The sequence below is a fragment of the Thalassophryne amazonica genome, chromosome 4, assembly GCF_902500255.1.
Source record: "Thalassophryne amazonica chromosome 4, fThaAma1.1, whole genome shotgun sequence".
NCBI classification, from domain to species: domain Eukaryota; kingdom Metazoa; phylum Chordata; class Actinopteri; order Batrachoidiformes; family Batrachoididae; genus Thalassophryne; species Thalassophryne amazonica.
In genome coordinates this window covers 84,314,127-84,794,037 of record NC_047106.1, presented here as the reverse complement: position 1 = coordinate 84,794,037, position 479,911 = coordinate 84,314,127, and the positions used below count along the sequence as shown (strand labels likewise).

Genomic DNA, 479,911 nt, shown 5'->3' with positions numbered 1-479,911 from the left:
ATTGTTTACTTCTTTGTCTACAAAACCTAGACACAAAAATCTCACAAAGTTCATTCTTCATCACCAGTAGTCGACATGATTAAACTTTGTCACAAAGTTGATTATTTTCCATCACCAGTAGCCGGCATTATTGAACTTCATTCATTAATGCTCTTTATTATTCATTTAGAAAAAGTCCCAAATTCCATATTTTCTGATATGTAGCTTGAACTAGTATAAATTACAGATAATCTAATGTGTGGGTGATTCTTAGACTACGGGCACTTATGTCCTTTGATCATATTGTATGAAAAACAGAAAAGGGGAAATTTAACACTTTTATAATTATCTTTACAATGAAAGTGTGTTAACAAATTTGTTCTAGTAGTCTATGATGACTTTTTCACCTTTTTTCAGCATCATTATATGCAAATATTGCCGTTTTGTGCTTGTCCCACACCCATACTTTTTGTCTTCAATGATAAAAATGAATGGTAAAGAAATGTTTTTTCTAATGTTTTAAAATATCTCTGAATAAAATATCAGTAAAATAATCAAAACATAATTGGGGTATTCAATGTCATACAACTGTTGTGATTTTTTTAAACAAAATGTACTTGTCCCACACTGTTGCCGTAATTTCCACCACAACACTAATGTCCCTGGAAATTACATTTACAAGGCCAATAGTGCCCGTAGTTAAAGAATCACCCGTGTATTCTGTACAGTAGTGACTTAAATATTACCACTGGTTTAGCGATTTACTTTTATAAGTCTCTATTTATCCCCTTTTAATTAGCCTCGGGCTTTATCTTTACATCGGGTATTCCATTATGAGATTTTCTGTAAGAGCAAATTCATAGAATGGAAATGTTTGTTTCTCTCTCAATTCTCTCCTCCTGTATTTGTTTTGACAAATATTGGCTGTACAAATGTGGGACTGAGTTTGAATAAATGTAACAGCCAGGGGCGGCTGGTGAAAAACAGTCTTGGTGGGGCTGCTGTGCCAATAGATTCCCTTGCCTTGTCCAGTACAGGCATTCAAGAGAACAGTCAGAAAATTACTACAATTCCACAATAATCATTTCATGTCCTTCTCAAAATCAGCAGTTTTACAGATAGTTAACCATTTACAGCTATATTAGGCCCCATTTCTACTTTGGAAAGGAACAGTATCAAATACAACACTCAAGTTCTTGAGCAAAGAACATTTCACCATTTGACACCAAACACACATAGTACACCAAACTGTACTGCACTGCCTTTATCTTCAGACAAACAGATCCTGGGGTTCGCAATGACACCGACCTTAACAAAATAGAAAATATCACCAAATTTACACTCTTTCAAAATATGGAAAAATTCTTAAATTGACAAAAGAACATTATGTACATACTACAATGTTCACACCACCTTCCGAGAGAGAGTGTGTGTGTGTGAGAGAGAGAAAGTGGGAGTGTGAGAGAGAGAGAAAATTAAGGTAATATTTTGCATGAACGTTACTGAGTGGAATGGAGGAAAACTAAAGAAGCTTGAAAAACTTAAATAACTTGACTAACTATAATAACACCAAAACCTTTAAATTAAATTGGTTAAAATTAACGGTGTAGAGGACAAAGCAAATTAAGTATACAAAACCACTTAATTAAATGCGTTGCTAAACTTTGGTTTGTCTGACTGTGTCTTGTGTGAACTCAGTGGCTGAGTTAGAATTTCTTTAAAAAACATGCAAATTGCTATTTTAGGGTTTTGTTTTTAAACTGAGCAAATAATTTGTTTTAGACTGTGGAAAATTCCAAAGAATATTTCACTTCTGTGAACTGATCCTCATAACTTGTAAAGTGAAATCAAAATACCAGCATGGCTGCAGCTTTGAACACTGTTACAAACAGCCCCTGCCTCCCCTATTACCATTATAACTGGTCTGCTGTCCCAATAAAGATCACAGCTTTGACCCCCTAAAACAAACAAAAACATCACTCATTCGTTTTATGTTAAATTATCATCCTCGTTTCCACACCAGGAGCAACATTCGGGAATAAATCCGAGCAGCTCGTCAGCTCACTTGAGCTGAAGAGGTGGATGCGCGATATCTTTCCACCCCGCAGTAAAGAGCGCAGATCAGCAGCCTCCGTGACGTGTGCGCGCTGACAGTGTGAATGAAGCCTGACACGGTTTATAATGAATCAAACAAACGTCTCTCCTCCAACCGGAATGTGCAATTGTCATTAAACCACGAGAAAGATCTGATGTGCGCACCTCCATGCGCCTCCAAAAGGATCCCCGCCAAACTTTGGTGGCATTGATGTAATTAGTTTTGTCCCGTTTTAAACCTCGGAAGACATAACGAGCAGGAGTCCCAGAGTTCTTCAACTTACTCCAGCAAAACACACAGAGACAAAATAAAAATAAATATAACCCAAACGTCGTCATCACCATCATCTCTTCCTGCCTGACTGACTGACAGCAACAGCTGCAGCGTCACGTATATCACTGACTGTAATCTAACGTTCCCGCATTTTTGTAGCAAGGGCTAAAATTCCGGCGCCCCAAAGCCATTAATTTTGGCAATGTTGATTTGCCAAATATTTATTAATTTTCCCTAGCAACTACATACAATCGGTTATTTCGCTGCACTTCAAGGGCGCTTGAATGAGCGCCCAAGACGAGGAATGATACGTTCTCTGCTTCTGTCGGTGGAAATGCACTGTTGAATGAGAGTCAGTTGGAGGAAGTGTTGTTTTAATCATTACATGTTACTATTAAGCAAAACTGACACTGATAATACTTAAAAAAAAAAAAAAAAAAATATATATATATATATATATATATATATATAATGACTTTTCCCCTCCACATCGAGGAGGGCAGCGCCCGAGCGCCCCCAGCACAGTAATAGTATGGAAAATGCAGATTTATTGTGAAACTCTCTTAAAAGCAGTAATCATGCCTGGTTGTTAACCGCTAACCAAGATGTGATGTTGTGGCAACAGCGAGCCAATGAGCGGATCGCACCGATCCTCCGTCTAGTGCTTAATTGAAATAGATGGGTGTGCCACACAGAATGCAGATTCTGATCAGTGGTTATGTCTCACAGAGCAAACAAGTGCACAGAAAAGGACTTCCATGACATAAGTCATAGAAGTAAACCAAAGTGTTTCAAGCATTTATTATTTTTATTTTATTATGTATTTATTTTATTTTATTTTAACTCAGCCACATGAGGTGTGCAGCCAGTACATTCTGAGCGCCGGTCCCAAGCCCGGATAAATGAGGAGGGTTGCGTCAGGAAGGGCATCCGGCGTAAAACAAGCCAACCCAACTATGCAGACTAAGAATCAAATTTCCATACCGGATCGGTCGAGGCCCGGGTTAACAACATCCGCCACTGGTGCTGTTGCCCAACAGGGTGCCGGTGGAAATTGGGCTACTGCTGGGTGAAGACGACGAAGAAGAGGAGGAGAGCGTTTCCACAAACAGCGGGAGAAGAAGAAAACTAAAAGGGTGGAAATAAGAGTGGGGACTTTAAATGTTGGTAGTATGACTGGTAAAGGGAGAGAGCTGGCTGATATGATGGACAGGAGAAAGGCAGACATATTGTGTGTGCAAGAGACCAAGTGGAAGGGAAGTAAGAGCAGGAGCATCGGCGGTGGGTACAAGTTGTTGCACCATGGTGAGGACAGGAAGAGAAATGGTGTTGGGGTCATTTTAAAGGTTACTGGAGGTTAAGTGAGTGTCTGACAGGGTGATGTGTGAAGTTGGGAATTGAAGGGGTGATGATGAATATCATCAATGCATATGCCCCATAGGTAGGTTGTGAGATGAAGGAGAAAGAAGATTTCTGGAGTGTGTTAGATGAGGTGGTGGAGAGTGTGCCCAAGCATGAAAGAGTGGTGATAGGAGCAGACTTCAATGGGCATGTTGGTGAAGGGAACAGAGGAGATGAGGAAGTAATGGGTAGATATGCTATCAAGAATAGGAATGGGGAAGGACAGATGGTAGTTGATTTTGCAAAAAGGATGGAAATGACTGTGGTGAATACCTGCTTTAAGAAAAGGGAGGAGCACAGGGTAACATATAAGAGTGGAGGAAGGTGCACACAGGTGGACTACATTCTTTATAGGAGATGCAAGCTAAAAGAAATCAGGCTGTAAGGAGGTGGCAGGAGAGAATGTCATTAGCATAGGATGGTTGTTTGTAGGATGACTTTAGAGGTAAAGAAGAAGAAGAGAGTGAGAGCTCAACAAAGGATCAGATGGTGGAAGCTGAAGGAGGAAGACTGTTGAGCAGGTGAGAAAAGCACTGGTTGGAGGGGAAGCAATTTTGGACAACTGGAAAAGTACTGCAGATGTGGTGAGGGAGACAGCTAGGACAATACTGGGTATGACATCTGGACAGTGGAAGGAAGACAAGGAGACTTGGTGGTGGAATGAAGAGGTCCAGGAAAGCACAAGGAAAAAGAGGTTGGCAAAAAAGTTTTGGAATAGTTGGAGAGATGAAGAAAGTAGACAGGAGTACAAGGAGATTCGACGTAAGGCGAAAAGAGAAGTGCCAAAAGTGAAGGAAAAGGCATATTGCGAATTGAATAGTAAGGAAGGAGAAAAGGACTTGTACCAATTGGCTAGATAAAGGGACAGAGCTGGAAAGGATGTGCAGCAGGTTAGGGTGGTAAAAGATGCACATGGTAATGTGCTGACAAGTGAGGAGTGTGTGCTGAGAAGGTGGAGGGAATATTTTGAAGAGCTGATGAATGAAGAAAATGAGTGAGAGAAAGGGCTGGATGATGTAGTGAGAGTAAATCAGGAAGTACAAGAGATTAGTAAGGAAGAAGTGAGGGCTGCTATGAAGTGTGGAAAGGCAGTTGGTCCAGATGACATTCCAGTGGAGGCATGGAAATGTCTAGGAGAGATGGTAGAGTTTCTAACCAGATTGGTTAATAAAATCTTGGAAAGTGAGAGGATGCCTGAGGAGTGGAGATGAAGTGTGCTGGTTCCTATTTTCAAGAACAAGAGTGATGCGCAGAGCTGCAGTAATTACAGAGGCATAACGTTGATCAGCCACAGCATGAAGGTATGGGAAAGAGTAGTAGAAGCTAGGCTTAGAAAACAGGTGAAGATCTGTGAGCAGCAATATGGTTTCATGCCGAGAAAGAGCACTACAGATGCAATGTTTGCTCTGAGAATACTGTTGGAGAAGTACAGAGAAGGCCAGAAAGAGTTACACTGTTTGTGGACTTAGAAAAAGCTTATGATAGGGTGCCAAGAGAAGCGCTGTGGTATTGTGTGAGGAAGTCTGGAGTGGCAGAGAAGTATGTTAGGGTAGTGCAGGACATGTATAAGAATAGTGTGACAGCGGTGAGATGCGCAGTCGGAATGTCACACTCATTCAAAGTAGAGGTGGAATTACACCAAGGATCAGCTCTGAGTCCTTTCTTGTTTGCAGTGGTGATGGACAGGTTGACGGATGAGATCAGACAGGAGTCCCCATGGACTATGATGTTTGCAGATGACATTGTGATCTATAGTGAAAGTAGAGAGCAAGTTGAGTCTAGTCTGGAGAGGTGGAGATGTGCTCTGGAGAGAAGGGGAATGAAAGTCAGTAGAAGCAAGACTGAGTACATGTGTGTGAATGGGAGGGAGCCCAGTGGAATAGTGCAGTTACAAGGAGTAGAAGTGGTGAAAGTAGATGAGTTTAATGTGACCGCAGGACCTTTGTGGCTGGGACAGCAGTGGGATTGAACCCGGACGGCTCGCACTAAAGACCATTCCTCTACCAGGTCAGCCAAAAGGGAATTCCCCGTTAGCCAAGCTAGCAGGAACATCTTTTCAATCAGGACTCGGGACCTTCATCCCGCTACATATCTCCCCACCATTCGTCCCGGAGTCACAGGTGCATTTAAGCATGTTCTGTGACTACCCACATCCTGTTCGTGACGCCAGATTGTGACCGCAGGACCTCTGTGGCTGGGACGGCAGCGGGATCAAACCCAGATGGCTCGCACTAAAGACCATTCCTCTACCAGGTCAGCCAAAGGGGAATTCCCTGTTAGCCAAGCTAGCGGGAACGTCTTTTCAATCAGGACTCGGGACCTTCATCCCGCCCCTTACCAAAAAATAGTACTGATAAGTATATAAAAAGTAAACTGGAAGTATACTTGAAACATACTTGCATGTACTACTTTTTGGTAAGGGCCACATTAAATATTTGGGGTCAACTGTTCAAAGTAATGGAGAGTGTGGTAGAGAGGTGAAGAAGAGAGTGCAGGCAGGGTGGAGTGGATGGAGAAAGGTGGCAGGAGTGATTTGTGACCGAAGAATATCAGCAAGAGTGAAGAGGAAAGTTTACAAGACAGTAGTGAGACCAGCTATGTTGTAAGGTTTAGAAACGGTGGCACTAACAAAAAGACAGGAGGCAGAGCTGGAGGTGGCAGAGCTGAAGATGTTGAGATTCTCATTGGGAGTGACGAGAATGGACATAATTAGGAATGAACATATCAGAGGGACAGCTCAGGTGGGACGGTTTGGAGACAGTCAGAGAGGTGAGATTGAGATGGTTTGGGCATGTGCAGAGGAGGGACCCAGGGTATATAGGGAGAAGGATGCTGAGGATGGAGCCACCAGGCAGGAGGAGAAGAGGGAGGCCAAAGAGGAGGTTTATAGATGTGCTGAGGGAGGACATGCAGGTGGTTGGTGTGACAGAGGAAGATACAGAGGACAGGGTGAGATGGAAACAATTGATCTGCTGTGGCGACCCCTAACAGGAACAGCCGAAAGACGAAGAAAATTTATTTTATTTTATTCATTATGGCCTGCATCTAAAAAAGAAAAAAGAAAAATGTATTTCAAAATATTGGAAATTTCATCTCAAAAAAGTAACTTGCTATTTATGCAGGATAAATACCATCTCAATGTGGTACAAAGACTGTTGACTTAACAGTTGTCCAGAAGACACTAATTGACACCATCCACAAGGAGGGAAAGCCACAGAATGTTATTGCTGAAGGGCTGACTGTTTTCAGAGTGCTGCTGCGAAGCTTATTCATGGAAAGTTGAGTCTAAGAGAAAAATGTGGTAGGTAAAGATGCACAAACAACAGGGATGAGTGCAACTTTGACAAGATTATCAAGCAGTTGATTCATGAACTTGGGCAAGCTACAACCCCTGGCAATAATTATGGAATCACCGGCCTCTGAGGATGTTCATTCAGTTGTTTAATTTTGTAGAAAAAAAGCAGATCACAGACATGACACAAAACTAAAGTCATTTCAAATGGCAACTTTCTGGCTTTAAGAAACACTATAAGAAATCAAGAAAAAAAGATTGTGGCAGTCAGTAACGGTTATTTTTTTAGACCAAGCAGAGGGAAAAAAATATGGAATCATGAAAAACAAAAGAACGCTCCAACACATCACTAGTATTTTGTTGCACCACCTCTGGCTTTTATAACAGCTTGCAGTCTCTGAGGCATGGACTTAATGAGTGACAAACAGTACTCTTCATCAATCTGGCTCCAACTTTCTCTGATTGCTGTTGCCAGATCAGCTTTGCAGGTTGGAGCCTTGTCATGGACCATTTTCTTCAACTTCCACCAAAGATTTTCAATTGGATTAAGATCCGGACTATTTGCAGGCCATGACATTGACCCTATGTGTCTTTTTGCAAGGAATGTTTTCACAGTTTTTGCTCTATGGCAAGATGCATTATCATCTTGAAAAATGATTTCATCATCCCCAAACATCCTTTCAATTGATGGGATAAGAAAAGTGTCCAAAATATCAACGTAAACTTGTGCATTTATTGATGATGTAATGACAGCCATCTCCCCAGTGCCTTTACCTGACATGCAGCCCCATATCATCAATGACTGTGGAAATTTACATGTTCTCTTCAGGCAGTCATCTTTATAAATCTCATTGGAACGGCACCAAACAAAAGTTCCAGCATCATCACCTTGCTCAATGCAGATTCGAGATTCATCACTGAATATGACTTTCATCCAGTCATCCACAGTCCACGATGGCTTTTCCTTAGCCCATTGTAACCTTGTTTTTTTCTGTTTAGGTGTTAATGATGGCTTTCGTTTAGCATTTCTGTATGTAAATCCCATTTTCTTTAGGTGGTTTCTTACAGTTCGGTCACAGACATTGACTCCAGTTTCCTCCCATTCGTTCCTCATTTGTTTTGTTGTGCATTTTCGATTTTTGAGACATATTGCTTTAAGTTTTCTGTCTTGACGCTTTGATGTCTTCCTTGGTCTACCAGTATGTTTGCCTTTAACAACCTTCCCATGTTGTTTGTATTTGGTCCAGAGTTTAGACACAGCTGACTGTGAACAACCAACATCTTTTTCAACATTGCATGATGATTTACCCTCTTTTAAGAGTTTGATAATCCTCTCCTTTGTTTCAATTGACACCTCTCGTGTTGGAGCCATGATTCATGTCAGTCCACTTGGTGCAACAGCTCTCCAAGGTGTGATCACTGCTTTTTAGATGCAGACTTACGAGCAGATCTGATTTGATGCAGGTGTTAGTTTTTGGGATGAAAATTTACAGGGTGATTCCATAATTTATTCCTCAGAATTGAGTGAGTCCATATTTTTTTCCCTCTGCTTGGTCTAAAAAAGTAACTGACAGCCACAATTTTTTTTCTTGATTTCTTATAGTGTTTCTTAAAGCCAGAAAGTTGCCATTTGAAATGACTTTGTGTCATGTCTGTGATCTGCTTTTTTTTTTATACAAAATTAAACAACTGAATGAACATCCTACGAGGCCAGTGATTCCATAATTTTTGCCAGGGGTTGTACACAAGGAGTGGAGTGGGGCTGGAGTCAGTCCATTGAGTGCAATGGGTTGGACTAAGGACCCCAATGCAGAGAATCATAATGAATGAGAATAAAAATGGTTTCACTGTCCCAGGGGTGGGAAAAACCAGCAGTTTGCAACAGCAGACAAAGGCAAAGTGATATTACAGGCAGAAGTCAGGCACATGGGCGATCAGTTCAATAAGACAACAGTCTATCACAGGAGGAGGCAAAGGGATTATCCCAAAAGCAGCAAAGAACATATCATGCAAACAAATTCATTAAGCAGCAGGCAAAACTGCGGGAGGTAAAAATGGCAACAGCGTCTGAAAACAAATACTCAAAAACACAGAGAATAACTGTGAGAAAGCCAGACAAAACCTAGACAATCTGGTGATTAATGGACACTGTAAAAGTGCTTAAAAAAAGCAACAGTGATTACATCTGGAACTGCAAATTCATGCAAACACGGAAAAACAAACTTACATGAACAAACATCAAAGTAAAAGCATCAGGACCAAACACCACAGCAGAGAAAAATACCAAATTATGCATGGACAAAACAATCAGAGATCAATCAGAAAAAAACCCAGACCAGAACCACCTAAGATGTGAATCATTACATTAAGATCCACCACACACAGATGTGTCCAGAAATGGGCTACAAATGTCATATTCCCAGTATCAAGCCACTCCTGTACCAGAGACAATGCCAGAAGCATCTTACCTGGGCTAAATGGAAAAGGAACTCCTCTTTTCAGATCTTCTTCTTTCTTCTTGTTCGACTCCTCCTGTTAGGGGTCACCACAGCAGATCAATTGTTTCCATCTCACCCTGTCCTCTGTATCTTCCTCTGTCACATCAACCACCTGCATGTTCTCCCTCAACACTTCCATGAATTTCCTTTTTGGCCTCCAGTTTCTTCTCCTGGTGGCTCCATCCTCAGCATTTTTCTCCCTATATACCCTGGGTCCTTCCCCTGTACATGCCCAAACCATCTTAATCTCACCTCTCTGACTTTGTCTCCAAACCGTCCCACCTGAGCTGTCCCTCTGATATGTTCATTCCTAATCCTGTCCATTCTTGTCACTCCTAAAGAGAGTTGCAACATCTACAGCTCTGTCTCCTCTCCTCCAGTTCTCCAAAACTGCGTCCCCTCCATTCAGTGCCTCTCTCACCTGCACACTGAATTTTACACAACATTCTTCCTACTTCAGCTTCCGTCATCTGATCCTTTGTTGAGCTCTCACTCTCCTTCACTTCTAAAGTCATCCTACAAACCACCATCCTATGGTGTCTAGCTACACTCTCTCCTGCCACCACCTTACAGTCTCCAATTTTTTTTTAGCTTGTATCTCCTACACAGAATGTATTCCACCTGTGAGCACCTTCCTGTGCTCCTCCCTTTTTCGAAAATAGGTATCAGCCAGCTCTGTCCCTTGACCAGTCATACTTCCAACATATAATCAAGTCCTGACTCTCGATTCCACCGTTCAAGTTTTCCTCTTCTTCCGCTGTCTGCGGACATGTTCTCTTTTCCTTCTTGTACTCTGCATCTTTAATTATGGCTTGTTTTAGACCGGATGCCCAACCCTCCTCATTTATCCAGGCTTGGGACCGGCACTCAGAATGTATTGACTGCACACCCCATGCGGAGTCCTGTTTTCAAATGCAAGTCAATTTTGGGGTGCCATGTCATCTGCTGGTTTTGGTCCTGCACAGTTGGTCCACTGTGTTATATTATGTCCAAAAAGTGAGGCTTATATTATGTCCAAAAAGTGAGGCTTTTCAGTACTTTAGCTTGTAGGAGGATAGCTTGTACGTACACGGATGTGGAACTGTGGGACTCTGAGGAGGTTTATAATGATATGAACACACCTGTCCTTACTAAAAACACAGACATTGTACAATATGAGCCCTTTCAAATAATCCTTTTGCTCCTAAAATCCTGGACCCTGCTCATACAGCACTGGCTCTCCCGGTTTCTCCTTTGCTCCAGCTGTATCTGCTTCTCCATGTAACCACCCATACATCTTCAGAGTCTTAATGAGGCATCTTCTTCACTCACTCATCATCACGTGTGTGCGTGCACATAAGCATGCAAGTTGTGATCTTTGGGTCTCAGCGGCATTCCTTATTGTCTTCCACCCGCCTCCACAGCAGGAGGAGACATAAGCAGTGTGACAGCCAGCATCCCTGCATATGTGTCACACTGCCACCCCCACAGCAACCAGGCCCACCAGGGATGATAGTCTGGTGATGAGTCATCACCACCCCACCTCCGCCTCTCCCTTCATCGCTCTGTTTCTGTCCCTTTATCATCAGCCCCACATGCTTTTCAGTTTTTCTCTTTCCCCCTTTTCTTCTTCTCTCCTTTCATCTTCTTCCTTGTTTTAGGTAAGTTGTCTGTTCTCTTTCTTTTCCTCTCTCTGCCTTTTTCTGCTTCCCAAATGTCAAACATTAGTTCTCCTCCATTTATCCTCCCTTATCCTATTTTCTCTCATTCTGCCTTTAGCAGATTCATTTCTTTTCTTTGCTTCTTTTGCCCCCATTCATCTCCTGGTACACTTCACCTTTCACCAAATTTCTTCCTGCATTATTTTCATTTTTAGTTTTCTCTCCTTCCACCTTCCTTTCCTCCAGCTAATCGGCTTGCCTCATCACCCATTTCCTGGCCCCAGGTCAGTGTCATAATGAGAAACACTGCTAAATTACCAGCCCAGTCATTGTTCAGTCTGTGTGTCTGACCGCTGAAATAATCCTCATGAACTCGTGGTCAGAGTGACAGGGCCTTGGCCTGCAGACGGTGGGATGAGGATGCAACCCTCAACCACACACTCCACAGTCTTGCAGTGATGTTCTGCAGACTCTTTGCAGGAATTTGACCAGATTTTGATTATGCAGTTATTTGGTCCAGCTTGGTCTCATATACTTTATTGCATAATCTTTAGCTGTAGCTGAAATACAGACTTTGAGTTCATAATGTAATGGTTTTTTATATGCACAGAGCCATTTCCTTCATTTTGTGCTTTTATTAACATCTGCTCCCCTTTCTAAAGGTCAATCATCTAAACAGTCACTTATTGCCCTCTTTTGGCCAATATGAGAAATTACATCTATCAAACAAGTTTCATATGAAGCAGCACATCCATAACTAGAACGGCACTCAGAGAACACATTCCTCTGCCAACAATTGCAGTGCCCTAAAGAGTATCCATTAATGCACATTTAAAAAAAATAATTATTAAGTTTAACGTTGGGACTTTTGGCATTTTTCAAGCCCTGAGGGAATTTCCCAAGAAGAAATGCAGAGATTGCTTTTATTTGTTTTTAAATTATGCATATATAGAGTGCTAACAAATAGAAGGTGAGATTTGGTGTGGATCTGGATAACAATCCAGATTTTGTGAACCAAAAGTACAGATATTGTTAATCTGCTGATCAAGATCCACAAAATCTGCTATAGCTATCTCACAAAGTTAAAGGTATACAGCCTTTCAAATTGCGCTAAAGTGACAAAATTTAGTTTCTACGGAAATCCAAGAATTGCAGTGTTGGTTTAATTTTGAAGCGTGTTGGAAAATTGTAGCTCATTTTAATGAAGGGAGCATATTTCCATGAGGGGAATTCTATCATAAATATTTCATATTCATTTTAACGCCATCTGCAGGAGGAAGTGTGTGTGAGTATGCGTGATGTTTTGAAAAGATCATGTTACCTTTGACCTTGGGTGATGCATGCTCACATAGCATACAAATTGATGTCTGATGCTGATGCTCTTATTTAAAGGCTAACAAATAAAATTATAGTGGTGCCAAAGAAATTACATTTTTCTGCCTTAAATCTTAAAAAGCTTAGTAACTGCATACTTTTAAAAAGCTGAGTGGCCCTAAACCTTTAAAGAAAGTGAAAAAAAAAACCCTTCCTGGTTCTGCTTGCTTAATTGGATCTTGTCAATCATGGGCCGAGGTGGGACACAAACAGGGTTGGACACAAATGCAAGACTCATACTGCAGGCTTAGGAGTAAAAAGGCTTTATCTGAGAAAATGAGCGAAGGTTCGGTACACTGGTGATCAATCAGCCAAGCAAACAAAACTGGAAGGAGTAGGCAGGGTCGTCATCCAAAAACAAGCAGGTTTCTCTAACATGGCAAGGCAGGATACAGAGGCTGAGACTAGTGTGAGGTCAAAGAAAAGGCAAGGTCGATACATGGGCAGACAAAAGAAACAAGACTCGAGGAAGACTGGTAAGTGACTGTGGAAATTCAACAAACTGGCAATGAGGTGATAAATACAAAGGACATAAATAGAACAAGTGGTAATTAGGGAACAAGACCAGTAAGATATTTTTTTACAAAATTACAAAGAAAGTTGCGTGTGCATCATTAAAGATCAATAGAAAAGAGCATTCAGGTGTGGGACATCGGAGTGGTAATATGGCAGCCGGTTTGCTTCAAAAAGATTGGCCAATAAGCTATCCAGTAATACAAAGAGATCAGTGGAACAAGACACAGGTGCTGGAGAACAATCTAGAAGGGGGTGTGGCAAACAGAAGGGACAGGACACACCCACACAAATCCTGAACACCAGACAAAAGAGTGCAGTAAGACAAAAGCAAAGTGAATTGGACCCAACTCAAAGATGAACTTAAAACCACTGGGATCTAAACCAAATGTCAAAACCACCAATGAACAAAACCCAAGTTCAAATATAATAAAGACCTAACATGAAACAACAAAGAAGTAAGCAGAAAACAAATGTAAGTACTGAAAATAAATCAACTACAGAAATAAAGGCTAAGATAACCTAGACTGGAATTCACACATGGCCTAAGTAAGATAAATAGATAATTCAACATATGATAAAATCAAAACAGGTGATTCAACTAATAATTACACAAAGGGAAAACACAAAGGCTGGACACAAACTAGAACAGAACTTGACTCATGACTAAACCATGATGAACAGAAAATACATGATAAACAGAAAACAAAACCACTGACCTCAATATATCAAACAGAAAATTAAAGACAGAGGATCAAAGACCGATACGCACATGAGTCCAGATCATAACAAGAGCCCAGAACGTTATGAATCATGACAGATCTGCTCCAAAGGTTAATGATTTTCTCGTTTAATCTTTTCACTAAGTTTCAACAAAATTGGTTCAGTAGTTGTGTGTGTGTGTGTGTGTGTGTGTGTGTATATATATATATATATATATATATATATATATATATATATATATATATATATACACACACACATATATATATATATATATGTGTGTGTGTGTGTGTGTGTGTGTCTGTGTGTGTGTGAGATTCTGTTTCCAGACAGACAAACAGCACTAAAATCATAACTCCTTGGCCGGGATAACTGTGAAGGCACATAACTGAGTGAATGCTGCTGCCAAAGTGTAACTTCATTTAGCAATGCAAAAACTGGAACCTTCTCAAATATTTCAATTTCTACCTCAACCCTTTTCATGTATGGTTGCAGTCATACGTTTGCATACATGGCAATACTGGGCTTTATCTGAAATTAGTAGAATTTGAATTTCTCTGAAAAAACAGACTTAAAATGAATAAATTCTTCAGGCGGTGTTTCAAGGAATCTTCTGTAGGATATCCCAGACCCAGTATGCAGTATTCTGATAATGTTTACAGTGGTATGCAAGAGTTTGTGTATCCCTGGGTAAAAACCCAAATAAGTTAGTTATGTCAGACAAATCTCCCTTCTTCAAATTCAAACAAAAAACACATAGTTGAACATCACACAAATAAATCAGGGCTTTTACCGCCAGTTAAACTGAGGTAAGATATGAGAAGGAATCAAAAAGAGGTTCAGAGCATCCAGTCTAAAACTTCTACACTATTTCCATGAGCATCCATGCCATAACTGCTTTGGTAAAAATCAGAGAAGCCAAAACAAATTAATAGTTGTTAAGTGAAAAATGTATGGCAGGGTTCTCCCCAGGGCACAGTGTAAACACACCTTGTGAAGTATAGACAACAAGACATCAGGGCACAGCAGAAGTTCATCACAGGTGCTACACCTCCTCTAGATAACCCTCTCAACTTGAGAGAACATGTCATCATCATTACTACTCATGAACTCACTGAATCGGCACCATCCTCTTCCTCGCTAGCCATTGTTTACATGCACTGTGAGACGCTGAAATTCTGCTGGCGCCTCGTTGCATTCTGGGAAGCGCAGGGGGATTATGGGAAAGTACCGAAAGCTCTCTTCACTCCCTGCTTATTGGCCTTTTACAACACTATTTGTGTGGTTTATTCCAGAGTAATACATATAAGATGTTTGAAATTCAGTTTGGGTTTATGAAGTTCCACGCAGGTTGAAGGTAACACACACAGAATATTTGTTTTAGTGAGCGTTCAGGGGGCTCATGCATGCAGTAACTTATAAATGTTATGAAAGGCATAAAAATTTACATTTTGGTAGTATTAATGTTCATTTGCAATTGTCATCATGTGTTTTCTACATGTTGTTTTGATAGTAGCGCGTCTATGGTAGCGCCTCTATGGTAGCACCTGTATGGCACACAAGGGATTATAGTAAGGCAAATGGCTTGATGGGGAACAGTGGTATTGTTGACATGTTTAAAGTGTGACTGCCCTCTGTAGGTTGGCGGACATATGTGCTCTCTGAGTTAGAGGTGGGTGGATCGATCCTAATATCGATACCAATGCTGGTATTGATATTGAACGATCCTCGTGTAAAAAGATCGATACTCAAGCTTTTTTCTCTCCAGTACGCACTGACTGCTGCGCACGCAGATTCATCAAAGTCTACTCTCTGTCTGTGAGAGCAGCACTGCACTGTGTCACACAACATGCAGGAGCGCACCCTCCCCCCTCTGGTCTTTTGTTGTTGCACTGTCACGTGGCTCAGCGGCGCCAGCCAGCAGCCATGCAGGTAGGCTCAGCCTGGCCGCCCACTCAGCGTTCTCCTCGAGTCAGCCTTCTACGTCAGGAGATTTTGTTTTAAGTTGTATTGAGTGATATTTTTTTAAACAAATGTTGATTGTAATAATAAAGTATTTTGTTGTCACGTACAATGTTTGGCGAAATTCTATCCTGGGTCTTTTGGATCCTTTGGATCTATGAAGCTTAAATATGAAAAAGTATCGGTATCTGTAACAATATCGGTGATACTGGGCCTGTATTTACTTGGTATCGGATCAATACCAAAATTCCCTTTATCGCCCACCTCTACTCTGAGTGCCCCTTCAGTATAGCCATTTTTTGTTGTTGTTTTTTGTTGTTGTTTTTTTTTTAAATACAGAATTCATATATTGCCAAAATGGATAACTATTTGTCTCTGTTTGTAATTTACTCTGCTGTAACAGATGGTTATTCTTCAATGAAATTTTCAATAAATTGTAATTGTATTTTTTAAGAAGTAAAAGTTTTGAAAACAAGCTGGACGCCCCCAGCCTTTTGATTTTCATGAGTGGTCACATGACGGCTTGACGGAAGTTTTTGTATTTAGTTGCGTCAAAGTAACAAAGTTGTCCAGAGAAACCCCGGTTAAACTCTGCTGCCCGCTTTCAAAATAAGATGCATACGAGCGGAACGTAATTAATTTTAGTCGAAAGTAATTTTTTAATGAGTTTATTTCGAAAGGCATAGCTGGACATAGATGACACTGGTTGTCGCTGAATCTCGAGATTAGTTTTCAAGCGTGAGAAAAATGTTATCCGCTACTTGGCTTCGCAGTTGCAGGCAGTAATTTTACTTCGCAAGCTCAGCGTCAACTTATTTGATCGAGTTAGACACGTCAGGAGCGCCGAAAAGGTAAGAAAGTGGAGACTATGTTGAAGTAGTTCTTTTTTTTTTCCCCCACGGGAAACTTGGTGCTTGGTAAAACTGGATGCAAAAGCTACACTTGGGAAATTTAAGGGAAAATACGTCGCCTAAATTTAAATTTCAGTGATATAGGAGGTCGATCTATTAGTATTAAAATCTCTAAATGAACTGTCTTAAATTTTCTTAGAAAACTACTACAAACCGCACAAGGCAGTTGGATTGCAGTTCTCACGTAAACTAATAAACCATATATTATCAGTTTATCATATATTTATCAGGCATATTTATCAGTTAAACTGGTCCATATGAATGTGATACAAAGTGTATTTATTCTTATAAATATTTTATATAATTATGTAAAACACACTGAGTGTATTAGCAGCATACACTTACCCTACCTAAATCTCATTTTGCCTGTTTCTAAATTTTACATGACGTTTATTAATTTTTATGTTAAAACATCATTCAGATGGATGGAAGTCTTATATGCAGATGCACAACTCTTAGTCATTGGCCTAAATTGTTTTCTTTCTTTCTTTAATTTTACTTTTTGAATGTAGTTTTTATAACTTTTACTTTGGGTTTTGTTGTTGTTGTTCTTTGTTGGGTGGTCCCTCTGTTTAAGAAGGGGGACCGGAGGGTGTGTTCCAACTATAGGGGGATCACACTCCTCAGCCTCCCCTGTAAGGTCTTTTCCAGAGTACTGGAGAGGAGAATTCGACCGATGGTCAAACCTCGGATTCAGGAGGAGCAGTGTGGTTTTCGTCCTGGTCGCGGCACACTGGACCAGCTCTACGCGCTCCATCGGGTGCTCGAGGGTTCATGGGAGTTCGCCCAACCAGTCCACATGTGTTTTGTGGATCTGGAAAAGGCGTTCGACCGTGTCCCTCGGGGCACCCTGTGGGGAGTGCTCCGGGAGTACGGGGTCCGGGACCGGGCGATCGACACCAAAAGCTAGAGTCCGCATGGGGCTCGCCTACCCGCCTGACCCGGGGTATTGATACTCCCCAAGTAAATTAAATAAATTAAATATCTTTGCGGAGATCAGGTTTGTGATTGAGATTTTCTGAAGTAACTGATCTGTAAACTACTTAAGCTGGAAGATATAACATGTGATATTCATATTTTGCGACTTACATTTTGCAACACTTGCGTCCACATTTGTGGGTTTTAGTCACGGTTTGCAGCAAAAACATTAATGGTTTGTGGATTTTCATGGTTTGCAGCAGATTCATGTTTTGGGGGTGAACAAGCTCCTCTCTCCAGAGGCAACAGTGACTGGTAGAGTTAGAAGCAGACAAATCAAATTTGAATTTATTTGAAGAGCAGTGGTGAGGTTTCCATAGAGATCCAGAAGCTCCTCCTTGTAAATCTAATCAAGCGTCATTCTTGCACAGAAAACCACAGCATCAGGAAAGGTATGGATTGCACCTCTTATCTCTAGAACCAAGTCCTCACAATCTACATTGTGTAGTGTTTTCTCCAGGTTCTTGCAGTTGTCTGTGAGTTTGCCACTCTGATCACTCTCTCTCGTGTTTTCTTTTGAGAAGAAAAAGCCAAAAAGGCCATAAACATGTTCCATTTTTGAAAATCTGTCGTTCAAGCTGTTGAGGTCTGTGTCTAGTAGGGGCAGAAAAACTCTCTCTTAAACTGCTCATCTGGAGTAGATTGGGTTTCTTCACTGCCCTCATACAGGAAGCGATGGGTTATTTTTCGCTGTCTTTCTTTCAGTAAATGTCCTGTAGATCTCGAGGCTTTCTGCTATCTCTCTGGCATCAGTTTGAGCAGCAGCAAATCCACTTTCTCATAAGTTCTCCAAATAGACTCATTGCGCTTGTTTCTATTTTAAGTGTTTCAAGAGAAACACTGCTCTGCAGAACCTTGCTGACCTGGTTGATCTGATTCAAAATATTATATTAGATTACAGTGCACAGTACAAATCTCCATGTCATGAGTTCAGCCTTTATGCTGGCTGCTGTGGACATTGTCTAAGAGTCCTTCTTCTGCACTGAGAGGGTTTGGAGGCCAGACAGTGCTTGAATGAGCTCTGGGAGGTGGTAACGGACACCTTTCAAACGGTCAATCCTGGCTTCTCATCTGGCCACTGACAGCGATTTTACTGTTACGTGCTTAAACATGTTCCTGTAAGACTGCCCAGCACAGAGGAGCTAAAAAGATTGTACAATCTCTGAAGAACACCAAAGAAGGAGATGGACACTACTGAAAATTTGTCAGTATCTGCTACAACCAGGTTAAGAGTGTGATTGCTGCATGGGACACACAATGCTTTCTCATTCCGTTGCATTAATTTTGGTGGAACCCCTTGTTTATGTCCCACCATGTTGCTGCCATTATCATAAGATTATCCACAGCAGTCTCAGACGTTCAAGTTGAGCTTGTCCATCTTCTCCAAAACTTCTCCAATTTTAATGGCAGAATAAATAAACAAACCAAGAATCAAGATTTTTTTGTAGTTCCAAATATTATTAAGGTGTTTTTACTCACTTTTTTGTCTTTCCCACAACATTTATTTTCCAACACATACATTAACAACAAACAAACAAAGGACAAGGCCATAATAACATTCACAGTATCAGCTATCAATGTTTGTGTATACAACCCCAATTTCAAGGAAGTTGGGACGTTGTGTAAAATGTAAATAAAAACAGAATACAATGATTTGCAAATCCTCTTCAGCCTATATTCAATTGAATACACCACAAAGACAAGATATGTAATGTTCAAACTGATAAACTCTATTTTTGTGCAAATATTTGCTTATTTTGAAATGGATGCCTGCAACACGTTTCAAAAAAGTTGGGACAGTGGTATGTTTACCAAGTATGTTACATCACCTTTCCTTCTAACAACACTCAGTAAGTGTTTGGGAACTGAGGACACTAATTGTTGAACCTTTGTAGGTGGAATTCTTTCTAGTGGAGCGGTTAAGGCAGAAATCATTCAGTTTTTGAAGAAAGCATGAAACCTGGCACAGTGATACTATAGGACCTAGGGATCATGAAAAAAAAATAGACCCCAAAAATAACACCCCCTGGTGGCTGCAATATTGGATTAAAAAATGGCCATTATTTTCAACATATTTTTGCCATTTACTTTCAAATTAAGGCAGATAAAAGCACAATTCCAAAATATTTACCCATGTTTTTGGGGTCAGGGAATCCAATGTACTCATTTTAAACTTTGTGAGATGGAGGCCATATTGGATTTGAAGATGGCCACCATTAAAATGAAGATTATGAAAAATATCAGTCCTCTGTAAAGATGGAAGCGTAATTGTAACGATTTTTCCCTATTTGACTGGGATTTAATACTTGGACCATCGAGAATCATGTTAACAAGAGCCAACAAGGTTTTTGGGACATTAGTTATGTTATCTTCCTCACAGAGTGAGCCATTAAAAGCATGGCCACATTCAAAAAGTTGCTTGCGAACAATGGTGGCTGCTTTAGCTAGTAGTATTGCCTCTAAATCATTATTAGAACAAGCTTCTAGTATTGCATTGCCAATCACAGCATCATATGTAATCAGTACATCCCTGCCTTGCTTTGCAGCCTTTAGATATGGACAGTGCATGAGGAGACGTTCCTTCAGTCTGGTAGAGTTAACATTAACATTTTCTTGGCCGAGTTCTGTAAGACGCTTACTATAAATGGAGGCCAGGTCAGCAAGACGAAAAATGGGCACAGCTGCAGCAGTTGCAGGTAGCCTTTGTTCCTCTATGTAAGCAATCAGCTCTGCTAGTGCGATACTGTCATTTGATGAAAGGGGATCAACATGATCTTGGGTATTTTCTGAATGTTCCTCATGGTTCACCTGTTTCCTGTACCTGTTGTACAGTGTGCTCTAACAATCTTTGTGATATCTGGCTCTTGATGCAACTATATCCCGTGTTGCTAATTTTGTTAAGAGCTTTGTGTCCCGTAGCTTAGCATACATTCGAACTGTTTCATCCAGACCACATGTACTAGCATTATGTAGTCCTTGGGGACCCGCTTTCTGGTCACAGAAGAAGCAGATGGGTTCCTCCTCCTCAGAGGTGCTGCAGTGGGGGCCATGCATGAACGACCTTCTTTTAACTGGACTAAAATAACATGAATCATCACTTTTATCACACAGTTCTAAAGCACGTTTTCCTAAAAGTTCAAGCTTTAAATCGCTAAACAAGTTCCTGCAATTCTTGTGCCATTGTCCTTTGTGTTTTAGCAAAGATTCAGCTATGCCTGAGCCATCATTCAGTTAGTGTGGACATACATTTAAAGGAATTTTTCCAAGTTCATGGAATTTAAGCAAATTTTTTTCAAATGACTTGTAACTTTCTCCTGTATCTTTTGAAGCCCCTCGTCCCCGACCACGCCAAGGTTGTTCCAGAGCTTGTGATGATTTCTCCTGTTGGCAAAGTACACATAAACTCCAGTCAATGGCAGGTCTTTCTCTGTCCGCTTCACCTGGCTTAATAAGCTGAAACTGTGTTGACATCTTGATTCAAAACCTGAAAACATGAATACCCAGAAAATTATACTAATTCTTTCAAGAAGCCACAAAAACATTCAAAATTATAACATCACATATGATAGATGACAAACACCATACTGGCTCAATTTGGCTGATATGGCACCCCATATACCATGGAGCAGCTTGCCAAACATCGTGAAATGCATTAAAGATAAGCATTATTAAGCAAACAAGAGATAAAGAATTTAAATAGGATTTTAAGTTGCACTTTTGCTTTGGAAATTTAGCACTGTCTTAACTGTAATCTCTGATGTATTGGGCAGCTTGGCAGCATAAAATAGTGCCATAGCATCCATATAGGTGTTTTTATTATTACATAACACTGGTATAAGAACCTCAAGACCCTTTGAGGTTGACTTTCATTGATATTTACTGATTTTAGAACCAAAAATACTAAACTTTGATCAACTTCTTTCCCTGCATTACTTTAATTTTTAAGAAAAGCAAAGAAAAGTAAAAAACAAGGCAGCCATCTTGAAATCCAATATGGCTGCTATATGACTAGATTTAGAACTTCATTGAAATATACCCTGATATTGAAAACGGTGATAGATGCTGTAATTACTGTCCTTTGCATATCATAAATTGAAATAATATTAAAAATTGGTCAATTTCAGTGGCCATTTTAAAATTCAATATGGCAGCCACCAGGGGGTGCAATTTTTTGGGGTCTATTTTTTTTTCGTGGTCCTTAGGTCCCATAGTATCCCTGTGCAAAGTTTCATGCTTTCTTCAAAAACTGAACAATTCTTGTGAAAAGTTGGCCTTAACCGCTCTACTATTCCCATTCTTGCTTGATATATGACTTCAGTTGTTCAACAGTCCGGGGTCTCCATTGTTGTATTTTGCGCTTCACAATGCGCCACACATTTTCAATGGGCGGCAGGTCTGGAATGCAGGCAGTCCAGTTTAGTACCCGCACTCTTTTACTATGAAGCCACGCTGTTGTAACACGTGCAGAATGTGGCTTGGCATTGTCTTGCTGAAATAAGCAGGGATGTCCCTGAAAATGACGTTGCTTGGATGGCAGCATGTGTTGCTCCAAAACCTGGATGTACTTTGAACTTTGCGCTGGTAACAATCTGGATGGTTTTTTTCCTCTTTTGTCCGGAGGACACGACATCCATGATTTCCAAAAACAATTTGAAATGTGGACTGATCAGACCACAGCACACTTTTCCACTTTACACCTGCCCATTTCAAATGAGCTCAGGCCCAGAGAAGGCAGCAGTGTTTCTGGATGTTGTTGATGTATGGCTTTCACTTTACATGGTAGAGTTTTAACTCTCTGGGGTCGACGCCGTCGTATACGACTGCTAAGACCAAGCTTTACTAAATTATAAATAACTTTTTAATCATATGAAATAGAAACGTACTTTTTTGCTGAAAAGTTAACTCCGCGGACTTTCGAGCCAGCCATCGGCCATCTTTGTACTCCTCATAGAAGATGTGTGATGACGTGCACAATGTGAGTGTCCAATCTGAATTGGTTCACCGTTACATGGTTTTCCAAAATCCAATCGTAGGGCAAATTTACCTCACGTGAAAAGCCAAAGATCGTTTTCAGGAGTGATATGTTACTAGTTGGCCCATTTAAATAGCCCCCTGGTTGCTCCAATGAGTACATACTATTAGTACATACTCAGTGTGCCCTGCGCCATTACACACAGCGATCAGTGAAAGCAGGAGCAGACGGAGAGCCTCTGACAATCTCACATGCTCAAACAAAGAGCGTGTAACTATCAGGATTGCTCCACTAGTTTGCATGTGAATGTTACTGGATAACTCTGTTGCTTTCTAGGCGTAAAGCACTGTTTACCATATCAATGGACAACAAAACACATAGACCATTTTGTATATATTGTTCAAAATGTGCATTTGTGTTTATTGTTTGAACCTTTTGTTGTACAGTCTTTCACACAAGACCTCCAATTACCTTCATAAAGTGTCAAAACAGTTGTTTATTATAGTTTGCTGTGTGTTTTGAATAAATGTGTGTGGAAAATTATCTTTTGCTTTATTTTTTTCCTTGCCTGTTTTTGATTGTAAACCTTTATTACACTTATAAAACACAACAAAAACATATATATTCTGAAAACACAGGTTGTCCTGAAAAAAGAGACTTGTGGGATTGTGGGATGCAGGGAGAGCCGTTAACAGCAATAATAAATCATTTATGCCAGGCGAGTGAACTGTCCAAAAAATGCCCTCGGACTCCAGAGGGTTAACTTGCACTTATAGATGTCGCGATGAACTGTGTTAACTGACAATGGATTTCTGAAGTGTTCCTGAGCCCACACGGTAAGATCCTTTACACAGTGATGTCACTTTTTCATCTCATTATCTGATTATATTATGGACTGTAGATGATGGAATCCCTAAATTCCTTGCAATTGAACATTGAGAAACATTTTTCTTAAACTGTTTTACTATTTTTTTTACGCAGTTGTTCACATAGTGGTGATCCCATCTTTGCTTGTGAACAGCTGAGCCTTTTGGGGATGCTCCTTTTGAGCAGTGGGAAGAAGTCGCACAACTCCGGACACATCACACTTAAATTTCACTTTTCGTACAGTACAGTGTAAGGTGCAGGCTGAAGGCAGATGGGGCGGAGCCCCACAAGGTACGGTGCCTTAATTGAGAGAGTGGCGACATGACGAGTCAAAAAAAAAGTCACGTGTCTCATGGTGCCATCCAAAATAGTGTTTTGGAAAATAAAGTCAGCCGTGTGGGATGGAAGCTGACATCATCGTCAAAGTTTTGAGAGGTAAATTTATTGTTCAGTCCCATGTACAGTTAAACTCACCTAAACCGTCATTGTATAAACCAGATATTTTTGTCACCGGACAAAAAAGTCCCAGTGTTTTTGTATTGTTTTCCATGTAATAAACACTGTATATAACGGATTTTTCGGTCACATCGGACAAAATGTCCCGTCCGTTCGCAATGTATTAAAGTAGACCTGCATTGAAATAAATGCAGTCAGATCTTTGGACCAAAAAATGACATATTTACGCATAAGATCCTTCTGAATGTAGTAAAGTAAATCTGCAAGCCCAGATCTGTCATTCAACGGAGGAATCTTCGTTTAAAATGACAAATTTACAGCTAAAATTTAGCCCTCCGCAAAACTGTCATCACATCCAGGACGCTACCGAGACGTCAGGGAGAAGACCCTATCCCAGCATGCATTGCGCGCGCAAACTGTAATTTGTGGATTTACGTCAGTTTGCATCTGCACCTTTTTCTTGTCTTATATGGAAAGATCTACTTTTTTAAAACTTCATATTGTCTTGCGCCACGTTTGGTGAGTACACATTTCTTTTATTTGTGCTTGAAAATTATTTTGGGGACTTCTTCATACGTCCATTTGATTGAGTGGTGTCGCATTGCAAATCTACTGTCTTTCGCCTCCGGTGTTACCGTCGCGGGGTACGGAGGTGGGACCCGCAAAGAATTAAAGTCATTAAAAAGATATAAACCTCTCTCAGCGGCCATGGAGCTCTGCGGCTCTGATTACCGAGACGTGTGGCGCTGCGGATTTTGCTGCAAGAAGACTGTCCTTGCGAGTAACAGGTGTCACGGGCCGCTTCGCATTAAAACAGCGAGCGTAGTCTCTGGACTTGTGCCAATTTGGCTGCACCTCCATTCAGTAGACAGAGAGGTGGTGCCGGCTGCACAGCAGACACGAGGGCAGTGTGAGTGGCCTGCTTCGGCGTTTACCGAGCACGCAGACTCAGTAAGCGCATCGGAGGCAGAGAGCGAGGCGTTGGGGAAGAACGTCGCCCGCTGTCGATGTCGCCGCTGATCTGAGCATGCAGAGCTGTATCTCACATTCATTGCTGCTTACTTTTGGATGTTGAAACCAGGATGTGTATAACAGTAATATTACTAACAAATAAAATCAATTTCAATGCGGGATCGGACTGAAGGCGCGAGCGCTCCGTCTTCTGCCAGACGTCACTGCAATGTCCCGGATGTACAAACAGTTTTCGCTGAGGCCCAAATTTTAGCTGCAAATTTGTCATTTTTAAACAAAGATTTCTCCGCTGAATTACAAATTTGGGCTTGCAAATTTACTTTACTGCATTCATAAGGGTCTTATAAATACATATCAGCTATTCTTTCTGAGATCTGACCACATTTATTTCAGTGCGGGTCTACTTTAAGATTAAAAACCCAGAGCAGTCTCGACATGCACAGTAACAGAGGTACAAATTAAAGTTCAGCTCTGAGACTCACCGATTTGCGTAAAGTGGGACCGGAGTATATCCCTGATTAAAAGTCCGACCGTTTATTATTTATTTATTTTTTTACACCATGCTCGGACTCGGACCTGCAGCCTGGATGTGCACCTGTTAAATCAGACACAAAAGGCTGTGATTTGACATGTTTCTGCTTTCACTGCTTCGTCTACCATTATATTATAATAGTTTTTGCAGTGCGCATGCTGATTACAAATGGATCAGAAAAGTCTGCACATTTACAGCACGAAGTCTTAAAAAGAGGAAATTGTTCAGCTTACCTTTTGATTTGGAGGTGATGATTATAGAAAGAAAAGCTTGTTGAGGATCAATTTAGTCCATAATAAAGCATAATCCAGAGACGGAGAACTTTAAAACTGTCACGCACGTCATTGCATGACACGGAATTACAGCTAAATCTGGCTTTAAATTAATTAAGTCATCATAAATTGTAAATTTGATTGCTTAACTATTTTTATATTTATTTTGATAGCACTTGTACCTGGATGTGTTGCTGTATGTGGTTAAATGATTTAAAAAATGATGAAAACATAAGAGGTTCATTCAGTAGTTCAGCACAGTTGGAACTAAAATGGCACCGTGTTCGGAGTTGATGCCACTCTCTCAGTTAAGGCACACAACCACAAGGGGGTTTGCTATTGTGGTGTCATGTTATTGCAAATTGCCCATTGTTGTCGTTGCTGTGGAGTACATTTTGGCAGTCCCCCCCCCCCCCCCCCCCCCCTCCCAGTGCTTGGCTCCCAAGCAACTGCCTGGCTTGCCTGTCCGCAAGCCCCACCCCGCTTACAGAGTGGAGGAGAGCTAATTATACAATAATTATTTTTTTCAATTCAATTTCAATTTATCTTCATTTGTATAGTGCCAAATTGCAACAAATTTTCCTGAAGGCGCTTCACACAAATACGGTCTAACTAGGGATGGGTGTCAATAAGATTTTATCGATACCATTATCAATTCCGCTTATCAATCCGATTCCTTATCGATACCTCTTGTGAATTTTCTGTGTACTGAAAGTAGGCTTTACAGGCTTTCTATGTCAACAACATTTTGAGTCTTAAATAAATGTGAACTTGGTCACTGGATCCTTAAACTCTGGACATAAACTCTACATGGTGGATCCTTGATCTCTGGATAAACAAAATCTGTAGTTTTTGTCAAAAGCATTTCCTTTCAGACATTATTGGCATTAATGGCTTTCCATACATCTGAGCTGAGCTCTTTCAGCTGGCTGCGCTGCATGTCAGGATGTAATTCATAAAGATTGCAGGACGTTTCATTTTGGGAGGAAAAAACATTTTAGTCTATTGTAGTTTATTGTCTATATTACAGCATTTGGAAAGAGGTGTCATTTTATTTAAAGCGGCAATTCTTTTTGAAGTTATTAATTCCGACTGGATTTTGTCTTGGCAGAGAGCCGCGCAGCGTTTGGAGTTGTGCCAACGGCACGGAGGACGATTCTCGTTTCTTGACTGTAACAAGACAGGAGTCCCAGTTTTAATCCACACAAAAGTGACTCAAGATTAACATATTTAAATGGCTTTGAGGGGGGTTAAGAAGCGGACTTTCCGCTTCTGAAGAGCAGCGAATCAAAGAACCAACGAGCTAGCAGATCAAAGCATTGCTTGTTGGTTCACGCTTCAAAGTGGAGTCGAGCTGCAGAAATGGTTGACTACAGACCCGCAGTAGGGTCTGTAATCAACGTAGAGGAATGATCATTTTTACTGACACACACCCTCAAAAACAACAGCTGCTCTGAAGGACAGATAAGGGAATCGTTAAGCAAAAAGACTATTGATATCGGTGGATCGAATAATTTCCTAACGATACCCAAAAGAACCGGTTCTCGATACCCAACCCTAGGTCAAACCTTATCAACCCCCAGAGCAAGTACAGAGGCGACAGTGGTAAGGAAGAACTCCCTCTGATGATTTCAGGAAGAAACCTCAAGCAGATCAGACTCAAAGGGGTGACCTTCTGCTTGGGCCATGCTACTGACACAATTTACAAAACAAATATACAGGAAACCTTGCCAGTGCATGGGATGGGAGGGTTGCAGAAGTAGTCACCACTCCCATCTCTGGGTGGAGACTCACCTCAAAAAAAAAAAAAAAAATCAGCCATCGGAAAGACAACAAATACTGTATAATTTGTCAGCATTAAGCAACAAGAAAAGCAGAACAAATACTAAGGTGATCGCCGGCCACTAGCCCTAAGCTTCACGAAAGACCCAGAATTTAGATCAAGTTGAGGCTGCGGCATACTCTGTTTCCTAATAAAATGAATTTAAAAGGGTAAAAACCATAGTAATATACTATGTCAGTATGATAGCCATACGCAAGGGAAAATTAGTGCGTCTTAAGTCTGGACTTGAAAGTTTCTACAGAATCTGACTGTTTGATTGATGAAGGGAGATCATTCCACAGAGCAGGGGCACGATAAGAGAAAGCTCTGTGACCCGCAGACTTTTTATTCACCCTAGGAACACAAAGTAGTCTTGCACTCTAAGAATGCAGAGCCCAGGTTGGTACTTAGGGTTTAATTAGGTCAGCTAAGTAGGCAGGTTCCACTCCGTGAACAATTTTATAGGTTGGTAGCAGAACCTTAAAATCTGATCTCATAGGGACAGGAAGCCAGTGAAGGAATGCCAAAATGGGTGTAATGTAGTCAAACTTTCTGCTTCCTGTTAAAAGTCTGGCAGCAGCATTTTGAACTAATTGGAGACCCCTAATGCTGGACTGCAGTAAACCAGAAAATAGAACGTTGCAGTAGTCCAATCTAGAAGAACAAATGCATGAAACAGGGTCTTAGCATCAGCCATAGACAGGATCGGACGAATCTTCACTATATTTTGCAGGTGGAAGAAAGCAGTCCTTGTAATATCTTTAATGTGGAGGTCAATGGACAATCTAGGATAAAAAATTACCCCAAAGTTCCTCACATTGTCAGTGTGATGTATGACACACGAGCCTAGGCTATGCATTAGCTGGTCAAATTGATGCCGATGTCTCACTGGACCAAGTACCACCATTTTAGTCTTATCAGTTTAAAAGTAGGAAATTGCGAGACATCCAGCTTCTCACTGATGTAAGACAATCTTTTAGGATTTTATGTGGATGAGATTACCAGTTAAAGGTGTCTATAACTATCATCTCCATAGCAATGAAAGGGAGAAAAGCAGGGGACCTAAGATGGACCCCATTGGAACCACAAATTTCATGTAGCTAAGGTTAGAGGTAGCGTTATTGTACAAAACACAGTGAGAACGACTGGTTTGGTATGATGTCAACCATGCAAGGGCATTCCCAGTAATCCCAAAATGATTCTCCAGCCTATCGAGTAGAATATGATGATCCATGGTATCAAACGCAGCACTAAGATCTAACAGCACTAGAACCGTAGTGGTGTCAGAATCCATTGATCTGTGGAGTGACATTTTCTAAAAGCGGACTGCAGTGGCTCAAAAAGATTATTCTCAGTAAAATAGTCCACGAGCTGCCGTGAAACAACCTTGTCCAGAATTTTAGAGTAAAATGATAGATTTGATATCGGCTTATAGTTTTTCAATACACTAGGGTCAAGATTAGATTTCAAGTAATGGTTTAATCACTGCAGATTGAAACATGAACAGATCCAGAGGTAAATGAGAGATTAATCATTTCCAACACAGTTGGCTCAAGGGTGGGCCACAGGTCCTTAAACAGTTTTGTTGCTATGGGGTTAAATGAGCAGGTTGTGCTTTTTGTCGATGTTCTGAGTTTTGTCAGCACGCCGAGAGAGATACTATCAAATTCTGTAAATCTAGGTAATACCTCAGCAATGGCGCCCACCTCAATAGCAGGGTGTAGTGGCTGGGTTAAGGCGTGCTGGGATATGTTTAACCTAATGTTGTTGTTGTTGTTTATTTTCTTCTCAAAGTAATCCAAGAAATCTTGTGCTGTAAAAGGAGAGCGACTTACAGGTGGTTGTCCATGAATAGGTTTTGCCACTGTGTCGAACCAGAACTTTGAGTTATGCTTGTTTTTGTTTATCAAATCAGAGTAATAGGTCCACTTTGTAGCCAGTAATGTGTGCTTATAGTCTAAGATAGCATCACGCCACGCGAGATGGAATGCTTTTAATTTTGAACTGCGCCATTTCCGTTCTAGACCTCTATCAATCAATCAATCAGTTTTATTTATATAGCGCCAAATCACAACAAACAGTTGCCCCAAGGCGCTTATATTGTAAGGCAAGGCCATACAATAATTACGTAAAAACCCCAACGGTCAAAACGACCCCTGTGAGCAAGCACTTGGCGACAGTGGGAAGGAAAAACTCCCTTTTAACAGGAAGAAACCTCCAGCAGAACCAGGCTCAGGGAGCCTCAAGCATAAGGCTCTAGCCTTATGCTTGAGGTCATGCAAGTAATCATTGAACCAAGGTGACTGCGTTTGGGGGGAGGGATCATGGTTTTAATATAGGTGGCCAATCATGTCGAGTGTAGTTTTGAGCACTGTGAAAAACTACAGGAAATGTTTGACCTCTGTAATTGCAAACAAAGGCTACTGTACCAAATATTAACATTGATTTTCACAGGCATAGAAATACTTATTTGCGGCAGTAACATACAAATAAATTATTAAAAAATCATACATTGTGATTTCCGGATTTGTTTTTTTTTTTTTGTTTTTTTGTTTTTTTTTAAGATTATGTCTCTCACAGTGGACATGCACCTAAGATGAAAATTTCAGACCCCTCCATGATTTCTAAGTGGGAGAACTTGCAAAATCGCAGGTTGTTCAAATATTTATTTTCCTCGCTGTAGATGCCTGAGTGTTCAGGGCACCAGTGGCTGGAGAAGGTCAAGGGGAAGCCCAGGATTCACCTGGCTGCAGAAGAGAGCTGGCTATTTTAGAGATGTGGGAATAGACCAGATGTCTGCCCTGGGTGTTGCCATCTAGGATCCCCAGTGGTTCTGTGTCGTTGTGGAGTGGACGTGGTGAAGCGTGGTACTGGTGCATGCTTCCATAATTTCTGTTTTTGTTAATTTAGGCACAACTGCGCACCAAATTTGCCAAGAATTTTTTTTTTGAGGGGACATGTTGTGAAGTGGTTCTGTTTTTGCAGCTATCCATTGTTTCTTAACTTCCTGGGTTTGCCTGATAACTATATGTTTGATGTCACAGCATTATGAACTGTGGGTACATCCCTCAGCCAAAGTGTACAGATATGCCCATGAGGGAGGGTCAACAAAATGGGCTCTAAATGCCTGCCTGACAGCCCTTGTGCACTTGATGATTTGACAGTGGGACAGCCCTAAACCTTCATGCACTTCGCGTGAACATGCCTTAAATTCTGTGAGTCTGTTTTTCAATGCTGGAAGATGACCACCTGTAAGTTGTGATCATTTGACTTCAGTTTGACCTCTGCAGGCAATAGATCTCTCAGTAACCACTGTTGGAAAGATGACCACCTGTAAGTTGTAATCGGCACCTCAATAAATTTTTCTGCACCTACTTCTGTGTTGCACCAGCTGTTTTCCTTTTCTACAAGTCAGTCCATACCTGGTTGCACCAGATTTGTGTGCTTTACAGAAGTGCGGAGAATTCCCCCCTTTTTGCTTCGACTCAGTTTTTCCAGTTTGCCGTCAGATGTTTTGCTCTTGTGATTATGAAAATGTGCAGAATGGATCTGGCTGCACAAATCTGGTACTAACAAGTCATTACAGAAGCATTGGCTTCCGGACACGGAAAGGATTGTAGATTGATAGCTCTTTTCTACTAACTTAGAGTACACTAACCGTATTCAAGAAGGAACGAGATTTATTTAAAAGTAGTTGATATTGTCAGTCCCTCATGTCATTTTTCAGATTTGAAATGTATGTACCTGTTTCTAAGAAAACAACAAAAAACATAAATAAAAATCACCACTTCCTTCTCAGTTTTTTCTGATGTCACAGATAGTAAAACTATTTTTAATCAGTTGATTAAGACCAAAGAGCTGGCAAAACAACAACAAAAAACAGTTTATCATCTCCATTCGCATGCTGAAATTGCCTGCAGTATTTATTTATTTATTTTTTATAATCACCATTCTGTGTTCTGAACTCTGCCAGTATCGTCACTGCTGTCAGACTGAAGGTTTTCCTCCAAGGTCTCCCTCGTTGTCATCTAAATAAGGTTCAAAACCATACGGCTGTGTCCCCACAGTTTCTTCAGAAACACCTTCAGACTGGATTTAAAAAAAAAATTGTCCGAAAACAGTTCGACCTCCGCCGTGTTTACAATTGATTTGGGCTTTAATCAGCAGGTACTGTTCTGGTGATGCGTAGCAACAATACGGCCGCAGCTGAGGGCTAAAATAACGTGCAGGCTTCAGACAGCTGTAGTTTATATCCTTCACCCGCTCACTTATCAACTTTTATTGTTCAGGATTTTTTTAAATATCAACATTTCATCATTTTTAGTGATTATTTGTGCATTTTTTTTGGTGTCACCTACACTTTAAGATTTTTTTTTCTCCTGTTACTTCACAATTTATTTTATAAATTGATTTGAGTGAGAAATTCAATGCAAAACTATTCTGGTTAAACTTTAGTAAAAGGGAAACTGTCAACACTTCCTGTTTGGACACAAGTTCCATCACAATGCATTGCGCAGCGTCGGTTGGCTGCCGTTACTGAAATTGTCTATGGTGTCACACTGTGTTTTTGTTGGTTCATTTTCTCAGTCTTTTAGGTTCTGGGCAGGGTTGGTTTATATTATACAAGTTGTACTTGTATTATACTGTGTTGTACTTGTACTTGTAAAAGTAATTTATCACATGACCTAAATGTGGTCACATGGCAGCATATGCAAAAATAGGCTGCCATTATTGTTTTAAAAGTTTATGTACAGTGCGTCTGTAAAGTATTCACAGTGCTTCGCTTTTCCACATTGTATGTTATAGTTTTATTCCAAAATACAGTAAATTCATTTTTTTCCCTCAAAATTCTGCTCACAACACCCTATAATGACAACGTGGAAAGTTATTTATTTATTTTTTTTACAAAAAATATATATATACACGAGGTCTATTAGATAATAAACCGACCCTTTGTTTTTTTAACTATATGGATTTGAATGACGTGCGATTACACCAATCATGCTTGAACCCTCGTGCGCATGGCGTGAGGTTTTTCATGCGTCGGTGACGTCATTTCCCTGTGGCAGGCCTTGATGAGAGTGGGGTCCCGCCCTCCTCGGCTGAATTCCTTGTTTCACATGCCTGCTCGAGACGGCGCGCATTGCTTTATCAAAATTTTTTCTGGACCTGTGAGGAATATCCGAGTGGACACTATTCGAGAAATTAAGCTGGTTTTCGGTGAAAAGTTTAACGGCTGATGAGAGATTATGGGGTGTTTCTGTCGGTGTAAGGACTTCCCACGCAGCGGGACGTCGTGCAGCGCTTCCAGGCGCCGTCGTCGGCCTGTTTCGACCTGAAAACATCCTAATTTAAGGCTTAATTAACACCCAGGACGTCGTGAGAGAACAGAGAAGATTCAGAAGAGGCCGGCATGAGGACTTTATTCGGACATTTCATTGTTAATGGACATTTTGTAATGAAAGACGTGCGCGCAAATTCGCGGAGTCGTTTCCGTGACAATTCGGCAAATCTGTGTGCGCCGCGACAGAAAAAACACCTCCATGTTGAAAACCATTTGTAAAATTCAGGCAGCTTTTGATGGCTTTCAACAAGTAACTGAGAAATTGTTTAACAGCTTGGGCATGTTCCAACTTGCCCGTTAAGGTTTCCAACAGAGGTGTTTTTCCTGTTGCGACCCCCCGCGGTCGGGTCCGGTCCGACATGCGACTCTGCCCGCACGTTCTTTCATTACAAAATGTCCATTAACAATGGAATGTCCGAATAAACTCCTCATGCCGACTTCTTCTGAAAGTTGTCTGTTCTCTGACGGCTTCCTGGGTCAACAGAGCCTGAAATGTGGAAGTTTTCAACTTGAAAAGGCGAGACGCTGCCGCCTCGAAGCGCAGATCGCCGTCAAGCGCCGTGGGCCGACACTACCAGACCAAAATCTCTCATCAGCCGTTAAAATTTTTACCGAAAACCAGCTGAATTTATCGAATGGTGTCCACTCAGTTGTGCCTTACAGTTTTGAAAAAAATTTGATCAAACAAAGCAGCAGTCTGAGCCATTCCTAAACAATGAAAAAATCAACGAGAAGGTGGGCCACTCCTCACTCAAAGACTGCCCACAGGCGAATGACGTAACTGACAGGCATGAAAAAAGGGTCGCAGCCGACGCGGTGCGGCGGCACAGGAAAAACACCTCCGTGTTGATAACCATTTGTAAAATCCAGGCGGCTTTTGATGGCTTTCAGTGGAGTGAGTATATGAGAAATTGTTTAACAGGCAGGACATGTTCCAACTTGTCCTTAAGGCTTTCAACAGAGGTGTTTTTCCTGTGGTGGAGCGTCGCGGCGGCTGCGTCCCGACGCACGGACCTGTCCGCACGTCTTTCATTAAAAAAATCTCCTTTAACAGTGGAATATCCGGATAAAATGCTGAAACCGACTTCTTCTGAAACTTCTCTGTTCTCTCACGACGTCCTGGATCAATAGAACCTGAAATGTGGAGGTTCTCAGCTTGAACAGGCTGACGACGGCGGCTGAGAGCGCTGAGCGACGTCTCGCACCGTGGGAAGTCCTTAAGCGACAGAATCACCTCAAAATCTCTCATCAGCTGTTAAAATTTTCACTGAAAACCAGCTTGATTTTTCGAACCGTGTCCACTTCGATGTGTCTCACAGGTTTAGAAAAAATTTTGATCAAACAAAGCGCCAGTCTCTCAGCAACTTCTCAGACAAAGGAATTCCGACGAGGGGCTGGACGACTCCTCCCACAAGGAGTGCTCACAGGCGAATGACGTCACCGACAGGCGTGAAAAAACTCACGCATGCGCACGAGGGTTCAAGCATGTTTGACGTAAAAACATATGAATGAAATCCATATAGTTTTTGAAAAAAATAAAAAGGACCGTTACTTTATTGACAGCCCTCGTATACAAGGTCTATTAGAAAAGTATCCGACCTTATTATTTTTTTCAAAAACCATATGGTGCCGCATGGCGCAAAGCAACGCCGTGATGAAGCCTCACAGGACATGTTCTGGCATGTCCAGGCACATCCACAATTTCTCGGATAATCACTCGATGGAAAAACCACCAACAGCTGTCTGAACGCCATCTCATAGCCGTCCTGTGAGACCAAAACAGAGGTGGCTTTGTCTCGTTCCAGTAGCGAATCCATCGTGACGTGCGAAGCCTCCGCTCGGCTTTCCATGACAAAATCTCTTGTTAAAAGTGAAATCTGCCGGAAAATGGTTGATGTCCAGCTTTTGTGATAACCAGAGAAATTGCACACGATGGTCACGGATCCATACAGCCATCCGTTTAGAAATGAAATGGTCACTCAGCCTGTCGATGGCGGTCTTCGGAGCGCGGCGCACCACCAGTCGCTCTGGGCCATCCTTAAAGTGACAGTAACACCCGTAATCTCTTTGAAGCCATAAAATTTTCAGCAAAAACCATCTGAATTTCTCGAATGGTGTCCACTTTGATGTCCTCAGTTTCTGAAAAAATTTTGATCAAGCAAAGCGGCAGTCTCTGAGCCATGTCCTAAACAATGAAAAAAACCGACGAGAGGGGGGACAACTCCTCACACAAAGCCTGCTCACAGGCGAATGACGCAACCGACCAGGCATGAAAAAACTCCACGCATGCACACGAGGTTCAAGCTTGGCTGACGCAATCACACGTGATTCAAATCCATATGGTTTTTGAAAAAAAAAAAAAAGGTTGGATACTTTTTCTAATCGACCTCATATGTGTGTGTGTATGTATATGTGTGTGTGTATGTATATGTGTGTGTGTATATATGTATATGTGTGTGTGTAATATATATGGTAAATATGTGTGTGTATATATAGTGTGTGTGTATATATATGGGTTGTGTGTATATATATGTATATGTGTGTGTATATATATATGTATATGTATATATGTATATATCTATATGTATATGTGTGTGTGGGTATATATGTATATGTGTGTGTGTATATATATGTATATGTATATATGTGTGTGTGTGTGTGTGTATATATGTATATGTGTGTGTGTATATATATGTATATGTATATATGTGTGTGTGTGTGGTATATATATGTGTGTGTGTGTATATGTGTATATGTATAAAGGATTAAACAATGAGAAGCTGTACATTATACGGTTTGAATGCACGACGCGGAGTCTAAAAACACCACAACGCGAAGCGAGAGTGGCATTACTCCGTGAAGTGCATTCATTGGGACCTTCAAAGCAGCAGAAATTCTGTACCCTTCCCCAGATTTGTACCTCGAGACAATCCTGTCTCAGAGGTCTACAGACAAGTCCTTTTGACTTCATGCTTGGTTTGTGCTCTGATATGCATGGTCAACTGTGGGACCTTATATGTAGACAGGTGTATCAACTGAATGTACCCCAGGTGGACTCCAATTAAGCTGTAGAAACATCTCAAGGATTATCAGTAGAAACAGGATGCACTTGAGCTCAGTTTGAGCTTCATGGCAAAGGCTGTGAATACTTATGTACGTGTAATTTCTTAGAGGAAAAAACCCTTTCTTCACATTGTCATTATGAGTTATTGTGTGTAGAATTGTGAGGGGAAAAAATTACTTTCTTCTATTTTGGGATAACACTAACAAAAAAATGTAGAAAAAGTGCAGTGCTGTAAGTAGTTCCTGCAGATACTCTATTGTTCTGTGCTTCCATGACATACTGGTTTAATTTCTTAAATAAAAGTTCGGTGTATATATGTACTGCTGACGATGTCTGTTTCCAGAGGAATTTCTAAGCAGATTTGACTTAAAATCATTACTTTCAATGGAGCTGGTCAAATTATAAAATAAGATATTTTCGCTTCTCCCTTATCCCACTCGGAGTTGCCGCAGCATATCCAAGGTGGATCTGCATGTTGATTTGGCATAAGCTTTATACCACATGGCCTTTCTAACACAAATCCACATTACATGAAGAATAGACAGAGGTGGCCTTTAACTGGGAACCTTCTGCTCTTTAAACAAGCACACTAACTGCTTGGCCACCATTCTGCCTTAAAATGGTCAAATTCCTGCCTAAACATTTGGTCACGCCATTTACCAATCTAATTCTTTCTGAAATCTATTTGTATTTTTGACATGCACAGGTCTAGTCAGGGCTTGAAATAGTACGTGCATGTGCTAGTTTGTGCACGTATTATTCGAGGGGTGCACATAATTTTATACTCCAATAGCACCAGTGCAAGTAACTTTATCCAAGTTTTATCAACTATAAGCACCAGTAAAATGAACCAATAAAGGAATAAATAAGGAAAAACAATTTCCAGTGTGTTGTCTTCATCTTCCCTGCATTTTATGACTCTCACACACGGAGCGAGTTGCTGTGCTCTATTTCTTTTGTTTACGCGCGCACATGTAAACAAAGAAAAGAAAAAACTGGCTGCAGTTCCTCTCTCTCTGCCCTCAAACTCTGTCATCATTGTGTTATAAACTAGTCACCATTTGTTTTATTATACATCTATGTAGTTAATAAAATAATCTTCACGGACAATTAGTTCGCGCGCGCACGTGGAGAAAAAAAAAAAACTGGTTGTCGCTGCGGTTCCTTTATGGAACCCGGGCGAGGTCACTTAAAAGTGATATTTTTTTCTGGCCATGATCATTTGTGCACACGTTTTCCTTTAACTGAGCCCACGAATTAATAAAATGTGTTCTCAAATTAATAAAACGTGCGCACGTTTTCCTGGTCATGATAATTTGTGCGCACGTTTTCCTTTAATTGAGCCCTCAAATTAATAAAACGTGCGCATGTTTTCCTTTCGTTCAAAATGAACTCCATAATATGAGCTAAATTGTCATCCTCACGACGGGGAGGCGCTTTGCCCTCAGCATCCTTTTAAATGTGCTTAAACTCCAGATGATGCATGCTGGGCAGCTGGAGTTCTCTGTATGTCCTTGTGCACCCAAACCATGATAATACACCCTGACCAGATCCATTTCTAATGGGGAAATGTATTACACTGTCTGCTGGTTTGTTGGCTAATAGCCAACATTTATGTGTCAAGACAATATTGAGTGCACGTTTTACAAATTGTGGCCACGTTTAAGTAGATCGTGTCCTTGTTTCACTCAAACGATGCTTAAAACGTGCGCACATTCTCTCCACATGCAAAACACTTTGCGATGACACTTCCAGGGCTCCGTAGTTCCTCACTCTCTCTCCCCCTCAAACTCTGTCATAATTGTTATAAACCAGTCACCGTTTGTTTTATTATACGTACATCTGTGTAGTTAATAAATAAAATAATCTTCACGGATGATTTGTTCGAGCGTGCATGTGGAAAAAAAAAACTGTCTGTTGCTATTGCCGCTGCTGCCGCTCTCCCCTCAAATTCTCCCCGGAGAGGAAGAGTCTGACACATCAGAGGAGAAGTTTCAAGGTTGATATAAGACTGACTTTGGTTGTGCAAGTAACTTTTTTTTTTGGTGCAAGTAATTTTTTTTGTTACTAGCACCAGTGCAAGTAGGTTAAAAAAAATGTATTTCGACCCCTGTCTAGTCTAGTGCTATTTTTGCCCACAGTAAAGGGATTTTTGCTCTGTTTAGATTAACAAATAGTTGTTTCATCTTAAAACTGCAGCAGATTATTCAAACCTTCTGTTAGCTCACTTGAATGCTTCAGTGACTGTGTTTGCATTTTAACATTCACCACCTTTCATTTTTTGATGTATATATGTGTTGGTAAACCATAATAGGTGATAAATTGTGAAACTGAAAACTTAGTCAATCAGGGAAACTGTAATAGTCTGTTAGCCCATTTCTTTTCTTTGCATTCATTTCCGTTTTAGCACTAATGTACATGTGGACTTGAGATGTACAGAAAGGGTGTTGAGTATGAGTTAAAAACCTAAATGTAAAGTGCATTTTGCCTCAAGATTGAATTCACCAATTTTACACTGCCTATGAAGTAGTCATTCCTTCATCCAGTTTCTGCAGTTGCTTATTCCAGTTCGGGGTTGGGTTAGCGGGGGGAGGGGGGTACTGAGGTCTGTCCCATTAGCCATTGGCAAGAGGTGTGGTACACTCTGGACTGGCTGCCAGTTTGTCATGGCTGCCATTTTCACTAAAATGGAATGGAACACTTTTTCTTCAGTTACAGGTCACATGGCATACAGAAGAGTCACATGACATTCTAAATAGTGGTGGGCACACTTCCGTTAACCATGAATTAGCGAGCGTAACGTTTTAGTTAACAGATTAGCTTTTCAGCTAACTTTGAAAACCATCAGTGGGGCCACAGTCCGCTCTGTTTTTTTTTTTTTTGTAAAAACAATAGACTGCACCACTGTTTCAACTTTATCTAAAGTCTGGGTCTTTTAGTGAAGCTAAGGGTTCGTAGCCGGCGATCACCTTATATTAATATTTCTTCTGCTTTTCTTGTTGCTTAATGCTGACAAATTGTACCTTATTTATAGTCTTTCTGCTGCCTGATTCTGTTTTTTTCTCTCTGTCCGAGGTGCACCCCCCAACCCCCAGCCAGCCTCCAATCCTGGACACCAGCATTGACTCCCAAAATCTCCTGTATATTTGTATTGTCAAGTGTGTTGGTAGAATGGCCCAAGCAGAGGGTTACCCCTTTGATTATTATTCCTTTTTAAAACCCTATCAACTAGGAGGGTTGTCACCAAGAGGAAGGCCCACCCAGGATTGTAAGAGTGGCCTCACACCCCACCCCACCCCACAAAAAAAAAAAAAAAAAACAACCAACCACCCAGCGTGCAATCAGAATCAATTTTATTGCCAAGTAAGTTTTCACATACAAGGTCTGGTGTTGGTGCATCAACAACAAGAAAAAGGAAAAGGAAAAAAAAAACTTACAGTAGTGTTCAGAATAATAGTAGTGCTATGTGACTAAAAAGATTAATCCAGGTTTTGAGTATATTTCTTATTGTTACATGGGAAACAAGGTACCAGTAGATTCAGTAGATTCTCAATTCCAAAAGACCAAGCATTCATGATATGCACACTCTTAAGGCTATGAAATTGGGCTATTAGTAAAAAAAAAAAAAAAAAAAAAAAAAAGTAGAAAAGGGGGTGTTCACAATAATAGTAGTGTGGCATTCAGTCAGTGAGTTGGTCACTTTTGTGGAACAAACAGGTGTGAATCAGGTGTCCCCTATTTAAGGATGAAGCCAGCACCTGTCGAACATGCTTTTCTCTTTGAAAGCCTGAGGAAAATGAGATGTTCAAGACATTGTTCAGAAGAACAGCGTAGTTTGATTAAAAAGTTGATTGGAGAGGGGAAAACTTATATGCAGGTCCAAAACATTATAGGCTGTTCATCTACAATGATCTCCAATGCTTTAAAATGGACAAAAAAAAAAAAAAAAAAAAACAGACGCGTGGAAGAAAACGGAAAACAACCATCAAAATGCGGATAGAAGAATAACCAGAATGGCAAAGGCTCACCCATTGATCAGCTCCAGGATGCTCAAAGACAGTCTGGAGTTACCTGTAAGTGCTGTGACAGTTAGAAGATGCCTGTGTGAAGCTAATTTATGTGCAAGAATCCCCCGCAAAGTCCCTCTGTTAAATAAAAGACATGTGCAGAAGAGGTTACAATTTGCCAAAGAACACATCAACTGGCCTAAAGAGAAATGGAGGATATTTCATAGACTGATGAGAGTAAAATTGTTCTTTTTGGTCCAAGGGCCGCAGACAGTTTGTGAGACGACCCCCCAAACTCTGAATTCAAGCCACAGTTCACAGTGAAACATGGTGGTGCAAGCATCATGATATGGGCATGTTTCTCCTACTATGGTGTTGGGCCTATATATCGCATACCATGTATCATGGATCAGTTTGGATATGTCAAAATACTTGAAGAGGTCATGTTGCCTTATGCTGAAGAGGACATGCCCTTGAAATGGGTGTTACAACAAGACAATGACCCCAAGCACACTAGTAAACCAGCAAAATCTGGTTCCAAACCAACAAAATTAATGCCTTGCAGATGTGAAGAAATCATGAAAAACTGTGGTTATACAACTAAATACTGGTTTAGTGATTCACAGGATTGCTAAAAAAGCAGTTTGAACATAATAGTTTTTGAGTTTGTAGCGTCAACAGCAGATGCTACTATTATTGTGACACCCCCTTTCTACTTTTTTTTTTTTTACTAATAGCCCAATTTCATAGCCTTAAGAGTGTGCATATGATGCTTGGTCTTGTTGGATTTGTGAGAATCTACTGAATCTACTGGTACCTTGTTTCCCATGTAACAATAAGAAATATACTCAAAACCTGGATTAACCTTTTTAGTCACATAGCACTACTATTATTCTGAACACTACTGTATAAAGAAGTAAACTAGTCAAATAGGTAAAACTATATCACTGTGAAATAAATATAACGTAACCGTTATACAGTTGAACTGTTAAACAGGTGTACAGTACCTTTCAGTGCAGGGATGGCCACCTTGTACTTTGTGGAAATGGGTGTGGGGGAGGCAGAGTAAAATGGGGTTCTTTGGCATTATTTATTAGTCTAGCTGTGGATGGAAAGAAGCTGACTTATTTTTTTGTTGTTTGTTTTTTGTCTTGAGGTCCTGTTCTTAGCAGTGGCAGCAGCGTACCAGACGGTGATGGAAGAGGAGATGATGAACTCAGTGATGGCAGTGTAGAAGTTCACCATCATTGTTTTTGGCAGGTTGAATGTCCTCAGCTGCCACAGAAAGTACACAGTCCAGGTGTGCTTGGGGGACAGAAAGCTGTGAGGCTGTATTCCTGTATGAGAGAAATGGAGATGAGAAGAGTTTCTACATTTCATGATGACACAAATTTATAAATGTTTCACAGTGAAGGAGAAAATCCTTTTTCTGCAATGTAGTTCTGCTGAGGTCACAACAGGGTTTTATTTCTGCTCCACATTCCTGATTCATTAGCATCTGCTTGACATCATGTTGAGTCAGTGAGTCAGAAGCATTTCCTCTCACTTTAGCCAACGTTAAATGGGTAATTGTTACTTGTGAATTTTGTATCCACCCCACTGTGGGGAAAGGAGGGGGAGGGAGATCCAGCATGCAAGCACGTAGAACTCTCAGTAAGATCTACCCAACAATGCACTCCTGAGGATGTAGGAATGAGCCTTTACATAGGTTGGAACACAGATGTGACGTACTTGCCGGAACTGTGGAGAGACAGGATTATGGTGAAATTACATTTTTCCATTGAATACTTGAGCCTCTGAGACATTAAGGTTCATGAATGTGTGTGTGTGTATTATGCAGAAATAGAAAAGCAAGGAACCTATTTTTTTCTAGGTCAGCATGTAGGCAGTGGTGGGCACAGTTCCGATAATCCGATAATAGAAAATTATCGAAGATAATGTTTTCATTATCGGATTATCTTTTTAGATAACTTTAAAAACCATTATCGGACTAATTATCTTCCGATAAATTTTTGTCCGATAACTTTTAGACCGATAACGTAGTAAACAAAACTGAACAGCGGCAAACATTTTTAAAATTTAAAATCAGTTGAGCACCTACCTGTTAAATGTTTCCTGACAGATGTATAGTTCTACCCTCCACAAACAGAAGAGAGCTGCTTCCAGGAGAAACTGCTCTGTCCTCTGCAGGCAAAGGAGAACTGGTCACAAAAAAAAAAAAAAAACTTTCCTTTAACACCATATTGATATGCTGGCAATATCACCCAAGTCATCCAGAGGCATACATTTTTAACTTATGGTTCCAATTTTAACCAAACTAATTTTGGACAAGTTATTTACTCTGGATGGCATTACCCTGACCTCTAGTAATACTGTGAGAAATCTTGGAGTCATTTTTGATCAGGATATGTCATTCAAAGCGCATATTAAACAAATATGTAGGACTGCTTTTTTGCATTTACGCAATATCTCTAAAATCAGAAAGGTCTTGTCTCAGAGTGATGCTGAAAAACTAATTCATGCATTTATTTCCTCTAGGCTGGACTATTGTAATTCATTATTATCAGGTTGTCCTAAAAGTTCCCTAAAAAGCCTTCAGTTAATTCAAAATGCTGCAGCTAGAGTGCTGACGGGGACTAGAAGGAGAGAGCATATCTCACCCATATTGGCCTCTCTTCATTGGCTTCCTGTTAATTCTAGAATAGAATTTAAGATTCTTCTTCTTACTTATAAGGTTTTGAATAATCAGGTCCCTTCTTATCTTAGGGACCTCGTAGTACCATATCACCCCAATAGAGCGCTTCGCTCTCAGACTGCAGGCTTACTTGTAGTTCCTAGGGTTTGTAAGAGTAGAATGGGAGGCAGAGCCTTCAGCTTTCAGGCTCCTCTCCTGTGGAACCAGCTCCCAATTCAGATCAGGGAGACAGACACCCTCTCTACTTTTAAGATTAGGCTTAAAACTTTCCTTTTTGCTAAAGCTTATAGTTAGGGCTGGATCAGGTGACCCTGAACCATCCTTAGTTATGCTGCTATAGACGTAGACTGCTGGGGGGTTCCCATGATGCACTGTTTCTTTCTCTTTTTGCTCTGTATGCACCACTCTGCATTTAATCATTAGTGATCGATCTCTGCTCCCCTCCACAGCATGTCTTTTTCCTGGTTCTCTCCCTCAGCCCCAACCAGTCCCAGCAGAAGACTGCCCCTCCCTGAGCCTGGTTCTGCTGGAGGTTTCTTCCTGTTAAAAGGGAGTTTTTCCTTCCCACTGTAGCCAAGTGCTTGCTCACAGGGGGTCGTTTTGACCGTTGGGGTTTTACATCATTATTGTATGGCCTTGCCTTACAATATAAAGCGCCTTGGGGCAACTGTTTGTTGTGATTTGGCGCTATATAAAAAAAAAATTGAATTGATTGATTGATTGATTTAAAATTACTGTCATGTCTGAAGTTTTATAAAGTGAAAATATAAGATATATGTTTTAGTTTTAAAGTAATGTGCTAATTTTTAAAGTTTTAGTGAGCACATGCTGTGCCCAGCAGTGCATTATGGGTAGGATAGGGTAAACGCAGTACGTTCACGACATGAGAAATGCATTTCAGACACTCTGTTCAGGCTCCACGGACAACAGCATTAAACTCTAGTGCCTAAAACCCTCGTGAATATATTCTCTGGGTTTATAGACATTGTTATTGTATTTGCGTTTGTTAAATTCCACGCATCTTAAATGTAGCAGACACGGATTATCTGGAATTTTGTTTTGGCAAGTTTTCAATGCCTCTACTGTCATCTACTGGCCAGTAGTGTTCATGGCAGTTTGTGGCAGTATTCGTCCTGAAGCTGAGCAGACACTGTATGATTTTTTTTTTTTTTTTTTTTTAATCACTGTACTCGGTTTCAGTTCAAACTGTACAACAGAACTGCACGGTGTAAAATTGCAGAGCACCCGATTTATGTTCACACACATTGTACGTTCAAAAACCACAGGTCGAACTCATGCTTCCAGAAGCAAAACGTAAGCTTTTTTTTTTCCAAACTTAATTTACAAAAATTCTCGATGGGAAACATCAAAGTTTAAAAACAAAACAACAACAACAACAAAAAACATTACAAGACAGCGCTGCAGTGTTTGCATATGTTCAGTGCAAGCGGTTGGATGCTTGTAGCTCTTCAGCAGCAGGATACCCTCACGACGGCTGACCAGAGTAATATCAAACAGGTTTGATTTTCATCTGACCATACGATCGTGATCAGGAGGTGGTCGTGAGATGTTAAACGCAGCTTGTTACTCCATGTACAATACACGATGCAGGACGCGCGATTAACCTGAAATTCGGTCCAAAAAAATTCTCGCACGCATGAAAAATCATCTGAAAAAGGGCCAAAACTCGCACAGTGTAAAGCCAACATTTATGTGTCAAGACAATATTGAGTGCACGTTTTACAACATCATCGTGACGTCCGCACATTTCTCTCCACATGCAAAAAATTTTGCGATGACACTTCCAGGGCCCCGTAAAAATGCCTGTTTTTACAAATAAAAAATGGAATATTTTACAAAAGCACATTTATCTGTAAACACCAACACACGACACATCACATTAACGTGTTGGTTTACATAATGAATGACTGAACCAATCAGTGTTTAGCAGAGGCATTTTTACCCAGAATCCTTTGCGATCTGTCTGTTACAAAACCTCAGAATTAGTGCATTATTCAACATTAAAAGATGTATGTTATATTTAACTTTGTACAAATGACAGAAGTGACATTAATGGAGTTATTCTATTAGTATTCACACCAAACCATAAGTCAGCATGACTTTATTTTCCAAGACCTCCGCCTGACCGGAGCGTTGGGATTGGTAGCAAGCTGGTTTTATGGCTGCTCTCAGCTTGCTTCTGTGCTGTAAGCTGTGTAGTAAACAAGAGCTTCCAGCAGGGGGCAGGATGTTCAAACATAGAAGTGCGGGCTCATTGTTTGGGTCTTTTGTCGCTTTTGATGCTTCCAAAAGCAGTCGTGGTATTAAAACTCAAATTCAGCTTGGTAGTAGTTGCAAATGTACCAGAGACAATACTGGAATTTATCGGTTATCAGTTATCTGTAACTTCTGATACATTTTTGGATGGTTTATCAGTTTATCAAAGATAACTTTTCAGTTATCTGATTAGCTGTTATTGAAGTTAATTTTTTGGTTATCTGTGCCCACCACTGCATGTCGGTAATATTCATAGTGATTGTGTCTGTTCTGTAGTTTAAAGTGTTGAAATAGTAAAATCCATGCTGAAGTATGACACAAAATGGATTTGTATATATGTAATTTTTTTAACACGTTCACAACATGTTTAACAATTCTAAAAAGAGCATTCAGAGATTTCTGACGTCCACCATTCCGGATCTGGATCACCTCCATGTCCTAATATGTATTTGGAGTGCAATTTTGGTGCAATCCGTGAAGGGTTTTGACATAACCCTTCAAAGCCTATATAAAGTGAATCTTGATCCAGAATTTGGATCCAGATCACCTCTAAAATTTACTGGAGTCTTGCATGGCCTGATATCTGTCTGTGGTGAAAATTTGGTGAGAATCTGTGAAGTTGTTTCTAGATAATCCTTCAAAGCCTGTATAAAGTGAATCTTGATCCAGAATCTGGATTTGGCTCGATCACCTCCAAACTTCAGTGAAGTCTTCCGTGCCCTAATTATATCTGTTGTGCAAATTTGGTGAGAATCCATGAAGTAGTTTTGACGTAATCCTTCAAAGCTATATAAAGTTAAACTTTGTTCCAGAATCCGGATACGGATCCAGATTTCCTCCAAAATTTAATGGATTCTTCCATGGCCTAATACAGGGCTGGAGCTATCGATTATTTTAGTAATCGAGTATTCTATTGATTATTCTGGGGATTAATCACGTAATCTGATCAATAGTCCAGGGCTCTCCCTAAGCAATGGCACAATGTGGCTGCACCACCACGCAGATTGTCAAATTTATAGTTTATCCCTTTCTGTTTTCTTGAGTAATTATTTATTTTTTCACGTTTTTACAAGTTTTGGATCTTTCCCAGTGTCAAGAGGTCAGCCCTCCCCTGACACCGGACCGTAAGTGCAGGTGGTCAGCGTAATCCTCAGTCAGTCAGGCTGCACCTGAACGTGAGCACAGCCTGTGGAAAAACTGGGCTCTGGGAGGGGTGTGATGATTTACCCAAACTGACTCCAAATGACTAAATGAAGTACTTATTTATTTTCGGAAATGCGCTCCGTTCTAAAAACAGTACATGAAGCACTCTCTCTCCTTCCTCCCTCTGTCTCTTTAGAATGCTGAAACAATAAATAATGGATGTTTAAGTACGTTTGAGAGTACTGCGATTTTTTTTGGGGGGGGGGGGGGGCACAGACAATGGACTCTGAACTTTAAGATCTGATGTTACGAGCCCTGATGAGGCAGCAGTGTGTCCTGCTGTACGTCTGCAAAGGCGAACGCCGTTTGCTTTTAATGTACCATTTTGAGAACGGAGCACATTTCCGAAAATAATTAAAAGTACTTCATTTAGTCATATTTGGAGTCAGTTTCACTTTAAATGTGCAGTAAGTCTATTTCAGATGATAAACGTGGATCCTCTTTCTCTTAAAAGGCTTTATTTTACTTGTTTGTGTCATGTTGGAAAGTGGTAGCTTTTGGTGCTACAGATTAGCTCTTACATGGCTTGTGCGCATGCTCTGGTCTTCTGTTTTTTTTCTGGGGACTTTGCAGCACCCACACAGGCCTGGCATATGTACTACAACGTTAAACGGAGCTTTGAGGCATAAAATTTGCCTTGAATACTTTTTGTAATCGAATTGTTCGAGTTACTCGACTAATCATATCAGCCCTAGCCTAATATGTATCTGTGTTGAAAATTTTGTCAAAATCTGTGCAGTAGTTTTGAAGTAATCCTGCTAACAGACAGACAGACAAATAAATAAATGCTGATGATTTTATTACATCCTTGGCAGATATAATAGGGAAGTACTTGATCTGTAGTGGTTCTCCTTTGAAGGAAACTATTGAACAGAGCTAGAAAATTTAAGTTGTCACACCTCCCTCCATCTTAAAAAAAAAAAATAAGCAAAACAACAACCCCCCACAGTTTCTCACCTGTAGCCATATCTTGCTTTGCAGATAATTTTGGTTTCTTTCCTGAGGTTTGAAATGCTCCACTGGGAAAGTTCCTAGGTCCCACCACCCACACGGTGTTCTAATAATGAATTTCTTTCCACTACTCAGAACATTGGCAAAGCACATTCGGAAAATTCATCATTCACACCAAAGTAGTTCTTATGTAGTATTGTAGAAAATGAATGCTAGAGTGCCCTGTGGTCTCTGGTGTGAGGTTCACAATACATTTTTGTAAACATACATTTTTGGCACTATACTGATGTTTGGCAGAATGTCGGACATGTCAGCATGATGATGGCTGATTCCATCAACAATCCAATTGCTAAACTCTGTGGCTGGAGGAAGTGGATGAAATTAAACATTCTTGATAATACATCTTTAATGTGCACGAAAACCTGTGTTTTGATACAAAAACAAATTCTAAACATAAATCATAATGTTGTGTGTGGGCTGCCAGAAGAGGAGGTACTGCTGGCCCACCACCAGTGGGCGCTCTGCCTGAAGTGCGGGCTTCAGGCACGAGAGGGCGCTGCCGCCATGGACACAGCCGGGGGTGACAGCTGTCGCTCATTACCTCTTGACAGCTGTCACCCATCTACTCAACATCATCTCACTCCATAAAGACCAGACGTCATCTCCACCTCGTTGCCGAGATATCATACTTCATTGGAGGTAATATCCTCAGCCTTTTGTAAATCTGTTTATTGTGAGTGTTTGCAGGAGAACCGGTCGTTTTTGAGGAGGCTGTGCAAGACGGCACTCCTTTTCAGCTGAGACCGCTGCAACGCGCTGAGTGTGAGGTGGAAGTGGCATTCCCACCGTTATTGTTACTGGGTGTACACACACCCACACTTGACTGTCTTTGTTCTTCGCCAGCAGTACCAGATCCGACAGTCGGGGACGGTGATCACCTGGGAATTCGGGACTTGGCGGCTCCAGTATTCACCAGGTTCTGGGGTGGCGGAAATCGTGTGGTTCCGGCTCTCCTCAGGACAGACGTCTTCTATCCTCGAGCCTGCCCACACGTCACCTTTGTGTATTGACTGTTGTATTCTGAGATTGTGTATGTTCGTTGTGCACATTCACAACATTAAATTGTTTATTTTGGCTCATCTATTGACCGTTCATTTGCGCCCCCTGTTGTGGGTCCGTGTCACTACACTTTCCCAACATCATAACATAAATTTGGATGCTCCAATCTTAACAGAAAAAGGAAGCTCACTCCATGTTACAATGCACAGACAGTGCACCACAGCAAACATCCACTTAAAGACAAACCTGACAGTTTATAACATACTTTGAAAAGTACTGCAAGTGATGGGGTCTTGATGGTTGCATTCATTCAGGAGTCTGTGTGTGGGGCCTCTCTCAAAGGCTGGAAAATATGCTTTGGGTAGTGTACAGTCTTTACATATCGAAGAGACTGCAAACATTAATCCAGTTGTCATAGCAGTCAGTACACTTCCACTGTTTGTGGTACCTTTGCCTGTTGTGCATGTGTGCTATGCATGCAGTCATTCTCTCAGAATCTGTCTTTATAATAACAGTTAACAGGAACTTGGCAAACTCTGACTTAAAGCTGATAACAGGTGCCATTATGATTGGTTAAATACACACAGCATGCGCATGAATAATGAGGATGTATACGAGGGCTGTCAATAAAGTATAGGTCCTTTTTATTTTTTCAAAAACTATATGGATTTCATTCATATGTTTTTATGTCAGACATGCTTGAACCCTCGTGCGCATGCGTGAGTTTTTCCACGCCTGTCGGTGACGTCATTCGCCTGTGAGCACTCCTTGTGGTTGGAGTCACAGCCCCTCGTCGGAATTCCTTTGTCTGAGAAGTTGCTGAGAGACTGGCGCTTTGTTTGATCAAAGTTTTTTCTAAACCTGTGAGACACATCGAAGTGGACACGGTTCGAAAAATTAAGCTGGTTTTCGGTGAAAATTTTAACGGCTGATGAGAGATTTTGAGGTGATACTGTCGCTTTAAGGACTTCCCACGGTGCGAGACGTCGCGAAGCGGTCCCAGGCGCCATCGTCAGCCTGTTTCAAGCTGAAAACCTCCACATTTCAGGCTCTATTGATCCAGGACGTCGTGAGAGAACAGAAGTTTCAGAAGAAGCCCGTTTCAGCATTTTATCCGGATATTCCACTGTTAAAGGAGATTTTTTTAATGAAAGGGACGCAGCCGGCGCGGTGCGGCGGCACAGGAAAAACACCTCCGTGTTGATAACCATTTGTAAAATCCAGGCGGCTTTTGATGGCTTTCAGTGGAGTGAGTATATGAGAAATTGTTTAACAGCTGGACATGTTCCAACTTGTCCTTAAGGCTTCCAACAGAGGTGTTCTTCCTGTGGTGGAGCGTCACGGCTGCAATTCGTCCGCACGTCTTTCATTAAAAAAATCTCCTTTAACAGTGGAATATCCGGATAAAATGCTGAAACCGACTTCGTCTGAAACTTCTCTGTTCTCTCACGACGTCCTGGATCAATAGAGCCTGAAATGTGGAGGTTTTCAGCTTGAAACAGGCTGACGATGGCGCCTGAGAGCGCTGCACGACGTCTCGCACCGTGGGAAGTCCTTAAAGCGACAGTATCACCTCAAAATCTCTCATCTGCCGTTAAAATTTTCACCGAAAACCAGCTTAATTTTTTGAACCGTGTCCACTTCGATGTGTCTCACAGGTTTAGAAAAGATTTTGATAAACAAAGCGCCAGTCTCTCAGCAACTTCTCAGACAAAGGAATTCCGACGAGGGGCTGGACAACTCCAACCACAAGGAGTGCTCACAGGCGAATGACGTCACCGACAGGCGTGGAAAAACTCACGCATGCGCACGAGGGTTCAAGCATGTCTGACGTAAAAACATATGAATGAAATCCATATAGTTTTTGAAAAAATAAAAAGGACCTATACTTTATTGACAGCCCTCGTAATCCAGCCCTTCTGCACACAATGCCCTAGTGTGCACTAAGAAAAGCATTTGTGCTACGTATTACACGCCTTATGTCACAATAGGGTTCTTGATGTCTACTCTTGCTCATAATTCAGTCATGCAGATAAAATACAGATGTAGTTGTAGACAGTAAATAGAGGCTGTTGAAAAGAAGGCAGAAGACTGGGTCAAGAACAAAAGTGTTTGGTTCTACAGTAAGATCACTCTGACAGTATAGGTTTCAATACCATAGACACTAATCACTGGACACAGAAAACATGCCCTAACTACCTGAGTGTGTATGTTTGGTAAAAACAGGATAAAATGAGGCTTAAAATATGTGCAGTTTTGAGGTTCCCCTGTAACTATTCACAATAAAGAGTGAGTATTTGTTTGAGTGTGTGAGAAGACTGAAATAGTGTCCCCCCACCATGTGTTTACTTCCTTCTTCCCTGTGTGAGTACTTGTCTAGGCAGCAAGAATGCTCCATTGTGAAGGCTGCACAGAGACCCTCTTATTGGCAGCTTGAGTGGGAGAGAGAGAGACAGACAGAGAGAAAATATGAAGACAGAGGAACAGATATGACACAGAATAGAATAGTAGCTACTAAAAAATAAAATGAATGTTTATGTCATAGAAAAATGGAAAAAAGCAAAACTGAAAGTTTGGTTTCTCAAAGTGGATGTATTATTTACTTTGGCATTCCACAGTATTTTGCATGTCATGGAGGGGGCAATTTGGAAAAAAATGTAATTGCAGTATTGGTGTTTTAGCAAAGATTCAGCTATGCCTGAGCCTCATTCAGTAGTGGGACATACATTTAAAGGAATTTTTCCAAGTTCATGGAATTTAAGCACATTTTTTTCAAATGACTTGTAACTTTCTCCGTATCTTTTTGAAGCCCCTCGTCCCCGACCACGCCAAGGTTGTTCCAGAGCTTGTGATGATTTCTCCTGTTGGCAAAGTACACATAAACTCCAGTCAATGGCAGGTCTTTCTCTGTCCGCTTCACCTGGCTTAATAAGCTGAAACTGTGTTGACATCTTGATTCAAAACCTGAAAACATGAATACCCAGAAAATTATACTAATTCTTTCAAGAAGCCACAAAAACATTCAAAATTATAACATCACATATGATAGATGACAAACACCATACTGGCTCAATTTGGCTGATATGGCACCCCATATACCATGGAGCAGCTTGCCAAACATCGTGAAATGCATTAAAGATAAGCATTATTAAGCAAACAAGAGATAAAGAATTTAAATAGGATTTTAAGTTGCACTTTTGCTTTGGAAATTTAGCACTGTCTTAACTGTAATCTCTGATGTATTGGGCAGCTTGGCAGCATAAAAAGTGCCATAGCATCCATATAGGTGTTTTTATTATTACATAACACTGGTATAAGAACCTCAAGACCCTTTGAGGTTGACTTTCATTGATATTTACTGATTTTAGAACCAAAAAACTAAACTTTGATCAACTTTTTCCGCATTACTTTAATTTTTAAGAAAAGCAAAGAAAAGTAAAAACAAGGCAGCCATCTTGAAATCCAATATGGCTGCTATATGACTAGATTTAGAACTTCATTGAAATATACCCTGATATTGAAAACGGTGATAGATGCTGTAATTACTGTCCTTTGCATATCATAAATTGAATAATATTAAAAATTGGTTTCAGTGGCCATTTTAAAATTCAATATGGCAGCCACCAGGGGGTGCAATTTTTTGGGGTCTATTTTTTTTTCGTGGTCCTTAGGTCCCATAGTATCCCTGTGCAAAGTTTCATGCTTTCTTCAAAAACTGAACAATTCTTGTGAAAAGTTGGCCTTAACCGCTCTACTATTCCCATTCTTGCTTGATATATGACTTCAGTTGTTCAACAGTCCGGGGTCTCCATTGTTGTATTTTGCGCTTCACAATGCGCCACACATTTTCAATGGGCGGCAGGTCTGGAATGCAGGCAGTCCAGTTTAGTACCCGCACTCTTTTACTATGAAGCCACGCTGTTGTAACACGTGCAGAATGTGGCTTGGCATTGTCTTGCTGAAATAAGCAGGGATGTCCCTGAAAATGACGTTGCTTGGATGGCAGCATGTGTTGCTCCAAAACCTGGATGTACTTTGAACTTTGCGCTGGTAACAATCTGGATGGTTTTTTTCCTCTTTTGTCCGGAGGACACGACATCCATGATTTCCAAAAACAATTTGAAATGTGGACTGATCAGACCACAGCACACTTTTCCACTTTACACCTGCCCATTTCAAATGAGCTCAGGCCCAGAGAAGGCAGCAGTGTTTCTGGATGTTGTTGATGTATGGCTTTCACTTTACATGGTAGAGTTTTAACTCTCTGGGGTCGACGCCGTCGTATACGACTGCTAAGACCAAGCTTTACTAAATTATAAATAACTTTTTAATCATATGAATAGTAAACGTACTTTTTTGCTGAAAAGTTAACCTCCGAGGACTTTCGAGCCAGCATCGGCCATCTTTGGTACTCCTCATAAGAGATGTGTGATGACGTGCACAATGTGAGTGTCCAATCTGATTGGTTCACCGTTACATGGTTTTTCCAAAATATCCAATCGGGAGGCAAATTTACCATCACGTGAAAAAGCCAAGATCGTTTTCAGGGGATTATGTTACTAGGTTGCCCATTTAAATAGCCCCCCTGGTTTGCTCCACTGAGTACATACTATTAGTACAACTCAGTGTGCCCTGCGTCATTACACACAGCGATCAGTGAAAGCAGGAGCAGACGGAGAGCCTCTGACAATCTCACATTCTCAAACAAAGAGCGTGTAACTATCAGGGATTGCTCCACTATTTGCATGTGAATGTGACTGGATAACTCTGTTGCTTTCTAGGCGTAAAGCACTGTTTACCATATCAATGGACAACAAAACACATAGACCATTTTGTATATATTGTTCAAAATGTGCATTTGTGTTTATTGTTTGAACCTTTTGTTGTACAGTCTTTCACACAAGACCTCCAATTACCTTCATAAAGTGTCAAAACAGTTGTTTATTATAGTTTGCTGTGTGTTTTGAATAAATGTGTGTGGAAAATTATCTTTTGCTTTATTTTTTTCCTTGCCTGTTTTTGATTGTAAACCTTTATTACACTTATAAAACACAACAAAAACATATATATTCTGAAAACACAGGTTGTCCTGAAAAAAGAGACTTGTGGGATTGTGGGATGCAGGGAGAGCCGTTAACAGCAATAATAAATCATTTATGCCAGGCGAGTGAACTGTCCAAAAAATGCCCTCGGACTCCAGAGGGTTAACTTGCACTTATAGATGTCGCGATGAACTGTGTTAACTGACAATGGATTTCTGAAGTGTTCCTGAGCCCACACGGTAAGATCCTTTACACAATGATGTCACTTTTTCATCTCATTATCTGATTATATTATGGACTGTAGATGATGGAATCCCTAAATTCCTTGCAATTGAACATTGAGAAACATTTTCTTAAAACTGTTTTACTATTTTTTTACTGCAGTTGTTCACATAGTGGGTGATCCCATCTTTGCGTGTGAACAGCTGAGCCTTTGGGGATGCTCCTTTTGAGCAGTGGGAAGAGTCGCACAACTCCGGACACATCACACTTAATTTCACTTTTCGTACAGTACAGTTGTAAGGTGCGGCTGAAGGCAGATGGGGCGTAGCCCCACAAGGTACGGTGCCTTAATTGAGATAGTGGCGCCATGACGAGTCAAAAAAAAGTCACGTGTCTCATGTGCCATCCAAAATAGTGGTTTTGGAAAATAAGTCAGCCGTGTGGGATGAAGCTGACATCATCGTCAAAGTTTTGAGAGGTAAAATTTATTGTTCAAATGTCCCATGTACAGTTAAACTCACCTAAACCGTCATTGTATAAACCAGATATTTTTGTCACCGGACAAAAAAGTCCCAGTGTTTTTGTATTGTTTTCCATGTAATAAACACTGTATATAACGGATTTTTCGGTCACATCGGACAAAATGTCCCGTCCGTTCGCAATGTATTAAAGTAGACCTGCATTGAAATAAATGCAGTCAGATCTTTGGACCAAAAAATGACATATTTACGCATAAGATCCTTCTGAATGTAGTAAAGTAAATCTGCAAGCCCAGATCTGTCATTCAACGGAGGAATCTTCGTTTAAAAATGACAAATTTACAGCTAAAATTTAGCCCTCCGCAAAACTGTCATCACATCCAGGACGCTACCGAGACGTCAGGGAGAAGACCCTATCCCAGCATGCATTGCGCGCGCAAACTGTAATTTGTGGATTTACGTCAGTTTGCATCTGCACCTTTTTCTTGTCTTATATGGAAAGATCTACTTTTTTAAAACTTCATATTGTCTTGCGCCACGTTTGGTGAGTACACATTTCTTTTATTTGTGCTTGAAAATTATTTTGGGGGACTTCTTCATACGTCCATTTGATTGAGTGGTGTCGCATTGCAAATCTACTGTCTTTCGCCTCCGGTGTTACCGTCGCGGGGTACGGAGGTGGGACCCGCAAAGAATTAAAGTCATTAAAAAGATATAAACCTCTCTCAGCGGCCATGGAGCTCTGCGGCTCTGATTACCGAGACGTGTGGCGCTGCGGATTTTGCTGCAAGAAGACTGTCCTTGCGAGTAACAGGTGTCACGGGCCGCTTCGCATTAAAACAGCGAGCGTAGTCTCTGGACTTGTGCCAATTTGGCTGCACCTCCATTCAGTAGACAGAGAGGTGGTGCCGGCTGCACAGCAGACACGAGGGCAGTGTGAGTGGCCTGCTTCGGCGTTTACCGAGCACGCAGACTCAGTAAGCGCATCGGAGGCAGAGAGCGAGGCGTTGGGGAAGAACGTCGCCCGCTGTCGATGTCGCCGCTGATCTGAGCATGCAGCTGTATCTCACATTCATTGCTGCTTACTTTTGGATGTTGAAACCAGGATGTGTATAACAGTAATATTACTAACAAATAAAATCAATTTCAATGCGGGATCGGACTGAAGGCGCGAGCGCTCCGTCTTCTGCCAGACGTCACTGCAATGTCCCGGATGTACAAACAGTTTTCGCTGAGGCCCAAATTTTAGCTGCAAATTTGTCATTTTTAAACAAAGATTTCTCCGCTGAATTACAAATTTGGGCTTGCAAATTTACTTTACTGCATTCATAAGGGTCTTATAAATACATATCAGCTATTTCTTTCTGAGATCTGACCACATTTATTTCAGTGCGGGTCTACTTTAAGATTAAAAACCCAGAGCAGTCTCGACATGCACAGTAACAGAGGTACAAATTAAAGTTCAGCTCTGAGACTCACCGATTTGCGTAAAGTGGGACCGGAGTATATCCCTGATTAAAAGTCCGACCGTTTATTATTTATTTATTTTTTTACACCATGCTCGGACTCGGACCTGCAGCCTGGATGTGCACCTGTTAAATCAGACACAAAAGGCTGTGATTTGACATGTTTCTGCTTTCACTGCTTCGTCTACCATTATTATAATAGTTTTTGCAGTGCGCATGCTGATTACAAATGGATCAGAAAAGTCTGCACATTTACAGCACGAAGTCTTAAAAAGAGGAAATTGTTCAGCTTACCTTTTGATTTGGAGGTGATGATTATAGAAAGAAAAGCTTGTTGAGGATCAATTTAGTCCATAATAAAGCATAATCCAGAGACGGAGAACTTTAAAACTGTCACGCACGTCATTGCATGACACGGAATTACAGCTAAATCTGGCTTTAAATTAATTAAGTCATCATAAATTGTAAATTTGATTGCTTAACTATTTTTATATTTATTTTGATAGCACTTGTACCTGGATGTGTTGCTGTATGTGGTTAAATGATTTTAAAAAATGATGAAAACATAAGAGGTTCATTCAGTAGTTCAGCACAGTTGGAACTAAAATGGCACCGTGTTCGGAGTTGATGCCACTCTCTCAGTTAAGGCACACAACCACAAGGGGGTTTTGCTATTGTGGTGTCATGTTATTGCAAATTGCCCATTGTTGTCGTTGCTGTGGAGTACATTTTGGCAGTCCCCCCCCCCCCCCCCCCCCCCTCCCAGTGCTTGGCTCCCCAAGCAACTGCCTGGCTTGCCTGTCCGCAAGCCCCACCCCGCTTACAGAGTGGAGGAGAGCTAATTATACAATAATTATTTTTTTCAATTCAATTTCAATTTATCTTCATTTGTATAGTGCCAAATTGCAACAAATTTTCCTGAAGGCGCTTCACACAAATACGGTCTAACTAGGGATGGGTGTCAATAAGATTTTATCGATACCATTATCAATTCCGCTTATCAATCCGATTCCTTATCGATACCTCTTGTGAATTTTCTGTGTACTGAAAGTAGGCTTTACAGGCTTTCTATGTCAACAAACATTTTGAGTCTTAAATAAAATGTGAACTTGGTCACTGGATCCTTAAACTCTGGACATAAACTCTACATGGTGGATCCTTGATCTCTGGATAAACAAAATCTGTAGTTTTTGTCAAAAGCATTTCCTTTCAGACATTATTGGCATTAATGGCTTTCCATACATCTGAGCTGAGCTCTTTCAGCTGGCTGCGCTGCATGTCAGGATGTAATTCATAAAGATTGCAGGACGTTTCATTTTGGGAGGAAAAAACATTTTAGTCTATTGTAGTTTATTGTCTATATTACAGCATTTGGAAAGAGGTGTCATTTTATTTAAAGCGGCAATTCTTTTTGAAGTTATAATTCCGACTGGATTTTGTCTTGGCAGAGAGCCGCGCAGCGTTTGGAGTTGTGCCAACGGCACGGAGGACGATTCTCGTTTCTTGACTGTAACAAGACAGGAGTCCCAGTTTTTAATCCACACAAAAGTGACTCAAGATTAACATATTTAAATGGCTTTGAGGGGGGTTAAGAAGCGGACTTTCCGCTTCTGAAGAGCAGCGAATCAAAGAACCAACGAGCTAGCAGATCAAAGCATTGCTTTGTTGGTTCACGCTTCAAAGTGGAGTCGAGCTGCAGAAATGGTTGACTACAGACCCGCAGTAGGGTCTGTAATCAACGTAGAGGAATGATCATTTTTACTGACACACACCCTCAAAAACAACAGCTGCTCTGAAGGACAGATAAGGGAATCGTTAAGCAAAAAGACTATTGATATCGGTGGATCGAATAATTTCCTAACGATACCCAAAAGAACCGGTTCTCGATACCCAACCCTAGGTCAAACCTTATCAACCCCCAGAGCAAGTACAGAGGCGACAGTGGTAAGGAAGAACTCCCTGATGATTTCAGGAAGAAACCTCAAGCAGATCAGACTCAAAGGGGTGACCTTCTCCTTGGGCCATGCTACTGACACAATTTACAAAACAAATATACAGGAAACCTTGCCAGTGCATGGGATGGGAGGGTTGCAGAAGTAGTCACCACTCCCATCTCTGGGTGGAGACTCACCTCAAAAAAAAAAAAAAATCAGCCATCGGAAAGACAACAAATACTGTATAATTTGTCAGCATTAAGCAACAAGAACAGCAGAACAAATACTAAGGTGATCGCCGGCCACTAGCCCTAAGCTTCACGAAAGACCCAGAATTTAGATCAAGTTGAGGCTGCGGCATACTCTGTTTCCTAATAAAATGAATTTAAAAGGGTAAAAACCATAGTAATATACTATGTCAGTATGATAGCCATACGCAAGGGAAAATTAGTGCGTCTTAAGTCTGGACTTGAAAGTCTCTACAGAATCTGACTGTTTGATTGATGAAGGGAGATCATTCCACAGAGCAGGGGCACGATAAGAGAAAGCTCTGTGACCCGCAGACTTTTTATTCACCCTAGGAACACAAAGTAGTCTTGCACTCTAAGAATGCAGAGCCCAGGTTGGTACTTAGGGTTTAATTAGGTCAGCTAAGTAGGCAGGTTCCACTCCGTGAACAATTTTATAGGTTGGTACAGAACCTTAAAATCTGATCTCATAGGGACAGGAAGCCAGTGAAGGAATGCCAAAATGGGTGTAATGTAGTCAAACTTTCTGCTTCCTGTTAAAGTCTGGCAGCAGGCATTTTGAACTAATTGGAGACCCCTAATGCTGGACTGCAGTAAACCAGAAAATAGAACGTTGCAGTAGTCCAATCTAGAAGAACAAATGCATGAAACAGGGTCTTAGCATCAGCCATAGACAGGATCGGACGAATCTTCACTATATTTTGCAGGTGGAGAAAGCAGTCCTTGTAATATCTTTAATGTGGAGGTCAATGGACAATCTAGGATAAAAAATTACCCCAAGTTCCTCACATTGTCAGTGTGATGTTGACACACGAGCCTAGGCTATGCATAGCTGGTCAAATTGATGCCGATGTCTCACTGGACCAAGTACCACCATTTTAGTCTTATCAGTTTAAAAGTAGGAAATTGCGAGACATCCAGCTTCTCACTGATGTAAGACAATCTTTTAGGATTTTATGTGGATGAGATTACCAGTTAAAGGTGTCTATAACTATCATCTCCATAGCAATGAAAGGGAGAAAAGCAGGGGACCTAAGATGGACCCCATTGGAACCACAAATTTCATGTAGCTAAGGTTAGAGGTAGCGTTATTGTACAAAACACAGTGAGAACGACTGGTTTGGTATGATGTCAACCATGCAAGGGCATTCCCAGTAATCCCAAAATGATTCTCCAGCCTATCGAGTAGAATATGATCCATGGTATCAAACGCAGCACTAAGATCTAACAGCACTAGAACCGTAGTGGTGTCAGAATCCATTGATCTGTGGAGTGACATTTTCTAAAAGCGGACTGCAGTGGCTCAAAAAGATTATTCTCAGTAAAATAGTCCACGAGCTGCCGTGAAACAACCTTGTCCAGAATTTTAGAGTAAAATGATAGATTTGATATCGGCTTATAGTTTTTCAATACACTAGGGTCAAGATTAGATTTCAAGTAATGGTTTAATCACTGCAGATTTGAAACATGAACAGATCCAGAGGTAAATGAGAGATTAATCATTTCCAACACAGTTGGCTCAAGGGTGGGCCACAGGTCCTTAAACAGTTTTGTTGCTATGGGGTTAAATGAGCAGGTTGTGCTTTTTGTCGATGTTCTGAGTTTTGTCAGCACGCCGAGAGAGATACTATCAAATTCTGTAAATCTAGGTAATACCTCAGCAATGGCGCCCACCTCAATAGCAGGGTGTAGTGGCTGGGTTAAGGCGTGCTGGGATATGTTTAACCTAATGTTGTTGTTGTTGTTTATTTTCTTCTCAAAGTAATCCAAGAAATCTTGTGCTGTAAAAGGAGAGCGACTTACAGGTGGTTGTCCATGAATAGGTTTTGCCACTGTGTCGAACCAGAACTTTGAGTTATGCTTGTTTTGTTTATCAAATCAGAGTAATAGGTCCACTTTGTAGCCAGTAATGTGTGCTTATAGTCTAAGATAGCATCACGCCACGCGAGATGGAATGCTTTTAATTTTGAACTGCGCCATTTCCGTTCTAGACCTCTATCAATCAATCAATCAGTTTTTTATATAGCGCCAAATCACAACAAACAGTTGCCCCAAGGCGCTTTATATTGTAAGGCAAGGCCATACAATAATTACGTAAAAACCCTAACGGTCAAAACGACCCCCTGTGAGCAAGCACTTGGCGACAGTGGGAAGGAAAAACTCCCTTTTAACAGGAAGAAACCTCCAGCAGAACCAGGCTCAGGGAGCCTCAAGCATAAGGCTCTAGCCTTATGCTTGAGGTCATGCAAGTAATCATTGAACCAAGGTGACTGCGTTTGGGGGGAGGGATCATGGTTTTAATATAGGTGGCCAATCATGTCGAGTGTAGTTTTGAGCACTGTGAAAAACTACAGGAAATGTTTGACCTCTGTAATTGCAAACAAAGGCTACTGTACCAAATATTAACATTGATTTTCACAGGCATAGAAATACTTATTTGCGGCAGTAACATACAAATAAATTATTAAAAATCATACATTGTGATTTCCGGATTTTTTTTTGTTTTTTTGTTTTTTGTTTTTTTTTAAGATTATGTCTCTCACAGTGGACATGCACCTAAGATGAAAATTTCAGACCCCTCCATGATTTCTAAGTGGGAGAACTTGCAAAATCGCAGGTTGTTCAAATATTTATTTTCCTCGCTGTAGATGCCTGAGTGTTCAGGGCACCAGTGGCTGGAGAAGGTCAAGGGGAAGCCCAGGATTCACCTGGCTGCAGAAGAGAGCTGGCTATTTTAGAGATGTGGGAATAGACCAGATGTCTGCCTGGGTGGTTGCCATCTAGGATCCCCAGTGGTTCTGTGTCGTTGTGGAGTGGACGTGGTGAAGCGTGGTACTGGTGCATGCTTCCATAATTTTCTGTTTTTGTTAATTTAGGCACAACTGCGCACCAAATTTGCCAAGAATTTTTTTTTTTGAGGGGACATGTTGTGAAGTGGGTCTGTTTTTGCAGCTATCCATTGTTTCTTAACTTCCTGGGTTTGCCTGATAACTATATGTTTGATGTCACAGCATTATGAACTGTGGGTACATCCCTCAGCCAAAGTGTACAGATATGCCCATGAGGGAGGTCAACAAAATGGGCTCTAAATGCCTGCCGACAGCCCTTGTGCACTTGATTGATTGACAGTGGGACAGCCCTAAACCTTCATGCACTCGTGTGAACATGCCTTAAATTCTGTGAGTCTGTTTTTCAATGCTGGAAGATGACACCTGTAAGTTGTATCATTTGACTTCAGTTGACCTCTGCAGGCAATAGATCTCTCAGTAACACTGTTGAAAGATGACCACCTGTAAGTTGTAATCGGCACCTCAATAATTTTTCTGCACCTACTTCTGTGTTGCACAGCTGTTTTCCTTTTCTACAAGTCAGTCCAACCTGGTGCACCAGATTTGTGTGCTTTACAGAAGTGCGGAGAATTCCCCCCTTTTTTGCTTCGACTCAGTTTTTCCAGTTTGCCGTCAGATGTTTTGCTCTTGTGATTATGAAAATGTGCAGAATGGATCTGGCTGCACAAATCTGGTACTAACAAGTCATTACAGAAGCATTGGCTTCCGGACACGGAAAGGATTGTAGATTGATAGCTCTTTTCTACTAACTTAGAGTACACTAACCGTATTCAAGAAGGAAACGAGATTTATTTTAAAAGTAGTTGATATTGTCAGTCCCTCATGTCATTTTTCAGATTTGAAATGTATGTACCTGTTTCTAAGAAAACAACAAAAAACATAATAAAATCACCACTTCCTTCTCAGTTTTTTTCTGATGTCACAGATAGTAAAACTATTTTTAATCAGTGATTAAGACCAAAGAGCTGGCAAAACAACAACAAAAAACAGTTTATCATCTCCATTCGCATGCTGAAATTGCCTGCAGTATTTATTATTTATTTTTATAATCACCATTCTGTGTTCTGAACTCTGCCAGTATCGTCACTGCTGTCAGACTGAAGGTTTTCCTCCAAGGTCTCCCTCGTTGTCATCTAAATAAGGTTCAAAACCATACGCTGTGCTCCCACAGTTTCTTCAGAACACACCTTCAGACTGGATTTAAAAAAAAAATTGTCCGAAAACAGTTCGACCTCCGCCGTGTTTACAATTGATTTGGGCTTTAATCAGCAGGTACTGTTCTGGTGATGACGTAGCAACAATACGGCCGCAGCTGAGGGCTAAAATAACGTGCAGCTTCAGACAGCTGTAGTTTATCCTTCACCCGCTCACTTATCAACTTTTATTGTTCAGGAATTTTTTTAAATATCAACATTTCATCATTTTAGTGATTATTGTGCATTTTTTTTGGTGTCACCTACACTTTAAGATTTTTTTTTCTCCTGTTACTTCACAATTATTTTATAAATTGATTGAGTGAGAAATTCAATGCAAAACTATTCTGGTTAAACTTTAGTAAAAGGGAAACTGTCAACACTCCTGTTTGGACACAAGTTCCATCACAATGCATTGCGCAGCGTCGGTTGGCCTGCCGTTACTGAAATTGTCTATGGTGTTCACACTGTGTTTTTGTTGGTTCATTTTCCTCAGTCTTTTTAGGTTCTGGGCAGGGTTTGGTTTATATTCTACAAGTTGTACTTGTATTATACTGGTGTTGTACTTGTACTTGTAAAAGTAATTTAGCACATGACCTAAATGTCGGTCACATTGGCAGCATATGGCAAAAATAGGCTGCCATTATTGTTTTAAAAGGTTATGTACAGTGCGTCTGTAAAGTATTCACAGTGCTTCGCTTTTCCACATTGTATGTATAGTTTTATATTCCAAAATACAGTAAATTCATTTTTTTCCCTCAAAATTCTGCTCACAACACCCTATAATGACAACGTGGAAAGTTTATTATTTATTTATTTTTTTTACAACAAAAGATATATATTACACGAGGTCTATTAGATAATAAACCGACCCTTTGTTTTTTTAACTATATGGATTTGAATGACGTGCGATTACACCAATCATGCTTGAACCCTCGTGCGCATGCGTGAGGTTTTTCATGCGTCGGTGACGTCATTTCCCTGTGGGCAGGCCTTGAGTGAGATGTGGTCCCCGCCCCTTCGGCTGAATTCCTTTGTTTCACATGCTGCTCGAGACGGCGCGCATTGCTTTATCAAAATTTTTTCTGGACCGGTGAGGAATATCCGATGGGACACTATTCGAGAAATTAAGCTGGTTTTCGGTGAAAAGTTTACGGCTGATGAGAGATTATGGGGTGTTTCTGTCGGTGTAAGGGACTTCCCACGCAGCGGGACGTCGTGCCAGCGCTTCCAGGCGCCCGTCGTCGGCCTGTTTCGACCTGAAAACATCCTAATTTAAGGCTTAATTAACACCCAGGACGTCGTGAGAGAACAGAGAAGATTCAGAAGAGGCCGGCATGAGGACTTTATTCGGACATTTCATTGTTAATGGACATTTTGTAATGAAAGACGTGCGCGCAAATTCGCGGAGTCGTTTCCGTGACAATTCGGCAAATCTGTGTGCGCCGCGACAGAAAAAACACCTCCATGTTGAAAACCATTTGTAAAATTCAGGCAGCTTTTGATGGCTTTCAACAAGTAACTGAGAAATTGTTTAACAGCTTGGGCATGTTCCAACTTGCCCGTAAGGTTTCCAACAGAGGTGTTTTTCCTGTTGCGACCCCCCGCGGGTCGGGTCCGGTCCGACATGCGACTCTGCCCGCACGTTCTTTCATTACAAAATGTCCATTAACAATGGAATGTCCGAATAAACTCCTCATGCCGACTTCTTCTGAAAGTTGTCTGTTCTCTGACGGCTTCCTGGGTCAACAGAGCCTGAAATGTGGAAGTTTTCAACTTGAAAAGGCGAGACGCTGCCGCCTCGAAGCGCAGATCGCCGTCAAGCGCCGTGGGCCGACACTACCAGACCAAAATCTCTCATCAGCCGTTAAAATTTTTACCGAAAACCAGCTGAATTTATCGAATGGTTGTCCACTCAGTTGTGCCTTACAGTTTTGAAAAAAATTTGATCAAACAAAGGCAGCAGTCTGAGCCATTCCTAAACAATGAAAAAATCAACGAGAAGGGTGGGCCACTCCTCACATCAAAGACTGCCCACAGGCGAATGACGTAACTGACAGGCATGAAAAAAAGGGTCGCAGCCGACGCGGTGCGGCGCACAGGAAAAACACCTCCGTGTTGATAACCATTTGTAAAATCCAGGCGGCTTTTGATGGCTTTCAGTGGAGTGAGTATATGAGAAATTGTTTAACAGGCAGGACATGTTCCAACTTGTCCTTAAGGCTTTCAACAGAGGTGTTTTTCCTGTGGTGGAGCGTCGCGGCGGCTGCGTCCCGACGCACGGACCTGTCCGCACGTCTTTCATTAAAAAAATCTCCTTTAACAGTGGAATATCCGGATAAAATGCTGAAACCGACTTCTTCTGAAACTTCTCTGTTCTCTCACGACGTCCTGGATCAATAGAACCTGAAATGTGGAGGTTCTCAGCTTGAACAGGCTGACGACGGCGGCTGAGAGCGCTGAGCGACGTCTCGCACCGTGGGAAGTCCTTAAAGCGACAGAATCACCTCAAAATCTCTCATCAGCTGTTAAAATTTTCACTGAAAACCAGCTTGATTTTTCGAACCGTGTCCACTTCGATGTGTCTCACAGGTTTAGAAAAAATTTTGATCAAACAAAGCGCCAGTCTCTCAGCAACTTCTCAGACAAAGGAATTCGACGAGGGGCTGGACGACTCCTCCCACAAGGAGTGCTCACAGGCGAATGACGTCACCGACAGGCGTGAAAAAACTCACGCATGCGCACGAGGGTTCAAGCATGTTTGACGTAAAAACATATGAATGAAATCCATATAGTTTTTGAAAAAAATAAAAAGGACCGGTTACTTTATTGACAGCCCTCGTATACAAGGTCTATTAGAAAAGTATCCGACCTTATTATTTTTTTTCAAAAACCATATGGTGCCGCATGGCGCAAAGCAACGCCGTGATGAAGCCTCACAGGACATGTTCTGGCATGTCCAGGCACATCCACAATTTCTCGGATAATCACTCGATGGAAAAACCACCAACAGCTGTCTGAACGCCATCTCATAGCCGTCCTGTGAGACCAAAACAGAGGTGGCTTTGTCTCGTTCCAGTAGCGAATCCATCGTGACGTGCGAAGCCTCCGCTCGGCTTTCCATGACAAAATCTCTTGTTAAAAGTGAAATCTGCCGGAAAATGGTTGATGTCCAGCTTTTGTGATAACCAGAGAAATTGCACACGATGGTCACGGATCCATACAGCCATCCGTTTAGAAATGAAATGGTCACTCAGCCTGTCGATGGCGGCTTCGGAGCGCGGCGCACCACCAGTCGCTCTGGGCCATCCTTAAAGTGACAGTAACACTCCGTAATCTCTTTGAAGCCCATAAAATTTTCAGCAAAACCATCTGAATTTCTCGAATGGTGTCCACTTTGATGTCCCTCAGTTTCTGAAAAAATTTTGATCAAGCAAAGCGGCAGTCTCTGAGCCATTCCTAAACAATGAAAAAAACGACGAGAGGGGTGGACAACTCCTCACACAAAGCCTGCTCACAGGCGAATGACGCAACCGACAGGCATGAAAAAACTCACGCATGCACACGAAGGTTCAAGCTTGGCTGACGCAATCACACGTGATTCAAATCCATATGGTTTTTGAAAAAAAAAAAAAAGGTTGGATACTTTTCTAATAGACCTCATATGTGTGTGTGTGTATGTATATGTGTGTGTGTATGTATATGTGTGTGTGTATATATATGTATATGTGTGTGTGTATATATATGTATATATGTGTGTGTGTATATATATGTGTGTGTGTATATATATGTATATGTGTGTGTGTATATATATGTATATGTGTGTGTGTATATATATATGTATATATGTATATGTGTGTGTGTGTATATATGTATATGTGTGTGTGTATATATATGTATATGTGTGTGTGTGTGGTTTATATTATGTATATGTGTGTGTGTATATATATGTATATGTATATATGTGTGTGTGTGTGGGTGTGTATATATATGTGTGTGTGTGTATATGTGTATATGTATAAAGGATTAAACAATGAGAAGCTGTACATTATACGGTTTGAATGCACGACGCGGAGTCTAAAACACCACAACGCGAAGCGGAGTGGCATTACTCCGTGAAGTGCATTCATTGGGACCTTCAAAGCAGCAGAAATTCTGTACCCTTCCCCAGATTTGTACCTCGAGACAATCCTGTCTCAGAGGTCTACAGACAAGTCCTTTTGACTTCATGCTTGGTTTGTGCTCTGATATGCATGGTCAACTGTGGGACCTTATATGTAGACAGGTGTATCAACTGAATGTACCCAGGTGGACTCCAATTAAGCTGTAGAAACATCTCAAGGATTATCAGTAGAAACAGGATGCACTTGAGCTCAGTTTGAGCTTCATGGCAAAGGCTGTGAATACTTATGTACGTGTAATTTCTTAGAGGAAAAACCCTTTCTTCACATTGTCATTATGAGTTATTGTGTGTAGAATTGTGAGGGGAAAAAAATTACTTTCTTCTATTTTGGGATAACACTAACAAAAAAATGTAGAAAAAGTGCAGTGCTGTAAGTAGTTCCTGCAGATACTCTATTGTTCTGTGCTTCCATGACATACTGGGTTTAATTTCTTAAATAAAAGTTCGGTGTATATATGTACTGCTGACGATGTCTGTTTCCAGAGGAATTTCTAAGCAGATTTGACTTAAAATCATTACTTTCAATGGAGCTGGTCAAATTATAAAATAAGATATTTTCGCTTCTCCCTTATCCCACTCGGAGTTGCCGCAGCATATCCAAGGTGGATCTGCATGTTGATTTGGCATAAGCTTTATACCACATGGCCTTTCTAACACAAATCCACATTACATGAAGAATAGACAGAGGTGGCCTTTAACTGGGAACCTTCTGCTCTTTAAACAAGCACACTAACTGCTTGGCCACCATTCTGCCTTAAAATGGTCAAATTCCTGCCTAAACATTTGGTCACGCCATTTACCAATCTAATTCTTTCTGAAATCTATTTGTATTTTTGACATGCACAGGTCTAGTCAGGGCTTGAAATAGTACGTGCATGTGCTAGTTTGTGCACGTATTATTCGAGGGGTGCACATAATTTTATACTCCAATAGCACCAGTGCAAGTAACTTTATCCAAGTTTTATCAACTATAAGCACCAGTAAAATGAACCAATAAAGGAATAAATAAGGAAAAAACAATTTCCAGTGTGTTGTCTTCATCTTCCCTGCATTTTATGACTCTCACACACGGAGCGAGTTGCTGTGCTCTATTTCTTTTGTTTACGCGCGCACATGTAAACAAAGAAAAGAAAAAACTGGCTGCAGTTCCTCTCTCTCTGCCCTCAAACTCTGTCATCATGTGTTATAAACTAGTCACCATTTGTTTTATTATACATCTATGTAGTTAATAAAATAATCTTCACGGACAATTAGTTCGCGCGCGCACGTGGAGAAAAAAAAAAAACTGGTTGTCGCTGCGGTTCCTTTATGGAACCCGGGCGAGGTCACTTAAAAGTGATATTTTTTCTGGCCATGATCATTTGTGCACACGTTTTCCTTTAACTGAGGCCCACGAATTAATAAAATGGTTCTCAAATTAATAAAACGTGCGCACGTTTTCCTGGTCATGATAATTTGTGCGCACGTTTTCCTTTAATTGAGCCCTCAAATTAATAAAACGTGCGCATGTTTCCTTTCGTTCAAAATGAACTCCATAATATGAGCTAAATTGTCATCCTCACGACGGGGAGGCGCTTTGCCCTCAGCATCCTTTTAAATGTGCTTAAACTCCAGATGATGCATGCTGGGCAGCTGGAGTTCTCTGTATGTCCTTGTGCACCCAAACCATGATAATACACCCTGACCAGATCCATTTCTAATGGGGAAATGTATTACACTGTCTGCTGGTTGTTGGCTAATAGCCAACATTTATGTGTCAAGACAATATTGAGTGCACGTTTTACAAATTGTGGCCACGTTTAAGTAGATCGTGTCCTTGTTTCACTCAAACGATGCTTAAAACGTGCGCACATTCTCTCCACATGCAAAACACTTTGCGATGACACTTCCAGGGCTCCGTAGTTCCTCACTCTCTCTCCCCCTCAAACTCTGTCATAATTGTTATAAACCAGTCACCGTTTGTTTTATTATACGTACATCTGTGTAGTTAATAAATAAATAATCTTCACGGATGATTTGTTCGAGCGTGCATGTGGAAAAAAAAAAACTGTCTGTTGCTATTGCCGCTGCTGCCGCTCTCCCCTCAAATTCTCCCCGGAGAGGAAGAGTCTGACACATCAGAGGAGAAGTTTCAAGGTTGATATAAGACTGACTTTTGGTTGTGCAAGTAACTTTTTTTTTGGTGCAAGTAATTTTTTTGTTACTAGCACCAGTGCAAGTAGGTTAAAAAAAATGTATTTCGACCCCTGTCTAGTCTAGTGCTATTTTTGCCCACAGTAAAGGGATTTTTGCTCTGTTTAGATTAACAAATAGTTGTTTCATCTTAAAACTGCAGCAGATTATTCAAACCTTCTGTTAGCTCACTTGAATGCTTCAGTGACTGTGTTTGCATTTTAACATTCACCACCTTTCATTTTTTGATGTATATATGTGTTGGTAAACCATAATAGGTGATAAATTGTGAAACTGAAAACTTAGTCAATCAGGGAAACTGTAATAGTCTGTTAGCCCATTTCTTTTTCTTTGCATTCATTTCCGTTTTAGCACTAATGTACATGTGGACTTGAGATGTACAGAAAGGGTGTTTGAGTATGAGTTAAAAACCTAAATGTAAAGTGCATTTTGCCTCAAGATTGAATTCACCAATTTTACACTGCCTATGAAGTAGTCATTCCTTCATCCAGTTTCTGCAGTTGCTTATTCCAGTTCGGGGTTGGGTTAGCGGGGGGAGGGGGTACTGAGGTCTGTCCCATTAGCCATTGGGCAAGAGGTGTGGTACACTCTGGACTGGCTGCCAGTTTGTCATGGCTGCCATTTTCACTAAAATGGAATGGAAACACTTTTTCTTCAGTTACAGGTCACATGGCATACAGAAAGAGTCACATGACATTCTAAATAGTGGTGGGCACACTTCCGTTAACCATGAATTAGCGAGCGTAACGTTTTAGTTAACAGATTAGCTTTTCAGCTAACTTTGAAAACCATCAGTGGGGCCACAGTCCGCTCTGTTTTTTTTTTTTTGTAAAAACAATAGACTGCACCACTGTTTCAACTTTATCTAAAGTCTGGGTCTTTTAGTGAAGCTAAGGGTTCGTAGCCGGCGATCACCTTATATTAATATTTCTTCTGCTTTTCTTGTTGCTTAATGCTGACAAATTGTACCTTATTTATAGTCTTTCTGCTGCCTGATTCTGTTTTTTTCTCTCTGTCCGAGGTGCACCCCCCAACCCCCAGCCAGCCTCCAATCCTGGACACCAGCATTGACTCCCAAAATCTCCTGTATATTTGTATTGTCAAGTGTGTTGGTAGAATGGCCAAGCAGAGGGTTACCCCTTGATTATTATTCCTTTTTAAAACCCTATCAACTAGGAGGGTTGTCACCAAGAGGAAGGCCCACCCAGGATTGTAAGAGTGGCCTCACACCCCACCCCACCCCACAAAAAAAAAAAAAAAACAACAACCACCCAGCGTGCAATCAGAATCAATTTTATTGCCAAGTAAGTTTTCACATACAAGGTCTGGTGTTGGTGCATCAACAACAAGAAAAAGGAAAAGGAAAAAAAAACTTACAGTAGTGTTCAGAATAATAGTAGTGCTATGTGACTAAAAAGATTAATCCAGGTTTTGAGTATATTTCTTATTGTTACATGGGAAACAAGGTACCAGTAGATTCAGTAGATTCTCAATTCCAAAAAGACCAAGCATTCATGATATGCACACTCTTAAGGCTATGAAATTGGGCTATTAGTAAAAAAAAAAAAAAAAAAAAAAAAAGTAGAAAAGGGGGTGTTCACAATAATAGTAGTGTGGCATTCAGTCAGTGAGTTGGTCACTTTTGTGGAACAAACAGGTGTGAATCAGGTGTCCCCTATTTAAGGATGAAGCCAGCACCTGTCGAACATGCTTTCTCTTTGAAAGCCTGAGAAAATGAGATGTTCAAGACATTGTTCAGAAGAACAGCGTAGTTTGATTAAAAAGTTGATTGGAGAGGGGAAAACTTATATGCAGGTCCAAAACATTATAGGCTGTTCATCTACAATGATCTCCAATGCTTTAAAATGGACAAAAAAAAAAAAAAAACAGACGCGTGGAAGAAAACGGAAACAACCATCAAAATGCGGATAGAAGAATAACCAGAATGGCAAAGGCTCACCCATTGATCAGCTCCAGGATGCTCAAAGACAGTCTGGAGTTACCTGTAAGTGCTGTGACAGTTAGAAGATGCCTGTGTGAAGCTAATTTATGTGCAAGAATCCCCCGCAAAGTCCCTCTGTTAAATAAAAGACATGTGCAGAAGAGGTTACAATTTGCCAAAGAACACATCAACTGGCCTAAAGAGAAATGGAGGAATATTTCATAGACTGATGAGAGTAAAATTGTTCTTTTTTGGTCCAAGGGCCGCAGACAGTTTGTGAGACGACCCCCAAACTCTGAATTCAAGCCACAGTTCACAGTGAAACATGGTGGTGCAAGCATCATGATATGGGCATGTTTCTCCTACTATGGTGTTGGGCCTATATATCGCATACCAGGTATCATGGATCAGTTTGGATATGTCAAAATACTTGAAGAGGTCATGTTGCCTTATGCTGAAGAGGACATGCCCTTGAAATGGGTGTTACAACAAGACAATGACCCCAAGCACACTAGTAAACCAGCAAAATCTTGGTTCCAAACCAACAAAATTAATGCCTTGCAGATGTGAAGAAATCATGAAAAACTGTGGTTATACAACTAAATACTGGTTTAGTGATTCACAGGATTGCTAAAAAAGCAGTTTGAACATAATAGTTTTTGAGTTTGTAGCGTCAACAGCAGATGCTACTATTATTGTGAACACCCCCTTTTCTACTTTTTTTTTTTTTACTAATAGCCCAATTTCATAGCCTTAAGAGTGTGCATATGAATGCTTGGTCTTGTTGGATTTGTGAGAATCTACTGAATCTACTGGTACCTTGTTTCCCATGTAACAATAAGAAATATACTCAAAACCTGGATTAACCTTTTTAGTCACATAGCACTACTATTATTCTGAACACTACTGTATATAAGAAGTAAACTAGTCAAATAGGTAAAACTATATTCACTGTGAAATAAATATAACGTAACCGTTATACAGTTGAACTGTTAAACAGGTGTACAGTACCTTTCAGTGCAGGGATGGCCACCTTGTACTTTGTGGAAATGGGTGTGGGGGGAGGCAGAGTAAAATGGGGTTCTTTGGCATTATTTATTAGTCTAGCTGTGGATGGAAAGAAGCTGACTTATTTTTTTTGTTGTTTGTTTTTTGTCTTGAGGTCCTGTTCTTAGCAGTGGCAGCAGCGTACCAGACGGTGATGGAAGAGGAGATGATGAACTCAGTGATGGCAGTGTAGAAGTTCACCATCATTGTTTTTGGCAGGTTGAATGTCCTCAGCTGCCACAGAAAGTACACAGTCCAGGTGTGCTTGGGGGACAGAAAGCTGTGAGGCTGTATTCCTGTATGAGAGAAATGGAGATGAGAAGAGTTTCTACATTTCATGATGACACAAATTTATAAATGTTTCACAGTGAAGGAGAAAATCCTTTTTCTGCAATGTAGTTCTGCTGAGGTCACAACAGGGTTTTATTTCTGCTCCACATTCCTGATTCATTAGCATCTGCTTGACATCATGTTGAGTCAGTGAGTCAGAAGCATTTCCTCTCACTTTAGCCAACGTTAAATGGGTAATTGTTACTTGTGAATTTTGTATCCACCCCACTGTGGGGAAAGGAGGGGAGGGAGATCCAGCATGCAAGCACGTAGAACTCTCAGTAAGATCTACCCAACAATGCACTCCTGAGGATGTAGGAATGAGCCTTTACATAGGTTGGAACACAGATGTGACGTACTTGCCGGAACTGTGGAGAGACAGGATTATGGTGAAATTACATTTTCCATTGAATACTTGAGCCTCTGAGACATTAAGGTTCATGAATGTGTGTGTGTGTATTATGCAGAAATAGAAAAGCAAGGAACCTATTTTTTTCTAGGTCAGCATGTAGGCAGTGGTGGGCACAGTTCCGATAATCCGATAATAGAAAATTATCGAAGATAATGTTTTCATTATCGGATTATCTTTTTAGATAACTTTAAAAACCATTATCGGACTAATTATCTTCCGATAAATTTTTGTCCGATAACTTTTAGACCGATAACGTAGTAAACAAAACTGAACAGCGGCAAACATTTTTAAAATTTAAAATCAGTTGAGCACCTACCTGTTAAATGTTTCCTGACAGATGTATAGTTCTACCCTCCACAAACAGAAGAGAGCTGCTTCCAGGAGAAACTGCTCTGTCCTCTGCAGGCAAAGGAGAACTGGTCACAAAAAAAAAAAAAAACTTTCCTTTAACACCATATTGATATGCTGGCAATATCACCCAAGTCATCCAGAGGCATACATTTTTAACTTATGGTTCCAATTTTAACCAAACTAATTTTGGACAAGTTATTTACTCTGGATGGCATTACCCTGACCTCTAGTAATACTGTGAGAAATCTTGGAGTCATTTTGATCAGGATATGTCATTCAAAGCGCATATTAAACAAATATGTAGGACTGCTTTTTTGCATTTACGCAATATCTCTAAAATCAGAAAGGTCTTGTCTCAGAGTGATGCTGAAAAACTAATTCATGCATTTATTTCCTCTAGGCTGGACTATTGTAATTCATTATTATCAGGTTGTCCTAAAAGTTCCCTAAAAAGCCTTCAGTTAATTCAAAATGCTGCAGCTAGAGTGCTGACGGGGACTAGAAGGAGAGAGCATATCTCACCCATATTGGCCTCTCTTCATTGGCTTCCTGTTAATTCTAGAATAGAATTTAAAATTCTTCTTCTTACTTATAAGGTTTTGAATAATCAGGTCCCTTCTTATCTTAGGGACCTCGTAGTACCATATCACCCCAATAGAGCGCTTCGCTCTCAGACTGCAGGCTTACTTGTAGTTCCTAGGGTTTGTAAGAGTAGAATGGGAGGCAGAGCCTTCAGCTTTCAGGCTCCTCTCCTGTGGAACCAGCTCCCAATTCAGATCAGGGAGACAGACACCCTCTCTACTTTTAAGATTAGGCTTAAAACTTTCCTTTTTGCTAAAGCTTATAGTTAGGGCTGGATCAGGTGACCCTGAACCATCCCTTAGTTATGCTGCTATAGACGTAGACTGCTGGGGGGTTCCCATGATGCACTGTTTCTTTCTCTTTTTGCTCTGTATGCACCACTCTGCATTTAATCATTAGTGATCGATCTCTGCTCCCCTCCACAGCATGTCTTTTCCTGGTTCTCTCCCTCAGCCCCAACCAGTCCCAGCAGAAGACTGCCCCTCCCTGAGCCTGGTTCTGCTGGAGGTTTCTTCCTGTTAAAAGGGAGTTTTTCCTTCCCACTGTAGCCAAGTGCTTGCTCACAGGGGGTCGTTTTGACCGTTGGGGTTTTACATCATTATTGTATGGCCTTGCCTTACAATATAAAGCGCCTTGGGGCAACTGTTTGTTGTGATTTGGCGCTATATAAAAAAAAAATTGATTGAATTGATTGATTGATTGATTTAAAATTACTGTCATGTCTGAAGTTTTATAAAGTGAAAATATAAGATATATGTTTTAGTTTTTAAAGTAATGTGCTAATTTTAAAGTTTTAGTGAGCACATGCTGTGCCCAGCAGTGCATTATGGGTAGGATAGGGTAAACGCAGTACGTTCACGACATGAGAAATGCATTTCAGACACTCTGTTCAGGCTCCACGGACAACAGCATTAAACTCTAGTGCCTAAAACCCTCGTGAATATATTCTCTGGGTTTATAGACATTGTTATTGTATTTGCGTTTGTTAAATTCCACGCATCTTAAATGTAGCAGACACGGATTATCTGGAATTTTGTTTTGGCAAGTTTTCAATGCCTCTACTGTCATCTACTGGCCAGTAGTGTTCATGGCAGTTTGTGGCAGTATTCGTCCTGAAGCTGAGCAGACACTGTATGATTTTTTTTTTTTTTTTTTTTAATCACTGTACTCGGTTTCAGTTCAAACTGTACAACAGAACTGCACGGTGTAAAATTGCAGAGCACCCGATTTATGTTCACACACATTGTACGTTCAAAAACCACAGGTCGAACTCATGCTTCCAGAAGCAAAACGTAAGCTTTTTTTTTTCCAAACTTAATTTACAAAAATTCTCGATGGGAAACATCAAAGTTTAAAAACAAAACAACAACAACAACAAAAAACATTACAAGACAGCGCTGCAGTGTTTGCATATGTTCAGTGCAAGCGGTTGGATGCTTGTAGCTCTTCAGCAGCAGGATACCCTCACGACGGCTGACCAGAGTAATATCAAACAGGTTTGATTTTCATCTGACCATACGATCGGTGATCAGGAGGTGGTCGTGAGATGTTAAACGCAGCTTGTTACTCCATGTACAATACACGATGCAGGACGCGCGATTAACCTGAAATTCGGTCCAAAAAAATTCTCGCACGCATGAAAAATCATCTGAAAAAGGGCCAAAACTCGCACAGTGTAAAGCCAACATTTATGTGTCAAGACAATATTGAGTGCACGTTTTACAACATCATCGTGACGTGCGCACATTTCTCTCCACATGCAAAAAATTTTGCGATGACACTTCCAGGGCCCCGTAAAAATGCCTGTTTTTACAAATAAAAAATGGAATATTTTACAAAAGCACATTTATCTGTAAACACCAACACACGACACACATCACATTAACGTGTTGGTTTACATAATGAATGACTGAACCAATCAGTGTTTAGCAGAGGCATTTTTACCCAGAATCCTTTGCGATCTGTCTGTTACAAAACCTCAGAATTAGTGCATTATTCAACATTAAAAGATGTATGTTATATTTTAACTTTGTACAAATGACAGAAGTGACATTAATGGAGTTATTCTATTAGTATTCACACCAAACCATAAGTCAGCATGACTTTATTTTCCAAGACCTCCGCCTGACCGGAGCGTTGGGATTGGTAGCAAGCTGGTTTTATGGCTGCTCTCAGCTTGCTTCTGTGCTGTAAGCTGTGTAGTAAACAAGAGCTTCCAGCAGGGGGCAGGATGTTCAAACATAGAAGTGCGGGCTCATTGTTTGGGTCTTTTGTCGCTTTTGATGCTTCCAAAAGCAGTCGTGGTATTAAAACTCAAATTCAGCTTGGTAGTAGTTGCAAATGTACCAGAGACAATACTGGAATTTATCGGTTATCAGTTATCTGTAACTTCTGATACATTTTTGGATGGTTTATCAGTTTATCAAAGATAACTTTTCAGTTATCTGATTAGCTGTTATTGAAGTTAATTTTTTGGTTATCTGTGCCCACCACTGCATGTCGGTAATATTCATAGTGATTGTGTCTGTTCTGTAGTTTAAAGTGTTGAAATAGTAAAATCCATGCTGAAGTATGACACAAAATGGATTTGTATATATGTAATTTTTTTAACACGTTCACAACATGTTTAACAATTCTAAACAAGAGCATTCAGAGATTTCTGACGTCCACCATTCCGGATCTGGATCACCTCCATGTCCTAATATGTATTTGGAGTGCAATTTTGGTGCGAATCCGTGAAGGGTTTTGACATAACCCTTCAAAGCCTATATAAAGTGAATCTTGATCCAGAATTTGGATCCAGATCACCTCTAAAATTTACTGGAGTCTTGCATGGCCTGATATCTGTCTGTGGTGAAAATTTGGTGAGAATCTGTGAAGTTGTTTCTAGATAATCCTTCAAAGCCTGTATAAAGTGAATCTTGATCCAGAATCTGGATTTGGCTCGATCACCTCCAAACTTCAGTGAAGTCTTCCGTGCCCTAATATATATCTGTTGTGCAAATTTGGTGAGAATCCATGAAGTAGTTTTGACGTAATCCTTCAAAGCCTATATAAAGTTAAACTTTGTTCCAGAATCCGGATACGGATCCAGATTTCCTCCAAAATTTAATGGATTCTTCCATGGCCTAATACAGGGCTGGAGCTATCGATTATTTTAGTAATCGAGTATTCTATTGATTATTCTGGGGATTAATCACGTAATCTGATCAATAGTCCAGGGCTCTCCCTAAGCAATGGCACAATGTGGCTGCACCACCACGCAGATTGTCAAATTTATAGTTTATCCCTTTCTGTTTTCTTGAGTAATTATTTATTTTTTCACGTTTTTACAAGTTTTGGATCTTTCCCAGTGTCAAGAGGTCAGCCCTCCCCTGACACCGGACCGTAAGTGCAGGTGGTCAGCGTAATCCTCAGTCAGTCAGGCTGCACCTGAACGTGAGCACAGCCTGTGGAAAAACTGGGCTCTGGGAGGGGTGTGATGATTTACCCAAACTGACTCCAAATGACTAAATGAAGTACTTATATTTATTTTCGGAAATGCGCTCCGTTCTAAAAACAGTACATGAAGCACTCTCTCTCCTTCCTCCCTCTGTCTCTTTAGAATGCTGAAACAATAAATAATGGATGTTTAAGTACGTTTGAGAGTACTGGCGATTTTTTTTGGGGGGGGGGGGGGGGGCACAGACAATGGACTCTGAACTTTAAGATCTGATGTTACGAGCCCTGATGAGGCAGCAGTGTGTCCTGCTGTACGTCTGCAAAGGCGAACGCCGTTTGCTTTTAATGTACCATTTTGAGAACGGAGCACATTTCCGAAAATAATTAAAAGTACTTCATTTAGTCATATTTGGAGTCAGTTTCACTTTAAATGTGCAGTAAGTCTATTTCAGATGATAAACGTGGATCCTCTTTCTCTTAAAAGGCTTTATTTTACTTGTTTGTGTCATGTTGGAAAGTGGTAGCTTTTGGTGCTACAGATTAGCTCTTACATGGCTTGTGCGCATGCTCTGGTCTTCTGTTTTTTTTCTGGGGACTTTGCAGCACCACACACAGGCCTGGCATATGTACTACAACGTTAAACGGAGCTTTGAGGCATAAAATTTGCCTTGAATACTTTTTGTAATCGAATTGTTCGAGTTACTCGACTAATCATATCAGCCCTAGCCTAATATGTATCTGTGTTGAAAATTTTGTCAAAATCTGTGCAGTAGTTTTGAAGTAATCCTGCTAACAGACAGACAGACAAATAAATAAATGCTGATGATTTTATTACATCCTTGGCAGATATAATAGGGAAGTACTTGATCTGTAGTGGTTCTCCTTTGAAGGAAACTATTGAACAGAGCTAGAAAATTTAAGTTGTCACACCTCCCTCCATCTTAAAAAAAAAAAAATAAGCAAAACAACAACCCCCCACAGTTTCTCACCTGTAGCCATATCTTGCTTTGCAGATAATTTTGGTTTCTTTCCTGAGGTTTGAAATGCTCCACTGGGAAAGTTCCTAGGTCCCACCACCCACACGGTGTTCTAATAATGAATTTTCTTTCCACTACTCAGAACATTGGCAAAGCACATTCGGAAAATTCATCATTCACACCAAAGTAGTTCTTATGTAGTATTGTAGAAAATGAATGCTAGAGTGCCCTGTGGTCTCTGGTGTGAGGTTCACAATACATTTTTGTAAACATACATTTTTGGCACTATACTGATGTTTGGCAGAATGTCGGACATGTCAGCATGATGATGGCTGATTCCATCAACAATCCAATTGCTAAACTCTGTGGCTGGAGGAAGTGGATGAAATTAAACATTCTTGATAATACATCTTTAATGTGCACGAAAACCTGTGTTTTGATACAAAAACAAATTCTAAACATAAATCATAATGTTGTGTGTGGGCTGCCAGAAGAGGAGGTACTGCTGGCCCACCACCAGTGGGCGCTCTGCCTGAAGTGCGGGCTTCAGGCACGAGAGGGCGCTGCCGCCATGGACACAGCCGGGGGTGACAGCTGTCGCTCATTACCTCTTGACAGCTGTCACCCATCTACTCAACATCATCTCACTCCATAAAGACCAGACGTCATCTCCACCTCGTTGCCGAGATATCATACTTCATTGGAGGTAATATCCTCAGCCTTTTGTAAATCTGTTTATTGTGAGTGTTTGCAGGAGAACCGGTCGTTTTTGAGGAGGCTGTGCAAGACGGCACTCCTTTTCAGCTGAGACCGCTGCAACGCGCTGAGTGTGAGGTGGAAGTGGCATTCCCACCGTTATTGTTACTGGGTGTACACACACCCACACTTGACTGTCTTTGTTCTTCGCCAGCAGTACCAGATCCGACAGTCGGGGACGGTGATCACCTGGGAATTCGGGACTTGGCGGCTCCAGTATTCACCAGGTTCTGGGGTGGCGGAAATCGTGTGGTTCCGGCTCTCCTCAGGACAGACGTCTTCTATCCTCGAGCCTGCCCACACGTCACCTTTGTGTATTGACTGTTGTGATATTCTGAGATTGTCTGTATGTTCGTTGTGCACATTCACAACATTAAATTGTTATATTTTGGCTCATCTATTGACCGTTCATTTGCGCCCCCTGTTGTGGGTCCGTGTCACTACACTTTCCCAACATCATAACATAAATTTGGATGCTCCAATCTTAACAGAAAAAGGAAGCTCACTCCATGTTACAATGCACAGACAGTGCACCACAGCAAACATCCACTTAAAGACAAACCTGACAGTTTATAACATACTTTGAAAAGTACTGCAAGTGATGGGGTCTTGATGGTTGCATTCATTCAGGAGTCTGTGTGTGGGGCCTCTCTCAAAGGCTGGAAAATATGCACTTTGGGTAGTGTACAGTCTTTACATATCGAAGAGACTGCAAACATTAATCCAGTTGTCATAGCAGTCAGTACACTTCCACTGTTTGTGGTACCTTTGCCTGTTGTGCATGTGTGCTATGCATGCAGTCATTCTCTCAGAAATCTGTCTTTATAATAACAGTTAACAGGAACTTGGCAAACTCTGACTTAAAGCTGATAACAGGTGCCATTATGATTGGTTAAATACACACAGCATGCGCATGAATAATGAGGATGTATACGAGGGCTGTCAATAAAGTATAGGTCCTTTTTATTTTTTCAAAAACTATATGGATTTCATTCATATGTTTTTATGTCAGACATGCTTGAACCCTCGTGCGCATGCGTGAGTTTTTCCACGCCTGTCGGTGACGTCATTCGCCTGTGAGCACTCCTTGTGGTTGGAGTCATCCAGCCCCTCGTCGGAATTCCTTTGTCTGAGAAGTTGCTGAGAGACTGGCGCTTTGTTTGATCAAAGTTTTTTCTAAACCTGTGAGACACATCGAAGTGGACACGGTTCGAAAAATTAAGCTGGTTTTCGGTGAAAATTTTAACGGCTGATGAGAGATTTTGAGGTGATACTGTCGCTTTAAGGACTTCCCACGGTGCGAGACGTCGCGAAGCGGTCCCAGGCGCCATCGTCAGCCTGTTTCAAGCTGAAAACCTCCACATTTCAGGCTCTATTGATCCAGGACGTCGTGAGAGAACAGAAGTTTCAGAAGAAGCCCGTTTCAGCATTTTATCCGGATATTCCACTGTTAAAGGAGATTTTTTTAATGAAAGGGACGCAGCCGGCGCGGTGCGGCGGCACAGGAAAAACACCTCCGTGTTGATAACCATTTGTAAAATCCAGGCGGCTTTTGATGGCTTTCAGTGGAGTGAGTATATGAGAAATTGTTTAACAGCTGGACATGTTCCAACTTGTCCTTAAGGCTTCCAACAGAGGTGTTCTTCCTGTGGTGGAGCGTCACGGCTGCAATTCGTCCGCACGTCTTTCATTAAAAAAATCTCCTTTAACAGTGGAATATCCGGATAAAATGCTGAAACCGACTTCGTCTGAAACTTCTCTGTTCTCTCACGACGTCCTGGATCAATAGAGCCTGAAATGTGGAGGTTTTCAGCTTGAAACAGGCTGACGATGGCGCCTGAGAGCGCTGCACGACGTCTCGCACCGTGGGAAGTCCTTAAAGCGACAGTATCACCTCAAAATCTCTCATCTGCCGTTAAAATTTTCACCGAAAACCAGCTTAATTTTTTGAACCGTGTCCACTTCGATGTGTCTCACAGGTTTAGAAAAGATTTTGATAAAACAAAGCGCCAGTCTCTCAGCAACTTCTCAGACAAAGGAATTCCGACGAGGGGCTGGACAACTCCAACCACAAGGAGTGCTCACAGGCGAATGACGTCACCGACAGGCGTGGAAAAACTCACGCATGCGCACGAGGGTTCAAGCATGTCTGACGTAAAAACATATGAATGAAATCCATATAGTTTTTGAAAAAATAAAAAGGACCTATACTTTATTGACAGCCCTCGTAATCCAGCCCTTCTGCACACAATGCCCTAGTGTGCACTAAGAAAAGCATTTGTGCTACGTATTACACGCCTTATGTCACAATAGGGTTCTTGATGTCTACTCTTGCTCATAATTCAGTCATGCAGATAAAATACAGATGTAGTTGTAGACAGTAAATAGAGGCTGTTGAAAAGAAGGCAGAAGACTGGGTCAAGAACAAAAGTGTTTGGTTCTACAGTAAGATCACTCTGACAGTATAGGTTTCAATACCATAGACACTAATCACTGGACACAGAAAACATGCCCTAACTACCTGAGTGTGTATGTTTGGTAAAAACAGGATAAAATGAGGCTTAAAATATGTGCAGTTTTGAGGTTCCCCTGTAACTATTCACAATAAAGAGTGAGTATTTGTTTGAGTGTGTGAGAAGACTGAAATAGTGTCCCCCCACCATGTGTTTACTTCCTTCTTCCCTGTGTGAGTACTTGTCTAGGCAGCAAGAATGCTCCATTGTGAAGGCTGCACAGAGACCCTCTTATTGGCAGCTTGAGTGGGAGAGAGAGAGACAGACAGAGAGAAAATATGAAGACAGAGGAACAGATATGACACAGAATAGAATAGTAGCTACTAAAAAATAAAATGAATGTTTATGTCATAGAAAAATGGAAAAAAGCAAAACTGAAAGTTTGGTTTCTCAAAGTGGATGTATTATTTACTTTGGCATTCCACAGTATTTTGCATGTCATGGAGGGGGCAATTTGGAAAAAAATGTAATTGCAGTATTGTTTGCAGTAATAATGGCTATCCTCTGACTAGCGATAACGGCCCCTTCACACACAGTGCGAATTTGGTTGATTTGCGCATAAAGTGTCCATGAAGCAGGAATTGTTTGGAAAAACGTGTAGAATCATTGCTGCTTCTAACTCCTCATACACCTGTTGCTACAACTATTTGCACACAGCAGCAGCTGAAAGACAGCGTGCGCTGTGCGAACCCATCGATCCCTCTTGCGGCAGGTGTCAGCCAAATTCCAGGTGACAGGCACGAACATCTAACACCGCTCGCATGGCACTTTGAAAATGTGTGGCCATTAGCAGTATTAACACGACAACAGTCAGCAGACAATTACTGTCGTGCTGGCAGTGAGATTTGTCTAAGTGCGCCACGAGTGTGGCTTTGGTGTGTGCGCTGAACTGACAGTGGGTGTGGCCGCTGACAGAAGCAGCTGTGGATATCTGTCATTCTGGACATCCCAGATGGTTAACACGTAGTGTGTTTGGACAGACATGGACTAACAACTGTCCACTGTGACGCGCGTGTATCTGCTTGCTGTCATCATGCGGACATAAATAAAAACATATATCGCTGTGGCGACTGGTTGCAGCGAGCGCGCCCACGCTGTCAAGCATTTTCCTGCACCTTTCACAGGCCAGTGGTGGTAGCTCAGTGGTAAAGTTTCTGACTGGCAATCAGAGCTTTTGGAAAGAGCGGGTTCGAATCTTGTGGGTGACATGTATTTTTTATTTTTTTAGTTTTCACATCAGCTGCGCGATGTGGTTACACGTCGCAGTGCTGCTGGCGCTGTGTTCCCGCATGCACGAACCTTTGCACCGGCATCGTGCACGCCTGCCCATCAGCGCAGTGTTTCGTAGTGCACTCATACGAGGTGTTCTGCCGGGAGTTGCCCTGAGTTGTACATATTCACACTATGTGTGAAGGGGCCCGAAAGAACAACAGCCCTACTAACTGACATCGGGATGAATGTGAGGCATAATTGTAAAGCGCTTTGAGCGTCTGATGCAGATGGAAAAGCGCTATATAAATGCAGTCCCTTTACCATTTAACTATGTACAAGGACTTGCAGGACAGAGTCTCAAAAATATGGGAATACGAGGGCTGTCAATAAAGTATAGGTCCTTTTTATTTTTTTCAAAAACTATATGGATTTCATTCATATGTTTTTACGTCAGACATGCTTGAACCCTCGTGCGCATGCGTGAGTTTTTCCACGCCTGTCGGTGACGTCATTCGCCTGTGAGCACTCCTGAGAGCGCTGCGTGACGTCTCGCACCGTGGGAAGTCCTTAAAGCGACAGTATCACCTCAAAATCTCTCATCTGCCGTTAAAATTTTCACCGAAAACCAGCTTAATTTTTCGAACCGTGTCCACTTCGATGTGCCTCACAGGTTTAGAAAAAATTTTGATCAAACAAAGCGCCAGTCTCTCAGCAACTTCTCAGACAAAGGAATTCCGACGAGGGGCTGGACGACTCCTCCCACAAGGAGTGCTCACAGGCGAATGACGTCACCGACAGGTGTGGAAAAACTCACGCATGCGCACGAGGGTTCAAGCATGTCTGACGTAAAAACATATGAATGAAATCCATATAGTTTTTGAAAAAAAATAAAAAGGACCTATTGTTGGGTATTTTCTCCTCCAAACATTTTTAAACCTTTAACAAGACAAACAGAGTCAAGAAACACCAGTGAGACAGAAAGTCAAATATTACGCGCGGAGTGCGGCCAGGCTGTACACCAAGGCTACACTAAAGTCTGGCCTGCTTTTCCGCTCTTTTTATTAAGAGACGCCCTCATCACATAAACAAGAAACTTGTCCTAAGGGTGGGGGTAATGACGCAAGACAAGTTTCTTCCCATAACATAAACGCATACGTCAAGTGCAGCTGTAAGGAAGAACACTTCAGGTCAGCACATCTCGTTCGTCTGTTGCAGTTATCAGCTGTTTTGCATCTGCCTGGAACACTAAGCATCACAATCAGTCAAAATTCAACCTTCAGTTCTTTTACTCCCAGTCGTTAGCGGCTACGAAAACAAAGTTATGTTATAACAATAAGTACATCCAGTCCTTCATTCCCAGTTCAGATTGACCCCAGAGTGCTAAAACAAAATTGAATTCTCAGGATTGCATTAAGACAGGTGCAAAACAGCACATCTCCGTTCTCATGAGAAAGAAGACAAAGCTAAAACAAGGTTGAATAACACGTACGTTCTCAGGGTGAAGTGCAAAACAGCACAACACCGTTCTCATGAGAAAGAAGACAAAGCTACAAATGTTTAACAGTGATAACATATATATATATATATATATATATATAAAATCCTTAACATTTCCCACCTGTTTATCACCTGTTAAACGTATAGCAGGCATCACCCAGCTTAGTTAGTTAGTTTATTAACTTAGTTTATTCTGTCCACGTTTTTATTAATTGAACACCACCAACAGATGGAAGATTTGAATCTAGCTGCTATTTGATCAACCAGTTTATACTCGTCAGGCACTCCTCTGGGGACTCCTATTGCGTCAATATATGTTGGATTTCCTACTCCTTTCCAATCTCTTTTTACTCTATGTCTGGCTATGCCTTTCTGCCAATCCTCAGGAATAAGAGGCTGCATATGTCGTAACGTCTTCAGGGGTCATGGGTAACAATAATGATATTAATGCACAATAACCTGACACATTTCGTGGCAGTCTATCAAAGATTCTGTTATCACCACACCACCACCATACATCACTCCTACCGACTGGTATAAATGAACCGTTTTTCTGTATTATTCGACTACACCACTTGTCTTATTACTTTTTCAGCTAAAGCTTCATAGGCTAAGAGTGTGTTAACTCATCACGTCAACAGTTCAAGCTTGAACTGGAGTTGTGAGCTTTTCAATATCATCATAATTCTCAGTACAGTCATTACAGTTTTCTCCACTAAGGTCTGACTGTTTCAATGCTTGATATTTTGGCATAGTTTGTTGGAAGGCCAGATTACGCTGTACAAATGTATTTGACACCATTTTCAATAGTAACTGCCAACATGGTCCTGAAGTCAACCAGGACCAGGGATTCCACCGGTTCACGGCTAGGGTGTCTTTATGCATTGCATCACGAAGTTCATTCAGCTCCTCCAATGCGTCCTGCATATCCACTGAATGAATGGAGTCTGGGATGAAAGTACAGCATGTTGTGTTCAGCAGAACACAAACTCCTCCCTGTGAACCAGTAAGCAAGTCTAAAACCATGCGATTTTGCATCACCATGGTACGTAAAGCATCTATTTCAGTGTTTTGAGCTGCTACTATTTTTTTTGTTACATTCATGAACAGACCCAATCAATAATTCAGAGTTTCAATCATTAATGAATTTTTTCCCACTCCTATCCAGGGGAACAATGAATGTGCTATTTTATCTCCTACAGACCACAATTTTTTGGTCCTTTAGTACATCCGAGCCCCACATGTGATTATGTGGTAACACATCTGGGTATATCAATCTCCTCCGTCTGGTGCTGCCATTCTTCTCTGTGGAGGTCTTACCACATATGTATGGTCAGTCACCTGGGTAGGTGCACACACACCACCCCAATTTGGTGGGAGACTCATGTACAGTCTGGAACCATAAAGCCAATAGATGTCATCATACACCGGAGTACCATTTACAGGTGGTAGCAAAACTTACTAACATAAGCACATGATTCATCCGTTCCCCATGGACAGGAGCCTGTATAATTACATCCCCGTCCAATGTGATGAAGATAAGTACCATCCACATATTATGTTTTGGTTAGGCTTAAATTATTTGATAAAACATACGTTTGGGTACACAGACGTTTCTTAATTTTACCTACATTTTTATTCCCTGTCCCGTAAAAGCAAATTGGGAATGGCCGTTGTGATGACAATTTAACGTGATGATATTTTTGCGTTTCCCTTCAGTCTAGTCAATGGAGCAGCACTTGGGCACGCTTGTACGTCCTCTGTTGAAATCCCTATCATATAAGTGGTTGCACTGAGGCAAGTGGTGTTACATCTTATCAGATTTGCTGAGAACTGCTGCCCCCGAAATACAGTTTGATTATGCATCCGTATGATAAGACATTCTGTCACCCTAGCAGGGTACGGTTTAGCCGTCAGAGCTGGGTGTGTTGAGGATATAGGTATTTGCGAACAAACATAATAATTAGTAACGTAATTCCATAGCCAATAAATGAACATATCTGTACCACATATTAGTATGGTATATATGAGGGTGTCCATCTGTCTCGTTCACATTATGAATAAACCTCTTCTGATGTTGCTTGCGTTGTTCTCTGGCTCGGTCCACAGTGAGCTGAGCTGCAATTCTTGGGTCAACCACCAGGCCAGGAATCCGAGGAGCACGAAACACACTAAGATCACAACACAACCGGCTGCCCTACCAACAGTCCGGCAGCGGCGGCGCTGAGCACGCCGCTCCGGGGTCTGCTGTAGTTCAGTCATGATTGCTAGGATACAGTGTTGTTAACCACCTCACCTAATAGTGCAAGGATCTCCCTGCTTCACTGGCATTGAGACAATCTATTGCTAATTAAATAGACTCCCTTTGTAGCCAGACTTCCCCTTACACTGTGGAGGCCGCCAACACACGCTGTATCTTACAGTGATGTATCCACGTTGATCTCTCCGCTATCTTTACTGCAGTTGGTGTTGTTAACAGCACTCGGTATAGACCTTCCCAACGAGGACTGGACCAGTTCTTCCTCTTAATCACTCTGATGAACACCCAGTCTCCTGGCTAGACTACTGGAAGGCCGTCCTGTGGAAGATCAAAATTATTCGGCAGTAAATGTGTTTAAGTTATCTCTTTCTGTGTTAATGTCTTTTTCATAAAATTTGCTAATGTTTGTTCCTCATCTGCTGTTTTAGTATCCATGTCAAAATTGGTAGACGATATGGTCGTCCATAAAGTATCTCAAATGGTGTTAACCCTGATGGTGTTGGTGTTATTCTCATATACAATTTTACTAGGTCCAACATTCAATCCAGGTTCGTTTTGTCTCTTCTATACATTTCCTTAATCTTATTTTTATTGTGCCCTTTGTCCTTTCCACTAATCCGGCACTGTGTGGATGATAAGCGCAATGAGTTTTGAGATTGACCTGTAGCGCTTCTCCTACGTATTGCACTATTGTATTAACAAAATGCGCTCCATTATCTGAATAGACTGTTTCTGGTATTCCAAATCATGGAATGATGTCTTTGCACAATGCCTTAGCCACTGTAAGTGCATCTGCATGTTTTGTAGGGAACAATTCTACCCATTTTGAGAAGGCATCAATTATGACTAAACAAAATTCCTTCCCTTCATGTTTACTCAGCTGTATATAATCCATATGAATCACTTGAAAGGGATATTGTGGTGTTGGAAATTTACCTCTTTGGGGTCTCAAATTGCCTTGTGAGTTGTGTTTTGCACATGTCATGCATGCTCTACAATGCTGTTTTGCATATGCATCGAACCCATAAAGACAAAAAATAGATTGCAACAACAACCCAACATTGACTGCGAGAGGTCCCGGGTTCAAATCCCGGACGAGCCCCCAGTCAATGTTGGGTATTTTCTCCTCCAAACATTTTTAAACCTTTAACAAGACAAACAGAGTCAAGAAACACCAGTGAGACAGAAAGTCAAATATTACGCGCGGAGTGCGGCCAGGCTGTACACCAAGGCTACACTAAAGTCTGGCCTGCTTTTCCGCTCTTTTTATTAAGAGACGCCCTCATCACATAAACAAGAAACTTGTCCTAAGGGTGGGGGTAATGACGCAAGACAAGTTTCTTCCCATAACATAAACGCATACGTCAAGTGCAGCTGTAAGGAAGAACACTTCAGGTCAGCACATCTCGTTCGTCTGTTGCAGTTATCAGCTGTTTTGCATCTGCCTGGAACACTAAGCATCACAATCAGTCAAAATTCAACCTTCAGTTCTTTTACTCCCAGTCGTTAGCGGCTACGAAAACAAAGTTATGTTATAACAATAAGTACATCCAGTCCTTCATTCCCAGTTCAGATTGACCCCAGAGTGCTAAAACAAAATTGAATTCTCAGGATTGCATTAAGACAGGTGCAAAACAGCACATCTCCGTTCTCATGAGAAAGAAGACAAAGCTAAAACAAGGTTGAATAACACGTACGTTCTCAGGGTGAAGTGCAAAACAGCACAACACCGTTCTCATGAGAAAGAAGACAAAGCTACAAATGTTTAACAGTGATAACATATATATATATATATATATATATATATATATAAAATCCTTAACACCTATACTTTGACAGACCTCGTATGTTCAGGTTTTAGGAATGTGTCACGGAGGGGACCAGGAAAATTGCAAATGCATAAATTAATTTCATATTCCCATGAGATGAGTTTGAAATTTTAAATTGCAGTTGCATTATACTACTTGTGTGTACATATGCTAGTAAGTTCCTTTGGGGTCTCCTTTGTTTCACTCTGGGTCACCACAGCAAATCTGAGGTGATCTGTTTCTTGATTTGGCTCTTGTTTTACACCGGATGCCCTTCCTGACAACTTCACATTACATGGAGAATGGGCAGGGGTGGCTTTGAACCAGGAACCTTCCGCACTGGAAACAAATATACTTAACCACTTGACCCCCACCTCCACCCATGTACTAATAGTTGGAAAAGAACGTATTCTTTGCCTTTTGCTTTTTCTGTTTTGGGTGACCTTGTCCCCTCCTTCATATTATATAATAGAGCAGTTCTTTCAACTCTTGAATACAAAGTTTTAATTCCTAGCTATGTCCTCATGACAATACAGAACTCAATGTTCAATAAAAGTTACACATTAGAAGGCTGTATTGGGATAGGGTCCCGCCGGGTCCTGCAGGATCTAACATAAATGTCGTGGGAGTGGGTGGTTAGAATTTGCTGCTCGCAGGCGGCTAAAAAACCCCTTTGCGGGCTCAGAAGCAACAAGATGAATCAGTCAACAAAGGAGAATAATGTAAAAGTATGCGGTGTCCACACGCTACACTCACTCATCTTCAACTGCTTAGTCCAATTTAGGGTCGTGGGGGGCAGGAGCCTATCCCAGCAGTCATAGAGCACAAGGTGGGGTACACCCAGGACAGGACGCCAGTCTGTCACATCCAGCTTAAATAGGACGTCTTTAATTTAACAGCAGCACCAGACTACAGGAGCAGCAGAGACACACAACAATTTTGCAGACATAACACAAAGTTAAAAGTTGGATCACCGTGACTGTAAGCCGCAGAAGAAATAAAGAAATCTTTTTTTTTTTTTTTTTTGGAAGTGATCCACAGTTGCAGCAGCTGGTGTATCTAATTAAAGCAGCCACCTCATTCTGGTGTCGTTTTTTTGTGGTCACAGACTGCTGGGTGAACGCACAGAACTGCTGCATTTGACTCTGGAACACAGGTGAACAGCAGCCTGGTGCACACCGGCCAGTGTCGTGCCAAAGTAGTTATCCCTGTCGGAATTTGTATCCGGGACCATGCAATCACTCAGTGCAGTGTCTTTTTTGGACTGCATTTTAAAAACTGTGACATCTTGAATGGATGCTGTGAATTGAAAACCCACACTTTAAAGGGACCAAGTGTGGGAGGGCTGGAGGTTTGGACCAAACCCATGCCTAAACGTGCCCGCACGTCATCTTATGGCACTACATGGATCATATGTGGCTTGATGTGGATCATATGTGGCGACACGAGCCATTTGAGGCTGGACGGGGCTCAAATGACAGGTCGGTGGTGGTAGAAGCTGATACCTGGCACATGCGAGGTACAGAGAGGCACATAGCAGCGGAAACGTGACGGCTTAAAACGTGGACCATTTTTTCAAATAATCTCTGACACACCTATGCGTGGCTCATTATTCATGGATTATTATTCGGTGGGAGCGAGGCTGAACACAGTAACTTATCCCTGCACATCACAGTACTGTTAAACTTGTGTACAAGAGGTTTCTTGATCTTATTTTGCAAGTACAGTTTCCTGGTGCCTGCCCACCTAGAAGGATTTACAGCCTTTCAACTCCACTGGACCATAAGAACACACAACTGGTGTGTTTTGCCTCAGTATCATCATGCTCTGGCCAGTTGAGAGAAGGAACTTGAAGGAGATATTTTCACTGTCAGCAGATTATGCTCTTCCAATGTAAAACTTCTTCAGATAGTCAACAACATAGTATTTTTCAACTTGAATAACAATAACTGGATGTGGGCTGAGTTTCCTTGTTCTTAGTTCTGCAGCCGTGGATCAGCGGTAAAGGGGAACATCTCTTGGCTCTACAAAGTGCTCTGATAGTGCAACACTACAGGCATAAAGGCATATATAAAACCCACAGCCATAGGTGTTGTTCTGTTGGGGAATTTCAGACTTTGTATTGGTGCAGCATGTCCATTCATGAAGATTGTATCATCAGCTCTACGTTCCAGTACATCAAACATCTTAGCAACTGCTCTCTCAGATGTTGGCTTACCAAATTACATTTGATGAACATCCTCAGAACTTACAAGTTCATATATAGGCTTGCACTCAGTTTAAACAAAACCACATTTAAACTGAATACACACTAAAATAAATAACAATTTGGAATCATTATTTCAAATAATTTAAAAAATATATCAGCATATCCTCACAATTAGTGAAGTCTTCGCAACTGTCCCCTTCATGACAGTTTGTCCTGTCCTCGACATTTACTTCTGTTTATGCTAGAGTCAGATAATTTCAGTATCAGATTTACTTTTAATGTCTAATTGAAGCATGACCCTGAAGTCAAAAGTACGCAAGAGGATATACATTTTACTTGAGTCACTGATGGAACGTAAAAACCTCTTTTACCTTATTTTGTCACGGAGGGGAAATTTTATACTGCGATATGCTATTATTTTCTTACATTAAACAATAAATGAAAAGTAATATGCTATGTTGTTAGTACATGCAAAGTAGAAAAATACCTACTACTAATGGGAAGAGTTCAAGAAAAAACAATTTTCCAGCAATTTAATTTTCCAGCAATTTGTGACACTGGATTTTGCTTTTTGGTGAATTTGTGATAATTTATTACTTAAAAAATGCTAATAGCAATATTTAATTACCAGTTCATGAAAATTTGGCTTCCATGCAATTAGAAAAAGTATTGTTCTTGGCTGAATTTGTCAGCCAAGAATGTCTTGCCTGAACAATCTTGCTTCCATCTGTCTTTCCCACTCTTCTGTGAAATTTGTAGATCTTATTAGTGTTGTCCATAAGGTTAGGCCCTGCACTTCCACTCTTCTTATCCCCGTTTGCTTTGGTTTTCCTTTACTCTGTGTATGTGTATTCACAATATTTGTATCATTTGTTCATACATTTGTAATGTGAAATTTATAAATGTAAATATTAAATATAAATGAAAATATAAATGAAAAACCACTTGTTTTTTTGTTTCAATATTAATTTCCAAAACAAAAAAGGATAACAACCTTTTCTCAGACTTGAAAATGGGAAAAAAAAAATGAATAGCAAACTCTCATTTTTTCCTTTTGTAGGTTTTTTTTTTTTTTTGTTTTTTCTCACGCTAGTGGCCTGAACCGGAAGTGATGACCGATGGAAGATTACAGAGAAAAAAAACAAAACAAAAAAACCCTCAAACGTACTTAAATTGGAAAGTTCGGTGTTGTTCCTGGGCAGTAAACAAGTTACTCTGAAACAAGAGGACATGACCACAGAGAAGATCTGTTATACGAGGTCTGTCCAAAAAGTAACGGACCTTTTTATTTTTTTTCCAAAACTATATGGATTTGAATAACGTGTGATTGCATCAGCCAAGCTTAAACCTTCGTGCGCATGCGTGAGTTTTTTCACGCCTGTCGGTTGCGTCATTTGCCTGTGAGCAGGCTTTGTGTGAGCAGTGGTCCACCCCTCTCGTCGGATTTTTATTGCGAATAAAATGTCTGAACGATTTGGACCTTTGCTGCATCAAATTTTTCCAGAAACTGTGAGAGACCTCCAGGTGGACACCATTCGGAAAATTCAGATGGCTTTCTGGGACAATTTTATGGGGATTACACAGATTAAGGAGTGCTCCAGCCGGTTTAAGGACCGCCCACAGTGTCTGAGAGCGCGGCGCACTCAGACCGCCGATCGACAGGCTGAAACCCCGCTGAAACAACCAGATCATTTCCAAAGTGAAGGCTTTGTTGATCCGGGACATCGTCTGACTACCACAGAACTAGGAAGGAAGACGTGAACATCAGCACTCTTTCGGTACATTCCACTGTTACAGGAGTTTTTGTTATGAAAAGAGAAGCGGAGGGATGCGCCACCTCCGTGTTGGTCTCACAGGACAGCTTTCAGATGGCTTTCAGACGGCTTTCGGTGGCTTTTCAGTCGTGTGACTATCCGAGAAATTGTGGATGAGCTGGATATGCCAGAACATGTCCTGTGAGGCTTCATCACGGCGTTGCTTTGCGCCATTCGGCTCCGTGCCGACGTGCGAATCCCTCCGCTCCTCTTTCCATGACAAAAGCTCCTGTAACTGTGGAATGTGCCGAAAAAGTGCTGATGTCCACATCTTCTTCCTAGTTCTGTGGTAGTCAGACGAAAACCCGGATCAACAAAGCCTTCACTTTTGAAATGATCTGGTTGTTTCAGCGGGGTTTCAGCCTGTCGATCGGCGCTCGGAGTGCACCGCGCTCTCAGCCGCTGTGGGCGGTCTTTAAACCGGCTGAAGCACTCCTTAATCTGTGTAATCCCCATAAAATCGTCCTTGAAAGCCATCTGAATTTTCCGAATGGTGTCCACCTGGAGGTCTCTCACAGTTTCTGGAAAAATTTGATGCAGCAAAGCTCCAAATCGTTCAGACATTTTATTCGCAATAAAAATCCGACGAGAGGGGTGGACCACTGCTCACACAAAGCCTGCTCACAGGCGAATGACGCAACCGACAGGCGTGAAAAAACTCACGCATGCGCACAAAGTTTCAAGCTTGGCTGATGCAATCACACATGATTCAAATCCATATGGTTTTTGAAAAAAATTAAAAGGTCCGTTACTTTTTGGACAGACCTCGTATTCCAGGTATGTATGTTTTTTGTTCAGGCCAAGTAAAAAAAAAAAAAAAAAAAAAATCTTTCTCCCCTACCTGTGCCCAAAAATCATGCCGTACTTGTTAGGGAGAAAAGAGTTGGACTTTGCTCGTGATCCTTAATTGGAGTCAGCAGTTGACGATGAGCAAGTGAGTGAGTTGGAGTTTGGCTTCAATGCAGATGATGAACCAGTGCTTCACTAGTGAGCAACATGGAAAAAGTGACCACTGATGTTATCAATGATTGCAAAAACTATAATGCTGCAACTGCTATAATATATAAAGAATGAAAATATATCACAGAAAAAAGTAAATCATTTGTTCTAATTAATTAATTGGCTGATGCCCTCATATTGAAAGACTTGCACAAGTTGCTGCACCATTTGCAGTGATTTCAGCCCGCCCCTCAGGCCAATTTTCCAGTCAGCCCTGGAAGAGAAATATGTGTATATGTATTTTTAACTTGGCCTGAACTATGGTAATAATTCAGTGGTAAATATACATGATGACATTTACAACCCCAATTCCAATAAAGTTGTGATGTTGTGTAAAATGTAAATAAAAACAGAAAACAATGATTTGCAAATCCTCTCCAACCTATATTCAACTGAATACACCACAAAGACAAGATATTTAATGTTCAAACTGATAGACGTTTTTGTTTTTGTGCAAATATTTGCTCATTTTGAAATGGATGCCTGCAACACATTTCAAAAAAGCTGCGACGGGGGAACAAAAGACTGGGAAAGTTGATGAATGCTCAGAGAACACCTGGAGGCCCACCCAGGAATGCAACAGTGAGCCCTGCCCCTCCCACCACTGAAAAAAAAAAGCAAAACAAATGCTGATAACTGTTATGAATGCATGGAGTGTATATTTGTAAAAGAATTTATAAATGAAGTGTTGAATGAAGCATGGAGGAATTGGCAAAATATGAATAAAACATGGTGAACGCAGCCAACTTTCATAATGACTGACAAACATTGGTGCTTCTAAACAGTAATAGTATAACTGAGATGATACATGATTATGAGAATCTGGAATTGCAACCTTTTAAGTATACTGAGCATCATATACAGGATCCAGAATATAAGATAGATCCGGACAATCATTTCTATTTCTTCATAGATAGTAACTGTCACAATTACACAGAGGAACAGTACAATAACTGCATTTCAAGTGATGGGAAATTGTCAATAATCTACTTTAATAGCAGGAGTTTGTACAAAAATTTTGGGAGTATCAAAGACTATTTAAAACAATCTTGTCAACCATTCAGTATAATTGTCATAACGGAAACATGGCTTACAGAGGGTGATGACACAAACTATCAGCTGGAGGGTTATGAATGTAATCATCTGAATAGACGAAATAGAGGAGGAGGAGTGGCTTTGTATGTTGACAAAAGGATTAACTACAAAATTAAAATCAAATGACTGTGGCTGTGGAAAATCTTTTGGAATCCATCACAATTGAAATAGGTATGGAAAAAGGCAAAAATACAATTATTAGCTGCATATATAGAGCTCCTGGCTCTAAAATTGAAGGATTCCAAAATTGGACAGAGAAATTGTTTTCACAGATGGGTAATAAGCGAGTATTTGTTTGTGGAGATATAAACATTGATCTCTTAAACCCGCATCAGCATATAGTAACTGAGGATTTCATTAACACTATGTACAGTCTAAATCTATATCCAAAAATTACTAGGCCTTCAAGAATCCCTTCACATTCAGCTACTCTCATTGATAATATATTTACAAATGATATTGATACCAAAACACTAAGTGGCTTAATGATATTAGTGACCATTTACCAATTTTTATAGTAACTGATTTGAAGTTTAATAAAAAATGTACTGAGGAAAAACAATATTGCAAGCACCTGCAATCTGAAGAAGCTATCACTGCCTTAAAAAGTGATTTACTTTTACAGGATTGGAATCCCATTTACAATAAGCAAAATGCGAATTTAGTATATTCCGAATTTGAAAACATACTTCTCAATATATATAACAAAAACTGTCCAATTGTACAGTATAATAAAAATAATAACTATAAAGCTAACCCATGGATAACAAAAGGTCTTCAAAAGGCTTGTAAAAAGAAAAATAGGCTATACACAGAATTCATTAAAAGTAAATCAAGAGAGGCAGAGGTTAAATATAGGACTATAAAAATAAACTAACAACTATTATGCGGAACTGTAAAAAATCATACTTTGGAAAAATACTAAACAATAATAAAAACAATATAAAGGAAACATGGAAAATATTGAATAGTACTATAGCAATTAAACCCAAATCAAATAACTATCCAACATACTTTACTTATGACAGCAAAGATGAATATAACATGAGCCAAGTAGTGAATAGTTTCAATAAATTTTTTGCTAATGTTGGGCCAGAGATGGTCTAGTGGTTAATGTGTTGGGCTTGAGTCCGGAAGATCATGGGTTCAAATCCCCGCCTGACTAGAAAATCACTAAGGGTCCTTGGGCAACGCCTTTAATCCCCTATTGCTCCCGGTGTGTAGTGAGCGCCTTGTATGGCAGCACCCTGACATCGGGGTGAATGTGAGGCATAATTGTAAAGCGCTTTGAGCATCTGATGCAGATGGAAAAGCGCTATATAAATGCAGTCCATTTACCATTTATCTGGCAGCTGAAATACCACACAGTACATGGGAAAATCAGCAATCAATCACCAGAAATCCACTCACAATGTTTCTCAGCCCAGTAGATGAAAGGGAAATTAACATAGTTAGTATGTAAAAGTAAAAAGTCAACGGATCATAATGAGGTACATTTGTCCTTAGTAAAGCGAATAATTACTGAAATCTCAAAATCATCATCATATACTTTTAACAAATCATTTCAAACTGGGATTGTTCTTAACAGTATGAAAGTGGCAAAAGTGATAGCTTAATTCAGATCTGGTAGCAAGCATCTTTTTACTAACTACAGGCCTGTGTCTCTATTGTCACAATTTTCAAAGATACTGGAAAAACTTTACAACAGCAGACTGGATAAATTTATAGATCGACACAACTTGCTTGATGAAAGTCAATATGGTTTTAGAGCAAAAAGGTCCACGACACTGGCATTGCTCGATTCCATAGAAGAGATCAATAAATGTGGACCAAAGGGTAATAGTTGCAGGTTTATTTATTGACTTAAGAAAGGCTTTTGACACTATTGATCACAATATATTATTTCAAAAGTTGGAATGGGATCAGAGGGGTTGCTCTGAGTTGGATTAAAAGCTACTTACATAACCGAAAGCAGTTTGTTAAACTCTGGGAATACTGTTCTTCATATCTGGACATCATTTGTGGGCTACCACAGGGTTCTGTGTTAGACCCAAAATTATTTATTTTATACATTAATGATTTATGTAAAGTCTCTGATCTGGTTAAAACTGTGCTCTTTGCAGATGACACAAACCTGTTTTGCTCAGGGGAAAATCTGCAACAATTATTATCTGATTTAGGAACAGAAATTCTAAAGCTAAAGAGATGGTTTGATATTAACAAATTATCATTAAATTTGTCTAAAACTAAATTGATGTTATTTGGAAATTACAAAAAAAGACATACAAATTCAGTTAAATATACATGTGGTAAACATAGAGCGTGTCAAAGAAAATAAGTTTTTAGGTGTCATTATTGATGAAAAAAGTAATTGGAAAGCTCACATTCAGCATATTCAAATGAAGGTATCAAAGAGTATTGCAGTATTAAATAAAGTAAAGCATGTTCTTGATTGCAGAGCACTACATACTCTCTATTGTTCATTGGTTACACCCTACTTGACTTATTACGCTGAAGTTTGTGGCAACAATTACAAAACTACATTGCAACCATTATTCATTCTTCAAAAAAGAGCATTAAGGACAATTCATAATGCAGGTTATCGAGACCGCACCAACCCACTGTTCATTAAATCTCAAATATTAAAACTTATTGATATGATTTTGTTCAAGACTGTTCAATTAATGTACAAAATGAAAATAAACAAGTGCCATTTAGAATTCAAGAATATTTTACTGAGAGAGAGGGAAAATATAATTTACGGGGCTTGTATCATTTTAAAATTGCTGGTGCTCGGACGACCAGGAAAGGTTTCTTTGTCTCCATGTGTGGCCCTAGATTATGGAATAACCTGACGGATGAATTCAACCGATGTCCAAATATCAATCAGTTTAAAAATCAATATAAAAAATGTTTTCAAGATATGTATCTAATGAAGTACAATGAGTTTTGTGTTGTCAATTGTAATTGTGAACTTGTACAGTAACATTCATTTGTGTGTGTGTATATATATATATATATATAGTATGTAGTATGTATGTAAATATGTATGTAGATGAAGACACGGTGTTCACTTGATATGTTTATGATAATGGGATTTGAGTTTGTGTTGTTAAATGTTTATAGCATGGCCCAAGCAGAGGGTCACCCCTTAGTCTGGTCTGCTTGAGGTTTCTTCCTCAATACATCAGAGGGAGTTTTTCCTTACCACTGTCGCCTGTGTGCTTGCTCTGGGGGTTGGTAATGTGTATATATGTACAGTGAGGAAAATAAGTATTTGAACACCCTGTGATTTTGCAAGTTCTCCCACTTAGAAATCATGGAGGGGTCTGAAATTTTCATCTTTGGTGCATGTCCACTGTGAGAGACATAATCTAAAAAAAAAAAATCCAGAAATCACAATGTATGATTTTTTTTAATAATTTATTTATATGTTACTGCTGCAAATAAGTATTTGAACACCTGTGAAAATCAATGTTAATATTTGGTACAGCAGCCTTTGTTTGCAATTACAGAGGTCAAACGTTTCCTGTAGTTTTTCACCAGGTTTGCAATCTCGCAATACATGACCCCATCCATCCTCCCTTCAATACGGTGCAGTCGTCCTGTCCCCTTTGCAGAAGAGCACCCCCAGAGTATGATGTTTCCACCCCCATGCTTCATGGTTGGGATGGTTTTCTTGGGGTTGTTCTCATCCTTTAAACATGGTAAGTGGAGTTGATTCTAAAAAGCTCTATTTTGGTCTCATCTGACCACATGACCTTCTCCCATGCCTCCTCTGGATCATCCAGATGGTCACTGGTGAACTTCAAACGGGCTTGGGCATGTGCTGGCTTGAGCAGGGGGACCTTGCTGCCCTGCAGGATTTTAAACCATGACAGCATCATGTGTTACTAATGTAATATTTGTGACTGTGGTCCCAGCTCTCTTCAGGTCATTGACCAGGTCCTCCTGTGTAGTTCTGAGCTTTCTCAGAATCATCCTTACCCCACAAAGTGAGCTCTTGCATGGAATCCCAGACTGAAGGAGATTGACAGTCATCTTGTGTCCCTTCTAATAAATAATCATAGCAGTTCTTGTCTTCTACCAAGCTGCTTGCCTGTTGTCCTGTCGTCCATCCCAGCCTTATGCAGGTCTACAGTTTTGTCCCTGGTTTCCTTAGACAGCTCTTTGGTTTTGGCTATGGTGGACAGTGTTGCCACAGTTACTTTGAAAAAGTAATCCAATTACTGATTACTGATTACTCCTTGAAAAAGTAACTTAGTTACTTTACTGATTACTCAATTGTAAAAGTAACTAAGTTAGATTACTAGTTACTTTTTTAGTTATTTTTCCCAGCTGCCGACAACAACCCTCTGCCACCTCAACATGACAATGATACCTGTTTTGCCAAAACTTACTTTATAGTCACCCTTTCTTGACTTCAATGAAAATAAATACTTGTTTTATAAAAAGTAAAATAAAGACCTCTATCTTGACCTCATATTTAACTGTTGACAGCACTGTAACAGTAAAACTTGCAATTTTGAACCTAAATTGTTTATAAATGTAACTATTAAATTAATTCTAGCATTTTTCTAACATTTAAATTCTCTCTAAATATTTTACTTGTCGAAATTAATATTATTTTAAGTAGTATTAGTAGTTGTAGTAAAAAAAGGCTTCAAAACTGGACCTTTAATCTAGGGGTGTTGTGAGGGGGGCACATCCCTCCCCCACGCCCCCATTCCATCTGGATTCGCTCCTACTTTGGCGTTTGAGCACAAAGAATGGATAACATTTATTTATGCAGAAAACGTGACCAGATTTACAGGTAAGAAAGTTTTATTGCGTTTTCACATCATGTGGTCCTCAGAAAGAGAGTTTAGGTGCATTTGAGTGGAAAATAGTGTTAGTTGTTGACGAGTCGCGGAGGATCAGCTGTTTTAACGTGCAGATACGGAGCAGCTCAGCTCAGAATTCTAAATAAAGGAGGAAAAAAAGTATAAAAATGTCTTTGTAAAGCTCAGTGCAGGTGTGCTGATCACCGTGCTTTAAGAGGAGACGACGAGTCGAGCAGCTGCAAAAAACCGCGGATGAAAAGCTCACAGCTCGCTTAAAGTGGGCAGTTCAGTCGAACCCCGACCTCCTGCCCACAGACCAAGTTTAATGCTGCTGTCAACCCACAATGAAAAATAATAGTAACGCACAGTGACATGGAGAAGTAACTTTAATCTGATTACTGATTTGGAAAGATTAACGCGTTAGATTACTCGTTACAAAAAAAAGTGATCAGATTAGAGTAACGCGTTACTAAGTAACGCGTTACCGGCATCACTTGGACAGGTTGAAGTGTGATTGATTGAGTGTGTGAACAGGTGTCTTTTATACAGGTAACAAGTTCAAACAGGTGCAGTTAATACAGGTAAAGAGTGGAATAAGATAGAATAAGAGGGCTTCTTAAAGAAAAATTAACAGGTCTGTGTGAGCCAGAATTCTTGCTGGTTGGGAGGGGTTCAAATACTTATTTGCAGCAGTAACATACAAATAAATTATTAAAAAATCATACATTGTGATTTCCGGATTTTTTTTTTTTTTAAGATTGTCTCTCACAGTGGACATGCACCTAAGATAAAAATTTTGGACCCCTCCATGATTTCTAAGTGGGTGAACTTGCAAAATCGCAGGGTGTTCAAATACTTATTTTCCTCACTGTATTTATGTATGTATACGAGGGCTGTCCGTAAAGTATAGGTCCTTTTTATTTTTTTCAAAAACTATATGGATTTCATTCATATGTTTTTACGTCAGACATGCTTGAACCCTCGTGCGCATGCATGAGTCATTCGCCTGTGAGCACTCCTTGTGGGAGGAGTCGTCCAGCCCCTCGTCGGAATTCCTTTGTCTGAGAAGTTGCTGAGAGACTGGTGCTTTGTTTGATCAAAATTTTTTCTAAACCTGTGAGACACATCGAAGTGGACATAGTTCGAAAAATTAAGCTGGTTTTCAGTGAAAATTTTAACAGCTGATGAGAGATTTTGAGGTGATTCTGTCGCTTTAAGGACTTTTCACGGTGCGAGACGTCGTGCAGCGCTCTCAGGCAGCGTCATCAGCCTGTTTCAAGCTTAAAACCTCCACATTTCAGGCTCTATTGATCCAGGACGTCGTGAGAGAACAGAGACGTTTCAGAAGAAGTCGGTTTCAGCATTTTATCCGGATATTCCACTGTTAAAGGAGATTTTTTTAATGAAAGACGTGCGGACGGGTCCGCGCGTCGGGACGCAGCCGACGCGGCGCGGCGGCACAGGAAAAACACCTCCGTGTTGATAACCATTTGTTAAAATCCAGTTGGCTTTTGATGGCTTTCAGTGGAGTGAGTATATGAGAAATTGTTTATCAGCTGGAGATGTTCCAACTTGTCCTTAAGGCTTCCAGCAGAGGTGTTTTTCCTGTGACGGAGCATCGCGGCGGCTGCGAGCCGACGCTGCAATCCGCCCGCACGTCTTTCATTAAAAAAATCTCCTTTAACAGTGGAATATCCGGATAAAATGCTGAAACCGACTTCTTCTGAAACTTCTCTGTTCTCTCACGACGTCCTGGATCAACAGAGCCTGAAATGTGGAGGTTTTCAGCTTGAACAGGCTGACGACGGCGGCTGAGAGCGCTGCACGACGTCTCGCACCGTGAAAAGTCCTTAAAGCGACAGAATCACCTCAAAATCTCTCATCAGCTGTTAAAATTTTCACTGAAAACCAGCTTAATTTTTCGAACCATGTCCACTTCGATGTGTCTCACAGGTTTAGAAAAAATTTTGATCAAACAAAGCGCCAGTCTCTCAGCAACTTCTCAGACAAAGGAATTCCGACGAGGGGCTGGACAACTCCTCCCACAAGGAGTGCTCACAGGCGAATGACGTCACCGACAGGCGTGGAAAAACTCACGCATGCGCACGAGGGTTCAAGCATGTCTGACGTAAAAACATATGAATGAAATCCATATAGTTTTTGAAAAAAATAAAAAGGACCTATACTTTACGGACAGCCCTCGTATATGGGGTGGTTGTTTATAAGCTTTGCTTCTGCTCACCCCCTTTTTGGTTACACATGTCACTGTGGAATTGTCTTGTGTATCAGTTTTTGTTACTGATGAGTTGTGTGCCACATAAATAAGTTCAAATAAATAAGTTCAAGTTCAAAAAAAAAAAGTGTTAAATGCATAACATACTATATGAACAAGACATTGGTCCTGAAGGACCAGTAGGTATTTCAGCACTCGCTGAAGAGGTTTGCAAGATGAACCTAGATTTGGTGTAGAATAATCACACGGCAAAGGCCACTGACATAAGAATGTGTTGCCTTGCTGTTGCTGTTGTTCAGCTCAAGGTCTAAGTGTGTACGGGTGTGTGTGCATGTCTTAACTACTGCGTTAGTCAAGTGCCTCTGACTGTTTGAGGTAAGCTTGGTTAAAACTTTTCCTATCTCTGTACTGGAGGTAAAAACTGATTCTGAGAGTGATCTACATGTATAGGAACATGTATAGGAACATACATCTTAATGTATAGGATCATTATTGAGAAATAATAAGAGTAACTATTGTGTATTTTTCTTCCTTTTGTTCATCAGCTTATTTGTTTTCCATTAACATCTAGGACACATTTTCCAAGATACTCTTTCATTTTACAGCATAAATGCATTGCTTAAGAAAAAAGCAAAAAAAAAAAAAAAAAATAGGCACATCTACATTGACCACACACAGCTGATGAAGAGCTGTTTTTGTGCCAAAGTGCTGATGTGATAACTTGTGACTGGTCAAAGGTGCTGAGTCCTGCAACAAAAATCTGTATGTGTGCCTATTTTTTGCTTCAAAAACCCCACTGTGTGGGAAGGAGGTGTATATTTACCAGTCCAAAGACATCTGAGTGTTCATCAGACTGTAATTCATTGTATGACATGTCTGAGTTCCTCAAATGAAAAATAGGAACTGCATTTGATCACAGAGAATGGACAAAGATTCACACTTCTGTACACTGTGGTCTCTGTCTTGTTAGAGGAACATTTGACGGGAAATAAATCACACTTATTGCAACACATTTTCAACATATAGTATTTCTCTAGAATGTGGCTTACTATGTGCTTTCCATCAACGGCCTTCACTTCTAGCCACCGAATAAAGTCAGGCTGATATTTTCACATATAGTCTATTTATGAAAGTATCTTGAGACAGTTGACATGTTGATGTACTTCATAATTTGCTTGCACAGTATGTAATGGAGGATATGTGATAAAATCTTGATAACTGTTGCAACACTTGGTTTGCACAACTAAGAATACAACACAAGAATTTCTGCACAGACTGTCAGACACTGACGGTTTGGAGACAGTCAGAGAGGTGAGATTGAGATGGTTTGGACATGTGCAGAGGAGGGACCCAGGGTATATCAGGAGAAGGATGGTGAGGATGGAGCCATCAGGCAGGAGGAGAATAGGCAGGCCAAAGAGGAGGTTTATGAATGTGCTGAGGGAGGGTATGGAGGTGGTTGGTGTGATAGAGGACGATACAAAGGACAGGGTGAGATGGAAATGATTGATCTGCTGTGGTGACCCCTAATAGGAACAGCTGAAAGAAGATAGATAGATAGATAGATAGATAGATAGATAGATAGATAGATAGATACTTTATCAATCCCAAGGGAAATTGTGTGGCGTCCGTCGCTCTCAATCATACATATAAAAGTTACACAACAAGAAAAAAAAATAAGTTAATGAATAACAACAGCACAGAGACAAGTTAATAAATAAGTAGTACAAAAACAGTATACAAAGTGCAACAAGTTACAGGAGTTAAGGCATCTGAGACTGTGTTTAGGCATGTATAACCCCTCGTCTGCTGCCCCTGGCTGATGTGGCTGCATTATACACCCTGATGGCCAGAGGGACAAAAGAGTTCTTCATTCTGTCAGTGGAGCATTTGAGGGAGAGGAGTCTGGAACTGAACGCGCTCCCCTGCTTGGATATCACAGAGTTCAGGGGGTGACTCTGACTGGACAGGATTGCCCTGATCTTGGAGAGTGTTCTCTGCTCCAGCACCTTCTCCACAGGGTCCAGACACAGTCCCACCACTGAGCCTGCTTTTTTTAATGAGCCGGTTCAGCCTCAGAATTTCCTTCATTCACCCCCCCAAACACACAACGGCGTAGAAAAGAACACTGGACACGATGGACTGATAGAACATGTACAGTAACTTGGAGCAGACCCTGAAAGAAGCCAGCCTCCTAAGAAAGTACATTCTACTCTGTCCCTTCTTGTAGACAGCATCCTTATTAGCTGCCCAGCTCAGCCTGTTGTCCAGCTGCAGCCCAAGGTACTTATAGGTGGAAACCACCTCCACCTTGGATCCGTCTATTACGATGGGCTGCAGAGAGGCTGGCGCCCGCCTGAAGTCAAACACCACTTCCTTGAATGAATTCTTCCTCCTGCAAGAAGGAGAAGAATTCACTGTCTCCTAACATCTGCTGATGAATGCTTATTTCATGCTCTGTGTGTGTTCAAACTGTGACTCAAAAAGGAGCATAACAACTTTTAATAACTGTGATGCTCAATGAAGTGATTACATAGCGGAATTATCAGAATACTAAGGCAAAAAAAGAACTTCCTCTTTCAGTGAAGTGCATCATCCATCCTGACAACACAATTAATCACACTTAATTTTATCACAGTGACACTGTAGTTCACTCTCTAGAAATGGCTGTTTCTTGATTGTTCACACTTCAGTGTTTGTTTGCATTTAACTGTAAAAAAATATATTGGTTTGCATATTATTTCCGAGTATAGTATTTCTCCAATCTATATCATAATAGCCAAGTGGCCTCTGTGTGCGTGTGTGCGTGCGATTGTTGTCCGATACGTCCGATCATTAACAAAACAAATGGGACTGCTAAGACATCGGTTCTCCCACTGATGTCACTTCTTCCTCCTTATGCAGTTTCGTGACTCACCAGGTAGTCCTGATTTTTAGTGGCGCGCAGTTCAAAATCCAAATATTTATCTCTTCAGTAACCACACACCAGAAAAGCATTAATGTCAAACTATTGTTTCATTTTAGTCTTAAATACTCCAAAAATAAAGCATGCTCACTCTGATTGGCTGATTTCCAGTCTGATATTTTCCCATATTACCATTACCATGACAATCAGTCCAGATTGCTTATCAGATTTGTGACTTTGTTTGCAATTTTTATGGTGCAAAATTAAACAAACAAAACAAAAAGTGAACAAAAAAATTATGAGCGATGAAGGCGGCCATTCTCCAAGTGAATTTTATTATCAATGAGTTTGAATTGGAGGAATTAACAGCAAACAAGCTTGAAGTGCACATGCAAAATGAAGACCATTGGTGGGCACAGTGAAGCAAAAAGTTAGCTTTGATAACCATTAGTCCGTTAACTGAAAAGTTATCTTTTATGATGCTAAACTGATAAACTGCTTAAAAAATGTATCTTTACTACAGATAACCAATATTGATTCAGATGCGGCCACATCAGATTATACTGTCAGCTTCTGATAAACCAGTTTTGCTTTCTTTTTGCTGCTGGGTAAATTCAAAGATCACAAACACATAAGAACACACGAAAAATTAATGAATAAAAAAAATAAAATCCCAAACACTGTCATCATCTTTCAAAAGCAGTAAAACACAGTATTAGAAGTTACAGTTTATCTCGGAATTATATACACAAACTAAAAAGCTGCTGCTTTTTTCACACGTTTTGAACCCTGTGGCTTAAACAACCGAAATACGTCCATTAATGCATTGATTGGCAGAGTAAAAGACACATTAGTAAATATAAATTCTTACCTGTTAGTTTCAGTGGGATTCATCTGAAGAAATAAAGCATCCTTTTTAAAAAAAATCCAAAACAGTGTCTAAACGATGAAGAAATGTCCCTCTATACACACAGCTGCGCTGGCGATTAAAGCCACAAAGAAATAAAATGTTAAAATTAGTCCTTTTTTGTGTCAAGCGACAGGCACCCAGTCTGCCACAAATACACAACAGACAGACTAAAATGTTTGATTTTAGGGTTTACAAACATTTTTGACTGTTAAACTTTGCTTACTTTACCAGCAAAAAAAAAAAGGTTATCGGAACTGAATTTATCGGAAGATAATTGATGGTTTATTCAGCACGCACAAACAAAATCTCTCATTTACAAAACAAGTCAAGAGAAAACAAAAATTAAAACATATAGAACAAAACTCAAGCAATATACCAATTTAGTGCGGCTGAAAGGATGTAGGCAGAAGTTTCTGTGTACAAACAAAAAATAAACACGAAAAACAAAGACCAGTCAGTAATGTAACGCAGTGAAACAAAGAAAGTAATACAACAGACAAACAAAAAATAGCCACACAGGCAATTTACTTAATTACTCAAACTATAACAAGTTAATACATTATTTTTATACAGTCTTTTAAAACAAGCTAATGTACTAGATACCTTAATACAATCTAAACAATCATTCCACACTAACACCCTTTACCGAAACGCAATGACCTTTAGCAGTAGTTAGAATCTTTCTTCTATCAAATACCAAAGTTCCACGCAAATTATAACTGGACTCTCTCATTTTTAACGACTCCTGGACATGTTGAGGCAAGAGTCCATTTTTAACTTTATACATTATCTGTATTGTAAAATAATCAACCAAGTCATAAAATTTCAAAAACTAAAGATGAACAAACGATGAATTTGTTGGTTCACGATATGGTTTTTTACTTATCACTCTTATAGCTTTTTTTTTGTAACAGAAATATTGGATTAGTATTTGTTACCTCCGCCAAGGAGGTTATGTTTTCGGTCACGTTTGTTTGTTTGTCTGTCTGTTTGTCAGCAGGATAACTCAAAAAGTTTTGAACGGATTTTGATGAAATTTTGTGGAGTGGTTGGAAATGACAAGAGGAACAAGTGAACGCACCGGGATCCGGATGACGCATGTCTATGGCATTTTCAATGTTAAAAGTTAGCATTAAGCAGTTGCAGCTGTCATCACGTTCGGGTGCATTTGTTTTCAAATTGTAATATTTCTTACATTTATTTTTGTTTATATATTAATAATCTAATGATTATTATACGAGGTCTATTAGAAAAGTATCCGACCTTATTATTTTTTTCAAAAACCATATGGATTTGAATCACGTGTGATTGCGTCAGACAAGCTTGAACCCTCGTGCGCATGCGTGAGTTTTTCCACGCCTGTCGGTTGCGTCATTCATCTGTGAGCAGGCTTTGAGTAAGGAGTGGTCCACCCCTCTCGTCGTTGTTTCATTGCCAGGAAATGGCGGAATGATTTGGGCTTTTTTTCCATCAGAATTTTTTCAGAAACTGTTAGAGACAGGCAGCTGGAAACCCTTAGAAAAATTTATCTGGCTTTCAGTGAAAATGTTACGGGCTTGGTAGAGAATAAGGAGTGTTACTGTCGCTTTAAGGATGGCCCCCAGAGCCTGTGGGGCGCAACACGCTCCGAAGCCGCCATCGACAGGCTGAATGACCATTTCATTTCTAAACAGATGGCTGTCTGGATCCGTGACCATCGTGTGCCATTTCTCTGGTTATCACAAGAGCTGGACATCAACCATTTTCCGGCAGATTTCACTTTTAACAAGAGATTTTGTCATGGAAAGCCGAGCGGAGGCTTCGCGCGTCACGATGGATTCGCTACTGGAGCGAGACAAAACCACCTCCGTTTTGGTCTCACAGGACGGCTTTGAGATGGCGTTCAGACAGCTGTCAGTGGTTTTTTCCATCGAGTGATTATCCGAGAAATTGTGGATGTGCCTGGACATGCCAGAACATGTCCTGTGAGGCTTCATCACGGCGTTGCTTTGCGCCATGCTGCACCAAATCCATATTGTTTTTGAAAAAAATAATAAGGTCGGATACTTTTCTAATAGACCTCATATACAATTTTAGAGAAAGAGACAAAAAGAAATAGATCACTGTGCCAAGGAGGGAGTCTCTTTAGGGTCAGTGACCCTATGGCCTTGTTTAGAGAAGTGTTTCATAAGTGTTAAAAAATTCATATATTTGCAGTTTAGATGAATAATAAATTGAATTTTGTCTCTTATTTGTTTTTGTCTGTAAGCACATGCAGTATCAGTATCAGTGCTCAGATGACAGTAGCTTCTGGGAAAGGTGCAAGTTGCAGTAAACTGTGATGCCAAGCGCTAAGGATGCATGCTATCTAGTCACAGCAGATGAAACTTTTTTTACTACTGAGCATACATCATTGTTAGACTTTTTTAGGTTCAGTGATTCCACGGCGTGTAGATGTTATGGCGTCAGTGACCCCATGGCCTTGGCGGAGGTTTGCACTCTCTGAGTGCTTCTAGTTTTATATGTATTTCCCCAAACTTCAATGCAATAAGTCATATAAGGGACAAGTAATACAATGAAACCAACAGATGCTGGGGGAGAAAGTATTGTACTTTGTACAAGATAGCAATAACTTTAGATATTTTGGACTCTATGTTTTATATGAGTTTTCCAACAGAGCCTATCATCAACAAAAACTCCAAGAAATTTAGTTTGAGATACAATTTCAATTTCAACGCCATTCAACAATAATTTACTGCTTAAATTTCTAGGCTTATTTCCAAATATAATGCACTTAGTTTTACTGAAATGAAGTGATAATTTATTAGAGTCGAACCAATATTTAAATTTTTGCAATTCCCTCTCCACCAAGTCCAAGAGCTATCTCAAATTATCCCCATTACCAATCACAGTTGTATCATCAGCAAACAAAATACAACTCAAAGACTTAGAAACCAAACCTATATCATTAATATACAACAAAAACAATAATGGCCCAAGGACTAACCCTTGGGGCACCCCACACGTAATCCTCAAAAATTCAGATTTCATCCCACCAAGATGAACATACTGATATCCATTACGTACATAGCTAGCTATCCAGTTAATTGGTCCGATGATGGTTTTAAAACTCCTCTTAAAAGCTAATCCACTATCAGATTATCTGTTATCGGATTATCTGAACTGTGCCCACCACTGATGAAGACCAACAAGATGAAAACACAGCTCTGACCAACAAGATGAAAACACAGCTCTGAACAGCCATGGAATCCTAAATTTGACCTGTTGTATGAAAATCCTTCTCTGCTCCACTTCACTATGAGGCTGTGAGTGGTGGTGCGACAGACAAAAGTTGAACTCTGCACAGTTTCTCCAGTCACAGCACCAGGAACCTGTCATTTTTTTGGGAAATGGACTGCATTTATATTGCACTTTCCCATCTCAAAGCTCAAAGGGCTTTACAATTATGCCTCACATTCACCCATTCACACAAACACACTCACACACCAATGTCAGGGTGCTGCCATGCTTACAACATTGCCCAAGGACCCTTAGTGCTTTTCCGTCTGTCTGGGTTTCCTTTTTAACTGAGGATCCTCTGATCTGAAACCCAATGCTAAACCACTAGATGACCACCTCCCACTTCTTCACAGTTGTCTTGGTGGCTTCCCTCACTAGTCTCCTTGCACTGTCACTCAGTTTTTCAGAACTGACACCTCCAATAAACCTTTGTTTTATCACTGTTTGTTAAATGTCAAATACAAAAAAACAAAACAAAACACAAAACAAAAACAAAGAAAACCCACAAAACAATGGAAAACCCAAGAAAAAAATTTAAGACTTGCCTTAAATGATTCAACTGAAGTAGACTTTTTAATATCAACATGCAAACTTTTTCATAATGTAGGAGTCTGGTATGCAAAGTCTCTAAAACCGGTTGAGTTCTCAACCCTCGGAACACAGAGCAAGCTTCCATCCTGTGATTGCAAGACACGAGAAGGTACATAAGGTTTAAGAAGTTAAAAAGACCTCTTGTATCTGAATCTGTATTGGAATTGAATCAGAACTGAGAAAATGTGGATGGGCTCCTGTCTTTTTATGCACTGTAACTTTTTAGATACATTGAAATTATGTTTCTTTGTTTTCATCTAATTCATGAATTTGTTGTTGTTCATAGTAAAAAGTACTACACCAGTCTTTTTAGGAAATAGAAAACCACCAAATGTTAATTGTGATACCACCACACTGCAGTACACATTCAGGTGGGTCCTACTTACTAAATAATACAAGTACACTCACTGATTTATTTATTTTTTTCTCCCCTACACAGGCTGTGTAAATGATAATCTGAAGTGTGAATTCGACTGTGGAGGTGGACTCTCACGCACTGATCATGTCACAGTCTGATTCCTGTGTATCTGTGTGGAACTGGTTGCGTGTACTTCATCTTGATCAGTACTCTGATGCATTCTGGGATGCTGGTCTGACAACATTACAACAGTGTCGAAACCTCACACCTGATCAGCTGGAGAGGATGGGCATCACATTGCCGGGCCACCAGAAACGCATCCTGTCCAGTCTGCATAAAACCGCCTTTGTTCATCCTGGTTCATGCAATGTGAGGCAGTCTGACACAGACTGTGACTCTGAGGAAGCAGATGGGGGTCAGAGATCTGTGTATTCTCGAGCTCCTCTTAGAGAAAAGCCTTTGCCAAACCCAGCAGAGGAAAACCCCGGCCTTAAGGAAAGGGGCAAACAAAATGAGGAGGCAGTGAGACCCATCCCCTGTGAAAGACAAAAACCAGTCCCTAAGGAGAGACGGACGACCAGGATTAGTGAAGAAAGCAGCAAAGGACAAGACAAACCAGTTCCTGCAGAAAGAGTAGTGGCATTGAGACAAGGATATGATCAAGAGAGGGATGTGGGAGAGATGAAGAGGCCTGTACCTAAAGAGAGGACTCAGTTTCATTCTGTACCTCCAGTGGGTTCTCACACCAGACCCATCATCTCTTCACTGTCAGACTCCACTTTACCCCCGATCCCCCCACGCAGCACCCCAAACTGCCCTCCGCAGCGTTTCACCTCCACTCTGACCCCTTCAGCCCGCACTCTAACCCCGACTTCACCTAAAACAGACAGCCACATGGTGGATACTGGATTCATCTTTGAGAGTTCCGCCCCCATACAGACTCATCTGCAGACCTCGCTTCAGTCTTGCACAGCTGGTCAACATTTAAGCAAAGATGGAGGAAGAAAAAATTCACCTGTCTCTCCCAGTGTCTCCCTGTCCTCCATTTCCTCAGTCTCTTCACCTGCTTCATCAGCAGAAACCAACCAAAATGAAGGTGCACCACCTCTCCCTCCAAAAATAGGTGCTGTAGCTAAAGGCCCTCCACCACTCCCTCGAAGGCTTCCTACACAGTCTCCCAAAACTCGAAGGTAATTAAAAAATAAATATAATTTTTTAAAAATATCCATGCAGAAAATGCATCTCTAATTTCCGTGCAACCATCAGTACTCTATGCTCTCTACAACTGCTGGTCCTCTGTGCTCCAAGCTGGCTACATTTAGTAATTTCTCTTTTTAAAATAACTATCCCCTCTTAAGTTTCTGTGCTTCCCACGGTGTGAGCATGGTCAAGGTTATGGTTTTAGTCATTTTTACAGTAGAATGAGTTTGTTATTTATGTGATTACTATTATTGTTTTTATGTATTTATTTAATGGTTGCATCTACCTGCACTGTGTGGCTGAATACACCTAACTGCTAACCAGGTGTGTGTAGAACACACTGAGCTCTTTATAAATTCTCTCAATCAGGCATTGGCTCAGCAAAGTGAAGCCACATCCATTGTGTTACTTCTCCCTCTGCACCACCAGTAATATCTGCACTTGTACCACGTGCATATGTTCTATAATAACATTGTAACAAAGAGTTAAAACTTCTATGACAAAGCTGTCCTAACATGCTGTTTAGTAACTGACACGTGAGTTGTGTTGTTATTAGCCCTCATGTCATCATAGACATTTTGGCTAGAAATTATTTAGTTATGTGAAAAGGTCATGTCCTGTGTCATTCAGGTTTATTTAATGTGGCTGGCGTATATTTAAGCATCTTTGTGTTCATCCAGTTTGGTCCATATATACAAAATTGCACATGTATAAGAGAATTATAGATGATACATGTACGCATATAGTGGGAGTACTACATTGTGAATGTATTACTTGAATGTATTTCATGCAAATCTAAAATTTGATGTATGAAAGACTTTTGGAAACAGTTTCAGCTGCAGTGGAATAACAGGACATCCCGAGGCCTGAAACAGCTTGTCAGTCAAATGTACAACTGCAGTATTTTAACTTTTGTCAACAGTTTAATATTGGATTGGCACAGAGATAGATTTTCTTGAAAATACAGTGCATCCAGAAAGTATTACCAGCCCCTTCATAACAGTTTGTTACAGCCTTATTTCAAAATGAAGTAAATAATTTTTTTCCCTCAAAATTCGATTCACAACACCTCATAATGACAACATGAAATTTTTTTGAAATTTTTGCAAATTTATTTAAAATACAAAACTAAGAAATCACATGTACATGAGTATTCACACCGTTTGTTCAGTACTTTGTTGATGCATCTTTGGCCGCAACTGCAAATTCAAGTCTTTATGAATATGATGCCACAAGCTTGGTGCATCTATTTTTGGGCACTTTTGCCCATTCCTTTTTGCTGCACCTCTCAAGCTCAATCAGGTTGGATGGAGACTGTTGGTGCACAGCCATTTTTAGATCTCTCCTGACATATTCAATCGGATTCAGGTCTGGGCTCTGGCTGGGCCACTCAAGGACTTTCACAGAGTTGTCCTGAAGCCACTCATTTGATATCTTGACTGTGTGCTTAGGGTCATTGTCCTGCTGAAAATGAACCGTTACCCCAGTCTGAGGTCAAGAGCGCTCTGGAGCAGGTTTTCATCCAGGGTGTCTCTGTACATTGCTGCATTCAACTTTCCCTCAATATACTGACTAGTCTCCCAGTTCCTGCCACTGAAAAACATCCCCACAGCATGATGCTGCCACCACCATGCTTCACTGTCAGGATGGTGACTGGTTTCCTCCAGATATGACGCCTGGCATTCACGCCAAAGAGCTCAATCTTTGTCTCATTTGTTTCTCATAGTCTGAGAGTCCTTCAGGTGCCTTTTGGCAAACTCCAGGCTGGCTGCCGTATGGCTTTTAATAAGGAGTGGCTTCCGTCTGGCTACTCTACCATACAGGCCTGATTGGTGGATTGCTACAGAGATGGTTGGCTTTCTGGAAGGTTCTCCTCTCTCCATAGAAGAATGCTAGACCTCTGATAGAGTGACCATCAGGTTCTTTGTCACCTCCCTGACTAAAGCCTTTTTCCCTCGATCGCGAGCGACAAGTGAACAACTCTAGGAAGAGTCCTGGTGGATCTGAATTTCTTCCATTTTTGATGATGGTGACAACCGTGCTCATTGTGACCTTCAAAGCAGCAGAAATGTTTCTGTACCCTTCCCTAGATTTGTGCTTTGTGGCAATCTTGTCTGAGGTCTACAGACAATTCCTTTGACTTCATGCTTAGTCTGACATGCACTGTCAACTGTGGGACCTTATATGTTGACAGGTATGTGTCTTTCCAAATCATGTCCAATCAACAGAATTTACCTCAGGTGGTCTCCAATTAAGAAACATCTCAAGGATGATCAGTGGAAACAGGATGCACCTGAGCTCAATGTTGAGCTTCATTGCAAAGACTGTGAATACTTATGTACATGTGATTTCTCAGTTTTTTTTATTTTTAATACATTTGCAAAAATCTCAAACGGTTTGTTGTTATGGGGTATTGTGTGTAGAAGTTTGATGGAAAAAAATGAATTTAAGCCATTCTGGAATAAAGATGTAACATAACAAAATGTGGAAATGTGAAGTGCCATGAATACTTTCCGGATGCACTGTATGTGTAACTTCTACTGTAGTTTGCCAGAAGGCACATGGGAGACTCAGAATCCCCAAACCAGAAAAAGTTGGGACAGTATGGAAAATGCAAATAAAATGCAGTAGTCCTTAGATTTACTTTGACTTCTGTTTCATTGCAGATTGCAAAGATATGTTATGCTTTGTGTGGACAATTTTCATTTGTTAATATACACATTCCTGCGTTTAATGCCTGCAGTACAGGAAAAAAAGAAAAAAGTGGGAAAGGTTCAATTTATTCCAAATACAAGAATTAAATCACTTTTACAGTTAATTTTCTTGAGACAAATCAGATACATGAACATTTCCAAGTCATTGACAATGTCTTGGACTTCATTTACATCAATCATTAAGAAATTCAAACAGTATGATGCTGTAAGGTAAATCTGTTTCAAGTAGACTAGTGGTTCTCAAACCCAGTCCTCAAGAACCACCTAACCTACAAATTTTCCATCACTCCCTGTTCTTCCACAAGGTGATTAACCCATTCAGTTGTGCTCAATCAAGTACTACGTAGGCAGTTCTCATAAATTGAGTGAGCATAATGTTGGACAATATGAACCTTAAAGAAACCTCGCCATCAGTGTTACTTTTGCTGATATGAAAACTTTTATTTTATTAAATAAACAATGCAGAAAACACTTTGGGTTTTGGAAATGGTGTCATTATGTAGTTTGTCCATTAGTGGCTGACATTATTTACAGTACTGTCAAGCATGGTTGGGACCCATGTCACCTCTTGGTTGCATTAACGATAAGAGACAGGTAAAGCGGTCAGCTGCCATTAATTTTCAGTCAGAGTGGGCATTTTACAGTGGCGAGAGATATCCAACATGGCGACTGCCAATCTGAGCGTGACATACATTGGATGGTTGATTATATTTATTGTTACTTGTAATATGTTAAACTCTTAAAACAGCAACCCCCAGTTACATTTGTTTTTCATGTTTGATAACATATATATCAATAGTGTATATATATTGTACTTTTTTCCCCTCAACTCCGTAATATCTGTATTGTATCGGCCCCTGATTCCCAGTTTTTCCACTCAAATCCACAAACGCCTATTCTTCTTTCAGAACTGCCATGGATGTCATGGCGGCTTCCCTCAGTTGTCTCCTTCCAACATAGTCCTTCAGTTTTTGAGAACTGCCTACTTGACACAAGTTTGTATTAATGATCGATGTAAATGAAGTCCAAGATATATTCAGTGACTTGGAAATGTTCATGTGTCCATCCCTTCACTTGTATCAATGAAACTGGCAGTAAAAGTGATTATTTAATCCTTATGTTCAGAATAAATTGCCTCCATCTGAACTTTTTTGGAATGTGTTAACAAGCCTTCAGTGTTATGAATTGAAGTTGACCACACAAAACAAGAAACATATTTCCTTCATACCATCTGCAATGAAATTTAAGTCAAAGTAAACATTTTTTTTTTTCAAGAAGGTGACACAAGAGTCTGGGAAACCTTGCATGTCCTGACTGGGGTATGATCTCTTGTTCCAAAGACTGTAACGAAGGAACAACTGGAGCAGATGTTGAGGTAAAGTTGAGAGTGATCCTAGGAGGTGTACCCCCAAACTGGAAGAGTGGTTCCAGCAGATTCCTGGTCTCTGTCCAGAATAGGGCAGTGCTAGGAGCAGCTAAGTTGCTGTGCAGAACCCTCAGACTTCTGGTATAGGATCCAAGGTTGAGGAATATACGCCCCTTTCCCCCAGGAGGGATGAGAGGAAGATTTTTCTCACCCACACACATAAACAGGAGGATTATTTTATTATTATTTTGAGGATTATTTTAAAATGTAAAATAACATGCACAAAACTGTTCATAACTTGTGTAGAAATACTTTTCTCTGTAGTACAATTTGCAAGTTGGATTTAATTAAATTCATTGACTTTGTTGACATCCAAAATCTGTTTTTTTTTTTTGTTTGTTTGTTTTTTTGTTATTTCAGTTACTGGTCTTTCAGAACTTACATTTTATGTTGTTGTTATCACAGGCACCACCGAGACCAGAACTATGCCAAATTCGTGTTGCATGTTGAGACCTTGAAAGAATGAATGGAGGAAACAGAAAACACGTAGTGCTCCTTTAAGAATGTTTGCATCTCCTCATATTGAGGATAATGCTGCCATCTAATGGACATAATGGTAAAACACACCTCTTATTGACTGGAGTCGGGTTCTATTTAAATGTACCTGAAATGAAACACTTCCTGTAAACGGTTAGGGGTTGTTGGGGGCTTTTGGGGACATTGAGTTTAGTTTTGCACATGTGCAAAATGAAGGCAATGGTTGAAGTGGTTGAGATTAGACCTTATTGTTTACTAATACTGCTGATGTGTTACTAAACTGGCTGGTTTCTGTGTGTTTTATTGGGGTGCAAAGTAAACTTTAGTCCTACCTCTGGTGTTAGATAAGCACTGTTGTGTTAAAAAATGCCTAAAGGGGAAAGAAACTGCAGACAGAGAGGAAGTCGCAATGGAGAACAACAGTGAGTTAGTAAAAACGATCTGTCTTTTCTTCTGTGAGAGAAACACAGGGAAACAGTATATTGTGCTGTTACCGTCAACTTCCTCCAAATGTTGTCAGCAAACATTCACCCACTCAGTTTCCTTCCCTGCATGCGCTCTTGCCTCCTCCCACCTTGACTTGACTGGTCACTTCCTCCTCCTCCTCCATTTTCCAAAGTGTTTTTATTTGATGGTTGGATCACCTTTCAGATGGAGTATTTTTGAACATGCTGCAACAGGTAACATGTCTAAATTGTATCTTTCCTCATTCCCTACTTTTATTTTACATGTGTTGTCTGCTGTACCTTTCTTCAGTTTGTTCTCTGTTTCAAACAAGGAAGCTTTTCTTGTCACCTTGGTGTAGCTGTATGACACCAAATTTAAATGAGGGTAAACACAGAGGATATTTGAGTGACTTGCAAGTCCCATTTGCCTTGACTTCATGAGCCCTCTTCTAAGAGGGAGAGACGTTGATCTGTGCTATCCTGGGGCTTTGAAACATTTTTCCTCAAACATTTTAGCCTTCCTGGAACAAGCAGGTGATGTGAAATTCAGGTCATAGAAAATAGAAACTTTATTTTAATTCAACTACAAACATTCCAGTTCTTTTTACATTGTGTCCAAGCAGGGATCTTCCATTGTCCTTCTTCCTTTAAAAAAGCTTTCTTGTATTACATACCAAAAAAAAAAATAATTCATGCAATATGTAAATGTTTTGGGATAATTGACAGTGAACCTTCAATTAAAATCTCATTCTCCACAGAAGTATGTGTTTTTTTCTTTTTGTTTTTTTTTTTTCTTCTTTATTAGAAGACAAAGACAACATGACAACATAAAACAAAACAGGCATTAACGAGCACTGGCAACAACGGTAATATAAAGAAATAAAAGCATGAGGATAATAACCATATAACATAAAACAATACAGACATGATACACAAGGAGGTATATATACATATGCATACATACATACCCACACACACACACATATATATATACACACACATGTACATGTATACATATACACATACATACATACATACATACCCACATGCACACATGTCTACAAAACACATATCTATATATATATATATCTATGTATATTAATAGCAATAATCATAACAACATCAATCCATACCACAGCAACAACAACAATGATTACACAACCTTTCAAAATAGTGTGACATTGATTATTGCGTTGTATCTGACCCATTCTTTTTTTTTTTCTTTTTTTTTTGTCTGTGTGTGGGTCTCATCTTGTATGGTGCATTAAAAACATTGTGGAATGTAGTGCATTAAAAACACAGACATAAATGTAGGGTTAGAATGGACAGGATCCTTGAATGTGCAGTGTTTTATTTTTAATTATCTTTAATGTATATATATTAAATATATATATTAATTCAACCTGTCCTTGTGTTGTTGTCACTATTAGCATTTCATGCAGCCGTTAATCATATAAGAAATCATAAAATCTCATACATACATATACACATACACACACATATCATGTCATATATCATATGAAAACAATTATTATAATATGAATAATGATTATATTACCATCAATAATGAATACATAAATAGCCTAAATTTTTTTAAATTATATATATATATATATATATATATATATATATATATATATATATATATATATATATATATATATATACACATACACCCAAACATATATACATATACACATATACGAAGTACGTGTTTACAATCTCACAAAGTGGAAAGGCCATGGTTTCTTAGAAGTGCATGAGACAGTGGTTTAAATATAGTGTCTTGCTATCGCCCCCCCACCCCCACCCCAGCACTCTTCCTTTGAGAAAAAGCAAGAACTGTGTCAACATTTGACTTTCCCATCATTGTGAGCTTGTGTATTTGTTTACTTTTGCTCAGAAAAACCCAAAAGATTAGTTGTTTTGACCATTATTTATAGTGTGTATTTCACAGAGTTTGGTTCATGCCGTGGATCAATGATAGTAATGTAACAAAGTATTGAATACAGTGAAACTGCATAGAATTCATATAGATTTTTATCCAGTTCACGTGTATTGCATATGTTAGTAAAAGTACCACAAAAACTAACAGCAATCCAATTCTGTCCTTAGCACATGGGGTTTGAGTTTGTTCGAGCTTTTCTTGCACATCACAGTGACCTGTTTGGCAAATACCTTCTATTTGAATTTCGTACAGTCATACCAAGTATTTTCCATTTAAGCTCAGGCCTAGGACTAGACAGACAATTATATAAAAACAAAAATGAGTGTATGTTTCTGTAGCCTGTGAGTAATATTTTTATGTCATTTGCGATGCTAATTTTTGTGACTGCACAGAGAAAGCAACTGACAGAAGTAGAGAAATAAAAAGGAACTTTCACAATGTAGACAAAAGGCAGACTGATGTGCACACTCTAGACTTTCCCTTCCGTTTGGATTTAGTCTTTAGCCAAATTTAAATGTTGTACATATTAGAACAGTTGTTGTGTAGTTGTTTATGAAATACCCAAAGCCAAGTAAAAAGAATTATGGAATTGTAAAGTAACAATTAAAATAATGTAATCCACAGAATAATAAAATGTCAGCAACAAATGGACTGCATTTATGTAGCACTTTTCCATCTGCATCAGATGCTCAAAGTGCTTTACACACTAATGCCTCACATTCACCCCGATGTGAGGGTGCTACCATACAAGGTACTACACACCGGGAGCAACTAGGGGATTAAGGACCTTGCCCAAGGGCCCTCAGTGATTTTCCAGTCAGGCTAGGATTTAAGCCGAGGGTCCTCTGGTCTCAAGCCCAGTGCTTAACCACGAGACAATCTCCTCCCCCAACAGTAGCCCATAAATCCTTTAGAGATGTTATGGGTGTTTTGGTGGGTTCCAATTACATTTATTTATTTATTCATACAGTGCCAAATCATAACTTATGTACCTCAACGCATGATACCCAAGTAAGGTCTAGAGAGTTTGACCACTCCAGGAGCAAGCACATTAATGACAGTAGTATGGGAAAAACTCAGCATTTTGTGATTTTTTTTTTTTTTTTTTTTTTTTTTTTTTTGAAGAAACCTCAAGCAGACTCTGTGGGATGGCCATCTGTTATGTTAGAACTAAAAAGACAGAAGTAATGAACAAGATTCACAGAACATGCCAGGTTAAATAACCAGATAACATTCGGTGTTCACTATGATGGGATAGTTGTTTAGACCACAACAGAGGTCTATCAGTAATAAATACAGACATTATGGTAGTGTATGGTAATTTTGTTAAGAGGAAAATCATGTCAATAACAGTCTGACTTCGCAGACTACTGAGTGAAGCTTTCAAAACCTTTACCTCACTAGTCTCTTACTGAGGTTACTAATCTGTAGCAGTTCCTGATTTACTCTCCCCATATCATCAGGCCTTTTCTCTCTATCTCATTTTCTTCATTCATCAGCTTCTCAGAATACTCCCCCCACCTTCCCAACACACTCTCCTTGCTTGTCAGCACATTTCCGTAAGCTACCATCCACATTAACGCTTGTCCGATTGTCCAGGACAAGTGAAAAATGCGATCGGACAAGCAATAGCTCTAAATCGTTGTCCGACCGGACAAGTGGCATTTTTTTTTAAACATTCAAATTCTTCTCGCACCTCGCGAGAAACCGTCTTCGGTTTTTCCTGCCACTCTTCACGCAGCGGACAATCGGAAAACATGATAACACAGAGTTCTCCCCAGACAATGGAACAACGGGGCTGCGCCACAGTGTTCTGACAGCGCCATCACACTCTGCTCTGTTATCAGGTAGTTTTTCTAAAATCTAGCCAGGCTGTTTGTGCTGCACTGGCCTCTCCCCCCTCCCCCGCAGACAGAGAGCCGAGCAGCGCTGGAACGGAAAAAAACTCCATCAAAGTCTTCACATAAAACGAGCTCCTTCTGCTTGTATAGCTCCAGAAATTAATTTATAGGTTTTATTTTACAGTTGAAAGCCTTCATGTTTCAAAAGTTTGCTCAAATACGGTGTAAGAGTGAAGAGTCTCTCGTTCCCTCAGAGAGAGAGAGAGAGAGGGAGAGAGGGAGAGGAGAGAGAGAAAGAGGTCCTTTATTTCACAATTATGACAGAGTTTTTGGAGCGAGCAGCAGCCCCACAGCAGCGGGAGCAGAGGTTTTTTTTTTGTTTTTTTTTCTTTACGTGCGCGCGAGCGAACCGTCCATGGAGATTATTTTACTTATTAACTACACAGATGCATAATAAAACAAATGGTGACTGGTTTCTAAACACAATTCTGACAGAGTTTTTTGGGGAAGAGCGAGGAGCAGCCCCGCAGCAGGGGGAGCGGAGTTTTTATTTTGTTTTTATTGTTTACATGTGCGCACGTGAACGGGACGGGATGTCCTCAAACTGGATCCTGCAGAGGCAGAAGGACCACTGAAAGTGGCTGTCATCCAGACGCAGGGAGATGATACTCCCCGAATTCGGAGCTTTCCACAACAACTCGCTCCATGTGCTCAAGGTCCGTCATGTTAACTTGACTGACAACCGGAGCCGGAGAGCGGAATGGAAGCTCCTCCTATTTGATGACGCACTGGGGTGAATTTTTGCAGCGAAAGCAGAGCGACACACCGGCCGATGGTGGTGCGTCCGTCGCCACGCGACCAAAGCGAATTTGTGGCATCTGGTCGCGCCCGGTGTGAACGTGGCAGACGTAAAAAAGCAACGAAACAATTTTAATAAACGATCATCATCACCACACAGCCTCAGTGAAACAGTAAAGTGTGAAAAACTGGTTCAGAAAGTTTTCATCCAGGATTCATCTTTAAAAGAGCAGATTTACTCCTTTACTTCTTCCAGAATTATTTTTTTCATTCATTTTCTTTTTATTATTGTTTTTTATGGACCATTGACACCAGATCAAATTACTTGTATGTGAGAACTTACTTGGTAATAAATTTGATTCTGATTTGACAATCAAATCCAGATTTAGCTCTTGTTCAAACAAAACAATTAAGGGTTTTATATAATATATAATATACACTCAACAAAAATATAAATGCAACACTTTTGGTTTTGCTCCCATTTTGTATGAGATGAACTCAAAGATCTAAAACTTTTTCCACATACACAATATCACCATTTCCCTCAAATATTTTTCACAAACCAGTCTAAATCTGTGATAGTGAGCACTTCTCCTTTGCTGAGATAATCCATCCCACCTTACAGGTGTGCCATATCAAGATGCTGATTAGACACCATGATTAGTGCACAGGTGTGCCTTAGACTGCCCACAATAAAAGGCCACTCTGAAAGGTTCAGTTTTGTTTTATTGGGGGGGATACCAGTCAGTATCTGGTGTGACCACCATTTGCCTCATGCAGTGCAACACATCTCCTTCGCATAGAGTTGATCAGGTTGTCAATTGTGGCCTGTGGAATGTTGGTCCACTCCTCTTCAATGGCTGTGCGAAGTTGCTGGATATTGGCAGGAACTGGTACATGCTGTCGTATACGCCGCTCCAGAGCATCCCAAACATGCTCAATGGGTGACATGTCCAGTGAGTATGCCGGCCATGCAAGAACTGGGACATTTTCAGCTTCCAAGAATTGTGTACAGATCCTTGCAACATGAGGCCGTGCATTATCCTGCTGCAACATGAGGTGATGTTCTTGGATGTATGGCACAACAATGGGCCTCAGGATCTCGTCACGGTATCTCTGTGCATTCAAAATGCCATCAATAAAATGCACCTGTGTTCTTCGTCCATAACAGACGCCTGCCCATACCATAACCCCACCGCCACCATGGGCCACTCCATCCACAACATTGACATCAGAAAACCGCTTACCCACACAACGTCACACACGCTGTCTGCCATCTGCCCTGGACAGTGTGAACCGGGATTCATCTGTGATGAGAACACCTCTCCAATGTGCCAAACGCCAGCGAATGTGAGCATTTGCCCACTCAAGTCGGTTACGACGACGAACTGGAGTCAGGTCGAGACCCCGATGAGGACGACGAGCATGCAGATGAGCTTCCCTGAGACGGTTTCTGACAGTTTGTGCAGAAATTCTTTGGTTATGCAAACCAATTGTTTCAGCAGCTGTCCGAGTGGCTGGTCTCAGACGATCTTGGAGGTGAACATGCTGGATGTGGAGGTCCTGGGCTGGTGTGGTTACACGTGGTCTGCGGTTGTGAGGCTGGTTGGATGTACTGCCAAATTCTCTGAAACGCCTTTGGAGACGGCTTATGGTAGAGAAATGAACATTCAGTACACGAGCAACAGCTCTGGTTGACATTCCTGCTGTCAGCATGCCAATTGCACGCTCCCTCAAATCTTGCGACATCTGTGGCATTGTGCTGTGATAAAACTGCACCTTTCAGAGTGGCCTTTTATTGTGGGCAGTCTAAGGCACACCTGTGCAGTAATCATGGTGTCTAATCAGCATCTTGATATGGCACACCTGTGAGGTGGGATGGATTATCTCAGCAAAGGAGAAGTGCTCACTATCACAGATTTAGACTGGTTTGTGAACAATATTTGAGGGAAATGGTGATATTGTGTATGTGGAAAAAGTTTTAGATCTTTGTGTTTATCTCATACAAAATGGGAGCAAAACCAAAAGTGTTGCCTTTATATTTTTGTTGTGTGTGTGTGTGTATATATATATATATATATATATATATATATATATATATATATATATATATATATATATATATATATATATATATATGTATGCAGTTCCATGGAAATATAGACTGGAATGGACGTGTGCGCCTCAATCTATTAGTGTCGCTCAGGACAGGAAGGCGCCATTGCTAAGGGTGGAGATGTGCCGATCATCAGTAATAAACCGAGCGCTTTTTTTGCACTAGCATCGCTATTTCTTAACGGATTTTAATAAATGTAGGCTTGTTTTAAAGCCATTTGAAAGCTCTTTCCAATGAACCTATGCATGTGTGGGTGGAAAAAAAAAACTTTTATGTAAAATGCAGAAATTTGGGGAAATTATGACAAACTGTGCTGCTTTCTCTCTCTATTGTCGCTATTTGTTAACAGAGTTTAATAAAAGAGGCTTGTTTTAAAGTCCTTTAATTGCTCTTTCTAATGAACCCATACATGCCTGGGTAGAAAAAAATGTTTTATGTAAAGTGTGGAAAATATCCCATTCTGTTCTTTTACTGTGATGTTTTTTTTTCCTGTCATCATAATTCTCGATGGATTTTTATAAATGAAGCCTTGTAAGTTGTATTCATGCTGATTAAAAGCTCTAACGAACCCATACATGCCTGGATTAAAAATCCTTATGTATTAAGATATAAATCTGAAGTATGTCTTGCCATGGTGCTCATTTACCTTGCTGCTTTTTCCACTGTAATATTATTACTAGTCTTTTAATAACAACATATATATGATTTTTACTAACATTTTATTACAAGTAGATATAAAGCCATTCAGAATTTATGACTTTTGACCCTCAGTCAGGGTAAAAAGTACCTCCTCCATCCTCTCCAACCACACTGTTAAAATTTAAATGCCGCCTGTGACCACCATGTACATATCATATTAAACAACTGCAAGTATATATATACTCAACAAAAATATAAACGCAACACTTTTGGTTTTGCTCCCATTTTGTATGAGATGAACTCAAAGATCTAAAACTTTTTCCACATACACAATATCACCATTTCTCTCAAATATTGTTCACAAACCAGTCTAAATCTGTGATAGTGAGCACTTCTCCTTTGCTGAGATAATCAATCCCACCTCACAGGTGTGCCATACCAAGATGCTGATTAGACACCATGATTAGTGCACAGGTGTGCCTTAGACTGCCCACAATAAAAGGCCACTCTGAAAGGTGCAGTTTTATCACACAGCACAATGCCACAGATGTCGCAAGATTTGAGGGAGCGTGCAATTGGCATGCTGACAGCAGGAATGTCAACCAGAGCTGTTGCTCGTGTATTGAATGTTCATTTCTCTACCATAAGCCGTCTCCAAAGGCGTTTCAGAGAATTTGGCAGTACATCCAACCAGCCTCATAACCGCAGACCACGTGTAACCACACCAGCCCAGGACCTCCACATCCAGCATGTTCACCTCCAAGATCGTCTGAGACCAGCCACTCGGACAGCTGCTGAAACAATCGGTTTGCATAACCAAAGAATTTCTGCACAAACTGTCAGAAACCATCTCAGGGAAGCTCATCTGCATGCTCGTCGTCCTCATCGGGGTCTCGACCTGACTCCAGTTCGTCGTCGTAACCGATTTGAGTGGGCAAATGCTCACATTCACTGGCGTTTGGCATGTTGGAGAGGTGTTCTCTTCACGGATGATGCGAAGGAGATGTGTTGCACTGCATGAGGCAAATGGTGGTCACACCAGATACTGACTGCTATCCCCCCCCTCAATAAAACAAAACTGCACCTTTCAGAGTGGCCTTTTATTGTGGACAGTCTAAGGCACACCTGTGCACTAATCATGGTGTCTAATCAGCATCTTGATATGGCACACCTGTGAGGTGGGATGGATTATTTCAGCAAAGGAGAAGTGCTCACTATCACAGATTTACACTGGTTTGTGAACAGTATTTGAGGGAAATGGTGATATTGTGTATGTGGAAAAAGTTTTAGATCTTTGAGTTCATCTCATACAAAATGGGAGCAAAACCAAAAGTGTTGCGTTTATATTTTTGTTGAGTATATATAGACATAAATATATTTAAACATGTTTGTTTCCATATTTGTATGCATATGAACGCAGCTTAATGAAAAGAACTTATGGCGTTGAGTTATAGTCTCAATATATTGATATTAAATTGTGACATAACGACTTTAAAGTAGACATTTGTTTTACATAATTACATTAATGCTATTGTACAGTTCATTTTAGTATTCGAGAATTTGTTTTTGTAGTTGGTGCAGTTGACGGTGAAGCACTGGCTGCCTTTTTTCCCCTCATTTTGCTTCTGTTTAACTGGCTCAAGGCGTTCTCTCCACCCTTAGTAATGGCCACCGTGCGGCATGCCGCTAGTCACATGACGTCCATTCCAGTCTCTATTTCCATGTGCAATTCCATTCAGAAATGTTGGGGGAAAAAAAGCTAAACTGTCAACATGACAGAAAAACTCTGCCTGGACTCTTACTGGATTAAAGGTACAATGTGTCATTTTTAAAGAAGAGAGCAAATGTTATGTCCATCAAATATTAATGTTTTTAAACTTTTCAATGTCATTTATTTTCTTAACATAGACAGAAAAATACAAAAGAGAACTTTGATACAGTATTACAACATAAGTGTAAATTTTTTGTCTATTATTCTTGCTTTCAATGCATCTAAAACCAGTCAAAATGACTCGCAACGCGCACCGCCTCGGGCGATAATTGCCAACAGCACCGCTATACTAAAAATTACTGGGGAGAACCCTGTATCATGTGTGCACGAGACCACTGTATGGAGTGTGCATTCGTAGCATCTTCTTGCAAGATGCTGTGGCGGGAAACATTAGATAACGAACATCACATTGATCAACACGCCTTTTGAAGAATATATTGGACAGAATGTTTTTTCTAAAACCTCAGAAACTGGGGCAGATACCAGGGAAAACACCAGTCAAACGCAAAGCATCAACCCCTGCAAGTGTAGAACCTTCAAAGAAGAGGTATGAAGAGAAAGGAAGAGAGAGGAAGTTTGTGAGTAGCTGGACACAGGATTATCCGTGCCTGGGGCACAAGGAAGAGGACAACACAATATACTGCCATGTCTGTCGGATTTTTCTTCAATTGCGGACCAGTAAGGTATTTTTAAATGTTGAAATAAAAGAATTTGATTTGCTTTATCAAAAAACATACTGGCAAATGATCAGTGATGAATTTAGAAAACACACAGGAGAGAAGCAGATGCATATTGGTATTTACCAATTATTTTAATTTTTCCCCCAATTATGAACAATCGCAGGAGAGAAACATTATGAGCTATTGTCTTGGTTAACAGATTAAAAGGCTAGAGGCTATGCATGTAATATGCAATAAAATTAATTTTTTGGAAATTCAGTTTTACCACCCACACAGGAGAGAAGCAATTTATGAAAAAGTGTAATTTCAGTACTTCCACTATAGCATGCCCCCAGACACCCCTAGGTGACACGCGCCATTGGCGTATGTATGGCGTACCTTTCGCTTGTCCGGACAAACAGCTTTTCCTATAGGACAAGTAAACTGCAGGGTTACTTGTCCTATGGACAAGTACACTAAAAAGCTTAATGTCAATGCCTGATGAGCATTCTTTATTACCCTAAGCTGCTGCATATCCTTTCCAACTTGGTGCTTCTCTTTGGCCGAAGTCCTTTTGTTCAACTTTATATACAGCTTGCTGTATACGCTTTTGTTCTCTGTTGCCAGATCTCTTTTCACCTCATTCAGCATCTCCTTTGACTCCTGTCTACTTTGATAATCTCTCTGACAATTCCAATTCTTTTTTGTAAACCTCATTCTCCTTATATTTTCCTGAACATCTTCATTCCACCACCAAATCTAATTTCCTTTTCTCTGTCCATATGTTACACCCAGTACCTTCCTCACTGCCTCGCTCACTGAATCACTTCATCCATCCAGTCTCACTTCCTTACTGAAATTGACATGACAGTCTTCCTTCTTAAAATTTGCACCATTTGATATTGGTTCAGCTCTTACTCTTTCTCTTCCTCACCTTCGAAGCCATCCAACCACTGACCATCCCATGCTGTCCAGCTGCACTCTCCTCTGCCACTTTACAGTCTACAGGTTTTTTAGGTTGCATCTCTTACATAGAATGTAGTCCTCCTGTGTGCACCTTACTCCACTGTTATCCACCCTATGCACCTCCTTCTTACAATAGGTATTCACAACACCCATTTCCATCCTTTTTGCAAAACCTGACACCATCCACCCTTCCACATTCCTGTCCTTTATACCCTTACTTCCTCATCACTTCTGTCCCTTTCACCAACATGCCCTTTGACGATTCACCACTCTTTCATCTTTGGGTGCACTCTCTACCACTTCATCTAACTCATTCCAGTCATCTATTTTTGCTATCATCTCACAACCTACCTGTGGGGCATATGCACTGATGTCATTCATTATCACCCCTTCAATTTCCAAAATTCATCCACTAGTCAGACACTCTTAACCTCCAACACACTCTTAAGTATGGTGTTAGGGTCATCATAAAGGAGGAGTTTCCTGTTCCTTGTCCCTTGTGCACACGGTATGTGCACCTTTCTCTTCTCTCTTATATCAGTCAACTCTCTTCCTTTACCAGTCATACTGCCAGCATTGAAAGACTCTTACTTATTTAGTTTTCCACCTCTTACGCCGCGTTCATACCGGGCGCGACCAGACGCCACAAATTCGCGTCGGTCGCGTGTTGAAGGACGTGCCACCATCGCCCAGTGTGTCGCTCTGCTTTGAAAATTCGCCCCAGTGCGTCATCAAATAGGAGGAGCTTCCATTCCGCTCGCCGGCTCCGGTTGTCCGTCAAGTTAACATGACGGACCTTGATCACACGGAGCGAGTTGTTGTGGAAAGCTGACAAACGTCATGAGATGTTCCCAATTTGGGGAGTTTCATTATTTGCTGCAGGAGCTGCGTCTGGATGACGGCCGCTTTCAACGGTCCTTCCGCCTCTGCAGGACCCAGTTTGAGGACCTCCTGTCCCGTTCACGCGCGCACATGTAAATAATTAAAAAAAAAAAAATCCGCTGCTTGCTGTGGGGCTGCTGCTCGCCATAATTGTGTTTAGAAACCAGTCACCATTTGCTTTATTGTACATCTGTGTAGTTAATAAATAAAATAGTCTTCAGGGACGATCCGCTCGCACGTGCACGTTAAAAAACAAAACAAAAAATAATAATAACCTCCGCTCCCCCTGCTGCGGGGCTGCTGCTCGCTCCAAAAACTCACTCATTTAGCCTGGTTTGGGACATGCACTCCAAATGTACTGAGTTGTGGACATCCTTCTTTCTTCTTTCCTCCTCAATGACCGGGGCTTGGGAGCAGCAGTCAGAATGCACTGGTTATACTCCCCATGTGGCTGAGTTGGTTTTTACAAGACAATCATATTGAGTAATTCATTATTCATTGATTATTATCCCCATTTTTTGTTGTCTTTGTGGAATCAATCATTGCTCTGTAAACCTGCAAGGTAAATCAGGTGATCATTCTTCTGAAAAAGACCACTAACAACGTCCATGGCTACAGGCTACCTGTTTGTGTCCTTAGACAAGATACTTCATCCAGTCAGCTGTAAATGTGTACTGTACCAGCATAGCTATGATGTGTGATCTACTGGTGTCCCATTCAGGACGAGTCTTAGACTCTCATCTGCTTGACAGTACAGAAATCAGAGTTCAGTACTAGCCTGATGAGCCTCAAAAGGATTTACATTATTTACTCTTTGCTTGTATAGCGTGCAACAAGAATGTGTCCACTATAATCAGTGGTTCTTTTATTTTTTTAAATGTAGTGGTTTGTGTTTTTGCTGTAATATTGAGAGAGACAAAGACGGAGGGCAGGGTTGGTGGTCAAGCATTTGTTTCCAGTGCAGAAGGTTCCTGGTTCAAGGCCACCCCTGCTCATAATCTATGCAATTTAGAGTTACATCAGGAAGGGTATCCGGTGTAAGACCTGTGCCAAATCAACATGCAGATCCACCTCAGATCTGCTGTGGCGACCCTGAGTAAAAAAATGAGAGAGAAGCTGAAGGGACGTACTATTGAGACAAGAGAAAAAAAAAAAAAGACAGGCAGGACATGTTGACAGAGAAATGACTCTTCACAACTGAGGATGTGCAGAACAGGTGGGCTGAAATTTTCAGCCCACCTTGTATGTGTCTGGTGACAGACAACTCCTGTCCTGCTCTTCATTGTAACTCTGCTAACCTATCTTGTATCTCTTCATCCTTCAGCAGTGTTGCCGTTGATGAAATGCAGATGGACCAAATTCCACAGGTTCCACCTCGCATCAGGATGTCCCAAAATCAAAACAATGTGCAAGCATCAGCTCATTCTGGCAGTCAACCACCTGTGCCTGCTGCGAGGGTCTCCCAACAAACTCATGAGTCCAGTAAGTGATATATACATTAAAATGTGCAAATTACAATACTAATTTGTGAGCCGGCTTCCAAAATTTTATTTTATGTTTTTAAGAAGTGCTGTATATTTGCCTTTCTTGTATTTGTTCTATTTGATAGTGTTTTGGACTTTTTTATAGGTTTTAAGCAAACACATTAAAATAAAACACTTTAGATCCTCTGAAACTAAAGGAACTTTGACTTTTTTCTACCCCAGTGTGCACACAACATCACTGCAGTACATTTCCGTTTACTCTTCATACATACATACATACATAATGCATTTAGCTGACAAAACTGCCTTCTGATCCTGCAATTTGAAATGCAGCTAAAAACAGACTGAACATTGACTTTGGCCATTGTTGATGTTGATACAAAACTCTTCTCCTCTTTGCTTATCTACACATTTTCGGCTGGTGTTCTTTTTATTTTATTCATTGATTCTTATCACTTTGCCTTTCTTATTGGAATTCCAGTTGTAAGTCCAACATAATTAGACTTTTGGACATGAATTTAAAAGTTGTTTCCACCTTGTTGCATATGTACACAGTAAAATCACCAGTGTTAAAGTAACACTGCGAGTGTACACATGGTCCTACTCTGACCCGAGTGTTCACTGTCAGTGTTAATTTAACACTGTCAGTGTTAGTTTTACATGTGAATTTACTGTGTATGATTGATACACGATGACCAATCAGGGACTGAATATGTAGTGACGTGGAGATGTCTGGAGTTTGACTGAGGATGTGAACATGTCCTGTCTCTGGTAGCAGCCTGTGAGCAGGACTTATGTCTCTTTTGTCCTTTATTTCACAATTATGACAGTTTTTGGAGCGAGCAGCAGCCCCACAGCAGGGGAAGCGGAGTTTCTTTCTCTTTTTATTTTATGTGCGCGCGCAAGTGAATCGTCCATGGAGATTATTTTACTTATTAACTACACAGATGTATAATAAAGCAAATGGTGACTGGTTTCTAAACACAATTATGACAGAATTTTTTGGGGAAGAGCGAGCAGCAGCCCCACAGCAAGCAGCGGAGTTTCTTTTTTTTTTTTTTTTTTTTATTGTTTACATGTGCGCACGTGAATGGGACAGGAGGTCCTCAAACTGGGTCCCGCAGAGGTGGAAGGACCACTGAAAGCGGCCGTCATCCAGACGCAGCTCCTGCAGCAAATAATGATACTCCCCGGATTGGGAACGTCTCATGACGTTTGTCAACTTTCCACAACAACTCGCTCCGTGTGATCAAGGTCCGTCATTTTAACTTCACTGACAGCCGGAGCCGGTGAGCGGAATGGAAGTTCCTCCTATTTGATGACGCACTGGTGTGAATTTTCGCAGCAAAAGCAGAGCGACACACCGGGCGATGGTGGCGCGTCCGTCGCCACGCGACCCCCACGAATTTGTGGCGTCTGATCATGCCCAGTGTGAACGCGGCATAACAGGAAAATGGTGTACTGTTTTGTTTTCGGGTGCCATCACTGAAGCAGTCACAAAGGGCCTCATGTATCAACGTTGCGCGCTTGTGGCGTAAATTTCCGGTGTAAATTTGAAGTACACCAAAGTTGCCGTGACATGTATCAAGCAGTGCGCACCTGTCCATTTCTGGGATATGCCCGACGTGACCTTGATAAATGCGGCGGGTGAAAACAATCGTAATTATAATGAACACGCCCATAAATATTCAGACTCTGCTTCAGACACACCCTCATTTCACGACATGGAAGCCAGGAAGACGGCAAAGAAAACGAACTTCACCAATCACGACGCATGCCAATAGAGCGTCAACGGCGGCTGTCGTATTAATTGTTTTGTAGTATAATCAAAAAAGTGTTATTCTCTTTTCACATATCAATAATTCTTGACGTGGATATTTGCTAGCTCAATTAATAAGACACACCTTATTTTTCAGATTTCTTTATTTTTTAAATTTATTTCTTTATTTATTTTATGTTAAACGAATGGAGAAAACAAAACCTGATTGCAGCACGGGCGAAGGGAATGACAACACTACAGTTGTAATTATCAATTTCATTGTCTAAACGATCACACCACATAAAGTTAAGCTCAGCGCTGTTCTGGCTCCAGGCTCGAAGTCTGGAGAAAAAGGCGAGCAGCGCTTTCTTTACGGTCAGCGCTGTGGCCACGGATTGTGCTCCATAGACCAACAAACCCGTAAAAGCGGGATTTGTATTAATTATCATGTAGTATAATCAAGAAAGTGTTATTTATGTAACATATGCACTGATTTATATAATGGCACTGTTTATCATGTTGATCATTTTCATTTTTATGTGGATTCCAGTGGTGGTTCATTTTGGTGTATAATTTACACCACCTCTCGACCTGGTGTATATTTTCAGCGCACCGTACACCAATGACCACATTGATAAATGCCAATTAGCGCAGCCATTTTGGCGTACACCACATATACGCTCAAATATCGCCGTACGCAACGTTGATACATGAGGCCCAAAGAGTGCAGTTTTTTCGGTTCCCAGTGGAGAAGGGAAGATGAGGCAAATGGGAGAGGTTGTGTCTGTAAGTGTTAGCCTACACAGCTAACCAGAGTAGCTCCATTCCATTGCCTGCAAAACTGCCTTGACACATTTGAGCTCCGGGTCATAAACAAATCCCAACACATATCCACATTCCCATGGCATTGTCACTTTTTCTTTGCATTTTCACTTTGTATGTAATTTGCCCAAAAATTGAGAGAAAGTGCCGTGTTTTTTACCCAGAAGTAGAAAAATTGTGTCATATGCATCATATTTTACCCCTTTAGCGCCCGCCCTCAAACGAGACTGCACTGCCCAATTCCAACAAAAATCCAACGTGATGATTAAAGAAACTATTCAGCTAAAACAATCATTTAATTATTTGCATTTTTATTGTTTAGTCATTTCTGTGTGGTTATACAGCATAGGAGAGAAGCCTATAAAGGCAGATGAAGTCAAAATGATTATTCAAAATCTGATTAAATGCATTCCATTTCTTTTACTGTAAATTGTAGAAGTGCACCAATACAAAATTGTTTAGTTTTTGCATCAAAACAAAATTTTGCTTTTTGAAAAGACAGTTTTATCTTTTTCAAAGGTTATGGGGACAGTACATAAGTAGAGTTTATCATTATTTTTGTTACAGTCTCCTGAATGGGGCAGGATCTTTGCACCTGTCTGAATTCTGAGGCTGCATGCTTCTCAGGGCTGTGTCTCATGAAACTCTTCAAGCTGTCTGAGGCGGCAGAGGCTGAAACCAACCATTCTGAAACAAGACAGTATAGCCCATAGAGCATTTCTTTATTGTGTCATTAACTTTTCCTGCCCTTTCTCCCTGTCACCTGGCAAGCTTGACATCTGCATGTGACAAGCTTGTATCATGGGCATAACAACGCAGTTTAGTAATCACTAGCAAAGTACCCGTCCGTTGGACAGTGAAGAAAGAGTGTACTAATTGTGAGTCACTGACCCGGGAACGTGTGCAGCAGTATACTAAGACAGCGTATTAGCTTACAAAAGAAAGCTTTCAAAGCATTTTGAAGTAGCAGCTATAACAGACACACTGAGTCCTTATTTAAGAAGGTTAAACTTCATCTTTTTTAAAAGTCCTAATAATTATGAAATGGCTGACTCTGTAGTGTAATGAAAATGGAGGTAACTTTGAATTTTTTCTAATAATTAAGTTGTCAATAAAATTTATCTATCACAACACCAGGTGGCAGTAAAAGACATTTGCAACAGTAACAGCGCCACCTAGTGTATACTGAAGTATGATGGGAATGACAGTTTCTAATAAACTGAGAATGCACGAAATTCAAGGAACGTATAAAATAACTTCTCAAGGCCAGGGCTTCTCAAAGTCTGGAGGCTATTTAGCCGCAGTACAGCAAATGAGGTAAGTAGGCTGACTGAGTCCGAGTCAGGTTTGCCATTCAATGTGGGAACAGCAGTGGAGGCATTGCGCGTGCGTGTTTGAACGCGGAGGATTTCAGATGTCCCTCCACTCAGTGCTTTGGGCTCTGTGGCTTTGCAGCAGCAGGCTGCAGCGGAGGCAGGGAGACCCACTGCCGCTCAAGTGCCCGTCACAGCCCACCGTGCGTTTTTTTGCCGTACGTTTTCTGCAGATGCCACGGCCACTACGTTTTTGTGAAAATGTACGGAGACAGTAGCAAGGGGAGGGAGGGAGTACATTCAACGCACGTCTCTTGGAGTGTAACGATAAAGAGAGTTGACAATAAAGCAGTGTGTGTGTGTGTGTGTGTGTGTGTGTGTGTGTGTGGGGTTGGCTTTTCTTTTGATGTGTGTGTTATGATCGGGACCGGAGCAGCAGGTGTTTTTCGGCATCGGCGATGCATGAGCATGTCCAGCCTGTTAGTGAAAAGTCACACAAGGTGTGAAACACTGATAGAGGAATATATTCACTACACACTTAATTACCAGCTTTTTAAATTTCAACTTAATTCTAATTTATATATGTGTATCACAATCTTCAAGATCTGATACCTACAATTTAATTCCATAGTATATGGTGAGTAGCCTACTGCCTCCGTACGGATTTGGTTAATTCAGTAGTAATTGAATGAAAATGTGCTGCTTTGAATCCGTACTGAGGCAGTACTCACAACGTGCGTCATCTGTACTGCTGGTGAATCCGCAGCCTGACCGCAGCGAATGTTCTTCTGCATGCACTAAAACCTCTACGGCGTGTCTGCGTGCTCCTAAATTCGTACTGAGGCAGTACTTAAGACGTACGGATCTCCAAATTTAGCCCACGTTTTTGCAAGTAGACTGCACGCACGTGCAAGTACACGGCAGGTTGTGACCACAGCTTCAGTGAGAACAGAGACTTGAGTCGCCAAACATCAGAAAGTCTCTAGTGACGCCAGTAAAAGTAGCTAGATTTGTGACTAGTCGCTTTTGAGAAAATAAATTGTCAAGAGGGTTTTGAAAGTCACCAGATTTAGCGAGAAAGTCGCCAAGTTGGCAAAACTGAATTCATACTCGCGAGGCAAAACTGCCATCTGGTGGAAATTGGTGGTACATCACAGATCGGTGGTTCTAATTAACCACAAAATGTGGTCAAATAAGGGGATTTTTGAAAGGGACATGATGTGCGTCTGCAATTACAGAGGATATGGGAAGATCGAGAGCGTAGAGGCGATGTGTGAGGTGCGCAGATCCACACAGTAAAATCGCCAGTGTTAAATTAACACTGCCACTGTACATGTGGTCCTACTCTGGTCAGAGTGGGGCCATATGTACACTGTCAGTGTTAATTTAACACTATTAGTGTTAGTTTTAGACTGGTGATTTTACTGTGCAGAGAACATTGAGGACAAAAAACTGGACCTCTACACTTAATATATAGATTTTTCAGTACTTATTTATACTAACAGTGGTATGTAAAAGTTTGGGCACCCCTGATGATTTTCATGTTTTCCTTTATAAATCATTGGTTATTTGGATCAGCAGTTTAGTTAAATATATCATATAGCAGACAAACAGTGATATTTAAGAAGTGAAATGAAGTTTCTAGTATTTACAGAAAGTGTGCAATAATTCTTTAAACAAAACTAGGCAGGTGCATAAATTTGGGCACCCCAACAGAAAAAATACATCAATGTTCCCTATATCCTCCTTGTGCTGAAATAACAGCCTCTAAACGCTTCCTATATAGTGTGGATTCTGGTTGAAGGTATTTTGAACCAATCTTCTTTACAAAACATCTCCAGTTCAGTCGGGTTTGTTGTTTTCTGAGCATGGACAGCCCACTTAAAATCACACCATAGATTTTCAATAATATTCAGGTCTGGGGACTGAGATGGCCATTCCAGAACGTTGTACTTGTTCCTCTGCATGAATGCCTTAGTAGATTTTAAGCAGTGTTTAGGGTCGTTGTCTTGTTGAAAGATCCAGCCCCAGCACAACTTCAACTTTGTCATTGATTCTTAAACATTGTTCTCAAGAATCTGCTGATATTGACTGGAATCCATGTGATGCTCAACTTTAACAAGATTCCCAGCACCTGCCCTGGCCACACAGCCCCACAGCATGATGGAACCACCTTTAAATTTTACTGTGGGTAGCAAGTGTTTTTCTTGGAATGATGTGTTCTTTTTCTACCCCTTGTTCTGTCCAAATAACTCAATTTTAGTTTCATCAGTCCACAGCACCTTATTCCAAATTGAAGCTGGCTTGCCCAAATTTGCTTTAGCACACCTCAAACGACCCTGTTTGTGGCGTGTATGCAGAAAAGGCTTCCTCTGCATTACTCTCCTATACAGCATTTCTTTGTGCAAAGTGTGCTGTATAGTTGACTGATACACAGAGACACTATCTGCAGCAAGATCATGTTGTAGGTCTTTGGAGCAGGTCTGTGGATTGACTATGACTGTTCTCACCATCCTTCGCTTCAGCTTATCTGATATTTTCTTGGCCTGCCACGTCAGGCCTTAACTAGTACTGTGCCTGTGGTCTTCCATTTCCTCACTATGTTCCTCACAGTGGAACCTGACAGCTGAAATCTCTGAGATAGCTTTTTGTGTCCTTCCCCTAAACCATGATGTTGAACAAGCTTTGTTTTCAGGTCATTTGAGAGTTGTTTAGAGGCTTCCATGTTGCCACTCATTAGAAGAGATGCAAAGAGAACCATTTGCAAATGGCCACCTTAAATACCCTTTCTCATGATTGGATTCACCTGTGTAAGGAGGTCAGGGATCAATGAGCCTACCAAACCAATTTTGTGTTCTAATAATTGGTGCTAAATGTATTCAGATCAATAAAATGAAAAGAGTGCCCAAATTTATGCACCCGCCTAATTTTATTTAAATAATTATTGCACACGTTTTGTAAATACTAGAAACGTAATTTCACTTCTCAAATATCAGTGTGTTCATCTGCTATATGATATATTTAACTGAAATTTCTGATCCAGACAACCAATGATTTATAAAGGAAAATCATGAAAATCATCAGGGGTGCCCAAACTTACACACTACTGTATGAACATGACTTACATTACTGACATCGCTATTTACAATTACATATACGCATACATTCATGCAGTATTTTCCGGAGTATAAGTTGCTAGGTTTTTTACTAGTTTGAGAGGCCCTGAGAAAACAAATAACTGGAAATTCCGTAACCAATTTTGTGAAAGACAGATAGACAAAACATAATGCTATTTACAGAAGATTACTAATGTGTCTTAAAAGTACTCTGAGTATCCTAAAATATCTAATTATGCTGTCATCACACTTTTCTTTTTCATATGTTTGTTCAGTTGTATAATTTTATCTGTAAGCATACAGCTGATTGCAGATCAAACCCCACCCCTGCCACATTTTTCCATGTAGAGCTGAACAACTAATCGAGTTAATCGATTAAATCGATTATTAAAATAGTTGTCAACTAATTAGTCATCGATTAGTTGCTAAATAACTTTGTTTTACCGCAAATGTTTTGTTTCTTCCATATAATCAATGAGCTTTGCTTTGAATCTTGAACCAACGAGTGCTTCGAGCTGCTGCTTTGTTGGTTTCATTTGTTTTATTTCGCTTTATCTTAATTTTTCTCCACTAAAACCCTAAAGAACATGTGTCTGTGAGGAATATTTACCTTTTTTACATTAAACTGACCTGTTATGGTCTTCAGAAACAGTTGATAGATGTATTTTATGTTAACGCCGATGCTAATGCATTAGCATGTCTATGGCGTTTTCAGTGTTAAAGTTAGCATTAAGCTGCTGGCATTTCAGCATGTTTGTGCATCTGTTTTCTGTATAATAATTAATGGCTCAGTGTTTTGTTGTCGTAAAAGAGTCAAATGTATTACAAATTATATTTTTTAATTTATTTTTATTTATAATATTAATAATAATAGCAACAATAATAATAGTAATAATTAATAATGTTACAATACAATTTTAGAGAAAGAGACATGACTCACCTGTGTCATTGTGAAATGACAACATAGTTTACAAGTTATACAGAGAATGTTACACGTGTCAGGCTACAGTTTTTGATTTAGGTTTTATGGTTAACTGGTTATGCTAATTTCTCTTTTGCAGCAACAAAATACCTCTTTTTTTCACCGTATATTTATAACATTTATATGTTTCAATGTTGTTTATGGCAGTTCAGCACTTTGATAAAGCAATGCCATTATAAACTTTTATTCTTTATTATTTTATATTTCAACAGCCAAGGGACATTTGATGATTTGTTGATTTTCAAGTATTTTAAGTTTTCAAATAATGTTCTGTTGTTAATAAAGTGATGGAAGGAGAGGAAAAATTGTTTCCCTGGCACATTTTTAAAAATTCCCTGCTAATCTGATTAATCGATTAATCGTGTCGAAACCCCATCAGATTCATCGATGATCCAAATAATCATTTGTTGCAGCCCCATTTCCATGTAATGTGAAGTTGTGTCAAGGAGGGTAAAACTTGTGCCAAATCAACATGCAGATCCACCTTGTTTCTGCTGTGGTGACTCCGACTGAAAACAAGGGAGCAGCCGAAGGGACTTACTTTCCTGTCTGAAGCTGATTATAGCCAATCAAGGTTTAGGTTTCCCCATTAGCACAAACTAATGGGTGCTAAGGATGAGGGAGGCCTATAACAGCCCATGACTGTGAGTTTCCATTGTTTGCACCCAGATTTTTACTAAACTAATTTTAGGGAGCAGGTGCCGGACAACCTGATCTGGCTCCGAAATTATCAGGGTTACCAATATTCTTCAAAGAGGGACCTGGGTTAGGCCTGAACAGTGCCAGATAAATAAAAGAAGGAGGATAAAACGTTTTAGTTTTACATTAAAAATTGACTCCTTGCCATCAATATTAGAAATATCCAGGTCAATGAGTGAATTTCTGCCTTGCAAGACAGACCTACACATCAAAGGAAGAAGCGTTACACACATTAATCCTGGCAAACAGCAGGACAACAGTGGATGAAGGCCCAGTCTGTCCCACATACTTCCCTCTACATGTAGGCTAACATCTTGTATCCCAGAAGATAGACGCATGCGAAAACTCAATTTCCCACTCGTTTCATTGTCAGCCATGTACAGTTATGAGTCAACCAACAGGACATAGGCATTTATAAATTTTACCATTGGATTCCTCAACATCAAAAAAATGCACACCTAAATCGTGTCTCTATCTTAGAAGCTGTCATATGGCCGAAGATGAGGTTTCACTCATTTTGTGGGCAGCCATTTTGAAATGACATCACATGGGTAGTCCACCCTATTTAGTGATGGTGGCATCCACTTTTCATGTCAAGGGAGGTCCAAAGAACAAAATGAAACATGTCTCATACTGTCTGGGGGGCACGGACTACTACTTTGAATTTGCAGTCACTGAAGAGAGTGACTGATGTTTGTTCATTCATTCATTTTCAATACCTGCTTAGTCCAATTAAGTGTCATGTGGAAGCTGGAACTTTTCTGAGCAGGCATTGGGAGAGAGGTGGGTTACACTTGGGACAGTCTGTCTGATGTCACTGGTTGAAATTTAATCTAGCTGACTGCTGGTGCCTTTTTTGATCTAGTTTGAGGTCATGTATTTGTTTTTCTAATTCTATATCACATATTTTAGACTGTGGAGTGTTTGTTCTCATATTAACCATTCCGGTATTTTACAGTGGAGGTTTACTACAAACCTGATTCTTCAGGAAAGAAAACTGAATAACCACAATTTTTTTTTCTCGTCTCTTAGCATCTCCATCAGAAGTGGGTTCACTTGAGGGTAATTCTGATGACTATGAGGATCCAGACCTGTTTTGCCCTAGCACTGAGGTGCAACAAAACAACAGGCTATACTTGTTTCCTTGCTTTATATTACAGCTTCCACTTCTTCCTGCTTGCCTGTGACTGACAGCGTGTCATCCAATAGGAAATGCCCCCTGGAACTGAACGGGCAGAAGAAAGGAGCAGTATGGCTCTTTGTGTAGTGATGATGAGCTGTTGGATGAGGAAGAGTGAGTCATACACAAACACGCAAGCTCAGAACCACACAATACATTTAGAAGAACAGTACACACCAATTTCTGACCTTGATTATCAGCAGAATTTTAAGGTGAGGTTGAGTAGCCTTAGCCTTTTTTTTTTAACTTACCAGTACTGCTTTCATCCTGCTTTCTTTCACACCTACAGTATTTTTTAAGCCTGTTTGGTCCGCACATGAGGAACTGGCCTACTGTGCATTATCATCTCGCAAACATCCTTAACCTGTCTTTGAGGAGTTGTTATAGTTTAGTGTACAAGAACTCTCAAAAGGTTGTAGATGACTTCACTACAGTTTTATGGAAAGATGGTCTTCAAGGCAAGACAGAACTGATTAAAATGTATTGATGAAGTTCTGGGTTAAATGGAATGAATTAATTTATTTTGAACAAAGAAAACACAAAAATGACAATACATCAACAAGAAAAATATGTCAACCAAGAAAGAATGATCAGAAAGTAGGAAGAAATGGATCCTGTTGTCTCTTTCTTTAACATTCTTTGAAATAAGAGACAAAAAGAAAACCCAACATTTATTCTTTCTCCCTTCTTGGTTGGAAAACAGTGGACTGTATCATGAGGTTTTTACAATTGCATTACTGCCACGTATGGAGCCAAAGCTGCTATTTTCTGCCTCTGTGGAAGTGCGCTCTGTTCTCTCCTGCACGGTGTGGTGCAGCTCAGAAACAGTCATTTAATATTATTATTATTATTTATTTATTTATTTGTTTGTTTGTTTGTTTTTGTCTTGGTGGATCATTTTCATTGTGTACAGATGCTACTGAGTCTGGCTGTGGTAAAGGCTGCCGTGAATGAAGCGCTGTGACTCTTTAAACTTTTAAAGCTCCAGTTGCTCTGATCAGGTCCGCTGATCTGGTCAGACCTGATTGATCAGGACGTCTGATGATTGCAGCGACGGCGCTTTTATTTTAAAGAGTCACAGCGCTTATTCAGGTTTGATATGAGAGAGAGAGAGAGAGAGAGATGCTGTTTCTGTTGTACTTCTGGATTTCTGAGTTGAGGTTCGATTCCCTGTTCTGAGCGCGCACACACGTCCATCAGTTACATCAGCTGTGAGCACACACAGGCGTTGTGGGCTGTGTGATCATGATCTCCAGCAGATTCCTCTGGAGTTTGACATGCTCGTGTCAGGGCACCTTAACTCTTGGCCTGTCTATAAATGGTAAGGAGGTGGAGGATGAGCAAGGCCGGTGTGACGAATGATGTACAAACTTGCCCCCTATACCTTGGGGTGGCTGAAGCCAGCAGGTAACTATGGTTCAGATTTTTTAATGCACATTTTTTGCAGACTAGGGGTGGTTTTCATAATTGTAGCACTGGAGCAGGTATTAAAAATTATCACTGGCATATTGGCTCACTACATTAAAATCACTACATTTGCCATACATGTTAATTCACAGTAATACCACTATTATATATATATACAACCCCTGGCAAAAATTATGGAATCACCGGCCTTGGAGGATGTTCATTCGGTTGTTTAATTTTGTAGAAAAAAAGCAGATCACAGACATGACACAAAACTAAAGTCATTTCAAATGGCAACTTTCTGGCTTTAAGAAACACTATAAGAAATCAGGAAAAAAATTGTGGCAGTCAGTAACGGTTACTTTTTAGACCAAGCAGAGGGAAAAAATATGGACTCACTCAATTCTGAGGAAAAATTATGGAATCATGAAAAACAAAAAAAACGCTCCAACACATCACTAGTATTTGTTGCACCACCTCTGGCTTTTATAACAGCTTGCAGTCTCTGAGGCATGGACTTAATGAGTGACAAACAGTACTCTTCATCAATCTGGCTCCAACGTTCTCTGATTGCTGTTGCCAGATCAGCTTTGCAGGTTGGAGCCTTGTCATGGACCATTTTCTTCAACTTCCACCAAGATTTTCAATTGGATTAAGATCCGGACTATTGCAGGCCATGATATTGACCCTATGTGTCTTTTGCAAGGAATGTTTTCACAGTTTTTGCTCTATCGCAAGATGCATTATCATCTTGAAAAATGATTTCATCATCCCCAAACATCCTTTCAATTGATAGGATAAGAAAAGTGTCCAAAATATCAACGTAAACTTGTGCATTTATTGATGATGTAATGACAGCCATCTCCCCAGTGCCTTTACCTGACATGCATCCCCATATCATCAATGACTGGAAATTTACATGTTCTCTTTAGGCGGTCATCTTTATAAATCTCATTGGAACGGCACCAAACAAAAGTTCCAGCATCATCACCTTGCCCAATGCAGATTCGAGATTCATCACTGAATATGACTCATCCAGTCATCCACAGTCCGCGATTGCTTTTCCTTAGCCCATTGTAACCTTGTTTTTTTCTGTTTAGGTGTTAATGATGGCTTTTGTTTAGCTTTTCTGTATGTAAATCCCATTTCCTTTAGGCGGTTTCTTACAGTTCGGTCACAGACGTTGACTCCAGTTTCCTCCCATTCGTTCCTCATTTGTTTTGTTGTGCATTTTCGATGTTTCTGACATATTGCTTTAAGTTTTCTGTCTTGACGCTTTGATGTCTTCCTTAGTCTACCGGTATGTTTGCCTTTAACAACCTTCCCATGTTGTTTGTATTTGGTCCAGAGTTTAGACACAGCTGACTGTGAACAACCAACATCTTTTGCAACATTGCGTGATGATTTACCCTCTTTTAAGAGTTTGATAATCCTCTCCTTTGTTTCAATTGACATCTCTCGTGTTGGAGCCATGATTCATGTCAGTCCACTTGGTGCAACAGCTCTCCAAGGTGTGATCACTCCTTTTTAGATGCAGACTAACGAGCAGATCTGATTTGATGCAGGTGTTAGTTTGGGGATGAAATTTACAGGGTGATTCTATAATTTTTTCCTCAGAATTGAGTGAGTCTATATTTTTTCCCCTCTGCTTGGTCTAAAAAAGTAACCGTTACTGACTGCCACAATTATTTTTCCTGATTTCTTATGGTGTTTCTTAAAGCCAGAAAGTTGCCAATTGAAATGACTTTAGTTTTGTGTCATGTCTGTGATCTGCTTTTTTTCTACAATATTAAATAACTGAATGAACATCCTCCGAGGCCGGCGATTCCATAATTATTGCCAGGGGTTGTATATTAATACTAAAAATTTCACTTAGTGGAAATGCTGGAGTTCAGACTTTATTTTTTTTTAGTCTGGTGGTAGAATTAAGTCCACAGCAAGCTATATTTTTCAGATATTTCTAATGAAATGCTCAGAAATTCTGCTAGCAAGTAGCCTCTGCTAGCAAGTAGCCACTGCTAGCAGAAGCAGCCTTTGCTGTTAGAGCCCTGGACTCAGCTTGCTGGCGCACAAATTCATAACGCCCCTAATTATACATATCTTTTCTCGCTGTTTTCTGTCTCTCTCTCTGAGAGAGAGAGAGAGAGAGAGAGAGAGAGAGAGAGAGAGAGAGAGAGAGAGAGACCGCTATCAGACTCCTCATCCAGTAGGATTCATAGTAGGATATGCACTTATGTGCTTTGTGACTCCACAACATCCCAAGATTTGTGTTATGTTGTGATTAGTTGTTAGCATTTACCTTAAATCTACCATATAAGTGTATGCATGCTACAGTTTGGGAGAAGTTGGGAAAATAGAGGCCTGTAAATCCTCTCAGTTCATGGAGATAAAAATGGCATTGGCAATTATGTGATCAGAGAAATATGCTGTCTGGATTAGTTTTGGCCACAAACTTCAGCACAGTCTTCTTTTTTTCCACTTGGCTCAATATCATGTAGATATTTTTACAGACCATTGTTAGATAGTCATCAGCTGGTCATATGACTGCCTGCATGGTCATGAGTTTGTGTGATAACTTTTGGTGTTGTGTTATAGTTTTGCCAGTAAGGTAGCTTTGGCTAAGGTAGCACAGAATTCACATTCTGGTTGAACGAGTTTTTGTGTTCATGCTGATTACTGTTGGGCACTTATCCATATTTGCAGGGTGGTGAGTGACGGCTTCAGCAAGCCTTCATCGCTGCAAGCCAGTGTCGATCCACCAGACTCTGGCAGACTGGCTTCAGGTGTTATGGAAAATGACTCCCAGCATTGTGCTGTCATCAAGATGGGCTGGCTGGACAAGAATCCACCCCAAGGGTATGAAAGGAAACCTACACAAAACAAAGTCAGGGTGTAACAAAAAAGAGACATTATTTGATGTACTGATTTCTGTTCTGTGTATAATGAGATGTAATAGCAGTTTTTAATCTATAGCAAAACTAATTCATGACTTTCATGATATTATTAAATTAGCCACTAATGCTGTCATATGTGTTGCTGGGTTTGGCATCATAATCCTATAACAAATTATTACAAAAATAAATACTGTAATTTCCAGACTATCAGCCATTACTTTTTTCACATGCTTTGAACACTGCAGCTAAAACAATGATGCAGCTAATTTATTGATTTTTACAGGCTTTCTCCTAAGATGAAATATGTCAGTTGATGCTGTCAATTCTTATCATGCCCCTGTTCTGTGGAATGATCTCCCTGCATCAATAAAACAGTCAGATTCTGTGGAGATTTTCAAGTCCAGACTTAAGATGCACTTATTTTCCCTTTCATATGGCTAGCATACTGGTACAGTTTTGTTTTACGCTTTTTACTCTTTTAATTAATTTATTAGTAATTGGAGCAGGCTGCGGCCTCAACTTTACCTAAATTCTGGGTCTTTTAGTGAAGTTTAGGGCTAGTGGCCTGCGATCACCTTCGTATTTCTTTTGTTTTTCTTGTTGTTTAATGCTGGCAAATTATACAGTATTTTTTGTCTTTCTGATGCCTGATTCTGTTTTTTCTCTCTGTTTAAGGTGCAGCTCCATCCAGAGATGGGAGTTGTATTTGTGTTGGCGACCCTCCTGTCCTCTGCACCAATAGCATTTCTTGTATACGAGATCTGTTAGAAAAGTATCCGACCTTTTTATTTTTTTCAAAAACCTGATGGATTTGAATCACGTGTGCTTGCATGAGCCAACCTTGAACCTTCGTGCGCATGCGTGATTTTTTTTTTTCACGCCTGTCGGTTGCGTCATTTGCTTGTATGCAGCCTTTGTGTGAGGATGGGTGTCGTCTCTCGTCGTTTTTTCTTTGCAAGGAAATGGCGGAACGACTGGAGCGGCGCGACTGCATCAAATTTTGCCACAAATTGGGCAATAGCCAGGTGGAAACCATTCGGATTATTCAGACGGCTTTCTGTGACAATCCTCTGGGCATCACACAGAATAAGGAGCGGTACATCTGGTTTAAAGACGTCCGCACAATGGTGGAGAGCGCACCGCGCTTTGATCATCATCGGCATCAACACACTGAAACGACTGGATCATTTCCAAAGTGAACGCCGTGGTGATGTGGGACCGTCTTGTGATTATCCGAGAAATTGCAGAAGAGGTGGACATCAGCACTTTTTCGGCACATTCCACTGTGAAAGAAGATTTTGCCATGAAAAGAGTGGCGGCGAAATTCATTGGCACGAAGCTGATGGTGCAGCAACAGCGCCTCCGGTGTTGAAGCCTCACAGGACATGCCCTGACAAGCCTGACAGCTTGTCCACAATTTCTCGGATAGTCACACGACTGAGAAGCCACCGCAAGCCGTCCTGAATCTTCCGAATGGTTGACGAGCTGGGCATGTTACAACATGTCCTGTGAGACTTCAACACATGGCGCTGTTGCTGCGCCATCAGCTTCGTGCCGGATAACTTATTTTCCTCACTGTATCTCATGTTACAACGTGGAGACCCACGGCTTATAGACAAGTGCAGCTTATTTATGTGCAATTTCTTTTTTCTTTTTAAATTTGGTGGGTGGGGCTAATGTTCAGGTGTGCTCATAGTCCGGAAATTACGGTAAATCAGTAAAAAATGTTGTAGTGACCCCTTTGCATTCTAACCAGTCACTGATGCTCTGTACTATAAGATTGGCTTTATGCTTTGTGTGATTGTATGCATAATCTGCAGGGTCCCTTATTACCAGAGACGATGGGTAAAGCTAGACGTTGACTACCTGAGATACTTTAACAATGAGAAGGTAAAGACCTTTTACTCCTATATGCAGTGATGTATGCAAACCTACTCTCATACAAAAGCACCAAATGTACATACAGTGCGTTCAGAAAGTATTCACAGCTCTTCACGTTTTTATTATTTTATTAAGTTAGAGACTTATTCCAAAATAGATTAAATTGATTTTTTCCTCAAAATTCTATACTCTACACCCCATAATGACAACATAGTGTTTTTTTTTTCATTTTTGCAAATTTATTTAAAAACAAAAAAAAACTAAGAAATCATTATTTGTAAAGCGCTTTGAGCGTCTGATGCAGATGGAAAAGCGCTATATAAATGCAGTCCATTTAAGTCACATGTACATAAGCATTCACAGCCTTTGCCATGAAGCTCAAAATTGAGATCAGGTGCATCCTGTTTCCACTGATCATCCTTGAGATGTTTCTACAGCTTAATTGGAGTCCACCTAACGTAAATTCAGTTGATTGGACATAATTTGGAAAGGCACACACCTGTCTACATATAAGGTCCCACAGTTGACAGTGCATGTTAGAGCACAAATCAAGCATGAAATCAAAGGAATCGTCTGTAGACCTCCGAGACAGGATTGTCTCGAGGCACAAATCTGGGGAACTATGAGAAGCAAAATTCTCTGATGAGACAAAGATTGAACTCATGTTTGGAGGGAACCAGGCACAGCTCATCACCTAGCCAATACCATCCCTACAGTGAAGCATGGTGGTGGCAGCATCATGCTGTGGGGATGTTTTTCAGTGGCAGGAATTGGGAGACTAGTCAGGATTGAGGGAAAGATGAATACAGCAATGTACAGAGACATCCTGGATAAAAACACGCTCCAGAGTGCTCTTGACCTCAGACTGGAGTGGTTCAATTTTAAGCAGGACAATGACCCTAAGCACAGAGCCAAGATATTAAAGTAGTGGCTAGAGGACAACTCTGTGAATGTCCTTGAGTGGCCCAGCCGGAGTCCAGACCTGAATCTGATTGAACATCTCTGGAAAGATCTGAAAATAGCTGTGCACCGACGCTCCCCATCCAACTGATGGAGCTTGAGAGGTGCTGCAAAGGGGAATAGATGCACCAAGCTTGTGGCATGATATTCAAGAAGAGTTGAGGCTATAAGGTGCATCAACAAAGTATTGAACAAAGGGTATGAATACTTATGTGTTTTTTTTAATAAATTTGCAAAAATAAAAATAAACTTTAGTCATATTGCCATTATGGGGTGTTGTGAGTCGACTTTTGAAGGGAAAAAATTATTTTCTCCATTTTGGAAGAAGGCTGTAACATAAAATGTGGAAAAATTGAAGTGCTGTAAATACTTTATGGATGCACTCTGCACTCATGATTGGTCTGTTTAACAAAACAGTTGATTGCTGTGGGCTTTTTTTTTTATAGGAGGTTTATTCTAAAGGGATCATCTCAACATCTTTCATCACTAATGTGGCCTGTGTAGGAGACCTGAAGTTTGAAGTCGTCACAAACAACCGCACATTTATATTCAGGGCGGAAACTGAAGGTTTGTCTGTTTTTGTGTCTGTATGATGGTAATTTCTTCCGTGTTTATACACAAATAAAAATCTACTATTGCATTGCCTGTAGGGATCCACAGGCTCTAAACTGGGTAGGGTTTATAAAATAGGTAGCTGACATTTTTCAAGGGTGGTAATAAATTCCAAAAAGTTTATATAATGAGTTGGAATGGTGTGAGTCCAGAATGTTTTTAGAACCTTAGACTTCAATAGTTTTTAGAAGAAGAGCTCAACCCTTTTCTGTTGCATAGTTTTATATGTTAATTTACTGTCTTTTTTGTTGTAGTTGTTAAATTGTTTTTATGCAGTTATTTAGTTTGAACAAAAGAAAGAAGGGGAAAAAAGAAGAAAAACACACAGAACCCCCGGCCCAGACAGAGGAAAAAAAGGAAAAAGAAAAAAAAGGTGCACATATCAATGCCCAAAAAAACAGAAAAAGGAAGACAGGATGCATCATCAGAATCGCCGCATATAACATAAGGTGCCATTTACACGGTGTCCCACACGAAAGTCATTTGGTGATCACGTCGATCTTAGGTGGAAGAGGAAAGTATCCCAAATGGCAGCAAACCGCGTAGAAGAATCCATTGTGGAAAGTCTCAGGTTCTCCATCTGTATAACAGATATTATGTCCGCAATCCACCTTTTAAAAGATGGAGTTGGTGATTTCCACTCGTAGAGGATGAGCCGTTTAGCGACTATCATGCCTAGCCTGAGAGACAACTGTGTAGTTTTAGGAAGACTCATAAAGGCCTTGGAGCAGCCAAGAATAGCCAATTCAGCATCAGGGGAAATAGAACACATATACGCCTTTTCATACCAATCAAATATCTTGGACCAGAATTCTACCAAAAGAGGACAAGACCAAAATGCATGAGACAGTGTGCTCTGAGACTTTGCACCTGTCACACAGTGGGGAAACAGCAGGATAGATTTTATGCAGCTTGACCTTTGAGTAACAAAGACGATGGACTGGTTTAAACTGAATTAAGTGGTGCCTGTTGTTAATAGAGCAAGACTTTATTGTGTATTGGCTGTTCCCCCATACCTTGTCAGAGATGTTGACAAGTTCTATTGACCAGGTGTCTTTATTTTTACTACTGGATACTATTTCACACTCTCAAAAAATGTTCACAAACTTGAACACTAAATACCTAGAATCTGGGGAATTTTGCAGAATATCAAAAAAGGTGTGCTCCCTTTTGAGATCCTCAAAGTTGGGTATTTTAGATTGTATGTAAAAAAAAAAAAAAAAAAAATGGGAATGTGGCAGATGAAACTTCTCCCTCAGTGATTCAAAAGATGCAAACTGTCTGTCTATGTACAGGTGTTTAACAGAAATCAGTCCTCTCTCTCTCCAGGAAATGAAAACCTTCTCAGACCGTGGAGGTAGAAATGAATGATTGTAACAGATTGGTGTTAGGACAGAGGTCTCGGGTAAACACAGGGCCTTCCTGAGCTGATTGAGAATCCTGACAGAATCTTTCGTTAATTTACTGTTTTAATGTATTTATGAAATGTTTAGGTTCTTGTCATATACACACTATTATTATTATTTTATTTTATTATTGCTTCTTTTTGTCATTTGATTTTTAAATGGACCACAATGGAAATAAGTGTTTTCACTTTTTTGTGCCATCCATGTATTTTTAACGTATTTACAATTATATTATGTATTTACATTGAACTTACTAAATAAAAGCATGCCCACACATGCACATACACATTTAGAATATAGATGATTTACCACCCCCTACTGGAATGGTGTGAGTCCAGAATATAATAATCATCATCTGTTGTTCAGTGTTGTTAGCTAATATCGTAGTTTCTCCAAAAATATTTATCCTATCAATGTTCTGTTTGGCGGTCTTTATCCTTGATCCATAATACATAAGCATACCAAGCAGCAAATGTCAGCTCTTCCCAGTTTTTCCGTGATCGAAGCTGTATGCATGCACGCACACACAGCTTTTTGTCTTTTCTGCATTCTGCCACAAGTAGGTACTTTATTGTTATACACAAACAGAGACTGTGGCAGAAGACATCAAATGCACTACACTTCTCACTCATGGTAAAGGTAACATGACACTTAACTAAACTGACTAAATTAATTGAACTACAAAACACAATAAATCAATAACACTAACAGCATGTTTAAACTAACATGAAACACAATAACATTTAAAACCCCAAGACACAGAACTCTCATGGTGCATTGCAGCACAACATCTGTTGTTCACTGTTATTTGCTAATATCTCTAATTTCTCCAAAAATATTAGTTCTATCAATGTTCTGTTTTCGCAGTATTCATCCTTGACCCAAAATAAATAAGCATACCAAACGACAAATGTCAGCTCTCTCCAGTTTCTCTGTGATCAAATTCATACACACAAATGCATTCATACAGGCACACAGAGGCCACTTGGCTATTATAATATAGATTTACTTCAAATATACAGTGACTCGGAATAGATTAGATAGAACTTTATTAATCCCTTGTATAGACTCCATAAGGGAAATTGAGGTTCCAGCAGCATTCTATCGCAGCACACAGGGTAAGAAGTACACAGAGTATCAAAAGTGAAAGTAAAAGACTATTAGCACATGTAAATATAAATGCAGAAATATAAATACCAGAAATACTGTTTGCTACTGGTTTACTAATTACTACTGTTCCTCTCCTTCCTGTCCTCTGTCTTCTTGTTCCTGGTCCTCCTCTTGAGTGAGGAGTTGTACAGTCTGATGGCCTGAGAGACAAAGGCGTTTTTCAGTCTGTTGGTCCTGCACTTGGGAAAGAGCAATCGGTGGCTGAAGAGGCTGCTCTGGTTGCTGATGACTGTGTGCAGAGGGTGACTGGCATTGTCCATAATGTCCATCAGTTAGTCCAGTGTTCTCTTCTTTGCCACCATCACCAGAGAGTCCAGCTTCATGCCAACCACAGAGCCAGCCTGCCTGATTAGTTTGGCCAGCCTTGATGTGTCCTCCTTGGATGTGCTACACCCCTCCCAGCACACCAAAATGAAGGTGTCAAAGAAGGACGCTGGTTACCACGGACTGGTAGAACATCCGGAGGAGTTTCCTGCAGTTGTTAAGCAACCGCAGACTCCTCAGAAAGTACAAGCTGCTCTGTCCCTTCCTGTATAGGTGGTTTGTGTGAGTTGTCCAGTCCAGTTTGCTGTCCAGCCACAGTCCGAGGTACTTGTAGGAATCCACAACCTCCAACTGAACCCCCTTGATCAGAACTGGTTGCGGTCTTGGTCTGGATTTCCCAAAGTCAATGACCAGCTCCTTTGTCTTTTAGGTTGTTGAGCTGCAGATGGTTTGTGTGGCAACATACAGCAAAGTCCCTCATTAGGCTCCTGTACTCCTCTTCTCTGTCATCTCTGATGCATCCAGCAATGGCTGTGTCATCTGCAAACATCTGGATCTGACACAGCTCAGAGTTGTAGCAGAAGTCTGAGGTGTACAGGGTGAAGAGAAGAGGGGCCAGCACCTTGCCCTGGGGTGCTCCAGTGCTACCGATCACAGTGTCAATAGTGGTATCCCTCAGCCTGACATACTGTGGCCTGTCAGTGAGGTAGCTGGAGAAGTGACCAGGCAAGGGTCTACTTGCATCCTGTTCAGTTTGTCCTTCAAACCCAAAGCAAACTTCAAAGCAAAAGGGGCTGGATGGTGTTGAAGGTACTCGATAAGTCCAGGAAGAGATTCCTCACTGTGCTGCTTCCCTTTTCCAGGTGTGAGTGGACTCTGTGTAGCAGGTAGAGGATGGCATCCTCCACACAAACATCTGCCCGATATGCAAACTGCAGACAGTCCTGGGCGTGTTGCTCCTGGGGTTTGAGGAAGGTGAGGAAGAGCCACTCCAAAGTCTTCATCAGGTGTGAAGTGAGTGCCACTGGTCGGAAGTCATTCAGCTCTCTGGGCCGGTTCTTCTTAGGAACTGGAACGATGCATGGTGTCTTCCAGAGAGTGGGCACTCTCCATATCTGCAGGCTAAGGTTCAAGATACATTGTAGCAGTTCTGCCAGTTAGTTGTGCAGGTCTTCAGTAGTTGGGGACACACATTGTCCGTGCCTGCAGCTTTCCTGGAATGAAGCTTCCCCAGCTGTCCCCTGACCTGGCCTTTAATGATATGTGGAAGAGGTGTGCTGAGGGAAGGAGAGATGGCTGCAGTGAGGGAGAGGGTGGTCTGTGATGGTTTTCACACCTTTCCGGACTTTCTTCATGTTTTCTTTCAGCTTCTGCTCCACCTTTTTCCTGTAAAGCCCCTTTCACACCGGGGCTGCTCCCAGTTGCTTCCTGTGGTGTCATGATGACTGCGTCAGGTGCGCGCAGCAGGGGGCAGAGAGGAGGTGAGAACGCAGCCTGCAGGTTCGCTGCACAGAGAAGTCAGAGTGCACAGTTTGGCTGCAGACAGACTGTGCACTTTGACTTCTCTTCTACTTGTTGTTGTCCTGAGCTGCAGGGCTGCGCTCTGAGTTCTGTTATAGTTTATCTTTCCTCCTTTGACCGTGAGATGCGTGCGCGCGAACGAACCGTCCTTGAGCAAACGTGATGTCTGGAGTTCTACTTGATGTTGACATGTCCTGGACTTGTGTCCTTTTTTAACTATGATGAGAGAGTTTGAGGAGAGAAAGGAACTAACTTCCTGCAGATAAATTTTTTTCTTTTAATTGTTCACATGTGCACGCATGAGAGAAGAAGCTGCTTCACAGTGCCTCTCTTCACCAGACAGCTCCACACAGAGAGGAGCAGCAGCTGCAATCACCATTTTTTTTACTGTGGTCTTTTTTTTTTTTTTTTTTTAGTTTTTACTGCATTGAGTACACGGTATAAAAACAATCCTGTGTGATTTGTACTTCGGGAACAAAGGAACACAGCAGAAATCATAAATTGGCGTCGGGTAGCATGGTGTTTTGAGGGTGTGGCTTCTGAGTCACGCCGAGTAACACCTCTTTGCCCCAAGTTACGTCTCTTTGCCCCGACTTGCGCTAGAACCACTTCCTTTCTGCGTCGAGCACAGGACGCCAAAAAAATTAAACAGGTTTAATTTTTCGACGCCTGACTTGCTTCCTCCTTTGCACCCCTCGCGCTGTTGTGGTGCCGAGCTGCTTCCACGCGGCGGCGTCGTAATGACGCACGGCACAACTGGGAGCAACCGGGAGCACCTCCGGTGTGAAAGGGGCTTAACTGTCCTTTGCTTCTCTCATGCACTGTTTCACCTCCCGTTGTGCTGCCTTCATTGCCTCCATGTTTGTGTTTCTGAAGGTAGGCTTCTTCCTGTTGAGGAAGCTTTCACTTCCCGTGTTACCCATGGTTTGTTATAAGTGAAGTGTGCAACGCATCTGCGCATGCGTGGGTCAAACGGGGGCAAAAATTCTAGCTCCCAAACTCACACCGCTCCCACTGAATTTCGTATACAGTAGCATTAGCGGACTGTAAAAGTTAAGGCTTTTACAGGGATTGTTTCAAAGGCTTTAAGCCTTAAGCGACACATACAATAATGACAGGGGCGCATTGTGCTGTTTTCAAATGCTCGAATGGAATTTATAGGCTTGAAAGTTGGCTGAAAACACACGATTGCAAAGCTCCGCAGAGTCCACACAAAGACGGAAAGAAGAAGAAATGTGATCATAAACCTCCATTCATTCTACACAATTTTGCTACAGAAAAGAAAGATTCAGATGGACGTAAAAGACGGACTTAAATAAATAAATAAATAAATAAATAAATAAAGGTTTCTTGCACACATTTATTTTGTCAATATCCTGAAACCGTGCCGCGGTTTTCATGCATCGGCTTATGACTGTAATGTCGCGCCATGAATGATGTGGCGCGTAATATTGTAAAATTGACATGTTCTATAAACAAACTGCATGCATGCACATATGACTGTCAACTTATCAAAACAAAGTGACACCAAAGAGGTTATATGTGAGACACCGTCATTGTCGTCATTATGAAGCCGGCGGAGTAGCGATTTCTCATCCCTGCTTAGCAAATATTCTGCAGTATCCACAGTTTCAGACTCTGGACTTCATCTAACCATCCATCAGTTGCCTTCAAGGGGTCAGAAATTTGTTTGTCTCCAACTATCAACAAGGACCGGTCATTTTCAACAGCAGCGCGCTCTTCCTCCTTTGTCGGCACTAACGGTACTTTCTGTACAGATGCAGCACACACAAGCACAACCAGCTCTTATTTCCATTTCTGTCCACTGCCGTACGTAGTCCTGGTTGTAACAGGCAATCCATAGAGTTTACAAAAAAGCTTTAAGTCGTCAACTTTCCAGCGGTTGAAATGATCCAAATCACAGCACTCCTCACTGCTTTCTGCCGCCATAGCTTGTAGGTTGGTAGTCAAAAAAATTTAGCCTACCCATAATGCACCGCGCGGCCTGAGATGCGCAGTTCGCTTATTGGGGTAACGGCGGACAGTCTTAGTTGGGCAGACCATGTCTGCACAAAAGTTAAGATGATCCGTCGGACAGTGTGTCAGCCCCTCTATGTGCTGACTGTGAGGGTTGATCAGCTCATCCCAGACAGTGGTGTTGTAGCAGTCTCTCAGGGCCTTTACAATTTCAGGGGACCACCTCCTGACAGAGCGAGTGGCTACCAACTGCCTTTGGACCAGGGGGTGTACTGTGGCTGTAGGTGGACCAGGTTGTGGTCAGCCTTTCCTAGATGGGGAGGGGTGTGACACTATATGTTTCCCTCACATTAACATACTATAAGTCAATTGTCCTGTTGTTTCTTGTTGGACAGTCCACAGCCTGTTGAAAAGCAGCCAAAGTAGAGTCCAAAGTTGCATGGTTAAAATCCCCAGAAATGATGATCAGTGCCTCAGGGTGCTTTGTCTGCAGCCTTGCTGTGACAGTGTGAATTTTCTGACATGCAGTGGCTGCATCCGCTCTCGGTGAGGTGGGGTTGGGTGTAAACACAGATGGTGATCACATGACTAAGCTCACTCTGTAGATAGTATGGCTGCAGGCTAACAGCTAGCCGCTCCTGGCAGCACAAGACTGCTGCTCTCACTGTAAATCAACTGGTTTTTCAGTGGGGACAGCTTGTCGATCTTGTTCAGCAGTGAATTAACATTTTCCACGATCAAGGAGGGAATCGATGGCTTGTAGCACCTCCGATTGTCTGCTAGCCTAGGCTTTAGCTGAACCCCGGCCTTGCAGCCTCCGGGTTTCCTCCTCAACTCTGCCAGGATAGGGTGTCGTATCCTTGCTCTTCCCTTTGTTCTCGGAGCCAGCAGTTTCTCTCTTGAGTAAGTGAAAAAGCTTGCTCCTGGTACTGCTGCAAAGTTAAAAATATGCATGGGATATGTGTAAAGCACACAATGTCTTTGTGAGAGGCACAGAAGGTTAGAAAGAACAGGAATAAGAGTTAAAAAAAAAATAGAGGTAAGACTGGAGAGACAGCCATCTCCCACAGCTCCTGAGCAAAAAAAAGAAGTCCAAAAATAAATTAAATTTATCAGAGGGGGAAGGCTTACCCTGTGCATGGTTTCCAGGTTTCCTGCACTATACATGACTTCATATTTTGACTGTGATTTCATCATGAAGTGAGTTATACTAATCCATCACAAATATTTTACATATCAGTATGAGCTTTTATCGAATCCCTAGCCACATTGGTAGTACAGATATTATGGTAAACATGTTTGTGCGCTGTTTTGCTTGACCTTGGTCTTAATCACCTCTTAAAAAAATAACCAAGTAATATTTGCAAGACTTATCCAGCTTTTTTGTTCACACAGAGACACACATACAGGCGTAATAACAGTATCTTGGTCATTGCACATGCAGGGTGAAAAAAAACACATCTTTCAAAGTTGATGAAACTGGAAATAAAAATATTGTGTGCTTGACTCACTCAAAATTTAACAAGTGGTTCATTGGACCATACTTCACTGGACCTTACTTAATCTGTGTAATCTGATGCAACTCCACAGTACATGGAGAATGGGCACTGGAGGCCTTGAACTGGAAATCTTCTGTTTTTGAAGTAAATGCCCTATATTTAACAAATTAACACTTTATACTAAGATTTTATTTTCTTCACATTACTTCCCATTTTCTCTAATCATCTCAGTGCCTTCAGTATTTAATAACTGCAGCAGTGAATTTTGTGGATTGATAATGTCAACTAAATGTTGGCAGGCCTAGAAGCTTCATGTTCCAATTACTCTGATGCAAATGTAGAGATAACAATACACAAATATGTAACGATGTAACTGCCAGGTTAAGGTACCTTGACACTAGGGGTGCAACGGTTCAGTTAGCCCAGGGTTTGGTTCATACCTCGGTTTTTGGCGCATGGTTTCGGTTCGGTTTTGGTATGCATTTCCTAAAAAAATTTAATAAATATATATATATATATATATATATATATATATATATATATATATATATATATATATAACTCCCTTTATTTTGCTCATAAGCAAAAATAAATACAACTTTTTGTATCACACAAATTCCAGTAGGCTATGACTGTGGTAAAACATGTACTGTATAAACTGTAAGTTAAACATAAAATTTCAAGTGTGAAATTTCCTCTCAGCCTTGACTACGTACTCTTACACTAGTATAACATTCAAGTAGGCTATGACTGTTGTACATGACAAAATTATGTACTGTATAATGGAAACATCTATATAAAAAACGCCCGAAAAAAGTTATTTAAAGTTGAGCTCCGAAAAAAGCTGTAGCTTTATTTGGTAAAAATAAAAAAGACTGAACCATTTACAAATTAAAATGTTCACTCAGATCAACTGTGCTAAAAGGCTAAGCTAACATTAGCCTATCATTAAACCTTCACAGCAGTGCAGTTAACATCACATTTTATTTTTATATTATTCTCACCTTGATAAAGCTGCAGAACTAAACTCTGTTGGTCAAACTGGGACTTCGCATATATCCAAAAGTGGGAGATTTCGGACTGAGTGGGTCTGCCCCATCCCCCCGGCTGCCTGCCTTGCTCTGCCCAGGGATGATGCCCGAACTCCGGCTTCTCCGTTCGGGTCGGCCCGCTGTCGTGGTTCGGTCAATATCCCACCAACTCGTCAGTCCTCCCTCGGTCGGCATCACTCCGAAATGTAGCTGAAAAAGTTTCTCCCAGCAAGGTGATGGGAGAATCGTTCTACTGCTGTTTTTTAAAGCTTTTTTGTGGTTCAGGCGATGCAAATTCAAGATTGTGATCGCTCAACTTTTTTCGGGTTGTGGAAATAGCCAGAATGTGACGTAGCAATCTCTGCCCCCCCTTGACGCTTCCGAAGCGAAGCGCCTGACATCACGACGCATTGGGAAGCATTGCCGACGCATAGAAAGTGTGCGGTGTGAAAGGCCCTTAAATTCGTGTCAATGGCAAGACCAAACAATTGTGGTTCATAATGGCGTATTGAACCGTGCATAGCGAAGCGTACGGTTCGGTTTTAAACCGAGAACCGTTGCACCCCTACTTGACACTTGCATGCATTTTGGCCCTGCAAATCTAAAAGGTAATTATTTGTAATGTTTATATTGTAATAGCTTGGTAAAACAGTTGCATGTTCATTCCTTCTCATGAGTAGCTGTAAAAGTATGTTTATGAAAAGATTTAACATCTTGTTATAATCGTTCAGATGAGCTGCGCTGTGATACGGTGCACTGACACAATCACTCTGACTCACACGCAGTGTTTTTTAACTGTTTGTGCAGTGTTCACGTGAATTTCACATAATTAATACATGACAGATATTTTGAACATTTAAAAATTTTCTTTGCTCACTTGCACGAAACCGGGCACAGTTTATAATGGTTCACAGCGGTTTGCAAATCAAAGTCGTGCAAGTGTCAAGGCGCCTTTAAACTGTTTTATAAAATCACAAATTAGGTTTATCCTAATGTTACTGTCTGAACAGTGTTAACCAAACTTTTTGAAGCTCTTCACATCAGACCAAAGATAACAAGATGGAGTTTGTATGTTTCTTCAACATGTAATCCTGTGTTCTGAGCTGGTTCAAAACAATGTGGCCACAAAAGCAGAACTTCTTAGGTTATCTGCCCCAAAATGTTTTCCACACTGACCTTCGGTCTTGCGCACAAATTTGCGGTCAAAGCTGTTTCATAACTAATTTTCCTTTTTTTTTTCTTTGTTAACGAATAGCAATGGATTGCACAATTTAAAGCTATAGGGCCTTTGAAATTTCACAAAACTGAGAAAATTTAGTTTCTACTGAAATCCAAGCATTATAAGGTAGGTTTATTTTTGTAACCACTTCTTTTGGCTATAGATCAGTCGTTTCCATCTCACCCTGTCCTCTGTATCTTCTGCTGTCACAGCAACCACCTGCATGTCCTCCCCCAGAAAATCCATAAATCTCCTCTTTGGGCTCCCTCTTCTCCTCCTGCCTGGTTGCTCTATCCTTAGCATCTCAGGGTTCTCCCCAGAAATTTTTAGTATAGCGGCGCTGTTGGCAATTATTACCTGAGGCAGCATGCGTTGCAAGTCATTTTTAGATGCATTGAAAGCAAGAATAACAGACAAAAAAATGACACTTACATTGTAATGTCAAAGTTCTTTTTTCCATTTTTCTAAGTTAAGAAAATAAATAATGTTGAAAAGTTTAAAAACATTAATATTTGATGGACATAGCATTTGCTCTCTTATTCAGAAATTACACACTGTACCTTTAATCCAGTAAAACAGGCAGTGTTTTTCTGTCATGTTGACAGTTTAGGGTTTATTTTCAACATTTTTGAGTGGGCTTGCATAGTTTTTAAAAACAATATAACCCCCAATTGTCTTGTTTGAACAAGAGCTAAACCTGGACTGAGTTGATTGTCAAATCAGAATCAAATTTATTGCCAGGTAAGTTCTCACATACAAGTAATTTGATCTGGTGTCATTGGTGCATAAACAACAATAATAAAAAGAAAACGAAAAAAAATAATTCTGTAAGAAGTAAATGGAAGAAGTAAAGGAGTAAATCTGTTCTTTTAAAGATTAAACCCTGGATGAAAAACTTTCTGAATCAGTTTTTCACACTTTATTGTTTCACTGATGCTGTGTGGTGAAGATGGTCATTGATTAAAATTGCTTCGCTGATTATTATTTTTTTTACAGCATGTAGCATCCGCTGTTAACACATTTCTCTCTCTCTCTCTCTCTCTCTCTCGCTCTCTCTGTGTGTGAGGGAACAAGAGACTTGTCACTTTCACACCGTATTTGAGCAAACTTTGGAAACATGAAGGCTTTCAAATGTAAAATAAAGCCTATAAATACATTTCTGAATTTCTGGAGCTACACAGGCAGAAGGAGCTCTTTTAATTGGAAGACTTTGACAGTTTTTTTTTCTCTCTCTTTCTCTCTCTCTGCAGCGCTGTTCTGCTCATCTCTCTGCGGGCATGCAGTGGACGCAGCCACTGCATGTCAAAAACTACCTGAGAGCAGGGCACAGTATAACGGCGCTGTCATAATGCTATAATGGCATAATGCTGTTGTTCCATGTCTGGGGAGAACCCTGATCCTTCTCCCTATATACCCTGGGTTTCTCCTGTACACATGTGCAAATCATCTTAATTTTGCCTCTCTGACTTTGTTTCCAAACCGTCCCACCTGAGCTATCCCACTATGTTCATTACTTATGCACTCTTGCAGATATTCTTCAGTCACAAATCACTCCTGCCGCCTTTCTCCACCCACTTCACCCTGCCTGGACTCTCTTCTTCACCTCTCTATCACACTTTCCATTACTTTGGACAGTTGACCCCAAGTATTTAAATTCATCTACTTTCATCACTTCTACTCCTTGTAATTGCATTATTCTGCTGGGCATTCACACACATGTACTCAGCCTTTCTTTCATTCCGCTGCTCTCCAGAGCATATCTCCACATTTCCAGGCTAGATTCAACCTGCTCTCTACTCTCACTACAGTGCACAGTCATCTGCAAACATCATAGTCCATGGAAACTCCTGTCTGATCTCGTCCATCACCATTATGAACAAAAAAGGACTCAGAGCTGATCCTTGGTGTAATCCCACTGCCACCTTGAGTGAATCTGTGATTCCTACTGCGCATCTCATTGCTGTCACACCATCCTTGTACATGTCCTGCACTACCCTCACATACTTCTTTGCCATTCCAGACTTTCTCATACAATACCACAAGTATTCTCTTGGCACCCTGTTATAAGCTTTCTCTGAATCCACAAACACACAGTGGAACTCCTTCTGGCCTTCTATATACATCTCCATCAGTACTCTGACCAGACATTGCATCCGTAGTGCTCTTTGTCAGCATGAAACCATATTGCTGCTTACAGATCTTCACCTGTTTTCTAAGCCTAGCTTCTACTACTCTTTCCCATAACTTCATGCTGTGGGTGATCAGCTTAATGCCTCTGTAGTTACTGCAGCTCTGCACATCACCCTTGTTTCTTAAAAATAGGAACCAGCACACTTCCTCTCCACTCCTCAGATGTCCTCTCACTTTCCAAGATTTTATTAAACAATCTGGTTAGAAACTGCACTGCCATCTCTCTTAAACAATTGTTTCCCTCCACTGGAATGCCATCTGGACCATCTACTGTTCCATTCCTCATCCTTTTCATAGCTGCACTCACTTTATCCTTATTAATCTCTTGCACTTCCTGATTTACTCTCTCCACATCACCAAGCTTTTTCTCTCTCTCATTTTCTTCATTCATCAGCTCCGCAAAATATTCCCTCCACCTTCTCAACACACTTTCCTCACTTGTGAACACATTAACCTCTGCATTCTTTGTCACCCTAACCTGCTGCAGATGCTTTGTAGCTCTGTTGCTTTCTCTGCTCAGTCAGTGAAAGTTGTTTTCTCTTTCCGTACTGTTCAACTTCTTGTACAGCTCACTAAATGCTTTTTCCTTAGCTTTTGCCACTTCTCTGTTTGCCTTACACCGCATCTCCTTGTACTCATGTATACTTTCTTCATCTCTCTGGCTATCCCAATTCTTTTTTGCCAACCTCTTTCTCTTTGCTTTTCTGAGCATTTTCATTCCACCAAGTCTCCTTGTCATCCTTCCACTGTCCAGGTGTCACACCCAGTACATTTCTAGCTGTCTTCCTCACCAAATCTGCAGTACTTTTCCAGTTGTCCAAAAATGAGTCCCCTCCATCCAGTGCTGTCTCACCTTTTCACTGAATTTCACACAACAGTCTTCCTCCTTCAGCTTCCACCATCTGATCCTTTGCTGAGCTCTGACTCTCATCCTCTTCTTCATCTCTAAAGTCAGCCTACAAACCACCATTCTATGATGTCTACCTACACTTTTCCCTGCCACCGCCTTACATCACCTACAAAGAATGCAGTCCACCTGTGTGAACCTTCCTTTAGTCTGTCATCCTTTGCGCTTCCCTTTTCCTAAAATAGATATTCACCACAGCCATTTCCATCCTTTTTACAAAATCAACTACCATCTGCCCTTCTGCATTCCTGTCCTTAATACCATATCTACCCATTACTTCCTCGTCACCTTTGTTCCCTTCACTGACATGTCCATTAAAGTCCGCTCCTATCAACACTCTTTCGTACTTGGGCACACTCTCCACCATGTCATCTAAGTCACTCCGGAAATCTTCTTTCTCCTTTGTCTCACAACCTACCTGTGAGGCATATGCACTAATGATATTCATCATCACCTCTTCAATTTCCAACTTCACACTCATTACCCTGTCAAACACTCGCTTAACCCCAACACACTCTTACCATGCTCTTCCTTTATAATGGTATAACCTGGATAATGGTGGTTTGAATCATATTTATCTAATATATTACAATTTGTTCATGTAAATGGGGAATCTTCTTCACAGACTAAGGTTAATTATGAAGTTCCACAAGGTTCTGTGCTAGGACCAATTTTATTCACTTTATACATGCTTCCCTTAGGCAGTATTATTAGACGGCATTGCTTAAATTTTCATTGTTACGCAGATGATACCCAGCTTTATCTATCCATGAAGCCAGAGGACACACACCAATTAGCTAAACTGCAGGATTGTCTTACAGACATAAAGACATGGATGACCTTTAATTTCCTGCTTTTAAACTCAGATAAAACTGAAGTTATTGTACTTGGCCCCATAAATCTTAGAAACATGGTGTCTAACCAGATCCTTACTCTGGATGGCATTACCCTGACCTCTAGTAATACTGTGAGAAATCTTGGAGTCATTTTTGATCAGGATATGTCATTCAAAGCGCATATTAAACAAATATGTAGGACTGCTTTTTTGCATTTACGCAATATCTCTAAAATTAGAAAGGTCTTGTCTCAGAGTGATGCTGAAAAACTAATTCATGCATTTATTTCCTCTAGGCTGGACTATTGTAATTCATTATTATCAGGTTGTCCTAAAAGTTCCCTGAAAAGCCTTCAGTTAATTCAAAATGCTGCAGCTAGAGTACTAACGGGGACTAGAAGGAGAGAGCATATCTCACCCATATTGGCCTCTCTTCGTTGGCTTCCTGTTAATTCTAGAATAGAATTTAAAATTCTTCTTCTTACTTATAAGGTTTTGAATAATCAGGTCCCATCTTATCTTAGGGACCTCATAGTACCATATCACCCCAATAGAGCGCTTCGCTCTCAGACTGCAGGCTTACTCCCATGATGCACTGAGTGTTTCTTTCTCTTTTTGCTCTGTATGCACCACTCTGCATTTAATCATTAATGATTGATCTCTGCTCCCCTCCACAGCATGTCTTTTTCTTTTTTTGATTGAAATTGATTGATAATGACACCAACACCATTTGTCTTCCTATCTACACCATGATACAACAGTTAGAACTGTTGTCTATGCTCCTGGCATTACTTCCCTTCCACTTGGTCTCTTGCGCACACAATATGTATACCTTTCTCCTCTCCATCATATCAGCCAACTCTCTCCCTTTAGCAGTCATACTGCCAACATTCAAAGTCCCGGCCTTCACTTCCATCCTTGTAGTTTTCCTTTTTTTCTCTCGCTGTCTCTGGACACATTCTCCTCTTCTTTTATAGCCCAATTTCCACTGGAACCCTGTTGGGCAACGGCACTGGGAGGGGATGTTGTTAACCGATCTGGTATGGAAATTTGATTTTTACTCTGCATCTTTGTTTTTGGCTTGTTTTACGTCGGATGCCCTTCCTGACACAACCCTACTATTTATCCGCACTTGGGGCCGGCACTCCTGAGTGTACTGACTGCGCATCCCATGTGGCTGAGTTAGGTTTATTTTTACGATCCGATCCAATGTGATATGACAAAATATGATACACTTTATTGTCCCCAAAATGAAATTTGTCTTGGACTTCATGTGCTCTGCAAACCTTTCTGTCTCAAAAATCAGTAAATACAACAACAGACAATAAAATACTTACGGCTATGGAAAATTCAGCAACATATTGCACGCTACCCATCATGTAATATGCAATTAAGACAACATACGGAAAAAGGATAATAAAATTACACACCTTACTAATGGCCCAGTCACACGGCACACAACGATTCCTGAACGAAGGGAAAAAGTAAAAAATGTCACAATTCGTTGAGAAAAGGTGGACGAAAGAGCTTTTATCACAGAACAGTCTGCGAAGCAAGAGCGCAAAAGGGACGAAAGAGGAACTTAACAAAACCAAAGCTCACAATCTCGACGCTTTAACGAAACGCACCTGAGCCACAGCTGGAGCAGTGTGTGTCTGCATCTCTGCATTCCAGGATTCTGCACTGGGTCCTGGAGAAACTGCAGACAGAATCTGTGGAGATCTGTACGCACGTTGGTGGACCACCTGCTCCTCATCCAGAACAAAAGAGGGATCATCTCCATCATTATCAGAACCCTCACTGTCTGTCGACACACTGCGTGCTCCGTCTTCCTCCAATTTAAAAACAAAAAAAGAAAAGAAAAAAGTGTGCCGTGGTCACTGTCGTATCACAGTATTATGTTCTAAGCCATATATATTAATTTATAACAGAAAACTGTCAAAAGGGAGAATAAATAGAAATATAAGTGTAAAGATGATTAAATATATCAGAGCTGTAAATTAATCAGTGCGTGTAAGCGCGCGCATTGACTCGTGCGGTTATTCCACCAGCTGATCACTGATCCACAATGTGAATTCTTCCTTCCAGAACAGCTCTTTATATCATCATTTTGATTCAACTACCGGTTGCCACATGTACAGAAGGACTGGATTGTCATTTCTACACTCATATTGTTATATTTAATACAAAATAATAAGCGCACGCAAGAGCTCCTGCTGCCGCTGATGCTGCATTCAAGTACCATTGGAATTACACAACTTTTTTGTTGTTTCAAATTCAACAGTTGCTTGTCGCAAAATAATTAATTATATCCACACAAAATATTAATTCTGGCCTATGTAAGGTGCCTGAGCCCATTGAAGCTGCCCCCCACACAGATAAAAAAAAATCCAAGCAAGCAGGCTGAGTTTGTCGTGTATTTTCCAACGGTACATGAAGCAGCAGCAGCGCCGCGCTCACAAACCGGCTTCTGCGCTGTGTGAAAACATTCAGCTGCTCCAACGAAGCCAAATTAAACAATAACGTTACAAAAACTACACAAATGCTTAAAAAACATCAAGAACGACAGCAAAACGAGACACAGACGAATTGAGGTTTTCGTTGCCCTTCGTTAAAATTTTTCAACAGTTTAAAAATCCCGACGTAGCGCCAGCTGCAGGAACGAGGCTGCGCGAAGGTTAAACGATGCCAACGACAGTCAACGAAAGTCCAGATTTCTTGTTTCGTCAGGGCTTCGTCACCCTTCGTTAAGTGCCGTGTGACTGGGCCTTTACATATATACACACACACACACACGCATGTGTATATACACCTATCCGTGCAAATCCATACATACATACATGCAACCATCCACATGTACCTGAACATACACCCAAATATATTTAGCCATTACACACATACATACCCATTCAGTCACCTATCTATACATCATACACGTAATAAATGTACATACATGCACCAATACATGCATAAACCCTCTGACACTGCTCTTAAACAACTTATACACCTTACGGAGCATTTAGGAGTCTAAATGAGGTCAGAACAAAAGAGTTCTTGTATCTGTTCCGTTTACACTTGGGAACTCTGTATTGTCTACCGGATGGTAAAAGCTCATACTACTAATGGAGGATGTGGGACGGATCACATAGTATTTTGCGTGCTTGCCTGTAAACAGACTGCTCATAGATGGACCAAAGGGCAAGGGTTCCTGTCCTCCCTATGAACTTCATGGCAGTCTGCACTAGACGAGAAAGCTTTGATTTTAGCTGAACCAAAAAGTTCCCATATCAAGCTGCCAACCCGTACCTAATGATGCTCTCTAACACTGCCCAATAAAATAAAAACATGATTTTTGTAATCTGTGGCAAAATTACAGCTTATTTTAATGAAGAGGACATATTTTTCTGGGGGGAAATTCCAGAGTGAATATTGTGTTTTCTTTCGTCGCTGTCATGCAGACTAACTACAGGTGTGAGCATGAGTGAGGTTTTGAGATTACTTGTGACCCATCTTGCGTTAACATCCATAAAGGCCCCTTCACACATAACACAGTTGAGGCAGAACGGCGCACGAAGGCGGAGTCAAATGGCACTAATGGAAAATTAGTCCCACATGGCTGACTTTATTTTTCCAAATTTTTCTTCTGTTAGGATCTGAAGAGAATCTGTTCATCTTGAACCTTGTTGTGTCTGTTTTTTCATCCAAATGCGCAACAATCCGACATTTTCTGCAAATAAATAAGATGGATTTACATACAGATAGCTTAACAGCAAACGCTATTTTGGCCCCAAGGTGGCACCACGAGTCACGTGACCTTTATTTATTTATTTTTTTTCCAGCTCATCATGTTGCTACTCTCTGTATAAAGGGACTCTAGTAGTTACTAGACATTAACACTGTAAATTTGCAGTCATGTGAAGGGACTTTGTCCATTGATTATCGTCTTTCAGTTTATTGAATACTACATGAATATCTTATGTATATATAATGTCTCATTCACATATGCATCCAGCTGACAGAAATGACTGGGTGGCAGTGCTACAGGACTGCACTAGAGGGCGCCATCGGAGCAGCACATTGAATCCTGTTTCACCGTTGACTCCTGGCTATCAGGGCTATCTGGAACTCAGAGGTTTACGCTCCAAACTCTACACTGTTGTTGCCTCAGATAAGGTGTTCCTCTACAAAAACATAGAGGTGAGATGAACTGTGTGTGTGTGTGTGTGTGTGTGTGTGTGTGTGTGTGTGTGTGTGTGTGTGTGTGTGTGTGTGTGTGTGTGTGTGTGTGTGTGTGTGTGTGTGTGTGTATAAAAGAAGAAGGGCCTTTATTGTCTTTGTACATACATTTAACAAAATTTGTTCTCTGCCTTTAACCCATTGTAATTACAGTTAGACACAATCCACCTCCAAGGAGCACTGGGCACTGAGTGCCCCAGAACCAACTCTAGATGGAGAGACGCTACCTTGGTCAGGGGCAGAGAAAGGAGCAGACCCTAAATAAGCATGCTTTTTGTTGGGGGGGGGGGTTATACTATATATATGTATATAGGAGGTGTCACACTACATGTATTTGTATTGAACCGTATGATACGCACACCACGCAGAAAACATGACATTTGACATTTCATCTGATTTCCACAGACTGTCTCACTCGAGTTTCATGTTTTTTTTTAAACTCAATCTTTATTTTTCTTTATTTTTATATAAACACATACACACAAAAGAAGAACAAACAGCAGCATGAGAAACAGCAATCAAAGAAAAATATGTTTGATACATCACAGTATTCATGTCAATGACAGCAGAAAACAACAAACAAATACAGGTCATTGTATTAATAATGGAAGAACTGGTTTCCATCTCTCATCAAAAATTGGTTTCTGCAGTCTCAGTAAATATGTAATTTCTTCCATTTGGTACACGGTCCATACCTTCTGGATCCATATATTAGAAGATGGAGGCTCTGGCTTCAACCATTTAATGGTTATGCATTTTAGTGCTACAGTAAGCAATAAATTTAAAAGATACCTTTCATTTCTCCTGTCCATATCTTCAGGAACTGCACCCAATAATGCTATTAAAGGGATCTGTGGTATATCTCTCCTGAAGATCACTTTAAAGGCATCAAATATCTCTTTCCAAAAAAGGCTTAATTTAGGACATGACCAAAATATATGTGTGTAATTAGCAGTATTTGCCCCGCAGTTCCTCCAGCACGAACTGTGGTTTGTTGTTCGCATTTTAGCTATTATCTCTGGTGTCCTGAAAAATCTTAGTATGACTTTCCATTTAAATTCTCTCCAATTGTTTGAGCTTGTGACCAAGTGTGCACTAGTGCATATCTTATTCCAAGTGTCTGTTGATAGGTCGATGTTCATCTCCGCCTCCCACCTCCAACGTACATGCTCAGAGTTTTGAGTGGCTATTGATATAAATAAATGATATAATTTACCAATCACTTTCCCGTCTCCTTCACCAATTTGTTTCACTAGAAAAGTCTCTATGGGGTTGGGTGTCAAAAGCTGCTCCCAGTCTTTGTGCATGGTCAAAAATGACCTAAGCTGCAGGTATCTAAAAAAATCTGTCTTGGGAAGGCTAAATTCCTTTTGCAGCTTTTCAAATGATTTGATATTATTATTTTTTATCAACTGGTGTAGATAAGATAAATTACAGTCTGACCATTTTCTAAAACCAATATCTAAATTATTAGGGATGAAAGTTATCATAGAGCCAATATTTGTTAGGATTGAGAGCAGCCTTGGCAACCCAAATGTCAAACGGATTTTGTTCCAGTTTTTTAAAGTATGTTCTGTCCATATTGTCATGTCTCTTACAGGGTTATCTAAAAAGGGCAAATTCTTTAGGGGTACTGAGCACATACTTTTTTCTGTATTTAGCCATCGGGTGGACATGTCGTCTTGTATCCAGACTATCATTGGTTTCATTTGTGCCGCCCAGAAATAATATCTGAAATTTGGGAGATTAATACCACCATCGGATTTAACAGATTGCAGTATTTTAAGTCTAACCCTAGGGCGTTTTTTCTGCCATATAAATTTAGATATTAGTTTGTCAACGTGGTCAAATGTCGTTTTTGGAATTTCAATCGGTAACATTTGAAATAAGTATAGTAGTCTCGGCAAAACATTCATGCGGACACTCTCCACTCGCCCTAGAAGAGAGAGAGGGAGTAAGGACCATCGCTCTAAGTCATCACTAATATGTTTTATAATTTTTTTTCTAATTTGCATCGAATAAGTTGGTAAGAGACTGAGGTATGTTGATGCCTAAGTATTTTATGCCCTCTTTGGGCCATCTAAACCCACTTTGTTGCTTTATATTTTCTGAGACCTGATTATTTATATCCATGGCTTCTGTTTTATCTACATTTATTTTGTACCCAGAGTAATATCCGTAATTAGAAATAAGTTCTTTCAAGTAAGGTATTATCGTTGCAGGTGTGGTTAGATACAATAAAACATTGTCTGCATAGAGTGATATTTTGTGTTCCTCTCCTCCAATCATAATTCCCTGTATATTCTTATTATCTCTAATAAGTTGTGCTAGTGGCTCAATGCTTATAGCGAATAATAACGGGGATGGGGGCAGCCTTGTCTACATCCACGCTCCAACATAAATCTCTTTGATCTGTATCCATTAATCCTCACCTCTGCTTGGGGATGTGAATAAAGAGTTTGAATCCAGCTTAGAAAGTTAGGGCCAAAATTAAACCGCTTTAATGTTTGGAACAGATATCGCCACGATACTCAGTCGAACGCTTTTTGTGCATCCAGAGATATAACTACTGATTCCGCTAGTTTATTCTTTTGATGGGCCATTATGTTTAATAGTCGACGTACGTTATCTCCATAATATCTACCAGAAATAAATCCTGTTTGGTCTGGGTGTATAAGCTGAGTGATTATCTTGTTGACCCGTTGAGCTAAAATCACAGTTAATATAAGTACATCTCCGTTCAATAGCGATATTGGTCTATAAGACTGACATTCAGTGGGATTTTTACCATCTTTGTGTATAGCAATTATAGATGCTTCCTTCCAAGATGGTGCCATCGTCTTAAATTCTAGAGCATATTTATAGGCTTTTAGCAGAAGGGAGGTTAAAAGATCCTTAAAGGTCTTATAGAATTCGTTCACATATCCATCTGGGCCTGGGCTTTTCCCATTTTTAAGTGAGGAGATGACTTGTTTAATTTCAACTTCTTTTATGGGTTCATCCAATTCCTTAGCTGAGGAGGCTGGCAATTCTGTAAGTTCTATGTGCTCTAAATAGTTAGCCAATTCCACATCATCAGAACAGGTGTCTGTATTTTTATATAATGATTTATAATATTCAGCAAAAGATTCAGCTATGTCTTCAGGTTTAGTGACAAAATCTGTCTATAATCTTATTTTGTGGACTGCATTGGAGGATTAAAGCGCCTTGGGGCAACTGTTTGTTGTGATTTGGTGCTATATAAATAAAATTGATTGATTGATTGATTGATTGTTGTTTTCTAAGTCTGAATGCAAGTAATTTACTTGCCCTATTCCCATCTTCATAGTGTCGTTGATTTGTGAATCTTAAATTGCCTTCAATTTTATTGGATAATAAACTATTAAGTTCTCTGCAAGTGGCATTTAACTCTTTTGTAATATTAATTATGACGGATTGTTTATGTTTCTGTTCTAATTTTTTTAGTTTATCCTCAAGTTCACGCTGTTTGGCCTCTTTCCTTTTCTTTGCAGTTGCGTATGAAATAATTCGTCCGCAGATATAAGCCTTAGCACAGTCCCATAAAATTAATGGATTTGTTTCTGGGGTGACATTAGTTTGTAGATACATTTTGAATTCTTCTATAATAAAAGGAAGAAAATCTTTATCATTAAGTAGAGATGTATTGAGTCTCCATTGTTTAGTTGTATTTTTATGGCCAATATCCCATAGTAGTGTGATGGGTGCATGTTCCGAAAGGGTGATAGGTAAGATTTGAATTTTTTTTATCCTATGTAATTCTGACTTTGGGGTGAAAAAATAATCTATCCTGGAATAGGTCGCATGTCTGTTAGAATAAAAGGAGAAGTCGCGGTCTCTCGGAAACTTGCTTCTCCATATATCCACCAAGCCTGTTTCTAGAACGTGGTTTTAGAGGGCTTTACTCATTCTAGATAAAGTGGTCTTGGAGGGATGTTGACGGTCCAGTAGCTGTGACATGACACAATTAAAATCACCTCCCATTAACAATATACCTGTACTAAACTGTAATATTATATTAAACAATGTATTGATAAATGCAGGCTCGTCCTCATATACATTCACTAGTGTAACTTCTACACCGTCAATTATTCCATTCACCAGAACATACCTCCCCTCTGTATCCTTATGTATAGAAGTGATCATGAAATTAATATGTTTATGTATAACTATAGCAACTCCCTTCTTTCTGCCTGAGCGGTGTGAAGAGTAGTATATTTTATCCGCCCAAGATTTTAATTTTTCATGTTCAACATCAGACATGTGAGTCTCTTGTAGGAGAGCTATATTGCAGTTAAGTTGTTTTAGTTGACGTAAAATTTTCTTTTTCTTGATTGGGCTGTTCAGGCCCTTTACATTATAGCTTATAACTATTAATCCATCCATTCCCATCTATCTAGGTTGAAATTATATTATATGTAGACAAATTTAGTAAGGATATGGGCGCAGGGTGGGAGGCGGAGATGAACACGCACCAGTTATTATTTGTGGGTCTTGAGCTGCAGGGCCAAACCAAACAGTCCATCCATATATGGTGAGCTGCATCTATAGTTGAAACATTTTTCATTCTATTTATGGTAAAAAAGAAGATGTAAGACAATGTTGTTCTCATGCTTAACACAAGTTCCCTAAAGAACAAAGGAAATAAAGTAACAAAACACATAGTAAAAAACACACACACAAAAAATACAATTTTGGGGGGGAACAAACATTTAACGTGTGGGAAACTCGTCCCTAAGCTACTAAATAGCAGCAAAAGTGCGCAGCACAGATTAGAATTAACTGCGCTCTAAGTGCGCAAACAGGGAGGGAGAGAGAAAAAAGAAAACTAAAAGAGAGTGACTGGTGCTCCCGCGGAGTCAGCACTTGTATTAATCAAACAGCTGTTGTATATCGGTATAATTTTATTATTTAAATCAACAAACACTCTATATATAATCAGTCTTTAGTTATCACCAACATTCACTTTGTCCTGGTATTTTTGGCCAGTGTATGTTACACGTCTCTTACCCCGTTCCCGGTCCTTCTGGCTCCGCGCTCTTCATTTGAAGAATACGCTTGGCATAGTCCATGGCTATCCGTGCGTCCACAAATTCCTTGCTCTGGTCTCCGTATGTAACCCTGAGTCTGGCCGGGTATAGTAGTCCGTAGCGGATCTCCTTTCGGCCTCGCAGCATTTTTCGGACTTCAGTAAACGCTGCTCTGGCTTTGTCCACAGTAGCGATGTAATCGGGAAAAATGGCAACACGTTGTTGATTGTATATCAATGGCGCGCAGTCTCTGGCTTTCCGCAGAATCATAGCAGCATCCTCATCGTAGTGTAGTTTGGCAATTATCACCCAAGGTTTCTCCCGGTCCTTTGCATTGCCCGGAGTAAGTGCTCTGTGAGAGCGGTCCACTTTCACATCTCGGTCTAATTGTAAGATTTCCCTGATGACTTTAGCGACTGCTGTGGGGGAGCTGGAGTCAGGCCCCTCTGCTATGCCCGCTATCCTGATGTTACATCGGTGCATTTGGACCTCCATGTCCTCACATTTGTCTTTCAGAGTGGTTACCTGGGTCTTAAGGTGATCCACAGTGGCATGTAGTGCGGTGGTTTCATCTGACCACGTAGATAGTCCACTCTGCAGATCTTTCACATCCGTCTTTATTGTCCCAATTTCCTCATGCATTGTTTTAGTGCTATTAGCGATTTCAGCTCTGAGGCCTTGTAGTTCAGACTTAAGCGCCTCGAAGTCACTTGTTAGCGTGGCCTTAAGTTCGTCCCTCAGTATTTTGGAAATGTCCCCTCTCAGGGAGGATAATACCTCTTCCTTAAAGTCTTCGGTGGTCGTCATGTCGCTATCCACGCTCTCAGCCGGGCTGTGTGGGATTTGATCTTGGTCCGTGCCGGCTAGCCTCGTGTTTCTTTTAGCTCGCGAGCTATTAGTCTTGCCGGTATAGCTAATTTTTGGAGTTTCTGAGCCATTCAGACCGGTCGTATGGGCGTAGTTTCTTCTGTAGCGAAATTACGCTGTGTTACGGCAGTATTGCGGGGTTGGTCTCAATGAAATTAGCTGTATTATGGCATAAAATTGGTTGGCTCAGCGGGAGCTCCAGAAATCGCGTCCTACTCCATGCTTGCTCACTAGCGCCCCCCGAGTTTCATGTTTTGTGTAAAAAGAGGCATGATCTTGTGCCTGAGAAAAGGAGATGTGGCCATACCCCTCTGCCTGCTGTGTGTGACTGTGGTGCGAGTTGAATGAAGCCAGTCAGTTGAAGCGAGCGACTGGATTATTCCAATCAGAAACTATGGAATTTGAATATAAAAATATGAATGGAATTGGTTAATTTATCTTTTTCTTCCGAAATATGAACCTAAAAGTAAAAGTGTACTGATGCAACATTTGTTGTTGAATCACTGTCCCTGTATGTAATCAGACCACATTCGAGTTCAGACACCACCAACTTATGACAAAAGTTGTTTTGTTATGAATTAAAGTAAAATTTCACAGATGAGATGTCCGTCAAATTGCGACACTGTGTTCAATGATTTTTGTGAGATGCCGTTATTTGCACAAAACACAAACAAAAGTAAAATTGGCAAAATATTGAAGGGAGTCTGGCTTTACACATCGCAAAAGAACAAAGCACTTAACATGCTGCACAGTAAAATCATCCCAATATGAATGATGAGATGTAATCAAGTCATAAACGTTTCATGAAAAAAATTAGTTTACATTTGCACTTTTTCTCACAGTGCTAACAGCAGCTCCGCTGATCACAGATTAAAGCTACTATGCCAAAGTTGTACTGAACAGCTAAACACAGATTTGTACTGAACTGTGACTTTTGTGTACTGTGACACCCCTAATACACACACACACATATGTGTATATATATTATACTAGCTCTTTGCCTATGGGGATCCACGGGTGCTAGATTGGGTCGTGTTTCTAAAATAGGTAGCTGACATTTTTCAAGGGTGGTAATAAATTATGCGTAATTTCTATAATAAGTTGGAATGGAGTGTGTGTCCAGAATGTTTTTAAAACCTTAGTCCTCAACAGTTTTTAGAAGACCTTCACCCTTTTATTTTCTGTTACTTACGTAATTTTTTAATGATCATTTATTCTCTTAATGTATTTATAGATTGTTTAGGGCCTCTTCACACATAGTGCAAATACGTAGAGGTCGCATGAGCGCACCACGAAACATCACGCCAACGGGCAGGCGTGCACAATGCGGGTGCGATGGTTTGTGCACATGACGGTGTCTTTCGAGCAGGAACACAGTGCGAGGTGTTGCAGCTACTCGCACTGTGTTCCATGGGACGAGGTGCACCACATCGCGCCGCTGATGTGGAGGAAAATAAAATAAAAAACAGCTATATAATTAGTGAATATCACTGGGCTGACATAAATAATACATAAACGTGAAACACATGCACACGTGTTGTGGCATGGGCAACACTCTGGCACGTCACGTGCGCTCGGCAACTTCACAGTCGTGGGGCACTTCGACACATTTCATTTCACATCCACCTCGACAGTGATTATCTGCAGACTGTTTTCATGATGATAGTGAGAATGGCCACACATTTTCTAAGTGCCATGCGAGCGGTGTTAGATGTTTGTGTGGGTTAGCTGGAATTTGGCCAACACCTGCCACGAGAGGGTTGATGAGCTCGCACAGCGCACACTCTTTCTTTCAGCTGCTGGTGTGCACAGATAGTTGTAGCAACAGGTGTATAAGGTGTTGGAAGCAGCTACGATTTTACATGTTTTGCATACGATTCCTGCTTCATGCACACTTTATGTGCAAACCATCAAATTCGCACTATGTGTGAAGGGGCCCTTAGGTTCTTGTTATCATATACACACTAATTATTATTATTAGTTATTCTTATCATTATTATTATTATTTTATTTTATTATGACTTCTATTTTGTCATTAGATTTTTAAATGGACCACAATGGAAATAAGTGTTTTCACTTTCTTGTGTCATCTGTGCATTTTTAAGGTATTTATAGTTATATTATGTACTTACATTGGGCCTCTTGTATCAACGTTGCGTACGGCGATATTTGAGCGTATATGGGGTGTACGCCAAAACGGCTGCGCTACTTGGCATTTATCAATGTGGTCGTTGGCGTACGCTGCGCTGAAAATATACACCAGGTCGAGAGGTGGCGTAAATTATACACCAAAATGAACCAGCGCTGGAATCCACATAAAAATGAAGATGATCAACATGATAAACAGTGCCATTATACAAATCAATGCATATGTTACATAAATAACACTTTCCTGATTATACTACATAATAATCAATACAAATCCCGCCTTTGCGGGATTGTTATGGAGCACGATCCGTGATCACAGCGCTGACAGGAAGGAAAGCGCTGCTCGCCTTTTTCTCCAGACGTTGAGCCTGGAGCCAGAGCAGCGCTGAGCTTAACTTCATGTGGTGTGATCGTTTTAGACAATGAAATTGATAATAACAACTATAGTTCCTTCATTCCCTTAATTACCCGTGCTGCAGCCAGGTTTTGTCATCTCCATTCGGTTGTCACAATAAAATAAATACAGAAATACATTTAAAAAATAAGGAAATCTGACAGATTAGGCATGTCTTATTAATTGAGCGAGCAAATATCCACGTCAAGAATTATTGACATGTGTAAAGAGAATACAGTGGTCCCTCGCTATAACGCCGTTCACCTGTCGTGGCCTCGGAGTCTCGCGGAGTATTTAGTCCAATTTTGCATGCCTTTTTTTTTTTTTACAGTGTTCTGTGTTCTGCGTATCAGTTTATAAGAATCTTGTTGCCCAGAAGAGAAAAGAGCACCAACAATTACTCATAACTGTGTTTGTCACACGGAAACACACACCTGCTGCAGCGAGATGTGAGTGGGAAAAGGCGCAGCGCCAGGACGCAGAGGAGCGATCTGTGACATACTGGTCAGTCATTATTAATAATTTCTTATGTGTCCGACCTCGTTCGTTGATCGTTAAAATTAATTTGTTAGTTCTAAATGCCATCATAATTATTTATAGGAAAACTTTCTATTTTTATTTCTCAAACAAATGTTTGGGCCTGAAAACAGTTTGGTATTATTTTCCTACTAAGGTTTGAACTTTGAGAGTGTTTACACACGAGAGAAAAGTGAGAAAATGTTCATGCCTGATTGGGAAAGTGTATAAACTGTGTAGTGAGGGGTTTTACAGCCTTAAAACATCTATAATAATTGTAAAAAATAACGCTGACTACGTCGCGGTTTCGCGTATTTCGGGCTATTTTTTAGAACGTAATCCCAGCGATTAATGAGGGACCACTGTAACACTTTATTGATTATATACTACAAAACAATTGATACAACGGCCGCTTTTGACGCTCTATTGGCACGCGTCGTGATTGGTGGAGTTCTTTTTCATTGCCGTCTTCCCGACTTCCATGTCGTAAAATGATGGTGTGTCTGAAGCGGAGTCTGAATATTTATGGGCGTGTTTATTATAATTACGATCGTTTCCACCCGCCGCATTTATCAAGATCACGTCAGGCGTACGCCGGAAATGGGCAGGTGCGCACTGCTTGATACATGTCACGGTGACTTTGGTGTATTTCAAGTTTACACCGTAAATTTACGCCACAAGTGCGCAACATTGATACATGAGGCCCGTTGAACTTACTAAATAAATCACGCACACATGTAATATACTTCCCCTGCTGGAATGGCATGTGAGTCCAGAATGTAATTATTGTCAATTGTTCAGTGTTATTAGCTAATATCTGTAGTTTCTCCAAAAATATTAGTCCTATTAACTTTGTTTTGGCGACGTTCATCCTTGACCCAAAATACATAAGCGTACCAAACAGCAAATGCCAGTTCTTCCTAGTTTGTCCGTTATTGAAGTTTTACCCATGCATGCACAGCTTTTTGTCTTTTCTGCATTCTGCCCCAAGCGATTTCTTCCTTTTTTTTTTTTTTTTAAACACTCCCACAAACAGAGACGGTGGTGGAAGACATCAAACACACTACACTTCTCAATCATGGTAACGCCAATGTGACACTTAATTAAACTGACTAAACCAGTTGAACTACAAAAACACAGTAACTCAATAACACCAACAACACTGTTACATGCTATGCTATCATCTTTTATTGTCATTCACTTGAGTCTCACAAATGTCATAAATTGCTCTATGAAAATTTATGATGAAGATATACATACGATGCAATACATCTTACTGCATCTTAACTAAAGTGACATGAAATATACGACATGGCTAAAATTAATCTCTGTTACCCGTGCGTATAACGGGTAACTCAGCTAGTATCTATAAAAGGCAGTCTGTGCATGTGGCACAGTTTGTGTTCGGGCTGAACTTCCACAGTGATTAAGCGATCAACATCAAATTTGGTATGGTGACTGGGGGCACCAAGGGGAATGTCTTTGGGGCCTTTGTGTTGAAGGCGCATGTGCACGAACACACATACACACGCACACGGTCAGCCTTATATAGGCTTTGAGGATTACATCAAAACTACTTCATGGATTCTCACCAAATTTTCACCACAGATACATATTAGGCCATGGAAGATTCCATTAAAATTTGGAGGTCATCCAGATCCGAATCCGGATTCTGGATCAAGATTCACTTTATATAGGCTTTGAAGGATTACAAATCTACTTCACGGATTGTCACCAAATTTTCAACAAAGATGCATATTACGCCTGGGAAGACTCCAGTAACTTTTGGAGGTGATCCGAATCCAGATTCTGGATCAAGATTTCACTTTGTTATAGGCTTTGAATGATTACTTCAAAACTACTTCTCGGATTCTCACCAGAATCTGGATCTTATTTTACTTTATATACGCTTTTGAAGGATTACGTCAACTACTTCACAGATTCTCACCAAATTTGCACAACAGATATCAGGGCATGGAAGACTCCAATAACTTTTGGAGGTGATCTGGATCCAAATCCAGATTCTGGATCAAGATTTCACTTTGTATAGGCTTTGAATGACTACTTCAAACCTACTTCACAGATTCTCACCAGATTTGCACAACAGATAGATATTACGGCATGGAAGATTCCATTGAAACTTTGGAGGTGATCCAGATACGAATCCAGATTCTGGATCAAGATTTCAGTTTGTATAGGATTTGAACAGTTACTTCAGAACTACTTCACAGATTCTCACCAAATTTGCACCACAGATAGAATGAATGAATGAATTTATTTGGCGCACAGATTCAACAAGACAATAAATAATAAATAATACAATAAATAAGACAATTCATCAGATAGATATTTGGGCATGGAAGACTCCACTGAATTTTGGAGGTGTTCCAGATCCAGATTGGTGGACTCGGGTAATTCAGCTAGTCTAAGATGACCATGTGCTTGTGTTCGCTATGCACAGCCACAGTAATTAAGCAGTCTACGCCAAAGTTGCTATGGTGACTGGTGGCACCAAGGAGCCTTTAGGTTAAATGCATACGTGCCAAAACACACACACACACACGGTAATCACTTTGACATCACTTTGAGCAGATGGGATGAATTCATCAGTTAAATCACCCGCTGGAATCAGTGGCTGCAAAGAAAACTTGCACCCTCTTGGCCCTTTCTGGAATACTTTGGACACCACTGGTTTATAGCCTTTTATTCAAGCAATCAAGGGTAAACTGAATAAATGTGTTTCTTCAAATTTAAGATCAAACATCTTCCTTCACATTTAAAATCAAATTCACTCTCATGTCTAATATGTTGTATTTAGAATATTTTAGATTTAGAGGACCATTTTTGGAATTGTTGATGACAAACTAGGCAACTAAGCATCTTGTTCTGTTTTTTTCTCCAGGATTATCATATTGGAGTGGGTATCACATCCATTCAGATGAATGTAGGAAATATAAAAGTCACAGATCGTGGTTTTGATCTGACCACACCATACCGTGTATTCAGGTATGTACACACAGTTATACACCCTGCAAATTATATTTACTACACTTAAAGTTGTACTGACCATTACTTCATGTTAGCCCGATAAAAAGTGATTTCTATACAGATTAATGTATTCTGTCAAATTACAGTTACCTCAGTTATCTAATGAATGAGTTGAAAGCAAAGATACTACAGCTATGAAAGATCTGCTTTTTCACTGAAAATACATTGAGTAAGGTGAGCTACGCAGTGAAGCAGAGTAATGGAACTCTGTTTCTCATAGGGCAGTCTGTTTTTGTGCCAAAACAGTCATTATATAAAACGCTTAATTATGTTATATAATATGCCCATATATAATGTAAAATTCAGTTATGTGTATGAATATAATTTAATAGAAAGGTGAAGTCCAAGAATTGTTGAGTAAGTATTGAAAACCTTAAAGTGTTTCTTTGTATAACTAACTCATGTGAACACCTCAAATACATGCACCATTATTATAAATTTAATTCAGGCAGGACACTGCTGAGCTGATTATTTGAAACATGACTAATTGGTAAAATATAAACTACCTGTTGTGAAATACTGCAAATATTAATTTGAACTAAATCCCATGTGGAATTATTTTCTTTTTTGATAACACGGTTATTATTGTGAAACTGATTGTACATGAGAGTGAAGCACATTGTAAGCAATCACTTTGGCAAATTAAATCTTTCACAATAAACTATAATAAAACAAAAACTCACTGTTAACCTTAATGGAAAAACAAAAACTCACCACTGTTTGTGATTATGTATGAATATCTATATGCACTGTCAATGAAACAAGACATTTTTAATTCTACGATACATTTTTCAGTTTATTCTTTAAACAGTCATGGAGTCAAGCTGTCTGCTTCCTCGTTACAAAATCTGCATGTTTTACACCTATTTTTGAGACCTGTTAGTGTGAAGAGAAAAAATGTTTTTCTATTCCAGAATTTTCAAAGGCGTAAATTTGTGCGTTATGGTAGTTAGTCTCAAAAACCACCATTTCTTTAAAAATATCTCACTATATTGTGTTTCCTTCAGTGTGTTGCCCATTTTAATTAGCAATTCAGCAAAAATGTGTTCTAATGCAAACTCCCCCACCCCCCACACACCTACTTTTTGTTCAGTTGGTGTGCCCATAACAGTGCATCCAGGATGTACTGACAGCGGCTCACTTATTCCACATTTTATTATGTTACAGCTTTATTCCAAAATGGATAAAATTCATTTTTGTGAAAAATGTGAAAAAGGTTTTTTGAGATTTTTGCAAATTAAAAAAAAACAAAAAAAACTTACATGTTCCTAAGTATTCACAGCCTTTGACATGAAGCTCAAACTTGAGCTTAGGTGCATCTTGTTTCCACCGACCATCCTTGAGATATTTCTACAGCTTAATTGGAGTCCACCTGGGGTAAATTCAGTTGACTGGACATGATTTGGAAAGACACACACCTGTCTAAATATAAGGCCCCACAGTTGACAGTGTATGTCAGAGCACAAACCAAGCATGAAGTCAGAGGAATTGGCTATAGACCTCTGAGACTGGTTTTTCTCGATGAACAAATCTGGGGAAGGGTACAGAAACATTTCTGTTGCTTTGAAGGTCCCAATGAGCACAGTGGCCTCCATCATCTGTAAATGGAAAAAATATGGATCCACCAGGACTTTTCCTCGAGCTGGCCGCCCATCTAAACTGAGCGATTGGGGGAGAAGGGCCTTAGTCAGGGAGGTGACCAAGAACTCGCTGGTCACTCTGTCAGTGCTCCAGCATGCCATTGTGGAGAGAGGAGAACCTTCCAGGAGGACAACAATGTCTGCAGCAATCCACCAATCAGGCCTGTATGGTAGAGTGACCAGACAGAAGCCACTCCTTAGTAAAAGACACATGGCAGTTCACGTGGAGTTTGCCACAAGGCACGTGAAGGACTCTCAGACCATAAGAAACAAAATTCTGACCTGATGAGACAAAGATTGAATTCTTTGGTGTGAATGCCAGACATCATGTTTGGAGGAAACCAGGTACGATTCTTACAGTGAAGCATATTGGTGGCAGCATCATGCTGTGGAGATGTTTTTCAACAGCAGGAACTGGGAGACTAGTCAGGATTGAGGGAAAGATGAATGCATCAATGTACAGAGACATCCTGGATGAAAACCTACTCCAGAGCGCTCCTGACGTCAGACTGGAGCGACAGTTCTTCTTTCAGCAGGAAAATGACCCTAAGCACACAGCCAAGATACCAAAGGAGTGGCTTCAGGACAACACGATGAATGTCCTTGAGTGGCCCAGCCAGAACCCAGACCTGATCTGAACATCTCTGATCTGAAAATGGCTGTGCGCAGACACTCCCCATTCAATCTGATGGAGCTTGAGAGGTGCTGCAAAGAGGAATGGGGCAAAACTGCCCAAGCTTGTGGTATCGTATTCAAAAAGACATGAGGCTGTCAGTTGCTGCCAAAGTGCTTCAACAAAGTATTGAGCAAAGGCTGTGAATACTTATGTTAATTATGTTTTCTTACACAACCTTTACACAAAAGGCTATACCAGCACTGCAGAGAGGGCACCAGTGGACTTCAGTCTGCAGTTCATCTCCACCTTAAAGACACTAACCACACGTTTGAGGACAAGGAAGTTAAAATATTAACCAGAGAGAAGAAATGGTTTGAGAGAGGGGTCAAGGAGGCATTCTTTGTGAAACGTTTGAAACCCAGCCTTAACCGGGGAGGGGGTCTGAGACACGCTTTATCCCCTGTTTACAATGGGGTACTCAGGTCAAAGCAGTTCAGTCTTTTGTTCATGGTAATGAGTCATTCACGTCATCAGCAGAGTCGTCAAGGGAGCCATCAGGAGAGGGTCCCTCCCATCATTAGGAGGGACAGCTGCCCTGTCAGGAGGGTGCTAACTAGAGCACAATAGGTGCTAATTAGAGCTATTGTTTAGTCACTGGCCTATAGCAGTCTGCCTCTCGGTAGGAGGGGTCTGGTTAGGTTTAAAACTCCAGTTTTTGTGACTTCTTGATTATTCTTCTCTACAAGTGTCAAGACAGAAATCAGACCACCAGAGCAAGAATTTTAGCTGAGGAAGCTTCTGCGATTTGAAGCGAAACATCCTCGCGTCAAGTAACCCAATCCAGTCGAAGAATCAAGCCTTTCTACTATGTTATCTTAGTTTTTTTGTTTGTTTTGTTTTTTTTTTTTAATAAATTTGCGAAAATTTTAAAATAACTTTTTCATGTTGTAATTATGGGATGTTGTGAGTAGAAGTTTTAGAGGAAAAAATTAATTTCATCCATTTTGGAATAAGGCTGTAACATAAAATGTGGAAAAACTGAAGCGCTGTGAATGCTCTCTGGATGCACTGTATGTTGTCTCCTCTTACACAGGGCAGAACCTGAGTTTGTGAATGCGTGAGTCAGTGTCTGTGCTCCATTTCTAATCAGACTTAATTATGCTTCATAGTTCATACAGCATTTGTGATTGATCATTTAACACAACAGAATGTATATTGTATAAAATAAAACCATAACAGCACTGTAGCAATTGCATACGGTCCCATTACAAATAATGTTAAATTGACATCATTTGACTATTTGACCCACATTACCTTGGCCTTCACCCAAATGATTGACTTCTGGTTGACACTGCCAGTGCAGTTCTGGATTTCAATTAACTAAGTACCACATTTGGTCCAAATTGAGTTGAAAATCAAATTTCTTGCGCTTCACCTTTGCCAAAATGAATTCTTTAAACATAATTTTGAGGTAAACCTTCATTGACATACCAAGTTTGGCAGACATCAGCAAAATGACCTCGAACGAATATGCCATCAAGCACATGACCTTGGTCCTGATGATTGAGCTTTGACCAGTTTGACCTAGTTTGGCACTTATGGAACCTGCCTCCAAATGTGTGCCAAATTACCGCGAAAGCATGATCACCCCAGCGTTTATATCTTGACCTTGGAACATCTAAGTAAAGCTGGCCAGACGCCCTTAATGTCCTACTGTAAATTTTAAATCAATTTTAAAATGAACTGGAAGCCAGTGGAGTGAGTACAGGACGGGTGTAATATGCTCACGTCTAAAAGTGTTTGTTAAAAGACGAGCAGCAGCATTCTGCACCAACTGGAGACATGCAAGAGACGACTGATTAATGCCCAAATAAAGTGCATTACAGTAATCAAGTCTGGAGCTGATGAAAGCATGAGAAAGTGCTTTATTTTAGCCAAAAGGCGAAGTTGGAAAAAAAATTGCTTTGACTACAGAATTTATCTGTTGATCGAACCTCAAACAGCTATCAAATATCACTCCCAAATTCTTGACAGCTGGTTTTACATAGTTGGCCAAAGCACCAAAATTTGGTGTTACCACATTTGGTATGCCAGTGCGCTCAAACACCATGATCTCAGTTTTACCATCATTCAGGTAAAGGAAGTTTTGGGACAGCCACTGCTTTACATCACAAATACAATTAAATAATGATGACAAAGCATCACTCCCATTAGTCCTCACAGGCAGATAGATTTGCAGATCATCTGCATAACAATGAAAGGACAGGTTGTGCTGGGTTATAACTGACCCCAATGGCAGAATGTACAAAGAAAATAGAATCGGCCCAAGGACAGAACCCTGCGGCACTCCACAAGACAGATGAACAGTTGATGAGGAGAGGTCCCCAGTCATGACAGAAAAGCTCATTTCAGCCAAATATGATCTAAACCACTTAAGTGCAGTACCATGAATGCCAATAAAAAAGTACTGTGTGATCCACAGTATCAAAGGCCGCTGTGAGGTCCAGCAGAACCACTACAGCAGGATTCCCTGCATCCACCAACAAAGTGATGTCATTATGAACTTTTAAAAGTGCTGACTCAGTGCTGTGTCGCGATCTAAACCCAGATTGGAATTTTTCAAGGATGAGATTGTCTTCTAAAAATGATTGTAACTGTAAAAAGACAACCTTTTCTAAAACCTTAGATAGAAATGGCAGATGAGACACAGGTCTAAAATTGGATAAAACTGATGAGTCCAGGTGAGGTTTTTTAAGAAGAGGTCGAACCACAGCATGTTTAAAAGCAGCTGGAACAGACCCTGATCTAAGACAAGCATTGATAAAAGTTAGGAGACCCGCCCCAACAGTATTAAAAACCTCCTTCAGCACCGTAGCTGGAACAACATCTGAAGGACAACTTGTAGGTTTTATGTGTTTTACAACATCAGCGAGAGATGCAAAAGAAACATGCAAAAACACTTTGAAGGTGTAGTGTAACACAGACACATACATACAAAATGTTTCTCAAATTATAGTGTAATTAAAGTCTTTAAATAGTTAATCAACACTAGTCATTTTACACTTAGAGTTGATTTAACAGTCATACAGTTGAAGTTACACTGTTTTGAATGTGATCATATGCACTTGCTTCAGTGCTAATTTAACTGCAAAATTTACTAACTCCTGAGTTAGCATGTAAAGTATTTGATGTTGTTTAGGAATTATTGTAATATGAGTGAAAAGGACAGCTGAAATAATTGATTCAGATTGCGCTAACGTGCTCTTCGACATGCCTTATACTGGGCCTATCTGCAGTTGTGCTTTGTATTGGGCTCAGACACCCAGGATGTTTATGCCGTGATCTGCTTTTCAGCACATGATCTATGTCTGCCACATTGTTAAATTTTAAAATAATACGAGCAAAGTATCGCGCAGCAGCGCAAAGCCCGTTCATGGTACAGGGAGTCCTAAACAGGAAGTGCCAAATTATTAATCCACAGTAAAACTGGAAATGTTCAAATGTCACACACTTCCTGGATTGACAGACGAGATCCCATGGACTCTCACGGGAACTCAGTGGCAAGCTCACTCTCAAACAGGAAGTGTTGAATTCTCAGTCACAGTGAAACAGGAAATGTCAAATGTTGAACACTTCCTGGCATGGGTGGAGCTAGAGCAGAGGCCAGGGTTTCGCTGGACTCTCCTGAAATCTGATTGGACACAGAAGATTGACATCTCATGGCACCACACATCTGGTTGAAAGAGCTGCATTTTGAAATTAGTGAGTCACATTGACTGCTAGGTTCCTCCTGTCCAGTAGTTTGTGCTGTGTACCACAAAAAATTCTAATCCACCTTAGTAGAAGAAGAAAAATGTTTGCTTCGGATTTGAACTGAACACATTGTTTAAACTATGGACTTCTAATCACACCAAACTTATATTGGTGGCTCATTTAAAACCATCGGGTTCCCCTCGTGATGTGGTCCCCCCCACTTTTTAAAAGAACTTTTTCCTACCTTAGGGCAGTCTGTTCTGACCATTATAAACAGCAGCCTATCCTCCGGTGTTGTCCCTGTTAGTTTTAAAACACGCAGTCGTTCAGCCTTTGTTGAAGAAGCCTGGCCTCGACAGCACTGAACTATCAAACTTTAGGCCTATCTTCAAGTTGCCATTTGTCTCCAAGATCCTGGAGAAAATTGTCTATGCACAACTTTTAACTTACCTTGATGAACATAACATTTCAGAGGTTTTTCAATCTGGTTTTAAAATGTTGCATAGCACAGAAACTGCACTTTTAAAGGTTTTTAATGACATTTTAATGGCAAATGATAGTGGTAACCATGTCATTCTTGTCATGTTTGACCTGACTGCTGCTTTTGATACAGTTGACCACAACATACTGATAAATCTTTGCAGCAGCTTGTGGGCATCGGTGGGAGTGCCCTGGACTGGTTCAGGTCCTACTTAACTGGTAGGACTGTGTGCGTTGGCCTCGGGGTTTGTGAGTCCTCCTCTGCTCCACTTTTATATGGGGTCCCACAGGGTTCAATTCTTGGACCCCTACTCTTCTCCCTGTATTTGCTTCCCCTGGGGTCCATTCTCAGAAAGCATGGCATCAGCTTCCACTGCTGTGCTGATGACAGCCAGCTATATGTCCCCCAAAAGAAAAATGATGCCTCTTTTCTTCAGCCCCTTTTGTCCTGTCTTGAGGATGTTAAAGCCTGGATGGCATTGAATTTTCTTAATTTTAATGAAAAGAAAACGAAGGTGATTGTTTTTGGCACGAGCAGCTCCTGTTCTTGCTCACCTGTCAATCTAGGGCCTTTGTCAGCCTTTTCGAAATCTACTGTCACAAACTTGAGTTTTAAGATGGACAACGATTTTAAACTGGACCACCAAATCAGTGCAGTAGTCAGATCAAGTTTCTTTCACTTAAGGCAGCTTGCTAAGGTTAAGCCTTTTCTTGCACATCAGCACTTTGAAACAGCAGTCCATGCTTTTATTACCTCCCGGCTGGATTACTGTAATGCACTTTATTATGGAATTAGCCAGTCCTCCCTTGCACGTCTCCAGCTAGTTCAGAATGCTGCTGCCCGTCTGCTAACTGGTGCACGTAAGAGGGAGCACATTACACCTATCCTGGCCTCCCTCCACTGGCTGCCTGTGCATTTTAGAATTCATTTTAAGATTCTTTTATTTGTTTTTAAATCTTTAAATGGCCTTGCCCCGCCCTACCTCTCTGAGCTGCTTCATTGTTACGCCCCTGCTCGCCACCTCCGGTCAGCTGATCAGCTCCTCCTGGAGGTGCCGAGGTGCAAGCGTATGCTCAGAGGGGACCGAGCTTTTTCTGTTGTGGTTCCAAAGATGTGGAACGAGTTACCGCTCCACATCAGGCAGGCCTCTTCACTTTTTTGTTTTTAAAACTAATCTTAAAACCCACTTTTATGCACTGGCTTTTAACCCGGAATGAGATCTTGATCTGTTTTGGTTGTTTTAACTGATTTGACTTGTTTTAGTTAATTTTTTTAATTGTTTTTTATTTGTACTTTGTGGTTTGTTACCTTTTATATGTCCCCTTGTGTACAGCACTTTGTTTCAGCTGCAGCTGTTTTTTTTAAAGTGCTTTATAAGTAAAGTTGATTTGATTTGATATTGGTGAGTAAATGACCATATTTTATGCCAGAAATGAGGTCCAGGTTGTTAAAAGCAGCATTTCTCCTTTAATTAGGGTTGCCTTATTAAAGGAGAAATGTTGCTGTCTGTTTAAGCTAACAGACAGCAGCTGGTTCATGCTCTGTGTGCTTAATAGTGCAGCAGATAACTGAAACAATCCTTCAAATGGTGATACAAGCATCAAATTCAGCACAAATACAGCTGGGGCAAAATTAATGGAGCAACTTTAACTTTTGACCCTTGTACAAACTGAAACTGTCCTTTGTCACCATTCTTGCTGCTTTTACCTCATAATATGCAGCTACAGATTGTCGCGCATCGGGACGGAGCCGCATGGCGCAAAGCAACGCCGTGAAGAAGCCTCACAGGACATGTTCTGGCATGTCCAGCTCATCCACAATTTCTCGGATAGTCACACGACTGAAAAGCCACCGAAAGCCGTCTGAAAGCCGTCCTGTGAGACCAACACGGAGGTGCTTTTGTCCTGCGCCATTCGCGGCTCTGTGGCGCATTCCTCCGCTCCTCTTTCCATGACAAAAACTCCTGTAACAGTGGAATGTGCCGAAAAAGTGCTGATGTCCAAGTCTTCTGCCATTTCTGTGGTAGTCACACGATGTCCCGGATTAACACAGCCTTCACTTTGGAAATGATCTGGTCGCTTCAGCCTGTCGATCGCTGCTCGGAGTGCGGCGCGCTCTCAGCCGCTGTGGGTGGTCTTTAAAGCGGCTGTAACACTCCTTAATCTGTGTGATCCCCATAAAATCATCCCTGAAAGCCATCTGAATTTTCCGAATGGTGTCCACCTGGCTGTCTCTCACAGTTTCTGGAAAAATTTGATGCAGCAAAGCTCCAAATCGTTCAGACATTTTACTTGCAATAAAAATCCGACGAGGGGGGTGGACCACTGCTCACTCAAAGCCTGCTCACAGGTGAATGATGCAACCGACAGGTGTGAAAAAACTCACGCATACGCACGAAGGTTCAAGCTTGGCTGATGCAATCACACGTGATTCAAATCCATATGGTTTTTGCAAAAAAAATAAAAGGGCCAGATAGTTTTCTAACAGACCTCGTATATCATATTGATATGAAAATTCAGTAAGTTATATCTTCTATTATACATTCCAAATCTAAGGTGGAACTCTACTAGTGTTTACTAAGGTACACTTAAATATCTTTAAAAAAAAAAGTGAGTAGAGCCACTTAGGTGCCTGGTCTTAAGAACCAGGGATGGTAGGTTGAAAAGCTTTTTTATCCCATTGGAACTCTCCCTACCCACCTAAGCAGCTCAAGAATATGGACAGCATGTATATAAGTGACATTTACATGACAATTTATATGACAATATTGAGATAGGATAATTTGGCCATATTGTACAGCTCTACTGTGAACTAGCTGAAAACTTTGAATATTAATTTACATCTACATTAGGGGAGGTGATGGTCTAGTGGTTAAGCTGTTGGGCTTGTGACCAGAGAATCCTTTGTTCAAATCCCAGCCTGATCGGAAAATCACTAAAGACCCTTGGGCAAGGTCTTTAATCCCCGAGTTGCTCCCAGTGTATAGTGAGCGCCTTGTGTGGCAGCACCCTGACATTGGGGTGAATATGAGGCATTATTGTCAAGTACTTTGAGCGTCTCATGCAGATGAAAATGCAGTCCATTTTGCATTTAAAAAAAATGTGGCAGGGGGTTAAGAGGGCTGTAATTGGGGGTGGGGGGGGGGTGTCAGCTGAAAAGCAAAAAATGAAAAATGCTTAAAAAGGTGGGGGGTATGGGGAGCAGAGCCCCTACAGAAGATGAAAGACAAAATAAGGAAATTGCTTAAAAAGGCGGGGGTCGGGGGGGGGGCTGAAGGTTTTTTGCCATGCTAATGCTCCCCTGAAGCATTTACTCTAAAGTCTGAAGGACCTAAATGATATGGTGAGATGCTGAGGAGCTTAGCTCATTCATGTCCGTGACATATGCATATTATAGCAAATGTGTTAGCCTTCTTGTGACCAATTACTCTGTCAATGTCAAGATCTTTCACTGTTAAAATAATCTCTGGTTGTGTGTGGGTGACTACAGTTTCCTTACAGAGTCAGAACAGCTAAAGGATCAGTGGGTGGATGCCATGCAGGAAGCCATTGTTGAGGCCTTGTCTAATCGCGAGGTGGCAGAGAGAGTCTGGGCCAAGTCGAGCAACAGCTTCTGTGCTGACTGTGGAGCTGACACACCTGAATGGGCAGCCATCAACTTGTGTGTGGTGGTCTGCAAACAATGTGCAGGTTTGTGTGTGTGTGTCTGATTTTATGTTGTGTATTTTATTTCAACTGTAATGTATTTTGATGTCAATAAATGTTTTACTGTATTTTTAATATCTGTGATATCGCTTCAACATGTATTGACGGTTTATTTCATCCAGATGTTCTAGATCAATGGTGTCCAAAGACATTCCAGAAAGGGCCAAGAGGGTGAAGGTTCTGTTTGTAGCCACTGACTCCAGCAGGTGATTTCACTGATTAACATCACTTTGAGCAGATGGAATGAGTTCATCAGTGAAATCAGTCAGTCAGTGAGTCAGTGGCTACAAAGACAACCTGCACCCTCTTGGCCCTTTCTGGAATGTCTTTTGACACTACTGTTCTAGATGAATGAAAATAAATTGTAGGCTCATGGGTGCATGAATCTCTCATCAGTGAATGCCCTAACAACATTTTTCTAGATACTGCATGTTCTTTTTTTGACAGAGAACAACCAAATAAAATGGAGGCAACCTTTAAATGTCAGTTTCTTAAAATGCTTCCATCCAGAGATTGAGTTAAACATTCAACCCCTTCCTTCTTCTCCGAGACAGCCTGGTCCTGCTTTAAACCTCAGTAGCTCTGATTCTGGCATTTCCAATTTTGGCCACAGCACACACCAATCACAGCATCCTCACTTCCACCACTTCCAGTTTGACAACTGTTTTTAGATATATACACACACACACACACACACACACACACACACACACACACACACACACACACACACACACACACACACACACACACACACACACACACACACACACACACACACACAGGACTCAACAAAATTGACACCCAAGAAAAAAAGAAGGGTTTGGCTTACTTTTTGTTTTCACTTTTTGTTTGATATTCTCAGCTCTATCCATGGTGTTTTCTTGCTAACCCGAATCTTGACAACGTCACATTCTTGTTTTATGTTTGCTGTTACAGTATGAATTAGAATTTTTCTGTTATTGTTGCTCTTCAATTTTTCCAACAGTTGATTGCGCCCTCCCACCATTACTTTGCACCCTTCAGGAGGAAATTCAGAAATGAGAATTTTTCAATTATTGGTGCATTTCATATTTTCCCACCAGTTGTTTGCACTCTCTCTGCAGGAAATTTGTATCCCTCAAAGGTAGACACATTGTAGAGTATCGCTGAGAGAATCTCAGCTGCACGTATGGCTTATACAGAAAATAAAGTACACTTTTTAAAATATTAGTATCATTAATTTTTGCAAGGATTGTGACTGCTTGATGTATATCTGCATATGTTTCAGGAGAACACAGAGGACTAGGTCCCAGTATCTCGAAGATTCGCAGTCTAAAGTTGGACAGAAAAGTTTGGACAGAGGAGCTAATACAGGTATAAAGACACACATTGTGCACAGTTGTAAAACTGTCACACACCACTGTAACCTGACCTTTGGTTTGGTCTTCCAAGAAAACAAGTGGTTCTGCTCATTATTGCTATAACAACTACTACTACCACTTGGGCGTCACTGTACAGTAGAACTATGTTGTGTAGTGTTGACGTGCTACATGTATCGCCTCCCACGGTGAACCTCATTGTTGCCAGTACGCAAGTGGCTGTGCGTTCCAGTATGTCGTAAACATTGCACATTTGTTTGTAGCCATATTAAGGTCATATTATGTACTGTAGGAGTAAATGTTGGAAATGCCTGGATATTAAAAAATTGGGTAAAAATGGCATGACAAACCATGAAGCTGTGAACCATCAAATCCCTCACCTAGCTTAGGTGAAAACACGCACTGAATGATCTCATAAAGCCCTTGGAGGGTGTCTTGGAGTCAGTGGTAGATTGTGTCAAACTTGTGTGTGCCTACTTCATTTAATAAAGTCTCTGTGCCATCACAGATGTGTAAGTTGCCCGTTCCATGGGCACTAACACACCCCCATACCATCACAGATGCTGGTTTTTGAACTTTGCGCTGGTAACTATCTGGATGGTCTTTTCCCTCTTTTGTCCAAAGGACACAACATCCATGATTTCCAAAAACAATTTGAAATGTGGACTCATCAGACCACAGCACACTTTTCCACTTTGCGCCCGTCCATTTCAAATGAGCTTGGGCCCAGAGAAGGCGGTGGCATTTCTGGATGTTGTTGATGTATGGCTTTTGCTTTGCATGGTAGTTTTAACTTGCACTTGTAGATGTAGCAACAAACTGTGTTAACTGACAATGGTTTTCTGAAGTGTTCCTGAGCCCATGCGGTAAGATCCTTTACACAATGATGCCTGTTTTTAATGCAGTGCCGCCTGAGGAATCAAAGGTCATGGGCATTCAATGTTGGTTTTCGGCCTTGCTGCTTACGTGTAGAAAGTTCTCCAGATTCTCTGAATGTTCTGATTATATTATGGACTGTAGATGATGGAATCCCCAAATTCCTTGCAATTGAATGTTGAGAAACATTATTCTTAAACTGTGGACCTTTTTTTCACGCAGTTGTTCACAAAGTGGTGATCCTCACCCCATCTTTGCTTGTGAACAGCTGAGCCTTTTGGGGATGCTCCTTTTATACCCAATCATGACACTCACCTGTTTCCAGTTAGGTGTTCTTTGAGCATTTATCAACTTTCCCAGTCTTTTGTTGCCCCGTCCCAACTTTTTTGAAATGTGTTGCAGGCATCCATTTCAAAATGAACAAATATTTGCACAAAAACTTTGAACATTAAGTATCTTGTCTTTGTGGTGTATTCAATTGAATATAGGTTGAAGAGGAGTTTACATTTTACGCAACTTCCCAACTTCATTGGAATTGGGGTTGTATATTACCTGCCAATACTGCCGGTCAGATAGCGCATAATAAATTAAAGTAAGGCCTATACAGACACTGGCACCTTGTGGCTGATGTTTATCCACAGATACCATAGCATAAAGCAGATCAGAGACTGACACACTCCCCCTGGATGGGTCCGGCGTCCATCACAGGTTACTTTCTCAGCCATGGGTGATACGCATTTACGGCTGGGTGTATAGAGTCAATGTACATGAAGTGTCTTGCCCAAGGACACAGAGAAGTGGTGTTGGCATGAACCCTGGCCTACATATTGGTTATCTAACCCCTTATCCCACTGGGATACCTGCTTTGTAGGTGATAATAAACAAAAAAAAATTGAACAAAAAGATTTTAAAAACTTGGTAGTCAAGGTTTTCATAAAAACTGAATTAGCCATGCTTAAAGCCAGATGGTGTATATTTTCAATAAACTGCCACAATATTACTGCTGCACAAGTGGATGCAATCTCCAATTGCCTTGGAGCACAACAATGTTTGTGATTTAAGCATATATTGTTTTATAATGCTGTGACTGATTAACTGTACTGAGTTTGGGGTTGTACAGTCCTTAGATTTGGTGGTACGTGAGATTGCATTGATCTGAATAATTTGGCATGTATCCTGTGAAATGCAATGATACAATCTTAAATAGGTTCAACCTGTCCAGTTTAACACAGTAACTCAACACAGTGGTAAATAAACTGCATTCATATAGCCCTTTTCCATCTGCATCAGACTTTCAAAGTGCTTTACAATAATGCCTCACATTCACCTCAATGTCAGGGTGCTGCCATACAAGGAGCTCACTACACACTGGGACCTTACCCAAGGGCCCTTAGTGTTTTTCCAGTCAGGTTGGGATTTGAACCAAAGATCCTGTGGTCTCAACGGACTTTGGTGAACTTTGATACAGCAGCTGAACTCAAAATCAAAGTTTGTTTTGCTCATGGAACATACTATATATCCGTCTACCACCTGCTGGACATGTATGGGATTGTTGCGGGGGGGTGCCCTTATATGTTCCTTCCTGTAATTTGTGTTGCCAATGAATGGATTATTATCATAGTCTTCTGGATCGGGCATTTTGAGTTAAATTTTGTGCCACTGTCATGCGCAAGCAGATTTCTTTCTTTTATGCATCTCCAAGACTTCATCTTTGCCACAATGATTGTTTGGTTTCGTGAACATCTTGCAGACCCCGAGAGTTCAGTATGGTTACCAGCAGCATGTCCACTCCTTCAGCAGAAAGGAGAAACCACTGCCAATCTTTTCCACCTGCCACAATCTGAAAGTAAACAAGTTATCAGTTAATGACAAAAATAAAACGAGAGTTACGAATGTAACTACAGTTCTGTGAATTCCGGATGACCACCAGAGGGCGGTGCTTTAGCACCTGGATAACTACATGTGCGCAGCACAGAGGTCGAGAATATATACCAACAAAGTCACACCATTGAATGTGACCTGGGTGACGTCACTGGTTGTCTTTATATACCAGACGCACCCAGCGCTCGCTTCTTTTCGGAATGAACTCGCAAGACTCTGAGTGACAAGCAACTCTGGCGGTCATCCGGAATTCATAGAACCGTAGTTACATTCGTAACTCTCGTTCTATTTCATTACTCCTGACCGCCAGAGGGCGGTGCTTTAGCACCTGGATGACTTAATACCAACAAGGTCACGAAGAGTCACACTCACCTCGCATCAGCAGTGGGGAGTGGAGGCAGACAACACCGCCGAAGTCACCGCAGGAGGAGCGGCCACATTCAGTCTGTAATAGCGGGCGAAGGTACAGGACGAAGCCCACGTAGCAGCAGCACAAATATCACTCAAAGGGACACCTCTCAGTGCAGCCCAGGAGGTGGACACCCCTCTGGTGGAATGGCACGTAACCTTAGGAGGCTGAAGACCTCTGGACCTGTATACTTGTAAAATGGCATCCACGACCCAATGCGAGAGTCGCTGCTTTGAGACAGCACAGCCTCTTTTGTGATCACCGTAACACACAAACAGGGCATCCGTTTTCCGGATCCCGGCAGTCGCACTAATGTACTGCTTCAACATTCGGACAGGACACAGGGAACCTGAAACAGATAATCCTGGATCAGAATGTGGGACATACACAGCCAAGGAAACTGGCTGGTTAACATGAAAAGTTGAAATTCTCTTGGGTAAAAAGGACGGATTAGGCCACAGCGTAACCCCAGATCCGTCAGAATTCCATCGCAAACAGTCCCCAGCGACTGAGAGGGCATGGAGCTCTCCCACCCGCTTAGCCGAAGACAGTGCAAGTAGAAAGGCATTCTTCACTGACGCCCATTTAAGATCAGCACTTTCAACTGGTTTGAAAGGGGATAAGCTTAAACCTTCCAGGACTAGAGGAAGGTCCCATGAAGGTACGCGTGCAAGCCTTGGAGGCCGCAAACGTAGAGCACCTTTCAAAAAACGACACACTAAGAGGTGTGAACCCACTGACTGGCCATCAACGTAGACATGCCGGGCAGAGACTGCAGCAACATAAACCTTCAAGGTAGCGACAGAAAGTCCTTTCTCCAGCAGTTCTTGTAAATATGTGAGGAGAATAGGCACAGGGCAATGCTCCGGGTCTAACTTTTGTTTCTCACACCACCGCGCAAACAGCTTGCATCTGTTGTCATACAAAGCCCTGGTAGAAGCAGCACGTGAATTAAGGATAGTCTGAACAACAGCCTGGTCACAAGAACTTAACAAGGAGTCTGGCCCCTCAACGGCCACACATACAGTTGAAGGCGTTCTGGGTGAGGGTGCCAAATCCTCCCCTGTAGCTGTGACAACAAATCCTTCCTCTCCAGGAGAGCCCAAGGTTCTCCCTCGAAGAGTTTGTAAATCATGGGAAACCAAATCCTCCCAGGCCAGAATAGAGCAACCAGCAGCACCCTGTGGCTGCCCTGATCAATCCTGTGCAGTGTCAACATCAGCAGTGGGAGAGGAGGGAAGGCATAAAGGAGGCAATCCGGCCACGGGTGAGCCAATGCATCCTGCCCCAGCGGGCTGTCTGGTTCCAAGAGGGAGTACCATCGTGGGCAATGTGTCGAGGTGCTTGAAGCGAAAAGGTCCACTTCCGCTGCACCATATTTCTGCCAGATCATTTGGACCACAATCGGGTTCAGTCTCCACTCTCCCGGTGGTGGTTTCTGTCTGGAGAGTAAATCCGCTGCACTGTTCTGTACACCGGCAGATGAACTGCTCTGACACTCTGAAGGCGAGGCAACGCCCATAAGAGAAGCCGAGTTTCTGCCAATGAGTGATTGGAGCTGGTGCCCCCCTGATGGTTTATGTGATAGACTGTTGACGTGTTGTCCGACCGGACAAGAACATGTCTTCCTCTCAGGGCTGGGAGGAAATGCTTGAGAGCCAGTCGCACAGCGCGAAGCTCCAGCACGTTTATGTGTTGGAGTCTCTCCTGGGGACTCCAGACACCCCTCACCATCCTGTGATTCCACACGACCCCCCAACCTTTGAGTGATGCATCTGTAACAACCACCTCTCAGCGAGAAGGAACAGAGCCTAGAGGGACACCCTTGCAGATGAAGTCCATGTTCCTCCAGGGTTTGAGGTGCAGAAGGCACTGGTTGGAGAGTCGTACAAGCCTGTGCTGATGCAACTTTGAGTTGAGGCGTAGGTTGTTGATCCAAATCTGTAGGGGACGTAAGAACAGAAGTCCCAAAGGTACCACTAGCGTCATTGCAGTCAGTTTGCCCATCAACCAGAGCAGCAAACCAAAAGGCAGCATCACAGCCTGTTGAATGTGTGAGACGAGACGAATTACATCGTCCACTCTCTGCGGGGATGGCGATGCAGTCATAGTCAGGGAGTTGATGGCAATGCCGATGAAGGTCGTTTGTTGACTGGGAACAAGAGAACTCTTTGCAAAGTTCACTGTGAGTCCTAAATGAGAGACATGGTTCAGTAGAAGAGCTGTGTCGTTGTGCGTCTGCTCCTGAGTCGGAGCGCAGACAAGCCAATCGTCTAACTAGGGTAGGATTCTTAATCCAAGAGCTTGCAGTGGGGCTAGTGCTGCAGCCATACATCTGGTAAATGTACGAGGGGCAAGAGAGAGGCCGAAAGGAACCACCCTGAACTGGTATGCCTGACCTTCGAAAGCAAAGCGGAGAAACTGCCTGTGATGAGGTGTCACTGGCACATGGAAATAGGCGTCTAAGTCGACACTTGTGAACCAGTCTCCTGGTGTGATAGTTTGAAGGACGTCTACTGTGCGGAGCATGTGAAACTGCAGCACTTTGATATAACGATTCAGACGTCGGAGATCGAGGATAGGACAAAAGCCGCCATCCTTCTTTGGAACAAGGAAGTAAATTGAGTAGAACCCCCTGAGCTGGTCTGATCTGTGAACTGGCTCTATGGCCCCCTTCTCCAGGAGTTCCAAAATCTCCCGTTGTAGGGCAGCAGACTGCACCGAGTTGGAAACAACAGTCATCCTCACCCCATTGAACTTTGAAGGACGACATCCGAACTGAATTCTGTAACCTTCGAACAAGGTTGAAATGTCCCATGGGTCTTGAACTTGAGCCTCCCAGTGGCTGAGTTGATTTTGTGAAAAACGGCTGGGGGCCAAACATTGGCAATCAGACCCGACCACCTCTGCCTCGCATCCCTGAGGACCTCTGGGTGCGATTACTGGAAGCTCTGCGAAACCGTTCAGTTCTCGGGGGTCTGCCCGTAGGCTCACGAAAGGCAGGCTGCTGGGAGAGCTGGCCCTCAACTGCAAAAGCACGTGCAGCTCTGGGAGTCGGTGGAAGCCTGGATGTAGAGTGAAAAGCTGTAGCACGTCTGACTGGCTGAGGTGTAGGTCAACAAACTGTTGCCGAGATTTACTAGCCTCGACAGCACGCTCTAAAGTTTGTTGGGCCGCAGGTCCAAATACTTGGCCTGGAAGAACCAGCAGCGAACGGAGTGTGCCTCTGCAGGATTCGGAAAGGGGGGACTGCGCAAGCCACACCTGACGTCTAGTGATGGTAAGGGTTGACATCAGTCTGCCAAGCTCTCTGGACATATAAGCAAAGGTTTGGAGTGAGGCATCACTAAGACTTTGCGTAGCATCATCAACCTCTGCCTCCCTCAAAGACTTTGAGAGGGCAAGGGCTAAATGGGACAGTGAGTTGCCTAGGCGACCGATGCGAGCAGCTATGTCATAGCTTTTGGTGAGGAGGTCATCAGTGACCCTACACTGAGGGCGTGGGCAGCGGGCATCCGGCCGTGCAGCATCAGCTGGAGCCACAACCAGGTTCGCAATAATGCTGTCAACGGCAGGCATATGGTTCAGACCATACTGCGCTGAATCACACATAGAGCTAAGGGCTCTGCAGTCCTGTGATAGATGGGTCAATGATTTGGGGTCCGCCCAACATCGGTGGAGCTCCTCGATATATGGTTGTGAAACTGGAACGTTGAACACAGGCTTCTGAGTGACTTTGAAAAAGGCACTTGAAGCGGTGGTTTCCGGGATTGTCGACCCCAAGCCTGGATAAAGCCAACTGAACAGCTTGCTTGACAAAGGATAGTCCAGGTTCGGTTTGCAGCATGGACTCTGCCTCGGAGGTATGAGAGCCCACTAATGAATGGCTTGGAGAAAGACTCCTCTCATCCTCATCCTCCACACAGTTTATATCACTTGTCATGTACAAGGAATCAGTTGCAGCAGTAGACACGACATTGTCCTCCTGCTAAGTAACTACATTCGTCTGATCAGCCTCATTAGGGACAGCAGGAACTGTCACTGCATCCTTAGGCTGTAGATTCAGAAGCAAGGACTTAATCTGAGCAAACTCAGAAGTCAACGTTTCAACCTTTTCAGCCAAAGCATGGTCATGAGTAACCTTCTTAGTAGAAGGGGCTCCTGCATGTGGGCGTTTAAGGCGCTTTGGGTCCTTCCTGGGGCTGGAGGCCAAAGTCGCACTAGATATTCCACTTTCCAATGCCGCAAGTCTAGCAGATCTCTCTGCCAGTGGCATGCTGGCACAATTAAGGCAGGCATCGCCAGTCAGGGCTTCCCTCAGGTGTCCGATCCCAAGACAGGAGGGGCAAAACATATGTCCATCATCTGGGCTCAAGGGAGCCAAACAGGTACTACAGCCATGCAACAAAGGCCCTGTCAACATTGTGGACTGCATGCAGATGGCTAACGCAAGCCCTGATGGTTACAAATGGAAAGACAAAGCGTGAATCACTCACAGTGTAAATAGTAACAAGAGGCACGGAGCGTGAAGCACTCACAGCCGTCGGCTTGACATGAGGCACGGAGCGTGAAGCACTCACAGCCGTCGACTTGACACGAGGCACGGAGCGTGAAGCACTCACAGCCGCAGACTCGACACGAGGCACCGAGCGTGAAGCACTCACAGCCGTCGGCTTGACACGAGGCACGGAGCGTGAAGCACTCACAGCCGTCGGCTTGACACGAGGCATGGAGCGTGAAGCACTCACAGCCGCAGACTCGGCACGAGGCACGGAGCTTGAAACACTCACAGTGTAAAAGCTAATACAAGGCCCGGAGCGTGAAACACTCACAGCCACAGTAATAACACGATGCACACAGCCGAAAAAACTCACAGCCCAAGTGCTAAGTCACTTAGAGCAATGACGACAACACTAGCTGCTAGCGGAGCTGTTAAACTTAGCAAATGGCGGCAGTGCAGACAAAGTACTTCAAGGAGTGGAAAACACTCACGGCAAACCCAACACAGTACACTATACTGGTTCTGATACACACACTACCACGTAGTTAACGGGGTTAGTGACACAACTAAAAAATAGCCAGCTTTCATCGAAACAACACAGCTAATGTGCACAGAGGAAAATATCCAGCAGGGCAGCGGCAAGGCGCGCACCCGGCGTTTAGGAAGGTGTACTCATGACAGGCGTCAAAGAATACAAAAAAACGGTGAAGCCGTGTCTCGCAGCCTCTTGAGGACGTGTGCAGTGCACGTAGCTCCAACCGAAGGTGGGTTGCGAGGCTACAAGCGAGAGTGGCAATCGCAGCTAAATGCGTTCTCAACCTCTAAGAATGCGAGAATGTAGAAAAAAGCGAGCGCTGGGTGCGTCTGGTATATAAAGACAACCAGTGACGTCACCCAGGTCACATTCAATGGTGTGACTTTGTTGGTATATATTCTCGACCTCTGTGTTGCGCACATGTAGTTATCCAGGTGCTAAAGCACCGCCCTCTGGCGGTCAGGAGGAATGAAATAGAACTACTACTTCTTTGTGTTTATTAGTGGATTGCAAACTATAGCTAGTTTGCAATCCACCACCACCACCTCCTATACCACCACCTACTGTGTTCGAGTCTGTGGAATAATGGCAGTTATTCTATCTATTTTCTATACCTGCTTATTCACGGGGGACATGGAGTCTAGTTTCTATATGATTTACTTCAATCAAGCATACAGCATACCACAGCAGTCCCCAGGCACACACTGGACAGGATGTCACTCTGTCGCAGGGGAAACAATAAGTTGAAAAATAAAATAATCAAAAAAAAAAAAAAAAGAGCAGAGCCACTTAGCTGTAGCTTGAAATAAGCTTGTTAGTTTCTGTTATTTCCAAAGCCTACACTGCAAAATCTGTCCCTCTCAAAATAAGCCAAATAATCTGAAAACTACAAAAATTGTTTTGTACTAAGCAAAAATAAATAAATAAATCTGCCATTGTGGTCAGAAAATTTTACTTGGTTAGAATTCTTAAAACTAGCAAAATGTCCTGGCACTGAATAATAAAAATATCCCTTAAAACTAGACAGAATTCTTATTTTATGATTAGCCTCTGTCTTAAAATAAAGAAAACAATCTTACCCCTTTGCTTGGATGATTTGAAATCCATTGCCTTTCCTTCTTACTGGTTAAATACAGTTTGATAATAGCTGGAAAAACTTGCTAAGAAAAAGTGAGATACATTTTCCAAAAATAAGACATTATTTCTTATGTAAAAATAATGCATGAAAATATCATTTTTCTATTTAGACAAAAATTAAGTCAGTTTCTTTAAACAAGTCTTTTTTTTACTTTCTTAAGCCTCGGTCCCACCGAATAATGAAGGCTGAAGAAGGAGCCACGCATGGGTGTGGGTTCATTATTCGAAGAATGACCCACGTTTTCATCTATCACGTATCCACTATGAAGGTGCCACTATGTGCCTCTCTGTACCCCGCATGTGCTGCATAGCAGCCTCTAGTGAGCCACGACCGACCTGTCATTACAGCCTCGAATGGCTCACATCAGCCACACTAAGCCACGTAGTGCCATGATAGCGCCATGATAATGCCATGTTGGCGCACATTTAGGCATGAGTTTGGTCCAAACCTCCAGCCCTCCCAGACCTGGTCCCTTCAAAGTGTGGGTTTTCAATTCACAGATTCACAGCAGCATTTAAAGATGTCCCTTCCTTTTTTTTTTTTTTTTTACCCAGCCCAAAAATAGACACTCCATCACAGTTCTGCAGTTGTGCGCTGTGCGCCAGGCTGCTGTCCACCTGTAATGCACCAGACCAGCTAGACCCGAACCACGGGTTCCTGGAGAGCCACCTCTGTGCTCCTCGCTGGCTCCGCGGCTCTCTGGCTTTTCTTCTGCGGCTTTAAACACACAAAACTTGGTTGTCCGTTTATTTCTGCAAAATCGCTCTTTTACGTGCGCTGCTGTTGTCCTTTCATGGACAGCTGCCTCTGTGCTCTTTCTAAGTGGCTTCCTTTCCATCCGTGGCTTGCTGGCTTTGTTTTTTCCCTGGCTTTAAGCACAATCATTTTTACAACATGAATCCACTTTTAACTTTGTGTTTGTCCATTTATTTCTGCAAAAGCACTCTTTTGCACGCTGTGCCATTCTGCATACAGAATGAGGTGGCCGTTTTATTATATACACCTGTGGATCATTTTATATATATATATATATATATATATATATATATATATATATATATATATATATATATATATTTCTTTATTTCTTCCGCAGCTTACAACTTTTAACTTTCAAATCAAATCAATTTTATTTATATAGCGCCAAATCACAACAAACAGTTGCCCCAAGGCGCTTTATATTGTAAGGCAAAAGCCATACAATAATTACAGAAAAACCCCAACGGTCAAACGACCCCCTATGAGCAAGCACTTGGCGACAGTGGGAAGGAAAAACTCCATTTTAACAGGAAGGAACCTCCAGCAGAGCCAGGCTCAGGGAGGGGCAGTCTTCTGCTGGTACTGGTTGGGGCTGAGGGGAGAGAATCATGAAAAAGTCATGCAGTGGAAGAGAGCAGAGATCAATCACCAATGATTAAAAGCAGAGAGGTGCATACAGAGCAAAAAGAGGTGAGTAAAAAGAAACACTGGGTGCATCATGGGAAACCTCCCAGCAGTCTAAGTCTATAGCAGCATAACTAAGGGATGGTTCAGGGTCACCTGATCCAGCCCTAACTATAAGCTTTTTCAAAAAGGAAAGTTTTAAGCTTAATCTTAAAAGTAGAGCGGGTGTCTGTCTCCCTAATCCGAATTGGGAGCTGGTTCCACAGGAGAGGAGCCTGAAAGCTGAAGGCTCTGCCTCCCATTCTACTCTTACAAACCCTAGGAACTACAAGTAAGCCTGCAGTCTGACAGCGAACCGCTCTGTTGGGGTGATATGGTACTAAGAGGTCCCTAAGATAAGATGGGATCTGATTATTCAAAACCTTATAAGTAAGAAGAAGAATTTTAAATTCTATTCTGGAATTAACAGGGAGCCAATGAAGAGAGGCCAGTATGGGTGAAATATGCTCTCTCCTTCTAGTCCCTGTCAGCACTCTAGCTGCAGCATTTTGAATTAAGTGAAGGCTTTTCAGGGAACTTTTAGGACAACCTGATAATAATGAATTACAGTAGTCCAGCCTAGAAGAAATAAATGCATGAATTAGCTTTTCAGCATCACTCTGAGACAAGACCTTTCTAATTTTAGAGATATTGCGCAAATGCAAAAAAGCAGTCCTACATATTTGCATAATATGCGCATTGAAGGACATATCCTGATCAAAAATGACTCCAAGATTTTTGACTCCAAGAAAAAATGACTCCAACAACTTTGTGTTATGGCTTCAAAATCGATCTTTTGCGCCCTCTCCACCTGTGTTGCCGCACAGCTCCTGCTCTTAGCTGCTCCACTGGAGTTATTATCTTCCATGGCTTTAAACACACATCCACTTTGACGCAATCACCCAAATTTTAACTTTGTGTTCGTCCAATATTGACTGAAATATCACTTTTTTGTGAGCTGGCGTTCTGCCTAAATGCTCGTTTGAAGCGTGATGATGAGTTACTGCCTCAGTGCGCACACACAGCGGAGCTCATGTGATCTATTAATTCCAGAAGTGATTAGAGGTGTTTTCAGCATCCAAGGTTTGACAGAAAATGATTAATCCGCTACAAAATAATTATTTTATATAGAGTCCAGCGCACAGAGCAGGTGGAATTGTGTGCGCAAGAGAAGAGCTGCTCCAAAAATAGCCTCTCAGGTCCTGCCTCAGTGCGCACACACAGCGGAGGTCATGTGATCCATTAACAAGATATTAAATCAACATACTTTTACATACAACAGACATCAATATACAGACATACTTTTACAGCTAGGAACTGTTTTATCAAGCTATAAAAAAACATTAAAAATAATTACCTTAAGCTGTTCAAAATACATTCCACATGGAGCAGGAAAGAGGAAAAAAAAAGTGTCCAGATGAAACAGTCCTCTGTGATGCCAGAAGTGATTAGAGGTGTTTTCAGCATCCAAGGTTTGGCAGAAAATGATTAATCCGCTACAAAATAATTATTTTATATAGAGTCCAGCGCACAGAGCAGGTGGAATTGTGTGCGCAAGAGGAGGGCCGTTCCAAAAATAGCCTCTCAGGTCCTGCGAAGGTGCCAGGCGCACGGATAATGGATTTTTTGCAGACTTGTAAGCACCACGCAAATGCCTCTAAGCCGCCGCAGTAACTCGAACACAAACTGTGCCACGCTGTTGTTGCTAAATTTTGAACATCTTGAAATTAGCGCCACGCTCAGAGAGGAGCCTCGTTAACTGAAGATAATGCCTCTAAGAGCAACTCTGAGCCACTATACTGCCACGATAGCTCACGAAACAAAAAAAAACAGGGTGCGTGGCTCCTTCTTCATCCTTCATTATTCGGTGGGACCACGGCTTTACTTTCTCACTTATTGCAGTGTAGGCCTGGTGGCCACCATGGCCACCTTTTCTTCCAAAATTGCAAAACAGGAAAACAATGTTAAGAAGGAACATTTATATCCAATAATTGTTTTACCACAATGTATATCCATCCATCCATTTTCTTCCGCTTTATCCGGAGTCGGCAGCAGCTCAAGCAAAGCCGCCCAGACCTACCGATCCACACACACCTCCCCCAGCTCCTCCGGTGGAACCCCAAGGCATTCCCAAGCCAGCCGAGAGATGTAGTCCTTCCAGCGTGTCCTGGGTCTTCCTCGGGGCCTCCTCCCAACGGTACGTGCCCAGAACACCTCTCCAACGAGGCGTCCAGGGGGCATCCGGAAAAGATGCCTGAGCCACCTCAACTGACTCCTTTCAACTTGGAGGAGCAACGGCTCGACTCCGAGCTCCTCGCCCTATCTCTAAGGGAGCGCCCAGCCACCCTGCGGAGGAAACTCATCTCAGCCGCTTGTACTCGCGATCTCATTCTTTCGGTCTCTTCACCACGACGGTCCGATACAATGACCGCATCGCTGCAGATGCTGCACCGATCCGTCTATCGATCTCACGCTCCATCCGTCCCTCACTTGTGAACAAGACCCCGAGATACTTAAACTCCTCCACTTGAGGCAAGGACACTCCACCGACCTGAAGAGGGCAAAGCACCTTTTTCCGATCGAGAACCATGGCCTCGGATTTGGAGGTGCTGATTTTCATCCCAGATGCTTCACACTCGGCTGCAAACCACCCCAGTGCACGCTGAAGGTCCTGATTTGATGAAGCCAAGCCAACAGAACCACATCGTCCGCTTAAATTTTATATATATATGTGTGTATATATATATATATATATATATTAAAGTTACTCACGGGATTTGAACCTGCAAGGTTCTAAGTGAAAGACGGGCACTTTACCACTAACACTATGCTCACCTATGCATTATTCCCAGTTTTAATGTTGAATTTGTCCTTAATTCTCCTGTGACAGTTGTTCCTGTTGCTCCGCAATGATCGGTCTAACACGTTCTGGGCAGCGAACGTTCCACCAAGTGAAACTCTCACACCCTCCAGCTGCAGTGAGGATAGAAGGCGGTTCATCACCAATAAATACCACCAGGGCAAATACCGGAAGTACCATCCCCTGTATGGAAACCAGAAGGAGCTTAACAATGTAAGTCAAAATAAGTCTGTCTTCTGTGGTGTGTAGCTGTGTTGGCATCTAGTTCATCCAATGCCACTTGTCACTGGCATTGGATGCACTATCTATTTTGAGTTGCTAATGGGAGAAAATAAATATTAAAACAACATTCTCATCATGAAATATATAATTTTACAACATTTTAACATCAGAATCGAATTTATTGCCAAGTAAGTTTGCACCTACAAGTAATTTTATCTGGTATTATTGGTGCATAGACAATAAGACCCTGTACTTTGTGGTATTGGGGGGGCATGGTAAGTGGGGGTCTCCATGTCCATCATCAGCTTTTATGGAGCTATAAAAACAATTGTAATATTTTCTGTTCTTTTTCTAAAGTCTTGTGACCTGTTGTAAAGCAAACTTGCACTCAAGGAGGGATGGTTAGTCAATATGACTTTAATTAAGCCTAAGTTATTTTTTTCAATTGCGCCCGTTCAGGGTCACCATAGCAGATCATTTATCTCCATCTTATGTTGCCCTATTTTATCTCCCTCCTTCAAACCAACCACCTTTAAATTCCTTCCTCACCACATGCATCAACCTCTTCTTTGGCCTTCTTTTCCCCTTCCTGCCTGTCGTTTCGAGTTTCCATCCTCAGCTTCTTTACCCTGATACTCCCTGCGTTCGTCCTCTGTAAATGCACAAACTGTCACAATCTCTCTTCTCTCACTCTACATGGAAGAAGTTTTTTTTTAAGTTTTTGCAAATTTAGTAAAAATTAAAATCTAATAAATCACATGTACGTATATAAGTATTCATACCCTTTTTTATGCACCTTTGGCAGTAATTATAGCCTCAAGTCTTCTCAGTTTAGACAAGCGGCTAGGTCTAGGAAGAGTCCTAGTCCATCTGAACTTATGGATACACCTAAGATTAATTTTGATCTTCATGGCAAAGGCTGTGAATACTTATGTACATGTGACTTCTTACTTTTTTATTTTTAATAAATTTGCAGAAGTCTAAAAAAAAAAAACTTACATTGTCATTATGTGGTATTATGTCTAGAATTTTGAGGAAAAAAATGAATTTCATCCATTTTGGAATAAGGCTGTAACATAACAAAACGTGGAAAAAGTGGGGTGCTGTGAATACTTTTTGTATGCACTGCAAATGACTGCTGTCACTCTTGTTCACCCTGTCTGCACTCTACTACTCTACACTCTCACACTGTCCTCCTGTGTGTGGTGAATATGGCCACAGACATATCTTTACAGAATCCAAAGTTGCCTGAATTTTTCACTTTTAACAAAGAATTGTTAAACTTAGGGGCAGCACGGTGGCTTAGTGGTTAGCACTGTTGCCTCACAGCAAGAAGGTCATGGGTTCAATTCCTACCTGTGGCCTTTCTGTGTGGAGTTGACATGTTCTCCCTGTGTTTGTGTGGGTTTCTTCCACGTGCTCCGGTTTCCTCCCACATCTAAAGACATACAGGTTAGGTGAATTAATTGTCCAGGTCTCCCTTGTAGAAGAGGTCTCGATCTCAATGGGACTAATCTGGCACCTGGTTAAATTAAAACTGTTTTTGTGATCAACTTTTCATCTTCTTTTTAAAACAGAAATATAATCAACCCAAATGGTAAGCCCAAACGGATAGTGTGGGTGAACTGGGAACGTCTAGAGGAGCCCACTTTCCAGCAGATCTTCAACTCACACTTCCGGTGGCGCTTTTCTAGCATCCCTGTGGGGGTTAGGGACATTGAACCAGAATGGGCAATGATCAAAGCTTCCATTGCTGAAGCTGCAGTGGGGAGCTGTGGCCTGAAGGTCTTAGTTGCCTCAGTGGACAGCAACCCTCAAACACCGTGATGGACACTGGTGGTCATGGAAGCCGTCCGACTGAAGAAGGACTCCTTCCATGAAATGTTATCTCAGAGGACTCCGGAGGAAGTTGCAAGGTACTGACAGGCCCAAAGGGCAGCAGCCTCTGCTGTGGGGGAGGCAAAGCAGTGGCTGTGGGAGGAGTTTCAGAGCAACCATGGAGAAGGACTTTTGGTCAGCACCAATGAGCTTCTGGCAGACCGTGAGGCATCTCAGGAGGGGAAAACAGGGAGCCATCCAACCTGTCTACACTAAGGATGGGACTCTGTTGACCTCAACTGAGGATGTAATCCGGCGCTGGAAGGAGCACTTTGAGGAACTCCTGCATCAGACTGGAGCGCTCTCTATAGTAGGGGCAGAGCTAGAAGCTGATGGATGATTTTCATCAATTTCACTGGTGCAAGTCACTGAGGTAGTCAAACAAGTCTGCAGTGGCAAGGCCCCTGGGGTTGATGAGATCAGTCCAGAAATGCTGAAGACTGGTTGTGGAGGGACTGTCTTGGATGAGATGTCTCTTCAACATTGCGTTGAGGTCTGGGACGGGGTGGTGGTCCCCATATTTAAAAAGGGGACCAGAGAGTGTGTGCCAATTACAGGGGTATCACACTACTCAGCCTCCCTGGTAAAGTCTACTCCTGGGTGCTGGAAAGGAGGGTTCGGCTGATAGTCGAACCTCTGATTGAAGGGGAACAATGCAGGTTCCATCCTGGTCGTGGAACAACCGACCAGCTCTTCACTCTCACAAGGATCCTGGAGGGGGGCTGGAAGTAGTGTACTTGTGTTTTGTGGACTTGGAGAAGGCGTATGATCGGGTACCCTGGGAGATACTGTGAGAGGTGCTGCGGGAGTATGGAGAGAGGTGGTCCCTTCTCAGGGCCATCCAATGCCTGTACTCACAAAGCGAGAGCTGTGCTCGGGTGTTCGGCAGGAAGTCAGACTTGTTTCTGGTGGGGGTTGGCCTCCACCAGGGCTGAGCCTTGTCACCAATCCTGTTTGTGATATTCATGGACAGGATATTGAGGCGTAATTGGGGGGAGGAGGTTTTCCAGTTTGTTGGGCTCAGGGTCTGATCACTGCTTTTTGTAGATAATGTGGTCCTGTTGGCTTCATCGGCCTGTGACCTCCGACACTCACTGGATCGGTTTGCAGCCGAGTGTGAAGCGGCTGGGAAGAGGACTGGCACCTCTAAATCTGAGGCCATGGTTCTCAGCAGGAAACCGATGGATTGTCTACTCTGGGTAGGGAATGCAGTCTTGCCCCAAGTGAAGCAGTTCAAGTACCTCGGGGTCTTGTTCATGAGTGAGGAGACAGTGGAGCGTGAGATTGGCTGGAGAATCAGTGCAGCAGGGACGGTGTTGCATTCACTCTACCGTACTGTTGACCAAAAGAACTAGATCGCGGGTACAAGCGGCCGAAATGGGCTTCCTTAGGAGCGTGGCTGGTGTCTCCCTTAGAGATAGGGTGAGAAGGTCAGTCATCCGTGGGGAACTCGGAGTAGAGCCACTGCTCCTTTGCGTTGAAAGGAGCCAGCTGAGGTGGTTCGAGCATCTGGTAAGGGAGGTGTTCCAGGTATGTCCATCTGGGACGAGACTCCGGGGAAGACCCAGGACTAGGTGGAGAGATTATATCACCACACTGGCCTGGGAAAGCCTCGGGATCCACCAGTCAGAGGTGGTCAGTGTGGCCTGGGAAAGGGAAGTCTGGGGTCTCCTGCTAGAACTGTTCCCCCTGCAACCTGATCCCGGATAAGCGGTTGAAGATGAGTGAGATGAGTGAATATCATCAGTCACAGAATCAGTGCAAGCCTAGCACAGTGCAAACATACAACTGTTAAGAAATTGTAGCACAAAAAAGAGAAAGAAAGAAGGGTAAAACACACACAAAAAAACTACAAAACGCTACACACAACCCTGTGGCAACCCCTCCCACTCCATCCCATACAGTGGGGCAAAAAAGTATTTAGTCAGTCCCTGATTGTGCAAGTTCTCCAACTTAGAAAGATGAGAGAGGTCTGTAATTTTCAATATAGGGACACTTCAACTGTGAGAGACAAAATGAGAAAAAAAAATCCAGGAAATCACATTGTAGCATTTTTAAATAATTTATTTGTAAATTATGATGGAAAATAACTATTTGGTCACCCAAAAACAAGCAAGATTTCTGGCTCTCACAGACCTGTAACTTCTTTAAGAAGCTTTTCTGTCCTCCACCTGTTACCTGTATTAATGGCATCTGTTGGAACTCATCTGTATAAAAGACACCTATCCACAGCCTCAAACAGTCAGACTCCAAACTCAACCATGGCCAAGACCAAAGAGCTGTCGAAGGACAGCAGGAAGAAAATTGTAGATGTGCGCCAGGCTGGGAAGAGTGAATCAACAATAATCAAGCAGGTTGGTGTGAATAAATCAACCGTGGGAGCAATTGTTAAAAAATGGAAGACATACAAAACCACTGATAATCTGCCTCGATCCGGGGCTCTGTGCAAGATGTCATCCTGTGGGGTCAAAATGATCATGAGAACGGTGAACAAAAATCCCACAACTACACGGAGGGACCTGATGAATGACCTGCAGAGAGCTGGGACCAAAGTAACAAAGGCTACACACTACACAGAGAGGGACTCAGATCCTGCAGTGCCAGGCGTGTCCCCCTGCTTAAGCCAGTACATGGCCAGGCCTGTCTGAAGTTTGCCAGAGAGCATATGGATGATCCAGAAAAGGATTGGGAGAATATCATGTGGTCAGATGAAACCAAAATAGAACTTCTTGGTAAAAACTCAACTCGTCGTGTTTGGAGGAAGAAGAATGCTGAGTTGCAACCCAAGATCACCATACCTACTGTGAAGCATAGGGATGAAACATCATGCTTTGGGGCTGTTTTTCTGCAAAGGGGACAGGGCAACTGATCTGTGTTAAGGGAAGAATGAATGTGTCCATGTATCATGAGATTTTAAGCCAAAACCTCCTTCCTTCAGTGAGAGCATTGAAGATGCTACGTGGCTGGGTCTTCCAGCATGACAGTGATCCCAAACACACCGCTCAGGCAATGGAGTGGCTCCGTAAAAAGCATTTCAAGGTCCTGGAGTGGCCAAGCCAGTCTCCAGACCTCAACCCCATAGAAAATTGTTGAGGGAGTTGAAAGTCCATGTTGCCCAGCGACAGCCCCAAAACATCACTGCTTTAGAGGAGATCTGCATGGAGGAGTGGGCCAAAATACCAGCTACAGTGTGTGCAAACCTGGAGAAGACTTACAGGAAACGTTTGACCTCTGTCATTGCCAACGAAGATTATGTTACAAAGTATTGAATTGAACTTTTGTTATTGACCAAATACTTATTTTCTACCATAATTTACAAATAGTCTTTAAAAATCCTACAATGTGATTTCCTAGATTTTTTTCTCATTTTGTCTCTCACAGTTGAAGTGTACCTGTGATGAAAATTATAGACCTCTCTCATCTTCCTAAGTAGAACTTGCACAATCAGGGACTGACTAAATACGTTTTTTTTTGTTTTTTTTTTTGTTTTTTTACCCCACTGTAGGTCTTCAATTACAAGTTTCCTATCAAAGCACATGGACTCAAAAACTTTAATTGAAATGAAAATTATAAGATATTCCTTTATGTTCTCTGTCATTTTCCATGCTGAAATAGTACTAGCTTCAGCATTGTGCATTTTTGTAACTGATAGTTCCATATGAATGATATCAATATATTTGTTGACCTATTAAGTTTTGGTGAGTGTGTGAGGTCGTTTCCAATGGACAGCCAGAATTTTTTGTTGTTGTTTTTTGTTTTTGGGGGGGTGGGGTGGGGGGGCTCCAGTGATACCTGACAGGAGGGTCTGTCTTTTTGGACCTGTTAGTTTCAGTGAAGTGGTCTCACTCAAAAGTAATGGTATGGGGGACCATAGCACAGTTAAGCCCAAGCTGTCAGACAGTGTGGCACATACCATTCCCCCCAAAAATTTTTACTTCCTCTCCAGTCCCAGTACATATGCATAAATGAACCTAACAGGTTATCTCAGTGCAGTGTGCAGTTTGGTAATGTTAAATGTTTCATGAAGTATGCTTTCCTTGGAGTGACAAGTCCTGTAAATATAATTGAAATGTATCTGCTGGTGGTCTGGATTTTTAAAGGCAAGTACAATGGAGGACCACATCCTGTACCAGTCAAGAAGGTTCTCACCAATGCAATGCTCCAGGTCCTTAGTCCAAACTTGTCATGGAGAGGTCTTTATATGAAGTATCCCTGAGGAGTGAATGTAATCGAGAGACCACACGTCCTTTGTTACCACTGTTTCCCACAAGAGTGTAAGACGTGGGTGGTAAGTGGCATATTCCACGGTACTCCATATGCTTTTATGGCAGAGCACAGGATACAGGAAAAAAAGACGACTATTATTGTCGTTGCTATAATATATCAATAAAAATAAATTTTAAAAATTACAATTTCACTCTTTTACGACAACAAATGCGGAGCCATTAATTATACAGAAAACAAATCAACAGAAACATGCTGATGCGAACAGCTTTAACATTGAAAACGCCATAGACATGCTAACGCGTTAGCATCGGTCCCATTTTTAAGTTATAAAATACATCTATCAACTGTTTCAGAAGACAATAACATGTCAGTTTAACATAAAAATATTAAATATTACTCACAGACAAATGCCTTTCAGGGTTTTAGCGGGGAAAAATTAGGACAAAGCGAAATAAAACAATCAATCCACGAATCGTAGATTGAAGCACTGCTTCGACCTGCGAATCACTGCTTCGATTGGTTCAAGGTTCAAAGCAAAGCCACGCTGCAGAAAAGTTGAGTACAGACCCGCTGCAGGTCTGTAATCAATGCAGAGTGCGCAACTGCAAAAAAGCCTACCGGACATGCCTCATGACAAATCGGCCTGACTTCGTTGCAGTCACTAGTAATCAGTGGTGTCTCTGGGTGAAAACACAACTTTTTTCGTGTGTGTGTGTTTTTTTTTTTGTAACGAGTAATGGCATGACGAATAGAAAATGTATCGGTGTAGAAGTATGCAATTAAGGTCGGAAATGTAGTGAAGTAAAAGTGAAAGTAAGCTGAATTAAAAAAAAAAAACTCAAGTAAAGTACAAAGTTTCCCAAAACGTACTTAAGTACAGTAGTGAAGTATTTTTACTTTGTTACTATACAACATTGTAACTAAGGAAGGAAAAACTTCTGCTCCCAAGTACTTAAATTGTTTGACGACAGGGATACATTGAGGTAAAGTACTAGGCACTACTTCTGAATTCAGTGGAAAAAGTGCAGATTTTGTCCAGTTAATTTTAGTCAGACAGGGACCTGAATTTCCTCAAAAATATCCAAAATATATGTTAGTGATGTGGGTACCTTATCAAAGAATAAAAGGATTCTATCAGCATATCTCGATATGTCGTGGGAAGTGCTATTAAAAGTGATTGGAGAGATAGATGGATGTTGTTGGATAGTCTGTACGACGGGCTCCAATAACAGAGCAAATGAAAATGGGCTTAAAGAGTAACCCTCTCTGCGAGATTGGGATAAAGTGATTTCTGATTAAATGATGCCATTCATATCTATCATTACAGTAGGATTATTGTATGATAATTTATGAGTTTAATCAAATTCGGACCCAATTGAAAATGTTGCAAAACGTCCTACAAATAACCCCGCTCAAGCCTATCAAAGGCCTTTTCCAATACTGTACCTGTACTGATACTGTACATGTATAAATAAATTTGTCAATATTATGCCAGCTGTTTGTCATGTCCAGTTGAAGACAGATGTTTAATCATTTGTATCCAGAACCGACTTTCAGATTAAAGACTGATTATATCTATCATAACATGATCAAATTCCAGTGGTATGCAGGTGGTAACCCTTTTGAGGTATTTAATTATTGTTTTAACTTATATCAGCTACGTGTGCATCCTGCACTGCTCTCATGCTTTTCTGTCATTCCCAACTTCCTTGAACAATAGCACAACTCCTTTAAATGCAATTAAGTGTATTTGTAGCACAAAGGCACTATACAGTACAAGGTTTTAATCTTACCTACTGCATAAGCAAGCACATTAGTGGCAGTGGCAAAGAAAAACTCCCTCAGGTGTTTGTTTTTTTTATTATAGGAAAAAACCTCAAGCAGACCAGACTCAGTATGATGATCATTTGCTTTGGTCATACTAAAGAAATAAAACACACAATTGTCAGAACATGCAGTGATATAAATGTAGCAGCAAAGTAACAGTATACACTCTCAATGTTCACAATGGCTGATGAATTGAAAGTACAAACCCAGAGGTGAAGACCAGACTCACAGCCGTGTAGCCAAAATGGCAATTGGACCAATGCCAGATTAGTTCACTCAAAATTGGTGGTTGGCTCTCACTGCGGTATTGTATCACTTCCTGTTCCGGAGAACAGCGGTGTTTTTCTGTATCTCTTAGCTGTTTAATCTGCGCAGTTAGATTGATCTAGTTATCGAGATTACGATTTGTTTCCCAGTGTAATCTTTACGTGCCTTAACTAAAGCACTCATTCTGCTGAATCACCTCTAAATTATTTACACATTATTCACTTTGCGTGTTTTTAGGAATCCGCTAGCTTAGCGTAGCTACTAGCTCTTAGCCGATTTAGCATGGCGGCTTCTCCTGTCTCTCCCGCACTTTTCTGCTCTGGGTGTGAAATGTTTAGTTATTCCTCGGCCTCCTTTAGCAGTAATGGTACTTGTAATAGTGTAGCTTATTCGTAGCTTTGGAGGCCAGGCTGGGCGAATTGGAGACTCGGCTCCGCACCGTGGAAAATTCTACAGCTAGCCAGGCCCCTGTAGTCGGTGCGGACCAAGGTAGCTTAGCCGCCGTTAGTTCCCCCCTGGCAGATCCCGAGCAGCCGGGAAAGCAGGCTGACTGGGTGACTGTGAGGAGGAAGCGTAGCCCTAAACAGAAGCCCCGTGTACACCGCCAACCCGTTCACATTTCTAACCGTTTTTCCCCACTCGACGACACACCCGCCGAGGATCAAACTCTGGTATTGGCGACTCTGTTTTGAGAAATGTGAAGTTAGCGACACCAGCAACCATTGTCAATTGTCTTCCGGGGGCCAGAGCAGGCGACATTGAAGGAAATTTGAAACTGCTGGTTAAGGCTAAGCGTAAATTTGGTAAGATTGTAATTCACGTCGGCAGTAATGACACCCGGTTACGCCAATCGGAGGTCACTAAAATTAAACATTAAATCGGTGTGTAACTTTGCAAAAACAATGTCGGACTCTGTAGTTTTCTCTGGGCCCCTCCCCAATCAGACCGGGAGTGACATGTTTAGCCGCATGTTCTCCTTGAATTGCTGGCTGTCTGAGTGGTGTCCAAAAAATGAGGTGGGCTTCATAGATAATTGGCAAAGCTTCTGGGGAAAACCTGGTCTTGTTAGGAGAGACGGCATCCATCCCACTTGGATGGAGCAGCTCTCATTTCTAGAAATCTGGCTAATTTTCTTAAATCCTCCAAACCGTGACTATCCAGGGTTGGGACCAGGAAGCAGAGTTGTAGTCTTACACACCTCTCTGCAGCTTCTCTCCCCCTGCCATCCCCTCATTACCCCATCCCCGTAGAGACGGTGCCTGCTCCCAGACTACCAATAACCAGCAAAAATCTATTTAAGCATAAAAATTCAAAAAGAAAAAATAATATAGCACCTTCTACTGCACCACAGACTAAAACAGTTAATGTGGTCTATTAACATTAGGTCTCTCTCTTCTAAGTCCCTGTTGGTAAATGATATAATAATTGATCAACATATTGATTTATTCTGCCTAACAGAAACCTGGTTACAGCAGGATGAATATGTTAGTTAAATGAGTCAACACCCCCCGAGTCACACTAACTGTCAGAATGCTCGTAGCACGGGCCGGGGCGGAGGATTAGCAGCAATCTTCCATTCCAGCTTATTAATTAATCAAAAACCCAGACAGAGCTTTAATTCATTTGAAAGCTTGTCTCTTAGTCTTGTCATCCAAATTGGAAGTCCCAAAAACCAGTTTTATTTGTTATTATCTATCGTCCACCTGGTCGTTACTGTGAGTTTCTCTGTGAATTTTCAGACCTTTTGTCTGACTTAGTGCTTAGCTCAGATAAGATAATTATAGTGGGGCGATTTAACATCCACACAGATGCTGAGAATGACAGCCTCAACACTGCATTTAATCTATTATTAGACTCTATTGGCTTTGCTCAAAAAGTAAATGAGTCCACCCACCACTTTAATCATATCTTAGATCTTGTTCTGACTTATGGTATGGAAATAGAAGACTTAACAGTATTCCCTGAAAACTCCCTTCTGTCTGATCATTTTTTAATAACATTTACATTACTCTGATGGACTACCCAGCAGTAGGAATAAGTTTCATTACACTAGAAGTCTTTCAGAAAGCGCTGTAACTAGGTTTAAGGATATGATTCCTTCTTTATGTTCTCTAATGCCATATAACAACACAGTGCAGAGTAGCTACCTAAACTCTGTAAGGGAGATAGAGTATCTCGTCAATAGTTTTACATCCTCATTGAAGACAACTTTGGATGCTGTAGCTCCTCTGAAAAAGAGAGCTTTAAATCAGAAGTGTCTGACTCCATGGTATAACTCTCAAACTCGTAGCTTAAAGCAGATAACCGTAAGTTGGAGAGGAAATGGCGTCTCACTAATTTAGAAGATCTTCACTTAGCCTGGAAAAAGAGTCTGTTGCTCTATAAAAAAGCCCTCAGTAAAGCTAGGACATCTTTCTACTCATCACTAATTGAAGAAAATAAGAACAACCCCAGGTTTCTTTTCAGCACTGTAGCAGGCTGACAAAGAGTCAGAGCTCTATTGAGCTGAGTATTCCATTATCTTTAACTAGTAATGAGTTCATGACTTTCTTTGCTAACAAAATTTTAACTATTAGAGAAAAAAATTACTCCATAACCATCCCAAAGACGTATCGTTATCTTTGGCTGCTTCAGTGATGCCGGTATTTGGTTAGACTCTTTCTCTCCGATTGTTCTGTCTGAGTTATTTTCATTAGTTACTTCATCCAAACCATCAACATGTTTATTAGACCCCCATTCCTACCAGGCTGCTCAAGGAAGCCCTACCATTATTAATGCTTCGATCTTAAATATGATCATCTATCTTTGTTAGTTGGCTATGTACCACAGGCTTTTAAGGTGGCAGTAATTAAACCATTACTTAAAAAGCCACACTTGACCCAGCTATCTAGCTAATTATAGGCCAATCTCCAACCTTCCTTTTCTCTCAAAAATTCTTGAAAGGGTAGTTGTAAAACAGCTAACTGATCATCTGCAGAGGAATGGTCTATTTGAAGAGTTTCAGTCAGGTTTTAGAATTCATCATAGTACAGAAACAGCATTAGTGAAGGTTACAAATGATCTTCTTATGGCCTCGGACAGTGGACTCATCTCTGTGCTTGTTCTGTTAGACCTCAGTGCTGCTTTTGATACTGTTGACCATAAAATTTTATTACAGAGATTAGAGCATGCCATAGGTATTAAAGGCACTGCGCTGCGGTGGGTTTGAATCATATTTGTCTAATAGATTACAATTTGTTCATGTAAATGGGGAATCTTCTTCACAGACTAAAGTTAATTATGGAGTTCCACAAGGTTCTGTGCTAGGACCAATTTTATTCACTTTATATATGCTTCCCTTAGGCAGTATTATTAGACGGTATTGCTTAAATTTCATTGTTACGCAGATGATACCCAGCTTTATCTATCCATGAAGCCAGAGGACACACACCAATTAGCTAAACTGCAGGATTGTCTTACAGACATAAAGACATGGATGACCTCTAATTTCCTGCTTTTAAACTCAGATAAAACTGAAGTTATTGTTCTTGGCCCCACAAATCTTAGAAACATGGTGTCTAACCAGATCCTTACTCTGGATGGCATTACCCTGACCTCTAGTAATACTGTGAGAAATCTTGGAGTCATTTTTGATCAGGATATGTCATTCAAAGCGCATATTAAACAAATATGTAGGACTTGCTTTTTTGCATTTACGCAATATCTCTAAAATCAGAAAGGTCTTGTCTCAGAGTGATGCTGAAAAACTAATTCATGCATTTATTTCCTCTAGGCTGGACTATTGTAATTCATTATTATCAGGTTGTCCTAACAGTTCCCTAAAAAGCCTTCAGTTAATTCAAATGCTGCAGCTAGAGTGCTGACGGGGACTAGAAGGAGAGAGCATATCTCACCCATATTGGCCTCTCTTCATTGGCTTCCTGTTAATTCTAGAATAGAATTTAAAATTCTTCTTCTTACTTATAAGGTTTTGAATAATCAGGTCCCATCTTATCTTAGGGACCTCGTAGTACCATATCACCCCAATAGAGCGCTTCGCTCTCAGACTGCAGGCTGCTTGTAGTTCCTAGGGTTTGTAGGAGTAGAATGGGAGCAGAGCCTTCAGCTTTCAGGCTCCTCTCCTGTGGAAACCAGCTCCCAATTCAGATCAGGGAGACAGACACCCTCTCTACTTTTAAGATTAGGCTTAAAACTTTCCTTTTTGCTAAAGCTTATAGTTAGGGCTGGATCAGGTGACCCTGAACCATCCCTTAGTTATGCTGCTATAGACGTAGACTGCTGGGGGGTTCCCATGATGCACTGTTTCTTTCTCTTTTTGCTCTGTATGCACCACTCTGCATTTAATCATTAGTGATCGATCTCTGCTCCCCTCCACAGCAGTCTTCTGCTGGTTCTCTCCCTCAGCCCAACCAGTCCCAGCAGAAGACTGCCCCTCCCTGAGCCTGGTTCTGCTGGAGGTTTCTTCCTGTTAAAAGGGAGTTTTTCCTTCCCACTGTAGCCAAGTGCTTGCTCACAGGGGGTCGTTTTGACCGTTGGGGTTTTACATCATTATTGTATGGCCTTGCCTTACAATATAAAGCGCCTTGGGGCAACTGTTTGTTGTGATTTGGCGCTATATAAAAAAAAAAAATTGAATTGAATTGAAAATTAGAATAATCCCCCAATTCCAGCCTCAACTGAAAAGTTGTTCCTACTTCCCAGCAAGTGCCCACATCCCTCAGGGGCAAATGCAAACAAGATGTGCAGGTTGCCCGTGCTCAAACTCCTCGCATCGAGCACACCGCACTCCGTTTGGTGCTGTTAAAACTGCCGGTCGGTCACCAACAAAACCTTCCTTCTCAATGACTTTTTTGCCTCTAAAAAACTGGATTTTATGTTCCTGACGGAGACATGGCTTCAAGTGGGTGAGTGCTCAGCCTTTTCTGAACTTCTTCCGCCGAGCTGCACATATTTTAGTGTGCCTCGTAATGCTGGAAAAGGTGGAGGGCTTGCAACAGTTTTTAAATCCAGCCTTCACTGCTGTCGCTCTCCTTCTGAACTTTTCTTGAGTTTTGAAATACAGCTCTTAAAACTTCAGACAAACCCACTTGTCCTTTGTGCGCTCATCTATCGCCCTCCTAAATTCAACAAGCATTTTATACAAGAGTTTTCAGATTTCCTGGCAAGAATTGTAACCACCACTGACTGTTTGTTGATTGTGGGTGATTTTAATATTCATATTTGTATATTTGTTGTGACAATAAGCCTCTGGTCAAGGACTTTTTTAATGTGATTGATTCTTTTAATCTCACGCAGTGGGTTAGTGGTCCCACGCATGAAAAGGGGCATACATTAGATCTTATTCTTTCTTTTGGCCTCAATGTTCAAGTCAAGGAGATATGTGACTGTCAAATCTCGGACCATCTGACGATTTTATTCAGTTTAGCTCTTCCAGGCTCAGTTTAAAAACGGGACCTCTCTGTGCGCACAAAGCGCGTGTTAAACTCACAGTCTGTGGAGCAATTTATGAGCGCGTTTCTGGCCACTGTGCCCTCCTCACTCGGTGACGCGAGTGCTTTGAACTGTGACAAGCTTCTTATTTTATTTAACTCTGTCTGCACAGAAGTGCGAGACTCTGTTGCGCCACTTGTGACCAAGCGCTCCAGGTTTGCGTCGGAGCCTTGGCACAATGAGACCACTCATGCATGCAGACGCGATTGCCTGCGCGCGGAGCGTAAATGGAAGAAGGACCATTTGCATGTTTCTCTGGGAATATTTCGAGACTGTCTTGCGGGTTACCAGGAAGCTGTTAAGTCAGCAAAAGCCCAGTTTGTGTCAAATTTTATTGTAAATAACACTCATAGGCCTCAGGTCCTTTTTAATGTACTGAATCGTCTGATTAACCCAGAATCTAAATCTGGTCTTGTGCTGTCTGACTCACTGTGTGACAGTTTTTTGTCATTTTTTGTTGAGAAAGTGTCACAAATCAGGGCTTCGATTTCAGTGTCTCACTCTAATGATTTTAATTTAAACACTGAGTGCACTTTGGCCTTTGCTGAGTTTCAGCCTCTATCTTTAACTGAATTGCTCAAAGTGGTTCAGCAATTAAGACCTTCCAATTGTCTTTTTGATTCTTTTCTTTAAAAAGTGTTATTTCTGTCCTTGGGCCATACATTTTAAATGTTATGAATGTTTCTCTTTTATCTGGTTGTGTTCCAGGACTTTTAAAACATGCTGTAGTTCAACCTCTCCTCAAAAAGCCCACCTTGGATCCTAATACTCTTGCCAATTATATTATGTTTCAAAGTTGCCATTTTTAGCTAAAATCCTTGAGAAAATTGTCTATGATCAGTTTCAGTCTCATTTGGATACTAATGGCATTTTAAAAAAATTTCAATCTGGCTTCAGATCACTTCGTAGTACTGAAACAGCACTGTTGAACGTTTTTAATGATCTCCTTTAATTGTTGACTCTTGTTGTTCTGGGATTTTAGTTTTGCTTGATTTGACAGCAGCCTTTGACACGGTTGATCACTGTATTTTACTGTCCCGTCTGGTGCATTATGCAGATTTTAAAGGAATAGCACTGGAGTGGTTCAGATCTTATCTTAGAGACCGTAGTTTCTCTGTGCACCTTGGGCCACACCAGTCCAGCTCAGCACCCTTAAATTATGGTGTTCCACAAGGCTCTGTTTTGGGTCCCGCCCTTTTTTCACTGTATATGCTGCCACTTGGCACCGTATTCAGAAAATACAACTTGGCCTTTCATTTTTATGCCGATGACCTGCAAATCTATCTCCCACTTAAGCTCCCATCAAATTCTTTTACTAACTTGGTAAATTGTCTACAGGAAGTGAAAACTTGGTTGGCCCAAAACTTTCTAATTCTCAATGAGAAAAAAAACTGAAATAGTTGGTTTTGGCCCTGCATGGTCATCTGGTTCATATGATGTGCTTGGTCCTTTGTCTTCTTGTGTGCATGATTCTGGCAGGAATCTGGGGGTCATTTTTGACAGCTCCTTCAAAATGGACAAGCAAATTAATTCTTCTGGTAAAGGCCAGTTTTCCATCAACTCAGAATCTTGAGAAAAGTGAAGGCTTACCTCCCAGCATGTGATTTTGAGCGAGTTATTCATTTGTTTATAACATCTCGTCTAGATTATTGTAACTCACTCTACTGTGGACTGGACCAGTCGTCTCTAAAGTGTCTGCAGCAGGTCCAGAACGCTGCTGCACGACTGCTCACAGGGACGAGGAAACGAGAGCATATCACCCCTGTGTTAGCCTCGCTCCATTGGCTCCCAGTCACATTTAGGATTGATTTTAAGATTCTGCTGCTTGTGTTCAAGTGTTTAAATGGTTTGGCTCCCGAATACATCTCTGAGCTTTTGACTCCTTATGTTCCAGTCAGATCAGTGAGGTCAGAAAGCCAGTTTTTATTAAATGTGCCCAGATCTTGATTAAAAACTCGAGGTGATCGGGCTTTTTCAGTGGCTGTGCCTAAACTTTGGAACAGTTTGCCTTTGCACATCAGAGCTGCTTCATCTCTAGAGTCTTTTAAATCTGTTCTTAAGACTCATTTTTATGCTTTGGCTTTTAATACAATTTAAGCTGTGTGTGTCTGGTCTTATGTGTCTTTGTATATTTTGGAATTTTAATGCTTTGTTGTTTTTTTTGTGGTATGGTTTTTGATATTGTTTTTATTGTGAAGCACTTTTGGCAGCTGTTGTTAATAAAATTGACATTGACATTGACATCCACTGTTTTCTTGGCACCTTATCATAAACTTTCTCTAAAAAAAAAAAAAAAATCATAATTCAAGTCCTTCTGGCCTTCTCTATGCTCTGCCATTAATACTCTCACAGCAAACATTGTATCTGTAGTGTTCTTTACTGGTGTTCAAACTGTTGCTGTTCAGTGTTCTTCATTTCTCTTCTCTGCCGAGCTTCCACTTCTCTTTCCCTTAACATCATGACTATTTTATGCCTCTACAGTTGCTCCAGCTCTCTACATCACCTATTTCTTAATATTGTCAGCAGTACACTTCTCCACTCCTCACACAGTCTTGCTTGCCAAGATTTTGTTCAGTAGTCTGGTTAAAAACTTCACTGCCATCTCTCCTGATCATGTCACCAATGGTACAGTGTAAAATCTGGATGACTGTCTTTCTCCTGTTAATTCTCTTCATAAGCTGTCCTCACTTTATTCTTACTTATTACCTGCACTTCACAGTTCACCCTCTACTCATCAGTTTGCCTTCTAGCTCTCATTTTCTTGATTCAGTGGCTGTTGAAAGTACTATTAATATTGCAATAAATTGGCTTACTTTTTTACAACTTTCAAAACAGAAGCTTCCAGTGATTTATGTAAAAAAAAAAAAGAGTGACTGTTATAATTATGTAGTTCCTTTGAACTCTTATGTCTTTGTTTAAATTGTACACCACTTTGTAATAAAATTTGTTATAAATATATGCACTGATGACATTTATTTGCTCTACTTCACTTTGCTGCTTCACCCTCATCTCTCTGTCACATTCTTTACTTCTGAATGCACTTTACCATCAGCATTACCCCACCTCAATTTCTCCTCCCATCTACACCATAATGGCGCATGCTGAAGTACTCGTATATTTATGTTAATTTGCGTACAGTCAGGATAGCCCCTAGGTAAGCACATGAGGTCAATTGTAGGTCATAATTTTCAAAGACTACCACATTGGCTTCCTGTAGCTTGTAAAAAGTGTTGATGAGAATCAGCAGGCCATCTGTACTTTCATGTCAGGGCATCCAGAGGACAGATGTTTGCTTGTAATGAGTCAATAAATGTGAAAATACCCTTGGGAATGTTTTTGTAGGCACTAAGGTGGAGGAATTATGTTGTGTACTTGCTGTGCTTCACTGTGTGATGAAGTCCTTAGTGTTTCAGGGCCGGTTGGGTCGGTCATTAACCGACAATGAAGCCTGCTGACATACGCGCAGTGTGTGTGAGAGTGAGTCACATTTAGCACCTGACTGTGAGTTTTATTTCCCCCATTAGGCTTGTAAGCTGGTGTGTGTGTTTGTGTGTTTGTTTGTGTGTGCCACTGTATTTTGGACTTAAAGGAGTAGTTACGGGAATATTACTGTATTTTTAGTTCCTTGCCGTGATAACAACTTATGAATGTTCTTGATGCTGCTTAATCTTTAATTATGTTCACAATCATTTAAGCTACAAAGGATTTAAATTTTTTTCAAAGCCTGTAAGTTAGTTGATATGCAGTTGACAATGTTTATCTGTTAGAGGAAATTAACAAATTATTTGATGCAGCTCTGTAACCATCACAGTGATTATTTTTCCTTGTAATTAGTAAACCATCATTAAATTGTCCCAGAAAGCTCATGTGGGAAAGAATTAGGTTGTAGTCCCTGGTTTAGTCCTTGTTTATGCATTTGTTGACTTTATTTTTTGGAGAGAACTGTAACTAGGTTGCACAGGTTGTATTTCTCAACAAATAGTGCAGCAGATAACAGAATATTTACAGAGGAATCCTTTAAATAGTGATACAAGCATCAAAGTTGGCACAAATACTCCTTAAATATTACTCTTTTGAAAAAAATGAGTATTCACTTGAATTTTCAATAGACGGGCACGTAGGGGTCAATTTAAGAATTACACAGGGGTCAAAATTTAAAAATGTTCCAGTCACATTGAAAGCTATACCACATTATTTGTCTGGACATAAATATTCCAACAAGGTATAGCTTGGACCATCTGTGACTGAATGTTTTGATGTAAGTTATGGTGTAAAAACAGCAAGAATGGTAACAAAGGTCAGCTTTATTTTGTACACAAGTCAGAAGTTAAAGTTGCTCCAAATATTATAAAAAGTGCAAACAATTATTGGTTGAGTTAATAGAGTTTTAAAAAGGAATAGTTTGCACCATGTGGCATGCTTAGTTATCATGTTACAGGGTAGCATATGCCACATGCCATATAATCTAATGGCAATGTCGACATTGTTTGACCTTTACCTTGCAGACACAGGCATGACATTAGCTTTTTAGTGTACTTGTCCATAGGACAAGTAACCCTGGCAGTTTACTTGTCCTATAGAAAAGCTGGTTGTCCGGACAACCCAGTGAGTGAGATTCAAATTAAATATTATCACATATACTTTGCTCTGACTTGTCACTTAATAAAAACCTGTCATACTTCTTTTGTTTGTAAGTACTTTAACTTTAATATTCCAACATAAGAATTGCAGCTGAAATAGAAAAATCATTACATTTCAACATTTTCTGGGACTGAGATTCAGATTAAATATTATCACATCTACTTTGCTGTGACATATCACTTCATAAAAAGTTAATACTGTCACTCTCCTGTGTGGGTGGTAAAATTTTGCAGTTTTATTTCAGAAGATGTGGCAACAGAAACAGTTCATCTGTGGTAATACAGGGAGGCACTTATTGCCTTAATCCAAATTAAAAATAAAAATAAAAAAAACATCACTAAAAGACACAAAACATAAATAATGCATGGCCTGTGGTCTTATGCCGCATTCACACCGGGTGCGAGCGACAGCAGCGACAAGTTGCCATGTATGCTATGGAAGGACACGTTTTGGCGCCAAGCGGCACAGCGCGACGCGATGGATGCGAATGAAGCGACGCAATAAAGCGATTTGGAGTGATTGGCGCATTCATGGCGCGATATTACATCACGTCGTGTTGCCCTCCTCCCCAAGTTGAAAAATCTGAACTTTTTCGTCTTGTCACGCCACGATGACCAATCAGGGACTGGATATGTAGTGACGTGGAGATGTCTGGAGTTTGACTGAGTTGGATGTGAACATGTCCTGTCTCTGGTAGTCAGCCTATGAGCAGGACTTATGTGGCTTTTGTCCTTTATTTCACAATTATGACAAAGTTTTTGGAGCGAGCCGCAGCCCCGCAGCAGGGCGAGTGGAGGTTTTTTTTTTGTTTGTTGTTTGTTTGTTTTTTCTCTATGTGCTCACGTGCGACTCGTCCCTGAAGATTTTTATAATTAACTACACAGACGTGTAATAAAACAAATGGTGACTGGTTTCTAAAAACATTATGACAGAGTTTTTTGGGGAAGAGCGAGCACCAGCCCACAGCAAGGGCAGTGGAGGTTTTTTTTTTTTTTTTTTTTTTTTTTTACATGCGCGCGAGCAAATCATCCGTGAAGATTATTTTATTTATTAACTACACAGATGTATAATAAAGCAAATAGTGACTGGTTTCTAAACACAATTATGTCAGAGTTTTTGGAGCGAGCAGCAGCCCCGCAGCAGGGGATGCTGAGTTTTTTTTTTTTGTTTGTTTGTTTTTTTAATTGTTTACATGTGCGCGCGGTGACGGGGCAGGAGGTCTGGTTGTGGTGGTGATGGACACGTAATGATCCTGACATTTACTTTGTCTTCTATTTCTGTAACTGCAGACTGTATGAAACCACATATTTCATGTTTTGTGAGATCAGCTTTATTTTATTTATTTTTTGTTAATATATATCCATTCCTAGATTTGAGGCCTGCAGCATTTTCCAAGAAAAAAAGGTTGGGACAGGGCAGTTTATTGTTAATGGAAGAATTAGTTAATAATATTTTACAGCCAGTTTTCTTGGGAAATGTCAGAGGATAATACATGAACATTTCCAGCTCACTGAATATTTCTTAGACTTTATTTACATCAATCATTCAGAAATACAAACAGTGTGGTACTTATGGTAAATCTGTGTCAGGTAGGCAGTTCTCAAAAACTAAATGTCCATGCTGGAAGAAGACAAGTAAGGGAAGCCACCAAGACACAACTTTGGAAGAATGCTTGGCTTCTGTGGGTGTGAGTGGAGAAACTGGGAATATATTTTATCCTTTTTATCCTTTGTCCTTTTATTTTATTTTATCTTCATTTACATACAGTCCCTACTTTTTTTATTTGTGGTTGTTTCTGTTCCATTTCTGAAATTAAAGAACAGCTATAAGAAAAAGTGTGAACATTTATTGTTTTTTTTTTAAACTTAGAACAAACACAAAAACCAAAATCTTATAAAGAAGGAAAAAATACACAAACGTGCAGGAAAAACTGAACAATGCAGACTGATTTGACTCGTGATTTTTTAAAATAAGCGGTAACTTACTTTGAAATAAATGAAACGCAGAGCTGCAGCCTAATAATTTTGAAAAATAAAAATCAGCACTTTGTATTTTTATTCTGACGAGAGTTCATTTCCTCTTTTTTTTCTCCTCCTCAGTCACGTTTTGTGCTTGAACATTAAACACCTACATTAAGCCATCTAAAATAAATATCTGTGGAAAATAACAGCCTGTTAAAGTTCAGAGTTCTCAGCTGCTTTGTGATTTTCTGCTTCTGAACATCACTGCAGAGTTTCTCCACATCAGGTTTTTTTAAACACACGTGTGTTGATTTTTTTTTTTTTGTTTTATTCTGTTTATTCAGATATTCTCATTTAAGGAATTGTGACCAATTTATTTCATCTCATAATTTCAGTAGAACTGTCACCGACACGCGCACACGGTGTGAACAGGACGTACCGCCTCGGACAGTCCAGAGAGAAATAAAGGCAGCGCCACAGTTTAGTTTGTGTTGCATTTCACTCTGCACTCAACGCGCCCCTCCCTCTGCTCCCCCTCCCCTCCTCGCAGCCAGCCAACTCGCGCACGCACACACACACACACACACACCCACACACCACACACACACACACACACACACACACACACACACACACACCACACACACACACACGGCTGCAGTGATCAGACCCAGTCTTAATTTTAGATGGCTATTTTTTCAGGGTCTTTTTTGAAAATTGACCGCTCAAAATGACGGCAGGATGGCTCACTGCCTAAAACCTTGGTTCCCGCTCCTGTCTGCTCCCGTGAATTTTTAATCCTGTACCGTCCCAATCACATGATAAATAGCAAAGTTGACTCCCATCCCATAGGATTCACGAAAAAATGTCAGCCTCTAATACGAATGCACACTCCATACAGTGGTCTCGCGCACACATTGATATCATATTTTCCAATTGTCCGCTGCGTGGAGAGAGTGGTGGGAAAAACCGATGACGCTTTCTCACGAGGTGCAAGACAAGATGTGATGTAAATAAGAAAACAAAAATGTGGCGGTCAGGTATTTTGGTTCTGAGCGATGAAAATAAAGAATTTGAACGTTTTAAACTAAAAAAAAAGCCACTTGTCCAGTCGGACAACGATTAGAGCATATTGCTTGTCCGATCACATTTTACACTTGTCCCGGACAATCGGACAAGCGTTAATGTCAATGCCTGAGACATGTATTGACACGTTTCTTCAACATTATTAACACGTGTCTTCGACATTGCATTGAGGTCTGGGAGAATGCCTAAGGCATGGCAAACTAGGGTGCTGGTCCCCATATTTAAAAAGGGGGACCAGAGAGTATGTGCCAGTTACAGTGGCATCAAACTATTTAGCCTAGCCTCCCTGGTAAAGTCTACCCCCGGCTGCTTGAAAGGAGGGTTCGGACGATAGTTGAACCTCTGATTTGAAAAGGAATAATGTGGGTTCCAACTTGGCTGCGGAACAACCGACCAGCTCTTCACTCTCACAAGGATCCTGGAGGGTGTCTGGGAGTATGCCCATCCAGTCTACATGTGTTTTGTGAACTTGGAGAAGGCGTATGATCGGGTAACTCGGCACCTCTAAATCTGAGGCTGTGGTTTTCAGCAGGAAACCGATGGATTGCCTACTCAGCACAGCATGGGGTGGTATTGCATTCACTTTACCGTACTGTTGTGATGAAAAGGGAGCTGAGCCAAAAGGTGAAGCTCTCGATCTACTGGTCAGTCTTCATTCCTACTCTCACCTGGTCATGAGGGTTGGGTCATGACAGAAAGAACTAGATCGCGGGTACAAGCAGCTGAAATAGGCTTCCGTAGAAGGGTGGCTGGTGTGTCTCCCTTAGAGATAAAGTGAGAAGCTCTGTCATCTGTGGGGAGCCCGGAGTAGAGACGCTGCTCCTTTGCGTTGAAAGGAGCCACCTAAAGTGGTTCGGGCATCTGGTAAGGATGTCCCCTGGGCGCCTCCCTAGGGAGGTGTTCCAGGCACATCCTTCTGGGAGAAAACCCCAAGAAAGATCCAGGACTAGGTGGAGAGATTATATCTCCACACTGGCCTGGGAACGCCTCTGGATCCCCCAGTCAGAGGTGGTCAGTGTGGCCCAGGAAAGGGAAGTCGGGGTCCCCTGCTAGAGCTGTTGCCCCATGACCCAATCCCAGATAAGCGATTGAAGATGAGATGAGATGAAACCAAGCATTTAATACAGTCAAAACTGTTCCATTTATTAATAAAACAATAATAATTTTCCTCACACATTAATTTGCAGACTCTCATTAGGCTGCACAGTTGCAGGTTCCATTTGCATCACATTGGCTTGATTATTCCTGGAAAAAATGGGTGTTGGCGATGTGGCATTGCAGAAATCAGTCATGGAGCATATCCTGGACATATTCAAGATATGCGCTGAAACTCCAGCCACTATATTCACGCTATGCATGAACAGACCGATCCCGCTGCAACGGTTTCGTGCATGCGAATGTTTTGTGCACAAGTGTGCATGAAACCCTCGCAGAGGGAACACAGTGTGAGCAGCTGGAACATGTGTAACCACATCGCGCAGCTGCTGTGGAAAAAAAACAACAAAACAACAACAAAAAAATCCCACCCCGGGATTTGAACCTGCAGTTTACAAATGCTCTTATTGCCAGCCAGAAACTTTACCAGCACCTTGGACCAACTGCAGATGTAGAGATGCTGCTAGGGTCAAGGACAAGAGAAGGAGCAGACCCTAAATAAGCATGTTTTTTGACTGTGGAAGGAAACCAGAGTGCCTGGAGGAAACCCACGCAGACAGTGGGAGAACATGCAAACTCTATTGCAGGATGTGATCCCACTACCTCCTTGCTGTGACGCATCAGTACCGACCACTAAGCCGCTGTGCTGCAACAACTGGTGTGAGGATCAGATTCCAGACAGTATTTGAATGTGACGGCACCCTCTCATGGGTACACAGAATTTTAAAACAATTCTGTAGAGGGGAGGTGATGGTCTAGTGGTTAAGGTGTTGGGTTTGAGTCCAGAAGATCATGGGTTCAAATTCCCACCTGACTGGAAAATAACTAAGGGCCCTTGGGCCCCCTTGGGCAAGGCCTTTAATCCACTATTGCTCCCGGTGTGTAGTGAGCGCCTTGTATGGTAGCACCCTGACATCGGGGTGATGTGAGGCATAATTGTAAAGTGCTTTGAGTGTCTGATGCAGATGGAAAAGCGCTATATAAATGCAGTCCATTTACCATTTAGTCTCTACTTCAAAGTTTGGTTACAACTTTGGACTGATCCAAAATGGTGAGAAGTTGATTAACATTGAATGAACATTAAAATGCTGATTATCTGCACATACTGGGTAATATGGATGCACATTTCTCAGTAAATGATAACCATGACTATTCAGCAAAATGCAATATAAAAAGTACTGTACATTTGAATGTGCAGATGGAAATCTGGGGCAAATAGTTTCAATGGGCCACATGGAGCTGATAAAATTAATGACAGCATAGCTATGGTTTATGGGTGTTATGCTACGTTTCCTAGTAGAGGAGATACTAGACTGTCGATGGCAAATGATTTACATGGCTCGTAGGTTAGGTAGGAGGGCCCCTTAGTCCAATACTGCTTAGGAACCAGAGAGGTCAGGACCAGCTCTGGCTGAACCCCTAAACTTCTCAACCTCAGGGCACATTGCCCTCTTCAACCCCACAAACATAGATAGATAGACAGATAGAGTATTGAATATACAAGTGCAATGAAATTTCTTCACACCCAATCACCTTAGACAAAATACATCATCACATCAGAAGTAAGCAACCCTACATATACATGTATGGTTGCTTTATGGTTGACTTTAAGGCAGTCTGTCATCCAAATTGAGGAAATGTGAGTGTGAGGGGGCCACAGCAATGCAGATGAGATGAGTTCATATCAATCACATGAGTTTGTATCAGTGTCTGTCAGTGTGGCATAATGTTGGAGTTGCCTTGACAACATCAGACTGTAGGGGAGGGCAGAAGATAACGAGGGCCCCAAATGGTTCACTAAGTCGTAGAAATTCCTCTGGAGGAAAACAGCGGGGCATTGACCTTCAGAGGTGATAAGCCTGCCATGTTTAGGGTTGAGCAGAGAAACACATTTGCAGCTCCTCAGACCGACCAAATCCAATTGCTGATTATTCCCTGGTCTCCGACATCTTCCTTTGCAAGGCGTACATTTGCTTCAGGATGTTATCCAACTTACATCTGAGTTCAAGGGTTAACGCAGTCTGAGACTGTATTGTCTTGCCCAACTCATTAATCATGACAGACAGGTGAGGGGTCGTGGTTCTGGTAGCAGCCTTCTTGCCAATTCTCTGGTAGGTCAGGGCAGCACATAAACCAATAAGCCAGCCCTCCCACAATAAAACCCAATATAAATAAGTCTTCAATGTCCTCCGCAGAGAGTGGTACCAAGCATGCAACACGCCACTTCTCCCAGGCATTGAGAACATAGCCCGCAGGGTAGGTTCCATCTGGGCAAGCAGGGTCCCTCAGCCCTGATTTCCTTGTTGAAAAAATGGTGACAATAGCGTCAGAGACCAGCTGATCAATTCCATGGTTAATCCAAATATAGTTTGAGGAATTCACAGTCTGGTGAAGTTGCGACTTTTGAAGGTTGAAGCAGAGATAGAAAAGCACAGAGGGAGAGGATGAGATGCGACCCCCCCCCCCTTGCCAGAGTCCAAGATCGTTATCAAACATGGGGTAAGAATAAGAAACCTGCTGATTGATTAAGGTCTAGTTTTCACATGTTATTCATTACTGCTGTCACTTTTTTATTCAGTCTTCATCTGTATTATATTAGCCAAGTGTGTGTGTGTGTGTGTGTGTGTGTGTGTGTGTGTGTGGTGTGTGTGTGTGTGTGTGTGTGTGGTGTGTGTGTGTGTGTGTGTGTGTGTGTGTGTGTGTGGCTTTGATCACACAAAAACCCAGGGAGAGCTGACATTTGCCACTTGGCATGCTTATGTATTTTGGGGTCAAGGATGATGCTGCGAAAACAGAAAGTTGATAGGGCTAATATTTTTGGAGAAAATTTGCAATTTTACTTAACCAATAAACAGTGGATGTTGTGCTGCAGTGCATCAAGGGAGTTTGGGGATTTGAATGTTATTGTGGTTCTTGTTAGTTTATGAATGTTGTTCATGTTATGATTTATTGTGATTTTGTAGTTCAGTAGTTTTAGTCACTTAGTTATGTTGCCATTACATGAGTGAGTTCAGTCTCTTGTTGCTGACACGATGAGTGAAATGTGTATTGTGTTTGTGTTTGATCTCCACCCCTGTTTAGTGTCTAAAATTGGAAGTACCTACATACGGTAAAATCAAACAGCTGAATGAAATTTACACGCTCACACTTCCAGTAATACTTTCCACAGCTTCTCTCTTTTCAGCCAAAACAATTTCGTTGTTGCTATAACCTGTTCTTCGTTTTCCATTGAATGCTTCCTCAGTTCGCCTTTCCATTTGGGTGTGACTTAATATGCTCTGCAAGCGTTGTGTTTAAATGTGTATTTATGACAAAAAACAAAGTACTGACATTGAGACAGAATGTCTCTGAAATAAACTTTGTGTATGAACGAAAGGACCACCTTAGTCCGGATTAGTTTCTCTCCATTCTGTTTCTTTTTTTCTGAATGTTACTTCACTGCTTTAGCTGGAATGTGCTGTAGCTCCTCCTCTCTTCTCCTCCGCCTCTTCTTCCTCCTCCTCATGCCCTCCTCATGTTTGCCTGGGAATGCTGAAGAAAGCTGATCTCTTCACTCCTGTCCTTTTTTTCCTCTCATTTGTAAGTACCAGGCATTGCCTTTAGTTTCTGTCATCCCAGGACACATCCTGTTTTTTTTCTGGATGTGCAGTATTGTGGGTTTATGCTTATGCGATGACTGACACATTAACAGAGGAGTGATTGAAAAGTCCTGAAAGTTTACAGGTACGTTTGTGCTGGTGAAGTGTAGCATTAGATCTGTGTGTGTGTGTTAGGTGGACTTTGGATCACTGCCACTGTGCATGAGAATTATGCCACATTTGACATGCAGGTGAAGGTGTGCTTTTGCTTATTGGGACTCTCATTATTGTTGTATTATAGTCCCTTCTTGTGTATACATTAGAGGTGTAATGACACACTATCTGTTTGATGCATTTCTTGATAAGTCACTCAAGATTTGATTAATATGACACATCATTACATCATTATTCACACTAACATTGTAGCAACTCAACTAACACTAAAAGGTTAATATTAAATGAACTAATTCAGAACCTTAATTTGTTATCCTGGGCACTATCTGCTTTGTGCATTTGCACATTATTACCAATTATTTGTGATTTACTTGTATAAATGAACAGAGAAATGAAAATTGCATGCACTCATTCACCCATGAGTAAATAAAAAGTTTGAAGTGTTTTTTTTTTTTTTTTTTGTGGAGATAAAGCAAAGTAGTTTATTGTATTTAGTGCATGGGCATATCTCAGTGTTATTCCTGGTCATGCTGCCTGTGCTCTTGGACAAGACACTACATCTGCTTTGTGTCAGTCCACTCAGCTGTAAATAGGTACTGGTCTTGAATAGGGAAGTAACCTGCATCAAATTGGCATCCCGTCAAAAGGAAGTTGTAGACTCTTATCCACTTCATGCTATGCAAACAGGAACATGCACCTGCACCAGTGGGCTTGATGTCCTATGTAATACTGGTATTCTTCTTCAAGAAGTCATTTTTCTTCTATGTAATAGTTGGTTTTATTACCATAAAACCAACAATATCATGGTCCTGCTTTCAAAATATGATACAATTCAGTACAGGCATCACAACGCACAACGTATTTTTACACCCTGAGCATACATGTAGATTTTTATTGTGTGTTATTCTTGGGAGTGGCCCGTCATATTAGTATGACTAAATTGTGTAGGCATGGTTGTGTGCCTTTTTGTGCCTCTGTCTGCTCTGTATGTTCTCTTGATGCTCAGAGTTGATAGAATCACCTCCGTTAATGGACAGTATTGTGTGACTTTCTCTCTGACATTCTCTGCCTTTGTCATTCCCTCTCTCCATTTTTTTCTTCACATTTCTTTTGCCTTTTAACATGCTTTTCACAATAATGAATTTTTTATATATATATATTTCTTTCACTTGATTTATTGCATAAAGTCAGCATTATTTTGAGAACAAAGTGTCATTCGGTTTAAAATCTGTTTATTCATATAGTAAGAAAAAACACGCAAATGTAAGAGGGAAAGTCAGCTAGGTTTCCTTAAATTCCACTCAAACTGTCAAATGCCAGTGAGAAGACAGATTAACTGCTTTCCTGCAGGCAGTCACAAATATTAACACTTTTTTCTATTGCTACCAAAAAAAGACGACAAAAAGGTGTATTTGCAGTTGTCCAGTTTTTGGTTGCAGTATTGGAACAAGTAAATGAGTGCAAATACAATATCCTCATGTAACATATTCAATGCGCTACCAGGTCACACCGTTTATCTCCTTACTAACTCAACAAAATTGATATGTTTGGACAGCTTGGGATGTGTTTATTATGAAGTTCAGTGGTAACAGTGAAACTACTGGGACTCCAGCATTCACTGGAAAAAATAATGGTAATGTAAAAATTTGCATGTCACTTTCCAACTGCTGTTACAAAGGGATGTTAAACAAATATTGGATTTTCCCTGTGCTGGTACCTGCATAGGAGTTGTACTGCAAAAATGGGTTTGTGGAGGAGTGGTCATCCATCCAGCCCAGCTTGTGTAAGTAACTACTCAAACACAATAAATGCTATGAAACTGTAACTCGCCACATTAATAGAGTACCTAATGGGGATGGAGTGACTAAAGAATGGTTAATTTAGATACAAAAGATGAATTGAAAAGTGGTGTTATTTGCTTATTTAATAGCCTATGGCCGTGTCTGCCACCTACTGGATGGTTACTGGATGCTGGACTGTTGAGTTGTTAATGGACGTGTTGTGGTTAGAATGACCCCCACACAGTCCCACTTCCTGCCATGATTCCTTTATGTCCTCCCTGTCCACAATGTCCAAGTACTGAGCAAACTTTAGTTCCTTATGCTAACTAGATAAAATTCAAGTCCACATTAAAGTTCAGTGAGAAAGATTAAAGATGACTCAATTCTATCTTTGAGGCTATTGATAGCTTTATTTAAAGATAATTAGAGAATTGTTTGCCAAGCATACATTCACCTGATAGGCAGAGAGGAATGGGGAAATGTTCAAATACTTGTGACCTGTGTAAATATCAAAGTTGAGTGTTGGGGAAACTAGGCTGGAGCAATGTCAAATACATATGGTCTTGAGTGTATATCAAAGCAGTGTGGGATGGGGGTTGCCTAGCAATCTACTGTCAGTCAAAGCAATCAAAAATGTAAACTAGATCCTGCTAGTGTGAAACATTCCATTGATTGGAAGATGGAGATCAGTGTTGGTACATTTTTTTTTAAGTTTTTTTTTTTTTTACCAAATGCTTCTGTTTGTATCTGTTTGTGGTTAATGTATATTAACTCCTGACTTATATTCAGTGACTTTGGTATTTGTCGACAAAAATTGTTGGTAAAAGTCATTATTTACTTATGCTGTATTAAATGGTACTCTGACAGGAGGGTCTGTCTTTTTGGACCTGTTAGTTTCAGTGAAGTGGTCTCACTCAAAAGTAATGGTATGGGGGACCATAGCACAGTTAAGCCCAAGCTGTCAGACAGTGTGGCACATACCATTCCCCCCAAAATTTTTACTTCTCTCCAGTCCCAGTACATATGCATAAATGAACCTAACAGGTTATCTCAGTGCAGTGTGCAGTTTGGTAATGTTAAATGTTTCATGAAGTATGCTTTCCTTGGAGTGACAAGTCCTGTAAATATAATTGAAATGTATCTGCTGGTGGTCTGGATTTTTAAAGGCAAGTACAATGGAGGACCACATCCTGTACCAGTCAAGAAGGTTCTCACCAATGCAATGCTCCAGGTCCTTAGTCCAAACTTGTCATGGAGAGGTCTTTATATGAAGTATCCCTGAGGAGTGAATGTATAAGAGAGACCACGTCCTTTGTTACCACTGTTTCCCACAAGAGTGTAAGACGTGGGTGGTAAGTGGCATATTCCACGGTACTCCATATGCTTTTATGGCAGAGCACAGGATACAGGAAAAAAAGACGACTATTATTGTCGTTGCTATAATATATCAATAAAAATAAATTTTAAAAATTACAATTTCACTCTTTTACGACAACAAATGCGGAGCCATTAATTATACAGAAAACAAATCAACAGAAACATGCTGATGCGAACAGCTTTAACATTGAAAACGCCATAGACATGCTAACGCGTTAGCATCGGTCCCATTTTTAAGTTATAAAATACATCTATCAACTGTTTCAGAAGACAATAACATGTCAGTTTAACATAAAAATATTAAATATTACTCACAGACAAATGCCTTTCAGGGTTTTAGCGGGGAAAAATTAGGACAAAGCGAAATAAAACAATCAATCCACGAATCGTAGATTGAAGCACTGCTTCGACCTGCGAATCACTGCTTCGATTGGTTCAAGGTTCAAAGCAAAGCCACGCTGCAGAAAAGTTGAGTACAGACCCGCTGCAGGTCTGTAATCAATGCAGAGTGCGCAACTGCAAAAAAGCCTACCGGACATGCCTCATGACAAATCGGCCTGACTTCGTTGCAGTCACTAGTAATCAGTGGTGTCTCTGGGTGAAAACACAACTTTTTTCGTGTGTGTGTGTTTTTTTTTTGTAACGAGTAATGGCATGACGAATAGAAAATGTATCGGTGTAGAAGTATGCAATTAAGGTCGGAAATGTAGTGAAGTAAAAGTGAAAGTAAGCTGAATTAAAAAAAAAAAACTCAAGTAAAGTACAAAGTTTCCCAAAACGTACTTAAGTACAGTAGTGAAGTATTTTTACTTTGTTACTATACAACATTGTAACTAAGGAAGGAAAAACTTCTGCTCCCAAGTACTTAAATTGTTTGACGACAGGGATACATTGAGGTAAAGTACTAGGCACTACTTCTGAATTCAGTGGAAAAAGTGCAGATTTTGTCCAGTTAATTTTAGTCAGACAGGGACCTGAATTTCCTCAAAAATATCCAAAATATATGTTAGTGATGTGGGTACCTTATCAAAGAATAAAAGGATTCTATCAGCATATCTCGATATGTCGTGGGAAGTGCTATTAAAAGTGATTGGAGAGATAGATGGATGTTGTTGGATAGTCTGTACGACGGGCTCCAATAACAGAGCAAATGAAAATGGGCTTAAAGAGTAACCCTCTCTGCGAGATTGGGATAAAGTGATTTCTGATTAAATGATGCCATTCATATCTATCATTACAGTAGGATTATTGTATGATAATTTAATGAGTTTAATCAAATTCGGACCCAATTGAAAATGTTGCAAAACGTCCTACAAATAACCCCGCTCAAGCCTATCAAAGGCCTTTTCCAATACTGTACCTGTACTGATACTGTACATGTATAAATAAATTTGTCAATATTATGCCAGCTGTTTGTCATGTCCAGTTGAAGACAGATGTTTAATCATTTGTATCCAGAACCGACTTTCAGATTAAAGACTGATTAATATCTATCATAACATGATCAAATTCCAGTGGTATGCAGGTGGTAACCCTTTTGAGGTATTTAATTATTGTTTTAACTTATATCAGCTACGTGTGCATCCTGCACTGCTCTCATGCTTTTCTGTCATTCCCAACTTCCTTGAACAATAGCACAACTCCTTTAAATGCAATTAAGTGTATTTGTATAGCACAAAGGCACTATACAGTACAAGGTTTTAATCTTACCTACTGCATAAGCAAGCACATTAGTGGCAGTGGCAAAGAAAAACTCCCTCAGGTGTTTGTTTTTTTTATTATAGGAAAAAACCTCAAGCAGACCAGACTCAGTATGATGATCATTTGCTTTGGTCATACTAAAGAAATAAAACACACAATTGTCAGAACATGCAGTGATATAAATGTAGCAGCAAAGTAACAGTATACACTCTCAATGTTCACAATGGCTGATGAATTGAAAGTACAACCCAGAGGTGAAGACCAGACTCACAGCCGTGTAGCCAAAATGGCAATTGGACCAATGCCAGATTAGTTCACTCAAAATTGGTGGTTGGCTCTCACTGCGGTATTGTATCACTTCCTGTTCCGGAGCACAGCGGTGTTTTTCTGTATCTCTTAGCTGTTTAATCTGCGCAGTTAGATTGATCTAGTTATCTAGATTACGATTTGTTTCCCAGTGTAATCTTTACGTGCCTTAACTAAAGCACTCATTCTGCTGAATCACCTCTAAATTATTTACACATTATTCACTTTGCGTGTTTTTAGGAATCCGCTAGCTTAGCGTAGCTACTAGCTCTTAGCCGATTTAGCATGGCGGCTTCTCCTGTCTCTCCCGCACTTTTCTGCTCTGGGTGTGAAATGTTTAGTTATTCCTCGGCCTCCTTTAGCAGTAATGGTACTTGTAATAAGTGTAGCTTATTCGTAGCTTTGGAGGCCAGGCTGGGCGAATTGGAGACTCGGCTCCGCACCGTGGAAAATTCTACAGCTAGCCAGGCCCTGTAGTCGGTGCGGACCAAGGTAGCTTAGCCGCCGTTAGTTCCCCCTGGCAGATCCCGAGCAGCCGGGAAAGCAGGCTGACTGGGTGACTGTGAGGAGGAAGCGTAGCCCTAAACAGAAGCCCCGTGTACACCGCCAACCGTTCACATTTCTAACCGTTTTTCCCCACTCGACGACACACCCGCCGAGGATCAAACTCTGGTTATTGGCGACTCTGTTTTGAGAAATGTGAAGTTAGCGACACCAGCAACCATTGTCAATTGTCTTCCGGGGGCCAGAGCAGGCGACATTGAAGGAAATTTGAAACTGCTGGTTAAGGCTAAGCGTAAATTTGGTAAGATTGTAATTCACGTCGGCAGTAATGACACCCGGTTACGCCAATCGGAGGTCACTAAAATTAACATTAAATCGGTGTGTAACTTTGCAAAAACAATGTCGGACTCTGTAGTTTCTCTGGGCCCCTCCCCAATCAGACCGGGAGTGACATGTTTAGCCGCATGTTCTCCTTGAATTGCTGGCTGTCTGAGTGGTGTCCAAAAAATGAGGTGGGCTTCATAGATAATTGGCAAAGCTTCTGGGGAAAACCTGGTCTTGTTAGGAGAGACGGCATCCATCCCACTTTGGATGGAGCAGCTCTCATTTCTAGAAATCTGGCTAATTTTCTTAAATCCTCCAAACCGTGACTATCCAGGGTTGGGACCAGGAAGCAGAGTTGTAGTCTTACACACCTCTCTGCAGCTTCTCTCCCCCTGCCATCCCCTCATTACCCCATCCCCGTAGAGACGGTGCCTGCTCCCAGACTACCAATAACCAGCAAAAATCTATTTAAGCATAAAAATTCAAAAAGAAAAATAATATAGCACCTTCTACTGCACCACAGACTAAAACAGTTAAATGTGGTCTATTAAACATTAGGTCTCTCTCTTCTAAGTCCCTGTTGGTAAATGATATAATAATTGATCAACATATTGATTTATTCTGCCTAACAGAAACCTGGTTACAGCAGGATGAATATGTTAGTTTAAATGAGTCAACACCCCCGAGTCACACTAACTGTCAGAATGCTCGTAGCACGGGCCGGGGCGGTGGATTAGCAGCAATCTTCCATTCCAGCTTATTAATTAATCAAAAACCCAGACAGAGCTTTAATTCATTTGAAAGCTTGTCTCTTAGTCTTGTCCATCCAAATTGGAAGTCCCAAAAACCAGTTTTATTTGTTATTATCTATCGTCCACCTGGTCGTTACTGTGAGTTTCTCTGTGAATTTTCAGACCTTTTGTCTGACTTAGTGCTTAGCTCAGATAAGATAATTATAGTGGGCGATTTTAACATCCACACAGATGCTGAGAATGACAGCCTCAACACTGCATTTAATCTATTATTAGACTCTATTGGCTTTGCTCAAAAAGTAAATGAGTCCACCACCACTTTAATCATATCTTAGATCTTGTTCTGACTTATGGTATGGAAATAGAAGACTTAACAGTATTCCCTGAAAACTCCCTTCTGTCTGATCATTTTTTAATAACATTTACATTTACTCTGATGGACTACCCAGCAGTAGGGAATAAGTTTCATTACACTAGAAGTCTTTCAGAAAGCGCTGTAACTAGGTTTAAGGATATGATTCCTTCTTTATGTTCTCTAATGCCATATAACAACACAGTGCAGAGTAGCTACCTAAACTCTGTAAGGGAGATAGAGTATCTCGTCAATAGTTTTACATCCTCATTGAAGACAACTTTGGATGCTGTAGCTCCTCTGAAAAAGAGAGCTTTAAATCAGAAGTGTCTGACTCCATGGTATAACTCTCAAACTCGTAGCTTAAAGCAGATAACCGTAAGTTGGAGAGGAAATGGCGTCTCACTAATTTAGAAGATCTTCACTTAGCCTGGAAAAAGAGTCTGTTGCTCTATAAAAAAGCCCTCCGTAAAGCTAGGACATCTTTCTACTCATCACTAATTGAAGAAAATAAGAACAACCCCAGGTTTCTTTTCAGCACTGTAGCCAGGCTGACAAAGAGTCAGAGCTCTATTGAGCTGAGTATTCCATTATCTTTAACTAGTAATGAGTTCATGACTTTCTTTGCTAACAAAATTTTAACTATTAGAGAAAAAATTACTCATAACCATCCCAAAGACGTATCGTTATCTTTGGCTGCTTTCAGTGATGCCGGTTTGGTTAGACTCTTTCTCTCCGATTGTTCTGTCTGAGTTATTTTCATTAGTTACTTCATCCAAACCATCAACATGTTTATTAGACCCCATTCCTACCAGGCTGCTCAAGGAAGCCCTACCATTATTTAATGCTTCGATCTTAAATATGATCAATCTATCTTTGTTAGTTGGCTATGTACCACAGGCTTTTAAGGTGGCAGTAATTAAACCATTACTTAAAAAGCCATCACTTGACCCAGCTATCTTAGCTAATTATAGGCCAATCTCCAACCTTCCTTTTCTCTCAAAAATTCTTGAAAGGGTAGTTGTAAAACAGCTAACTGATCATCTGCAGAGGAATGGTCTATTTGAAGAGTTTCAGTCAGGTTTTAGAATTCATCATAGTACAGAAACAGCATTAGTGAAGGTTACAAATGATCTTCTTATGGCCTCGGACAGTGGACTCATCTCTGTGCTTGTTCTGTTAGACCTCAGTGCTGCTTTTGATACTGTTGACCATAAAATTTTATTACAGAGATTAGAGCATGCCATAGGTATTAAAGGCACTGCGCTGCGGTGGTTTGAATCATATTTGTCTAATAGATTACAATTTGTTCATGTAAATGGGGAATCTCTTCACAGACTAAAGTTAATTATGGAGTTCCACAAGGTTCTGTGCTAGGACCAATTTTATTCACTTTATATATGCTTCCCTTAGGCAGTATTATTAGACGGTATTGCTTAAATTTTCATTGTTACGCAGATGATACCCAGCTTTATCTATCCATGAAGCCAGAGGACACACACCAATTAGCTAAACTGCAGGATTGTCTTACAGACATAAAGACATGGATGACCTCTAATTTCCTGCTTTTAAACTCAGATAAAACTGAAGTTATTGTTCTTGGCCCCACAAATCTTAGAAACATGGTGTCTAACCAGATCCTTACTCTGGATGGCATTACCCTGACCTCTAGTAATACTGTGAGAAATCTTGGAGTCATTTTTGATCAGGATATGTCATTCAAAGCGCATATTAAACAAATATGTAGGACTGCTTTTTTGCATTTACGCAATATCTCTAAAATCAGAAAGGTCTTGTCTCAGAGTGATGCTGAAAAACTAATTCATGCATTTATTTCCTCTAGGCTGGACTATTGTAATTCATTATTATCAGGTTGTCCTAAAAGTTCCCTAAAAAGCCTTCAGTTAATTCAAAATGCTGCAGCTAGAGTGCTGACGGGGACTAGAAGGAGAGAGCATATCTCACCCATATTGGCCTCTCTTCATTGGCTTCCTGTTAATTCTAGAATAGAATTTAAAATTCTTCTTCTTACTTATAAGGTTTGAATAATCAGGTCCCATCTTATCTTAGGGACTCGTAGTACCATATCACCCCAATAGAGCGCTTCGCTCTCAGACTGCAGGCTTGCTTGTAGTTCCTAGGGTTTGTAGGAGTAGAATGGGAGGCAGAGCCTTCAGCTTTCAGGCTCCTCTCCTGTGGAACCAGCTCCCAATTCAGATCAGGGAGACAGACACCCTCTCTACTTTTAAGATTAGGCTTAAAACTTTCCTTTTTGCTAAAGCTTATAGTTAGGGCTGGATCAGGTGACCCTGAACCATCCCTTAGTTATGCTGCTATAGACGTAGACTGCTGGGGGGGTTCCCATGATGCACTGTTTCTTTCTCTTTTTGCTCTGTATGCACCACTCTGCATTTAATCATTAGTGATCGATCTCTGCTCCCCTCCACAGCATGTCTTTTTCCTGGTTCTCTCCCTCAGCCCCAACCAGTCCCAGCAGAAGACTGCCCCTCCCTGAGCCTGGTTCTGCTGGAGGTTTCTTCCTGTTAAAAGGGAGTTTTTCCTTCCCACTGTAGCCAAGTGCTTGCTCACAGGGGGTCGTTTTGACCGTTGGGGTTTTACATCATTATTGTATGGCCTTGCCTTACAATATAAAGCGCCTTGGGGCAACTGTTTGTTGTGATTTGGCGCTATATAAAAAAAAAAAATTGAATTGAATTGAAAATTAGAATAATCCCCAATTCCAGCCTCAACTGAAAAGTTGTTCCTACTTCCCAGCAAGTGCCCACATCCCTCAGGGGCAAAATGCAAACAAGATGTGCAGGTTGCCCGTGCTCAAACTCCTCGCATCGAGCACACCGCACTCCGTTTGGTGCTGTTAAACTGCCGGTCGGTCACCAACAAAACCTTCCTTCTCAATGACTTTTTTGCCTCTAAAAAACTGGATTTTATGTTCCTGACGGAGACATGGCTTCAAGTGGGTGAGTGCTCAGCCTTTTCTGAACTTCTTCCGCCGAGCTGCACATATTTTAGTGTGCCTCGTAATGCTGGAAAAGGTGGAGGGCTTGCAACAGTTTTTAAATCCAGCCTTCACTGCTGTCGCTCTCCTTCTGAACTTTTCTTGAGTTTTGAAATACAGCTCTTAAAACTTCAGACAAACCCACTTGTCCTTTGTGCGCTCATCTATCGCCCCCTAATTCAACAAGCATTTTATACAAGAGTTTTCAGATTTCCTGGCAGAATTGTAACCACCACTGACTGTTTGTTGATTGTGGGTGATTTTAATATTCATATTTGTATATTTGTTGTGACAATAAGCCTCTGGTCAAGGACTTTTTTAATGTGATTGATTCTTTTAATCTCACGCAGTGGGTTAGTGGTCCCACGCATGAAAAGGGGCATACATTAGATCTTATTCTTTCTTTTGGCCTCAATGTTCAAGTCAAGGAGATATGTGACTGTCAATCTCGGACCATCCGATTTTATTCACTTAGCTCTTCCAGGCTCAGTAAAAACGGGACCTCTCTGTGCGCACAAAGCGCGTGTTAAACTCACAGTCTGTGGAGCAATTTATGAGCGTTTCTGGCCACTGTGCCCTCCTCACTCGGTGACGCGAGTGCTTTGAACTGTGACAAGCTTCTTATTTTATTTAACTCTGTCTGCACAGAAGTGCGAGACTCTGTTGCGCCACTTGTGACCAAGCGCTCCAGGTTTGCGTCGGAGCCTTGGCACAATGAGACCACTCATGCATGCAGACGCGATTGCCTGCACGCGGAGCGTAAATGGAAGAAGGACCATTTGCATGTTTTCTCTGGGAATATTTCGAGACTGTCTTGCGGGTTTACCAGGAAGCTGTTAAGTCAGCAAAAGCCCAGTTTGTGTCAAATTTTATTGTAAATAACACTCATAGGCCTCAGGTCCTTTTTAATGTACTGAATCGTCTGATTAACCCAGAATCTAAATCTGGTCTTGTGCTGTCTGACTCACTGTGTGACAGTTTTTGTCATTTTTTGTTGAGAAAGTGTCACAAATCAGGGCTTCGATTTCAGTGTCTCACTCTAATGATTTTAATTTAAACACTGAGTGCACTTTGGCCTTTGTTGAGTTTCAGCCTCTATCTTTAACTGAATTGCTCAAAGTGGTTCAGCAATTAAGACCTTCCAATTGTCTTTTTGATTCTTTTCTTTAAAAGTGTTATTTCTGGTCCTTGGGCCATACATTTAAATGTTATGAATGTTCTCTTTTATCTGGTTGTGTTCCAGGACTTTTAAAACATGCTGTAGTTCAACCTCTCCTCAAAAAGCCCACCTTGGATCCTAATACTCTTGCCAATTATATTAGTTTCAAAGTTGCCATTTTTAGCTAAAATCCTTGAGAAAATTGTCTATGATCAGTTTCAGTCTCATTTGGATACTAATGGCATTTTTAAAAAAATTTCAATCTGGCTTCAGATCACTTCGTAGTACTGAAAACAGCACTGTTGAACGTTTTTAATGATCTCCTTTTAATTGTGACTCTTGTTGTTCTGGGATTTTAGTTTTGCTTGATTTGACAGCAGCCTTTGACACGGTTGATCACTGTATTTTACTGTCCCGTCTGGTGCATTATGCAGATTTAAAGGAATAGCACTGGAGTGGTTCAGATCTTATCTTAGAGACCGTAGTTTCTCTGTGCACCTTGGGCCACACCAGTCCAGCTCAGCACCCTTAAATTATGGTGTTCCACAAGGCTCTGTTTTGGGTCCCGCCCCTTTTTTCACTGTATATGCTGCCACTTGGCACCGTATTCAGAAAATACAACTTGGCCTTTCATTTTTATGCCGATGACCTGCAAATCTATCTCCCACTTAAGCTCCCATCAAATTCTTTTACTAACTTGGTAAATTGTCTACAGGAAGTGAAAACTTGGTTGGCCCAAAACTTTCTAATTCTCAATGAGAAAAAAACTGAAATAGTTGGTTTTGGCCCTGCATGGTCATCTGGTTCATATGATGTGCTTGGTCCTTTGTCTTCTTGTGTGCATGATTCTGTCAGAAATCTGGGGGTCATTTTTGACAGCTCCTTCAAAATGGACAAGCAAATTAATTCTTCTGGTAAAGGCCAGTTTCCATCAACTCAGAATCTTGAGAAAAGTGAAGGCTTACCTCCCAGCATGTGATTTTGAGCGAGTTATTCATTTGTTTATAACATCTCGTCTAGATTATTGTAACTCACTCTACTGTGGACTGGACCAGTCGTCTCTAAAGTGTCTTGCAGCAGGTCCAGAACGCTGCTGCACGACTGCTCACAGGGGACGAGGAAACGAGAGCATATCACCCCTGTGTTAGCCTCGCTCCATTGGCTCCCAGTCACATTTAGGATTGATTTTAAGATTCTGCTGCTTGTGTTCAAGTGTTTAAATGGTTTGGCTCCCGAATACATCTCTGAGCTTTTGACTCCTTATGTTCCAGTCAGATCAGTGAGGTCAGAAAGCCAGTTTTTATTAAATGTGCCCAGATCTTGATTAAAAACTCAAGGTGATCGGGCTTTTTCAGTGGCTGTGCCTAAACTTTGGAACAGTTTGCCTTTGCACATCAGAGCTGCTTCATCTCTAGAGTCTTTTAAATCTGTTCTTAAGACTCATTTTTATGCTTTGGCTTTTAATACAATTTAAGCTGTGTGTGTCTGGTCTTATGTGTCTTTGTATATTTTGGAATTTTAATGCTTTGTTGTTTTTTTTTGTGGTATGGTTTTTGATATTGTTTTTATTGTGAAGCACTTTTGGCAGCTGTTGTTAATAAAATTGACATTGACATTGACATCCACTGTTTTCTTGGCACCTTATCATAAACTTTCTCTAAAAAAAAAAAAAAATCATAATTCAAGTCCTTCTGGCCTTCTCTATGCTCTGCCATTAATACTCTCACAGCAAACATTGTATCTGTAGTGTTCTTTACTGGTGTTCAAACTGTTGCTGTTCAGTGTTCTTCATTTCTCTTCTCTGCCGAGCTTCCACTTCTCTTTCCCTTAACATCATGACTATTTTATGCCTCTACAGTTGCTCCAGCTCTCTACATCACCCTATTTCTTAAATATTGTCAGCAGTACACTTCTCCACTCCTCACACAGTCTTGCTTGCCAAGATTTTGTTCAGTAGTCTGGTTAAAAACTTCACTGCCATCTCTCCTGATCATGTCACCAATGGTACAGTGTAAAATCTGGATGACTGTCTTTCTCCTGTTAATTCTCTTCATAAGCTGTCCTCACTTTATTCTTACTTATTACCTGCACTTCACAGTTCACCCTCTACTCATCAGTTTTGGCCTTCTAGCTCTCATTTTCTTGATTCAGTGGCTGTTGAAAGTACTATTAATATTGCAATAAATTGGCTTACTTTTTTACAACTTTCAAAACAGAAGCTTCCAGTGATTTATGTAAAAAAAAAAAAAAGAGTGACTGTTATAATTATGTAGTTCCTTTGAACTCTTATGTCTTTGTTTAAATTGTACACCACTTTGTAATAAAATTTGTTATAAATATATGCACTGATGACATTTATTTGCTCTACTTCACTTTGCTGCTTCACCCTCATCTCTCTGTCACATTCTTTACTTCTGAATGCACTTTACCATCAGCATTACCCCACCTCAATTTCTCCTCCCATCTACACCATAATGGCGCATGCTGAAGTACTCGTATATTTATGTTAATTTGCGTACAGTCAGGGATAGCCCCTAGGTAAGCACATGAGGTCAATTGTAGGTCATAATTTTCAAAGACTACCACATTGGCTTCCTGTAGCTTGTAAAAAGTGTTGATGAGAATCAGCAGGCCATCTGTACTTTCATGTCAGGGGCATCCAGAGGACAGATGTTTGCTTGTAATGAGTCAATAAATGTGAAAATACCCTTGGGAATGTTTTTGTAGGCACTAAGGTGGAGGAATTATGTTGTGTACTTGCTGTGCTTCACTGTGTGATGAAGTCCTTAGTGTTTCAGGGCCGGTTGGGTCGGTCATTAACCGACAATGAAGCCTGCTGACATACGCGCAGTGTGTGTGAGAGTGAGTCACATTTAGCACCTGACTGTGAGTTTTATTTCCCCCATTAGGCTTGTAAGCTGGTGTGTGTGTTTGTGTGTTTGTTTGTGTGTGCCACTGTATTTGGACTTAAAGGAGTAGTTACGGAATATTACTGTATTTTTAGTTCCTTGCCGTGATAACAACTTATGAATGTTCTTGATGCTGCTTAATCTTTAATTATGTTCACAATCATTTAAGCTACAAAGGATTTAAATTTTTTCAAAGCCTGTAAGTTAGTTGATATGCAGTTGACAATGTTTATCTGTTAGAGGAAATTAACAAATTATTTGATGCAGCTCTGTAACCATCACAGTGATTATTTTTCCTTGTAATTAGTAAACCATCATTAAATTGTCCCAGAAAGCTCATGTGGGAAAGAATTAGGTTGTAGTCTCTGGTTTAGTCCTTGTTTAGGCATTTGTTGACTTTATTTTTTGGAGAGAACTGTAACTAGGTTGCACAGGTTGTATTTCTCAACAAATAGTGCAGCAGATAACAGAATATTTACAGAGGAATCCTTTAAATAGTGATACAAGCATCAAAGTTGGCACAAATACTCCTTAAATATTACTCTTTTGAAAAAAATGAGTATTCACTTGAATTTTCAATAGACGGGCACGTAGGGGTCAATTTAAGAATTACACAGGGGTCAAAATTTAAAAATGTTCCAGTCACATTGAAAGCTATACCACATTATTTGTCTGGACATAAATATTCCAACAAGGTATAGCTTGGACCATCTGTGACTGAATGTTTTGATGTAAGTTATGGTGTAAAAACAGCAAGAATGGTAACAAAGGTCAGCTTTATTTTGTACACAAGTCAGAAGTTAAAGTTGCTCCAAATATTATAAAAAGTGCAACAAATTATTGGTTGAGTTAATAGAGTTTTAAAAAGGAATAGTTTGCACCATGTGGCATGCTTAGTTATCATGTTACAGGGTAGCATATGCCACATGCCATATAATCTAATGGCAATGTCGACATTGTTTGACCTTTACCTTGCAGACACAGGCATTGACATTAAGCTTTTTAGTGTACTTGTCCATAGGACAAGTAACCCTGGCAGTTTACTTGTCCTATAGAAAAAGCTGGTTGTCCGGACAACCAGTGAGTGAGATTCAAATTAAATATTTATCACATATACTTTGCTCTGACTTGTCACTTAATAAAAACCTGTCATACTTCTTTTGTTTGTAAGTACTTTAACTTTAATATTCCAACATAAGAATTGCAGCTGAAATAGAAAAATCATTACATTTCAACATTTTCTGGGACTGAGATTCAGATTAAATATTTATCACATCTACTTTGCTGTGACATATCACTTCATAAAAAAGTTAATACTGTCACTCTCCTGTGTGGGTGGTAAAATTTTGCAGTTTTATTTCAGAAGATGTGGCAACAGAAACAGTTCATCTGTGGTAATACAGGGAGGCACTTATTGCCTTAATCCAAATTAAAAAATAAAAATAAAAAAAACATCACTAAAAGACACAAAACATAAATAATGCATGGCCTGTGGTCTTATGCCGCATTCACACCGGGTGCGAGCGACAGCAGCGACAAGTTGCCATGTATGCTATGGAAGGACACGTTTTGGCGCCAAGCGGCACAGCGCGACGCGATGGATGCGAATGAAGCGACGCAAATAAAGCGATTTGGAGTGATTGGCGCATTCATGGCGCGATATTACATCACGTCGTGTTGCCCTCCTCCCCAAGTTGAAAAATCTGAACTTTTTCGTCTTGTCACGCCACGATGACCAATCAGGGACTGGATATGTAGTGACGTGGAGATGTCTGGAGTTTGACTGAGTTGGATGTGAACATGTCCTGTCTCTGGTAGTCAGCCTATGAGCAGGACTTATGTGGCTTTTGTCCTTTATTTCACAATTATGACAAAGTTTTTGGAGCGAGCAGCAGCCCCGCAGCAGGGCGAGTGGAGGTTTTTTTTTGTTTGTTTGTTTGTTTGTTTTTTCTCTATGTGCTCACGTGCGACTCGTCCCTGAAGATTTTATTAATTAACTACACAGACGTGTAATAAAACAAATGGTGACTGGTTTCTAAAAACAATTATGACAGAGTTTTTTGGGGAAGAGCGAGCACCAGCCCCACAGCAAGGGCAGTGGAGGTTTTTTTTTTTTTTTTTTTTTTTTTTTACATGCGCGCGAGCAAATCATCCGTGAAGATTATTTTATTTATTAACTACACAGATGTATAATAAAGCAAATAGTGACTGGTTTCTAAACACAATTATGTCAGAGTTTTTGGAGCGAGCAGCAGCCCCGCAGCAGGGGATGCTGAGTTTTTTTTTTTTGTTTGTTTGTTTTTTTAATTGTTTACATGTGCGCGCGTGAACGGGGCAGGAGGTCCTGGTTGTGGTGGTGATGGACACGTAATGATCCTGACATTTACTTTGTCTTCTATTTCTGTAACTGCAGACTGTATGAAACCAACATATTTCATGTTTTGTGAGATCAGCTTTATTTTTATTTATTTTTTGTTAATATATATCCATTCCTAGATTTGAGGCCTGCAGCATTTTCCAAGAAAAAAAGGTTGGGACAGGGCAGTTTATTGTTAATGGAAGAATTAGTTAATAATATTTACAGCCAGTTTTCTTGGGAAATGTCAGAGGATTAATACATGAACATTTCCAGCTCACTGAATATTTCTTAGACTTTATTTACATCAATCATTCAGAAATACAAACAGTGTGGTACTTTATGGTAAATCTGTGTCAGGTAGGCAGTTCTCAAAAACTAAATGTCCATGCTGGAAGAAGACAAGTAAGGGAAGCCACCAAGACACAACTTTGGAAGAATGCTTGGCTTCTGTGGGTGTGAGTGGAGAAACTGGGAATATATTTTATCCTTTTTATCCTTTGTCCTTTTATTTTATTTTTATCTTCATTTTACATACAGTCCCTACTTTTTTTTATTTGTGGTTGTTTCTGTTCCATTTCTGAAATTAAAGAACAGCTATAAGAAAAAGTGTGAACATTTATTGTTTTTTTTTTAAACTTAGAACAAACACAAAAACCAAAATCTTATAAAGAAGGAAAAAATACACAAACGTGCAGGAAAAACTGAACAATGCAGACTGATTTGACTCGTGATTTTTTAAAATAAGCGGTAACTTACTTTGAAATAAATGAAACGCAGAGCTGCAGCCTAATAATTTTGAAAAATAAAAATCAGCACTTTGTATTTTTATTCTGACGAGAGTTCATTTCCTCTTTTTTTTCTCCTCCTCAGTCACGTTTTGTGCTTGAACATTAAACACCTACATTAAGCCATCTAAAATAAATATCTGTGGAAAATAACAGCCTGTTAAAGTTCAGAGTTCTCAGCTGCTTTGTGATTTCTGCTTCTGAACATCACTGCAGAGTTTCTCCACATCAGGTTTTTTTAAACACACGTGTGTGTGATTTTTTTTTTTTTGTTTTATTCTGTTTATTCAGATATTCTCATTTTAAGGAATTTTGACCAATTTATTTCATCTCATAATTTCAGTAGAACTGTCACCGACACGCGCACACGGTGTGAACAGGACGTACCGCCTCGGACAGTCCAGAGAGAAATAAAGGCAGCGCCACAGTTTAGTTTGTGTTGCATTTCACTCTGCACTCAACGCGCCCCTCCCTCTGCTCCCCCTCCCCTCCTCGCAGCCAGCCAACTCGCGCACGCACACACACACACACACACACACACACACACACACACACACACACACACACACACACACACACACACACACACACACACACACACACACGGCTGCAGTGATCAGACCCAGTCTTAATTTTAGATGGCTATTTTTTCAGCGTCTTTTTTGAAAATTGACCGCTCAAATGACGGCAGGATGGCTCACTGCCTAAAACCTTGGTTCCCGCTCCTGTCTGCTCCCGTGAATTTTTAATCCTGTACCGTCCCAATCACATGATAAATAGCAAAGTTGACTCCCATCCCATAGGATTCACGAAAAAATGTCAGCCTCTAATACGAATGCACACTCCATACAGTGGTCTCGCGCACACATTGATATCATATTTTCCAATTGTCCGCTGCGTGGAGAGAGTGGTGGGAAAAACCGATGACGCTTTCTCACGAGGTGCAAGACAAGATGTGATGTAAATAAGAAAACAAAAATGTGGCGGTCAGGTATTTTGGTTCTGAGCGATGAAAATAAAGAATTTGAACGTTTTAAACTAAAAAAAAAGCCACTTGTCCAGTCGGACAACGATTAGAGCATATTGCTTGTCCGATCACATTTTACACTTGTCCCGGACAATCGGACAAGCGTTAATGTCAATGCCTGAGACATGTATTGACACGTTTCTTCAACATTATTAACACATGTCTTCGACATTGCATTGAGGTCTGGGAGAATGGCTAAGGCATGGCAAACTAGGGTGCTGGTCCCCATATTTAAAAAGGGGGACCAGAGAGTATGTGCCAGTTACAGTGGCATCAAACTATTTAGCCTAGCCTCCCTGGTAAAGTCTACCCCCGGCTGCTTGAAAGGAGGGTTCGGACGATAGTTGAACCTCTGATTTGAAAAGGAATAATGTGGGTTCCAACTTGGCTGCGGAACAACCGACCAGCTCTTCACTCTCACAAGGATCCTGGAGGGTGTCTGGGAGTATGCCCATCCAGTCTACATGTGTTTTGTGAACTTGGAGAAGGCGTATGATCGGGTAACTCGGCACCTCTAAATCTGAGGCTGTGGTTTTCAGCAGGAAACCGATGGATTGCCTACTCAGCACAGCATGGGGTGGTATTGCATTCACTTTACCGTACTGTTGTGATGAAAAGGGAGCTGAGCCAAAAGGTGAAGCTCTCGATCTACTGGTCAGTCTTCATTCCTACTCTCACCTGGTCATGAGGGTTGGGTCATGACAGAAAGAACTAGATCGCGGGTACAAGCAGCTGAAATAGGCTTCCGTAGGAGGGTGGCTGGTGTGTCTCCCTTAGAGATAAAGTGAGAAGCTCTGTCATCTGTGGGGAGCCCGGAGTAGAGACGCTGCTCCTTTGCGTTGAAAGGAGCCACCTAAAGTGGTTCGGGCATCTGGTAAGGATGTCCCCTGGGCGCCTCCCTAGGGAGGTGTTCCAGGCACATCCTTCTGGGAGAAAACCCAAGAAAGATCCAGGACTAGGTGGAGAGATTATATCTCCACACTGGCCTGGGAACGCCTCTGGATCCCCCAGTCAGAGGTGGTCAGTGTGGCCCAGGAAAGGGAAGTCGGGGTCCCCTGCTAGAGCTGTTGCCCCATGACCCAATCCCAGATAAGCGATTGAAGATGAGATGAGATGAAACCAAGCATTTAATACAGTCAAAACTGTTCCATTTATTAATAAAACAATAATAATTTTCCTCACACATTAATTTGCAGACTCTCATTAGGCTGCACAGTTGCAGGTTCCATTTGCATCACATTGGCTTGATTATTCCTGGAAAAAATGGGTGTTGGCGATGTGGCATTGCAGAAATCAGTCATGGAGCATATCCTGGACATATTCAAGATATGCGCTGAAACTCCAGCCACTATATTCACGCTATGCATGAACAGACCGATCCCGCTGCAACGGTTTCGTGCATGCGAATGTTTTGTGCACAAGTGTGCATGAAACCCTCGCAGAGGGAACACAGTGTGAGCAGCTGGAACATGTGTAACCACATCGCGCAGCTGCTGTGGAAAAAACCAACAAAACAACAACAAAAAAAATCCCACCCCGGGATTTGAACCTGCAGTTTACAAATGCTCTTATTGCCAGCCAGAAACTTTACCAGCACCTTGGACCAACTGCAGATGTAGAGATGCTGCTAGGGTCAAGGACAAGAGAAGGAGCAGACCCTAAATAAGCATGTTTTTTGACTGTGGAAGGAAACCAGAGTGCCTGGAGGAAACCCACGCAGACAGTGGGAGAACATGCAAACTCTATTGCAGGATGTGATCCCACTACCTCCTTGCTGTGACGCATCAGTACCGACCACTAAGCCGCTGTGCTGCAACAACTGGTGTGAGGATCAGATTCCAGACAGTATTTGAATGTGACGGCACCTCTCATGGGTACACAGAATTTTAAAACAATTCTGTAGAGGGGAGGTGATGGTCTAGTGGTTAAGGTGTTGGGTTTGAGTCCAGAAGATCATGGGTTCAAATTCCCACCTGACTGGAAAATAACTAAGGGCCCTTGGGCCCCCTTGGGCAAGGCCTTTAATCCACTATTGCTCCCGGTGTGTAGTGAGCGCCTTGTATGGTAGCACCCTGACATCGGGGTGAATGTGAGGCATAATTGTAAAGTGCTTTGAGTGTCTGATGCAGATGGAAAAGCGCTATATAAATGCAGTCCATTTACCATTTAGTCTCTACTTCAAAGTTTGGTTACAACTTTGGACTGATCCAAAATGGTGAGAAGTTGATTAACATTGAATGAACATTAAAATGCTGATTATCTGCACATACTGGGTAATATGGATGCACATTTCTCAGTAAATGATAACCATGACTATTCAGCAAAATGCAATATAAAAAGTACTGTACATTTGAATGTGCAGATGGAAATCTGGGGCAAATAGTTTCAATGGGCCACATGGAGCTGATAAAATTAATGACAGCATAGCTATGGTTTATGGGTGTTATGCTTACGTTTCCTAGTAGAGGAGATACTAGACTGTCGATGGCAAATGATTTACATGGCTCGTAGGTTAGGTAGGAGGGCCCCTTAGTCCAATACTGCTTAGGAACCAGAGAGGTCAGGACCAGCTCTGGCTGAACCCCTAAACTTCTCAACCTCAGGGCACATTGCCCTCTTCAACCCCACAAACATAGATAGATAGACAGATAGAGTTATTGAAATTACAAGTGCAATGAAATTTCTTCACACCCAATCACCTTAGACAAAAATACATCATCACATCAGAAGTAAAGCAACCATACATATACATGTATGGTTGCTTTATGGTTGACTTTAAGGCAGTCTGTCATCCAAATTGAGGAAATGTGAGTGTGAGGGGCCACAGCAATGCAGATGAGATGAGTTCATATCACTCACATGAGTTTGTATCAGTGTCTGTCAGTGTGTGCATAATGTTTGGAGTTGCCTTGACAACATCAGACTGTAGGGGAGGGCAGAAGATAAGAGGGCCCCAAATGGTTCACTAAAGTCGTAGAAATTCCTCTGGAGGAAAACAGCGGGGCATTTGACCTTCAGAGGCTGATAAGCCTGCCATGTTTAGGGTTGAGCAGAGAAACACATTTGCAGCTCCTCAGACCGACCAAATCCAATTGCTGATTATTCCCTGGTCTCCGACATCTTCCTTTGCAAGGCGTACATTTGCTTCAGGATGTTATCCAACTTACATCTGAGTTCAAGGGTTAACGCAGTCTGAGACTGTATTGTCTTGCCCAACTCATTAATCATGACAGACAGGTGAGGGGTCGTGGTTCTGGTAGCAGCCTTCTTGCCAATTCTCTGGTAGGTCAGGGCAGCACATAAACCAATAAGCCAGCCCTCCCACAATAAAACCCAATATAAATAAGTCTTCAATGTCCTCCGCAGAGAGTGGTACCAAGCATGCAACACGCCACTTCTCCCAGGCATTGAGAACATAGCCCGCAGGGTAGGTTCCATCTGGGCAAGCAGGGTCCCTCAGCCCTGATTTCCTTGTTGAAAAAATGGTGACAATAGCGTTCAGAGACCAGCTGATCAATTCCATGGTTAATCCAAATATAGTTTGAGGAATTCACAGTCTGGTGAAGTTGCGACTTTTGAAGGTTGAAGCAGAGATAGAAAAGCACAGAGGGAGAGGATGAGATGCGACCCCCCCCCCCCCTTGCCAGAGTCCCAAGATCGTTATCAAACATGGGGTAAAGAATAAGAAACCTGCTGATTGATTAAGGTCTAGTTTTCACATGTTATTCATTTACTGCTGTCACTTTTTTATTCAGTCTTCATCTGTATTATATTAGCCAAGTGTGTGTGTGTGTGTGTGTGTGTGTGTGTGTGTGTGTGTGTGTGTGTGTGTGTGTGTGTGTGTGTGTGTGTGTGTGTGTGTGTGTGTGTGTGTGTGTGTGTGGCTTTGATCACACAAAAACCAGGGAGAGCTGACATTTGCCACTTGGCATGCTTATGTATTTTGGGGTCAAGGATGAATGCTGCGAAAACAGAAAGTTGATAGGGCTAATATTTTTGGAGAAAATTTGCAATTTTACTTAACCAATAAACAGTGGATGTTGTGCTGCAGTGCATCAAGGGAGTTTGGGGATTTGAATGTTATTGTGGTTCTTGTTAGTTTATGAATGTTGTTCATGTTATTGATTTATTGTGATTTTGTAGTTCAGTAGTTTTAGTCACTTTAGTTATGTTGCCATTACCATGAGTGAGTTCAGTCTCTTGTTGCTGACACGATGAGTGAAATGTGTATTGTGTTTGTGTTTGATCTCCACCCTGTTTGTGTCTAAAATTGGAAGTACCTACATACGGTAAAATCAAACAGCTGAATGAAATTTACACGCTCACACTTCCAGTAATTACTTTCCACAGCTTCTCTTCTTTTCAGCCAAAACAATTTCTGTTGCTATACCTGTTCTTCTGTTTTCCATTGAATGCTTTCCTCAGTTCTGCCTTTCCATTTGGGTGTGACTTAATATGCTCTGCACGGTTTGTGTTAAATGTGTATTTATGACAAAAAACAAAGTACTGACATTGAGACAGAAATGTCTCTGAAATAAACATTTGTGTATGAACCGAAAGGACCACCTTTAGTCCGGATTAGTTTCTCTCCATTCTGTTTCTTTTTTTCTGAATGTTACTTCACTGCTTTAGCTGGAATGTGCTGTAGCTCCTCCTCTCCTTCTCCTCCGCCTCCTCTTCTTCCTCCTCCTCATGCCCTCCTCATTGTTTGCCTGGGAATGCTGAAGAAAGCTGATCTCTTCACTCCTGTCCTTTTTTTTCCTCTCATTTGTAAGTACCAGGCATTGCCTTTAGTTTCTGTCATCCCAGGACACATCCTGTTTTTTTTCTGGATGTGCAGTATTGTGGGTTTATGCTTATGCGATGACTGACACATTAACAGAGGAGTGATTGAAAAGTCCTGAAAGTTTACAGGTACGTTTGTGCTGGTGAAGTGTAGCATTAGATCTGTGTGTGTGTGTTAGGTGGACTTTGGATCACTGCCACTGTGCATGAGAATTATGCCACATTTGACATGCAGGTGAAGGTGTGCTTTTGCTTATTGGGACTCTCATTATTGTTGTATTATAGTCCCTTCTTGTGTATACATTAGAGGTGTAATGACACACTATCTGTTTGATGCATTTCTTGATAAGTCACTCAAGATTTGATTAATATGACACATCATTACATCATTATTCACACTAACATTGTAGCAACTCAACTAACACTAAAAGGTTAATATTAAATGAACTAATTCAGAACCTTAATTTGTTATCCTGGGCACTATCTGCTTTGTGCATTTGCACATTATTACCAATTATTTGTGATTTACTTGTATAAATGAACAGAGAAATGAAAATTGCATGCACTCATTCACCCATGAGTAAATAAAAAGTTTGAAGTGTTTTTTTTTTTTTTTTTTGTGGAGATAAAGCAAAGTAGTTTATTGTATTTAGTGCATGGGCATATCTCAGTGTTATTCCTGGTCATGCTGCCTGTGCTCTTGGACAAGACACTACATCTGCTTTGTGTCAGTCCACTCAGCTGTAAATAGGTACTGGTCTTGAATAGGGAAGTAACCTGCATCAAATTGGCATCCCGTCAAAAGGAAGTTGTAGACTCTTATCCACTTCATGCTATGCAAACAGGAACATGCACCTGCACCAGTGGGCTTGATGTCCTATGTAATACTGGTATTCTTCTTCAAGAAGTCATTTTTCTTCTATGTAATAGTTGGTTTTATTACCATAAAACCAACAATATCATGGTCCTGCTTTCAAAATATGATACAATTCAGTACAGGCATCACAACGCACAACGTATTTTTACACCCTGAGCATACATGTAGATTTTTATTGTGTGTTATGTTCTTGGGAGTGGCCCGTCATATATTAGTATGACTATTAAATTGTGTAGGCATGGTTGTGTGCCTTTTTGTGCCTCTGTCTGCTCTGTATGTTCTCTTGATGCTCAGAGTTGATAGAATCACCTCCGTTAATGGACAGTATTGTGTGACTTTCTCTCTGACATTCTCTGCCTTTGTCATTCCCTCTCTCCATTTTTTTCTTCACATTTCTTTTGCCTTCTTTAACATGCTTTTCACAATAATGAATTTTTTTATATATATATATTTCTTTCACTTGATTTATTGCATAAAGTCAGCATTATTTTGAGAACAAAGTGTCATTCGGTTTAAAATCTGTTTATTCATATAGTAAGAAAAAACACGCAAATGTAAGAGGGAAAGTCAGCTAGGTTTCCTTAAATTCCACTCAAACTGTCAAATGCCAGTGAGAAGACAGATTAACTGCTTTCCTGCAGGCAGTCACAAATATTTAACACTTTTTTCTATTGCTACCAACAAAAAGACGACAAAAAGGTGTATTTGCAGTTGTCCAGTTTTTGGTTGCAGTATTGGAACAAGTAAATGAGTGCAAATACAATATCCTCATGTAACATATTCAATGCGCTACCAGGTCACACCGTTTATCTCCTTACTAACTCAACAAAATTGATATGTTTGGACAGCTTGGGATGTGTTTATTATGAAGTTCAGTGGTAACAGTGAAACTACTGGGACTCCAGCATTCACTGGAAAAAATAATGGTAATGTAAAAATTTGCATGTCACTTTCCAACTGCTGTTACAAAGGGATGTTAAACAAATATTGGATTTTCCCTGTGCTGGTACCTGCATAGGAGTTGTACTGCAAAAATGTACATGGGTTTGTGGAGGAGTGGTCATCCATCCAGCCCAGCTTGTGTAAGTAACTACTCAAACACAATAAATGCTATGAAACTGTAACTCGCCACATTAATAGAGTACCTAATGGGGATGGAGTGACTAAAGAATGGTTAATTTAGATACAAAAGATGAATTGAAAAGTGGTGTTATTTTGCTTATTTAATAGCCTATGGCCGTGTCTGCCACCTACTGGATGGTTACTGGATGCTGGACTGTTGAGTTGTTAATGGACGTGTTGTGGTTAGAATGACCCCCACACAGTCCCACTTCCTGCCATGATTCCTTTATGTCCTCCCTGTCCACAATGTCCAAGTACTGAGCAAACTTTAGTTCCTTATGCTAACTAGATAAAATTCAAGTCCACATTAAAGTTCAGTGAGAAAGATTAAAGATGACTCAATTCTATCTTTGAGGCTATTGATAGCTTTATTTAAAGATAATTAGAGAATTGTTTGCCAAGCATACATTCACCTGATAGGCAGAGAGGAATGGGGAAATGTTCAAATACTTGTGACCTGTGTAAATATCAAAGTTGAGTGTTGGGGAAACTAGGCTGGAGCAATGTCAAATACATATGGTCTTGAGTGTATATCAAAGCAGTGTGGGATGGGGGTTGCCTAGCAATCTTACTGTCAGTCAAAGCAATCAAAAATGTAAACTAGATCCTGCTAGTGTGAAACATTCCATTGATTGGAAGATGGAGATCAGTGTTGGTACATTTTTTTTTTAAGTTTTTTTTTTTTTTACCAAATGCTTCTGTTTGTATCTGTTTGTGGTTAATGTATATTAACTCCTGACTTATATTCAGTGACTTTGGTATTTGTCGACAAAAATTGTTGGTAAAAGTCATTATTTACTTATGCTGTATTAAATGGTACTCTTATCTCTTGATATTTGTATTTATTCACAACATGTTACAGAGACTTGTTTTCACTGAGTCTGAAAGGTGTTGTTTTCAAATTTTAATATAGACAAGCGGAATGTTTTTAAATTTCATGTCAAATACAGTCAGTTAATATCTGTAAAAGCCCAAGGGTCCCCAAAATTTTGCATGTCACTGTAACCCTATGAGTAGTCCATGTCTGCTCGAGCCAGTGACTGAATGTGTTACTTTTCTGTTGGTGGTTATTTTAGTGTGACAACATAACTGAGAGGCAGGGAAAAGTCTCTTTATGGGATTGTTTGAGTTTTTATAGTTTTACAAGTAGCTTTTGTAGCAAAACTCCCTGTTTTACATTGTTGTTGTTTTATTCCTCTCCCTTATTCTTGGTCAGTGTCTCCCCACCCTGTCTCTCCGTCATTCTGTTTTTGTCCTGTCTCCAGTGTTACTAATTCTTTTGTCCTTTTTGTCCGTTTTTTCCACCCATCACTTCAAGATACAAGATAATTTATTGATCATATGCAGGTTAACACAGAGTCAACAGTGCAATGAAATGCTTAGGATGAGAAGGACTGTTCAAACTCGCAGGAAGTACTAATAGCATGCAATATAAATACCCGAAAATATAAGCGTATGTTAAAAAAAAAAAAAAGTCAGCAGTAGTCAGGTTGTAGTATTCACAGGTTGTAGTATTGTTCATATTGCACATAGTATTATTGCACATGACATATTGCACAGTTGTGTAGCAAGTTATTGCACAGGTAATAATAAATAGTAAAAGCTGAGATGAGTTATGAAAGGTAAGGTGGTGACATACAAGATACAGTCACATTGATAACAGCAGTAGACATATACTGTTAAAGAAGTGGCTTAGTGCAGTGTTATTATCATAGTTCTGTGTTATTTAGAGTTCAGTAGTCTGACAGCCTGTGGATAGTAACTGTTCCTGAGTCTTTTGGTACGGGCTGGCAGACTCCTATACCTCCTGCCAGAGGGTAACAGTTCGAATAGTCCTTTTGCTGGGTGAGTGTGATCCTTAATGATGCTGCGTGCCTTACGCTGGCACCGACTGTGGTAAATGTCCTGGATGGTGGGAAGACTGCTGCCAGTGAGGTCCTCAGCCGTGCACACCAGCCTCTGCAGTGCTTTCTGACTCTGGCTGGTGCAGCTCCCGTACCACACTGTGAGGCAGCCCGTCAGCACACTCTCGATGATGCACCTGTAGAAGTTCATGAGGATGGTGGTGTTCGTGCCAAACTTCTTCAGCCTTCTCAGGAAGTAGAGTCTCTGCCGGGCTTTCTTAACCACAGTGTCTGCATGTAAGGTCCAGGATAAGTCCTCGGTGATGTGGACGCCGAGGAACTTGAAGCTGCTGACCTGCTCCACCTCGGTGTTGTTGATGTGGATGGGGGAGTGCTGACCTCCGAGCTGTCTCCTGAAGTCCACTATCATCTCCTTAGTTTTGCTGACATTCAGAGAGAGGTTATTCTCCTGGCACCAGCTGGTCAGTGATTTCACCTCATCTCTGTAGGCAGTCTCGTCGTTGTCAGTGATGAGGCCCAAGATGGTGGTGTCGTCAGCAAACTTGAGGATCACGTTAGAGCAGTACTTGGCTGTACAGTCATACATGAAAAAGGGAGTAGAGAAGTGGACTGAGAACACAGCCCTGAGGAGCACCCGTGCTGAGGACAAGTGTGGAGGAGAGGTGTCTGCCGATTCTCACCGCCTGTGGTCTGTTAGTGAGGAAGTCCAAGATCCAGCAGCATATGGACTTCTCCAGGCCTAGGGCAGTGAGCTTGGTGACCAGTTTGGAGGGGATTATGGTGTTGGATTATGATTATTTCACTTCCACGCTGGAAAATTTTCCAACGTGAATCCTGTTGATTTTGTTTTGAAGATGGTGTTATGATTACCTTTTACTGCACCCCTCTTTTTTCAGTTTCTTTTTTCATGTGCATCACATTATATGTTCCTTTCATATTATAAGATTCTTGTGTTTCACCTCCATTGATTTTCACCTTTGCCTCCTTTGGAATACCCTTTGGCCCTGTTAGGTAATGATGGAAAATGTGTGGATAACTGCTGTTTCTCATCAGGATTTAATGTCTGTGTGTCTGAGTGCAGTTATAATGTGGGCGTGGTCCTGGCTGGACTTTTATTAGGATAAAATTAACAAGATGAAGTAAGCTGTGTGCTTTTTGACTCTGTGTGATGAATACAGTCAGGTCTGTGAATATGTGGACATGAATAACATGATTATATTTTAGATCAACAGTAATTCTGAGTTGAATAGAAATAAAAACTGAGTTAAAGTGCAGACTTCCAGCTTTCAATTGAAAATAACACTTATGTGCTCCCACAGCCTTTTAAAGCACACAAAGAGAAGTAAATATGACTTATGTTTATACTTTTAACACCCTGTTGCTATTCCTTTTGAGTCCATAACAACCTGAAATCTAGACTGAAACAGATGGTGGGTTTATTCCTTGATGGTGCTTGGCTGAGTCTGAACACATGATACCCTGCACCCTGAAAGAGTTTAAATATATTGTTGTGCTTTCTTATATCAAGCACATCACCCATAAATACTTTTGAACAGTTCCACTGCACACACATGACATATGCCTTCCATTAGTTGGTGTGTTTCTTGTCTTCACATCATTCTGATACAAACTGATCTTTTTGGCATCTGTCTGTAAAATGTTGTTCTAGAGGTGTGCAGGCTGTTGTAGATATTTTATTTTTTCCAAACTTTAATGCATCCTTCCTACTTTTGAGGTTTATCAATGGTTTACATATTGTGGCAAACCCTCTGTGTTTACTCTCCTGAAGTTTTCTCTTCATCTGGCCAGTGGGTTTCCTTCTCCAGTGTAAGAATTCTTCACATTTGTGCCACATTTGTTGTCTTTAGGCCTTCTTCAGACTGCCAATTAAAATCTGATTCACGTTTGTGCTGGATTTGAATTTGATTCCATGTTGGAAGTCCTAAGCAGTCACAAATTGCATGAAATCCTTTTTCCCCATTTGTTTCAAGTATAATATGTAGGTGGATTGAAATGCAATACAAGTAGAATTTTTGCGAATTCATGTTGATCTAATTGATCTGATGTTGATCTGATTGATTGGAGGCAGGGCTGGTGGCCAAGTGATTAGCACATTTGGTTTCAGTGCAGAAGGTTCCCGGTTCAAACCCCACCCCTGCCACATTTCTCCATGTAATGTAGAGTTGCATCAGGAAGGGCATCTGGTGTAAAACTTGTCCATTCAACATGCAGATCCACCTCGGATTCGCTGTGGCGACCCCGAGTGCAAAACAAGGGAGCAGCCGAAGGGGCTAAATTTGCTCAGATTGGATTCTGGGCAATGTTTGATTTCTTAAATACACTCCACGTCACGTTATATATGCACATTTGTGTATTTACACCCAACAGTGTTTCAGTTGCTTTGCTGCTTAGTCAGTTTTTTTTTTGTTGGTTTTAAATGGCTCATTTTGCTGGTTCAACAGCCACCCTTCAGCACATCTCATCTCAAACATTATATATATATATATATATATATATATATATATATATATATATATATATATATATATATATATATATATATATATATACTCACCATGATCTGATTATTTTATAATCCATATCCTGTAAATCAGAGGTCTGTGTAGGTTGACTTGTTGCATTCAGATGCTAGACAGCAGTCATATGAGTGTTTCCATGTGTATGACTTGTGTTACTACAGCACCTGATGTGAATAAGACAGCAGATGAGGTTTGCCACATGGACACAGATTGGGTCTGGTCACATGATATCTATGTTGTGGACTGTCGATCAGTGACAGCAAAACTGGATCACAAGGGTTTTTCTTTTTGACACTGTACTGTGTCATATGGCCATATCTAATGTGTTTGCTTTGTCTCTCTGGGTGCTTTGTTTTTTGTTTTGTTTTTTGTTTTTTGGTGTGATGGCTTGTTTCACTGGCAGTTCAAGTTCTTTAGATCTCATATTGACAATAAACAGGAACTTTAGATCTGTACATGCTTACTTGTAAATGACACAATAAAAGAGGACAATAACAGAACTGAGTCAGTGGCTTTAGGTTCTTATAAAGAAGGCTAGATTACATGCAGAATGCTGTCACTTTAACATACATGCTCAAATTAAACCTGGAAGTCTGTGCTTCAGTATGCTGTTGTAGACTGCTAAAATACATTGATAGCTTTCTGACTTCCTGAAACAGTCTTAGAGTAATGTGCTAGACTGGAATGCTCTTGTCTCATTTTTTTCTTCCGTTTTTCTTCTTTCTTCATTTGTGTTCGGTACATGTACAGAGGCCAGATGGTTTTTCAGACACACCCAGATGAAGTCTTTCTGCTTGTCTTTGGTTCTCAGTCTGTCCCTCTGTGAGGAAATTGTGTAAGAATCTTGAATTCCCATCCCATCTGTATGTTATTACGGCTCTTATTTCACACACAGCATATGTTGGAATAAGTTTTTGATTCCACTTTGTTATGACTAGTTCAGTTTTTTACATCCACACAGCACTTGTTTAGTAGATAGTGTGATATATACACTGACCAACATATACAACTTTCATGCAGTTCTGACTAGAGGTTTACATACACTTGTCATGATCACACATATGTGATCACATATGACAATATTGAGCTTTCAGTCTTTTCTTTGAACAGTTCTTTTTCTGTGGAAGAATGATTGGACAGCACACATCTTAAATTCAGTTAAGGTTTTCAGAATTGATCTGTCTCTTTCACTGTGTGTGTGTGTGTGTGTGTGTGTGTGTGTGTGTGTGTGTGTGTGTGTGTGTGTGTGTGTGTGTGTGTGTGTGTGTGTGTGTGTGTGTGTGTGTGTGTGTGTGTGTGTGTGTTAGGTTCAGAAATAAATGTAAGTTGTATTGAAAAACAAAAAAAAAATTGCTTTCATGTTGTGAAATAAATAATAGACACAAAATGTACATGTGACAGTTATTGACGCACCCTGAGGAATTGAAAGTAAATCATCACTTTTATAGCCACTTTTGTTTTGACAATTCAGTTCCAATTTACGAGGTCTATTAGAAAAGTATCTGACCTTATTATTTTTTTTCAAAAACCATATGGATTTGAATCACGTGTGATTGCGTCAGACAAGCTTGAACCCTCGTGCGCATGCGTGAGTTTTTGCATACCTGTCGGTTGCGTCATTCGCCTGTGAGCAGGCTTTGAGTGAGGAGTGGTCCACCCCCTCTGCGGATTTTCTTTGTCAGGAAATGGCGGAATGATTTGGGCTTTTTTTCCATCAGAATTTTTTCAGAAACTTAGAGACTGGCAGCTGGAAACCATTCGAAAAATTTATCTGGCTTTCGGTGAAAATTTTACGGGCTTCACAGAGAATAAGGAGTGTTACTACAGCTTTAAGGACGGCTTTAAGGACGCTCGGCGTGCCGAGCTCCATGCCGCCATCGAGAGCCACAAACCACCGGATCATTTCTAAACGGATGGCTCTGTGGAGCCGGGACCCTCATGTGCACTTTCTCTGGATATCACAAGAGCTGGACATCAACCATTTTCTGGCAGATTTCACTTTTAACAAGAGATTTTGTCATGGAAAGCTGAGCGGAGGCTTCGCGCATCACGATGCATTCGCTACTGGAGCGAGACAAAGCCACCTCCGTTTTGGTCTCACAGGATGGCTTTGAGATGGCATTCAGCCAGCTGTCGGTGGTTTTTGCATCGAGTGATTATCCGAGAAATTGTGGATGTGCCTGGACATGCCAGAACATGTCCTGTGAGGCTTCATCACAGTGTTGCTTTGCGCCATGCGGCAGCGCTGCAACGCACGGAATTCCTCCGCACGTCTGTCTCAATCTGCCGAAAAAGTGCTGATGTCCACGTCTTTTCACAATTCCTGTGCTAGTCAGACGACGTCCCGGATAAAACACAGCGTCCAGTTTGGAAATGAACGGCACATTCCATTGTTACTGGAGTTTTTGTCATGGAAAGAGGAGCGGAGGCTTCACGCGTCGCGGCGGTGCCGCATGACGCACAGCAACGCCATGCTGAAGCCTCACGGGACATGTTCTGGCATGTCCAGGCACATCCACAATTTCTCGGATAATCACTCGATGGAAAAACCACCGACAGCTGTCTGAACGCCATCTCAAAGCCATCCTGTGAGACCAAAATGGAGGTGGTTTTGTCTCGCTCCAGTAGCGAATCCATCGTGACGCGCAAAGCCTCAACTCGGCTTTCCATGACAAAATCTCTTGTTAAAAGTGAAATCTGCCAGAAAATGGTTGATGTCCAGCTCTTGTGATAACCAGAGAAAGTGCACATGACGGTCCTGGCTCCACAGAGCCATCCATTTAGAAATGATCCGGTGGTTTGTGGCTCTCGATGGTGGCACGGAGCGCGGCGCACCGAGCGTCCTTAAAGCCATCGTTAAAGCGACAGTAACACTCCTTATTCTCTGTGAAGCCCGTAAAATTTTCACCGAAAGCCAGATAAATTTTTCGAATGGTTTCCAGCTGCCAGTCTCTAACAGTTTCTGAAAAAATTCTGATGGGAAAAAAAGATCAAATCATTCCGCCATTTCCTGACAATGAAAATCCGCCGAGGGGGTGGACCACTCCTCACTCAAAGCCTGCTCACAGGCGAATGACGCAACCGACAGGCGTGGAAAAACTCACGCATGCGCACGAGGGTTCAAGCTTGTCTGACGCAATCACACGTGATTCAAATCCATATGGTTTTTGAAAAAAATAATAAGGTCGGATACTTTTCTAATAGACCTCATAGTTACTTGAAAATATAAATATTTTCAAGTAACTATGGGGCAGGTCTTATTTGTGTGCATTTATGTCAATTTAAGGCCATGTTCAGTCTTACTGACATGGGTTTCTTAGTTGACTTATGAGTACACAGGAGGCAAAAACTGGTTGTCTTTGTACTTTTAACTCTGGAAATGGAAGAAAATTAGAAATCTAAAAAAAAAAAAAAAAATTGTGATTCGGCTTTATTCAGAGTCAAGTTGTGGACCCTGAAAATTTGGACTACTGTGTAAAAGTCCATTTTGATTTGACCATTTTTGGGAGGGATCATCAGTGTGAATGATTCTACATGATGATTTCTTCTTCTTTCTCCGGGTGCTGCAGGTCAGCGATGAGGGCTGACAATTCTGTGTGGACGATTTCTGACAATTCAAAGTTTTTAGATGTGACTCTTTAGACCCTTATTGCCGGTTCAGATTGGGCTAGAATTTATACATGCCAGTGCATGTGTAGCGGGCGTGTGTATAAATCCCAGGCGAAACCCTCAGTGCTGACCTGCAGCAGCTGGAAGAGGAAGAAAAAGATCCCGAACCCACTTCAGATGAAGAAATCATCACCATCCAGGAAGGAATGACGCTTCAAATGGTGGAAACTATTGTATTATGGCAAGGTAAGCTGATTATAAGATATTGAGGACGCCTAGCTAGACGCTACGTGACAGATATAAAGTGGTTGTCTTTGGTTCGCCACACCCAGGGATGTGTGTGAAACTTATACATTACAGAGCAGGCAGCAAGCTGCATTTTGTTTATATGAGCCTTTCTTGAATACGAGCCTCATTTAGGCACCAGGTCTGCACACGGTTTGAAAAAAATAAACACCCAGGCTATTTTCAGTGCTGTATAACCTGTTATAAACTCTGTGAAGAGTTGAAAACATGGGACTGCTGGTCATTGGTGGAGGAATGAAGCCTGAGTGCCCTTGAGTTTGATTTAGTCACATCCAACACCTTTCATAGCACACAATGTAGTCCTTGGTTGCTTTTTCTGTTTTCGTCATTCCCTCTTTCCATTTGGTTTTCAGTGAGAGTTGTTTTAAGATATATAGTATACAATATTCATAAGAATTGTATTTACAACATTTTGTATTCATTTTTGGCCAGTACAGAATAAGTTAAATCACCTCCGTACAGTCAAAACATGGATTTGTTGCTTCAGAGTTGCAAGCTGCTCCATCAAAAACAGGCCAACTGGGACTAGGGATCTTTTTGCTCATAACTTTTTCTTACAGGTCTGGTCTGCTGCTACATTTGGTGTAGTTTGGTGTGTTTTTTTTTTTTTTTTGTGGCGTGACAAGGTGACGACCCTTGAGCTGTCCGTCCTCTCTGTATCTCCTCCACTCTCAGTTGCTGGGGTATTCAGCCTGATGCCCCTGCTGTGGCTACAGTCTCCCTGTGTGGCTGAGGGGACCTGCAGGAGGTGTGGAAACATGTGACACTGATACAGTTCCTCTTTCACTCACATTAGCACATACTATATCTCATTATATTTGTCTCACTCTGTGTAGATTTTTAGATCGCACACCAACACAACTGCACACAACATTTGCTCAGTATACTTTCTAACTTGTGTTAAACCCTGCATATGGTAAGCTCTGTTTGATGTCTTTGTTACTGTTTGTGTTATGCCACTGTTTTTGTGAGTTATTTTCATTATCAGTTTTTCCTTGCTTCCAATTAAAATTGGAGGAAAAGAACATCTGCAGCAGTCTCCTGCAAAATTCCAAATTATATATATTGCTCATGGTATGAGCCAACTGACTCATTTTGCAGTAATATATAAAAAATATATTTAAAATACAGATGGAGGAAATAAAACAGAACAACCATGTAAAATGAGCGTAGTGAGCAAAAGAGACAGACGTGAGTCACTTCATGTGACTCTGAGCTGGTAGATGTTTTGGATAAAATGACCTTTTTACAGCTTCAACAGTCAAGATGGAGCTGCCCTGGGAATCTAAATGTAGCAACTATTACATAGATAACCATGTGGTCCCTATGATGAAATTATTGGAGCATTTTTACGTGTTCTACTCCAGAAAACTGTAGCCGTAAAGAGGTGTGTGTGTAAGTAAGAGGGAAATGCAGTTTGTCAGCTTTGGGTCTGCATTTATTGCCTAATTTTAACCTTTAATACATTTGTCAGTTTGTTTGTGTGTACAGATGCAGCTGTGCTGAAACAGAGGTGTTTTGTCTGTCCGAGGCACAGTGCTGTGGAATTTCTCAATATGATCCAAATGACTAAATTTTTTTGAACTTGTTTGAACAGAGGGTGTGTGTGCAAGTTTTCCTCAGCTGTAAAAACATGGCATCTTCCTCCTGTCTGACTTTCTGAACTCCTTTTCTTTCTTTAATTTAAAATGAGGTTTCACAGTATTCGGCCGTGGGAATGGTTCATATCTGCTGTTCCGTTTTGTTTTTTTGGAAAAGATTTAAACTAGTTGAAGTTATTTCATCTTCTCTTCATAAAATATCAGAGATTTTATAACAAGGCTACCATAAGAGGCACAGACAAATGTGAAATGAAAGATCAATGTTCATTCAGACTTAAAAATACAAAATCCTCTGCAGAGGGCTTCTCTTTTGTGTCCCTGTCTCAGGGGGTATTTTACAGCTTTGTGGCTCTGTCCTTGTCTTGCACTGGTTCTGTATTGTTTTCATTCTGCTCAGTTGTGTAGCATGTCTATCTTTTAGACTGTTCTCTACATATGGATTATTGTGTTAGCAGGATTAAATGGACTAGAAAAGAATAGACTTAGACTAGTGTGATCCTGGATTCCCCAGGAATTGAAAACTGTTGCTGGATTTTTGCCCGTCACAGCAACATATCTGTAAGGGCAAACCTGTGCAAGAGCAGGTTTATTTTTCCCCAAACTGGATTGATCGACTGGTGTAAATTATGTTGTCCCAGTGCCATTCCTGTGGGAGGCAGCAGTTGCGGTGGGTGCAATGAGAAGAAGAGAATTCCAAGGAGAGAGCAGATTTCTAGAATCAGTACTCTGAATGCTACTGCTTCAGTCAGGCGATAATAATTTAAATTTGTAATTTATTACTCCATATAAGAGTCATACTTGCCAAACGTGTGCTCTCACACCCATTCAGTTTGTATTGGTCTGATATCCATGTGTATGTCTGTCTAAATTTTATTTGTGTCATACTTAAATGCTTCCACATCTTGAAATTCTCCTAATCACTCAAAGGCTAATGCAAAGCTTTCAAAGACTGGTCACAGAACATTTAATTTCGTGAGCTAAAAAAATAAAATAAAACAATGTTTGATAGTAATAGGCAGCATAAGGGATAAATATGCTCATTTGAACTTTATGTTAAGTTCACAGTTTTGTGAAAAAAATTATACTACTTCAGAGTCAAGAGTCTATTTTAACAACATTGAGCTCTGCTGCGTTTCTGCTGCTGTCTATGTAGCTGCCCCTAGGGGCGAAAAATGGCTGCAGCACAGTAGTAAAACCCTGAAGAAGGTCTGTCTGTGGGGTTTTTTTTTGTCCTTTTTCAAATGAAAGATGTATTTAAGGGTAAGCAATCCCAGTTTTGGTTTATACTAACTTGTCATGAGAAATTGTCTGCATTAAACAAAGCATTGTATTATATTACCTTGTATCGCACAAAGCATAAAAATAAAAACTATTGTACCAGAATCATATGTACCTGGACATGTATCATATCATTTTATAAGGGACAGATGGACAACCCAAAGCATGCAAACATAAAGAGCAACAAATGTGATAATTAGTTTTTCAAGAGAAGTAGCTTTGTCACTGGTCTTCGTGTTTGGGATACAGCATCAAAAAAGGAACTGCCAGCAGGATTGGAAACTTCCCACCCAGCACAGGTAGCCATGGTAGTTTGCAAATGTTTCTCATTTAAATTTGTTCTGAGCAGTTTTCGGAACTGGCAGTCAGTCATATGACATGAACACTGAATCATCAACGGGACACTGGTATATAAATCAAAAGTTTATTATTAGCAGTAAAATGTGTGTGTGTTTTTTTTGTTTAAGTTTTTTTGGTTAGCTTTTTATTTATTTTCTTCTTTTGCTTTCACAGCTGATACCCATGCCCCTGCAATGCACATCTTCCTTGTTATTTCTGTGATTCTCTGTTTCTACATATCCTCAGTTTTCTTTCCATGTCTGGCTGATACGCCCTCCCCAGTAGTCTTTGTCTTTTATAGACTACTTTTAAAAGTAAAATAGAATAAATGATTTAAAATAACATATTCATTAGTATATTTAGAGTATTTTTTTTACATTTGTGTATGTGATACTTTTGTTTGTTCTTTGGTTTCATGTTCTTCCTCTCCATCTTTTCTCAAGTTCATCTGAGGTTGATGTGCCTCAATGTTGAGAAATGAATTCATTCATTTATTTATTGCGCAAAATGAAATTAGCTCATAGAGAAAGCAGGGAGTAAGATTTTATAATTATTTTATAATAATTGCTGTGTTTTAACAATTGTACATTTATGTCATAATGCTTTAATCATTCAGTTAAAGCAGTGTGGCATTTTTTTATGTGTATGATTTTTCTTTCCGTCTCCAGGCACTGTGTATAAATGTACAGTCCAGTGATGTGCTAGAGACACTGAGCTTGATTTTCTGTGGTGCTGATGTCAATTGTTCAACTGGTATGGCCAAGTGGCCCTCCCCTCTTTCCCTGGCCAATGCACATTCACAACGTCTTCAAGCTGAGTTACTGAGCCACAATCTTAACACAGGTATGAATCGTTGAGCACCATTATTTTTGGATTAAGAGGAGTTAGCAGGAGAAGTTTGAATCACTGTGTGTGTGTGTGTGTGTGTGTGTGTGTGTGTGTGTGTGTGTGTGTGTGTGTGTGTGTGTGTGTGTGTGTGTGTGTGTGTGTGTGTGTGTGTGTGTGTGTGTTTAACTTTAGAGCTACCTCGGTTAGAAGTGGGCAGAGCCATGGAGGCGGTACATTATTCACCACCACATTATGTATCTCATAATGGCTTTCTCTTCAAGACTGGATCTATGGCTCGAGCTGTCACAGAATGCAAGGCTCGAGAGGGTAAGCTGATGACACAGATGGCATAACAGTGTGAATAGTACATTGCATTTGTACAGTGGAATCATTCAGCAAATATAGTAATAAAGTAAAAGCATATCAGTATTTTTAAAAAATCATTTCATGAAATGTATGCCAACTTACAATAAACAATACAACACAAAATAACTGTCTCCACAGTTGTCACACATTTTGTATGTGTTATTTTCCTCAGTCATTCTTACTGTTTTTTTTTTTTTCTTTGTAGAGTTCAGTCGCCGCTGGTGCACACTGAATGATGGTGTTTTCAGTTACTATGAAAGTGACAGGAACTCAAACCCAAATGGAGCACTTAAGGGTTCAGAAATAGTCTGCTTGGCTGTTCATACACCAAAGAAACATGGGTACCAAATCCCTCATTTAGTCACCCTTTATCTTTTATTTTACTAAGTATCTAAGCTTCATTAAATTCCGTACACACACAAATGTTTTATTCATAATAGGCTGACGTTCTCTTTTATTTTTAACCTGTCTTTATAAACCCCAGGTACGAGCATACCTTTGAACTCTACTCTGAGTCAGAGCGTCTCTATCTGTTTGGCACTGATGACCCAGACACCCACAAGGAATGGGTCAAGTCACTTGCCAAGGTAACCTCTAATGCTGTATGTATAATGTGGCTGATGAAGTGGTTCTGTGGTCTGAAAGCACCCACTCAGATTCATTGTGTTTGTACAGCACCAAATCACAACAAGATTATTTTTTGGGTGCTATACAGAGTAGTAGAGAGTAGAGTCTACACCTTACCAACTCCATGAGCAAGCACATTGCCATTTGTGATTAAAATTATAATAGACAAGTGTTAATTTGGGCCTCTTTATTTACCCATTCACTCTTAGCCACAAGAAAGGACTGCTTTTACAGGTAGGTCATTAAATACGGCCTCAGATGCTCCAAATAGCCCCAAATATGTAAATCATTCGGAAACTTTTAAAATTGTGTCGTTGAAGCTTTGCCATTTTAATGTAAACTTAATATCCTTTTGATGTCCTTGTCGGGAGAAGAGTTTGATAGTTGCGTAACAATACCCAAATGTGTTGTTTGTGGATACAGTCCCCACAAATGAGTGAACATATGGAATATTTGATGAGTGGATGTTGTCAGGAGGTGGCCACAATAGTTTGCTATATCTGGATTCTTCTGTCACTCTTTTATTTTAATTCATGTAATCTTATTTGAATTATGTCAGCATTGAAATGTTGTCAAGGTAAGCAAAAGTTAGTTTGGACTCATGCTAGAAAATGTTGAAAATTATTACATAGTTCATTCTGAAGTGGCTGCAGCAGCTTATACATGTGTTGCTGTTGTGTTGCAGTTATAATCAAGGTTATTCCTCACCTGAAAACTAAACAATGTGGGGACTGCCAGCTAGGTTTATCTAAACACACACAAAACACAACAACAACAAAACCTCTTGCAAGTAAATACATGAAATTATAGCAAAATGGTGCAGAACCAGAGAAATCAATAATTCTGTCAGATAGTAGGCATGTACAGTGTCACTTCCGGCTCACCCACCTACGTATTTGATTCCCACCCAATAAGAGGCAAATGCAAAGAAAATTTAGAATGATTGAAAGGTCAAAAGACACAAAAACCCCTTGGTTTCTCAGTCATTGTTGGACCACCCAACTATTTTGCATGATAAGCAAACTTGAATTACTGGCTGAATCGTAGTTTGTGTTCTTATAAATTCGGTGTAATGGCAGCTTAGTTGCTTGCAGGTTGGTGGGGCTGTGGCCATGTACCATCAGTGTCACACTTGTCAGTCCTTGCTTAATATTGACTGCTTCACTTGATCAGGTTTACAGCAATTCACCTCCCATTAAAGTACATGAGTGTTTGTTTCAATGGAGTTTCACTGATGTCTGTCTAACACATTACAAAACACCAATGTATCCTTTTCATTTCTAGACCTTCATCCCAGCCCATGCTGAGCCTCTAGTGAGGTTGAATTTTGAGCGGATTGGGCGACTCAAGTGTAAAGACGGCTTGAATCTACAAACATCTAAGATTGGTTGGTTTGCTCTAGTGGGCTCGTCACTTTTCACCTATCTGGAGGACAGCAAAGGAGAGGAGATTCACCTCCGCAAACTCAATGAACTTTGTGAGATGAATGCATGCATACACACATGAAGACACATAATAGTTTTATACACAGTGACACAGTTTAAAATTTCATTTGTTGAAAACCATGGCTGAATGTGTTTTTATATTTGTGTTGAACAGCAATCCAACAGGAGGTGCTGGTTCTAGTGGAGCGAGGCAGGTGAGATGGCAGAATAATATGAGTGATTGCATGTTACGTTGTTTGGTGCAGGGCAAAAGATGAGTGGCACTTTGACTTTCCAGTTCATTGAAATTCCTTGCATTTGCAAAATAGGACTTGGATAGAAAACATGTAGATGAGTGGGTGAGTGAGTTTGCCCATCCAAGCCATCTTGTGCAGACAATAACTCAAAAATAATAAATGTGATCATCCTGTAACTCAAAATATTAAAAGAACACAATGAGCACCACCCCTGTTTCATCTGTTGAACTTTGATGCACCAGATTGATTGAGAAAAAAAACAAACAAAAAAACAATTCGGCTTTGCCTCTTTGGGTGGGGCAGTTCACCTTTAGGCACACGGAGTATTTCCACCCACTGCACTCAAAAAACATTCAATGTTGCTATATTTTAAGAAGGTTTCCCACAGGCAATGTGTTTATCTCATTAACCCTTTTTTCTTTCTTTTTTCTTTATGCTTTTTTATGTTTTTTTTTTTGTATTGAGATGGATCGTGTTGTGTTGTTAAATACTGAAATTTCAATTCATATATATATATATATATATATATATATATATATATATATATATATATATATATATATATATATATATATATATATATATATATATATATATATAAACTTTGTATGGCTCTGTAATATACCATAGACATGTCTGCCCCCTGCTGGATGGTTTAGTGATTGCTGGAAAAATTATCAAAAATTCTGTACATCTGTGGTTGAGCTTATAGGTATTGTCTTCTTTCAGAATACTGGGTACAAGTACCTGTTCCTTGCTAGATCCAAATAAAAATTTATGCTTGCAACTATGGGGAGAAACATGATGCCCAATACCAAGGCAAATGCAAACAGTACAGGAAAGTAAAACAGAAATCAAAGAATTAATAGAATGTGTGACTGTGGTTGGTGTCAGAACTTTTCCTTTTCCTTTAGGGGAGGTGATGGTCTAGTGGTTAAGCGTTGGGCTTCAGACCAGAGGATCCTCAGTTCAAATCCCAGCCTGACTGGAAAATCACTAAGGGCCCTTGGGCAAGGTCTTTAATCCCCTAGTTGCTCCTGGTTTGTAGTGGGCGCCTTTCATGGCATCAGGGTGAATGTGAAGCATTGATGTGTAAAGCACTTTGAGCATCTGATGCAGATGGAAAAGCGCTGTAGAAATGCAGTCAATTTACCATTCCTCAGTTCTACAAATTAATGATGGGGAAGACAAAGCACTGCACGTTTTGAAATCTTTGCAACACCCATGTTTTGAAAAATTGTTCTGGAGTCTGTATCAAAAGGATGGCATCAGGTCCTGTGCTAAATGAGGCCTCAGTACTTCATCAATTCTTTTGAAATAAACTTTACTTTTGTGTTCTCTGGTGAATGAAATAGGATTGCAGTGTATTTGAATTCCATATATAAAAATTACAGTCAGCAGTCTGTGTGCTATCATATATGTTACTTGTAATTTAGAGCCTCTTTTAAATCATAAAATGTCAAGTGTAAAATTTAAAAAAATCCTCTTTCATTCACTTTTGAAACTGCGGTATTTCCACTGCTTTCTATTGTCTGTCTTGGTTAAAGTATTTTCTCTTCTCTGTTTATTTTTCAGAACTCTCTACATTGAGGGGGAGAGGAAGCTGGATTTTTCTGGTTGGTGTGGAGCCATCAAGACAGCAGCGGGGAGCGGAGGAGACACACTGAGCCAGCAGCAGCTCACAGACACAGACATACCGGTCATAGTGCACAGCTGCATCGGCTACATCACACAGTGTGGTAAGAGACATGAGAAAGGACACAGACATTTTGGTTTTTTACCATCAAGAACTCAATGATTGAGCATCAGTAGATGCAGGTTGGCTCTCACCTTGTGATGGTTATGACTCTACTTTTGACCTGTGTGCTGTATCTTCATTTTATTTACATAGTAAAGCTGAAGCAGTGCTTGTTACAGTTGTTTCCACTCATGCCACTTGTCTGTGTCCTTGGGCAAGACATTTACTCTGCAATGTCTTAGTCCACCCAGCTGTAAATGGGTACCAGGTTTGGTTGGAGAAATAATCCCTGATGGACTGGCATCTTGAGTAGCTTCATGTTATGGACTCCAGAGATAATCACCAGCACCAACAGGCCTGACAGACAGATATGCAGCATGTGAGGTGTCATTTAGTACAGAGGCGTAGTTAACCTTCTTGTGCATTCGTGAATTTTTTCTAGTCCACATTACATGCACTATGCTTGGACCAAGGGAAAGAGTGCAGACATGTACTGCACCTCAGTTGGATTTTATTATGACTTGAGATGGGCAGTTTTAATAGAGGATTTGGGCATGTGGAGAGCTCATTCAGGGTCTTGTGGTCAAACATATCACTCCTGTAATTCCATCAGACTTCGTTCTCTCCCGATGTTTTTGGCCATTTAAAACAACACTAAAAGTGAACAACTTTGAGTCCCGAGAAGACATCATGCAGAACACGACAGACCAGCTGGACACCATTCCAAAAGCAGACTTCCAGAAATGTCTCAGACAATAACAGAACAGAAAGTGTGTGTGGCACGACAGTCATCCATGACCAAAGTTTGTTTTCTGTCAGTCACTTGGTCATTTCAGCTTGTGGATGGCCTTCAGTCTTTCCATCATGAAACATTACATGTACAGTACATGTACATGTTCTGCTATGGATTTGTCAAAAAAGTCAAAGTGTACTTTAATGTCAAAAATCTATGTAACAGGGTTAGCACAGAAGATTGAAATTGCGTTTGACCAGTCTCCAATGTGCAGTTAAACTAAACATATAGATAAGACATTGACAATAAACACACATACACACACACATAGACACACACACACACAATGTGCAGTAAAAACTAACATGCTGATACATGAATTTACATTTCTCTCTCTGACACATTTCACTCACAACCACACACACACACACACACACACACACACACACACACACACACACACACACGTGCAGTAAAAAAGACTAACATACTGATATAGACATGTACAATAAATACACACACAAAATCACACAGCAGCAGAAGTACAATCAGTGAACATACGGTTTATGTGCAATAGTGTAGATGCAGTATGTAAGGTGCGAAGAGTAAAGTGCAAGTGACATGGTGAAATGAAGTGTTCATGGAATGTTCTTCAGTGTCTTTGAAATGTTCATGTAGTTTTCTTCAGTGTGTTGAGTCTGATGGCTTGTGGAAAGAAGCTGTTTCCCAGTCTGCTTGTGCGGCACCGCATGCTGCGGTAGCACTTCCCTGATGGTAGTAGGGAGAACAGTTTGTGTGCTGGGTGATTGGGGTCTTTGATGATGTTCATTGCTCTCTTGGAACAGTGCAAAGTGTACAGGTCCTGAATGGCTGGTAGGGGTGATCTGATGATCTTTTCTGCAGTCCTCATCACCCTCTGTAGTGCCTTCTTGTCTGCAGCTAAACAGCTGCTGTGCCAGACAGAGAGGCTGCTGGTCAGGATGCTTTCAATGGCACCCCTGTAGAAGGTGGTGAGTGCAGATGTGGGGAGGTCAGCTCTTCTCATCCTCTGCAGGAAGTGGAGTCGTGGTGTTTGTGGTCGATGTGAGGTCATCTGTGATGTGCACTCCAAGGAACTTTGTGCTTTTCACAGACTCCACAGCACTGCCATTGATGATGAGTGGGATGTGTTGGTTGTTCTTTCCTGTAGTCCACAGTTATTTATTTTGTTTTGTTGACGTTGAGTAGCAGGTTGTTCCTCTCACACCAGTTGATGAGTTGGTGTACCTCCTCTCTGTATGCTGAGTCGTTGTCGTCTCTGATGAGGCCCACCACTGTTGTGTCATCGGCGAATTTGATGACGTGATTCATTGCAAATCTGGCACAGCAATCATGGGTCATCAGTGTGAACAGCAGAGGAGATAGGACACATCCTTGCGGCACCCCGGTGTTTATGATGGTGGTCGCTGAGGAGTTGTTGCTGACTCTGACTGTCTGCGGTCTGTTTGTGAGGAAGTCCAGCAGCCAGTTGCACAGTGAAGTGTTGATGCCTATTGCACTCAGCTTGTCTACCAGATGTTGGGGGATGACAGTGTTGAACGCGGAACTGAAGTCGATAAACAGCATCCGTGCGTGACTGTTTGTTTTCCAGATGAGCCAGGCAGAGGTGGAGTGCTGTTGCTATGGCGTCATCAGTGGAGCGCTTGGGGCGGTAGGCAATTTGATATGGGTCCATAGTAGTGGGGAGGGTGGATGTTATGTAAGCCTTTACCAGTCTTTCAAAGCACTTCATCATGATGGGAGTGAGTGCTATGGGTCTGTAATCATTTAGTGATGATGCTGGTGACTTCTTTGGTAGTGGTACAAATGTGATAGCTTTGAAGCTTGCTGGTATGGTGACTTGGTTCAGAGAGATGTTATAAATGTCTGTGAGGATGTCGGTGAGTGAGTCTGCACAGTCTCTGAGCACACACCCGGGTATGTTGTCTGGACCTGCAGCTTTTCTGGGGTTCACCTTGAGTAGGGTCATCCTCACGTCTGCTGGGTCCAGTTGAAGTGTTATGTTGTCTGGGCTGACGGGGGCTTTTGTAGGTGGTGTTGTTATTTTCTTCAAACTGGCTGAAGAAGGTGTTAAGTGAGTTGAGGAAGTCTGTGTTGTCCTCACACGGTGTGGGGGCTGGCTTGTAGTCTATGACTGACTGGATGCCTTGCCACAGGCATCTTGGGTCTTTTGTGTCTGTGAAGTGGGAGTTGATTTTCTGTCCATAGGCACGCTTGGCTGCTCTCATGCCCCAGTGCAGGTCGGCCCTGGCTGACTTGAGGGCCTCCTTGTCCCGACTTGAAAGCTGTGTTGCGTGCTCTCAGGAGCTCACGTTCCTCCCTGGTGAACCAGGGTTTTTCGTTTGCTCTTACTGTAATGTCCTTGGTGACGGTTACATCTTCCATGCATTTTGTTATGTATCCAATTTCTGAGTCTGTGTATTCGGTGAGGTTGACGTGCTGGTTGGTGGTGGCCGCCTCCCTGAAAACAGACCAGTCTGTGCTTTCAAAACAGTCCTGTAGAGCTGCTGTTGCTCCCTCTGGCCAGGCCCTGATCTGCTTCACAACTGGTTTGCTCCTCGTCAACAGAGGTCTGTAGGCTGGAATTAGCATAACAGAGAGATGGTCTGATGATCCCAGGTGGGGGTGTGGAACTGCTCTGAAAGCCTGTCTGTTTGTGTAGACCTGGTCGAGTGTGTTCTCCCCCCTTGTTGCAAAGTTCACATGCTTGTGATAGTGTGGCAGTACTGTTTTTAAGTTGCCCTGATTAAAATCGCCAGCGATTATGCAGACCGAGTCCGGGTGTGTGTTTTGTAGTGTACTCACAGACTGGTACAGAATGGAGACTGCTTTCTTTGTGTTTGCGCTGGGTGGAATGTAAACAGCTGTGATGTTGACGGTGTTGAATTCCCTCGGCAGGTAGAATGGGCGGCAGTTGAGGGTTAAAAACTCAATGTTTTCTGAGTAGTGGCTTGTGATAACTGCAGCGTTTGTGCACCAGTTGTTATTGATGTAAATGCACACACCACCTCCCAGAGATTTACCCGTGCTGGCATGGTTTCTGTCCGCTCGGAATGTTGTTAGCTCTTCCAGTTGAATGGCGCTGTCCGGAACGGTGTTGTGAAGCCACGTCTCAGTGAGAATGATCATGTTGCAGTCTCTCACATTTCTTTGTGTTGTTAAATCCAGCTTGAGGTAGTCCATTTTATTTTCCAGTGAGCGAACGTTGGATAAGAGGATAGATGGTAGTGCAGTTCTGTGAGGGTTTCTTTTCAGTCTGTTGGTGATACCAGCTCGACAGCCTTGCTTGCTAGTTCTAGCACACCTCCGCCGGCGCATGCTAAGTCTCCCCTGCCGCTTCAGCTGCTTCCAGTTTCGGCTGGTGTGGGAGGAAGAGAACGCTGTCTTGGAGGCCCCATTGTCTCGCTGGGGTATAAGTCCTAGTCTGAGAACAGTTGCTCGATCCGTGACTATGTTAACTCCTGAAAGATCCTTTGTAGTGTTGTTGTTCCTCAGTCCAAGTAATGTACTCCTGTTGTATGTGATTCTTGCAGGAGACTGCGACGGTACGGACGACATATTTAACATAAAATGCACATCGCTATCGGGAGCAAGCATGGCCACAGCCACAGAGGGCACTGCCATATAATCAGTAGATGTAAATAATTAGTAGTGGTACGCTTGTGTGCATTTTCATTTGACACCACATGCATATTGCCTAGGCACTAGGGCTGCCACAAATGATTATTTTGATAATCGACTAGTCACAGATTATTTGTGCGATTAGTCGACTAATCAGATCATACGTAAATTGTGTCTTAACACACCAGCATGCAGCTGCTTTTATATAACCATCATTATCTTCAAGCTTGAAGTGTTTAAGGTATGTGCTCACTAAAAAATAAAGACAGTTGAAACCTTGATCACCAACTATGGACAGGGGTCTCATGTCAGTCACCAGCATGTTCAAGATTGCTTCAGGCAGGATATTTGCTTGTCGACATGTGCATGTTGTTGGCTTGGTAACAAAGTCGTCCATTGAAGAGGAACTTTTTTTTAGCACTGTAACATAGCGTTATTAAACATTATCACATTACCTATTCAAACATGACGTTGCTGTTGTAACATTACAGCAAAAACATAACATGCGCATCATTAATGTTAACGTTTACAGCTATCAATATAAGTAACTCACTATAGATGTTAATGTTAGCGGCTAACTAGCCAATTAACGCTTCATCAGAATCAGCCACAACATGCTTCCTTCTCAGATACTCTTGCGTCGCTGTTGTGGAAGGCAAGTTCTGCCTTGCAGATTTTGCATTGCACGTTTTCTCTTTAATTTGATTAAAATGCTCCCAAATGTTTGAGCTCCGTTGCCTGCTAGACATGATATTGTTTAGTCTGCATCTAAAAAGGAGTGATCACACCTTATAGAGCTGTTGCACCAAGTGGACTGACATGAATCATGGCTCCAACACGAGAGATGTCAATTGAAACAAAGGAGAGGATTATCAAACTCTTAAAAGAGGGTAAATCATCACGCAGTGTTGCAAAAGATGTTGATTGCTCACAGTCAGCTGTGTCTAAACTCTGGACCAAATACAAACAACATGGGAAGGTTGTTAAAGGCAAACATATTGGTAGACCAAGGAAGACATCACAGCGACAAGACAGAAAACTTAAAGCAATATGTCTCAAAAATCGAAAATGCACAACAAAACAAATGAGGAACGAATGGGAGGAAACTGGAGTCAACGTCTGTGACCGAACTGTAAGAAACCGCCTAAAGGAAATGGGATTTACATACAGAAAAGTTAAACAAAAGCCATCATTAACACCTAAACAGAAAAAAACAAGGTTACAATGGGCTAAGGAAAAGCAATCGTGGACTGTGGATGAGTGGATGAAAGTCATATTTAGTGATGAATCTCAGATCTGCATTGGGCAAGGTGATGATGCTGGAACTTTTGTTTGGTGCCGTTCCAATGAGATTTATAAAGATGACTGCCTGAAGAGAACATGTAAATTTCCACAGTCATTGATGATATGGGGTTGCATGTCAGGTAAAGGCACTGAGGAGATGGCTGTCATTACATCATCAATAAATGCACAAGTTTACGTTGATATTTTGGACACTTTTCTTATCCCATCAATTGAAAGGATGTTTGGGGATGAAATCATTTTTCAAGATGATAATGCATCTTGTCATAGAGCAAAAACTGTGAAAACATTCCTGGCAAAAAGACACATAGGGTCAATGTCATGGCCTGCAAATAGTCCGGATCTTAATCCAATTGAAAATCTTTAGTGGAAGTTGAAGAAAATGGTCCATGACAAAGCTCCAACCTGCAAAGCTGATCTGTCAACAGCAATCAGAGAAAGTTGGAGCCAGATTAATGAAGAGTACTATTTGTCACTCATTAAGTCTATGCCTCAGAGACTGCAAGCTGTTATAAAAGCCAGAGGTGGTGCAACAAAATACTAGTGATGTGTTGGAGCGTTCTTTTGTTTTTCATGATTCCATAATTTTTTCCTCAGAATTGAGTGATTCCATATTTTTTTCCCTCTGCTTGGTCTAAAAAAGTAACCATTACTGACTGCCACGATTTTTTTTCCTGATTTCTTATAGTGTTTCTTAAAGCCAGAAAGTTGCCATTTGAAATGACTTTAGTTTTGTGTCATGTCTGTGATCTGCTTTTTTTCTACAAAATTAAACAACTGAATGAACATCCTCCGAGGCCAGTGATTCCATAATTTTTGCCAGGGGTTGTGTAAGTATAGATAGGTTAAAACAAAGCTTAAATAAATTTATTTCCTCCATCAGACTATGCTGGTGTTCGCATGCTTTATTTTGTCTTTTCACAACATTTTTTGCAGGCTAAATTGCTGTATTTGTTTTTACCCATTTATAGATTTGGCTGTTTTTGTGTGTGAGACTATAAAACTAGCAGTTCTGGCTCATGCAGAGCCCAATGGGCTGCAAGACAACAACTCTATTCCACCTCCATTTCTTGTCTGTGAAATTTTTTCTATCCCTTAAGGTGGGCTTACACTGTGCGAGTTTTGGCCCTTTTTCAGCCGATTTTTCACTCGTGGGAGAATTTTTTGGATCGCGCCCAGTTTCAGCTTAATCGTACGTCCTGCATCGTGCAGTCTACATGGAGTAACGAGCTGCGTTTAACATCTCACGACCACCTCCCGATCAGGAATCGTATGGTCGGATGAAAATCAAACCTGTTTGATATTTTGGTCGGCCATCGTGGCTCGTGAGGGTTCCGCGCTGATGAAGCAGCGCTACAAGCGTCTACACGCTGATTACCTCATGCACTGTCCATGAGCAAACACCGGAGAGAGCAAACAGTGATCACTTTATACATGCTTCCCTTAGGCAGTATTATTAGACGGTATTGCTTAAATTTTCATTGTTACGCAGATGATACCCAGCTTTATCTATCCATGAAGCCAGAGGACACACACCAATTAGCTAAACTGCAGGATTGTCTTACAGACATAAAGACATGGATGACCTCTAATTTCCTGCTTTTAAACTCAGATAAAACTGAAGTTATTGTACTTGGCCCCACAAATCTTAGAAACATGGTGTCTAACCAGATCCTTACTCTGGATGGCATTACCCTGACCTCTAGTAATACTGTGAGAAATCTTGGAGTCATTTTTGATCAGGATATGTCATTCAAAGCGCATATTAAACAAATATGTAGGACTGCTTTTTTGCATTTACGCAATATCTCTAAAATCAGAAAGGTCTTGTCTCAGAGTGATGCTGAAAAACTAATTCATGCATTTATTTCCTCTAGGCTGGACTATTGTAATTCATTATTATCAGGTTGTCCTAAAAGTTCCCTAAAAAGCCTTCAGTTAATTCAAAATGCTGCAGCTAGAGTACTGACGGGGACTAGAAGGAGAGAGCATATCTCACCCATATTGGCCTCTCTTCATTGGCTTCCTGTTAATTCTAGAATAGAATTTAAAATTCTTCTTCTTACTTATAAGGTTTTGAATAATCAGGTCCCATCTTATCTTAGGGACCTCGTAGTACCATATCACCCCAATAGAGCGCTTCGCTCTCAGACTGCAGGCTTACTTGTAGTTCCTAGGGTTTGTAAGAGTAGAATGGGAGGCAGAGCCTTCAGCTTTCAGGCTCCTCTCCTGTGGAACCAGCTCCCAATTCAGATCAGGGAGACAGACACCCTCTCTACTTTTAAGATTAGGCTTAAAACTTTCCTTTTTGCTAAAGCTTATAGTTAGGGCTGGATCAGGTGACCCTGAACCATCCCTTAGTTATGCTGCTATAGACGTAGACTGCTGGGGGGTTCCCATGATGCACTGTTTCTTTCTCTTTTTGCTCTGTATGCACCACTCTGCATTTAATCATTAGTGATTGATCTCTGCTCCCCTCCACAGCATGTCTTTTTCCTGGTTCTCTCCCTCAGCCCCAACCAGTCCCAGCAGAAGACTGCCCCTCCCTGAGCCTGGTTCTGCTGGAGGTTTCTTCCTGTTAAAAGGGAGTTTTTCCTTCCCACTGTAGCCAAGTGCTTGCTCACAGGGGGTCGTTTTGACCGTTGGGGTTTTACATAATTATTGTATGGCCTTGCCTTACAATATAAAGCGCCTTGGGGCAACTGTTTGTTGTGATTTGGCGCTATATAAAAAAAAATTGATTGATTTTTTTGTTTTGTTTTGTTTTTTTTGCGTTCCCTCGCAATAACCTAATATCATATTAAAGTTCATGCCTGTCAGCACGCACAGTGAGTGGAATCAGGTGGGGGAGACTGAATGTATATGCGCGCGCACACACAGCAGACAACAACAGGATTTACGACAGATGAGGGAGTAACTTGCTACACCTTGCACAGCTGTAAGACTCCGTATGAAATATAGTTGAATGTTTGTTTTCTTTTTTTTACCGTCCTGTCGTGAATCATGTTGCTGTCTAGTGTGTGCGCGCGCATATATGTTCAGTCTCCCCACCTGATTTCACTCACTGTGCACGCTGATAGGCATGAAAAAAATTTTTTTTAAAGAAAAAAGCTTCCGGCGTGTGGTTTTTGAATGTACAATGTGAGCAGTCAGATCGCATCAGAGCATCGGGCCGTACAGTGTGAGAACATGAATCGTGCGCTCTGAACTTTTAATCCCTGCGGTTTTGTCGCACAGTTTGAGCTGGAGCCAAGTACAACGATTGAAAATATCGTACAGTGTATGCCCAGCCTTACTTGCATTCTTTTGTCTTTCTGCTCCCCTGTCTCAGGGAATCTGCCTTCTTTAATTCAGTTCCTTTTCTCTCTCCTTCCTGCCAACCCTGTGTGATCTTTCCTGTTCTTTTCCTCCTCTCATCCCTGCCTTGCATTCAGTTGAATAGGGAGACTATATATTGCTGATAATATTTGCTTTCTTGGTGAGATTTCTAGTAAATCAGGGCAGAAATGTACTTGCTCTCCCCTACATTTTCTAGCATTTTTAAACATAAGCCGTACAGTGTTCCTTGCTTGGTCTTGTGCTATGTTGTCCCAGCACCAGATAAGTGGCGGAAAAAGGGACAGATTTACAAATGGAAGTTTTAATGCAGTAAAATGTTAGCATTTACCTCAAGGGAATAGTGGGTAAAGCATATTGCTGTTCATCAGAATGACAAATGGTTTCTCAAGGGGTTTTGATGCTTGCAAGGAAATACAGAAAATGCACGTTTGCCCTTCCTATGGTACTGTGCAGCTCTCCACTTGACCTCTGTATGTGTTGTTTTCTGATAAGTCCTTCTTCTTTTAATCATGTTTATTGAGTGAGATTATGTTTCTCTGTAACTGCAGCAATACATATACTCAACAAAAATATAAACGCAACACTTTTGGTTTTGCTCCCATTTTGTACGAGATTAACTCAATGATCTAAAACTTTTTCCACATATACAATACCACCATTTCCCTCAAATATTGTTCACAAACCAGTCTAAATCTGTGATAGTGAGCACTTCTCCTTTGCTGAGATAATCCATCCCACCTCACAGGTGTGCCATATCAAGATGCTGATTAGACACCATGATTAGTGCACAGGTGTGCCTTAGACTGCCCACAATAAAAGGCCACTCTGAAAGGTGCAGTTTTGTTTTATTGGGGGGGGATACCAGTCAGTATCTGGTGTGACCACCATTTGCCTCATGCAGTGCAACACATCTCCTTCGCATCATCCGTGAAGAGAACACCTCTCCAACGTGCAGCAAATGTGAGCATTTGCCCACTCAAATCGGTTACGACGATGAACTGGAGTCAGGTCGAGACCCCGATGAGGATGACGAGCATGCAGATGAGCTTCCCTGAGACAGTTTCTGACAGTTTGTGCAGAAATTCTTTGGTTATGCAAACCGATTGTTTCAGCAGCTGTCCGAGTGGCTGGTCTCAGACGATCTTGGAGGTGAACATGCTGGATGTGGAGGTCCTGGGCTGGTGTGGTTACACGTGGTCTGCGGTTGTGAGGCTGGTTGGATGTACTGTCAAATTCTCTGAAACGCCTTTGGAGATGGCTTATGGTAGAGAAATGAACATTCAATACACGAGCAACAGTTCTGGTTGACATTCCTGCTGTCAGCATGCCAATTGCACGCTCCTTCAAATCTTGCGACATCTGTGGCATTGTGCTGTGTGATAAAACTGCACCTTTCAGAGTGGCCTTTTATTGAGGACAGTCTAAGGCACACCTGTGCACTAATCATGGTGTCTAATCAGCATCTTGGTATGGCACACCTGTGAGGTGGGATGGATTATCTCAGCAAAGAAGAAGTGCTGACTATCACAGATTTAGACTGGTTTGTGAACAATATTTGAGAGAAATGGTGATATTGTATATGTGGAAAAAGTTTTAGATCTTTGAGTTCATCTCATACAAAATGGGAGCAAAACCAAAAGTGTTGCGTTTATAGTTTTGTTGAGTATATGTATACATAGAATTCTTATTCTGTTGAGATATTCTGGGGACACAGTCTGTCCACCAGATGTTTATTTTTAGAACTTAAATTTTATTCAGTTTTTTTTATCAACAAGTTCTGTTAACAGAGCAAATCACATAACCATATATCACAGATGGAATTTAACATACATTTGAGCATGCTATAAAGACATTCAATAAAAATAAACATCTCAGCATTATATTTCACAGCAAGTTACATGCGGTTTCAGCATAACGATATATTTAGGGGAGAAAAGTCAACTTTTAAATGACAGATCTAAGACACTCTACCTTACAATGACAGAGAGGGAAAAAAGAGGCAGTAACTCAAATGTACTAATCAGGCCTTTACATAAATAAGGCTTCTGTGCGGACCCATCGTAGACTAAAAGTAGACCTTTGAAGTCTTAATGAATATGTTATTTTTTCCCTTTGGTACAGTTCCCCTACTTTTTGAACCCAGGCCTGTAGGAGGGTGGATCTAGTTATATCCAATTAATTGTAATGCATTTCAAAGCTGCTGTAAAAAGAACATTTAAAAGATATGATTTAGCCCTTCCCTGTATACCTGGTGGAACTATACCTAGTAATGCCACTATAATATTCTTTGGTATGACCTCTTCAAAAATTTGGTTTAAAGCCCTTACACCTCATCCCATAAGTTTTGTAGTTTTGGGCATGACCAGAAAATGTGTGTGTGTGCTGCTGTGCTGCAGTTCCTCCAACACAGGCTTGGTACTCTAGGGTCCATCTTAGAAACTACATCTGGTGTCCTGAAATATCTACTAATAATTTTCCATTTAAATTCTTGCCATGTATTTGAATTTGTGGTTAGATGTGCCTCTGGTCATGCTTCCATCCACATCTTATCAGAAATGGCTTTGGCTGTGTCTGCCTCCCATCTTTGTTTTGTCGGAATGGGCCCTTGCTGACCAATTGATTAAAAAAAATACCTTGTATAACTTATCAATTTCTTATCCCCTTCACCTTTTTGGAATTGAATTAGGAGATTCTCAATTGGTGTGGGGACTAACGCTCTTTCCCATTCCTTGTGTGTAGTCAGAAAAGAGCATAACTGTAGATATCTAAAGAAATCAGTTTTCTGGAATTGGAAATGTCTATGCAACTCTTCAAAGGACATAAGGTTGTTTGTGTCAATTAATTGATGAGTAAACATAAGCCCATGATAAGCCTATTTTGCAAAACCCTTATCTAATCTATCTAACTGTAGTTATTTCCGTAGTACCTGCCAGCAATAAATCCGGATTGATCTGGATGTATGATCTGAGTTATGTTGTTTAATCGCCTAGCAAATATATCAGAATACGTACATCTCCATTAAGCATAGATAGTGGCCTATATGAACCACAATTGGTAGGGTCCTTACCTCCTTTATGTAATACTACTATTGTACTACTATTGATCACGATGGCGCCATCGTTTTGGTTTCTAGAGCATAACGGGTTGCATCCAATAAAAGAGGAGTAAGAATACAGTGGGGCCAAAAAGTATTTAGTCAGTCCCTGATTGTGCAAGTTCTCCTACTTAGAAAGGTAAGAGAGGTCTTTAATTTTCGTCATAGGTACACTTCAACTATGAGAGACAAAATGAGAAAAAAAAAAATCCAGGAAATCACATTGTAGGATTTTTAAAGAATTTATTTGTAAATTATGGTGGAAAATAAGTATTTGGTCAATAACAAAAATTCAACTCAATACTTTGTAACATAATCTTTGTTGGCAATGACAGAGGTCAAATGTTTCCTGTAAGTCTTCACCAGGTTTGCACACACTGTAGCTGGTATTTTGGACCATTCCTCCATGCAGATCTCATCTAGAGCAGTGATGTTTTGGGGCTGTCGCTGGGCAACATGGACTTTCAACTCCCTCAACAAATGTTCGATGGGGTTGAGGTCTGGAGACTGGCCTCGCCACTCCAGGACCTTGAAATGCCTTTTATGGAGCCACTCCTAAGAGAAAACGTGGTCTTTATTTCAGGCAAAGGTTCAGTACACATGTGGTCAGTCAGCGTGGAAGAGGTACAAGCAGGATCAGGCTGAGACGTAGTCACAAACGAGCAGGGTTCAGAGGCACAAGCAATACCAGACATCCGGGATAAGGCAAAAGGCATGGTCAAGGTAACAGAGCAAGGTTCCAAAACACGGCAAGACAAAAAACAGGACTGTAATGACCGCTGGAAAGTGTGCTAAGACAACAATCTGGCAGTGAGCTGTGAGTTTGTGGAGGCTTAAATAACAGGTGGAGTAAACGAAGTGCATGTATAGACTGATTGGGTAACAAGGTGCATGTGTGGAGGGAAGATTCTAGAAAGGGGGTGTGGCTAGTGGACAAAGTGTAAGCACTGTGCAAGATAGTGAAGGAAGGGGAACACAGAGTGGAGTGATGTAACAGACAAAGACACATTAGCTGGCGGCAAGAGTGTGAGTGAATGGAAACACAAAGCAGACATAAACAAGATGGAAGACAAAGACATGGGGCAGGTGTAGTGAAGTGAAGTAACATAAATAACTGGGCATGAGACGAGAAGACTTGATGGGAGGTGCAGAGTGGAAACAAATGGCAAAAGCAGAACCGAGCTACAATGGGAATCATTGGGCAGAATACAGTACAATGACAAACCAGGCATGAACATGAAAACTGAAAGAAGACAAAGATAAAACTAAGCTGGACTGACTAAGAAAACAGAGTGGTAAAACAAACCAAAAATAAAACAGACTAATGAAAACTGACACCAAAGCACAACAGATAATATAACAATGAGAAGGACAAAATAAACAAATGGTAAACAATGGAAACACAAACTGGCTGAACAAAACAACAATGGAAACACAAACTGGCTGAACAAAACAAGAACAAAACTGGACAATGGCTAAAGTATAAAAGTAGCAAAGAAACAAAGTGACAAAGCAAAATAGAACATAGCAGAAACACATGATGAAAATAAACCACTAATAAATCAAAGCAGGAACAGAAGATGCTGCAAGCTGCAAAGAAAGGGGCAAAAAAGGGATCAAGGCCTGGAACAGGGCTGGTCATGACAGAACCCCCCCCAAGGCAGCCAAGCCCCGGAGGCTGCTACAACAACCCCCCCACAACGCCGCACACCCCAGACAATGGGCGGGACGGCGGGGGACCCAGGACGGGGGGAACACAGAGACAGGGGGCACCCCACCAGGCCCAATAGGCTGGAGACCCCGAGGAAGACCGAGAACATGACCAAAAACAGGCCAGGGAACCAATGGGCGGAAAACAGGGCAACCAACTGTAGCAGGTGGTCGGCCATACGATGGGACCCAGGGCCTAGTAAAGTGCATGACCAAATCAGGAGGCTGACAATCAGGGACACAGACCTTCATGGAGGAACTAGAGGGACTTTGGAGAGCAAAATCGGAACAAAAACACCTGTAACCACACAGGGCGAGAACCACTCGCTTTAGGGCGGAGCCCATTAATTGGCGAACCCACTGTAGCCGAAAAAGGAACAGAGTCAAAAACATACCGCATATCCAATGAGCGGGGGAACCCCGAATTGTCTCTAGATTCCAGTCGCAGCTGCCTGTAAACTCCAAGTATAGGAACAAGATATACAATGAGCTTAATTGACTCAGCCACTGCAAAAATGAAGTTAATTCCCACATGAAGACAAAAACTTCCTAGAACGAACCCGAAGACAGAAATAAAGACGTAGCTCATTATTAAACATATGGCATTCAGTAGTCCTATAAGAAGCTTACATGACACATGTCTCAGATATGGAAATTTTAGCAAATGCACAACAGATTTACAAGAAGGCCGTCTCAGTTTCGAACATGATGCTTTAAACAATCTTCCAACATATTCACAAGAAAACCATCTCTGGATCAAATGTGGTGCTTGTAAGAAATTTCTAGCCACCTTACAAGGAAACCAATTCGGGTTTAGTTGTGGCATTCTTGACAGATTAGCCACCAACTCACTGGCATGAAAACAAAACTGCATTAACTAAATGAAAAACGAAAAGTCACTGACCGTCTTGTAGTTATGGTTCTCCGACGAAGACTTCAGGACAGACACTGATGCGGGCTGTCGCTCTGGAATGGCGGCACAGTTCGGCCGCGTGTGCACGTGAAATGCACTCTCAGGTGCTGCTGCCGGCCATGTCACCGGGCGCGTGGAAACCTCTTCAGCGGCCACCGAGGATGAAACTGCAGTGGAGCACATGGAGGCTGAGTCGACAGCAGGCGACGGAGAGGCAGAGCGGGCCGGTAAACACACAGCCGGTGTGCCAGAAGCAGCAGCTTCGTGCGATGTCACCAGCGGTTCCGCCGCGTCACACACGGAAGCAGATTCAGCTGCAGGTGACAGAGAGGCAGAACAGGCCGTGGGTGATTCAGTAGATGATGAAGACGACGTGAACGTAGGGTGCGCCGAGACGGGATTAGATGATACCGCCGAGAGAGCTGAGTCAGGTGACGTGGAGCGTGCCGGGATCACAGCCGGCGTCATTGAAGCAGCTGATCTGAGTGACGTCACCGGCAAGGCTGCCATGAGGCCCGCGGAAGCAGACGCAGCTTCAGGCAGCAAAGAGGCCAGGCAGGCTGCAGATGACTCAGTGGATGAAGGTGAAGAGGTGTGCGCCGAGACATCATTAACATCAGGCGGCGGGCCGTGAGCCGAGACGAAATAAACTTCCATCAAGGCCTGGAACAGGGCTGGTCATGACAAAACCGAAGCTCACGACCTTGACGAAACGCGCCTGGAGCCACAGCTGCAGCAGTGTGTGTCTGCATCTCTGCGTTCCAGGACTCAGCGCTGGGATGGAGCTCATAGCACCTGAGTCCTGGAGAAACTGCAAACAGAAGCTGTGAAGATCTGTGCGCATGGTGGACCACCTGCTCTGGTTCCTTCTCCAGAACAAAAGAGGGATCATCTCCATCATTATCAGAATCCACACTGTCTGTCGACACACTGCACGCTCCGTCTTCCTCCAATTAAAAAAAAAAAAAAAAAGTGTGCTGTGGTCACTGCTGTAGCACTGTATTATGTTCTAAGCCATATATATTTATTTATAACAGAAAACTGTCAAAAGAGAGAATAAATATAAATATAAGTGTAAAGATGATTGAATATATCAGAACAGTAATTAATCAGTGCGTGTGAACGCGCGCATTGACTCACGTGTGGTTATTCCACCAGCTGATCACTGATCCACAACGTGAATTCTTCCTTCCAGAACAGCTCTTTATATCATCATTTTGATTCAACTACCCGTTGCCACATGTACAGAAGGACTGGATTGTCATTCCTACACTCATATTGTTATACTTAATACAAAATAATAAGCGCACGCAGGAGCTCCTGCTGCCGCTGATGCTGCATTCAAGTACCATTGGAATTACACAACTTTTTTGTTGTTTCAAATTCAACAGTTGCTTGTGGCAAAATAATTAATTATATCCACACAAAAGATTAATTCTGGCCTATGTAAGGTGCCTGAGCCCCTTGAAGCTGCCCCCCCACAAAGATAAAAAAAATCCAAGCAAGCAGGCTGAGTTTGCCCTGTAATTTCCAACGGTACATGAAGCAGCAGTAGCCTCCACGCTCACAAACCGGCTTCTGCGCTGTGTGAAAACGTTCAGCTGCTCCAACGAAGTCAAATTAAACAATAACGTGAGAAAAACTAAACAAACGATTAAAAAAACGTCAAGAACGACAGCAAAACGAGACACAGACAGATTGAGGTTTTCGTTGCCCTTCGTTCAAATTTTTCAACAGTTTAAAAATCCTGACATAGCGCCAGCTGCAGGAACGAAGCTGCGCGAAGGTTAAACGATGTCAACGACAGTCAGCAAAAGTCCAGATTTCTTGTTTCGTCAGGGCTTCATCACCCTTCGTTAAGTACCGTGTGACTGGGCCTTTAAGCAGGGGGTCACGCCTAGCACTGCAGGATTTGAGTCCCTCTCTGCATAGTGTGTAGCCTTTGTTACTTTGGTCCCAGCTCTCTGCAGGTCATTCATCAGGTCCCTCCGTGTAGTTCTGGGATTTTTGTTCACCGTTCTCATGATCATTTTGACCCCACGGGATGACATCTTGCGTGGAGCCCCAGATGGAGGGAGATTATCAGTGGTCTTGTATGTCTTCCATTTTCTTACAAGTGCTCCCACAGTTGATTTATTCACACCAACCTGCTTGACTATTGTAGACTCACTCTTCCCAGCCTGGTGCACATCTACAATTTTCTTCCTGGTGTCCTTTGACAGCTCTTTGGTCTTGGCCATGGTTGAGTTTGGAGTCTGTTTCTTACAAAGCGTGTAAACAATTTTAGCAGTATTATGAAGGGGTTGGTTAAATGCAACATGAGGCATTTTTCCTGAAACAGACCAGTTTAGAAGAGAAGATACTCATGGTAAGTGGTTGAGAAGGCAGCTTAAAAAAAAAAAAAAAAAATCTTACCACAATGTTCCAGTATTAGAGTTCACTGGTCCGAGTCACTCAAGGTAGTCTTTAAGGGCAAGTTTAAGCTTCCATTTCAATGTCTGTAGCGGGAAGGATCTCCTGCCTGATGTAGTCCATGGCCTTCATGGGATCTCGGAATTTCTTACTGTCCTCTTTGTAGGTTATTTTGAATCTTGCTGGGTAAAGTAATCCAAAATGCACTTTGCTCCGTCCTCATAAAGGTTTACGTACGTCCGTGAAAGCGGTTCGTGCTTTGGCAACACTGGTGGTGTAATCTGGAAATATTGCGATCTTTTTGCCATTATAGATCAGCAGGGCTTGTCCCTGGCTCGTCTCAGAATGTCTGCGGCATCACCATCGTAATGCATGTTAGTGATGATGACACGAGGTCCGTCTCGTGCTTTCTTGAGTGCAAACACACGGTGTGAGCGGTCAACCTTTACGTCCCAGTCCATCTGCAGAACTTCTTTGATCATTGTGGAGACCTCGCTGGGGCTGGCGGAGTTTAGCTGCTCTTCCACGCCGACTATACAGATGTTTCCGCACCTCATTCTCCTCTTCATGTCCTCACACTTGTCTCATATTTTCTTTGCTCACCCTGGAGTTTACTTGCAGTTGTCTGCAATGTAGTAACCTCATCAGACATGTTGACAATCCGCCTCTCACGTCTTCAATGTCCATTTCCATAGAGGTGATTTCTACTCGGATTGTGGCGCCGTTAGGAGCAATTTCATCCCGTATGGCCTTAATGTCAGCCTTAAGAGCGTCGTAATCTTCAGACAGTGTACTCCTCTCTTTTAATTTTGGAGACATTGCTGCTTATGGAGGCTAAAATCTCCACGTTTGCCTCCTCACTCATGCTTGGGTTCTTGGTTTGTGAATCTTTGTCTTCAGGAGCATGCTGCCGCATGGATCTAGTGTTAGCTGCGATGTGCTACCTTTGTACTTGAATTTGCAAAGTTTATCTGCCATTAGTAAATAACATGGTGTTATTTATCTCTTTGGAGTTCAAAACTATTAACCATCGAAATTAAGTCACATTTTGTAACAAAGAGCGGTTATTAATTTAAAAAAAATGGAAGTCTTCAGGAGTGCTGAAATACACGTCGTTACTCCATCATGGGTCACTAGCGCCTCCACCAGATGTTTTAAGATGTTGGGCTGTATAAACAAAATTGAATTAAAACCCCCAACACTTCACAAAGCTCAACCATAGGACCAGGTGGGAAATGATCCCATGACCTTCTTGCTGTGAAGCAATAGTGCTAACCGCTAAGTCAGCAGCATCACATATTTATTTACTTTATTATTTTACTCTTATGCTAGCTATATTTTTATATGGTGCATCTGGAAAGTACAGTATGCTTCACTTTTTCCACATTTTGTTATGTTACAGCCTTATTCAAAAATGGAGTAAATTCATTTTTTCCCTCAAAACTCTACTCACAACATCCCGTGATGACAACATGAAAAAAGATATTTTTGTACATATATATTTTTACAAATTTTATTAAAAACAAAAACTAAGAAATCATATGTACATAAGTATTCACACCCATTGCTCAGCACTTTGTTGATGCACCTTTGGCAAAAATTACAGCCTCAAGTCTTTTTGAATATGATGCCCCAAGCTTGGTGCACCTATCTTTGGGCAGTTTTGTCCATTCCTCCTTGCAGTACCTCTCAAGCTCTATCAGGTTGGATGGGGAGCGTTGGTGCACAGCCATTTTCAGATCTCTCCATAAATGTACAATCGGATTCAGGTCTGGGCTCTGGCTGGGACACTCAAGGACATTCACAGAGTTGTCCTGAAGCCACTCCTTTGATATCTTGGCTGTGTGCTTAGAGTCATTGTCCTGCTGAAAGATGAACCTTCGCTCCAGTCTGAGGTCAAGAGCGCTCTGGAGCCGGTTTTCATCCAGGATGTCTCTGTACATTGCTGCATTCTTCTTTACCTCAATCCTGACTAATCTCCCAGTTCGTGCCACTGAAAAACATCCCCACAACATGTTGCTGGCACCACCATGCACCACTGTCAGAATGGTGCCTGGGTTCCTCCACGGGCTGCCACCTCTAGGAAGAGACCTGGTGGATCTGAACTTCTTCCATTTACAGATGATGGAGGCCACTGTGCTTATGGGGACCTTCAAAGCAGCAGAAATGTTTCTGTACCCTTCCCCAGATTTGTGCCTCGAGACAATCCTGTCTCAGAGGTCAACAGACAATTCCTTTGACTTCATGCTTGGTTTGTGCTGTGACATGCACTGTCAACTGTGGGACCTTATATGTAGACAGGTGCGCACCTTTCTAAATCATGTAAAATCAACGGAATTTGCCTCAGGTGGACTCCAGTTAAGCTGTCGAAACATCTCAAGGATGATCAGTGCAAACAGGATGCACCTGAGCTCAATTCTGAGCTTCATGGCAAAGGCTGTGAATACTTGTGTACATGTGATTTCTTAGTTTTTGTGTTTGTTTTTTAACAAATTTGCAGAAGTCTCAAAAAGCTTTTTTCACATTTCATATTGTGTGTAGAATTCTGAAGAAAAAAAGAATTTCATCCATTTTGGAATAAAGCTGTAACATAACAAAATATGGAGAAACCGAAGCCCTGTGAGTGCTTTCCAGATGTACTGTATGTTATTGCTTTATTTGCAATACATTGAAGAGTAAAAGTCATCCAGGCGTCAGCCTCTTTTTGTGTTGTTGTCACTTACAACCACTGGCAATAATTATGGAATCACCGGCCTCGGAGGATGTTCATTCAGTTGTTTAATTTTGTAGAAAAAAAGCAGATCACAGACATGACACAAAATTAAAGTCATTTCAAATGGCAACTTTCTGGCTTTAAGAAACACTATAAGAAATCAAGAAAAAAAAATTGTGGCAGTCAGTAACGGTTACATTTTTAGACCAAGCAGAGGGAAAAAAATATGGACTCACTCAATTCTGAGGAATAAATTATGGAATCACCCTGTAAATTTTCATCCCCAAAACTAACACCTGCATCAAATCAGATCTGCTCGTTAGTCTGCATCTAAAAAGGAGTGATCACACCTTGGAGAGCTGTTGCACCAAGTGGACTGACATGAATCATGTCTCCAACATGAGAGATGTCAATTGAAACAAAGGAGAGGATTATCAAACTCTTAAAAGAGGGTAAATCATCACGCAATGTTGCAAAAGATGTTGGTTGTTCACAGTCAGCTGTGTCTAAACTCTGGACCAAATACAAACAACATGGGAAGGTTGTTAAAGGCAAACATACTGGTAGACCAAGGAAGACATCAAAGCGTCAAGACAGAAAACTTAAAGCAATATGTCTCAAAAATCGAAAATGCACCACAAAACAAATGAGGAACGAATGGGGGGAAACTGGAGTCAACGTCTGTGACCGAACTGTAAGAAACCGCCTAAAGGAAATGGGATTTACATACAGAAAAACTAAACGAAAGCCATCATTAACACCTAAACAGAAAAAAACAAGGTTACAATGGGCTAAGGAAAAGCAGTCGTGGACTGTGGATGAAAGTCATATTCAGTGATGAATCTCGAATCTGCATTGGGCAAGGTGATGATGCTGGAACCTTTGTTTTGTGCCGTTCCAATGAGATTTATAAAGATGACTGCCTGAAGAGAACGTAAATTTCCACAGTCATTGATGATATGGGGCTGCATGTCAGGTAAAGGCACTGGGGAGATGGCTGTCATTACATCATCAATAAATGCACAAGTTTACGTTGATATTTTGGACACTTTTCTTATCCCATCAATTGAAAGGATGCTTGGGGATGATATCATTTTTCAAGATGATAATGCATCTTGTCATATAGCAAAAACTGTGAAAACATTCCTGGCAAAAAGACACATAGGGTCAATGTCATGGCCTGCAAATAGTCTGGATCTTAATCTAATTGAAAATCTTTAGTGGAAGTTGAAGAAAATGGTCCATGACAAGGCTCCAACCTGCAAAGCTGATCTGGCAACAGCAATCAGACAAAGTTGGAGCCAGATTGATGAAGAGTACTGTTTGTCACTCATTAAGTCCATGCCTCAGAGACTGCAAGCTGTTATAAAAGCCAGAGGTGGTGCAACAAAATACTAGTGATGTGTTGGAGCGTTCTTTTGTTTTTCATGATTCCATAATTTTTTCTTCAGAATTGAGTGATTCCATATTTTTTTCCCTCTGCTTGATCTAAAAAGTAACTGTTACTGACTGCCACAATTTTTTTTTCCTGATTTCTTATAGTGTTTCTTAAAGCCAGAAAGTTGCCATTTGAAATGACTTTAGTTTTGTGTCATGTCTGTGATCGGCTTTTTTTCTACAAAATTAAACAACTGAATGAACATCCTCCGAGGCCGGTGATTCCATAATTTTTGCCAGGGATTGTACGTTTGTGTTGTGCAGCTTCGCAAAATGGTCTCTGTGTTTTGCACTAAGTGAATTTGCAGCAGATGGATTTTCAAATGAAATTGTTGAATGGGCTGTAGGTTATATGTAAGTGCATCTCAAAAAATTAAGATATTGTGAAAATATTTGCTATTTTTTGTCAAATGCTTCAGAAAGTGAAGATTTCGCATATTCCAGACTAATTTCATAAAGAGTTGTAATTTTTCAAGCATTTTTTGTAGTTTTTAATTTAGATAATTACAGCCTACAGGTCCAAAACATGGAAAATGCGTATCTCAAAAATCTTAAAATATTCCACAAGATCAATCTTTAAAAAAAGGTTTATAATACAGAAATGTCAAACTTCAGAAAAGTATGTTCATTTGTGCACTCAGGACATAGTTGTGGCTGCTTTTGAATGACTGCATCAGTGCAGTGTGGTATGGAGGCGATCAGCCTGTAGCACTGCTGAGGTGTTATGGAAGCAGTGCTACAGCACAGTTTTACAGCAGGTGTCTTTCCTGGCACAGCTTCCGGTCATTGGGGGCCTTGAAACCGGGACCGTCTTGCTATGGCAAGAGTGCTAACCACTGCAACACTGTTATGTGCTCGAGGGTATTTATGGTGCTTTCCAGTTGTACTTGGAAGTGGGAAGTCCCCAGTTCTCTAATTACACTCCCCAGGAATGCCCTCCTGAAGTTGTCATTCCAGCTTGTCAACTCATTCAAACCCAGTCAGAGTTGTAATTTATATATATATATATATATATATATATATATATATATATATATATATATATATATATATATATATATATATATATATATATGCACACTTTTTTCTTTTGTTGTTTCCAAGTTAATAAATCATTCACACAGTATTGTTCGACTCCTATCTATGGAGATGATGTTATGGCATTTTTATGTGTAAAATACTGCGTAATACTGATGCCACTTGCATTCGCTAATCTGATAGATGTTGCAAACAATGACTGGCTGCGCCACACTACCAACCTGAGCAGTAAACTATAACCCAATTCCAATGAAGTTGGGACATTGTGTAAAATGTAAATAAAAATGGAATACAATGATTTGCAAATCCTCTTCAACCTATATTCAGTTGAATACACCACAAAGACAAGATACGAGGTCTGTCAATAAAGTATAGGTCCTTTTTATTTTTTTCAAAAACTCTATGGATTTCATTCATATGTTTTTACGTCAGACATGCTTGAACCCTCGTGCGCATGCGTGAGTTTTTCCACGCCTGTCGGTGACGTCATTCGCCTTTGAGCACTCCTTGTGGGAGGAGTCGTCCAGCCCCTCGTCGGAATTCCTTTGTCTGAGAAGTTGCTGAGAGACTGGCGCTTTGTTTGATCAAAATTTTTTCTAAACCTGTGAGACACATCGAAGTGGACACGGTTCAAAAAATTAAGCTGGTTTTCGGTGAAAATTTTAACGGCTGATGAGAGATTTTGAGGTGATACTGTCGCTTTAAGGACTTCCCACGGTGCGAGATGTCGTGCAGCGCTCTCAGGCGCCGTCATCAGCCTGTTTCAAGCTGAAAACCTCCACATTTCAGGCTCTATTGATCCAAGACGTCGTGAGAGAACAGAGAAGTTTCAGAAGAAGTCGGTTTCAGCATTTTATCCGGATATTCCACTGTTAAAGGAGATTTTTTTAATGCAAGACGTGCGGACGGATTGCAGCGTCGGCTTGCAGCCGCTGCGATGCTCTGCCACAGGAAAAACACCTCCGTTGGAAGCCTTAAGGACAAGTTGGAACATGTCCAGCTGTTAAACAATTTCTCATATACTCACTCCACTGAAAGCCATCAAACGCCGCCTGGATTTTACAAATGGTTATCAACACGGAGGTGTTTTTCCTGTGCTGCCGCACCGCGCCGGCTGCGTCCCGACGCGCGGACCCGTCCGCACGTCTTTCATTAAAAAAATCTCCTTTAACAGTGGAATATCCAGATAAAATGCTGAAACCGACTTCTTCTGAAACTTCTCTGTTCTCTCACGACGTCCTGGATCAATAGAGCCTGAAATGTGGAGGTTTTCAGCTTGAAGCAGGCTGACGACGGCGCCTGAGAGCGCTGCACGACGTCTCGCTCCGTCGGAAGTCCTTAAAGCAACAGTATCACCTCAAAATCTCTCATCAGCCGTTAAAATTTTCACCGAAAACCAGCTTAATTTTTCGAACCGTGTCCACTTCGATGTGTCTCACAGGTTTAGAAAAAATTTTGATCAAACAAAGCGCCAGTCTCTCAGCAACTTCTCAGACAAAGGAATTCTGATGAGGGGCTGGACGACTCCTCCCACAAGGAGTGCTCACAGGTGAATGACGTCACCGACAGGCGTGGAAAACTCACGCATGCGCACGAGGGTTCAAGCATGTCTGACGTAAAAAGATATGAATGAAATCCATATAGTTTTTGAAAAAAATAAAAAGGACCTATACTTTATTGACAGCCCTCGTATTTAACGTTCAAACTGATAAACTTTGTTTTTATGCAAATATTTGCTCATTTTGAAATGGATGCCTGCAACACGTTTCAAAAAAGCTGGGACAGTGGTATGTTTACCATTGTGTTACATCTTCTTTCCTTCTAACAACACTCAATAAGCGTTTGGGAACTGAGGACACTAATTGTTGAAGCTTTGTAGGTAGAAATCTTTCTCAGTCTTGCTCGATGTACGACTTCAGTTGTTCAACACTCTGGGGTCTCCATTGTATTTTGCACTTTGTAACGCACCACACATTTTCAATGGGCAACAGGTATGGTTGGGTATTGAGAACCGGTTCTTTTCGGGTATCGTTAAGAAATGATTCGATCCACCGACATCAATCGCCTTTTTGCTTAACGATTCCCTTATCGGTCCTTCAGAGCGGCCATTGTTTTTGGGGGTGTTTGTCTGGAAAATGATCATGTCTCTACGTCAATTACAGAACCCCTGCAGGGTCTGTAATCAACCGTTTCTGCAGAGCGGCTCTTCTTTGAAGCTTGAAGCAATGAAGCATTGAGCTGACCCACTGCTTCGTGGTTCTTTGTTTTATTTTGCTTTATCTTCATTTTTCCCCGCTAAAACCCCAAAGAGCATATGTCTGTGAGTAATATTTACCTTTTTTATGTTAAACCGACCTGTTATGGTCTGCTGAAACAGTTGGCAGATGTATTTTATAACTTAAAAACGGGACCGATGCTAATGCGTTACCATGTCTATGGCATTTCCAATGTTAAAGTCAGCATTAAGCTGTTAGTGTGCATTTGTGTTCTGTATAATAATTAATGGCTCAGCATTCGTTGTCATAAAAGAGTCGTATGTATTACAAATTGAATTTTTTTTTAATTTATTTTTGTTTATATATTATTAATAATAATAATACCACCAACAACAATAATAGTAATAATAACTAATAATGCTACAATACAATTTTAGAGAAAGAGACAAAAAGAACCTGATTAAAAACACAATAGACAATATAAAACCAACTAACAACATAAATAAATAAATACATATAGAAATAAATAACTGTTTCCTGTGAACACCTAGTGACTCTTACACCTCCACTTCATCCCTGTCTTATTTAAATTTAATGACAGTTTGTTTCGGTCAAACCATATTTTCAATTTGTTTATTTCTTCAGTGATTTCCTCCAGAACAATCTGTCAAGCTAGAAAACTGCTGCATCCTAGTAAGGGCAGAATACTACTGGAATGAAGGAAAGTTGTTTTTGTTTTTTTCTCCTCAACAAAATGGATGCTGCACTCACTGTAGTTTATTGTCTGGAATAGGCCCAGATTGCATTTCAGAGCTTCTAGAATTCAAACATTTTCGTGCGCTTTGGTGTTGGGGGTAATTTTGGGTTACAGCTTTTTTTGTTTGTTTTTCACCACTTTCATTCCTGAATATGTCAATCATGTGTCACTTTTGTGAGGATTAAAGTCACTAACTGGGACTCGTGTCTTGTTACGAGAAAGAAATGAGAATCGTCCTCTGTTCTGTTCACACAGCTCCAAATGCTGCGCGGCTCTCCGTCGAGTCAAGTTACAAGGTTAGAGTCCAGTCGGAATTAATAAATTCAAAGCGAAACAATGTTTAAATCATTTGACACCTCTTTCCAAATGTTGTAATACAAACAAACTGCAATCGATCAAAACATTTTTTCCTCCTAAAATGAGATACTCTGAACTGATGTGCTTCAGCCAGTTGAGCTCAGCTCAGAGGTATGGAGAGACATTCATGCCAAAATGTCTGAAAGGAAATGCTTTTGACAAAAACTACAGATTTTATTTATTTTTATTTATGTCCAGAGATCAAGGATACAGTGACCAATTTCATATTTATTTACTTTAAGACTCAATAAAATGTTATTGGCATAGAAAACCTATAAAGCCTATTTTTAGTACACAGAAAATTCACAAGAGGTATCGATAAGGGAATCGATAAAATCTTATCACTACCCATCCCTAGCGACAGGTCTGGACCGCACTCTTTTTCTATGAAGCCACGCTGTTGTAACACGTGCAGAATGTGGCTTGGTATTGTCTTGCTGAAATAAGCAGGGATGTCCCTGAAAAAGACGTTGCTTGGATGGCAGCTTGTGTTGCTCCAAAACCTGGATGTACCTTTCATCATTGATGGTGCCATCACAGATGTGTAAGTTGCCCATGCCATGGGCACTAACACACCCCCATACCATCACAGCTGCTGGGTTTTGAACTTTGAGCTGGTAACAGTCTGGATGGTCTTTTTCCTCTTTTGTCCCGAGGACACAACGTCCATGATCTCCAAAAACAATTTGAAATGTGGACTCATCAGACCACAGCACACTTTTCCACTTTACGTCTGTCCATTTCAAATGCACTCAGGCCCAGAGAAGGTGGCGGGGTTTCTGGATGTTGTTGATGGATGGCTTTCGCTTTGCAAGGTAGAGTTTTAACTTGTACATGTAGATGTAGCGACGAACTGTGTTAACTGACAGTGGTTTTCTGAAGTGTTCCTGAGCCCACGCGGTAAGATCCTTTACACAATGATGCCAATTTTTAATGCACTGCTGCCTGAGGGATCGAAGGTCACGGGCATTCAATGTTTTCAGCCTTGCCGCTTACGTGTAGAGAGTTCTCCAGGTTCTCTGAATCTTCTGATTATATTATGGACTGTAGATGATGGAATCCCTAAATTCCTTGCAGTTGAACGTTGAGAAACATTGAACTGTTGGACTATTTTTTTTCACGCAGTTGTTTGCAATGTGGTGATCCTCGCCCCATCTTTGCTTGCGAAAGGCTGAGCCTTTTGGGGATGCTCCTTTTATACCAAATCATGACACTCACCTGTTTCCAATTAACCTGTTCACCTGTGGAATGTTCCAAACAGGTGTTCTATGAGCATTGGTGATGTAACACAGTGGTAAACATACCACTGTCCCAGCTTTTTTGAAACTTGTTGCAGGCATCCATTTCAAAATGAGCAAATAGTTACACAAAACCAATAAAGTTTATCAGTTTGAACATTAAATATCTTGTCTTTGTGGTGTATTCAATTGAATATAGGTTGAAGAGGATTTGCAAATCATTGTATTCTGTTTTTATCTGCAACGTCCCAACTTCATTGGAATTGGGGTTGTAAAATACTAATATAACTTCTTCTCCTTCTGCCTTCTTCTATGAGATCTTCTTGTTGTCTACCTGTATATATTTTTTTAATTTATATCAAGTTGTAGAGGTTTGCTTTCAGTTTGAGGTTAAGAAAGATAATTTTAGATTTTTTTTTTTTGGTAATTTTTTGTATTTGAAATGGCAAAACCAAATTAAAATGTGTGAAATACCAAGTGTTCCAATACTTTTGAAGGGCACTGTATGTACAGTTTGTAGGCACTTGTGTCTGTAATGTGTTTGTTTTCTTGTTTATTTATGCAGGCTTGACTTCTGAGGGAATCTATCGTAAGAGTGGTGTAAATTCCCGTGTGGCAGCGTTGTGTGAGGCATTCCGCCAAGATGCTCGCAGTATTCGTTTGAAGGAAGGAGAACACCAGGTGGACGATGTTTCCAACACGCTGAAACGTTTCTTCAGGGATATACAAGAAGGGCTGTTCACAGCTGAGGCTGCCAGTGCCTGGCTAAGTACTGCTTGTAAGGCTCACAAACCTGTATAGTGTAGTCATGTGACCAAGTGTGGAAAGCTGATGTAGTCTTGAATAGATTTAAATCGGAAAATGCTAGAAAACCTCTTCTTTTCCTCCTTCTTCTTCTCGTCTGAATAGGTTAGTTTATCCAAATCACAAATATTTGACCTCTCCTTGTAGGATATACACAAATGTATAATTGTGCTACTCCTTGGCTCATAGTTTTGCAGACCAGTGTTCTCCTGCCTTGCAGGGAGTTACTGTCCCATTTGTCCATTGATGATACAGCTCCATCTTCTGAAAATAAAATGGAGCTATGCTTTTCAAAAAAGGGGGTGAATAACATTGTATTGAATAAGTCATGCTTGGTAATGTAGGAATAAATTAACATTGAAAGTGTGCCACTAATGTCTTCAGTGAGTCTGAATGAATCAAGACAAGAATATAGTCTGACTCTGAATATTCATAAGCTGCATTTATCATTGATAATTAGATTACATTGTTTTAAAGCTGCACTTTGCCCTAAAATCATTCTAATGTGCACTAGTTTCCTCTGTTTATGTATGTTCCTGCCAAAGTCCTGTGGGAAGACGGGAAAAGTTACCTTTGCATTTCTGTAAATAATTGACTCGACGCGAGCTACTGTAGCCACCGAATTTACGGCAGTATTAATTAGAGTGACTAGACAGCACTTTGTGTGTTTTCTCTTTTTCTACGAGTCCATTAACCAGAATTGTGACTCTGTTTCCTGTTCATAGGTGTTCATGCATAGCACTAGTTATAACTGCTGTGGTTTCCCAATGAAAGTGTGCACAATGTGCAAATCACCTTTTTGTTTTGAGCTCATTTAAAATAATCCCATAGTTTTGAACCCTGCGGTCATTGCAAACTTTTACTGCCAGCCTTTTTTGCCACCAAATCATACACTGCTGCAGCCACTGTTACTTCTCTTTAAAACTGGAGCCAAACCAACTAATGACTGGAGCCTTTTTGTGAATCTGCTGAGGGTTTAATATAGTTGCAGCTCACACTTTTATTTTTGCTTTTGTTGCTTTCTTCTGTGATTGTTTTTCTTATTTCCTTTCTGCCTCCTTTGTACATGTTTGTTACAATAAACTTTTCCCCTCTTCCCCTGTTATTCTTTCTTTCTGCTGTTTTCTCATTGCAGCCCTGCAAGAAGACAGTGTGAAAATCTCAGAGTATAAGCTGCTCTTGAACAGACTGCCTCAGGTCAACAAGGCGACACTACAAGCGCTCATCAACCACCTCTATTGGTGCGACATGCCGACGCCCTCATGTGACTGTGTTTATGTCCTCAGGTCTTATGTGTGTTTTTTCTCTGTGTTAGTGTGCAACGTTTTTCTGAGCTGAACCAAATGAATCTCCACAACCTGGCAATAGTGTTTGGTCCCACACTGTTCCAAACCGATGGTAAGGACTACAAAGCCGGCCGCGCCATAGAGGACCTCATCCAGCACTACACGCTCATCTTTGAGGTCAGAATCACTGGTCACTGTGTGACAGGCCTCACTCATTTATCTGCTGATGAGGAAGTTGTTAATACAATAACGAGATCCTAATATTTAAAAAAAAGTGTTATTGTGACTACTCAGCAGTCCATCAGGCAAAACATTTTTTTCTGGAAGTTAGCAAAGTCTATTTTCTGTCAGTATCAGGGTTATTTAATTCCAAAGCAGTGCTTGAAACCCATACAGATTTCAGGTTGATATTCCAGTGACACCATATTAGTTTCATGGCATCTAAAATTAAAATGACTAATTACAATTTGTGGTCTTCAAATTACCGTATTTTCCGGACTATAAGTCGCACCGGAGTATAAGTCGCACCAGCCACTTTATCCATTATAAAGAAAAACAAACCATAAATAAGTCGCACCGGAGTATAAGTCGCACCAGCCACTTTATCCATTATAAAGAAAAATAAACCATAAATAAGGTCCACTGGACTATAAGTCCCATGGACATACAGGTATGTTAACATGAAAAGTTCAGATGATAATATTGTGACGGCTACCGTTTTCGGATGCATATTTCACCAGTCGCAACTTGTAATCTGCAGAGTATGATTTTCTTTTTGGTGGCATTTTTTCGGGCCTTCTCCGTTGTCTTGTTATGTTATCAGTAACGTTAAAATTTTTATTTTTCTATGGTAGTCAGAAGTCGCAGGAACAGTCACACAAGCCTCGAGTGCCCTCTCGTGAGCTGCATTTTACCTACAGATATGTTTGTATTTTGCGGACCACATTGCGAGCCGAACCATGCAGCGCCTACCTGCGCAGCTCATGACCTCCCAGCGGTGTCAATACAGCTCCTTCCAAGTGGAGACGCTAATCCTCCGCCGTCGCTCAGTGCTCCCATGCAGCGTCAACTCTGCTCACACTGATATCCAAGGGTTGAAGCTGTCTTGTTAGCCGTCCCAGAATAAACACCATGTTCGTCTGCTTCAAACGCTTTTCACAATCATCGACGCCAGCTCCTTCCAAGTGCACACGCTAATCCTCCGCCGTCGCTCACCCAATGCTCCCACGCAGCTCTCAGCGTCAACTTAAACACTCTGCTCACATTGATATCCAAGGGTTGAAGCTGTTCTGTTCGCCATGCCGGAATAACAGCAAGCACCGTGTTCGTCAGCTTCACACACTGTGGGTGAGGTGAGGAATACGCATCCAAAGTTCTGTTCTCTGATTGGTTATCGTGACCAGCGTGAACTATAGGATGGCCGTCATACTACAGTGCCCATGATGCATTGCATTTCCTTTTCCGGTGGCCATTTTAAAACATAGATCGACTCTGTCACGTAAAATTGTTTTGTTACAGTAAATTAATTGAGATCCTACCGGACTATAAGTCGCACTTTTTTACATGTTTTGGCCGGGGGTGCGACCTATACTCCGGTGCGACTTATAGTCCGGAAAATACGGTAGGTTATTTATGTTATTTTAGGCACCATATGATTTTAATTTAAAAAAAAAAGGCGGTTTTCTTTTCTTCACCAAAATGTTACATTCGAAACCTCAAAATATTCATATTCCAACAAAAAATCAAAAGTGATTTTGATTTTGACAGTTCATACTTATCATTTATACCTTATTTTAAATACATCTTACCAGTTTTTCATTATATTTGTTTTCGGCTTATCAAAAGCGCTTGAGGGATGGGAAAAGCAGATTCAATGTAACTGCATGTGGATGGTTATCATGAAGTTAAAGCCATGCTGTGGTTGTTAAAATTGAATTCTCATGCAATATAACTTATTCATAGATAACATCAGTTTACCTGCAGTATGTTTTGTCAGTGTGATTTTTGAAAACATGCTGTTGCAGGGAAACACTGCTGCTGGTAAACATCAGCTTCCTGCTGGTTTAGACGTAACAGTGTTACTAAAGGGGTTTGGAATGCAGGTACAGGTTTATTAGAGAGACATCTAATGACGGATGCTATTATAATTATGGCAGTTGATTCTTTTTTGTTTGTTTTGTGGATTTGTGTGTACATGTTTGTATGCAGGTAGATGAGCAGCAGTTGAAGAAGCAGTTAGAAGAGATCACTGTTATTATTCAAGTGCGGGAGAAACCGAACATGAAGTTTCCTGTGAGTGACACACTAGACTTTAATAATGTGAGGTTACCCAACATTTTACAAGAAATGTTTCTGAGTCATCACTCAGACTCAGAGTTAGAAACTTTGGTGTTATTTTTGAGCCCAAAGTGCCTTTTGATTTGCACTACTTCATCACTATGTGCTGCTCAGATTCTGTGACAGTTTATTTTCTGTCTGCAAATACAGATGAGTTTGTCTACAAATGTACAAATTCATTTATTAAATACATAGCTGTTTTAAAAAAATTGACAGACAATTAAATGAGAATTGTAACTTCATAATAAAGTAACTTAACATGGCTTTGAAGGTTCAGGAGTCTGAAAAGGTGAAAAGTTACAATGGGCCTCATGTATCAATGTTGCGCACTTGTGGCGTAAATTTATGGCGTAAACTTGAAATACACCAAAGTCACCGTGACATGTATCAAGCAGTGCGCACCTGCCCATTTCTGGCGTACGCCTGACGTGATCTTGATAAATGCGGCGGGTGGAAACAATCATAATTATAATAAACACGCCCATAAATATTCAGACTCCGCTTCAGACACACCCTCATTTTACGACATGGAAGTCGGGAAGACGGCAATGAAAAAGAACTCCACCAATCACGACGCGTGCCAATAGAGCATCAAAAGCGGCTGTCGTATCAATTGTTTTGTAGTATATAATCAATAAAGTGTTACGTTGGTCCCTCATTAATCGCTGGAGTTACGTTCTAAAAAATAGCCCGAAATACGCAAAACCGCGACGTAGTCAGCGTTATTTTTTACAATTATTATAGACGTTTTAAGGCTGTAAAACCCCTCACTACACAGTTTATACACTTTCTCAATCAGGCATGAACATTTTCTCACTTTTCTCTCGTGTGTAAACACTCTCAAAGTTCAAACCTTAGTAGGAAAATAATACCAAACTGTTTTCAGGCTCAAACATTTGTTTGAGAAATAAAAATAGAACGTTTTCCTATAAATAATTATGATGGCATTTAGAACTAACAAATTAATTTTAACGATCAACGAACAAGGTCGGACACATAAGAAATTATTAATAGTGACTGACCAGTATTTCACAGATCGGGCCTCTGCGTCCTGGCGCTGCGCCTTTTCCCACTCACACCTGGCTGCAGCAGGTGTTTGTTTCCGTGTGACAAACACAGTTATGAGTAGTTGTTGGCGCTCTTTTCTCTTCTGGGCAACAAGATTCTTATAAACAGATACGCAGAACACTGTTAAAAAAAAAAAGGCATGCAAAATTGGACTAAATACTCCGCGAGACTCCGAGGCCACGACAGGTGAACGGCGTTATAGCGAGGGACCACTGTATTCTCTTTTCACATGTCAATAATTCTTGACATGTGGATATTTGCTCGTTCAATTAATAAGACATGCCTAATCTGTCAGATTTCTTTATTTTTTAAATGTATTTCTGTATTTATTTTATTGTGACAACCGAATGGAGACGACAAAACCTGGCTGCAGTACGGGTGAATTAAGGGAATGACGAAACTACAGTTGTTATTATCAATTTCATAGTCTAAAACGATCACACCACATGAAGTTAAGCTCAGCGCTGCGCTGGCTCCAGGCTCGAAGTCTGGAGAAAAAGGTGAGCAGCGCTTTCCTTCCTGTCAGCGCTGTGGCCACGGATCGTGCTCCATAACAATCCTGCAAAGGCGGGTTTTGTATTGATTATTATACTCAACAAAAATATAAACGCAACACTTTTGGTTTTGCTCCCATTTTGTATGAGATGAACTCAAAGATCTAAAACTTTTTCCACATACACAATATCACCATTTCCCTCAAATTTTGTTCACAAACCAGTCTAAATCTGTGATAGTGAGCACTTCTCCTTTGCTGAGATAATCCATCCCACCTCACAGGTGTGCCATATCAAGATGCTGATTAGACACCATGATTAGTGCACAGGTGTGCCTTAGACTGCCCACAACAAAAGGCCACTCTGAAAGGTGCAGTTTTGTTTTATTGGCGGGGGGGATAACAGTCAGTATCTGGTGTGACCACCATTTGCCTCATGCAGTGCAACACATCTCCTTCGCATAGAGTTGATCAGGTTGTCAATTGTGGCCTGTGGAATGTTGGTCCACTCCTCTTCAATGGCTGTGCGAAGTTGCGACGACGAACTGGAGTCAGGTCGAGACCCCGATGAGGACGACGAGCATGCAGATGAGCTTCCCTGAGACGGTTTCTGACAGTTTGTGCAGAAATTCTTTGGTTATGCAAACCGATTGTTTCAGAAGCTGTCCGAGTGGCTGGTCTCAGACAATCTTGGAGGTGAACATGCTGGATGTGGAGGTCCTGGGCTGGTGTGGTTACACATGGTCTGCGGTTGTGAGGCTGGTTGGATGTACTGCCAAATTCTCTGAAACGCCTTTGGAGACGGCTTATGGTAGAGAAATGAACATTCAATACACAAGCAACAGCTGTGGTTGACATTCCTGCTGTCAGCATGCCAATTGCACGCTCCCTCAAATCTTGCGACATCTGTGGCATTGTGCTGTGTGATAAAACTGCACCTTTCAGAGTGGCCTTTTATTGTGGACAGTCTAAGGCACACCTGTGCACTAATCATGGTGTCTAATCAGCATCTTGATATGGCACACCTGTGAGGTGGGATGGATTATTTCAGCAAAGGAGAAGTGCTCACTATCACAGATTTAGACTGGTTTGTGAACAATATTTGAGGGAAATGGTGATATTGTGTATGTGGAAAAAGTTTTAGATCTTTGAGTTCATCTCATACAAAATGGGAGCAAAACCAAAAGTGTTGCATTTATATTTTTGTTGAGTAATATGTAGTATAATCAGGAAAGTGTTATTTATGTAACATATGCATTGATTTGTATAATGGCACTGTTTATCATGTTGATCATCTTCATTTTTATGTGGATTCCAGCGCTGGTTCATTTTGGTGTATAATTTACACCACCTCTCGACCTGGTGTATATTTTCAGCGCAGCATACGCCAACGACCACATTGATAAATGCCAAGTAGCGCAGCCGTTTTGGCGTACACCCCATATACGCTCAAATATCGCCGTACGCAACGTTGATACATGAGGCCCAATGTGTGCACAATGATGAGGCAAGTTGTAGCTCTGTCAATCTAAAACATTTAATAGATCTCAAACCTGAATGTATAACAAAGGAAAAGTGAGATTTAAGACCACAGAATACACGTGTATTTTCTGTTGCTGTTGCTACTTCCTCCATGCATTCCAAAGTGCAAATTGAGTTGTCGTTTAGGCTCTAAAACTATATTGTTGTTCACACAGTGCCTTGTGTTTAACGATAAAGTTCTCAAGTCTGCTATCAATTTTTTTCCAGTATTTTAGAGAATTTTGCATTGCAAGGAGACTTTGTCTGTAATTAGACTTGTATTTATCGCTTTTCAGTTTGCAGGGAAATATACCAGTTTACAAAGACTGATTATAAATAGTAGTGGTTTCATTGAACACTCAATAATTTTATAACCATATTGATGCCCTTCATGTGTGTACGTGTTCGCGCTTAGATATTTTAACAGGGTCAGTAACGCATTAGCATTATAAATACATCCGAGGGGAAGAGATGAAAAATAACTTGTTGATATAGTAATGCTTTATAAACTGGTCCATCTTTATAAAATCCTTCAGACAAGACCAAATGATACTGCCAGAGTTCTCTCAAAAATATGAACATTTGTCATCATTAGACTTTAAAGAGGAACTATGCAAATCAATTCAATTTATTTTATTCGTATAGTGCCACATCACAACAAAGCTGTCTCAAGTCGCTTCACATGAGTAATGTCTAACTTTACCAACCACACTGAGCAAGCACACAGGCAAAAGTGGTAAGGGGTCAGACTCCTTACCACTGTCCATATGCAATATTTTTACCTTAATTTTATCATTTGTAAGTAATTGTAATCACTAAATGACTTGCTTTGGGGAGAATGCACCCCCAAGGCATCTTGTAGCCTTGTAATTTTAGGGACACCAACCCAGTGTCCTTTTAATGAAAGTCTCGGGTCTTGCGAGAAATACAAACTGCTTTTCGGCACTCCAACAGATACACGCCCCGCTATCAAGTCACCCGTGAACTAACAGCTATAAGAATAAGTGAACAAAGGCTTTATTTCTTACATTTTCATGGCAGAGCCCGTGGAAAAAACAAACAAAAAAAACAAACAAAAAACTGCTGTTGGAGGAAGAGAAAAAGAGCATGTGACCGAGTGAGAGGTCCACATGGGTCAACCTCGTTCGGGCTTTCTCAGAATAGTGAGAGCTGAAAGATAATGAAGCATGCAAAACGGATGCAGCACTGGTGGTCTTGCTACTGCACTTGTAAGTATATTGAGATAAACTCTCTGTTCTCTGTGTATTTCTGTGTATTGTCACTTTCTTGACTATACGGATTATGTAGAGTCTAACCATAATTCTGTGGATTGCATTCGCCAGCTCTGTTGAAAAGAAATGCGCATGGGCAACAGTGGAAGAGAGGAGTAGGGAGGGCCACCAGTGAGTTTTTATGATAGTTTTGCCACATGTGTACGTCCAAGCTGTAGGGGGAGCGCCATAAGGAAGAATACGACCAAAAACAAAAGGAGAAAACTCACCAGAGTTGCATAGTGCCACTTTAATGTCTTGTTGCAAAGACACAAACTGTTAAACTGAGTCGCAACTTCACACCTGAAAGATCTAGTGCAGCCTCCCAAAATGGCTCAAAAATGTAGACTTCTTGTCAGTCGTTAGGGTAAAAGATTGGCTGGTATCTCTGTTCTTGTCCTTGGAAGCAGACTCAGTCATGTCTTTTAAAGTTAACCTGAAAACCTACCTATTCTTTGTGTTTTTATTAATAATTTTAATTTCCCCAGCATTTTATTGATCGACTGAGTGTACTCTCATTTTATCTTATTTACTTCTAATCACAGTTTTATCCTTTAATTCTATTATATGTCCATTGTGCTATGGGGCGGTACAGTGGCTTTGTGGTTAGCTTTGTTGCCTCCATGGGGCATGTAAATAAACATGAATTGAATTGCTGTGAAATTTGAAGATATTTTGTCTGGATGCTTGGTGCCCTTGTGCAGGAGTATGAAATCAGTATCACTAATTGTTATTTTTTTTCTGACTCTGACTTTGCTTGTCTGCGGGTACTGGACACTTCAGAGTAGTGCACCTGGTGGTGACATCATCTGTACAGTGTATCTCGAGGAAAAAAAGGACACGGCAGAACAACATGTTAAGGTGACCAAATGATCCATTTTTACTTTGGAGCTTTTTTGTTTGTTTGTTTTGTCTTGAACATTTACATGACAAACTGTATATCACATCTGAGTGTGTTGCAGAGTAAGTCTCAGATCAGAAAAAAGAAAAGGCAATTCTTTTGGAAACCTGTGCATTTGTTCTAGTGTTGTTGAAAATGATGCTTCTCACATCATTGATATGCAGTCATGCTGTGAAGACTGGCTTTTATTTTTAATCACAGATTAACAAAAAAAAATAAGGTGGGTTGTATGACACTTAGGCTAATTATGTCTACCAAATCCAGATGAATCATAAAATCAGCATAATTTTATAGAGATTAGTAGATATGTCTTCATTTGTTTCTTTTTTCTTTTTGTTTTTTAATTTCAGGATAAGGTTTATCACAAAAGACAGAAGCCAGAATGTTGATCATGATGTATTTATAAATATGGTGCAGTAGCAAATAATGTATATTGTATACCTCCCTGAGTTCACTTGAATGTACATAACTTCTTTTCTTTTTACGTTTGAATATCTTAACTGTAGACATTTCATATTCACACGTAGAAGACAAATCCATAGTATGAGCAGTACAAATATTTAGCACTCAAGAACTGTCAGTGTTACATTGGATCACAATCTATCTTCAGTGCATTTGGGTACATTCATGTTTATGTGGTCAAGTATTATTTGATTGCAATCTGATCATCCAAAATGATCAGATTCAATTTAATATTGATGGCATTTTAATTACAGGTGTAAATGGATATATGCTACTTTTCATAAGCAATCAGATTATCAAAAAACACCAGTAATACTTTTCCATTAGCACCCATCACCTTCACCTTATTTAACAGATTACATGGCATAATTCATATCATGGCCATTGTTTTCTCCATACCCTTTAAAAAAATTCTAAGAGGCACACACGTCCAAAGTTTTACACTCTAGGTGGTGGACCAAACAAATGCAAATGTAGAAAAACAAAAGCCGCACACCAGATTCTTCTAGTTGTCCCAAATTTTTATGGTATTTATTACATGCTGTTTCTCTTCTTTTGTTCAGATAATCTTGTTCCAGAATGGGCCAGGATTTCTTATGTGTTTTCTGGCAAATTCTAATCTGACACTCCTGTTCTTGAATGTTGCCAGGGGTTTGTCACAAACTCTTTGGATTGGATGTAGACTTTGACAATGATACACTTGGCTCGGCTAGATGTCGTGAAGGGATTTTTCTTCACCAAGTAAAGAATTCTGTCATCCACTTTTGTTGTCTTCTGTGGTCTTCCAGACCTTTTGGTGTTGTTTAACTCACCAGTGAATTCCTTCTTCTAAAGAATGTAACAAGTACTTGATTTGGCCACTCCTAAAGTTTCTGATATTTGTCTGAAATGTTTTTTTTTGTTTTTTTTTTCCCCAAGCCTAGTAGCTGTGTTGTTTACTTGCATTGACACCTCATTTGGCCTCACACAGAGTTCCCATGAACAGCTATCAAATGTTAATTCAGCACTTTGGAAACAACTCCAGACATTGTATGTACCTAATTTGCCATAGAATAATGAGGGAAGACTTTAAGCGCTAAAGACAACAAACAGGCCCATTTCTTGTGGGTAAAAAATCCTATTAAATTTCACAAATCCATGTAACTTAATGAGCCACAGTGACATGTTATGTCATGCAAAAAACATTCCAGTAAGATGAATCAATATGGTCTGAGTTATGTCTATGGACAGACAAACTAACACACATACTTTTAAGTGACTTAGCAACCACAATTTTGCCCACTGCTGAGAAGAGTTGCCATGTGGAACAGTTGTGTTTGTCCTTGGTTTAGGTTCCTGGTTCTATGACAGCAGCAGAACTGACATGTGAGATTCTGGACAGACGCAAGATACGAGTCAATGACAAAGAGTACTGGGGCTGTTGGGAGGTCAACGACAAGGAAGAAATGGGTAAGACCAGTGGGAAAGGAGAGAGTAAGGAGACATATGTAGTTGTGGAAATAAAGGTACGTTTACATACAGTAGTGTTCAGAATAATAGTAGTGCTATGTGACTAAAAAGATGAAAGATGGTTTGGATGAAGTAACTAATGAAAATAACTCAGACAGAACAATCTGAGAGAAAGAGTCTAACCAAATACTGGCATCACTGAAAGCAGCCAAAGATAACGATACGTCTTTGGGATGGTTATGAGTAATTTTTTCTCTAATAGTTAAAATTTTATTAGCAAAGAAAGTCATGAAGTCATTACTAGTTAAAGTTAAAGTATCAGTGCATGAAGACTGGAAACTTTCAGAATGGACTGTTGAGCATATGAAACAATCACTTCATCATTATACGCCCAAATTCATGTGGCTAATGGCTGGTTGTTGTTTTTTTTTTTAAAGAAAAGTTCTTTTCAGAAGTATTTATACCAAATTCGGTGCTTGTATCATCACCTGAACAATTCTTACACTTACCTGCTGCTTTGCCAGCAGTTATTGCGCGAGAGGTGGGGTACACACTGGACAGGCTGCCAATCTATCACAGGGCCACATATACAGAGACAAACGCATTCACACCTATGGTCAATTCAACATTTGTAATTTACCAAACATGCATGTCTTTGGAAATCAGAGGAACCCAGAGTACCCAGAGAGGGTTAGTACTGCACGGTATGATACGTGTCTGAACAGTTAATTCTGGCTGGGTTGCATTTCTACCACCGTCATCGAGCACATGTATTCTGTCGTGTGGCCTCTCTTCTCCACACAGAGGACAAACAGAGGAATTTAACATAATTTTATTTCATTTTTGTCTTGGTGGATTATGGGATTTATTTTCATCACATGCAGAATGTTGAAGAATTGACTGATGCCTGTGGTAAACGCTGACATGAATGAATGAGGACGCTATGACTCTTTCAACTTTTAAAATAAGTTCTGGTTCAAGCTGAGAAACACAGACAAACCACAAATGGACTTGTTTTAAAATGCTATGTTTCTTCAGCCACAACAAGGAATTGAAGTATTTTCAAATGTAGTTTTCTACAATCAGGGCGCTTTATGTGCTGCTTTATGCATTTTTAATCCGGTCAGGATACGCTGGCTAAATTGTCAAGGTGTGCCAGGGGTGTTACTTCAATCACCTTCTGCTTCTAAATTTGTTTCTGTCATCCAGACAAGACAAAAGACAAAATTTGATCATATTGTGATCCGGTGTCTCATACCAATCAGTCTGCCCCTCAAAATCGGTCCGCCTTTTGCATCTGCGCATGCATCATTTCGGACCACAGCAGCACGTCTGAGATGGAGTCTCTTCACCCAAAGCAATCAGATGGATTAATGGGATTATTAACCATCAGATGATAAAGGTAAAACCTCTTAAATAATTCTAAAGTCAGTTTTAAGCAGAAACGAGCTGAAATTTCGTGACGCTTTGAAATGTCCGACACGCAGTGAACGCATCAGCTAGCTGCTCGTTTAGCCGCGGCACTCTGATCGCTTCCACCGCCTTTTATGATGAAATAATGCTGAATTTATGTGGAAATGATTGTTGTACAAAAGCTTCAGATATCTGTTGCTGAGATAGATGATGACTGTTGTGCAGTTTGAAGCAGAAACAAGGTGTTAATCCGGGAACCGCGTTATCAGGGGTACCAATTTTTAGTGGGACCGTTCGGTCGGTGACACCAGTTTAGATCTTTGCTTGTTTGGGACTATACTGCACATTATCAGTCTTGACTTGTTGCATGTTCATGCTTCCCTCAGAACGCCCACTGCACTATCAGGAGCGAGTCTTACCCATCCTGCACTCCTTCGGCACAGATTCCCATCTTGTTGTTAAGAAACATGTCACAATGGAGCTGTTGATCAACTACCTGGGTAAAAACTTCGTGTGCACAGATTACAATTCTTTCTAACACATCATCTCATTGGTGTGCAGCCTCATAATTCTCATGAAATCTTCATTCTGCCCTTTAGCCACGAAAATGGATGTGACCAAACATGGGATTATGAAGTTCAGAGAGGAGCGGAGCATCTTGGGTTTGGGACGGTCTTCTGGAAGCTTCCATGACAGATACTTCATTCTTAATGCCAACTCTCTAAGAATGTACAAGGATGTCAGGGTAAGCTATGCAGACCAACTCACACAGATAAACTCTCTGTACATTTACAATCTGCCACAGGTTGGTTCACTCTGTCTTTTTGTTCCAGAGTAACCGTCCAGAGCGGGATTGGCCAGCGAAGAACCTAAAAGTCTATCTGGGTATCAAAAAGAAAATCCGTCCTCCAAATTGGTGAGCATTGAGTAGCCTCTTATGTGTTCTCTCTGTCTCTCTCTCTCCCCCTCCCTCCCTCCCTCTGTGTGTGACCACTGAATTAATCAAGCAAATGTGAACTACAGTGAAAGAAATAAAAGAATGAATGCAAAGCAAGACCAAACTCCTACCAAGTATATTTGTGTAATATCTAGGCAAAAACCTAATTGCACATAATATAGGACAGAATCATTGAAGTAAAATTTCAGTAAGATATAAGGACTTGTTTTAAGATAATGTATATTAAAATTTTAAACAGAAAGAGGTTTGGAAATATCTACATTTTCTGACTCACCATAAGATTTTTAAGATGCTGTGGTGTTTTTAAAATCCACTTCTAATACAAGTAAAAATAAAGCTCAAAATGCATTTTTCTTATCTAATATCAAGACCTTATTTCGCGAAAACTTGATGAGAGTTGTCATTGACTCTATTGGCTGATTTATTTATGTGTTACAAGTAAAAAAAACACCTTTTTTCATGTTAAACAAATTAAATCTGCAGATGGAGCAAGTGAAAATTTACATCAAGACCTGTTGAAATAAAATCTTGAAATTAGCTGAGAAAACTACTTTAAAGCTTTATGTTACTAACAGCCTTTAAAAATAACAGAAACTGGTGAGTCCAAAAAGTTTGCTTTATCTCAGATATTATTCAAAACAGGATGTTACTCTTTCATGAAAGATCTTAAGATACATTATCTAAAAACAAGTCATTATATCTTACTGCTATTTTAACTGTACATAAAATGATTTTGTGTGTAATTAGATTTGTGATGAGACATTTGACAAGCTTGAACCTTCGTGCACATGCGTGAGTTTTTTCACGCCTGTCGGTTGCGTCATTCGCCTGTGGGCAGGCTTTGAGTGAGCACTGGTCCACCCCCCTCGTCGGATTTTTATTGTTTAGGAATGGCGGAGCGACTGCCGCTTTGTTCCATTAAATTTTTTTCAGAAACTCTGCCAGACAGCCAGATGGAAACCATTTGGAAGATTCAGATGGCTTTCGGTGAAGATTCTGTCGGTATCACACGGATTAAGGACCATTAAAACTGGATTAAAAATGGCCCACAGCGGCGGAGGGCGCACCGCCCCCCGAGCGGCCATCGACAGGCTGGAACGAGCAGATCACTTCCAAATTTGAGGCTCTGTTGATGCAGGACGTCGTGTGACTAGCAGAGAAGTTTCAGAAGAGGTCGGAATCAGCACTTTATCGGCACATTCCACTGTTAAAGGAGATTTTGTAATGAAAGACGTGCGGACGGATTCGCGTGTCGGGACGCGGGCGCTCATGGCGCGGGACAAACAACACCTCCGTGTTGGAAACCATTCGTAAGATTCAGATGGCTTTCGGTGGCTTTTCACTCGAGTGAGTATCCGAGAAATTATTTAACAGCTGGGCATGTTCCAACTTGTCCTGTGAGACTTCCAACACGGAGGTGTTGTTTGTCCTGCACCATGAGCGGCTGCGTCCTGACGCGCGAATCCGTCCGCACGCCTTTCATTACAAAATCTCCTTTAACAGTGGAATGTGCCGATAAAGTGCTGATCCCGACCTCTTCTGAAACTTCTCTGCTAGTCACACGACGTCCTGCATCAACAGAGCCTTAAATTTGGAACTGATCTGCTCGTTCCAGCCTGTCGATGGCCTCTCGGGGCGCGGTGCGCCCTCCGCCGCCGTGGGCCGTTTTTAATCCAGTTTTAATGGTCCTTAATCCGTGTGATACCGATAGAATCTTCACTGAAAGCCATCTGAATCTTCCAAATGGTTTCCATCTGGCTGTCTGGCAGAGTTTCTGAAAACATTTTCATGGAACAAAGCGGCAGTCGCTCCGCCATTGCTAAACAATAAAAATCCGACGAGGGGGGTGAACCAGTGCTCACTCAAAGCCTGCCTACAGGCGAATGACGCAACCGACAGGCGTGAAAAAACTCATGCATGCGCACGAAGGTTCAAGCTTGTCTGATGCAAGCGCACATGATTCAAATCCATATAGTTTTTGAAAAAAATAAAAAGGTCGGATACTTTTCTAACAGACCTCGTGTATATACAGTGAGGAAAATAAGTATTTGAACACCCTGCAATTTTGCAAGTTCTCCCACTTAGAAATCATGGAGGGGTCTGAAATTTTCATCTTAGGTGCATGTCCACTGTGAGAGACATAATCTAAAAAAAAAAAAAAAATCCGTAAATCACAATGTGTGATTTTTTTAAAATAATTTATTTGTATGTTACTGCTGCAAATAAGTATTTGAACACCTACCAGCCAGCAAGAATTCTGGCTCACACAGACCTGTTAATTTTTCTTTAAGAAGCCCTCTTATTCTGCACTCTTTACCTGTATTAATTGCACCTGTTTGAACTTGTTACCTGTATAAAAGTCACCTGTTCACACACTCAATCAATCATACTCCAACCTGTTCACCATAGCCAAGACTAAAGAGCTGTCTAAGGACACCAGGGACAAAACTGTAGACCTGCACAAGGCTGGGATGGACTACAGGACAACAGGCAAGCAGCTTGGTAGAAGACAACAACTGTTATGATTATTTATTAGAAAGTGGAAGAAACACAAGATGACTGTCAATCTCCCTTGGTCTGGGATTCCATGCAAGATTTCACTTTGTGGGGTAAGGATGATTCTGAGAAAGCTCAGAACTACGCAGGAGGACCTGGTCAATGACCTGAAGAGAGCTGGGACCACAGTCACAAAGATTACATTAGTAACACATGATGCTGTCGTTGTTTAAAATCCTGCAGGGCAGCAAGGTCCCCCTGCTCAAGCCAGCACATGTTCAGGCCCGTTTAAAATTCACCAGTGACCATCTGGATGATCCAGAGGAGGCATGGGAGAAGGTCATGTGGTCAGATGAGACCAGAATAGAGCTTTTTGGAATCAACTCCACTTTCCATGTTTAGAGGATGAGAACAACCCCAAGAAAACCATCCCAACCGTGAAGCATGGGGGTGGAAACATCATACTCTGGGGGTGCTCTTCTGCAAAGGGGACAGGACGACTGCACCGTATTGAAGTGCGGATGGATGGGGTCATGTATTGCGAGATTTTGGCAAACAACCTCCTTCCCTCAGTAAGAGCATTGAAGATACGTCATGGCTGGGTCTTCCAGCATGACTGTGACCCCAAACACACAGCCAGGGCAACTAAGGAGGGGCTCCGTAAGAAGCATTTCAAGGTCCTGGAGTGGCCTGGCCAGTCTCCAGACCTCACTAGAAAATCTTTGGAGGGAGCTGAAACTCCAAACCTGAAAGATTTGGAGAAGATCTGTATGGAGTGGCCCAAAATCCCTGCTGCAGTGTGTGCAAACCTGGTGAAAAACTACAGGAAACATTTGACCTCTGTAATTGCAAACAAAGGCTACTGTACCAAATATTAACATTGATTGTTATTAACATTAAGGTGTTCAAATACTTATTTGCAGCAGTAACATACAAATAAATTGCAAAATCGCAGGGCGTTGAAATACTTTTTTCCTCACTGTATATATATATATATATATATATATATATATGACAAAAATAGCTTTTGCAGTGTAAAACCATCGACATTTAAAACCTATTGAAACTGACAGCGATCATAGCGATGAATGGGAGCAGCTTGTGCAGTGACACGTGCATCCACAGTGTTAACCTAAATTTACACAAAACAATCCCTGCAGGCGTAAAGGTGCCATATGTCTGTTTGACAACAATGTTGTCACAGTGGCCAAACTGATGAGGATTTCACACCATATTCTGATTTTTGGATCAAATTAGTGTCAACAGTAAATCCCACACAAAATTGCTTTTCACTGGTAAATACACACATGGACAAAATTGCTGGTGCCCTTCCATTAAAGAAAGAAAAACCCACAATGATCACTGAAATAACTTATAACTGATGAAAGTAATAATAGATAAAAATCGAAAATTAACTAATGAAAATAAGACATTGCTTTTGTACTGTGATTCAACTGAATCATTTTAAAAAACAAACTGTTGAAGTTGGCCTGGACAAAAATGATGGTACCCCTAGAACAGACTGAAAATAATTTTACCATAGGAACATGTTGAACTGAGGTCTGTCCTGTAATCATCACAGGTGTCTTCAAACTTCTAATCAGTCTGCCTATTTAAAGGGTGAAAAGTAGTCGCTCTGCTGTTTGGTATCATGGTGTGAACCACAATGAACATGGACCACAGAAAACTAAGGACAGAATTGACTCAGGAGATTAGACAATTACTGACAAGCAAGTTAAAGGTAAAGGCTACAAGACCATCTCCAAGCAGCTTGGTGTTCCTGTGACTACAGCTACACATATTATTCAGACGTTTAAGGTCCATGTGACTGTAGCCAACCTCCCTGGACATGGCTACAAGAGGAAAATTGATGACAAATTGATGAGACGGATAATATGAATGGTAACCAAAGAGCCCAGAACAACTTCCAAAGATATTACAGATGAATTCCAAGGTCAAGGTACATCAGTGTCAGATCACACCATCTGTTGGTGTTTGAGCCAAAGTGGACTTCATAGAATATGACTGAGGAGAACACCACTGTGGAAAGTAAATCATAAAAAAGTGACTGGAATTTGCCAAAATGCATATTGACAAGCCACAACACTTCTTTTGGACAGAAAACTGGAGCTTTTTGGAAAGTCACATCAGCTCTATGTTCACAGATGCAAAAATGCTGTGGGGGTGATTTTCAGTGGCAGGAACTGAGAGATGCGTCAGGATTGAGGAAAAGATAAATGCACCATTGTACAGAGACATCCTGGATGAAAACCTGCAGTCTTGACCTCAGACTGGGGCAGCATTTCATCCTTCAGCAAGACTATGACCATAAGCACACAGCTAAGATATCAAAGGTGTGTCTTCAGGACAACTCGGTGAATGTCCTTGAGTGGCCCAGCCAGAGCCCAGACCTTAATATGATTGAACATCTCTGGTGAGATCTGAAAATGGCTGTGCACCGACACTCCCCATCCGACCTGATGGAGCTTGAGAGGTGCTGCAAAGAGGAATGGGGAAAACTGCTGAAAGATAGGTGCACCCAGCTTGTGGCATCATATTCAAGAAGATTGCAGAAGGTGCATCAACAAACTACAACTAAAATTTCCTGTATATTCGTTTTGTAAATTGTTTTGTCAATTGTGTTGGTAGCATGGCCCAAGCAGCGGGTCACCCCTTTGAGTCTGGTCTGCTTGAGGTTTCTTCTTCAAATCACCAGAAGGAGTTTTTCCTTACCACTTTCACCTGTGTGCTTGCTTTCAGGGTTGGTAAGGTTAGACCTTACTTGTGTGAATCACCTTAAGGCAACTTTGTTGTGATTTGGCGCTATATAAATGAAATAAATTGAAATTGAATTGAAACTATTGAGCAAAGGGGATGAATACTGATGTGATTTCTTAGTTTTTTATTTTTAATAAATTTGCAAAAATCTCAAAATCCCTCTGTCGACATTGTCATTATGGGGTATTGTGTGTAGAACTTTGAGAAATACAATGAATTTCATTCATTTTGGAATAAGGCTGTAACATAACAAAATGTGGAAAAAGTGAAGCATTGTGAATACTTTCCTGATGCACGGTCCTCTGCATCTTCCTCTCTCACACCAACCACCTGTGTGTCCTCCATCATCACATCCATAAACCAACTCTTTGGCCTCCACCTTCTCCTCCTGCCTGGTGACTCTATACTCAGCTTCATTTTCCTGATATACATCACATCCTTCCTCTGCATGCCACACTCTGTGATACAGCCTGCTGCAATATTATGGTGATGGTCACATGAGTTACATATAAACATCATTTTTGTAACAAGTGAGACAAGCATTAGGTGTTTGTCCTCTGACTGCACAGCCTGGCTGAGTGAGCAGCTATAGGAATGGTTGTGGTTGTTCCACACTTTTCCCATTTAAGAATTTTGGAGTTTTTTGGGGATCCTTCCATGCAAAAAACATTTTTTTAGGTTTTTTATTTTTGCTTTCCAGAGATGTGTGTATCAACAGTTTTTTTTTTTTTCTTTTTTGGGGGGGCTTTAATCCTTTAATTTGTCTTTAGCAAATCATGTCATGCTACAAGTCAGCACCAGACAATATGCATAACATCTAAAAAAGTTTTGCTATGACTGAATGCATCTGAAGTTTTAAATGTCATACTTGTCACTGTCAGTCAGTCATGTCATTATTCAGTTTTGCTTGACGATATGAAAAATAAATTTCAAACATTTTAGTACAAAATGACATGAAGTCATATGAAAACTTTGTGAGTGTACTGTATGAAACTTGTAAAGTTTGATACACTTTTTAATTTTAATGTTGTCATTCAGCTTTCTTAAATAGTTTAACCAAATCCCTTGGCGCCTGCACACTTACTTCACAGTTAATCAGCTTAATGCCATGTGCAAGGTGAAGGCCACTCCTGTAGCCTCACTTGCTTTTCAGAATAATAATTTAAAAGAGTAATTTATGTTCAAGCTTAAATCATTCATTTCTAATTCTGGATACATTTAATTACTGAATTGGCTGACAGGGATTTGAAACCAGAGTGACCACTAGGGGGAATACTGAGACAAAAAATCACAAGTTTTGGTATGTTCACACTGTTACTGCAGGAAAAGCCATTCTCTCTCTGTCTGTCTGCAGTTGGGGATTGACGGTGGTCTTTGAGACTAAGAAACAAGAGAAACCAGAGAAGCAGCAGTGGTGAGTATCTGTCCAGTGTTCACCACATAGAACATAGTCCTACTCAGTCCTGTGTGTTATTTTAGGACTGCAATTTTTAAAGAAAAGTCATGATAAAATGAGACCAGTCCTCATAATTGTGCATAATTCCTTTAGAGGTTCACACCAGGGGTCACCAAACATGCTCCTGGAGATCACCTGTCCTGGACATTTTCCAAATCTCCCTGCTCCATTCATGGCTAATTAACAAAATTAATTAAATCAGTTTTGCTCAGCCAATCAAGAGTTCTGAAACACCAGAGTTGACTAATCAGTTGTGGTTGCAGCAGGTGCACATGGGAGGGAAGGTGGTAAGGTGATCTTCAGGAGCATGGTCAGTGACCCCTCTGCTCTATAGTGCTGAAGATGCTGTTGAAAATGTTTGGGCATTTGGAGTGTATCCTGTTAAAAATATATATATTTTAATCTGTGTGGATGTGGATCAAACTACATTTGTGATTAAGTGGTCACCTGATTCAATTTATCAGGATATGTGCATTAGTGTTTGAGTTTTTGGTAAAAATGTTGAAAAGCAACCATTTGTGTGATGTTAAATAAACTGATGTGCAGTGAGTTTGCACTGAATCAAACAAACACAAGTTCCTTGGTACCTGATTCAAAACCCGCATTACAACACATTTGGTGTTGTAATGTCTGTGTGAACCTCACAGCTGCAGTTACATAAACATTGTTGAATTGATTCGAAATAATTTAAAACTGAGATGAATGAAGACCCGTTATAGGCAGTGGTGGGCACAGTTCCGCTAATCTGCTAACCACTAATTAGCAACGCTAACTTTTTTGTTAGCTGATTAGCTTTTCAGCTAGCTTTGAAAACCATCAGCGGACCAATTGACTTCTGCTAAATTTAGTTCCGATAACTTTTAGACCGCCAATATCTTTTTGTGGGCTTAGTGGATAAAGCTTACCAGTTAAAAACTTTTGTAAAGCCTGAAATAATACATTTTAGTTCCTGCCTGTTATGTGTTTTGTAGCAGACAGACAACTATGAGCGGTAGAGCTCAGTCCTCTGCCAGCAGAGAAGACCTGGCTACCAGACAGAAAGGAAGAGAAGGAAAAAAAAGATCATTTATTTTCACAGCCGTGCAGTCTTGCAGACGTGTTGCAGGAGACATGCACAGCAAAGCAGTTTTGACTTATGGTTAAATTTTTTACTTAACTAATTCCAGACAAGTGATCGAAATTAACGTCACCTCTGTCGTTGTGAAAATATCAGCTACAACCCCTAGCAATAATTATGGAATCACCGGCCTCGGAGGATGTTCATTCAGTTGTTTAATGTTGTAGAAAAAAAGCAGATCACAGACATGACACAAAACTAAAGTAATTTCAAATGGCAACTTTCTGGCTTTAAGAAACACTATAAGAAATCAGGAAAAAAAAATTGTGGCAGTCAGTAACGGTTACTTTTTTAGACCAAGCAGAGGGAAAAAAAATATGGAATCACTCAATTCTGAGGAAAAAATTATGGAATCATGAAAAACAAAAGAACGCTCCAACACATCACTAGTATTTTGTTGCACCACCTCTGGCTTTTATAACAGCTTGCAGTCTCTGAGGCATGGACTTAATGAGTGACAAACAGTACTCTTCATCAATCTGGCTCCAACTTTCTCTGATTGCTGTTGCCAGATCAACTTTGCAGGTTGGAGCCTTGTCATGGACCATTTTCTTCAACTTCCACCAAAGATTTTCAATTGGATTAAGATCTGGACTATTTGCAGGCCATGACATTTACCCTATGTATCTTTTTGCAAGGAATGTTTTCACAGTTTTTGCTCTATGGCAAGATGCATTATCATCTTGAAAAATGATTTCATCATCCCCAAACATCCTTTCAATTGATGGGATAAGAAAAGGGTCCAAAATATCAACGTAAACTTGTGCATTTATTGATGATGTAATGACAGCCATCTCCCCAGTGCCTTTACCTGACATGCAGCCCCATATCATCAATGACTGTGGAAATTTACATGTTCTCTTCAGGCTCTTCTCTTCATCTTTATAAATCTCATTGGAACGGCACCAAACAAAAGTTCCAGCATCATCACCTTGCCCAATGCAGATTCGAGATTCATCACTGAATATGACTTTCATCCAGTCATCCACAGTCCACGATTGCTTTTCCTTAGCCCATTGTAACCTTGTTTTTTTCTGTTTAGGTGTTAATGATGGCTTTCGTTTAGCTTTTTAGCTTTTCTGTATGTAAATCCCATTTCCGTTAGGCAGTTTCTTACAGTTCGGTCACAGACGTTTACTCCAGTTTCCTTCCATTCGTTCCTCATTTGTTTTGTTGTACATTTTTGATTTTTGAGACATATTGCTTTAAGTTTTCTGTCTTGACGCTTTGATGTCTTCCTTGGTCTACCAGTATGTTTGCCTTTAACAACCTTCCCATGTTGTTTGTATTTGGTCCAGAGTTTAGACACAGCTGACTGTGAACAACCAACATCTTTTGCAACATTGCGTGATGATTTACCCTCTTTTAAGAGTTTGATAATCCTCTCCTTTGTTTCAATTGACATCTCTCGTGTTGGAGCCATGATTCATGTCAGTCCACTTGGTGCAACAGCTCTCCAAGGTGTGATCACTCCTTTTTAGATGCAGACTAACGAGCAGATCTGATTTGATGCAGGTGTTAGTTTTGGGGATGAAAATGTACAAGGTGATTCCATAATTTATTCCTCAGAATTGAGTGAGTCCATATTTTTTTCCCTCTGCTTGGTCTAAAAAAGTAACCGTTACTGACTGCCACAATTTTTTTTCTTGATTTCTTATAGTGTTTCTTAAAGCCAGAAAGTTGCCATTTGAAATTACTTTAGTTTTGTGTCATGTCTGTGATCTGCTTTTTTTCTACAAAATTAAACAACTGAATGAACATCCTCCAAGGCCGGTGATTCCATAATTTTTGCCAGGGGTTGTATATGTTTTAGTTTTAAAGTAATGCACTAATTTTGAAAGTTTGAGCATTTACAGACACACATGCCAAAGGCATTATGGGAAAATGAGCTTCCTGTCATCAATGGTTGGTAACTTATTTATATTTAAAACCAACACACAGGTTACTGTAAGGTGTGTGTTGGTTTTTACAAATAAATCTGTATTTGTAAATATGTCTTTTTTCCATTTGTAAAAAAAGGCAATTTGAAAACTGAAAATTCTGTTTAAGTGTGATTCAGCACATATAGCAAATGTGTGGCAATTGGTATTCACACTCCCACCCAGTAGATGGCAGTGTTCATGGCAGTGAGAATACCAATTGCCACACATTTGCTATACGTGTTGAATCACACTTAACAAACTTGTTGTTTGTGATCGCCTTTGAATATCACTAGCTGCCAGTGTACTGGAGTCAATACTAAAAGTTATCAGTTTAGCTTTTAGCTGTAACTTCCGCTAAATCGTTAGGGGTTTATTGGTTTAGCTTCATAAAAGTTAACTTTTCAGTTAGCAGATTAACGGTTATCAAAGCTAACTTTTTGGTCAGCTGTGCCCACCACTGTTATAGGTCACAAAAGGTTATATTCCTCAGGCTTATTCTGTGAGCGCATGTGTGTGTGCATGTGTGCAGAACATATGCGACCATCCCTAAGTGTTTCAGCTGAAGCACGTCAGATGTTCACTCACACAGTTTTTAAACCGTCATCGGTGCAAAGAGTAAGGTGCTAATTTGATGAGCCTGCCACAGTGATCTAAACAACTACAATGCAAGTTCAGTTCAATTTATTTCATTTATATAGCGCCAAATCACAACAAAGTTGCCTCAAGGCTCTTCACACAAGTAAGGTCTAACCTTACCAACCCCCAGAGCAAATACATAGGCGACAGTGGTAAGGAAAAACTCCCTCTAATGGTGCGTTTACACATGAGCAAGACGTGTTACGAATGTCATTTTTCTGTTATTCGTGACATTCCTGACATTCTTAACGTGACTTAATGCATCTGAATAGGTTTCTTAATAGTGCGTGTTGGTGCATGATATTCTTGATATTCGTGGAGCATGTTTTTGCCTGTCAAAAAATCTTCCACGAATGTCACACTCCACCCTCATTTCGTCTCATGTCGTGGAGGTTGCAACAGAGCGTATTGATCCATCTTGATGAGTAGTGATCCTAATAGAGCGTGACAACGTTCGTAGTGGTTCCTGTGATGGTTCTTGGAGCCCAAACTGTCACGCGTTATTACGAAGTGACACGAAAACTGTCAAGTTTTGACACGACTTGTAACGCGGCGTCACATTTCACTGCTCGCACGACAAATCAGTTTTCTGTCACGTGCGCACAGTTAAACTCGGCTCCACAGTGTTCAGTTTGATGCAGTATGCCGAAGAGGAACAGTGACGCGAAGTCAGCCAAGTGTCGTTCCACAGTTCCTGCTGAAGCTCCTCAGGACGCTCCTGCAGGTGTTCCACCTGCTGTTATTGAGCGGGAGAATGAGTCTTAGCCAGAGGAACCAGAGGAGCAAGAGGAGACTCACGTGCAGCCAGACATCTCTGCACCTCCTCCAGTCCGGCAGAGGAAGAAGCGCGCGCACAATTAAACCCTGCTGCATCACATTCAGTTTGATTGCTGACACCAAGTCGGCTAAAAGTCTCATTTCAGTGCTCTTCAGCGCGGTCCTGCAGGTGTTCCACCTGCTGCATGTGCCTGATGTTTGGGAAAATGCGCGAGCCGCATGAAGCCACACATCTGGCTCTGTCCGTGTCCTCCTCCTCCTCTCTGCGCCACTCCATGGCACAGAGTACAACTACGCATGCAGTCACAAAGTTCTTCTGAAAAACTGGAGCGATCTGCATGAATATGGGTGTGTGTGGAGACAATTCACCTCGTTCACAACGTGACAGAACTTAACGATTCGCTGTTACGAGCAACAGCGCGCGACACTATTCTTGACCGTGTGTAATGGTTCCTGATAATTCTCCAGCAACATGTGCCATTAATCGTAATGTGTGGTAACACATTGCAGCAGTTCCTGAGGACACCTGATGCACCTGCCCCGAATCATCACATTCGTGATCAGTGGCCAAGAATGTTTACTTTGTGGTATTCATGACTTGTCGTCGTTATGTGTAAATGCAGCTTAAGGAAGAAACCTCAAGCAGACCAGAATCTGCTTGGGCCATGCTGCTGACACAAGTTACAAAACAATTCACAAAACGATTATACAGGAAATGTTGCCAGTGCACAGGACAGGAGGGTTTCAGAAACAGACACCACACCCATCTCTGGATGGAGCCACACCTCAAACAGAGAGGAAAAAAAACTGAATCAGCCATCAGACCGACAACAAATACAGTATAATTTGTCAGCATTAAGCAACAAGAAGAACCGGCTAGTGGCCAGCGGTGATCGCCAGCCACTAGCCCTAAGCTTCACTAAAAGACCCAGAATTTAGATAAAGTTGAGGCCGCGGCCCGCTCTGTTTCCTAATAAAATGAATTTGAGTAAAAAGCATAGTAACATACTATGCCAGTGTGCTAGCCATATGAAAGGGAAAATAAGTGTGTCTTAAGTCTGGACTTGAAAGTCTCTACAGAATCTGACTGTTTTATTAATGCAGGGAGATCATTCCAAAGAACAGGGGCATGATAAGAGAAAGCTCTGTGATCCGCAGACTTTTTATTCACCCTGAGGACACAAAGTATCCCTACACCCTGAGAACGCAGAGCCTGGGCCAGTACGTAGGGTTTAATTAGGTCAGCGAAGTAGGGAGGTGCCAGTCCGTGAACAGTTTTATAGACTAGTAGCAGAATCTTAAAATCTGATCTCAGGGATAGGAAGTCAGTGAAGAGACACCAAAATGGGTGTAATGTGGTCAGACTTTCTGCTTTGTGTCAAAAGTCTGGCAGCAGCATTTTGAACCAGTTGGAGACCTGTAATGTTGGGCTGTGGTAAACCAGAAAAGAGAACATTGCAGAATAGTCCAATCCAGAAGAGACAAATGCATGAATCAGGGTCTCAGCATCAGCCATAGACGTGATGGAACGAATCTTCGCTATATTTCGCAGGTGGAAGAAAGCAGTCCTCGTGATATCTCTAATGTGGAGGTCAAAAGAAAACATAGAATCAGAAATTACACCAAGGTTCCATACTTTGTCAGTGTGGTGACACACGAGCCTAGGCTAAGCGTTAGCTGGTCAAATTGATGCCAATTCTCACTGGACCAGAATCATCATTTCAGTCTTATCAGAGTTTTAAAAGTAGGAAGTTGCTAGACATCCAGCTTCTTACTGATGAAAGGCAGTCTTCTAAGGATTACCAGCAGTTATCGGCATGTATAACTGAGTATCATCAGCATAGCAATGAAAGGTAATCCCAAAATGCTGCAATATGTGCCCAAGAGGTGTTACGTATATAAAGGGACAAAAGCAGGGCGCCTAAGACCTAAATTTCATGTCACTAAGGTTAGAGGTATTGTTATTGTACAAAACACAAGTAACATCAGTTATCTAATTCTGTACATTACTTCAACATTACTTCAACATTCTGCAAAGAAATAGTGAATATGATTTCTGAAATAATCGTTTCACACAAATTAACTAACTTAATGGCAGCATGGTGGCTTAGTGGTTAGCACTGTTGCCTCAAAGTGAGAAGTTTCCTAGGTTTGATTCCTGCCTGGGGCTTTTCTGTGTGGAGTTTGCATGTTCTTCTCGTGTTTGCGTGGGTTCCCTCCGGGTGCTTCTTGCTATTTACAAAGACATCCAGGGTAGGTGAATTGGTGATGCTAAATTGACCATACGTATGAATGTGTTTCTGTCTACGTGGCCCTGTGATAGACTGGTGGTGTTCCCCCACCTGGGATGCGCATTCACTTTTTTCCCCCCTCCATAGTGGCACATGGAGGGGGACAAAATGGTGCTTTTGGTGTGTGTTTACCATGTAGGTTGGTCTCCATCACTGGGAGGGTTGTTCTTGATGCACTGTGACATCTCTGTTACTTTTTACCTACGTGTGAATCAGAGGAGACAGACAGACAGCGGGAGCTGGGTTTGAATGTGGGAGGAGCGAGGAGAAAAAAAGTCTTAGCATTTATCTCACGTAACCAAACTTCAGAAAATAGCAACTAGACATAAAATAAAAGTATAATTATGGAAAACTGAATGTGATTAATTTTATCTTTAATGTTGAAAACATTTACCTTGTGATGGGCATATCAGTGGCACTTTGAAACTCCTTAGGACCGCACTATTTTATCTTTTTTTTTTCCACTGTTTTATCTGCATTCTTTTGTATTTGCTGCACTGAGGCTCACAGAGAAGCTGCAATTATGTAAATTTTATTCAGTGGCTAAATGATAAAGGAACATTCATTTATTTATCGGTCATCAGTAATGTTTTGGTATAGTGGTTCACTTCACTGCATAAAAAGGTAACTGAATTTTTTAATATTTAAAGGCACACATGTTGCAGTAGTTGTTAATCCCAACAAGAACTGAGTGTCAGAAGTGCATGTGTGTGTGCAGTGCTAGGAACTCTATTTATGTGCATGCAGGACTGCTATCAATTTAATGCAATACCTGTTTGATTCACCGGTCTGTTTTTAAAGCAATGTTTCCGTGCATCATAAAGTCTCTCTATTGTGATTTGATTGGATTCTGTTATGATTAGGGAGGGGTATTGATAAATTTTATTGATATTGATGCCATTATCAATTCTGCTTATCGATCCGATTCCTTAACAATTCCCTTATCGATACCTCTTGTGACTTTTCTGTGTACTAAAAGTAGGCTTTACATGTTTTCTATGTCAGCAACATTTATTGAGTCTTAAAGTAAATAAATATGAAATTAGTCACTGGATCCTTGATCTCTGGACATAAATAAAAATAAACAAAATCTGTAGTTTCTGTCAAAAGCATTTCCTTTCAGACATTTTGGCATGAATGTCTCTCCATACCTCTGAGCTGAGCCCAGCTGGCTATTGCACGTCAGCGCAGGATGTCTCATTTTAGGAGGAAAAAAAAACATTTTGATCGATTGCATTTTGTTTGTATTACATTTGGAAAGAGGTGTCATTTGATTTAAACGTTGTTTCGCTTTGAATTTATTCATTCCGACTGGACTCTGTCCTTCTAAGTTGACTCGGCAGAGAGCTGCACAGCATTTGGTGCTGTGTGAACAGAACGGAGGATAATTCTCGTTTCTTTCTCGCAACAAGACAGCAGTCCCAGTTAGTGACTTTAATCTGCACAAAAGTGACTCACAATTGACATATTCAGGGATGAAAAACATATTCAGTGGTGAAAAACAAAAAAAGCTTGTCACCCAAAATTACCCCCCACCACCCACCGCAAATGTTTGAATTCTAGAAGCTCTGAAATGCAATCTGGGGATATTCCAGACAATATACTGCAATGAGTGCGGCATCCATTTTGGTGAGAAAAAAAAAACAATTTTCTTTATTCAAATTAATTCCAGTAGTATTCTGCTCTTACTAGGATGCAGCAGTTTTCTAGCTTGGCAGATAGTTCTGAAGGAAATCACTGAAGAAATTAACAAATTGAAAATATGTTTTGACTGAAGCAAATTGTCATTAAACTTAAATAAGACATGGATGAAGTGGAGGTGTAAGAGTCACTAGGTGTTCACAGGAAAGTTATTTCTATATTTATTTATTTATGTTCATTGTAATTGGTATTATATTTTCTGTTGTTTTTAAATCAGGTTCTTTATGTCTCTCTAAAATTGTATTGTAGCATTATTAGTTATTATTACTACTATTGTTGTTGCTATTATTATTATTATTAATATAAACAAAAATAAATTTAAAAAATATTACAATTTCTAATATATTTGACTCTTTGACAACAACAAATGCTGAGCCTTTAATTATTGTACAGAAAACAAATGCACACACATGTGCTGGGATGTGAACAGCTAATGCTAAATTCAACATTGAAAATGCCATAGACATGCTAACACGTGAGCATTGGTCCCATTTTTAAGTTTTAAAATACATCTATCAACTGCTCCAGAAGACCATAACAGGTCGGTTTAACATAAAAAAGGTAAATATTACTCACAGACAGATGCTCTTTGGGGTTTTAATGGGGAAAAATTAAGACAAAGGGAAATAAAAACAAAGAACCAACGAAGAAGTGGGTCAAATCAGTGCTTCGTTGCTTCAAGCTTCAAAGAAGAGCAGCGCTGCAGAAACGGTTGATTACAGAACCCCTGCAGGGTTCTGTAATCAACGTAGAGACATGATCAGTTTCCCAACAAGCACCCCCCAAAACAATGGCCGCTATGAAGGGCCGATAAGGGAATCATTAAGCAAAAAGGCCGAATCATTTCTTAATGATACCTGAAAAGAACCGGTTCTCATTACCCAACCCTAGTTATGAGGCTTTCAAAATGAAGCACAGCTCTGGAACATTTACAAGATTTAACAAAGTTACTGGTTTGGGAGTGCTGGAGGCTGGACTGGTGTACAGAGTCAAAAGGAGCAGTTCTTATTTGATTGAATTTCAAGCAGGTGGTGTTAATCACATCTACTCCAGTTTTCAGACCGCATCATGGAAGCACAGGGAGTTCTTATTTCTGCTTCAGGGCTGACTCCAGGACAAACTGCACATAACTACATTTAGCCATTTGCACTGAAAATTCTGGAACTCTGCTGGATTCTTAAGAAGAGTATCTTTCGTTGATGTAACTGAGACAATAATATAAGACAATGATACAGAACTTATTAGTATTTTTCAAATTGTGAAAAGACCTATATTTTTAGACTATTGTTCTTGTTATTATTATTATTGAGACAAACATAGGAAGTCTTTATGTGAAGGTACTTATATTTTTAAGAAATTAAGATGTGTAAATATGAACTTTATTTGTAGAACACTTAATATACAGGTGTAGCCCAAAGTGTTTTACAAACAACAAATATTTAAAAGCAATAAAACAAGTTTAGAACAAAAAAATGTAGGCAGTTAGTTTAAAAAAGATTGAAACTTTAACAACAGTAGCATTAAAACAAACTTTAATGTATAGGTGCAGACCAAAATGCATTATCATTGACAAATAATTCAAAGCCGTAAAAAATTTAGAAGATCAAAATAATGGAAAAGAACATAATTTGTAATTATGAAATATGTTGCCGTAAAAACAAGTTGAACTAAAAGACAGTCTAAAACCATAAAGAAAGATAGATATTCTGGTCTACTTGAGGTTTCTTCTTCAAATCATCAGAGGGAGTTTTTCCACAGATTTACTCGATAAGGTCGAGTTGTACAACAGGTCTGCCCCTAGTGGATCGCGGCCCCACCATCTTGAAAGGTTGAAGTTCTGTGGCAATGTCGTGCTGTCAGTGGAAAATGCCTGCTCTGTACTTATAATCACCGTGGATTCTCTGACCGATTTCTCCAGCATTATTTACATTTAACACGTGAAAACTTGTGCTTAGGTCAATTCAGATACATAGAGTCGATCTGAAGTCAGTTATGAAGTTATATAGTGTTATATGGGAAAACACTATGTATGTTCCTAGTGTATGGGTTTAGGAGTTTAAAGTTAATGTAATTTTGTAGTTCAAATACTACACAACTGAAATTATTGCTGTTTATTTGTGTCTTAGTGAAGTGCAGAGACGTACTTGTACTCAATAACTGTGCCTTTTTAAGTCTGTTTATTCAAAATCATAGCATAGCTGATGACTCAGAGGGCTACATGACAACAACCTAACTGCAAAACACGTGCACGTACGTACACACTTTACAGATATGGGCATACATACCATTGGTTCTAATCAGTGTTTCTCTTTGTTGGAGTTTAAATGAGGAATCACACTTTGTGTATGCTCGTGGCACTTCGACTGGGTACCACCAGAGAGAATATTGCAGTTGCAGTTATTGTTTTTCCTTCTTTTCTTTTTTAAATGTCTTTCTCCAAACGTGTGTCTGCTGTATTTCTGTGAACATTTCTGATTAAAAACCACTTCCTTATCGTGTGTGTGTGTGTGTGTGTGTGTGTGTGTGTGTGTGTGTGTGTGTGTGTGTGTGTGTGTGTGTGTGTGTGTGTGTGTGTGTGTGTGTGTGTGTGTGTAGGTATCTGTGCTGCGATTCTGAGTCAGAAATGAGGGAGTGGTTCGCTACTTTTCTCAGTATCCAGGTACGATCTCACACACAAGCATAACTGTCCAAAAAGTTTTTTTTTTTTTAATTAAAAACAGGTCAACCCAGATTTTAACATTTTTCAATAACACAGCAATTATACACACAAATGAATTAAGTGTAGTTTAAAATAGCAGTTTAACTGAAGCCATCTGAGTGCACGATTTAAAATTACATGAAATATATGAACATGCTTTGAAATGTTTTTTTTTTGTTATGGATTGATAGAAGCTTTTATAATTGGTTTCAAGGTTCATAAATATACATATAGCATTATTAGTGCTGCAGAATATTTACAGAGGAATCCTGCAAATGGTGATAGAAGTACCATACTCGGCACAAATACTCTTTAAACATTCCTCTTGAAAAACAGATTGGCCACTTGAATTTTCAGTAGGCAGCCAGGTAGGGGGTCAATTGAAGAATCAGTCACTCATCTTCAACTGCTTATCTGGGATGGGGTCGCATGGGCAACAGCTCCAGCAAGGGATCTTAAACTTCCCTTTCCCGGTCCCCCTAAAAATCTGTCTGCCCTGCTTTCACTGCACATGCATCATTTCAGAGCTCAGCAGCGTCATTTCTGAGTGTTAGCAGCAATTCACTGATTATTATCACCTTGTTTCTGCTTAAAACTGCACTCCAGTCATCATCTATTTCAGTGACAGATATCTGAAGCTTTTGTACAACAATCATTTCCATTTCCACATAAAATTATTTCATAATACCACAGACCGCTCAGAGCGCCACAGCTGCTGCTGCACCTACGTCATTTTGGTGCCACTTATCACCTCATTTTCTGCTTAAAACTGACTTTAGAATGATTTAAGAGGTTTTACTTTGTCATTTGATGGTTAATAATCACATTAAACCATTTTATTGCTTTGGGTGTAGACGTGCTGCTGTGGTTCCAAATGACGCATGTGCAGTGAAGCCAGGGCTGACAAATTTTTACGGGGGACCGTTCAGTCTACGACATTGGGCCACATTAACCGCCTCTGACTGGGCGATCCTGAGGTGTTCCCAGGCCAGTGTGGAGATATAATCTCTCCACCTAGTCCTGGGTCTTCCCTGGAGTCTCCTCACAGCTGGACGTGGTCGCTTAATAGGGCTTTTAAAAGGAATAGTTTACACCGTGTGGCATGCTTAGTTGTCACATTACAGGGTAACATATATCACGTCATAGAATTCAATGGACTTTGACATTGTTTGAGCTTTACTTTGCAGATTAAGCATTCAGCACAATCAAAACTATTCCATTTATTAATCCTGTTAGCTCAACCAATAATTTGCACAACTTTTTTATAAAACTGGAGCAACTTTAACTCTTGACCCTTGTACAAACTGAAATTGACCTTTGGCACCATTCTTGCTGTTTTTACCCCATAACTCTATTATATTCATCCACAGATTGTCCAAACTATACCTTTTTGGAATTGTTGTGATCAGACAAATAATGTGGTGTAGTTTTGAGTATGATTGGAACATCTTTTAATTTTGACCCCTGTGTAATTCTTCAACTAACCCCTACCTGGCTGCCTATTGAAAATTCAAGTGGCCATCCTTTTTTTTTTCTTTTTTCAAAAGAGTTGCATATGCTGCATATCTAACACAGGTGGGACAAAGTCACCATCAAGTCACTCTCAAGTCATGAATCAGCAAGTCCCAAGTCAAGTGTCAAGTCATAATGACCACCTATTGTTTGCAAGCTGACTTGAGACTTGACTTGGGACTTCCTGATTCATGACTTGAGAGTGACTTGATGGTGACTTCGTCCCACCTCTGGTATCTAATACACAGGAATGTCTGTGTCAGCTGCGCGCAGCACGGGGGAGAAGCTTGGCTCCAACAGACTGCCTGGACACACAGATGAAGTTGATACACTGGGAAAAGTCAGAATACATTATTTCCAGGAGTTAATGGACTTTATTACTGATTTCTTTTATCTGATTTCTCTTCTGGTTTATTGTTTCTCCGCTGCAGGTGTGTGTTCTGATTTCTATTGTAGTTTATTTTTCTTCTTGTGCAGCGCTGCAGGTGTGTGCTCTGATTTCTGTTCTAGTTTATCATTCTTTTTGTGATCGCGGCACTGCAGCTGGTGATCACACGTGCGTGATCTGTCCATGAGTGGACGTGGAGATGTCCTCCATGAAGAGCTGTTGTGGATGTGGACATGTCCTCTCGCTGGTGATTGGTCTGTGAGTAGGAGTTAATGGACTTTGTTTAACACAATTGTGAGAGAACTTGAGGATTTTTTTCTTTTAATTGTCCACATGTGCTCTTTGAGCGGTATAGTTACTTCATTGTGTAACGGTATAAAAACTTTGACAACAATCCTGCGTGATTTATAGCTCGGCAACAATGAAGCACAGCAGGAATCGTAAATTGGTGTTGGGTAGCAATGCAGTCACGTTAAGTACCGTGACGTTGCCTCAACTTGCATGAAAACTATTTCCTTTCTGCGTCCCGTGCTCTACGTCGAAAATGCACAAAAAAAAAATAAAAAAAATTAATTTTTTGTGTCTGTTTCATGTAGCCCTTTGTGTCTCTCAGCGTATTGTGGTGCATGACACAACTCCATGTTGGCCGGGTGTGAAAGGGGCTTAAGGAGTATTTGTGCCGAGTATGGTGCTTCTGTCACTGTTTGCAAGATTGTTTTTCTGTTGCATTATATATGGAGTTGTGTAGTTTGTCTTAAAGGTCCAGAAATTGACAATCCTGCATTATCCATTTTTATTCTTTCTCTATGCCATCCTCTCTGTTTGTGTCATCTCCTTGTTAATGTTAATATGTCCTTGTTAGTATGACGGTGACATGTGGCCCGTGCACGGATTGCAGCAGAACTGTGTAAGGAGTGTGTTGCCAGACACTCATCATGGTAATGTGTCACTGATACCACTGCGTGGCAGTGAGAATGAGATGCGGAAGAGCGTAGCTGCTTTTAGCCAAGACGCACTTGCTGTGGGTGAGCGAACCAATCACCGGGACTAATCCAGGAAAACCATGCAGCTGTCTGAAGCTGCTTCAGAATCACTCATTCATGCTGTGGTCCAAGCCCCCAACCCTGATCCTCAATCAACACCAGAATATATTTACTCTGATCTTGTAGCTTGTCTGAAATTGGAAATTAAACCATATAATGACCTTAAATGTGTACCGTATGCTAACAAAATGAAGTCACTTCTTATTAAAGTATCAGTTTTCATGGGTTATAGTTAGAAGGTTGTTAAATAAAAAAGAAACAAACATGCACACTTGGTAATTTTTGATACACTTTAATATCCTTGATCATTAAAGGGTTCATATTAGACAAGATTTGGTCAACCTAATATATTTCACTAATGTAATTCACTAAGTCTTAAAGCAGCTATCAAAGGTTGTAACAAAAACCCACAAACACTGAGGTTACACATCCTACAGACACAGATTTAAAGGTCTCTAAGAAACTGTTTCTGTGCCTGTTGCTTTAATTGGAAAGGAGCTGCTGCTGGCCACGCCCTCTCTCCCTTCTGAGACAGGACAGCTCTAATCCCTTGATCACAGTAGCTTCAAATTTAGAAGAACAAAAAAAAAAATCGTGAGATTTGGCAGTTACAGTTTTTAAAAAGGCAAAGTGACCAGCTGCCATCTGTATTCTGTCAGAATGGGGATGTTACAGTGCCAAGAGATGTGCAGTCACTACACCACTAGTTAGGTGAGGCCAAAATAGAAGGGATGTCTATTTTTTGCAAATGCTAAGCGATGTGACACAGCAACTGGCGAACTGAGTAAAAGGCAGCGTGAAGTCGGTGTGACATATGCTTTTTGGTTGCTTGAAGAAAATAATCCACCATGGTGGCATACACTCCAAAACAGCTATATTTCTGTATAAATCTAAAATGTTTGGCAGTTTTTCACTTATATTTTATAAACATTTGCTAGAAATAAATTTGCGGACTCTAAAAATGCTGTCTTTGTTACCAGATAGTACTTTTGAAGTGGTTTACAAGACATGTGGGATTTAGCATGCTAACTAGTGATAAAGGAACATCACTGTGAATACATTGGGACTGAAACAAATCAAGAACAGGGGCCTCGTGTACAAACACTTGTATGGATTTCCTACTGAAAGTGGCATATGCCAAAACCCAGAAACCAGCACAAAAATATCGAAATGTTTCAAAGTGTGCATATGCATGGATCCAAGCACGTTCCATTTGTACATCCCACTGAACATGGAATTGAACGTCCATACACATGCTCCAATCTTGTACCACATCCCTATTTAAATATGCAAATGTATTTAAATAGGCCCTGGACCTGGGGATTCCCCTCTGTGTCCGGAATGATCAGGGTGAGAAGAGAAATTTAACAGAGTGTGAGCTCCAGATGAAATTAACTAAATGTAGTAATTGAAGTGGAGGAATATGTATTTGGTACACTGTCAACTGGAATAAACATGTCGCAGAAGCAGTGCACACATACTGAATGTATGGCAGCTGATATGGGGTGACACGGGCTGTCTGGGGGGCGAGTTATGGTTAGGTTTAGGAGAAGGGGTTAGGGTTACAAATAGTAAAATAAAATAAAGCGTCACGGAAATGTCACTCATCTCCATGACGCTTTTTTTTTAATTTTTTTTTATTTTACTGTTGACGGGAACATGAAAAAAGGCGTGAGACTGGGCTTCCCCAACCACACTGTTAGTCAGGATCAATGAGTCATGTGCAGGCCACCTAGTCACAATTTTAGTTAGATGCATTTGCGCATCACATGATTTGTATGTTAATGGAGTGAAAATCCTATTCTGCTTAAAGCCCCTGTCACAGTGATCGTAGAGCTGCTCATTGCAGCGTTGTGTTTCATTTAAATACACCCGAAATACGCGCGTACTCAGCCTTTAACAGTGTTCGTTCATACTTGCAGCTGCGTGTGTTCGCGTTGTAATGTGCACACAGTCACGTGTGCAATGCCACCCCAGTTTCAGTGCTATTTTCTGCCTCTGTGGAAGTGCGCTCTGTTCTCTACTGCATGGTGTGGTGCGGCTAAAAAAAAAGTAATTTAACATTATTATTATTATTTATTTTTTTTTATGCAGCAAGTGCGCGTTTATTTTAGAGTCACAGCTCTTTTCAGCTTTGATCAGACTGATCTATCAGGGCGTTTGATGAGTGCACCGACATGCAGCGAGTGCGCATATGGGGGGGGGGGGGGGGGGGGGGGAGCTTTTATTTTATTTTAAGGAGACTCAGACTCCTCAAAATAAAACCTCTCTCTCTCTCTCTCTGTGACAGAGAGAGAGAGAGAGCTTTTATGAAACGATGTGACACAGTGAAACAGTCCTCATATAATTAGTCCAGTATGATAAAGTGAAGCTTTGAGCTTGCAGTATTTATAGCTCCAGAAGAACAACAGGGAGATGTGAAGTGGCGTACAGTACCATGTTGAAGTGTGGGCGGGCTCACAGTAGCAGACAGTAGCACAACGCTGCATGTACTCGCATGAAGGCTCCATGCTGTGCTGTACACCGAAGAAAATTAAACAGGTTTAATTTCTTCCGTCCTACGCACATAGCCCTCAACATACCGCAGCGTATTGAGAAAGAACTCCTCGTGAAGTGGGCGGAGAGCTCTACGAAAACGCCACTGTGACAGGACCTTTAATGTTGAAATGTGATGTACCTGGATGACATTTGGAGGATTTCATTCCACACAGCTGGCATGGCTCGGCTCAAGGTTAACTGGCACACTCCTGATCGATCGGCCAGCTCCTGCTGGAATGCCCCTGATGCCAGGAAACCCAGCTTAATCAGCACAGGCAACCCCTGGCTCCTCGCCATGTTGCGCTCTGAGCTGGCCGCAGTTTTGCGCTCAACTCCAGTAACAGTGGCCCTTGGTAATGGAAATCGGCTTATGAGCCAATTATCGTCATTTGCAAGTAAATCCTCACGCTCCCTGAATACACATCCATGTCGAATTGCACCATTCTAACAATGTTAATGCAGCCATTGTTAGTGCCATTTTCTTCATCACTTTGTGCATGCTTTTATACGAGGTCTGTCCATAAAGTATCGTACCTTTTTATTTTTTTTTTAAACTATATGGATTTGATTCATATGTTTTCACGTCAGACAAGCTTGAACCCTTGTGCGCATGCGTGAGTTTTTCCACGCCTGTCGGTGACGTCATTCGCCTGTGAGCACGCCTTGTGGAAGGAGTGGTCCCGCCCCGTCGTCGGATTTTCATTGTCTGGAAACGGCGGAATGATTTGGGGTTTTTTTCCATCAGAATTTTTTCAGAATCTGTTACAGACTGGCACCTGGAAACTATTCGAAAAATTTATCTGGCTTTCGGTGAAAATTTTACGGGCATCACAAGTTTGGACATGTCTATCTTGGCTTTCAGTGCTCGGCTACCAGTCCAGTAAGTAGTGAAATTGTGGAGAGCTGGACATGTCCAAACTTGTCCTCTGACATGCCGAAAGGGAGGTGTTCCTTTGTCTCGCTTCCAAAGCGAATCGGTCGTGACGCGCGAAGCCTCCGCGCGGCTTTCCATGACAAAATCTCTAGTTAAAAGTGAAATCTGCCGGAAAATGGCTGATGTCCAGCTCTTGTGATAACCAGAGAAAGAGCACACGACGGTCTCGTATCCACAGAGCCATCAGCTCAGAAATGGTCCGGTGGCTTGTGCCGTGTCGTCGCAGCTCGGAGCGCGGCGCGCTGAGCGTCCTTAAAGGGGTCCATAAAGCTGTACTAACAGACCTTATTCTCTGTGAAACCAGTAAAATTTTCACCGAAAGCCAGATAAATTTTTCGAATAGTTTCCAGGTGCCAGTCTCTAACAGATTCTGAAAAAATTCTGATGGAAAAAAACCCCAAATCATTCCGCCATTTCCAGACAATGAAAATCCGACAATGGGGTGGGACCACTCCTTCCACAAGGCGTGCTCACAGACGAATGACGTCACCGACAGGCGTGGAAAAACTCACGCATGCGCACAAGGGTTCAAGCTTGTCTGACGTGAAAACATATGAATCAAATCCATATAGTTAAAAAAATAAAAAATAAAAAGGTACGATACCTTATGGACAGATCTCGTATTCACCCATATAATTGCAAACACGTGGGTGTGCTAATTGTTCATAAATGTGTCTCTGATGTCAAAATGTCATAAAACTGTCACGCTCTATAAGGAATTTTTTTAGTGTTAAAGAAACCCTTTACTTTTGTATTGTACTATATTTATTTTTTCCTCTTTCTATTTATAATGATAATACTGTGACTGGTATTGTGGCCTTGTCCTTTATTCGTTTACTGTTAATGTATTTGTTGAAATACAGTTTTGAAAAAAAAACGTGGAAGAGACAAAAAAGTGATTCTTGGTTTGTTTATTTATTTTGCCATTAGAATTGGCTATCACTCCTCAAAATAAAATAACTTCTCAAGGCCAAGGATCCTCAAAGTCTGGAGACTAATTAGTCGCTGCGCAGCAAACAAGGTAAGTAGGCTGACTGAGTCCGAGTCAGGTTTGCCATTCAGTGCAGGAATAGCGCAGAGGCATCGCGCGTGCGTGTTTGAATGCGGACGTTTGTAGATATCCCTCCGCTCAGTGCTTTGGGCTCTGTGGCTTTGCAGCTGCAGGCTGCAGTGGCAGAGATGGGGAGAGCCGCTGCTGCTTGGTGAGAACAGACTAGATCAACGCGTGCTTTCACTTTTGAATCGCTAAACACCAGAAAGGTCTCCAGTGACACCAAGAAAAGTAGCTAGATTTGTCGCTAGTCGCTTTTGATAAAATAAGTCATCAAGAGGGTTTGGAAAGTCACCAGATTTAGAGAGAAAGTCACCAAGCTGGCAACACTGGTGACAGTGTCAGGTTTCCTCCGTCTCTTAAAATGTATTGTTAAAGATTATGCACAGTAACGACAAGTAACCACAAGCTGGCCTTCCCTGGGAATGCCCATCAACCAACAAACACTAACTGCTTGTCACCCTCACTTGTAGCTACTCTCACTGTAGGATAAGTCTCCCCCACAGAACATTTGGGTGTTTTGCGCTAAGAGCAGACTGGCTCAGTGGTGTCTCAAAGAGCAAGCAGGGGATCAGATATGGACTCCTGTGAAATATGTCACACAAGTCTAAAACCGGCTGTTTCAGGTCTAAATTTTATTTGGATTAAGACAGTTTCCACAAGCACAGTCACAGACTTGTGGAACCTTCAAGCTGTTTAACAAGAAACTCACACAAATAATTTTTGTGTAATATGACTCCTTTAGTGACAGCATTGCAAAATGACCCCCCCCCCCCCCCAAAAAAAAAACCTAAATAAACAAACAAATAAATACAAATAAAAAGGACAGGGGCTGGTGTTGGTACTTGGGCAGGAATCAGTGATCTTTGTCTGTTAATTTATATTTGATTTACTCATTTCCAGGTCTGGATTCTTCAAGTTTATGAAGTTTGACCTAAATATACATTGAAACCAGTGTTTTCATGAATGTGGATTCAAAGGCAAACACCATGTGATTCATTCAAGTCCTGCTCTGAGAATTATTTAAGAACCCAGACTATGTGACGAGGAGAAGACAACAGCAATTTTCACACTGCAGAAAGTTTGGAATTATTTTTGGAAGTTTCTGGCTAAATGGAGAAAAAATAACACCAGTGAAGTCACGACATATGCACACGATGACTGTCACTGTGTTCTGCACACTGCTGCTGTGTCAGCTCAGAACATCACTGCTGGATCATATTTTCTGTTGGCTGATATTGGAACAGACCTGTTTGACGTCAACATCATCCTCTCCATCTGTTCTCTCTGGTTTTCATAAAACAAACTGTATGCACCCAGCTGTAATAATTGCCTGCCCTGAGCGTTGGTGTTTGGGAGCAAACGCTGGCAGTGTGACGATGTGGTTGTCTCCTCCTGTCCCTTCAAGCAGTCAGTAGCTGTCACCCCTTCGCTGTTTGTGCCAGCAGCACAAAAGTAGTTTCCACACTGTGTTGTTACTTTCACAGATGATAATGTGAAGATTTACCAGATTGTGTTGATCCTCCAGTGTCCAGTGCTTTGACTTAATAAACTGTGTCAGGGGGCGTGTGATTGCTGTGGTGTTGGTATGGCAACAGAAGCTGGATTGGGAAGAGTTGATTTCTTTTTGAGACTTACATGGAATGCATGACTTCTAACTCTTAAAATGACATAATGGAATTTTCATGGCCATCTAATGGTATGGTGTGAAATTGCAAATAGACCAGTGACTGGGGTTTTGTATTTTTACTATGACAAATCTGAAACAGATACTGACACATTGTAGACTAGAGCACTGACACACAGTGAAGTAGATGTCACTAATCCAAAACTGTTTATTAGGCACATGCCAAAAAAAACTGAGTATTGCGGCAAAGTAAAATATATTTTTTCAGATATTTCACAACGTGAAATACTTATCTAGAAATGTTAGAATATTTTATAAGAACACTCCCAAAAAAACAAAGATTCATAAGGAAGTTAGGCTGTAGTTTTGATCTCTACAAATTCACCCTGGCTTTTTACATGCTTCCTCCTGGGTTGTTGTTTGAACGCTGCTCACCAAGAGTCACAATGACTTCCTATGGTTGGGGCGTTATGTGTACCGTGGTTGTCAGATACCTGAAAGACAGCCCCTTCCTGCAGCTTTTGTCAGTCCATGCTGCAAAAGACATTGAGAAGAAAAAACATCTTAAGATCAACGGTTACAGCTGATCTCTCTACCAAGTGACATTTGACGGATGTAATTCAGACAAAACCTCGGCATGTTAGATGATGCTAGAGAGCATCAACGGTGATTGTGGAACCATTGTAGATGTTCCCGGCAAGTTAGTGGCGTAAAATGCTGAGCAAATATGAAGAGAGGATCAGCATACTTTTTAGAGGTGGGCGGATCGATCCTAATATCAATAATATCGATACCAACTCTGGTATTGATATTGAACGATCCTCGTGTAAAAAGATCGATACTCAAGCTTTTTTTTTCTCTCCCGCATGCACTGACTGCTGCGCACGCAGATTCATCAAAGTCTACTCTCTCTCTGTAAGAGCAGCCCTGCGCTGTGTCACACAACACGGAGCAGCGCACCCTCCCCCCTCTGGTCTTTTGTTGTTGCGCTGTCACATGGCTCAGCAGCACCAGCCAACAGCCATGCAGGTAGGCTCAGCCTGGCCTGCCCACTCAGCACTCTCCTCGAGTCAACACGTGACACTACAGAGAGAGACACCGGAGTATCGAAATGTCAGAGAGGAAGTGAAGCACCGTTTGGCTTTATTTTATTGCAGAAAATGAATCAACAGCAAGCTGTACAGTTTGCAGTAGGGCTGTTAAATACAGTGGAAACACAACAAACTGTTGGGGAAAGTGTAGTGACACGGACCCACAACAGGGGGCGCAAATGAATGGTCAATAGATGAGCCAAAAGGTAACAATTTAATGTTGTGAATGTGCACAACGACTATACAGACAATCTCAGAATCTGATAGCAGTCAATACACAAAGGTGACGTGTGGGCAGGCTCGAGGATAGAAGACGTCTGTCCTGAGAAGAGCCGGAACCACACGATTTCCGCCACCACCGAACCTGGTGAATACTGGAGCCGCCAAGTCCCGAATTCCCAGGTGATCACCGTCCCCGACTGTCGGATCTGGTACTGCTGGCGAGGAGCACAAACAGTGAGATGTGGGTGTGTGCACACCCAGTAACAAAAACAGTCAGAAGGTGGAAAGTCACCTCCACCTCTAATCACACACTCGTGCAGCTCCTGTTAACCACTTATCTGGTTGGGGTGTGAAGCGAAGCCATCGCTGATCACACCAAAACGCCAATCCCACAGATAAGGCAACACCCACAGGAAAACGGCTGCAAAGAAGTTCAGACTATAAAGTCAGTGTTAAGTTCAGATACAGCAGAGAATATTACCTTCACAGGTAGATGATATCTCGGCAGCGAGGTGGAGATGACATCCGGCTTTTATGGAGTGATGAAATGATGGGTGACAGCTGTCATGAGTTGCTGTGTGACAGCTGTCACTCCCGGTTGTGTCCGTGGTGGCAGCGCCCTCTCGTGCCTGAAGCCCGCACTTCAGGCAGGGCGCCCTCTGGTGGTGGGCCAGCAGTACCTCCTCTTCTGGCGGCCCACACAACAGGACCCCCCCCCTCAACGGGCGCCTCCTGGCGCCCGACCAGGCTTGTCCGGGTGACGTCGGTAGAAGTCGGCCAGGAGGTCCGGGTCCAGGATGAAGCTCCTCTTCACCCAGGAGCGTTCTTCAGGTCCATACCCCTCCCAGTCCACCAGATACTGAAACCCCCGGCCCTTCCGACGGATGTCCAGGAGCCTGCGAACCATCCATGCAGGCTCCCCAGCGATGATCCGGGCAGGAGGCGGCGCCGGTCCGGGAGCACATAGGGGTGAGGTGTGGTGTGGCTTGATCCGGGAAACATGAAAAACCGGGTGGACCCGCAGTGAAGCTCCAGCTCCCAGCTTCACTGCGGGTCGGACTGAGGACTTTGAGGATCTTGAATGGACCAATATACCTGTCCTTGAGTTTGGGTGAGTCCACTTGGAGGGGGATGTCCTTCGTTGAAAGCCACACCTCCTGCCCGGGCTGGTAAGCAGGGGCCGGGGAACGCCGGCGGTCTGCATGGGCCTTAGCCCTCGTCCGGGCCTTCAACAAGGCAGAATGGGCGGTGCGCCACACCCGATGGCATCTTCGCAGGTGGGCCTGGACCGAGGGCACACCGACCTCTCCCTCCACCACGGGGAACAATGGGGGCTGGTACCCCAGACACACCTCAAATGGGGAGAGGCTGGTGGCAGAGGACACCTGGCTGTTATGGGCGTACTCGATCCAGGCCAGATGGTGACTCCAGGCCGACGGGTGCACGGATGTAACACAGCGGAGGGCCTGTTCAAGTTCTTGGTTGGCCCGCTCTGCCTGTCCATTCGTCTGAGGGTGATACCCAGACGAGAGGCTCACGTTGGCCCCCAGTTCTCTGCAGAAACTCCTCCAAACCTGTGAGGAGAACTGAGGACCACGGTCCGAGACAATGTCAGTTGGTATCCCATGCAGACGTATGACGTGGTGGACCAGGAGGTCTGCTGTCTCCTGGGCTGTAGGGAGCTTCGGGAGGGCCACGAAGTGGGCCGCCTTGGAGAAACGGTCCACTATCGTGAAGATGGTCGTCATGCCCTGGGACGGCGGGAGGCCCGTGACAAAGTCCAGGCCAATGTGAGACCAGGGGCGACGAGGCACCGGAAGCGGTTGCAGAAGTCCTTGTATCTTGGAGTGGTCTGCCTTGCCCCTGGCACAGGTGGTGCAGGCCTGGACATACTCCCGGACGTCGGCCTCCATGGACGCCCACCAGAAGTGCTGCCGGACAACTGCCACGGTCCTACGCACTCCTGGATGACAGGAGAGCTTGGACCCGTGACAGAAGTCCAAGACTGCAGCTCTGGCCTCTGGTGGGACGTATAAACGGTTCTTTGGTCCAGTTCCGGGGTCCGGGCTCCGTGCCAGGGCCTCCCGGACGGTCTTCTCCACGTCCCAGGTGAGGGTGGCCACGATAGTGGACTCCGGAATGATGGGCTCCGGTGCATCCGACAGCTCAGTCTTGACCTCATCTTCATGCACCCGGGACAAGGCATCCGATCTCTGGTTCTTGGTCCCGGGGCGGTAGGTGATTCAGAAGTCAAAACGCCCGAAGAACAGTGACCAGCGGGCTTGCCTGGGGTTCAGCCGCTTGGTGGTCCTGATATACTCCAAATTCCGATGGTCAGTTAAAACCGTGAACGGCACAGACGCTCCCTCCAACAGGTGTCTCCACTCCTCAAGAGCCTCTTTCATCACAAGGAGTTCTCGATTGCCGACGTCATAGTTCCGTTCAGCTGGGGTCAACCTGCGAGAAAGGTAGGCACACGGGTGAAGAACCTTATCGGTCTCTCCGCTCTGGGATAGCACGGCTCCTATCCCTGAGTCAGAGGCGTCCACTTCAACCACGAACTGGCGGCTAGGGTCAGGCTGCACCAGAACTGGTGCAGACGAGAACCGGCGTTTCAACTCCTTGAACGCGGCTTCGCACCGATCCGACCAGGTGAAGGGGACTTTTGGAGAGGTCAGGGCTGTCAGGGGGCTAACTACCTGACTGTAGCCCTTAATGAACCTCCTATAGAAATTTGCGAAGCCGAGGAACTGTTGCAGCTTCCTACGGCTTGTTGGTTGGGGCCAATCTCTCACCGCCGCAACCTTGGCCGGATCAGGGGCGACGGAGTTGGAGGAGATGATGAACCCCAGGAAGGACAAAGAGGTACGGTGAAACTCACACTTCTCACCCTTCACAAACAGCCGGTTCTCCAACAACCGCTGCAGGACCTGACGTACATGCTGGACATGAGTCTCAGGGTCCGGGGAAAAGATGAGTATGTCATCCAGATATACGAAGACGAATCGGTGCAGGAAGTCCCGCAAGACGTCATTAACCAAAGCTTGGAACGTCACGGGGGTGTTAGTGAGGCCGAACGGCATGACCAGGTACTCAAAATGACCTAATGGGGTGTTAAATGCCGTCTTCTATTCGTCTCCCTTCCGGATCTGAACCAGGTGATACGCATTCCTAAGGTCCAGTTTGGTGAAAATTTGGGCTCCATGCAGGGACGTGAACACTGAATCCAACAGGGGTAAAGGGTATCGATTACGAACCGTTATGTTGTTCAGCCCCCTGTAATCAATGCATGGACGGAGTCCGCCATCTTTCTTGCCCACAAAAAAGAAACCTGCACCCATCGGGGAGGTGGCATTCCGGATCAGCCCGGCAGCTAATGAGTCCCGGATGTAGGTCTCCATTGACTCACGCTCAGGACGTGAGAGGTTGTACAGCCTGCTGGACGGGTACTCAGCGCCGGGGACCAAATCAATGGCACAATCGTATGGACGGTGCGGGGGAAGGGTGAGCGCCAGATCCTTGCTGAAGACGTCAGCAAGGTCGTGGTACTCAACCGGCACCACCGTCAGATTGGGAGGGACTTTAACCTCCTCATTAGCATTTACATCGGGAGGAACCGAGGATCCTAAACACTTACGGTGGCAGGTTTCGCTCCACTGAGTCACAACCCCAGACGGCCAATCAATCTGGGGATTGTGTTTAATCATCCATGGGAAGCCCAAAATCACGCGGGAGGTAGGAGTTACAAAAAACTCAATCTCCTCCCGGTGATTCCCAGACACTACCAGGGTTACAGGTAGTGTCTTGTGTGTGATAAAAGGGAGAAGAGTGCCATCTAGTGCTCGCACCTTCACTGGCAAAGAAAGCGCCACCAGAGGGAGCCCTACCTCCCTTGCCCATCTGCTATCCAGCAGATTCCCTTCTGACCCCGTGTCCACCAGTGCTGGGGCTTGAAGGGTTAAATCCCCGCTCAGGATTTTAACTGGGAGTCATGTTGACAGATGTGTATGACCCACGTGAATGTTTTGACCCCCCCTCAGCCCAGTCTCTAAGGGTGGGCGTTTGTGTTTTGACCGTTTGAGGCAGTCTCTCTGCTGATGCTCACTCGATCCGCAGACAAAACACTCCCCGCGGACCAGCCTCCTCTGTCTGAATGTGGCCCTGCTCATGTCCCTAGCACCGTCAGCAGGAGGAGCTGTAGCCACACGGAGCGCTGTGGCTGTGGAGCGTGGGGAAGATGGCTCTCTTTCTGACCCGGGAGGAAGAGGGACGGCTTGTGCCTGACTACGCCCTTCGCCTCGCTCCCGTCGGCGTTCTTCTAACCGATTGTCCAATCGTATAACCAAACCAATAAGCTCAGCCAAATCCCGCGGTTCCTCCTTAGCCACCAGGTGCTCCTTCAGGACCGACGACAGTCCGTTTATGAAGGCGGCGCGGAGCGCAGTCATATTCCAGCCGGATTTCGCAGCCGTGATGCGGAAGTCGACTGCATATTCGGCTGCGCTGCGGCGCCCCTGTCTCATTGACAGCAGCACGGTAGACGCGGTTTCGCCTCTGTTAGGGTGATCAAAAACAGTTCTGAGCTCCCTCACAAACCCAGTATAAGAGGCGAGGAGCCGTGAACTCTGTTCCCAAAGCGCTGTAGCCCAAGCGCGTGCCTTGCCTAGAAGCAAATTAATCACGTAAGCCACCTTGCTGGCGTCAGACGCGTACATCACGGGACGTTGTGCAAAGACGAGCGAACACTGCATAAGAAAGTCCGCGCACGTCTCCACACAACCTCCGTACGGCTCTGGGGGGCTTATGTATGCTTCAGGGGATGGTGGGGGGGGTCGTTGAATGACCAGTGGAATGTCTGTATTCGGCACCGGGTCAGCAGGAGGAGGAGCTGCAGCAGCGCCCTGAGCGCGCGCTTCCACCTGCACGGTGAGAGCCTCCATCCTGCGATTAAGGATGACGTTTTGCTCGGTTATCAGGTCCAGCCGAGTGGTAAAGGCGGTGAGGATGTGCTGCAACTCACCAATCACGCCTCCAGCCGACGCCTGCGCACCCTGCTCTTCCATTGGCTGTCCAACAGATGGTTGACGCCCCTCGGGATCCATGACATTGGCAGAGATATCCTGTTGGGGAAAGTGTATTGACACGGACCCACAACAGGGGGCGCAAATGAACGGTCAATAGATGAGCCAAAAGGTAACAATTTAATGTTGTGAATGTGCACAACGAATATACAGACAATCTCAGAATCTGATAGCAGTCAATACACAAAGGTGACGTGTGGGCAGGCTTGAGGATAGAAGACGTCTGTCCTGAGAAGAGCCGGAACCACACGATTTCCGCCGCCACCGAACCTGGTGAATACTGGAGCCGCCAAGTCCCGAATTCCCAGGTGATCACCGTCCCCGACTGTCGGATCTGGTACTGCTGGCGAGGAGCACAAACAGTGAGATGTGGGTGTGTGCACACCCAGTAACAAAAACAGTCAGAAGGTGGAAAGTCACCTCCACCTCTAATCACACACTCCTGCAGCTCCTGTTAACCACTTATCTGGTTGGGGTGTGAAGCGAAGCCGGCGCTGATCACACCAAAACGCCAATCCCACAGATAAGGCAACACCCACAGGAAAACAGCTGCAAAGAAGTTCAGACTATAAAGTCAGTGTTAAGTTCAGATACAGCAGAGAATATTACCTTCACAGGTAGATGATATCTCGGCAGCGAGGTGGAGATGACATCCGGCTTTTATGGAGTGATGAAATGATGGGTGACAGCTGTCATGAGTTGCTGTGTGACAGCTGTCACTCCCGGTTGTGTCCGTGGCGGTAGCGCCCTCTCGTGCCTGAAGCCCGCACTTCAGGCAGGGCGCCCTCTGGTGGTGGGCCAGCAGGACCTCCTCTTCTGGCGGCCCACACAACACAAACCTCTACAAGCACATGAAAAACCATGCAGCAGAAAACGCAGAGCTGCACAAACGGAGAGAAAAGGAGAGACATCCCCCATTCCCTGTCCCCGACACTGTTTACAGTATTTGTTGTGGTGTGTTAATTTTGTTGTATTGTGGTTTGTCAGCCCTCTACCTCAGGAGATTTTGTTTTAAGTTGTGTTGAGTGATATTTTTTTTAAACAAAAATGTTGATTGTGAAAATAAAGTATTTTGTTGTCACGTACAATGTTTGGCAAAATTCTATCCTAGATCTTTTGGATCCTTTGGATCTATGAAGCTTAAGTATGAAAAAGTATCGGTATCGACATCGGCGATACTGGGCCTGTATTACTTGGTATTACATCAATACCAAAATTCCCGGTATCGCCCACCTCTAATGCTTTTTACTTGCTGTTTAGAGTGGAAACATGTTATTGAAGTTCAGAAAAATCTGAACTTTTTTTTTTTAAGTGCAATGTGACTCCTCCCACTCCTCAGTCATCCTTATACAGTAGTGTTCAGAATAATAGTGACTAAAAAGATTAATTCAGGTTTTGAGTATATTTCTTATTGTTACATGGGAAACAAGGTACCAGTAGATTCAGTAGATTCTCACAAATCCAACAAGACCAAGCATTCATGATATGCACACTGTTAAGGCTGTGAAATTGGGCTGTTAGTAAAAAAAAAAAAAAGTAGAAAAGGGACAATAATAGTAGTGTGGCATTCAGTCAGTGAGTTTGTGAATTTTGTGGAACAAACAGGTGTGAATCAGGTGTCCCCTATTTAAGGATGAAGCCAGCACCTGTTGAACATGCTTTTCTTGTTGAAAGCCTGAGGAAAATGGGATGTTCAAGACATTGTTCAGAAGAACAGCGTAGTTTGATTAAAAAGGTGATTGGAGAGGGGAAAACTTATACGCAGGTGCAAAAAATTATAGGCTGTTCATCTACAATGATCTCCAATGCTTTAAAATGAACAAAAAAAACAGAGACGTGTGGAAGAAAATGGAAAACAACGATCAAAATGGATAGAAGAATAACCAGAATGGCAAAGGCTCACCCACTGATCAGCTCCAGGATGATCAAAGACAGTCTGGAGTTACCTGTAAGTGCTGTGACAGTTAGAAGACGCCTGTGTGAAGCTAATTTATTTGCAAGAATCCCCCGCAAAGTCCATCTGTTAAATAAAACACGTGCAGAAGAGGTTACAATTTGCAAAAGAACACATCAACTGGCCTAAAAAGAAATGGAGGAATATTTTGTGGACTGATGAGAGTAAAATTGTTCTTTTTGGGTCCAAGGGCCACAGACAGTTTGTGAGATGACCCCCAAACTCTGAATTCAAGCCACAGTTCACAGTGAAGCCAGTGAAGCATGGTGGTGCAAGCATCATGATATGGGCATGTTTCTCCTATTATGGTGTTGGGCCTATATATCGCATACCAGGTATCATGGATCAGTTTGGATATGTCAGAATACTTGAAGACGTCATGTTGCCTTATGCTGAAGAGGACATGCCCTTGAAATGGGTGTTTCAACATGACAATAACCCCAAGCACACTCGTAAACAAGCAAAATCTTGGTTCCAAACCAACTAAATTAATGCCTCGCAGATGTGAAGAAATCATGAAAAACTGTGGTTATACAACTAAATACTAGTTTAATGATTCATAGGATTGCTAAAAAAGCAGTTTGAACATAATAGTTTTGAGTTTGTAGCGTCAACAGCAGATGCTACTATTATTGTGAACACCCCTTTTCTACTTTTTTTTTTTACTAATAGCCCAGTTTCATAGCCTTTAGAGTGTGCATATCATGAATGCTTGTCTTGTTGGATTTGTGAGAATCTACTGAATCTACTGGTACCTTGTTTCCCATGTAACAATAAGAAATATACTCAAAACCTGGATTAATCTGTTTAGTCACATAGCACTACTATTATTCTGAACACTACTGTATATGTTTAGGCATACCAGAATTTTCAACCACCCGCCACCTGACATCATGACTCAAGCTCTCACCTCAGCCTGGACACCTTCTGCATCACCCCCAACTGTTGGCAAGGAGCATGCAGAGATCAAATATCGTTTCATGTGGTTAGAACAAGACAGCTCAGTGGACCTATTCCGCCACACCAGAACAATCGCAATTGGGTCACATAAGCTTATCATGCCTTACACAACCCTGATGTGGGGTACTGAAGGTCCACCCTCCCCAGTTTCAGATCATTGTTTGTCCGCCATACCAGAAGATCGCTGCCCTCCTCCACTGCTGCTGGTGAATGGCAACCCGCTGTACCTCAAGAGCTATGGGGAGAGTCAACGGACCCAGGATCAGTCAGAAACCTGCCGGCGCACTTGATACAAGTAGCAATGGCTGGCAAGACAAATGTCACTCCATGAGGGACTCCGTCCCCGTGGTATGGAGAAAGGAGAGGTTAATTTAGCACTTTGGGATTTGGTGTCAAATGTAAAGTGCATTACAAATAAAATGTATTATTATTGTGTTTGTACTGCATAAATACTGAGTTACTCAAATGTGATTTATATATATATATATATATATATATATATATATATATATATATATATTTCTGATAGACTTTTTTCTATTTTTGTGTTGCGTACGCTGTAATTAGCAGAAATAAAATAAATAAAATTGCTTGAAACATTTTAGTTTTTATGTAATGAGTCATAAAACTATATGTACATAGAACTTTCATTTTCTAAAATAACTGACAAAAATACAAACTTTCTTGATATTGTAATTTTTAGAGATACACCTGTATAAGCAATATGATAAAGTGGGATTGAGAAGTAACATCTGAGTCTATGATGCTCCATAAATCTCACTGGCAAAGCTGCACAGGGGTGGGCACTCAGGAGCGTGTGCCACTGAGCAGCTGATGCACGTTTGGATTTGTCCTGCATGATCCAGCCCCCTTTTTGAGAATGGTCTTGCAAGTTATTATATGGCTTGCAGTGTGAAACCTTACCACTAGATGGCCTCAAACACTCCATTTGGCTGCTTTAATATTTTCTCAATCTGTCTCCTTAAATTTGTTGTTATCTTCTTTGTTTCCAAATATGCTTGTTTGAGATGAGCCAGTCATGCAAAGAATTAAATGGCAACATAAGCATACGTTATAAAGAGTATAAATAGACTTCACAGTGATCTATACAGTCATACACAGGGTTTTAATGTGCTGCATCATGCAAAGTAGGTCAAAGTGTCACTGATGACTGATTCGAAGTTTTTGATACATGCCCTGACAAGCAAGATTACATTTAAAGGAGTTTGATTTTTATTTATTTTTTTAAATCTTGCTGCTAGAAAGTGTCCATGTTCACTGCAGCTCCCAGTCTGATGCTGTATGATTTTGTCCACTTTCCAGACAACTCATCTCAAACAAGTCGAATCCTTCCCTCTTGCCTGCACTCCGTCACTGTTCAACACCTCTTGTATTTTTGCCGTTTCTTCAGCTCCCACTTCACCTCATAACACCTGTGGTTTATCTTTCAGCTCTTTAGAGATGTTCGATAGTGTTCATCTGCAACCAAGGTAAAGTCATTTCACCCAAAATTTGATTGTGCACCATTTTTATGATTTACCTTTGACCTACACTACTGCACATAAGATTGTGGCACCCATGTTATTTTGTTATGGAAATGTGTGATAAAGATGCACATTTTAGGGTGGCCTTTTACTGTGGCCAGCCTAAGGCACACCTGTGCAATAATCATGCTGTCTAATCATCTTGATATGCACACCTGTGAGGTGGGATGGATGATCTCTGCAAAGGAGAAGTGCTCACTTAGACAGATTTGGAAACAATATTTGAGAGAAATAGATCTTTTGTGTGAAAATTTTTTCGATCTTTGAGTTTAGCTCATGAAAAATGGGAGCAAAAACAAAAGTGTTGCATTTATATTTTTGTTCAATGTAATTAGTGACTTCAGGATTAAGGCCTAATAGTGGGTTCAGTACATGGTTTTGAGGAACACTTCATCATTGTTAAAGTGCAAAGCAGCACACCGAAATTCTAGTTTTTATCTGTGCAGCATTTCTTGTTTTGACACTGTACCTGTCACAGTTCACAATTTCAAGGACTGTGCCTTTATGGATGAGAAGTGGACCCCTGACTCTCTGGGTTTGTTCTTGAAAGGGGCAGTTGCTTCATCGCATGACCTCTGAATATTGGAGAGATGTCTTCATCCTGAGACTGTGAGGACAGCCATACGCTGCCGTCTGCTTCTGTGAATATGAACTGGACCAAAAAGCATCTGGCCAACAGGACCACATGTAAAATATAACACTGGTTTTCTTGACACAAACTGTCTCAACACAAAAACAGTTTGGACAACAATAACCCCGAAGACGCCGTCAGGCTCCATTCCCCCGTTTCCATGGGTCATTTTAGCATTATGGGACAGAAGCTTGAAAGACTCTCCTTCCTCCCAGAGGAAATGTAGTCTGGTTATTCTGAAGCACAAGTGGCTTTGCAAGTACTTTGTCCCTTTATATTAATACTGTAGAGTAACAATGTATATTGACACACAGTTTAGCTCAGATGTGTTTTGTGCGTTATTGCTCAGAGAAGAATTGCTCATCCAGTCCTGCAGTTCAGATTGTAATAATTGATTGCTATTGCTAGCAAAGTTGACAGACATTGTCCAGATTTTGTTCCATAGGACATGAGAAAGACATTTAGCAACTCTTTGGTGTCTGTTGCACTGCACGCTGTATGTACACCTTAAATATTATATAGTTTAGTTTATGCCCATTCATTGGCACACGTGTGTGTGGCTCTTTGTCTTATTGATCGAAAGAAGGAAGGCATAAACTTAATTGTTTGTTTTTTTTACTATAGTGAAATTAGTGGTGACACTATTTTCAGACTAAGTAATAAATCCATCTGTTGTTCTCTTTGGTCAAATAAATCATATACAGCCATGTTTTAAATCTGTACTCTGCCATTTTCATCTGTCTCTGAGTTCAGTTTGTCTTCTTAAAGGCTGACAGACTGAGGTGGTGAAGCCGGCTCCAGGTTTACACATCGCTGTATTTAATCTAAACTGTTACATTGAGTGTGTAGTGCCATCTGCAGGTTTTCTGTTTTGTAAAGAATTTGTATTTATTTGGACGACAGCAGGTGCTCGATGGTATGATGTAGAAAATTTGCCAGTATGAGATTGTGGTGCACAGATAAATGTTAGCAGTAAACCTTTTAAAAACAGCATGTGTGCCAGAATGTAGTATTTGTGTGTGTGTGTTAGTTTTCCAACATGAAGTGACAGTATGTGTACAGTATTGTATGTTCAATGTTGTATGTCTACAGTTTATCTTTTTGGAAACTCACCCACAAAAAAGGAAAACATCCATTTTATATTTTAGGGGGTTTCTTTGCCATAAAGCTGAGAGGAATGAAACTTCTGGAAGAGAATATTTTATTCATAGGATATTTCTTGTAGTATGTAAATTCTCAGCCAGTCAGAAAGTCAGTACCCACTACGTCATTCACACCTTTAGGATACGATTATCATACCAATGCACATGCAGCAAAATGTGAACAATCACAGGCCACCACTTCCAGTTGGACCAATGCAATGCCTTCTGGGTAAAATGTACTGGTCCATAAATGTGTACTTATTCCTGCAGATTGCAATGGTCCATGCTACTGCTGTGGTGAACATGTTGAGGTTTCTCAGAGCTTATTAAATTATGTTTTTGATGTCTAAATTCTGAAACAACATGACACCATAAGTGAGTTGCTGGGTTGAATTATGAGGTTCAAAATGCTGAGTTTCCTGCTGATGGAGTATAGTGATGGTGGAATAATCCCAGAAATTTCTCTGGTTTGCAGACAATTTAATAATTGAGTCTGGCTTTTTGTGCGTTTCAATCTTCAAACTGACTCATTCCATAAAATTAATTTGTTTTATGGAGTGATACCTTAGATTAAACAACTTTACACTAAGGTATCACTCCATAAAAAAACACTATGAAAACACAAAGTTATTTAAACTAATGTATCACTCCATATAAAGTTTCAATTTCTTTCATGGAGTGATACATTAGCTTAAAGTTAATTAAATTAACGTATCACTCTAAATAATTGTATAATTTGTTTTATGGAGTGATACGTTAGTTTAAATAACTTTATCACTCTATAAAAAACATTATTTATTGGAGTGATACATTTGTTTGAAGACTGAAACACAGAACAAGTTAGAGTCCAGAAAAATAATTCAATTATTAAAGTAGACCTGCATTGAAATAAATGTGGTCAGATTTCAGAAAGAAATAGCTGATATGTATTTATAAGACCCTTGTGAATGCAGTAAAGTAAATCTGTAAGCCCAAATTTGTAATTCAGCGGAGAAATCTTTGTTTAAAAATGACAAATTTGCAGCTAAAATTTAGCCCTCTGTGAAAACAGTTTGTACAGCCGTATCATTTCCATGACGTCAGGGACAAGACGACGCGCTCCCGCCTTCAGTCCGATCCCGCATTGAAATTGATTTTATCTGTTAGTAATGTTACTTATACACGTCCTGGTTTCAACATCCAAAAGTAAGCTGCAATGAATGTGAGATACAGATCTGTGTGCTCAGATCAGCAACGACATCGACAGCGGGCGCCGTTCTTCCTCTCCCGCTCTCTGCCTCCGCTACGCTCACTGTTTTAATGTGAAGCGGCCAGTACAGCTGTTGCTCTTGCGGCAAAATCCACAGCACCGCACGTCTCGGCAATCGGAGCCCCAGAGCTCCATGGACGCTGAGAGAGGTTTATATATTTTTAATGACTGGGATTCTTTGCGGGTCTCGCCTCCATATCCCGCGATGGTACTGGAGGCTAAAGACAGTAGATTTTCATTGCAACACCACTCAATCAAACGGGCGTATGAAAAAGTCCCCCAAAATAATTTCCAAGCACAAATAAAAGAAATGTGTACTCACCAAACGTGCCGCAAGACAATATGAAGTTTTAAAAAAAAGTAGATCCTTCCGTATAAGACAAGAAAAAGGTGCAGATGCAAACTGACATAAATCCACAAATTACAATTGGCGCAATGCATGCTGGGAGAGGGTCTTGTCCGTGATGTCTCGGCAGCGTCCATGATGAGAGGGACAATTTGCGGAGGGCTAAATGTTAGCTGTAAATTTGTCATTTTCAAATGATGATTTCTCCGTTGAATGACAGATCTGGGCTTGCAGATTTACTTTACTACATTCAGAAGGATCTCGTGTAAATGTAAGTCATTTTTTGTTCAAAAAATCTGACTGCATTTTTTTCAATGCAGGTCTCCTTTAAGTCATTTTGTGGTGAACAAGCAGGAGAAATTTCTACATCACTACACTCCACCAGCGGGAAGCTCAGCATTTTGAAGTTCATAATCCACCCAATGACTCACTTATGGTGTCATGTTTCAGAATTTAGACACCAAAAACACCTACAGACATAATTTTAACAAGCTCTGAGAAACTTCAACATGTTCACCACAGCAGTAGCATGGACCATTGCAATCTGCAGGAATCAGGACACATTTATGGACCAGTACATTTTACCCAGAATGCATTGCACTGGTCCAACTTGAAGTGGTGGCCAGTGATTGACGTTTCGCTGCATGTGCATTGGTATGTTAATTGTATGCTAATGGCGTGAATGACGTGTTGGGTAGTGACTTTCTGATTGGCTGAGAATTTACATATAACAAGAAGTATCCTACGAATAAAATACTCCCCACCCGGACAGCTGTCTCTGTGCCTCCGTAACTCCAGACCCTCTAACGAGCGCCTCAGGTGTTAACAATGTAATCTGTGTATGGTACATGTTTCTGTTTTTATCCTTTATCAGTACTGCACCTGAGACAAATGTCCCTAATGTGGCAATAAACGTACACTCCACCATCAACAGTGATTCTTGATTTTTTTTGTCTTATACTTTGACTTTTTCTTTATTGCAAGAAATGATTTTGTGCGTCAACAGTTATAAACATTACACTGTTCTAAACGAACCTTCCAGAGTGTTACCAGAGTCTGTGTACAGACTGTATACTTAATGTAAAAAACGTTCACTTTTGTACAACTTTAATCATATTAAAAGCTTTGTTAGCAGTCATTCCTCTAAGTATACACCTTTGACAATGTCATGAGGGAATTACCTTTTCTCACAAATTGTTTAAGATGAAATTTGGAGAGCCTATATTAGGAATCAAGCTCCTTTTTTTTTTCCAAACCTTCATTGTGTTATGTAGTTATTAACATTGGCATGCGTTTTATTAACACGTACAACATTCATTGTGTTGGGAAAGTGTAGGTACACGGACCCACAACAGGGGGCGCAAATGAACGGACAATGGAGTAGGTCAAATAACAACACTTTACTGTTGTGAATGGGCACAACAAATACAACAGATTACAACAATAGACAAAAGTCAATTCACAAAAGGTGTCGTGTGGGCAGGCTCGAAGATAGGAGACGTCTGTCCAAAGCAGAACCGGAACCACACGATTTCCTCCGCCACCAGACCCCGGGAATACTGGAGCCGCCAAGTCCCGAATTCCCAGGTGGCCACTGCCTCCGCGTGTCGGACCTGGTACTGCTGGCGAGGAACAAAAAAACAATTAAATGTGGGCGCGTTTGCACCCAGGAATCCGCACGGCAGGAAAACTACCTCCACCTCTCGTTGGAAAAGGAGTCAACTAACAACGCACAAAAGTCACAAAAGATCACTGTCAAACAGTCAGCTGAGTACGTTACCTTCCAGGTAGAACGATATCTCGGCAAAGAGATGGAGACGTCGTCCTGCTGATGTACTCCTGCTGATCGGATGATTGGTAAGAGCTGTTGCAGGTGATGCGTGACAGCTGTCACCCTGGCTGCTCCTGTGAGGCGGCTGCGCCCTCTGGTGCCTGGAGCCCGCACTCCAGACAGGGCGCCTTCTGGTGGTGGGCCAGCAGTACCTCCTCTTCTGGCGACCCACACAACAGGACCCCCCCCTCAACAGGCGCCTCCTGGCTTGTCCGGGTGGCGGCGGTAGAAATCGGCCAGGAGGGCCGGGTCCAGGATGAAGCTCCTCTTCACCCAGGAGCGTTCTTCGGGACCGTACCCCTCCCAGTCCACCAAATACTGGAAGCCCCGGCCCATCCTACGGACATCCAAGAACCGGCGTATAGTCCAAGCCGGCTCTCCATCGATGATCCGGGCAGGAGGCGGCGCCGGACCCGGGGTACAGAGGGGTGAGGTGTGATGTGGTTTGATTCGGGACACATGAAACACAGGATGGATCCGCAGTGAGGTCGGAAGCTGAAGCCTCACTGCGGCTGGACTGATGACCTTACGGATCTTGAAAGGGCCGATGTAACGGTCCTGTAGCTTGGGGGAGTCCACTCTGAGGGTGGATAACCACACCTCCTGCCCTGGCCGATACGCAGGGGCCGGGGTCCGCCGACGGTCTGCATGGGCTTTTGCCCTCGCCCGGGCCTTTAGCAAAGCAGAACGGGCGGCACGCCACACCCGACGGCACTTCCGTAGGTGGGCCTGGACCGAGGGCACACCGACCTCTCCCTCAACCACCGGAAACAACGGGGGCTGATACCCCAGACACACCTCAAAAGGGGAGAGGCCGGTGGCTGAAGACACCTGGCTGTTATGGGCGTACTCGATCCAGGCCAAATGGGTACTCCAGGCCGCCGGGTGTGCGGCAGTCACGCAGCGCAAGGCCTGTTCCACCTCCTGGTTTACCCGTTCTGCTTGCCCGTTGGTCTGAGGGTGGTACCCGGACGAGAGACTCACCGTGGCCCCCCTGTTGGAATCCCACGCAGCCGGACGACGTGGTGGACCAGGAGGTCCGCTGTCTCCTGGGCTGTTGGGAGCTTCGGGAGGGCCACGAAGTGGGCCGCCTTGGAGAATCGGTCCACTATCGTGAGGATGGTGGTGTTACCCTGGGACGGCGGGAGGCCCGTGACGAAATCCAGACCGATGTGGGACCAGGGGCGATGAGGCACAGGCAGCGGCTGGAGTAGTCCTGATGCCCTGCGATGGTCAGCCTTGCCCCTGGCGCAGGTGGTGCAGGCCTGGATATAATCCCGGACGTCGGCCTCTAGGGACGCCCACCAGAAGCGCTGCCGGACAACTGCCACGGTTCTTCGCACCCCTGGATGACAGGAGAGCTTGGAGCCGTGACAGAAGTCCAGGACTGCAGCCCTAGCTTCTGATGGGACGTATAGTTTGTTCTTCGGCCCAGTTCCGGGGTCCGGGCTTCGTGCCAGGGCCTCCCGGATGGTTCTCTCTACGTCCCAGGTGAGGGTGGCCACGATAGTGGACTCCGGGATGATGGGCTCCGGTGGATCCGACAACTCCGCTTTGACTTCATCTTCATGTACCCGGGACAAGGCATCCGATCTCTGGTTTTTGGTCCCGGGACGGTAGGTGATCCGGAAGTCAAAACGGCCGAAGAACAGTGACCAGCGGGCTTGCCTGGGGTTCAGCCGCTTGGCGGTCCTGATATACTCCAGGTTCCGGTGGTCAGTGAAAACCGTGAATGGCACGGACGTTCCCTCCAACAGATGTCTCCACTCTTCAAGAGCCTCTTTCACCGCAAGGAGTTCTCGATTGCCGACGTCATAGTTCCGTTCGGCCGGGGTCAACCTGCGGGAAAAATAGGCACACGGGTGAAGGACCTTATCGGTCTTCCCGCTCTGGGAAAGCACAGCTCCTATCCCTGAGTCCGAGGCGTCCACTTCAACCACTAACTGGCGACTAGGATCGGGCTGCACCAGAACGGGTGCAGACGAGAAGCGCCGTTTCAACTCCTTGAACGCGGCATCGCAACGATCCGACCAGGTGAAGGGGACTTTTGGTGAGGTCAGGGCTGTCAGGGGGCTAACTACCTGACTGTAGCCCTTAATGAACCTCCTGTAGAAATTTGCAAAGCCGAGGAACTGTTGCAGCTTCCTACGGCTAGTGGGTTGGGGCCAGTCTCTCACCGCCGCAACCTTGGCCAGATCAGGAGCGACGGAGTTGGGGGAGATGATAAACCCCAGGAAGGACAAAGATGTGCGGTGAAACTCACACTTCTCGCCCTTCACAAACAGCCGGTTCTCCAACAACCGCTGCAGGACCTGACGTACATGCCGGACATGAGTCTCAGGATCCGGGGAAAAGATGAGTATATCGTCTAGATATACGAAGATGAATCGGTGCAGGAAATCCCGCAAGACATCATTAACTAATGCTTGGAATGTCGCGGGGGCGTTTGTGAGGCCGAACGGCATGACCAGGTACTCAAAGTGACCTAATGGGGTGTTGAATGCCGTCTTCCATTCGTCTCCCTTCCGGATCCGAACCAGGTGATACGCATTTCTAAGATCCAGCTTAGTAAAGATTTTGGCTCCATGCAGGGGGGTGAACACGGAATCTAATAATGGCAACGGGTATCAGTTGCGAACCGTAATCTCATTCAGCCCCCTGTAATCAATACATGGATGAAGTCCGCCATCTTTCTTGCCCACAAAAAAGAAACCTGCCCCCATAGGGGAGGTGGAGTTCCGGATCAGCTCGGCAGCTAATGAGTCCCGGATGTAGGTCTCCATTGATTCGCGCTCAGGTCGTGAGAGGTTGTACAGCCTGCTGGACGGGAACTCAGCGCCTGGAACCAAATCAATGGCACAATCGTACGGACGGTGCGGGGGAAGGGTGAGTGCCAGATCCTTGCTGAAGACGTCAGCAAGATCGTGGTACTCAACCGGCACTGCCGTCAGATTTGGGAGGGACTTTGACCTCCTCCTTAGCCTGGGAACCAGGAGGAACCGAGGATCCTAAACACACCCGATGGCAGGTTTCGCTCCACTGAACCACCACCCCAGACGGCCAATCGATCCGGGGATTGTGCTTTAACATCCATGGGATGCCCAAAATCACGCGGGAGGTAGAAGGAGTTACAAAAAACTCAATCTCCTCCCGGTGGTTTCCAGACACCACCAGAGTTACTGGTTGTGTCTTGTGTGTGAGTAAAGGGAGGAGGGTGCCATCTAGTGCCCGCACCTGCAATGGCGAAGGAAGCGCCACCAGAGGGAGCCCTACCTCCTTTGCCCATCTGCTGTCTAGCAGATTCCCTTCTGACCCCGTGTCCACCAGTGCTCGGGCTTGAAGGGTTAAATCCCCGCTCAGGATTGTGACTGGGAGTCGTGTGGCAATTTGTGTGTGTCTCACTTGAATGTCTTGACCCCCCCTTAGCCCAGTCTCTAAGGGCGAGTGTTGACGTTTTGGCCGTTTGGGGCAGTCTCTCTGTGTGTGCTCTGTTGAGCTGCAGAGAAAACACTCTCCACGGATCAGCCTCCCCATTTTGGCCCTGTGCGTTTCCCTAACAACGTCAACAGGGGGAGCTGTTGCCCCACAAAGCGCTGCGGCTGTGGAGCGTGGGGAGGGTGGCCCCTTTTCGAACCCGGAAGGGAGAGGGGCGGCGCGTATCCGGTCACGTCCTTCGCCTCGCTCCCGACGGCGTTCCTCTAACCGATTGTCTAATCGTATAACGAGATCAATAAGCCCGTCCAAATCCCGCGGTTCGTCCTTAGCCACCAGGTGCTCCTTCAGGACCAACCATAGTCCGTTTACAAAGGCGGCGCGGAGGGCAGTGCTATTCCAGCCGGACCTCGCAGCCGCGATGCGGAAGCCGACTGCATAAGCAGCTGCGCTCCGGCACCCCTGTCTCATTGACAGCAGCACGGCTGAAGCGGTCTCTCCTCTATTTGGGTGATCGAACACTGTTCTGAACTCCCTCACAAACCCATCATATGTCAGAAGGAGCCGTGAATTTTGCTCCCAGAGCGCTGTAGCCCAAGCGAGTGCCTTGCCGCGAAGCAGATTAATCACATAAGCTATCTTGCTAGCATCAGTCGCGTACATGACGGGTCGTTGTGCGAAGACGAGCGAACACTGCATAAGAAAGTCCGCGCATGTCTCCACACAACCCCCGTACGGCTCTGGAGGGCTTATGTATGCTTCAGGGGAAGGTGGGAGGGGTCATTGAACGACCTGTGGAACATCACTGTTGCGCACAGGATCGACAGGAGGGGGAGCCGCAGCAGCGCCCTGAGGGCGCGCCTCCACCTGCGCGGCGAGAGCCTCCACCCTGCGGTTAAGGAGGACGTTCTGCTCGGTCATCAGATCCATCCGAGCAGTAAAAGCGGTGAGGATTCGCTGCAACTCACCGACCATTCCTCCTGCAGACGCCTGTGCGCCCTGCTCTTCCATTGGCCGTTCAACAGTCGGTTGGGAAAGTGTAGGTACACGGACCCACAACAGGGGGCGCAAATGAACGGACAATGGAGTAGGTCAAATAACAACACTTTACTGTTGTGAATGGGCACAACAAATACAACAGATTACAACAATAGACAAAAGTCAATTCACAAAAGGTGTCGTGTGGGCAGGCTCGAAGATAGGAGACGTCTGTCCAAAGCATAACCGGAACCACACGATTTCCTCCGCCACCAGACCCCGGGAATACTGGAGCCACCAAGTCCCGAATTCCCAGGTGGCCACTGCCTCCACGTGTCGGACCTGGTACTGCTGGCGAGGAACAAAAAAACAATTAAATGTGGGCGCGTTTGCACCCAGGAATCCGCACGGCAGGAAAACTACCTCCACCTCTCGTTGGAAAAGGAGTCAACTAACAACGCACAAAAGTCACAAAAGATCACTGTCAAACAGTCAGCTGAGTACGTTACCTTCCAGGTAGAACGATATCTCGGCAAAGAGATGGAGACGTCGTCCTGCTGAAGTACTCCTGCTGATCGGATGATTGGTAACAGCTGTTGCAGGTGATGCATGACAGCTGTCACCCTGGCTGCTCCTGTGATGCGGCTGCGCCCTCTGGTGCCTGGAGCCCGCACTCCAGACAGGGCGCCCTCTGGTGGTGGGCCAGCAGTACCTCCTCTTCTGGCGGCCCACACAACACATTGTTGGCGACATTAAATTTCTGTAGGGACTCATTACCCTACAGAAGTAGTACTCATACTGTAAACGTCTGCTGAAGATTCAACATCCACTTTTGTTCAGTGCTTAAAGTTTGGTAAAAAACCCACTTAAAGCATCCCGATTTTGGATGATGACATATGAAAATAGTTCCTTGTCGTGGCTGAGGAAACGCAGCATTTTAAAAGAAGTCCCTCTGTGTTTTCAGCCTGAGCTAGAGAACGCCAGCGTTTTGTTCCACAACAAGAAAATTAACTTATTCTAAAAGTTGAAAGAGTCAAAGCACCTCATTCATTCACGTCACATCACCATTTATCACAGCCATCAGTTGACTCTTCCCATGATGAAAATAAATCCCATGATTCCCCAAGACAAAAATAAAAATCTAAAAAAATGCTAAATTACTCTGTTTGGGGTCCATGTAAGAAGTCAAAGAGGTGAAGAGCTTATGGCTTCCTGCTGTGTTGTAAACACATTGCCCCATATGCTCATGTCACATTACCGGTGTCGCTGACCGAACAGTCCCCCCCTAAAAATCAGTCTGCCCTGCCTTCACTGATTATTGCCTCGTTTCTGCTTCAAACTGCACTCCAGTCATCGTCTATCTCAGCGACCGATATCTGAAGCTTTTGTACAACAATCATTTACACATAAATTCAGCATTATTTCATCATAAGACGGAGGAGCGATCAGAGCGCCACATCAGCACATCTGAGTCTGACGTGCTACTGCACATAACGTCATTTCAGAGCGTCCGTAGTGAAATGAGGCGATTATTGCCTCTGTTCTGCTTAAAACTAACTTTAGAATGATTTGAGGTTTTAATTTCTCATCTGGTGGTTAATAATCACATTATTTCCTTTGATCGCTTTGGGTGTAGAGAGTCACAGTCGGTCTCAGACACATACGCAGTGAAGGCAGGACGGACCAATTTTTAGAGGGGACCGTTTGGTCGGCGACATCGGTTTGAATGCAACGCCCCAAGTGGTGATTTATTTTTAGCGAATATGTTTAGTGCGATAATTATTAATAGAAAATACAAATTTTGATAATAACTGTAAAAAAATAGTTTTATTTAACACTTAGAATGACACATACCAAAAAATTAAGAGAGGCCCCTTTTACAACCCCTGGCAAAAATTATGGAATCACCGGCCTCGGAGGATGTTCATTCAGTTGTTTAATTTTGTAGAAAAAAAGCAGATCACAGACATGACACAAAACTAAAGTCATTTCAAATGGCAACTTTCTGGCTTTAAGAAACACTATAAGAAATCAAGAAAAAAAGATTGTGGCAGTCAGTAACGGTTACTTTTTAGACCAAGCAGAGGAAAAAAATATGGAATCACTCAATTCTGAGGAAAAAATAATGGAATCACCCTGTAAATTTTCATACCCCAAATTAACACCTGCATCAAATCAGATCTGCTCATTGACATTGACCCTATGTGTCTTTTTGCAAGGAATGTTTTTGCAGTTTTTGCTCTATGGCAAGATGCATTATCATCTTGAAAAATGATTTCATCATCCCCAAACATCCTTTCAATTGTCCAAAATATCAACATAAACTTGTGCATTTATTGATGATGTAATGACAGCCATCTCCCCAGTGCCTTTACCTGACATGCAGCCCCATATCATCAATGACTGTGGAAATTTACATGTTCTCTTCAGGCAGTCATCTTTATAAATCTCATTGGAAAGGCACCAAACAAAAGTTCCAGCATCATCACCTTGCCCAATGCAGATTCGAGATTCATCACTGAATATGACTTTCATCCAGTCATCCACAGTCCACAATTGCTTTTCCTTAGCCCATTGTAACCTTGTTTTTTCTGTTTAGGTGTTAATGATGCCTTTCGTTTAGCTTTTCTGTATGTAAATCCCATTTCCTTTAGGCGGTTTCTTACAGTTCGGTCACAGACGTTGACTCCAGTTTCCTCCCATTCGTTCCTCATTTGTTGTACATTTTTCGATTTTTGAGACATATTGCTTTAAGTTTTCTGTCTTGACGCTTTGTCTTCCTTGGTGTACCAGTATGTTTGCCTTTAACAACCTTCCCATGTTGTTTGTATTTGGTCCAGAGTTTAGACACAGCTGACTGTGAACAACCAACATCTTTTGCAACATTGCGTGATGATTTACTCTCTTTTAAGAGTTTGATAATCCTCTCCTTTGTTTCAATTGACATCTCTCGTGTTGGAGCCATGATTCATGTCAGTCCACTTGGTGCAACAGCTCTCCAAGGTGTGTTCACTCCTTTTTAGATGCAGACTAACGAGCAGATCTGATATGATGCAGGTGTTAGTTTTGGGGATGAAAATTTACAGGGTGATTCCATAATTTTTTCCTCAGAATTGAGTGATTCCATATTTTTTTCCTCTGCTTGGTCTAAAAAAGTAACCGTTACTGACTGCCACAATCTTTTTTTTCTTGATTTCTTATAGTGTTTCTTAAAGCCAGAAAGTTGCCATTTGAAATGACTTTAGTTTTGTGTCATGTCTGTGAGCTGCTTTTGTTTTTTTTTACAAAATTAAACAACTGAATGAACATCCTCTGAGGCCGGTGATTCCATAATTTTTGCCAGGGGTTGTAATCGCTCACACACTCATTCAGGTAGCTGGTGTGAAGTTTTGTCACTGAAGATGTCATGTTAGAGTGCAGTCCTATGACTTTTTAAAAGGTTGAAGCCCTGTGGCCTGCTATTCCCTCATGCTTTTTCTTCAGTGCTTTCATGAATGTAATTAGATTTTTTTTTAATTTGCCCTTCACACCAACTATGAATCACACTGAAAACTTTTTACATTTGTATGTATTTGCAGAAACCTTTGCAGAGCCTGAAGGCGTAAAGATGATGTCACGCAAAATGTAAATGTAAAATGAAATCCATTATGTGCTCTGAAGGAAAAATGTTACAAATGTAGGCGGGGGTCTGGTGGTCACAGGGGTGAACCTGTGGAGGGGTTCTGGGGTTTGTGTGAGTCACAGAGGTCCGCCTGGGTTCTCTTCATTCTTCAAAAGCTTCAGCGACACATCAGGGTCACTCAGGACCTCCAGACACAAACGGTGGCGAGCCCGGTGAGGGGCCCGTACGCAGGAGGCCCTTGCGCTATCGTTCGTGCACAGGACAGCCACCGGGGAAGAACACGCACACAGGAGGCTGATTCAGTTTAGTTGTGCACACAACAAAATGGCCTTTATGATGTAGGTCATAGAGCAGCTGCATAAAGCAGCAGGATGATGACTGAGGCTGTGAAACAAGTGGGAGATGGAGATAAGGCCAGAGAAGAGGGAATGAGCTCCAGGGGTGGACTTGCATATGCCACAGCCTGTCAGGTGACATAACATGCCATCCAGCTGCTAAAAATAAAATGTAAATTTTCATACCGCACAATGTGCCGCAAATCTGCAAACATTCAAACAATAGAGGCGACAACAGCAGTCCACAGAAAGGTTGACGTACCACCCATGTGAGAAGGTTCCCGTCATTTAGCCTGCAGTACACAATGGCAAAAACAGCATGACTGAGTGACACTTTGACAGTGGCTACAGTGTGACATTCACCCCGAAACCAACATTTGCAATTAATCATAGCTGAATGACAGACTGAATGTGGAGGTCTGTGATTTCAAAACATCCACAAATAAGAGCCACTTTTCTACTTAAAAGATTTTAAATGGGGGATTTCATGATTTGTTCACACAAACAAGCAGTCATTAGTGTACTTATAAAACGAGAGAAAGAGAACACATGGAAACTAATTTTATTCTCCTGGTCCTCTATCATCTTTGGATGATGCTTGTTGCCTTCGCATGATGTGTTAATTTAATTTTTGTCTTAATACTGTATAAGTTCCAACAAAAACTAATGAATGAATAAACAAATTCATTTAGGGATTAGAAACATTTCTGAATGTTAAACTTTATTTTAAATGTTTACTGACCGAGAGCTGAACTAAATTTAATGAAAGCTAATTGGTCTGCTAATGGTTTTCAGAGTAATCTGAAAGCTAACCTGCAAATGAAAATATTAGCTTTGCTAGTTAGCTGACCACTACAGAGAACACGCAATGTAAAGTAGCTCCAAAGCAGTGTTGCCAACTCCTCAGCAAGGAAAGCCGCTATAGATTGCTGTCACTGACGTCAGAATTTTTGGCACGCCAGCTGTTTTGGCCGAGAACATCCCACTAGTCTGAGGATTCACTAGTCCAAAGGTTCATTTCAGTGGGGGGACAAAGTCACCGTCAAGTCACTCTCAAGTCATGAATCAGCAAGTCTCAAGTCATAAAGACCACCTATTGTTTGCAAGCTGACTTGCTTGACTTGGGACTTGCAGATTGATGACTTGAGTATGACTTGACAGTGACTTCATCCCATCTCTGGTTCAGGTCAATAAATGAATATTTATGAAGTTTCAGTCAGCTGCACTACCAGCTGTATGGGTTGCCACGGACTTTACACTGAGCGCCCTCTGGTGGCCATTGTTGGCCGATGAAAACATCGCCGAGCTTTAGTCACTTTTCAAACGGGTAAGACTCGTCAATAAAGTCAATTTAATGTACAATGGTTCATTTCAGGTCAGCTTGGTGTATAATCTATAATAATAATATAATATATAATGAGTAATAACAATGAGTATATCTCATCTAGACCAATTCTAAAATTTAGCAGTAATAAAATTATAAAGAGAACTGAAGTTTTAAGAGTGGCCATAATAAATATTTAAGAAACTTAAAGTTTATGAGCACCTTCACCTGTTATTGGTCAAGCACATTGTACACACTGACATGATGGAGTTGATGTGGAAGAGTTCAGAAAGATACAACTGGAATGGGTTGATTACCATTTACAGTTGGTGATGAAAGACTTGGGTGTTAACTTTGCGTTAAAGTCAGAACAAGAAGCTGCACTGAAAGAGATCTGTCTGGGAAGAGACACATTCTGTGTGTTGTCACTCCAACGAGAGCGGCACGCTGAGCAGGGTGTCCAAACCATGGAAGTACAGACCTGGAATGGACGTTAGAGGTGGGCAGATCGATCCTAATATTGATAATATCAATACCAACACTGGTATTGATATTGAACGATTCTCATGTAAAAAGATCAATACTCAAGCTTTTTTTATCTCCCGCATGCACTGACTGCTGCGCACGCAGATTCATCAAAGGCTACTCTCTGTCTGCAAGAGCAGCGCTGCGCTGTGTCACACAACACAGAGCAGTGCACCCTCCCGGTCTTTTGTTGTTGTGCCATCACGTGGCTCAGTGGCGCCAGCCAACAGCCATGCAGGTAGGCCCAGCCTGGCCGCCCACTCAGCGCTCTTCTCGAGTCAGCCCTCTACCTCAGGAGATTTTGTTTTAAGTTGTGTTGAGTGATATTTTTTAAACAAAAATGTTGACTGTGATAATAAAGTATTTTGTTGTCATGCACAATATTTGGCGAAATTCTATCCTAGGTCTTTTGGATCCTTTTGATCTATGAAGCTTAAATATGAAAAAGTATCGGTATCGATATCGGTGATACTGGGCCTGTATTTACTTGGTATAGGATCAGTACCAAAATTCCCGATATCGCCCACCTTTAATGGACGTGTGGGCCTCAATCAATTAGTGTCGCTCAGGACAGGGCGGCGCCATTGCTAAGGGTGGAGATGTGCAGAGCATAAATAATAAACTGCTTTTTTCACACTAGCGTCGCTATTTCTTAGCGGATTTTAATAAATGTAGGATTGTTTTAAAGCCTGTTGAAAACTCTTTCCAATGAACCTATGCATGTGTGGGTGAAGAAATTTGGGGAAATTATGACAAACTGTGTTACTTTTCTCTCTCTATTGCTATTTGTTAACAGATTTTAATAAAAGTAGGCTTGTTTTAAAGCCATTTAATTTCTCTTTCTAATGAACTCATACATGCCTGGGTAGAAAAAAAATGTTTTATGTAAAGTGTGGAAATTTGGGGAAAAAATATGCCATTCTGTTCATTTACTGTGATGTTTTTTCCTGTCATCATAATTCGTGATGGATTTTTATAAATGAGGCCTTATAAGTTGTATTCAAGCTGATTAAAAGCCCTAATGAACCCATACATGCCTGGATAAAAAATCCTTATGTATTAAGATATAAATCTGAAGTATGTCTTGCCATTGTGGTCATTAACCTTGCTGCTTTTTTCACTGTAATATTATTGCTAGTGTTTTAATGACAACAAAATATATATGATTTTTAATAACATTCGTTACAAGTAGATATAAAGTCATTTAGAATTTCTGACTTTTGACCCTCAGTCAGGGTAAAAAGTACCACCCCCATCCCCCTCAACCACTCTTAAAATTTAAATGCCACCTGTGACCACCATGTACATATCATATTAAACAACTGCAAGTATATATATAGACATAAATATATTTAAACATGTTTGTTTTGTTTGTATGCATGTGAACGCAGCTTAATGAAAAGAACTTATGGCGTTGAGTTATAGTCTCAGTATATCGATATCAAATTGTGATTTAACAACTTTAAAATCAACATTTCTTTTACATAATTGCATTAAGGCTCTTGTACAGTTCATTTTAGTATTCGAGAATTTGTTTTTGTAGTTGGTGCAGGTGATGGCGAAGCACTGGCTGCCTTTTTTCCCCTCATTTCACTTCTGTTTAACTGGTTCCATAACTGGCTCAAGGTGCTCTCTCCACCCTTAGTAATGTCCGCTGTGCGTCACGCCGCTAGTCACATGACGTCCATTCCAGGTCTATATTTCCATGGTCCAAACTACTACCAGAGAGAACATATATGTTCTCTCTGCTACTACTACTACTACTACTACTACTACTACTACTACTACTACTACTACTACTTCTTCTTCTTCATGTTTAATGGCGGCTGGCAACCAGCTTATATGGAGCATTATTATCACTTTACCGGGGCGTTGCTGGGCCAGTATCGTATATTTACGTCAACGCTATCTGGCTATACCCGCCCATTGTGCGTAAAATGACGTCATAGCGCGCAGCCCAAGAACTGTCCGCAGAGAAAAAAAAAACTGTCTGCAGAGGAAAAGATAAAAAGGCGAGAAGTGTGTTTTGGTCCCAATATGGATATTCCGGATGATTTTCTCATGGATAGTACGACAATGAACAGCAGCCAAAGCAGCCAGCTTGATCAGGACGCACTGCCGAATTTGGAGAGCAGCGCGCGCCAGCCGACACGGCAAAAGTTAAAGTGAGCCAACTTTTTATGTACACGTTACGTGTTGTGTATTTCAGTAAAGAGATAATAATGCAAATAACATGCTGTTGTCATGCGGTATACATTTTTCTGAGTCCCTCCGTCCATGCAGTCGCCCACAATGGCAGCTAGTCGTCTGAGTTAGACAATGGTGAATATCTGTCATTTTGGGCAACTGGGCGTGAACATCGGGCCTCTTGAAAATGCATACCACCCTCCAAAAGCATGTTATTGTATTATTACCACCAAAAACTGGACTGGAGTGTTGATCAGAAGGCTAACATCCCCCCCCCGCAAAAAAAGGCAGACTCCAGCTTAAGTACAGTAGTGTTCAGAATAATAGTAGTGCTATGTGACTAAACAGATTAATCCAGGTTTTGAGTATATTTCTTATTGTTACATGGGAAACAAGGTACCAGTAGATTCAGTAGATTCTCACAAATCCAACAAGACCAAGCATTCATGATATGCACACTCTTAAGGCTATGAAATTGGGCTATTAGTAAAAAAAAAACAAAGTAGAAAAGGGGGTGTTCACAATAATAGTAGTGTGGCATTCAGTCAGTGAGTTCGTCACTGGCTTCATCGTAAGGATGAAGCCAGCACCTGTTGAACATGCTTTTCTCTTGGAAAGCCTGAGGAAAATGGGATGTTCAAGATATTGTTCAGAAGAACAGCGTAGTTTGATTAAAAAGTTGATTGGAGAGGGGATAACTTACGCGCAGGTGCAAAAAATTATAGGCTGTTCATCTACAATGATCTCCAATGCTTTAAAATGGACAAAAAAACAAACAAACAAAAAAAAAAACAACACAGACGTGTGGAAGAAAACAGAAAACAACCATCAAAATGGATAGAGGAATAACCAGAATGGCAAAGGCTCACCCATTGATCAGTTCCAGGATGATCAAAGACAGGCAGGAGTTACCTGTAAGTGCTGTGACAGTTAGAAGATGCCTGTGTGAAGCTAATTTATTTGCAAGAATCCCCCGCAAAGTCCCTCTGTTAAATAAAAGACATGTGCAGAAGAGGTTCCAATTTGCCAAAGAACACATCAACTGGCCTAAAGAGAAATGGACGAATATTTTGTGAACTGATGAGAGTAAAATTGTTCTTTTTGGGTCCAAGGGCCGCAGACAGTTTGTGAGACGACCCCCAAACTCTGAATTCAAGCCACAGTTCACAGTGAAGACAGTGAAGCATGGTGGTGCAAGCATCATGATATGGGCATGTTTCTCCTACTATGGTGTTGGGCCTATATGTCGCATACCAGGTATCATGGATCAGTTTGGATATGTCAAAATACTTGAAGAGGTCATGTTGCCTTACGCTGAAGAGGACATGCCCTTGAAATGCGTGTTTCAACATGACAATGACCCCAAGCACACTAGTAAACGAGCAAAATCTTGGTTCCAAACCAACAAAATTAATGTCTCGCAGATGTAAAAAAACTGTGGTTATACAACTAAATACTAGTTTAGTGATTCACAGGATTGCAAAAAAAGCAGTTTGAACATAATAGTTTTGAATTTTGTAGCGTCAACAGCAGATGCTACTATTATTGTGAACACCCCCTTTTCTACTTTTTTTTTTTTACTAATAGCCCAATTTCATAGCCTTAGGAGTGTGCATATCATGAATGCTTGGTCTTGTTGGATTTGTGAGAATCTACTGAATCTACTGGTACCTTGCTTCCCATGTAACAATAAGAAATATACTCAAAACCTGGATTAATCTTTTATTCACATAGCACTACTATTATTCTGAACACTACTGTATATACTCTGGTCTACCTGTCTCCCCTGCAGCTGAATGGATAGTAGATGTCTATGTTGTGGGTATTTTAAGTCCAAACACATATTTGTTCCATCTTCCTAAAAAACAGCTGATTGTAATTAGTTCAACTCTTCAAGCAAGTGGATGAGCTAATTATTGAGCTCACCTGTTTTAGGTGCACAGGTAGAAGCAACACAGCTTTGACTTTCTGAAGCCGGAGTTTTCCACCTCTGTAAAAAACAGCTCACTTTGTTTTTAACTTCGCTGCTTATAAAAATGCACCATACAACGTAAATGTCATACACAATATTCCATCATTAAGACTTTGGCATTTAATTCAAATGGCAATTAAACAACCTTCACGGGTGACTCTGTGAATTGAAGTTGAAGTTGGACATCTATAGCCAGTTTGTTTGTGGCTCGTTCAGAGGAAAAAGTGCTAATGATGGTGGAGGACGAATGGAAAAGTAACATTTCAGCACATCCACAGCAAGGATTATTTTTGTTTTTCTCCCTCTTAATGTTTCCTGCGGCTCTGCCACACATGCAGGTAAGATACATATTAAATACTTTTCAAACTAAAGTATAACTTGCTTTAATATCTGACACAGTCAAATATCAAATGTGGGAGTTTTTGCTTTTACAACTTTCAGGCTCTGTTCGGCTTAATATCCTGGAACTCTGACAGGTTTAAAACAGTTAAAAAATGTTTGATTCATGGTTTGTCATCCAGATTTTAATGTTCAAAGGACAGATTTAAAAATAAAATGATCTGATCCAATAACACCGGTCAACACAATCTTTCATTGTCAAAGTTTTGAGAAGTAAATTTATTGTTCAGTCTCATCCTCACCTAAACTTTCATAGTATAAACCGGATGTTTGCAGTCACTGGACAAAAAAGTCCCAGTGTTTTTGTATTGTTTTCCATGTAATAAACACCATATACTTATAACAGATTTTTCACTCACATTGGATAAAAATGTCCCATCCGATCGCAATGTATTTCCATTAAAAACTATGTAGGACTGGAGTAATTTCTGTGATTAAAAAAGTAGGGCCCCGTCTATTTTCTTCACAACGTCCTCAGACTCGGACCCGCAGCCTGACGTGCGCCTGTTAAATCAGACACCACAAAAGGCTGTGATATGAAACTTTTCTGCTTTCAGTCTCTCATCTCCCATCATATTTTAATAGTTTTTGCAGTGTGCACGTTGATTACAAATGGATCATCAAAGTCCACACATTTACAACATGGAGTCGGCAAAAAAAATGGAAATTCTACAGCTTACCTTTTGATTTGGAGGTGATGACTGTGGAAAGAAAAGCTTGTTGATGGTCAAATTAGTCCAAGCATAATCCAGAGACAGAGAACTTTAAAACTGTCACACACGTCATTGTATGACACGGAGTTACAGAGCTGTAGAAGCATAAATTAGGCTTTAAATTAATTAAATCATTATAAATTGTAAATTCATGTAAATTTGATAGCTTAACTATTTTTATATTTATTTTGATAGCACCTGTACCTGGATTTGTTGCTGTATGTGGTTAAATGATTTTAAAAAATGTTGAAAACATAAAAGGGTCATTCAGTAGTTCAGCACAGTTGGCCCCAAAATGGCACCATGTTTTTTAACACTACTCTCTCAATAAAGGGACCCTATGTGGACCCCTAGTAGCCCATGGATGAAACGTTAGGCAGGTCTGCTCTCTGTCTGATGATTGTGGCAGCCAAAAATGTGATAATAATTCACTGACAGCATTTGAACCCTAAAAATAGATGCAGGTATAAACAGAACTAGTTGTTGCCTGTGGGGATCCACGGGATACACATTGGGTAGTGTTCGTAAAATAGGTATCTGACATTTGTCAAGGGTGGCAATAAATTAAGCAAAGCTTGTATAATGAGTTGGAATGGCGTGTGAGTACAGAATATTTTTAGAATCTTACACCTCAACAGTTTTTAGAAGAGGAATTCAATCTTTTTATTTCCTGTTAATTTACTGTCTTAATGTATTTATAAATTGTTTAGCTTCTTATCACAAACACACTATTGTTATTATATTTTATTATTACTTCTGTTTTGTCTTTTGATTTTTAAATGGACCACAATGGAAATATGTATTTTCACTTTCTTGTGTCATCCATGTATTTGTAACATATTTACAATTATTATATGTTCTTAAAATGAACTTGAACTAAAATGAGCTAAGTAAAATCATGCACGCACACACTCACAGTTTGAATATAAATACGATTTACTGCCCCCTGCTGGAATGCCGTGTTAGTCCAGAATGTAATTCGCAACATTAGCTAATATCTGTAGGAAAAAAAATATTAGTCCTATCAACATTCCGTTTTGGCACCGTTCATCCTTGACCCAAAATATATAAGCATACCAAACGGCAAATGTCAGCTGTCCCCAGTCGCACGGATGCAGAGCTTCTGCATTCTGCTGCAAGCTGCTGCTTTTAATTTTTACACATGCACAAACAGAGACTGTAAGTATCAGCTCTCCCCAATTTGTCTGTGATCAAATTTATACACACATGCGTGCACACACATACACAGAGGCCACTCACTCACTCATCTTCAAAGGCTTACGCCAATTCAGGGTCATGGGGAGAGGGCTGGAACCTATCCCAGCAGTCACAGGGTGAGAGGCGGGGACACAGAAGCCACTTGGCTTTAAATATATAGATGATTTACCACTCCCTGCTGGAATGGCGTGTGTGTCCAGAATTTAATTTCAACGTCCATTGTTGACTGTTGTTACCAAATATCCACAATTTCTCCAAAAATATTAGTTCTTTCAACTTTTTGTTTTTGCAGCATTCATCCTTGTCCCAAAATACATAAGCATACCAAATGGCAAATGTCAGCTCTCCCCAGTTTGGGCGTGATTGAAGCCTCATGCACACACGTATGCACACAGAGGCCACTTGGCTTTTAAACCTCTCAGGCTCAAATTAATTTTTAGTAACAGGAAAAATCAGATATTTAGCTGTTACAAATCTGCAGGTCCTGCCTTGAGAGGGTTAATATATAGATTGAATTAAGCCAGCTGCATGCTACTCAAAAAACCCAAAACATAAAAAGTAAAATGTTGCAATTTACTGCAAATTAGAACTGTTTCGGTGACATGGAATCAATATTCATTTAAAAAAAGAAGCACAACAACAAAAACTCAAGTACCAAAAATGACTTTGTGTTCAGTACATTGCTATTTTTTGTCACAGAAGGTACAGAATTGGTCAGTGGAAGAATTCAGTCTGTCATGGAAACTGGAATGAGATGACTCCTGGGAGAACTGTATAAAAATGTAAATTGTGAGTTGCTGTGTTATTTATGAACATATTGGGTTTGTGGTAATTTTTTTGATACGTAAATGAGTGATTTGAGCTGATAAATTGTAGACAGGTGCAGTTCATCACCCAAAGTGTAAAAACGATGTTTGGGTGGATGACGCTCACCCCTTGTTGTCCTTTTTCTGTGTGGTTGAATAAAAGTTCTACTCTCGGGGTCATGCAGCGTTATGAGGTATGAGAATCACTGGCCTAAAAAGGCCATCTCTGTGTACGCTGTCCATTCCTTTGGCAAGCATCACCAAAGTATATTAATATTTATTTTATTCATATAAATCAGATGAAAATCAGCACCTCCAAATCCGAGGCCATGGTTCTCGACCGGAAAAAGGTGGTTTGCCCTGTTCAGGTCGGTGGAGTGTCCTTGCCTCAAGTGGAGGAGTTTAAGTATCTCGGGGTCTTGTTCACGAGTGAGGGATGGATGGAGTGTGAGATCGATAAACGGATCGGTGCAGCATCTGCAGTGATGCGGTCGCTGTATCGGACAGTCGTGGTGAAGAGAGAGCTGAGTAGGGGGGCAAAGCTCTCGATTTACCGATCGATCTACGTTCCGATCCTCACCTATGGTCATGAGATTTGGCTCATGACCGAAAGAACGAGATTGCGAGTACAAGCGGCCGAGATGAGTTTCCTCCGCAGGATGGCTGGGTGTTCCCTTAGAGATAGGGTGAGGAGCTCGGTCACTCGGGAGGAGCTTGGAGTCGAGCCCCTGCTCCTCCACGTCGAAAGGAGTCAGTTGAGGTGTTTTGGGCATCTTTTCCGGATACCCCCTGGACGCCTCGCTGGAGAGGTGTTCCGGGCACGTCCCATTGGGAGGAGGCCGCGGGGAAGACCCAGGACAAGCTGGAGGGGCTATGTCTCTCAGCTGGCTTGGGAACGCCTTGGGGTTCCCCCGGAGGAGCTGGGGGAGGTGTGTGTGGATAGGGAGGTCTGGGCGGCTTTGCTTGAGCTGCTGCCCCCGTGACCCGACTCTGGATAAAGCGGAAGAAAATGGATGGATGGATGGATGGATGGATGGATGGATGGATGTGTTTTCATTGCATATGAGTATAGTTATAAAGTTCAGTTAATTTTTTCACAGCTTGTGTGAAGTGAAAGCCATAATATGAAGTCTGTTTTGAATAATAGAATGAATAAATATAGACTAGCATGTTGCCCGTGGGGATCCAGGGACTCTAGATTGGATAGTGTTTATAAAATAAGTAGCTGACATTTTTAAAGGGTGGTAATAAATTGTGCAAAGTTTCTGTCATGAGTTGGAATGGTGTGTGATTCCAGAATGTTTTTAGAACCTTAGACCTCAACAGTTAAAAAAAAAAACAAACAAAAAAAAACGCAACCCCTTTATTTCCTGTTAATTACGTAATTTTTGAATGTTAATTTACTGTCTTAATGTATTTATAAATTGTTTGTGTATTTGTAAATCGTTTAGATCCTTGTTATCATTTATTTACACACATTATTATTCTTATTCTTATTATCATCATCATCATTATTTTATTATTACTTCTATTTTGTCATTTGATTTTTAAATTGACTACAATGGAAATAAGTGTTTTCACTTTCTTATGTCATCCATTATATTATGTACTTACATTGAACTTACTAAATAAAATCACGCACTCATGCTTTTAATATAGATTATTTACTGCCCCCTGCTGGATTGGCATGAGTCCAGAATGTAAATTAGTGTCCATTGTTCAGTTGTTGTTAACTAATCTATGTAGCTTCTCTAAAAATATTAGTCCTATCGAGATTTGGTTTTGGCGCCATTCATCCTTGAAAATGCCAATCCTCCAAAATACATAAACATGCCAAATGCTAAATGTCAGCTCTCCCCAGTTTGTGCGTGATCAAAATTGAACACACGGAGGGCTTTTTTGTCTTTTCTGCATTCTGCTGTAAGTAGATGCTTTTAATTTGACATACGGAGACTGTGGCAGAAGACATTAAAAGCACTACACTTTTCACTTATGATACCGGGATCAAGGCACTTAAGTCACTCTTGGTAACGGCAACATAACACTTATCTACACTGGCAATTGAACTAGAAAAACACAATAAATCAATAACACTAACAACACTCTTAAACTAACATGAACCACAATAATATTTAAAACCCCAAACTCCCATGGTGCATTGCAGTACAATGTCCATTGTTTGCTGGTTACCTATAATAACTAATTTCTCCCAAAATATTTGTCCTATCAATGTTCCGCTTTGGCAGCATTCATCCTTGGTCCAAAATACATAGGCATACCAAATGGCAAATGTCAGCTCTTCCCCGTTTCTCTGTGATTGAAGCCACATACTCATGCACACATAGGCCACTTGGCTATGATAATATAGATGAGCAAAGTTACGTTGTGCACATCTTTAAAGGGGTTTATCTTCTCAGATGGTGATGAAAGCCAAGAAGACAACAGCATTAATCACAGCACACAAAAAGGTTAATTTCTGATTAGGTCAAGTGTGGGAGCATGTGCTGGTGCCCTGCGTCACCACACCACAGTCCTGCCTTAGGTTCAGGATGTCAACCACCCAGGCAGAGAACCAGTCCATCCACACATTGAGAAAGTACAACCCCAGTTCCAATGAAATTGGGACGTTGTGAAAAATGTAAATAAAAACAGAATACAATGATTTGCAAATCCTCTTCAACCTATATTCAATTGAATACACCACAAAGACAAGATATTTAATGTTCAAATTGCTAAACTTTATTGTTTTTGTGCAAATATTTGCTCATTTTGAAATGGATGCCTGCAACATGTTTCAAAAAAGCTGGGACAGTGGTATGTCTGTATGATGTGTTACATCACCTTTCCTTCTAACAACACTCAATAAGGGTTTGGGAATTGAGGACACTAATTGTTGAAGCTTTGTAGGTGGAATTCTTACCCATTATTGATTGATGTACGACTTCAGTTGTTCAACAGTCCAGTGTCTCTGTTGTCGCATTTTGCGCTTCATAATGCACCAGACATTTTCAATGGGTGACAGGTCTGGACTGTAGGCAGGCCAGTCTAGTACCCGCACTCTTTTACTACAAAGCCACGCTGTTGTAACACATGCAGAATGTGGCTTGGCATTGTCTTGCTGAAATAAGCAGGGACGTCACTGAAAAAGACGTTGTTTGGATGGCAGCATGTGTTGCTCCAAAATGTGGATGGACCTTTCAAAATTGTTGGTGCCATCACAGATGTGTAAGTTGCCCATGCCATGGGCACTAACACACCCCCGTACCATCACAGATGCTGGCTTTTGAACTTTGCGCTGGTAACAATCTGGATGGTCTTTTTCGTCTTTTGTCCGGAGGACATGACATCCATGATTTCCAAAAACAATTTGAAATGTGGACTCATCAGACCACAGCACACTTTTCCACTTTGCGTCTGTCCATTTCAAATGAGCTCGGGCCCAGAGAAGGCGGCGGCGTTTCTGGATGTTGTTGATGTATGGCTTTTGCTTTGCATGGTAGAGTTTTAACTTGCACTTGTAGATGTAGCGACAAACTGTGTTAACTGACAATGGTTTTCTGAAGTGTTCCTGAGCCCACGCGGTAAGATCCTTTACACAAAAAAGTCTCTCAGTTTGAACATGAAATATCTTGTCTTTGTGGTGTATTCAGTTGAATATAGGTTGGAGAGGATTTTCAAATCATTGTATTCTGTTTTTATTTACATTTCACATAACATCCAAACTTCACTGGAATTGGAGTTGTACCATCTAGCTCTTACAGCCTGGTGAAGCGTGGGCGTACCCTTGGTCACATGAACAAAAATGTCATTGCTGGCTGTGCTGACTTTGAACTTGATAAAACACAGTGGTCCAACACCAGCAGATGACAGGCTCCAAAATCATCACTGACTGTGGAAACTTTACACTGGACCTCAAGCAATTTGGAATCTGTACCTGTCCACTCTTCCTCCAGACTCTGGGACTTTTTTAAAATTTACTATAATTTTAAGAGGACTTTGGACCACTGAGCAACAGTCCAGTCTTTTTTCTATTTAGCCAAGGTAAGCTGCTTCTGACGTTGTCTCTGGTTCAGGAGTGGCTTGATACTAGGAATACAACAGTTGTAGCCTGTGTCCTGGATACGTCTGTGTGTGTGGTGGCTCTTGAAGCACTGACACAGCTGAAGTCCTCTCCTTGTGAATGTCCCCCAAATTCCCAAATGGTCTTTGCTTCATAATCCTCTCAAGGCTGCGGTTATCCTTGTTGTTTGTGCACCTTTTTCTACCTTCCACTGAACTTTCCACTAATATGCTTGGCTACAGCACACTTGAAAGAGCTTCTTCATCAATTACCTCAATATTGAATATTTTCACAATAGTATTCTAATTTTCTGAAAACACTCAAAACTTTTTGAATTGAACTACTGAAATAAATTAACTTTTCAAAGATATTCTAATTAATTGAGATGTATCTGTACAGGTACACATCTGATGGCAGAGTCCAGAAAGTCAATAAAAAGCCTGGATCTTAGTCTTGAAAATCACAAATGCCTTGCTTCACAAATTCCTCACTGTGTTTCTCAAGTGCTGCAAACAGGTCATCCATCCATTGATTTGCCTGCAAAAGTCAAGGTCAGGAAACCTTTCCTCACCAACAAAAGTGTTGCAGGTTTCTTCTTAAACTCCTTAAATACAAACACAAACATCATGTTTCACCTCAAACTTAATGTTTCTTAATCTTATTCCACAATCTTAAATTTATTTTTAAATAAACCAGCTCAACAAGCACAGATTATATGAAAGAATTTAGATTTGGTAGAGGTCATAATGTATTTATTTCATGTTGAACTACAGATCAAGATGCTGAGGTCTTTCATTTCTTTTTCTTTATCATTAAGAGGGATGTTAAGCAGCACACCTTGATGTACTTAGTTGTCATGGACACAGGAATAGAAATTGATTTTCTCATCTTTGTTTTAAAGATTAATGTGATAAAAGAGATGTGACTTTCTGTCCATCAACAGGATTAAGGTGAAGCTCAGTTAAATGGTTTTGAGATTAACTGTCAGCAAGTCAAGTGCTTCTGTGTGACGTGCTTCAGACGATGAACAATAACTACAGACGACTGGAGAGACGAGACAGAATGAATTCATCCTAAGGCTAAGCAGAGCTAAAATTTAATTCAATAATATTTACATAAATATTGTGGACAATATGAAATATGGTTTCAAACATCAAAACTAAGACATATCACATTTATTAATAAATTTAGTGCAAATGTCAGGATTTGTTCAGTAAACAGATACAATACAAACAGTTATTCACCCACGTTTTTCTGTATAAATTGTTTGTCTTTATTTCTTGATTAGTATATCAGTAGAAGACTGCTTACAGATGAGTCAAAGTACAATGTTCCTCGAAACCACTTTCTCTCAAACTTTTTCAGAGCAAGGACCAGTTAACCTAAATAAATCTTGGACCACCTAATTCCCCAAATATCCAAAAACAATCATAATTTACATATGAGTTAATAAGGAAAATAATACGCTACTATCGATTAGACTTTGGAGTCATTTTATAAATAGTTTGGGATAGATATATATATATATACTGTGTGTATGTATGTATATATATGAAGCAGCAGGACCTTCGTGGCCGGGACGACGGTGGGAGATCGAACCCACGCAGCTCGCACCAAAAGACCGTTCCTCTACCAGGTCAGCCAAAGGGGAACTCCCCGTTACCCAAGCTAGCGGGAACGTCTTTTCAATTGGGACCCGGGACTTTCATCCCGCTACACATCTCCCCACCATTTCTGACTTCATCCCGAAGTCACAGGTGCATGTTAGCATACTCTGTGACCCACATCCTGTTCGTGACGCCAGGTTGAAGCAGCAGGACCTTCGTGGCCGGGACGACGGTGGGGGATCGATCCCACACGGCTCGCACAAAAGACCGTTCCTCTACCAGGTCAGCCAAAGGGGAACTCTCCGTTAGTCAAGCTAGCGGGAACGTCTGTTCAATTGGGACCCGGGACTTTCATCCCGCTACATATATATATATATATATATATATATATATATATATATATATATATATATATATATATATATATATATGGTAGATATTAGTTTAAAATGCGCCTGACCTTACGCCCTATGTCTGCTGGGATAGGCTCCAGCCCCCAGTGACCACTGACATCATCAAACTGCCCCCTGTGACAGTATCCAGGAAACATTCTGATGTTTTGACAACATCTTAGAAACATTTTGGGAAAACATTAAAGTGTAGACTCTCTGAAACATTTTGAAAATGTTTTATGGCAATGTTTCCAAAGTGTTTTGTGGTAATATGCCCAATACATTTTGGGGAATGTTTTGAAAACATTAAGGTGTAGACTCTCCGAAATATTTTGAAAATGCTTTGGAAAATATCTGGTGGCAACATGGCAATACACCCAAAATGTTTTGTAAACCTTCCTAGATCAATATTTCAATAATGAAATCTCACTGGATTATTGATATATATCTTTATTATAGCCATTTATATACATCTTTACAATAAAATGCCTGATCTGCACTTGTATGTATTGTGAGTATATTGTTCTCTCATCACAGTGAGACTCTGCAGGAGTGAGTGGAGGTGTCATTGCTGCCTTTCCCTGTAAAAATTAAAAATAAAAATCAGCACAATTACAATAACACATTCCAGTATCATATACATAATCAAAGTGAAAATTAATGTTTGAGAGAAATGCATCCCCCAAAGACTCAGCTGTTCACAAGCAATGATGGGGTGAGGATCATCTCTTTGTGAACAACTGCCTGAAAAAATAGTCCAACAGTTTAAGAACAATGTTTCTCAATGTTAAATTGCAAGGAATTTAGGGATTCCATCATCTACAGTCCATAATACAATCAGAAGATTCAGAGAATCTGGAGAACTTTCTACATGTAAGTGGCAAGGCCGAAAACCAACATTGAATGCCTGTGACCTTTGATCCCTCAGGTGGCACTGCATTAAAAACCAACATCATTGTGTAAAGGATCTTACTGCATGGGCTCAGGAACACTTCAGAAAACCATTGTCAGTTAACACAGTTCGTCGCTACATCTACAAGTGCAAGTTAAAACTCTCCCATGCAAAGCGAAAGCCATATATCAACAACATCCAGAAACATCGCCACCTTCTCTGGGCCTGAAATGGACAGACACAAAGTGGAAAACTGTGCTGTGGTCCACATTTCAAATTGTTTTTGGAAATCATGGATGTCGTGTCCTCCGGACAAAAGAGGAAAAAGTCCATCCAGATTGTTACCAGCACAAAGTTCAAAAGCCAGCATCTGTTGTGGTATGGGGTGTGTTAGTGCCCATGGCATGGGCAACTTACACATCTGCGATGGCACCATCAATGCTGAAAGGTACATCCAGGTTTTGGTGCAACATATGCTACCATCCAAGCAACGTCTTTTTCAGGGAAGTCCCTGCTTATTTCAGCAAGACAATGCCAAGCCACATTCTGCACATGTTACAACAGCGTGGCTTCGTAGTAAAAGAGTGCGGGTACTAGACTGGCCTGCCTGCAGTCCAGACCTGTCGCCCATTGAAAATGTGTGGCACATTATGGAGCGCAAAATACGACAACAGAGATCTCGGACTGTTGAACAACTGAAGTCGTACATCAAGCAAGAATGGCAAAGAATTCCACCTGCAAACCTTCAGCAATTAGTGTCCTCAGTTCCCAAACGCTTATTGAGTGTTGTCAGAAGGAAAGGTAATGTAACACAGTGGTAAACATACCACTGTCCCAGCTTTTTTTGAAACATGTTGCAGGCATCCATTTCAAAATGAGCAAACATTTGCACAAAAACAATAAAGTTTATCTGTTTGAACATTAAATATCTTGTCTTTGTGGTGTATTCAGTTGAATATAAGTTGAAGAGGATTTGCAAATCATTGTATTGTGTTTTTATTTACATTTTACACAACGTCCCAACTTCACTGGAATTGGGGTGTAGTTGTTTACTTTGGTTTGCATGTCTGCAGATGGCTCTTTCTCCCATGACTTGGCCTTATCCATCACTGGTCCTGAAAGCTGTTGATGAGGGGTTTTAAACTTGTCCATCATGGCTTTCAATTTGCTAAATGCACTGTGATTGGTCTGTTTTGGGGGTGTGGCTCTCAGAGGTGAATTTCCAGCCATTCACAGCTTGCTTTACGAATCCTGATTCTAAAATGATGACATCACAGCTCTGACATCATCAAAATGCTTGTGAAGAGAACTGAGTTCAGTGCCGTCGTTCCACAGCACACAAATTACACACTGTAATGTACTCCATTTTGGAATAAGGCTGTAACATAACAAAATGTGGAAAAAGTGAAGCGCTGTGAATATTTTCCAGATGCACTGTATACAAATTTGGCTAAGAAATTTGAGCCAAGCCTTGCTTTTTGTATGTTTTGCCATTAATTTTTTTCTTGGGGAATGGGTTGCTCTGGGGTACTGTCCTTGAACAACCTACTTTGCTATAAGACTGTCCAACAAGATGGTGAACAGCCTTTGGTCAAGGTAAGCATTACAGGATTTTGTACACCTCCAGTGCCAGAGTTCTGGTGGCATGCACCATACCACATATTTACCACTCACATATGAAACAAAACCCCAACAAAAAAGAGAAAGACCTCATATGGTTAATATGTTACTAAATATTTCATTCAAATCCCAGACCTCTAATGGTCTACGAAGTCTGTTAGAAAAGTATCGTACCTTTTTATTTTTTCAAAAACTATATGGATTTGATTCATATGTTTTTACGTCAGACAAGCTTGAACCTTTGTGCACATGCGTGAGTTTTTCCACGCCTGTCGGTTGTGTCATTCGCCTGTGGGTAGAGTTTGAGTGAGCACTGGTCCACCCCTCTCGTCGTTGTTTCATTGCGAGGAAATGGCGGAATAATTTGAGCTTTTTTTCCATCAGAATCTTTTCAGAAACTGTTAGAGACAGGCAGCTGGAAACCATTCGAAAAATTTATCTGGCTTTCGGTGAAAATTTTACGGGCTTCACAGAGAATAAAGAGTGTTACTACAGCTTTAAGGACGGCCCACAATGGCGACATGCCTATCTCGGCTTTCAGTGCTTACCAGTCGAGTGAGTATAAGAGAAATTGTGGCGAGCTGGGCATGTCCCAACTTGTCCTCTAACACTCCGAAACGGAGGTGTTCCTTTGTCTCGCTTCATCAGCGAATCGGTCGTGACGCACGAAGCCTCCGCGCGGCTTTCCATGACAAAATCTCTTGTTAAAAGTGAAATCTGCCAGAAAATGGCTGATGTCCAGCTCTTGTGATAACCAGAGAAATTGCACACGACGGTCCCGGCTCCACACAGCCATCCGTTTAGAAATGATGTGGTGGTTTCTGCCTCTCAATGGCGGCTCGGAGCACGGCGTGCCGTGCGCCACTGTGGGCCGTCCTTAAAGCTGTAGTAACACTCCTTATTCTCTGTGAAGCCCGTAAAATTTTCACCGAAAGCCAGATAAATTTTTCAAATGGTTTCCAGCTACCTGTCTCTAACAGTTTCTGAAAAAATTCTGATGGAAAAAAAGCCCAAATCATTCCGCCATTTCCTCGCAATGAAACAATGACGAGAGGGGTGGAGCAGTGCTCACTCAAAGCCTGCCCACAGGCGAATGATGCAACCGACAGGCGTGAAAAAACTCACGCATGCGCACGAAGGTTCAAGCTTGGCTGATGTAAAAACATATGAATCAAATCCATATAGTTTTTGAAAAAAATAAAAAGGTACGATACTTTTCTAACAGACCTCGTATTTAGTCAATACGTCATTCAAACCTTTGAACTGATTTGAGTGGAGTAACTGAGTATGCAAGTCAAAGTGACATAACTAATTTCAGATTTTTTGACAGATCCTAAATTTGATATAAGCCACAGCAATCATCCTACTGTGTTGAGTTACAGCTCTCCCGTGTGTGTGTGTGTGTGTGTGTGTGTGTGTGTGTGTGTGTGTGTGTGTGTGTGTGTGTGCGTGCAAGAGCATATGACGTGTTTATTCCCAAAACCTGGTGGATGTGACGAGGGCTGCACATTAACACATAGTCAGAATCAACTCGTGTGATCATCAGCAGGTTCGACGAGCAACAACACAGCATGAAGCATCCCTCGGCTGAATTCACTTCATCCACACTATTTTCATTTTTTATTAGCACCTTGTCTTCTGTCACTTCCAGCTGACAAACAATATTTTCTCTCTGAGGTTTTCTCTGACTTTTACACTCAAACAGTCTGAGTATTAATGTGGTTCTTCAAAAGTCCTGCTTCACTGCGTATGATTGCAGCCTTCCAGCCTGTCCTTTAGAGTTTATCACCAATTACTGACTCTCTCTCTCTCTAAAAAAAAAATAATAATAAAACCCATCTCTCTGTCCCCATGGCAACCACTCTCCTTGCTGTGTAGCTATTCTGCCATGTTGAGGCAAAAGAGGAAAAGGTTCAGGAACCAAATGTCACTTTCTGAGATTTGATGGGGTTATTTTTTTCCTCTGTCACATAACCACAATCACATTTTGGAGATGACACAGCTGCACATGATTGCAGAGCCTCACCCAAACTGATCAGTTCCCCTCGTCTTCAAAGACCGATCTACTTATCTGCAGTCTGCTAAGGGATCGATGCAGCTTGGCTTTGTTCAGATTGTGTGTTTAAACCACTGGATCCAGAACAGTCCGTCTCTCCGAATCACCTCATGCAGTTTGTGAAACATGACTTTGCTATCATTGGACACTAAAGCATTTAGTGTCCAATGATTATTAAATTAAATTAAAGCACTTTTGTAAAACCAGAGTTTTACAAAAGTGTCACAAATGGTCGTCGTGTTTTCTGATGACACGGTTAGCAGTATCTTGGTAAGAGCACTGGCGACACTAAAATATTAGTCTTGGTCTCTGATTAGTTTTCTGCCTGTCTATTTGGATCAAATATTTCCCTCTTCCTATCTCTCATTTCCTGCTCTCTGCCTTCTTCTTTTCTGACTTTATCACTCAGTCTGCCAATTTTGCAGCAGGAGACACGGACAAGTTTCTGTCTGACAACCAGCTTATCCCTCAGACACAATCGGCACAGAAAGGCTCCGCAGGTGGTGAGGAGGACAGCTGGAGGAAGACAGTGAATTACAGACAGAGAGAGAAGATGACAAGTTGTAAAAGTGTAAACTAAACAGGGGCACCGGTGGAGCACACACCTCCACCGAGGGTGAAAAATCCTCACATTTTGCAATGGCACTGAAGAGATCACTCTGCAAAAATGTGGTTGTGGTTTCAAATGAACAACTCTTAAAATCCTACAATTCTACATGAGCAGGTAGACATGATCATGACATAACCAAAATTAGCACTTCTGCAACAAATGAGGGAGAGTTTCAAGAATCAAGGCAGGTCCAGGAGACCTTGCAGGCAAATGCTAATAGTGGATTAGTCACTCAGAAGATGCTGTGAGTCAGAGTTCCACTAATCATGCAGATGCCAACAAAGTGAACTTTTCCCCTTAATCACATGCACACTAAGTAAACCTAACTGATGGAGTGACACAAATGCATGACACCAGGAGCTGCAGGGCAGATGATGTCACAATATTATGTTGCTTCATTTCATGTCTGTGTCAGACAGACAACAAACACTTTGAGATGTTGTGTTTGTGTTTTCCACTGGAGTCTTAATCCTTTCTGCAGCCTGATCCACTCCTGTTGTGTGGTCAGTCAGTTTCAACACAAAGAGCAACCACCATTGACTGGATTTTCACCCAGATGACAGGACCTCTTTTAAGTGGAATATTGATTTCATGTGATGTCAAATGCCCCAGTTACTAGATCTTAAACATTAGCAAAATGCTGGCACTTGCCCCTTACAGTGTCTTACCACAGATACGCCGGAACAGAGCCAAGACATTGGGTGTGTTGACCAGGGATGAGACTTCAGGTAGATGGAGCAGAGTTAAGACATCAGGTGGCCAAGGGTTGAAGTAGGACTGTTACGTGGGCCGCTGAAGAGGAGGTACTGCTGGCCCACCACCACCAGAGGGCGCCCTGCTTGGAGTGCGGGCTCCAAGCACGAGAGGGCGCCAGACCCAGAAGTGACAGCTGTCACTCATCCTCAGCACCAGCTGTCACTCATTCATCATCATCACCATCACCATAAATGCCGGACTGCAACTCCACCTCCTCGCCGAGAAATCAACTACCGAAGAGGTAATTTTCTCTGCTGACTCGAAACGTTGAGTAATAATCTGAACTTCTTTTGCAGCCGTTTTCCTGTGGTGCTTGCCTAGTCTGTGGGATTGGCGTTTGGTGTGATCAGCGACGGCTTCGCCTCACACCCCAAACCAGATAAGTGGTTAAACCAGGAGCTGCACGAGGGTGTGATTGGAGGTGGAGGTGCTCCCTCCTAACTGAGTGCAGACTGTGGATTACTGAGTGTGCGAATTCACACTCATCCATCCTGTCTTTGTTTTCTGCCAGCAGTACCAGGGTCGACAGCCGAAGACAGAGGCCACCTGGGGACTCAGGACTTGGCGGCTCCGGTGTTCTTCAGGCCGTTGGTGGTGGAAGCCGTGTGGGACGCGGCTCATCTCTCGTCGGGGGTCTTCTATCTTCGAGCATGCCCACACGTCACCTGGTGTTAATTGACTATACATATTTTGTGTGTTTAGTTGTGTGTTGTCACAACATTAAATTGTTACTTATTGGCTTATTCATTGTCCGTTCCTTTGCGCCCCCTGTTGTGGGTCCGTGCTACGACACCTTCCCAACAAGGACAAAGACATCAGGTGGCTAGGTGGGTGGCGCAAGCAGGCAATCAGGTGAATGCCATGGAAGATGGAACAGATAATGCCTCCACAGTGAAACAGGACCTGTATCAGTGGACTCTGCCATGAGTTCAGGAGCAGGATCAGGACCTGTGTGCCACATGGAGGGTCCACTAGTCCTAGGGTCCACTGGTCCTAACCTTTAGATTATTTGATGGTGTATATTACAACCCTGGACCACTGGGACCAGTGGGGAGTTCCCGTGTGGTACCACTGCCATCTCAGTAGCAGCGAAGGCAGGATATGGCAATGCCGCAGGAATAGGATTTAGAGAGGCAGCTAAAGTGGACTTGGTCTAGACCTCAGGCATGAAACCAGGCAGTGTGTAGTCATTGGTTATGTTATGAGACTCATTATGGAGGCAGACTGGAGTGACGTAATTGAAGTGGTTTCTGAATAAACCATGCCTCTTTAGTTTACAGTGTTTTATCAAGACTGCTTTAAGTTTGATATATTTATCAGTTAATCTTTCTTTGTTTTGAGTTACAATGAATGCTGCTGGGTTCAACTTGATTTGGCCATATAATCTGGTTTGGGGCAGAGCATCCTTGCATAAGCCAATTTAGACAACCCAAGTCCTATGACAATTTTGAGGGGATTTTGGGTTTCATTTGGTTTGGTAACGACTTTTAAAATTGTGGATATGTCTTTTCCTATATTGTTGTCTAATCAACCAGCTTTTGTCTTTGTTTTGGGCATGTTGACCTCTTTTGGGTCCCATTTTTGTCATTTTTAAAATTTTTTTTTATTTTTGCATGTACCTTTTATGAAAATTCAGTAAGGTATATCTTATATATTATATTCCAATTCTAAGGTGGAACTATGCTAGTATACTAAGGTATATTTAAATATCTAAAAGGAAGAGTAAAACAGAAGAGTAGAAAAGAGTAGAGTAGAGCCACTTAGGTGTGTGGTCTTATGCTTTTCAACTTTTGCTATGCACTGCTTTAACACTAAAATCGTCTTTGAGTTTCTAGAAAAGCGCTATACAAATAAAATGTATTATTATTATTATTATTATTATTATTAAAATGCTAATATAGTAAGGCACAATCAGAAAGACAGATCATCAGTATCAGCTTTAGATAGATTACTTACTGTCGGCACAGAAAAAAAAAGAAACAACAGAAAGCAGTAGATTTTTTGTTTTTCCCGCTGAATCTATAGGTTTGTGCTGATTCTGTGTCGCTGTGTGGTCTGGAAGCACTGGATATGTAACATGCATTGTGAGTGGCAGGTCTGATAAATAAGTGAGATTCAACATTTTATTTTCTCAGCTTTAGCAGTGCTGGTAGGTATGTGTGTGTTTTTTCTTTTCTTTGTGGAGAGTGAATTTGACTGTTTAGCCCTGCATGCTTCTGGACTTTATGCTAACATCTAAAGCTACAACTCTGCGCTCAAGACAAAGCCAGCAAATGAACATATTTCCAAAATGATAAACCAATTGCACATCCACATGCGATCACAAGTCATGTGGATAGTAAATGGACTGCATTCATACAGCGCTTTTCCATCTGCATCAGATGCTCAAAGTGCATTACACACTAATGCTTCACATTCACCCCGATGTCAGGCTGCTGCCATACAAGGCGCTCACTACACACCAGGAGCAACTAGGGGATTAAGGATCTTGCCCGAGGGCCCTTAGTGATTTTCTGGTCAGGCTGGGATTTGAACCGAGGATCCTCTGGTCTGAAGCCCAACGCTTAACCACTAGACCATCACCTCCCCTAAAGTACAGTAGTATTCTAAGTGTAACCCGGACAAAAGTATTGACAAAGTTCATGAGATTTGTTAGTTAAAGAGGGTTAAAAAGTTTTAATTGTTAAATATATTACATAAATATGGGTATTTCATGTATGTTTTTAAAGGAATGAGAACTGTTAAAACAACCTCGGCATAGTTAAAAACGAGTAAAGAATAAAATGCTTTTGATGTACCGCCAGAGAAAAAAAATGCACTTTGAAGTTAACATGTGTGCCGCTCTTGGAGTAATTAAGTTTTCCTGATCGTTGACTCAATGGTTGGTAATGGAACCTGGTTAATGCTTTTTGGACTACCTGAGGACTTTTCAACTCGAAGTTTGTCCTGCAGTAAGATGTCTGCATCATTTTAAAGTGGTTTAGCATATGGACATTTAGCATTTGCTGGCTAAGTAAATGCATTGGATGAGAGCTAGTTCAGCTAACTCAGCTGGCTACAGAGACTACCTGTTCATCATTCCGGCCTGGAGATGACGACTAGTCATTTGTGAAGTGCTAAAAGTGTGCCAATGGAAGATATCCTTTCCTGGAGATCACTCACTGGAGCTTAAGCCTGAACCAGCAGACGGGTGGCAGCATCACCATCTTAAGACATGGTTTGGTTTCTTCCTCTTCACCTGAACTTGGACAAGAGTCCATACCTGTTGAACTACTAAACCAGGTACCTCTTTATTTTGGTTTTGCTCCGAGAGTGAGGCGGCCGTTAAGTTCTGGGCTTCGCCGCTTCCAAGCATCACTCAGGCCTGCAACTATAAGCTTTTGGTAACTGAATAAGCTGGCTGGTGTGAGTGTGTGTGGTTGGTGAGTGGGCCACTCACATAGAGTATGTAGTGCAAAATTTGGGATAAAATGTGTTTTGTGAGCTCTGTATTTTTTCTGTTATATGTTCAGTAAATAAGTTCAAGCTTAATTATGATTTGGTCATTTTGGAGAAGTCTGAGTGTGTGTGGCTGTGATTTGATTTGACCACTGTGTGTTGAAGGGTGAATTAAGTGTAATACTGTGCTTAAAGGGCACATGAGACTAAAGAGACAGTAAGTTAAATAAAGTAGTTAACCTTCATTAGTCTCTAATACTAAATATAAGAGCTCGGGGAGCCCTTACCTAGTACCTTGGGTAAAGGTGGGCTACATAAATTGGAGGCACCGCTGGGATAGTATTGAGAGTATTGAGATCAATTGGGATCACATTGAGATTAATTGGGATATACTTACTTTGCTTACTGTGTTTTATAACCCTACAGTCACACCTATAGTTATAATTTCACCCCTAATATTCACACTTATACACATACAACATGGCCAACACCTTAGTTGACAAGCTGAAGAAGTGGTGTTGTGTAGAGGGGCTCAATGAGGGCCATGCCCTGATGACAGTCGTCCCTGAAGACACAGAGATAGCAGTCATCGAAGAGACGATGCAAACCATTAAGTGTCTTGGTCGAGTCCGAGTCAGAGGAAGGACTTTTGGTGACACTGAAAAGGAAATGCTCGTGCTTTGTGAATGCCGAGAGACAGTCTCTGCAGAACGTGTCCCAGCAGAAGTGGCAGCACCAGAAGCCTTGGCAGCCTGGCCAATTATCACTGCATTTGATAAGTCCAGTCTTCAGGATGACTTTAACCTTAAACTGATCGCTCTCTTACAGGCAGAGGGAAAAACCATGAATGATGTACAAGCTCTGTTTGCTGATTCACAACCTACCCCCTCTCCGGAAGAGTCCCTCATTCGTGCTGTTACTAACCTAATAGACAAGACGAACAAACCTGCTGCAGAGAGCGGAGGGTATCGCCACCTGCGTGTCTTCTCAGGTATTTTACCTACTCCGGCTGGAGAGGAACAATTTGACCATTGGCTAGAGCAAGCTTACCTGATGGTTGAGGAAAGTGATGGCTCTGACAAAGACAAAAGAAGAAGGATAATGGAGAGTTTAAAGGGACCAGCTCTGGAAGTGATCAAAGCAATACGCCTATCAGATCCTGATATTACACCAGTAAAGTGCTTAGAAGCCCTCGAAAGTGCTTTTGGACTAGCTGAGTCTGTTGATGACTTGTATTTCTCTTTTAGACTCTTACAGCAACAACCTGGGGAAAAGCTGTCAGACTTCCTCAGAAGGCTTGAGCGTACACTGACAAAAGTCATACAACAAGGTGGCCTGCCAGCCAAAAATATGGACACAGCCAGAGTTGATCAGCTGCTTAAAGGGGCAGTCAATGCTGACTTAATGTTGTTGCAACTCAGATTAAGAGAAAGGCGAGCCAAACCCCCCACCTTTTTAGAGCTACTTAGAGAAATCCGGACAGAAGAGGAGTACGAAGCCTCCCGAGTAAAGCTCAACCAGTCAGTCCACACTGTCCATACCAAAGTGCAAGCAGAGACTAGACAGTCAGAAATACAACACCTGTGAGCAGAAATAAAGGAAGTCAAATCAATGTTTGCAGCTCTCGCCACTCAACCTCAGCCTGAAGAGGCAATTACTGAAAGGAGTCCAGCTAATACTGATACCGCAACCAGATTGGATCCTGAAGTAATAGCACTGAAAAAACAAGTCCAGCACTTGCAGCAAAAAGTGAATTCAAAGACCTCAAGACGTCAAACCTCAGCTCCACAAGTTGTAATGGCGGTTAACACACCAGTCAAGCCCTCAACCGAGATTGAAGAACGCTTTTGCTACCGTTGTGGTGAAAATGCTCATATGGCAGGAAAATGCAACAGACCTGAAAACCAAAGCAAAGTTATTCAGAGACTGCTCCAAGCACTAAAAAAAAGCCAAGACCAATAGCTCACTGCCAAAAGCTGAAGACACACCCCCTACTGATCCTAACTGTACAGTGAGAAAAAGTGCGATAGATCTCCTGGTGCCTGGAGTACCTGAAGGCTTAATAGGCCCATCTTCAGTTGAGCCATTAAAAGTAAATGGGCACCTATGTGATGCACTGTTGGACAGTGGTTCCCGTGTCAGCATCATTTTTGAGTCCTGGTACAGACGATATCTGCCAAATACGCCCATCCACTCAGTGAACAAACTTGATATATGGGGCCTAAGTGATTCTAGCTACCCCTACCTTGGTTACGTGGTTGTTGATATGGAGTTCCCAAAGAAAGTGACTGGAGCCCCAACCACCATGTCTGTCCTAGCCCTGATTTGTCCCGATCCGCCAGGTCCTGATCAGACACCTGTCATCATAGGGACTAATGCCAAAGCCAGTCTTTCCAAACGCTTGGCCCAGCTATGCTGTGACACCCCTGGCATTTCAGCTCATGCGCTTGGTATTCAAAACTCTTGCAAGCATTACCCCATCAACCACTGAAGAGGACTCTGCAGTAGGCTTTGTAAAATGGGAAGGCCCTGGATCCCTAACCATACCTGCAGGGGGCAGCCTCAAAGCTACCTGTTCTGTCATGTTAGATCAGCCCCTCCCTACAGAAATCCTGATGATTGAAGCCTCAGCAACCAATCCACTGCCTGCAGAGGTATTACTCCAACCTATGGTGATACCGAGCAGTGCCACTGAAAACAACCAATGTATGGTCCTGATTCAAAATGAGTCGCTAAAGAGTGTAAATTTACCTGTTGGCGCTATTGTAGGGCAACTCTGTGTCGCTGATGTTGTCACAACAGTACCCTGTCATCAGTCCAAGCCCGAGCAATTTGACACCAGTCAGATAGACTTCGGAGAATCGCCTGTTCCTGAGCAATGGAAAACAAGACTATGTCAAAGGCTAGCTGAAAGAGCAACAGTCTTCTCCCTAGATGAGCTTGATGTAGGATTAGCCAAGTTTGACAAAGTTTGACAAAGTTTTTAATTCGGCACACAAAATATTCAAATAGAAAAAAATGAACAATTCCACAAACAAACACAGACAAAACTAGTGAGTCCGAAAGGGTGTGGGCTGAAGCAAAGCTTATCAGCGCCCACCCCTGCTAGTACAAGTCCAACAATTCTAATCAGTCATATTTACATAAATATAAATTCACTACTACATGTCGACACACAGACATACACATCAATATACTATTCACTTATAATTATATTTATATAGTACCAGATCATAAGAAAGTCAAATCAAGGCACTTTACGCCAGTAAGGACTAACCTTACCAACCCCCAGAGCAAGCACTAGGCAACTGTGGTGAGGAAAAACTCCCTATAAGGAAGAAACCTCAAGCAGACCAGGCTCTTGGGGGTGACCCTCTGTTTGGGCTGTGCCACATATACCTATATACATACGTATATACTTTACAAACATAAATATATACATACATATACACAGTCACTTATATACATATACACCTACCCATATCTATATATCTACATACGCATATACATACCCACACATTCAAATATACAATAAGTCCCACTTATAAATTGAACATTCCATATAAATCAAATTATATTTGCTTCTTTATGATACTTAGACATAATGTTCTTTTTGAGTAGTTTCTTAAATCTCACTAAGGTACTACTCATTCTAACCTCTGTTGAACATTTGTTCCATTTCCTCACCCCAACCACAGACACACAAAAACCCTTTACATTTGTTCTTACTGGTGGTTTCATAAAAATTGCACAACCTCTTAAACTATATCTGGATTCCCTCAATCGGAACAGACTCTGGACATGTCTCGGTAAGGCTTGGTTTTTCGCTCGAAATAAAGTTTGAATTGTAATGTAATCGACCAAATCAATGAATTTTAATAAATTTAAAGACACAAATAGAGAATGAGTTGGTTCACGATATTGTTTATTGCAGATGATTCGTATGGCTCGTTTTTGCAAAAGGAATATTGGATTGGTATTTGATTTGTAAGTGTTTCCCCATGACTCAACACAATATGTCATATATGGTACCATCAGAGAATGATATAAAGTAAGTAACCCTTCTTGCGGCAGTAGGTCTTTGGCTTTATACAAAATGGCTATAGTTTTTGACAATTTTGATTTCACATAATTTATATGTGGTTTCCAGCTAAGTTTATTATCAATTATAACACCTAAAAATTTATTCTCTGTTACTAACTCAATTTCCTTATTGTTTATAGTTAAATTTTTACATTTGGGTGCCTGTTTATTTCCAAATATAATACATTTAGTTTTCCCAAGGTTGAGTGACAACTTATTAGCGTCAAACCAAACCTTAAATTTTTCCAGTTCTTTCTCCACTATGTCCAGAAGCTGTTCAAGATTTTCACCGCTACAGAACACAGTTGTATCATCCGCAAAAAGGACACATCTCAGTGAACTCGACACCCAACTTATATCATTTATATAGATTATAAACAACAAAGGACCCAGCACTGAGCCCTGCGGCACCCCACATGTGACATCCCTGAGTTCAGAATTTGTATTATTGAATTGAACATACTGAAATCTGCCTTGTAAATAACTAGCTATCCATTCATATGCCAGACCTCTGATTCCATATTTCTGCAGTTTACTTAATAGTATTCCATGGTTAATTGTGTCAAACGCTTTCTGTAAATAAAAAAAACACCTATTGTGTATTGTTTATTATCAATTGCAGTTGCTATACTTTCCACAAAGTCCATCAAAGCATGTGATGTAGTTCGAGACCTTCTGAATCCATATTGTTCTTCACAAATGATGTTATGCTTCAGTAAATAATCATTTAATCTTTTAGCAAATATTTTTTCCAAAATTTTGGAAAATTGTGGCAGGAGTGATATAGGTCTATAATTAGAAAATGTGTGTTTGTCACCAGTTTTAAACAGAGGAATTACTTTGGCTATTTTCATTTGAGAAGGAAATTTACCAGTACTTAGTGACATATTGCAAATATAATTGAACGGTTTTACTATACAATCAATAACTTTTTTTAATAAAGCCATATCCAAATTATTAAAATCAGTCGATTTCTTACTTTTTGAACCATGAACCAGATCAAGTATTTCCCTTTCATGAGTACCACCAATGAACATTGAAACAGATTTGTTAAACGTTGAATTATTTACCCAGAAGTTATTAGTTGATGAGTCAATCTTACTGGCAAGATTTTTACCCACATTAACGAAGTATTCATTAAAGTGTTCAGCAATAGACTCGTCGTTATCAATCGTGATGTAGTTGTTACTCTGAAAAAATGAAGGATAATCTCTAGTTACTCTATTCTTTTTTACTATTTCATTTAATATGTTCCATGTGTTTTTGATGTTATTTCTATTTTTGACAAGTAACTCATTATAATATGTTTTTTTACTGAGTCTCATGATATTGATTAACTTATTCTTATATGTTTTATACTTACTTTCAGCTTCCTTAGTTCATAGTTTTATGAATTGTTTATATAGTACGTTTTTCTTTTTACATGCCCTCTGAAGTCCCTTAGTTATCCATGGTTTGTTGCTATATTGATTTCTATATATTTTGTCAACAAATGGACAGTGTTTATTATACAAACTGGAAAAAATGGAAATGAAAGCATCATATGACCTGTCAACATCATCAACAAAAACATCTGACCAATTCTGACTTGATAAATCCTCCCTTAAATTATCAATTGTTTCAGGTGTTACTTTTCTACTCATGAATTTGATATTGCTTTGATACATACAACAACCCTCCAATGCAAAGACTGAGAAAACTGGCAAGTGATCACTGATATCACTGACCAGTAGTCCCCCACTAAGATTACCGGATATAACGTTAGTTAAAATATTGTCAATGAGAGTTGTTGAGTCCATAGTTATTCTGCTAGGATGAATGATGGTTGGAAACAGTCCTAAACAGTACAAGGTGTTTATAAATGAGGTAATTTGTGGATGATTGTGAGGGTTTAAAAAATCTATATTGAAATCTCCACAGACAAGGGAGTTGAGCACAGCATCCGTATGTCAGATCCAAGACCATTCTGCGAACGATCCCGTCGTATCGCTCCTGCAGATATCGATGATGTGCACCATCACATTCAGAAACTGTTAGCAGCCGGTATTATCAAAGAGTCCAGAAGCCCTTATGCGTCCCCAATAGTAATCATCAGAAAAAAAAACGGAGATGTCAGGATGTGTATAGACTACCGTACACTGAATAGCCGTACCATACCTGACCAATACACTACTCCACGCATTGATGAAGCACTTGATTGCCTCTCAGGTAGCAAGTGGTTTACCGTTCTGGATCTGAGAAGTGGCTATTATCAGATCCCCATGAAAGAAGAGGACAAAGAAAAAACTGCCTTTATCTGTCCTCTGGGCTTCTATGAGTTTGAGAGAATGCCCCAAGGCATCACTGGAGCACCTGCAACCTTCCAACGCTTGATGGAGAAAGCTGTTGGTGACACGAACCTCCTTCAAGTTCTTGTATATTTGGATGATTTGATCGTGTTCGGCCGAACATTAGAGGAACACGAGGAAAGGCTGTTGAAAGTCATCGACCGACTTCAAGAAGTAGGTCTAAAGATTTTGATTGACAAGTGCCAGTTTTGTCAGACAAAAGTCAAGTATGTCGGCCACATTGTCTCAGCTGATGGCATTGCTGCTGACCCGACAAAGATTGAAGCTGTTACCTACTGGCCCAGACCCCACAACCTAAAGGCCATGCGATCCTTCTTAGGTTTCTGTGGTTACTGCCGACGATTCATCCAAAGCTACTCGTCAATTGTTCGCCCTCTGACAGACCTTACCAAGGGATATCCTCCCACACAGCGAGGGAAAAGTCCCAAAAACAAACAAAACAATACCTATCTGAATGAAAGGGAACCATTTGGTGACAGATGGGATGAGTCATGCACTGAGGCTTTTGAAAAGATCAAACATTGCCTCACAAATGCCCCAGTATTTGCTTTTGCTGATCCAAACAAGCAATATGTATTGCATGTTGATGCAAGCCTAAGTGGTCTTGGGGCTGTCCTTTATCAAGAGTACCCCGAAGGACTGAGACCTGTGGCCTTTGCCAGTCGCCAACTAAGCCCCTCTGAGAGAAACTACCCCATCCACCAGCTGGAGTTCCTGTCCTTAAAGTGGGCGATAGTTGAGAAGTTCCATGATTATTTATATGGAGCCCGCTTCACTGTATGCACTGACAACAATCCGCTAACGTATGCCCTCACCACTGCCAAACTTAACGCAACGGGACATTGGTGGCTGTCGGATCTGTCAGTGTACGATTTTGACATCATCTACCGTCCTGGACGGAACAATATTGATGCAGATCTGTTGTCCAGGATGGAACCAAGAGACGAGATGGAGTGGCAAAGTATCTCACACTCTGGCGTTAAGTCAATATGCCAGCGTGTTGGTGCTCTTGACTCTCCTAAAGACTCCCCCAAGTACATTGAGCAACTTGGAGCTCCTCCTGAGTCCATCCCTGATGTGTATGCTTACCCAACACGCATGCAACTCAACACCTTAAACCAAATGTCTCAACAAGAGCTAATCATTGCCCAAAGTCAAGATGTAGTCATAAAGACTACCATGCAGGCCATGAACTCAGGCAAGTGGCCTGAAGATGTAAAATCAAATTCTGAAATGCAAGCCATGAAAAGAGACATTGCAAAGTTAGTCATGAAAGATGGACTACTATACCGTGTGAGTACTAGCCACACAGGAAAACAGACAAACCAGCTTGTACTGCCAACTAAGTTTAGGACAGTTGTCTTGAAGTCCATGCATGATGACCTTGGCCATTTAGGGGTGGAGAGAACCACTGACATGCTCAGAAGCAGGTTCTTCTGGCCAAGAATGGCCATGCAGGTGGACTCAGTACATAAAAAACTGTGGAGAGTGTGTTCTAAGGAAAACTCCATGCCAAAGAGCTGCACCCTTGCACCAGATTGTGAGCACAGGCCCCATGGACCTGGTCTGCATAGATTTCCTTTCTATGGAACCTGATTCAAAAGGAATAAGCAATGTGCTAGTGGTAACAGACCACTTTACGAGATACGCCCAAGCTTTTCCCACCACAAACCAAACAGCTCTCACAGTCGCCAAAAATCCTTGTGGAAAAGTATTTCATCCACTATGGCTTACCTGCACGTATCCATTTGGATCAAGGCAGAGACTTTGAATCCAGACTCATTAAAGAGCTTCTGAAAACATTAGGAATACGGAAGTCACGTACAACGCCGTATCATCCCCAGGGTGACCCGCAACCTGAGCGGTTCAACAGAACCCTACTGTCAATGCTAGGCACCCTAAGTCAAGAGAAGAAATGTCAATGGAGCCAGCATGTTGTTCATCTTGTACATGCTTATAACAGTACCAAATGTGATTCCACTGGTTACTCCCCTTATTTCCTTATGTTTGGGCGAGAAGCCAGGCTCCCTGTTGATCTGTGCTTTGGTACCTTCCCAAATGACAAAGGAGAAACGCAACACTCAGCTTATGTTACAAAGCTGAAGAAAGACCTACAAAAGGCTTACAAAATGGCTGCTGAAGTCTCTAACAAAGCTCACCTTCGCAACAAGAAAGCCTATGACAAAAGACTGGGGTTCCAGAACCTTCAACCAGGGGACAGAGTCTTGGTGAAGAACCTTGGTCTAAAGGGCAAACACAAACTTGAAAATCGTTGGAATGATGTTCCCTACATCATCCTTGAACAGCTACCAAACCTCCCAGTGTACAAGTTGAAACCCCAAAGTGGCTACGGAAAAGTGAAAACCCTGCACAGGGACAATCTCTTGCCAATTGGAGATCTTGTGAGAATCCCTATGCAAGATGAAGTGGAAGAGGTGCAAAGAAAGCCACCTGCACAAAGAAATCTGCAGAGTAAGCATACTTCTGTTGATCATTCAGCACAAATGGAGCGCGAGCTGTCATCCGAGTTTTCCGATTTTTAGTATGTAAGACCCCAAAGATCCTACAGAACTTACCTTGAACAGCTACTCAAAGAGAGAAATGAAACCAGTCATGACACACCTGGACAGAGAGAAAGAAATATGTCTATGAACAACAGTGTCTCGGAAGGAGATCATTCTGTTGAAGAGGATAATGAGCAAGATGGTGCCGCTGAATCATATTCAGAGCCTGAACCTGTCTCAAGTGAAGAAGACACACAACAACCAAGTCCTCATGCCATAATACTGACACAAACACCTTCTAGACCCAGACGAATGGTTAAACCTGTCGTCAAACTGACTTATGATCAACCCGGCAAATCCAAAGATCAACCTCTCACAATAGTACATAGAGGTATTACTATACACATTGGTAAAAATTGCACCTTTCACATAGTTGTAGTTGTTTGTCTGATGAGGACACCAGACATTTAGCAGGGGGAGGGTGTAACCCGGACAAATGTATTGAAAAGTTCATGAGATTTGTTAGTTAAAGAGGGTTAAAAAGTTTTAATTGTTAAATATATTACATAAATATGGGTATTTCATGTATGTTTTAAAGGAATGAGAACTGTTAAAACTACCTCGGCATAGTTAAAAACGAGTAAAGAATAAAAAATGCACTTTGAAGTTAACATGTGCGCCGCTCTTGGAGTAATTAAGTTTTCCTGATCGTTGACTCAATGGTTGGTAATGGACCCTGGTTAATGCTTTTTGGACTACCTGAGGACTTTTCAACTCGAAGTTTGTCCTGCAGTAAGGTGTCTGTATCATTTTAAAGTGGTTTAGCATATGGACATTTAGCATTTGCTGGCTAAGTAAATGCATTGGATGAGAGCTAGTTCAGCTAACTCAGCTGGCTACAGAGACTACCTGTTCATGATTCCGGCCTGGAGATGACGACTAGTCATTTGTGAAGTGCTAAAAGTGTGCCAATGGAAGATATCCTTTCCTGGAGATCACTCACTGGAGCTTAAGCCTGAACCAGCAGACGGGTGGCAGCATCACCATCTTAAGACATGGTTTGGTTTCTTCCTCTTCACCTGAACTTGGACAAGAGTCCATACCTGTTGAACTACTAAACCAGGTACCTCTTTATTTTGGTTTTGCTCCGAGAGTGAGGCGGCCGTTAAGTTCTGGGCTTCGCCGCTTCCAAGCATCACTCAGGCCTGCAACTATAAGCTTTTGGTAACTGAATAAGCTGGCTGGTGTGAGTGTGTGTGGTTGGTGAGTGGGCCACTCACATAGAGTATATAGTGCAAAATTTGGGATAAAATGTGTTTTGTGAGCTCTGTATTTTTTCTGTTATATGTTCAGTAAATAAGTTCAAGCTTAATTATGGTTTGGTCATTTTGGAGAAGTCTGAGTGTGTGTGGCTGTGATTTGATTTGACCACTGTGTGTTGAAGGGTGAATTAAGTGTAATACTGTGCTTAAAGGGCACATGAGACTAAAGAGACAGTAAGTTAAATAAAGTAGTTAACCTTCATTAGTCTCTAATACTAAATATAAGAGCTCGGGGAGCCCTTACCTAGTACCTTGGGTAAAGGTGGGCTACATAAGTACTGAAAACAATGTTTGAACACAGCTCTGTAAATTAAAAAGCTCATCACTCCGATCAAAGCAGCACAACTACAGTTCAGGAAAATCAAATCAAATCAATTTTATTTATATAGCGCCAAATCACAACAACAGTTGCCCCAAGGCGCTTTATATTGCAAGGCAAAAGCCATACAATAATCACAGAAAAACCCCAACGGTCAAAACGACCCCCTATGAGCAAGCACTTGGCGAAAGAGAGCGAGAGTGAAGAATAGATTGCCACAGGGGTCTCTCCTGCCTGTGTTTTTGGGGTTAGGCTCTCTGTGAGATACATAATGTATAGACAAGGACTAAACCCTGTGCACACAGTCTCGGGAGAATGGGAGAGAGAGAGTGCAGTTTTACAGGCCTGAGCACAAGGACATAAAAGTCTAAAAACAAAATAAATGAGTAACATCATGCCTTAAAGTTCCACGCTATTTCGATGTATTTTGAGCATTACATTTTTAATTTTTTTTTTTTAAACGTGGGCAGAATGTTTGGTCCCAGTTGTCATAATGATGCCAAAATGATACACTCAGTCCTTTTCCTGGTAGCTCTGTGGAATAGGAGTTCGTTTCCAGAGCGGGCTTCATGCTGCCTTTGCGTCAGACGCGCCAGACACAAAGGGAAGCGTCGTTTGAAGCTAGCGAAGTGTGTGGTCTGAAAGGCCCTTGAACGTGTCACAATCTTAAGAGAAGACTGGAGAAGTAACCTGCTTTGGACCAGTGGCCAGTCGAGGGGGAATCCTAGACACTCATCCCCGTCACAATACGGCATCGTACCTGTAGGACCGCAGGGTTTGTATAAGACTGCTTCTTCCTCTTAATGAGGTAAATTACACAATATTACCAAAGAGTAAAATGAGGTCAATCTCATCACTTGTAAAGGCATTTTTGAATACTTCTGACTCAACCACTATGTGATTTAGTTTTACTATTGTTATCATGATCACTTTGTCTGTTTTTCAGAATTGTTTGGGCTGAAATTAACTCTGTCATGTTTGCCCTTTTCTGCTGGTTTAATTTGGCTGGTATGAAAGCCATCACTCAGACTGTAGTCTAGAACAAACAGCTGAGTCCAGCCAGAATTTAACTTAAACAGGTGAGGTCTGGGAGTATACAGCACCACACACCAGCACCTTTGCGATGGTGGTGGTGTGTGGTGTGGGGCTTCTGCCGCTGCATGTGATGGGGCATGTGCGGCTGCTGTCACGCCTGGCCGGCCAGGAAGAATTTGTCGGCTTCCTCCACCAGCACACAGCAGTCCGTGATTGTGGTGTTGTTCCAGCGCTACGCGCACCTGAGGAGGGAACATTCTGAGTTCATGAACAGAACTCTGAAGGGCTTGCTGTCCTCCAGCCCAGAAGAGCCTGCTGGCCCTGTCAGCGTCTGACAGTTCAAACGTTTTGAGGAGGTGATCCTTGATTGCTGCATATTTGTTCATAGCGGGGGGGCTTTGCAGGAGCGTGATCAGCCTCATTGCTTTGGACATAATATTTTGTGTCGCCTGCGGTGGTCTCTGAGCATCAAGTGTGAAAAAGTGTCCAGCAGCAGCAGACATTTGCGTGTGAACAGCTTTGATAGACAGAGGTGTGACATAAAAACAGAAAACCCAGTGTGATCACAAATGGCTTCATTCCTTCTTTTTCTTTCAGTCACTGAATCATCTACGAGACAGTCCTTTTGTGCGCACGTGTACGTGTGCTACAACCAGTGTTGTATAAAGTACCGGAAAATCACACTTAAGTAAAAGTACAGATACCCATTAAAAAAATGACTTTGGTAGAAGTTCAAGTAACCGATTGAAATGCTACTCAAGTAAAAGTCTTAAAGTATCTAGTATTTATTGTACTTAAGTATGACAAGTAATGTACAACTAAATGTAATCAAGTATTGAAAGTAAAAGTACAAGTAAATGTTAATAATCAAAAATGGACTGATTTTTTTTTTTAAATAAAAGTTTATCTAGGCTTGTAAATGACTGGTAGTATTAGTCAAAATACTGAAAATTGTGCACATCACACAAAAACACTTCATACACAAGGTTTCAAAACCTAAATAAGAGTAGGCTACTCACTAGGTGTTCACAGGAAACAGTTATTTATTTCTATATGTATTTATTTATTGTCATTGTTACATGGTTTTATCTTTTCTGTTGTGTTTTGATTCATTTGGTTCTTTTTGTCACTTTCTCTAAAATTGTATTGTAACATTATTAGTCTATTATTATTGACTATTATTGTCTATTACGAGGTCTGTCCAAAAAGTATCGGACCTTTTTATTTTTTCAAAAACCATATGGATTTGAATCACGTGTGATTGCATCAGCCAAGCTTGAACCTTCGTGCGCATGCGTAAGTTTTTTCACGCCTGTCGGTTGCGTCATTCGCCTGTGAGCAGGCTTTGTGTGAGCAGGCTGTGTGTGAGCAGTGGTCCACCCCTCTCGTCGGATTTTTATTGCGAATAAATGTCTGAAAGATTTGGAGCTTTGCTGCATCAAATTTTTCCAGAAACTGTGAGAGACCTCCAGCTGGACACCATTCGGAAAATTTAGATGGCTTTCAGCGACGATTTTATGGGGATTACACAGATTAAGGAGTGCTCCAGCCGGTTTAAAGACCACCCACAGCGTCTGAGAGCGCGGTGCGCTCCGAGCGCCGATCGACAGGCTCAAACCCCACTCAAACAACCCGATCATTTCCAACGTGAAAGCTTTGTTGATCCGGGACGTCGTCTAACTTTCACAAAAAAGGCAGAAGGCGTGGACATCAGCACTTTTTCGGCACATTCTACTGTTACAGGAGTTTTTTTCATGGAAAGAGAAGTGGAGGATTGCGCCACCATGCCGCTCATGGCGCGGGACAAAACCACCTCCGTGCTGGTCTCACAGGACGACTTTCAGGTGGCTTTCAGACGGCTTCCGGTTGCTTTTCAGTCGTGTGAGTATTCGAGAAATTGTGCATGAGCTGGACATGCCCCAATATGTCCTGTGAGGCTTCATCATGGCGGTGCTTTGCGCCATGCGGCTCCGCATCACTTTGTTTTGGCTTTTCATTTTGTTCTAGTTTTCTTCAGTCAGTTGTTTTTATTTATTGTTTATCACTTGTTTTATCTAGTTCCTCTCATTTGTAACATTTGTTGTACAGTTATGTCATGATTTGTTTTCTGTTATTATTTAGTCACTGCTTTTTCTTATGGTTTGTCTTACCGTCTTGTTAAGTCAGTTTTGGTTTAATTTTGTATTTATCTCTATTTTCTCATGCAGTTTTCATTAGGTTATCACTTGTTTATTTTACTATTAATACTTCTTTAGTTTTGCTTTACTATCTATGCTCCATGTTTTCTGATCAGTTTGTCATGTTCCAGTTTGGTGTATTTTGTCTTCAGTTGTAGCTCTGTTTCACTCCACGCCCTGCATCTGCTCTGTTCTCATCCCGCTCACATCTCTGTCTGTGTTGTCACGTCACTCCACTAGCTTTGTGCCCTGCTCTCACACTTTGTTCCAGTCTGCTTTGTGTTCTCACTTACTTACGCTCTTGGCTCCAGCTCACGTGTCTTTGTCTGTTACTTCACTCCACTCTGTGCTTTCCTTCCTTCACTATCTTGTACTCTGCACAACCTCTGGCTCCCCCGGTCACGCCCCCTTCCAGAGACTTCCACTCACCTGCTTCACATCACCCTAATTTGGTTGCTCCTTATTTAAACCATCACAGTCTCACAGCTCACTGCCAGTTTGTTGTCGCTTTATGCACACATCCCAGCCTCTGTATTTTGTCCTGATTTCTTGCCTTGCAGTGTACCATGTTTTGCTCTGTTTTCCTCAACCACGCCTTTTTGCCTCACCCTTGATAACTGTTTGCTCGTGCCTGTGAATCCTGCCTGAATATGACCGCGTTCTTGTCAAACCCATATTGTGCTTCTGCTCCGTTGACTGATCACCAGTGTGCTGAACCTGAGCATGGAATAAAGACCATGATTACTCACATGCCTAAACCAAGTCTGGGAGTCTGCTTCGTGGGTCCAACCGCTCCAGGTGTCGGGCAACTGCCCGTTATGACATAATCATCCGCAGAGGCATGCATGTCCACAGCCAGGATTTTTGAGTAGCTCAAAAATCTGGATGCGGATGACATCCGCCTTACATACTCAATTCATACACAAACATACTCACTCTACGCGCTGTATATCTGCCGTTAACCGCTGATATCCGCAACTGACAGGGATTTGCGGCTTGGCAGCGGACTGGGACAGTGTGTAAAACAGATATATTGCATGCCTATCATGTCCACATCACAAACTAAAATATGTTGTAGCAACTGCATACAGATTGGCCACGAATAAAGTGTTTTTATTACATCTGCTTTGCGGACAATCTGTGAATGCATAACAAACACATCACAAAGTACTATATGTGGCAGAAAGCGACATACCTGCCAGTCAGTGCCGGTCCGGCTGTGTAGATCCACAGAGACATTGCTGCTGCAATCGGGTCTCCTCCAGGACTTTTATTTAACACCAACAAAAGGAAGAGTTGCTGTTTAGCCACAACTCACGCTGAAGTCTGTTTTCTATGACACTCTCAAAAAAAAAAAAAAACACCTTCCCCCCTCCCACTCCCCAAACTCATGAACAGGTAACCCTTGCATGACAACATGAACATTAACTCTGTGATCAACTTGTCCAAGTCCAGCACTTGCTCCAGAGGCTGTATTGTTGGTGTGAATAGTGATGCCGAAAGGAGCGAGTGTGCTTATTTTATGACCGCAATGCAGATGCCGTGCATGCGCAACACGTGCACGATGCATTCATAATACACCCGTAATACTGCCGTGATAATCTCAACATGTCGGATCAGTTACCTCACTACATGTGTTATATAACCGTGATTGTTCGCTATATATTATTAATATATCTGTAATACTGGGACATTTGTCATTTTTGGCCATTTTTGTTGAGGGCGACAACAAACGCCCGCAATTTGTGTACTCAATTCATGCGTAATTAATCCTCTCCCCAGTGGGACAGGGCCCTTCAGGTGTGTTGGAGCAGGGAGACAACTAAGAGTCTCAGGAATGTGGCTCTCAAGGACCGTGACAAACAGTGACCATAAAAAGTCGGTCACGGTCACCAGCTTTCAAAACAAATGCAACCACTGGTGTCCTTGAAACAGAGGTCAAGGTCACCAGCCTTCAAACCCATGCAAAGTACTCCTCCAAGGCATGTAACCACCAAGTATGAAGTTTCTACGAGCAAAAGGTGCCGAGCTACGTTGTGGCAAAGGATTTGACAGTTGTGATTATTGGTGACCCTGAAAAGTAGATCAAGGTTACTGGCCTTCGAACCCATGCAAAGTACTCCTCCAAGGCATGTACCCACCAAATATGAAGTTTCTGCAAGCAATAAGTGCCGGGCTACTTTGCGGCAAAGGATTTGACAGTTGTGACCATTGGTGACCTTGAAAGGTAGGTCAAGGTCACCGGCCTTTGAACACATGCAAAGTACTCCTCCAAAGCATGTACCCACCAAATATGAAGTTTCTGCAAGCAATAGGTGCCGAGCTACGTTGTGGCGAAGGATTTGACAGTTGTGACCACTGGTGACCTTCAAAAGTAGGTCAAGGTCACTGGCCTTCGAAACCATGCAAAGTACTCCTCCAAGGCATGTACCCACCAAATAGGAGGTTTCTGCGAGCAATAGTGTCTCCCTGATTGAAAACATTTCAAGTTTTGTAGCTTTTTTTCATAAATCTATAAAACTACACTACAAATCTACACTGTTGTGTCCTTGCCTCAAGTGGAGGAGTTTAAGTATCTCGGGGTCTTGTTCACGAGTGAGGGACGGATGGAGCGTGAGATCGACAGATGGATCGGTGCAGCGTCTGCAGTGATGCGGTCGCTGTATCGGACTGTCGTGGTGAAGAGAGAGCTGAGCAGGGGGACAAAGCTCTCGCTTTACCGATCGATCTACGTTCCGACCCTCACCTATGGTCATGAGATTTGTGGCTCATGACCGAAAGAACAAAATCGTGAGTACAAGCGGCCGAGATGAGTTTCCTCTGCAGGGTGGCTGGGCGCTCCCTTAGAGATAGGGCGAGGAGCTCGGTCACTCGGGAGGAGCTCAGAGTCGAGCCGCTGCTCCTCCACGTCGAAAGGAGCCAGCTGAGGTGGCTCAGGCATCTTTTCCGGATGCCCCCTGGACGCCTCGCTGGAGAGGTGTTCCGGGCACATCTCATTGGAGGGAGGCCCCGGGGAAGACCTAGGACACGCTGGAGGGTCTAGTCTCTCAGTTGACTTGGGACCACCTCAGGGTTCCGCCGGAGGAGCTGGGGGAAGTGTGTGTGGATCGGGAGGTCTGGGCAGCTTTGCTTGAGCTGCTGCACCCATGACCCGACCCCGGATGAAGCGGAAGAAAATGGATGGATGGATGGATGCGAGCAATAAGTGCCGAGCTATGTTGCGGCGAAGGATTTGACAGTTGTTACCACTGGTGACCTTCAAAAGTAGATCAAGGTCACTGGCCTTCAAACCCATGCGAAGTACTCCTCCAAGGCACGTACCCACCAAATATGAAGTTTCTGCAAGCAATAGGTGCCGAGCTACGTTGCGGTGAACGAATTGCGGCCGGACAGACGGACGGACAGATGAACTGATGGAAGAACGGACAACCCGCAAGCGCCGCGCGGATCATAAAAACATTTTTAATGAAGCTCTGCAGGTGGTCTATAAACTGCTGGGAGATGGGCCAACCAATCAGGGAGCAGATGTTATATATGGGAGGGGCATACTCAGTAAAAGTATGACCAGAGGAAGATACAGTGGGATTGAAACATTGTCACATTCGAGGCAGTAAAAAGGAGTAAGTGTGCAGGCTTTTTTATTGTTTCATGTTCACTGCAGTAGCCTTGCACCTGGTGATGTGCCTATATCTACACTGACTGATCTTTAAGGAATTTAGAGATTCCATCATCTACAGTCCATAATATAATCAGAAGATTCAGAGAATCTGGAGAACTTTCTACATGTAAGCGGCAAGGCCAAAAACCAACATTGAATGCCTGTGATCTTCGATTTTCCAGGCAGCACTGCATTAAAAACTGACATCAATCTGTAAATGATCTTACTGCGTGGGCTCAGGAACACTTCAGAAAACATTGTCAGTTAACAGTTTGTCGCTACATCTACAAGTGCAAGTTAAAACTCTACCATGCAAAGCGAAAGCCATACATCAACAACATCCAGAAACTCCGCCGCCTTCTCTGGGGCCGAGCTCATTGGAAATGGACAGATGCAGTTTGAACATTAAATATCTTGTCTTTGTGGTATATTCAACTGAATATAGGTTGAAGAGGATTTGCAAATCATTGTATTCTGTTTGTATTTACATTTTACACAATGTCCCATCTTCACTGGAATTGGGGTTGTAAAATAAAAACAATCACAACTAATGTGACTAAATGTGATTTTTTTTTTCTTTTTTTAAGTTCAAATCAAAAAGATTCAATAGAATCAGACATTCCATTATTGGCAGGCAGTTTATATTAATAAATTAATTCATAAGAATTTATTTAAGAATTCTTTTAAATTATGATTTTAAAAAACATTGCTGTGGTAAATATAATAATATATCCAGGTAAGCGGCATATTCACAAATTTGTTACATACCCACCTTGTGAAGTTTTAATGACTGAAAATAACATATATCAGTAAGTTTTACCACTAATAAATGATGAACATGATTAACTTTTTCAGATTTCTATGTTCACCAAACATATTTTATTTTTAATGTTGGACATTTTTCAATATTTTAAAAATAATTCTAATACACTGATGAAACCTTTTTTATTAAAGCATTAAACATTCTCATGACCAAAAAGGGTTAGCGACCAACATATTTGTGAATCTCAACTGCAGTTTTGCGTTGAGAATGTCTCAATATTGCGTAAGTGAGCAGTTCAATTCCGCAAATCCCTTTTTTTTTTAACAAATGAAAAACAATACATTTACAAATAGACATTTATTTGTAAAACCCAACACACGTTACAAATCAGAAATTTGTGTTTGTGGATCACAAAGCACATGTACAAATCGAGGAATATTTGTAAATCGCCCTCTGTGCATTTGCGGGTTCAACACTGTTGCTTTGTGTGAATCACGAGCTGTTTGTGGATTTGTGCAGTTTTGCACTGAGAATGTCTCGATATTGTATAAATGAGCAACATGATGAATGCGTGTGTTCGGCGATCCACAAATACTGAATCACTTCACAAACAGAATTTTCAGTTTTGAAAATGGCTCTTTTTTTTTCTTTTTTTTTAACAAATGAAAAACAATATATTTACAAACAGACATTTATTTGTAAAACCCACACACGTGTTACAAATCGGATTTGTGCAGTTTTGCGCTGAGAATGTCTCAATACTGCGTAAGTGAGCAACACAATGAAATTTGTTTGTGGATCACAAAGCAAAGTGTGCAAATCAAGGGATATTTGTAAATCACCCTGTGTGCATTTGCAAGTATTAATGAGACAAATTTAACTCCATACTTTTTCTCCCTTTTGTTTTGTTCACATTAATTATTGTCTGCATTAAGCACATCACATTTTCCACCGTTAATTTTCCAGTCACTTAATTCTCTTGGTCCTGTCTGCATTCCTGTCTTCCCTCATTCTCTTGCACCTGTTCCTCATCTGTCAGCCACGCCCCCTTTACAGTTCCTTCACCCTCACATGCGTCTTGTTTTCCTGTGACTGCCTTCCTTATTTAAACTGCGTCTGTTCACTCCCTCATTGCTCGTTTGTTGATTTCTATCACTTACCAGCACTCTGTGTCAGTCCTATTTTCCCATTTTTTTGAGTCTGCTTTGTTTATCAGATCCTGCATTTAGCCTCAGCTCTGATAACCTAGTTTGCTTGTGTACTGACCCTGCTTGTTTATGACCATGTCCTCTGTCTCGCCCCTACCTGGTACCTTTGCTCTGCGCACTGCCTTCCTTACCTGTATTAAAGACCATCCTACGCCCTGCTCGACAGCCTGCATTTGTTTCCAGCCTCTGTCTGTGCCTGATAGAAAGAATTTTTTTTCTTTTTAAACCACAGTTGCCAGTGTGCTTGCTCATATGTTGTTTAAGGCTTAAACCCTGCTCATGTGTAGTGCCCCGAGATGAAGCGACCATATTTGAGTTAAGGGAAAGAGAAAGAGTGCAGATGAGATTGCTACAGGGTGTTCTCTGTTTCTGTGTGTTCTTGGGATATGCTCTGTGGGAGTTACATAAGCTGGATGGGAGAAGGCATAAACCCTGCACACAGTTTCAGGGGGAGAATGGTATCAAAGTATAATTTGCTCATCTGGGCAAATATCCAAATAAAATCAAAGGTAACTACGTAAAGGTCTACTTTAATAATTCAACAAACTGTTCTTACTTTGGAACTCCAAACTGAAGGTTTAATGTTCAAAACATGTGTTCAAAACATTTGGCAGTGTAGCATAGTCCTATTTTTTTTTTCTCTCTTGTAAATTCACCACACTCATCTCGTCCTGTCTCTTCCAACTTCATTATTCATTTCAGTGTGTGATCTGTGTGTGTGTATATTCACACATGTGTGCACACACACACACACACACCTGTACACAGTTTAGAGATTAACTGGCTTGTGCTAAGCCGTAGAAAAGTATCAGCTCGTTCCACCAAATGGCACCTTCTGTGTGGGAGTTGCACGTATGAGCGACTGCAGCGTGTGCTTCTGTGTGTCACAGTACTTTATGGATAATCTCACTATTGTTTGATTCAGGTGATATCTGTGGTTGACGCAAGTGTAGTGACATCCAGCACAGGCTGCCATACTATATCTAATCATTTGGGTCTCCAACATCTTTTGGTTTATGATCCCTTAAAATGAAACAATGTTTGCACTGTGGCACCTGATCATCTGTGTCTAATTCATCACAATCTGAGCTGACACCTCTTGGATTATTTCATTTGACTGTTAGATGGCTGTAATAATACAATTATCCCACATTTTGTGCCCCCCCCCCCCCCCCCCAAGACAACAGAACAATAGTTCTTTCTCTTGGTGCGGGCACAGACAACCCCCTCACCATATTTCGCTCTGGGCCGGCTGCAGTTCGGTACGCAACTCCAGTAACAGTGGTCTTCATAATCAAAATTGGGTTATGAGTCAATTCTCGTAATTTACAAGTAAATCCTCGTGTTCCCTGAAAACACGGTCACGTCGGATTGTACCATTTGCAAGGTCCTCTGACAACGCTAACGCAACCACCGTTAGTGAGATTTTACCAATCACTTTGCATGTCCTTTTATATCCATCCATATAATTGCAAACACGTGGGTGTGTTAAGTGTTCATCAATGTGTCTCTGATGTGCACAACTCTCGGATGACTTATCGTTTTCACACTATTAACCGTTCCCAGCATCACCTGTACATGTGGGAGATGGCACACTAGCTGTAGAAACGTACGTATGTCAGCCAGGATTTTTGAGTGACGCCTCGCAAATTTCCACGGTCATATCTCTTTTGATACATCTGAACGTGAGCTTGGAGACAGACGTATGCCATGTTTTTGTGCATAATCATGCTTTGTACATGAGGCCCCTGGAGTGGTGTGAATAGAATAGAGCCTTTGTTGTCATTGCACATATATACATACAATGAAACTTGTCCTCTGCATTTAACTATCCAAATTACATTTAGACACAATCTAACCACTAGGAGCAGTGGGCCACCACAGTCCACCACCTGGGGACCAATTCCAGATGTAGACGCTGCCTTGGTCAGGGGCAGAGAAAGGAGCAGACCCTAAATAAGCATGTTTTTGATTGTGGAAGGAAACCGGAGTGCCTGGAGAAAAACCACGCAGACATGGGGAGAACATACAAACTCCACACAGAAAGGCTGGGAATCGAGGGAGGAATGGACTCCCTGATCTAAACCCATGCCTTAGCTGCCCTTAGGTGCCTCAAGGGGCAGCAATCCTCAAACACTGACTGACACAGGTGGTCAGGGAAGCCATCCGACTGAAGAAGGAGGCCTTCCAGGATATGTTATTTCTGAGGACTCCAGGGCAGTTGCAAGGTACTGACAGGCCCGAAGGGCTGCAACCTCTGCTGTGGTGTAGGCAAATCAGTGAGTGTGGGAGGAGTTCGGAGTAACCATGGAGAAAGACTTGCAGTCTGCACCAAGGTGCTTCTGGCAGACCATGACGCACCTTAGAAGAGGAAAAAGGGAAACCATCCAAGCTGTCTACAGTAAGGATGAGACGCCGTTGACCTCAATTGTGGAGGTAATCAGATGCTGGAAGGAACATTTTGAGGAACTCCTGCATCACACTGGAGCGCCCTCTGTAGTAAGGGCAGAACTGGAAGCTAATGAGGGATCATCATCAATTTCCCTGGTGTAAGTCACCGCAGTGGCAAAACCCCGGGGGTTGAGATCCGTCCAGAGCTGAAGGCTGTGGGTGTGGAGGGACTGTCTTGGTGGACTCCACTTGGTGATCAAGTGATTTGAAATTACTGGTTAAAAACCACATCATGTAATTCATAACCCCCACTTCTGACCCATCCCAATTTACTTTCAAGGCCACCAGGTCAACAGAGGATGTCATGACCGCTGCTCTCTACACTGTGCTGTCCCACCTGGAGCAACAACACCCATCTTCTCTTCGTGGATTATAATTTAGCATTCAACACCATCCTCCGCCACGGCCTCGTGAGGAAACTGCTGAACTTTGGTCTACCTCATTCCATGTCTTTAGATTAAGGACTCACAGAGAGTCAGGATTGGCCCTCACATATCCACAGCTGTCACACTTGGCACCAGTTCCCCTCAAGGCTGCGTACTGAGCCCACTGCTCTTTACTCTCTACACCTCTGACTGTACCCCTGTCCACACCAGCAACATCTTCATTAAGTATGCGGATGACACCATAGTGGTAGGCTGTATCACTTGAGGAGATGAGTCCGCTTACCGGGACAAGGTGGAATGGTAAATGGTAAATGGACTGCATTTATATAGCACTTTAACATCTGCATCAGACGCTCAAAGCGCTTTACAATTATGCCTCACATTCACCCCGATGTCAGGGTGCTGCCATACACACCGGGAGCAATAGGGGATTAAGGATCTTGCCCAAGGGCCCTTAGTGATTTTCCAGTTAGGCGGGGATTTGAACCAAGGATCTTCTGGTCTCAAGCCCCCAACACCTTAATCACTAGACCATCACCTCCCCCTAAACAGCTCGAACAGCTGACTGTGTGGTGTAGAGAAAATAACCTGCTCCTAAACACATGCAAAACCAAGGAACTTATCATAGCCTCCAGGAAAAAACAACAGACACCTGTGTGGAAAGGGTCAATGACATCCATTTCCTTTGAGTCCACATAGTGGAGGAACTGACTTTGGACAGTAATACCACACAGTAGGTAAATAAGGCACAGCAAAGACTCCACTTTCTGAGAATCCTCAGAAGAAATAACATAAACTATAGATTGCTCATGTCTTTTTACTGTTTGACCATGGAGAGCATCCTCACATACTGCCTCTGTACGTGGTTTGCCAGCTACACGGTGGCAAAAGGAAAGCGCTCCAGATGGTTACCAAAATGGCAGAGAAGATCACTGGGTACCCTCTACCCACACTGGAGGACCTTCATGACTCTAACTGTCTCAGGAGAGCCAACACCATCCTGAAGGACTCATCTCACCCTGGCCACTCTGTTGGAGCTACTGCCATCAGGCAGACGGTACAGAGACATTAAAGCAAGTACAAATAGATTGAAAAATAGTTTCTACCCAACTGCTGTTAAAGCTTTGAATACCACTGAAATATAATAGACGTGACATGCCATACTCGGAATAGATGCAGTGTTTGTAAATGTGAAATATCCACTGTCAGATGTGCAGTATCCACAGTTTCTGTACATATTTCTTTCATTTTTTTGCATATAATTTTGCTACTATGTCCTTATAGCCTTTTTTCTTAACTTATGATCTGAACATACCTTTTAATTTCTCTTACATTTTAGGTTTATTTTCTGTCTACTCTACTGGTGGTTGGCTCTCACTGCGGTATTGTATCACTTCCTGTTCCGGAGCACAGCGGTGTTTTGCTGTATCTGTTAGCTGTTTAATCTGCGCAGTTAGATTGATCTAGTTAACTAGATAACAATTTGTTTCACAGTGTAATCTTCACGTGCCTTAACTAAAGCACTCCCTCTGCTGAATCACCTCTAAATTATTTACACGTTATTCACTTTGCGTGTTTTTAGGAATCTGCTAGCTTAGCGCAGCTACTAGCGCTTAGCCGATTTAGCATGGCGGCTTCTCCTGTCTCTCCCGCACTTTTCTGCTCTGGGTGTGAAATGTTTAGTTATTCCTCGGCCTCCTTTAACAGTAATGGTACTTGTAATAAGTGTAGCTTATTCGTAGCTTTGGAGGTCAGGCTAGGCGAATTGGAGACTCGGCTCCGCACCGTGGAAAATTCTACAGCTAGCCAGGCCCCTATAGTCGGTGCGGACCAAGGTAGCTTAGCCGCCGTTAGTTCCCTTCCAGCAGATCCCGAGTAGCCGGGAAAGCAGGCCGACTGGGTGACTGTGAGGAGGAAGCGTAGCCCTAAACAGAAGCCCCGTGTACACCGCCAACCCATAAACATTTCTAACCATTTTTCCCCACTCGGTGACACACCCGCCGAGGATCAAGCTCTGGTTATTGGCGACTCTGTTTTGAGAAATGTGAAGTTAGCGACACCAGCAACCATAGTCAATTGTCTTCCGGGGGCCAGAGCAGGCGACATTGAAGGAAATTTGAAACTGCTGGCTAAGGCTAAGCATAAATTTGGTAAGATTGTAATTCACGTCGGCAGTAATGACACCCGGTTACGCCAATCGGAGGTCACTAAAATTAACATTGAATCGGTGTGTAACTTTGCAAAAACAATGTCGGACTCTGTAGCTTTCTCTGGGCCCCTCCCCAATCGGACCGGGAGACATGTTTAGCCGCATGTTCTCCTTGAATCGCTGGCTGTCTGAGTGGTGTCCAAAAAATGAGGTGGGCTTCATAGATAATTGGCAAAGCTTCTGCGGAAAACCTGGTCTTGTTAGGAGAGACGGCATCCATCCCACTTTGGATGGAGCAGCTCTCATTTCTACAAATCTGGCCAATTTTCTTAAATCCTCCAAACCGTGACTATCCAGGCTTGGGACCAGGAAGCAGAGTTGTAGTCTTACACACCTCTCTGCAGCTTCTCTCCCCCTGCCATCCCCTCATTACCCCATCCCCATAGAGACGGTGCCTGCTCCCAGACCACCAATAACCAGCAAAAATCTATTTAAGCATAAAAATTCAAAAAGAAAAAATAATATAGCACCTTCAACTGCACCACAGACTAAAACAGTTAATGTGGTCTATTAAACATTAGGTCTCTCTCTTCTAAGTCCCTGTTAGTAAATGATATAATAATTGATCAACATATTGATTTATTCTGCCTTACAGAAACCTGGTTACAGCAGGATGAATATGTTAGTTTAAATGAGTCAACACCCCCGAGTCACACTAACTGCCAGAACGCTTGTAGCATGGGCCGAGGCGGAGGATTAGCAGCAATCTTCCATTCCAGCTTATTAATTAATCCAAAACCCAGACAGAGCTTTAATTCATTTGAAAGCTTGACTCTTAGTCTTGTCCATCCAAATAGGAAGTCCCAAAAAAACAGTTTTATTTGTTATTATCTATCGTCCACCTGGTCGTTACTGTGAGTTTCTCTGTGAATTTTCAGACCTTTTGTCTGACTTAGTGCTTAGCTCAGATAAGATAATTATAGTGGGCGATTTTAACATCCACACAGATGCTGAGAATGACAGCCTCAACACTGCATTTAATCTATTATTAGACTCAATTGGCTTTGCTCAAAATGTAAATGAGTCCACCCACCACTTTAATCATATCTTAGATCTTGTTCTGACTTATGGTATGGAAATTGAAGACTTAACAGTATTCCCCGAAAACTCCCTTCTGTCTGATCATTTCTTAATAACATTTACATTTACGCTGATGGACTACCCAGCAGTGGGGAACAAGTTTCATTACACTAGAAGACTTTCAGAAAGTGCTGTAACTAGGTTTAAGGATATGATTCCTTCTTTATGTTCTCTAATGCCATATACCAACACAGTGCAGAGTAGCTACCTAAACTCTGTGGGTGAGATAGAGTATCTCGTCAATAGTTTTACATCCTCATTGAAGACAACTTTGGATGCTGTAGCTCCTCTGAAAAAGAGAGCCTTAAATCAGAAGTGCCTGACTCCATGGTATAACTCACAAACTCGCAGCTTAAAGCAGATAACCCGTACGTTGGAGAGGAAATGGCGTCTCACTAATTTAGAAGATCTTCACTTAGCCTGGAAAAAGAGTCTGTTGCTCTATAAAAAAAAGCCCTCTGTAAAGCTAGGACATCTTACTACTCATCACTAATTGAAGAAAATAAGAACAACCCCAGGTTTCTTTTCAGCACTGTAGCCAGGCTGACAAAGAGTCAGAGCTCTATTGAGCCGAGTATTCCTTTAACTTTAACTAGTAATGACTTCATGATTTTCTTTGCTAATAAAATTTTAACTATTAGAGAAAAAATTACTCATAACCATCCCAAAGACATATAGTTATCTTTGGCTGCTTTCAGTGATGCTGGTATTTGGTTAGACTCTTTCTCTCCAATTGTTCTGTCTGAGTTATTTTCATTAGTTACTTCATCCAAACCATCAACATGTCTATTAGACCCCATTCCTACCAGGCTGCTCAAGGAAGCCCTACCATTAATTAATGCTTCGATCTTAAATATGATCAATCTATCTTTATTAGTTGGCTATGTACCACAGGCTTTTAAGGTGGCAGTAATAAACCATTACTTAAAAAGCCATCACTTGACCCAGCTATCTTAGCTAATTATAGGCCAATCTCCAACCTTCCTTTTCTCTCAAAAATTCTTGAAAGGGTAGTTGTAAAACAGCTAACTGATCATCTGCAGAGGAATGGTCTATTTGAAGAGTTTCAGTCAGGTTTTAGAATTCATCATAGTACAGAAACAGCATTAGTGAAGGTTACAAATTCTTATGCCCTCAGACAGTGGACTCATCTCTGTGCTTGTTCTGTTAGACCTCAGTGCTGCTTTTGATACTGTTGACCATAAAATTTTATTACAGAGATTAGAGCATGCCATAGGTATTAAAGGCACTGCGCTGCGGTGGTTTGAATCATATTTATCTAATAGATTACAATTTGTTCACGTAAATGGGGAATCTTCTTCACAGACTAAGGTTAATTATGGAGTTCCACAAGGTTCTGTGCTAGGACCAATTTTATTCACTTTATACATGCTTCCCTTAGGCAGTATTATTAGACGGCATTGCTTAAATTTTCATTGTTACGCAGATGATACCCAGCTTTATCTATCCATGAAGCCAGAGGACACACACCAATTAGCTAAACTGCAGGATTGTCTTACAGACATAAAGACATGGATGACCTCTAATTTCCTGCTTTTAAACTCAGATAAAACTGAAGTTATTGTACTTGGCCCCACAAATCTTAGAAACATGGTGTCTAACCAGATCCTTATTCTGGATGGCATTACCCTGACCTCTAGTAATACTGTGAGAAATCTTGGAGTCATTTTTGATCAGGATATGTCATTTAATGTGCATATTAAACAAATATGTAGGACTGCTTTTTTGCATTTACGCAATATCTCTAAAATTAGAAAGGTCTTGTCTCAGAGTGATGCTGAAAAACTAATTCATGCATTTATTTCCTCTAGGCTGGACTATTGTAATTCATTATTATCAGGTTGTCCTAAAAGTTCCCTGAAAAGCCTTCAGTTAATTCAAAATGCTGCAGCTAGAGTACTGACAGGGACTAGAAGGAGAGAGCATATCTCACCCATATTGGCCTCTCTTCATTGGCTTCCTGTTAATTATAGAATAGAATTTAAAATTCTTCTTCTTACTTATAAGGTTTTGAATAATCAGGTCCCATCTTATCTTAGGGACCTCATAGTACCATATCACCCCAATAGAGCGCTTCGCTCTCAGACTGCAGGCTTACTTGTAGTTCCTAGGGTTTGTAAGAGTAGAATGGGAGGCAGAGCCTTCAGCTTTCAGGCTCCTCTCCTGTGGAACCAGCTCCCAATTCAGATCAGGGAGACAGACACCCTCTCTACTTTTAAGATTAGGCATAAAACTTTCCTTTTTGCTAAAGCTTATAGTTAGGGCTGGATCAGGTGACCCTGAACCATCCCTTAGTTATGCCGCTATAGACTTAGACTGCTGGGGGGTTCCCATGATGCACTGAGTGTTTCTTTCTCTTTTTGCTCTGTATGCACCACTCTGCATTTAATCATTGGTGATTGATCTCTGCTCCCCTCCACAGCATGTCTTTTTCCTGGTTCTCTCCCTTAGCCCCAACCAGTCCCAGCAGAAGACTGCCCCTCCCTGAGCCTGGTTCTGCTGGAGGTTTCTTCCTGTTAAGAGGGAGTTTTTCCTTCCCACTGTCACCAAGTGCTTGCTCACAGGGGGTCGTTTTGACCGTTGGGGTTTTTCCGTAATTATTGTATGGCCTTGCCTTACAATATAAAGCACCTTGGGGCAACTGTTTGTTGTGATTTGGCGCTATATAAATAAAATTGATTTGATTTGTTGAGTCTTTTGAGACCTTTTAAGTCTGCATATGGTTTACTCATGTTTATACATATTTGCACTGAAAAGGCTTGCACCTTACTTTTCGTTGTACTTCTTACAGTGACAATAAACAATCTGAATCTTGGATAAAAAGTTTCTTCAGTATTGCATGGAGGTCTGGGACAGTGTCTAAGGAGTGGCAAACTGGGGTGGTGGTCCCCATATTTAAAAAAAGGGACCAGAGAGCGTGTGCCAATTACAGGGGCATTACACAACTCAGCCTCTCTGGTAAAGTCTACTCCAGGGTGCTGGAGAGGAGGGTTCGACCGATAGTCGAACCTCTGATTGAAGAGCAACAATGTGGGTTTTGTCTTGGCCGTGGAAAAACTGACCAGTGATTCATTCTCACAACAATCCTGGAGGAGACCTGGACCATGCCCATCCAGTCTACATGTGTTTTGTGGACTTGGAGAAGGTGTATGGTCAGGTACCCTGAGAGATACTGCGCGAGGTGCTGTGGGAGTATGAAGTGAAGGGGGGGTCCCTTCTCAGGGCCATCCAATCTCTGTACTCACAAAGAGAGCTGTGTTCGGGTGCTCAGCAGTAAGTCGGACTCATTTTTGGTGGGGGTTGGCCTCCGCCAGGGCTGCACCTTGTCACCAATCCTGTTTGTGATATTCATGGATATCGAGGCGTAGTCGGGGGGAGGAGGGTTTCCAGCTTGGTGGGCTCAGGGTCTCATCACTGCTTTTTACAGATGATGTGGTCCTGTTGGCTTCATCAGCTTGTGACCTCCAACACTCACTGCATCAGTTCGCAGCCGAGTGTGAAGAGAATCAACACCTCTAAATCTAAGGCCATGGTTCTCAGCAGGAAACCGATGGATTGCCTACTCCGGGTAGAGAATGTGGTCTTGTCCCAAGTGAAGGAGTTCAAGTACCTCGGGGTCTTGTTCAAGAGTGGGGCTACTGTACTGTTGTGACAAAAAGGGAGCTGAGCCCCCTGGGTGCCTCCCTAGGGCAGTGTTCCAGGCACGTCAAGCTGGGAGGAGACCCCGGGGAAGACCCAGGACTAGGCGGAGAGATTATACTGGCCTAGGAACACCTCGCAATCCCACAGTCAGATGTGGTTAAGGGGAAGTTTGGGTTTCCCTGTTGGAGCTGTTGCCCCCACGACCTGATACCGGATAAGCAGTTGAAGATGTATGTATGTACGAGGTCTATTAGAAAAGTATCCAACCTTATTATTTTTTTCAAAAACCATATGGATTTGAATCACGTGTGATTACATCAGACATGCTTGAACCCTCGTGGGCATGCGAGAGTTTTTTCACGCCTGTCGGTTACGTCATTCGCCTGTGGGCAGTCTTTGAGTGAGGAGTCGTCCACCCGCTCGTCGATTTTTTTCATTGTTTAGGAATGGCTCAGAGACTGTTGCTTTGTTTGATAAAAATTTTTTCAAAACTGTAAGGCACAACTGAGTGGACACCATTCAATAAATTCAGCTGGTTTTCGGTAAAAATTTTAACGGCTGATGAGAGATTTTGGTCTGGTAGTGTCGCCGTAAGGACGGTCCACGGCGCCTGACGGCGATCTGCGCTTCGAGGCGGCAGCGTCTCGCCATTTCAAGTTGAAAACTTCCACATTTCAGGCTCTGTTGACGCAGTAAGTCATCAGAGAACAGAGAACTTTCAGAAGAAGTCGGCATGAGGAGTTTATTCGGACATTCCATTGTTAACGGTCATTTTGTAATGAAAGAACGTGCGGGCAGAGTCGCATGTCGGGCTGGACCCGACCGCGGGGGGTCGCGGCAGGAAAAACACCTCCGTTGGAAATCTTAACGGGCAAGTTGGAACATGCCCAAGCTGTTAAACAATTTCTCAGTTACTCACTTGTTGAAAGCCATTAAAAGCCGCCTGAATTCTACAAATGGTTTTCAACACGGAGGTGTTTTTCCTGTCGCGGCGCACACAGATTTGCCGAGTCGTCACGGAAACGACTCGGCGAATTTGCACGTACGTCTTTCATTAAAAAAATGTCCTTAAACAGTGGAATGTCCGCATAAATTCCTCATGCCGGCCTCTTCTGAATCTTCTCTGTTCTCTCACGATGTCCTGGGTGAATTAAGCCTTAAATTAGGATGTTTTAAGCTCGAAACAGGCCGACGACAGCGTCTGGAAGCGCTGCAGGACCTCCCGCTCCGTGGGAAGTCCTTACACCGACAGAAACACCCCATAATCTCTCATCAGCCGTTAAACTTTTCACAGAAAACCAGCTTAATTTCTCGAATAGTGTCCACTCGGATATTCCTCACAGGTCCAGAAAAAATTTTGATAAAGCAACGCGCGCCGTCTCGAGCAGCGTGTGAAACAAAGGAATTCAGCCGAGAGGGTGGGACCACATATCACTCAAGGCCTGCCCACAGGGAAATGACGTCACCGACACGCGTGAAAAAACTCACGCATGTGCATGAGGGTTCAAGCATGATTGGTGTAATCGCATGTCATTCAAATCCATATAGTTAAAAAAAAAAAATAAAAGGGTCGGTTTATTATCTAAGAGACCTCGTATGAACTTTACATGTCCGAGGTTCATTGATGTTCGTGTTTATACCCAGATTCCATAGCTTGAAGTGTAAGAATGAAGTGAACATGTGCACCTGCTAAATCAGAGACACAAAGACTGTGATTTGTCAATTTCACTCCTTCATTTCGCATCATGTTTTAAAAGTTTTTGCAGTGCACATGCCAATTTGGATCAAATACATTTGGCAGAGAATATGCTGTAAACATGACAAACGTCACAACAAAATGTGGGAAAATGATGCTCAAATGACCTGCAATTCATGGAGGAAATTGTACACCTTATATTTGATTTGGAGGTACAGTAGATGATAATAGAAAGAAGAGCCTGTTGAGGGAAAAATCCAGAAAAAGTATAATCCAGAAAAATTGCATAAAGACACGGCAGAGAACTTTAAAACTGTCAGGCACGTCGACGTTATTGCACAGAGTTAGAGATGCAGAGGATTTTAAGGTACACTTCACAGCGAACTTAAAAAAACCCAATATATTCCCTGTGCCTGTTGGTACTTATTTTCAGATTCCATAGTATGATGCAGATGAGAGATTACTACTACTACTACTCCTGCTAGACGGGTTAGCATGAAAGGGATTTGAACCCATGTCAACATATTGGCAGTTCAGCTCTTAATCCACTGAGCTTCATGCTCTATGCTTAAATAGAGCAGAGGGTAAATAGACACAGGAGCCAAAGGAGAGAGTAGGCTGAGAGGGAGGGCTAAACGGAAATACTGTTGAGGTTTAGTTTAGTTCTATTTAAGGTTTTGTGTTTTTTTGTTTGTTTGTTTGTTTTTGTTTTTTGGCATGTGCTTTTAGTCCCCTGACATGTTTGAGTCCTGCGTGTGTGTGTGTGTGGTTCCCCTCTGTGTATGTGTGGATATTGTGGGAGTGAATAAGTATTCCTACCAGTCTCATCTCCCATTCCCCTGCCACGTACGGTTGCCACAGTCACCCGTCAGCCATGCGTGGCAACCATTTTTTCCCCCAGGTCTGAGGACCCCACCCCTCGCAACTTGGCCTCCTTTTCCTTTGTGTGTGTGTGTGTGTGTGTGTGTGTGCGGGAAGGCGTTGGTTGCATGCCTCCTCTTCCCATGCCCTGCATGAGGTCTGGTCTGCTGTCCCCCTGCCGTGGACAGTGGTCAAGTTATCCCTGGCAGCTGCTCTCGGCGGCGATCCATTCTGTCATGTTCTGTGGGCTCTGCCCCTCCCAGTTAGTTATGTCCTCTTTGTGTTTTTGGTTCTTTATGTCCGTTCCAGGTTTATTGTACTTTTTTTTCTTACCTGTTGTTTCCTTTTCTGTTTTATCTTACTCCATGGTGATTTTGTATGAGTTGCATTTCATGTGTTGGTTCACTGTTTCATGAACTGGTTCTTTCACATTAGTTCCTGGTCCACGACCACGCTTGGTTGTCAGGGTGATGGCTGACAGTGTAGCGTGGCGTTTTGACAGCTATCACTGTGAGGGCTACAGCTATCACTGTGAGGGCTCCACCTCTCACGCACTTATGAGGTCTGTTAGAAAAGTATCCGACCTTTTTATTTTTTTCAAAAATCTGATGGATTTGAATCACGTGTGCTTGCAGGAGCAAACCTTGAACCTTCGTGCGCATGCGTGATTTTTTTCACACCTGTCGGTTGCGTCATTTGCTTGTAAGCAGCCTTTGTGTGAGGATGGGTGGAGTCTCACGTTGTTTTTTCTTTGCAAGGAAATGGCGGAACGACTGGAGCAGCGCGACTGCATCAAATTTTGCCACAAACTGGGCGACAGCCAGGTGGAAACCATTCGGATTATTCAGACGGCTTTTGGTGACGATCCTCTGGGCATCACACAGATTAAGGAGCGGTACAACTGGTTTAAAGACGGCCGCACAACGGTGGAGAGCGCCCCACGCTCTGGGCGGCATCAACACGCTAAAACAACCGGCTCATTTCCAAAGTGAACGCTGTGATGATGTGGGGCCGTCGTGTGATTATCCGAGAAATTGTGGAAGAGGTGGACATCAGCACTTTTTCGGCACATTCCTGTTGTATGGCTGGGGGGCCTGGCTGCCTTTTTGTTTCTGTCTTTTGTTTTTCCTTCCAGGTGGCTTGCATTTGGGACTGAGTGGCTGTGTTGCTGAGGTTATCAGGACCTCACCCTGATCACCTGCGGCTCGTCAGGACTCACAGCTGAGGTGCATCTATATGGATTGGAACATGGTGGCATTTAAGACGGGAGTATACAGTGTGTATTTGCCAGAGACTCGACCTTGTGACCAGACGGGTGAGATCGTCGTTTCGGGAGCCATCTCATCATCAGTGGATGCAGAGAACGTCCAGGGTTTGATGCACGGTCTGTGAAAGAGGAGGGGGTGAGGTCTCACGCTCGTCAGCACACTTCCTGAGGTACGTTAGATTTTGTGACTAACATTTATACAGTCAGTAAATGTGGTGTCCCTCACACCTTTTTATATTGAGCTGTATGTTAGTCATGTATCGGCTTCCACTGCAGTGGAGTTTTGTGAACTGGATGTTCCATGCCTGCAGGTTGGGAAGCTGATTAGTAATCAAGCCAGGAAGTGTTTGCTGTTTGTACACCTTTAAGTGTTCTCTCTGTGTGTAGAGTGTGGACTCACATAATGGTTCCTTCTTTCACAGACTCGGTTTGTTGCGGCCACCTGGGGGGTGTCGGCGGGGTCCTTGGGTCCGAACAGCTTCTGGCTCCGGACCGTTAGCGCTGCTGGGAGCGCACCACGCCAGACCGCACTTTCTGTTATTTTTGTATCACTGTTATGTATTAAATTCAGTTAGCCTTTGTACCGTGCTCTGCTTATTTCATACTGGGTCCTTCAAACGCTGGTCGGTTCTCCGAGCTGCGTCCGACACATAACACATTCCACTGTGAAAGAAGATTTTGCCATGAAAAGAGCGAAATTCATCGGCACGAAGCTGATGGCACAGCAACAGCGCCTCCATGATGAAGCCTTACAGGACATGTTGTAACATGCCCTGACATGTCCAGCTCATCCACAATTTCTCGGATAGTCACACGACTGAAAAGCCACCGAAAGCCATCTGAATCTTCCGAATGGTGGACAAGGTGGGCATGTCAGGGCATGTCCTGTGAGGCTTCTTCACGGAGGCGCTTTTGCTGCGCCATCAGCTTCGTGCTGTTGAATTTCGCTGCAACTCTTTTCATGGCAAAATTTTCTTTCACAGTGGAATGTGCCGAAAAAGTGCTGATGTCCACCTCTTCCGCAATTTCTCGGATAATCACACGACGGTCCCACATCATCACAGCGTTCACTTTGGAAATGATCTGGTAGTTTCAGCGTGTTGATGCCGCCCGGAGCGCGGCGCGCTCTCCACCGTTGTGCGGCCGTCTTTAAACTGGTTGTACCGCTCCTTAATCTGTGTGATGCCCAGAGGATCGTCACCGAAAGCCGTCTGAATAATCCAAATGGTTTACACCTGGCTGTCGCCCAGTTTGTGGCAAAATTTGATGCAGTCGCGCTGCTCCACTCATTCCGCCATTTCCGCAAAGAAAAAACGATGAGAGACTCCACCCATCCTCACGCAAAGGCTGCTTACAAGCAAATGACGCAACCGACAGGCGTGAAAAAAATCACACATGCGCACGAAGGTTCAAGGTTGGCTCATGCAAGCACACGTGATTCAAATCCAACAGGTTTTTGAAAAAAATAAAAAGGTCGGATACTTTTCTAACAGACCTCGTATTCGTGTCTCACCTTTGCGCATCATGTCTCTTTGTGCATTATTTCTCTCCTAGCATTTATTGTATTTCTGTTGTTAACCACTGTGTCACTGTGTTGGTTGAGGGTGAATGAGGGTGTGGCCAGACAGTGGGAAATGCCCACCACCAAGAAACAGGAGAGACAGACAAGCAAGACAGGGACAGATAAACACAAGCAGGAAAAAACCCCAGCAAGAAAGTAAGCCTGTAGAGAAACAATAGAAACGTGGCAAATGCATGAAAACAAAACCAGGCAAAAACTCACATACTGACAGATGGGTGTTCCACGGAAACCATATTAATCTGGCACAACTGCTAGTTGACGGCGAGTATGCTTTTAAGTTTACCTAGTTGGGCTGAAGGGTTTGTGCTGAAACTCCCACACTTCCCCCGGCCGCCCGGGGATTTTCTGCCACATAGGTGCCTTCTGTTCCCAGATGTGGTCAAATCCCGCAATATCACGGGTTCAAAGGAGACTGCGCTGCCCTATTGCACATTGCTCTATTACATTAAGATTTATCATTAAAGTTTTACAGCTTGAAAAATTTTAGCACCACGAGTCTTCTTCCTGGTAAAAATTCATATTCAGTAAAGGAGATTTTGCGACTCTGCAATTATTTTTCTTGCTTCTTTCAAGCCTCCCGGCTCATAGTATTTCTTCCCTGTTACTTCATAGATGTTTGTGGATGCTGCCATCTCTGCTATCCAGCTGCACCATTAAGATTGCCTAATCATATTATTATTCCATATCTATAGATATGGAATAATAACCCAAAGGAGTGATGCTCTTGTGGATTACCCAGTAAGAACATCAGAATGTTCATTACCACTCCACTTCAGTTGCCAGAGAAAGTAAAGTAACTGCTGCTGTTGTCTTTTGCACAGCTTATCAACGAGTGTGCTCCATCCAAGATTGTTCTCTGTGTGGACACATAAATATTTATACACCGAGTGGCTGCTTTTTGAAAAGGAAAGGATGTCAGAATGCTGCTGCTAAATCATCAAACCTGCACGGAAAAGACACACACACACGCACACACACACACAGTGTGTTTTCATGTATCTATATTTTCATGTGTGTGTGTGTGTGTGGGGGGGGAAGCAAAGTTCATGTGCAATGTAAAGACACCCTTTTGCATCAACACATCAACAGGGTGCTTTTAAATAAACTACAGCACTCAGAGTGCTCTTGTTCAGCCTTTTAAAGGTACAGTATGACTGTGCTAAAACTACCAAACGTGGTGTTTCCTAGACATAAGACATTTATTGTACATTTTGATTATTTTACTTTTCATTTTATTGTTTCACTTCTGTATTGAATTTAATTAGAATCATTAATACCATAATTCCACACACTCCGATGCATAATGTGGCGTTACGCACCTGTATAGATTTTTTGCGATCCAACCAAACACATGGAAGTTTTATGTATTTATTTGTTATTATGCATGATTTATTGGTGAATTTTAGACAAACTGAAAAACAAAAATTCAACCCCTTACTTTGAAACACATACAATACACCCGACATAGAGCAATGAAAATGTGAGGTAGGTCCTGGCAAAACAATCTAAGTGTGATGTAACGCATCATGTGATTTTCAACTTCTGGCTCCAAACAAAAATGGCGCGCTGTCATTAACATTGAGAACTCCACTGACAAGCTCTGATCACGCTGCACTTAAACCGTTGCACACAGACAACAGCATTAACATCGCAACATAAAGCTCTTTGTATATTGTGCCTAAAACTCTCCTGGATATATTAACTGGGTTTTTAGACGTTGTTATTGTGTTTGGTTTTATGTAAAAATGCCAGAAACTCAGGTTGTTTCTCTGTTATTTTTAATGGGAGTTGCTGTGAGCCGTGATCACTTCCTGATCATGTCGTTCGGGGGGAAAGTGAAGTTTGGTCTTTAACGTCCAGTTTATTGGCCTTTACAACACTGTTTGTCCTCTTTGTTCCAGAGTAATATTCCGATGGTGGACGAGGTGGGCATGTCAGGGCATGTCCTGTGAAGCTTCATCACGGAAGCGCTTTTTCTGCACCATCAGCTTCGTGCCGATGAATTTCGCCGCCACTCTTTTCATGGCAAAATCTTCTTTCACAGTGGAATGTGCCGAAAAAGTGCTGATGTCCATCTCTTCCGCAATTTCTCGGATAATCACACCACGGTCCCACATCATCACAGCGTTCACTTTGGAAATGATCCGGTCGTTTCAGCGTGTTGATGCCACCCAGAGCGTGGGGCGCTCTCCACCGTTGTGCGGACATCTTTAAACCGGCTGTACCACTCCTTAATCTGTGTGATGCCCAGAGGATCGTCACCGAAAGCCGTCTGAATAATCTGAATGGTTTCCACCTGGCTGTCGCCCAGTTTGTGGCAAAAGTTGATGCAGTCGCGCTGCTCCAGTCATTCTGCCATTTCCTTGCAAAGAAAAAATGACGAGAGACTCCACCCATCCTCACACAAAGGCTGCTTACAAGCAAATGACGCAACCGACAGGCGTGAAAAAAATCACGCATGTGCACAAAGGTTCAAGGTTTGCTCATGGAAGCACACGTGATTCAAATCCATCAGGTTTTTGAAAAAAATAAAAAGGTCGGATACTTTTCTAACAGACCTCGTATATATAAGGTGTCTGAAATTCGGTTTGCGTTTATTAAATTCCACGCAGGTTAAACGTAGCAAACATGGATTATCTGGAATATTTGTTTTAGCAAGTTTTCACAGTCTCATGGATGCAGTCTCTAATTAACGTGAAGAAAAGCATAAAAAATTACATTTTAGTAGTACAGTGGAACCTTGATTTACGAGTTTAATTTGTTCCGTGACCAAGCTCGTAACCCAATCTGTTCATATTTCAAACAAATTTCCCCCATTGAAAATAACTGAAATAATTTTAATCTGTTCCAGCCTTGTAAAACATCCCCAAATCACTCTAAATTATGAAAAAAACATTTTTTTTTATTAATGAACAGACATGTATATTTTACCTGTGCATAATAAAATATATATAGTAAAATTAAAAAAAAAGTTTTATTAAGTGTTCTTACCTTAGAAACAAACAAATGTGGTTAACGGAGGTGGAGGTGCAGAAGGGAGGGATGGAGGTTTGTGCACACTGTAAACAATGTCAGAATCCCTCGTAGATGATAAACAGCTAGCTGACTTTTTTGACAAGTTGGTTCTACCTAAAGTTTTTCCCGTGCATATCCTTAGACTAGATTCTCCTCTCACTCTCCAAGAAATTAAGGAAGTGATACAATCCATGAATGGTGGAAAATCCCCAGGTCTAGATGGATACCCTGTTGAATTTTACAAAAAAATTTCAGACCAATTAGCACCATTGCTACTTGAAATGTTCAATTATTCATTTAAACAAGGCACCCTACTTTCTACACTCATGCAAGCTTCCATTTCTTTAATTTATAACAGGGAAAGGATCCACTTAACTGCAGTTCTTATCGGCCAAATCACTCCTCCCTGTAGACGTCAAAATACTACCAAAGGCTCTTGCTCATCGACTGGAATTAGTCATGTCTCTGATAGTTTCAGTTGACCAGACAGGATTCATAAGAGGAAGACATTCATACTTTAATATTAGAAGATTACTCAATGTCATTCTCCCCCAGTCTTCTTCAAATGTTCCAGAGGCCATCATTTCACTTGATGCAGAGAAGGCATTTGATTGGATGGAGTGACGTTGAGACATTTTGGATTTAATTCTGACTTTATTTCATGGGTCAGGTTAACTCTATTCCTCCCCCGTTGCCTCACTGTGCACAAATAATCAGCACTCCTCTCCATTCTCACTGTTTCGGGGAACACGTCAGGGATGTCCACTGTCCCTATTATTATTTGCACTGGCAATTGAACCACTCTCTGGCGCACTAAAGATAGAAAAGCATTTCGGGGAGATTAAAAGATTTGGCATTAAACATAACATGTCACTATATGCAGATAATCTGCTCCTCTATGTGAGTGACCCACTGACAAGCATCCTACACATTCTAAAGTTATTAGACTCTTTTAGTCAGTTATCTGGATATAAATTAAACATTGCAAAAAGCGAATACTTCCCAATTAACCAATTAGCCATTGACCTGCAGTCATCTGCTGTACCTTTTAATATAGCTAAAAATGGATTTAAATACCTAGGCAGTAATATTTGTTGATCCCTAAGAACAATGCATGAACAAAATATCACTGCATTAACAACAACAGTGAAGTATGACTTGCAACAATGGAATTAATGCCATTATCCCTAGTGGGTAGGATACAAATTATAAAAATGAATGTGCTACCAAGATACTTGTATGTTTTTCAATGCCTTCCCATCTTTCTACCCAAAGCTTTTTTTTTCTACTTTAAATGACATAATATCCTCATTCATCTGCGCTGGTAAAAGACCCAGGGCAAACTGTGCACTTCTATGCAGGGACAAACCAACTGGAGGGCTTGGACTTCCTAACCTAATCAAATGTTATTGGGCTGCCAATGTGCACAAAATGATATCCTGGTTTCTTTCCCACCAACCCGGCTGATGCCGTAGTGAGTCAGCTTCCTGCTCTTCTTCACTACCGGCTCTGACCTGTATACTCTATCCTTTTTCCCCATTGAGCTTTACCTCTAACTCTGTAGTAGTTGAGACAGTGAAAATTTGGGCACAAATAAGACGTCACTTTGGATGGCTCATTCTCCCCTTAGCTTCTCCCATTTGCAATAACCACTTATTTATCCCAGCAAAAATAGATCCACAGCAATTTGGGAGACTTGTACATTGATGGTGTATTTGCAAGTTTTAACCAATTAACCTCCATATTTATTTTATTTAAGTCAGACTTTTTTCGTTACTTTCAACTTCGAGACTTTGCAAAAAAACACACCGCGTCTTTCCCTTATGCACCAACACCCAGTGGGCTAGACCTGGCTCTCAAGGCTAAATCTTAAAAAAAAGGGCCATATTACCTACCTTTACAGTCTGTTCTCACCAACTGAGGACACCAATTTACTTAGGATTAAGACGAGTTGGGAATCAGAACTCCAGCTTGTTTTCTCTGAGGACGTCTGGGAGAGAGCTTTGGGAGCAGTTAACTCTTCATCCAATTGTGCCAGACTCTCATTAATTCAGTTCAAAGTAATCCACCATCAACACTACAGTAAAGAAAAACTTTCTAAACTTTTTCCAGGCAAATTTAATGATAAGTGTAATAGATGTCAACAGACTCCACATTTTGGGCATGCCCCAAGCTGTCTGATTTCTGGTGGCAGTTTTTCGAAATCATTTCAGGGTTATTACACGTGAACCTACAATCCAACCCCACAAATTGCAATTTTTGGTAAACCTCCAGACAACCTTTGTACCACGACTGTTCAAAATAATGTTATAGCATTTGCCTCTGTCATTGCACGTAAGAGAATTCTCTTGCTCTGGAAATCTTCTCAACCTCCTTTAATTAAAGTTTGGTTACATGACATCATGGGTCTTTTAAAGCTGAAGATCAAATTCTCACTTAGAGGCTCATCAAAAAAGTTTTCTACACACTGGAGACCTTTGCTTGCTTACTTTGAGGGACTACCAGCTCAAGAAGTCTCCCTGTGAACAGATAAGATTGTTGTGTTAGTTGCCTCCGAACTTGTTCATCTGGGCCCGTCCGCCGGCAGCAGACACCCCCCTCCAGAATGGAGTGAATTTTGCGGTCTTAAACACAATATCATACTGATTTACTACAGAGTGGACGGCTACAGTAATAATAGTTAAATAAGTGAACTCTCTAGTTTCAGCAGCTTAATTTAATGGAGTTTATGTTTTATCTTTATTTCTATATTCTAGTTCAGTTGGATTTGTAACTCGTGACATGTCTAAGTCTGAGTTATGGTTTTGACTTCTGGTTGTCACTTGTTTTAAATTTGATTTTCATTTAATTTTTGAATTACTTATACAGAATAGAGGATCATGGGTTGGGGCGGAGGGAGGGCATTATGGGTAGTTATGAGGTTCTGTTTGGTTCTTGTTTAAAAAAAAATATTTTTGTACTTTAAATCTGTGACCTGCATTTGAAAATAAAAAAATATAAAAAAACAAAACAAAAACAAATTGTGGAAAAAGCGATGCGCTGTGAATACTTTCCAGTTGCACCGTATTAAATCAAATCAAATCAATTTTATTTATATAGCGCCAAATCACAACAAACAGTTGCCCCAGGGTGCCTTATATTGTAAGGCAAGGCCATACAATAATTACGGAAAAACCCCAACGGTCAAAACGACCCCATATAGAAGTAATGTCTCGTTAAAATTTCATTTTAAAGATGCATTTTCATCATTAGTACATTGTTATCTAACCAGTCGCAAGCGTGACTGCCATGGCTGTGATGTCAACTCGGAACCCTTGGGTTGTTCCACCTCCTCTTGAATTCCGGCCTGAATGAGAGTTCAAGGCATTTTTCCTCTAGCTACAGGTTGGAATCTCTGACCTCCCAAGTGTTGTGAATGTAGCTTGTGCACTACTGAGATGGGGGGAGGGGGACAAGAACAGCAGCAACGGGGGATAAATTAAATTAAAAAAAAAATGGAGAACTCAGCCAGCAAGTGCAGGTTAAAGTTACTGGGGTGGTGCCGGTGTCGCAGACCGAAAACCCCCTAAAAATCGGTCCCCCCAATGACGCGGTTCACGGATTAACACCTCGTTTCTGCTTCAAACTGCACACCAGTCATCATCTATCTCAGCGACACATATCTGAAGCTTTTGTACAACAATCATTTACACATAAATTCAGCATTATTTCATCATAAAAAGCGGCAGAAGTGATCAGAGCGCAGTGGCTAAACGAGCTGCTAGCTGATGTGGTCACTGCACGTCGGACATTTCAAAGCATCATGGAATTTCACCTTGTTTCTGCTTAAAACAGCCTTGTTTCTGCTAAAAACTGACTTTAGAATGATTTAAGAGGTTTTACCATTATCATCTGATGGATCCCATTAATCCATTTGATTGTGTTGGGTGAAGAGACTCAGTCTCAGACGTGCTGCTGTGGTGCGAAATGACACGACACCGGGATTTCAGCTAGTGCAGGCTGCGTTCAGCCAGAGTGACCCAACATGCTCCAGGATGGGTTGCCATATTTTAAGAGACTTTCTGTCAGAGCCGTGAAGGGAATATTGGATTTTTTTTCTTCCAATTTCATTACAGACAATACGTCTTTTATCCAGTGAGTGGAGGGTGAAGACTCTTTCAGTGCATTAAAATGACTCGCTTCACTAACTACACTAACTAACTACAATATTAAGAGAAAAAAGCAGAAGAAAAAGTGATGGACATCACCCTGCTAGGAGAAGCTTTGTTTAGTGACTGTTCAGAATGAGGCCGGCCTGAGCTGAAGCTGTCTGTGTTCAGGCCAGAGACCCGGTCAGAGAGAGAGAGACAGCAGCCGGTGTGATCAAGCAGACACACTCAATCCAAAATTCTTCACTTTTGGATATATGTGCACAGACCCAGTTTGAGCAATGGAACGTCTGCAAATTTTTCTATGGTGAGAATAATCTAATGATGTAGTGCACTACTGAAGTTTTATCGCCTAAAATTAGCTTAGCCGTTAGCTACACAATCAATCACTCAGTTGAGTTAACATTTTATATTTGTAAATTGTTCAGTCAATTTTTATTTTTATGAAATAACGCTACACAGTATTTTAATCTTTACTGCTGTGACTAGAAGAACAGTCTCAACTTTAAATAACCTAGATTTATTTTAGATTTTTTTTTTAAACTATAGGGTAATCCAACCTTAAAGAAAATAGCACAGCACTGTTTGGTGTTTCTTCATATTTTAAGAAACATATTTCTTCACTTGTCCCATATCAGGGACATTTCAACATTTGCTGTGCAGAGAACCTTGCAAATACAAATGCACTTCAAAACTTCCAGTGATGGAACTGAACACCAAAACCTGAAGTCCAGAAGGAAGAAGAGAACATTCTCTGCTCTTCAAAATGTGAAGAAATTGTCTCCTAAAACTCCATCAAGAGGTCAAAGCTGCAGTGGAGACCTTCATCTGGTTAAATGTCCTGAGGGTCCAGCTCACTTGTCATCTCTGAAAACCAACACCTGCTGCTACACTTCTAAATAAAACAAAGGCTCTTTAAACAGAAACTATTTTATTATTTGAAAAAGCTGTTTCCTTTTATATTTTAACATTAAATGAATCAATCATTAAACATGTCCATGAAGTCTAAATTCAGTCAATAAGACACTTTCACAGATAGAATTGTGCATAATTTCAAAGCATTCACAATTACTAGAATAGTCAAATTCATATATTAGTAATTACTCTGTCCTGATTACAACATTAAAAGCAATCACATAGTCAACGAGGACGTAATAAATGTTGCAAGGACTAAATAAAAAAATGATTATCACAAGGTTTATGTCACATTGAGAAATCCTAATTAACAGACACACTGCAGTCATTGTTGCATCATCTCCTGTTGTGTTTAATAAATATTTATATTTACAGTGGCTTGCAAAAGTATTCATCCCCTTGGTATTTCACGCATTTTCATTTGTTTATGGCTGTCTCTGAGGTCTACAGACAATTCCTTTGACTTCATTTTTGGTTTGTGCTCTGACATGCACTGTCAACTGTGGGACCTTAATATAGATAGGTGTGTTTCTTTCCAAATCATGTCCAATCAACTGAATTGACCCCAGGTGGACTCCAGTTAAGCTGTAGAAACATCTAAAGGATGATCAGTGAAAACAGGATGCACCTGTGCTCAATTCTGAGCTTCATGACAAAGGCTTTGAATACTTGTCTGTGGTTTCTTAGGGTTTTTTATTTTTTTTTTTAATTAGCAAAAATTGAAATAAATAAAAATCTTTTTTCACATTGTCATTACTTGGTATTGTGTGTAGAATTCTGAGGAAAAATGAATTTCATCCATTTTGGAATAAGGCTGTAACAAAATGTGGAAAAAGTGAAGTACTGTGAATACTTTCTGGATGCGCTGTACATCATAACCATTGGTGTGTTGGGATTCATTTCCACTACATTTCAACTTCAGGTTGTATTAGTAAATGGCAGGACTTAGAGTTTGCTGCACACAAGGATTGAAAAAGGTTTTAATGCTTTCACACTATGGATTTTTTTTTTTTTTGTCATTTTCCCCTTTTTACCAAGATTCACAAACCAAATTCCTCCCATCCTTCATCAACCTATCTCCCTCTTTGTTCTCATTTCTGTCTTGTGGCCTTCAAATTTATCCATGTCAGGTGAGTAGGTATGCTGACTCATAGCCGACGCCACGAGGGGGCGTTTGGGGGCGACGCCCCCTCGGATGTTAGAGTTTTCAAAAAAATAAAAAAGGAAAAAGAAATACTGGAAAATATAGCAAAATATTAGTTATTCAATAATATCACGTATTTAACAAATAAACCAAATTAATTAACTAAAGGGTTGCGCTTGTCAGTGCGGCAGAGGGCGGTGCGTTTCCAACGCGTCGTGACGTCAGACGCGTCGCTTCGGAAGCGGCAAGGGGAGATTGCTACGTCACACTCTGGCTGTTTCCACAACCTGAATAAAGTTCAGCGATCACTATCTTGAATTTGCGTCGCCTGAACCACAAAAAACCTTTAAAAAACAGCAGTAGAACGATTCTCCCATCACCCTGCTGGGAGAAGCTTTTTTCAGCTACTTTTCAGAGTGACACCGACCGAGGGAGGACTGTCGACTTGGTGGGATATCGATCGAACCGCGACAGCGGGCCGACCAGCACGGAGAAGCCGGCATTCAGGCATCATCACTGGTCAGAGTGATCCAGGCCACCGGGGTGATGGAGCAAACCCACTCAGTCCGAAATCTCCCACTTTTTGGAGTCCCAGTTTGCCCAACGGAGTTTAGTTCTGCAGCTTTACTGAGGTGAGAATAATGTAAAAATAAAACGTGACGTTTACTGAACTGTGAAGGTTTAATGATCGGCTAACGTTAGCTTAGCCTTTTAGCACAGTTGATCTGAGTGAACACTTTTAATTTGTAAATGGTTCAGTCTTTTTTATTTTTACCAAATAAAGCTACAGCTTTTTTCAGACACCACAAAAGCTCAGCTTTAAATAACTTATTTTTTCGGGTGTTTTTTCCATCTTTTTTTTTTTCCTTTTTTTCCCCCCTTTTTATGTATAAACTGTTTAGTGTTTCTGTATATTTAAAGAAATATTTTTATTTGTCCCAATCAGGAACATTTGCTGTGCAGACAACCAAACTTCCATTGATGAGCTGAATACCGCGAAGTCCAGTCGAAAGAAAACATCTCTGCTTTTCAGCAACACCACCAGAGTTCAAAGCTGCAGAAGAGATCTTCATCTGGTCCAGAGAATCCAGCAGAACACCTGCTTCTAAATAAAAGGCTCTTTCAACAGCAACTATTTCATTATTTTTAAAAAAGCTGTTTCATTTTATATTTTAACAATAAATGAACGGATCATTAAAAATGTCCACGAATCAAAGTCAAAAGACATTTGCACAAGTAGAAGCTCTCCACTTATTGGGCCTCATGTATCAACGTTGCGTACGGCGATATTTGAGCGTATATGGGGTGTACGCCAAAACGGCTGCGCTACTTGGCATTTATCAATGTGGTCGTTGGCGTACGTTGCGCTGAAAATATACACCAGGTCGAGAGGTGGCGTAAATTATACACCAAAATGAACCAGCGCTGGAATCCACATAAAAATGAAGATGATCAACATGATAAACAGTGCCATTATACAAATCAATGCATATGTTACACAAATAACACTTTCCTGATTATACTACATAATAATCAATACAAATCCCGCCTTTGCGGGATTGTTATGGAGCACGATCCGTGGTCACAGCGCTGACAGGAAGGAAAGCGCTGCTCGCCTTTTTCTCCAGACTTTGAGCCTGGAGCCAGAGCAGCACTGAGCTTAACTTCATGTGGTGTGATCGTTTTAGACTATGAAATTGATAATAACAACTGTAGTTTTGTCATTCCCTTAATTCGCCCGTGCTGCAACCAGGTTTTGTCGTCTCCATTCGGTTGTCACAATAAAATAAATACAGAAATAAATTTAAAAAATAAAGAAATCTGACAGATTAGGCATGTCTTATTAATTGAGCGAGCAAATATCCACATGTCAAGAATTATTGACATGTGAAAAGAGAATACAGTGGTCCCTCGCTATAACGCCGTTATGTCTTATTAATTGAGCGAGCAAATATCCACATGTCAAGAATTATTGACGTGAAAAGAGAATACAGTGGTCCCTCGCTATAACGCCGTTCACCTGTCGTGGCCTCGGAGTCTCGCGGAGTATTTAGTCCAATTTTGCATGCCTTTTTTTTTACAGTGTTCTGTGTTCTGCGTATCTGTTTATAAGAATCTTGTTGCTCAGAAAAGAAAAGAGCACCAACAACTACTCATAACTGTGTTTGTCACACGGAAACAAACACCTGCTGCAGCGAGATGTGAGTGGGAAAAGGCGCAGTGCCAGGACGCAGACGCCCGATCTGTGAAATACTGGTCGGTCACTATTAATAATTTCTTATGTGTCCAACCTCGTTCGTTGATCGTTAAAATTAATTAGTTAGTTCTAAATGCTATCATAATTATTTATAGGGAAACGTTCTATTTTTATTTCTCAAACAAATGTTTGGGCCTGAAAACAGTTTGGTATTATTTTCCTACTAAGGTTTGAACTTTGAGAGTGTTTACACATGAGAGAAAAGTGAGAAAATGTTCATGCCTGATTGAGAAAGTGTATAAACTGTGTAGTGAGGGGTTTTACAGCCTTGAAACGTCTATAATAATTGTAAAAAATAACGCTGACTATGTCGTGGTTTCGCATATTACGGGTTATTTTTTAGAACGTAACTCCAGCGATTAATGAGGGACCACTGTAACACTTTATTGATTATATACTACAAAACAATTGATACGACAGCCGCTTTTGACGCTCTATTGGCACGCGTCGTGATTGGTGGAGTTCTTTTTCACTGCCGTCTTCCCGGATTCCATGTCGTAAAATGACGGTGTGTCTGAAGCGGAGTCTGAATATTTATGGGCGTGTTTATTATAATTACGATCGTTTCCACCCGCCGCATTTATCAAGATCACGTCAGGCGTACGCCAGAAATGGGCAGGTGCGCACTGCTTGATACATGTCACGGCGACTTTGGTGTATTTCAAGTTTACGCCGTAAATTTACGCCACAAGTGCGTAACATTGATACATGAGGCCCATTGTGCTCAAATTCATATTTTAGAAATGACTCTGTCCTGATAACATTAAAGGCAATTACATATTTTGATGAAATTACAAGTTTAAATGACTATAAAAAAATTCATCATGAGGTTTATGTCACAGAAATCCTACTTTACAATCACACTGCAGTCATTGTTAAATTATTTACTTTTGCATTTATAATAAACATTTGTTTGTTTTTCTGGTTGAAATGAGATGTATATTTTTTAAGTCTGGTAGATTATTTATAAGTTTCCATGTTATTTTATTTGTCTAAAAATAAATGTCTGAGGTTCCTTATGTTAAACAAGAAATTATCTAATATGAAATAACAGGTGGTTTTAATTTACAGATGAAAGGTTTCTAAAGAACCATTTATTGATTTATTTAGCTATTTTAATTACAAGTGTTCTAAACTTTTTTTAACAGTAATCAGAAATTTTGAGGTAACGACAACAAAAAAACATTTCCAATGATTTTTCTTCAGAAAACTGCTCTCTGAATGAGCAGTCCTGTCACACGTTAATGTTTTGTACAGATCAGTGGTTTCTGCACCAATCGGATTGGTCCAATCCATTTTGTAGAGATCAGTGGTTTCTGCCACGAGTCTTCCGTGTTTTGGCCCGACGCATCGTTCGTATTGGACAACACGAAGGTACGTCACAGCTCAGAGTGTCAAAAGTTGGGGCGCCTCATCTCAACAGAACACCGGCTCTGTGTGGAATGCAGGAGATCACTTGACCGAGGGTCTATACGTTCAAATAATAATTAAAAAAAATACTGTCATCACTCTTCGCATGCTCAGAGGCACGTCTCCTCTGGTGCACACTTTTTTTGGGGGGGGAGCGACCCCGCCCCCTGTGATAAACTCATCGCCCCCTTAATATTTTTTTTCTGGCGCCGGGCTTGTGCTGACTTCAACCGTGGTCATATTCAGGAAATGAACACTTCTACTGTTGAGGCTGGTCTTCCTGAGTGACAGTTAAAGTTGTTTTTCTCTGATAATTCTTTTTTTTTTTTTTTTTTTTTACAGATTTTATCTGTACTGTGACTGGTGCTTGTCTGTACATGGAGTCCTCCTGATGTAGAATTCTAAGGACAGACTCTTTCGTGAATAGTAAAAAGCCAATGGAGAAATTGTGCGGCTTTAGGATGTATAAATAAAATTGCCATCTGAGCAGCAGTGGAACCCTGCCATTCAGTACTTCAGTGTTTCCCATAATCCCCCTGGTGGACCCCAGCAGACTTCCGCTGTCTCACAGCGCATGTAAACAACAGCAAAGCGAGGATGTGGATGGTGTTGATTTAGCGAGTTCACGGGTGATTATGATGATGATATGTTCTCCCAAGTTGAGAGGGTTATCCAGAGGAGGTGTAGCACCTGTGATGGACTTCTGCTGTGCCCCGATGTTGATTTATTGTCCGTACTTCATGAGATGTGTTACACTGAGTGCTGAGCTGCTGATACCAGAACTCTGCTGAAACCGACTTCTCGCAAGAGTTATGGACCGTGAGACGGTGCAAGATTCCCAACTGCCAAACACCGAATGTGGTAAAATATTCATGTCAATGAAACTGACAAATTTTGTGTTGTACAAAGGAAGCACAGAATACTGTTTCTGGGTATTTTAAAATTGCCACCTGTGCAATAAATATACCATGAGATTTTATTTATACAGTGAATAAACAAACAAACCAAAAAAATGACTTTTTTTTTTTTTTACAAACAAATCGTAAGCTGTTCAACTACCTTTTTAAAGAATTTCTGTTGTGATCACATCCTAGGATTTAAGGTAAAACAGGGTCGAGACAGCTAAGAAAACATCTTGTCCTGCAATGATAGTAAATCTTAATACAGTAGGGGTGAGCAGACACCTGTCATCTTGGATTTTGAGGTCAAGGAGACTCTGAATCATGAATTATCCCATTCCATTGTGATTCTGACAAAAAGTAGTGGGAACTGTGAAATTGTAAGTTTTGGCCATCCACTGCAAGAAATACAATTTTATCAGTTTTCTCAAGCCCCTTTCACCCTGGTATAAACGTAGAGCTGCGTATTGTGGCGTACCATCTACGCCGAGTTGAGAAGCTCTATGCCCACTTTTAGCAGCTCTACGTCGAGTTTTTGCTCCCTACGCAGCAGTATGTTGAGGGCTACGGAGGACGGAAGAAATTAAACATGTCTCATTTTTTCAGCATAGAGCACTGGACACAGAAAATATGCAGTTTTAAGCAGGTCTGTGCAGCACAGAGTTACTGCATGAAAGTCTGTGCAGCACGGCGCTCCTGTACACATCCAAAAACTGAGTGCGTGCATCCAGAGTGAATCAGCTGGAGAACATGATCACACAGCCCACAGCACCTCTGTGTGCTCAGAACAGCTGATCTAACTGAAGGACGTGTGTGTGTGTGTGTGTGTGTGTGCTCAGAACAGGGAATCGAACCTCAACTCATAAATGCAGAAACACAACAGAAGCGCCAGGTCGGTCGGTCGGTTGCTCTCTCTCTTTGTTGCTCTCTCTCTTCCTCTCTCTCTCTCTCTCTGTTGCTCTCTCTCTTCCTCACTCTCTCTCTCTGTTGCTCTCTCTCTCTCTTTGTTGCTTTCTCTCTTCCTCTCTCTCTCTCTCTCTGTTGCTCTCTCTCTTCCTCACTCTCTCTCTCTGTTGCTCTCTCTCTCTCTTTGTTGCTTTCTCTCTTCCTCACTCTCTCTCTCTGTTGCTCTCTCTCTCTCTCTCTCTCTGTTGCTCTCTCTCTCTTTGTTGCTTTCTCTCTTCCTCACTCTCTCTCTCTGTTGCTCTCTCTCTCTCTCTCTCTTCCTCACTCTCTCTCTCTGTTGCTCTCTCTCTCTTTGTTGCTTTTTCTCTTCCTCACTCTCTCTCTGTTGCTCTCTCGCTGTTGCTCTCTCTCTCTCTTCCTCACTCTCTCTCTCTGTTGCTCTCTCTCTCTCTTTGTTGCTTTCTCTCTTCCTCACTCTCTCTCTGTTGCTGTCTCGCTGTTGCTCTCTCTCTCTCTTCCTCACTCTCTCTCTCTGTTGCTCTCTCTCTCTCTTTGTTGCTCTCTCTCTTCCTCACTCTCTCTCTTTGTTGCTCTCTCTCTTCCTCACTCTCTCTCTCTGTTGCTCTCTCTCTCTTCCTCACTCTCTCTCTCTGTTGCTCTCTCTCTCTCCTCACTCTCTCTTTGTTGCTCTCTCTCTTCCTCACTCTCTCTCTCTGTTGCTCTCTCTCTCGCTGTTGCTCTCTCTCTCTCTTTGTTGCTTTCTCTCTTCCTCACTCTCTCTCTCTGTTGCTCTCTCAGAACAGGGAATCGAACCTCAACTCATAAATGCAGAAACACAACAGAAGCGCCAGGTCGGTCGGTCGGTTGCTCTCTCTCTTTGTTGCTCTCTCTCTTCCTCTCTCTCTCTCTCTGTTGCTCTCTCTCTTCCTCACTCTCTCTCTCTGTTGCTCTCTCTCTCTCTTTGTTGCTTTCTCTCTCTCACTCTCTCTCTCTGTTGCTCTCTCTCTCTCTCTCTCTGTTGCTCTCTCTCTCTTTGTTGCTTTCTCTCTTCCTCACTCTCTCTCTCTGTTGCTCTCTCTCTCTCTCTCTGTTGCTCTCTCTCTCTTTGTTGCTTTCTCTCTTCCTCACTCTCTCTCTCTGTTGCTCGCTCTCTCTCTCTCTCTTTGTTGCTCTCTCTCTCCTCACTCTCTCTCTCTGTTGCTCTCTCTCTCTTTGTTGCTTTTTCTCTTCCTCACTCTCTCTCTCTGTTGCTCTCTCTCTCTCTCTCTTTGTTGCTTTCTCTCTTCCTCACTCTCTCTCTGTTGCTCTCTCGCTGTTGCTCTCTCTCTCTCTTCCTCACTCTCTCTCTCTGTTGCTCTCTCTCTCTCTTTGTTGCTCTCTCTCTTCCTCACTCTCTCTCTCTGTTGCTCTCTCTCTCTTCCTCACTCTCTCTCTCTGTTGCTCTCTCTCTCTTCCTCACTCTCTCTTTGTTGCTCTCTCTCTTCCTCACTCTCTCTCTCTGTTGCTCTCCTCTCCGTCGCTGTATGCCTCTCTCTCCTCTTTGGTTGCTTTACTCTCTCTTCCCTCACTCTCTCTCTCGGTTGCTCTCATCAGAACAGGGATCGAACCTCAACTCATAAATGCAGAACACAACAGGAAAGCCCAGGTCGGTCGGTCGGTTGCTCTCTCTCTTTGTTGCTGCTCCTCTCTTCCTCTCTCTCTCTCTCTGTTGCTCTCTCTATCTCCTCACTTCTCTCCTGTTGCCTCACTCTCTCTCTGTCTTTCTCTCTTACTCACTCTCTCTCTCTGTTGCTTTCTCTCTTCTTGCTCCTCCCTCTGTGCTCCTCTCTCTGTTGTGCTCTCTCTCCCTCATCTCTCATCTCTCTCTCTGTTGCTCTCCTCTCGTCTTTTGCTTCACTCTCTTCTCTCTGTGCTCTCTCCTCTTTGTTGCTCTCTCTCTTCCCTCACTCTCTCTCTGTCTGTTGCTCTCTCTCTCTTGTTGCCTTTTTCTCTTCCTCCTCTCTCTCTCTGTTTGCTTCGTCCTCTCTCTCTCTTTGTTGCTTTCTCTCTTCCCTCACTCTCTCTCTGTTGCTCTCTCTCTCACTGTTGCTCTCTCTCTCTTCCTCACTCTCTCTCTCTGTTGCTCTCTCTCTCTTTGTTGCTCTCTCTCTTCCTCACTCTCTCTCTCTGTTGCTCTCTCTCTTCCTCACTCTCTCTCTCTTTGTTGCTCTCTCTCTTCCTCACTCTCTCTCTCTGTTGCTCTCTCTCTCGCTGTTGCTCTCTCTCTCTTCCTCACTCTCTCTCTCTTTGTTGCTGTCTCTCTTCCCTCACTCTCTCTCTTTGTTGCTCTCTCTTTTCCTCACTCTCTCTCTCTGTTGCTCTCTCTCTCTCTCTCTCTCTCTCTCTCTCTCTCTGTGTGTGTGTCTGATCAAACCTGAATAAGCGCTGTGACTCTTTAAAATAAAAGCGCAGTTGCTGCATGTCGGTGGGATCATAAGACGCCCTGATCGATCAGGTCTGATCAGATCAGTGGATGGGAGCAACTGGAGCTTTAAAAGTTTAGAGTCACAGCGTTTCATTCACGGCAGCTTTTACCACAGCCAGACTCAGCAGCATCTGTATACAATGAAAATGATCCAGCAAGACAAAAAATTAAAACTAATAATAATAATGTTAAATGACTCTGTTTCTGAACCACACCACACCGTGCAGTAGAGAACAGAGCGCGCTTCCACAGAGGCAGAAAATAGCAGCGATGGCTACATACGTGGCAGTATGCAACTGTAAAAACCTCATGATACAGTCCAGTGTTTTTCAAGTGCAATGATGTGTTCTGCACAGCTGGCAGGAGTGATAAAGAGTTGAATTGGTTTTAAATAGCGGCAAGGGCTACACGCGACTGTGCGCACACATTAAAAAGCAAACACACGCAGCTGCAAGCACATGGATAAAGGCTGTACCTGCACATTTCAGTCGTACTTAAATGAAACACAATGCCGCAAGACGCAGCTCTATGTTTACGCCAGTGTGAAAGGGGCTTAAGAGAGCAGTGGCGGCCATTTAATACCCCCTACATAAAATAAAGACTTTCCCACCATTTTGGTGAGGTGTATGGGAGCTCATTTTTAGTATCAGTTGCCCTTGCTAAATCCACCGAGAAACTTTGGTATCCTAAAAATGGTCACGGAACCTCAAAAAATAAAGGCAAAACCAGTGGAGGAGACACGGAAATAATCAAACAGTAGACAAAACTGTGGCAAAGCACAAGAAGATGGCAAGGAATCTCAAAATGTTCACACATCCACAGGACAACAACTGAGGAGAATGAACTGGTAAAAAACAAGGAACAGGTGAGGGCTTGAATGCTAAACGATTAACAAGCAGGTGAGCAAATTAAGGGAGCAGGAACAACATGTGGAAATCAACAGAAAACAAGGTGACTAAAACTACACAGACATCTGCAGGTGAGTGGAAAAATAAAACATAACCAAAACACAACAGAGAGACAGCAGACTCACAAAATTAAAATACATGATGCAAAAACAAACATGGAACTCAAAAGTGTACAAAGTGAAACAGTAGAAAACAAACATGAAGACTTACAAGCAATACACAAACTACAACAAGAACTAAACAATGATCAAAAAGTAAAGCCATAAACAAAAAGCAGAAAACTAATGTGGGACTCAAAAGTGGATAAAATGCAAACTGGGGGAATGCAACATAAGACACCAAAAAGACAAATGACAAAACAGAGAAATGGACAGAAGAGACCAAGCACATACAGAAGACAAACCACAAGCACAACTGACACCGACAGGGATCAAAACACAAAGACGACCCACAGAAGGACACAGACAGGACACAGAGAACACTAACAGGCTATTTTCGCAGTGGCTGCCCTCTTGTGCACACAATTCCACCTGCTCTGTGTGCTGGACGCTGTCTATAAAATAATTATTTTGTAGCAGATTAATCATTTTCTGCCAAACCTTGGATGCTGAAAACACCTCAAATTGCTTCTGGAATCACAGAGGACTGTTTCATCTGGACACTTTTTTCCCTCTCTTTCCTGCACCATGTGGAATGTATTTTGAATATCTTAAGGTAACTATTTTTAATGTTTTTATAGCTTGATAAAACAGTTCCTAGCTGTTAAGGTATGTCCATGGTTGATTTAATATCTTGTTAACGGATCACATGAGCTCCGCTGTTTGTGCGAGCACTGAGGCAGTGACTCATCACGCTCCAAAGGAGCTTTTCCCTTACCAAAAAGTATACATGCAAGTATGTTTCAAGTATACTTCCAGTTTACTTTTTATATACTTATCAGTACTAATTTTTGGTAAGGGTTAGGCAGAACGCCAGCTCACAAAAGAGTGATTTTTCAGTCAATATTGGACGAACACAAAGTTAAAATTTGGATGACTGCGTGAAAGTGAAAGATCTGCGCATCCGCCACAGGAAAAACACCTCTGTTAAAAGCCTTAAGGACAAGTTGGAACATGTCCTGCTGTTAAACAATTTCTCATATACTCACTCCACTGAAAGCCATCAAAAGCCGCCTGGATTTTACAAATGGTTATCAACACGGAGGTGTTTTTCCTGTGCCGCCGCACCGCGTCGGCTGCATCCCGACGCGCGGACCCGTCCGCACATCTTTCATTAAAAAAATCTCCTTTAACAGTGGAATATCCGGATAAAATGCTGAAACCGACTTCTTCTGAAACTTCTCTGTTCTCTCACGATGTCCTGGATCAATAGAGCCTGAAATGTGGAGGTTTTCAGCTTGAACAGGCTGACGACGGCGGCTGAGAGCGCTGCGCGACGTCTCGCACCGTGGGAAGTCCTTAAAGCGACAGAATCACCTCAAAATCTCTCATCAGCCGTTAAAATTTTCACTGAAAACCAGCTTAATTTTTCGAACCGTGTCCACTTCGATGTGTCTCACAGGTTTAGAAAAAATTTTGATCAAACAACGCGCCAGTCTCTCAGCAACTTCTCAGACAAAGGAATTCCGACGAGGGGCTGGACGACTCCTCCCACAAGGAGTGCTCACAGGCGAATGACGTCACCGACAGGCGTGGAAAAACTCACGCATGCGCACGAGGGTTCAAGCATGTCTGACGTAAAAACATATGAATGAAATCCATATAGTTTTTGAAAAAAATAAAAAGGACCGTTGCTTTATTGACAGACCTCGTATTTTTGAAAGTGATCCACAGGTGCATATAATTAAAGCGGCCACCTCATTCTGTACACAGAACGGCACCGCATGCAAAAGAGCGATTTTGCAGAAATAAATGGACGAACACAAAGTTAAACGTGGGATCACGGTGTGAAAATGACTGTGTTTAAAGCCAGGGAAAAAATAAAGCCAGCAAGCCACAGATGGAAAGGAAGCCAGTGAGAACGAGCACAGAGGCGGCTGTCCATGAATGGACAGCAGTGCGCGCGCGCAAAAGAGCAATTTTGCAGAAATAAACGGACAAACATAAAGTTAAACGTGGGATCACGGTGTGTGTGTTTAAAGCCGCAGAAGAAATAAAGCCAGTTAGCGGTGGGGCTAGCAAGGAGCACAGAGGCGGCTGTCTAGGAACCCTTGGTTCAGTTCTAGCTGGTCTGGTGCATTACAGGTGGACAGCAGCCTGGCGCAAAGCGCACAACCGTGGGTCTGTACTGGAGCGTCTATTTTTGGACTGCATTTAAAAAAATGTGGCATTTTTAAGTGCTGCTGTGAATCTGTGAATTGAAGACCCACACTTTAAAAGGACCAGGTGTGGGAGGGCTAGAGGTTTGGACCAAACCCATGCCTAAACGTGCGCCAACATGGCGTGATCATCGTGCTGTCACGGCGCTACGTGGCTTAGTGTGGCTGATGCGAGCCATTTGAGGCTCTAATGATAGGTCGGTCGTGGCTCACTAGAGGCTGCTACGTGGCACAGGCGGGGTACAGAGAAGCACATAGAGGCACCTTCATAGCGGCTACGTGATAGATGAAAATGTGGGTCAATCTTTGAATAATCGCTGACACACCCATGCGTGGCTCATCATTCATTCGGTGGGACCCAGGCTTTACATGTCTGTGATTCGTGAAGCTGAATATCATAATCAACTGATTAGTAAGACCCCCACCCCTTTTTAAAATTCTCATCCGATCTGCATTGATCTCATATATGGCCTTTTGGCAGCACAACTGACAGAAATCCGTCATAGCCATGGAGAACTTTAATCCCTGTATGTGCAAGAAGAAGAAGGGCCTTTGTACCATCATGAATACATGCAACGAAATTTGTCCTCTGCATTTAATCCATCCTAATTACAGTTAGAAACAGTCCAACCAGAGGAACAGTGGGCAGCCACAGTCTGGCGCACAGGGTCCAACTCCAGATGTGGAGTCGCTGCCTTGTTCAGGGGCAGAGAAAGAAGCAGACCCTAATAATTTTCATGATTTTTCTTTATAAATCATTGGTTGTCTGGATCAGAAATTTCAGCTAAATATACCATATAGCAGATGAACACACTGATATTTGAGAAGTGAAATGAAGTTTCTAGTATTTACAGAAAGTGTGCAATAATTATTTAAACAAAATTGGGCAGGTGCATAAATTTGGACACCCTTGACATTTTATTGATTTGAATACATTTAGCACTAATTATTGGAACAAAAAATTGGTTTGGTAAGCTTCTTGACCCTTGACCTCCTTACACAGGTGAATCCAATCATGAGAAAGGGTATTTAAGGTGGCCTTTTGCAAATGTTTACCATCTTTGCTCTCTTCTAATGAGTGGCAACATGGGAGTTCTAAACAACTCTGAAATGACCTTAAAACAAATATTGTTCAACATCACGGTTTATGGGAAGGATACAAAAAAGCTATCTCAGAGATTTCAGCTGTCAGTTTCCAATGTGAGGAGCATAGTGAGGAAATGGAAGACCGCAGACACAGTACTAGTTAAGGCCCAAAGTGGCAGGCCAAGAAATATCTCAGATAAGCTGAAGCGAAGGATGGTGAGAACAGTCATAGTCAACCCACAGACCTGCTCCAAAGACCTACAACATGATCTTGCTGCAGATAGTGTCTCTGTGCATTGTGCAGCTATACAGCACACTTTGACCAAGGAGATGGAGTAATGCAGAGGAAGCCTTTTCTGCATACACGCCACAAACAAAGTCACTTAAGGTATGCTAAAGCACATTTGGACAAGCCAGCTTCATTTTGGAATAAGGTGCTATGGACTGTGGCTGTATGCATGGCTGAAAAAGAACACACCATTCCAAGAAAAACACTTGCTACCTACAGTAAAATTTGGAGGTGGTTCCATCATGCTGTGTGGCTATGTGGCCAGTGCAGGTACTGGGAATCTTATTATCAGCAGATTCTTGAGAACAATGTTCATGAATCAGTGATAAAGTTGAAGTTGCGATCTTTTCATAAGACAACGACTGTTGGGAAGGTGTCGTAGCACGGACCCACAACAGGGGGCGCAAATGAACGGACAATGAGTAAGCCAAAAGGTAACAATTTAATGTTGTGATAATACACAACGAAATGTGTCGTAATTTTCACAGTCAATAAACACCAGGTGACGTGTGGGCAGGCTCGAAGATAGAAGACGCCCGACGAGAGAGAAGCCGCGTCCCACACGGCCTCCACCACCAACGGTCTGAAGAACACCGGAGCCGCCAAGTCCCGAGTCCCCAGGTGGCCTCTGTCTTCGGCTGTCGACCCTGGTACTGCTGGCAGAAAACAGAAAGATGTATGAGTGTGAGTCCGCACACTCAGTAATTTACAGTCCAGACACCGTTAGGAGGGAGCACCTCCACCTCCAAATCACACACACTCGTGCAGCTCCTGATCAACCACTTATCTGGGAGGGGGTGCGAGGTGAAGCCGTCACTGTCACACCAAACGCCAATCCTCCAGACAAGGCAACACTTCAGGAAAACGGCTGCAATAGAAGTTCAGTTGGTTACACAATGTGTCAGTCAGCAGAGAAATTACCTTGGTACTGGTAGTCGATTTCTCGGCGGGGAGGTGGAGTTGCAGTCCGGCTTATATGGTGGTGTAGATGAGTGACAGCTGGAGTAATGAGTGACAGCTGTCACTTCCTCTGGGTCTGGCGCCCTCTCGTGCTTGGAGCCCGCACTCCAAGCAGGGCGCCCTCTGGTGGTAGTGGGCCAGCAGTACCTCCTCTTCAGCGGCCCACACAACAGGACCCCCCCCTCAACGGGCGCCTCCTGGCGCCCGACCAGGCTTGTCCGGGTGTCGTCTGTAGAAATCGGCCAGGAGGGCCGGGTCCAGGATGAAGCTCCTCTTCACCCAGGAGCGTTCTTCAGGTCCATACCCCTCCCAGTCCACCAGATATTGGAACCCCCGGCCCTTACGACGGACGTCCAGGAGCCTGCGGACCGTCCAAGCAGCTCCCCGTCGATGAGCCGGGCAGGAGGCGGCGTAGGTCCAGGTGCACAGAGGGGCGAGGTGTGGTGTGGCTTGATACGGGACACGTGGAAAACAGGGTGTACCCGCAGTGAAGCTGGGAGTCGGAGCTTCACTGCGGCCGGGTTGATGATCTTGAGGATGGGGAATGGTCCGATGTATCTGTCCTTTAACTTGGGTGAGTCCACACAGAGGGGGATGTCCTTTGTTGACAGCCACACCTCCTGCCCGGGCTGGTATGTGGGGGCCGGGGAACGTCGGCAGTCCACATGGGTTTTGGCCCTCGTCCGGGCCTTTAACAGGGCAGAGCGGGCGGTCCGCCACACCCGGCGGCACCTCCTGAGGTGGGCCTGGACCGAGGGCACACCGACCTCTCCCTCCACCAGCGGGAACAATGGGGGCTGGAACCCCAAACATGCCTCAAAAGGGGAGAGGCCGGTAGCAGACGAGACTTGGCTGTTATGGGCATACTCGATCCAGGCCAGATGGTGACTCCAGGCCACCGGGTGCGCGGAGGTGACGCAGTGAAGGGCCTGTTCCAACTCTTGGTTAGCCCGCTCTGCCTGGCCGTTGGTCTGGGGGTGGTACCCGGACGAGAGACTCACGGTGGCCCCCAGCTCCTTACAGAAACTCTTCCACACCTGCGAAGAGAACTGGGGACCACGATCTGAAACAATGTCCGATGGTATCCCATGCAGCCGCATGACGTGGTGGACCAGGAGGTCTGCCGTCTCCTGGGCCGTCGGGAGCTTCGGGAGGGCCACAAAGTGGGCCGCCTTGGAGAACCGGTCCACTATCTTGAGAATAATGGTGTTGCCCTGGGACGGCGGGAGGCCCGTGATGAAGTCCAGGCCGATGTGAGACCAGGGGCGATGAGGCACTGGCAGGGGTTGGAGGAGTCCCGTCGTCCTCCGATGGTCTGCCTTGCCCCTGGCGCAGATGGTACAGGCCTGGACGTAGTCCCGGACGTCGGTTTCCAGGGATGCCCACCAGAAGCGCTGCTGGACTACTGCCACGGTCCTACGCACTCCGGGATGACAGGAGAGCTTGGACCCGTGACAGAAGTCCAATACGGCAGCTCTTGCCTCTGGTGGGACGTACAGTCTGTTCTTGGGGCCAGTCCCCGGGTCCGGGCTCCTTGTCAGGGCCTCCCGGACGGTCTTCTCCACGTCCCAGGTGAGGGTGGCCACGACAGTGGACTCGGGGATGATGGTCTCGGTGGGGTTCGACAGCCCCGCTTTGGCTTCTTCTTCGTGCACCCGGGACAATGCATCTGGTTTTTGGTTCTTGGTCCCGGGGCGATACGTGATCTGGAAGTCAAAGCGCCCGAAGAACAGAGACCAGCGGGCTTGCCTGGGGTTCAGCCGCTTGGCGGTCCGGATGTACTCCAGGTTCCGATGGTCTGTGAAAACCGTGAAGGGCAACGATGCCCCCTCCAGCAGGTGTCTCCACTCTTCAAGAGCCTCCTTCACCGCAAGAAGTTCCCGATTGCCGACGTCATAGTTCCGTTCAGCTGGGGTCAACCTGCGGGAATAAAAGGCACAAGGATGGAGGACTTTATCAGCCTCCATGCTCTGGGACAGCACGGCTCCTATCCCTGAGTCAGAGGCGTCCACTTCTACTATGTACTGGCGATCAGGATCAGGCTGCACCAGAACTGGTGCAGTCGAGAACCGGCGTTTCAACTCCTGGAACGCGGCTTCGCACCGATCCGACCAGGCGAAGGGGACCTTGGTGGAGGTCAGGGCAGTCAGGGGGCTAACTACCTGACTGTAACCTTTAATGAACCTCCTGTAGAAATTTGCAAAGCCAAGGAACTGCTGTAGTTTCCTGCGGCTTGTTGGTTGGGGCCAATCTCTCACCGCCGCAACCTTAGCCGGATCAGGGGCGACGGAGTTGGAGGAGATGATGAACCCCAGGAAGGACAAAGACGTGCGGTGGAACTCGCACTTCTCGCCCTTCACAAACAGCCGGTTCTCCAACAACCGCTGTAGGACCTGACGTACATGCTGGACATGGGTCTCAGGGTCCGGGGAAAAGATGAGTATATTGTCCAGATATACGAAGACGAACCGATGCAGGAAGTCCCGCAAGACGTCGTTTACCAATGCTTGGAACGTCGCGGGGGCGTTAGTGAGGCCGAACGGCATGACCAGGTACTCAAAATGACCTAACGGGGTGTTGAATGCCGTCTTCCATTCGTCTCCCTTCCGGATCCGAACCAGGTGGTACGCGTTTCTAAGATCCAATTTAGTGAAAATTTGGGCTCCATGCAGGGGCGTGAACACTGAATCCAACAGAGGTAACGGGTATCGGTTGCGAACCGTGATCTCGTTCAGCCCTCTGTAATCAATGCATGGACGGAGTCCGCCGTCTTTCTTGCCCACAAAAAAGAAACCAGCACCCATCGGGGAGGTGGAGTTTCGGATCAGCCCGGCAGCTAAGGAGTCCCGGATGTAGGTCTCCATTGATTTGCGTTCCGGACGTGAGAGGTTGTACAACCTACTGGACGGGTACTCAGCGCCCGGGACCAAATCGATGGCACAATCATACGGTCGGTGCGGGGGAAGTGTGAGTGCCAGATCTTTGCTGAAAACGTCAGCAAGATCGTGGTACTCCTTTGGCACCGCCGATAGATTGGGGGGGACTTTGACCTCCTCATTAGCCGTAGTGCCGGGAGGAACCGAGGATCCTAAGCACTCCTGGTGGCAGGTTTCGCTCCACTGCGTCACAACCCCAGACGGCCAATCTATCCGGGGATTGTGCTTCACCATCCATGGAAAGCCCAAAATCACGCGGGAGGTAGAAGGTGTTACATGGAACACTATCTCCTCCCTGTGATTCCCAGACACAACCAAAGTCACTGGTTGTGTCTGATGTGTGATTAATGGAAGCAGGGTGCCATCTAGTGCTCGCACCTGCAATGGTGCCGGCAGAGCCACCAGAGGGAGCCCTACTTCCTTTACCCATCTGCTGTCCAGCAGATTCCCTTCAGACCCCGTGTCTATCAGTGCTGGGGCATGAAGGGTTAAATCCCCACAAAGGATTGTTACTGGGATTCGTGCAGATTTGCAGGGTTTTCCCGCGTGCGTGTTATGACCCACCCTTAGCCCAGTTTCTAAGGACGGGCGTTGTAGTTTGACCGTTTTAGGGCAGTCCCTCTGCATGTGCTCGCAAGAGCCGCAGACAAAACACTCCCCGCGGGCCAGCCTCCTTTGTCTGATGTTTGATTTTAATTTGGCCCTGCTCGTGTCCCTAGCCTCCTCAGCAGGGGGAGCTGTAGCCACACGGAGCTCTCTGGCAGTGAAGCGTGGGGACGACGTCATCTTATCGGAACCGGAAGGGGGAGGGACGACTCGTGCCCGGTCATGCCTCCCGGCCTGCTCCCGACGATGCTCATTTAAACGGTTGTCTAAACGTATAACCAAATTGATCAGCCCGTCCAATTCCCGCGGTTCCTCCTTGGCCAGTAGGTGCTCCTTAAGGACCGGGGACAGTTCATTTACAAAGGCGGCGCGGAGCGCAACGTTATTCCAGCCGGACCTCGCTGCCGCGATGCGGAAGCCGACTGCATACTCGGCTGCGCTACGACGCCCCTGTCTCATCGACAGCAACACGTTCGAAGCGGTCTCGCCTCTGTTGGGATGATCAAACACTTGTTTGGATTCCCGTACAAACCCAGTATAAGACGTTAGGAGCCGTGAATTCTGCTCCCAAAGCGCCGTAGCCCATGCGCGTGCCTCTCCTCGAAGCAAATTAATAACATAAGCCACCCGGCTAGCGTCTGATGCGTACATGACGGGGCGCTGTGAAAAGACGAGCGAACACTGCATGAGGAAGTCCGCGCACGTCTCGACACAGCCCCCGTACGGTTCCGGAGGGCTTATGTATGCTTCAGGGGACGGTGGGGGGGTTCGTTGAACAACCAGTGGAACGTCTGATACAGGCCCAGGACCAGCCAGAGGAGTGGCTGCAGCAGCGCCCTGATCGCGCGCTTCCACCCTGGCGGTGAGAGCCTCCACCCTCCGATTAAGGAGGACACTCTGCTCGGTCACTAATTCTAACCGGGCCTTGAAGGCGGTTAAGATCTGCTGCAGCTCACTCAACCCGCCTCCCGCTGACGCCTGCGCTCCTGGCTCTTCCATTGGCCGTTCAAGCTGGAGTTGACGCCCCTCGGAATCCATGACGATGGCCGAGAAATCCTGTTGGGAAGGTGTCGTAGCACGGACCCACAACAGGGGGCGCAAATGAACGGACAATGAGTAAGCCAAAAGGTAACAATTTAATGTTGTGATAATACACAACGAAATGTGTCATAATTTTCACAGTCAATAAACACCAGGTGATGTGTGGGCAGGCTCGAAGATAGAAGACGCCCGACGAGAGAGAAGCCGCGTCCCACACGGCCTCCACCACCAACGGTCTGAAGAACACCGGAGCCGCCAAGTCCCGAGTCCCCAGGTGGCCTCTGTCTTCGGCTGTCGACCCTGGTACTGCTGGCAGAAAACAGAAAGATGATGTATGAGTGTGAGTCCGCACACTCAGTAATTTACAGTCCAGACACCGTTAGGAGGGAGCACCTCCACCTCCAAATCACACACACTCGTGCAGCTCCTGATCAACCACTTATCTGGGAGGGGGTGCGAGGTGAAGCCGTCACTGTCACACCAAACGCCAATCCTCCAGACAAGGCAACACTTCAGGAAAACGGCTGCAATAGAAGTTCAGTTGGTTACACAATGTGTCAGTCAGCAGAGAAATTACCTTGGTACTGGTAGTCGATTTCTCGGCGGGGAGGTGGAGTTGCAGTCCGGCTTATATGGTGGTGTAGATGAGTGACAGCTGGAGTAATGAGTGACAGCTGTCACTTCCTCTGGGTCTGGCGCCCTCTCGTGCTTGGAGCCCGCACTCCAAGCAGGGCGCCCTCTGGTGGTAGTGGGCCAGCAGTACCTCCTCTTCAGCGGCCCACACAACAACGACCCTAAACACTGCTCAAAATCTACTAAGGCATTCATGCAGAGGAACAAGTACAATGTTCTGAAAAGTCTGTGGTGTGATTTTAAGCGGGCTGTCCATGCTTGGGAACCAACAAACCTGAGATGTTTTGTAAAGAATGGTCCAAAATACCTTCAACCAGAATCCAGACTCTCAATGGAAGCTATAGGAAGCATTTAGAGCCTGTTATTTCTACAAAAGGAGGATCTACTAAATATTGGTGTATTTTTTTCTGTTGGGGTGCCCAAATTTATGCACCTTCCTAATTTTGTTTAAGAATTATTGCACACTTTTTGTAAATCCTATAAACTTCATTATCATGAAAATTATCAGAGGTGCCCAAACTTTTGCATCCAACTCTGTGGTGTGTATATATATATATATATATATATATATATATATATATATATATATATATATATATATATATACACACACACTGTATATATAATATGTGTGTGTGTGTGTGTGGTGTATACAGTGTATCTGGAATGTATTCACAGCGGTTCACTTTTTCCATATTTTATTATGTCACAAGCTTTATTCTAAAATGGATGAAATTCAATTTTCCTCAAAATTCTACACACACCTGTGACCTCATCCTGAAAAAGCAGTTGAAGATGTATGTATTCTACACACAATACCCATAATGACAATGTGAAAAAGTTTGAGATTTTTGCAAACTTTTGCAAATTCTGATCTTCCTTGAGATGTTTCTAAAGCTTAGCTGGAGTCCACCTGGGGTAATTCAGTTGATTGGACATGATTTGGAAAGGCACACACTTGTTTACATAATATGTATATGTAAACATGAAAGAGAGAAGCTCTTCAGCAACTCACCATGTCATTTAGGTCCTTCAGACTTTTTTTTAGTAAATGCTTCAAGGGAGCATTAACATGGCTAAAGCTTTCAGCTTCTGGGGGAGCTTTTTAAGCATTTCCTTTTTTTGCCTATCACATGCCTGAAGCTCCTCACCATCTAACCATGTCATTTAGGTCCTTCACGCTTTATTTTCAGTAAATGCTTCTGAGTAGCATTAGCATGACTAAAAACCTTCAGATTCTGAGTGGCAAAGCACCCCAGACCCCCCATTACAGCCCTCTTAACCCCCTGCCACTTTAAGCATTTTGTAAAATGCTTTAAATGTTTTAAATACTGTCAACCATTTTCAGATGGTTGACAGTAGGGCTGCACAATATGGCCAAATTATCGTATCTCAATATTGTCATATCGATATCAATATGACTGATTTCACACAAAGTGCAGTAACAGTGAAAATTAAACATTCGTAAACAAAACAGTAATAATATCACACTCATTTTGTACTCATCATAAGGTTAGGGTACTGTGCCCTCCATCAATCCACCAATCAGGCCTGTATGGTAGAGTGGCCAGACAGAAGCCACTCCTTCGTAAAAGGCACATGGCAGCCCACCTGGAGTTTGCCAAAAGGCACCTGAAGGACCATAAGAAACAAAAATCTCTTGTCTGATGAGAAAGCCTGGCATTCATGCCAAAACTCTGCCAGGTGTCATGTTTGGAGGAAACCACGCACCAACCCTACAGTCAAGCATGGTGGTGGCAACAGCATGCTGTGGAAATGTTTTTCAGTGACAGACTAGTCAGGATTGAGGGGAAAGATGAATGCAGCAATGTACAGAGATATCCTGGATGAAAACTTGCTGAGGAGGACGATGACCCGAAGCACATAGCCAAATATCAAAGGAGTGGCTTCAGGACAACTCTGTGAATTTCCTTGAGTGGGCCAGCCAGAGCCCAGACCTGAATCTGATTGAACATATTTGAGAGATCTGAAAATGGCTGTGCACCGACACTCCCCATCCAACCTGATGGAGCTTGAGAGGTGCTGCAAAGATTAATGGGCAAACCTGTTACGGCTCAAACCAGAGAACAGTTTAGGACTCAATTTGCCAACAACCAGAGGTAAAAGGAGTAACAATTTATTGAGCAAGAAGTGAAATGTGATAAATGTCGAAATCCATGAAGTGAGGCACCGGGAGCAGGAGACACCGACTGGACCCAGAGCTGAAACAGAGTTCCCAAGGCTGTGGGTGCTTGCATCCAAGACCAGGCAGATGCGTCAGAGCTGATTGGAGCAGAGGTTACTGAAAACACAGGACAGAATATGTTAGAAACGGCCCAGGTTCCCAATATCAAAGAATGAGAACAGATTAGAGAATGGTGATGGAAAGTGGACCTTCACTTACCATTAGCAGAGGTGTGCCTCACTTAATTATCTGTACAAGTATCAGAGCAGCAGACGTCCACTTTTTTCGCATAATTTGATGTACATCATCATAATAATCCACATGCATTACATTCACCGGGCACAAATGAATGTTTGTTTTTTTTACCTCCTCACTGAAATAAATCTGTCTAACCATAAGCTTTTCCCAAGGCTGCTCTTCAATAAACCCATTCACCATATCAGCACATTTTAAATCCATTGAAAATTGCATGAGTACAGAATAACTGTTTGTTGCGGAACAGCCTAGAAGATTCATTTGTTTACAGATAAGATAAAACATGCTTATTTCTTGATTAGCATAGACCAGGTGTTTTCAAAGTGTGGGAGAGTGAGCTCCCCCTCAGAGAACAAATGAATAGCTTCTTCCCCACCCCGACACCAATACAATTTCAACATCTTCGTGTGTTTCTTTATATTCTTCTACACCTTAAACACATTTTTAAGTATTTATATGTTTTTTAAGGAACTGTCTAGGCATTACACATTTTACAGCCTTTGTAACATTTCAAACATGTTTTTAAAGAGCTTTCTATTCTTCTATTTTTATCTTTTCATTTTTTAAAAACATTTAAACATCTCTGTGTTTTTAAATGTCTTTGGCATAACTAACACATTTAGCATAATAATAAGGGATGGGTATTGATAAGATTTATCTATCGATGCCATTATCGATTCTGCTTATCGATCCGGTTCCTTATCGATTCCCCTATCAATACCTCCTGTGAATTTTCTGTGTACTAAAAGTAGGCTTACAGGTTTTCTATGTCATAACATTTTATTTAGTCTTAAAGTAAATAAATATGAAATTGGTCACTGGATCCTTGATCTCTAGACATAAATAGAGATAAACAATCTGTAGTTTTTCTCAAAAGCATTTCCTTTCAGACATTAATGGCACAAATCTAACTCCATACCTCTGAGCTGAGCTCTTACAGCCGGCTGTGCTGCAAGTCAACATCAATCTCATTCATAAAGAACACAGGATGTCTCATTTTGGGAGGAAAAAACATTTTAGTCTGTTGTCTGAGTTACAACATTTGGAAAGAGGTGTCATTTGATTTAAACGGCGATTTGCTTTGAAGTTATTAATTTCAACCGGACTCTGTCTCAGCAGAGAGCGGTGCAGTGTTTGAAGCTGTGCGAACGGAACGGAGAACGATTCTCGTTTCTTACCTGCAACAAAACAAGAGTCCCAGTTATGGGCCTTTCACACTGAATACGTCAGATGCGTCAAATGCATCAAAAATCGGTCTAAAAAGCATTATTTTCAATGAGACGCATTGCTTTTTAGATGCGTCAGAAGCGTCGCGTCAAAAGCCGAGCTAAACCAACGCTTCTGACGGGAGCGCACATTGCTGCTTGTCAGCAGGCTGACGTGGTCAAAGTTCAATCCAATCCAACTTTCGATGCTCTGAGCTGTGACGTACCTTTGCATTGTCCAATAGGAATGACGCGTTGGGCCAAAACACGGAAGACTAGTGGCAGAAACCACTGATCTATACAAAATGGATTGGTGCAGAAACCACTGATCTGTACAAAACGGCTCGGTGTAGAAACCACTGATCTGTACAAAACGGATCGGTGTAGAAACCACTGATCTGTACAAAACGGATTGATGCAGAAACCACTGATCTGTGCAAAACATATGTGTCACAGGACTGCTCATTTATGGAGCAGTTTTCTGAAGAAAAATCCTTTGAAATGTTTTTTGTTGTTGTTTTTTGTTACCTCTGAATTTCTGATTACTGTTAAAAAAGGTTTAGAATACTTGTACTTAAAATAGCTAAATAAATCAATAAATAGTTCTTTAGAAACCTTTCATCTGTAAATTAAAACCACCTGTTATTTCAGATTAGATAATTTCTTGTTTAACATAAGGAACCTTGGACATTTATTTTTAGACAAAATAACATGGAAATTTGTACATTTTTTTAAGTCTGGTAGATTATCTCATTTCAACCAGAAAAACAGACACTAAATAAATACAAATGTTTATTATAAATGCAACAGGAACTAATTTAACAATGACTACAGTGTGATTGTAAAGTAGGATTTCTGTGACATAAACCTTGTGATTAATTTTTTTTAATGGTCATTTGAACTTGTAATTTCGCCAAAATATGTAATTGCCTTTAATGTTGTTATCAGGACAGTCATTTCTAAAATATGAATTTGAGCACAATAAGTGGAGAGCTTCTACCTGTGCAAATGTCTTTGGACTTTGATTCGTGGACATTTTTAATGATCCGTTCATTTATTGTTAAAATATAAAATGAAACAGCTTTTTAAAAAATAGTAAAATAGTTGCTGTTGAAAGAGCCTTTTATTTAGAAGCAGGTGATGTTATGCTGGATTTTCGGGACCAGATGAAGGTCTCCTCTGCAGCTTTGAACTCTGGTGGTGTTGCTGAAGACACTTTTTGGCTGGGGTGTTTGGCTGGCTTTGTTTTTGTTTTCTGTTTCTCCCACCAGGTGGTATGCATTCAGGACTGAGTGGCTGAGCATTAGGACCTCACCCTGAACACCTGAGGCTTGTTTTCACGTGCAGGTCATCAGGACTCACAGCTGTGGTGTATTCTGTCTTGATCAGAGATTGCTGCATTTAAACCTTGAATGCACAGTGTGTGATTGCCAGAGACTCGACCTTGTGAGCAGACGTGTGAGATCGACGTCAGGACAACAACCTCACCATTACGGATGCAGAGACCGCTCCAGGTTTGACGCCACAGTCTGTGAAGGAGGATTGGGTGAGGTCTCACGCTCTTCAGCACACTTCTGAGGTAATTTGGTTTTGGTGACTTTTATGAAGTAATGACAGTAGATTTGGTGTCCCTCACACCTTGTGTTATTGAGCTGTCACGTTATGCTAATTGTCTAATCAGCTTCTGCTGCAGTGGAGATTTGAACTGAGTTGTTCCGTGCCTGCAGGGTGAGAAGCTGATATATATATTTAAGCCAGGAAGTGTTTGCTGATTGTGTGCACCTTTTGAGCTGTGTCTCTCTGGGTGGAGAGTGTTGGACTCACCTCATGTTTTCTTTCTTCACAGACTCGGTTTGTCGCGGCCACCTGGGGGGTGTCGGCGGGGTCCCTGGGTCCGAACTGCTGTGGCTCCGGACCGTTTGCGCTGCTGAGAGCGCGCCGTGTTTTCACCTCACCAGACCGCAGACATTTTTGGTTGTTTATCACTGCACTCATTATGATTATTAAATTCTGTTATCTTTTGAAACGTGCTCTGCTTATTTCATCCTGGGTCGGTGCTCCGACCGCGTCCGACACATAACACTTTTGTCCTATTTTGAAGAGCAGAGATGTTTTCTTTCGACTGGACTTCGTGGTGTTCAGCTCATCAATGGAAGTTTGGTTGTCTGCACAGCAAATGTTCCTGATTGGGACAAATAAAAATATGTCTTTAAATATAAAGAAAGACTAAACAGTTTATATATAAAAAGGGAAAAAAATGATGGAAAAAAAAGCCCGAAAAATAAGTTATTTAAAGTTGAGCTTTTGTGGTGTCTGAAAAAGCTGTAGCTTTATTTGGTAAAAATAAAAAAGACTGAACCATTTACAAATTAAAGCGTTCACTCAGACCAATTGTGCTAAAAGGCTAAGCTAATGTTAGCCGATCATTAAACCTTCACAGCAGTTCAGTAAACGTCACGTTTTATTTTTACATTATTCTCACCTCGATAAAGCTGCAGAACTAAACTCCGTTGGGCAAACTGGGACTTCGCATATATCCAAAAAGTGGGAGATTTCGGACTGAGTGGATTTGCTTCATCACCCCGGCTGCCTGCCTCGCTCTGCACAGGGATGATGCCTGAAGGCCGGCTTCTCTGTGCGGGTCAGCCTGCTGTCGCAGTTCAATCGATATCCCACCAAGTCGTCAGTCCTCCCTCGGTCGGCGTCACTACGAAAAGTAGCTGAAAAAAAGCTTCTCCCAGCAGGGTGATGGGAGAATCATTCTACTGCTGTTTTTAAAGCTTTTTTGTGGTTCAGGCAACCCAAATTCAAGATGGCGATCGCTGAACTTTTTTCAGGTTTCTGTGTAGGCTCTCAGTTGTCCAGGTGCTTTCCATAGTAGAGAAGCTTGAATCTTCGACTGGACTGGGTTGCTTGACGCGAGGACGTTTCGCTTCAAATCGCAGAAGCTTCCTCAGCTAAAATTCTTGCTCTGGAAGTCTGACTTCTGTCTGACTCTTGTAGAGACGAATGAACAGAAGCCAACAAAAGCTGGAGTTTTAATCCTAACCAGACTGCTATAGGCTAGTTAGCACTCTCCTGTCCTGGCAGCTGTCCTCCTAATGATGGGATGGATGCCTTTCTTGATGGCTCCCTTGATGACTCTCCTGATGACATGAATGACTCATTACCATGAACAAAAGACTGAAACTCCTTTGACCTGAGTACCCCATTGTAAACAGGGGATAAAGCATGTCTCAGACCCCTCCCCGGTTAAGGCTGGGTTTCAAACGTTTCACAAAGAATGCCTCCTTGACCCCTCTCTCAAACCATTTCTTCTCTCTGGCTAATATTTTAATTTTCTTGTCCTCAAACGTGTGGTTAGTGTCTTTAAGGTGGAGATGAACTGCAGACTGAGGTCAGACTGAGGTCTGACCTCAGTCAGGTTCACCGTGCGAGAGAGGTTCAAATTCTGGAGTGACATGCAGCGAAACCAGGAGAAACGCTACATGAATTAGAGGCCTGGACTTGACAGCAATTTCCTAGTCAAAGATTTGGAGAAAGATCCAGTCATCACCACAGTCAAGCACTTTGTACGTGAAGGCTGGCCACCTAAACAGAAAGACAATCATGATGTGGTAGAAAAGTTCTGAAAGTTGTTGGGATCTCTCAACATCTGCAATGGATGTTTACTGCATGGATCCAGAGTACTGATTCCGGAGTACCTGAGACCACAAGTCCTGGAACTCCTACATCTTGGACACTTTGGAATGGAGAAGATGAACCAATTCGCATGTACTGGCCAGGCATCGATGACGCCATCGAAGGAGCGAGTTACCATTGCCAGTTGTGTGCAGAACATCAGAACAAGCCGCCACAGGCCACCGTTCATCCCTGGATGCTACCAGAGAAACCATGGAGCTGGACCCAACGTCGATCACACCATCAACTTCATGGGCTCTAACTGGTTGGTAGTCACGGACGTATACTCAAAGTATCCGTGTATTCATCCCACCACATCAATTGGGTCAAGAGCAATGATCGATCTTCTGGAGGAGGACTTCACTCATTTTGGCTACCCACACACGCTGATGACTGGCAATGCTACAACGTTCACCTCAGAATAGTTCCAGAGCTGGTGCAAGGAATCACGTATCTCACAGGAGCACCCTATCATCCTGCTACCAATGGATCTGCAGAATACCTAGTGCAAAGCTTCAAACAGGCACTACGGAAGTCATCTCTGCCACCAATGAGAGCACTTCAGGAGTTTCTGCTACAGTGCCGCATTATGCTGACATCTTGTGGATACTTGCCAAGTGAACTCCCCAACGACCGCCAACTCAGAGCATGGATTGACACTTTGCTGCCGTCACTTGCGCACATTGCACAAAGCAGATATGGCAGGCGACCAAATTACAGGTGCGGGAATTTCCCATACCCGTGGACAAGCTCACCCAAAACTACCAAGTTGGTGACCCAGTCTACGCGGAGTACTTCGGGCCTTGTTGCAATCAACAGCTGACGGGTTCCTGCCATCATCACAAAACGACTGGGTACCAGATCAGTCAATGTGAAGGTCATTCCTCGAGGACCCACCTGGAGATGTCACTGGGAGCAGCTACATCCCAGATACATCAGTGAGGATGACGTCAACCCACCAGAGGGCTTCTCTGCTGACAGAAGCATCAACAGAGAAGCGGAGATTGTGATTCCACCTCCAGATCATCCAGTGGAGATGGGGCTATAACTGCCTGAGCAAGCTCCACCAGCACCGAGGTTCAAGATTCCAGCACCAGAGTACGGACCACACAACCCACACCGTTCTAAGCGGAGACCAAAGCCCAAGAAGATGTCACTCTAGATCAACCTTCAGAGGACACCTTCAGGCTCAGTGGTGAGGTGTTGCGGAACAGCCTAGAATGATTCATCTGTTTACAGATGAGCTAAAACATGCTTATTTCTTGATTAGTATAGACTATTCTATAACCTTCTAGAGCTTTCCTGCATGTTCTGTAATGTTCCACTTAGTTCTGTGCTTTTCCAAAAGTTTTTTGTAGTTTATACTAACATTTTCCACAAAGTTATAGAATATTCCACGGTATTCTAAGTCAACAACTTCAGCAGTATATAAGGCAGACAGGCAGGCCTCTGGCAGTGTTTTTCCCAGCACTTGTAATTTGAACCTTTCTTGTAAATAGCTAAGGATTTGTTAATAAAGCATTGTTGTTGAAGACCATCTTTCTCGATGGAATACAACATTCAAGACACGTGCAATATTGACTGCAGAAAGTAGGGTGTCCCACAAAATATACAACATTTAAAACACTCGGTTTGACCCTTAAATGCTACAAACTTAATCACTTATGTTTCTTTTTTACTTGCAGAGACCCTGAAGTTTATGTTGATGCCAAGCATCGATGCATTGAAGGAAAACATCTGCTGAGAAAGCCGAAACATTCCTCAGGACACTTTCCCCAAAGCATTTGCAGGCCGTAATTGGCCAACGCGGGGCCTACAAGTACATTGAACATGTTGTCTAAGAGACTGACAAAATGTAGGGCCAATATTGACATTGGTATGAAAAACTTCAACTTTTCAGCTTTCTATCCAGCCATAAATTTATTTCCTAGGCATATGCTTTGACCATTTTCTTTGCAGATAAATGTTGCATATTTTTTTGGGACACCCAGTAGATATATGTGAAAAGAAAACTCTTTGTCATTATGGTGCCTGATGAAACTGAGATTATCCCAGAGACTTCATGTTACACAGCTACATGCGACTGGGCTGAATGTGCTTTGGACCTTGAGCTATTGAGCCCTGGACCAGAACAAGATCATCCAAGAGTGGTGGATGAACACTTTGAGAAAGGGCTTAAACAGCGGAAAGATATTCACAGATTTGGAGTTCACAGCCCAACAAATCTTAAGAAATACATTGTAGAAAAACAAACACTAGTTTCCGACCTCAGGATGGTAGATAACGAGCTACAACCGTATTCTTATCCATATGAGCCATCCTCTCAGCTGGAAAAATATGATGGGAGAGAATACACCTTGCTTTTGCAGAGTCTAAGAAGCAAATGTTCCTTGTGGTCATGAATGCGTATGCCAGATGGTCTGAAATTATTCATATGCAAACTACTACCATGAGCAAAACAATCGAAGTTTTGAGAAGCCTGTTTTTTGCTTATGGGTTGCCTAAAGAGGGTTGCCTAAACTGATAATAGCCCTCAGATCATTGCAAGTGAATTTGAGATATTTATGAAGTTGAATGCATGTCAATACTCCATCCTCCCACCCAGCCTCAAATGGATCGGCAGAGAGGCTGGTGCAAAACTTTAAAAGGTCCCTTAGCCAAAAAGTAGCACTTGGTGGCGGTCTTTGCAGCACGATATTGCAAATTTCTTATTTGGTTATCTTACTATGCCACACATGACAACTGGAAAACACTAGCAAAAATGTTTTTGAAAAGACAGGTCTGCACCAGGTTATCTTTGCTGAAACCAAATTTCTCTCAGTTTATCCAGGATTGACATGTTGCAGAAACAGTCACATGCGAATGGTAGATTCATGAGTTCTCGGTGGGATAAACTGTGCTTGTAAGAAACTACAGGGGAGGATATAAATGGGTGAATGGTGAAATTAAAAAGAAAAAAAATGGTAGTTGTGCGCACATCCAATCCTATATTGGCCAGGTGCAGGATAATCAGGAATTGCAGACAGAAAAAACAGGGAAAATCCGCACACTGGTTTAAAGCTCCCAAAATCTTTTGACTAAAAAAAAAAGCAACATTTCGACCACAGGGTCTTCTTCAGGTAACTGTACGGTATGGTACAGTTTTTTGGGAGCTTTAAACCAGTGTGCGGAGTTTTCCCCTCTTTTTTCTGAATGGTGAAATTACCCAGGATTTGGGTCCTGTTATGTATTTGGTGTCGGTAAATGGAAACTGTATCAAAAGATATGTGAATCAATTACTGGAAGAAAAGAAAAAGGATGTAAATCCAGACATTGTCAATGATGTTGATGATCATTTTGTTTATGATTTTGACAGTAAACTGAATAATTAAGAAAATGAGTCAAAGGACACGGCGGGTAACCATTTGTACTCAGAATGAGGTTCCTTGGGTTTAGTGGAAATGGACCAAGTTGCGGAAAATCTTGTGTACACAATGTGTGGTGCATCCCAGGAGAAATGTGCATCATCAACAACCTCTGGAATTGTAACTATTGTATTGTAACTAAAATAATAATAATGTGTGTGTTAAAAAAAGAAAGAAAGAAAAACCCTGCACATATATATGCTGAAATGAAAATAAGAAGAGACAAGTGCAATTAAAGTCTACAGGGGAGGACACTCTGCAAAGTTCTGAAGATGCAGTAAATTAGGGGACCTGCAGGGGCACTAAGCACCAGTATGAACGGCTGTGACTGCACACAGCCTGACACAGAAGTAGGGTGGTATTTGGAAGGAGCTAATCAACGTACCAGCAGAAGTGCAAACTTTACAAAGCGACACACTGAGTAAAATAAAACCGTTTAAGAGAAAGAGGGTTCACTGGCTGTTCTTATGGAATCCATGCTGATCATCTGAAATAGACTTGTGGATTTAAAGTTAAGCAGTGTCTTCATGTATTTCTAAAAACACTGTGCTGTGTGCTGATCCACTGGACATCACGAAATGCCCAGCGCGCGGTATTATTTTCCATGCAAATGCAGTAATGCATACAGTATGTACTTGTATGGGGTGGGTATTTGGTTGAAGCCTTATGTGTTTGATGTAAACTGGGATATACAATGAAAAAATTGGAGATTGGCATAATGTTTATTTAGAGGATGTGACAAACAGTGACCATAAAAAGTCGGTCACAGTCACCAGCATTCAAAAAAAATGCAACCACTGGTGACCTTGAAACAGAGGTCAAGGTCACCGGCCTTCGAACCCATGTGAAGTAATCCTCCAAGGCATGTACCCACCAAGTATGAAGTTTCTACAAGCAAATGGTGCCGAGCTACATTGTGGCAAAGGATTTGACAGTTGTGACCATTGGTGACCTTGAAAAGTAGGTCAAGGTCACTGGCCTTTGAACCCATGCAAAGTACTCCTCCAAGGGATGTACCTACCAAATATTAAGTTTCTGCGAGCAGTAGGGGCCGAGCTACATTGCAGCGAAGGATTTGACAGTTGTGACCACTGGTGACCTTCAAAAGTAAGTCAAGGTCACCGGCCGTTGAATCCATGCGAAGTACTCCTCCAAGGCATGTACTCACCAAATATGAAGTTTCTGCGAGCAGTAGGTGCCGAGCTATGTTGCGGCGAAGAATTTGACAGTTGTGACCACTGGTGACCTTCAAAAGTAGGTCAAGGTCACTGGCCTTCGAATCCATGCGAAGTACTCCTCCAAGGCATGTTCCCACCAAATATTAAGCTTCTGCGAGCAATAGGTGCCGATTTATGTTGCAGTGAACGAATTGCGGACGGACAGACGAACTGATGGAAGGACGGACGGACAACCCGGATGCAAGCGCCGCGCAGGGCATAAAAATAAATGCCTTTTTTAATTCAATCAGAATTTTCATCTCCATTCATAGGGTGCGTTTATGTGCAGCTCCTCCAGTGACTGAGGATTTCACTGACATTTATGGTCGGGGAAAGCTCCAAAACTCATAATCATGCCGGGGAAAAAAATTCTGGGTTAAAAACAGAGAGGGAACAGCCTAAATTTGAAACTCTGCATGATAGCGTCAACATATAACATGATGGCGCAGCACCATTATCCCATTGCTTAGGGAAAGCCCTGGATACCAGCTCTGCCCGTATCAATACAAACATGTGTCTGCATTATTGGCATTTAAGACCTAATTCCAGTAGGTGTTGGACTCTGCCAGGGCTGCCCCTTATCACCGGTCCTGTTCATGATTTTTATGGACAGGATTTCAAGGTGCTACCAGGGATTTAAGGGTGTTTAGTTGGTGACCTCAGATCAATTCATCCTTACAGAATATGATCCTCGATGGTCATCTCCAACTTGACACAGCAAGAAGTCAGCAACAAAAGGGCCCCCCCCCTTTTGTTGCTGTTGTTGGGATCACAGGCTTGTGTTGTTTGAACATGGTGTGGTAGCTTTGCGGGAAAGATTCTTTTTGTGCTCACTCAAGCACAAGAGAAAGGGGTGTGTAAAACTGGAAAAAGGAAAGAGAAAGGGTGATACATGTGCTCAGAAAAAACATCCAGAGTTTTGTTGAGCTGGAAAATTCTGACCCACGGCATGTGATTTGATTGAACTCCAGGTGAAATACTTCAATGTGAAGGATGAGTAAAGAACATAAGACAGAAAGGAAACTTTTCACGAGCAGCTTTCTGGATAATCTGATGACCCTTCTGCTTTACAACCTGTTAATCTCCATATGTTATTTAGATACATATTAATCCACATACAGATCCGTTTAGGTGCTCTTTCACAATGCTGTAGCGCTTTCTTTTGAGGTAAGTGTATTACTGCTATTAAAGCTCAACAAACAGATGTTACCCTGAAGCCAAAGACACAGAAGAGATCATAAATAACTAAGTGCCTGTTCAGCTGGCCCTTTCAAATTCCAGGAAGTATTAACTATTGGTGGGCCTGGGTGCCTATAAAGACCAGCAAACACTAGGTGGAATGGTTACAAGGTCTAATCACAGCCTGATGCAATCAACTGAAGGAGCTGATATGGGAACAACACTCTGGAGAACAGAATCAACTGATGCATAACACGACGCCTTTTCATTGCACAGGTTTGTTAAATCCAGTGATTTAATGTCACAGTCACTGACCTTTTGTGTTGTTGTCATGGGACTTGTAGCATCTTTGCTATTGTTTTCTTGACCTTATCTGATCCGTAGACCTTGTTTAGACCTTACTCTCGGACACCTGATAGTGTTTAGTCTCAAAGTATTATTGATCCCTGCTGAACCATAAAATGTAATACATCTTGCACTTTGGACTTTTATTGCAAGAACAAAACCATTTCATTGTTTTGCACTCTGAGTGCTTGAAATTTGCGCTTCAGGGATTGAAATTTCTCCCATTTTTTATGCCTTATCACAAACAAATCTAGTTATTAATGAGTAAAACTGTTCAGGGGCCAAATTACTGTGTGACACGCACTGTGCTGAAAGAGTTTTATTAGAGTGGCTGCCTCGGTCAGTGCTCATTGCTCAGTCTCATTTACATGTGCAGCTCAGCTCACTGAGTACAAACTGTAACAACAGGAATTTCCCCACCCATAAAAACAGGCTTCAGTGCACTTTATTGCAGAGCACACATCTGACACTGCTGTCACAATACATATGCTGCCTCTCACCGTCTTTCTGTACTTTGTAAAATTTTCAAGACTATGCATTAAATCATGAATTTCATGTCTCTGCAGCCAAGTCAGGTTTAAAACAGGGACAGGCACAATGGACAACAATAAGTCTTCATGATAGTAATACAGGAAGCAAAACACATATGAGGATCTACAGGGCGTCCTATTACCATCATCCACAATCCAAAAAAGTGCTAAAACAGGATGAAGCAGTTCAATCCAGTTTGCCTCCTAACAGGTTGGCTTATAAAGTGCAGACCTGGCAACCCACCTGGAAAGTAAGGAGCTGTGCCCTCGGCCAGAAATTCAGCTGCTTTCAGTGCATCATTTATTGTTTCTAAACACCTGAAAAATATTGAGTTGGTGTTTTCTTTTCATGATGACTGGAGCAGTACGCTTGAGTGTTTTTGATGAATGAATGGAACAGTCTGCCCGAGAATGCTCCCTAATGGAAAGCTCCACTGTTTACCCAGCATTCCCCACCAAACACAGCTATCACTTGTGCGAAGCACATTTCAATCAAGGCGTTAAATGTAGTTTCACACAACTATTTTTATGTTGTAATATTGAATGATTTCATGAATAAACTTGTGAAAAATAATGTACATACAGTGCATGCAGGGTACAGCTGCCGGCACCAATGTTCTCTACTAAATATTGCCTTATTGTTCTGATTGTCACATCTAGGACACGTTTAAGGGACTTTGTTCACCCTTCTTTGGGCAAGATACAGACATTTGCCACAGTGCCCACAGTCCATAGATTCAGTCACATCCGTGTACAGTGGTCCCTCGTTTATCGTGGGAGTTACGTTCTAAAAATAGCCCACGATAGGTGAAATCCGCAGTGTGTTTTTCCACTGAGTGACACCTCGGTGCAGGTGTCTTTTTCCGAGTGAAGAACATAGTTATGGGTAGTTGTTGGCGGTCTTTTTTTCTTCTGGGCAAGAAGATTCTTATAAACAGACACACGCAGAACACAATGTGCGTGCTCTCCCTTCGCTCACTGCCTCCAGTGTTACTGTTGTGGGACGGATGCGGGATCCGCAAAGAATCCAAGTCATTAAAAAGATACAAACTTCTCTCAGTGGCCACGGAGCTCTGCGGCTGCGGTTACCGAGACCATGCAGCGCTGCTGAATTCTATCCTTGCGGGCTGCTGGAGTGCTCTGCATCAAAACAGCGAGCGTAGTCTCTGGACCTGTTGCTAGATTTTGGCTGCAACTACGCACAGCAGACAGTGGGTTGGTGTGAGTGGCCCGCTGCAGCGCTTACCGACTCGGTAAGCACATCGGAGGCAGTGAGAGCAATCGCGGTGATGCCGACCGGCCCGCCTGATGAGGACGCAGAACAAATGCGCTGTTAAAAAAAAAGAAGAAGCATGCAAAATTGCACTAAAAAAATCTGCGAAACTGCGAGGCTGCGAAAGGTGAACCGCAATATAGCGAGGGACCACTGTAGTTATGCAGAGCATGCAAGACTCCGAGACAAATGCTCACAAGACATATGCTCACACCCGTAATGGAAGAAGAGACAAATGCTCACAAGCCAAGATTTTTTTAAATGTTTGTTTTCACATTTTTCACATGTATTTATTGAGAAATATGATATTGATATTTGAGTGAGTTTTGTGATTCACACCCATAGATTAGAAAAACAGCTCAAATCTTAGGATCCTGTCACACCTTGACGATTTATATGCCGACCATAGTAAAAGCTGGCATATGCGGGCGTACAGTAGTGTTCAGAATAATAGTAGTGCTATATGGCTAAAAAGATTAATCCAGGTTTTGAGTATATTTCTTATTCTTACATGGGAAACAAGGTACCTACTGTTTACACTACAAACTCAAAACTATTATGTTCAAACTGCTTTTTTAGCAATCCTGTGAATCACTAAACTAGCATTTAGTTGTATAACCACAGTTTTTCATGATTTCTTCACATCTGCGAGGCATTAATTTTGTTGGTTTGGAACCAAGATTTTGCTCATTTACTAGTGTGCTTGGGGTCATTGTCTTGTTGAAACACCCATTTCAAGGGCATGTCCTCTTCAGCATAAGGCAACATAACCTCTTCAAGTATTTTGACATATCCAAACTGATCCATGATACCTGGTATGCGATATATAGGTCGAACACCATAGTAGGAGAAACATGCCCATATCATGATGCTTGCACCACCATGCTTCACTGTCTTCACTGTGAACTGTGGCAAAAAAAAAATTGACAAAATTGATGAACTCACTCACTCACAGACTGAATGCCACACTACTATTATTGTGAACACCCCCTTTTCATAGCCTTAAGAGTGTGCAGTGGTGGGCACAGATAACCAAAAAATTAACTTCGATAACAGATAATCAGATAACTGAAAAGTTATCTTCGATAAAGATAAAACAATAAACCACCCAAAAATGTATCAGAAGTTACAGATAACCGATAACAGCTAAATTCTAATATTTCTGGCACATTTACAACTACTATTAAAACAAATTTAATAGCTTCTAATAATATTAAAAACACCAGACCCAAACAATAAGACCATACTTTTTTCTTTCAACAGTCTGCTCCTGCTAGAACCTCTACAGCGCTTTGAGCACAGACGGAAGCACCCCGAGACCCTAACAATGAGACCACACTTTTTTCTTTCAACATTCGGCTCCTGCTGGAAGCTCTTGTTTATTACAGCCCTCCCACCACAGAGGCGCTCTGAGAGCAACCATAAAGCCAGCCCAGTATCAATTATAAAGATCCGGTCATGCGGAGGTCTTGAAAAATAAAGTCATATTGACTTATGGTTTTGATTTATAAATAACATTAATACCGATAGAATAACTCCATTAATGTCAATTCTGTCATTTGTACAAAGTTAAAATATAACATGTATCTTTTAATGTTGAATAATGCACTAATTCTGGGGTTTTGTAACAAAGAGACAGATCGCAAAGGATTCTGGGTAAAGGTGCCTGCTAAACACTGATTGGTTCAGTCATTCATTATGTAAACCAACACGTTAATGTGACGTCTGTTGTGTGTTGGTGTTTAAATATGCTTTTGTAAAATATTCCATTTTTTTATTTGTAAAAACAGGCATTTTTACGGAGCTTTGGAAGTGTTATCGCAAATTTTTTTGCATGTTTTTTTTTTGCATTCTTTTTTTTCATTTTTTTGCATTCTCTCTTTACAACATTCATTTGATGTTGTAAAACATACTTTACACTGCGAGATGATTTTTCATGCAGGAATTTTTTGGACCAAGTTTCAGGTTAATCGTGCGTCCTGCATCGTGTAGTGTTCATGGAGTATCAAGCTGCGGTCAACATCTGACGACCACCTCCTGATCGCTGATCGTATGGTCGAATGAGAATCAAACCTGTTTGATATATTATTGTGGTCGGCCGTCGTGAGGTTATCCTGCTGCTGAAAGCTACAAGCAGCATCCAACCATTCGCACTGTGCCTGTGCAAACACTGCAGAGCTGTCTTGTAATAATGTTATTATTATTATTATTATTATGCAGTTGTTTTGTTTTTAAAGTTCATTTGTAAAAAAAAAAAAAAAAAAGCCATTTGCAAAGCAAAAATTTGATTTGACAATCATCTTTCTTTCTTTCTTTTTTTTTAAATATTTATTTCATTCATTTAAAAGAAAAAAACAGAAAAAACAGAAATAAAGCATCACAATCACCAGAATGAAAAGGAGTAGAGAGAAGAACAAGTCTTATATCTGACGTAACCGGGGTCAAAATAAATAGAACACTGCCATCTACTGGTCCCCAGACACTGCCATGAACACTACTGGCCAGTAGATGCTAGATGGCAGTAGAGGCTTTCAAAACAAATTCTAGATAATCCCTGTCTGTTCACATTTAAAATGCGTGGAATTTAACAAATGCAATTAAAAAATCAACGTCTATAAACGCAGAGAATATATACAAGAGAGTTTTAGGCACTAGAGTTTAATGCTGTTGTCCTTGGAGCCTGAACAGAGTGTCTGAAATGCATTTGTCCTGTCCTGATGTACTGAGATTACATCATCCTACCCATAATGCACTGCGGGGCAGAGCATGTGCTCACAAAACCTTAAAAAGTAACACATTACTTTAAAACATATATCTGATATTTTTACTTTATACAACATCAGACATGACAGTCATTTTAAATAACGTCCAAAATTAGTTTGGTTAAAATTTGAACCATAAGTTAAAGATGTATGCCTCTGGATGACTTGGGTCATATTGCCAGTATATCAGTATGGTATTAAAGGCAATGTTTTTTTTTTTTTCTTTTTGGCTGTTTTTCCTTTGTCTGCAGAAGGTTGAGATGCTTTTTATACAAGCAGTTCTATTGTGTTTGCAATGAACACTACATAGGTGAAACAAAGCAACCTTTACACAAAAGGCTATAGCAGCACTGCAGAGAGGGCGCCAGTGAACCTCAGTCTGCGGTTCTTCTCCACCTTAAAGACAGTAACCACACATTTGAGGACAAGGAAGTTAAAATATTAGCCAGAGAGAAGAAATGGTTTGAGAGAGGGGTCAAGGAGGCATTCTTTGTAAAACGTTTGAAACCCAGCCTTAACTGGGGAGGGGGTCTGAGACATGCTTTATCCCCTGGACATGCTTTATCCCCTGTTTACAATGGGATACTCAGGTCAAAGGAGTTTCAGTCTTTTGTTCATGGTAATGAGTCATTCACATCATCAAGGGAGCCATCAGAAAGGCATCCATCCCATCATTAGAGGGACAGCTGTCCTGTCATTAGGTGTGCTAACAAGAGCACAATAGTTGCTAATTAGAGCTATTGTTTAGTCACTAGCCTATAGCAGTCTGCCTCTCAGTAGGAGGGGTCTGGTTAGGTTTAAAACTCCAGCTTTTGTTGGCTTCTGTTTTATTCTTCTCTACAAGAGTCAGACAGAAGTCAGACTTCCAGAGCAAGAATTTAGCTGAGGAAGCTTCTGCGATTTGAAGCGAAATGTCCTCGCGTCAAGCAACCCAGTCCAGTCGAAGATTCAAGCTTCTCTACTATGGAAACCACCTGGACAACTGAGAGCCTACACAGAAACTGTTTGCAAAGGTTATAACTGTGCGTCTGCTACAAAACGTTTAACAGGTGGGTGCTGAACTAATTTTAAAAATGCTTGTTGCTGTTCACCTTTGTTTATTTTGTTTATCGGTTTAAAAGTTATCAAACAAAAATTCATCTGAAGATAATTAGTCCGATGATGGTCTTTAAAGTTATCTTAAAAGATAATCCGATAATGAAAACGTTATCTTCGATAATTATCTGTTATCGGATTATCGGAACTGTGCCCACCACTGTTACTAACACATTTTAACATAAATAATAAGGAAAGGGTACTGATATGATTTTATCTATCGATGCCATTATCGATTCCACTTATCGATCTAATTCCTTATCGATTCCCTTATCAATACCTCCTCTGAATTTTCTGTGTACTAAAAGTAGGCTTTACAGGTTTTCTATGAACATTTTATTGAGTCTTAAAGTAAATAAATATGAAATTGGTCACTGGATCCTTGATCTCTGGACATAAAAAAATAAACAAAATCTGTAGTTTTTCTCAAAAGTATTTACTTTCAGATATTAATGGCATGGATCTAACTCCATACCTCTGAGCTGAGCTCAGCCGGCTGTGCTGCAAGTCAATATCAATGTATTCATAAAGAAAGCAGGACGTTTCATTTTGGAAGGAAAAAAAATGTTGTAGTCTGTTGTATTTTGTTGTTTGTGTTACAACTTTTGGAAAGAGGTGTCATTTGATTTAAACGGTGATTCACTTTGAAGTTATTAATTCCGGCTGGACTCTGTCTCAGCAGAGAGCAGTGCAGCAGTGCTATGTGAACGGAACGGAGGACGATTCTCGTTTCTTGCCTGTAACAAGACAAGAGTCCTAGTTAGTGACTTTAATCCGCACAAAACTGACTCACGATTGACATTTTTACATGGCTTTGAGAGGAGTTAAGAAGCAGACTTGTTGCTTCTGAAAAGCATCGAAGCAATGAACCAAGGAAGCAGCGGATCAGAGCACTGTTTCGTTAATTCATTGCTTCAAAGCGGAGCAGTTACAGAAGTGGTTGATTACAGACCCGCTGCAGGGTCTGCAATCAACGTAATGATCATTTTCCAGATAAAACAACCTCAAAAACAATGGCCGGTCTGAAGGACCGATAAGAGACTCGTTAAGCAAAAAGGCTATTGATGTCGGTGGATCGAATCATTTCTTAATGATTCTCGAAATGAACTGGTTCATGATACCCATCCCTTGCGCCCCCCCCAGAACTCTGGCGCTCCCCAGGGGGGCAGAGGCACACCTCGCAGTTTGAAAACCACTGCTCTAAACACCTCTTAAATGACCTGAAAACAAAGATTGTTCAACATTATGGTTTAGGGGACGGATACAAAAAGCTATCGCAGAGATTTCAGCTGTTAGTTTCCACTGTGAGGAACATAGTCAGGAAAAGGAAGACCGCAGGCACAGCACTAGTTAAGGCCTGAAGTGGCAGGCCAAGAAAAATCTCAGATAAGCTGAAGCAAAGGATGGTGAGAACAGTCATAGTCAACCCACAGACCTGCCCCGAAGACCTACAACATGATCTTGCTGCAGATAGTGTCTCTGTGCATCGTTCACCTATACAGTGCACAAAGAGGTGCTGTAATACAGAAGCCTTTTCTGCATACACGCCACAAACAGAGTCGCTTGAGGTATGCTAAAGCACATTTGGACATGCCAGCTTCATTTTGGAATAAGGTGTTGTGGACTGACAAAACTAAAATTGAGTTATTTGGACAAAAGGGGTGGTATGCATGGCTGAAAAAGAACACAGCATTCCAAGAAAAATGCTTGCTACCTACAGTAAAATTTGGAGGTGGTTCCATCATGCTGTTTGGCCAGTGCAGGTGCTGGGAATCTTGTTAATGTTGAGGGTCAAATGGATTCCAGTCAATATCAGCAGATTCTTGAGAACAGTGTTCATGAAACAGTGACAAAGTTGACGTTGGACCGGGGCTGGATCTTTAAACAAGACGACCATAAACACTGCTCAAAATCTACTAAGGCATTCATGCAGAGGAACAAGTACAACATTCTGGAATGGCCATCTCAGTTCCCAGACCTGAATATTATTGAAAATCTGTGGTGTAATTTTAAGCGGGCTGGCCATGCTCAGAAACCAACAAACCTGAGATGTTTTGTACAGAAGAATGGTCCAAAATGTCTTCAACCAGAATCCAGACTCTCATTGGAAGCTATAGGAAGTGTTTAGAGGCTGTTATTTCTGCAAAAAGAGGACCTCCAAAAAATACTGATGTATTTTTTTTTTTTGTTAGGGTGCCCAAATTTATGCACCTGCCTAATTTTGTTTAAATAATTATTGCACACTTTCTGTAAATACTATAAACTTGATTTCACTTCTCAAATATCACTGTTTGTCTGCTATATGATATATTTAATGGAAATTGCTGATCCAAACAACCAATGATTTATAAAAGAAAATCATGGAACTCGTCAGGGGTACCTACATACAACTGTAATCAAGTTAAACAACAATTTGTGCTTGGTACCAGGTGTAAATGGAAATATATCCCACATTTGTGTGGTATTATAAGTTGTATCAGTTTCTGTGTCTTGCACAACTGCATTTGGTGATCTAATCCTACCACCTTTGTTGGGGAGCTCAACTAAATTTGTGGGTCCAGAGCCCATTTTAGGGAAGTCAACTGCTATGCAGAAGACTGCCCTCCAGAACTAGATCAGGAGGCAGCAGCTTAAAGGATGGCAGCGTTTGAGTGACTGCAAGCAGGCAGGACGGCTCGTGGAATGACCAAACCTAAGGTTTTCCAGGTTTTCCTCGGAGTATAATAAGTACAGTTGTTGGTACGCTCACAGGTCACAACCTCATGAACAGACATAGAATGGTAATGAGACTCCAACAGGTCAGTACATGTACAGCTTGTGGGTGTCAGGTTTTGACCCCGGGGTGGGGTCTTTTCTCTTATCTCCCCTTTCCACAGTTCGATATTCTAGTCATTAGTTTTGGTTCTGAGTTCATCATTTATTTTCTGTTCAATATTTTGTAGTCTTTGGTTTTGTTTTCTGATTATTTTGTATTTTCTGTTTTTCATACTTTAGTCATGTGGTTTATTCAGTTGTAGTTTCTGTCGTTATTGTTTTTTTCCATTGTGTTATGCTTTTGTTTCTGGTTTTATTTTCTGCTTCTTATTACGTATTCTTTAGTTGTTTCATTCCTTTTTTGTGCTACACATTATATGGTTGTCTTGGGTTTTGTTTTCTTTTATGTAGGGCTGGGCAACGTTAACGCGCTAACATTGCATTAATTATTGAGGTCATTATCGCCGACAATTTTGTTCCTCCCCTTAACGCTGCGGTTTTTTTTTTTGGTTTTTTTTTTAGCCTTTTATGACTGTTGCTCGTTGCCTTTTATTTTGAAAGCGTCAGTCGGGGGCGAGCTTATGCTGCTGCTTCCTGCTGATAGCTGAGTTCACACAGAAAACGACACGAGGATCGAGAAAAGTACAGGCTATGCAATGCACAAGAAAACAAAATGCAAAAAGACGCCGAACTTTTGAATGGACATTTTTGGTACAAAGTTCTACAGGATCAGGCCCGGATCCAGACCGGTTTGGACCGATGCAGCTGCATCGGTCAAATTTTTTTTTTACGCATCGTTCGTCATCGGTAAAAAAAAAAAAATCTTGAATAATCTCGAATAGCCGAACGTGTCCCCGTGGTGAACACAGCTTTTCGGTGGTTTTCATGTCAACCTATAGTCCGTAAATGATACGGATTTTTCCGAGTTTCAGAGTCATACGGACGTACAAATAAAGTCGGATATTCAGGGTTTGGTCTGTAATAAACTATTTCTGCAGCGCGGCTCCACTTTGAAACCATGAATCATTGAAGCAATGCTTCGATCCAGTAGCTCGTTGGTTCTTTGATTCACTGCTCTTCAGAAATGGCAAGCCTCTTCTTAACCCCTCGCAAAGCCATTAAAATATTGTCAGTCACTTTAGTGTGGATTAAAGTCACTAACTGGGACTCTTGTCTTGTTGCTGTCAAGAAACGAGAATCGTCCTCCGTTCCGTTCACACATCTCGAAACGCTGCACGGCTGAGACAGTGTCCGGTCGGAATTAATAACTTCAAAATGAATCGCCGCTTTAAATAAAATGACACCTCTTTCCAATTGTAATACAGACAAGAAACTACAATCGACTAAAACGTTTTTTTTTTCCTCCCAAAATGAAACGTGCTGTGTTTTCTTTTCAAATGACATCCTGAAGTGAAGCACAGCCGCTGTAAGCTCAGCTCAGATATATGGAAACACATTCATGCCAATGTCTGAAAGGAAATGCTTTTGACAAAAACTACAGATTTTGTTTATTCCTATTTATGTCCAGAGATCAAGGATTCACCATGTAGAGTTCATTATGTACAAAGTTTAAGGATCCAGTGACCAAATTCATATTTATTTACTTTAAGACTCAATAAAATGTTCAATTTCAATTCAATTTAATCGGCTTATAAAGTGCCAAATCACAATAAAATCTAAATATACTAAAACAAATACATCACAATTGTACACATATCAAATTGTGGTATGTGTACAATTGTGACGTATTTGTTTTAGTACATTTAGTCATGGACATGAATATTGTTATTTTGATATTTTGATATATTTTGAATTCATTTTTGGGTTTCACATATACCATGCGATTAATCATGATTAATCACAGAAAGTCACTGAGTTAATTTGATTAAGATTTTTTTTATGTTTGCCCACCCCTACTTTTATGCAATTATGCTGTTTATCTATAGGTTACTCTGTTATGTTTATTATCTTTTAGACTTCAGCCATGTGCTTAGTTTGTTACCTTAATAGTCACTGATTTTGGTCATCATTTGTATGTCCTTCACTTACACTCTTGCACCTGACTGTCTCTTCTTTGTCTGTTTCCCCCCAGTGTTTACTTACACTCTTGCACCTGCCTGTTTCATCTTTGTCTGTCTGCCTTGATCACTCCTTCACTCTTGTGTATCTCTTCCCTTCTCTTGGATTCACCTGACCACGCCTCCCTTCTAGAACATTCTTCCACACGTGCACCTTGTTACCCTAATTACATCACCTGTGTATTTTAAGCCCTTCACTTTCTCCACTCCCCTGCCAGTTTGTTGCATTCCTTGTATCCACGTCCCATCCTTTTGCCTTTGTCTTCTTTTTGCCTCATAATGTTTTGACCTTGCTTTGTTTTCCGGACCTTGTTTTTGCCTCAGCCCATGACACAGTATCTCGAGAGTCGAGAGATACTGTACGTAGTCGACGTACATACTGTAGTCGAGAGACAGGCTGAACCCAGCCTGCCTCTCGACTACGTTTTTGCATCACACTTATCTGTACCTCTGCTTTGCTGCCTGCCTTCCCGTGTATCGTACCCCTGCCTGTTTAAACGATAAAGATTTTTTTTTTTTTACCTTCAACACCTTGTCCTCGAGTCTGCATTTTGTGTCCTCCCACAATCTGTGCCATGCATCCTCCAGTCCAGACAGTGGGGAGGAACCTGAGACGTGTCTCCATTTTTTGGGCCAGTGTCCAGCAAGGGGTGGACTGGGGCAGAGGATTTTGGGTTCCTTTTTCTTGGAACCTGACCAAATTAGGAAACTAAAGCTAAGAAACCTTGTATCCTTTATACCAAAAGGTTTAACCAAGAAGGTTTAGAAGACTCTGCTGGGCTGATAGTCCATCTAACCTAATCCTCCCACCTTTCAGTAAGTGGGCAAATTGCTCTACTGCCTAAGGTCACCAAAAAGCCCCCAATCCAATCCAGAAGATTTAAAAAACACAATAAGTGGCAAAGATTCTGTATCCAGCTGGTGATCAGCATACAACACAGACATTTATTTCACCAGAGTTCCAGTGGATGATGTGTCCACTGTAACTCGTGTTTCCGAGGCCTCAGGCACGAGTCCTATTGGACTCACGCAAATACAGGCTGAGACAAAGCTGAGTGCCACAGATGTGTGCGTCAACACAATGCAACATGAATGAACACATCCATGCACAAACACACAGTGTCTTACACAAGACAGTTGTAAAAGGTTCAGTCTCCTAACACTCATGACTCCTCCTTCACCCTCTTTTGAGCTTTATTGTTTCTTTTCACTATTTATGTTCTCTGATGTACTGTTTAGTGCAGCCTCTGGTCTCTCACCCATGCTTCTGCATCATTTTGTCCTCTGTCTTCTCCCTCTCCACTTTGCTGTTTTTCTTGCAATTGACAGCACTTTCTTGGAGACCTCAGAGACCTAAAAATTGCAATGATTCTCAGCCCTGTTGCCTTCAGTCTTCTCAATGAGTGTTTCACAAAAGACCAGAGCCACTTGCCTCCAGCTTGTGGTTCTCTGTTTGACAAAAGAAGACTTTTGTTTTTTTCTCAAGTAAAAATGGTCAACTGTATTACAAATAGCTTTAAAAAGAAACAAAATAAAAGTGGTATTAATTTTACATAGCGTGTATACAAGGGCATAACTCTGTGTTCAACATTTATGGGGGTGGGGAAGGGGGCAGAGGTGGGACAAAGTCACTGTCAAGTCATTCTCAAGTCATGAATCAGCATGTCCTAAGTCTCAAGTCAGAATGATCACCAATTGTTTGCAAGCTGACTTGAGACTTGACTTGTCACTTGCTGATTCATGACTTGAGAGTGACTTGATGGTGACTTCGTCCCACCTCTGGAAGGGGGTTGAAGTCTTCATCCATTTATGAGGGTGTGTGGACATGCTTTTTGCTGAATATCAAAACTGAAGATGTCCTGGTGAATAGATTCTGCAATATAACCTCTGTTATCCCATGAATGACAATAAATTCAAAGAAAAAAAATTAAAGTGTGGAGGGTATTTGAGGAAGGGTGGGGGTGCTTCAGTATGAAAACATGGAAATATGGAAATCATTAAGTCCTAAGATTTCTCCAGCATTACCAATAATGGACAGAGGTCAATACTGACTTCCTTATAGCACAGCAACAAGAAAAGTTAAAATTCTTTCCAAATCAGGAGAAATTGTAAAAATATGGAAAATGCATGTAAAACTACCAGCAGTGATCCTTACATTTACTTTGATACCTGCGTCTTTCTTTCAAAAAAATATTGTGATGCGAAAGCATTTACCAATTTGTAATGTTGCCATTCTTTCTTATAATACTTAAGACATTTTGGCATTGAAAATATAAACAATGAAGTGTTTCAGGTGTTATTTTGTCCCACTGTTCAAGGTGTGCAACTGTTTCAGGATCCTTGTTACATTTTTTTTTTTCAAAGTTCTCTACACATTCTGTTTTGGGGACAGGTCAGGACTGCAGGCAGACTGTAACAACTGTGACTGATTCACTTGTCCTGTCTGTTGTCTTGCCACCACTGATCCAAAGTCATTCAGAACAATAGTCCTGCTAGGCAGATGCTTGGAAAAAAGTCAGGAAAACTGTACTCATTATTTTCTGGAGCTTTGGACATTCTGTCAGCTCTGTATGCACTTCGAGGACAATGCTCACTTCATTGACCTCGTGCCAGCACAGGGAAAAGACAGTGTGCACTTCATCCTCAACTCCTTTAATTTTTCACACAGTAAAACTCGCATATAATGGATTCTGGTGGACCAGTGAATTTTGTCCGTTATAATCAAAGTCTGTTATGTATAAAACGGACAAAATCCGTTATATGTATGTAATGGATTAGTTACAGTCAGGAGGAGCCGAACAATCTATGGGGAATCCTGAATCAGGACCTGACTGATTGAATGATTGGGTCTAAACTATAGTTGAGTATCGAGAACTGTCTTTTCAAGAATCGTTAAGAAATTATTTGATCCACCAATATCAATAGTCTTTTTACTTAATGTTTCCCTTGTCGGTCCTTCACAGCGGCCGTTGTTTTTGAGGGTGTTTTATTTGGAAAATGATCATTACTCTACGTTGATTGCAGACCCTGCAGCGGGTCTGTAATCAACCGCTTCTACAGCGGATCCACTTGAGGCTTGAAGCAACGAAGCAGTGCTCCCACCTGCTGCTTCGTTGGTTCTTTTCTTTGCAGCTTTTCAAAAGTGGCAAGTCCACTTCTTAACCCCTCTCAAAGCCATTTAAAGATGTCTGAGTCACTTTTGTGCTGATTAATGTCACTAACTGGGACTCTTGTTTTGTTGCGAGCAAGAAACGAAAATCATCTTCCGTTCTGTTCACACAGCTCCAAACGCTGCGCCGCTCACTGCCGAGTCAAGTTAGAGTGCAGTCGGAATTAATAACTTCAAAGCAAATCGCCATTTTAAATCAAATGACACCTCTTTCCAAACAAACAAATTACAACAACCTAAAACGTTTTTTCCTCCCAAAATGAGACGTCCTGCGTTCTTTATGAATTACATTGATGCTGACATGCAGCACAGCTGTTTGCAAGTATGGAGTTAGATTTGTTTCAATAATGTCTGAAAGGAAATACTTTTGAGAAAAACTACAAATTTTATTTCCATTTATGTCCAGAGATCAAGGATTCAGTGACCAATTTCATATTTATTTACTTTAAGACTCAATAAAATGTTGTGGAGATAGAAAACCTGCTAAGCCTACTTTTAGTACACAGAAAATTCACAGGAGGTACTGATAAAGGAACAGATAAAGAATGGGATCGATAAGTGGAATCACACAGGCGTCTAACTGTCACAGCACTTACAGGTAACTCCAGACTGTCTTTGATCATCCTGGAGCTGATCAGTGGGTGAGCCTTTGCCATTCTGGTTATTCTTCTATCCATTTTGATGGTTGTTTTCCGTTTTCTTCCATGCATCTCTGGTATTTTTGGCCATTTTAAAGCATTGCAGATCATTGTAGATGAACAGCCTATAATTTTTTGCACCTGCATATAAGTTTCCCCTCTCCAATCAACTTTTTAATCAAACTACGGTGTTCTGAACAATGTCTTGAACGTCCCATTTTCCGCAGGCTTTCAAAGAGAAAAGCATGTTCATCCTTAAATAGGGGACACCTGATTCACACCTGTTTGTTCCACAAAAGTGACGAACTCACTGACTGAATGCCACACTACTATTATTGTGAACACCCGCTTTTGTACAGTTTTTTACTAATAGCCCAATTTCATAGCCTTAAGAGTGTGCATATCATGAATGCTTGGTCTTGTTGGATTTGTGAGAATCTACTGAATCTACTGGTACCTTGTTTCCCATGTAACAATAAGAAATATACTCAAAACCTGGATTCATCTTTTTAGCCACATAGCACTACTATTATTCTGAACACTGTATATATATATATAATATACAGTGAGGAAAATAAGTTTTTGAACACCCTGCGATTCTGCAAGTTCTCCCACTTAGAAATCATGGAGGGGTCTGAAATTTTCATCTTAGGTGCATGTCCACTGTGAGAGAGACATAATCTAAAAAAAAAAAAACATCTGGAAATCACAATGTATGATTTTTTAATAATTTATTTGTATGTTACTGCTGCAAATAAGTATTTGAACACCTGTGAAAATCAATGTTAATATTTGGTACAGTAGCCTTTGTTTGCAATTACAGAGGTCAAATGTTTCCTGTAGTTTTTTATCAGGTTTGCACACACTGCAGCAGGGATTTTGGTCCATTCCTCCATACAGATCTTCTCTAGATCTTTCAGGTTTGGAGTTTCAGCTCCCTCCAAAGATTTTCTATTGAGTTCAGGTCTGGAGACTGGCCAGGTCACTCCAGGACCTTGAAATGCTTCTTATGGAGCCCCTCCTTAGTTGCCCTGGCTGTGTGTTTGGGGTCATTGTCATGCTGGAAGACCCATCCATGACCCATCTTCAAAGCTCTTACTGAGGGAAGGACGTTGCTTGCCAAAATCTCACAATACATGACCCCATCCATCCTGCCTTCAATACGGTGCATTCGTCCTGTCCCCTTTGCAGAAGAGCACCCCTAGACTATGATGTTTCCACCCCCATGCTTCACAGTTGGGATGGTTTTCATGGGGTTGTTCTTATCCTCTAAACATGGTAAGTGGAGTTGATTCCAAAAAGCTCTATTCTGGTCTCATCTGACCACATGACCTTCTCCCACTCCTCCTCTGGATCATCCAGATGGTCACTGGTGAACTTCAAATGGGCCTGGACATGTGCTGGCTTGAGCAGGGGGACCTTGCTGCCCTGCAGGATTTTAAACCATGACAGCATCATGTGTTACTAATGTAATCTTTGTGACTGTGATCCCAGCTCTCTTCAGGTTATTGACCAGGTCCTCCTGTGTAGTTCTGAGCTTTCTCAGAATCATCTTGCATGAAATCCCAGACCGAGGGAGATTGACAGTCATCTTGTGTTTCTTTCACTTTCTAATAAATAATAACAGTTGTTGTCTTCTACCAAGCTGCCTGCCTATTGTCCTGTAGTCCATCCCAGCCTTGTGCAGGTCTACAGTTTTGTCCCTGGTGTCCTTAGACAGCTCTTTGGTCTTGGCTATGGTGGACAGGTTGGAGTGTGATTGATTGAGTGTGTGAACAGGTGTCTTTTATAAAGGTAACAAGTTCAAACAGGCGCAGTTAATACAGGTAAAGAGTGCAGAATAAGAGGGCTTCTTAAAGAAAAATTAACAGGTCTGTGTGAGCCAGGATTCTTGTTGGTTGGTAGGGGTTCAAATACTTAATTGCAGCAGTAACATACAAATAAATTAAAAAAATCATACATTGTGATTTCCAGATTTTTTTTTTTTTTTTTAGATTATGTCTCTCACAGTGGACATGCGCCTAAGATGAAAATTTCAGACCCTCCATGATTTCTAAGTGGAAGAACTTGCAAAACTGCTGGGTGTTCAAATACTTATTTTCCTCACTGTATATATATATATATATATATATGTGTGTGTGTGTGTGTGTGTGTGTGTGTGTGTGTGTGTGTGTGTGTGTGTGTGTGTGTGTGTGTGTGTGTGTGTATGCATTAAAGCTCATATAGTGATAGAGCATACCCTATTGGGGTTGTTGTAAAATGTAAATTTAACATGCACACAAAATAAAAATACACTCAACAAAAATATAAACGCAACACTTTTGGTTTTGCTCCCATTTTGTATGAGATGAACTCAAAGATCTAAAACTTTTTCCACATACACAATATCACCATTTCTCTCAAATATTGTTCACAAACCAGTCTAAATCTGTGATAGTGAGCACTTCTCCTTTGCTGAGATAATCCATCCCACCTCACAGGTGTGCCATACCAAGATGCTGATTAGACACCATGATTAGTGCACAGGTGTGCCTTAGACTGCCCACAATAAAAGGCCACTCTGAAAGGTGCAGTTTTATCACACAGCACAATGCCACAGATGTCGCAAGATTTGAGGGAGCGTGCAATTGGCATGCTGACAGCAGGAATGTCAACCAGAGCTGTTGCTCGTGTATTGAATGTTCATGTCTCTACCATAAGCCGTCTCCAAAGTCGTTTCAGAGAATTTGGCAGTACATCCAACCAGCCTCACAACCGCAGACCACGTGTAACCACACCAGCCCAGGACCTCCACATCCAGCATGTTCACCTCCAAGATCGTCTGAGACCAGCCACTCGGACAGCTGCTGGAACAATCGATTTGCATAACCAAAGAATTTCTGCACAAACTGTCAGAAACCATCTCAGGGAAGCTCATCTGCATGCTCGTCGTCCTCATCGGGGTCTTGACCTGACTCCAGTTCGTCGTCGTAACCGACTTGAGTGGGCAAATGCTCACATTCGCTGGCGTTTGGCACGTTGGAGAGGTGTTCTCTTCACGGATGATGCGAAGGAGATGTGTTGCACTGCATGAGGCAAATGGTGGTCACACCAGATACTGACTGGTATCCCCCCCCAATAAAACAAAACTGCACCTTTCAGAGTGGCCTTTTATTGTGGGCAGTCTAAGGCACACCTGTGCACTAATCATGGTGTCTAATCAGCATCTTGATATGGCACACCTGTGAGGTGGGATGGATTATCTCAGCAAAGAAGAAGTGCTCACTATCACAGATTTAGACTGGTTTGTGAACAATATTTGAGTAAATGGTGATATTGTGTATGTGGAAAAAGTTTTAGATCTTTGAGTTCATCTCATACAAAATGGGAGCAAAACCAAAAGTGTTGCATTTATATTTTTGTTGAGTAGTTCATTACTTTTGATGAAACAGGTTTCTCTACAGGACTGTTAAATAATATCTGTGCTAATTCTTTATTTTATACTAGCTATCAAGTATTTGTGTTATTTGTTTGGAAGTTCTGAGAAATATAAGTTAAGTTTTACTTCATCATGTATCCAAGTTTCAGACACTGGGAGATATTCCCCTGTTGGTGAGAGCCAGTAA

General features: G+C 41.6%; 1 protein-coding gene and 1 long non-coding RNA gene across 3 annotated transcripts; both read left to right on the top strand.

Annotated features, from left to right (window-relative positions):
- The first annotated feature begins 16,519 nt into the window (after nucleotides 1–16,519).
- On the top strand, nucleotides 16,520–331,539 carry LOC117508950 (arf-GAP with Rho-GAP domain, ANK repeat and PH domain-containing protein 1-like). The gene is made up of 33 exons (XM_034168785.1): nucleotides 16,520–16,601; nucleotides 108,367–109,475; nucleotides 127,493–127,650; nucleotides 137,376–137,455; nucleotides 137,553–137,637; nucleotides 141,526–141,538; nucleotides 141,634–141,786; nucleotides 143,645–143,714; nucleotides 145,112–145,232; nucleotides 163,309–163,493; nucleotides 175,408–175,511; nucleotides 185,533–185,732; nucleotides 187,018–187,103; nucleotides 200,761–200,943; nucleotides 264,579–264,753; nucleotides 264,931–265,065; nucleotides 265,310–265,445; nucleotides 265,589–265,691; nucleotides 267,016–267,208; nucleotides 267,331–267,370; nucleotides 268,988–269,151; nucleotides 296,635–296,847; nucleotides 298,009–298,114; nucleotides 298,189–298,336; nucleotides 300,368–300,451; nucleotides 305,633–305,710; nucleotides 307,544–307,661; nucleotides 309,461–309,574; nucleotides 309,674–309,819; nucleotides 309,908–309,990; nucleotides 316,661–316,720; nucleotides 327,802–327,865; nucleotides 330,667–331,539. Exons 2-33 carry the CDS (start codon nucleotides 108,430–108,432, stop codon nucleotides 330,853–330,855), a joined length of 4,833 nt encoding a protein of 1,610 aa, XP_034024676.1. The 5' UTR covers nucleotides 16,520–16,601; nucleotides 108,367–108,429; the 3' UTR covers nucleotides 330,856–331,539.
- Nucleotides 331,540–346,838: 15,299 nt separating this feature from the next.
- LOC117508427 lies at nucleotides 346,839–349,196 on the top strand. 2 transcript variants are annotated; one of them, XR_004560089.1, is made up of 2 exons: nucleotides 346,839–347,795; nucleotides 348,400–349,196. It is a non-coding gene; the product is annotated as an uncharacterized LOC117508427 (long non-coding RNA). The 2 variants fall into 2 exon arrangements; XR_004560088.1 differs by having other exon boundaries at nucleotides 348,328–349,196.
- The last annotated feature ends 130,715 nt before the right edge of the window (nucleotides 349,197–479,911 follow it).

What these genes read in the sequence shown, in the direction of transcription:
- LOC117508950 (XM_034168785.1), top strand. Translation starts at nt 108,430, where the DNA reads ATGTCACAGTCTGATTCCTGTGTATCTGTGTGGAACTGGTTGCGTGTA. An exon ending in TGCCTGGCTAAGTACTGCTT is followed by an intron (nt 296,848 to 298,008) that starts GTAAGGCTCACA and finishes TTCTCATTGCAG; the next exon opens with CCCTGCAAGAAGACAGTGTG. An exon ending in AAAATCCGTCCTCCAAATTG is followed by an intron (nt 309,991 to 316,660) that starts GTGAGCATTGAG and finishes GTCTGTCTGCAG; the next exon opens with TTGGGGATTGACGGTGGTCT.